General features: G+C 48.3%; 14 protein-coding genes, 2 long non-coding RNA genes and 2 pseudogenes across 19 annotated transcripts; 5 read left to right on the top strand and 13 right to left on the bottom strand.

The window, feature by feature from the left end:
* The first annotated feature begins 86,760 nt into the window (after positions 1-86,760).
* On the top strand, positions 86,761-87,696 carry LOC146758225 (olfactory receptor 14J1-like). The gene has a single exon (XM_085517281.1). It carries the CDS (start codon positions 86,761-86,763, stop codon positions 87,694-87,696), a length of 936 nt encoding a protein of 311 aa, XP_085373407.1.
* A 19,591-nt stretch (positions 87,697-107,287) lies between these two features.
* LOC146758224 (olfactory receptor 14C36-like) lies at positions 107,288-108,247 on the top strand. Its single transcript, XM_085517257.1, has one exon. It carries the CDS (start codon positions 107,288-107,290, stop codon positions 108,245-108,247), a length of 960 nt encoding a protein of 319 aa, XP_085373383.1.
* Positions 108,248-127,355: 19,108 nt separating this feature from the next.
* Positions 127,356-128,294, top strand: LOC146758223 (olfactory receptor 5AR1-like; annotated as a pseudogene).
* Positions 128,295-130,954: 2,660 nt separating this feature from the next.
* LOC146758216 (uncharacterized) lies at positions 130,955-363,986 on the bottom strand. 2 transcript variants are annotated; one of them, XR_014934944.1, is made up of 5 exons: positions 132,591-132,694; positions 132,454-132,489; positions 131,857-131,892; positions 131,469-131,537; positions 130,955-131,296 (listed from the first exon to the last, which is right to left on the bottom strand). It is a non-coding gene; the product is annotated as an uncharacterized LOC146758216 (long non-coding RNA). The 2 variants fall into 2 exon arrangements; XR_014934945.1 differs by lacking the exons at positions 131,857-131,892; positions 132,454-132,489; positions 132,591-132,694 and adding an exon at positions 363,954-363,986.
* LOC146758222 (olfactory receptor 14J1-like) lies at positions 135,566-136,528 on the bottom strand. The gene has a single exon (XM_085517948.1). The coding sequence runs from the start codon at positions 136,514-136,516 to the stop codon at positions 135,566-135,568; it is 951 nt and encodes a 316-aa protein (XP_085374074.1). The 5' UTR covers positions 136,517-136,528.
* Positions 161,215-162,156, bottom strand: LOC146758221 (olfactory receptor 14J1-like). Its single transcript, XM_085517266.1, has one exon. The coding sequence runs from the start codon at positions 162,148-162,150 to the stop codon at positions 161,215-161,217; it is 936 nt and encodes a 311-aa protein (XP_085373392.1). The 5' UTR covers positions 162,151-162,156.
* On the bottom strand, positions 175,101-186,553 carry LOC146758220 (olfactory receptor 14C36-like). Its single transcript, XM_085517946.1, has 5 exons — positions 186,274-186,553; positions 185,670-185,863; positions 183,639-183,699; positions 183,421-183,516; positions 175,101-176,074 (listed from the first exon to the last, which is right to left on the bottom strand). The coding sequence occupies exons 1-5, from the start codon at positions 186,551-186,553 to the stop codon at positions 175,101-175,103; spliced, it is 1,605 nt and encodes a 534-aa protein (XP_085374072.1).
* LOC146758219 (olfactory receptor 14C36-like) lies at positions 198,816-201,214 on the bottom strand. The gene is made up of 2 exons (XM_085517945.1): positions 200,241-201,214; positions 198,816-198,909 (listed from the first exon to the last, which is right to left on the bottom strand). Exons 1-2 carry the CDS (start codon positions 201,200-201,202, stop codon positions 198,816-198,818), a joined length of 1,056 nt encoding a protein of 351 aa, XP_085374071.1. The 5' UTR covers positions 201,203-201,214.
* Positions 245,282-252,011, bottom strand: LOC146758218 (olfactory receptor 14C36-like). 3 transcript variants are annotated; one of them, XR_014934943.1, is made up of 4 exons: positions 251,819-252,011; positions 246,764-250,882; positions 246,383-246,542; positions 245,282-245,779 (listed from the first exon to the last, which is right to left on the bottom strand). XR_014934943.1 is itself a non-coding variant. In XM_085517401.1 (2 exons), exon 2 carries the CDS (start codon positions 250,857-250,859, stop codon positions 249,891-249,893), a length of 969 nt encoding a protein of 322 aa, XP_085373527.1. In that variant the 5' UTR covers positions 250,860-250,882; positions 251,819-252,011; the 3' UTR covers positions 245,282-249,890. The 3 variants fall into 3 exon arrangements, 1 of the variants encoding a protein (XP_085373527.1); XR_014934942.1 differs by having other exon boundaries at positions 245,282-246,542; XM_085517401.1 differs by having other exon boundaries at positions 245,282-250,882.
* On the bottom strand, positions 256,976-300,786 carry LOC146758217 (1-phosphatidylinositol 4,5-bisphosphate phosphodiesterase gamma-1-like). The gene is made up of 2 exons (XM_085517944.1): positions 300,163-300,786; positions 256,976-257,122 (listed from the first exon to the last, which is right to left on the bottom strand). Exons 1-2 carry the CDS (start codon positions 300,784-300,786, stop codon positions 256,976-256,978), a joined length of 771 nt encoding a protein of 256 aa, XP_085374070.1.
* On the bottom strand, positions 340,689-346,603 carry LOC107307261 (olfactory receptor 14J1-like). Its single transcript, XM_085517943.1, has 2 exons — positions 345,891-346,603; positions 340,689-340,911 (listed from the first exon to the last, which is right to left on the bottom strand). Exons 1-2 carry the CDS (start codon positions 346,601-346,603, stop codon positions 340,689-340,691), a joined length of 936 nt encoding a protein of 311 aa, XP_085374069.1.
* Positions 363,987-364,998: 1,012 nt separating the features above from the next.
* On the bottom strand, positions 364,999-370,241 carry LOC146758215 (syncytin-2-like). The gene is given in 5 exon segments (XM_085517279.1): positions 364,999-365,099; positions 367,564-367,755; positions 368,284-368,783; positions 369,599-369,657; positions 370,167-370,241. Coding segments are annotated over 5 exon segments (927 nt in total).
* A 13,751-nt stretch (positions 370,242-383,992) lies between these two features.
* LOC146758214 (olfactory receptor 4M1-like) lies at positions 383,993-385,612 on the top strand. Its single transcript, XM_085517278.1, has 2 exons — positions 383,993-384,122; positions 384,711-385,612. The coding sequence occupies exons 1-2, from the start codon at positions 383,993-383,995 to the stop codon at positions 385,610-385,612; spliced, it is 1,032 nt and encodes a 343-aa protein (XP_085373404.1).
* Positions 385,613-389,913: 4,301 nt separating this feature from the next.
* On the top strand, positions 389,914-391,021 carry LOC146758213 (olfactory receptor 10AG1-like). Its single transcript, XM_085517256.1, has one exon. It carries the CDS (start codon positions 389,914-389,916, stop codon positions 390,847-390,849), a length of 936 nt encoding a protein of 311 aa, XP_085373382.1. The 3' UTR covers positions 390,850-391,021.
* A 4,042-nt stretch (positions 391,022-395,063) lies between these two features.
* On the bottom strand, positions 395,064-396,026 carry LOC146758212 (olfactory receptor 4M1-like; annotated as a pseudogene).
* A 38,337-nt stretch (positions 396,027-434,363) lies between these two features.
* Positions 434,364-449,639, bottom strand: LOC107324624 (olfactory receptor 14A16-like). The gene is made up of 6 exons (XM_085517277.1): positions 449,508-449,639; positions 449,233-449,337; positions 448,239-448,300; positions 447,972-448,098; positions 436,279-436,289; positions 434,364-435,297 (listed from the first exon to the last, which is right to left on the bottom strand). The coding sequence occupies exons 1-6, from the start codon at positions 449,637-449,639 to the stop codon at positions 434,364-434,366; spliced, it is 1,371 nt and encodes a 456-aa protein (XP_085373403.1).
* A 40,358-nt stretch (positions 449,640-489,997) lies between these two features.
* On the bottom strand, positions 489,998-493,159 carry LOC146758211 (uncharacterized). The gene is made up of 2 exons (XR_014934941.1): positions 492,728-493,159; positions 489,998-491,317 (listed from the first exon to the last, which is right to left on the bottom strand). It is a non-coding gene; the product is annotated as an uncharacterized LOC146758211 (long non-coding RNA).
* Positions 493,160-501,917: 8,758 nt separating this feature from the next.
* Positions 501,918-502,920, bottom strand: LOC107324593 (olfactory receptor 14A16-like). The gene has a single exon (XM_015884739.3). It carries the CDS (start codon positions 502,918-502,920, stop codon positions 501,988-501,990), a length of 933 nt encoding a protein of 310 aa, XP_015740225.2. The 3' UTR covers positions 501,918-501,987.
* Positions 502,921-576,716: the final 73,796 nt, after the last annotated feature.

Here is a 576,716-nt window from a genome sequence, read left to right as displayed (position 1 = left end):
TCCGCCCCACAAGTGCCACCTCCAGCCCCACAAGTGCCACCTCCTGCCCCACAAGTGCCACCTCCTGCCCCACAAGTGCCACCTCCCGCCCCACAAGTGCCACCTCCCGCCCCACAAGTGCCACCTCCCGCCCCACCAGTGCCACCTGTCACCCTGCAAGTCCAGCTCCTGCCCCACAAGTGCCAGCTCATTCTTCACAAGTGCCAGCTCCTGCCCCACATCATCCACATCCCGCCCCACAAGTGCCACCTCCTGCCAAACTAGTGCAACCTCATGCCCCACAAGTGCCTTATCTCGCCAGACAATTTACAGCTCCTGCCCCACAAGTGCTACATCCTGCACCACAACTTCAACCTCCTGCCCCACAAGTGCCACGTTCTGCCCCACAAGTGTAGGCTCCTGCCCCACAACTGCCAATTCCTGCCCCACATGTGCCAGCTCCTGCACCACATCATCCACTTCCTGCCCACAAGTGCCAATTCCTGCCCCACAAGTGCCAGCTCCTGCCCCACAAGTGCCACATCCTGCCCCACAAGAGCCACTTCCTTCACCACAGGTACCCCATCCCACCCCACAAGTTTCAATTCCTGCCATACAAGTGACACCTCCTTCCCCACAAGTGCCACCTCCTTCCCCACAAGTGCCACCTCCTGCCCTACAAGTGCCACCTCCCAACAAAAAACTGACACCTCCTGCCCAATAGTGTCACCTCCTGCCCAACAAGTTCCACCTCTTGACCTACAAGTGCCACCTCCTGCCCCAAAAGCGCAACCTCCTGCCCCACAGGTGCCATTTCCTGCCCCACAACATCCACCTCCCACGAACAAGTGCAACCTACCGCCCCACAACTTCCACCTCCTGCCCCACAAGTGCCAACACCTGCCCCACAAGTGCCACCTCCTGCCCCACAAGTGCCACCTGTCACCCTGCAAGTCCAGCTCCTGCCCCACAAGTGCCAGCTCATGATTCACAAGTGCCAGTTCATGCCCCACAAGTGCCAGCTCATTCCCCACAAGTGCCAGCTCATGCCCCACATCATCCACCTTCTGCCCCACAAGTGCCACCTCCTGCCCCACAACGACCACCTCCTGCCCCACAACGACCACCTCCTGCCCCACAAGTGCCAATTCCTGCCCTACAAGTGCCAGCTCATTCCCCTGAAGTGCCACCTCCTGCCCCACAAGTGCCACAGTTTTACACACCACTGCCACCTCCCCCCCAAATAATCCACCTCCTGCCCCACAAGTGTCACTGACCGCCCAACTTCCTCCTCCTGACGCACAAGTGCAACCTCCTGCCCCACAAGTGCCAGCTCCTGCCCGACAAGAGCCACTTCCTGCCCCACAAGTACCTCTTCCCTCCCAACAAGTTCCAATTTCCGCCCCACAAGTGCCACCTCCTGCCCCACAAGTGCAACCTCCTGCCCCACAAATGCCACCTCCCGACCCACACGTGCCACCTCACGCCCAACATCTACTTCCACCTCCTGCCCCACAAGTGCCACCTCCCGCCCTACAACTTCCATCTCCTGGCCCACAAGTGCCACCTCCTGCCTCAAAAGAGCCACCTCCCGCCCCACAACTTACATGTAACGCCCCATAAGTTCCACCTCCCGCCCAACAAGTGCCACCTCTCGTCCCACAAGGACCACCTCCTGCCCCACAAGTGCCACCTCCTGCCCCACAAGCGTCAACTCATGCTCCACAAATGCCACCTCCTGCCCCACAAGTTCCACCTCTTGCCCCACAAGTGCCAAATACTTCCCCACAACTTCCACCTTCTGCCCCACTAGTGCCAACTCCAATTCCACAAGTACCACCTCCAGCCCTACAACTGCCACTTCCAGCCCCACAAGTGCCACCTCCCGCCCAACAACTTCAACATCCCACCACACAAGTGCCAACTCCTGCCCGTGTGCCACATCCTGCCCCACAAGTGCCAACTCCTGCCGCACAACTGACAATTCCTGCCCCCAAAGTGACAGCTCATGCTTCACAGTTGCCAGCTCCTACCCCACATCATCCACCTTCTGCCCCACAAGTGCCACCTCCTGCCCCACAAGTGCCACATCCCTCCCCAAAAGTGCCACCTCCTGCCCAACAAGTGCCATTTCTTACCCCACAGGTTCCAAATCCTACCCCACTGGTGCCATTTCCTGCCCCACAAGTGCCATTTCCCCCCCCACATGTGCCAACTCCTGCCTTACAAGTTTCACCTACCACTCCACAAATTCCACCTCCCAACCCACAAGTTCCACCTCCTGCCCCAAAAGTGCCAATTCCTGCTTCACAAGTGCCAGCTCATGCTTCACAAATGCCAGCTCACGCCCCACATCATCCACCTCCTGCCCCACAAGTGCCAGCTCATGCCCCACAAGTGCCACCTCTTGCCCCACAGGTGCCACCTCCTGCCCCACATCATCCACCTCCTCCCCCAAAAGTGACAATACCTGTTCCACAAGTGCCACCTCCCGCCCCACAACTTCAACATCCCGCCACACAAGTGCCGACTCCTGGCAATGTGTGCCACATCCTGCCCCACAATTGCCAGCTCCTGCCCCACATGTTCCACCTACCACCCCACAAATTCCACCTCATGCCCCACAAGTGCCAACTCCCAACCCACAAATGCCAAATCCTGCAATGCAACTTCCACCTCCTGCTCCACAAGTGCCACCTCCTGCCCCACATTGTCCACCTCCCACCCAACAAGTGCCACCACCTGCCCCACAAGTGCCAATTCCTGCCCCACATGTGCCAGCTCATGCTTCACAAGTGCCAGCTCCTGCACTACGTCATCCACTTCCTGCTCGCAAGTGCCACCTCCTGACCGACAAAGACATCCTCCTGCCCCACAAGTGCCAATTTCTGCCCCACAAGTGCCAGTTCATGCCCCACATGTGCCACATTTGTCCACACCACTGCCACCTCCCCCCCCAAATAATCCACCTCCTGACCCACAAGTGTCACTGACTGACCAACTTCCTCCTCCTGCCCCACAAGTGCCAGCTCCTGCCCCACAAGCACCTCTTCCCTCCCAACAAGTTCCAATTTCCGCCCAACAAGTACCACCTCCTTCTGCACAAGTTCCACCTCCTGCCCTAAAAGCTCCATTTCCTGCCCCAGAAGTGCCACCTCCCGCCCCACAAGTGCCACTTCCTGCCCTACAACTTCCACCTCCTGGCCCACAAGTGCCACCTCCCGCCCTACAACTGCCAAACCCTGCCCCAAAACTTCCACCTCCTGCCCAACAATTTCCAACTCGTGCCCCACAATTGCCACCTCCTGCCACACAAATGCCACCTTCTGCCTCAAAATGCCACCTCCTGCCCAACAACTCCAACCTCCCGCCCCACAAGTGCCACCTCCTGCTCCACAAGCACCACCTCCTGCCCCATAAGTTCCACCTTACGCCCCACAAGTGCCATCTCCTGCCCCAAAAGCTCAATTTCCTGCCCCATCAGTGCCACCTCCCGCACCACAAGTGCCACCTCCTGCCCCTTAAGTGCCAATTTCTGCCCCACAAGTGCCACTTCCCGCCTTACAAATACCACCTCCTGCCCCACAACTTTCACCTCCTGCCCCATAAGTGCAACCTCCCTGCCCACGAGTGACACAATCTGCCCAAGTGCCACCTCCTGCCTCACAACTTCCACCTCCCGCCCCACAAGTGCCACCTCCTGTCTCACAAGTGCAACCTCCCGCCCCACTACTTCCACAACCTGCCCCACAAGTGCCACCTCCCGTCACTCAACTTCCAACTCCCGCCCCACAAGTGCCACCTCCCGCCCTACAACTTCCACCTCCCGCACCACAACTTCCACCTCCTGCCTCACAAGTTCCACATCCCGCCCCACAACATCCAACTCCTGGCCCACAAGTGCGACCTCCTGCCCCACCATTACCACCTCCTGCCCCACAATTTCCACCTCCTGCCCCACAAGTGCCACAACCTGCTCCACAATTTCAACGTCCTGCCTTACAAGTGCCACATTCTGCCCCACAAGTGTAGGCTCCTGCTCCACAAGTGCCACCTCCCGAACCACAACCTCAACCTCTGGCCCCACAAGTCCCACCTCCCGCCCCACAAGTGCCACATCCCGCCCCACAAGTGCCACCACCCGCCCCACAAGTGCCACCTTCTGTTCCACAACTTCCAGCTCCTGCCCCACAAGTTATAACTCCTGCCCCACAAGTGTTGCATTTTGCCCCACAAGTGCCAACTCCCGCCTCACAAGTGCCACCTCCCGACCCACAAGTGCCAATTCCTGCCCCACATCATTAACCTCCTGCCCCACAAGTGCCACCTCCCACCCCACAAGTGCCAACTCCTGCCCCGCAACTTCCATCTCCTGCTCCACAAGTGCCACCTCGAACCGCACAATTGCCACCTCCTTCCCCATATCAACCACCTCCCATCCAACAAGTGCCACCTCCTGCCCCACAAGTGCCAATTCCTGCCCCACAAGTGCCAGCTCATGCTTCACAAGTGCCACCTCCTGCCCCTCATCATCCACCTCCTGCCCCACAAGTGCCACCTCCTGACCCACAACATCAATCTCCAGCCCCACAAGAGCCGCCTCCTGCCCGACAAGTTAAACCTGCTACAAGTTCCACAAGTGCCACCTCCCTGCTCACGAGTGCCACATCCCGCCCCACATGTACCACCTCCTGCATCACAACTTCCACCTCCCGCCCCACATGTACCACCTCCTGCATCACAACATCCACCTCCCGCCCCACATGTACCACCTCCTGCATCACAACTTCCACCTCCCGCCCCACATGTACCACCTCCTGCATCACAACTTCCACCTCCCGCCCCACAAGTGCCACCTCCTGTCTCACAAGTGCAACCTCCCGCCCCACATGTACCACCTCCTGCATCACAACTTCCACCTCCCGCCCCACATGTACCACCTCCTGCATCACAACTTCCACCTCCCGCCCCACATGTACCACCTCCTGCATCACAACTTCCACCTCCCGCCCCACATGTACCACCTCCTGCATCACAACTTCCACCTCCCGCCCCACATGTACCACCTCCTGCATCACAACTTCCACCTCCCGCCCCAAGAATGCCACATCCTGCCCCACAAGTGCCACCTCATGCCTCACAAGTGCCACCCCCCCCCCCACAAGTGCCACCTCCCGCCCCACAAGGGTCACCTCCCACGCACAAGTGCCACATCCTGCCCCACAAGTGCCACCTCCCACGCACAAGTGCCACATCCTGCCCCACAAGTGTCACCTCCTGCCCACAAGTGCCACCTTCCGCCCCACAGGTGCCACCTCACAGCCCAACAGTGTCAACTTCCGCCCCACAAGTGCCACCTCACGCCCCACAACTGCCACCTCCCGCCCCACAAGTGCCACCACCTGAACCACAAGTGCCACCACCTGACCCACTAATGCAACTACCTGCCCCACAAGTGCCAACTAGTGCCCCACAAGTGCCAACTCCTGCCCCACAAGTTCTACCTCCTGCCTTACAAGTGCCACCCCCTGCCTCACAACTTCCACCTCCCGCCCCACAAATGCCACCTCCTGCCCTACAAGTGCTACCTCAGGCCCCACAAGTGCCCCGTCCTGCCCCACAAGTGCCATCTCCCGCCCCACAAGGGCCAAATCCTGCCACGCAACATCCACCTCCTGCCCCACATCATCCACCTCCCACCCCACAAGTGCCACCTCCTGTGGCACAAGTGCCAATTCCAGCCCTAAAAGTGCCAGCTCATGCTTCACAATTGCCAGCTCCTGCCCCACATCATCCACCTCCTGCCCCACAAGTGCCACCTCCTATCCCACATTTGCCACCTCCCGCCCCACAAGTTTAACCTCCAGACACACAAGTGCCATCTCCCGCCCCACAAGTGCCATCTCCCGCCCCACAAGTGCCAAATCCTGACATGCAACTTCCAACTCCTGCTCCACAACTGCCATCTCCTGCCCCACAAGTGCCACCTCCCGCCCCTCCATAGCCACCTCCTGCCCCACAAGTTACACCTCTTGCCCCACAACGTCGACCCCCGCCCCACATGTGCCACCACCTGACCCACAAGTGCCAATTCCTGCCGCACAAGTGCCATTTCCTGCACCACATTTGCCGCGTCCTGCCCCACAAGTGCCAGCTCCTGCCCCAAAAGTGCTACCTCTCGCGCCACAACCTCAACCTCCAGCCACACAAGTGCCACCTCCCGCCCCACAAGTGCCACCTCCCGCCCCACAACTTCCACTTCACACCCCAAATCTTCTTACCTTCCACCCCACAAGTGCCACCTCCTGCCCCAAACCTTCAAACTACTGCCCCACAACTGCCACTTCCCACCCAGCAATTGCCACCCCCCGCCCCACAAGTGCCTCCTCCCACCCCACAAGTGCCAACCCTTACCCCACATGTGCCAACTCCTGCCCCACATCGTCCACCAACCGCCCCACAAGTGCCACCTCCTGCACCACAAGTGCCACCTCCTGACCCAGAACTTCCAGCTCCTGCCCCACAACTTCCATCTCCCACTCCACAAGTGCCACCTACTGCACAACAAATACCTGCCCCATAAGTGCCATCTCCTGCCCCACAGGTGCCACCTACTGTTCCACATCATCCACCTCCTTCCCCACATCATCCACCTACTGTTCCGCAAATGTCACCTCCTGACCAACAACTTCCAAATCCTGCCCCACAAGTGCCACCTCCTGCCCCACATAATCCACATCCTGCTCCAAAATTGCCATCTCCTGCCCCACAAGTGCCACCTCCCACCCAACAAGTGCCACCTCCATCCCCACCAGTTCCACCGCCCGCCCCATAAGTACCACCTCCTGACCCACAAGTGCCACTACGTGACCCACAATTGCCACCTCCCGTCTCACAATTGCAACTCTCGCCCAACAATTGCCACCTCCTGCCCCACAATTGCCACCACCCCCCCAACAAGTGCCACCTCCTGCCCCACAAGTACCACATCCCACCCCACAAGTGCAACCTCCTGCCCCACAAGTGCCAACTCTCGCCCCACAAGTGCCAACTCCTGCCCCACAACATCCACCTCACGCTCCAAAAGTGCCACCTCCTGCCCCACAAGTGCTACTTCCTGCCTTACAAGTGCCACTTCCCGCTGCACAAGTGACACCTCCAGCCCCACAGCTGCCACAACCCGCCCCACAACTTCCACATCCCGCCTCACAACTGCAAGCTCCTGCCCCACAATTGCCACCTCCTACCACACAAGTGCCAACTCCTGCCCCACAAGACCCACCTCATGTCCCTCAATTTTCACCTTATGCCCCAAAAGTGCCACCTCCCGCCCAACATGTGCAACATCTCGCCCCACTAGTGCCACGTCCCGGCCCAAAATTGCTACCTCCTGCCCACATCATCCACCTCCTGTTCCACAAATGTCACCTCCTGACCCACAACTTCCACCTCCTGCCCCACAAGTGCCACCTTCTGCCTCACAAGTGCCACCCCTTGCCCCACCAGTGCCACATCCCACCGCACAATTTCCACCTCTTGTTACACAAGTCCCACCTCCCGCCCAACAACAGCCTCCTCCTGCCCCACAAGTGCCACCTCCCGCCCCACAAGTGCCACGTCCTTCCCAATTGCCACGTCCTGTCCCACAAGTGCCACCTCCTGCCGTACAAGTGCCACCCTCTGCCCCACAATTGCCACTTCTTGCCCCACAATTGCCAATTCTTGCCCCACAACTTCCACCTCCCACCCCATAACTTCCACCTCCCGTCCCACAGCTTCCAAATCCTGCCCCACAAGTGCCCGATCCTGCCCCAGAAGTACCACCACCTGACCCACAAGTGCCAACTCCTGCCCCACAAGTGCCAACTCCTGCCTTACAAGTGCCAATTCCTGCTTCACAAGTGCCAGCTCATGTTTCACAAATGCCAGCTCCTGCCCCACATCATCAATTTCCTGCCCCACAAGTGTCACCTCCAACCCCACATAGACAGCCTCCTGCCCCACATCATCCACCTCCTGCCCCACAACTGCCAGCTCATGCCCCACAAGTGCCACCTCGCATCCCGCAAGTGCCACATCCCGCCCCACAAGTTCCACCTCCTGCCTTACAAGTGCCAATTCCTGTCCTACAAGTGCCAGCTGATTCCCCTGAAGTGCCAGCTCCTGCCCCACTAGTGCCACATTTTGCCACACCACTGCCACCTCCCCCCCAAAATAATCCACCTCCTGCCCCACAAGTGTCACTGACCGCCCAACTTCCTCCTCCTGACACACAACTGCAACCTCCTGCCCTACAAGTGCCAGCTCCTGCCTGACAAGAGCCACTTCCTGCCCCACAAGTACCTCTTCCCTCCCAACAAGATCCAATTTCCGCCCCACAAGTGCCACCTCCTGCCCCACAAGTGCAACCTCCTGCCCCACAAATGCCATCTTTCGCCCCACAAGTGCCACCTCCTGCTCCACAACTTCCACCTCCTGCCCCAGTAAAGCCACCTCCCGCCCCACAAGAGCCACCTCCCGCCCTACATCTTCCATCTCCTGGCTCACAAGTTCCACCTCCTGCCTCAAAAGAGCCACCTTCCGCCCCACAACTTCCACGTAACGTCCCATAAGTTCCACCTCCTGCCCCACAAGTGCCACCTCTCGTCCCACAAGGACCACCTCCTGCCCCACAAGTGCCACCTCCTGCCCAACAAGTGCCACCACCCTCCCCAAAATGCCAACTCCCGCCCCACAAGAGCCACGTCCAGCCCCACAACTTCCACCTCCTGCCCCAAAAGTGTCAACTCCTGCCCCATAAGTTCCATATCCCGCCCCACAAGTGCCACTACCTGCCCCACTAGTGCCATCTCCATTTCCACAGGTGCCACCTCCCGCCCCACAACTTCCACGTAACGCCCCATAAGTTCCACCTCCTGCCCAACAAGTGCCACCTCTCGTCCCACAAGGACCACCTCCTGCCCCACAAGTGCCAAATACTTCCCCACAACTTCCACCTTCTGCCGCACTAGTGCCAACTCCAATTCCACAAGTGTCACCACCTGACCCACAAGTGCCAACTCCTGCCCCACAAGTGCCATTTCTTGCTTCACAAGTGCCACCTCCTGCCCCACAACTGCCATTTCCTGCCCTACAACTTCCACCTCCTGCCGCACAAGAGCCAGTTCCAGCCCCACGAAGGCCACCTCCCGCCCCACAACTTCAACAACCCGCCATACAAGTGCCAACTCCTGCCCAACGTGTGCCACATCCTGCCCCACAAGTTCCAAATCCTGCCCCACAAGTGCCACCTCCCACCCCACAAGTGCTAAATCCTGCCACGCAACATCCACATCCTGCTCCACAAGTGCCACCTCGAACCGCACAATTGCCACCTCCTTCCCCATATCAACCACCTCCCATCCAACAAGTGCCACCTCCTGCCGCACAAGTGCCACATCATAACATTATGTGCAGTGTGGATCATTAGAAGCTTCATACTCCAGTTCCATGGAATAACAACGTTCCAAATACTCATCTCTCAGAAGAAAAGTACATATCCCAGAGGACTTCGCGGCCAAAGGTAAGTCATGGGAGGAGGACATATGTATAATCTCCTCCCAGGCTGGAGCTCTCTTTTTTGGGCTCGGGACCCTACAGGGCAGCTGCCCCCTGTCATTCGCAAAGGTAAATCTAGGTAACCTGTGACAGATTTTGGTGGAGATGGCGGGCATAAGCTGCTGCTTTTTAGCTTTTAGAACAAATCTCTCTTTGCTCTCAGAGAGCTTCGTTAGGGATGTGATATCTTTTCATAGCTGCTCACTGAGAACGTGACCTTGAAAGTCCAGGCAAACTGTCAAAATTCAGGGGTAGCTGTAAACTCTGAGCATTGTTATCTTGCTTTTGTAAAGAAAACAAAGGGATTTCTTTCTCTCCCAGAGCACAGCTAGCTAGCTCTGACTTTTACAGTGCCTGCCAGCTACTGCCAGCTATGAGTCTGCTCTTTATTTTAGGAGCACTGCATAGGGGATTCAAAGCCATCATGTTCTTTGAAACTTACTGGCCCTTCTTAATTTATTGATTTCTTGTTATAGAATATATGCATTATACAACCGAGTAAGGGCCTGGTACTTCTACGCAATGTGGTATGATGTGAATTTTGACACTTGCATCCCAGATGAAATAGTTAATTTTAGAATGACTAATTTCACAATTGCTAATTTCACAGCAGCTAGTTTTACAAACACCACGATGTTCAATCCGGTTTCCAGGCTGCCTTATCAGATTGCCGCACAGTTTTTGAAAACCGAGTTAGTGTTCATCCTTGTGTTCATACTCATGTTCATGTTATCAGTATCAATATATATGAATGTACTCCTCTCCATTCGTTCTATGCGGAAGTCCCCTCCAAAACCAGAAAATGCTGACTGGCAGGGAATATGGAAAGGTTTAGGAAAAATCTTAGAAGCGTGGGGACCCGCAGTGTCATGGGATTTCACTCTTGAACACCTGAGGGACCCTGAGAAATTGAGTATTTGAGTCAGAGATCTAAGGAGGTAAACCACACTTGGGGTTTGGCTTATGCTTACCGTGCTCTATATACTACTACCCTGGAGAGGGAGAGTTTCCGATCTGAGGTTCAAGCCTCAAAAAAAAAAAAAATCCCCAAGTCAACTCTGATCAGTCACAGGAGGCACCAGTAACAATATCAGTTGCCCCTGTGGAAGGAAGAAATGGAAACAGGTGTCCTTGTGTCTAGGATGAGAAGAAGGAGAAGCAGAGGAGGAGGCAGCAGAAGATCCAGGTAGGGGGTCTGGATTGGCACTGAGAAATGCAAAAAAAAAAAACAAAAAAAAAAACAAAAAAAAAAAACTAAGAGGCATGAAGAAGAGAGTGATGAGGAGGAAATCTCTATTACCATTCATCAATCTCTGAAGATGGATGAATTCCAAGGCTCAAGAAAGGAGTTTACATGGCATCAAAATGAAGGTCTCTTGCCTGATTGATTTGCTGCTGGGACAACGGGGCCAACAGCCTGTCTCTAGCTGGTAATGAATCTCACCAACTAGGAAGCATTGCCAGAGACCCAGCTATCGACAGAGAGATTAGCAGATGTTTGGATGGAGCTGGCACCCTCTGGACTGTTAACAGCCGTGAGGGAAATGTAACCCTTCAAGGATGCTTTGAAGCCTCAGACTATTAAGTGGGATACCATCGAAAAAGGTATCCAGTACCTGAGGGAAATGACCGTGGTGGAAATGTTGTATGACCCTGATCCACAAGACCGTGATCCTGAGAGAGTGAGGACCAAGCCTAGCATGTGGCAGAAACTCACAAGTACAGCACCAGAAAGATATGCACAGACACTGGCAACGACATTTGGAAGATCTGAGGAACAAGAGAGAAGACCCCGAGTTTTTGAACTGATTATGACACTTCAAAACTATGAAGAGCAGCTCCCCCCAGTACGCACCGCAGTTTCTGCCATCTCACGAGTAGAAGACTGATAGATGAAATGCACAAGAAACTATTTCCATCGACTAATTGTGATGGTCGAGTAGTAGTATCAGAAACGACTGATGAAGGTCAGTCTCCATACGGGTCACCAGGTCTAGTGAAGGACCTGATCAAAATATTCCAATCCTACTCTTCACCTGTATCATCAAAAGTTTCAGCTATTAGACACACGTGCTTTCCAGCTCAAGCAAGGAACAACAGTAAGATTGCACAGCGTGTTTCCATGTGGTGCTACCTACGGGACCACAGAGAAGACATGAGGAAGTGGCACGACCAGCCTACTCCTGTACTACGAGCACGGGTGAGAGAACTACAAAACAGACCAACCACCAGTGGAGTTGCTCCATTCATCACAGGTAACCCATAGAGGGGCCCTGCCCTCAGTCTTGGCGGGGAGAGGGATAATAAGAGTTTATTGGACTGTGTGGATTAAAAGGTCTGGCACAACAGAACCACAGAACCACTGCTGGATACCGGTGCAAAGTGCACTCTAATGCCCTCGAATCACAAAGGGACAGAATCAATCAAACAGAATCAATGGAGTGACTGGGGGCTCTCAAGAATTGACTGTGTTGGAGGCCGAAATAAGCCTCACTGGTAAAGACTGGCAAAAACATCCTATTGTGACTGGCCCAGTGGCTCCGTGTGTCCACAAGTGCCACCTCCCGCCCCACAAGTGCCAAATCCTGCCCTTCAACTTCCACCTCCTGCTCCACAAGTGCCACCTCCTGCCCCACAACGACCACCTCCTGCCCCACATCATCCACCCCCTGCGCCACAAGTGCCAATTCCTGCCCTACAAGTGCCAGCTCATTCCCCTGAAGTGCCAGCTCCTGCCCCACTAGTGCCACATTTTGCCACACCACTGCCACCTCCCCCCCAAAATAATCCACCTCCTGCCCCACAAGTGTCACTGACCGCCCAACTTCCTCCTCCTGACACACAACTGCAACCTCCTGCCCTACAAGTGCCAGCTCCTGCCTGACAAGAGCCACTTCCTGCCCCACAAGTACCTCTTCCCTCCCAACAAGATCCAATTTCCGCCCCACAAGTGCCACCTCCTGCCCCACAAGTGCCATCTTTTGCCCCACAAGTGCCACCTCCCGCTCCACAACTTCCACCTCCCGCTCCACAACTTCCACCTCCTGCCCCACAAGTGCCACCTCCCGCCCTACAACTTCCATCTCCTGGCTCACAAGTGCCACCTCCTGCCCCACAAGTGCCACCTCCTGCCCCACAAGTGCCACCTCCTGCCCCACAAGTGCCACCTCCTGCCCCACAAGTGCCACCTCCTGCCCCACAAGTGCCACCTCCTGCCCAACAAGTGCCACCTCCTGCCCAACAAGTGCCACCTCCTGCCCCACAAGTGCCACCTCCTGCCCCACAAGTGCCATTTCCTGCCCTACAACTTCCACCTCCTGCCCCACAAGAGCCAGTTCTAGCCCCACAAATGCCACCTCCCACCCCACAACTTCAACATCCCGCCATACAAGTGCCAACTCCTGCCCAACGTGTGCCACCTCCTGCCCCACAAGTGCCAAATCCTGTTCTGCAACTTCCAACTCCTGCTCCACAAGTGCCACCTCCTGCCCCACATCATCTACCTCCCACCCCACAAGTGCCACCTCCTGCCCCACAAGTTACATCTCCCGCCCCACAAGTGCCACCTCCTGCCTCACAACTTCCAACTCCCACCACAACAATTTCCACCTCCTGTCTTACAAGTTCCACTTCCGCCCCACAAGTGCCACCTCCAGCCCCATAAGTGCCTAATCATGCCCCACAACATCCACCTGTGCCCTACGAATTTCCGGCTCCACATCATCCAACTCCAGCCCCACAAGCGCCACCTCCTGCACAAAAAGATCCACCTCAAGCCCCACAGGTGCCAGCTCCCCCCCCACAACTTCCACCTCCCGCCCCACAATTGCCACCTCCTGCCCCATAAGTGCCACCTCCCGCCCAACAATTGTGGCCACATGACAAACAAGTTCCACTTCCGCCCCACAAGTGCCACCTCCTGCCCAACAAGTGCCATTTCTTACCCCACAGGTTCCAAATCCTACCCCACTGGTGCCAATTCCTGCCCCACAAGTGCCATTTCCCCCCCCACATGTGCCAACTCCTGCCTTACAAGTTTCACCTACCACCCCACAAATTCCACCTCCCACCCCACAAGTTCCACCTCCTGCCCCAAAAGTACCAATTCCTGCTTCACAAGTGCCAGCTCATGTCCCACATCATCAACTTCCTGCCCCACAAGTGCCAGCTCATGCCCCAGAAGTGCCACCTCTTGCCCCACAGGTGCCACCTCCTGCCCCACATCATCCACCTCCTGCCCCACATCATCCACCTCCTGCCCCACATCATCCACCTCCTCCCCCAAAAGTGACAATACCTGTTCCACAAGTGCCACCTCCCGCCCCACAACTTCAACATCCCGCCACACAAGTGCCGACTCCTGGCAACGTGTGCCACATCCTGCCCCACAAGTGCCAGCTCCTGCCCCACATGTTCCACCTACCACCCCACAAATTCCACCTCATGCCCCACAAGTGCCAACTCCCAACCCACAAATGCCAAATCCTGCAATGCAACTTCCACCTCCTGCTCCACAAGTGCCACCACCTGCCCCACAAGTGCCCCACATGTGCCAGCTCATGCTTCACAAGTGCCAGCTCTTGCACTACATCATCCACTTCCTGCTCACAAGTGCCACCTCCTGACCGACAAAGACATCCTCCTGCCCCGTAAGTGCCAATTTCTGCCCCACAAGTGCCAGCTCATTCCCCTGAAGTGCCACATTTGTCCACACCACTGCCTCTTCCCCCCCAAATAATCCACCTCCTGCCCCACAAGTGTCACTGACTGACCAACTTCCTCCTCCTGACACACAAGTGCAACCTCCTGCCCCACAAGTGCCAGCTCCTGCCCCACAAGAGCCACTTCCTGCCCCACAAGTACCTCTTCCCTCCCAACAAGTTCCAATTTCCGCCCAACAAGTACCACCTCCTTCTGCACAAGTTCCACCTCCTGCCCTACAAGCTCCATTTCCTGCCCCAGAAGTGCCACCTCCCGCCCCACAAGTGCCACCTCCTGCCCTACAACTTCCACCTCCTGGCCCACAAGTGCCACCTCCCGCCCTACAACTGCCAAACCCTGCCCCAAAACTTCCACCTCCTGCCCAACAATTTCCAACTCATGCCCCACAATTGCCACCTCCTGCCACACAAATGCCACCTTCTGCCTCAAAATGCCACCTCCTGCCCAACAACTCCAACCTCCCGCCCCACAAGTACCACCTCCTGCTCCACAAGTTCCACCTCCTGCCCCATAAGTTCCACCTTACGCCCCACAAGTGCCATCTCCTGCCCCAAAAGCTCAATTTCCTGCCCCACAAGTGCCACCTCCTGCCCCATAAGTGCCAATTTCTGCCCCACAAGTGCCACTTCCTGCCTTACAAATGCCACCTCCTGCCCCACAACTTTCACCTCCTGCCCCACAAGTGCAACCTCCCTGCCCACGAGTGACACAATCTGCCCAAGTGCCACCTCCTGCCTCACAACTTCCACCTCCCGCCCCACAAGTGCCACCTCCTGTCTCACAAGTGCAACCTCCCGCCCCACTACTTCCACAACCTGCCCCACAAGTGCCACCTCCCGTCACTCAACTTCCAACTCCCGCCCCACAAGTGCCACCTCCCGCCCTACAACTTCCACCTCCCGCACCACAACTTCCACCTCCTGCCTCACAAGTTCCACATCCCGCCCCACAACTTCATTCTCCCACCCCACAACTTCCAACTCCTGGCCCACAAGTGCGACCTCCTGCCCCACCATTACCACCTCCTGCCCCACAATTTCCACCTCCTGCCCCACAAGTGCCACAACCTGCTCCACAATTTCAACGTCCTGCCTTAGAAGTGCCACCTTCTGTTCCACAACTTCCACCTCCTGCCCCACAAGTTTTGCATTTTGCCCCACAAGTGCCACCTCCCGCCTCACAAGTGCCACCTCCCGACCCACAAGTGCCACCTCCCGACCCACAACTTCCATCTCCTGCTCCACAAGTGCCACCTCGAACCGCACAATTGCCACCTCCTTCCCCATATCAACCACCTCCCATCCAACAAGTGCCACCTCCTGCCCCACAAGTGCCAATTCCTGCCCCACAAGTGCCAGCTCATGCTTCACAAGTGCCACCTCCTGCCCCTCATCATCCACCTCCTGCCCCACAAGTGCCACCTCCTGACCCACAACATCAATCTCCAGCCCCACAAGAGCCGCCTCCTGCCCGACAAGTTACACCTGCTACAAGTTCCACAAGTGCCACCTCCCTGCTCACGAGTGCCACATCCCGCCCCACATGTACCACCTCCTGCATCACAACTTCCACCTCCCGCCCCACATGTACCACCTCCTGCATCACAACTTCCACCTCCCGCCCCACATGTACCACCTCCTGCATCACAACTTCCACCTCCCGCCCCACATGTACCACCTCCTGCATCACAACTTCCACCTCCCGCCCCACATGTACCACCTCCTGCATCACAACTTCCACCTCCCGCCCCACATGTACCACCTCCTGCATCACAACTTCCACCTCCCGCCCCACATGTACCACCTCCTGCATCACAACTTCCACCTCCCGCCCCACATGTACCACCTCCTGCATCACAACTTCCACCTCCCGCCCAGCAAGTTCCACCTCCTCCCCACAAGTGCCACCTCCCTGCCCACAATTGCCACCTCCTGCCCCACAAGTTCCACCTCCTCCCCACAAGTGCCACCTCCCGCCCCACAAGCGCCACCTCCCTCTCCACAAACTCCACCTCCCACGCACAAGTGCCACATCCTGCCTCACAAGTGCCACCTCATGCCTCACAAGTGCCACCCCCCCCACAAGTGCCACCTCCCGCCCCACAAGTGCCACCTTCCGCCCAACAAACTCCATCTCCCACGCACAAGTGCCACCTTCCGCCCCACAAGTGCCACCTCACACCCCAACAGTGTCAACTTCCGCCCCACAAGTGCCACCTCACACCCCACAACTTCCACATCCCGCCCCACAAGTGCCACCACCTGACCCACAACTGCCACCACCTGACCCACTAATGCAACTACCTCCCCCACAAGTGCCAACTCCTGCCCCACAAGTTCTACCTCCTGCCTTACAAGTGCCACCCCCTGCCTCACAACTTCCACCTCCCGCCCCACAAATGCCACCTCCTGCCCTACAAGTGCCCCCTCCCGCTCCACAAGTGCCACGTCCTGCCCCACAAGTGCCATCTCCCGCCCCACAAGGGCCAAATCCTGCCCCACATCATCCACCAACCGCCCCACAAGTGTCACCTCCTGCCCCACAACTTCCTTCTCCCACTCCACAAGTGCCAACTACTGCACAACAAATACCATCTCCTGCCCCACAAGTGCCACTTCCTGCCCCACAAGTGCTACCTACTTCCCCACAAGTGCCACCTCCTGCCCCACATCATCCACATCCTGCCCCACATCATCCACCTCCTGCCTCACAAATGCCTCCTCCTGACCCACAATTGCCACCTGCCACCCCACAAGTGCCACAACCCGCCCCACAAATCCAACTCCTGACAAGTGCCACCTCCCGCACCACAAGTTCCACCTCCCGCACCACAAGTGCCACCTCCCGACCCACATGTGCCAACTTCTGCCTCACAAGTGCCAGCTCCTGCCCCTCAAGTGTCACCTCTTCCCCACAAGTGCCACCTCCTGCCCCACTAGTGCCACCTCCCGCCCCACAAGTGCCAACTCCAGCCCCACAAGTGCAACCTCCCACCCCACAAGTACCAAATCCTGCCCCACAACTTCCACCTCCTGCCCCAGAAGTGTCATCTCCTGCCCCACATGTGTCACCTCCTGCCCCACATCATCCACCTCCAAACCCATAAGTGCCACCTCCTGCACAACAAGTGCCAATTCCTGCCCCACAAGTGCCAGCACATGCTTCACAAGCGCCAGCTCCAGCCTAACATCATCCACCTCCTGCCCCACAAGTGCCACATCCCGCCCCACAAGAGCCACCTGTGCTCCACAAGTGCCACCTCCTGCCCCACAACTTCCACCTTGCGACCCACAAGTGCGAACTCCCGCCAAACAACTGACACCTCCTGCCCCACAAGTGCCACCTCCTGCCTCACAAGTGCCAACTCCTGCCCAACAAGTGCCAGCTCCTGCCCCACTAGTGCCACCTCCCGACCCACAAGTACCACCTCCTGCCCCGCCAGTTCCACCTCCTGCCGTGCAAGTGTCAGCTCCTGCCCCACATGTGCCACCTCTCGCCCCATTAGTGCCACCTCCCTCTCCACAAATTCAGCCTCCCGCCCACAAATGCCACATCGCTCCCCACAAGTGCCACCTCCTGCCCCACAAGTGCCACCTCCTGCCCCACAAGTGCCAACTCCCGCCCCACAAGTGCCAACTCCCGCCCCACAAGTGCCAGCTCATGCTTCACAAGTGCCAGCTCCTGCCCCTCATCATCCACCTCCTGCCCAAAACCTGCCACCTCCCTCCCCACAATGCCACCCCCTGCCATATTAGTGCAGCCTCCTGCCCCACAAGTGCCAACTCCCGCCCCACAAGTGCCAGTTCATGCCCCACAAGTGCAAGGTCCTGTCCTTCAACTTCCACCTCCTGCCCCACAAGTGCCACCTCCTGCCCCACAACGACCACCTCCTGCCCCACAACGACCACCTCCTGCCCCACAAGTTCCAATTCCTGCCCTACAAGTGCCAGCTCATTCCCCTGAAGTGCCAGCTCCTGCCCCACTAGTGCCACATTTTGCCACACCACTGCCACCTCCCCCCCCAAATAATCCACCTCCTGCCCCACAAGTGTCACTGACCGCCCAACTTCATCCTCCTGACCCACAAGTGCAACCTCCCGCCCCACAAGTGCCAGCTCCTGCCCAACAAGAACCACTTCCTGCCCCACAAGTACCTCTTCCCTCCCAACAAGTTCCAATTTCCGCCACACAAGTGCCACCTCCTGCCCCACAAGTGCCACATCCCGCCCAACAATTGTGGCCACATGACAAACAAGTTCCACTTCCGCCCCACAAGTGCCACCTCCTGCCCAACAAGTGCCATTTCTTACCCCACAGGTTCCAAATCCTACCCCACTGGTGCCATTTCCTGCCCCACAAGTGCCATTTCCCCCCCCACATGTGCCAACTCCTGCCTTACAAGTTTCACCTACCACCCCACAAATTCCACCTCCCACCCCACAAGTTCCACCTCCTGCCCCAAAAGTGCCAATTCCTGCTTCACAAGTGCCAGCTCATGCTTCACAAATGCCAGCTCATGCCCCACATCATCAACTTCCTGCCCCACAAGTGCCACCGCTAACCCCACAAAGACAGCCTCCTGACCCACATCATCCACCTCCTGCCCCACAAGTGCCAATTCCTGCCCCACAAGTGCCAGCTCATGCCTCACAAGTGCCACCTCTTGCCCCACAAGTGCCACCTCTTGCCCCACATCATCCACCTCCTGCCCCACAAGTGCCAATTCCTGCCCCACAAGTGCCAGCTCATGCCTCACAAGTGCCACCTCTTGCCCCACAAGTGCCACCTCTTGCCCCACATCATCCACCTCCTGCCCCACATCATCCACCTCCTGCCCCACATCATCCACCTCCTGCCCCACATCATCCACCTCCTCCCCCAAAAGTGACAATACCTGTTCCACAAGTGCCACCTCCCGCCCCACAACTTCAACATCCTGCCACACAAGTGCCAACTCCTGGCAACGTGTGCCACATCCTGCCCCACAAGTGCCAGCTCCTGCCCCACATGTTCCACCTACCACCCCACAAATTCCACCTCATGCCCCACAAGTGCCAACTCCCAACCCACAAATGCCAAATCCTGCCACGCAACTTCTACCACCTGCCCCACATCATCCACCTCCCACCCCACAAGTGCCACCTCCTGAGGCACAAGTGCCAATTCCAGCCCTAAAAGTGCCAGCTCATGCTTCACAATTGCCAGCTCCTGCCCACATCATCCACCTCCTGCCCCACAAGTGCCACCTCCTATCCCACATGTGCCAACTCCTGCCCCACAAGTGCCATTTCCTGCACCACATTTGCCACCTCCTGCCCCACAAGTGCCACCTCCCACCCCACAAGTTTAACCTCCAGACACACAAGTGCCATCTCCCGCCCCACAAGTGCCATCTCCCGCCCCACAAGTGCCAAATCCTGACGTGCAACTTCCACCTCCTGCTCCACAATTGCCATCTCCTGCCCCACAAGTGCCACCTCCCGCCCCTCTATAGCCACCTCCTGCCCCACAAGTTACACCCCTTGCCCCACAACGTCGACCCCCGCCCCACATGTGCCACCACCTGACCCACAAGTGCCAACTCCTGCCCCACAAGTGCCATTTCCTGCACCACATTTGCCGCGTTCTGCCCCACAAGTGCCGGCTCCTGGCCCACAAGTGCTACCTCTCGCCCTGCAACCTCAACCTCCAGCCACACAAGTGCCACCTCCCGCCCCACTACTTCCACGTCACACCCCAAATCTTCTTACCTTCCACCCCACAAGTGCCACCTCCTGCCACAAACCTTCAACCTACTGCCCCACAACTGCCACTTCCCACCCAGCAATTGCCACCCCCCGCCCCACAAGTGCCTCCTCCCACCCCACAAGTGCCAACTCCTGCCCCACATCATCCACCAACCGCCCCACAAGTGTCACATCCTGCCCCACAACTTCCATCTCCCACTCCACAAGTGCCACCTACTGCACAACAAATACCATCTCCTGCCCCATAAGTGCCACCTCCTGACCCACAACCGCTACCTCCTGCCTCATATCATTCACCTCCCGCCCCACAATTTCCACCTCCTGCTCAACTAGTGCCACGTGCTGCCCCACAAGTTCCATTTCCCGCCCCACAAGTGCCACCTCCCGCCCCACAAGTGCCACCTCCCGCCCCACAAGTGCCACCTCCCGCCCCACAAGTGCCGCCTCCAGCCACACAAGTGCTAAATCGTGCCGCACAACTTCCACCTCCCGCCCCACAACTGCCACCTCCCGCCTTAAAAGTGCCACCTCCCGACCCACAAGTGCCTCCTCCTGTCCCACAGTTGTCACCTCCCGCTCCACAAGTTACACCTCACCCCCCACAAGTTCTACCACCCACCCCACAAGTGCCACCTGCAGCCCCAGAAGTGTCAAATCCTGCCACACAACTTCCACATCCAGCCCCACAAGTGCCACCTCCCACCCAACAACTTCCACTTCCCGCCCAACAACAGCCTCCTCCTGCCCCACATGTGCCTCCTCCTGCCACACAAGTGCCACCTCCTGCCTCACAAATGCCTCCTCCTGACCCACAAGTGCCACCTGCCGCCCCACAACTTCCACCTCACGCCCCAGAAGTGCCACCTCCCGCACCACAAGTGCCACCTCCCGCCCCACATGTGCCAACTTCTGCCCCACATGTGCCAGCTCCTGCCCCTCAAGTGTCACCTCCTCACCACAAGTGCCACCTTCTGCTCCACAAGTGCCACTTCCTGCCGCACAAGTGACACCTCCAGCCCCACAACTGCCACCACCCGCCCCACAACTTCCACCTCCCGCCTCACAAGTGCAAACTCCAGGCCCACAAGTGCCACCTCCAGTTCCACAAGAATTAACCCCTTGCCTCACAAGTGCCACCTCCTGCCCCACAAGTGCCACCTCCCACCCCACAAGTGCCACGTCCTTCCCAATTGCCACGTCCTGTCCCACAAGTGCCACCTCCTGCCGTACAAGTGCCACCCTCTGCCCCACAATTGCCACTTCTTGCCCCACAATTGCCAATTCTTGCCCCACAACTTCCACCTCCCGTCCCACAGCTTCCACATCCTGCCCCACAAGTGCCCGATCCTGCCCCAGAAGTACCACCACCTGACCCACAAGTGCCAACTCCTGCCCCACAAGTGCCACCTCGCATCCCACAAGTGCCACCTCCTGCCCCACAAGTGCTACCTCCTGCCTTACAAGTGCCCATTCCTGCTTCACAAGTGCCAGCTCATGCTTCACAAATGCCAGCTCCTGCCCCACATCATCAACTTCCTGCCCCACAAGTGCCACCTCCAACCCCACAAAGACAGCCTCCTGCCCCACATCATCCACCTCCTGCCCCACAAGTGCCAGCTCCTGCCCCACAAGTGCCTCCTCCTGCCCCACAAGTGCCTCCTCCTGCCCCACAAGTGCCTCCTCCTGCCCCACAAGTGCCTCCTCCTGCCCCACAAGTGCCTCCTCCTGCCCCACAAGTGCCACCTCCTGCCCCACAAGTGCCACCTCCTGCCCCACATTTTCCACCTACCACCCCACAAATTCCAACTCCTGCCCCACAAGTGCCACCTCCCACCCCACAAATGCCACCTCCTGCCCTGCAACTTCCACCTCCTGCTACACAAGGGCCATCTCCTGCCCCACATCGTCCACCTCCCACCCAACAAGTGCCACCTCCTGCCCCACAAGTGCCAATTCCTGCCCCACAAGGGCCAGTTCAGGCCCCACATCATTCACCTTCTGCCCCACAAGTGCCACCTCCTGCCCCACAACGACCACCTCCTGCCCCACAACGACCACCTCCTGCCCCACAAGTGCCACAGTTTGACACACCACTGCCACCTCCCCCCCAAATAATCCACCTCCTGCCCCACAATTGTCACTGACCGCCCAACTTCCTCCTCCTGACGCACAAGTGCAACCTCCTGCCCCACAAGTGCCAGCTCCTGCCCGACAAGAGCCACTTCCTGCCCCACAAGTACCTCTTCCCTCCCAACAAGTTCCAATTTCCGCCCCACAAGTGCAACCTCCTGACCAAAAATGCCACCTTTCGCCCCACAAATGCCACCTCCCGCTCCACAACTTCCACCTCCTGCCCCACAAGTGCCACCTCCCGCCCTACAACTTCCATCTCCTGGCCCACAAGTGCCACTACCTGCCTCAAAAGAGCCACCTCCCGCCCCACAACTTCCACGTAACGCCCCATAAGTTCCATCTCCCGCCCAACAAGTGCCACCACTCGTCCCACAAGGACCACCTCCTGCCCCACAAGTGCCACCTCCTGCCCCACAAGTGTCAACTCATGCTCCACAAATGCCACCTCCTGCTCCACAAGTTCCACCTCTTGCCCCACAAGTGCCAAATACTTCCCCACAACTTCCACCTTCTGCCCCACTAGTGCCAACTCCAATTCCACAAATGCCACCTCCAGCCCTACAACTGCCACTTCCAGCCCCACAAGTGCCACCTCCCGCCCAACAACTTCAACATCCCACCACACAAGTGCCAACTCCTGCCCGTGTGCCACATCCTGCCCCACAAGTGCCAACTCCTGCCGCACAACTGACAATTCCTGCCCCAAAAGTGACAGCTCATGTTTCACAATTGCCAGCTCCTGCCCCACAACTTCCACCTCCAGCCCCACAATTGCCACCTCCTGCCCCACAAGTGCCACCTCCCGTTCAACAATTGTGGCCACATGACAAACAAGTTCCACTTCCGCCCCACAAGTGCCACCTCCTGCCCAACAAGTGCCATTTCTTACCGCACAGGTTCCAAATCCTACCCCACTGGTGCCATTTCCTGCCCCACAAGTGCCATTTCCCCCCCCACATGTGCCAACTCCTGCCTTACAAGTTTCACCTCCCACCCCACAAATTCCACCTCCCACCCCACAAGTTCCACCTCCTGCCCCAAAAGTGCCAATTCCTGCTTCACAAGTGCCAGCTCATGCTTCACAAACGCCAGCTCATGCCCCACATCATCAACTTCCTGCCCCACATGTGCCACCTCTAACCCCACAAAGACAGCCTCCTGCCCCACATCATCCACCTCCTCCCCCACAAGTGACAATACCTGTTATACAAGTGCAACCTCCAGCCCCACAACTTCAACATCCCGCCACACAAGTGCCGACTCCTGGCAACGTGTGCCACATCCTGCCCCACAAGTGTCAACTCCTGCCCCACATCGTCCACCTCCCATCCAACAAATGCCACCTCCTGCCCCACAAGTGCCAATTCCTGCCCCACAAGTGCCAGCTCATGCTTCACAAGTGCCACCTCCTGCCCCTCATCATCCACCTCCTGCCCCACAAGTGCCACCTCCTGACCCACAACATCAATCTCCAGCCCCACAAGAGCCGCCTCCTGCCCGACAAGTTACACCTGCTACAAGTTCCACAAGTGCCACCTCCCTGCTCACAAGTGCCACATCCCGCCCCACATGTACCACCTCCTGCATCACAACTTCCACCTCCCGCCCCACAAGTTCCACCTCCTCCCCACAAGTGCCACCTCCCGCCCCACATGTACCACCTCCTGCATCACAATTTACACCTCCCGCCCCAAGAATGCCACATCCTGCCCCACAAGTGCCACCGCATGCATCACAAGTGCCACCCCCCCCCACAAGTGCCACCTCCTTCCCCACAAGTGCCACCTCCCACGCACAAGTGCCACTACCTGCCCCACAAGTGCCACCTCGTGCCCCACAAGTGCCAACTCCTGCCCCACAAGTTCTATGTGCCTCTGTGGGGTCTCTTATGGGTATCTCTGGACCCAAATGTATTCCTATGGGTACCTATGGGTTTCAATGTGGTCCCTATGTGCCTCTATGGGGTCTCTTATGGGTCTCAGCAGTGTCCCTATGTGTCTCTATGGGTCTCACTGTCCCCCACTGTAATCCATGGGATCCCTATGTGTCCCAATGTCCCCCTATGGGTAACTTTGTGTCCCTATGTGTCCCAATGTCCCCCCTATGGGTTGCTATGTGCCACTATGGGGTCTCTATGGGGTCTCATGGATATCTCTGGGCTCAAATGTCTTCTTATGGGTGACTATGGGTTTCAATGCAGTCCCTATGTGCCTCTATGGGGTCTCTTATGGGTCTCACCGAGGTCCCTATGTGTCTCTATGGGTCTCACTGTCCCCCACTGAAATCCATGGGGTCCCTATGTGTCCCAATGTCCCCCTATTGGTCCCAGTGTCAGCCTATGGGTCACAATGTGTCCCTATGTGTCCCTATGTCCCTCCTATGTATTGCTAAGTGTCTCCATGAGGTCTCTTATGAGTATCTCTCGGCCAAAATATATACCTATTGGTATCCATGGGTTACATAAGGTCCCTATGTGCCTCTATGGGGTCTCTTAAGGGTTACAGCGGAGTCCCTATGTGTCTCTATGGGTCTCACTGTCCCCCACTATGTTCCATGGGGTCCCTATGTGTCCCAATATACCCCTATGGGTCCCAGTGACTCCCAATGGGTCACTATGTGTTCCTAAGTGCCGAATGTCACCCCTATGTGTCCCAATGGCCCCCTTTGGGGTTTCTATGGGGACTCTTATTGGTATCTCTGGGCCCAAATGTCTTCCTATGGGTATCTATGGGTTTCAATGAGGTCCCTATGTGCCTCTATGGGGTCTCTTATGGGTATCAGTGGAGCCCCTATGTTTGTCTACGGGTCTTACTGTTCCCCACTGTAATCCATGGGGTCCCTCTGTGTCCCAATGTCCACACTATGGGTTGCTATGTACCTCTATGGGGTCTCTATCTGGTCTCTTATTTGTATCTATGGGCTTAAATGTCCTCCTATGGGTATCTATGGGTTTCAATGTGGTCCCTATGTGCCTCTATGGGGTCTCTTATGGGTCTCAGCAGAGTCTCTATGTGTCTCTACGGGTATCACTGTCTTCCACTGTAATCCATGTTGTCCCTATGTGTCCCAATGTCACCCTATGGGTCACTATGTGTCCCTATGTGTCCCAATGTCCCCCCTATGGGTTGCTATGTGCCTCTATGGGTTCTCTATGGGGTGCCTATGGAGCTCTATGGGGTTCTATGGGGCGTTCTGAGGTTTCTATGGGGTGTCTATGGAACGCTATGGTGTGTCTATGTGGCAAAATGAGTTTCAATGGGTGGCTATGGGAGCTCTATGGGGCAGAATGGGTTGCCTACGGGGCTCTATGGGATGTCTATGGGGCTCTATGGCGCGGCTATATGTCCTTATGTGGTGTCTATGTGGCACTATGTTGTGCTATGGGGTGCTGTGAGGCACTATGGGGTGCTATGAGGCTCTATGGAGCAGTATAGGGTGTCTATGGGTCCCTATGGGGTGCAATGGGGCGCTGTGGGGCACAAGGGAGTGTCTATGAGGCTCCATGGGCTGCTATGTTGCACTATGGAGTAGCTATGGGATGCTATGGGGTCTCTTTGGGCCCCTATGGGTCACTATGGGGTGTCTATGGGGCTCTATGGGGTATCTTTGTGTTCCTGTGGGGCGCTATGGGTGACTATGGGGTCGCTATGGGTTTCTTTGAGGCACTATGGGTCTCAATGGGGTCTCTATGGGTCTCAATTTATCCTTATGGCACCCAATGACTGTCTATGGGTCTCTATGTGTCCCTATGGGTCCCAGTGTCTCTCTATGTGTCCCTATGGGTCCCAGTGTCTCTCTATGGGTCCCAATGTCTTCCTCTGGATCTCTATGGGTCCCTATGGGTCCCAGTGTCTCTCTATGTGTCCCTATGGGTCCCAATGTCTCTCTATGGGTCCCATTGTCTTCCTCTGGATCTCTATGGGTCCCTATGGGTCCCAGTGTCTCTCTATGTCCCCCTGTCTAGGTGGTAACTATACAGATGGTAACAAAGATGGTAACAAATGTACAGAGGTTCTAAGCGAGAGAGAAACTCACCAGTGGTGATGCCTTCGCTGAGGAAGCTGGGGCGGTCTTCACTGCAGAGCGATGTCCAAGAGATGCTGCCTCACAGAATCACAGAATTCTCAAGGTTGGAAAAGGGCTGCCAGCTTTTGTAGGAGAATAGCATGGGAGACAGTTGTGAAGGCTTTGCTGAAGTCCAAGTAGAGCACATCAACAGCCTTTCTTTCTTTCCTTCATCCATCAGATGGGTCACAGGATCGTAGAAGGAGATCAGATTGGTCAAGCAGGAGCTGCCCTTCACGAACCCATGCTGGCTAGGTCTGATCTCCTGCTCATCCCACACCTGCCGCATCTGTCATCTCCCTCAAGACAATTCGTTCCATTCCCTTCCCTGGCACCGAGGTCAGGCTAACAGGCCTGGAGTTGCCCGGATCCTCCTGACAACCTTGCTTGGAAATGGGAATCACGTTGGCAAGCCTCCAGTCTTCTGGGACCTCACCCGGTAACAGGGAGCTCGGAAAGATAATGGAAAGCGGCTCGAGTGAGGGTCAGCCCTTAAATGAGGTCTCAGAGGAGGTGGAGTCGAGCTCCAGCCCTCCCGGGAGCACAGCTCCATTACTCTCACCTGTGCTCCCGCAGCTGACCCCACACTTGCCTCAGCTGATTAATCAGAGGTTCAGGCTGTGATTACCAATCTCCCATACAGCCCCTATGGGTCCCAATGTTTCCCTATGGGTCTCTAGCTGTTCCTATAGGTCTCTATGGGGTTATAATGCCTCTAAATGGGTCCCTATGTGTCTCTATGTCTCTCTATGGGGTCCCTATGTGTCCCAATGTCCCCCTATGGATCTCTATGTATCCATATGGGTCCCAGTGACTCCCTTTGGGTCACTAATGAGTCACTATGTGTCCCAACGTCTCCCCTATGGGTTGCTATGTGCCTCTGTGGGGTCTCTTATGGGTATCTCTGGACCCAAATGTATTCCTATGGGTACCTATGGGTTTCAATGTGGTCCCTATGTGCCTCTATGGGGTCTCTATGGGTCTCAGCAGTGTCCCTATGTGTCTCTATGGGTCTCACTGTCCCCCACTGTAATCCATGGGATCCCTATGTGTCCCAATGTCCCCCTATGGGTCCCAGTGTCTCCCTATGGGTCACTATGTGTCCCTATGTGTCCCAATATCCCCCTTATGGGTAGCTATGTGCCTCTATGGGGTCTCTTATTTGTATCTATGGGCTTAAATGTCCTCCTATGGGTATCTATGGGCTTCAATGTGGTCCCTATGTGCCTCTATGGGGTCTCTTATGGGTCTCAGCAGAGTCTCTATGTGTCTCTACGGGTATCACTGTCCCCCACTGTAATCCATGGTGTCCCTATGTGTCCCAGTGTCTCCCTATGGGTCACTATGTGTCCCTATGTTTCCCAATGTCCCCCCTATGAGTTGCTATGTGCCACTATGGGTTCTCTATGGGTCTCATGGAAATCTCTGGGCCCAAATGTCTTCCTATGGGTATCTATGTGTTTCAATGCAGTACCTATGTGCCTCTATGGGGTCTGTTATGGGTCTCAGCAGAGTCTCTATGTGTCTCTACGGGTATCACTGTCATCCACTGTAATCCATGGTGTCCCTATGTGTCCCAATGTCACCCTATGGGTCCCAGTGTCTCCCTATGGGTCACTATATGTCCCTATGTGTCCCAATGTCCCCCCTATGGGTTGCTATGTGCCTCTATGGGGTCTCTATGGGGCGCTATGGGGTGGCTATGGAGCTCTATGGGGTTCTATGGGGCGTTCTGAGGTTTCTATGGGGTGTCTATGGAACGCTATGGTGTGTCTATGTGGCAAAATGAGTTTCTATGGGTGGCTATGGGAGCTCTATGGGGCACAATGGGTTGCCTACGGGGCTCTATGGGATGTCTATGGGGCTCTATGGCGCGACTATATGTCCTTATGTGGTGTCTATGTGGCACTATGTTGTGCTATGGGGTGCTGTGAGGCACTATGGGGTGCTATGGGGCTCTATGGAGCAGTATAGGGTGTCTATGGGTCCCTATGGGGTGCAATGGGGCGCTGTGGGGCACAAGGGAGTGTCTATGAGGCTCCATGGGCTGCTATGGGGCACTGTGGATTAGCTATGGGATGATTTGGGGTCTCTTTGTGCCCCTATGGGGCGCTATGGGTCACTATGTGGTGTCTATGGGGCTCTATGGGGTGGCTATGCGGTGCCGTAGGGTGGCTATGGGGTGCTTTGGGGTATCCTTGGGTTCCTATGGGGCGCTATGGGTGACTATGGGGTGCTATGGTTTGCTATGGGGCTCTATGCGGAAGAATGGGGTCTCTATGGGGCGCTATGGGGTCCCTATGGGGCGCTATGGGGAGTCTATGGGGTGTCTTTGGGGATCTATGTGTTGTCTGTGGGGCTCTATGGGGTCTGCATGGGGTCTGTATGGGGTTCAGTGGGTTTCTATGGGGCTCTATGGGGTGTCTACAGGCACTATGGGGAGATATGGTGTGTCTATGTGGTTCAATTTGGCTCTATGGTGTGGCTGTAGGGCCTTATGTGGTGTCTATGGGGCACTGTGGGCTGCTATGGGGTGCTGTGGGGAACTATGGGGTGTCTCTGGGGCTCTATGGAGCAGTATGCTTTGTCTATGGGTCCCTATGGGGTGCAATGGGGTGCTGTGGGGCACAATGGAGTGTCTATGAGGCTCCATGGGCTGCTATGGGGCACTATGGAGTAGCTATGGAGTGCTATGGGGTCTCTTTGGGCCCCTATGGGTCACTATGGGTCACTATGTGGTGTCTATGGTGCTCTATGGGGTGGCTATGTGGTGCTGTAGGGTGGCTATGGGGTGCTTTGGGGTATCCTTGGGTTCCTATGGGGCGCTATGGGTGACTATGGGGTGCTATGGTTTGCTATGGGGCTCTATGCGGAAGAATGGGGTCTCTATGGGGCGCTATGAGGTCCCTATGGGGCTCTATGGGGATTCTATGGAGTGTCTTTGGAGATCTATGGGTTGTCTGTGGGGCTCTATGGGGTCTGCATGGGGTCTGTATGGGGTTCAGTGAATCTCTATGGGGCTCTATGGGGTGTCTACAGGCACTATGGAGCGATATGGGGTGTCTATGTGGTTCAATTGGGCTCTATGGTGTGGCTGTAGGGCCTTATGTGGTGTCTATGGGGCACTGTGGGCTGCTATGGGGTGCTGTGGGGAACTATGGGGTGTCTATGGTGCTCTATGGAGCAGTATGCTGTGTCTATGGGTCCCTATGGGGTGCAATGGGGTGCTCTGGGGCACAATGGAGTGTCTATGAGGCTCCATGGGCTGCTATGGGGCACTATGGAGTAGCTATGGGGTGATATGGGGTCTCTTTGGGCCCCTATGGGTCACTATGTGGTGTCTATGGGGCTCTATGGGGTATCTTTGTGTTCCTATGGGGCGCTATGGGTGACTATGGGGTCGCTATGGGTTTCTTTGAGGCACTTTGGGGCACTATGGGGTCTCTATGGGTCTCAATTTATCCTTATGGCTCCCAATGACTGTCTATGGGTCTCTATGTGTCCCTATGGGTCCCAGTGTCTCTCTATGTGTTCCTATGGGTCCCAGTGTCTCTCTATGGGTCCCAATGTCTTCCTCTGGATCTCTATGGGTCCCTATGGGTCCCAGTGTCTCTCTATGTCCCCCTGTCTAGGTGGTAACTATACAGATGGTAACAAAGATGGTAACAAATGTACAGAGGTTCTAAGCGAGAGAGAAACTCACCAGTGGTGATGCCTTCGCTGAGGAAGCTGGGGCGGTCTTCACTGCAGAGCGATGTCCAAGAGATGCTGCCTCACAGAATCACAGAATTCTCAAGGTTGGAAAAGGGCTGCCAGCTTTTGTAGGAGAATAGCATGGGAGACAGTTGTGAAGGCTTTGCTGAAGTCCAAGTAGAGCACATCAACAGCCTTTCTTTCTTTCCTTCATCCATCAGATGGGTCACAGGATCGTAGAAGGAGATCAGATTGGTCAAGCAGGAGCTGCCCTTCACGAACCCATGCTGGCTAGGTCTGATCTCCTGCTCATCCCACACCTGCCGCATCTGTCATCTCCCTCAAGACAATTCGTTCCATTCCCTTCCCTGGCACCGAGGTCAGGCTAACAGGCCTGGAGTTGCCCGGATCCTCCTGACAACCTTGCTTGGAAATGGGAGTCACGTTGGCAAGCCTCCAGTCTTCTGGGACCTCACCCGGTAACAGGGAGCTCGGAAAGATAATGGAAAGCGGCTCGAGTGAGGGTCAGCCCTTAAATGAGGTCTCAGAGGAGGTGGAGTCGAGCTCCAGCCCTCCCGGGAGCACAGCTCCATTACTCTCACCTGTGCTCCCGCAGCTGACCCCACACTTGCCTCAGCTGATTAATCAGAGGTTCAGGCTGTGATTACCAATCTCCCACAAAGCCCCTGTGGGTCCCAATGTTTCCCTATGGGTCTCTAGCTGTCCCTATAGGTCTCTATGGGGTTATTATGCCTCTAAATGGGTCCCTATGTGTCTCTATGTCTCTCTATGGGGTCCCAATGTGTCCCACTGTCCCCCTATGGATCTCTATGTATCCATATGGGTCCCAGTGACTCCCTTTGGGTCACTAATGAGTCACTATGTGTCCCAACGTCTCCCCTGTGGGTTGCTTTGTGCCTCTGTGGGGTCTCTTATGGGTATCTCTGGACCCAAATGTATTCCTATGGGTATCTATGGGTTTCAATGTGGTCCCTATGTGCCTCTATGGGGTCTCTTATGGGTCTCAGCAGTGTCCCTATGTGTCTCTATGGGTCTCACTGTCCCTCACTGTAATCCATTGGATCCCTATGTGACCCAATGTCCCCCTGTGGGTCACTATTTGTCCCTATGTGTCCCAATGTCCCCCCTATGAGTTGCTATGTGCCACTATGGGGTCTCTATGGGGTCTCCATGGGGTCTCATGGATATCTCTGGGCCCAAATGTCTTCCTATGGGTATCTATGGGTTTCAATGCAGTCCCTATGTGCCTCTATGGGGTCTCTTATGGGTCTCAGCAGTGTCCCTATGTGTCTCTATGGGTCTCACTGTCCCCCACTGTAATCCATGGGGTCCCTGTGTGTCTCAATATCCCCATATGGGTCCCAGTGTCAGCCTATGGGTCACTATGTGTCCATATGTGTCCCAATGTCCCCCCTATGGGTTGCTATGTGCCTCAATGGGCTCTCTTATGGATAGCTCTGGGCCCAAATGTCTCCCTGTGGGTATCTATGGGTTACATTAGGTCCCTATGTGCCTCTATGGGGTCTCTTATGGGTCTCAGCGGGTTCCCTTTGTGTCTCTATGGGTCTCACTGTCCCCCACTGTAATCCATGGGGTCCCTATGTGTCCCATTGTCCCCCTATGGGATCCAGTGTCTCCTCATGGGTCACGGTGTGTCCCTGTGTGTCCCTATTTCCCCCCTATGGGTTGCTATGTTCCTCTATGGGGTCTCTTATGGGTCTCAGCAGGGTCCCTATGTGTCTCGATGGATCTGACTGTCCCCCACTTTAATCCATGGGGTCACTATGTTTCCCAATGTCCCCCTATGGGTCCCAGTGTCTCCCTGTGGGTCACTATGTGTCCCAATGTCCCCCCTATGGATTGCTATGTGCTTGTATGTGGTTTCTTATGGGTATCTCTGGGCCCAAATATCTTCCTATAGCTATCTATGGGTTTCAATGTGGTCCCTATGTGCCTCTATGGGGACTTTTATGGGTCTCAGCGGGGTTTCTATGTGTCTCTATGGGTCTGGCTGTCCCCCACTGTAATCCAAGGGGTTCCTATGTGTCCCAATGTCCCCATATGGGTCCCAGTGTCTCCCTATGGGTCACTATGTTTCCCTACGTGTCCCAATGTCCCCCCTATGGGTTGCTATGTGCTTCTATGGGGTCTCTGTGGGGTCTCTTATGGATATCTCTGGGCCCAAATGTCTTCCTACAAGTATCTATGGGTTTCAATTTGGTCCCTAGGTGCCTCTATGGGGTCTCTTATGGGTCTCAGCGGGGTCCTTATGTATCTCTATGGGTCTCACTGTCCCCCACTGTAATTCATTGGGTCCCTATGTGTCCGAATGTCCCCCTATGGGTCCCAGTGTCTTCCTACGGGTCACAATGTGTACCTATGTGTCCCAATGTCCCCCCTATGGGTTGCTATGTTCCCCTATGGGGTCTCTATGGGGTCTCTTATGGTTATCTCTGGGCCCAAATGTCTTCCTTTGGGTATCTATAAGTTTCAAAGTCGTCCTATGTGTCCCTATGTGTCTTAATGGCTCCTAATGTGTCTTTATGAGTCTATATGTGGTCTCACTGTCCCAGTGGGTCTCTATGTGTTCCTATGTGTCTATATGGAGTCTCTATCTGGTTTCTATGGGTCTTGGTGTCCCTCTATGTGTCACTTTGTGCCTCTATGGGGTCTCCATGGGTTTCTATGGGGTCTCTCTGTCTCTCTTTGGGTCCCTATTGGTCCCAATGGGTCCCTATGAGTCTCTATGATGTCTCCCTTTGTCCCCATATGGGTCCCAGTGTCTTTCTATGGTTCTTTATGGTACTCAGTGTGTCACTATGAGGTTTCAGTGGGTCTCTTTGGAATTTCTATGGGTCCCAGTGTTCCCCTATGGGGTCTCTATTGGTCTCTATGGGGTCCATATGTCTGTCTATGGGTCTCTATGGGTCCCAGTGTCTTGGACACTGCTCCCCAAGTCCCAGACTGGACTTGGGGTGCAGAACGTGATGAGGGCACTTGGGGGTCAGAAGTTCATTGCTGGACTTGGGGGGCAGTATGAGCTGAATGGACTTGGGGGGCAGAAGGTGATGAATGGACTTGTGGGGCAGAACACAATCAATGTGTGCACTTGGGGGGCAGAATGAGGACTGTGGACTTGGGGGACAAAATGAGGACTATGGACTTGTGGGGCAGAATGCAATCAATGGACATGGGGGGCAGAAGGTGATGAATGGACTTGGGGGGCAGAATAGGGATACTGCACTTTGGGGCAGAAGGACTGGACTTGGGTGGCAGAGTGAGCTGAATGGACTTGGGGGGCAGATGGTGATGAGAGGACTTGTGGGGCAGAAGGACACAACTACACTTGGGGGTCAGAATGCATTGAGTGCACTTGGGGGGCAGAAGGTGATGAATAGACTTGGGGGGCAGAGTGAGATTGGACTTGGGGGCAGAAGGTTCCGAGTGCACTTGGGGGGCAGGATGCAATGGCTGCACTTGGGGGGCAGAATGAGATGGGTGGATTTGTGGGACAGAGTGGGGGTATTGGACTTAGGGGGCAGAAAGAGGGGGACTGGACTTGGGGGGCAAGGGACAGGACTGGACTTGGACTTGGGGGGCAGAAAGAGATGAATGGAGTTGGGGGGCAGAGGGAGGGGACTGGACTTAGGGGGCAGAAGGAGATGAATTTAGTTGGGGGGCAGCAGGTGGGTACAGGACTTGGAGGACAGAATAGTGGCTCTAGAGTTGGACTTGGGGGGCAGAGTGAGATGAATGGACTTGGGGGGCAGAAGAGAACAAGAGGACTTGGTCGGCAGAACACAATGAACGAGTGGACTTGGGGGGCAGAATGTGCTGAATGGACTTGGGGGGCAGAAGGTGATGGAAGCACATGGGGGGCAGACAGAGCTGAATGGAGTTGGGGGGCAGGATGCAATGAATGGACTTGGGGGGCAGGATGGGGGCTCTAGAGTTGGACTTGTGGGGCAGGAAGGAATGAGTGGACTTAGGGGGCAGAAGGACATGAATGCACATGGGGGGCAGGTTGTGATGGCTGTAGTTGGGGGGCAGAATAAGGGCACCTTACATGGGGGGCAAAGTGACCTGAATGGACTTGGGGGGCGGAATGAGAGTGGAGCGTCAATGGGGCCATATGGGGCTATGGGGTTTAATGGTGGCCTATGGGGCTCTATGGGGTGTCTATGGGGTATCTATGGGTCTCTATGGGTCACTATGGGGCTCTATGGGGCTCTATGGGGTGTCCAAGGGTTTCTATGAGGTGTCTATGGGGTGTCTATTGGGCTCTATGGGGTGTCTCTGGGGTTCTATGGGTTGGCAGAAGGCAACGGCTGCACTTGGACTTGGGGGGCAGAAGTGGACTAGACCTGGGGGGCATAAGGTGATGAATGGACTTGGGGGGCAGAATGAGGGCTATGGACTTGGGGGGAGAAGGTGATGAATGGACTTGGGAGACAGAATGAGGTGGACTTGGACTTGGGGGGCAGGAGGACATGAGTGCACTTGGGAGGCAGGACACAATGAATGCACTTGGGGGGCAGAATGAAATGAATGGACTTGTGGGGAAAAACACAATCAATGACTGGACTTGGGGGGCAGAAGGAGATGAGATGACTAGGACTTGTGGGGCAGAATAAGGGCACCATATATGTGGGGCAGAGTGACCTGGATGGACTTGGGGGGCAGAATGAGATTGGACTTACTTAGACTTGGGGGGCAGAAGGAGATGGCAGCACTTGGGGGGCAGAGTGAGCTGAATGGACTTGGGGGGCAGGATACGATGAATGGACTTGGGGGCAGAATGAGGGGACTGGAAATGGACTTGGGGGGCAGAAGGTGATGAGAGCACTTGGGCGGCAGGATGCATTGAGTGCACTTGGGGGGCAGGATGTGATGAATGGACTTGGGGGGCAGAGTGATAGGACTGGTCTTGGACTTGGGGGGGCAGAATAGGATCAGTGGACTTGGGGGGCAGACTGAATTGAATGGACTTGGGGGGCAGAATGCGATGGTGGCACTTGGGGGGCAGAACGTGATGACTCCACTTGTGGGGCAGAAAGAGGACTGAAAATTATGGGGCAGAAGGCAGCGGCTGTAGTTGGGGGGCAGGATGAGGGCTGTGGACCTGGACTTGGGGGGCAGAATGGAATGAGTGCACTTGTGGGGCAGAATGTGGTTACTGCACTTGCACTTGGGGGGCAGAAAGAGATGGTTGGACTTGGGGGGCAGAAGGCCTTACTGGACTTGGGGGGCAGAAGGTGATGAATGGACTTGGGGGGCAGAATGAGCTGAATGGACTTGGGGGGCAGAATGAGGACTATAAACTTGGGGGGCAGAATGGAATTAATAGATTTTGGGGGCAGAACACAATCAATGACTGGACTTGGGGGGCAGAATGCAATGAGACAACTTGGACTTGTGGGTCAGAATAAGGGCACCTTATATGTGGGGCAGAGTGACCTGAATGAACTTGGGGGGCAGGATGAGATGGGACGACTTGGGGGGCATAGTGGGGGTACTGGACTTAAGGGGCAGAAAGAGGGGGCCTGGACTTGGGGGGCGAGGGACAGGACTGGACTTGGATTTGGGGGGCAGGATGCTGTGGCTGGACTTGGGTGGCAGACTGAGAGTGGGGTGTCTATGGGGCTCTATGGGTCACTATGGGTCTCTATGGGGTGTCTATGGGGCTCTATGCGTCTCTATGGAGCTCTATGAGGTCAAATGGGGCACATATGGGGTTTCTATGGAGCCTCTATGGGGCTCTATAGGGCTCTAAGGTGCTCTATGTGGTGTCTATGGGGCTCAATGGGGTGTCTATGGGGCTCTATGGGGTTTCTATGGGGTGTCTATGGGTCAGTATGGGGCTCTATGGGGTGTCTATGGGTGTCTATGGGGTGTCTATGCGGTGTCTATGGGTCAGTATGGGGCTCTATGGGGTGTATATGGAGCTCTATGGGGTTTCTATGGGGCTCTATGGGTCAACATGGGGCTCTAGGGGGTGTCTATGGGTGTCTATGGGGTTTCTATGGGGCTCTATGGGTCAACATGGGGCTCTAGGGGGTGTCTATGGGTGTGTATGGGGTGTCTATGGGGCTCTATGGGTCAACATGGGGCTCTATGGGGTGTCTATGGGTGTCTATGGGGTTTCTATGGGGCTCTATGGGTCAACATGGGGCTCTATGGGGTGTCTATGTGTTGTCTATTGGTTGTCTATGGGGCTCTATGGGGTGTCTATGGGGTGTCTATGGGGCTCTATGGGGTGTCTATGGGGTGTCTATGTGTTGTCTATGGGGTGTCTATGGGGCTCTATGGGGTGTCTATGGGGTGTCTATGGGGCTCTATGGGGCTCTATGGGGTGTCAATGGGGTTTCTATGGGGCACTATGGGATGTCTATGGGGTGTCTATGGGGCTCTAAGGGGTGTCTATGGGGCTCTATGGGGTGTCTATGGGGCTCTATGGGGTTTCTATGGGGCTCTATGGGTCACTATGAGGCTCTATGGGGTGTCTATGGGTGTCTATGGGGTGTCTATGGGTTGTCTATGGGGCTCTATGGGGTGTCTATGGGGTGTCTATGGGGTGTCTATGGGGTTCTATGGGGTGTCTATGGGGTGTCTATGGGGTGTCTATGGAGCACTATGGGGTATCTATGGGGCTCTATGGGGTGTCTATTGGGCTCTATGTGTCACTACGGAGCTCTATGGGGTGTTTATGGGGCTCTATGGGTTGTCTATGGGGTGTCTAAGGCGCTCTATGGCATGTCTATGGGGCTCTATGGGTTGTCTATGGGGTGTTTATGGGGTTTCATGGGGCTCTATGGGGTGTCTATGGGGCTCTATGGGGCTCTATGAGGTGTCTATGGAGTGTCTATGAGGTGTCTATGGGGTATCTATGGGGCTCTATGGGGTTTCTATGGGGCACTATGGTATGTCTATGGGGTATCTATGGGGCTCTATGGGGTGTCTATGTGGCTCTATGGGGTGTCTATGTGGCTCTATGGGGTGTCTGTGGGGTGTCTATGGGGCTCTATGGGTTGTCTATTGGGCATTATGGGGCGTCTATGGGGTGTCTGGTTCTGTGGGGTGAATATAGGGCTCTATGGGGTGTCTATGGGGTTTTTATGAGGTGTCTACGCGGTGTCTATGGGATTTAATGGTGGCCTATGGGGTGTCTCTGTTGCTATATGGGTCACTGTGGGGCTGCACTTGGGGAGCAAAAGGCAATGAATGCACTTGGGGGGTAGGATGAGGACTGGACTTGTGGGGCAGAATAAGGGCACCTGATATGTGGGGCAGAGTGACCTGAATGGACTTGGGGGGCAGCATGCATTGACTGCACATGGGGGGCAGAATGTGATGAATGGACTTGGGGGGCAGAATGACAGTGCTGGACTTCCATGGACTGGACTTGGGGGGCAGAAGGCCACGAGTCGACTTGGGGGGCAGAATGAAGGTGATGACGGACTTGAGGGGCAGAAGGTGATGAATGGACTTGGGGGGCACACAGAGCTGAAAGGACTTGGGGGGAAGAGTGAGGTATATGGACTTGGGGGGCACAATGCAATGAGTGGACTTGGGGGGCAGAATGAGGGCACAGGTCTTGAACTTGGGGGGCAGAAAGAGATGAGAGGACTTGAGGGGCAGAATGAAATGGCTGCACTTGGACTTCGGGGGCAGAACTAGAGGACTGAACTTGGGGGGCAGAAAGTGAAGAATGGACTTGGGGGGCAGAATGAGATGGACTTGGACTTGGGGGGCAGAAGGCAATGGGAGGACTTGGGGGGCAGAATGAGGGCTCTAGAGTTGGACTTGGGGGGCAGAAGGTGCTGAGTGCACTTGGGGGGCTGGATACGATGGACGCACTTGTGGGGCAGATTGAGCTGAATGGACTTGGGGGGCAGAACACAGTCAGTGAGTGCACTTGGGGGGCAGAATGAGGACTATGGACTTGGGGGGCAGAATGGAATGAATCGACTTGGGGGGCAGAAGTTAATGCTGGCACTTGGAGGGCAGAATGAGCTGAATGGACTTGTGGGGCAAAATGAAGGCGATGATGGACTTGGGGGCAGAACGAGGGCACTGGTGTTGGACTTGGGGGGCAGAAGGCAATGAGGTGACTTGGACTTGTGGGGCAGAATAAGGGCACCATATATGTGAAGCAGAGTGACCTGAAGGGACTTGGGGGGCAGGATGAGCTGAATGGACTTGTGGGGCAGGATGCGATGGCTGACTTGGGGGGCAGAAGGAGTTGAATGGACTTGGGGGGCAGAATGTGGATATTGGAACTGGACATGGGGGGCAGAAGGCGGTGATGGACTTGGGGGGCAGAATGTATTGAGTGCACTTGGGGGTGCTGAGAATGGGGGTCCTGCAGTTGGACTTGGGGGACAGACTGAGCTGCATTGACTTGGGGGGCAGAATGAAGGGACTGGAGTTGGACTTGGGGGGCAGAACAAGATGGCAGCACTTGGGAGGCAGAATAGAATGGCTGGACTTGGGGGCAAAAGTGGCACTTTTGGGGCAGAATGATGTGAATGGACTTGGGGGGCAGGACACAATGAGTGGACTTGGGGGGCAGAAGGAGATGGAGGCACTTGTGGGGCAGAATGTGGTTACTGCACTCGCACTTGGGGGCAGGAAGAGATGGTTGGACTTGGGGGGCAGAATGAGGGCTCTGAATTTAAACATGTTAAACTTGGGGGGCAGAGTGAGCTGAATAGACTTGGGGGGAAAAAGACAATGGGAGGACTTGGGGGGCAGAATAGAATGGCTGGACTTGGGGGGGCAGAATGAGCTGAATGGACTTGGGGGGCAGAAGAGGGGGATGAGAGGACTTACTTGGGGGGCTGAGTGAGGGGACAGGACCTGGACTTGGGGGGCAGAATGTGGATATTGGACTTGAACTTGGGGGGCAGACTGAGGTGAATGGACTTGGGAAGCAGATATGGGGACTTTGGAGTTGGACTTGGGGGGCAGAAAGACAGGACTGGATTAGTACTTGGGGGGCAGACGGGGATGGATGCACTTATGGGCCAGAATAGAATGGATGCACTTGGGGGGCAGAACAAGATGGCGGCACTTGGGGGGCAGAGTGAGCTGAATGGAGTTGGGGGGCAGGACACCATGACTGGACTTGGGGGTCAGAAGGTGATGAGCTGGACTTGGGGGGCAGAAGGCAATGGTTGGACTTGGACTAGGGGGGCAGAATGAAGGAGATGGCGGCACTTGGGGGGCAGAACGAGGGGACTGAACCTACATGGACTGGACTTGGGGGGCAGAATATAATGGATTCACTTGGGGGGCAGACAGATGTGTGGACATGGGGGGCAGAAGGAGGGCACTAGCTTGGACTTGACTTGGGGGGCAGATTAGCTGAATGGACTTGGGGGACAGGATGAGGGGAATTGAGTTGGACTTGGGGGCACTTATGGGGCAGCTATGGGGCTCCTATTGGGTCACTTATGGGGCACCTATGGGGCAGCTCTAAGGCCGCTATCGGGCAGCTATGGGGATGCTATGGGGCTGCTATGGGACACTTGTGGGGCACCTATGGAGCGGCTATGGGGCAGCTGTGGGATAGCTATGGGGCTGCTATGGGGTGGCTATTGGGCAGCTATGGGGAACTTATGGGGTCCCTATTGGGCTCTATGTGGTCTCTATGGTGTTTAATGGTGGCCTATGGGGCTGGACGTTGGGGACAGGATGTGATGGTGGCACTTGGGGGGCAGATTGAGTTGAATGGATTTGGGGGGCAGAATGAGGGCTATGGAGTTGGACTTGGGAGGCAGAATAGAATGGCTGGACTTGGGGGGCAGAAGTTGATGGCTGTAGTTGGGGGGCAGAAGGCAATGACTGGACTTGGGGGTCAGAAGGCCTTAATACACTTGGGGGGCAGGATGAGGGCTCTAGAGTTGGACTTGGGGGGCAGAAGTTGATGGCTGGAGTTGGGGGACTGTGTGTAATAATGGACTTGGGGGGCAGAATAAGAGGATTGGACTATGGGGTGCTTATGAAGTGACTATGTGGCTCTATGGGGTGTCTATGGGGCTCTGTGGGGTTTCTGTGGGGTGTCTATGGAGCTCTATGGGTCACTATGGGGCTCTGTGGGGCTCTATGGGGTGTCCATGGGGCTCTATGGGGTGTCTATAGTGTCTATGGGGTGTCTATAGGGTCTATGGGGTGTCTATAGGGCTCTAAGTGTCACTATGGGGCTCTATGGGATGTCTGTGGGGTGTCTATGGGGCTCTTTGTGGTGTCTATGTGTCACTATGGGGCTCTATGGCGTGTCTATGGGTGTCTATGGGGTGTCTATGGGTGTCTATGGGGTGTCTATGGGGTGTCTATGGGGCTCTATGGGTCACTATGGGGAGTCTATGGGGTGTCTATGGGGCTCTATGGGGTGTCTATCGGGTGCCTATGGGGTGTCTATGGGTCAATATGTGGCTCTATGGTGTGTCTATGGGGCTCTATGGGGTGTATATGTGTTGTCTATGGGGCTCTATGGGGCATCTATGGGGCTCTATGTGGTGTCTATGGGGCTCTATGTGTCACTATGGGTCACTATGGGGCTGTACTTGGGGGGCAGAAGGCAATGAATTCTCTTGGGGGGCAGGATGAGGACTGGAATTGTGGGGCAGAATAAGAGCACCTTATATGTGGGGCAGAGTGACCTGAATGGACTTAGTTGTCAGGATGAGATTGGACTTATTTAGACTTGGGGTGCAGCAGGTGATGAGAGCACTTGGGAGGCAGAGTGAGCTGAATGGACGTGGGGGGCAGATGAGATGTACGACTTGGGGACAGAGTGGGGGTATTGGACTTAGGGGGCAGAAAGGGGGGGACTGGACTTGGGGGGCGAGGGACAGGACTGGACATGGACTTGGGGGGCAGAAGGAGATGAATGGAGTTGGGGGGCAGAGGGAGAGGACTGGACTTGGGGGGCAGAATAGAATGGCTGGACGTGGGGGGCAGAATGAGAAGAATGCACTTGGGGGTAGGATGTAATGAGTGCGCTTGGGGGGCAGAACGCATAGATTGTACTTGGGGGTAGAAGGTGGGTATTGGGTTTGGACTTATGGGGCAGAGTGAGCTGAATGGACTTGGGGGGCAGGATGCGATGGCTGTATTTGAGGGTCAGAATGTGATGAATGGACTTGAGGGGCAGGACACAATGAGTGGACTTGGGGGGCAGGATGAGGGGAATGGAGTTGGACTTGGGAGGCAGAAGGACACGACTGCACTTGGGGGGCAGGATGTAATGGCTGCACTTGGGGGGCAGAACAAGATGGTGGCACATGGGGGGCAGAGTGAGCTGAATGGACTTGGGGGACAGAATGAGATGGGAGGACTCGGGGGGCAGAGTGGGAGTACTGGACTTAGGGGTCAGAAGCACAGAACAGCACTTGGGGGGAAGAAGAACTTAATGTACTTGGGGGTCGGAATGTGCTAAAAGGACTTGGGGGGCAGGATGGGGGCTCTAGAGTTGGACTAGGGGGCAGGGCTTACTTGGGGGGCAGAAGGCGATGATGAATGGACTTGGGGGGCAGAAGGACACAACTGCACTTGGGGGGCAGGATGTAATGAGTGCACTTAGGGGGCAGACTGAGCTGAATAGACTTTGGGGGCAGGATGCAATGAATTGACTTGGGGGGCAGGAGGAGATGGCGTCACTTGGAGGGCAGAATGAAATGGATGGACTTGGGGGGCAGAGGTGATGAGTGGACTTGGGGGGCAGAAGAACATGACTGGACTTGGGGGGCAGAATGAGATGAGTGGACTTGGGGGTCAGAAGGCCTTACTACACTTGGGGGGCAGGATGAGGGCTCTAGGGTTGGACTTAGGGGGCAGACTGAGCTGAATGGACTTGTGGGGCAGAAGGTGATGAGTGCACTTGGGGGGCAGAAGGACACGTCTGGACTTGGGGGGCAGACTGAGGGGACAGGAGTTGGACTTGAAGGGCAGAATGACATTGAAGGACTTGGGGGGCAGAACAAGATGGCGGCACATGGGGGGCAGAAGGAGTGCACTGGAATTGGGGGGCAGAATGAGGGCAGTGGACTTGGGGGGCAGAAGGAGATGAGATGACTTGGACTTGTGGGGCAGAATAAGGGCACCATATATGTGGGGCAGAGTGACCTGAAGGGACATGGGGGGCAGAATGAGATTGGACTTACTTAGACATGGGGGGCAGAAAGAGATGGCGGCACTTGGGGGGCAGAGTGAGCTGAATGGACTTGGGGGGCAGGATACGATGAATGGACTTGGGGGGCAGGATACGATGAATGGACTTGGGGGCAGAATGTGATGGGGAAACTTGTAAGGCAGAATGAGTGTAGTGCACTTGGGGGGCAGAAGGACAGGACTGGACTTAAACTTGGGAGGCAGAATGGGAGTCCTGCAGTTGGACTTGGGAGGCAGAGTGAACTGGGTGGACTTGGGGGGCAGAATGGGGGTCCTGCAGTTGGACTTGGGTGGCAGAATGTGATGAAAGGATTTGGGGGGCAGAAGGTGATGAATGGACTTGGGGGGCAGAAGGTGATGAGATGATGTCACGGTTTCTAGGAAAAATCCACCTGCGTCCGTGACAGGGGCCGTGGGCCAAAAGGAAAAAAAGTTAATTAGGAAAAGAAAACAGCGGCAACGATGTAAGGAGGCACACTTATTTACTAAATACTATATCGAAATACAGGATAACACAATAGAATACAATATAATTGAAAATTGAGCTAACGAATCAAGCAAAATAGGAGAATGAGTCCCGTAACCGAGGCCTACTGTGAAATCTAGGTGAATGGCTGAAGGCTCCCACACACTGCCCTGAACGCCAGAACTCGAAAGATGTCAGTCTGTTCTGCGACAGAGTTAATATAGAGTCCAGGTCCTGTGACCTATTGTGTTGCTCTCTGGGAGATGTAGTCTTCTTCTGTAAGCTGCAGATTCAGTAAAATTATTCATGCTTTATATGATGTTATGATGTGGAATACTGCTAGCAAAATTACAACATTATTAAACCATGACAATCTGACCCACAGCAGCTCCTGCCCCATAGACCTGATTCACATGCGCCCCACAGCACCTCCTGCCCCATAGATCTGACCCATATGTGATCCACAGCAACTCCTGCCCCATAGATCTGACCCACATTTACCACAAAGCAACTCCTGCCCAATAGATCTGACACACATCCGCCCCACAGCACCTCCTGCCCCATAGATCATACTCACTTGCACCCCACAGCAGTTTCGCCACATAGATCTGACACACATTTACCACACAGCAGCCCCTGCCCCATAGATCTGACCCACATCTGCCCCAAAACATCTCCTGCCCCATAGATCTTTCCCACATCAGCCCCACAGCAGATCCTGCCCCATAGATCTGACTCACATCTGCCGCACAGGAGCTCCTGCCCCATAGATCTGACCAACATCAGCCCCACAGCAGCTCCTGCCCCATAGATCTGACCCACATCAGCCCCACAGCTGCTAATGCCCCATAGATCTGACACACATGTGCCCCACAACAGGTCCAAACTCATAGATCTGACCCACATCAGCCCTACAGCAGCTCCTGCCTCATAGATATGACTCACAGAATCTCCTGCCCCATAGATCTGACCCACATCAGCCACACAGCAGCTCCTGACCCATAGATCTGACCCACATCAGCCCCACAGCAGCTCCTGACCCATAGATATGACTCACAGAATCTCCTGCCCCATAGATCTGACCCACATCAGACCCACAGCAGCTCCTGCCCCATAGATCTGACCAACATGTGCCCCACAGCAGCTCCAAACCCATAGATCTGACCCACATGTGCCCCAAAGCTGCTCCTGCCCCATAGATCTGAACCACAGCAGCTCCTGCCCCATAGATCTGACCCACATAAGACCCACAGCAGCTCCTGACCCATAGATCTGACCCAAATCTGCCCCACAGCAGCTCCTGCCCAAAGATCTGGCCCACATCATCTCCACAGCAACTCCTGCCCCATAGATCTGACCTACATCATCTCCACTGCAGCTCCTGCCCCATAGGTCTGACCCACATGTGCCCCACAGCAGCTCCTGCCGTATAGATCTAACAACCATCAGCCCCAAAGTAGCTCCTGCCCCATATATCTGACCCACATCAGCCACACAGCAGCTCCTGACCCATAGATCTGACCCCCATCTGCCCCACAGCAGCTTTTGCCCGACAGATCTGACCCACATCTGCACCACAGCAGCTCCTGCCCCATAGGTCTGATCCACATTAACCCCTCAGCAGCTTCTGACACATAGATATAACCAACATCAGCCCCACAGCAGCTGCTGCCCCATACATCTGACCAACTTCTGCCCCACAGCAGCTCCAAACTCATAGATCTGACCTACATCAGTCCCACAGCAGATTTTGCACCATAGATATGTCCCTCATCTGCCCCACAGCAGCTCCTACCCCATAGATCTGACCCACTTCTGCCCCACAGCTGCTCCTGCCCCATTGATCTGACCCACATCAGCCACACAGCAGCTCCTGCCTCATAGATTTGACCCAAATCTGCCCCACAGCAGCTCCTGCTCCATAGATCTGACCCACATGTGCCCCACAGCATCTCCTGCCCCATAGTTCTGGCCCACATAAGCCGCATAGCAGCTCCTGCCCCATAGATCTGACCCACATCAGCCCACAGCTGCTTCTGCCGCAAAGGTCTGACCCACAGCAGCTCCTCACCCATAGATCTGACCCACATGTCCCCCACAGCTGCCCATGCCCCATAGATATGACCCACATCAGCCACACAACAGCTCCTGCTCCATAGATCTGACCCACGTCAGCCCCACAGCAGCTCCTGCCTTATAGATATGACCCACGTCAGCCCCACAGCTGCTCCTGCCGCATAGATCTGACCCACAGCAGCCCATGCCCCATAGATATGACCCACATGTGCCACACAGCAGCTCCTGACCCATACATATAACCCACATCATCTCCACAGCAGCTCCTGCCCCATTGATCTGACCCACATCAGCCACACAGCAGCTCCTGCCTCATAGATTTGACCCAAATCTGCCCCACAGCAGCTCCTGCTCCATAGATCTGACCCACATGTGCCCCACAGCATCTCCTGCCCTATAGTTCTGGCCCACATAAGCCGCATAGCAGCTCCTGCCCCATAGATCTGACCCACATCAGCCCACAGCTGCTTCTGCCGCAAAGGTCTGACCCACAGCAGCTCCTCACCCATAGATCTGACCCACATGTGCCCCACAGCTGCCCATGCCCCATAGTTCTGACCCACATCAGCCACACAGCAGCTCCTCCCCCATAGATCTGACCCATGTCAGCCCCACAGCAGCTCCTGCCTTATAGATATGACCCACATCAGCCCCACAACAGCTTCTACCCCATAGATATAACCAACATCAGCCCCACAGCAGATGCTGCCCCATAGATATGACCCAATTCTGCCCTACAGCAGCTCCTGCACCATAGATCTAACCCACAGCAGCTCCTACCACATAGATCTGACCCACATGTGCCCCAAAGCTGCTCCTGCCGCATAGATCTGACCCACAGCAGCCCATGCCCCATAGATCTGACCCACATCAGCCACACAGCAGCTCCTGACCCATACATATGACCCACGTCAGCCCCACAGCAGCTCCTGCCCCATAGATCTGACTCACAGCATCTCCTGACCCATAGATCTGACCCACATGTGCCCCACAGCAGCTCCAAACTCATAGATGTGAACCACATCAGTCCCACAGCAGATTTTGCACCATAGATATGTCCCCCATCTGCCCCACAGCAGCTCCTGCCCCTTAGATCTTACCCAGATCTGCCCCATAGCTGCTCCTGCCAAAAGATCTGGCCCACATCATCTCCACAGCAGCTCCTGCCCCATAGATCTTACCCAGATCTGCCCCACAGCAGCTCCTGCCCAAAGATCTGGCCCACATCATCTTCACAGCTACTCCTGCCCCATAGATCTGACCTACATCATCTCCACTGCAGCTCCTGCCCCATAGGTCTGACCCACATGCACCCCACAGCAGGTCCTGCCGTATAGATCTAACCACCATCAGCCCCAAAGAAGCTCCTGCCCCATAGATCTGACCCACATCAGACCCAAAGCAGCTCCTGACCCATAGATCTGACCCACATCAGCCCCACCGCAGTTCCTGCCCCATAGATCAGACCCACATCAGCCCCACAACAGGTCCTTCCCCAGAGATCTGAACCTCACGTTCCCTACAGCATCTCCTGCCCCATAGATCTGACACACATCTGCCCCACAGCAGTCCCTGTCCCATAGATCTGACCCACAGCAGCTCCTGCCCCATAGATCTGACCCACATGTGCCCGACAGCAGCTCTTGCCCCATAGATCTGATTCACATGCGCCCCACAGCAGCTCCTTCCCATAGATCTGAACCACATCAGCCCTACAGCTGCCCATGCCCCATAGATCTTACCCACTTCTGCCCCACAGCAGCTGCTGCCCCATAGATCTCACCAACATCAGCTCCACAGCAGCTCCTCCCCAAAGATCTGCCACACATCTGCCCCACTGCAGCTCCTGCCCCAAAGATATGACCCATATCAGCCTCACAGCAGCTCCTGTCCCGTAGATATGACCCACATCAGCCCCACAGCAGCTCCTGCCCCATAGATCTGTCCTACATCAGCCCCACAGCAGCTCCTGCCCCATAGATCTGACCCACATAAGCCACACAGCCGCTCCTGCACGATAGATATGACCAAGTCAGCCCTACAGCAGCTGCTGCCCCATTGATCTGACTCACATCAGACCCACAGCAGCTCATGCCCAATAGATCTGACCCACATCTGCCCCACTGCTGCCTCTACACCATTGTTCTGACCCACATCAACCCCACAGCAGCACCTGCCCCATTGATCTGACCAAGGTCAGCCCATCAGCAGCTCCTGCCCCATAGTTCTGACCCACATCATCTCCAAAGCAGCTCCTGCCCCATAGATCTGACCCATATCAGCCCCACAGCAGCTCCTGCCAAATAGACCTGACCCACTTCTGCCCCACAGCAGCTACTGCCTCATAGATCTGACCCACATCTGACCCACAGCAACTGCTGCCCCATAGATCTGACCCACATTAGCACCATAGCAGTTCCGCTCCATAGATCTTAACAACATCAGCCCCACAGCAGCTCCTGCCCCATAGATCTGGCCCACATGTGCCCCTACTGCATCTACTGCCCCATAGATCTGACTCACATGTGCCCAACAGCAGCTCCTGCCCCATAGATATGACCAACATCAGCCCCACAGGAGATCCTGCTGCATAGATCTGACCCACATCAGCCCTAAAGCAGCTCCTGCACCATAGATCTGACCCACATGTGCCCCACAGCTGCTCCTGCCCCATAGATCTGAACCACAGCAGATCCTGCCCCATAGATCTGACCCACATCAGCCCCATAGCAACTGCTGCCCCATAGATCTTTCTCACATCTGACCCACAGCAGCTCCTGCCCCATAGATCTGACCGACATGTGCCCCACAGCAGATCCTGCTCCATTGAATTGACCCACATCAGCCCCACAGGAGATCCTGCCCCATAGATCTGACCCACATCATCTCCAAAGCAGCTTCTGCCCCATAGATCTGACCCACATCAGCCCCACAGCAGCTCCTGCCCCATAGATCTGTCCCACATCATCTCCAAAGCAGCTCCTGCCCCATAGATCTTACCCAGATCTGCCCCACAGCAGCTCCTGCCCAAAGATCTGGCCCACATCATCTCCACAGCAGCTCCTGCCCCATAGATCTTACCCAGATCTGCCCCACAGCAGCTCCTGCCCAATGATCTGGCCCACATCATCTTCACAGCTACTCCTGCCCCATAGATCTGACCTACATCATCTCCACTGCAGCTCCTGCCCCATAGGTCTGACCCACATGCACCCCACAGCAGCTCCTGCCGTATAGATCTAACCACCATCAGCCCCAAAGAAGCTCCTGCCCCATAGATCTGACCCACATCAGACCCAAAGCAGCTCCTGACCCATAGATCTGACCCACATCAGCCCCACCGCAGTTCCTGCCCCATAGATCAGACCCACATCAGCCCCACAACAGGTCCTTCCCCAGAGATCTGAACCTCACGTTCCCTACAGCATCTCCTGCCCCATAGATCTGACACACATCTGCCCCACAGCAGTCCCTGTCCCATAGATCTGACCCACAGCAGCTCCTGCCCCATAGATCTGACCCACATGTGCCCGACAGCAGCTCTTGCCCCATAGATCTGATTCACATGCGCCCCACAGCAGCTCCTTCCCATAGATCTGAACCACATCAGCCCTACAGCTGCCCATGCCCCATAGATCTTACCCACTTCTGCCCCACAGCAGCTGCTGCCCCATAGATCTCACCAACATCAGCTCCACAGCAGCTCCTCCCCAAAGATCTGCCACACATCTGCCCCACTGCAGCTCCTGCCCCAAAGATATGACCCATATCAGCCTCACAGCAGCTCCTGTCCCGTAGATATGACACACATCAGCCCCACAGCAGCTCCTGCCCCATAGATCTGTCCTACATCAGCCCCACAGCAGCTCCTGCCCCATAGATCTGACCCACATAAGCCACACAGCCGCTCCTGCACGATAGATATGACCAAGTCAGCCCTACAGCAGCTGCTGCCCATTGATCTGACTCACATCAGACCCACAGCAGCTCATGCCCAATAGATCTGACCCACATCTGCCCCACTGCTGCCTCTACACCATTGTTCTGACCCACATCAACCCCACAGCAGCACCTGCCCCATTGATCTGACCAAGGTCAGCCCATCAGCAGCTCCTGCCCCATAGTTCTGACCCACATCATCTCCAAAGCAGCTCCTGCCCCATAGATCTGACCCATATCAGCCCCACAGCAGCTCCTGCCAAATAGACCTGACCCACTTCTGCCCCTCAGCAGCTACTGCCTCATAGATCTGACCCACATCTGACCCACAGCAACTGCTGCCCCATAGATCTGACCCACATTAGCACCATAGCAGTTCCGCTCCATAGATCTTAACAACATCAGCCCCACAGCAGCTCCTGCCCCATAGATCTGGCCCACATGTGCCCCTACTGCATCTACTGCCCCATAGATCTGACTCACATGTGCCCAACAGCAGCTCCTGCCCCATAGATATGACCAACATCAGCCCCACAGGAGATCCTGCTGCATAGATCTGACCCACATCAGCCCTAAAGCAGCTCCTGCACCATAGATCTGACCCACATGTACCCCACAGCTGCTCCTGCCCCATAGATCTGAACCACAGCAGATCCTGCCCCATAGATCTGACCCACATGTGCCCGACAGCAGCTCTTGCCCCATAGATCTGATTCACATGCGCCCCACAGCAGCTCCTTCCCATAGATCTGAACCACATCAGCCCTACAGCTGCCCATGCCCCATAGATCTTACCCACTTCTGCCCCACAGCAGCTGCTGCCCCATAGATTTCACCCACATCAGCTCCACAGCAGCTCCTCCCCAAAGATCTGCCACACATCTGCCCCACTGCAGCTCCTGCCCCAAAGATATGACCCATATCAGCCTCACAGCAGCTCCTGTCCCGTAGATATGACCCACATCAGCCCCACAGCAGCTCCTGCCCCATAGATCTGTCCTACATCAGCCCCACAGCAGCTCCTGCCCCATAGATCTGACCCACATAAGCCACACAGCCGCTCCTGCACGATAGATATGACCAAGGTCAGCCCATCAGCAGCTCCTGCCCCATAGTTCTGACCCACATCATCTCCAAAGCAGCTCCTGCCCCATAGATCTGACCCATATCAGCCCCACAGCAGCTCCTGCCAAATAGACCTGACCCACTTCTGCCCCACAGCAGCTACTGCCTCATAGATCTGACCCACATCTGACCCACAGCAACTGCTGCCCCATAGATCTGACCCACATTAGCACCATAGCAGTTCCGCTCCATAGATCTTAACAACATCAGCCCCACAGCAGCTCCTGCCCCATAGATCTGGCCCACATGTGCCCCTACTGCATCTACTGCCCCATAGATCTGACTCACATGTACCCAACAGCAGCTCCTGCCCCATAGATATGACCAACATCAGCCCCACAGGAGATCCTGCTGCATAGATCTGACCCACATCAGCCCTAAAGCAGATCCTGCACCATAGATCTGACCCACATGTGCCCCACAGCTGCTCCTGCCCCATAGATCTGAACCACAGCAGATCCTGCCCCATAGATCTGACCCACATCAGCCCCATAGCAACTGCTGCCCCATAGATCTTTCTCACATCTGACCCACAGCAGCTCCTGCCCCATAGATCTGACCGACATGTGCCCCACAGCAGATCCTGCTCCATTGAATTGACCCACATCAGCCCCACAGGAGATCCTGCCCCATAGATCTGACCCACATCATCTCCAAAGCAGCTTCTGCCCCATAGATCTGACCCACATCAGCCCCACAGCAGCTCCTGCCCCATAGATCTGTCTCACATCAGCCCCATAGCAGCTCCCGCTCCATAGATCTTAACCACATCAGCCCCACACCATCTCCTACCCCGTAGATCTAACTCACATGTGCCCCATTGCAGCTCCTACCCCATAGATCTGACCCACAGCAGCTGCTGCCCTATAGATCTGATTCAAATCTGCCCCACAGCAGCTCCTGCCCATAGATATGACCCACATGTTTCCCACAGCTTCTCCTTACAAATAGATGTGACCCACATCAGTTCCTGCCCCATAGATCTGACCCACATGTGCCCAAGAGCAGCTCTGCCCCATTGATTTGACCCACATCAGCCCCACAGGAGATCCTGCCCAATAGATCTGACCCACATCAGCCCCACTGCAGCTCCTGCCCCATAGATCTGACCCACATTAGCCCCATAGCAGTTCCGCTCCACAGATCATAACAACATGAGCCCCACAGCAGCTCCTGCCCCATAGATCTGGCCCACATGTGCCCAACAGCAGCTCCTGCCCCATAGATATGACCAACATCAGCCCCACAGCAGCTCCTCCCCAAAGATCTGCCACACATCTGCCCCACTGCAGCTCCTGCCCCAAAGATATGACCCATATCAGCCTCACAGCAGCTCCTGTCCCGTAGATATGACCCACATCAGCCCCACAGCAGCTCCTGCCCCATAGATCTGTCCTACATCAGCCCCACAGCAGCTCCTGCCCCATAGATCTGTCCTACATCAGCCCCACAGCAGCTCCTGCCACATAGATCTTACCAACACCATCTCCTGCCCCTTAGACATGACCCACATCAGCCCCACAGCAGTTCCTGCCCCATAGATCTGACCCACAGCAGCTCCTGCCCCATAGATCTGACCCACATAAGCCACACAGCCGCTCCTGCACGATAGATATGACCAAGTCAGCCCTAAAGCAGCTGCTGCCCCATTGATCTGACTCACATCAGACCCACAGCAGCTCATGCCCAATAGATCTGACCCACATCTGCCCCACTGCTGCCTCTACACCATTGTTCTGACCCACATCAACCCCACAGCAGCACCTGCCCCATTGATCTGACCAAGGTCAGCCCATCAGCAGCTCCTGCCCCATAGTTCTGACCCACATCATCTCCAAAGCAGCTCCTGCCCCATAGATCTGACCCATATCAGCCCCACAGCAGCTCCTGCCAAATAGACCTGACCCACTTCTGCCCCACAGCAGCTACTGCCTCATAGATCTGACCCACATCTGACCCACAGCAACTGCTGCCCCATAGATCTGACCCACATTAGCACCATAGCAGTTCCGCTCCATAGATCTTAACAACATCAGCCCCACAGCAGCTCCTGCCCCATAGATCTGGCCCACATGTGCCCCTACTGCATCTACTGCCCCATAGATCTGACTCACATGTGCCCAACAGCAGCTCCTGCCCCATAGATATGACCAACATCAGCCCCACAGGAGATCTTGCCGCATAGATCTGACCCACATCAGCCCTAAAGCAGCTCCTGCACCATAGATCTGACCCACATCAGCCCCAAAGCAGCTCCTGCCACATAGATCTGACCCACATCAGCTCCTGCCCCATAGATCTGACCCACATCAGCCCCATAGCAACTGCTGCCCCATAGATCTTTCTCACATCTGACCCACAGCAGCTCCTGCCCCATAGATCTGACCGACATGTGCCCCACAGCAGATCCTGCTCCATTGAATTGACCCACATCAGCCCCACAGGAGATCCTGCCCCATAGATCTGACCCACATCATCTCCAAAGCAGCTTCTGCCCCATAGATCTGACCCACATCAGCCCCACAGCAGCTCCTGCCCCATAGATCTGTCTCACATCAGCCCCATAGCAGCTCCCGCTCCATAGATCTTAACCACATCAGCCCCACACCATCTCCTACCCCGTAGATCTAACTCACATGTGCCCCATTGCAGCTCCTACCCCATAGATCTGACCCACAGCAGCTGCTGCCCTATAGATCTGATTCAAATCTGCCCCACAGCAGCTCCTGCCCATAGATATGACCCACATGTTTCCCACAGCTTCTCCTTACAAATAGATGTGACCCACATCAGCTCCTGCCCCATAGATCTGACCCACATGTGCCCAAGAGCAGCTCTGCCCCATTGATTTGACCCACATCAGCCCCACAGGAGATCCTGCCCAATAGATCTGACCCACATCAGCCCCACTGCAGCTCCTGCCCCATAGATCTGACCCACATTAGCCCCATAGCAGTTCCGCTCCACAGATCTTAACAACATCAGCCCCACAGCAGCTCCTGCCCCATAGATCTGGCCCACATGTGTCCAACAGCAGCTCCTGCCCCATAGATATGACCAACATCAGCCCCACAGCAGCTCCTCCCCAAAGATCTGCCACACATCTGCCCCACTGCAGCTCCTGCCCCAAAGATATGACCCATATCAGCCTCACAGCAGCTCCTGTCCCGTAGATATGACCCACATCAGCCCCACAGCAGCTCCTGCCCCATAGATCTGTCCTACATCAGCCCCACAGCAGCTCCTGCCCCATAGATCTGTCCTACATCAGCCCCACAGCAGCTCCTGCCACATAGATCTTACCAACACCATCTCCTGCCCCTTAGACATGACCCACATCAGCCCCACAGCAGTTCCTGCCCCATAGATCTGACCCACAGCAGCTCCTGCCCCATAGATCTGACCCACATAAGCCACACAGCCGCTCCTGCACGATAGATATGACCAAGTCAGCCCTAAAGCAGCTGCTGCCCCATTGATCTGACTCACATCAGACCAACAGCAGCTCATGCCCAATAGATCTGACCCACATCTGCCCCACTGCTGCCTCTACACCATTGTTCTGACCCACATCAACCCCACAGCAGCACCTGCCCCATTGATCTGACCAAGGTCAGCCCATCAGCAGCTCCTGCCCCATAGTTCTGACCCACATCATCTCCAAAGCAGCTCCTGCCCCATAGATCTGACCCATATCAGCCCCACAGCAGCTCCTGCCAAATAGACCTGACCCACTTCTGCCCCACAGCAGCTACTGCCTCATAGATCTGACCCACATCTGACCCACAGCAACTGCTGCCCCATAGATCTGACCCACATTAGCACCATAGCAGTTCCGCTCCATAGATCTTAACAACATCAGCCCCACAGCAGCTCCTGCCCCATAGATCTGGCCCACATGTGCCCCTACTGCATCTACTGCCCCATAGATCTGACTCACATGTGCCCAACAGCAGCTCCTGCCCCATAGATATGACCAACATCAGCCCCACAGGAGATCTTGCCGCATAGATCTGACCCACATCAGCCCTAAAGCAGCTCCTGCACCATAGATCTGACCCACATCAGCCCCAAAGCAGCTCCTGCCACATAGATCTGACCCACATCAGCTCCTGCCCCATAGATCTGACCCACATCAGCCCCATAGCAACTGCTGCCCCATAGATCTTTCTCACATCTGACCCACAGCAGCTCCTGCCCCATAGATCTGACCGACATGTGCCCCACAGCAGATCCTGCTCCATTGAATTGACCCACATCAGCCCCACAGGAGATCCTGCCCCATAGATCTGACCCACATCATCTCCAAAGCAGCTTCTGCCCCATAGATCTGACCCACATCAGCCCCACAGCAGCTCCTGCCCCATAGATCTGTCTCACATCAGCCCCATAGCAGCTCCCGCTCCATAGATCTTAACCACATCAGCCCCACACCATCTCCTACCCCGTAGATCTAACTCACATGTGCCCCATTGCAGCTCCTACCCCATAGATCTGACCCACAGCAGCTGCTGCCCTATAGATCTGATTCAAATCTGCCCCACAGCAGCTCCTGCCCATAGATATGACCCACATGTTTCCCACAGCTTCTCCTTACAAATAGATGTGACCCACATCAGCTCCTGCCCCATAGATCTGACCCACATGTGCCCAAGAGCAGCTCTGCCCCATTGATTTGACCCACATCAGCCCCACAGGAGATCCTGCCCAATAGATCTGACCCACATCAGCCCCACTGCAGCTCCTGCCCCATAGATCTGACCCACATTAGCCCCATAGCAGTTCCGCTCCACAGATCTTAACAACATCAGCCCCACAGCAGCTCCTGCCCCATAGATCTGGCCCACATGTGTCCAACAGCAGCTCCTGCCCCATAGATATGACCAACATCAGCCACACAGCAGCTCCTCCCCAAAGATCTGCCACACATCTGCCCCACTGCAGCTCCTGCCCCAAAGATATGACCCACATCAGCCTCACAGCAGCTCCTGTCCCGTAGATATGACCCACATCAGCCCCACAGCAGCTCCTGCCCCATAGATCTGTCCTACATCAGCCCCACAGCAGCTCCTGCCCCATAGATCTGTCCTACATCAGCCCCACAGCAGCTCCTGCCACATAGATCTTACCCACACCATCTCCTGCCCCTTAGACATGACCCACATCAGCCCCACAGCAGTTCCTGCCCCATAGATCTGACCCACAGCAGCTCCTGCCCCATAGATCTGACCCACATAAGCCACACAGCCGCTCCTGCACGATAGATATGACCAAGTCAGCCCTACAGCAGCTGCTGCCCCATTGATCTGACTCACATCAGACCCACAGCAGCTCATGCCCAATGGATCTGACCCACATCTGCCCCACTGCTGCCTCTACACCATTGTTCTGACCCACATCAACCCCACAGCAGCACCTGCCCCATTGATCTGACCAAGGTCAGCCCATCAGCAGCTCCTGCCCTATAGATCTGACCCATATCAGCCCCACAGCAGCTCCTGCCAAATAGACTTGACCCACTTCTGCCCCACAGCAGCTACTGCCTCATAGATCTGACCCACATCTGACCCACAGCAACTGCTGCCCCATAGATCTGACCCACATTAGCACCATAGCAGTTCCGCTCCATAGATCTTAACAACATCAGCCCCACAGCAGCTCCTGCCCCATAGATCTGGCCCACATGTGCCCCTACTGCATCTACTGCCCCATAGATCTGACTCACATGTGCCCAACAGCAGCTCCTGCCCCATAGATATGACCAACATCAGCCCCACAGGAGATCTTGCCGCATAGATCTGACCCACATCAGCCCTAAAGCAGCTCCTGCACCATAGATCTGACCCACATCAGCCCCAAAGCAGCTCCTGCCACATAGATCTGACCCACATCAGCTCCTGCCCCATAGATCTGACCCACATCAGCCCCATAGCAACTGCTGCCCCATAGATCTTTCTCACATCTGACCCACAGCAGCTCCTGCCCCATAGATCTGACCGACATGTGCCCCACAGCAGATCCTGCTCCATTGAATTGACCCACATCAGCCCCACAGGAGATCCTGCCCCATAGATCTGACCCACATCATCTCCAAAGCAGCTTCTGCCCCATAGATCTGACCCACATCAGCCCCACAGCAGCTCCTGCCCCATAGATCTGTCCCACATCATCTCCAAAGCAGCTTCTGCCCCATAGATCTGACCCACAGCTGCCCCACAGCAGCTCCTGCCCCATAGATCTGTCTCACATCAGCCCCATAGCAGCTCCCGCTCCATAGATCTTAACCACATCAGCCCCACACCATCTCCTACCCCGTAGATCTAACTCACATGTGCCCCATTGCAGCTCCTACCCCATAGATCTGACCCACAGCAGCTGCTGCCCTATAGATCTGATTCAAATCTGCCCCACAGCAGCTCCTGCCCATAGATATGACCCACATGTTTCCCACAGCTTCTCCTTACAAATAGATGTGACCCACATCAGTTCCTGCCCCATAGATCTGACCCACATGTGCCCAAGAGCAGCTCTGCCCCATTGATTTGACCCACATCAGCCCCACAGGAGATCCTGCCCAATAGATCTGACCCACATCAGCCCCACTGCAGCTCCTGCCCCATAGATCTGACCCACATTAGCCCCATAGCAGTTCCGCTCCACAGATCTTAACAACATCAGCCCCACAGCAGCTCCTGCCCCATAGATCTGGCCCACATGTGCCCAACAGCAGCTCCTGCCCCATATATATGACCAACATCAGCCCCACAGGAGATCCTGCCCCATAGATCTGACCCACATCAGCCCCAAAGCAGCTCCTGCCACATAGATCTGACCCTCAGCAGCTCCTGCCCTATAGATATGACCCACAGCAGCCTCACAGCAGCTCCTGCCCCGTAGTTCTGACCCACATCAGCCCCACAGCTGCTCCTGCTCTATAGATCTGACCCATATCAGCCTCACAGCGGCTCCTGCCCCATAGATCTGACACACATCAGCCCCACAGCAGCTCCTGCCCCATAGATCTGACACACATCTGCCCCACAGCAGTCCCTGTCCCATAGATCTGACCCACAGCAGCTGCTGCCCCATAGACCTGACCCACTTCTGCCCCACAGCAGCTGCTACCCCATAGATCTGACCCACATCAGCCTCACAGCAGCTCATGCCCCATAGATATGACCCACAGCAGCCCCACAGCAGCTCCTGCCCCATAGATCAGACCCACGTGTGCTCGATATCAGCTCCTGCCCCATAGATATGACCCACATCAGCCCCAAAGCAGCTCCTGCCCCATAGATATGACCCACATCAGCCCCACAGCAGCTCCTGCCCCATAGATATGACCCACATCTGCCCCACATCAGCTCCTGCCCCATAGATCTGACCCTCATCAGCCCCATAGCAGCTCCCGCTCCATAGATCTTAACCGCATCAGCCCCACAGCAGCTCCTGCCCTATAGATATGACCCACATGTACCCAACAGCAGCTCCTGCCCCATAGATCTGAACCACATCAGCCCCACAGCTTCTCCTGCTCCATAGATCTGACCCACATCTGACCCTCAGCAGCTCCTGCCCCATAGATCTGACCCATATCAGCCTCACAGCAGCTCCTGCCATATAGATCTGACCCACATCAGCCCCACAGATGCACCTGCCCCATAGATCTGACCCACATCTGACCCTCAGCAGCTCCTGCCCCATAGATCTGACCCATATCAGCCTCACAGCGGCTCCTGCCCCATAGATCTGACACACATCAGCCCCACAGCTGCCCCTTCCCATAGATCTGACCCTCAGCAGCTCCTGCCCCATAGATCTGACCCACATCTGACCCACATCAGCTCCTGCCCCATAGATCTGACCCACATCATCTCCACAGCAGCTCCTGCCCCATAGATATGACCCACATCAGCCTCACAGCAACTCCTGCCCCATAGATATGATTCACATCTGCCCCACAGCATCTCCTGCCCCATAGTTCTGACCACATAAACCTCACAGCTGCTCCTGCCCCATAGATCTTACCCACATCATCTCCGCAGCAGCTCCTGCCCCAAAAATCTGACCCACATCTGCCCCACAGCTTCTCCTGCCCCATAGATCTGACCCTCAGCAGCTCATGTCCCATAGATCTGACCCACATTAGCCTCACAGCAGTTCCTGCCCCATAGATCTGACCCACATCAGCCCCACAACAGGTCCTTCCCCATAGATCTGAACCACATGTTCCCCACAGCAGCTCCTGCCCCATAGATCTGACCCACATCAGCCCCAAAGCAGCTACTGCCTGTAAGAGGCCATGCTTTTTGCATTACTGTCTCAAAGTTTGCTGAAATGGACAAGTTCAGGCAAGTCCTGGCCAAGGTTCCAGGTCTCCCTTTGTCTGAGACACACAGGAACCAAGGTTCGAGAAATGCCTTTGTTTAGGAGATGGACAAGTCCGGGAGCTACGAAAGGGAGATAAGATACTGATCAATGGCCCTTAAGTGGCCTTTTGTGTTGGCCCATCTCAAGGAAGATTGACATCTCTGAGGAAATCACAGGACTCTGACCCGAGCCTTCCCGAAATGTCTCGAAGGCTGCAAAGAAGGATCAAAAGGGCACAGACAAACCACGGTTTATGTTTCTAGGTATCTGACCTCAGATTCCTCCACCGTTGTCCTACTGCTGCCTACTGTCTCTTCTGGGATTGCTGCTCGAGACTCTGCTCCGTGGGACCTCGCTGCCTGAGACTCCACTTCCTGAGACCTCGCTACTCTGACCGTCTTCTCTGCGTTTCATCGATCTGTGGCCTGTTACTCTGCTGCTGCTCTCCCCTACGCTTATATTGCCCCGGACCAACGTTAACAACGTGCTACGGGACGCTGCTGCATCCAGGAGGGGACTATTCCTCGCTTTTAAGCAATTCTTGCCTCTTTTCCTACTTTTTCTATCACCTACTCTCCGTCCCCATCACCCTAATTTGGATATTCGTCGCAGTCTCTTCCCCATCCCCTCAGTTGTCCATCATTCTTAATAAACTGGTAGGATCGCAATTTGAATGCTCTTCTTCATCTCACGCAGGGCATAACATAGCAAAAGAACATTTGCCTAACTCCTAAATTGGAGCGAGACACTGCCCCATAGATCTGACCCACATCTGCCCCACACACCTCCTGCCCCATAGATCTGACCCACATCTGCCCCACAGCAGCTCCTGCCCCATAGATCTGACCCACATCTGCCCCACAGCAGCTCCTGCCCCATAGATCTGACCCACATGTGCCCCAGAGCAGCTCTGTCCCATTGATTTGACCCACATCAGCCCCACAGGAGATCCTGCCCCATAGATCTACCCACATCAGCCCCACTGCAGCTCCTGCCCTATAGATCTGGCCCACATGTGCCCAACAGCAGCTCCTGCCCCACTGATCTGACCCACATCTGACCCTCAGCAGCTCCTGCCCCATAGATCTGATCCACATCAGCCCCACTGCAGCTCCTGCCCTATAGATCTGACCCACATCAGCCCCACATTAGCTCCTGCCCCATAGATCTGACCCTCATCAGCCCCATAGCATCCCCCCCTCCATAGATCTTAACCGTTTCAGCCCCACAGCAGCTCCTGCCCCATAGATCTGACCCACAGCAGCTCCTGCCCCATAGAGCTGACCCACATCTGCCCTACAGCAGCTCCTGCCCCATAGATCTGACCCTCAGCAGCTCCTGCCCCATAGATCCGACCCACATCTACCCCACAGGAGCTACTACCCCATATATCTGACCCACATGTGCCCCACATCAGCTCCTGCCCCACAGATCTGACCCACATCATCTCCACAGCAGCTCCTGCCCCAATGATCTGACCCACATCTGTCCCCCAGCAGCTCCTGCCCCATAGATCTGACCCACAGCAGCTCCTGCCCCATAGATCTGACCCACAACTTCCCCACAACAGCTCCTGCACCATAGATCTGACCCACATCAGCCACACAGCAGCTCCTGCCCCATAGATCTGACCCACGTCAGCCCCACAGCAGCTCCTGCCTTATAGATATGACCCACATCAGCCCCTCAGCAGCTTCTACCCCATAGATATAACCAACATCAGCCCCACAGCAGCTGCTGCCCCATAGATCTGACCCAATTCTGCCCCACAGCAACTCCTGCACCATAGATCTAACCCACAGCAGCTCCTACCCCATAGATATGACCCACTTCTGCCCCACAGCTGCTCCTGCCGCATAGATCTGACCCACAGCAGCCCATGCCCCATAGATATGACCCACATCAGCCACACAGCAGCTCCTGACCCATAGATCTGACTCACAGCATCTCCTGACCCATAGATCTGACCCACATCAGCCACACAGCATCTCCTGCACCATAGATCTGACCCACATGTGCCCCACAGCTGCTCCTGCCCCATAGATCTGAACCACAGCAGTTCCTGCCCCATAGATCTGACACACATCAGCCCACAGCTGCTTCTGCCGCAAAGGTCTGACCCACAGCAGCTCCTGCTCCATAGATCTAACCCACATGTGCCCCACAGCAGCTCCTGCCCCATAGTTCTGGCCCACATCAGCCACACAGCAGCTCCTGCCCCATAGATCTGACCCTCGTCAGCCCCACAGCAGCTCCTGCCTTATAGATATGACCCACATCAGCCCCACAGCAGCTTCTACCCCATAGATATAACCAACATCAGCCCCACAGCAGCTGCTGCCCCATAGATCTGACCCAATTCTGCCCCACAGCTGCTCCTGCCGCATAGATCTGACCCACAGCAGCCCATGCCCCATAGATCTGACCCACGTCAGCCCCACAGCAGCTCCTGCCCCATAGATCTGACTCACAGCATCTCCTGACCCATAGATCTGACCCACGTCAGCCCCACAGCAGCTCCTGCACCATAGATCTGACTCACAGTATCTCTTGACCCATAGATCTGATTCACATCAGCCACACAGCAGCTCCATACACATAGATCTGACCCACATCAGCCCCACAGCAGCTCCTAACCCATAGATCTGACCCAGAGCAGCCCATGCCCCATAGATCTGACCCACATCAGCCCCACAGCAGCTCCTAACCCATAGATCTGACCCACAGGTGCCCAACAGCAGCTCCTGACCCATAGATCTGACCCACATGTGCCCCACAGCAGCTCCTGCCCCATAGATCTGAACCACAGCAGTTCCTGCCCAATAGATCTGACACAAATCTGCCCTACAGCAGCTCCTGCTCATAGATCTGACCCACATGTGCACCACAGAAGCTGCTGCCCCATAGTTCTGACCCACATCTGCCCCACAGCATCTCCTAACCCATAGATCTGACGCACATGTGAACCACAGCTGCTCCTGCCCCATAGATCTGACCCACAGCAGTTCCTGCCCCATAGATCTGACCCACATCAGCCCCACAGCAGCTCCTGCTCCATAGATCTGACCCACATGTGCCCCACAGCATCTCCTGCCTCATAGTTCTGGCCCATATAAGCCGCACAGCAGCTCCTGCCCCATAGATCTGACCCACATCAGCCCACACCTGCTTCTGCCGCAAAGGTCTGACCCACAGCAGCTCCTCACCCATAGATCTGACCCACATGTGCCCCACAGCTGCCCATGCCCCATAGTTCTGACCCACATCAGCCACACAGCAGCTCCTGACCCATAGATCTGACCCACGTCAGCCCCACAGCAGCTCCTGCCTTATAGATATGACCCACATCAGCCCCTCAGCAGCTTCTACCCCATAGATATAACCAACATCAGCCCCACAGCAGCTGCTGCCCCATAGATCTGACCCAATTCTGCTCCACAGCTGCTCCTGCCGCATAGATCTGACCCACATCAGCCCCACAGCAGCTCCTAACCCATAGATCTGACCCACAGGTGCCCAACAGCAGCTCCTGCCCCATAGATCTGACCCACATGTGCCCCACAGCAGCTCCTGAGCCATAGATCTGAACCACAGCAGTTCCTGCCTCATAGATCTGACCCAAATCTGCCCTACAGCAGCTCCTGCTCATAGATCTGACCCACATGTGCACCACAGAAGCTGCTGCCCCATAGTTCTGACCCACATCTGCCCCACAGCATCTCCTAACCCATAGATCTGACGCACATGTGCACCACAGCTGCTCCTGCCCCATAGATCTGACCCACAGCAGTTCCTGCCCCATAGATCTGACCCACATCAGCCCCACAGCAGCTCCTGCTCCATAGATCTGACCCACATGTGCCCCACAGCATCTCCTGCCCCATAGATCTGACCCACATCAGCCCCACAGCAGCTCCTCCCCAAAGATCTGCCACACATCTGCCCCACTGCAGCTCCTGCCCCAAAGATATGACCCACATCAGCCTCACAGCAGCTCCTGTCCCGTAGATATGACCCACATCAGCCCCACAGCAGCTCCTGCCCCATAGATCTGTCCTACATCAGCCCCACAGCAGCTCCTGCCACATAGATCTTACCCACACCATCTCCTGCCCCTTAGACATGACCCACATCAGCCCCACAGCAGTTCCTGCCCCATAGATCTGACCCACAGCAGCTCCTGCCCCATAGATCTGACCCACATAAGCCACACAGCCGCTCCTGCACAATAGATATGACCAAGTCAGCCCTACAGCAGCTGCTGCCCCATTGATCTGACTCACATCAGACCCACAGCAGCTCATGCCCAATAGATCTGACCCACATCTGCCCCACTGCTGCCTCTACACCATTGTTCTGACCCACATCAACCCCACAGCAGCACCTGCCCCATTGATCTGACCAAGGTCAGCCCATCAGCAGCTCCTGCCCCATAGTTCTGACCCACATCATCTCCAAAGCAGCTCCTGCCCAATAGATCTGACCCATATCAGCCCCACAGCAGCTCCTGCCAAATAGACCTGACCCACTTCTGCCCCACAGCAGCTACTGCCTCATAGATCTGACCCACATCTGACCCACAGCAACTGCTGCCCCATAGATCTGACCCACATTAGCACCATAGCAGTTCCGCTCCACAGATCTTAACAACATCAGCCCCACAGCAGCTCCTGCCCCATAGATCTGGCCCACATGTTCCCCTACTGCATCTACTGCCCCATAGATCTGACTCACATGTGCCCAAAAGCAGCTCCTGCCACATAGATATGACCAACATCAGCCCCACAGGAGATCCTGCCGCATAGATCTGACCCACATCAGCCCCAAAGCAGCTCCTGCCACATAGATCTGACCCACATCAGCCCCATAGCAACTGCTGCCCCATAGATCTGACCCACATCAGCCCCACAGCAGCTCCTGCCCCATAGATCTGACCGACATGTGCCCCACAGCAGATCCTGCTCCATTGAATTGACCCACATCAGCCCCACAGGAGATCCTGCCCCATAGATCTGACCCACATCATCTCCAAAGCAGCTTCTGCCCCATAGATCTGACCCACATCAGCCCCACAGCAGCTCCTGCCCCATAGATCTGTCCCACATCATCTCCAAAGCAGCTTCTGCCCCATAGATCTGACCCACATCAGCCCCACAGCAGCTCCTGCCCCATAGATCTGTCTCACATCAGCCCCATAGCAGCTCCCGCTCCATAGATCTTAACCACATCAGCCCCACACCATCTCCTACCCCGTAGATCTAACTCACATGTGCCCCACTGCAGCTCCTACCCCATAGATCTGACCCACAGCAGCTGCTGCCCTATAGATCTGATTCAAATCTGCCCCACAGCAGCTCCTGCCCATAGATATGACCCACATGTGTCCCACAGCTTCTCCTTACAAATAGATGTGACCCACATCAGTTACTGCCCATAGATCTGACCCACATGTGCCCATGAGCAGCTCTGCCCCATTGATTTGACCCACATCAGCCCCACAGGAGATCCTGCCCAATAGATCTGACCCACATCAGCCCCACTGCAGCTCCTGCCCCATAGATCTGACCCACATTAGCCCCATAGCAGTTCCGCTCCACAGATCTTAACAACATCAGCCCCACAGCAGCTCCTGCCCCATAGATCTGGCCCACATGTGCCCAACAGCAGCTCCTGCCCCATAGATATGACCAACATCAGCCCCACAGGAGATCCTGCCCCATAGATCTGACCCACATCAGCCCCAAAGCAGCTCCTGCCCCATAGATCTGACCCACATCAGCCCCACATCAGCTCCTGCCCCATAGATCTGACCCTCATCAGCCCCATAGCAGCTCCCGCTCCATAGATCTTAACCGCATCAGCCCCACAGCAGCTCCTGCCACATAGATCTGACCCTCAGCAGCTCCTGCCCTATAGATATGACCCACAGCAGCCTCACAGCAGCTCCTGCCCCATAGTTCTGACCCACATCAGCCCCACAGCTGCTCCTGCTCTATAGATCTGACCCATATCAGCCTCACAGCGGCTCCTGCCCCATAGATCTGACACACATCAGCCCCACAGCAGTCCCTGTCCCATAGATCTGACCCACAGCAGCTGCTGCCCCATAGACCTGACCCACTTCTGCCCCACAGCAGCTGCTATCCCATAGATCTGACCCACATCTGCCCCACAGCAGCTCCTCCCCAAAGATCTGACCCACATCTGCCCCACTGCAGCTCCTCACAGAATCACAGAATCACAGAATTACCCGGGTTGGAAGGGACCTCAAGGATCATGTAGTTCCAACCCCCCTGCCTAGCAGGGCCACCAAACATACACCTTTACTAGATCAGGTTGCCCAGGGCCCCGTCCAACCTGGTCTTGAACACCTCCAAGGACGGGGCATCCACAACCTCACTGGGCAGCCTGCTCCAGGACCTAACCACTCTCCTAGTAAAGAACTTCCCCCTAACATCCAACCTAAATCTTCCCTCCTTTAACTTAAAACCATTTCCCCTAGTCCTGCTATTATCATATTCGAAGAGTTTAGTCCCCTCCTGGGAGTAAGTTCCCTTCAGGTATTGAAAGGCTGCAATGAGGTCACCCCGCAGCCTTCTCTTCTCCAGGCTGAACAAGCCCAACTCCCTCAGCCTGTCCTCATAGGGGAGGTGCTCCAGCCCCCTGATCATCTTTGTGGCCCTCCTCTGGACCCTTTCCAAAATCTCCATATCTTTTTTGTACTGAGGGCTCCACACCTGGACACAGTACTCCAGATGGGGCCTCACAAGAGCAGAGTAGAGAGGGACGATCACCTCCCTATCCCTGCTGACCACCCCTCTCCTGATGGTGCCCAGGATCCCATTTGCTTTCCGGGCTGCCAGAGCACACTGCTGGCTCATGTTAAGTTTCTCATCTATCAGGACCCCTAGGTCTTTTTCTGCCGAGCTGCTCTCAAGGACCACTCCTCCCAGCCTGTACAGGTGCCTGGGGTTCTTCCGGCCCAAGTGCAAAACCTTGCACTTTGCCGTGTTGAACCTCATTAGGTTCACCTGAGCCCAGCTTTCCAGCCTGTCAAGGTCCCTCTGAATGGCATCCGTTCCCTCCACCGTATCGACTGCACCACTCAGCTTGGTGTCATCAGCAAACTTGCTGAGGGTGCACTCCATTCCCTCATCGATGTCATTAATAAAGATGTTAAAGAGCACCGGTCCCAAGACAGACCCTTGAGGGACACCGCTCGTTACCGGCCTCCACCTGGACATAGAGCCATTGACCACCACCCTCTGTCTGCGGCCTTTCAACCAATTGCTTATCCATCTAGTTGTCCACCCATCAAATCCACCTCCCTCCAATTTGGAGATGAGGATGTGATGGGGGACCATGTCAAAGGCCTTGCTCAGGTCCAGGTAAATGACATTGGTCGCCTTCCCTTCGTCCACCAACGCCGTCACTCCATCATAGAAGGCCACAAGATTAGTTAAGCATGACCTTCCCCTGGTGAAGCCATGCTGGCTGTCTCGGATCACATGCTCGTTCTTTATGTGATCAAGCATGTTGTCCAGGAGGATCTGTTCCATAATCTTCCCAGGCACAGAGGTGAGACTCACTGGCCTGTAGTTCCCCGGGTCCTCCCTGCTCCCCTTCTTGTAAATGGGAGTGACGTGACCATTCCTCCAATCATCCGGGACCTCACCTGACAGCCACGACTTCTCAAATATGATGGAGAGCGGCTCAGCAACCACCTCAGCCAGCTCCTTCAGGACCCTGGGATGCACGCCATCTGGCCCCATAGACTTATACTCATTCAGTCTAAGGAGGCACTCTCGGACTTGCTCTACCCTTACAGTGGGGAGGGATTTACCTCCTTGGTCCCCACATGGAGGGATGGGGGTGCAAGACTTAGGGACGTGAAAAAGACTAGAATCCTGGCCACCAGTGAAGACCGAGGTGAAGAACTCATTCAGCACCTCAGCCTTCTCTTCATCTGTTGAAGCCAGTTCTCCTTTTAAACTTACCAAAGTAGGTACGCCCGTTTTGGCCTGTCTCTTATGGCCAATGTACCTGAAGGAGGTTTTCTTATTGTTTTTCACGTCCCTTGCCAAGTTCAGTTCTGCCTGCGCCTTGGCTTTCCTGATCCCACGTCTGCAAGTTCGGACGGCATCCCTGTATTCTTCCCGGGTGACACAGCCTTGTTTCCAGAGCTTGTACACCCCTTTCTTCACCCTCAGTTCTCTTAGCAGGTCCTTGCTGAGCCATGCCGGTTTTCTACCTCTCCTGCCCACTTTCTTAATCAGGGGAATGGAGACCTCTTGTGCTGCCAGGAGGGCATCCTTGAACAGTAGCCAGCTCTCCTCAACGTCCTTATCTTTGAGGGCAGCGTGCCAGGGGATCTTGGCCAGCATTCCATTGAGAAGCTTGAAGTCTGCTCTTCTAAAGTTCAGCATCCTGGTCCTGCTCTTTGCCAGGCCCACATCGCTTGAGATCACAAACTCAACCAGGGCATGATCGCTGGAGCCCAGGCATCCTCCAACCTTGACGCCTTTGATGATCTCCTCAGCGTTGGTGAGCAGCAGGTCCAGCAACGCTTGACCTCTGGTCGGTCTGTCCAATACCTGAACCAGAAAGCTATCATCAATGGATTCCAAGAGCCTTCTGGAGCTCTTGCAGCTCGCCGTGTGGTTTTCCCAACAGATGTCCGGATGGTTGAAGTCCCCCACCAGGACAAGAGCCTGTGAGCTAGATGCCTCACGCATCTGGAGCAAGAAAGCCTCATCAGCAGCCTCCCCTTGATCAGGTGGCCTGTAGTATACCCCTAATACCAGCTGTCCTTTATTAGTCCCATCTCTAATCCTAACCCACAGGCTCTCAACCTGTTCTTGACTGTTTCTCATGGGGAGCTCCTCACAGTTTATCCAATCTCTGACATAAAGAGCAACTCCCCCACCCTTCCTACCTCGCCTATCTCTCCTAAAGAGCCTATAGCCATTGATGGTAGTATCCCAATTGTGGGAGTCATCCCACCATGTTTCTGTGATAGCAACAATGTCATAATTTTCAGAGTGCATCACAGTTTCCAGTTCCTCCTGCTTGTTACTCAGGCTCCGTGCATTAGTATAAAGGCACTTCAGCCGGGCTGTCCGTCTCACCACCTTCATAAGCGATCCAGGATCCGCTAGAACAGCGGCATCCCCAGCATCCCCCTGCCCTACTCCCTTCTTTTGCACTCTGCAATCATTGCCCACGGAGTTTGGTACAATCCCTTGAATGCACCGTTCAACCCCAGTAGCCCTTATTTTGCCCCCTTCCCCCTTCGTTCCTAGTTTAAAGACCTATCAATGAGTCCCACTAATTCTTCAGCTAATACCCTCTTACCCCTCAGGGACAGGCTGCTTGCATCAGCAGCCATCATTCCAGGTGCAGTGTAGATTGCCCCATGGTCAAAATAGCCGAAATTCTTGTGTCTGCACCAGCTCTTAAGCCATCTGTTTAAGAGATGGGTTTTTTGGATCCTCCCTGTACCTTTTCCTGACACCACGGGCATAGAAGAAAAGATCACCTGCACCCCAGCTCCTTCAAGTATTCGCCCCATTCCCCTGAAGTCTTTCTTGATGGACCTCAGGCTTTCCTTGCCAACTTCCTCGCCACCAGCCTGAATTATTAAAAGTGGGTAGTAGTCTGAAGGATTAATCAATCTAGAAATTTTCTTTGAAATGTCCCTGACCCGTGCCCCAGGAAGGCAGCACACTTCTCTGCGGGTAGGGTCAGGCCGGCATATAGGGCCTTCTGTTCCTTGCAGAAGGGAGTCACCTACAACAATCACCCTTCTGTCCTTACGTGTAGAAGCAGTCTTGAGGCTTCGGGGTGACCGCTTCACCTGTGGCAACCTCATGGGTGCACCTGTTTCCATACTCTCACTAGTCCCCCCCTCAAGTTCCAGGGCCTCAAACCGGTTTCGCAGAGGCACCTGGGGAGCCGGGGATGGTCGTGATGGAGGATGCCCCTTCCGTCGAGCAGGTACCTGCTTCCACTCCTCCTCCCTTCTCAAGTTACTGCTGGGGGGAAGAGAGGACAGGGGACCGGCTGCAGTGTTGCCAGCTGGCTGGTTACCCATTACCACCTGTTTGTGAGGTGGCAGGGGCTGACATGCTCCATTAGGAGCCTCGACTGTGTGCTGAGAACTTGAGGCTGAGAGGGACTGACACCACCAGTCAATCTCCCTCTCACACTCTTTTATAGTCCTCAGCCTCTCCACTTCCTCCTTCAGGTCAACTACGAGGCCGAGCAAGTAGTTCACCTGGTCGCAGTGAACACAATTACTGCCTCCCTCACCCAGCACTGCAAGGGCCAGGCTCTGGCACTCAGTAAAGCCAGAGACCTTCACACCAGCATCTCGGGTTGGGGGCTCAGTCTGAGTTTCCTCAGACATTTTGGCAGCAGCCTTCCTATAAGGCATGTGCAGGACGTCAGTCTGGGTCTCTGCAGTCTTCTTGGTTGCTGCCTCCCGTTTCTGTGAGATTGGGACCCTTGTCTTGGCCTCCTCAGTGTTTCTGGCAGCAGCCTTTCGCCGGGAGCACCCATGTTGGAGCAGAATACTTACCAGAGCTGAAACAGGAAGTCAAGAGGTGCACGAGCCCCGCCTCTTCCTGACTCTTTCTGGTGGGCCGCGACTAGTCGCTGCCCTCCTTGTGCCCGTTTAAATCTCCCTCCGTAGGCAGGGAACGCCCACACGCTGCGTCAGCGGCTGCGTCAGCTGCTCCCTGAGAGCTGCCGGGCTTCTCCTCTACCCGGGGGTTCCCTGCTTGAAGGAACCGCCCGAGATCCCCCTTGACCACGCGGTCAGCCGCTGCTGATCGGTCCGGGACGGCTCCGAGTCAGGCGACTTCGGCGATAAGAAAGGATTCTGCCGAGCAATGTGCCCGTTTAAATCTCCCTCCGTAGGCAGGGAGACATGTGCCCCTACTGCATCTACTGCCCCATAGATCTGACACACATGTGCCCAACAGCAGCTCCTGCCCCACTGATCCTCAGATCAGTGCCACATCAGCACCACAGGTGATCCTGCCCTAAAGATCTGACCCACATCTGCCCCACTGCAGCTCCTGCCCCAAAGATATGACCCACATCAGCCTCACAGCAGCTCCTGCCCCATAGATATGACCCAAATCAGCCCCAAAGCAGCTGCTGCCCCATAGATATGACCCACATCAGCCACACAGCAGCTCCTGCCCCATAGATATGACCCACATCTGCCCCACATCAGCTCCTGCCCCATAGATCTGACCCTCATCAGCCCCATAGCAGCTCCCGCTCCATAGATCTTAACCGCATCAGCCCCACAGCAGCTCCTGCCCCATAGATCTGACCCACATCAGCCCCACAGCAGCTCCTGCCCTATAGATATGACCCACATGTGCCCAACAGCAGCTCCTGCCCCATAGATCTGACCCACATCAGCCTCACAGCTGCTCCTGCTCCATAGATCTGACCCACATCTGACCCTCAGCAGCTCCTGCCCCATAGATCTGACCCATATCAGCCTCACAGCAGCTCCTGCCATATAGATCTGACCCACATCAGCCCCACAGATGCACCTGCCCCATAGATCTGACCCACATCTGACCCTCAGCAGCTCCTGCCCCATAGATCTGACCCATATCAGCCTCACAGCGGCTCCTGCCCCATAGATCTGACACACATCAGCCCCACAACTGCCCCTTCCCATAGATCTGACCCTCAGAAGCTCCTGCCCCATAGATCTGACCCTCATCTGACCCACATCAGCTCCTGCCCCATAGATCTGACCCACATCATCTCCACAGCAGCTCCTGCCCCAATGATCTGACCCACATCTGCCCCCCAGCAGCTCCTGCCCCATAGATCTGACCCACAGCAGCTCCTGCCCCATAGATCTGACCCACAACTTCCCCACAACAGCTCCTGCACCATAGATCTGACCCGCATGTGCCAAACAGCAGCTTCTGCTCTAAAGATCTGACCAAATTCTGCCCCACAGCAGCTCCTGCCCCATTGATCTGACCCACATCTACCCCACCGCAGCTCCTGCCCCATAGATCAGACCCACGTGTGCTCGACATCAGCTCCTGCCACATAGATCTGACCCACATCAACCCCACAACAGGTCCTTCCCCATAGATCTGACCCACATGTTCCCCACAGCAGCTCCTGCCCCATAGATCTGACACACATCTGCCCCACAGCAGATCCTGCCCCATAGATCTGACACACATCTGCCCCACAGCAGTCCCTGTCCCATAGATCTGACCCACAGCAGCTCCTGCTCCATAGACCTGACCCACTTCTGCCCCACAGCAGCTCCTGTCCCATAGACCTGACCCACTTTTGACCCACAGCAGCTCCTGCCCCATAGATCTGACCCACATCAGCCCCACAGCAGCTCCTGCTACATAGATCTGACCCACATCTGCCCAACAGCATCTCCTTCCCCATAGTTCTGACCCACATGTGCCCCACAGCAGCTCCTGCCCCATAGATCTGACCCACATCAGCCCCACAGCAGCTCCTGCACCATAGATCTAACCCACAGCAGCTCCTGCCCCATAGATATGACCCACATTTGCCCCACAGCTGCTCCTGCCCATTAGATCTAACCCCTATCAGCCCCACAGCAGCTCCTGCCTTATAGATCTGACCAACATCTGCCCCACAGCAGCTCCTACCTCATAGATCTGACCCACAGAAGCTCCTGCCCCATAGATCTGAAACATCAGCCCCACAGCAGCTCATGCCCCATAGATCTGAACCACATCTGCCCCACAGCAGCTCATACCCCATAGATCTGACCCACGAGCTCCTGCCCCATAGATCTGAACCACAGCAGCTGCTGCCTTATAGATCTGACACACATCTGCACCACAGCAACTCCTGCCCCATCGATCTGACCCACATGTGCCCCACAGCTGCTCCTGCCCCATAGATCTGCACCACAGCATCTCCTGCCCAATAGATGTGACTCACATGCACCCCAAAGCAGCCCCTGCCCCATTGAACTGACCAAAATTAGCCCCACAGCAGCTCCTGCCCCATAGATCTGACCCACATTTGCACCACAGCAGCTCCTGCCCCATTGATCTGACGCACATCAGCTCCTGAAGCATAGATCTTACCCACATGTACCCCACAGCATCTCCTGCCCCATAGGTCTAAAACCCATGAGGCTCTAGCAGCTCCTGCCTCATAGATCTGACCCACATATGCCCCACAGCAGCTATTGCCCACAGATCTGACCCACATCAGCCCCACAACAGCTTCTACGCCATAGATATAACCCATATCCACCCCACAGCAGCTGCTGCCCCGTAGATCTGACCTACATCATCTCATGCCCCATAGATCTGACCCACATGTGCACCACAGCTGCTCCTACCCCATAGATCTGGACTACGTGTGCCCCACAGCAGCTCCTGCCCCATTGATCTGACCAACATGTGCACCACAGCTGCTCCTGCCCCATAGATCTGACCCACATCCGCCCCACAGCAGCTCGTGCTCCATCGATCTGACCTACATCATCTCCACTGCAGCACCTGCACCATAGATCTGACCCACAACAGCTCATGCCCCATAGATCTGACCCACATCAGCCACACAGCAGCTCCTGACCCATAGATCTGACCCAAATCTGCCCCACAGCAGCTCCTGCACCATAGATCTGACCCACATGTGCCCCACAGCAGCTCCAAACTCATAGATCTGACCCACATCAGTCCCACAGCAGATTTTGCACCATAGATATGTCCCAAGTTTGCCCCACAGCAGCTCCTGCCCCATAGATCTTACCCAGATCTGCCTCACAGCAGCTCCTGCCCCATTTATCTTATTCAGATCAGCCCCACAGCAGCTCCTGCCCCATAGATCTGACCCACATGTGCCACACAGCAGCTCCTTAGCCATAGATCTGACCAACATGTGCCCTACAGCTGATCCTGCCCCATAGATCTGAACCACAGAAGTTCCTGCTCCATAGATCTGACCCAAATCTGCCCTACAGCAGCTCCAGCCCATAGATCTGACCCACATGTGCCCCAGAGCGGCTCCAGACTCATTGATCTGAACCACAGCATCTCCTGCCCCATAGATCTGACCCACATGTGCCCCACAGCAGCTCCTGCCCCATAGATCTGACCCACAGCAGGTCTTGCCCCATAGATCTGACCCAAATCTGCCCTACAGCAGCTCCTGCCCATAGATCTGACCCACATGTGCACCACAGCAGCTCCTGCACATAGATCTGACCCACATGTGCCCCACAGCAGCTCCTGCCCCATAGACCTGACCAACATGTGCACCACAGCAGCTTCTGCCCATAGATCTGACCCACATCTGCCCCACAGCAGCTCCTGCTCCATAGATCTGACCTACATCATCTCCACTGCAGCACCTGCACCATAGATCTGACCCACAGCAGCTCATGCCCCATAGATCTGACCCACATCAGCCACACAGCAGCTCCTGACCCATAGATCTGACCCAAATCTGCCCCACAGCAGCTCCTGCACCATAGATCTGACCCACATGTGCCCCACAGCTGCTCCAAACCCATATATCTGACCCACATCACTCCCACAGCAGATTTTGCACCATAGATATGTCCCAAGTTTGCCCCACAGCAGCTCCTGCCCCATAGATCTTACCCAGATCTGCCTCACAGCAGCTCCTGCCCCATTTATCTTATTCAGATCAGCCCCACAGCAGCTCCTGCCCCATAGATCTGAACCACAGAAGTTCCTGCTCCATAGATCTGACCCAAATCTGCCCTACAGCAGCTCCTGCCCATAGATCTGACCCACATGTGCCCCAGAGCGGCTCCAGACTCATTGATCTGAACCACAGCAGCCTCTGCCCCATAGATCTGACCCACATCTGCTCCACAGCATCTCCTGCCCCATAGATCTGACCCACATGTGCCCCACAGCAGCTCCTGCCCCATAGATCTGACCCACAGCAGGTCTTGCCCCATAGATCTGACCCAAATCTGCCCTACAGCAGCTCCTGCCCATAGATCTGACCCACATCAGCCCCACAGCACCTTTTGCTCCATAGATCTGACCCAAATCTGCCCTACAGCAGCTCCTGCCCCATAGATCTGACCCAGATGTGCACTACAGCAGCTCCTGCACATAGATCTGACCCACATGTGCCCCACAGCAGCTCCTGACTCATTGATCTGAACCACAGCAGCTCCTGCCCCATAGATCTGACCCACATCAGCCCCACAGCAGATTTTGCCCCATAGATCTGACTCAAATCATCACCAGAGCAACTCCTGCCCCATAGATCTGACCCACATGTGCTCCACAGCAGCTCCTGCCCTATAGATCTGACCCACATCAGCCCCACAGCTGCTCCTGCCCCAGAGATCTTACCCAGATCTGCCCCATAGCTGCTCCTGCCCCATAGATCTGACCCACATGTGCAACACAGCAGCTCCTGACCCATAGATCTGACCCACATCAGCCCCACAGCACCTTTTGCTCCATAGATCTGACCCAAATCTGACCTACAGCAGCTCCTGCCCCATAGATCTGACCCACATGTGCACCACAGCAGCTCCTGCACATAGATCTGACTCACATGTGCCCCACAGCAGCTCCTGACTCATTGATCTGAACCACAGCAGCTCCTGCCCCATAGATCTGACCGACATCTGCTCCACAGCATCTCTTGCCCCATAGATCTGATCCACATCAGCCCCACAGCAGCTCCTGCCCCATAGATCTGTCCCAAGTCTGCCCTGCAGCAGCTCCTGCCCATTGATCTGACCCACATGTGCCCCACAGCATCTCCTGCCCCATAGTTCTGGCCCACATCAGCCCCACAGCATCTCCTGCCCCATAGATCTGCCCTACGTCAGTTCCGCAGCAGCTCCTGCCTTATAGATATGACCCACATTAGCCCCACAGCAGCTTCTGCCCCATAGACATAGCCCACATCAGGCCCACAGCAGCTCCTACCCCATAGATCTGACCCACATGTGCCCCACAGCTGCCGATGCCCCATAGATCTGACCCACATCAGCCACACAGCAGCTCCTGCCCCATAGATCTGACCCAAGTCAGCCCCACAGCAGCTCCTGCCTTATAGATATGACCCCCATCAGCCCCACAGCAGCTTCTACCCCATAGATATAACCAACATCAGCCCCACAGCAGCTCCTGACCCATAGGTCTGACCCAATTCTGCCCCACAGCAGCTCCTGCACCATAGATCTGACCCACATGTGCCCCACAGCAGCTCCAAACTCATAGATCTGACCCACATCAGTCTAACAGCAGATTTTGCACCATAGATATGTCCCTCATCTGTTCCACAGCAACTCCTGCCCCATAGATCTGACCTACATCATCTCCTCTGCAGCTCCTGCCCCATAGGTCTGACCCACATGTGCCCCACAGCAGCTCCTGCCATATATATCTAACCACCATCTGCCCCAAAGCAGCTCCTGCCCCATAGATCTGACCCACATCAGCCACACAGCTGCTCCTGACTCATAGATCTGACCCACAGCAGCCCCACAGCAGCTCCTGCCCCATAGATCTGACCCAAATCTGCCCCATAGCAGCTTCTGCCTCATAGATCTTACCCAAATCTGTGCCACAGCAGCTCCTGCCCCATAGATCTGACCCAAATCTGCCCCACAGCAGCTCCTGCCTCATAGATCTGACCCACATCTGCCCTACAGCTGATCCTGCCCCATAGATCTGAACCACAGCAGCTCCTGCCCCATAGATTTGACCCTAATCTGCCCTACAGCAGCTCCTGCCCATAGATCTGACCCACATGTGCACCACAGCATCTCCTGCCCCATAGATCTGACTGTCATGCTCAGACTGAGCACAGTGCCCTCCGGACCGAGCACAACACTCTCCAGATCTGAGCACAGTGCCCTCGAGGCCGAGCATAATGTCCTCCGGTTCGGGTACAACACTCTCCAGTCCAACTACAGCAGCCTCCAGACTGAGCTTGGTGCCATCCAGTTTGAGCGGAACGCTCTCCGAGACCAGCTATGTGCCCTCCGGGGTGAGCTGAATGTATGTAACCAACTACCAGGGACACATGTAGTCCAATCTGACCAGCCACCGGGGGCACATGTAGTCCAATTGGACCAACCATCGGGGACACCAGATACAATGTTGGTTGCCCCTGTAAGAGGGCAAAAGACAAAACGAGTTTCAACTCAGTTAGAGAAACTGCAGAAAGAGTTGGAAGAGCGGAGGGAGTTAGTAGAGCAGGACTCAGGAGAGCAGGGGGACTCAGGAGAGCAGGGGGAGTCAGAAGACCAGAGGGGGTTGGAGGAGCAGAGGATGTTAGAGGGGTATAAGAAGATGTTAGAGGAGCAGAAGTTAGAGGAGCAGAGGAAGTTTGGAGAGAGGAAAAAGAAGGAGGGTTACCTGGAGGAAATAACACAAGCATCAGGGTCAGAGTCAGAAGAGGAGCCAAAAGCCAGATTTTCTTTACTAGAATTTCTCGAGTCCAAACTTAGAGATGGGGCAGCCTCACCGACACAGCTGCCACCATCAACACCCGGGACTCTTGATAGAGCAAAAGATGAGCAAAGTATTACGACCATTATTGATCGATCTTTTAAAATGAGTGAAATTCGAGATCTAAGAAAGGATTTCACACGTCAGCCAAAAGAACATATGGTCACTTGGTTACTTCGCTGCTGGGATAATGGTGCCAACAGTGCGTAGCTTGATGGCAGTGAAGCTCGCAAACTGGGTAGCATTTCCAAGGACTCACGTGTGGACAGAGGTATTGGCACATGCCAAAATCGGTCCTACACCCTCTGGAAGCGGATGTTGATAGCAGTAAGAGATAGATTCCCTCTTAAACGGGACTTGGAGCCTGAGAGAAAGAAATGGACTGATATAGAGAAAGGTATCCAATTTTTGAGAGAAAATGCTCTGGTGGAAATGCTATACAGCCCCCAGTTCAATCGTAACGATCCAAACCAATTACATGATCCTGAAGCAGTCCGCGTTCCACGACAAATGTGGCGTGACTTTACAAGGGCTGCTCCAGAAAAGCATGCCAGTGCACTTGCATTAGTATATGGCAAAGGGGAAAGGAAACCCCTTGTGAATGAACTAATTAGCAGGCTTCAGGAACTTGAATTATTTATAAGCGCTACAGAAGTTAATCTATATTCTTCAGCCATTGTCAAAATAGTGGAAAGATTAAAGAAAATGGAGGGAACACAAAGTGATATTATTGACAAACTGGCTAATGTGCCTGATGTAGTTGAATCCACGGTGGTACAAGATGATGGAGACCAGGATTTCCACGATCGCCTATTGAAAAAGCTAAACAATATGAGTTCCTCTCGACCTGTATCATCGAAAATCTCAACCATAAAAAAGAGATGTCCGTGTATTCAAGCAAATGACAACAATAAGACACCTCGTATTCAAGCAAATGACAACAATAAGACTACACGTCTTACCTTGTTGTTTTTCCTCTGTAGTCATTGGGAGGACATGAAGAAGTGATGTAATTCATCCACTTCTGCACTTCAGGCACGAGTGAAAGAATTACAAGGTGAAACAACCACCAAGGTGAACTCTTCCAAGAAGGGGAGAGTTCCAGTTGCTGCAAGCCACCGAGGTAAAAAATAGAGGGGCCCTGCCCCCAGCCAGGGGGGGAAAGGGACAATAGAGTATACTGGACTGTGTGGATTAAGTGGCCTGGCACATCTCAACCACAGAAATATAAAGCCTTGGTGGACACTGGTGCACAATGCACCCTAATGCCCTCAAGTCACCAAGGGACACAACCAATATAGATCCATGGAGTGACTGGGGGTTCCCAAGAATTGACTATATTGGAGGCTGAAATAAGCCTCACTGCTAAAAACTGGCAGAGACACCCTATTGTGACTGGTCCAGAGGCTCCATGTATACTGGGAATCGATTACCTTAGGATGGGATATTTTAAGGATCCCAAGGGGTATCGATGGGCCTTTGGGATAGCTGCTGTTAACACAAACGGTGTTAAGCAGCTGTCAGCTTTACCTGGTCTGTCAGATGATCCTTCTGCTGTGGGGTTGCTCCAGGTAAAAGACCAAGAGGTACCAATTGCCACCAAAGTGGTTCACAGACAGCAGTACCGCACCAACAGGGACTCATTGCTCCCCATTCACAAGCTAATTCGCCAATTAGAGATTCAGGGAGTGATCAGCAAAACTCACTCACCTTTTAACAGCCCCATATGGCCAGTGCGTAAAACCAGTGGGGAATGGAGGCTGACGGTAGATTACCGTGGCCTGAATGAAGTCACACCTCCATTAAGTGCTGCTGTGCCAGACATGCCAGAACTCCAGTATGAATTGGAGTCAAAAGAAGCTAGGTGGTATGCCACCATTGACATTGCTAATGCCTTCTTTTCCATCCCATTGGCTACAAAATGCAGGCCACAGTTTGCTTTTACCTGGAGAGGTATTCAGTATACCTGGAACCGTTTACCTCAAGGATGGAAGCACAGCCCAACAATTTGCCATGGATTGATCCAAGCTGTCTTGGAACAGGTTAATGCTCCTGAGCACTTGCAGTATATTGATGATATTGAAGTGTGGGGCCATACAGCAGCAGAGGTTTTCAAGAAAGGGAAACAGATAATCCAAATTCTTTTGCAAGCTGGTTTTGCCATTAAGCGCAGCAAGGTGAAGGGGCCTGCCCAGGAAATCCAGTTCCTAGGTATAAAATGGCAAGATGGACGTCGTCACATCCCAGCAGATGTGATTGACAAAATCACTGCATGTCTCCGCCCACCAACAAGACAGAGACCCAATCTTTTCTGGGAGTAGTGGGCTTTTGGAGAATGCATGTCCCAAACTACAGCCACATAGTGAGCCCCCTCTATCAGGTAACACGGAAGAAGAATAATTTCTCATGGGGTCCTGAGCAGCAGCAGGCTTTTGAGCAGATTAAACAAGAAATAGCCCGTGCCGTGGCCTTGGGGCCAGTATGGATGGGACAGGATGTGAAGAACATCCTCTACACTGCTGCTGGAGAGAAAGGTCCCACCTGGAGTTTGTGGCAAAGAGCCTCAGGAGAGACCCGAGGCCGACCACTAGGATTCTGGAGTTGAGCATATAAAGGGTCTGAGGAGCACTACACTTCGACTGAGAAGGAGATCTTAGCCGTGTATGAGGGGGTTCGGGCTGCTTCTGAAGTAGTTGGGACAGAGGTTCAGCTTCTTCTAGCACCTCACTTGCCAGTAATAAACTGGATGTTTAAAGGACAGGTTCCCTCCACCCATCATGCTACTGATGCCACTTGGAGTAAGTGGATTTCATTAATTACTGAACGAGCTCGAATGGGAAAACTCAGCCGTCCTGGAATTCTAGAAGTGATCATGGACTGGCCTGAGAGTAAAAAAATTGAAACACCACCTACAGAAGAGGTATCACGTGCTAAAGAGGCACCACCATACAATGAGCTACCAGAAAACGAAAAGAAATTTGCCCTATTCACAGACGGATCATGTCGTATTGTAGGGACGCATCGCAGATGGAAAGCTGCTGTGTGAAGGCCCACACGACAAGCTGCTGCGGCCACTGAAGGTAAAAGAGAATCAAGTCAATTCGCAGAGGTAATGGCTGTTCAGCTGGCTTTAGATGTGGCTGAATGGGAGAGGTGGCCAATGCTTCATCTTTATACTGATTCATGGATGGTGGCAAATGCCTTATGGGGGTGGTTGCAACAGTGGGAAGATGATAACTGGCAACGAAGGGGTAAACCTGTTTGGGCTGCTGAACTGTGGAAAGACATTGCTGCCCAAATAAGGAACATTGTTGTAAAGGTGCGCCATGTAGATGCTCATGTGCCTAAAATTAAGGCTACTGAAGAACATAAAAATAACCGTCAGGTTGATCGAGCTGCCAAAATTGAGATGGTTCAAATAGACTTGGAATAGCAGAACAAGGGTGAATTATTTCTGGCTCGGTGGGCCCACGAGACTTCAGGTCATCAAGGAAGGGATGCAACATATAAGTGGGCCAGAGACCAAGGGGTGGACTTAACTATGGACGCTATCGCTCAGGTTATTCATGTCTGTGAAACATGCGCCATAATTAAACAAGCCAAGAGGATGAAACCTTTTTGGGGGGAAGGGCGATGGCAAAAGTATAAATATGGAGAGGCATGGCAGGTTGATTATATCACCTTGCCACGATCTCGCAATGGTAAGCGTTATGTACTTACCATGGTGGAGGCAACCACTGGGTGGCTCAAAACATACGCAGTACCCCATGCTACCACCCGAAACACCATATTAGGGTTGGAAAAGCAAATCCTGTGGCGGCATGGCACTCTGGAAAGAATTGAATCAGATAATGGGACCCATTTTAAAAATTCTCTTGTAACCACTTGGGCCAAAAATCATGGCATTGAGTGGATTTACCACATTCCCTATCATGCACCAGCTTCTGGTAAGATTGAACGATTCAATGGGTTGTTGAAAACTATGTTGAAAGCAATGGGTGGCGGAACATATAAAAATTGGGAGAACCATTTAGCAGAAGCCACCTGGTTGGTCAACACTCGAGGATCTAGTAATTGTAATGGTCCTAACCAATCCAGCTCCCTACGTACCGTGGAGGGAGATAATGTTCCTGTAGTACACATAAAGAGCGTGTTGGGAAAAACAGTTTGGGTCCTTCCAACTTCTGGAAAGGGCAAACCTCTCCGGGGTACTGTCTTTGCCCAGGGACCTGGGTGCACGTGGTGGGTGATGGACAAAAATGGGACTGTTCAATGTGTACCACAGGGGAATTTGATGCTGGGGGAGTGCAGCCAATGATTTTTTGTAGATACATAGGTAGAGTCTCAGAAAATATTTGATGAATGTCCAGTTAGGTACAGGACTTAAGGTAGAGTGGATTAATGTTAAGGAAACACTTTTTTCCCCCTGTATACCTTAATTAGGCATTCTGTAAGCAAGTTTTCCATCTGGACTCTATATCGTGCACTGGTCATGCATGTGTAGAGCACACATGGAAAGAAAGTATAATTCAAAGGGAATCTGCTGTGGCAGCTGGGAAAGGATGAGTGCACCTTGATGTGGGGGACGCCCCACTAGCGCTGCTTTCCCCTCCACCACTGTCATGTTCCTTTTCCCGGCAGCTTTGCCATTTTTCTCAAATTAATAAATAATAGTGTGTTAGGTTATGGAGTTTTGTTCTCAGCTTAAGTATTTTCATGAAATAGATATAAATTGTTAAGAAAATAGGGTCGCTGATTGCTCATAACTATATATGTGTGTTTATGAAGCATAATGTAATGATGTAGAATAAGGGGTGGAATGTCATGGTTTTGTAATTTTGCTATCAGTATTCCACATCATATCATCATGTAAATCATGGATAATTTACTGAATGTGCAGCTCACAGAAGAAGACTACATATCCTAGAGAACATCATGGTCACAGATAAGTCACGGGACCAGGACACTATATAATCTCACTCCCAGGCTGGACTTGCTCTCTTGAATCCTCAGGGCAGGGGGGAGCATGTGGGAGCATTCCAACTGTTTCGCCTGGAGTTATAGTAGGTCTCTCGGTTTTGGGACTCACTCTCTTTCCTATTTTGCTTCATTCGTTAGCCTTAATTTCTATTATATTGTATTATATTTTGTTATTCTGTATTTTGATAGAGTATTTAGTAAATAAGTGTGCCTCAATAGATCGTTGCCCCTGTTTTCTTTTCAAACTTCCCTTTTTCCCTTTATTCTTTGGGCCAGTAGCCCTGCCGTCCAGCTGCCCCTCTGTCACAAGCACAGGTAGATTTTTGGTTAAACCTGTGTCACCCCTCCCCCATCATAGCTAGTTTAAAGCACTTTCAATAAGCTCTGCTATCTTCTGCACTAGGATTAGTTTCCCCCTTCGACATAGTTGGGTTCCATTCATGGATAACAGGCCACAGGCCAAGTAAACTGCCCTGTGATCAAAGAACCCAAAGTTTCTGGCTCAGCACCAGCCTCCGAAACAATTGTTCATTGCTTATGCTTTAAAAGCCTGCTCCGTATCCCTCATTGCCCCGAAGGTATAGAACAAAAAATCACTTGAGCTCCCACTCTGTGAACTAAATGGCTTAAACTCCTGAAATCTCTTTTCATGGTTTGTAGGCTTCTCTAAGAAATTTCACCACTGCCCACCTAAACTATGAGTAGTAGAAAATAATCAGTGGACCTAACCAGCATTGGGAGTTTCCTTGTTATGTCCCTGACCAGAAGCCAGGAAGGCAGCAAACTTCGTGACAGCTCGGGTCCAGTCTGCATATGGGGCCCTCTATTCCTCCGAGAAGGGAGTCGCCCACCACGACCACCCATCTTTCTTTCATGGCAGAGGAAGTCACAAGATTTGGTAGTGACTGCCTTGCATTAGGTTCCCTCCTAGACAGATCCTCCATTGCCTCCCCGTTCTTATCTCCTTCAGTTTTCAAGGTCTCAAACCTGTTGCTTAGAGGGAGCAGGGGTAGAAGGCTAGGCAAGCAGTCTGACTGAAAAGGATTGGGGGTCCTGCTCAACATCAAATTGAATGTGAGTCAGCAGTGTCCCCAGGCAGCCAGAAGGCCAACAGTCCTCTGGAGCACATCAAGCAACTTGTTGCCAGCTGGGTGAGGGAAAGGATTGTCCCTGTCTGCTCTGCATTGCTACAGCCTCACCTGGAGCACTGGGTGCACTTCTGGGCAATGCAGAACATAAAGGACATCAAACTATGGGAGAGTGTGCACAGGAGGGCACTGGAACTGAGAGATCTGAAGTTCAGAGTTTCAGTGGGATTGCTTGCTCAGACTGGGCCCTTCTCAAACCCCACATCCTGTGATGACACACAGGGCACATGTGGGACATGAACTTCACAGCATCCTTGCACCCCATACAGAGCCTGGGATCTTCTGTCCCCTTGTCTCTCATTTAACATCATGCAGACCTCCATCCCACTGCCTCAGGAAGGGTCCTGAGCCAACATGAGAGACCAGATCTCCATGCCAAGGGTCTGAGTATCAGGGCTTGACATGTCTATTTTGTAAGGCAAAGGAGGGGTTGCTTAGGATCAGAACCACCATGCCAGTGCCATTGCCCGACTGTAGTCCTGGCTTCCAATTATCTTCTCTAACAAGTCCCTTGGGAAGCTTGCTTGGTAATGGCCCTCAGTGGGCCCATTAGTACTGCAAGAAACTTCACTGTTACTTCTGACTTTGTCTTGTTGAGCACTCTGTTAGCATTCAGGTTATCAGAACTTGTTCAGCAAAAAGGAGGGATATCTGGAGAGAGCTTAAAGAGGTAGAATCCTTTATAAATTTATTTTCTCTTTATTTATAGTTGGGTTTAAAGAAGACATTAAAGCAGCACTGTGCAACTGATACCAATCCAGGATGTCCCAATGAGTTCTGTACTGTTACTGTGTTGACAAATGTCCTTCTCACCTCCCTACCCAATTTCTGCTCACATTGGACCTATGAGACTTGCATCACTTTTCTTCACATCACTCTTCTCTGCATTCATCTGCTCAGTGTTAAAACTGCTTTGCACCAACTCCCACTGGCTTTCCTCAGAGAACCAGCTGCACGTGAAAAGGAAAGATTTTTCTTTTTTATCTGGCCAGCAAACGGAAGGAAAGGTGATGCAATTGAATGAACAGTAAAACACAGTGATCAACTGCATGCCATGTTCAAGCTGCATCTATTGAAGTTTGTCTTTCATATGGAATATTTTTAAAAGAAATGATTTAGACTGAGGTAGCATAGGATAGATTGAATCACAGTGAAGGAGTTGACAACAGAGGCCATCAGACTCTGGGAGATGGAGTAAATTCCTGTAATCTGCCTGGGATAGATCAGCCAGGTAGTTGAGAGGTATCAACTTAAAACTGAACAGGACTTGTGAGTATTTCACACATTGAGAATGCTTAACACATTCTCATTGATTTATATCTTTGTCTTCAACTCTTTTTTTCACTTTTACTGACATTAATGAAGATCTTTTAGACATTGTGCTTTAAAAAATAGAAAAAGAAAAACAATAATAAAAAGAAGTAAAAGAATGAAAAGAAAAAATAAGATAAAGAAAAATTAAAAGAAAAGTAAAAAAAAGAAAAAGGAAAAGGAAAAGGAAAAGCAAAAAGGAAGAGGAAAAGGAAAAGGAAAAGGAAAAGGAAAAGGAAAAGGAAAAAGGAAGAGGAAGAGGAAAAGGAAAAGGAAAAGGAAAAGGAAAAGGAAAAGGAAAAGGAAAAGGAAAAGGAAAAGGAAAAGGAAAAGGAAAAGGAAAAGGAAAAGGAAAAGGAAAAGGAAAAGGAAAAGGAAAAGGAAAAGGAAAAGGAAAGAGAAAGAGAGAAAGAAAGAGAAAAAGAAAAGATAGGAGGGGACAGATAGAATTATGGTGAAGGATGTGACAACACAGTCAATCAGACTTTGGAGAGACGGAGCAAATTGAAGTAATCTCCTTGAAAGTCAGAAATCAGAGAGATAATTGGGAGGTATCTGATGGGGAAAATATGGGGAAATATGGCAGGCAGTGGGAGGAGAGTGTGTCCAAATGGTCTGCTGAAAACATGCCCTTAACCATGGCCATTTATTTAGGACAGCTGCAGACACCTGAAAAATGAGGGACATCAAATAGGCAGCAGGGAAGAGCAGTGGCGGACGCCGGGCTTTAGTCGCAGGGCAACGGCAATGGCACCACTGTCTGTGTCTCTGTACCTGAAGGCATTTGAAAGGAACAAGACTCATGAGAATTTCTCATGATGAGAAGGGTTAACATTTTCATTGATTTCTATCTTTGTCTTCAATTCTTTGTTTCAGTTTTATTGACATATATGTTCATCTTTTAAGCTTACATCCTCAAAACAAACAAACAAACAAATAAATAAAATTAGATCCATTTGTCTTTTGTACGTGGCCTGATGCCCCTCTCACCTTCATAATTCCCACCAGACCTTCATTGATGGAGAGTATGAGATCCAGCAGAGAACCTCTCCTCTTTGGTTCCTCCATGGCTTGGTCAAGAAGCTGCCATCTGTGCTCTCCAGGGATCTGCTGGATGGCACATGCCCTGCTGTGCTGTCCCTGCAGCAGATACTGGAGTGAAAAAGGCTCCAAAAGGGGACAATGTCCTGACAACATGAGACTCCCATATGTCTGCAGAAGGCACCTTCCACTTGCTCTCCATGATCAAGAAGCCAGGAACAGACACTGATGGTCTCCTCTGTTTGACATTTCCATTAGCTCTGACCTGGCTACTCTTCCATCCCCAGGCAGAGCTCAGTGCACTCTCACAGAGGGCAGTCGCCCTTCCTTGTCCCCTCGCCCATCCATCCTAAAGACTCAGTATCCCCCTTGTGCTACAGTGCAGTTGTAGAAGCCATTCAACTGTGCCAATGTGGTCCAAACAAGAGCTCAGGCATGTAACTCTACAAAGATTTCTAGCTCCTCAAGTCTTGTTGTTCTCATTAGTGCAAAAATATAGAAGTAAACATCCTCATTGGAAAGCATCACTGGACATAGCCTGACTGGATAGCTCATCTATGGTATTACTGTGAAGAAGGTGGCACACAGGCTTTAGATACATTGTGGGTCTTGGAGTTGACATAGCAGCACAGACACACCATGGGCATGGCTTTCCTGAAGGCCCTGTGCTGCATTTGCAGCTGCATGTGAGTTTGCAGGAGAGCCCAGAGACACTAGGTTGCTTCTGAAGCCATTCACTTGAGAAAGCACCGAAAACTGAGGTTATGTCTGTTGAAGAATAAAGATGTATGTTTTCTTTGTATTGCCTTGAGCTCCAGAATATGCCGCAGATAAAGAACAGAGAAAGATCTGGCTCTTCTTTTGTGAGCTCATCCATTTAGTCAGCTGTGCAACTCTGCATTCTCAGTGGAGGTGGAGACAAAGGCACCATGAAGTTCTATAAACGCTGGGGTCTGTTGTCATTTAGGATGGTCGATAATACCTCTGTTCCCTCTCTGCCCCACAGCTGATGTTCAGGAAAGAGGTGTTTGTCCCAGGGATTTCCCACACAGTTTATAAGCACTGGAACACATCCAGGAGCAGCCCAGGCACCTTGGGCATCACCCAGTGTCTGTGTGTGAGCAACTGCCTCTCTGCTGAAGGACCGAGCACTCAGAGCAGGAGCTCACATGCAGGCAACTCCTTGTGTACACCTGAGCTGAACCAGAGGAATCCCAATGATACTGTGTGTCCATGGGGAGTTGAATCCCATTTCAGCCCCAGGGTTTCCCATTAGGGATGAGATTCCTGCACTGCCTCAACTAAATCATTGCCCTGCAAAGTGGAAGTCCACCTCTCTCTGTCCTTGCTCGTATGCCCATTTTGTTTCATCACAGGATCTCAGGTATCAGGTCAGGAATCAGTCACTGACCACTGTACATTTGGTGATTAATTCATCAGATTTCAAAATACAATCATGATGTGGCTGTTTTCCAGGATCTGATGGCAAAGAGGACACAGGGACATCTCAGGGGAGACGAGTGACATCCTCTGCTGCTGAGCTGGGCCGGGCTCCTGGGACACAGGGAGCTCATACAAGTGGGCAGTGCTGCAGACAGACAGTTGTGCCCAGGTGCGGCTCTGGTGCACAGCACAGCCTGCAGCTGACAGAAGGAGAGGAGAGAAAGGGGAGAGAGCTTCCAGGATGTGTACGGTGTGAGCAGGCTGTGAGCACACAGCAGGAACATTGCTCACAGACCATGAAAAGGTAAGTCTCACTGCAGACCATGCAGCTGCTTTTCATAGAGGGTTAACCAAACCAGGGACATCCCGTAGAAGATCTGGCTGCAGGCACTGCATGTTTCTTTACTGTGGAAAAAGCCTTCTGCTCCACCCGAGGGCTTCCATGCTGCAGTGTCAGAGCACAGCCCTGAGTGTCTGCACTCAGCCTGCCCGGGGAGCTGCCCAGGGTGCTGCGGGGAGATGTGTGGGGGGAAGGAGCCCCCCAGCAGGGCTTGTGCTGCCATAGCTGCTGCCTGTGGCAGGGGATCACAGCTCCACTGCACTACAGAATGTTTGTGAAGGCCCTTTGCAAGAGGAGAGCCAAGGAAGGGATTTTCCATATCTTGATCTGAGGGAAGGCAGAAAGGATTAGAGGTGGAAATCTAATAGAGACTGTAAAATTTAAAACACAGCTATGTTACTCCCAAATATTTCGTCAGTCAATTGCTTGTTTTGTGAACAGCCACACAGGTTGTGCTTTCAGCCTCTCGTTTCTAAAAAGAAAGAATCAGTTCAAGTTTTTCTTTTTTCTGCAGACTTCAATAATGGACTTATCCTGCAAACAGGCATATTTGACTAAAACATATTGAAGTGCAAAGAGGCTGGGGTTGGGGGCACTAAGAACGGTTGGAGTGAAGATATGAGACATGTAAACAGCTCCCAAGAGGAAAATATTCAGAAGTTCGGGATGATTATGAAATGAGAAGTAAGTAAGAGCTCCTTAATCTTCTATTTCTTTAGGGATAGTGAAGCTCATGAATATAAATTCAAGTTACGGAGTTAAATGAAAATTATCCAAAGGTAAATGAAAACATTTCGCAGTACAGCAGGATGAGTGTCTCTGAGAATGGTCTGGACTTGTCATTATCTTCTGCATTCTGAGCAGGACTCAAAGCACAAAACAGCAGATGTCCAACAGCAGCTCCATCAGCGAGTTCCTCCTGCTGCCATTGGCAGACACGCGGCAGCTGCAGCTCCTGCACTTCTGGCTCTTCATGGGCATCTACCTGGCTGCCCTTTTGGGCAACGGCCTCATCAGCACAGCTGTAGCCTGCGACCGCCGCCTGCACACCCCCATGTACTTCTTCCTCCTCAACCTGGCCCTCCTCGACCTGGGCTGCATCTCCACCACTCTCCCCAAAGCCATGGCCAACGCCCTCTTGGATACCAGGGCCATCTCCTACACAGCATGTGCTGCACAGATCTTTTGCTTTGTCTTCTTTGCCTCAGCAGAGTATTCCCTTCTCACCATCATGTCCTATGACCGCTACGTTGCCATCTGCAAGCCCCTGCACTACGGGACCTTGATGGACAGCAGAGCTTGTGCCACCATGGCAGCAGCTGCCTGGGGCGCTGGGGTTCTCAATTCCCTGCTGCACACTGCCAGTACGTTTTCACTGCCTCTCTGCCAAGGCAATGTTGTCAACCAGTTTTTCTGTGAAATCCCCCAGATCCTCAAACTCTCCTGCTCAACCTCCTACCTCAGGGAAATTGTGTTTCTCATTTTTAGTGGTAGTTTATTCTTTGGGTGCTTTGTCTTCATAGTGGTGTCTTATGTGCAGATCTTCCTTGCCGTTCTGAGGATGCCCTCTGAGCAGGGAAGGCACAAAGCCTTCTCCACGTGCCTCCCTCACCTGGCTGTGGTCTCCCTGTTTCTCAGCACTGGCTTTTTTGCCAACCTGAAGCCCCCCTCCATCTCCTCTCCATCCATGGACCTGACGGTGGCACTTCTGTATGCAGTGGTTCCTCCAGCACTGAACCCTATTATCTACAGCATGAGGAACAGGGAGATCAAGCACGCTCTCAGGAAGGTGTTGCAAAACACACTATTCCAGCTACAATAACGTGCACATTTTCCTCGCAAGATTGCCAGTGATGGTTCTTTATGTTTTACAAATCTTTTATTGTTTGATTGTGTGTGATATAGCAACCTGTAAAAAGAAATGTGATTGAACTTATAAATAAAAATTTATTTCACTTTTTTCCTACCTACTTTCAATTTTCTCACTCCAAGAGCTCATGTAAACATGGAACCATATACCCTGAATAGTTTAGAGAGATAAATAAAAAGATTTCAAAATAGAATTTTTCTTATCTCTTCTCTCTTCCTACTTTGTATGCGTCTGGGGGAGGTACAGCCACAGACAGCAGCACAACGTGCTCTTTTCATTCCTGCTCTATTTACCCTGTCACAGTGCTCTCAAGTCCTCTCATTTGTGCAAGACTGAAGGTCTTGTGTGTCTCACAACAGTCCAGTTGTCTCTACAGGTTCACTCAATTGCTGCAGTCAGTAGCCGGCACTACAAACGGCTGTGTCAGAGCTAATCTACTCGCTGGCAATGCCATAAGAAGAGGGCCCCTTCAGAGCAGGACCAGAGAACTGGAGGCCTCTTCCAAAGCTGGTGTAAGGAATATACCTCAGGAGATGCTCCCTGAAAAGACCTCGAGATCTTCTCGTACTCTTCACTGTGTGACCGGGTCAGATTCAAGCATCCCAAGGAGATCTGTGAGGGAATCAGGGCACTGCTGCAGATTAGAATTTGCTCGGTTAAAGCTATTTACTAAGACAGAGAAAAAGAAATGGATAATAATTATGACATATGACTTGCGGAATCAAACTCCATAACCACAAAGTAGTTCTAAAGCAGGTATGTTTAATGAGTGATGCGCACACAACCTGGTGCAAGGGGGAGAGCTCCACCTTACTTGCACATCTCCAGGAGAAAGCATGCAACCAATATAGGCTTATCTAATACATAATCAATAGTATGCAAGTATTTGTATACATATTCATTAAATTCCTGAGACTCCATTAGCATGCAGTCCCTCCCCCCTTGCACATGCGTAGTGAGTTGTGGGGGTGGTCGTGGGATGAAGGCTCATCATCTTCCTCACCGTAAACTTTCAACCCTTTGGGAGGGGCATCCCCCAAACTGGTTCCAGCTTGCTCTGTGGACATCTAATCACCACACTGTTCTCGGGCTGTTCCACCCTGATCTTCATGGCCTTCATCCCTTTGTTTTCTCTGCTCCCTCTTAACATAAACTATCTATCTGTAACTACCCTTTGCCTTAGTGAGGCCCCCTTTCCCTTTCTGTAGCAAAGTGTTCCCTTTTCATCTACTATGGGGTATTTTTTCACTATTCAGTTCCCCCTTTTTCTTTAATCTAGCAGGGCTTCCACCTGCTGCATCATTCTATTCTTTCTTGACGTGTCCTGAAATAAGCCCCGCTCTCTACATTTTGTCTTAGCTCATGTCTCTCCCATACCCCATATTCCCTTCTGGTATCCTGGCACAGACACAGAAAGCATCTTATAACAACACAAGTAAAACACACCAAGAGTAGCAAGGTGATGCAGACTAAGAAAAGCTGTTTTAGTCATCCTAAATTTGGCAACTAGTAAGTTTATCCCATGGTCCAGAGAAAACAATTCCCCAGTTGGTGTTATCCCTGCCTACTCCATGTTGCAATGCAACTTTGGATAAACAAGATACCTTCTCTTGGATTGTCCATCAGGCATCTGCAGCAGCATCCTCAATTGTTTCTAAGGTTACGGAAATATTCATACAGTGATACGCCCCTTTTTTGGGAGTTCAATTTTCAATCAATTTGCCACTGTTGCCCTGGAAGGCCCTTTCCCATGAGGCCCACTTGTGCCCTGTTCCTGGTTCTGGGACTGTACTTTGTAGTGTTGGTTTGCCCAATATATTCTCTTATCTTCCCTTAAAACCAATTTCCATAAAATACTAAAGGGCATAACAATGTGTCCACTTGGGCATGCACCCATCTGTCAGCTTGTTCTCTTCCCTTCCAAATCATTAATTAGACTCCCGTCCTCTTTAGAATATTTTACAGTTTTTGACTTGGCTTCAGAGATTTTTATTTTACCGTCTGGAATTGAAGCCCTCTTCAACTGCCTGTTCTGCCATCTGATCTTTCATCTTATTTTCTGTTTCCTGTACAGTGTTATGTTTCTGATGTCCTTTACAACATATAATAGCCATTGGTAGATTTACATCATGCTGTTTTCCTTGTGTGTGAGCAGTCCTTGCTCTTTTCAGATGGTACTATGAGCGTGTGGCACCCAAACACATATTTAGCATCTCTCCATATGATTAAGTCTCTTGTCAAGGCAGTTATTTCAGCCTTCTGAGGGGAAGTCCCCACAGCTGGTGGTTGTTCTTCGATTACCTGGTCAGTAGCAGTTACTGCATGTCCTGCCTTACAGTCTCCTTGTCTCATAAAACTGCAGCTGCTGGTAAACCAGGTTTCTTCTGCATCTTCTAAGGGTTCATCCTTCAGGTCTGACTGACCGGCTGGAATGCGTAGCTTCAGTTGTTTCAAAGCAGTCATGTAATACTGGTTCTCCGGGAGTTCCGCTAAGGAAAGATACTGGGTTGACAATATTAGTCACAATTATTTCTACATCACTCTGCTCTACCAGGATGGCTTGGTATTTCAGGAATCTTTGGGGTGAGAATCAATGAACTAATGTCCCCCTTTCTGTCACTGTCACGGTTTGAACGAAAAATCCACCTGCGTCCTTGACAGGGGGCCGTGGGCCACACAAGGGCCCTCGGCCAAAAGGAAAAAGTTAATTAGGAAAAGAAAACAGCGGCAACGATCTAAGGAGGCACACTTATTTACTAAATACTATATCGAAATACAGGATAACAAAATATAATACAATATAATTGAAAATTGAGCTAACCAATCAAGTAAAATAGGAGAGAGAATGAGTCCCGTAACCGAGAGGCCTACTGTGAAATCTAGGTGAACGGCTGAAGGCTCCCACACCCTCCCCTGAACGCCAGAACTCGAAAGACGTCAGTCTGTTCTGCGACCGAGTTAATATAGAGTCCAGGTCCCGTGACCTATCGTGTTGTTCTCTGGGAGATGTAGTCTTCTTCTGTAAGCTGCAGATTCAGTAAAATTATTCATGCTTTATATGATGTTATGATGTGATATACTGATAGCAAAATTACAAAATTATTAAACCATGACAGTCACTAATGCAGTAAACACTGTATGAGATATTAAAACTGGTGTCCTTTTGCCCAGTGTAGATTTCTAGGCTTCTTGAATATTGAGCACTAGTGCATCCACTGCCCTCAGGCACCCTGGCCATCCCTTACTCACTTCAAGCTGTTTGAGGTTTACCATCAGTCCGTAGCTGTGTGTCCATGGTCAGCATCCTCCTGTCATTCCTGGGAACGTTTGGAGTTCCTTGACAATTTGCAGCTCAGGGGCTTAGCAGATGGCTTCTTTCTTGGCAGTCCTTAAGGTTCAAAGTCCAGCTGTAATTTCTGAGTTATTTGTGCTTTCTGTAAACCAAGAAACTCAGCAAACTCTCAGTCTATTGTACACAGTCCTTTTGTTGCTGTGGCATCCACATGCTCCAGTAAAGTTCCACCCTAAGATGGAGGATCCCAGGTCTCAGGCTTGCAAGTTGACCGGTTCTCAAAAATAATTCAGCTGTTCTCACAACCCTGGGTAACACTGTCCAGGTTAACTGAGTCTCTTCTCCCTCTATTAGGGCTTTCCTATTCAAAGGCAAATAACCTTAGGCTTCCTTTGGCCAAACCAGGCAGAAGAGACATCCCTCAAATCCAGAAGGTAAACTCCACCTATTCATTCCTTAACTGGGTTGATAAAGTGCATGGATTTTCCATCACTGAGTGTATCCATTCAACGATTCCATTACTTGCCCACGTCTTCTACCAAACTAAAGCACTTGCTATCCAAAAATTTAGCAAATTGGCAAAATTGGAGTTTTGTACTTGGATTCCCATTCAATTAGTAATTCAAACTCAAAAAAATTATCTATTATTTCTTTTATCCTTCTACAGTCACATATCCTCAAAGGGCACCACTTTACCCTGACTGGGTAAGCTCTTGCTTTTAACTTCTATTTAGGGCTTAATTTTTGGCCCTGATGCCCACACCCCTAAGTGTGTCTTAAATTTGAGATTGCTGTGGCTCCTGGGGGTATAACATTGTTTTTCCCAGTTTGTGTTAATAGTCAGACTTACAATTCTTAATCAGCCAATATTGTTTGACCCTTAGCTCCGGTTTTATTAATTTTCTTGCCAGGGTAACCTGACAGGTAGAAGGATTCCTGTATTCCTACTTGTTTTCTTAGCTTATATTTAATTAATTCCAAAAGTAAGCCTTTTCTTGTTGGGCAGTAGCACCTACTACTGTTACAAAACCATCTATGGGTAGTAAGAAGCTCCCATATCCATCAGAAAATTAACTACTTTATCCTGCTTCCCTAGCTGCAGTTTCATCAGTTAATCTGCTAGGGTAAACTTCCCAAGTTCTCATTGTTCAGCTCTGCAGTCAGAGACAATTCCTTCTCACTCAGCTTGGTCGGATTTCTCTACCAGTGTCCCATTGCAGTTTGCACACTGCTTTCATTCCAGCGGGGCAGAGCCCTCCCTTGGGCTCCTCAAGCCTCCCTCCCACCCTTCCTCGTGGGGGGTCCCTGGGTCCTATGGCCCTACTCTAGCACCACAACAGTAACAGCTGTTATTATTCTCAATTTCCTGAACATCTCTGATTCTCAATCTGGTGTTTGTTTTGTTTTTTGTTGTTGTTGTTGTTTGTTTGTTTTCTTCTTATTGTACACCTCTCTTCAGACCTGACATCCCTGTTTTTATCTTTGCCTTCCTCAACCTGTGTCCTTCCCAAACTTTCTCACTTTCCAAACTCTCATCATTACATTTCACCTCCTCTCCAGAGCCATCCAGTGCTGCCCAGATTTCAGATTTCTCAGATCTCTGCACATGAAGGCTATTCTCACTTCCAGTGCCCTGTCCTCTCCACCTTCCCCTTTGCTGTTTACAGCAGCAGTCACTGACCCTGGCTCCCTCTCCCACTCTGAGAGTTCTGATTGCAGGGGAACGGTGTGGGGGGATTGCTCTCATGCCAGCACAGATAAACTCACTTTCTCTTTAACCCTTTTTCCTCTGTAAACTATTCCACTATTTGCACCCTCAGTTACACTTCCACGTACCCTCAACTATACTTCTGTATGCCATTAACAAATACACTTTCTTATACCAGCAAAACAGCTTGTCCCATTCCCTTCAAAACCCACAAATCAAGCAACACAGTTCTTCAGTTTCCATAAACACCCTTACTACCTTATAACTTTCCCTTAGCAATCCATATCATTCAGTTATAAACCTCTCACCACATTGCCAGCACTGACTGGCCCACCTCCCTTACACCTCTTCACAGGCAGAACACAATATCACATAAATGGGTTGATACTCATTCCACATGTCCATCCCTCTAGATGTTCATTGTCCCTATCCTCTAGCTTATACATCAACCACCACTGATTACAATATTTAATCAGGATTTTTCCAGCTCAGGGTTCCTCCTGGTTTCCCAGCAATATCTCACCAATGTGCCAGTATACACCCCAGGGGTGTATGCTTAGGGACCTCTTTGCTCTGTGATTTCACCATCGTAGCTTATTATAGACCACCGTATTCTTTTAGAAGTAAAACCACTTCTGACACAACAGTATTGTTATGACTAATCTTGTGGCCTTCTATGATGGAGTGACGGCGTTGGTGGATGAAGGGAAGGCGACCGATGTCATTTACCTGGACCTGAGCAAGGCCTTTGACATGGTCCCCCATCACATCCTCATCTCCAAATTGGAGGGAGGTGGATTTGATGGGTGGACAACTAGATGGATAAGCAATTGGTTGAAAGGCTGCAGACAGAGGGTGGTGGTCAATGGCTCTATGTCCAGGTGGAGGCCGGTAACGAGCGGTGTCCCTCAAGGGTCTGTCTTGGGACCGGTGCTCTTTAACATCTTTATTAATGACATCGATGAGGGAATGGAGTGCACCCTCAGCAAGTTTGCTGATGACACCAAGCTGAGTGGTGCAGTCGATACGGTGGAGGGAACGGATGCCATTCAGAGGGACCTCGGGTGAACCTAATGAGGTTCAACACGGCAAAGTGCAAGGTTTTGCACTTGGGCCGGAAGAACCCCAGGCACCTGTACAGGCTGGGAGGAGCTGTCCTTGAGAGCAGCTCAGCAGAAAAAGACCTAGGGGTCCTGATAGATGAGAAACTTAACATGAGCCAGCAGTGCGCTCTGGCAGCTTGGAAAGCAAATGGGATCCTGGGCTCCATCAGGAGAGGGGTGGTCAGCAGGGATAGGGAGGTGATCGTCCCTCTCTACTCTGCTCTTGTGAGGCCCCATCTGGAGTACTGTGTCCAGGTGTGGAGCCCTCAGTACAAAAAAGATATGGAGATTTTGGAAAGGGTCCAGAGGAGAGCCACAAAGATGATCAGGGGGCTGGAGCACCTCCCCTATGAGGACAGGCTGAGGGAGTTGGGTTTGTTCAGCCTGGAGAAGAGAAGGTTGCGGGGTGACCTCATTGCAGCCTTTCAGTACCTGAAGGGAACTTACTCCCAGGAGGGGACTAAACTCTTCGAAAGGGCTGATAATAGCAGGACTAGGGGAAATGGTTTTAAGTTGAAGGAGGGAAGATTTAGGTTGGATTTTAGGGGGAAGTTCTTTACTAGGAGAGTGGTTAGGTCCTGGAACAGGCTGCCCAGGGAGGTTGTGGATGCCCCGTCCTTGGAGGTGTTCAAGACCAGGTTGGACGGGGCCCTGGGCAACCTGATCTAGTAAATGTGTATGTTTGGTGGCCCTGCTAGGCAGGGGGGTTGGAACTACATGATCCTTGAGGTCCCTTCCAACCCGGGTAATTCTGTGATTCTGTGTGATTCTGTGATTCTGTGACTTATGACCATGTACTTTACAACAACCGGTAATTAATAATACAAAATAAACACGTATTAAAACAAAGACAAACAAATACTGGGGACAACTTTCGCTTTGTCCGTCCCCAGCAGTTTCCCTCGTGGGAGGATGGAACCGTGGGTCGGGATGCACACCACACTCAGACGACAATTCAAACAGAATTACAATATATCATTTGTTAAGCTTAACCAAAGATGTTAAGAACACTGGTGCTAGTTGTTGACTTAGGTCACCTATATAGACAGCGCTGTACGATACCAATTATCCCAGGATTACCCAAATCACCCTGTACAAGAGAGCAGACAAGCTCTGCCCTATTAGCAATCTATAGCTAATATAGGTGAGCAATAGCTCTTTTACCATGAGTACGACTTACTGACCCCTTTGTAGGCACTCCCTAGGGAGGCCTCCTAACCCAGCCGGCAACCTAACCCGTGAGCTCACGTCCCTTGGGGGGGAGCACGCTGACTCCTCTCTGCCCTGCGTAGGACGTCTCTTCACGACTTATGGGTGCCCCGTTTCCCAGTTTCACATACCTGGACCACCGATAGATGGTTCTTGTCTGCTCCTGCAGTGATCAGAAGAGAGAGGGGAGTCCTTCCGAGAAATCTTGGGGCTCTCCAAAGGCGTTCCCCTTCTCAGCCAGTCCTGCAGACGAGCAGAGGAGGTCCCATCTCGGGTGCCAAATTGACTTGCAGAATCAAACTCCATAACCATGAAGTAGTTACAAAGCAGGTATGTTTAATGAGTGATGCGCACACAACCTGGTGCAAGGGGGATAGCTCCTCCAGACTTGCACACCGTCAGGAGAAAAGCATGCAACAGATATAGACTGAACTAATACATCATCAATAGTTTGCAGGAATTTGGATACATATTCATTACATTCCTGAGACCCCATTAGCATTCAGTCCCTCCCCCCTTGCTCACGCATAGTGAGTTGTGGGGGTTGTTGTGGGATGAAGGCTCATCATCTTCCTCGCGAAGGCTCATCATCTTCCTCGCTGTAAACTTTCGACCCTTCAGGAGGGACACCCCCCAAACTGGTTCCAGCTTGCACTGTGGACATATAATCACCACACTGTTCTCAGGCTGTTCCACCCTGATCTTCATGGCCTTCATCCCCTTGTTTTCTCAAACTTAGCTTCTGCAATTCCCCCTCTCTCTGTTCCCCCTTAACGTAAACTATCTGTAACTACCCTTTGCCTTAGTGAGGCCCCCTTCCCCTTTCTGTAGCAGTGTTCCCTTTTCATCTACTATGGGGTCCCTTTTCACTATTCACTGACCCTTCATGATGGATGAGCAAGGAAGATGAGGAAAGGCTGCTGCCCTTCTTGAGAGTGCACTGAGCTCTGCCTAGGAATGGCAGAGGAGCCAGCTGAGAACTGAAGAAAAGATTTCTAAGAGGAAAGCAGCAGATTCTGTTCCTTGCTTCCTGATTAGGAAGAACAAGAGGAGGGGGACAGGCAGGAATCTGATTTACAGCTCAGATGGAATTGTTTTCTTCAGACTGCCTGCACTGTTTTGGTTCTAGAAGAAAACATTGATAACACTCTGATGTTTTCAGTTGCTGCTAAGCAGTGTTGTACGGAGCCAAGGCCATGGTCAGTGGAGGGCAGATGGAGCTGGGAGGGCACAGAGTGAGGACAGCTGACTGAAAGTGGCCAAAGAGACGTTCTCTATCACCTGACAGCAAGCAGAAATTGTATTGAAAGGGGTGGGAGTTCATCTCAGTCTCTTCACTGCCCAGGGCCCAGCTGAGCATCAGTCTGGTGGTGCAGAGCAAGTGCTTGTGCATCAGTTGTTACATACGATTCCAAATCAACGGATATATAGTGATAACTATTACTCCTCTCCATTTGTCTCTCTTAGTAAATTGCTTTGTTACAACCCACAAGTTGTACTTTTTTTCCCAATTCTCTTCCCCATCCCATTAGGAATGGGGCAGTGCACAAAGCACTGTGTGCTGCTGAGCCACATGTTTGGTTCAACAACCACCATCATTTTGGTCCCTGATGTGATTCTCCAAGGGTTGAGATAACAGCAAATCTATCCAGAGCGGACAGGGCTTCGTGGGAGTTGGAGAACTGCTGGCCATGATGCCGATAGTTTCCCTATGTGTGGAGCTCGCTGAGTCTTCTCATGAACCTGCATTGCACAGTTCCTTGCTTGCTGCTTGTTTTCCCTGCTGCATTATTTGTCAACTCTGGATGCTGCATTAGGGTATTTATTTTGCTATGCTGTTTGACCTCGGTTTGTATCATGATAAAATTGGCAGCTGACAAAGTGAAGTTTTGTGCACATTCAGCTCTGTGGTCATTTTGGGTTTTGGAAGTAATATTGTTGGTATGATTAGGAATTACACATTTTACATTGTCTTCTCTGGGAGCCCAGGGGTGTTCAAGGAGTGACTGGATGTTGTGTTGAGGGACGAGGTTTAGTGGGAGCTATTGGTAATAGGTGAACAGTTGGACTGGATGATCTTTTAGGCCTTTTCCAACCTTGGTGATTCTATGAATCTATGATTGAGGTTAAACAATTATTCAGGAATATCAGTGAGAGATCTGTGCCAAGGTGAGAAGGCTCTGCATGGCAGGAGCTGTGGGATGGTCTGGGCAGCTGCCTGGAGCAGTGGGCACCCCCAGGGCTTTGGAACTTCATCTCTGAGTAACTGCAGGATCCTGAGAAACTGGTAGAATATTGGGGGCAGGTCTGCTGTGGCACTGGTAACCCCCAAGAAACAAACATGACTGCAGTGTGCCAGATCCAGAGAGCTGGAAATGCTGACAGTGCTGCAGCCTCTGCAACTCCTGGCACAGATCCTGCAGCAGCCCCAAGGTTTTGCTACACGTTCTGCAGTTGCTCCAAGCTCTGGACAGATCTTGCTGTCACTCCACCCCTCATAATGAGCTCTGCAATCACTCCTGCTACAGGTCCTGTAGCTGTTCCAAGTATGGTAATAAGAAAATGCAACAAATTCCTCCCAAGGGAGGAAGTACAGCCCTGCGGTGGCTCCAACCCCTCCAATGAGCCCAGTGGCTGCTCCAACTTAGTCACATGTCCTGTGGTGATTCCAGCTCTGGCAATGAACTCTGAGGTCATTCAACTCCTGCAACAGCCCGACAGCCACTTCAGCTCCTACAGTGAACCCTCTGGCTGTTAAAACCCCTGCAACTAGTCCTGGCCTTGCAAACAGATATGCATATGTATTAGTATCTGTGCATATATGATTGCAACTGCATATGTTGTATATGTGTGAAAATATACTAAATATATTATATATGTATAAATACATTTGTCATAATTATTATCCTTTTCTTTTTCTCTTTGTGTCAACCCATAAACTTTAAACAACAGCACTGCCCCAAGACACTTACGGATTTCCTTGGGACTATTCAATCTGATCTGGTCACATACAGAAGAGCACCAGAAGATCTCCAGGTTTTCTCAGGGAGCAGCTCCTGAGGTATATTCCTTACACCAGCTTTAGAAGAGGCCTCCCTCCAGTTCTCTGGTCCTGCTCTAAAGGGGCCCTCTTGTTATGGCAGTGCCAGCAAGGAGACCAGCTCTGACAGACCTGTTCATATTGCCTGCTACTGATTGCAGCCCTGGAGCGCTGCTGTAGAGGCAACAGGACTGTCATGAGACACACAAGACCTTCAGAACTGCACAAATGAGAGGACTTGAGAGCACTGTGGTGGTGTAAGGAGATCAGAAATGAAACTAGCACGTTGAGCTGCTGTCTGTGGCTGTACCTCCCCAAATAGAGACAAGGTAGGATAAAAGAAAAGCTAAGTAAAAGTCTACTTTGAAACATTTTTTAGGTATCTTTTAATGTATTCGGGGAATCTGGATACATGTTTACATGAGTTCTTGGAGTGAAAAAAAAGAAATTAGTTTGGAAATAGGTGTAATACAATCTTATTTATAAGTTCAATAATTATTTTTTTTTTTAAGCACGTTGCTATATCTCACATAATCAAACAATCAAAGATGCATAAAACATGAAGAACCATCACTGGGAGTCCTATGAAGAAGCTGTGCATTTATGGAAGCTGGAATAGTGCTTATTGCAACACCTTCCTGAGAGCGTGCTTGATCTCCCTGTTCCTCATGCTGTAGATAATAGGGTTCAGTGTTGGAGGAACCACTGAGTACAGAAGTGCCATTGTCAGATCCAGGAGTGGGGAGGAAATGGTTGGGGGCTTCAGGTTGGCAAAAATGCCAGTGCTGACAAACAGCGAGGCCACAGCCAAGTGAGGGAGGCATGTGGAGAAGGCTTTGTGCCGTCCCTGCTCTGAGGGCATCCTCAGCACAGCCATGAAGATCTGCACATAAGACACAACTATGAAAACAAAGCAACCAAAGCCTAAACTCACACCAAAAAAGATAAACACAACTTCCCTGAGATTTGATTCTGAGCAGGAGAGCTTGAGGATCTGGGGGATTTCACAGAAAAACTGGTTGACAACATTGCCTTGGCAGAGAGGCAGTGAAAACGTACTGACAGTGTGCAGCAGGGAATAGAGAACCCCAGTGCCCCAGGCAGCTGCTGCCATGGTGGCACAAGCTCTGCTGTCCATCAAGGTCCCGTAGTGCAGGGGCTTGCAGATGGCAACGTAGCGGTCATAGGACATGATGGTGAGAAGGGAACACTCTGATGAGATGAAGAAGACAAAGAAAAAGAGCTGTGCAACACATCCTGCGTAGGAGATGGCCCTGGTGTCCCAGAGGGCGTTGGCCATGGCTTTGGGGAGAGTGGTGGAGATGCAGCCCAGGTCAAGGAGGGCCAGGTTGAAGAGGAAGAAGTACATGGGGTGTGCAGGCAGCGGTCACAGGCTACGGCTGTGCTGATGAGGCCGTTGCCCAGGAGGGCAGCCAGGTAGATGCCCATGAAGAGCCAGAAGTGCAGGAACTGCAGCTGTCGCGTGTCTGCCAATGGCAGCAGGAGGAACTCACTGATGAAGCTGCTGTTGGGCATCTGCTGTTGTTGTGCTTGGAGTCCTGCTCAGAGTGCAGAAGATAATGACAAGTCCAGACCATTCTCAGAGACACTCCTCCTGCTGTACTATGAAATGTTTTTATTCTCTTACAACAGTGTACATTTAGCACCATTATATACATTTAATTTCATGTATTTCAGCATTCCTTAAGCAGAAGCACCATATGGATCTCTAACCTTCCTCTTCTTTTCTCATCCCTTGTCCCTGGATATTTTCATCTGTTTCATGTCTCATATCTTTACCCCAAGTGCTCTTAGAGCCCCCTACCCCGGCTTCTGTGGCATTCAGTTTCAGTTAGAAAATGCTGCCTGTTTGTAGGATAAGTGAATTATTCATGCCTACAGAAAATGATGATAATTCCATCTTTCGAGAAAGGGGAGGCTGAAAGGAAATCATGTGTGACTGTTCATAAAACAAGCAATTGATCGACGAAAAATTCTCAGAACTTTTATTGCCCCTTTTAGATTTCTGACTCCAAACCTCTTTGCCTCAGAACAGGAAATGGAAACCCCCTGCCTTGTCTCTCCTTTTGCAAAGGGCCCTCAGAAACATACTATTGTGCAGTGGAGCTGTGATCCCCCTGCCCCAGGCAGCAGCTGTGGCAGCACAAGCCCTGCCGGGGGCTCCTTCCCCCCACACCACACGTCTCCCCGCAGCACCCTGGGCAGCTCCCCGGGCAGGCTGAGTGCTGAGCCTGGCAGGCGGCAGAGTCCCATACCCGGCACACAGCCCCTGGGGCACAGCAGGGACCCTGCTCTGCAGGACAGCCCTGGGCACCCGCCTGCAGCCCCGGCTGCACAGCCTGCAGCCTTGCTGGGACACGCAGCCCTCAGGGCTGTGCTCTGGCGCAGCAGCACGGAAGCCCTCAGCTGGAGAAGAATTCTTTTTCCACAGTAAAGGAACATGCATTACCTGCAGACAGATCTGCTATGGGCCGACCCAGATTAATTTAACCCCCTATGAAAAGCAGCTGCATGATCTTCATTGAGACTTACCGTGTCATGGTCTGTGAGCAAACCTCCTGCAGTGAGCTCGAAGTCCTCTCACACCACACATATCCTGCAAGCTCACTCCAGTTTCTCTCTTCTTTTTCTGTCACCTGCAGGCTGTGCTGTGCACAAGAGCTGCTCCTGGGCACATCTGTCTCTCTGCAGCTCTGCCCACTGTTATGAGCTCCCTGTGTCACAGGACAAGGAAGCAGCAGATGATGTCATTTTTATCCTTCCCACTCGTCTCCCCTGACATGTCACTGGGTCCTCATGGCCAACAGCTCCTGAAAGACAACAGCATCATGACTGTGCTTTGAAATCTGCTCAATTAACCACCACATGTCCAGTGGTCAGTGACTGATTGGAGACATATAGCGAGTACTATCAGAGTTCCTTTGATGAAGCACAATGGTCACCCAGACAAGGAAGGCGAGGTTTTAACTTTCCCTGTGCAGGACAGTGATCCAGCTGAGGCAGTGCAGGAGTCTCATCTCTTGACAGAAATCCTGGAGCTGAAATGGGATTCAGCTCCCCTACACACCCACAGGAGCTGGGATTCCTCTGCTTCACTTCAGAAGTGCACAAGGAGTTGCCTGCATGTGAGCTCCTGCTCTGAGTCCTCGGTCCTTCAGCTGGGAGGCAGCTGCTTACACACAGACACTGGGTGATGCCCAAGGTGCCTGGGCTGCTCCTGATGTGTGCCAGTCCTTGTAAACCGTGTGGGAAATCCCTGAGATAGACAGCTCCTTCCTGGGCATCAGCTGAGGGCCAGAGAGGGGATAGCACTGGCTGTCTGGTGAATTCGCATGCAGCTGCAAGAGCGGCAGAGGGCCTTCAGGAACGCCATGCCCTTGGATTGTCCGTGTTGCTACGTCAAGTCCAAGACCCACTATCTGTCAAATGTCTGTGTGCCACCTTCTGCACACTGATACCATAGATGAGCTGCAGGCCTGAGTTCCTGTTTGGACCACAGGGACACAGTTAAATGGCTTCCACAACTTCATTGTAGCGTAAGGGGGATACAGAGTCTTTACAATGTTGGTAAAATTGTATGGTTGGATGAGTAGTCATGGAATGGCAACTGCCCTCTGTGAGAGTGCACTGAGCTCTGCCTGGGGATGGAAGAGCAGCCAGGTCAGAGCTAATGAAAATGGCCACAAGAGGAGACCATCAGTGTCTGTTCCTGGCTTATTGATCACGGAGCGCATGTGGAATGTGCCCTCTGCAGACATATGGGATACTCATGTTGTCAGGACATTGTCCCCTTTGGGAGCCTTTTTCACTCCAGTATCTGCTTCAGGGACAGCACAGCAGGGCATGTGCCATCCAGCAGATCCCTGGAGAGCACAGATGGCAGCTTCTTGACCAAGCCATGGAGGAACCAAAGAGGAGAGGTTCTCTGCTGGATCTCATACTCTCTGGCAATGAAGGTCTCGTTGGAACTTTGAAGGTCAAAGGGGCATCAGGCCAAGTACAAGACACAAATGGATCTCTTGTTATTTATTTGTTTGTTTGTTTGTTTGTTTGTTTGTTTATATTAATCTTGAGGCTGTAAGCTTAAAAGATGTTCATTAATGTCAATAAAACTGAGACAAGGCATTGAAGACAAAGATTGAAATCAATGAAAATGTTTTAACCCTTCTCAACATGGGAAATTCTCATGAGTCTTGTTCCATTTTATGTTGTAAATATGAATATTTGAGGTGATTTGATGTCTTAGCTACTATGTTTTCCAGAACTGTGTTTGCTGGACACAAAAGCCTTCAGGTTCAGAGACACAGACAGCGGTGTCAGTGCCAATGCCCTGTGACTAAATCCCGGCACCCGCCACTGCTCTTCCCTGCTGCCTATTTGATGTCCCTCATCCTCCAGATGTCTCCAGCTCTCCTAAATAAATGGCCGTGGTTAAGGGCATGTTTTCAGCAGGCCATTTAGACACACGCTCCTCCCACTGCCTGCCAGATTTCCCCGTACCTTGCTCTTTGTTCAGTCAGATACTTCCCAATTATCTGTCTGATTTCTGACTTTCAGGGGGATTACTGGAATTTATTCCATCTCCCCAAAGTCTGATGGAATGTGTTGTCAACTCCTTCTTCGGGATTCGATCTATCCCTTCCTATCTTTTCTTTTTCTCTTTCTTTTTCTTTTTCTGTGTCGTTTTCTTCTCCTTTTTCTTTCCTTTTCCTTTTCCCTTTCCATATACTTTTTTTTTCTTTTTTCTTTCCCTTTTCCTTTTTCTATTTCTCTTCTTTTATTTTTTTAATTTTCTCTTTCTCTCTTTTATTTTTTTCATGCTTTATAAAAAGCATGAATTCTGAAAGCTGTTCAGTAATGTCAGTAAAAATGAAAAAAAAAGAGTTGAAGACAAAGATAGAAATCAATAAGAATGTGTTAACCCGTTTCAAAGAGTGAAATACTCATGAGTCCTGTTCAGTTTTAAGATGATACATCCCAAGTCCCTGGATGATTTATCCCAGGGAGATTACTGGAATTTGCTCCATTCCTCAAAAGTCTGTTGTCAACTCCTTCACTGTGATTCTATATATCCCATCCTATCTGTGTCTAACTCATTTCTTATGGAAATATTCCCTATGAAACATAAACCTCAATAGAAGCAGCTTGGACATGGCATGCAGTTGATCACTGTGTTTTACTGTTCATTCAATTGCATCACCTTTCCTTCTGTTTGTTGGACATAAATAAAGAGAATTCTTTCTTTTTTTTTCTATGTGCAGCTGGTTCTCTGTGGAAAGCCAGTGGGAGTTGGTACAAAGGAGGTTTAACACTGAGCGGGTGATGGCAGAGGAGAAGAGTGATGTGAGGAAAAGTGATGCAAGTCCCATGGGGCCAATGTGAGTAGAAGCGAGGTGGGGAGGTTGAGAAGGAACTTTGTCCACACAGAAACAGAATAGAACTCATTGGGGACATCCTGGATTGACATCAGTAGCAAAGTGCTTCTTTTACTTCCTGTATAAAACAAACTATAAATAAATAGACAATAAATGCATTTTGGATTCTTGCTCTTTGAGATGCCTCCATTTTGCTGAACAAGTTCTGAAAACCTGAAGAAGAGAACAGGAAGGCACAAGGCACAGGAGGCTCTTTAGGTTGGAATGGGCCCCAGGGAGCATTTGGTGCTGCATCCATCAACCTCCAGTGCAGACAGAAGTTTGCACAAAGAACTCTGCAAGACAAAGTCATAAGTAACAGTGAAATTTCTTGGAGTACTAATGGGCCCACTGAGAGCCATTAGCAAGCAAGCTTCCGAAGGCACTAGTTAGAGCAGTTAATTGGAAGCCATGACTCCAGTCAGGCAAAGGCACTGGCATGGTGGCTCTGATGCTAAGAAAATCCTCCTTTCCCTTAAGAAGCAAACAGGACAAGCCCTGATTCCCAGACCTTTGGCAGGGAGATCCTGTCTCTCATGTTGGCTCAGGACCCTTCCTGCGGCAGTGGGATAGAGATCTGTATGATGTTTAATGAAAGAGGCTCTGCATTGGGTGCAAGGACGGTATGAGGTTCATGTCCCATATGGGCCCTGTGTCTCATCGCAGGATGTGAGTTGTGAGTAGGGCCCAGTCTGAACAAGCAATCAGTTCCAATGAAACTCTGAACATCAGATCTCTCAGTTCCAGTGCCCTCCTGTGCACACCCTCCCATACTTTGATGTTTTCTATGTTCTGCATTGCCCAGAAGTGCACCCAGTGCTCCAGGTGAGGCTGTAGCAATGCAGAGCAAAGAGAGACAAACCTTTCTCTCACCCAGCTGTCAGTAAATTGCTTGATGCGCTCCCGGGGACCGTTGGCCTTCCTGGATGCCTGGGCACACTGCTGACTCACTAAAAATTTTATGTTCAGAATGACCCCCAATCCTTTTCAGGATTTCCTTTACTGACCCACCATGTTCTGTTTCTGTCTAGTAATATGCAGGACATTCTCTCCAGAAGGGTGCTGTGAGAAACAGTATCAAAAGCTCTACTGAAATCCTCAAGGATTACATCAGCTGGCTTTCCTTGGTCAGCTAAATGGATAACCATGTCATAAAATAATCTGAAATTAAATAAGACCTTCCCCTCAGTATCTTGTGTTGGCTGCAGCCAATGACAGAATTGTCCTTCAGGTGTTTGTCCATAACTCCCACCATCATTTTCTCCACAATTTTACCAGGCACTGGAGTGAGACTGACAGGTTCATAATTGCCCATGTCATCTTTCTTGCTCTTCCTTACAATGGGACAACATTTGCCAGATTCCCGTCAACTGGTATGACCCTAGATTTATTTAGATGCCATTGAAATGAGACCCCAGAGCATACTAACGTGTCATCATTGCAAGAACGTAGATGTGCCATAGCTTTGCAATGCCTTGAACTCTGGAGTATGCCACAGATGGAGCATAGAGAAAGACTGGCCTCTTCTGTTGGTAAGCAGAATAACACTGCATGATACATGGGGACTGTGTCTCTGCTCTGCTATGCTCTGCTCTCAGGGGAAAGGTGCAGGGGGTTGCTCTCATGTCAGTGCTCATATCTGAGGTGTGGGGTCAAAGTGGAGAGACCAGGCTCTTTTCAGCAGTGTGTGGAGACAAGACAAGGGGACATGGTCAGAAAGTGGAGCATAGGAAGTTCTGCATGAATGTGTGCAAGAACATCTTTACAGTGAGGGTGACGAAGCCCTGGAACAGGCTGCCCAAGGGGTTGGGGAGTCTCCTTCTCTGGAGATATTCAAGACCAGCCTGGACGCCACTTGTGTGCCTAACTGGTGTTCCCAAGGGGTCTGTGCTGGGGCCTGTCCTCTTCAGTATCTTTACTGATGACCTGGATGAGGGCACTGAGTGCATCCTATGTAGGTTTGCAGACTACAGCAAATTGGCTGGGAGTGTGGATGTGCCTGAGGTTAGCAAGGCCCTGCTGAGGGATCTGGACAGGCTGGAGAGCTGGTCTGAAGCCAATTGGATGAGGTTCACCAAGACCAAATGCCACGTCCTGAACTTTAGGACCTGGAATAGACTGCCCAGGGGGGTGGTGGATTCACTGACACTGGAGGCGTTCAAGGAATGATTGGATGTTGTGTTGAGGGACATGGTTTAGTGGGAGCTGAGAGGTGACCAGCTGGACTGGATGATCATTTAGATCTTTTCTAACTTTGGTGATTCTATGATTCTATGATATCCCGTCCTTGTATGAGTGCCCTCTTTGAGCAAACACTCTCTGGGATGACTCAGAACATGTCTGGAATTAGTCACTGACCACTTGAACACCACTGGTGTTTAATTATACAGATTTTAATGTAATGTCATGATGCTGTTGTCTTTCAGGAGCTGTTGGCCATGAGGGCCCCGGGACACCACAGGGGAGATGAGTGGGAAGGATAAAAAATGACATCATCTGTTACTGATCTGGGCGGGGCTTCTGGGACACAGGGAGCTCATAAAAGTGGGAAGTGTTGTAGAGAGAATGCCCAGGAGCATCTCTTGTGTGCAGCAGAGCAGGGCTGGGGCTTGAGCAGCAGTTCACATGAGGATAGAAGAGAAGGGAGAGAGAGCTTACAGTGTTTGTACAGTGTAAACCTGCTGTGAGCTGACTGAAGGAGCACTGATAACAGATCAACAGAATGGTAAGTGCCTTGCAATAGGCAATGCAGCTGATTTTCCTGGAGGGATCACCAAACTGGGACATCCCGTAGCAGATCCGTCTGCAGGTAATGCATGTTCCTTTACTGTGGAAAAAGAATTCTTCTCCAGCTGAGGGCTTCCGTGCTGCAGTGTCAGAGCACAGCCCTGAGGGCTGCGTGTCCCAGCACGGCTGCAGGCTTTGCAGCCGGGGCTGCAGGCGGGTGCCCAGGGCTGTCCTGCAGAGCAGGGTCCCTGCTGTGCCCCAGGGGCTGTGTGCCGGGTATGGGACTCTGCCGCCTGCCAGGCTCAGCACTCAGACTGCCCGGGGAGCTGCCCAGGGCGCTGCGGGGAGACGTGTGGGGGGAAGGAGCCCCCCGGCAGGGCTTGTGTTGCTACAGCTGCTGCCTGGGGCAGGGGGATCACAGCTCCACTGCACAACAGTATGTTACCGAGGGCCCTTTGCAAGAGTAGAGCCAAGGCAGGGATTTTCCATTTCCTGTTCTGAGGGAAGGAAAGAGGATTGGAGGCAGAAATTAAATGGGGTCTGTTAAATTTGAATATAGATCTGAGACTTCCAAATATTTCTTCAATCCATCCGTTGTTTTCTAAACCGTCACACAGATTGTGCTTTCAGTCTATCGTTCTTAAAAGGATTCGGTCAGTTTCAGTTATAGTTGTTTTCTGCAGACATTAATAATTCACTTGTTTTGCAAACAGGTAGATTTCTCTAAGACTATTTGAAGTGCACAGAGGCTGGGGCTGGGGTCTTGAAGAGCGGCTGAAGTTAACAGGAATATATCCAAGAGGCTGGGATAAGATTAAGAAATGAGAATGAAGTAAGAGCTCCTTAATCTTGTAGTCCATAAGGGATGGTGAAGCTCATGATAATAATGCCAGTTTCCAGAGTTAAATGAACATTTTCCAAAGGGAAAGTAAAAAGTTATTGTACAGCAGGAGGAGTGTCTCTGAGAATGGTATGGACTTGTCATTATCTTCTGCACTCTGAGCAGGACTCCGAGCCCAACAACAGCAGATGCCCAACAGCAGCTCCATCAGCGAGTTCCTCCTGCTGCCGTTGGCAGACACGCAGCAGCTGCAGCTCCTGCACTTCTGGCTCTTCCTGGGCATCTACCTGGCTGCCCTCCTGGGCAACGGCCTCATCAGCACAGCCGTAGCCTGCAACCGCTGCCTGCACACCCCCATGTACTTCTTCCTCCTCAACCTGGCCCTCCTCGACCTGGGCTGCATCTCCACCACTCTCCCCAAAGCCATGGCCAATGCCCTCTGGGACACCAGGATCATCTCCGACTCAGGATGTGCTGCACAGCTCTTTTTCATTGTCTTCTTCATCTCAGCAGAGTATTCCCTTCTCACCATCATGTCCTATGACCGCTACATTGCCATCTGCAAGCCCCTGCACTACGGGACCTTGATGGACAGCAGAGCTTGTGCCACCATGGCAGCAGCTGCCTGGGGCTCTGGGGTTCTCAATTCCCTGCTGCACACTGCCAGTACATTTTCACTGTCTCTCTGCCAAGGCAATGTTGTCAACCAGTTTTTCTGTGAAATCCCCCAGATCCTCAAGCTCTCCTGCTCAGCCTCCTATCTCAGGGAAGTTGTGTTTATCATTTTTAGTATAAGTTTATTCTTTGGCTGCTTTGTTTTCATAGTTGTGTCCTACGTGCAGATCTTCATGGCTGTGCTGAGGATGCCCTCTGAGCAGGGACGGCACAAAGCCTTCTCCACATGCCTCCCTCACCTGGCCGTGGTCACCCTGTTTCTCAGCACTGTCCTTTATGCCTACCTGAAGCCCCCCTCCATCTCCTCTCCATCCATGGACCTGATGGTAGCACTTCTGTACTCAGTGGTGCCTCCAGCAGTGAACCCTCTCATCTATAGCATGAGGAACAAGGAGATCAAGGATGCAGTGAGGAAAGTGATTATTAAATGTGTTTCACAAGCAGTGAACTGCACATCTCTTTGGAATTCATGACTTGTATTGAGGTTTTTACTGAATCAAACTCTCCTTTTTGTATGTTTTGTGCAATTTTATAAGTGTAATTTATGAATTTTTTTTTTTAAATACTGTAATGTTTTTCACTAAAACCTTAGGATTGAAATCAATTCCTCTTCAGCTTGCACCTTTGTAGCGTAGCCACACTGTACATTATGAACTAGCCTCTCCGTGAACCTTAACAAAATTAAGAACATGCAGTGACTTTGTCTGTCCTGCATCTTCTGAGACATTTCTGGAGCTGTTGGGGTCAGATGTTCTCAGAAACTTACAGTCCAGCAGGAAGCACACAGCTGTTCATCATATTGTGACGTGACTACAGCCTGCAGCAGCTTATGGACCATCCCTGGGCTGGCATCTATGCTTTCAGGCTCACATCTGTCAGTGCCTCTGTGTTGTGGGTTTGTGATTTCTGTTGTCTGTATTCCACATCAGAACATCATACAGACCAGCAGAAGTTAAAAAGTTCATGTTCTCATTCCGTGTTACCACCATTTTTGGCATTTTGGGTTCCTTTAGTCAGGGAGGGAGGGGGGGATCATCCCCAGAGGACTTGGCGTTAAGAGAAAGTGGGGTGAGACTCCGGACTAGACCCCAGCTGCTCTCTGCCTGTGGCCTTCTCAGCTCCCCACAGAGAAAAGCACGTGCTGCTCTCGCACTATCATGGTTTGACTCCTACTTTGGGTACTCTTCTTTCTCTCATTTTGTTTGATTTTTCTGCTCTCCTGAAGGCTGGGTTGATCATAGCTGGAAGGCAGAAGATGAACTGGAGCCTGCAGGGACAAGAGAAATGGCAGGGAAGCTGTGAGGGAACACAGCAGTCAATGTCCCAGCCCAGCCCTCCCCAGCCCTTCTGCAGGGGGTGGCACAGCAGGCCCTGCACAGGAAGACAATGAGCAGCAACACTGATAACACTCTGGCTAATGCAGATTACAAATGCAGATGTTGCCCGCGGGGTCCCCAAGGGGAAACTGGGAGCTGCTGGGGCAGGGGGTGAGCAGGGGAGTGAAAATTCCCCCCTTGGAGACTTCACATTAAGACACTCATAAGGAGGCATCGGGGAGTTTAAAGCTACAATACAGGCCATGTATGTAGAGCTGCGGAGTGAGGTCATCTCGTGTCTCCCGTGGCCCAGAGCAAGTAAAGCAGTCCCAGCTGCACTCTGAAACAGAGAGCCAACTGGGCAGCAGAGAATGCTAACCTCTACTCCCTTCCTCGCTGTCCCAGCTGCAACCCCTTCCTGTGCCCCTTGGAGCCCAACCCGGGCTGCAACACGCCTGGGAACCGCTGCTCCCCTGGTTGCAGCCCGTCTGGCCCAGTAAACCTGCTGCACTGGGCAGGAGCTGGAGCCGGGACCAAGGTCCTGCCTGGGGTATGACAGTGCCAGGCAGTGTACTTGGGGATGACCCTACGTACCTAGTGCAATACATTCCAAATAGCCACAGACATCAACTAACTGCCATACTTTTCTCACCAGACATCGATATAAATGGACTGCTTGGTGGTTCTGTGCTATGGCTGTCTTCTCACCACAGGCTGCACATCTCTCCACTGAATGGTAGCGCCGCTCACGAGAAAAGTTGTCTTGGAGACTCGTGTAGCATTGGAAAAATGGACAGCTATCCAGGAGGGTACCTGTGCCATCATCAGCAGTGATTGTTGTGGATACATTCCTGACATTTACAACATGGAATTCCTATGATGACACGGACGGAAACCCAAATTGTTCCAATTAGCCCACTAAGGACAAACAATCGGACCATGTCTCAGTTCTCCAGTAGTGGCTGTGGCTGCCGTGGTTCAGCCCAGTCTACATTGCTCCCCTCATTAGAGGTGCTGAGGTGCTGTAAGGCATGCCTGACTCAGAAAGGGCAGAGCTGTGATGAGGAGCTTTGCAGTTTCCTACAGCTGTTGTGAAAAATAAAAGGATGAAAATAAATTTAGTTGTGAGAAAGGAAGGCTATTGCTTGTGGGAGGCTTCAGGTAGGCATAAAGGACAGTGCTGAGAAACAGGGAGACCACGGCCAGATAAGAGAGGCGTGTGGAGAAGGCTCTGTGCTGTCCCTACTCAGAGGGACCGCTGCCCAGGAGGTTACCGTTATAGATTCTCATGACAAAACCAGACAAAGTCCAGTGTGATACATAAAGGGAGAGCTTTATTTAATTAAGCAAGGCAGTAAAGTGAGCAAAACAGCACTGGGCGCCCGGGGGGAGTCTACACTCCACCAAGGTTGGGATTTGAAAAAAGGATTGCCTCTGTATTTATGCAATTCCCATCTCCTGCATAAATTCCAGTCATTCTTGCTGCTGCACAGGTTGTTGCTGGCGTCACAGGTTGTTGCTGAGGATTGGTTTTCCTGCCTCTTGATGGTCAGTAGTCTTTTCCATTATTCTCTGGTTATTTTCTAGCAGCTTCTGTGCCCTGGCAATGTGTAGTTTGCAATACCTTCAGCTTCTTAGTTTCTGTCATCTATTACAACACTATTTAAATTTTACAGCACTATTTACATTCTCGGACACCTGAGAAAGCACCACTGAGTTTTGATTTGACTAACAAACTTAACCCTTTCCTATCACAATCCCCCCTCTTCTATTTTATCCTGATTTTGTTCATCAAATAGTTTTACTGCTTCTTTAGCCCTTTGGTGGATAGATTCATCCTCTTCCTTGCTATCGATTTGTTCATACTGTTTTCTTACTAACATTAAATTGGCTATTTCTGACTGTCCCTTAACAATAGCAGTAAGTTTATTGAACAGAAATGGTCCAAAATTTAGTCCCAGGATTCATAAAATAAGAGGTCCCACTAAAGTAGACAGCAAGGTAGTTAGCCAGGAAGAATATCAAGGGTATCACAGAATATGGGACTACTCATCTAATTGCTTAGTTCTCTTCAGAGTCAGTTTTAGTCCTTGGGGGGGGTCCCACCACTTTCCAGTTCACTGATTCTCAAAGTGCCTTCACTCTGGACACGTGTCCATCCTCACTCAGTAGTCCGGATAGCAGTCTCTGTGGTGAGAAAGACAAGAAAGGGTCCCTCCCAGCAAAGAGTAATAGATGACTCCTTCCAATTCTTTATTAATACTTTATCTCCTGGTTTTACATGTCAGTTTCTAAAGGGGGTTGCTGTACCACCATTGCCTTTTTATGTACTTCTACTCTTCTGGGCATTAGTTGCATAACATAAGGATGCAAGTTCCTATCATCTAACACGGGGTGATCTAGGGGAAGGTCAGTGTTATAAGGCATATCGTATAACATCTTGAAAGGTGAAAACCCAGTGTCAGCACGGGGTTGTGTTCTAATATTTAGAAGGGCTAAAGGCAGACACTTCACCCATGATAATTTTGTTTCTAACATTAACTTTGTAAGTTGTTTCTTAATCTCTCCATTCATCCTTTCTACCTTTCCTGAGCTTTGGGGTTGATACAGTGTATGGTATTCCTATTTAGTACCTACTAATACCACCACCTCTAATATCATCTTTGAGGTGAAACAAGGTCCCTGGTCGGAATCAATGACAATGATGACCCCGTATCAGGGAATTATTTCTTCAAACAAAATTTTTACCACTGTGTGTGCAGTTGCTCTAGCCATAGGGAACGCATCAAAATATGTGAGGTGGTCTACCGTAACAAGAAGATATCTAAATCTTCCAACCTTAGGGAGCTTGTTAAAGTCTACCTGTAACCGTGCAAACAGGCGATGGGTCATTTCCCTTTCCCCATGTATTTTCTCTCTTAATTGATGTTTGTTAATCTTATGGCAAGGTAAGCACTCCCCTACAACTCTTTTAGCTACATTTTAGGCCCCTATGCACAAAAAATTTATTGCAAAATGATTGTTTAGTGCTTGCACTCCTCACTGTGTTCTATATTTATCTTGGTATCTCCTCATTACTCTGAGTGCCATTGCTTTCAAGAACACTTCCTTTCCATCAGGTAATCTCCACTTCCCACGTCTCCAAAAAATTCCCATCTTAAATAAAAAGTCTGACTTGTAGAAAGGTTCTAGCCCTGAAAAGAGGCTATAATATCCCCATTTGCTGTAACTTTTCCTGATTCGTGAACCTCAATTCAGGCTCTTGAAAGTTAGTATCCGTTCTTGCCAGTTCTGTTCTTAAGGGCATTAAGGCGGCCCTTCTTGCCTCTTCATCAGCTAAATTATTTCCTCTTATTCTTGAATCAAAGCCCATTTGGGTTCACCATATTATCATAGTATTGCCTTTATATGTACAACTGCTACTCTTTCAGGCCCCATAAGAGCCTCCAGGGTCTGAGTTACTAATGTTTCATGGATTAATCCTTGGGAATTTATGAACCCTCTCTCTTCCCAAATTTTTCCAAATTGTCATGGTTTTGTAATGTTGCTGTCAATATTCCACATCATAACATCATGTGCAGTATGGATCATTAAACTACATTTACATCCTGCCCCGTAGCCCTGCCTCCTGTCCCACAGCCCTACACCCTCCCCCATAGATTTATATCAGACCCCATAGCCCTGCATCCTTCGTCCTTCTCTCCCTCCTCCCACCCCGCCGAGCCGAAACCTGACCTGTTCCCGATCCCCGCCCGCCTACCCCTGACCAGGGCGGGGGTCGCCATTAACCGGCCCCTCTCCCCGATGCACCCCGCCCGACCGACCCGCGCGGTTTTGTTTTGTTTTGTTTTTTATTTGGTTGGTTTTTTCCCCTTCTTTTTCTCTTGTTTCCCTTTTTCCGCCGGGGCAGACCTGGCGGCTCGTCTCGGAGTCCGGAGCCCTCCCCCGGGACAACCGGTCCCCGAGCGACGACTATCGGCCGCCCGGCCCTTCCCGATCCGGCCCGGCCCGGCCCGTCCTCCTGAGCTGAGGCGGCTGCGGGCCGACGGTCAGCCGTACAAGCCGCCCGTCTCGCTCGATCTGCGTTGGTGGCCAGCGGTCGCAGCCGGATCGGCTTGGTTATGCCGGCACGGTCGGCCCGGCCCCGGCGAGCTCCGACCGGCTCCGGCGCTACTCGCAGTCGTCCGGATGCCGCTCCGGCAGGACGGACCGCTCGGCCCGGTCCCGGCGGGTTTCCACAGGCTCGCTCGATCCACGGCGGAGGCTGCAGTTCGCCGCCGGATCGGCTCGCGTGCACCAGCACAATCCGCCCGGCTCCTGAGCGATTGCAGTGCTCCGTGGCGGACGCTAGATGTCGCTGCCGGGGCGGCTCGACTAAGCCGGCGAGATCTTCCCGGTCGTGGGGGGCTCCGGTTAAGACCTCCTGCAGTGGGGCCTTCACGTTTGCTAGGCTCAGCTAAGGCTGCTGTGCTATGAATGCCATTTGTACAAAACGGAAAGCAAGCAAAGCCAGCAGCAGCTCGCCTCATGTGGGGTTCTCCGAAGGCCGCCTGACCCCCCCAGCAAGCTGGAAGGAGATAGGGAGCACATTATGGATGAGTGCTGCTTCCTCCATCCCAGGGAGCAGGAGCCTGGTCTTCTGAGGAAGAGGTACAGCAGGGCCCTGCGGCTTCCAGGAACACACAGCTCCGAAGGATAACGCGTGGGGAGGGAACAAGAAGCTGGGGGATGTGGGGATCCCCAGCAATTGGCTACCACAGCCCAGCCAAGAGCTGGGCTGACTTACTTTGCTGGTGTGTCCGATGAGTTCCAGCCCTGTGGCACTGGCCATGTGTCTCCTCCTGCCTTTTAGGCTCCCCCAAAAAGCATGCTCACCACTTTGCTTCTTTATCTCCCATCTCCAGACTCTCAGAAGCCCTGAGCGGGGTTTCCCTGAAAATAAAATGAAATAAAACCATGCAGGTTTTCCAGTTTGGCTGAAAAATTATTTTAAGTGCTGGTCCCCCCCCCCCCCCCCCCCCCCCCCGAGGTTCTGTTACATGCTCACATTGAGTTGTGCCCAGAGCAGAAAACTCTGTTTTTTCCCTCCCTTCTCTCCTGCTTTCCCACTTTCCCTCTGCTCTGGGGAAAGTGCTCATGTTGCAGACATGAGAAGTCTGCACAGAGAAGAATGACACACACAGTATCACAGTATCACAGTCTCGTGCGGGTTGAAAGGGACCTTAGAGATCATCAAGTCCAACCCCCGGGATTCGAGTCCCTGTGTAGCAGAGCGGCACTTCTACCACTTGCGCCACAGGAGGATTCCAACCCGGGCCCTCCGGTGTTGCAACGCGGCATTCCTACCACTGCGCCCAGAGGACGTCATGGTTGGAGAGGGAAATACGTCATGGAAGTGACACTCTCTCTCTCTCTCTCACTGCCTGGCAGCAGGTGTGGGAGTGCTTCCAAGCTGTGTTGACTTCAGTTTCAAAGTAGGCTTCTTGGTCTTTGGAAACCTCTCTCTCTTTTATTTTACTTGATTTATTAGCCTCAATTTCAGCTAGATTGTATTATACTGTGTTATCTTGCATTCTGATATCATAGTAAAATAAGTTTTCCTCCTTAGATAATTGCCACTGCTCTGTTTTATTTCCTTGAGACCAGCTCCCATTTCCCTACTCCTAATCCCTTTTCCCTTCACATTTTTGGAGGCCAGGGGCCCACAGGCCTACTGCACCCCTGTCATGGACATAGGTTGATCTAGATCTCTGTGACAAACTGAAACATGCTGGGACCAATCCCATGATTGGAGTACTGTGATAGATAGCTATTGTAAGGACAGACGAGGAAGGAAGGGTGGTGGTATGGCCCTTTATACCATTTGATGTTGAATGAGTTTGGGGTTGGGAATGATGAAGTCAAGTGTGTGTGGGTAAGGATCAGGGGGAAGGCCTGTAGGGGTGACATCTTGCTGGGGGTCTCTTGTAGACCACCTAATCAGGATGAAGAGATGGATGAGGCCCCCTACAGGGGTGGTGCCCTGCTAGACCTGCTCTTCACTAACAGTGAAGGACTGGTAGGAGATGTGAAGGTTGGGGATTGTCTTGGGCAGAGCAACCATGAAATGGTAGAATTCTCTATTCTTGGAGATGTCAGAAGGGTGACTAGCAAAACTACTATTCTGAACTTCTAGAGGGCAGACTTTAACCTGTACAGGACACTTGTAGCATGGGTCCCATGGGAGTCACTCCTTAGGGGTAAAAGGGCCCAGGAAGCCTGGATACTCCTCAGGATGAAAATCTTAAAGTCACAAGAACAGGCTGTCCCTTAATGCCGTAAGGCGAGCTGTAGGGGAAGAAGAGGGGGGTGGATGAACAGGGAACTATTGTTGAGACTCCGGAAGAAAAAGTCTGTGTCCTCTGGAAGCAGAGACAATCTACTTGGGGAGATCACAAGGAAGTTGCAAAGGTATGCAGGGAGGAAGTTAGGAAGTCAAAAGCCCAACCTGAACTCCGATTGGCCACTGCAGTAAAGGAGAAAAAGAAATCCTTTTACAGATATGTCAGTAGTAAGAGGAGAACCAGGGAAAATGTCCATCCTTTAGTTGATGCAGTGGGGAATGTGACTACTGAGGATAAGGAGAAGGCTGAGGTTCTCAACACCTTCTTCACATCTGCCTTTAATAGGCAGATCAGTTATCCTCAAGGCACTTTATACCCTGATCTGGAAGTCTGGGATGGAACATAAAATACACCCCCAGAGATTCAGGTGAACAGTTAGAGAGCCCCTCCTCCATCTGGACTGTCACAAGTCCATGGAACCAGGTGGGCTCCACCCTTGGGTACTTGGGGGAACTGGCAGGGGTGATTGCTGAGCTACTCTCTGCCATCTGCCAGCATTCCTGGTCATCTGGATAGGTCTCAGAGGATTGGAGGCTTGCTGATGTGACTCCCATCTACAAGAAGGGCCGTAAGGAGGGTCCAGGGAACTACAGGCCTGTCAGCTGAACCTGGTACTGGGGAAAGTTACGGAACATATCACCTTGGGTGAGATCATACAGCTTCTGTGTGGCATCTAGAGGATCAAGCAAAGCAAGCATGGGTTTGACAAAGGCATGTTGTTCTTGACCAACCTCATTTCCTTCTATGACTGGATGACCAGACTGGTCCATGAGTCTACCTAGACTTCAGCAAAGCCTTTGGCACTGTCTCTCACAGTATTCTCCCAGGGGAACTGGCTGCCAGTGGCCTGGACAAGTATACCCTTTTTTGGGTAAGGAACTGGCTAGAGGGTCGTGCCCAGCAGGTAGCGGTTAATGGAGTTAAGTTCAGCTAGTGACCCATTACAAGTGGTGTCCCCCGGGGGTAGGTACTGGGGCCCATCTTGTTTAATATCTTTATTGATGACCTAGATGAGGGGATTTAGTGTACCCTCAGTAAGTTTGCAGATGACACCAAGTTGGAGGTGGTGTTGATCTGCCTGAGGGTAGGGAGGCCCTTCAGAGGAATCTGGATTAGCTGGATCGTTGGGCTGAGGTAAATGGGATAAGGTGCAACAAGACTAAATGCTATGTCCTGCACTTTTGCCACAATAATCCCATGCAGCACTATCAGCTTGGAGTTGAGTGGCTGGATGACTGTGAAGAGGAAAGGGACCTGGGGGTGTTGCTCGATGCTCGGCTGAACATGAGCCAACAATGTGCCCAGGTGGCCAAGAAGGCCAACAGCATCCTGGCCTGCATTAGAAATAGTGTGGCCAGCAGGAGCAGAGAGGTGATCATCCCTCTGTACTCAGCTCTGGTGTGACTGCATCTTGAGTACTGTGTTCAGTTTTGCCCTCCTCACTACAAGAAAGACATTGAGGCCCTGGAACGTGTCCAGAGAAGGGCAACAAAACTTGTGAGGGTTTGGAGCACAAGTCTTATGAGGAGCAGCTCAGGGTGCTGGGATTGTTTAGCCTGGAGAGGAGGAGGCTCAGGGGAGACCTCATTGCACTTTACAACTTCCTGAAGAAAGGCTGTGATGAGCAGGAGCTTGGCCTCTTCCGCCAGGCAACAAACAGAACCCAAGGAAATGGCCACAAGTTGTATCAGATGAGGTTTAGAGTGGTCAGGCACTGGAATGGCTGCCCAGGGAGGTGGTGGAGTCACCATCCCTGGCAGTGTTCAAGAAGCGTCTGGGTAGGGAGCTAGGAGATATGGGTTAGTGGTTTTCTGTAGGTATGGTAAAGGGAGGATGGTTGAACTAGATTCCCTTATAGGTCCTTTCCAACCTTGTGATTCTATGATTCTGTGATATATACTGCCACACTTCAAAAAGTTTACTGTGAAAGTTTTGGGGTTTTTTAGTTAACATAAATCACAGATGGTTTCAGTGATGGACATTTGAGCTCAAAAGAGAATTCCTCAATTGCCACTTTTTTTCTCAGGGTGTTTAGATATGTCCCATGTGAAGTCGTTTCTGCTGGAAGGCAGAAGGGAGGGGCTGCAAAACGGGGCCGATGGCTCTTGGTGGATGACTAAAACTTCTGCTGGATGATAATATGCCCACGAGAACAAGTGCTGAATTTCTCTTGTTCCTTTAATCTGTAATTGCCCACATTTCATTTCATTTTCTTCTTCTTCCTTTTTTTTTTTTTTTTTTTTTTTTTTTCCCTAAGCCTCACATTTCCTCTTGGGGAATTATCTGCTATGTTCTCTTTGCTGCAAGGAAGCATGACATAAATCACTGCATAAACCAGAAATAATTACTCTGAAGTCAAACACAAATTCCATTGAGCTTTTGGCCACCTGTATTCCAAGGCAAACTATTTAATAATGTTGGTTTGCCCCCCCTGGGAGATTACTTGAGATGATTTTAATGAGGTCTCAGTAGATGTGGTTAAAAAGTTGATGCCTGACAAATGACAGTGATGCAACTGAGTGCCTGAGTTTAAGCGTGTTTAAAGTGGCTCCACTGTGCATTATTAGAGTCTCAAGGTTTCTCTCCTTGAAGTTAGCAGCTCTCCAATTAGGCACCCAGGCTTGACTATGGCTCTAATGTAGGGGACAGCAAGAGACTGCCCCAAAGGAAATATGGCCTATGAGAACTGGAAAGATATCTACAGTGCTTTAGTTAGATCCCAAGAAAAGTGAAGGTACTCTTGTCTAATCAGTGCAATTTGTAAATCATGGGTCAAGCAGAGCTAGCTGCATGTTGGTGGCTGGTTCTAATGCTGTTTAGAGTGGGCTGGTTTCAAACAGCTTCTAACTCTCCTAGTCTCAGAAATGGTTCTTGGTGAAAATAAGGCCAATTGAGAGCACACCTGGTCCTCCCCCCCAGCTGCCCTGGGGCTCCCGTTCTACAGAATGGCTATTCCTTCTTCCCAGACTCTGTATGGTCATTGTTAGAGAGAGTGATACTGAACATGAATAAGATGCACACTAATGATTTTCCGCTCTACTACAGATAAGCAGCAGCTTAGGTGTATGGGAGATCCACCACACACATATCTCCAGGTTGCTCTGAGGTGAGGAAAACTACTTGGGAAATTGGATTTTGACTTGAGTCTGAATAATGCCTTCTCTCCAGGCAACATATGATGTGCAGGCATTTCGAATTAAGACCTCATCCTTTTTCCTGAACAATATTTCAGGGTTGCTGCAATGACTGCACATGTACCGAACATCTCAGTCTCTGGTGTATGCAGAGGCAAGTAAGTCTAGCCTTATAAACACACAATTCACTAGGCCTTGGTACGCATGTGGTTAATAAAACTGTTTGAAATATTTGCATGACACAACACAGCTGAGGAAGCATTTGGTTACTGATGACATTCTCAAGAGTTTAAAGGCTATGTTTGCACGTGGTAGATGGGAGTGGTGTGTGTGTAGCTCATTATGACCTTGGGACTTAGTAGTACCTTATCTGCAAACCTGGATATTTGCAGTCTTGTGCGAACAACATGGCAAGTAAGCTCTGCTTCTTTTGTACAGCATAGGAAGTTCCGTACAGCATAGGAAGTTCCGCACGAATGTGCGGAAGAACTTCTTTACAGTGAGGGTGACAGAGCACTGGAACAGGCTGCCCAGGAAGGTGGTGGAGTCTCCTTCTCTGGAGATATTTAAGACCCGCCTGGACGGCTACCTGTGTGATATGGTGTAGGGAGCCTGCTTTGGCAGGGGGGTTGGACTCGATGATCTCTAGAGGTCCCTTCCAACCCCTACAATTCTGTGATTCTGTGATTCTTCTGCTCACTGTCGTAAAGAACTTCTTCCTTAGACCCGACCTTAATCTCCCTTCTTGTACTTCCCCGGCTACCGAGGGAGATTTAAATGGGCACAGTACTTGGTAGAATCCCTTTTGATCGCCGAAGTCGCCTGACTCGGAGCCGTCCCGGACCGATCAGCAGCGACTGACTGCGTGGTTCAAGGGGGATCTCGGGCGGTTCCTTCAAGCAGGGAACCCCCGGCCAGAGGAGAAGCCCGGCAGCTCTCACAAGAGCAGCTGACGCAGCTGCTGACACAGAATGTGAGCGTTCCCCGGCTACGGAGGGAGATTTAAATGGGCACAAGGAGACTGACAGGAGGAGGCAGGGTTCGTGCACCTCGTGACTTCCTATTTTAGTTCTGGTAAGTATTCTGCTCGATATGGTTGCTCCCTGGCGAAAGGCTGCTGCCAGAAATACTGAGGAGGCCCAGACAAGGGTCCCAAGCTCTCAGAAATGGGAGGCAGCAACCAAGAAGACTGCAGAGACCCAGACTGAGATCCTGCACATGCCCTATAGGAAGGCTGCTGCCAAAATGTCTGAGGAGACTCAGACTGAGCCCCCAACCCGAGATGCTGGTGTGAAGGTCTCTGGCTGTACTGAGTGCCAGAGCCTGGCCCTTGCAGTGCTGGGTGAGGGAGGCATTGATTGTGTTCACTGCGACCAGGTGAACTACTTGCTCAGCCTCATAGTTGACCTGAAGGAGGAAGCGGAGAGGCTGAGGACTATAAAAGAGGGTGAGAGGGAGAATGATTGGTGGTGTCAGTCCCTCTCAGCCTCAAGTTTTCAGCATACAGCCGAGGCTCCTAATGGAGCATGTCAGCCCCTGCCACCTCACAAACAGGTGTTAAAGGGGAACCAGCCATCTGACAGCGCTGCAGCGAGCCCCCTGTCCTCTCTTCCCCCCAGCAGCAATTTGAGAAGGGAGGAGGAGTAGAAACGGGTACCTGCTCGGTGGAAGGGGCATCCCCCATCCCGACCATCCCCGGCTCACCAGGTGCCTCTGCGAAACAGGTTTGAGGCCCTGGAACTTGAGGGGGGGACTAGAGAGAGTGTGGAGACAGGTTCACCCATGAGGTTGCCTCAGGTGAAGCAGTCACCCCCAAGCCTCAAGACTGCTTCTACCCGTAAGGACAGTAGGGTGATTGTCGTAGGTGACTCCCTTCTGCAAGGAACAGAAGGCCCTATATGCCGGCCTGACCCTACCCACAGAGAAGTGTGCTGCCTTCCTGGGGCACGGGTCAGGGACATTTCAAAGAAAATTCCTAGGTTGATTCAGCCTTCAGATTACTACCCACTTTTAATAATTCAGGCTGGTGGCGAGGAAGTTGGCAAGGAAAGCCTGAGGTCCATCAAGAAAGACTTCAGGGCAATGGGGCGAATACTTGAAGGAGCCGGGGTGCAGGTGGTCTTCTCTTCTATGCCTGTGGTGTCAGGGAAAGGTACAGGGAGGACCTGAAAAACCCATCTTTTAAATAGATGGCTTAAGAGCTGGTGCAGACACAAGAATTTTGGCTTTTTTGAACATGGGGCAATCTACACTGCACCTGGCATGATGGCTGCTGATGCAAGCAGCCTGTCCCTGAGGGGTAAGAGGGTATTAGCTGAAGAATTAGCGGGACTCATTGACAAGTCTTTGAACTAGGAACGAAGGGGGAAAGGGGTAAAATAAGGGCTACTAGGGTTGAACAGGTCATTCGAGGGATTGTACCAAACTCCGTGGGCAATGACGGCAGAGTACAAAGGGAGGGAGTAGGGCAGGGGGATGCTGGGGATGCTGCTGTTCTAGCGGATCCTGGATCCCTTATAAAGGTGGTGAAACGGACAGCCTGGCTGAAGTGCCTTTATAGCAATGCATGCAGCCTGAGTAGCAAGCAGGAGGAACTGGAAACTGTGATACGCTCAGAAAGTTATGACCTTGTTGCTATCACAGAAACATGGTGGGATGACTCCCACAACTGGGATACTGCCATCGACGGCTATAGACTAGGAGAGATAGGCGAGGTAGAAAGGGTGGGGGAGTCACTCTCTATGTCAGAGATTGGATAAATTGTGAGGAGCTCCCTAAGAGAAACAGTCAGGAACAGGTTGAGAGCCTGTGGGTTAGGATTAGAGATGGGACTAAAAAAGGTCAGCTGGTATTTGGGGTATACTACAGGCCACCTGATCAAGGGGAGGCTGTTGACGAGGTTTTCTTGCTCCAGATGCGTGAGGCGTCTGGCTCACGGGCTCTTGTCCTGGTGGGGGACTTGAACCATCTGGACATCTGTTGGGAAAACCACAGGGCAAGCTGCAAGAGGTCCAGAAGGCTCTTGGAATCCATTGATGATAGCTTTCTGGTTCAGGTATTGGACAGACCGACCAGAGGTGAAGCATTGATGGACCTGCTGCTCACCAATGCAAAGGAGATCATCAAACACATCAAGGTTGGAGGCTGCCTGGGCTGCAGCGACCATGCCCTGGTCAAGTTTGTGATCTTGAGGGATGTGGGCCTGGCAAAGAGTGGGGTCAAGACCCTGAACTTCAGAAGAGCGAACTTCAAGCTACTCAATGGAATGCTGGCCAAGATCCCCTGGAGCTCTGTCCTTAAAGACAAGGATTTTGAGGAGAGCTGGATACTCTTCAAGGATGCCCTCCTGGAAGCACAAGAGGTCTCCATCCCTCTGAATAAGAAAGTGGGCAGATGAGGTAGGAAACTGGCATGGCTCAGCAAGGACCTGCTGAGTGAAGTGAGGGTGAAAAAAGGGGCATACAAGCTCTGGAAATAAGGCCGTGTCACCTGGGAAGAATACGGGGATGCCGTCTGGACTTGCAGACGTGGGATCAGGGAAGCCAAGGCGCGGGCAGAACTGAACTTGGCAAGGGACATGAAAAACAATAAGAAAACCTTCTACAGGTACATTGGCCAGAAGAGACAGGCCAAAATGGGCAGACCTACTTTGGTAAGTTTAAAAGGAGAACTGGCTTCAACAGATGATGAGAAAGCTGAGGTGCTGAATGAGTTCTTCACCTCGGTCTTCACTGGTGGCCAGGTTTCTAGTCTTGTTCACGTCCCTAAGTCTTGCACCCCCATACCTCTATGTGGGGACCAAGGAGGTAAATCCCTCCCCACTGTAAGGGTAGAGCAAGTCCGAGAGTGCCTCCTTAGACTGAATGAGTATGGGGCCAGATGGCGTGCATCCCAGAGTCCTGAAGGAGCTGGCTGAGGTGGTTGCTGAGCCGCTCTCCATCATATTTGAGAAGTCGTGGCTGTCAGGTGAGGTCCCGGATGATTGGAGGAAGGGTCACGTCACTCCCATTTACAAGAAGGAGAGCAGGGAGGACCTGGGGAACTACAGGTCAGTGAGTCTCACCTCCATGCCTGGGAAGATGATGGAACAGATCCTCCTGGACAACATGTTCGATCACATAAAGAACGAGCATGAGATCCTAGACAGCCAGCACGGCTTCACCAGGGGAACGTCATGCTTAACTAATCTTGTGGCCTTCTATGATGGAGTGACGGCATTGGTGGACGAAGGGAAGGCGACTGATGTCATTTACCTGGACCTGAGCAAGGCCTTTGACATGGTCTCCCATCACATCCTCATCTAAAAATTGGAGGGAAGTGGATTTGATGGCTGGATAACTCGATGGATAAGCAATTGGTTGAAAGGCTGCAGACAGAGGGTGGTGGTCAATGGCTCTATGTCCAGGTGGAGGCTGGTAACGAGCGGTGTCCCCCAAGGGTCTGTCTTGGGACCGGTGCTCTTTAACATCTTTATTAATGACATCGATGAGGGAATTGACTGCACCCTCAGCAAGTTTGCTGACGACACCAAGCTGAGTGGTTCGGTCGATACGGTGGAGAGAACGGATGACATTCAGAAGGACCTTGACAGGCTGGAAAGCTGGGCTCGGGTGAACCTAATGAGGTTCAACATGGCAAAGTGCAAGGTTTTGCACTTGGGCCGGAAGAACTCCAGGCACCTGTACAGGCTGGGAGGAGTGGTCCTTGAGAGCAGCTCGGCAGAGAAGGACCTGGGGGTCCTGATAGAAGAGAAACTTAACATGAGCCAGCAGTGTGCTCTGGCAGCTTGGAAAGCAAATGGGATCCTGGGCTCCATCAGGAGAGGGGTGGTCAGCAGGGATAGGGAGGTGATTGTCCCTCTCTACTCGGCTCTTGTGAGGCCCCATCTGTTGTACTGTGTCCAGGTGTGGAGCCCTCAGTACAAGAAAGACATGGAGATTTTGGAAGGGGTCCAGAGGAGGGCCACGAAGATGATCAGGGGGCTGGAGCACCTCCCCTATGAGGACAGGCTGAGGGAGTTGGGTTTGTTCAGCCTGGAGAAGAGAGGGCTGCGGGGTGACCTCATTGCAGCCTTTCAATACCTGAAGGGAACTTACTCCCAGGAGGGGAGTAAACTCTTGGAAAGGGCTGACAATAGCAGGACTAGGGGAAATGGTTTTAAGTTAAAAGAGGGAAGATTTAGGTTGGATGTTAGGGGGAAGTTCTTTACTAGGAGAGTGGTTAGGCCCTGGAACAGGCTGCCCAGGGATGTTGTGGATGCCCCGTCCTTGGAGGTGTTCACGACCAGGTTGGACGGGGCCCTGGGCAACCTGATCTAGTAAAGGTGTATGTTTGGTGGCCCTGCTAGGCAGGGGGGTTGGAACTACATGATCCTTGTGCTCCCTTCCAACCCGGGTCATTCTGTGATTCTGTGATTTCCCTTATGATCAGTTCTAAGATTTTTTTTTTTTTTCAAGTGAAAGGACAATCATAGACAAATAAAACTATTATGACACCCCCAAGCACTTGTAACTCCTTGGATCTGCTGAATTTACTCTGCCCAGCAGAGAATACTGTGATCATCATTAAAGAAATGGAAGGAAAGCTCCCCAGCACAGCAAAGTCTGAAGCACAAGTCCAATTGGTGGCAGGTGGACAGGTGGCCTGGGTGATCTTAGAGGTCTTTTCCATCCTTGGTGATTTGTTATGGTTCCATGAGTAAATCAATCATTCATTTCAGTTACAAAGAACATTTTTACTGTAATCACTCCAAAGTCATTATGTGGATACATAGAAAATCCAACATTCCACACTCTGAACACAAAATACTACAAAGACACTTGTATTCTATGTACTGCCAACCTCTGGTGTAGTTGTGCTGGTGGCTGTACACAGGGGATGAATTGGAACAGGTGGGCATACCCAGAGGTCTGCACATGCACAGCAGGACAGGCCTGTGGTTTCTCAGCCTAATTCTGCAGAAGAGCTGTTGCAGAATTTATTTTTGCCCCATTACATGCAGGCACCAGACCAAGGTAAGGTGGCTGGAAAACAGTGATAAAGACTTTGTAAAGGTGACAGAAGCGTGGCTTAAAGAAATCAAAACTCTGAACTCATGTGATACATAAAATTTCCACTATCTGGAGTAGTCCCTGAGACGTAGTGGTAAGGACCCATTGAGAACGATGCCTTCTATTCCCTTGTACTGAAAGTAGACTCAAGTACGGAACTTCAGCTCAATGGGAATATTCTACAACACCCAAGTGACTGGAATCCAAAGATTCAGGGCAAGGAAGTTGTTTTATTGCATTGCCACATCCCTGCAGCTCTTTGCACTCTTAAAGTGCCTTGTATGTGTGTCCAAAAAAACCTCAGAGACACTCCTCCCAAGGTATACCCCCAGCATATAATTATGACACCTTATTGATGAAAAGACACTTACTCGTGCATCTGGGCTAGAGTTCTGGCTGATGCTCATGTGTCATTTAAGGTCTCTTCCAATACAGGTCCATCTGTGACTCTATGCGAGAAAATTCTTTTTCTACTAAATCAGGACACAGCTCTTCCTTAATAAACTGGTGCTCTGAAATCTCCTGTGGAATCATTTTTCTGTCACACAGATCTTCTAACTGGATGTAGAAAGGAACAGAAGGACAGGCAGGTTTCCTGGAGGTGCAGACCGCAGTATATCACCTGTAACGAACCCCTCATTGCAGTGAGTATTTCCATGTGGTTCTCACAGAATCACAGAATGACCCGGGTTGGAAGGGAGCACAAGGATCATGTAGTTCCAACCCCCCTGCCTAGCAGGGCCACCAAACATACACCTTTACTAGATCAGGTTGCCCAGGGCCCCGTCCAACCTGGTCTTGAACACCTCCAAGGACGGGGCATCCACAACATCCCTGGGCAGCCTGTTCCAGGGCCTAACCACTCTCCTAGTAAAGAACTTCCCCCTAACATCCAACCTAAATCTTCCGTCCTTCAACTTGGATCCATTTCCCCTAGTCCTGCTATTGTCAGCCCTTCTCACTGTATCCCACCTAACTAATATCCCACCTTTCCAAGTGATGCTGTGATTTAAAACACCATGAGCCTTTTATTCCTGCGTAAGCATTTTTTACGGCATTTCAGTGAACTTGGTATCAAGGAAGGAGGTGCTTGTGCTGCACTTAATCTCCCTCTAGAATGACTGCATAAGTTATTATGAGTTATGCTTAATGTTGCAATATGCGCTGAGTCTTCCTAAAGGCCTCTGAGATGGAAGGCAGAAATACAACACCCAGCTAGATCCTAAAAGTGCTAATATTGTTATGTCTTTATCTTCAACTCTAATGATCTCCAGTCTCAGAAAAGTTAAGCTTTTTGATTCATCACTTTACACTTAATATTATCTATATCTATATTATTTCTATCTGTGAGAACAGCCTTGTTTTTCTTGCCAGTTCTGCTTCACAAGACACACTGGAGTCATAATTGGCTGCTTTTATCTTTGTACCCATCAGATGCAAGGACTTCTTCCTCAGGTTTCTCATATACTGTTTTGGATTAGAGTGCACCAAGGTGGAAAGTTGCTCACTGTTGCATCCCAAAAAATGGAAATCCACCAAACTGGGGAAAAACAACCGAGGATCAGCCAAAAGCCTAAGTGATGAGGCTGAGGATGGAAAAATGGGGATTAAGTAAATGAACATATGACCTCACAGATGCAACTGAGCGTGCCCAGAAGGACATTAGCATATATGAATAATTTCTTGGAAAAGAATGAATATGTATGCCCGTGTACTGCTTGTGCATGTTGGAACAGTTCAAATGTAGAACCTGAACTTTGAGAGAGCACGCTAGCTTGTCAAGTATCCGGGGAATAAAGGAATACCACTCTGTGACACCACACTGGAGTTAGAGAGTTTTATTCCTAGATTTTGGATGATGGAACATCAACACTTTTATTTATTTATTTATTTATTGCATTTAGGGGCATCTCTGATTGTGATCAACTTTTGTAAGACAGCAGATACCTGTCTCATTTCAGTGCTGTACAGGATTGGTTTTCATCAGTCGGATGCCTCTAGCCCTGATTTGGTGCACCTTTGTGCTTTTCTCTGAGGTGTGCTCCAGTTTTTAAGATTGGACAAAGGAGGAGGGGAAGTCAGGAAGGATGTGGTGGAGACCTTGTGGAGGAATGAGTGCCCAGAGTGAGGGAGAAGTCCAGGCACAGCAACAGGCATTCATCCTGAAATGCAGACTGAACAGGTCTGTAGCCAGGAAACAGAGCTTCCTTCCAGTCCCAGATGTAGAAGGGCTGCAGGGTCTGGAGTTCTTCAGGCTTTTCCACCTTGGAGCACTATAGGATACTTCAGACTGAGATTGGGATTCTTGTCACCTCTCTTCCTCTGAGCTGATCTCTGTGACAACTTTACAGGACGTTTGCCTGGTTGCTTTCAATATGAATCCCCTGCAACTTCTCAAGAGGTGACAAGTTTTCTGGCAAGTGTGATCTTATCCCAGCTGCTGGAACGCTGTCCTGAGGGAAAGAATTCTCTGAAATGCATTTCGTTTTCCATCCCCACATGATAAAAAGCAGATAGGAAGAAAGAGGACAGGAAAACAACTTCTTATTTTTTTTAACCTCATCTACATATTTTCTAGTGCCTGAGGTCTCTTTTTATTTACTTTCCCATCAAAGAGTAAGACTCAGATAAGGAGTATTCTGCTTTGCTCACTGATGTGTCTGCTTGCTTCCAGCTGTGTACAGTGTGCCTGACAGGGATGCTGGAGGGAAATCTCACCGAGGTGGCAGAGTTTATTCTGCTAAGCTTCACTGACAACCCTCAGGTACGAGCCCTCCTCTTCACTCTGCTGCTCCTCATTTACACTGCCAGCCTGGTGGGGAATCTCACCATCATCATGTTAACTCAAGTTGACTCTCACCTGCAGACCCCCATGTACTTTTTCCTCTGTAACCTGTTCTTCATTGACATCACCTACTCCTTTGTGATTGCTCCCAAGTAACTGGCCAATCTGTTAGCAAAGAAGAAAGTAATTTCATTTCTGGGCTGGGCTGTGCAATTTTTTCTTCACTCTTTCTCCATCAATGCTGAAGTCGTGCTCTTAGCCGTGATGGCGTACGATTGGTTTGTGTCTGTTTGCAACCCACTGCAGTATGTGATCCATATGTCCAGACAGAAGTGTGCTCAGTTGGTCTCTGTCTCATACCTGTGTTGATGCATCAGTTCAGTTGCCCACACAGCTTCCCTGTTCAGCCTGTCCTTCTGCGGGTCCTGTGTCATCGATCACTTTTTCTGTGACATCTCCCCACTGCAGCAGCTCTCTTGCTCTGACAAACGTTTTGCACAAGGGTTACACGTGGCCCTTGCTGCAGTGGCAGCCTCGGGCACTGTGAGCATCATGCTCATCTCTTACCTGTGCATCATCTTTGCTGTCCTGCAGATTCATGGTGCCCGAGACAGGTGGAAAACCTTTTCCACCTGTGCCTCCCACCTGTCTACTATCACCCTGTTTTATGGGACTCTCTTCTTCATCTACTTAATACCCGTGCACAGCAGCTCTGCTGATCAGTGCAAAGTGGCAGCTGTGTTTTACACACTGGTAATCCCTGCGGTGAACCCCCTGATTTACAGCCTGAGGAACAGGGAGGTGAAGGATGCCCTGAGGAGGTTGATACAGAAAGCATTTGTCAATAAGTAAAATCCTCTCATGGAACAAATCTGAAGGTATGTAAGATTAGGAGGTGACTACACAGAGTATAACTTGCGTCTTGTCAAAAACAGCAGGGAACCTCATTGAGACAGCATGCTGCTCTTTCATTTCCCTTGGCTTAGAACTCCTCAGAAGTAAGTCAGCAGAGAGAAAATCCAGCCACAGTATTAACACCCATCAGTTGTCTTCACTGTCAGAAAATGTCAGTTGGGGTCCTGAGAGACAGATCTCAGTTTCCTCGCACAGGCTCACTGCAGTCTCCACAACTCCCACAGGCTGTTGTACATCCAGCTATGCTCCTGAGGAACACAGCAGAAGAAATAAGGACTTAGGGTGAAAAACCTTCCTGATGTCTTATTGCAAGCCAGATGTTGTGATATCCAGTGTTACTAAGCATCTTTGAGGTGAAGGGCTGGAAAGGAGTAGCTTTCTGAAGACACCCAAAGCAGAGAAAGAAATGTCAGGTAAATAGAGACAATTTTCTTGTACTGAGAAGAAATTGTATATAGGATATGGCAGGATTGTACAGAAAGTCATCAGGCAGCTGTAGCAATAAGGCAGAAGTCCATTCCCTACACAAGAGTATGATCCCCATCACTGTAATCTGCTTTGTGAGGAATATTCCAAAAACTAATAATGTAAGAATGACAGTATACTAAGTTGTACCAAGCAGTTGCATCACTAGCTCAAATGAAGCAGCACCTAACCTTTGTAGAAGTTCGTTCTGCATTTGTATGGCCTCATCCACAAAATGCCCAGGTCCAGCCACCTGTCTAGGATTCCTTGCTGGTTGTGTAGGTAGAATTGTGTCTCTTGAGAACTACTCTCTCTCCTTATGCACCTTTTTTAGCAAAGGAGCTTTCTTTTTGAAGGTTTCTGCCTGCCACAGAATGTGAGCAATGACAAGTATGGAGCAGAACACGTGTCACCCAGCTTTGCTTTTCCTGAGAGAAATAACACTGTGCTCACATTCCTCATTTCCAAGCTCTGCTTAATGGGTTCTGTTTATTCCTACGTAATCCTTTCAGCTTTGCACATTAGTTATGCATCTCCCAGCCAGTAGAAATAATAGTAATGTTCTGTGGAATTTATCTCCAGAGCTTACTGTGTCTTGCCTTGTAGTCAGCTGGGATTTCAGAGATGTTTTGGGTAGCCTGCTCTGCAAGCAGTTAAAATCTTTTAGGCTGGGCCATTCCTAATGAATTACAGACAGTCCAGAAAGTGGAGTTTTTATCTCCAAGGCTTATATCTGTAAAGGCTGTGCGGAAGGAGAATGTCTGCTCCTAGAAGGTATTGGTCAGGGCTCTTTACCTTTGTCCTATCCCAACAGACCCCCTTTAGATATTGAAAGGACACACTCAGGTCACCTCACATCATTCTCCAGGCTACACAGCGCCAGCTCTCAGCCTGTCCACGTAGCAGAGTTGTTTCATCCCTGGGTTCCTATTTGTGGACCTCCTCTGGATGCCCTCTAACAGCCCCATGTCTCTCCTGCGCTGAGGACTCCACATCTGAACACAGTGCTGCTGGGGAAATCTCACCAGCACAGAGCAGAGGAGCAGATCCCCTCCCTCTCTCTGCTGAGACAAGTTCACCCATCTTGTTAACAAGGAAAGCCTGCTGGAGGTTGTGCCCCCAAGCTGCTGGAGTTGAAAAAGAACCAGGAACACACTCTCAGAGGTATGATTTGAGCTTTGAGTGGTCCTGCATGAAATCAGGAGTGGCAGTTAATGATCCTCATTAACTGTTCAGGTTCAGGTTATGCTATGATTTCATGATTCTACAGACTTGCAGGATGTCTGTCACTTGTTCTTGGGACTGCTGTCAGTTTACATGGGCCTTATGGCTGTGGTGATGAGTTAGCTACATAGAAATTTAGGCCCTAGTACAGGCAGAGCTGATGGCAGGAGTCAATGCCCAGCCAGGTGTGCCCGACCCATCCAAGCTGGGCAGGGATAACAAGGTAACCCACGGGGCCATTGGCTTAGGCTGCAGCTATCTTACACTGCTGGAGGTTGTTCCAGCCTTGTCTCTGTGCCTCTACTAGATCCAGAGCTCACGATGGACGAGCAGAACCTCTGTGGGAGTTGTGTTTTAATCCAGCAGGTGCTTGGATTAAACTGCATATGCTCATCTGCTCACTCCCCACTCTTCCTAGTGATCACTGATCAAGAAAGGGTGTCACTGGTCATCAGGGAGCTTCATTGGTCATCAGGAGATTTGAGGCGTCCATGGGAGGGGATGTGCAGACCTTGTTCTGGGAGATGGGGCACTGACGCAAGAGGACTAAAGCAAACCCAAAGGAGGGACAAGTGGCTGCAGTAAGATTGGGGGTAAAAGGAAGGTGATGTAGTCATGCTGTGTCCATGGATCAAAGTGTAACGAGTTTGGGATGAATTGTATGGAGGAGCTGAGAGAGAGCAGAGGGAGGGTACTGGGGCTGCTTGGCAGCACGAGGATCTCCATCCTTTAGGACTTTGAGGCAGATGATGAGAGAGGGTGGCGAAGCCCACAGGGGTGCAGGACATGGTGCGCATGGCATGGAGCTGGGGAAGCTTCCCAGCACTTTGAGGTGACTACTGCCAGGCAGAGACAGATCCAAGCAGTTCGTGCTGAGCATGAGAACAAGGACACAGACACACAGAGTGTAGCTTTGCTGAGGGATTTATTGATCATCAGAGGGTGTCATTGATCATCAGGGTCTTCATTGGTCATCAGAAGGCAACGCTGGTTATCAGAGGGCAGCAATGGTCATCAGAGGATGTCAGAGGGCATCACTGGAAAGGAGGAGCCTTGTCCCTGCAGAGTTTGTCCCCAAGGACTTAGGGCAGGAGAAGGACTGGCAGCAGCCAAGAGACCCAGGGCAGGATGTGGGTCCCCTGGGGACAGAAGCCATAGCCCCTGTCCCAGCTGCATGGTGACTCTGGGCCATCCATAGGGCACCCTGAGCCTGCCCCCTCCAGATCTGTTCCTCTGCACATCGCTGTAGACTGCAAGCGAAAGGCTGGAGGTGAGAGTGGCCAGGTCCCCCTGGAACAGGTCAGGGACAGTCCCCTCCATACCATCAGTTCCCAGCACCTGATGCCCAGTCCTCAGGGCTCCAGATACAGCCAGGGTCCCCTAAGTCCCCTGTGGGGTTGTAAGCATCCCCGTGCTGCTCACCTAGACATGTAAATCCAGGGCCACACGTCTCACGCGTGGGGGATTCTCCTCTGTCCTGCTGAGCACATCCTGGGGAAAAAGGGGCCGTTAGGGACACACAGAGGGTATGGGGAGAATGGAACACACTGGGGGCAATAAGGCACAGTGGGACACCCTGAAGGTGCAGGGACCCATTGTGGGCATAAGAACAGCATGGCCAAGGCAAGGTCCTGTGGCCAGCTCAACCCCAACTGCCCCCCATTGCCTCCTTCCCCTGACCATTGCCCTCCCACATCTGGAGGGAGCCCAACAGCAGCCTTGGGGCGGCAGGAGTGTCCCCAAGTCTCAGGGGAACTGAGAACAGCAAGACATCCCAGCCCCATCCTTGCGCCAGGGTCACCCAACTCACCAATCCAGGAAGGGCAACAGCAACAGGTGGTGGCGCCTGAGGAAGAAGAGCCATGAGGCAGCAATGAGGGAACTGTGAGTCTGGGGGATCACGGGGTGACCCCATCCAAGCAGCCTGGTTGGTCCCAGGGCTGCCCCCAACATCATGGTTGCCAAGGTCTTTGCACCTCTGCCCATGGAGGAGCCCAGGGCTGGGGTTGGGCATAAGGACAGGGCAGGGGTTTGGGGAGCCCAAAGGAGGGGAATAGGGGTGCCAAGAGTCTTGGGGGTGCTAAACAGAGAGGAATGGAGAATGAGGGAAAATGAAACACAAGGGATTGGGGACCTAAAGAGATGAGAATCGGGTTGCCAATTAAAGGAGATCTGTTGGTGCAAAAAGGATGGGATGTGGGGACCCAAAGAGAGGGCATTTGGAACAGCCAAGAAAAGGGATTTGGGGGAGCCAGAGAAAAGATGAGTAGGGTGCAAATGGAAGAAATTTGGATGTGCCAAATATAGGGGCAGCCTCTGCCAGGCAGGGACAGACCCCACCCGCTCCTTCAGAGCTCCCTGCAGGGCCATCCTTGGGCACAATCAGCATGGCTGCCCAGGAACTCACCACAGCAACTTCGGAGTCCGGCACTTGCACAAGTGACTGTGGGGAGAGGAGTAGGAGAGAGAGTGAGAGATTGCATCAGGGATCGCCAGTAGTCAATCACCTCCAGCCCCAGCCCACATCCCCCACAGATGCTTCACCTGAGCTTCCACTGTGCAGCACAGGGCACCAAGGAGCATCACGAGGCTGAGCACAGCTGCCTTCATCTTCCTCTGTGCTCTGGGAGCTGGGTGAGGCTGCAGGAGGACACGTCTGCATTTATCCTCCTAGAGTCCCTCCCACTCCCCAGATGCCCCTGGGCTTGGCAGACTCCCCTGACATGGACTGAGCCCAGCATGCAGCCGTCCCCTTCCTTGGCCCCAGGAAACATGAGGAAGCCAGGGATCAGAGGAAGAACACTGAGTGCTGGGATCCTGATGGCATTGAGCCCAAAGCCCTCAGGTCCCAGCACTCAGCACACACGGCCTTTCTTTCCCCCAGGACCACCCAGAGATAACGCTGTCTTCATATCATGTCTTTGTCCAAGGACTCATCCCTGAGTTCTGTCCTGTCCTGTGAGACTACAAGGTGTGAGGCTGATTCTTTTTGGGAACTAGGATACAGCATCTGGGGACACTGGGAGGTGAGAGGGTAATAGGGACATGAGTAGTAAGGAACTTAAGGAGATATTTGGAAGGCAAGGGGACACAGGGATATGAGGGCATGAAGATACAAGAACATCATGTGATATGAACACATCATGGGAACATGAGTATGTCACGGCAGTTTGGGGAAGTCATGGAGTTATGGGAAAATGGGGACATGCAACCAAATGGGAACTACTTGGTGACAGGGATCTGGAAGTTTGTAGGTGGGGCCATCATGGCCAGGCTGGATGTAGCTCTGGGCAGCCTGGTCTGGTGGTTGGTGACCCTGCACATAGCAGGGTGATTGAAACTAGATGATCATATGGTATGTTTAACTCAGGCCATTCTATGATTCTGTGTGGGCAGTGGGGACAGTTGGGTGATAGGGAAACATAGACACAGGAAGGTTGGCAGTGTTCACTCAGTGCCTTTGTCATCATGCTGGAGATCAGGAGTGAATAACAGAACTTGGCTATGGCTGATTGGTTTCCTCCTCATTTATTGCTTCAAAACCCAAAGACCATGCCTTTTAGAATCATGGAATCTCAAAATCATGGAATACCTGAACCATGGAATCACAGACTAGAATCAGCGAGTCATGGAATCACAGAGCCATGAAATCACAGCACCATAGAACTATAGAATCATGGCATCATTCAGGTGGGACAAGACCACTTAAGTCACGTCAGGAGATGTGTCGTGTATTTTCTGCTGTCTTTACATAGCCAAGAGCAGAAGACCCCATGTTACATCCAGATATCTGCATTGCATGTCTGAGATGGCAGTAGTGCTGCCTCTGTCCATGAGGACAGTTTGCCATTAGGACACACAGGCACGGAATCCAAGGCTGAGGGTGAAAATTGGCTGAAGGTACCTGAGTAAGATCTGAAGTCACTGGGCTGTGTGCCTGAACTTCAGAGAACAAAGGTGTCCTACGGGTTTTGTTCCCATGATGGTCCAGCCTCCTGTCATGGCTTCAAAGAAAGTGAGTCTTGTTGTATTTGGATGAAAGAAATGAAACAATAGAGAGCTGGTAAATGGCTTAGAACTGCAAACAACTCAAGAATTCTACAAGGAAACATGATATGCCAATTTGAAGTACTTCATCTGACAGAACAGCCAGCTGGTCACAGCTTTCACAGGGCATTTCCCATAAAAAGGAGAGTCCTCATCTGGACTGATGACATCTAAAAAGAAGCAGGCTTTTGTAACAGTCCAACACTGAACAAGTGAAATGTGATGTGGTCTGAGTTCTCAGGCTGCTTAACATACAGCCTCCACTGCAGTGATCTCCCCACCACGTTAGAAATGAATTCTCAGGTCAACCAACTATTAACTCAGATAAGAGCTGCTTCAGAAGTAATGCCTCATCTTATGTGACCCGGACCGTAAAATCAAAGGCAGATGTTGGAGATGTGACTGTAGAGGCTGAACCTTCCCAACAACATCTCATTACGTGTTGCTGCCGGGTGACAGTTGTCAGCAGATGGGCAGCCTGACAGAATGGCATCTGACATGGTAGTGCATATGAAGCAAAAGTGTGCCATTCAATAACAAGTGGAAAAATGTTACACTTGTTGACATTGACCAACACTTGCTGAATGTTTCTGGAGACCAAACAGTGGATGTGAGCAAAGCTAGGCAGAGGGAGGTGTGTTTCAGCAGTGGTAATGGTGGGTCACCTTCTCTGGTGGAGATGCATATAAGCAAGGCATGTAGGCTCCTCTTCCTTACCCTCACTCTCCCATCTCTGTTCTCCAGGATTCTCCTGACCTCGTGTCAGTCATCTCATTAGGGGCAGCTTTCTACCTACATCCCTATGTTCCGGAATGTCTCCTGTAGGACCTATCAGAGCTTTGTGCACAGTTCCTCTTCCACATACCATCCAGGAGGCAGTGACCAATTCTGTGTACAAAATGGAAGAAGCCCTGGAGGAAGCTTGGACACTTCTGACATGATAACCCATATTCAAGAACTTGTCCAGTGCAGGGTCTCAGAGGGAATGAGGAAGAAGGAATCTGACAACCAACGTACAAACCAGCTGCTGCTGCTGGACACTCAGAGGCACTGTCAGATGTGAGCCTGAAAACACAGACCCCACCCAGGAGCCCAGGGATGGCCCATCAGCTGTTGCAGGCTGATTGCACAGACGGATGAACAGCTGTGTGATTACAGCTGGACTGTGGGTTTCTGAGAACATCTGACCCTGACAGCTCCAGAAACGTCTCATAAGAAGGAGGATGGACAGAGTCACTGCATGACCTTTATTATGTTATGGTTCACAGAGAGCCTGTTTCACTGTATACAGAGTGTCTGGGCTAAACTACAAAGGTACATGCTGAATAGGAAATGATTTGAGTAATGACTTTGTAATGAAAATCATTATAGTATTAGTTTTAAAACAATAAGAATAAATTACACAGATAAAATGGCACAAAACAATAAAAGAGAGTTTGATTCAGTAAAAAGCTGTATTACAAGTCATGAATTCAAAAAGGTGAGCAGTTCACTGCTTTTGAAATACATTTGGTCATCACTTTCCTCACTGCATCCTTGACCTCCCTGCTCCTCATGCTGTAGATGAGGGGGTTCAATGCTGGAGGCACCACTGAGTACAGAAGTGCAACCATCAGGTCCATGGATGGCGAGGATATGGAGTGGGGCTTCAGGTAGGCAAAAAAGGCAGTGCTGAGAAACAGGGTGACCACGGCCAGGTGAGGGAGGCACGTGGAGAAGGCTTTGTGCCGTCCCTGCTCAGAGGGCATCCTCAGCACAGCCATGAAGATCTGCACATAGGACACAACTATGAAAACAAAGCACCCAAAGCCTAAAATGACACTAAAAATGAGAAACACAACTTCTCTGAGGTAGGAGGCAGAGCAAGAGAGTTTGAGGATTTGGGGGATTTCGCAGAAAAATTGGTTGACAACATTGCCTTGGCAGAGAGACAGTGAAAATGTACTGGCAGTGTGCAGCAGGGAATGAAGAACCCCAGTGCCCCAGGCAGCTGCTGCCATGGTGGCACAAGCTCTGCTGTCCATCAAGGTCCCGTAGTGCAGGGGCTTGCAGATGGCAACGTAGCGGTCATAGGACATGATGGTGAGAAGGGAATACTCTGCTGACATGAAGAATGCAAAGAAAAAGAGCTGTGCAGCACATCCTGTGTAGGAGATGGCCCTGGTGTCCCAGAGGGCGTTGGCCATGGCTTTGGGGAGAGTGGTGTAGATGCAGCCCAGGTCGAGGAGGGCCAGGTTGAAGAGGAAGAAGTACATGGGGGTGTGCAGGCGGCGGTCGCAGGCTACCACTGTGCTGATGAGGCCGTTGCCCAGGAGGGCAGCCAGGTAGATGCCCAGGAAGAGCCAGAAGTGCAGGAGCTGCAGCTGCCGCGTGTCTGCCAACAGCAGCAGGAGGAACTCGCTGGTGGAGCTGCTGTTGGACATCTGCTGTTGTTGGGCTTGGAGTCCTGCTCAGAGACCAGAAGATAATGACAAGTCTAGACCATTTTCAGAGACATTCCTCCTGCTATATTATATAAGTTTTCCTTTTGCTTAGGAAAATAATTATTGAACTCCATAACTTGTATTTACTTACATGAGCTTCACCATCCCTTAAGAAGTAGAATACTGGGGAGCTCTTAGTTTCTTCTCATTTCCTAATCATACCCCAACCTCCTGGCTATTTTCCTCTTTACTGCAGCTGCTCTTTGAGACACCAGCCCTAGCCTCTGTGCACTTCAGTTTGTCTTAGAGAAATCTGCCTGTTTGCAGGACAGTGAACTATTAATGCCTGCAGAAATCAACTATAACTTATGCTGATTGTATCCTTTTAGGCAGGTGAGGCTGAAAGCACAGCCTGTGTGACTGTTCAAAAAACAGCGAATTGATTGGAGATATATTTAGGAGTCTCCGAGCTGTGTTCAAAGTTGACAGCCCCTTTTAGATTTCTGCCTCCAATCCTTTCTGCTTTCACTCAGAACAAGAAATGGAAAATCCCTGCCTTGGCTTTACTCTTGCAAAGTATCCTTACCAACATTCTGTTGTGCAGTGGAGCTGTGATCCCCCTGCCCCAGGCAGCAGCTGTGGCAGCACAAGCCCTGCCGGGGGGCTCCTTCCCCTCACATGTCTCCCCGCAGCACCCTGGGCAGCTCCCCGGGCAGGCTGAGTGCTGAGCCTGGCAGGCGGCAGAGTCCCATACCCGGCACACAGCCCCTGGGGCACAGCAGGGACCCTGCTCTGCAGGACAGCCCTGGGCACCCGCCTGCAGCCCCGGCTGAACAGCCTGCAGCCGTGCTGGGAGACGCAGTGCCTCAGGGCTGTGCTTTCATAGTGCAGTATGGAAACTTTCAGCTAAAGCAGAAATCTTTTTCCACAATAAAGAAACATGCAGTGCCTGCAGCAAGATCTGCTACGGGATGTCTCAGTTTTAGTTAGCCCTATAGGAACAGAAGCTAAGTGGTCTGCAGTGAGACTTACCATATCATGGCATGTGAGCTCTCCTGTCGCGAGCTCACAGTTTGCTCACACTGTACTCATCCTCTCTCCCCTTTCTCTCCTCTACTTCAGTCACCTGCAGGCTGTGTTGTGCACAAGAGCTGCTCCTGGGCACAGCTGTCTCTCTGCAGCACTGCCCACTTGTACGAGCTACCTGTGTCCCAGTAGCCTGGCCCAGCTCAGTACACCCGAGGATTTGAGTTTCTCTTCCTCACTGCTTCCCCTGGAGATTTCCCTGGGGCTCCAAGGCTGAAAGCTCCTGGTAGGCAGCAACTATGGCCAGACCAGATGTGCAGGAATCCACTGGGTTCCATCTACTGTGGAAATACAAGCATACACTCGGCCCTATGTGAGAAGATCTGTGGGATCCTCCCATTTAGAAGATTCGGGCATTCAACACAGGATCACAAAATCACAGAATCGCAGAATCACAGAATCACAGAATGACCAGGGTTGGAAAGGATCTCAAGGATCATGAAGCTCCAACCCTCCTGCTTGGCAGGGCCACCAAACTTCCACGTTTACTAGATCATGTTGCCCAGGGCCCCATCCAACCTGGCCTTGAACACCACCAGGGACGGGGCATCCACAACCTCCCTGGCAGCCTGTTCCAAGACCTCAACACTCTCCTAGTAAAGAACGTCCCCCTAACATCCAACCTAAATCTTCCCTCTTTTAACTTAAAACCATGCCCCCTTGTCCTGCTATTATTGGCCCTTTCAAAGAGTTTAATCCCCTCTTGGTTCTAGGTTCCCTAGAATACTGGATATTGAAAGGCTGCAATGAGGTTACCCCGCAGCCTTCTTTTCCCCAGGCTGAACAAGCCCAGCTCCCTCAGCCTGTCCTCATAGGGGAGGTGCTCCAGCCCCCTGATCATCTTCGTGGCCCTCCTCTGGACCCCTTCCAAAATCTCCATGTCTTTCTTGTACTGAAGGCTCCACACCTGGACACGGTACAACAGATGGGGCCTCACAAGAGCCGAGTAGAGAGGGACAATCACCTCCCTGTCCCTGCTGGCCACCCCTCTCCTGATGGAGCCCAGGATACCATTTGCTTTCCGAGTTGCCAGAGTGCACTGCTGGCTCATGTTAAGTTTCTCATTCATCCGGACACCCAGGTCCTTCTCTGCTGATCTGATCTGAAGGACTACTCCCAGTCTGTACAGATGCCCAGGGTTCTTCCGGCCCAAGTGCAAAACCTTGCACTTTGCCATGTTGAACCTCACTAAGTTCACCCAGGCCTACCTTTCAAGTTCGTCAAGGTCTCTCTGAATGGCATCCCTTCCTTCCTCCATGTCAACCTCCCCACTCAGCTTGGTGTCATCAGCAAACTTGCTGAGGGTGCACTCAATTCCATCATTGATGCAGCTGATAAAGATGTTAAAGAGCACCAGTCCCAAGACAGACACCAGGGGGATACCACTTGTTACCAGCCTCCACCTGGACATTGATCACCATCCCCTGTCTGTGGCCTTTCAAATGATTTCTTATCCACTGAGTGGTCCACCCATCAAATCCACATCCCTCCAATTTGGAGATGAGGATGTGGTGGGGGACCATGTCAAAGGCTTTGCTCAAGTCCAGGTAAATGACACTGGTTGTCTTCCCTTCATCAACCAATACCTTCACTCCATCATAGAAGGCCACAAAACTGGTTAAGCATGACCTTCCCCTGGTGAAACCGTGCTGGCTGTCCCGAATCACACGCTCATTCCTCATGTGATCAATCATGTCATCCTGGAGGATCTGTTCCATGATCTTCCCAGGCACAGAGGTGAGACTCACTGGCCTGTAGTTCCCCAGGTCCTCCTTGCTCCACTTCTTGTAAATGGGAGTGAAGTGACCCTTCCTCCAATCATCTGGGACCTCACCTGATAGCCACAACTTCTCAAATACAATGGAGAGCGGCTCGGCAACCACCTCAGCCAGCTCCTTCAGGACCCTGGGATGCACGCCATCTGGCCCCATAGGTTTGTACTCATTCAGTCTAAGGAGGAACTCTCGGACTTGCTCTACCCTTACAGTGGGGAGGGATTTACCTCCTTGGTCCTCACATAGAGGTATGGGGGTGCAGGACTTAGGGACGTGAACAAGACTAGAATCCTGGCCACCAGTGAAGACCGAGGTGAAGAACTCATTCAGCACCTCAGCTTTCTCATCATCTGTTGAAGCCAGTTCTCCTTTTAAACTTACCAAAGTAGGTCTGCCCGTTTTGGCCTGTCTCTTCTGGCCAATGTACCTGTAGAAGGTTTTCTTATTGTTTTTCACGTCCCTCGCCAAGTTCAGTTCTGCCCGCGCCTTGGCTTCCCTGATCCCTCGTCTGCAAGTCCGGACGGCATCCCCGTATTCTTCCCAGGTGACACGGCCTTGTTTCCAGAGCTAGTATGCCCCTTTTTTCACTCTCACTTCACTCAGCAGGTCCTTGCCGAGCTATGCTGGTTTCCTACCTCATCTGCCCACTTTCTTATTCAGAGGGATGGAGACCTCTTGTGCTTCCAGGAGGGCATCCTTGAAGAGTATCCAGCTCTCCTCAAAATCCTTGTCTTTAAGGACAGAGCTCCAGGGGATCTTGGCCAGCATTCCATTGAGTAGCTTGAAGTTCGCTCTTCTGAAGTTTAGGGTCCTGACCCCACTCTTTGCCAGGCCCACATCCCTCAAGATCACAAACTCGACCAGGGCATGGTCGCTGCAGCCCAGGCAGCCTCCAACCTTGATGTGTTTGATGATCTCCTTTGCATTGGTGAGCAGCAGGTCCATCAATGCTTCACCTCTGGTCGGTCTGTCCAATACCTGAACCAGAAAGCTATCATCAATGGATTCCAAGAGCCTTCTGGACCTCTTGCAGCTTGCCCTGTGGTTTTCCCAACAGATGTCCAGATGGTTCAAGTCCCCCACCAGGACAAGAGCCCGTGAGCATGAAGTTTCCAGCATGTGGAGCAAGAAAACCTCATCTACAGCCTCCCCTTGGTCAGGTGGCCTGTAGTATTCCACTAACACCAGCTGACCTTTATTAGTCCCTGTCATGGTTTAATAATTTTGTAATTTTGCTATCAGTATTCCACATTATAACATCATATAAAGCATGAATAATTTTACTGAATCTGCAACTTATAGAAGAACACTACATCTCCCAGAGAACAATACGATAGGTCATGGGACCTGGACTCTATATTAACTCGGTCGCAGAACAGACTGACGTCTTTCGAGTTCTGGCGTTCAGGGGAGTGTGTGGGAGCCTTCAGCCGTTCGCCCAGATTCACAGTAGGCCTCTCGGTTACGGGACTCATTCTCCTATTTTGCTTGATTCGTTAGCTCAATTTTCAATTATATTGTATTATATTGTGTTATCCTGTATTTCGATATAGTATTTAGTAAATAAGTGTGCCTCCTTAGATCGTTGACGCTGTTTTCTTTTCCTAATTAACTTTTTCCTTTCGGCCTAGGGCCCCTCCGGGGCCCATGGCCCCTGTCACGGACGCAGGTGGATTTTTTCGTTCAAACTGTGACAGTCCCATCTTTAATTCTAACCCTCAGGCTTTCAACCTGTTCCTGACTGTTTCTCAGAGGGAGCTCTTCACAGTCTATCCACTTGTCACAGGTTACTTAGATTTACCTAGGCCCGTGACAGGGGGAAGCCACCCTGTAGGGCCCCCAGGGCCCGAAAAGGAGGGAGAAAAAGGGAATGGGATAAAAACAGCGGCAATCTAAGGAGGAAAAACTTACTTTACTAAATATGATATCGAAATACAACATAACACAATATAATAAAATTGAGGTTAACAAATTGAACGAAACAGAGAGAGAGAGTCCCCGAAAACCAAGAGGCCTACTGTGAACTCTAGGCAACACGGCTGGAACGCTTCCCACTCTCTGAGAAGTTCGAGAGAAGAAGGAGGGCACTCCAGCCTGGGAACGAGATTATACAGCGTCCTGGTCCCGTGACTTATTGTTACTCCTGTTGTTCTCTGGGATATGTAGTCTGCTTCTGTGGACTGCACATTCAATAGAAGTATCCATACTTTACATGATGTTATGATGTGGAATACTGATAGCAAAATTACAAAATTACAAAACCATGACAGGGTCACACTTATGGGGCTGGAGAAACAGTCATGGATCGTAAGCCCCACTTATGGGGCTGGGGTCACACTAAGGAACACAGTTATGGGGTTTTAGGTCCCACTTATGGGTCCGGCCCCCAACTTATGGCTCTGTCCCCCCACTTATGGGTCCCACTTATGGGTCTCAAGTCTCACTTATGGGTCCAGCCCCCCACTTATGGGTCTGTGGCCCCACTTATGGGTCCAGCCCCCCAGTTATGGGTCCGATCCCCCCCCAACTTATGGGTCCCACTTACGGGTCCGATCTCCCACCACTTATGGGTCCCACTTATGGATCCAGCCCACCACTTATGGGTCATACTTATGGGTCCAAGCCCCCCCCCTCCTCCACTGACCCATCCCACTTATGGGTCTCTGGCCCCACTTATGGGTCCAGTCCCACCCCCACTTATGGGTCCCTTCTATGAGTCTGGACCCCCACTTATGGGGCTGGGGATGCTGTTATGGCTCCGTGGTCCCACTTATGGGTCTGTCCCCCCACTTATGGGTCCGACCCCCAACATATGGGTCCCACTTATGGGTCTGGCCCCACATACCCGTCGCTGCCCTCCATGTTGCTCTCCTGCTCCAGCTCCTTTGGGTGTGGGGCCCCACTTATGGGGCTGGGGACATATCTAAGACCTTGGGGTCCCACTTATGGGGTCTTAGGCCCCACTTATGGGTCTCTGGTCCCACTTATGGGTCTGGGGTCACACCTATGGGTCACATTTATGGGTTGTGGTCACACTTATGGGGCTGGGGATATCTCCAAGTCTATAGTTATGGGTCTGGTGTCCCACTTCTGGGTCTGGGTCCCACTTACAGGTCCGACCCCCCCCAACTTATGGGTTCCACTTATGGCTCCATGGCCCCACTTATGAGTCTGGCCCCCCACTTATGGGTCCCACTTATGGGTCCAGCCCCCCACATATGGGGCTGGGGTCCCCATTGGCCTCTATAGGGTCACACTTATGGGTCACACTTATGGGGTCTTAGGCCCCACTTATGGGTCTGTGTTCCCACTTATGGATCTGGAGACTCAGTTATGGGTCACACTTATGGGTCTAGGGCCCCACCTTTGGGTCCAAGCCCCCCACCCCACTGACCCATCCCACTTATGGGGCTCTATGGGTCCCACTTATGGGTCCAGCCCCCAACTTATGGGTCTGGCCCCACATACCCATCGTTGCCCTCCAGGTTCATCTCCTGCTCCAGCTCCTTTGGGTTGGGCACCCGACCCTCTCCAGGAAGCAAACTGGGGTCAGCCCTCATTGTGTTGTACCTCTCATACCCTACAAAAAACTCAAAAATACCCGCCTCAAATGACCCCAAATCCACGTTTTTAAGCCCAAAATCCACTCCCCCCCACCCCCTTATTAAACACCCCCTTTTGAAGCACAAAAAAGTCCAAAAAATGCCTTTTTTAAGCCCAAAATACGACACCCCCCCCCCCCAAAAATTAAATATGGTCTTTGTAGACCCCCAAATCCCTACTTTTGAGCCCCAAAAAAGCCCTTAAATCTCTGTTTTTAAGCCCCAAATCCACCCCCCATATATTATATACCACATTTTGAAGCACAAAAAAAGCCCCCCAAATGTCATTTTTAAGCCCAAAATCCACCCTCAGCACTCATCGTGTTGTACCGCTCGTACCCTACAAAAAACCCTAAAAACCTGCCCAAAATGACCCCAAATCCCTGTTATTAAGCCCAAAATCCACCCTCCCCCCCCCCCCTCCCATATTATATACCCCCTTTTGGAGCACAAAAAAAGACCCCAAAATGCCATTTTTAAGCCCAAAATAAGACCCCCCTGACTCCCATATTACATATCTTGTTTGAAGACCTCAAAAACCCCATTTTTAATCCCAAAATCCACGTTTTTAAGCCCAAAATCCATTGTTCCCCTATACTATATATAACCCCTTTTGAAGCACAAAAAAAGACCCAAAAATGCAGTTTTTAAGCCCAGAATCCACCCTCAGCCCTCAATGTGTTGTACCTCTCGTACCCTACAAATAAAACCAAAAAACCCGCCCAAAATGACCCCAAATCCACGTTTTTAATCCCAAAATCCACTCCCCCCTCTCCCCCATATTGTATACCCCCTTTTGAAGCCCAAAAATGCCCCCAAAATGCTGTTTTTAAGCCCAAAATAAGACCCCCAGCCCCATATTACATACGGTGTTTGAAGACCCCAAAAACCCCATTTTTGAGCCCCAAAAAGCCTCAAAATCCCTTTTTTAAAGCCCAAAATCCACTGCCCCTCCATATTCCTATATTTTGTACCCCCATTTGAAGCACAAAAAAAGACCCAAAAACCCAGTTTTTAAGCCCAAAATAGGACCCCCCCATAATATATACCATATTTGAAGGCCCCAGAAACCCCACTTTTAAGCTCAAAATGACCCCAAATCCCCATCTTTAAGCCCAAAATCCACTGCCACCCCCCTTTTAAATACCCCCATTTGAAGCACAAAAAAAGCCCCAAAAATGCTGTTTTAAGCCCAAAATCCACCCTCAGCCCTCATTGTGTTGTACCTCTCGTACCCTACAAAAAAAAAAAACAAAAAAAACACTCAAAATGACCAAAAATCGGGGTTTTAAAGCCTAAAATCCACTGTCCCCCACCCCCATATTAAATACCCCATTTTGAAGCCCCCAAAACCCCATTTTTCAGCCCCAAATCCACCCTTCCCCTCCCCCCACATTAAATACCATATTTGAAGGCCCCAAAAAGCCCATTTTTGAGCCCAAACAAGCCCCCCAAACCCCATTTTTAAGCCCAAAATCCACCCTCACCCCCACCCCCACCCCCACCCCCCCCGATATTAAATATCATATTTGAAGGCCCCAAAAATCCTAAAAATCCCGGTTTTCAGCCCAAAATCCACCCTCCACACCCATATTAAATACCATATTTGAAGACTCCCAAAACCCCATTTTGGAGCCCAAAAAAAGACCCCAAATCCCCGTTTTTCAGCCCCAAATCCACCCTCCCCCTCCATATTAAATACCCCATTTTGAAGCCCCCAAAATGACCCAAAAAGCCCATTTTTAAGCCCAAAATCCACCCTCCCCCCCATATTAAATACCATGTTTGAAGCCCCCAAAACCCCATTTTTGAGCCAAAAAAAGCCCCCAGAACCCCGTTTTTCAGCCCAAAATCCACCCCATATTTTATATCATATTTAAAGACCCCAAGATGACCCAAAATCGCCGTTTTTCAGCCCCAAAATACTGTGTTTGAAGACCCTGATGAGGAGGGACTTGTCGGCCTCCGTGTCCCACCAGGACGTGGGGGACTCCAGTTGATCCAGCAATGGGAACGAGATGGACACGGGGCTGTGGGGCACAATGTGGGGCACAGTGTGGGGCAGGGGGGATCTATGGGGCTGGAAGGGCTTAATATGGGAATCTATGGGGCTGGAGGAGCTTAATATAGGAATCTATGGAGCTGGAGGAGCTTAATATAGGAATCTATGGAGCTGGAGGAGCTTCATGTGGGGCTGGAGGGGCTTAATGTGGACAGAGGGGGGATCGATGGGGCTGGAGGACCCCAATATGGGGCTGGAAAACCAGAGGGTGGGAATCTGTGGGGCTGGAGGACCAGAGGGTGGGAATCTGTGGGGCTGGAAGACCTGAATATGGGAATCTATGGGGCTGGAGGACCTTCATATGGGGATCTATGGGGCTGGAGGGGCTTAATACAGGGATCTATGGGGCTGGAGGGGATTAATGTGGGAATCTATGGGGCTGGAGGGGATTAATGTGGGGCTGGGGGGGGTTAATATGTTGCTGGAGGAGCTTAATGTGGGACGGGGGGGGGGGAATGTATGGGGCTGGAGGACCCTAATATGGGGATCTATGGGGCTGGAGGGGATTAATATGGGAATCTATGGGGCTGGAGGGGCTTAATGTGGGGCTGAGGTGGGAATCTATGGGGCTGGAGGGAGTTAATGTGAGGCTGGAAGACCTCAATATGGGGCTCGAGGACCAGAGGGTGGGAATCTGTGGGGCAGGAGGATCTTAATATGGGGCTGGATGGGCTTAATGTGGGGCAGGGGGGGGATCTATGGGGCTGGAGTGGGGATCTATGGGGCTGGAGGGGCTTAATGTGGGGCTGGGGTGAGAATCTATGGGGCTGGGTGGGCTCAATGTGGGGCAGGGGAGGAGCTATGGGGCTGGGGTGGGAATCTATGGGGCTGCAGGGGCTCAATGTGGGGCTGGCGTGGAAATCTATGGGGCTGGAGGAGCTTAATATGGGGCTGGAGGACCTTAATATGGGAATGGAGGACCTTAATATAGCAATCTATGAAGCTGGAGGAGCTTCATGTGGGGAAGGGGGGGAATCTATGGGGCTGGAGGGGCTCTATATGGGGCTGGAGGGGCTTAATGTGGGGCTGGAGGACCTTAATATGGTGCTAAAGAGGCTTAATATGGGATTCTATGGGGCTGGAGGGTCTTCATGTAGGGCTGGGGTGGGAATCTATGGGGTTGGAGGGGCTCAGTGTGGAGTTGGGGTGGGAATCTATGGGGGACTCTGGTTGATCCAGCAATGGGAACAAGATGGACATGGCGCTGTGGGGCACAGTGTGGGGCAGAGGGATCTATGGGGCTGGAGTGGGGATCTATGGGGCTGGAGGAGCTTAATGTGGGGCTGGAGGGGCTTAATATGAGGCGGGGGGGCATCTATGGGGCTGGAGGACCTTAATATGGGGCTGGAGGGGCTTAATATGGGGCTGGGGTGGGAATCTATGGGGCTGGAGAAGCTTAATATGGGGCAGGAGGACCTCACTATGGGGCTGGAGGACCCTAATATGGGAATATATGGGGCTGGAGGACCTCGCTATGGGGCTGGAGGACCTCAATATGGGGCTGGAGGACCAGGGGGTGGGAATCTATGGGGCTGGAGGACCTCGCTATGGGGCAGGAGGAACTTAATATGGGGCAAGGGAGTGAATCTATCGGGCTGGAGGACCTCAATATGGGGCTGGAGGACCATAGAGTGGCAATCTATGGGGCTGGAGGATCTTCATATGGGGCTGGAGGACCTCAGAGACCCTGATGTATTAGGCGGCACGAACTCACGGGATGTAACGCGATAGGCCTCCCTGTGCTCGGTAATGTATATGTATGAGGCTGAAATTGGAGCCCTATATAAGGGTCTCACACGGTTCATTAAACGCCATTTTACAGCTCACCATATTGGTGTGATCAGCGTGTAACTTGGTCATGGGGCCGTCAGATGCACATTCTCAATGATGGACGTAGTTCTTTAGGTTACCTTACACAAGGCAACAATTGGTGCCCCGTGTGAGGCTGTCCTGAGAGTGAGTGTGCGACGGCTAACCGCGAGACGGACGCGAATCCTACGGTTAGATCCCGTGGAAGCGCCGGAGGGGCGATATATTGGCTGCAGCTACTGATTATCCTGCGGTGAGACCGTGGAAGACCGTGGGACTTTGGGCCCGGGTATATATACAAAGGGTGCGAGGACGTACGGTGTCGAGCACCAGAAAAAACATGGATTCCGTCACAAAGGTACTATTACGGGTTTGTAAAACCCACTGCGGTAGGAATGCTCCTTCTATGAAGGAGATTGTTGCCGTTATTACTTTTTTGCAGGAAGCGGAGCTTTCACCCTCCCCTTGTAATTTGCTCGATTCAGAGCGGTGGGAATCTTTCACCGCTGCCCTGCTCCTAAGAGCAACAAACGATTATAAGGCGGAGGAGTTAAAAACCTGGGTTTTGGTCCTGGGTGCGCTTAAAGCGGCTAAGGAGGAGAAAAAGATCCAGGCAGTCGCGAATGGGGTTTTTGGGGTGGGTTCCGGGACGTCTGGGGTCCCGGAGGGTACGGAGGAACCGCTCCCTTGCGGCGACTCCGTACCCAAGATGGCGCCGACCACGCCGGCCGTTTTCACAATGGCCATGGCGGCGCCCGAAACAACTCCGGAAGGGATGGCGGAAGTTGCCTCATCTGGGGAGGCGCCGCCATATTATCCCCGCCTATACCCCTGTTTGCAGAGCTTTCGTTCACCTGAGGGGGGTGGGTCCTGTCCGAGGGAGGGAGAGTCATGGGGGGAGGCGCGCCGTGGAGGCGTTAAGCCACCCCTAGACCCGTCCCCGGAGGAGGGACCTCATTCCCCGAAAGGGGAGGAACGAAAGGTACTGCCTGCCCCTACCCCTTTGGTTTCGCCTCCCGAGGAGGGGGAGGAGAAAGGGGAGGAACAAAAGGTACTGTCTGCCTTCACCCCGTCGGTTTCGTCTCCCGCGAAGGGGGAGGAGAAAGGGGAGGAACGGAAGGAATTGCCTGTCCCCACCCAGTCGGTCGTGGTTCCCCGGAGGAGGGGGGAGAAGTGGGAGGAGCGAGAGATATCGCGTAAGCCCACTGATTGGACTGACATTTGCGATACAATGCGAGAGGTGGGGCTCAAGGAGCGGGACTGGGCGGTGTTCCCAATTGTAGTCAAACAGGAGGGACCGGTTTGGGTACCTTTGGAAGCAAAAGCAGTTGCTCGGTTTATAGAGGCGATTGACAAAAAGGGATTGAGATCCCCGATGACAATGAGTGCCTTTGAGGCTCTCGTAGCCCCAGGTCCCCTACTCCCATATGATATTGAAAGCCTTATGAGAGTAGCCCTCGAACCAGTACAGTTTACTGTGTGGAAGGAGGAGTGGATAATACAACTCAAAGCTGTTTTAGCACAGGCTGCGCGCGATCCACAGCATCCAGCAAATGGGAAGGAGGGAGATCCAAAAACTGATTTAATGAGGCTTTCAGGTTCATCTGCGGATTTGGCTGGATCTGCAGAGAGGCAGCTTAGGGACCTCCGCCCAGGAGAGCTGCTTGCCACCACGGGGGCAGCTACCTCTGCTTTTATACACTTTATAAGAAAAGCAGAGCCTGTAGCCCCGTGGTCAGAGATTATGCAGGGTCCCTCAGAGTCATTCTCTGAGTTTGCCAATCGATTGATACGGGCAGTAGAAGGATCGGAACTGCCTAAGGAAGCGCTGACTTCTGTTATAAAGGATTGCCTGAAGCAAAAGGCTCATAAAGAGATTAAGGATATCATTCGAGCGGCTCCTGAAGATCTTGAGACTCCTGGTGAAATTATTAAGTATGTACTGGACAAACAACAAACAACGCCGTTGTCCAGTGAAGGGCTAGCAAGCGCATGGCTTTCTGTTATGTCCATACAAAATGATCGATCTAAAGGCCCTTGCTTTAAGTGTGGCCAGACTGGCCATTACAAGACGCAGTGTACAGCTAAAGAAGAGGGGCATAGGAGTAGAGAAAAGTGCCAGGCCTGTGGCAAGCTGGGTCATGAGGCCCGACAGTGCCGGAAATATGTTATCATGCCGCAGGGAAACGATTTTGGGAGGGCACCTCAGGCCCTGGGTCCCTCCCACAATCAAGCAGTTGGGCCTACCATCCCATCGAATTCGTTCAGGGGGAGAGGCCAGACCTCTCGCCCACAGTGGCGCTAACTATGGACCTCAGCAAGCGCCCCATAGTCAAGATAATCTTGACATATATGGGACAATTGCCTTATAAAAAGATTCCTCGCTCCATCCTTATCACCGCCCTGCTTGATTCCGGAGCGGATGTTACGGTAATAGCAGAAAGGGACTGGCCACCAGCTTGGCCAGTTCTTGCCTTGATGAATTCCATCTCTGGGGTTGGAGGTACAGTGTCAGCTGGCGAGTCAGCGGAACAGGTGGAAATCGCCCTTGTCAATAGGGATGACTCCATAGACAAACCTGTACTGATCGAACCTATGATTGGGTCTGTTCCAGGCACAATTTTGGGCCGAGACTTCCTTGACGCCTTAGGGGTTCGCATGACAAATTTATGGTAAGGGCCACTGTCTACCAATTGGCAATAAAACACGCCATTCCTTTGCGCTGGAAGCAGGATGCTCGTCCTGTTTGGGTAGATCAGTGGCCTCTTCCTTATAAAAAACTAACAGCGCTCAAGGAGTTGGTTTCACGAGAACTCCTTTTAGGTCATTTGGAACCCTCTCTTAGTTCTTGGAACACTCCTGTTTTTGTCATTCGAAAATCATCAGGCTCGTTTCGGCTGTTACATGACCTCCGCATGGTTAACGCTCAGCTCATCCTCTTTGGTCCGGTGCAGCAGGGCAGCCCTCTACTATCAGCTGTACCTGAGGGTTGGCCTTTGGTGGTTATCGATCTTAAAGATTGTTTCTTTTCCATTCCTTTGGCAGTCCAGGATCGAGAGGCCTTTGCCTTTACTGTACCCACCGTTAATAACCAAGGGCCTGCTGAGAGGTACCATTGGAAGGTACTCCCTCAGGGTATGGCATGCTCCCCCACGATTTGCCAACTTGTTGTGGGCAAGCTAATTGAGCCAGTCCGAGCAATGCTACCTGCTTGTCGAGTTGCTCACTATATGGATGACCTGTTGCTTGCAGCTCCTAGTGAGGTTCAATTACACGACTTGGAAAGGCGGGTGGTTGAAGCTCTCACCACGGCGGGTTTTACTATTTCCCAAGAAAAGATTCAAAAGGGGCCAGGGATTGAATTTTTGGGTTACCGTTTTGGACCCACAATGGTGGCACCCCAAGGCTTGGATATTAAACCCCACATTAGGACTTTGTGGGATGTCCAGAAGCTGGTGGGGGCTATCCAGTGGGTGCGCAATGCCCTTGGCATACCTCCGCGTATTATGAAACCATTTTATGACCAGCTGAAAGGATCGGACCCCAGAGAGGAGAGAGCGTGGACACAAGAGATGGACTCGGCCTGGCAGGAAATCTTGCAGGCTTGCTCCTCCAATGCTCTTGCTCGATGGAGCCCTGATCAACCCCTGGAGGGGGCAGTTACCAAGTGCCAAGATGGGGCGGTGGGGATTCTCGGACATACTCTGGGTTCCCGGCCACGTCCGCTCTGGTGGCTGTTCTCTGTACAGCCAGCGAGAGCATTCACCTCCTGGCTTGAGCAGCTATCCTCTTTGCTTCAAAAAATCAGGCTCGCTGCTGTGAGGGCATTGGGAAAAGAGCCAGATGTTATATACATACCAAGTGCCTTTAGAAATGTTAACCCTTTACCTGATGCCATTCTACTTGCTTTGCAAGGTTTCGGTGGTAAAATCTTCTACTCAGACTCACTGCCAATCTATGATCTTGCAAAACCCCTTCAGATTTCATTAAAACTCAGGGTATTTGACAAACCGATGAAGGGACCAACTGTATTTACAGACGCTTCTTCTGCCACAGGCCAGGGAGCAGTGGTTTGGCAGAATTCATCTAAAAAATGGGAGCACAAGCTGATAACAGATAAAACGGTCAGTGTTCAGGTGCTTGAAGCCAGGGCTGTAGCAATAGCCTTACGCTTGTGGCCAGAAATTCCATGTAATGTGGTCACCGATTCAGCCTTTGTGGCAAAGTTGTTGCTTCGCATGGGCAATGAGGGTGTGCCTAGCACTGAGATTGCTTTTCTGTTGGAGGAGGCTCTGGCCTTCTGATCTGCACCTGTGGCTATTCTTCATGTCCGCAGTCATTCGGAGGTACCGGGGTTCTTTACAACTGGGAATGCGATGGCTGACCGGGTTGCTGGTGGACAGGTGTTCACCCTTCAGAAAGCACGTGACTTACACTCCACTCTGCACATTGGAGCACGAGCTTTGTCACGAACATGCTCCATTCCTTTATCTGCAGCCCGAGACGTGGTTCAAACGTGTCCGCATTGTAATTCAGCACCTGTGTTGGGGGCGGGAGTTAACCCTCGGGGGCTCTCTCCTCTAGATATTTGGCAGACTGACTTCACTTTCGAACAACGCATGGCACCAAAGCAATGGTTGGCGGTCACAATTGACACATCATCGACAATCATCATAGCCACCCAGCATGCGCGTGCTAACTCTCCTGCAGCTCAGCAACACTGGGCCACTGCCATTGCGGCCCTCGGTTTGCCACAACACATCAAGACTGATAATGGCTCGTGCTTCATCTCACGATCCACTCAGGATTGGCTCGAGCGTTGGGGAATATCGCATTCGACAGGTATCCCTGGGAATTCCCAGGGGCAAGCAATTGTCGAGAGGGCCAACCGTCTCTTGAAGGACAAGATACGTGTCCTTGGGGAGGGGGATGGTCATAAAGGCAGGATCCCACTAGCCCAGCAGGCTGAAGTATTGGCGCGAGCACTTTATGCAGTCAACCATTTTGAGCGAGGAGAGAGTAAGCACACCCCAATACAGAGACACTGGAGACCAACAATCATTGATGAGGGGCCACCGGTAAAGATAAAAAGGGATGATGGTACCTGGGAATCAGGGTGGTCTGTTTTAGTTTGGGGCAGAGGTTATGCTGCTGTAAAAGACAGAGAATCGGGGAGAATTTTATGGGTCCCGTCAAGAAAGATAAAGCCTGATACGACGATCACCCATAGGGGTGATCTAGGAGAAACAAAAAACTAATAGAAAGTTGAGTACTTTCTTTTCAGGCATGGTTGATGGGAACACGCCAGCCGCAACCGCGAAGTGACTCTTCAGAAAAAGGAAAAAGAACAGATAAAGAACTGCTGCTAGTACCAACGAGAAGGACATCTGTTGTATCACTTGCTGTGTGTCTTTGTGTAATTGCATTCATTACCGGGGGAGAGGGTACTCACTTAACATCACAACCAGAAAATGTTTGGGTTACATGGTCTAATCGACCACAGCAGTCCTGTCGGAACTCCTGATGGACGTTAACAACATCAGACACGCTGTTCTTCAAAATAGAGCTGCAATTGACTTTCTGCTGCTTGCTCAAGGGCACGGGTGCAAGGACTTTGAAGGGATGTGTTGTTTCAATCTGAGCGACCACAGCGATTCGATACATAGGAAGTTGGAATGGATGCAAGAACACACGAAGAAGATCGCAATAGATGATGCATTCGGAAGCTGGTTGGAGGGACTGTTTGGTAATCTGGGCCCATGGCTTAAGCAGTTTCTCAAAGTATTAATCATAGGTATTTTATTCTTTTTAGCTTTAATGATTTGCTTACCTTGTTTGTTTCAGTGTGTCCAGGGTTGTTTACAGCGTATGATAGAAAGAATGTTTAACGAAAAAATGGAGTACCAACGGGTATATGATAAACTTTGAGAAGAAGAAGGAACTGTATAAACCCAAGATGCCTTGGATATAATCATTAGAAAACTACTGATGTTATTAGATATTGCACTACCTACCTCTGTAGCTTGTCTACCTCACTTTTTAGATAACTTATTAAGTTTAAATTATAGAGACTAACATTTTTATATTAGGATTAAGGATTAGCGTTCGGGATGTAACGGGGCATACTTTATCGAGCATGGAGAGGGGGAAATGATGTATTAGGCGGCACGAACTCACGGGATGTAACGCGATAGGCCTCCCTGTGCTCGGTAATGTATATGTATGAGGCTGAAATTGGAGCCCTATATAAGGGTCTCACACGGTTCATTAAACGCCATTTTACAGCTCACCATATTGGTGTGATCAGCGTGTAACTTGGTCATGGGGCCGTCAGATGCACATTCTCAATGATGGACGTAGTTCTTTAGGTTACCTTACACAAGGCAACAAGACCCCTATCCCTATTTGGGATCTGGGGGATCCCAAATGACCCCAGTGTGGGGCTGGAGGACCAGAGGGAGGGAATCTATGGGGCTGGAGGACCTCAATATGAAGCTGGAGGACCCCAAAGGACTCCAATATGGGGCTGGAGGACCTTAATATGGGGCTGGAGGACCAGAGGGTGGGAATCTATGGGGCTGGAGGAACTTTATATGGGGCTAGAGGACACCAAAATGGGTTTAAATGGGTCTAGAAGACCCCCAATATGGGGCTGGGGACACCAATATGGGGCTGGAGGACCTCGCGATGGTGCTGGAGGACCTTCATATGGGGCTGGAGGACCCTAACATGAAAATCTATGGGGCTGGAGGACCTCAATATGGGGCTGGAGGACCCCAATATGGGTCTGAGGTCCCCAGTTTAAGTCTGAAGGACCCCAATATGGGGCTAAAGGGGCTCAATGTGGGGCTGGAGGACCCTAATATGAGAATCTATGGGGGTGGAGGACCTCGCTATGGGGCTGCAGAAACCTAATATGGGAATCTATGGGGCTGGAGGATTTCACTATGGGGCAGGAGGACCTCAATATGGGGCTGGTGGAAATTAATATGGGGCTGGGGATCCCAAATGACTCAAATATGGGGCTGGAGGACCCTAATATGGCAATCTGTGGGGCTGGAGGACCTCGCTATGGGGCTGGAGGGCCTAGTTGTGGGGCAGGAGGACTCACCTGGCCATGGCTCCAGCCAGCACCTTGTCGGCCTGGTCCCCGATCACCTCCTGCCTCAGGTAACACAATATACGGACCCGGAGCAGAACCCTATGGGACCCATAAGTTGTGGGGCAGGAATGGATGGGGCCTCATAGGAAAACCCATAAGTTGTGGGTCAGAAATGAGGGACCCTATAGGAAACCCCATAAATTGGGCTCCATAAGTTATGGGTCAGAAATGAGGGACCCCATAGGAAACCCCATAAATTGGGCCCCAGAAGTTATGGGTCAGAAAGGAAGGGACCCCATGGGAAACCCCATAAGTTGGGCCCCATAATTTATGGGTCAGAAATGAAGGGACCCCATAGGAAACCCCATAAGTGACCCCATAAGTTGGGCCCCATAAGTTATGGGTCAGAAATGAGGGGACCCCATAGGAAACACCATAAGTTGGGGGTCAGAAATGAGAGACCCCATAGGAAACCCCATAAGTTGGGGGTCATAAAGGAAGGGACCCTATAGGAAACCCCATAAATTGGGCCCCATAAGTAACCCCATAAGTTGGGCCCCATAAGTTATGGGTCAGAAATGAGGGGACCCCATAGGAAAGCCCATAAGTTGGGACCCATAAGTTATGGGTCAGAAATGAGGGACCCCATAGGAAACCTCCATAAGTTGGGCCCCATAAGTTGGGGGTCAGAAAGGAAGGGACCCCATAGGAAACCCCATAAGTTGGGCCCCATAAATAACCCCATAAGTTGGGCCCCGTAAGTTTGGGGTCAGAAAGGAAGGGACCCCATAGGAAACCCCATAAGTTGTGGGTCACTTATGGGGCCATTTGGGACCCACTTATGGGGCAATTTGTCACTTATGGGGCGATTCTGACCCACTTATGGGGCTGGAGGTTACTTATGGGGTGCTGTGTGCCCCCCAAACTCACTTATGGGGCCCATTGGGACCCATTGGGACCCTCAGAACTCACTTATGGGGCAATCTGTGATCCCCATAAACCCACTTATGGGGCAATTTGGAACCCCAAAGACCCCAAACCATAAGAAATGGGGTTTATGGGGCGATTTGGGACCTACTTATGGGGTGATTTTGACCCACTTATGGGGCTGGAGGTCACTTATGAGGCTGGGTGCCGGCCAACTCACTTATGGGACAATTTTGAACCCACTTTTGGGGCGATTTGTCACTTATGGGGCGATTTGGGACCCCAAACTCACTTATGGGGCTATTTGGGACCCACTTATGGGGTAATTTGTCACTTATGGGGAGATTTGGGACCCACTTATGGGGCTAGAGGTCACTTATGGGGCGATTTGGGACCCCCGAACTCACTTATGGGGTGATTCTGACCCACTTATGGGGCCATTTGGGACCCCAAAGACCCCAAGCCTTAAGAAATGGGGTTTATGGGGCGATTTGGGACCTACTTATGGGGTGATTTTGACCCACTTATGGGGCTGGAGGTCACTTATGAGGCTGGGTGCCGGCCAACTCACTTATGGGGCAATTTTGAACCCACTTTTGGGGTGATTTGTCACTTATGGGGCGATTTGGGACCCCCAAACTCACTTATGGGGTGATTCTGACCCACTTATGGGGCCATTTGGGACCCCAAAGACCCCAAATCTTAAGAAATGGGGTTTATGGGGTGATTTGGGACCCACTTATGGGGTGATTTTGACCCACTTATGGGGTTGGAGGTCACTTATGGGGCGATTTGGGACCCCAACCCATAAGAAATGGGGTTTATGGGGGGATTTGGGACCCCCAGAATTCACTTATGGGGCAATTTGGGACCTACTTATGGGGCGATTTTGGACCCCATCCCATAAGAAATGGGGTCTATGGGGGGATTTGGGACCCCCAAACCCACTTATGAGGCTGGAGGTCACTTATGGGGTGCCCTGTGCCCCCCAACTCACTTATGGGGCAATTTGTGCCCCCCAAACTCACTTATGGGACCCATTAGGGCCCCCAGAACTCACTTATGGTGCATTCTGTGCCCCCCAAACTCACTTATGGGGCGATTCTGACCCACTTATGGGGTGATTTGGGACCCACTTATGGGGCTGGAGGTCACTCATGGGGTGATTTGGGACCCCAACCCATAAGAAATGGGGTTTATGGGAGATACTGACCCACTTATGAGGCGATTTTGCCCCACTTATGGGGCTGGATGTGACTTACAAGGCGCTGTGTCCCCCAAACCCACTTATGGGGCGATTCTGACCCACTTATGGGGCTGGAGGTCACTTATAGGGCGCTGTGTGCCCCCCAACTCACTTCTGGGGCTATTTGGGACCCCAACCCATAAGAAATGGGGTTTATGGGGGATACTGACCCACTTATGAGGCGATTTTGCCCCACTTATGGGGCTGGATGTGACTTACAAGGCGCTGTGTCCCCCAAACCCACTTATGGGGCGATTCTGACCCACTTATGGGGCTGGAGGTCACTTATAGGGCGCTGTGTGCCCCCCAACTCACTTCTGGGGCTATTTGGGACCCCAACCCATAAGAAATGGTGTCTATGGGGGGATCTGGGACCCCCAAACCCACTTATGGGGCAATTTGGGACCTACTTCTGGGGAGATTTGGGATCCCACAGACCCCAACCCATAAGAAATGGGGTCTATGGGGGGTTTTGGGACCCACTTATGGGGCTGGAGGTCACTTACGGGGTAATTTGGGACCCAAACCCATAAGAAATGGGGTTTATGGGGGGATTTGTGCCCCACTTATGGGGCTGGAGGTGACTTATAGGGTGCTGTGTGACCCCCAACTCACTTATGGGGCAATATGAGTTCCACTTATGGGGCGATTTCAGACCCCCTAGCCCCCAAGAACTCACTTATGGGGCAATTTGGGACCCACTTCTGGGGCTGGAGGTCACTTATGGGGCGATTCTGACCCACTTATGGGGCGATTTGTCACTTATGGGGCAATTTGGGACCCCTAAACTCACTTATGGGGCAATTTGTGACCCCTCAAACTCACTTATAGGGCAATTTGGGACCCACTTATGGGGCTGGAAGTCACTTATGGGGCGATTTGGGACCTCCAAAATCACTTATGGGGGGACATGTCACTTATGGGGTGATCTGGGACCCACTTATGGGGTTTCAGACCCCCCTTAACTCACTTATGGGGCGATTTGTGACCCCCCAAACTCACTTATAGGGCAATTTGGGACCCACTTATGGGGCTGGAAGTCACTTATGGGGCGATTTGGGACCTCCAAAATCACTTATGGGGGGACATGTCACTTATGGGGTGATCTGGGACCCACTTATGGGGTTTCAGACCCCCCTTAACTCACTTATGGGGCGATTTGGGACTCACTTGTGGGGCTGGAGGTCCCTTATGGGGCGATTTGGGACCCATTAGGATCCCCAGAACTCACTTATGGGGCAATCTGTGCCCCCCCCAACTCACTTATGGGGCCATTTGGGACCCACTTATGGGGCTGGAGGTCACTTATGGGGCGCTGTGTGACTCCCAATTCACTTATGGGGCAATATGAGACCCATTTATGGGGCGATTTCGGACCCCCTGGCCCCCCAGTACTCACTTATGGGGCGATTTGTCACTTACGGGGTGATTTGCGTCCCCCCAAACTCACTTACGGGACACATTAGGACCCCCCAAACTCACTTATGGGGTGATCTAGGACCCACTTATGGGGCTGGAGGTCACTTATGGGGCACTGTGTGACTCCCAATTCACTTATGGGGCAATATTAGACCCACTTATGAGGCGATTTCGGACCCCCTGGCCCCCCAGTACTCACTTATGGGGCAATTTGGGACCCCCAAACTCACTCATGGGACACATTAGGATTCCCAGACCCACTTATGGGGCGATCTGGGACCCACTTATGGGTCTGGAAGTCATTTATGGGGTGATTCTGACCCACTTATGGGGTGATTTGGGACCCACTTATGGGGTGATGTGTCACTTAGGGGGCGATTTTGACCCACTTATGGGGCTGGAGGTCACTTATGGGGCAATCTGTGCCCCTCTGACCCCCCAGAACTCACTTATGGGGCGATTTGGGACCCCCAAACACACTCATGGGGTGATTTGGGACCCACTTATGGGGCGATTTGTCCCTTATGGGGCAATTTGGGACCCCCAAGCCCATTTATGGGGCCATTTGGGAACCACTTATGGGGCTGGATGTCACTTATGGGGCCGTGCCCCCCAACTCACTTGTTGCTCTGATGTTTGAGGTGTTTCTTGTAGGTCTCATCCTGGAACAAGCTTTCCGGGTTGTACTTTTGGCTCCAGTTGTTTCTATGGGGCTCAAAGCCACCGTGGGGCTTCACCTTCTTCCCTTTGCGACCCCGAGAAATGGGGACAGAAAGGCCTGAATTGGGTTAAAGGAAAGAAAACTTATTATTGTTACTTATGGGGCTGGGGAGGCACTTATGGGTCACACATATGGGGCTGGGGACATCTTGAAGTCTTTAGGCTCTGAGTTATGGGGCCAGGGTCACAGTAATGGGGCTGGGGTCCCCATTTGCCCCTATGGGGTCCCACATATGGGTCCCACTTATGGGGCTGTGTTCCCACTTATGGGGCTGGGGTCCCAATTGGCCCCTATGGGGTCACACTTATGGGGTTTGGGGTCACACTTATGGGGCTGGGGATGCAGTTATGGGTCCCACTTATGGGTCTGAGGACCCACTTATTGGGCTGGGGACCCACTTATGGGTCTGGATCCTCATTTATGGGTCCCACTTATGGGTCTGTGTTCCCACTTATGGGTCTGGGTTCTCCATTGGCCCCTATGGGGACACACTTATGGGTCGCACTTACCTTGTTGCTTGCTGGACTTCCCGTTGTCATTGGGATGAATGAGGTCCCATATAATGGCCTTGATGGACTCATCACCCCGATAATGGAGCAGGCAATAGAGCAGGATGGCCCTAGAGATGGTGACTTGCGGAATCAAACTCCATAACGACCAAGTAGTTATAAAGCAGGTATGTTTAATGAGTGATGCGCACACACCCTGGTGCAAGGGGGAGAGCTCCACCTCACTTGCACACTGTCAGGAGAAAGCGTGCAACAGATATAGGCTGAACTAATACATCATCAGTAGTTGGAAGGAATTGGGATACATATTCATTACATTCCTGAGACCCCATTAGCATGCAGTCCCTCCCCCCTTGCGCATGCATAGTGAGTTGTGGGGGTGGTCGTGGGATGAAGGCTCATCATCTTCCTCGCGAAGGCTCATCATCTTCCTCACCATAAACTTTCGACCCTTCAGGAGGGGCACCCCCCAACCGGGTTCCAGCTGCTCTGTGGACATCTAATCACCACACTGTTCTCGGGCTGTTCCACTCTGATCTTCATGGCCTTCATCCCCTTGTTTTCTCAAGCTTAGTGTCTGCAATTCCCCCTCTCTCTGACCCCCTTAACATAAACTATCTATCTGTAACTACCCTTTGCCTTAGTGAGGCCCCCTTTCCCTTTCTGTAGCAGTGTTCCCTTTTCATCTACTATGGGGTCCCTTTTCACTATTCACTGACCCTTCATGGTGGATGAGCAAGGAAGATGAGGAAAGGCTGCTGCCCTCTGTGAGAGTGCACTGAGCTCTGCCTGGGGATGGCAGAGGAACCAGCTGAGAACTGAAGAAAAGATTTCTAAGAGGAGAGCGGCAGATTGTGTTCCTTGCTTCCTGATCTGGAAGAACAAGAGGAAGAGGACAGGCAGGAATCTGAGTTACAGCTCAGATGGAATTGTTTTCTTCAGACTGCCTGCTATGGTGCAGTGTTTGGTTCTAGGAGAAAACCATTGATAACACTCTGATGTTTACAGCTGCTGCTAAGCAGTGTTGTACGGAGCCAAGGCCATGGTCAGTGGAGGGCACATGGAGCTGGGAGGGCACAGAGTGAGGACAGCAGACTGAAAGTGGCCGAAGGGACGTTCTCTACCACCTGACAGCAAACAGAAATTGTATTGAAAGGGGTGGGAGTTCATCTCAGTCTCTTCACTGCCCATGGCCCAGCTGAGCATCAGTCTGGTGGTGCAGAGCAAGTGCTTGTGCATCAGTTGTTACATACAATTCCATATCAACAGATATATAGTGATAACTATTACTCCTCTCCTTTTATCTCTCTTAGTAAATTGCTTTGTTACAACCCACAAGTTGTACTTTTTTTTCCCAGTTCTCTTTCCCATCCCACTGGGAATGGGGCAGTGCACCAAGCACTGTGTGCTGCTGAGCCACATGTTGGGTTCAACAACCACCGTCATTTTGGCGCCTGATGTGAGTCTCCAAGGGTTGAGATAAATGCACATCTGTCCAGAGCGAGATAACACAGGGCTTTGTGGGAGCTGGAGAATTGGAGGCCATGATGCTGATAATTTCCCTATGTGTAGAGCTTTTTGAGTCTTCTCATGAAGCTGCATTGCACAGCTCCTTGCTTGCTGCTTGTTTTCCCTGCTGCACTGATTGCCAGCTTATTTGTCAACTCTGGATGCTGGATTAAGGTATTTATTTGCTATGCTGTTTGACTTTGGTTTATATCGTGATAAAATTGGCAGCTGACAAAATGAAGTTTTGCACACATTCATCTTTGATGTCATCCTTGAGTTATGGAAGTAACACTGTCAATAAGGTTAGTAATTACAGCCTTTACATTGACTCCTCAGGGAGTCTGGCTACGGATGAGAGAAGGGAAGGCACTTTCCAGTAGTCCCTCAGACTCGCTCTCACTTCTTTTTGTCCTGGAGATCGAGAGCTAGTTCCAATAGCTCCAGAGGACTTTGACAGTGGCAGCAAGGAGACCAGCTCTGACACAGCCGTTCGTATTGTGGGCTACTGACTGCAGCCCCAGAGTGCTGCTGTAGAGACAACAGGACAGTCATGAAACCCACAAGACCTTCAAGCCTCAGGAGCACTGTGTCAGGGTAAATAGAGCAGGAATGAAAAGAGTCCGTTGTGCTACTGTCCGTGGCTGCACCTCATTCAGGTCCAGACAAAGTAGGAAGAGAGAAGAGTTAAGGAAAAGTCTATTTAGAAAAAATTTAGGTATTTTTTAACCTATTCAGGAAATCTGGTTTCATGTTTACATGTGCTCTTAGAGTGAGAAATTGGAAATTTGGTAGGAAAGAAGTGAACTAAACTTTTATTTATATGTTCAATGACATATTTTTGCAAGTTGCTGTATCACACACAATCAAACAATCAAAGATGCTTAAAACATAAAGAACCATCACTGGGAATCCTGTGAGGAAGATGTGCACTTTATTGAAGCTGGAATAGTGTGTATTGCAACACCTTCCTGAGAGCGTGCTTGATCTCCCTGTTCCTCATGTTGTAGATAATAGGGTTCAGAGTTCGAGAAACCACCGAGTACAGAAGTATCACGACCAGATCCAAGAGTGGGGAGGAGATGGAGGGAGGCTTCAGGTAGGCAAAAACGCCAGTGCTGACAACTAGGGAGACCACAGCAAGGTGAGGGAGACACGTGGAGAAGGCTTTGTGCCATCCCTGCTCAGAGGGCATCCTCAGCACAGTCATGAAGATCTGCACATAGGACATCACTATGAAAACAAAGCACCCAAAGACTAAACTGGCACTAAAAATGAGAAACACAACTTCCCTGAGATAGGAGCCAGAGCAGGAGAGCTTGAGGATCTGGGGGATTTCACAGAAAAACTGGCTGACAACATTGCCTTGGCAGAGAGGCAGTGAAAACTTACTGGCAGTGTGCAGCAGGGAATAGAGAACCCCAGCGCCCCAGGCAGCTGCTGCCATGGTGGCACAAGCTCTGTTGTCCATCAAGGTCCCGTAGTGCAGGGGCTTGCAGATGGCAGCGTAGCGGTCATAGGACATGATGGTGAGAAGGGAATACTCTGCTGAGATGAAGAAGACAAAGAAAAGGAGCTGTGCAGCACATCCTGCATAGGAGATGGCCCTGGTGTCCCAGAGGGCGTTGGCCATGGCTTTGGGGAGAGTGGTGGAGATGCAGCCCAGGTCGAGGAGGGCCAGGCTGAGGAGGAAGAAGTACATGGGGGTGTGCAGGCGGCGGTCGAAGGCTACGGCTGTGCTGATGAGGCCGTTGCCCAGGAGGGCAGCCAGGTAGATGCCCATGAAGAGCCAGAAGTGCAGGAGCTGCAGCTGCCGCGTGTCTGCCAACGGCAGCAGGAGGAACTCGCTGATGGAGCTGCTGTTGGGCATCTGCTGTTGTTGGGCTCGGAGTTTTGTTCAGAGTGCAGAAGTTATTGACAAGTCCAGACCATTCTTAGAGACACTCCTCCTCCTATATTATGAAATGTTTTCATTCTCCTACAACAGTATACACTTAGCACCATTACTTGCATTTAATTTCATGTATTTCAGCATTCCTTAAGCAGAAGCAGCTTTTGGAGCTCTGACCTTCCTCTTCTTTTCTTATCCCTTCTCCCTGGATATTTTCATCTGTTTCATGTCTCGTATCCTTACCCCAAGTGCTCTTTGAGCCCCCTAACCCAGCTTCTTTGGCATTCAGTTTCAGTTAGAAAATGCTGCCTATTTGTAGGATAAGTGAATTATTCATGCCTCCAGAAAATGATGATAATTACAACTGGTATCATCTTCTGAGAAAGGGGAGACTGAATGCACATCACGTGTGACCGTTCAGGAAAAAAGCAATTTATTTAAGAAAAACTCAGAGATCTCTGATAGTTCCTTTTAGATTTCTGTTTCCAATCCTCTTTTCCTCAGAACAGGAAATGGAAACACCCTGCCTTGGCTCTCCTCTTGCAAAGGGCCCTCAGAAACATACTGTTGTGCAGTGGAGCTGTGATCCCCTGCCCCAGGCAGCATCTGTGGCAGCACAAGCCCTGCCAGGGGGCTCCTTCCCCCCTCATGTCTCCCCGTAGCGTCCTGGGCAGCTCCCCGGGCAGGCTGCGTGCTGAGCCTGGCAGGCGGCAGAGTCCCATACCCGGCACACAGCCCCTGGGGCACAGCAGGGACCCTGCTCTGCAGGACAGCCCTGGGCACCCGCCTGCAGCCCCGGCTGCACAGCCTGCAGCCATGCTGGGACACGCAGCCCTCAGGGCTGTGCTCTGACACTGCAGCACAGAAGCCCTCAGCTGGAGCAAAAGGCTTTTAACACAGTAAAGAAACATGCAGTGCCTGCAGCCGGATCTGCTATGGGGTGTCCCAGATTAAGTTAATCCTCTATGAAAAGCAGCTGCATGGTCTGCATTGAGACTTACCCTGTCATGAACTGTGAGCAATGTTCCTGTTGTGAGCTCACAGCCCGCTTACACCACACACATCCTGCAAGCTCTCTCCAGTTTCTCTCCTCTCCTTCTATAACTCTGGGTAATGTCCAAGGTTCCTGGGCTGCTCCTGATGTGTGCCAGTGCTTGTAAACCATGTGGGAAGTCCCTGAGATAGACACCTCCCTCCTGAGCATTAGTTGAGGGCCAGAGAGGGGATAGCACCGGCTGTCTGGTGAATTCACTCACAACTGCAAGAGCAGCACAGGGCCTTCAGGAAAGCCAAGCCCTAGGAGTGTCCATGTTGCTACGTCAACTCCAGGACCCATGATCCATCTAATGTCTGTGTGCCGCCTTCTGCACACTGATACCATAGATGAGCTGCAGGCCCGAGCTCCTGTTTGGACCATAGGGACACAGTTAAATGGCTTCCACAACTTCACTGTAATGCAAGGGGAATACAGAGTCTTTACAATGGTTGGGTGAGGAGTCAAGGAAGGGCGACTGCCCTCTGTGAGAGTGCACTGAGCTCTGCCTGGGGATGGAAGAGCAGGGCAGAGCTAACGGAAATGGCAAACAGGGGATTCCTGCAGTGTCTGTTCCTGGCTTCTTGATCATGGAGAGCAAGTGGAAGGTGCCCTCTGCAGACATATGGGAGTCTCATGTTGTCAGGACATTGTCCCCTTTGGGAGCCATTTTCACTCCAGTATCTGCTGCAGGGACAGCACAGCAGGGCATGTGCCATCCAGCAGATCCATGGAGAGCACAGATGGCAGCTTCTTGACCAAGCCATGGGGGAACCAAAGAGGAGAGGTTCTCTGCTAGATCTCATACTTTCCAGCATGGATGGTCTGATGGGAATTATGAAGGTGAAAGGGGTATCAGGCCATGTGCAAGAAGCAAATGGATCTCTTTTTATTTATTAATTTATTTATTTATTTATTTTGAAGCTGTAAGCTTAAAAGATGTTCAATAATGTCAATAAAACTGAGACAAAGAATTGAAGACAAAGATAGAAATCAATGAAAATGTGTTAACCCTACTCAACATGAGAAATTCTCATGAGTATTGTTCCATTTTAAGTTGTTAATATGAATCTTTGAGGTGATTTGATGTTTTTTTTTCTTTTTCTTTTTCTGAAACTACTATGTTTTCCAGAACTGTGTTTGCTGGACACAAATGCCTTCTGGTTCAGGGACACAGACAGCGGTGCCAGTGCCAATGCCCTGAGAATAAATCCCGGCGCCCGCTGCTGCTCTTCCCTGCTGCCTATTTGATGTCCCTCATCCTCCAGGTGTCTCCAGCTCTCCTAAATTAAAGGCCGTGGTAAAAGGCATGTTTTCAGCAGGCCATTTAAACATACACTCCTTCCACAGCCTGCCAGATTTCCCCATCCCTTGCTCTTTGTTCAGTCAGATACCTCCCAATTATCTGTCTGATTTCTGACTTTTTGGGGGATGACTCAAATTTGCTCCATCTCGCCAAAGTCTGATGGACTGTGTTGTCAACTCCTTCACCATGATTCTATCTAGCCCTTCCTATCTTTTCTTTTTCTTTCCCTTTCCCTTTCCCTTTCCCTTTCCCTTTCCCTTTCCCTTTCCCTTTCCCTTTCCCTTTCCCTTTCCCTTTCCCTTTCCCTTTCCCTTTCCCTTTCCCTTTCCCTTTCCCTTTCCCTTTTCTTTTCCTTTTCCTTTTCCTTTTCCTTTCCCTTTTTGCTTTCCTTTTTCTATTTCTCTTTCTTTTTTTTTCTCTTTCTCTCTTTTAATTTTTCATGCTTAAAAGAAACATGAATTCTGAAAGATGTTCATTAATGTCAGTAAAAGTGAAAAAAAGAGTTGAAGACAAAGATAGAAGTCAATAAGAATGTGTTAACCAGTCTCAGTGTGTGAAATACTCACGAGTCCTGTTCAATTTTAAGTTGATACCTCCCAACTCCCTGGCTGATCTATCCCAGGGAGATTACTAGAATTTGCTCCATTCCTCAAATGTCTGTTGTCAACTCCTTCACCGTGATTCTATCTATGCCATCCTATCTGTCTAACTCATTTCTTGTGCAAATATTCCCTATGAAAAATAAACCTCAATAGAAGCATCTTGGACATGGCATGCAGTTGATCCCTGTGTTTTACTGTTCATTCAATTGCATCACCTTTCCTTCTGTTTGTTGGCCATAAATAAAGAGAACTCTTTCTTTCCTTTTCCATGTGCAGCTGGTTCTCTGTGGAAAGCCAGTGGGAGTTGCTGCAAAGGAGGTTTAACACTGAGCTGGTGACAGCAGAGGAGAAGAGTGATATGAGGAAAAGTGATGCAAGTCCCATGGGGCCAATGTGAGTAGAAGCGAGGTGGGGAGGTTGAGGAGGAACTTTGTCCACACATAAACAGAATAGAACACTTTGGGGTCATCCTGGATTGACATCAGTTGCAAAGTGCTTCTTTAACTTCTTGTATAAAACAAACTCTAAATAAATAGACAATAAATGCATTTTGGATTCTTGCTCTTTAGGCTCTCTCCATTTTGCTGAACAAGTTCTGAAAACCTGAAGAAGAGAACAGGAAGGCACAAAGCACAAGAGGCTCTTTAGGTTAGAATGTGTCCCAGGGCACATTTGGTGCTGAGTCCATCAACCTCCAGTGCAGAGAGAAGTTTGCACAAAGTGCTCAACAAAACAAATTCAGAAGTAACAGTGAAGATTCTTGGAGTACTAATGGGCCCATTGAGGGCCATTACCAAGTAAGCTTCCCAAAGCACTAGTTAGAGCAGATAATTGGAAGCCATGACTACAGGCAGGCAATGTTACTGGCATGCTAAGAAACCTCTCCTTTGCCTTACAAAGCAGACAGGTCAAGCCCTGATTGCAAGACCAGTGGCAGGGAGATCCTGTCTCTCATGTTGGCTCAGGGCACTTCCTGGGGCAGTGAGCTGGAAGTCTATATGATGTTAAGTGAAAGACATGGGAACGGAAGATCCCAGGCTCTGCATGTGGTGCAAGGATGCTGTTAAGTTCCTATCCCACATGTGCTCTGTGTCTCATCACAGGATGTGGGATGTGAGAAGGGCCCAGTCTGAACAAGCAGTCATTCCCAGTGAAACTCTGAACTTCAGATCTCTCAGTTCCAGTGCCCTCCTGCGCACACTCTCCCATAGTTTAATGTCCTTTATGTTCTGCATTGCCCAGAAGTGCACCCAGTGCTCCAGGTGAGGCTGTAGCAGTGCAGAGCAAAGAGGGACAACCCTTTCCCTCACCCAGGTGGCAATAAATTCCTTGATGCGCTCCAGGGGACCAATGGCCTTCCTGGCTGGCTGGGCACACTGCTGACTCACTTAAAATTTGATGTTGAGCAGGACCCCCAATCCTTTTCAGTCAGACCTCTCTCCAGTGTCCCATACCCAATCAGTGTGTATGTCCAGGGTTGCCCATACCCAGGTGCACAATCAGGCACTTGTTATGTGTTTTACACTTGGTGTGGGGTCATATCTGAAGTGTTGTGTCAAAGTGGAGAGACCAGGCTCTTTTCAGCAGTGTGTGAAGACAAGACAAGGGGAAATGGACAGAAACTGGAGTATAGGAAGTTCTGCACGAATGTGTGCAAGAACATCTTTACTGTGTGGGTGATGGAGCACTGGAACAGGCTGAACAACGGGTTGGGGAGTCTCTTTCTCTGGAGCAGCAGGTGTTCAAGGAATGACTGGATGTTGTGTTGATGGCCATGGATTAGTGGGAGTTATTGGTGATAGGTGAACAGCTGGACTGGATGATCTATTACGTCTTTTCCAACCTTAGTTATTCCATGATTCTTTGATATACTGTTCTTGTATGAGTGCCCTCTTTGAGCAAACACTCTCTTAGAGGCATCACCACATGTCAGGAATTAGTCACTGACCACTTGAAATCTGGTGTTAAATTCAACAGATTTCAAAGCACAGTCATGATGCTGTTGTCTTTCAGGAGCTGTTGACCATGATGATGCAGGGAAATCTCAGGGGAGACGAGTGGGAAGGATAAAAATGACATCCACTACTGCTCAGCAGGGTCGGGCTCCTGGAACACAGGGAGCTCATAAAAGTGGGCAAAGCTGCAGGGAGACAGCTGTGCTGAGGAGCAGCCATTGTGCACAGCACAGCCTGCAGGTGACAGAAGGAGAGGAGAGAAACTGGAGTGAGCTTACAAGATATGTACTGTGTGAGCGGGCTGCAAGCTCTCTGAAGGAGCATTGCTCACAGACCACGACACGGTAAGTCTCATGCAGTAGGCAATGCAGCTTTTTTTCATAGAGGGTTAACTAAATCTGGGACATCCCATAGAATACATGGCTGCAGGTACTGCGTGTTGCTTTACTGTGGTAAAAGACTCCACCTGAGGCCTTCTGTAATGCAGTATAAGAGCTGGGGGGGGGGGGGGAGCTGCATGTCCCAGCACAGCTGCAGGCTTTGCAGCCGGGGCTGCAGGCGGGTGCCCAGGGCTGTCCTGCAGAGCAGGGTCCCTGCTGTGCCCCAGGGGCTGTGTGCCGGGTATGGGACTCTGCCGCCTGCCAGTCTCAGCACTCAGCCTGCCCGGGGAGCTGCCCAAGCGCTGCGGGGAGAAGTGTGGGTTGAAGGAGACCCCCCGGCAGGGTTTGTGCTGCCACAGCTGCTGACTGGGGTGCCTGGGCACAGCTCCACTGCACAACAGTATGTTTGTGAGGGTGCTTTGCATGAGGAGAGCCAAGGCAGGGAATTTCCATTTCCTGTTCTGGGAAAACGCAGAAAGGATTGGAGGCAGAAAAATAAAAAGGGCTGTCACAGCTCTTAGAATTATTCTTCAATCAATTGCTTGTTTTGAGAACAGTCACACATGATGTGCTTTCAGTCTCCCCTTTCTCGAAGGATGGAACCAATTGAAATTATCTTCATTTTCAGTAGACATGAATAATTCACTTAACCTGCAAACAGGCAGTTTTTTAGGATTCACACTGAATGGCAAAGAGGCTGTTTCTGGGACTTTAAGAGCAGTTGGGTTAAAGATATGAGACATGAAACACATGAAAATATACAGGGAGGCGGGACAAGAAAATAAGTGGAAGGTTAGAGCTCCTTATGCTGCTTCTGCTTAAGGAATGCTGAAATACATGAAATTAAATGCAAGTAATGGTGCTAAGTGTACACTGTTGTAGGAGAATGAAAACATTTTATATTATCGCAGGAGAAGTGTCTCTGATAATGGTCTGGACTTGTCATTATCTTTTGCACTCTGAACAGGACTCCAAGCCCTGGAACAGCAGATGCCCAACAGCAGCTCCATCAGCGAGTTCCTCCTCCTACCATTGGCAGACACGCGGCAGCTGCAGCTCCTGCACTTCTGGCTCTTCCTGGGCATCTACCTGGCTGCCCTCCTGGGCAATGGCCTCATCAGCACAGCCGTAGCCTGCGACCGCCGCCTGCACACCCCCATGTACTTCTTCCTCCTCAACCTGGCCCTCCTCGACCTGGGCTGCATCTCCACCACTCTCCCCAAAGCCATGGCCAATGCTCTCTGGGACACCAGGGCCATCTCCTACGCAGGATGTGCTGCACAGCTCTTTTTCTTTCTCTTCTTCCTCTCAGCAGAGTATTCCCTTCTCACCATCATGTCCTATGACCGCTACGTTGCCATCTGCAAGCCCCTGCACTACGGGACCTTGATGGACAGCAGAGCTTGTGCCACCATGGCAGCAGCTGCCTGGGGCGCTGGGGTTCTCAATTCCCTGCTGCACACTGCCAGTACGTTTTCACTGCCTCTCTGCCAAGGCAATGTTGTCAGCCAGTTTTTCTGTGAAATCCCCCAGATCCTCAAGCTCTCCTGCTCTGGCTCCTACCTCAGGGAAGTTGTGCTTATCATTTTTAGTGCCAGTTTAGGCTTTGGGTGTTTTGATTTCATAGTTGTGTCATATGTGCAGATCTTCATGGCTGTGCTGAGGATGCCCTCAGAGCAGGGACGGCACAAAGTCTTCTCCACGTGCCTCCCTCACCTGGCTGTGGTCTCCCTAGTTGTCAGCACTGGCTTTTTTGCCTACCTGAAGCCTCCCTCCATCTCCTCCCCACTCCTGGATCTGGTCGTGTCTCTTTTGTACTCAGTGGCTCCTTCAGCACTGAACCCCCTCATCTACAGCATGAGGAACAGGGTGATCAAGCACACCCTCAGGAAGGTGTTGCAATAAGCATTATTCTAGCTTAAATAATGTGCACATTTTCCACACAAGATTCTCAGTGATGGTTCTTTATGTTTTATACATAAAACATAACATCAACATTTTGATTGTTTGATTGTGTGTGATAGAGCAATATGCAGGAAAAAAAATATGTTGCAAATTATTTCACTTTTTTCCTACCTACTTTCCATTTACTAATTCCAAGAGTTCGTATAAACATTGAACCAGATTCCCTGAATAGGTTAAGGGATAAATAAAAGTCTTTCAATTTAGACATTTCTTTTTCACTTCCTGTTTTCCTACCTTGTCTGGGTCTGGGGGAGTTTTAGCCACAGACAGCTTTTCATTTCTGCTCTATTTACCATGCCACAGTGCTCTCAAGTCCTCTCATTTGTGCTGACCTGAAAGTCTTTTGTGTCTCACAGCAGTCCAGTTGTCTCTACAGCAGCACTCCGGGGCTGCAGTCAGTAGCCAGCAATATGAACAGCTGTGTCAGAGCTGGTCTCCTTGCTGGCACTGCCATAACAAGAGGGCTGCTTCAGAGCAGGACCAGAGAACTGGAGGCCTCTTCCAAAGCTCGTGTAAGGAATATACCTCAGGAGTTGCTCTTTGAGAATACCTTGTGATCTTCTGTTGCTTTACACTGTATGATGGAGTCAGTTTCATGAGTTCGTAGGAGATCTGTAAGGGACTCAGGGCAGTGCTGTTGTTTAGAATTTGTTGTGTTAAAGCTATTTATTAAGACAGAGAAAAAGTAAAGGATAATAATATATGCATATATATAGATAAGATATATATAGTATATATTCATATACATATCATGTAGGCAGGTTCAAACAAATGCATAGATATTAATTCATATGAATATCTGTTTGCAAGTCCTGGACCTGTTGCAGGGGTTTTAAGAGCCACATGGTTCACTGTTAGAGCAGAAGCCGCTGTCCGGCTCTTACAGGAGTTGGAGCAACTGCAGAGCCCATTGCCAGGTCTGGAATCACCACAGGAGCTGTGACAGAATTTGGAGCAGCCACTGGGCTCATTGGAGGGGTTGGAGCGACCACAGGGCTGTACCTCCTGGCATAGTGCACCTCCCTTGGAAGGAATTTGTTGCATTTTCTTATCACAATACTTGCAGTAGCTACAGTGAAGAGTGAGCAAAGCCTAAAAATGGTGGTAAGGTAACACTTTGCTATAGAAAGGGAAAGGGGAACTTAACAGAAACCAAGACAAAGGGTAACTGTAGATAGTTTACATTTAAAAGGGCAGGGAAAAGGGGAATTACAGACACTTAGTCAAAAAAAAACCAGAGAAGAGGGCAATAAAGATAAGAAGAAACTGTCCAGAGACCTCTGACAAGAAGAAGGATTAGATACCCCCGGGCAAGACGATGCTTACGTGGGAGAATGGTACCAGCAGATAACACCAAGAAGAAAACAGAAGAAGAATTTCACCCCAAAACAACGGCAAGGGTCACGGGGAATGGGGTCAGGGGGAATGAGGGAATGGGGTTGCGGGGAACGGGGCCATAGGGAATGTAATGAATATGTAATCAAACTGAGGAAGAGACTATTGATTATTTATTAGCTTAACCTATATATGTAACACACATTTCTCCTTATAGTGTGCAAGTTTGGAGGAGCTATCCCCCTTGCACCCGGCGCTGCGCAACGCTGGAATAAACATACCTGCTTTATAACCCATCTCTGGATTATAGAGTTTGATTCTGCAAGTCAACAGGACCTGTAGCAGGAGTGATTGCAGAGCTCATTATGAGGGGTGGAGTGACAGTGGGATCTGTCCAGAGCTTGGAGCAACCGCAGGATATGTAGCACAAAATTGGAGCTGCTGCATATGAATATGTAGACGAGTTCCTGTAGATTTGTTGAATATGTATGAGCTTGGCTTTGAATTATATAACAATTCTGCATGCTTGTGTGCAAGACAGGAGGAGTGATTCCCCTTTGCACCCTGATCTGAATAAACATATCCCTGCTTTATAACCTAACCCTGGGTTTCAGAGTTTGATTCCACAAGTCAGTTTGGTGACCCAGATGGGACCAGCTCTGTTGAGAGGGGGAACACTTTTGGCTCACCCCAAGATTTCTCTGCCCTACTGGAATGAAAGCAGTGTGCACACTGCAGTGGGACACTGGTGGAGAAATCCTACCAAGCTGAGTGAGACGGAACCTTCTCCGATTGCCAAGTTTACCCTAGCAGATCCACTGGTGAAATTGTAGCTAGGGAAGCAGGATAAAGAGTTTTATTTCCTGGTGGATATGGGTGCTTCTTACTATGCATAAATGACTTTGTAACAGCAGCAGAAACTACTGCCCCGAAGTGAAAAGTCTTGCTTTCTTAAGACTTTACAATTTATTCTAGGCAAACAGGTAGGAATACACAAAGTTTTGCACACGCCACATTCACCAAAGCCTTTGCTACGGCAAGATTTACTAGAAAAAAATGGAAGTTGAAATAAAGTCTAAAGGAAAACTGGAGTCTGAGGTAAAAGAAGAACAGTTAATAGAACTGCTTAGTTTTGCACTGATCACTACCCCTGCAGAGACTGGGATTTCAGACAAAGTGAGTGATCATGTTCACCCTGGGGTGTGTGTTTTGCAAACCCAAGGAAGGGCTAAGAATGCAGCACCAATGGCATTGAGAATAAAGCAGGGAGCTCAGCCAGTTTGGATTAAACAGTTCTCCCTCATATTCAAAGACAGAAAAGAAATCCAGCCAATAATTGATCATTTTCAGAAACTCAGGTTGTTGATGGAGTGTGAGTCAAAAATACAACGCACCCGTCCTCCTGATTAGAAAAATGTACAGGAACTACCGGATGCTACAAGACTCAAGGGCTATCAACAGAACAGTGGAGGATTGATATCCATTGGTAGCATATCCCTATACACCGTTTACTAAATAATCAGGGGAACTGGCATGGTCCCTATTGTGCCATCCCGTGGCACCCAGTCCGTGTTGCTGCAAGGGTTGGACTGAGGCACCAGCTCTGTCAGCCTTATCTCAGTTTTCTTGTATGACAGCGGCATCTCCCAGTGGTGGGTGATGAGGTCATAGAGGCTGTCAAGTGCTCGGCTGTCAGTCAGAAAGAACTTGTGGATGCTGGTGTCCTGCCACCGGTGGATGTGACAATGCTGCACCTTCCTATTACAACAGATGGACAGAATGCAGTTCCCAACCAAAATTTCACTCTCCCTGACAAGAAAGGAGCCATCAGGGGCCCCCATCTCAGTGCAGTACTCTGTCAGCAGCCACTCAGCAGTGTGCCGCCCACCGCGCAGCTCATCTTCCACCATTTGGCACTCTGCCATCTGCTCCTTTGTCAGACATGAACCCATGGCTCCTTACCGCTCACTTCAAGCCACCTCAGCTTTGGTGGGACTTGCCAATGGTCTTTATAGCATCTGCTAACACCCACACTAGGTGTCTGGTGATTATGTTGAGAGGGCTGGTCTGGCATGGATAGTTACAGTCTTTCCGTTTTCTCCCTCCATTTCTGCTGAAATTAATGGCAGGGGGAAGAGCAGGGGGGTTTGGAGAGTATACAAAAAAGAAGGACATGGAGGCACAGGCTTTGTTTCCAGACAGTAAATATTTAAAATGAGATTAAAAAACAAGATACCAAAAATTGATAGAGGTCTTAGGAGGGCAGGTGAGAGAAGGAGGGTGGGTTAGGGTTCAAAACAAAATAATAGTCCCTATTATGCGCAATATTCATGGCTGAGCACAGGAAAACTCACAGGGAAACAGAAGCCCTTAATAAATAGCTGAGCCATCAGATTATGGCTCGGAAGTTATACACCAGCACTGAATAGGTAACACAGCAATGCAAGGTTTGTTTGCAGAATAATCCTAGAACAAGCCCCAAGGTTTCTGTGCAACAAATAGGGAAGGAAATTCACCCTGTGCAACAGTGGCAAATGGATTTCCCTGAACTCCCAAGAAAAAGGATGGTTTCGTTATATGCTAGTTCTGACCAATACATTTCAGGATAGCCGTATGGGATTCATTCCCTGACCATACTCAGAATGTCCAGCACAGGGAAAAGAGAGTGGATAAACTATGCAGTTGTAATAGTTGCAGAAATAAAGGATCTCAGACAAACATTTGAAATTGAGACAGCGTATGGGGATATGAATGCCTGGGTACAATGTATTAAATACACTGTCCAGAGTCTCAACCATAGCGATTGCTATGCTTCATCATTCATCAGGATGGCCTGTAGCTCAGGTAATACCCCTTCCACTGTGGTGGACCTGGGACCCCCAAGGGATGTGGTGCATGTTTGCCCTGCATCAGAAGAAAGCTGCCTGAGGAAACAGAGCCTGTAAATCGCTATCTTTTATTCTCTCTCCAGTGCCTGAGGTGGATGCCAAAACCCCTCCTGCATTCACCATGGCCACAGGTAATCATACAGCTTCCATCTCAAGGCAGGGTGTAAGAGCTACCAGGCATACAGGGAATTTCTCCCTATGCAGTGAGACCTTGAATGTCATGGAAGATTCAGCAGGAAACTATTTGAGACTGGGAATCTGTAGAGCAGATCTCTGGTGGTGTTGCGGCGGGTGGGAAGATCTTACGGTCCACTCTCCCATCTCACTGTGAAGTACCTGTGCACTTGCTCAACGAGCTCTACCATTCGCCCTGACACTCACAAAGGGGATGTCACACACCCCCAGAAGGAACAAAAGGAGCTTAGGGTTCTCATTTGATGATGCTGTATATAGATATAGATTCAAATGGAGTGATCAGAGGTGTCTCTAATTAATTTACGGCGAGAAATCCAATTGCTGCAGGGTTTGAATCACTGTTCTGGTGGGTGACAATTAACAACAATGTGGACTGGATTAACTACATCTCTTACAAACAACAAAAGTGAGAATCTGAACTACAGTCTATTTGGGAACATATTAAACTACTTCATCAAGTATCGATAAATAGATATTTGGATTCACCAAATTGTGTGAAAAACTTACTGAATGGCTACCACATTTAGCATGGCTAAAGCAACTCTTTATTTCTTTGTACTATTGTAATCATCTTGATGTATTTTGAAATGAGGTGTGTATTATGGCAGTGTAAAACCTGTGGGAATAGCTATGAAGAATAGAAAAGGCACAAGCTAAGACAGAAAGTGAAGAGCGCAAGTTATTTGAAATCTTACCTTTCCCAGAATGTAGTAATCTAGCAAAAGTATTTGCTAGGTCCAAGAAAAGGGGGGATTGAATTCAAACAAGGGGACAATCTAAGGCTTAACTACTGCAGAGGGGCTTGGGTAAGCAGGATGTCAGGTCAGATAAGAAAAGAATATTTTGAAACTCCATTGTCAGCGTTGTGGGGAACACTGGGCAAGGTACCAGCTGGAAACTGTTGCAGGCTGAAGTCAATGCACAGTCTGATGAACAGCGATGTGCTTCATGCTGGATTGTGGGTTTCTGAGAACATTCGACCCCAACAGCTCTAAAAATGTCTCACAAGAAGGAGGACAGACAGAATCACTGCACATCCTTTATTCTATTAAGGTTCACACAGTGCCTGGTACATTATGTACAGTGTGTCTGGGCTACACTAAAAAGTTACAGGCTGAAGAGGAATAGATTTGCATAATGATTTTTAGTGAAAAACATTACAGTATTAAAATAATAATAATAAAAATTATAGTTATAAAAATTGATCATAAAAAAACAAAACAAAACAAAGAGTTTGCATCAGTAAAAAGCTGCATTACATGACATGAATTCAAAAGGATGGGCAGTTCAATGTTTGTGAAACACATCTGGTCAACACTTTCCTCACTGCACCCTTGACCAAGTGGTTCCTCATGCTGTAGATGAAGGGCTTTACTGCTGGAGGTACCACCGAGTACAGAAGTGCCACCACCAGGTCCATGGAGGGCAAGGAGATGGAGGGGGGCTTCAGGTGGGCAAAAAAGGCAGTACTGAGAAACAGGCAGACCACAGCCAGGTGAGGGAGGCACGTGGAGAAGGCTTTGTGCCGTCCCTGCTCAGAAGGCATCCTCAGTACAGACATGAAGATCTGCACATAGGACATCACTATGAAAACGAAGCAGCCTAAGTCTAAACTGATAGTAAAAATGAGAAACACAACTTCCCTGAGGTAGGAGCCAGAGCAGGAGAGCTTGAGGATCTGGGGGATTTCACAGAAAAACTGGTTGACAACATTGCCTTGGCAGAGAGGCAGTGAAAATGTACTGACAGTGTGCAGCAGGGAATAGAAAACCCCAGCGCCCCAGGCAGCTGCTGCCATGGTGGCACAAGCTCTGCTGTCCATCAAGGTCCCATAGTGCAGGGGCTTGCAGATGGCAACGTAGCGGTCATAGGACATGATGGTGAGAAGGGAATACTCTGCTGAGAGGAAGAAGACAAAGAAAAAGATCTGTGCAGCACATCCTGCATAGGAGATGGCCCTGGTGTCCCAGAGGGCGTTGGCCATGGCTTTGGGGAGAGTGGTGGAGATGCAGCCCAGGTCGAGGAGGGCCAGGTTGAGGAGGAAGAAGTACATGGGGGTGTGCAGGAGGCGGTCGCAGGCTACGGCTGTGCTGATGAGGCCATTGCCCAGGAGGGCAGCCAGGTAGATGCCCAGGAAGAGCCAGAAGTGCAGGAGCTGCAGCTGCCGCGTGTCTGCCAACGGCAGCAGGAGGAACTCGCTGATGGAGCTGCTGTTGGACATCTGCTGTTGTTGGGCTTGGAGTCCTGTTCAGAGAGCAGAAGATAAGGACAAGTCCAGACGATTCTCATAGACACTCCTCCTACTATACTATGAAAAGTTTTCATTCTCCTATGACCATATTCATTTAGCAGCACTAATTGAATTTAACTTCATTATGTTCACCATTCTATAAGCAGAAGTAGTGTATGGAGCTTTAATATTCCTTTCATCTTCAAATCTTATCCCATTTCCCTGGACTTCATCTGTTTCGTGTCTCATCTTTACCCTCACTGCTGTTAAAATCCTCAGTCCCAACCTTTGTGCCCTTCACTTTCTGTTCAGGAAACCTGCCTATTTGCAATATAAGTGCATTATTCTTGCCAACAAAATTGATAATTTCAAGTAGTTCCACCCTTGGAAAGGTTACTTTTCATGAAAGTTGAGGCTGAAAACAATTCACGTGTGACAGTTCACAAAACAACCAATTGACTGAAGAAGAATTGGGAGTCTCAGAGCTGTGTTCAAATTTGACAGACTCTTAGATTTCTGCTTCCAATCCTTTCCCCTTCCGTCCAAACAACAAATAGAAAATTGCTACCTTGGCTCTCCTCTTGCAAAGTACCCTCACAAAAACTCAGTTGTGCAGCAGAGCTGTGATCCCCCTGCCCCAGGCAGCAGCTGTGGCAGCACAAGCCCTGCCGTGGGGCTACTTCCCCCTCCCTACACGTCTCCCTGCAGCGCCCTGGGCAGCTCCCTGGGCAGGCCGAGTGCTGATCCAGGCAGAAGGCAGAGTCTCATACCCGACACACAGCCCCTGGGGCACAGCAGGGACCCTGCTGTGTAGGACAGCCCTGGACACCCACCTGCAGCCCTGGCTGCACAGCTTGCAGCCATTCTGGGACACGCAGCCCTCAGGTCTGTGCTCTGACACTGCAGCACAGAAGCCCCCAGCTGGAGCAGAAAGGTATTAACACAGTAAAGAAACATGCAGTGCCTGCATACATATCTGCTATGGGATATCCCAAATTAAGTTAACCCTGTATGAAAAGCAGCTCATGGTCTGCATTGAGACTTACCCTGTCATGAACTGTGAGCAATGTTCCTGTTGTGAGCTCACAGCCCGCTCACACCACACATATCCTGGAAGCTCTCTCCCCTTTCTTTCTTCACTTTCTGTCACCTGCAGTCTGTGCTTTGCACGAGAGCTGCTCCTGGGCACAGCTGTCTCTGTGCAGCTCTGCCCACTTTATGAGCTCCCTGTGTCCCATAAGCCCCGACAAGCAAGGAGCAGAGGATGTCATTTTTATCCTTCCCACTAATTTCCCTAGACACTTCCCTTGGTCCTCATGGCCAACAGCTCCTGAAAGACAACAGCATAATGTCTGTGCTTTGAAATCCGCTCAATTAACCACCACACGTCCAGTGGTCAGTGACTGATTGGAGACATATAACGAGTACTACCAGAGTTCATTTGATGAAGCACAAAGGGCGCCCAGACAAGGGCGGGGAGTTTTGGACTTTCCCTGTGCTGGACAGTAATCCAGCTGAGGCAGTGCAGGAGTCTCATCGCTTGACAGAAATCATGGAGCTGAAATGGGATTCAACTCCCTACACACCCACAGGAGCTGGGATTCCTCTGGTTCAGTTCAGAAGTGCACAAGGAGTTGCCTGCATGTGAGCTCCTGCTCTGAGTCCTCGGTCCTGCTTCCTGGGATGCAGTTCCTTACACAAAGACACTGGGTAATGTCCAAGGTGCCTGGGCTGCTCCTGATGTGTGCCAGTGCTTGTAAACCGGGTGGGAAGTCCCTGAGATAGACACCTCCTTCCTGAGCATTAGTTGAGGGCCAGAGAGGGGATAGCACCGGCTGTCTGGTGAATTCACTCACAACTGCAAGAGCAGCACAGGGCCTTCAGGAAAGCCATGCCCTAGGAGTGTCCATGTTGCTACGTCAACTCCAGGACCCATGATCCGTCTAATGTCTGTGTGCCACCTTCTGCACACTGATACCATAGATGAGCTGCAGGCCCGAGCTCCTGTTTGGACCATAGGGACACAGTTAAATGGCTTCCACAACTTCACTGTAATGCAAGGGGAATACAGAGTCTTTACAATGGTTGGGTGAGGAGTCAAGGAAGGGCGACTGCCCTCTGTGAGAGTGCACTGAGCTCTGCCTGGGGATGGAAGAGCAGGGCAGAGCTAACGGAAATGGCAAACAGGGGATTCCTGCAGTGTCTGTTCCTGGCTTCTTGATCATGGAGAGCAAGTGGAAGGTGCCCTCTGCAGACATATGGGAGTCTCATGTTGTCAGGACATTGTCCCCTTTGGGAGCCATTTTCACTCAGTATCTGCTGCAGGGACAGCACAGCAGAGCATGTGCCATCCAGCAGATCCATGGAGAGCACAGATGGCAGCTTCTTGACCAAGCCATGGGGGAACCAAAGAGGAGAGGTTCTCTGCTGGATCTCATACTCTCCAGCATGGATGGTCTGATGGGAATTATGAAGGTGAAAGGGGCATCTGGTCATGTGCAAGAAGCAAATGGATCTCTTTTTATTTATTCATTTATTTATTTATTTATTTTGAGGCTGTAAGCTTAAAAGATGTTCAATAATGTCAATAAAACTGAGACAAAGAATTTAAGACAAAGATAGAAATCAATGAAAATGTGTTAACCCTACTCAACATGAGAAATTCTCATGAGTATTGTTCCATTTTAAGTTGTTAATATGAATCTTTGAGGTGATTTGATGTTTTTTTTTCTTTTTCTTTTTCTGAAACTACTATGTTTTCCAGAACTGTGTTTGCTGGACACAAATGCCTTCTGGTTCAGGGACACAGACAGCGGTGCCAGTGCCAATGCCCTTAGAATAAATCCCGGCGCCCGCTGCTGCTCTTCCCTGCTGCCTATTTGATGTCCCTCATCCTCCAGGTGTCTCCAGCTCTCCTAAATTAAAGGCCGTGGTAAAAGGCATGTTTTCAGCAGGCCATTTAAACATACGCTCCTGTCACAGCCTGCCAGATTTCCCCATCCCTTGCTCTTTGTTCAGTCAGATACCTCCCAATTATCTGTCTGATTTCTGACTTTTTGGGGGATGACTCAAATTTGCTCCATCTCGCCAAAGTCTGATGGACTGTGTTGTCAACTCCTTCACCACGATTCTATCTAGCCCTTCCTATCTTTTCTTTTTCTTTCCCTTTCCCTTTCCCTTTCCCTTTCCCTTTCCCTTTCCCTTTCCCTTTCCCTTTCCCTTTCCCTTTCCCTTTCCCTTTCCCTTTCCCTTTCCCTTTCCCTTTTCTTTTCCTTTTCCTTTTCCTTTTCCTTTCCCTTTTTGCTTTCCTTTTTCTATTTCTCTTTCTTTTTTTTTCTCTTTCTCTCTTTTAATTTTTCATGCTTAAAAGAAACATGAATTCTGAAAGATGTTCATTAATGTCAGTAAAAGTGAAAAAAAGAGTTGAAGACAAAGATAGAAGTCAATAAGAATGTGTTAACCAGTCTCAGTGTGTGAAATACTCACGAGTCCTGTTCAGTTTTAAGTTGATACCTCCCAACTCCCTGGCTGATCTGTCCCAGGGAGATTACTAGAATTTGCTCCATTCCTCAAATGTCTGTTGTCAACTCCTTCACCGTGATTCTATCTATGCCATCCTATCTGTCTAACTCATTTCTTGTGCAAATATTCCCTATGAAAGATAAACCTCAATAGATGCATCTTGGACATGGCATGCAGTTGATCCCTGTGTTTTACTGTTCATTCAATTGCATCACCTTTCCTTCTGTTTGTTGGCCATAAATAAAGAGAACTCTTTCTTTCCTTTTCCATGTGCAGCTGGTTCTCTGTGGAAAGCCAGTGGGAGTTGCTGCAAAGGAGGTTTAACACTGAGCTGGTGACAGCAGAGGAGAAGAGTGATGTGAGGAAAAGTGATGCAAGTCCCATGGGGCCAATGTGAGTAGAAACGAGGTGGGGAGGTTGAGGAGGAACTTTGTCCACACATAAACAGAATAGAACACTTTGGGGTCATCCTGGATTGACATCAGTTGCAAAGTGCTTCTTTAACTTCTTGTATAAAACAAACTCTAAATAAATAGGCAATAAATGCATTTTGGATTCTTGCTCTTTAGGCTCTCTCCATTTTGCTGAACAAGTTCTGAAAACCTGAAGAAGAGAACAGGAAGGCACAAAGCACAAGAGGCTCTTTAGGTTAGAATGTGTCCCAGGGCACATTTGGTGCTGAGTCCATCAACCTCCAGTGCAGAGAGAAGTTTGCACAAAGTGCTCAACAAAACAAATTCAGAAGTAACAGTGAAGATTCTTGGAGTACTAATGGGCCCACTGAGGGCCATTACCAAGTAAGCTTCCCAAAGCACTAGTTAGAGCAGATAATTGGAAGCCATGACTACAGGCAGGCAATTTTACTGGCATGCTAAGAAACCTCTCCTTTGCCTTACAAAGCAGACAGGTCAAGCCCTGATTGCAAGACCAGTGGCAGGGAGATCCTGTCTCTCATGTTGGCTCAGGGCACTTCCTGGGGCAGTGAGCTGGAAGTCTATATGATGTTAAGCGAAAGACATGGGAACGGAAGATCCCAGGCTCTGCATGTGGTGCAAGGATGCTGTTAAGTTCCTATCCCACATGTGCTCTGTGTCTCATCACAGGATGTGGGATGTGAGAAGGGCCCAGTCTGAACAAGCAGTCATTCCCAGTGAAACTCTGAACTTCAGGTCTCTCAGTTCCAGTGCCCTCCTGCGCACACTCTCCCATAGTTTAATGTCCTTTATGTTCTGCATTGCCCAGAAGTGCACCCAGTGCTCCAGGTGAGGCTGTAGCAATGCAGAGCAAAGAGGGACAACCCTTTCCCTCACCCAGGTGGCAATAAATTCCTTGATGTGCTCCAGGGGACCATTGGCCTTCCTGGCTGGCTGGGCACACTGCTGACTGACTTAAAATTTGATGTTGAGCAGGACCCCCAATCCTTTTCAGTCAGACCTCTCTCCAGTGTCCCATACCCAATCAGTGTGTATGTCCAGGGTTGCCCATACCCAGGTGCACAATCAGGCACTTGTTATGCATTATGCACTTGGTGCTTAGTACCAACTGGTATCTGCAGCGTTTGAGGCACGGACTCAGATGTGAATGATCCAAATCATTTATTACAAGTTCTCACATCCCTTATATACCTTCACAAGTTGTTATTTTCTAACTTTCCCATCCACCCTTACAACTTTCCCAAACACCTTACATGTCAACAAAGCATTTTACAAAACACTTTTCAACTGTCCATGCAGGCACATATCCAATCAGAGCTGTGAGACTCTTCTTCTCCTTGCAGAGGTGTCCTTGGTTCTTATGCTGTTTATCTTGCTCCACAGCTGCTGCTCTGAACAGCTTTTCTTGTATCCCCACATTTCCCCCTTTTTTGTTTATTGACAAGCTACTACCATACTATAAAATAATAACACTAATTATATTAATAACATAATCATTATTACTCAATCAAGGCCTCGATTGACAATATTCTGAAAATGAAAAAGGAGATAAGGCAAATGACAAAATATATGATTAAATCCACTAAAATATCAGACGCATTTTGCCTGCGGCCTAAGTTCCTACAACCTGGAAAAGAATCCCTGAGAATCCAATTCTGTGTAAATCTGAAATGGGTTAGAAAAGACTTCAATTTCATGTTATCCATTTTAGACCATCCCGTTAGCATGAAGCAAATACCCCCTAAGCTAGCACATTATTACTTATTGTCCCTGGAGAGGCAGAAAACTGCAGAAAAGGAGAGAGAAGGATCATGTTGGTGGTGGATGCGATAGGCAGTGCCAGCAGGGCGTCCCCTGCTTCAAGTTGCACTTTCCCTTTCTCATCCACCACAGATTCTCTCTTGCTCTTTTCCTACTCAGGGTCTGAATGGCATTTTCCATTTGTACACTGCATCCGCATGGCCAGTGCGTGGTACAGAGCCCAAGTGGAACACCTGCTTTCAAAACAGAATAAATTGCCGAGATTAGCTCTTTTAGCAAGCACCTTTGTTTCAATTGATGCATGGTCATATTTTTAAAATCCCAATTAGTGAGATGAAAAAGAGTTAATAATTGTTATGTTTAAGAATCATCCCTTTGTCCAGGATTCTTTTCCAGGGTCTTATTCTTACAAACTAAGAAGAGGCTAGTTGATAGGCTAATAAATCATAACTGAACATTACTAATACACTAAAAGAGCTATTCCCATAGTTTCCAGCATTGGTAACATCAAATCCTATTTAACTTATATTCTATCTACTGCCAAAATAGGAAAGACACACAATAATCTAAATAATGCTTAATAATTCTAATTCTTAAATTTATACCAGTAATGTGGAAGAGTTACCCACTATGTCTTACCATTACTAAAATTATTATTTGCAATACAACAAATTACAAAGCAATATCAATGAAGTAAAAGGCTTATAATCACAATCATTATTAAGGCTGGGTGTTTGCCTTGAGATGAGGCCGAACATATCTTGCCGGAACCCATGTAGGGCCAGTCCTTGTAGAAACACAAGCATATCCACGACCCCAGGTTATCAATGGTAAGGGACCTTCCCAGTGCCCTGTGGCCATATTTCGAATGTTAACCATTGGCCGTTCCTTGAGCACTGGGGAGGCCCCAAAATGACGATCCACACGAGTTGTATTTGTATGATCACGATTCAAAAAAATTCAGCACAAACAAAGCCTTACATAATCTTTCTTGTGGTGTGTCTCCCATATTCCCCCTTTTTTGTTTATTAAGAACAGATTTCAGTGTTTGATGAGTACGCTCAATGATAGCTTGTCCAGTGGGAGAATGAGGGATACCTGTAATATGTCTAACCCCACATTCTTGAAGGAAAGTTCGAGTGGCCTTAGAGGTATAAGCGGGCTCATTATCTGTTTTTATCGTATGAGGGATTCCCATAGCAGCATAACCAGATAACCAGTGTTTACGGGCGTCGCGACTGCGTTCACCTGTATGTGCTGTGGCAAATATGTAAGAAGACTGAGTATCTATCGTTACATGCACGTATTTTAGACGGCCAAATTCAGGAACGTGAGTGACATCTGTCTGCCAGAGTTGAAGAGGGGCTGTTCCACGTGGATTTGTCCCAGTTTGAGGCAAAGGGGCAATTGCCTGGCAGTCTGGGCATGTTAGAATAATGTTACGAGCCTGATTCACTGTCAGTTGGAATTGGTTTTGTAAGGCTCTCCTGTTCTGATGGAAAAATTGATGGGAGAGTCGTGCTTGCTCAAATAATTGAGGAGTAGCAAAAGCGACTGTGGCTTGATCAGCCTTACGGTTGCCCTCAGTTAAAGGACCAGGCAATGTAGTATGCGATCGAATGTGCATAATAAAATAAGAGTACGGTGAGAAACATAATGCAAGACTCGCTTGAGCTGTACAAAAAAAAACGGATTATTAACTTCCTTAAGAAAGGATCCTTCAATCCGCTGAATGATACCTGTAACATACAAAGAGTCAGTTATTATATTAAGCTTTTGATCTGAAAAAATTTGGAAAGCTCGAGCTACTGCGGCGAGTTCTACAACTTGAGGTGATCCATCAACAACATGTACGTCTGACTGCCATTGTGTAGCAGTCGCACGCCAGAGAACCACTGCTTGGTGTGTCTTGCCAGAGCCATCTGTAAATACAGTAACAGCATTAGGTATTGGAACATGTGAAAGTAAAGTATTAGTAGCAATGGGGATATCAGCCAAATTATGTAGTAACTGATGTTTGGGAGGATGAGTGGACAATTGTCCAGTATAGTCTGCCATAGCAGTCTGAAAAGCAAGTGACTGCGCAAGCATCCAATCTAAATCTTTTTAAGTAGCGGGTACGTATATGCAATCAGGGTCAAGAGCTCGTAGAATTTGTAGACAATGTCGACCTCGCTGTATTAGCATAGCAAACATTTCCACTCATGATGTAATAGTTTTTGAAAATGTATGAGGTAAAAATACCCATTCGAGGATAACGAGAGGATCCTTTCTTGAGGTATCCCATTGACATAACAAGCTATATGGCTGATAGAAGTTGGATATTATTATGAGATGTACTGGAAGTGATAAACAAACATGATGGCTATATCGATTTTGCACTGATGTTATTACAGAGTCTAAGCATTGTTGTGCTTCTGCTGTTAATTGTCTTTTAGAAGTTAGATCTGGGTCTCCTTTCAGTAGTTTGAATAAAGGATGCAGCTCTTGAGTAGTAATTCCCAAAAGTGGCCGCAACCAATTGATGGTCCCTAATAACTTTTGCAGATCGTTTAATGTCCGTACGTGAGGTACTATTTTGAGGATTTGTGGCTGAATAGTGTGAGATGCAATTTTCCATCCTAAATATTTCCATGGAGAACTAAGTTGCACTTTTTCTTCTGCTGTTTGTAAGCCAATAGATTGGACTGCCTCCCGGATGAGCAGTAAAGCATTCTTTAGACCCTCTTCTTGTTCTGCTGCTATTAAAATATCATCCATGTAATGATAAATAAGGACATGAGGTCTAGCCTTTTGTACTGGTTGTAATGCATTTGCTACAGTCAATTGACATATCGTTGGACTATTAAGCATTCCTTGTGGTAACACTGTCCAATGCTACTGCTGAGCAGGGCTTTGTAGGTTGATGGAGGGCACTGAGAAAGCAAATCGTGGTGCATCTTTTGGATGAAGTTGAATGGTAAAAAAACAGTCTTTCAAATCAATGACTGCTATAGGCCAATTCGAAGGTAACATTGAGGGTGAAGAAAGACCAGGCTGCAACGCTCCCATAGGCTCAATTACTGCATTGACAGCACGCAAGTCCTGTAAAAGTCTCCATTTTCCACTCTTCTTGAGGATAACAAAAACCAGAGTATTCCAAGGGCTGGTAGTAGGCACTATGTGACCAGAAGCTAGCTGTTCTTGAACTAACTCATGTAAGTGCAGCAACTTTTCTCTTTTTAAGGGCCACTGATCTACCCAAATAGGTTGTTCTGTTTTCCAAGCTAAGGGTATAGGTTGCTGCCGATCAATGGCCCTCACTGAAAATTTGTCTGCAAAATCATACCCCGCTGACTTAAGAGATCACGACCCCACAAAGTACAGGGAATTGGCAAAATGTAAGGAGCAGCGTGAGCAATGCGACCATCAGGCCCTTCAAAAGACAAAATTTGGGCACTTTGTTTTGGCTGCTGTAGGCCCCCAACCCCCACAGTAGCAGAATTAGGATCTCTTAGTGGCCACTCAGAGGGCCAATCACTGGACTTAATGATAGTAACATCAGCTCCAGTATCCACTAGTCCTAATAACTGTCTGCCATTTACTAAGCATGGTAATAATAGTTTGTCTTTTGACAATTGTGTGGTCCATAGCACAACAGGTTTATCTGTGCTCCCAAATCCACCGGTTCGGTCTCTAATACCAGGTTTGGTCATAGAATGAAAAGGGACTAGTTGTGCTATTTTTTGGCCTTTTGGAATAAAACAGGGGGGGAGGGTGTCCATGCCATTATCTTAATTTCCCCGGTATGGTCAGCATCTATAACTCCAGGTAAGAAAAAAAGTCCCATCCTTGTAACAGAAGAATGTCCTAACAAGAGGGCGCTACGCCCATCCCCAAGGGGACCCATTACCCCTGTTGGAATGAGAGTCACGGTGCTATCAGTCAGCATCACTGACTGGGCAGTGGACAAATCCACTCCTGCGCTGCCAACAGTGGCTGGTCTGAGTGAGCTAGCCAGACAGCATCTGGCTGAGTCGGAACCGTATTTGCTGCCATAGAGCGCGGTCTCGCGCTCTTCTTGCCATTTCCCAGCAGATCGCAGGGCTGTGCAGCAACAGGAAGTTTGGATCGGCAGTCTCTAGCCCAGTGTAGCCCCTTCCTGCACCGTGGACAGGGTCGAGTTGGAACAGCAGAAGCATTTTTATTTGCTCGCTTTGGCTTTTTACAGTCCCATTGAACATGACCTGGTTCCCCACAATTGTAACACTTAACTTTTTGAGCTGACCCTGCATCAGGTTGGGTTGCCAATGAATCTGCTAGCAGGGCCATTTCATGACTTTCCGTGCCTACATCTTGACAGGCTTTAATTAAGTCAGTAATTGATGGGTCTGCATTCTTTAGGGACTGTAAAACCTTTCGACAGTCTGCATTTGCATTTTCTACTGCTAATTGCTTAAGCAAGACATTTCGGGCAGCTTCATTTTCTACTTGTCTCTCTAATGAATTTTGCAAACGGTCAAGAAATTTAATGTAAGGCTCAATAGCCCCTTGCCTAATTGAAATAAATGAAGCATCGGGTGAATTAATATCAGGAACCCGACGGACAGCACGCAACACCAAAGTCTTAAATTGCTCCAGGCATTGCCTGTCCAGCTGTGCCTGTGCCTGAGGTGTTGCCCAGGCCCCCTCCCCCATGAGTTCCTCTAGGCCAATATGATTTAGGTTGTTCAAATTATTCAAGGTCTGGATGGCAGCCTGTTCCCGGTATTCAGTCATGAACACGGTGTATTGCATGGGAGAGAGGATCATTCGTAACACACTTTTCCAGTCATGAGGGGTCATAACATAAGTATCACCAATTGCAACCAAAAGATTGTATGTAAAGGCTGACTGAACTCCGTATGTTCTCACTGACTTCCTTAGCTCTTTCACTGCCTCATAAGGCAGGGATTCCCAACGGGGGATCTGATTCGGCTGATACAACACAGGAAAGGCTTGCAATGTATCAGCATCACCCCTTAATATTGCTTATTTTCTGCACTGCTCTAAGACACCACAGTACGCTGTAGGGAAATTTGTCGTTCCTGCTCCCTTCAAATTATCATCAGGAGGAAATGCGCCCGATTCGCCTTCCGGATCTACTGGACCAGGATAACAACAATCCCCTGGTTTCGATCCGTCCGTGTCTTTAATCACGTTACACGCGGGCTGCACAGACGCTACAGCGCACGACGTGGGGGGGGGCGGAGGGCGGTGGCGCAGAGAACGTCATGGGCGGAGCAGAGGGCGGAGGCGCGGCGAGCGTCGTGGGCGGAGCGGGGGGCGGAAGCGGCGCGACGAACGTCGTAGGCGGGGCGAAGGGCGGGGGCGCCGTAGAGGGCGACAACGTGGCGAACGTTGGGGGAGGAGCGAACGGCGGGAGCGCGAGGGGGGGCGGTTGCGGCTTTTCGTCTCCCCGAATCGGGGGGGGGGTCGAAGCCGCCAGTCGGATCCGGGCACGGGCCGCTTCCCGCAGCGAGAGGCAGCGGTGGGGTTGGGACGGAGGGCGGCAGGGAATGGTCGGAATAAATTCTTTCCCGTCGTGATTGCTTAATCCCTTCCATTATCCGGCTCCAAACGGGCAACAGCTTAGCAGCCTTTCTGTCTTTAGCGAGAGAAACCTTGTAGAGTTTTGAGCCGATTTTGTCCCAAAGTTCTCCATCGAGAGAGAACCCAGTTTTCGGAAATTCAGGGACATTTTTGCTTATCCATTTAAGAAGAGTAGCTAATGCTGAAGTAGACACAGTCTTATCCTGATACAGTAACACTGACCGCAATACTTCGAGATTTACTTTTTGCTCCCTCTTTAGTGAGCTCCCCATAGTTCCCGAATGCTCAACTTCTGTCCTGCAGAACGGTGCGGGTGCGCGCGAAACAGTCTCTCCGAAGTTCAGTCGGGCGACGCTGCCGGACCGGGCTCGCTCAGCCGCGGGTTGATTTGTCCCGCGTTGGGCGCCATTTGCAGCGTCTCAGGCACGGACTCAGATGTGAACGATCCAAATCGTTTATTACGAGTTCTCACATCCCTTATATACCTTCACAAGTTGTTATTTTCTAACTTTCCCATCCGCCCTTACAACTTTCCCAAACATCTTACATGTCAACAAAGCATTCTACAAAACACTTTTCAACTGTCCGTGCAGGCACATATCCAATCAGAGCTGTGAGACTCTCCTTCTCCTTGCAGAGGTGTCCTTGGTTCTCATGCTGTTTATCTTGCTCCACAGCTGCTGCTCTGAACAGCTTTTCTTGTATCCCCACAGGTACCCACATCTCTGCCTTGTCCGCATCTCTCTGCAAGTCCTCTCCACCCTCAGTGGAGGAAACAGCACCTCCTCATCTGGTCTCATCAGCAAACTTGCTCAGAACATCTTCTAGTCCTGCATGCAAGTCATCTGCATAAACATGAAAGGAAAGTGGCCCTAAAATGGAACCCTGGGGAACTCTGACAGTGACCATCTACCAGCCTGATGGAACCCACTGACTATAATCCTTTGGGGCTGACCTACTGGTCAACTGCTCACCCACCACTGCTGGTGAACCTGAAAGGCAAAATGTCAGCGTGCTGGGACAAAAAGACAAACACCAATATGGTTACATATAGCTGCGTCAATTTATTGCCCGAAAAGCCATGCTTTTATAGGAGACAGACTAGGGTGTACAAATATCCCACACGCTAATTGGAGGAAAGCTCCTGCAATAACAACCCTATAACCCTCCTTCAAAGCCACAAACTATTCATGCTTTTCCTAGAGATGTCCTTGGTTCTCATGCTGTTTATCCTGCTCCGCAGCTGCTGCTCTGTGAACTCCATTTCTCAATCTATGGCTGCTGCTCTGTAAAATTCTTCTTGTATTACAACACACCACGTTCTGTTTCTGTCTAGCCGTATGCAAGAATTTCTGTCCGGAAGGGTGCTGGAGAAATAGTATCAAAAGCTCTACTGAAATCCTCAAGGATTACGTCAACTGCCTTCCCTTGCTCAGCTCAATGGATAAAGGTGTCATAAAAATACCTGAAATTAAATAGGACCTTCCCCACTGTATCTTGTGTTGTCTGTGACCTGTCCTTCAGTTGTTTTTCCATAACTCCCACCATCATTTTCTCCATAATTTTACCAAGCACTGTAGTGAGACTGAGAGTTCCATAGTTGCCCGTGTCATCTTTCTTGCTCTTCCTTACAATGAGACAGCATTTGCCAGCTTCCTGTCAACTGGTATGACCCTAGATTTATTAGATGCCATTGAAATGTGAGCCCAGAGCATGCTAAAGTGTCATCAGTGCAAGAATGTAGATATGCCATAGCTTTGCAGTGCCTTGAACTCCGCGTATGCCGCAGATGGAGCAGAGAGGAAAATCTGCCTCTTCTGTTCTGAGCTCATCCTTTTGGTAAGCTGAATATCACTATGTACTCCATGGGGACAGGTGCAAAAGACACACTGGGTGCCCTAAGCATGGGGCTGTGGTGGTATTTAGGATGGCCAAGAATACCTCCCTTCTGGCCCTCAGCTGGTGCTGCAGAAGGAGGTGTCTATCTCATAGATTTTCTGTCACAGTTTACAAGCACTAGCACAAAACTAGGATCACCCAAGGCACCTTGGGCATCACTGAGAGTCTGTGTACAAGCAGTGCAGTCCCTGTGGAATAAAAACCAAGGATTCAGATGAGGGACTCACACACAGACACCTCACTGTGCACATCTGAACTCAGCTATGTGAACTTGTAGCTCCCGTGGTTCTTTGAAAAACTGATCCCAATTCAGCCCCCGGGTTTCCATCTGAGGATGAGATGCCTAACGCTAGAATAAGGATGGGATGGTCTGATGATAACAGGACAAATGGAAATGGATTTAAATTAAAAAGGGGAGACATAGGTTAGATGTGAGGAACCTATTTTTTTTACACAATATCACTGGAAAAAGTTGCCCTTAGAGGCTGTGCATGCCCGATGGATGGGATCCTGGGTTTACTCTGGGTTTACCCTCACATCAGTCCAGGTTTCTACTCATACTTTTCTCTAGGTGAACTCTCACTTTACTCAAGGTTTTACTCACAGTTTACCATCAGGGAGTGTGATCCGGAGATGGGCTGGTGGAGTGACTTGCTGGGATCCCCGAGGGAAGTCTGCCAGGCAGATACCCCCAGAAAAGTGGTTGACTCCCTGCCCTGTCACAGTCAGACAGACCTAACTAATGAGGAGGGTTGGAAGAGAGTCCCAACTCAATGTCACAGGAGCCCCCCCATGCCTGCCTAGCCCTCTACCCCTGCTCCCTCTAAGCAACAGGTTTGACGCTCTGAAATCTGAAGGAGATAAGAATGGGGAGGCAATGGAGGATCTGCCTAGGAAGGAGACTAATGCAAGGCAGTCACTACCAAGCCTTGTAACTTCCTCTGCCATGAAAGAAAGAAGGTTGGTCGTGGTGGGTCTTCGTGGGAGTTGGAGAACTGCTGGCAATGATACTGATTGTTCCCTTATTTGTGGAGCTTGCTGAGCCTTCTCATAAAGCTTCAGTGCTCAGCTCCTTGCTTGCTGCTTGCTTTCCCTGCTGCATTGTTTGTCAGCTCTAGGGTCTGGAATAGGGTATTTATTTTGCTATGCTGTTTGACCTTGGTTTATATCATGATAAAATTTGCAGCTGACATAATGATGTTTTGTGCATATTCAGCTCTGAGTTCATCTTTGGGTTTTGGAAGCTATTTTGTATAGCTTCTATATTTCTTCATTGATGATCTGGATGAGGGGATTGAGTGCACCCTCGGTAAGTTTGTAGAGGATACCAAGTTGGAAGGGAATGTTGGTTTGCCTGAGGGGAGAGGGGCATTACAGAGGGACCTGGATAGACTGGATTGATGGGCCAAGATTAATGGCATGAGCTTCAATAGGACCAAGTGTCGGGTTCTGCATTTTGGTCACAACAACCCCAGGCAACCCCACAGGACTGGGGAGCTGTGGCTGGAAAGCTGCCTGATGGAAAGGGACCTTGGTGTGCTGACGGAAAGTTGGCTGAATATGAGCCAGCAGTGTGCCCAAGTGGCCAAGAGGGCCAATGGCATCCTGGCTTGGATCAGGAATGGTGTGGTAAGCAGGACTAGGGAATTCATCCTGCCCTTTACTATCCCCATGTCATGGACATAGACTGATCTAGATTACTCCATGGCAGTGCCAGCAAGGAGACCAGCCTTGACACAGCCGTTCGTATTGCTGGCTACTGACTGCTGTCCTGGAGTGCTGCTGTAGAAACAACAGGACTGTTGTTAGGCACACGAGACCTTCAGGCCTGTACAAATGAGAGGACTTGAGAGCACTGTGGCTGTATAAAAGAAGCATGATTGAAAAGACCATGTTGTGCTGCTGTCCATGGCTGTACCTACCCTAGATCCAGACAAAGTTGGAAGAGTGAAGAGCTAAGGAAAAGTCTATTTTTAAAACTATTTATTTATCTCTTAACTGATTCAGGGAATCTGGTTCCATGTTTAAACGAGCTATTGGAGTGAGAAAATAGAAATTAGGTAGGAAAGAAGTGAAATAATTTGCAATATTTTTCTACAGATTGTTGAATAAAACACAATCAAACCATTAAATATGCATAAAACATAAAGAGCCATCACTGGAAATTGTGTGAGGAAGATGTGAACTTTATGGAAGCAGGAACAGTGCGTACTGCAGTACCTTCCTGAGACTGTGTTTGATCTCCCTGTTCCTCATGCTGTAGATGATAGGGTTCAGTGTTGGAGGAACCACTGAGTAAAGAAGTGCCACTGTCAGATCCAGGAGTGGGGAAGAAATGGAGCGAGGTTTCAGGTAGGCAAAAGAAGCAGTGCTAAGAAATAGGGAGACCACGGCCAGGTGAGGGAGGCACGTGGAGAAGGCTTTGTGCCGTCCCTGCTCAGAGGGCATCCTCAGCACAGCCATGAAGATCTGCACATAGGACACCACTATGAAAACAAAGCACCCAAAGGCTAAACTGGCACTAAAAATGAGTAACACAACTTCCCTGAGATAGGAGGCTGAGCAGGAGAGCTTGAGGATCTGGGGGATTTCACAGAAAAACTGGTTGACAACATTGCCTTGGCAGAGAGGCAGTGAAAACGTACTGACAGTGTGCAGCAGGGAATAGAGAACCCCAGCGACCCAGGCAGCTGCTGCCATGGTGGCACAAGCTCTGCTGTCCATCAAGGTCCCGTAGTGCAGGGGCTTGCAGATGGCAATGTAGCGGTCATAGGACATGATGGTGAGAAGGGAACACTCTGCTGAGAGGAAGAAGAAAATGAAAAAGACCTGTGCAGCATATCCTGCATAGGAGATGGCCCTGGTGTCCCAGAGGGTGTTGGCCATGGCTTTGGGGAGAGTGGTGGAGATGCAGCCCAGGTCGAGGAGGGCCAGGTTGAGGAGGAAGAAGTACATGGGGGTGTGCAGGCGGCGGTCGCAGGCTACGGCTGTGCTGATGAGGCCGTTGCCCAGGAGGGCAGCCAGGTAGATGCCCAGGAAGAGCCAGAAGTGCAGGAGCTGCAGCTGCCACGTGTCTGCCAACGGCAGCAGGAGGAACTCGCTGATGGAGCTGCTGTTGGGCATCTGCCGTTGCTGGGCTTGGAGTCCTGCTCAGAGTGCAGAAGATAATGACAAGTCCAGACCATTCTCGGAGACACTTTGACTACTGTACTATGAAATGTTTTAATTCTCCTATGACAATGTTCATTTAGTACCAGAAATATAATTTAATTTCATGAAGTTCAGCATTCTATAATTAGAAGAAGCACATGGAGCTTTAACCTTCCTATCATCTTCTAATATTATCACATCTGCCTGTATATTTTCATCAGTTTCATGTCTCATAACTTTATCCCCATTTATCTTACACCTCCCAAATTCAACGTTTATGCCTTTCAGCATCAGGAAAAGAAACCTGCCTGTTTGCAGGGTAAATGCATTATTCATGTCAAGAGAAAATAATGATAAATTCAATAAATTCCACTCTTGATGAGAGGAGGAGCTGAAAGCACAACACGTTTGACTGTTCAAAAAACATGGAATTGACTGAAAAAAAATTCGGCAATCTTAGAGCTCTGATTAAATTTGGTAGCCCCTTTCAGATTTCAGCCTTCAATTCTTTTTGCCTCAGAAAAGAAAATGGAAACCCCCTGCGTTGGCTCTCCTCTTGCCATGGCCCCTCAGAAACATACTGTTGTGCAGTGGAGCTGTGATCCCCCTGCCCCAGGCAGCAGCTGTGGCAGCACAAGCCCTGCCGGGGAGCTCCTTCCCCCCACACGTCTCCCCGCAGCACCCTGGGCAGCTCCCCGGGCAGTCTGAGTGCTGAGCCTGGCAGGCGGCAGAGTCCCATACCCGGCACACAGCCCCTGGGGCACAGCAGGGACCCTGCTCTGCAGGACATCCCTGGGCACCCTCCTGCAGCCCCGGCTGCAAAGCCTGCAGCCATGCTGGGACATGCAGCCCTCATGGCTGTGCTCTGATGCTGCAGCACAGAAGCCCTCAGCTGGAGCAGAAGGCTTTTTCTACTGTAATGTAACATGCAGTGAGTGAAGCCAGATCTGCTGTTGGATGTCCTGCATTTAGATAACCCTCTATTAAAAGCAGTTGCATAACCTACTGCAAGAGACTTACCTTGCTGTGGTCTTTGAGCAATGCTCCTGCTGTGAGCTCACAGTACTCTCACACACTACACATCTTGTAAGTTCTCTCCAATTTCTCTTGTCTATTGTCACCTGCAGGCTGTGCTATGCACAAGAGCTGCTCCTCGCACAGCTGTCTCTCTACAGCATTGTCCACTTTTATGAGCTCCTTGTGTCCTGGCCCAGCTGAGCAGCAGAGGATGTCAGTTTTATCCTTCCCACTCATTTCCCCTGTGGTGCCCCTGGGTCCTCATGGCTATCAACTCCTTAAAGACAACAGTATCATAACTGTTCTTTGAAATCTTCTGAGTTATCCAAAGTCATTTCCTGACATCTTCTGAGTCCTACTTGAGAGTGTTTGATTAAACAAAAAGGGCAACAAGACAAGGACAGGGGGAGTTGAGACATCCTCTGCAGGGCTGTGATCCAGTGGATGCAGTGCAGGTGCCTCATCCCCAGATGGAAACCCTGGGGCAGAAATGGGATTCAGCTCCCCACAGACCCACAGGAGCTGAGATTCCTCTGGTTCATCTCAGATGTGCACAAGGAGTTGTACAGTGTTGCTTTAATATCTTCTTTAAACCCAAATCTAAATACACAGACAATAAATGTATTTTGGATTCTTCGTCTTTAAGCTCTCTCCAGATACCTCTCCATTTTGCTGAACAAGTTCTGAAAACCTGAAGAATATCACAGGAAGGCATAAGGCACAAGAGGCTTTTAAGATTATAATGGGCCCCAGGGCGCATTTGATGCTGAGTCCATCAATCTCCAGTGCAGAGAGAAGTTTGCACAAAGTGCTCAGCAAGACAAAGTCAGAAGTAACAGTGAAGTTTCTTGGAGTATTAATGGGCCCACTGAGGGCCATTACCAAGCAAGCGTCCCAAGGGACTTGTTAGAGCAGATAATTGGAAGCCATGGCTACAGGAAGTGAAAGGCACTGGCATGGTGGCTCTGATGCTAAGAAACCCCTCCTTTGCCTTATGAGGCAGACAGGCCAGCATGATTCCCAGACCCTTGGCATGGAGATCCTGTCACTCATGTTGACTCAGGACCCTTCCTGGGGATGTGGGATGGAGATCAGTATGATGTTAAATGAAAGACATGAGGACAGTGGATTCCAGGCTCAGCATCTACGTCTGCAAGGATGCTGTCAAGTTCATGTCCCATGTGTGCCCTGTGTCTCATCGCAGGATATGGGATGTAAGAAAGGCCCAGTCTGTACAAGCAATCAATCCCAGTGAAACTTCAGATCTCTCAGTTCCAGTGCCCTCCTTTGCACACTCTCCCATAGTTTGATGTACTTTAGGTTCCCAGAAGTGCACCCAGTGCTCCAGGTGAGGCTGTAGCAATGCAGAGCAAAGAGGGACAACCCTTTCCCTCACCCAGCTGGCAATAAATTGCTTGATGCACTCCAGGGGACCGTTGGCCTTCCTGGCTGCCTGGGCACACTGCTGACTCACATTCAATTTGATGCTGACCAGGACCCCCAATCCTTTTCAGTCAGATTTCTCTCCAGTGTCCCATATCCAGTCAGTGTGTATGTCCAGGGTTGCCCCTACCCAGGTGCACAATCAGGCACTTGTTATACTTTATGCACTTGGTGCTTAGTACCAACTGTTACCCACCCTCAGTGGAGGGAACAGCACCTCCTCATCTGGTATCATCAGCAAACATGCTCAGAACATCTTCTAGTTCTGCATGCAAGTCATCCACAAAAACATGAGAGAAGTGGCCTGAAAATGGAGCCATGGGGGACCCTGATAGTGACCATCTACCAGCCTGATGGAACCCATTGACTATAATCCCTTTGACCTGACCTATTGGCCAACTACTCACCCACCATGTTCTGTTTCTGTCTAGACTAATGCAAGGCAGTCACTACCAAGCCTTGTGACTTCCTCTGCCATGAAAGAAAGAAGGTTGGTCATGGTGGGTGACTCCCTTCTCAGAGGAATAGAGGGCCCCATTTGCAGACTGGACCCGAGCCGTCAGGAAGTCTGCTGCCTTCTTGGCTTCAGGTCAGGGACATAACAAGGAAACTCCCAATGCTGGTTAGGTCCACTGATTATTTTCCACTACTCATAGTTTAGGTGGGCAGTGATGAAATTTCTTAGATAAGACTACAATCTATAAAAAGAGATTTCAGGAATTTAGGCCATTTAGTTAACAGAGTGGGAGATCAAGTGATTTTTTGTTCTAATCCTTCAGTGGCAGTGAGGGACACGGAGCAGGCTTGGAAAGCAAAGCAATGAACAGTTGTCTCAGAGACTGGTATTGAGCCAGAAACTTTGGGTTCTTTGATCACAAGGCAGTTTACCTGGCCCATGGTCTGTTATCCATGAATGGAACCCAACTGTCTCAAAGAGGGAAATGAATCCTAGCACAGAAGATAGCGGGGCTTATGGAAAGAGCTTTAAACTAGCTACGATGTGGGAAGGGAAAAGACAGGGCTTACCAGAGATGAGCCTAGGGAAATGCTGCTTGAGTTGGGAGAGAGGCAGATGCCTCAGCTGAAGCGCGTCTACACCAATGCACTCAGCTTGGTCAACAAGCAGGAGGAGCTGGAAGCAACTGTGCATCTGACAAACCATGATCTAGTTGCTATTACCAACCCATGGTGGGACCACTGACATGACTGGAGTGCTGTGATGAATGGTTACAAGCTCTTCAGAAGGGATAGATGAGGAAGGAAGGGTGGTGGTGTGGCCCCTTATATTAAAGAGAGTTTTGATGTTGAAGAGCTTGGGCTTCAGAACCATCGAGACGAGTGCATGTTTGTAAGGATCAGGGGAAAGGCCTGTAGGTGTGACATCTTGCTAAAGGTCTCTTATAGGCCACCTAATCAAGATGAATTGATGGGTGAGGCATTCTATGAACAGCTTACTGAAGTTACAAGATCGCTAGCACTCATTCTCTTTGGAGACTTCAACTTCCCTGATATATGCTGGGAATATAATAAAGAGCAGAGGAAGCAGTCCAAGAGGTTTATAGATTTCATGGAAGACAGCTTCCTTACGCAGCTGGTATGAAGGCCTACCAGGGGTGGTTCCTTGCTAGACCTGCTCTTCACTAACAGTGAAGGACTGGTAGGAGTTGAGAAGGTTGGGGACTGTCTTGGGCAGAGTGGCCATGAAATGGTAGAATTCTCTATTCTTGGAGATGTCAGAAGGGTGACTAGCAAAACTACTATCCTGAACTCCTAGAGGGCGGACTTTGACCTGTTCAGGACACTTGTAGCACGGGTCCCTTGGGAGTCGTTCCTTATGGGTAAAGGGGTCCAGGAAGCCTGGACACTACTCAAGATGGAAATCTTAAAGGCACAAGATCAGGCTGTCCCTGAATGCCATAAGGTGAGCCATAGGGGAAGAAGACCAGTGCAGATGAACTGGGAACAATTGTTGAGACTCAGGAAGAAAAAGACAATCTCCATCCTCCGGAATAAGGGACAGGATACTTGGGGAGTTTACAAGGAAGTTGCTAAGGTATGAAGGGAGGAAGTTAGGAAGGTACTTTACTTCCCTGTCCCTTAATCCATGCCCAGAGCTTCTCAGCCATGTCACTGTCAACTGTAAGCTCCATGCAGAGGTCAAGTGGGACACAGAGGGCACAGCCTTCTGCTGGGTGGATACAAGTGTTGGTTGAACCAGATGGGACAGAGCCCTCCCACCATGCCCTCCTGGGAAAATGGCCACCCCAAGAATGGCAGTCTGCCTCCTCCATGACCCCATCTGAAAGGCTCCTGCACTGATTGATTAAAGGGCTTTAAACCAGGTCCGAAGGGGGAAGAGAGGGGAACTGGATGTGACAGAGAAGGGCTGAGGGATGTTGTTGCTGTTGGAGATTGCAGGGAAAGCCTCTGAGTTGTTCCATAGGATCATGTGAGGATTCCTCAGAAAAAGTCTTGTTGCGAATACCCCGTCCTAAATCTTATTGTGAACCCTCTGGGGGTAACCCCAACCTGCTGCTGCCCGAAAGTGCCTGTACAACAGTGCAGGTAGCATGGGAAATAAATGGGACAAATCAAGAGAAAACCACAGAGCATTTCCTTTCATGCAGGCTGCTGCTTCTGAGCAAGGCCCTGAACATCAGTACCAAGGTGTAGATGCAAGGCCCAGCCAGGCTAAATCAAAACATGCTTCTGGAAGGGGATGCTTTCTGAAGAATCTTTACACTAATGAGAGGACCACAAACATTCAATCAGCGAACTCCAAATCTGTGCCTTTGCAGGCCTAGTGTCTTGTTTGGCTCTCAGGGACATGGTGGGATGGTTCTCACCTCTGAACTGTAGCAGAGCAGATACCGATTCTTTATAACGGATGGCCAAGGACAATTAGAAAAGGCTGCTGCCATCTGTGAGAGTGCACTGAGCTCTGCCTAGGAATGGCAGAGGAGCCAGCTGAGAACTGATGGAAAGGTCCCAGAGAGGAGAGCAGCAGATTCTGTTCCTTGCTTTCTGATCAGGAAGCACAAGAAAAAGAGGACAAGCAGGTATCTGAGTTACATCTGGGATGGAATTGTTTTCTTCAGACTGCCTGCTATGGTGCAGTGTTTTGGTTCTAGGTGAAAAAAAAACGTTGATAACACTGTGTTGTTTACAGCTGCTGCTAAGCAGCATTGTACAGAGCCAAGGCCATGGTCAGTGGAGGGCTCAAGGAGGTGGGAGGGAACAGTGAGGACAGCTGACTGGAAGAGGCCAAAGGGATGTTCCGTACCATCTGACAGCAAGGAGAAGGAGTATTGAAAGTGTTGGGAGTTCATCTCACTCTCTTGACTGCCCAGGTCCCAGCTGGGCATCAGTCTGGTGATGCTGAGCAAGTGCTTGTGCATTAGTTGTTACATACAATTCCATATCAACAGATATGTAGTGATAACTATTACTCCTCTCCTTTTATCTCTCTTAGTAAATTGCTTTGTTACAACCCACAAGTTGTACTTTTTTTCCTAATTCTCCTCCCCATCCCACTGGGAATGGGGCAGTGCACAAAGAACTGTGTGCAGCTGACTCGCCTACTGGGTTCAACTACCACCGTCATTTTGGTGCCTGATGTGAGTCTCCAAGGGTTGAGATAACAGCACATCTGTTCAGAGCAAGATAACACAGGTCTTCGTGGGAGTTGGAGAACTGCTGGCAATGATGCTGATTGTTCCCTTATTTGTGGAGCTTGCTGAGCCTTCTCATAAAGCTTCAGTGCTCAGCTCCTTGCTTGCTGCTTGCTTTCCCTGCTGCATTGTTTGTCAGCTCTAGGGTCTGGAATAGGGTATTTATTTTGCTATGCTGTTTGACCTTGGTTTATATCATGATAAAATTTGCAGCTGACATAATGATGTTTTGTGCATATTCAGCTCTGAGTTCATCTTTGGGTTTTGGAAGCTATTTTGTATAGCTTCTATATTTCTTCATTGATGATCTGGATGAGGGGATTGAGTGCACCCTCGGTAAGTTTGTAGAGGATACCAAGTTGGAAGGGAATGTTGGTTTGCCTGAGGGGAGAGGGGCATTACAGAGGGACCTGGATAGACTGGATTGATGGGCCAAGATTAATGGCATGAGCTTCAATAGGACCAAGTGTCGGGTTCTGCATTTTGGTCACAACAACCCCAGGCAACCCCACAGGACTGGGGAGCTGTGGCTGGAAAGCTGCCTGATGGAAAGGGACCTTGGTGTGCTGATGGACAGTTGGCTGAATATGAGCCAGCAGTGTGCCCAAGTGGCCAAGAGGGCCAATGGCATCCTGGCTTGGATCAGGAATGGTGTGGTGAGCAGGACTAGGGAAGTCATCCTACCCCTGTACTCGGCATTGGTGAGGCCTCACCTCGAGTACAGTGTTCATTTCTGGACAGCTCAGAACAATAAAGTCATGGAGGTACTGGAGCAGGTCCAGAGAAGGGCAAAGAGGCTTGTGAAGGGCTTGGAAAATCAACCCTTTGAGGAGAGGCTGAGGGATCTGATGGGGGCTTACAGTGAGAGTGGGGCAAGTCTCTTCTCACTGGTGACAAGTGACAGGATGAGGGAAAATGGCCTCAAGTTGTGCCAGGATAAGTTCAGTTTGGACGTTATAAAACACCTTTTTACAGAAAGGTTAGTTAAACACAGAAATAGGCTCCCTAGGGTAGTGGTTGAGTCATCATCTCTGGATGTGTTCAAGAGCTTTTTGGATGTGCTGTTCAGAGATATGATTTAGCAGAGGGTTGTTAGAGTTAGTGTACTATGGTTAGGCTGCAGTTGGAATTGATGATATTCAAGGTCTTTTCCAACCTGGGTAGTTCTATGATCCTATGATTCTACGAAGCTTGGAAACTTCTGACGTGATAACCCATATCCAAGAACTTGTCCTGTGCAGGGTCTCACAGGGAATGATGAAGAGGGGACGTGACAACCAACGTGCAAATCAGCTGCTGCTGCTGACAGATGTGAGCCTGAAAACACAGACCCCAGCCAGGAGACCAGGGATGGCCCGTCAGCTGTTGCAGGATGAAGTCACTGCACAGTTTGATGAATAGCTATTTGCTTCCTGCTGGACTGTGGGTTTCTGAGTACATCCAACCCCAAGACCTCCATAAATGTCTCACAAGAAGGAGGACAAACAAAGTCACTGCACGTCCTTTATTCTGTTAAGGTTCACAGAGAGCCTGGTTCATTATATACAGTGTCTCTGGGCTACACAACAAAGGCACAAGATAAGAGGAATTTATTTCAATAATTATATTTTAGCAAAAAAAAAAAAAAGAATAACATTTAATACATTACAATTATAAAAATTGATCAAAACTAAATAAAATAAAGTGTTTGCAACAGTAAAAAGCTGCATTACTTGTCATGAATTAGAAAAGATGGGCAGTTCAATGTTTTTGAAACACATATGGACATCGCTTTCCTCACTGCATCCTTGACATCCTGGTTCCTCACGCTGTAGATAATAGGGTTCAGTGCTGGAGGTACCACTGAGTACATAACTGCCACCATCAGGTTCATGGATGGAGAGGAGACAGAATAGGGATTGAGATAGGCATAAAAGCCAGTGACGATAAATAGGGAGACCACGGCCAGGTGAGGGAGGCACGTGGAGAAGGCTTTGTGCCGTCCCTGCTCAGAGGGCATCCTCAGCACAGCCATGAAGATCTGCACATAGGACACCACTATGAAAACAAAGCACCCAAAGCCTAAAATGACACTAAAAAAGATAAACACAACTTCCCTGAGGTAGGATTCTGAGCAGGAGAGCTTGAGGATCTGGGGGATTTCACAGAAAAACTGGTTGACAACATTGCCTTGGCAGAGAGGCAGTGAAAACGTACTGACAGTGTGCAGCAGGGAATAGAGAACCCCAGTGCCCCAGGCAGCTGCTGCCATGGTGGCACAAGCTCTGCTGTCCATCAAGGTCCCATAGTGCAGGGGCTTGCAGATGGCAACGTAGCGGTCATAGGACATGATGGTGAGAAGGGATAACTCTGCTGAGATGAAGAAGAGAAAGAAAAAGACCTGTGCAGCACATCCTGCATAGGAGATGGCCCTGGTGTCCCAGAGGGTGTTGGCCATGGCTTTGGGGAGAGTGGTGGAGATGCAGCCCAGTTCGAGGAGGGCCAGGTTGAGGAGGAAGAAGTACATGGGGGTGTGCAGGCGGTGGTCGCAGGCTACGGCTGTGCTGATGAGGCCGTTGCCCAGGAGGGCAGCCAGGTAGATGCCCATGAAGAGCCAGAAGTGCAGGAGCTGCAGCTGCCGCGTGTCTGCCAACGGCAGCAAGAGGAACTCGCTGATGGAGCTGCTGTTGGGCATCTGCTGTTCCTGAGCTTGGAGTCCTGCTCAGAGTGCAGAAGATAATGACAAGTCCAGACCATTCTCAGAGACACTCCTCCTGCTACAATATGTAACATTTTGGTTCTTCTACAACAGTGCAGATTTAGCTCCATTACTTGCATTTAATTTCATGTATTTCAGCATTCCTTAAGCAGAAGCAGCATATGGAGCTCTAACCTTCCTCTTATTTTCTTTTGCCTTCTCCCTGGATATTTTCGTCTGTTTCATGTCTCATATCCTTACCCCAACTGCTCTTTGAGCCCTCTATCCCAGCTTCTGGGGCATTCAGTTTCAGTTAGAAAATGCTGTCTGTTTGTAGGATAAGTGAAGTATTCATGTCTATAGAAAATGATGATAATTACAATTGGTTCCATCCTTCGAGAAAGGGGAGACTGAAAACACATAATGTGAGACTGTTCCCAAAACAAGCAATTGATTGACAAAAAATTCACAGAACTCTTATTGCCCCATTTAGATTTCTGACTCCAGTCCTATTTGCCTCAGAACAGGAAATGGAAACCCCCTGCCTTGGCGCTCCTCTTGCAAAGGGTCCTGGGAAACATACTGCTATGCGGTGGAGCTGTGATCCCCCTGCCCCAGGCAGCAGCTGTGGCAGCACAAGCCCTGCCGGGGGGCTCCTTCCCCCCACACGTCTCCCCGCAGCACCCTGGGCAGCTCCCCGGGCAGGCTGAGTGCTGATCCTGGCAGGCGGCAGAGTCCCATACCCGGCACACAGCCCCTGAGGCACAGCAGGGACCCTGCTCTGCAGAACAGCCCTGGGCACCCGCCTGCAGCCCCGGCTGCAAAGCCTGCAGTCGTGCTGGGACATGCAGCACTCAGGGCTGTGTTCTGACGCTGCAGCACGGAAGACGTCAGATTGGAGCAGAAGGCTTTTAACACAGTAAAGAAACATGCAGTGCCTGCAGCCAGATCTGCTACGGGATGTCCCTGATTTGGTTAACCCTCTATGAAAAGCATCTGCATGGTCTGCAGTGAGACTTACTATGTCATGTTCTGTGAGTAATGCTCCTGCTGTGTGCTCACAGCCTGCTCACACCGTGCACATCCTGGAAGCTCTTTCCCTTTTCTCTCCTCTCCTTCTGTCACCTGCAGGCTGTGCTGTGCACAAGAGCTGCTCCTGGGCACAGCTGTCTCTCTGCAGCACTGCCCACATTTATGAGCTCCCTGTGTCCCAGGAGCCCGGCCCAGCTCAGCAGCAGAGGATGTCATGTTTTATCCTTCCCACTCTTGTCCCCTGAGATATCCCTGCGTCCTCTTGGCCAACAGATCCTGAAAAACAACAGCATCATGATTGTACATTGAAATCTGATTAATTAAACACCAAATGTACAGTGGTCAGTGACTGATTTCAGACCTGATACCTGAGATCATGTGATGAAACAAAATGGGCATACGGGCAAGGACAGAGGGAGGTGGAATTCCCCTGTGCAGGGCAGTGATTTAGTCGAGGCAGTGCAGGAGTCTCATCCCTAATTGGAGACCCTTGGGCTGAAATGGGATTCAGCTCCCCATGGACACACAGTATCATTTGGATTCCTCTGGTTTAGCTCAGAAGTGCACAAGGAGTTGCCTGTATGTGAGCTCCTGCTCTGAGTCCTCGGTCCTTCAGCAGGGAGGCAGTTGCTCACACACAGACACTGGGTGATGCCCAAGGTGCCTGGGCTGCTCCTGATGTGTGCCAGTGCTTGTAAACCGTGTGGGAAGTCCCTGAGATAGACACCTCCTTCCTGGGCATCAGCCGATGGCCAGAGAGGGGATAGCACCGGCTGTCTGGTGAATTCACATGCAGCTGCAAGTGCAGCAGAGGGCCTTCAGCAAAGCCATGCCCATTGTGTGTCCGTGTTGCTATGTCAGCTCCAAGACCCATGATAGGTCTAATGCCTGTGTACCACCTTCTGCACAGTAGTACCATAAATGAGCTCTCCAGTCCGGCTAAGTCCAGTGATGCTTTCCAGTGAGGATGTTTACTTCTTTATTTTTTGCACTAATGCAAACACCAACACACAAGAAGCTAGAAATCCTGGTAGAGCAGCAGGCCTGAACCCCAGTTTGGACCATGGGGACACAGTTTAATGGCTTCCACAACTGCACTGTAGCACAAGGGGTATACAGATTCTTTAGGATGGGTGGGCGAGGAGACAAGGAAGAGTGACTGCCCTCTGTGAGAGTGCACTGAGCTCTGCCTGGGGATGGAAGAGCAGAGAGGTCAGAGCTAATGGAAATGGCCAACAGAGGAGACAAACAGTGCCTGTTTCAGGCTTCCTGATCAAGGAGAGCAATTGGAAGGTGCCCTCTGCAGACAGATGGGAGTCTCATGTTGTCTGGCCATTGTCCCCTTTGGTGGCCTTTTGCACTCCAGTATCTGCTGCAGGGACAGCACAGCATGTGCCATCCAGAAGATTCGTGCAGAGCACAGATGGCAGCTTCTTGACCAAGCCATGGAGGAACCAAAGAGGAGAGGTAATCTGTTGGATCTCATACTCTCCGGCAATGAAGGTCTGGTGGGAATTGTGAAGGTGAAAGGGGCATCAGGCCAAGTGCAAAAGACAAATGGATCTAATTTTATTTATTTATTTATCTATCTATCTATCTATTTATTTATTTATTTTGAGGCTGTAAGCTTAAAAGATGAACATATATGTCAATAAAACTGAAACAAAGAATTGAAGACAAAGATAGAAATCAGTGAAAATGTGTTAACCCTCTCATCATGAGAAATTCTCATTTGTCTTGTTCCATTTTTAGTTGTAAATATGAGAATTTGTAGGGATTTTGTGTCTCTTTCTTCTTCTTCTTCTTCTTTTTTTTCTTTTTTTTTCCTATAATTCAAATGCCTTCAGGTACAGAGACACAGACAGCAGTGCCAGTGCCATTGCCCTGCGACTAAAGCCCGGCGTCTGCCGCTGCACTTCCCTGCTGCTTATTTGCAGAGCTTATAGCAGAGCGGCACTTCTACCACTTGCACCACAGGAGGGATTCGAACCCAGGCCTCCAGTGTTGCCAAGTCCATCCTTAACCACTGCGCCACCGGAGGTCCATGGTCTTAGCAAAGACATACATACAACTTGAGAATGACAGTAAGCTGTGTTCATGGTGGCATGGCCACTGTTGTCACGGTTTGAACGAAAAAATCCACCTGCGTCCGTGACAGGGGGCTGTGGGCCCCACAGGGGCCCTAGGCCGAAAGGAAAAAGTTAATTAGGAAAAGAAAACAGTGGCAACGATCTAAGGAGGCACACTTATTTACTAAATACTATATCGAAATACAGGATAACACAATATAATACAATATAATTGAAAATTGAGCTAACGAATCAAGCAAAATAGGAGAGAGAATGAGTCCCGTAACCGAGAAGGCCTACTGTGAAATCTAGGCGGACGGCTGAAGGCTCCCACACACTCCCCTGAACGCCAGAACTCGAAAGACGTCAGTCTGTTCTGCGACCGAGTTAATATAGAGTCCAGGTCCCGTGACTTATCGTGTTGTTCTCTGGGAGATGTAGTCTTCTTCTATAAGTTGCAGATTCAGTAAAATTATTCATGCTTTATATGATGTTATGATGTGGAATACCGATAGCAAAATTACAAAATTATAAAACCATGACATTCCACCCCTTATTCTACATCATTACATTATGTTTATACATACATACACACTCATACGTATAGTTGTGAACAATCAGCAACCTTATTTTGTCAACAATTTATATTTATTCTATACAAATCCCTAAGTTGAGAACAAAACTCTATAACTTAACCTACTATTTATTAATTTTGAGAAAATGGCAAAACTGCCAGAAAAAGGAAAACATGTCAGTGGTAGAGGAGAAAGGCAGCACTAGTAGGGCGTCCCCCACATCAAGGTGCACTCATCCTTTCCCAGCCACCACAGCAGATTTCCTTTTGACTTATACTTCTTTCCATGTGTTCTCTACACATGCATGACCAGTGCACGATATAGAGTCCAGATGGAAAACTTGCTTACAGAATGCCTAATTAAGGTATATAGGAAAAAAAAAAGTGTTTCTTTAACATTAGTCCACTCTATCTTAAGTCTTATATCTAATTGAAAATTTGTCAAATATTTTCTGAGACTCTACCTATATATCTACAAGAAAATCATTGGCTGCACTCCCCCAACATCAAATTCCCTTGTGGTACACATTGAACATTCCCATTTTTGTCCATCACCCACCACGTGCACCCAGGTCCCTGGGCAAAGACAGTACCCCGGAGAGGTTTGCCCTTACCAGACGCTGGAAGGACCCAAACCGTCTTTCCCAACACGCTTTTTATGTGTACTACAGGAACCTTATCTCCCTCTACGGTACGTAGGGAGCTGGATTGGTTAGGACCATTACAATTACTAGATCCTCGAGTGTTGACTAACCAGGTGGCTTCTGCTAAATGGTTCTCCCAATTTTTATATGTTCCGCCACCCATTGCTTTCAACATAGTTTTCAACAACCCATTGAATCGTTCAATCTTACCAGAAGCTGGTGCATGATAGGGAATATGGTAAATCCACTCAATGCCATGATTTTTGGCCCAAGTGGTTACAAGGGAATTTTTAAAATGGCTCCCATTATCTGATTCAATTCTTTCCAGAGTGCCATGCCGCCACAGGATTTGCTTTTCCAACCCTAATATGGTGTTTCAAGCAGTAGCATGGGATACTGCTTATGTTTCGAGCCACCCAGTGGTTGCCTCCACCATGGTGAGTACATAACGCTTACCACTGCGAGATCGTGGCAAGGTGATATAATCAACCTGCCATGCCTCTCCATACTTATACTTTTGCCATCGCCCTTCCCCCCAAAAAGGTTTCATCCTCTTGGCTTGTTTAATTATGGCGCATGTTTCACAGTCGTGAATAACCTGAGCAATAGCGTCCATAGTTAAGTCCACCCCTCGGTCCCTGGCCCACTTATATGTTGCATCCCTTCCTTGATGACCTGAAGTCTCGTGGGCCCACCAAGCTAGAAATAATTCACCCTTGTTCTGCCAGTCCAAGTCTATTTGAGCCACCTCAATTTTGGCAGCTCGATCAACCTGACGGTTATTTTTACGTTCTTCAGTAGCCTTACTTTTAGGCACATGAGCATCTACATGGCGCACCTTTACAACAATGTTCCTTATTCGGGCAGCAATGTCTTTCCACAGTTCAGCAGCCCAAACAGGTTTACCCTTTCGTTGCCAATTATCATTTTCTCACTGTTGCAACCACCCCCATAAGGCATTTGCCACCATCCATGAATCAGTATAAAGATGAAGCATTGGCCACCTCTCCCGTTCAGCCACATCTAAAGCTAGCTGAACAGCCTTTACCTCTGCGAATTGACTTGATTCTCCTTTACCTTCAGTGGCCTCTGCAACTTGTCGTGTGGGGCTCCATACAGCAGCTTTCCATCTGCGATGCTTCCCTACAATATGACATGATCCGTCTGTGAATAGGGCAAATTTCTTTTCGTTTTCTGGTAGCTCATTGTATGGTGGTGCCTCTCTAGCACGTGATACCTCTTCTGTAGGTGGTGTTTCAATTTTTTTACTCTCAGGCCAGTCCATGATCACTTCTAGAATTCCAGGACGGCTGAGTTTTCCCATTCGAGCTCGTTGAGTAATTAATGAAATCCACTTACTCCAAGTGGCATCAGTAGCATGATGGGTGGAGGGAACCTGTCCTTTAAACATCCAGTTTATTACTGGCAAGCGAGGTGCTAGAAGAAGCTGAACCTCTGTCCCAACTACTTCAGAAGCAGCCCGAACCCCCTCATACACGGCTAAGATCTCCTTCTCAGTCGGAGTGTAGCGCTCCTCAGACCCTTTATATGCTCGACTCCAGAATCCTAGGGGTCGACCTCGGGTCTCTCCTGAGGCTCTTTGCCACAAACTCCAGGTGGGACCTTTCTCTCCAGCAGCAGTGTAGAGGATGTTCTTCACATCCTGTCCCATCCGTACTGGCCCCAAGGCCACGGCACGGGCTATTTCTTGTTTTATCTGCTCAAAAGCCTGCTGCTGCTTAGGACCCCATGAGAAATTATTCTTCTTCCGTGTTACCTGATAGAGGGGGCTCACTATGTGGCTGTAGTTTGGGACATGCATTCTCCAAAAGCCCACTACTCCCAGAAAAGATTGGGTCTCTGTTTTGTTGGTGGGTGTAGACATAGCAGTGATTTTGTCAATCACATCTGCTGGGATGTGACGACGTCCATCTTGCCATTTTATACCTAGGAGCTGGATTTCCTGGGCAGGCCCCTTCACCTTGCTGCGCTTAATGGCAAAACCAGCTTGTAAAAGAATTTGGATTATCTGTTTCCCTTTCTTGAAAACCTCTGCTGCTGTATGGCCCCACACTACAATATCATCAATATACTGCAAGTGCTCAGGAGCATTACCCTGTTCCAAGACAGCTTGGATCAATCCATGGCAAATTGTTGGGCTGTGCTTCCACCCTTGAGGTAAACGGTTCCAGGAGTACTGAATACCTCTCCAGGTAAAAGCAAACTGTGGCCTGCATTTTGTAGCCAATGGGATGGAAAAGAAGGCATTAGCAATGTCAGTGGTGGCATACCACCTAGCTTCTTTTGACTCCAATTCATACTGGAGTTCTAGCATGTCTGGTACAGCAGCACTTAATGGAGGTGTGACTTCATACAGGCCACGGTAATCTACCGTCAGCCTCCATTCCCCACTGGTTTTACGCACTGGCCATATGGGGCTGTTAAAAGGCGAGTGAGTTTTGCTGATCACTCCCTGATTCTCTAATTGGCGAATTAGCTTGTGAATGGGGAGCAATGAGTCCCTACTGGTGCGGTACTGCCGTCTGTGAACCACTCTGGTGGCAATTGGTACCTCTTGGTCTTTTACCTGGAGCAACCCCACAGCAGGAGGATCATCTGACAGACCAGGTAAAGTTGACAGCTGCTTAACACTCTTTGTGTTTACAGCAGCTATCCCAAAGGCCCATCGATACCCCTTGGGATCCTTAAAATATCCCATCCTAAGGTAATCGATTCCCAGTATACATGGAGCCTCTGGACCAGTCACAATAGGGTGCCTTTGCCAGTCTTTACCAGTGAGGCTTATTTCGGCCTCCAACATAGTCAATTCTTGGGAACCCCCAGTCACTCCATGTATATATATTGGTTGTGTCCCTTGGTGACTTGAGGGCATTAGGGTGCATTGTGCACCAGTGTCCACCACGGCTTTATATTTCTGTGGTCGAGATGTGCCAGGCCACTTAATCCACACAGTCCAGTATACTCTATTGTCCCTTTCCCCCCCCTGGCTGGGGGCAGGGCCCCTCTATTGTTTACCTCGGTGGCTTGCAGCAACTGGAACTTTCCCCTTCTTGGAAGAGTTCACCTTGGTGGTTGTTTTGCATTGTAATTCTTTCACTTGTGCCTGAAGTGCAGAAGTGGATGAATTACACCACTTCTTCATGTCCTCCCCATGACTACAGAGGAAAAACAACAAGGTAAGACGTGTAGTCTTATCGTTGTCATTTGCTTGAATACGAGGTGTCTTATTGTTGTCATTTGCTTGAATACGAGGACGTCTCTTTTTTATGGTTGAGATTTTCGATGATACAGGTCGAGAAGAACTCATGTTGTTTAGCTTTCTCAATAGGCGATCGTGGAAATCCTGGTCTCCATCATCTTGTACCACCATGAATTCATCTACATCAGGCACATTAGCCAATTTGTCAATAATATCACTTTGTGTTCCCTCCATTTTGTTTAATCTTTCCACTATTTTGACAATGGCTGAAGTATGCAGATTAACTTCTGTAGTGCTTATAAATAATTCAAGTTCCTGAAGCCTGTCAATTAGTTCATTCACAAAGGGTTTCCTGTCCCCTTTGCCATATACTAATGCAAGTGCACTGGCATGCTTTTCTGGAGCTGCTTTTGTAAAGTCACGCCACATTTGTCGTGGAACGCGGACTGCTTCAGGATCATGTAATTGGTTTGGATCGTTATGATTGAACTGGGGGCTGTATAGCATTTCCACCAGAGCATTTTCTCTCAAAAATTGGATACCTTTCTCTATATCAGTCCATTTCTTTCTCTCAGGCTCCAACTCCCGTTTAAAGGGGAATCTATCTCTTACCGCTATCAACATCCGCTTCCAGAGGGTGTAGGACCGATTTTGGCATGTGCCAATACCTCTGTCCACACGTGAGTCCTTGGAAATACTACCCAGTTTGCGAGCTTCAATGCCATCGAGCCACGCACTATTGGCACCATTGTCCCAGCAGCGAAGTAACCAAGTGACCATATGTTCTTTTGGATGACATGTGAAATCCTTTCTTAGATTCGAATTTCACTCATTTTAAAAGATCGATCAATAATGGTCGTAATACTTTGCTCACCTTTTGCTCTATCAAGAGTCCCGGGTGTTGATGGTGGCAGCTGTGTCGGTGAGGCTGCCCCATCTCTAAGTTTGGACTCGAGAAATTCTCGTAAAGAAAATCTGGCTTTTGGCTCCTCTTCTGACTCTGACCCTGACCCTGACGCTTGTGTTATTTCCTCCAGGTAACCCTCCTTCTTTTTCCTCTCTCCAAACTTCCTCTGCTCCTCTAACTTCTTCTGCTCCTCTAACATCTTCTTGTACCCCTCTAACATCCTCTGCTCCTCCAACTTCCTCTGGTCTTCTGACTCCCCCTGCTCTCCTGAGTGGAGACAAGGAAGAGTGACTGCCCTCTGTGAGAGTGCACTGAGCTCTGCCTGGGGATGGAAGAGCAGAGAGGTCAGAGCTAATGGAAATGGCCAACAGAGGAGACAAACAGTGCCTGTTTCAGGCTTCCTGATCAAGGAGAGCAATTGGAAGATGCCCTCTGCAGACAGATGGGAGTCTCGTGTTGTCTGGCCATTGTCCCCTTTGGTGGCCTTTTGCACTCCAGTATCTGCTGCAGGGACAGCACAGCAGGGCATGTGCCATCCAGCAGATCCTTGGAGAGCACAGATGGCAGCTTCTTGACCAAGCCATGGAGGAACCAAAGAGGAGAGGTGCTCTGCTGGATCTCATATTCTCTGGCATGGTACGTCTGGTGAGAATTGTGAAGGTGAAAGGGGCATCAGGCCACGTGCAAGATGCAAATGGGAATCTTATTTACTTATTTATTTATTTGTTTGTTTGTTTGTTTGTTTGTTTTGTGTCTGTAAGCTTAAAAGATGATCATTAATGTCAATAAAACTGAAACAAAGAATTGAAGACGAAGATAGAAATCAATGAAAATGCATTAACCCTTCTGAAGATGAGAAGTTCTAATGAGCCTTGTTTCGTTTTTAGTTGTAAATATGAGTCTTTGATGGAATTTTGTGTTTTTTATTTATTTTTTTTTCCTTGCTATTCAGGTGTCTTCATGTTCAGGGACACAGACAGCGGTGACATTGCCAGTCCCCTGTGACTAAAGCCTGGTGTCCGCTGCTGTTCTTCCCTGCTGCCTATTTCATGTCCCTCATCCACCAGCTGTCTTTAGCTCTCCTAAATAAATGGCCGTGGTTAAGAGCATGTTTTCAGCAGGCCATTTGGGCACAAGCTCCTGCCACTGCCCTCTTGATTTCCCCATCCCTTGCTCTTTGTTCAGTCAGATACCTCCCAATTAACTGTCTGATTTCTGACTTAGAGGGAGATTACTGGAAATTGCTCCATTCCTCAAAAGTCTGATGGACTGTGTTGTCAAATCCTTCACCGTAATTCTATCTATCCCATCCTCTCTTCGTCTAAATCATTTCTTGAACAAATATTCACTATGAAAGAAAGCCTCAGCAGATGCAGCTTGGACATGGCATGCAGTTGATCACTATGTTTTACTGTTAATTCATTTGCATCACCTTTCCTTCAGTCTGATGGCCAAAAAAAAAAAAAAAAAAAAAGAGAGAGAGAGAAATTTTTCCTTTTCCATGTGCAGCTGGTTCTCTGTGGAAAGCCAGTGGGAGTTGGCAGAGGAGAAGAGTGATGTGAGGAAAAGTAAAGTAAGTCCCATTGGGCCAATGTGAGTAGAAATGGGGTGGGGATGTTGAGGAGCTTTGTCAACACAGTAACAGAATAGAACTCGTTGGGACATCCTGGATCACTATCAGTTGCAAAGTGCTGTTTTAATGTCTTGATCAAACCAAAATATAAATAAGCAGACAATAAATGTCTGCTGGATTCTTCCTCTTTAAGCTCTCTTCAGATACCTCTCAATTTTGCTGAACAAGTTCTGAAAACCTGTAGATAACAGCAAGGCAAAAGGCACAGGAGGCTCTTTAGGTTATAATGGGCCCCAGGGCGCATTTGCTGCTGAGTCCATCAACCTCCAGTGCAGAGAGAAGTTTGCACAGAGTACTCATCAAGACAAAGTCAGAAGTAACAGTGAAGTTTCTTGGAGTATTAATGGGCCCACTGAGGGCCATTATCAAGCAAGCTTCCCAAGGGACTTGTTAGAGCAGATAATTGGAAGCCAAGACTACAGGAAGGAAGAGGCACTGGCATGGTGGCTCTGATGCTAAGAAGCAGAGCTTTGTCTTATGAAGCAGAAAGGCCAAGCCCTGAGCCCCAGACCCTTGGCACGGAGGACCTCATGCTGACTAAGGATCCTTACTGGGGCAGTGAGTTGGAAGTCTGTATGATGTTAAATGAAAGACATGGGGACAGAAGATCCCAGGCTCTGCATGGGGTGCAAGGACGCTGTGACGTTCTTGTCCCGTGTGTGCCCTGTGTTTCATTGCAGGATGTGGGATGTGAGAAGGGCCCCGTCTGAACAAGCAGTCAGTTCCAATGAAACTCTGAACTTCAGATCTCTCATTTCCAGCTCCCTCCTGTGCACACTCTCCCATAGTTTGATGTTTTCTATGTTCTGCATTGCCCAGAAGTGCACCCAGTGCTCCAGGTGAGGCTGCAGCAGCGCAGAGCAGACAGGGACGATCCTTTCCCTCACCCAGCTGACAATAAATTGCTTGATGCACTCCAGGGTATCATTGGCTTTTCTGGCTGCCTGGGCACACTGCTGACTCATGTTCAATTTGACGCTGACCATGACCCCCAATCCTTTTCAGTCAGACTTCTTTCCAGTGTCCCATATCCAGTCAGTGTGTACGTCCACTGTTGTTCCTGCCCAGATACACAATCAGGCACTTGTTATATTTTATGCACTTGGTGCTTAGTACTAACTGTTACCCACTTCTCTGACTTGTCCACATCTCTCTGCAAGTCCTCTCCACCCTCAGTGGAGGCAACAGCACCTCCTCATCTGGTATCATCAGCAAACATGCTCAGAACATCTTCTAGTTCTGCATGCAAGTCATCCACAAAAACATGAAAGAGAAGTGGCCCTAAAATGGAGCCCTGGGGACCCCTGATAGTGACTATCTTCTAGCCTGATGGAGCCCAATGACTATAGTCCTTTGGGCTTGACCTGTTGGCCAACTGTTCACCCACCACGTTCTGGAGTGCATGCGGCTGGGCCGCCACACAGTGTTGTTAGAGAGGGGAGGTACTTTGTTCCTTCTCTCCCTGGGTTTGTTCCCACTGTCACGGGCTGAGATCTAGAGAGAACTCCGTGACAAAGCGCATCAATCGTGTCTCAGCTTCAACTATGGCACTTAGGACTCTTAGTTTGCACGCAGCACGTATTGTGTGGCCATCACCTGCCTCCTGATGAGGCCTTGGAAGAGCAGGAGAATAGTTAGTGCAAAGCATAAGATCACAGAGCCAATTCCCAGCCACTTGAGCAGAGTGCCAAGAACACCGCCGAACCACAACCAATTCCAGAAGTCAGAGATACCCAGCTTGCTGCCCCAACAGTCGCGATTGATGAACCCTTTCTTTTCTCAGAGCCTCTGCACAGCATTCTTCACTCCCTTCAGGGCAGTAGTGGTGTTCTTTTCCCCATCAGAGGTTTTATTCCTTTAGAGTGTGTTAAGAGCCTCAGTCATTACCACTATCCCAGTGAACTTGGATAGTGGCCAATGGAGGTTGCAGCTCCTCTGAAGCTCCTCCTCTTCCTCATCCTCTTCATCTGCCAGTACTTGAACCATACCTGGAATGTTGCACGACATAGCCACTGAGTATGTGCAAATGAGGGCTCACACTCGCCATGTGTTGTGGCATGTCAGGTAGTCGGTGGTGTTTTCCGACGCACTTTAAGTCATAACTGAGATATTAAGTCTCTTGCTGTAGTTCCCTGGCTTCAAGAAATACCCAGGGAGGGGAACCCCAAACGAGCAGAGTGAGAAAGGGTCCCCTACAAATGATAAGGTTAGGCATATCACGCCATTCTCCTGGTGGGAAGTCAGAGTGGCCAACTCTTTCCAGAAATTAGATGCCACATGTTTGAGCAGAAATGAAAGAAGCAAGGACAGGCACTGTAGTGGTATTATCCTAGAGTCCCTGGAAGAGTGTATTTCAGAATTTAACAAATCTAGTCTTGAAATGAAACATCTTTGTCTGGAGAATATGACTCCCTGGTTGTCCAATCTGACCTGATTCTGCAAACACAATGACACTGCAAAGCGCCAGCGAGTCACTGCTATCCTTGCTAAGCCTGTAACAGTGACAGTAAATGAAAAGCAGATATATACTTCTATTCAGGCTAAAATATGGGGTAGTCTTGAACAGATCACAGGTCTCCTTGATGTAATGCTGGACAGTTTCATCAAAACTGGTACCACAGGGCATTTAGGATCTATTATGGCTGAGGTTACAGCAACCACTGCGGCCCTTCTTGAGCCATTCTCGTCCGACTTCTTTGACTTCTCTCCTCCCACCCCTGTTGATGGTCCTTGATCTAAAGTCACTTTGGCATTGGTATCTGGTATTTCTCCAGCCGCATGCTCCATCTGATTCCCCTTGTCCAGTGATGCATCTGAGGGGGTGGCAAGGTTGTCAGACTCAGACTTGGGACAAACCTTATTAGACAAGCAGTCATACGTTGCTTGCCATAGCTGTTGTGATTCCTTCACCCAGGAAAAAAGACATAATGACCCAAAGGCTGGAAGCAGATTTTCTGCTTCCTTACTGCCAGAGCAAGAATATTTCTGGAATAGTTATCCTCCCACCTTCTCTATATTACTTTTACTAATGCATTCCCCAGGGGTTGAGCCAAACCCCTTCTTCATCATCTAATGTATTAGCGGCTTCAATTCCTTTTTATGGACTGGATAGTCCACATTCTGCCCTGTCCCTTTTAGCATACTTACCACTTCCTTCAACACTCACCACGAGTGTGCACCCAGTTGTATGAAGTCAGGGTCACCAAATGTAGCCGCGATGCTAAGGACCTACGCTGATTGAATGGCAAACCAGCTAGGCTAACCTGCTACGTTCTGGACATCCACAGCCCAGGGCACACAGAACAGACACACGCACTGAATAACCGTGACCCATATGTCCTGCACATGTGTCCGCCCCCTGGTACACGCAGGCAGAATGTAAATGAGTTCCAGGAAAATAATGAATATGAAGATGAGTTCCAGGAAATTTGTATTCCATGTAAACATGGAACCAGATTCCCTGAATAGTTTAAAAGATTACTAAAGGGCTTTCAGAATAGCCTTTACCTTATCTCTTCTCTCTTCTTACTTAGTCTTGGTCTGGGGGAGGTACAGCCACAGACAACAGCTCAACGTGCTCTTTTCATTCCTGCTCGCTTTACACCGCCACAGTGCTCTCAAGCCCTCTCATTTGTGCGGGACTGAAGGTCTTGTGTGTCTCACAACTGTCCTGTTGTCTCTACAGCAGCAATCCAGTGCTGCAGTCAGTAGCCGGCAATACGAATGGCTGTGTCAGAGCTGGTCTCCTTGCTGGCACTGCCATAACAAGAGGGCCCCTTCAGAGCAGGCCCAGAGAACTGGAGGCCTCTTTCAAAGCTGGTGTAAGGAATATACCTCAGGAGCTGCTCCCTGAGAAGACCTTGAGTTCTTATCGTGCTCTTCACTGCATGACCTGTTCAGATTCAAGAGTCCCAAGGAGATCTGTAAAGGACTTGGCAGTGCTGTAGTTCAAATTTTATTGGTTTAATGCTATTTACTAAGACAGAGAAAAAGTATTATGATTATGACATAGATCTATATGTATATATATTAACACCTGCTTGCATACAATATATTTTCACATAGATATAACATATCCAGTTGCAAACATATATGCATACTTACTAATACATATGCATATCTCTTTGCAAGTCAGAACTAGTTGCAGGGGTTTTAACAGCCACAGGATTCACTGTTGGAGCTGTAGTGCATTTCAGGCTGTTGCAGGAGTTGAAGTGACCTCAGAGTTCATTGCCAGAGCTGGGACCACCGCAGGACCTATGACTATGTTGGAGCAGCCACTGGGCTCATTGGAGAAGTTGGAGTGACCACAGGGCTGTACCTCCTGGCACAGTGCACCTCCCTTGGGAGGCATGTGTTTCATTTTCTTATCGCAATACAAGGAACAGCTACAGGACCTGTAGCAGGAGTGACTGCAGAGCTCATTATGAGGGGTGGAGTGACAGTGGGATCTGTCCCAGAGCTTGGAGCAACTGCAGGACGTGTAGCAAAACCTTGGAGCAGTTGCAGGGTCTGTACCAAGAGTTGCAGAGGCTGCAGCACTGTCAGCAGATCCAGCTCCCTAGATCTGGCACACTGCAGCCATTTGTGCCTGTTTGGGATTACCAGGCCCACTGTAGACCTGCCCCCAATATTCTACCAGTTTCTCAGTATTCTGCAGTTGCTCGGAGATGAAGTTCCAAAGCCCTGGGGGTGCCCACCACTCCAGGCAGCTGCCCAGACCATCCCACACTCCCTGCCATGCAGAGCCTTCTCACCTTGGGGCAGATCTCTCACTGATATTCCTAAATAATTGTTTAACCTCAATCATAGAATCACCAGTGTTGGAAAAGGCCTAAAAGATCATCCAGTCCAATCGTTCACTTATTACCAATAGCTCCCACTAAACCATGTCCCTCAACACAATATCCAGTCACTCCTTGAACACCCCCGGGCTCACAGAGGCGACACAGTAAATTGTGTAATTCCTAATCATATAGACAATATTACTTCCAAAACCCAAAAATAGCCACAGAGCTGAAAGTCCACAAAACTTCACTTTGTCAGCTGCCAATTTTATCGTGGTACAAACTGAGGTCAAACAGCATAGCAAAATAAATACCCTAATTCAGCATCCCAGCACCAAGTAAGGAGCTGTGCAGTGAAGCTTCATGAGAAGACTCAACAAGGTCCACAAATAGGGAATCAATCAGCATCATGGCCTTCACTTTTCCAACTCCCACAAAGCCCTGTGTTATCTCACTCTGGACAGTTGTGCTATTATCTCAAACCTTGGAGCCTCACATCAGGCACCAAAATGACGGTGGTTGATGAACCCAACATGTGGCTCAGCAGCACACAGTGCTTGTGCACTGCCCCATTCCTAATGGGATGGGGAAAAGAACTGGGAAAAAAAAAGTACAACTTGTGAGTATAACAAAGCAATTTGCAAAGAGAGATAAAAGCAGACATGTAATAGTTATTACTGTATATCCGTTGATATGGAATTGTATGTAACAACTGATGAACAAGCACTTGCTCAGCACCACCAGACTGATGAAGAGACTGAGATGAACTCCCACCCCCTTCAATACAATTTCTGCTTGCTGTCAGCTGATAGAGAATGTCCCTTTGGCCACTTTCAGTCAGCTGTCCTCACTCTGTTCCCTCCCAGCTCCATGTGCCCTCCACTGACCATGGCCTTGGCTCTGTACAACACTGCTTAGCAGCAACTGAAAACATCAGAGTGCTATCAGTGGTATATAGGGGCCAATAGGGACCGCAAGCCCCATAAGTGTGAACACAGCCCCATAAGTGGGACCCATAAGTCCAGCCCCATAGCTGTGACCACAAACACTAATGACGTACCCATAAACCCTAATGGAGTCCCAATAAGTGTGACCCCAGCCCCATAAGTGGGTCCCTAGACCCATAAGTGGTTCACCGGATTCATAAGTGTGACCCATAACTGCATCCCCAGCTTCATAAGTGTGACCCAAAACCCCATAAATGTGACCTCTGCCCCATAAGTGGGTCCCCAGCCCAATAAGTGTGACCCATAAGTGGGAACACAGACCCATAAGTGGGTCACCAGAGCCATAAGTGGGAAACCAGACCCATAAGTGTGACCCCATAAGGGCCAATGGGGACACCAGCCCTATAAGTGGGAACACAGACCCATAAGTGGGTCCCCAAACCCCATAACTGTAGACATGGACATGTCCCCAGCTCCATAAGTGGGTCTCCAGACCCATAAGTGAGGCTCCAGACCCATAAGTGTGACCCCATAGGGGCCAATGGGGACCCTAGCCCCATAAGTGTGACCCATAAGTGAGGCTCCAGCCCCATAACTGCATCCCCAGCCCCATAAGTGTGACCCCATAGGGGTCAGTGGGGACCCCAGCCCTATGAGTGGGAACACAGACCCATAAGTGGGTCCCCAAACTATATAACTGTAGACTTGGACATGTCCCCAGCCCCATAAGTGGGTCTCCAGCCCCATAAGTGAGGCTCCAGACCCATAAGTGGCTCCTCAGGTCCATAAGTGGGAACACAGACCCATAAGTGTGACCCATAACTGCATCCCCAGCCCCATAAGTGTGACCCCAAACCCCATAAGTGTGAACACAGACCCATAAGTGTGACCCCAAACCCCATTTATATGGGACCTCATTCACCCCAATGACAACGGGAAGGCCGGCAAGCAACAAGGTGAGTGCGAACCATATGTGGGAACCCATAGGGTTGAATGGGGACCCCAGCCCCGTAAGTGGGAATACAGAACCATAAGTGGGAACAAAGCCCCATAAGTGTGACCGCATAGGGGCCAATGGGGACCCCAGCCCCATAACTGAATCCCCAGCCCCATAAGTGGGTCCCAAGCCCCATAAGTGTGACCCATAAGTGAGGCTTCAGACCCATAACTGCATCCCCAGCCCCATAATTGTAACCCCAACTCCATAACTGAGACCCTAAAGACTAGGAGATGTCCCCAGCCTCATAAGTGTGACCCCATAGGGGCCAATGGGGACCCCAGCCCCATAACTGGGAACACAGACCCATGAGTGTGACCCATAAGTGCCTCCCCAGCCCCATAACTGTGACCCTAGCACCATAAGTGCATCCCCAGCCCCGTAAGTGTGACCCCAAAGACCTGGAGATGCCCCATAACTATAACCCCAGTCCCATAAGTGCACCCCCAGCCCCATAAGTGTGACCCTAAAGAATTCGAGATGTCCCCAGCCCCATAAGTGGTTCCCCAGCTCCATAAGTGTATCCTCAGCCCAATAACTACATTCCCAGCCCCATAAGTGTGAACCCAGCCCCATAACTGCAACCCCAGCGCCATAAGTGTGACCCATAACTACATCCCCAGCCCCATAAGTGGCAACACAGCCCCATAACTGTGTCCCCAGCCCCATAAGTGGGTTCCCAGCCCCATATATGTGACCTATAACTGCATCCCTAGCCCCATATCTGAGTCCCCAACCCCATAAGTGTGACCCCAGCCCCATAAGTGTGACCCATAAGTGAGGCTTCAGCCCCATAAGTGGGTCCTCAGACCCATAAGTGTGACCCCAACCCCATAACTGTGTTCCTAAGTGCATCCCCAGCCCCATAACTGCATCCCCAGCCCCATAAGTGTGTCCCCAGCCCCATAACTGCGTCTTCAGCCCCATAAGTGTGACCCATAACTACATCCCCAGCCCCTTAAGTGTGACCCATATCTGCATTCCCAGCCCCATAAGTGTGACCCATAACTGCATCTCCAGCCCCATAACTGAGTCCCCAGCCCCATAAGTGTGTCTCCAGCCCCATAAGTGAGACCCTCAAACCCTATAAGTATGATTCTAGCCCCATAAGTGTGACCCATAACTGCATCCCCAGCCCCATAAGTGCATCCCCAGCCCCATAAGTGCGTCCTCAGCCCCATAAGTGTGACCCATATCTGCATTCCCAGCCCCATTAGTGTGACCCATAACTGCATCCCCAGCCCCATAAGTGCATCCCCAGCCCCATAAGTGTGTCCTCAGCCCCATAAGTGTGACCCATAATTGTGACCACATAGAGGCCAATGGGGACCCCAGCCCCATAAATGTGACCCCAGCCCCATAAGTGTGGCCCATAAGTGGGTCCCCAGCCCCATAAGCGTGACCCCATAGGGACCAATGGGGACCCAAGACCCATAATTGTGACCCATAAAGTGCCTCCCCAGCCCCATAACTGCCTCCCCAGCTCCATAACTGCCTCCCCAGCCCCATAACTGCATCCCCAGCCCCATAACTGCGTCACCAGCCCCACAAGTGAGACCCCAAACCCCATAACTGCATCTCTAGCTCCATAAGTGTGACCCCAGTAGGGACACTATGGGGGTCCTTGGTTGACATACCCATACCCAGCCCCATAAATGTGACCCATAAGTGGTTCCCCAGACCCATAGGTTAATCTCCATCCCCATACGTGCATCTCCAGCCCCATAACTGCATCCCCAGTCCCATAACTGCCTCTCCAGCCCCATAAGTGGGTCTTCAGCATCCTCAAGGGGAAGAAAGCTGGATCTGCTGGAAGTGCTACAGCCTCTGCAACTCCTGGCACAGACCCTGCAGCAGCTCCAAGGTTTTGCTACACATCCTGCGGTTGCTCCAAGCTCTGGGACAGATCCCACTGTCACTCCACCCCTCATAATGAGCTCTGCAGTCACTCCTGCAACAGGTCCTGTAGCTGTTCCAAGTATTGCTATAAGAAAATGAAACAAATGCCTCCCAGGTTAGGTGCACTGTGCCAGGATGTACAGCCCTGTGGTCACTCCAACCCCTCCAATGAGACCAGTGGCTGCACCAGCTTCAGTCACAGGTCCTGCGGTGATTCCAGCTCTGCCAATGTACTCGGAGGTCGCTTCAACTCTTGCAACAGCCCGACAGTCACTTCAGTTCCTTCAGTGAATCGTATGGCTGTTAAAACCCGTGCAACTAGTCCTGAACTTGCAAACAGAAAAACATAAGGATTAGTTCACATATGTTTGCAACTGCATTTGTTGTATATGTGTGAAAATATACTAAATACATTATATATGTATAAATACATTTGTCATAATTATTATCCTTTTTCTTTTTCTCTTTTTTCTTCTTCTTTTTCTTCTTTTTCTTCTTTTTTATTATTTTTTTTCCTCTTTTCTCTTTATCTCAACCCATAAGCCTTTAACCACAGCACTGCCCCGAGTCTCTTACTGATCTCCTTGGGACTATTCAACCTGATCCGGTCACACACTGAAGAGCAGCAGATCTTTACATCAAGAAGAACTTCTTCTGGAGAAGCTCCTGAGGTATATTCCTTACACCAGCTTTGAAAGAGGCCTCCAGTTCTCTGGGCCTGCTCTGAAGGGGCCCTCTTGTTATGGCAGTGCCAGCAAGGAGACCAGCTCTGACACAGCCATTCGTATTGCCGGCTACTGACTGCAGCACTGGATTGCTGCTGTAGAGGCAACAGGACTGTTGTGAGAAACACAAGAACTTCTGGACTGCACAAATGAGAGGACTTGAGAGCACTGTGGTGGTGTAAAGAGATCAGAAATGAAAAGCGCACGTTGAGCTGCTGTCTGTGGCTGTACCTCCCCAAATCCAGACAAAGTAGGAAAAAAGGAAAGCTAAGTAAACGTCAATTTTGAAACCTATTTAGGTATCTTATAACATATTCAGGGAATCTGGTTCCATGTTTACATGAGTTCTTGGAGTGAAAAAAATGGAAATTAGGTAGGAAAGAATTTAAATACATTTTTATTTATAAGTTCAATAACAATTTTTTTTTGCACATTCCTATATCTCATTTAATCAAACAATCAAAGATGGATAAAACATAAAGAACCATCACTGGGAATCCTATGAGGAAGTTGTGCATTTTATGGAAGCTGGAATAGTGCTTATTGCAACGCCTTCCTGAGAGCGTGCTTGATCTCCCTGTTCCTCATGCTGTAGATAAAAGGGTTCAGTGTTGGAGGAACCACTGCATACAGAAGAGCCACTGTCAGATCCAGGAGTGGGGAAGAAATGGAGCGAGGTTTCAGGTAGGCAAAAGAAGCAGTGCTAAGAAATAGGGAGACCACAGCCAGGTGAGGGAGGCATGTGGAGAAGGCTTTGTGCCGTCCCTGCTCAGAGGGCATCCTCAGCACGGCCATGAAGATCTGCACATAGGACACCACTATGAAAACAAAGCACCCAAAGGCTAAACTGGCACTAAAAATGAGAAACACAACTTCCCTGAGGTAGGAGGCTGAGCAGGAGAGCTTGAGGATCTGGGGGATTTCACAGAAAAACTGGTTGACAACATTGCCTTGGCAGAGAGGCAGTGAAAATGTACTAACAGTGTGCAGCAGGGAATAGAGAACCCCAGCGCCCCAGGCAGCTGCTGCCATGGTGGCACAAGCTCTGCTGTCCATCAAGGTCCCATAGTGCAGGGGCTTGCAGATGGCAATGTAGCGGTCATAGCACATGATGGTGAGAAGGGACAACTCTGCTGAGATGAAGAAGACATAGAAAAAGAGCTGTGCAGCACATCCTGCATAGGAGATGGCCCTGGTGTCCCAGAGGGTGTTGGCCATGGCTTTGGGGAGAGTGGTGAAGATGCAGCCCTGGTCGAGGAGGGCCAGGTTGAGGAGGAAGAAGTACATGGGGGTGTGCAGGCGGCAGTCGCAGGCTACGGCTGTGCTGATGAGGCCGTTGCCCAGGAGGGCAGCCAGGTAGATGCCCAGGAAGAGCCAGAAGTGCAGGAGCTGCAACTGCCACATGTCTGCCAAAGGCAGCAGGAGGAACTCACTGATGGAGCTGCTGTTGGGCATCTGCTGTTGTTCCTTGCCTCGGAGACCTGTTCAGAATGCAGAAGATAATGACAAGTCCTGACCATTCTCAGAGACACTCATCCTACTATACTATGAAATGATTTCATTCTCCTATGACAATATTCATTTAGCAACACTAATTGAAACTAATTTCATTAAGATCACCATTCTATAAGCATATGAAGCACATGGAGCTTTAGCCTTCTTTTCATCTTTTAATCTTATCCCATTTCCCTGGACTTATTCATCTGTTTTTTGTCTCATATCTTTACCCTCACTGCTGTTGAAATCCTCAGTCCCAATCTTTGAGCCCTTCACTTTCTGTTCTGGAAACATGCCTGTTTGCAATATAAGTGCATTATTCTTGTCAACAAAATTGATAATTTCAACTAGTTCCACCCTTGGAAATGTTCCTTTTATTGAAAGGATGAAAACACTTCACGTGTGACACTGCGCATAACAAGCAATTGACTTAAGAATTGGGAATCTCAGAGCTGTGTTCAAATTTGACAGACTCTTAGATTTCTGTTTCCAATCCTTTCCCCTTCCATCCAAAGAAGAAATAGAATATCCCTGCCTTGGCTTTCCTCTTCAAAGTACCCTCACAAAAAAACAGTTGTGCAGTGGAGCTGTGATCCCCTGCCCCAGGCAGCATCTGTGGCAGCACAAGCCCTGCCGGGGGGCTCCTTCCCCCCTCATGTCTCCCCGTAGCGCCCTGGGCAGCTCCCCGGGCAGGCTGAGTGCTGAGCCTGGCAGGCGGCAGAGTCCCATACCCGGCACACAGCCCCTGGGGCACAGCAGGGACCCTGCTCTGCAGGACAGCCCTGGGCACCCACATGCAGCCCCAGCAACACAGCCTGCATCTGAGCTGGGACATGCAGCCCTCAGGGCTGTGCTCTGACACTGCAGCACCGAAGCCCTCAGCTGGAGCCGAAGCCTTTTTCCACAGAAAAGAAACATGCACTGCTTGCAGCCATGTCTTCTATGGGATGTCCCAGATTTAGTTAACCCTCTATGAATAGCAGCTGCATTACCTACTGCAAGGGTCTTACTGTGTCATGGTCTGTGAGCAATGCTCCTGCAGCGATCTCACAGCCCGCTCACACCGCACACATCCTGTAAGCTCTCTCCATTTTCTCTCTTCTGTTTCTGTCACCTGCAGGCTGTGTTGTGCACAAGAGCTGCTCCTGGGCACAGCTGTCTCTCTACAGCACCATCTACTTTTATGAGCTCCCTGTGTCTCAGGAGCGCGGCCCAGCTCAGCAGCAGAGATTGTCAGTTTTATCCTTCCTACTCATCTCCTGAGACATGTCCCTGTGTCGTCATGTCCATCTGCTCCTGAGAGGCAACAATATCATAACTGTTCTTTAAAATCTGCTTCATTATCCACCAGTCAATTTTTAACATGAGGTGAGTCCTACAAGAGAGTTTCTGATGAAACAAAAAGGGCACCGAGGCAAAGATAAGAACGGTTGGACTTCCCCTGTGCAGGGCAGTTATCCGGAGGAGACAGTGCAGGTAACTCATCCCCAGTTAGAAATCCTGGGGCTGAAATGGGATGCAGCTCCCCACAGAAACAAAGGAGCTGGGATTCCTCTGGTTCAGCTCAGATGTTCACAAGTAGTTTTACAGTGCTGCTTTAATACCTTCTTTAAACAGAACTATGAACAAATAAACAGTAAGTGTTTGCTGAATTCTTTCTCTTTAAGCTCTCTCCAGATATCTCTCCATTTTTCTGAACAAGTTCTGATAACCTGATATAGATAACAGGAAGACACAAGGCACAAGATGCTCTTTAGGTTAGAATGGGTCCCAGGGCGCATTTGCTTCTGAATCCATCAATCTCCAGTGCAGAGAGAAGTTTGCACAAAGTGCTCAACAAGACAAAGTCAGAAGTAACAGTGAAGTTTCTTGGAGTACTAATGAGCCCACTGAGGGCCATTAGCAAGTAAGCTTCACAAGGGACATTTTAGTGAAGATAATTGTAAGCCATGACTACAGGCAGGCAAAGGCACTGACATGCTAAGAAACCTCTCCTTAGCCTTATGAAGCAGATAGGTCAAGCCCTGATTACAAGACCAGTGGTAGGGAGATCCTGTCTCTCATGTTGGCTCAGGGCACTTCCTGGGGCAGTGAGTTGGAGGTCTGTTTGATGTCAAGTGAAAGACATGGGAATGGAAGATCCCAGGCTCTGCTTGGGGTGCAAAAATGCTGTCAAGTTCATATCCCACATGTGCCCTATGTCTCATCGCATGATGTGGGGTGTGAGAAGGGCCCCGTCTGAACAAGCAGTCAGTTACAGTGAAACTGAACTACAGATCTCTCAGTTTCAGTGCCCTCCTGTGCACTCTGTCCCATAGTTTAATGTCCTCTGCGGTGCCGAGAAGTGCACCCAGGGCTCCAGGTGAGGCTGTAGCAATGCAGAGGAGACGGGGATGATCCTTTCTCTCACCCAGCTGGCAATAACTTGCTTGATGCACTCCAGGGGACCATTGGCCTTCCTGGCTGCCTGGGCATACTGCTGACTCACGTTCAATTTGATGTTGTGCAGGACCCCAAATCCTTTTCAGACATACCGCTCTCCAGTGTCCCATATCTAGTCAGTGTGTATGTCCAGTGTTGCCCCTACCCAGGTGCACAATCTGGCACTTGTTCTTGGTATGTTTTATGCACTTGGTGCTTAGTGCTAACTGGTACCCACTTATCTGACTTGTCCACATCTCTCTGCAAGTCCTCTCCACCCTCAGTGGAGGCAACAGCACCTCCTCATCTGGTCTCATCAGCAAACTTGCTGAGAACATCTCATAGTCCTGCATGCAAGTCATCTGCATAAACATGAAAGAGAAGTGGCCCTAAAATGGAGCCCTGGGGAACCCTGGCAGTGACCATCAACCAGCCTGATGGAACCCATTCATTACAGTCCTTTGAGCCTGACCTATTGACCAACTGTTCACCTATCACATTATGTTTGTGTCTAGCCATATGCAGTACATTCTGTACAGAAGGGTACTGTGAGAAATAGTCTCAAAGGCTCTGCTGATAACTTCAACTATCTAACCTTGGGCAACCAATTTGGTAACCTTGTCATGAAAAGACCTACAGTTAAACAGGACCTTCCCCTCAGTAACTTGTGTTGGCTGTGACCAATGACCCAATTATTTGTCAGGTGTTTTTCAGTCACTCCCACTATCACTTTCTCCATAATTTTACCAGGCACTGGAGTGAGACTGACAGGTCCATAATTGCCCATGTCATCTTTCTTGCTCTTCCTTACAATGAAGCAACATTTGCCAGCTTCCTGTCAGCTGGCATGACCCTAGACTTATTTACATGCCATTGAAATGAGAGCCCAGAGAATACTAAGGTGTCATCAGTGCAAGAACGTAGATGTGCTATAGTTTTGCAATGCCTTGAAATCTGGAGTATGCCACAGATAGTGCAGAGAGGAAGATCTGCCTCTTCTGTTGTGAGCTCATCAATTTGGTAAGCAGAATAACACTACCTGATACATGGGGACTGTGTCTCTGCTCTACTCTGCACTGCTCACAGAGGAGCGGTGCAAGGGCTTGCTCTCATGTCAGTGCAGATAAACTCACTTTCTCTTCAACCCTTTATCCTCTGTGCCATATTTTTGTAATTTTGCTATCAGTATTCCACATCATAACATCATGTAAAGCATGGATACTTCTATTGAATGTGCAGTCCACAGAAGAAGACTACATATCCCAGAGAACAACACAGTGATGTAACGGGACCAGGACGGTATATAATCTTGTTCCCAGGCTGGAGTGCCCTTCTTCTTCTCTCGAACTTCTTGGAAAGTGGGAAGCGTTACAGCTGTGTTGCCTAGAGTTCACAGTAGGCCTCTCGGTTTTTGGGGACTCTCTCTCTCTGTTTCGTTCGATTAATTAGCCTCAATTATATTATATTGCGTTATCTTGTATTTCGATATCATATTTAGTAAAATAAGTTTTTCCTCCTTAGATTGCCACTGTTTTTATACCATTCCCCTTTTCCCCCTCCTTTCTGGGCCCCGGGGGGGGGGCCCTCGGGGTGGCGTCCCCTGTCACGGGCATAGGTAAATCTAAGTAACCCGTGACAGATTTTTTGGTGGAGAATGCAGGCATAGAGCTTTTTAGCTTTTAGAATGACTCTCTCTTTGCTCTTAAAGAGCTTCGTTAGCTTCGTTAGGGGAGTGTTATCTTTTTTGTAGCTGCTCACTGAGAACGTGAGCTTGAAATACCAGACAAATTATCAACATTAAGGGCAGCTGCACATTCTCAGCATTGCTATCTAACTTTTGTATAGAAAACAAAGGGATTTCTTTCTCCCTTAAAGCAAAGCTAGCTAGCTCTGACTTTTGCAGAGCCTGCCAGCTATGAATCCACTCTTCATCCCAGTTGCTCTGTTTAAGGGATTGAAAGCAATTATGATCTTCTCAAAGTATTGGTCAACTATTAACATCATAATTTGGTGTTGTGGAATTATGCAGGTATATGGCCTAATAAGGTGGATACTGATGGAGACACCTGCCTTGTACTTATATGAGATGTGGTATGGTCCGAATTTTGGCATCTACACCCCAGATGGAATTGTGAATCTTACAAACACTTGCATCCCAGATGGAATTGCGAATCTTACAAATACTTGCATCCCAGATGGAATGGGCAATTTTACAAACACCACTATGTTTAATCCATTGTACAGGCTAAAAAAACCTGCTTTTTTTAGGTTGTACTCTCAGATTTCCGCACGCCTTTCAATAACTGAGATAGGGTTCATACTTGTATCCATGTTATCACTATAAATGAATGCATATGTATTCCTAAGCATTCGTTCTATGCAGAAGTCTCCTCCAGAACCAGAGAAACCAGAGAATGATGACTGGCAGGGAATATGGAAAGGTTTAGGAAAAGTTTTAGAAGCACGGGGACCTGCAGTGTCATGGGATTTCACTCTTGAACACCTAAGGGACCCCGAGAAATTGAGTATTTGGGTCAGAGATCTAAAGAGGTGAACCTTATGTGGGGTTTGGCTTATGCATACCATGCTTTGTATCATACTATTCTGGAGAGAGAGAGTTTCCGATCTGAGATTCAAGCCCAGGTAAACAATGATCAGTCACAGGAGGCATCAGTAGCAATATCAGTTGCCCCTGTGGAAGGCAAGAAATGGAAACGGGTGTCCATGCATCTAGAACGAAAAGAAGGAGAAGCAGAGAGGGGGGCAGCAGAAGACCCAGGTGCAGGGCATGGAGCAGTACCGAAAAAAGCAAAGGCAAAAACCAAGAGGCATGAAGAAGAGACTGATGATGAGGAGGAAATCACCTATCGTCGACCCCTGAAGCTGACTGAAATCCAAGGCTCAAGAAAGGAGTTTACACGGTGTCAAGATGAAGGTATCCTTGCTTGGTTGCTTTGCTGCTGGGACAATGGGGCCAACAGCTTGTCTCTAGATGGTAATGAAGCTCGCCAACTAGGAAGCATTGCCCAAGATGCAGGTGTCGACAGAGGGATTAGCAGATGTTCGGATGGAGCTGCCACTCTCTGGTTGTAGCTGTTAGAAGCCGTGAGAGAAAGGTACCCCTATAAGGATGCTTTGAAGCCTAAATTTAATAGTTGGAATACCATCCAAAAAGGTATCCAGTACCTGAGGGAATTGGCCATGGCGAAAATGTTGTACAACCCTGATCCAAGCGAACATGATCCTGAGAGAGTGAGGGCCGATCCTGACATTTGGCAGAAAATCACAAGTACAGCACCAGAGAGAATTTCACAGTCATTGGTAACAGCATCTAGAGGATTCGAGGACAGGTGGCCCCGAGTTGTTGAGCTGATTATAATGCTTCAAACCATCGATCAGCAGCTCCCCCAACTGCATGCCGCAGTTTCTGCCATCTCACGGCTAGAAGACCGACTAGATGAAATGTGCAAGAAATTGTTTCCATCAACTAATCGTAATGATCCCGTAATAGTATCAGAAACAACTGATGAAGGTCAATCCTCGTACGGGCCACCAGGTCTAATGAAGGATCTGATCAAACTAGTCCAGTCCTACTTCTCACCTGCAGCATCAAAAGCCTCAGCTGTTAAACGCACACGCTTCCCAGCTCGAGCAAAGAACAACAGTACGATTGCACTGCGTGTTTCCATGTGGTGCTACCTATGTGACCGTGGAGAAGACATGAGGAAGTGGCATGATCAGCCTACTTCTGCACTACGAGCACGGGTGAAAGAACTACTAGACATACCAACCACCAGTGGAGTTGCTCCAGTCATCACAGGTAACCAATAGAGGGGCCCTGCCCTCAGTCAGGGGAGAGAAAGGGATAATAGAGTTTATTGGACTTGGAACAGCTACAGGACCTGTAGCAGGAGTGACTGCAGAGCTGTCAGCGTGGATCTGTCCAGAGCGTGGAGTAACAGCAGAACGTGTAGCAAAACCTTGGAGGTGCTGCAGGGTCTGTGCCAGGAGTTGCAGAGGCTGCAGCACTGTCAGCAGATCCAGCTCTCTTCCCCTTGACGATGCTGAAGACCCACTTGTGGGGCTGGGGATGCAGTTATGGGGCTGGGGACTCAGATATGGGTCTGTGTTCCCACTTATGGGGCTGGAGAGGCAGTTATGGGATCGGGGATGCAGTTATGGGGCTGGAGATGCATTTATGGGTCTGGGGACTCAGATATGGGTCTGTGTTCCTACTTATGGGGCTGGAGGTGCAGTTATGTGGCTGGGGATGCAGTTATGGGGCTGGAGATGAACCTATGGGGCTGGGGATGAACCTATGGGGCTGGGGAGGCATTTAATGGTCACACTTATGGGGCTGGGGTCCCCATTGGCCCCTATGGTGACACAATTATGGGGCTGGGGACACACTTATGGGGCTGGGGAGGCACTTATGGGTCACACTTATGGGGCTGGGGTCCCCATTGGCCCCTATAGTGTCACACTTATGGGGCTGGGGCCCACTTATGGGCCACACTTATGGGGCTGGGTTCACACATATGGGGCTGGGGTCACACTTATGGGGCTGGGGTCCCCATTGGCCCCTATGGGGTCACACTTATGGGTCACACTTATGGGGCTGAGGATGCACTTATGTGGATGGGGATGCAGTTATGGGTCACACTTATGGGGCTGGGAGTACCGATAAGGGTCACACTTAAGGGGCTGGGGATGTAGTTATGGGTAACACTTATGGAGCTGAAGACGCAGTTATGGGGCTGGGGAGGCATTTAGGAACACAGTTATGCGGTTGGGGTCACACTTATGGGTCTGGGGTCACACTTATGGGTCTGGAGTCCCACTTATGGGTCTGAGGACCCACATATGGGACTGGAGCCTCACTTATGGGTCACACTTATGGCGCTGGGGTCACAGTTATGGGGCTGTGTTCCCACTTATGGGGCTGGGGATGTAGTTATGGGGCTGAGGACGCACTTATGGGGCTGGGGAACCACTTATGGGGCTGGGGAGATCTTGAAGTCTTTAGGGTCACACTTATGGGGCTGGGGAGGCACTTATGGGGCTGGGGTCCCCATTGGCCCCTATGGGGTCACATTTATCGGTCACACTTATGGGGATGAGGATGCACTTATGGGTCTGAGGACCCACTTATGGGGCTGAAGCCTCATTTATGGGTCACACTTATGGGGCTGGGGAACCATTTATGGGGCTGTGGACACAGTTATGGGTCACACCTATGGGGCTGGGGTCTCCATTGTCCCCTCTGGGGTCACACTTATGGGGCTGGGGATGCACTTATGGGGCTGGGGACCTCTCTAAGTCTATAGTTGTGGGGTTTTGGTCACACTTCTGGGGCTGTGGACCCACTTATGGATCCGTATTACCACTTATGGGGCTGGGGTCCCCATTGGCCCCTATGGGGTCATACTTATGGGTATGGAGTCTCACTTATGGGGCTGGAGTCACACTTAGGGACTCAGTTATGGGGTTTTGGGTCTCTCGGTTACGGGACTCATTCTCTCTCCTATTTTGCTTGATTCGTTAGCTCAATTTTCAATTATATTGTATTATATTGTGTTATCCTGTATTTCGATATAGTATTTAGTAAATAAGTGTGCCTCCTTAGATCGTTGCCTCTGTTTTCTTTTCCTAATTAACTTTTTTCTTTTCGGCCTAGGGCCCCTCCGGGGCCCACGGTCCCTGTCACGGACGCAGGTGGATTTTTCGTTCAAACCGTGACAGCCCAGTGGCTGCTCCAACTTAGTCACAGGTCCTGTGGGGATTCCAGCTCTGGCAATAAACTCTGAGGTCACTTCAACTCCTGCAACAGCCCAACAGCCACTTCAGCTCCTACAGTGAACCCTGTGGCTGTTAAAACCCCTGCAACTAGTCCTGGACTTGCAAACAGATATGCATATGTATTAGTATCTGTGCATATATGATTGCAACTGCATATGTTGTATATGTGTGAAAATATACTAAATATATTATATATGTATAAATACATTTGCCATAATTATTATCCCTTTCTTTTTCTCCTTGTCTCAATCCATAAGGCTTAAACAACAGTACTGCCCCGAGACACTTACGGATTTCCTTGGGACTATTCAATCTGATCTGGTCACATACAGAAGAGCACCAGAAGATCTCGAGGTTTTCTCAGGGAGCAGCTCCTGAGGTATATTCCTTACACCAGCTTTGAAAGAGGCCTCCCTCCAGTTCTCTGGTCCTGCTCTAAAGGGGCCCTCTTGTTATGGCAGTGCCAGCAAGGAGACCAGCTCTGACACAGCCGTTCATACTGCCGGCTTCTGACTGCAGCCCTGGAGTGCTGCTGTAGAGGCAACAGGACTGTTGTGAGACACAGAAGACCTTCACGAGTGCACAAATGAGAGGACTTGAGAGCACTATGGTGGTGTAAGGAGATCAGAAATGAAAAGAGCACGTTGAGCTGCTGTCTGTGGCTGTACCTCCCCAAATCCAGACAAAGTAGGATAAAAGAAAAGCTAAGTAAAAGTCTATTTTGAAACCTTTTTAGGTATCTTTTAACGTATTCGGGGAATCTGGATACATGTTTACATGAGCTCTTGGAGTGAAAAAATGGAAATTAAGTAGGAGAAAAGTGTAATACATTTTTATTTATAAGTTCAATAATATATATATATATATATATATATATATATTTTCACGTTGCTATATCTCACATAATCAAACAATCAAAGATGCATAAAACATGAAGAACCATCATTGGGAATCCTATGAAGAAGCTGTGCATTTATGGAAGCTGGAATAGTGCGTATTGCAACATCTTTCTGAGAGCGTGCTTGATCTCCCTGTTCCTCAAGCTGTAGATAATAGGGTTCAGAGTTGGAGGAACCACTGAGTACAGAAGTGCCATTGTCAGATCCAGGAGTGGGGAGGAAATGGTTGGGGGCTTAAGATTGGCAAAAATGCCAGTGCTGACAACTAGGGAGACCACGGCCAGATGAGGGAGGCACGTGGAGAAGGCTTTGTGCCGTCCCTGCTCAGAGGGCATCCTCAGCACAGCCATGAAAATCTGCACATAGGACACAACTATGAAAACAAAGCAGCCAAAGCCTAAACTCACACCAAAAAAGATAAACACAACTTCCCTGAGATTTGATTCTGAGCAGGAGAGTTTGAGGATCTGGGGGATTTCACAGAAAATCTGGTTGATAACATTGCCTTTGCAGAGAGGCAGTGAAAACGTACTAGCAGTGTGTAGCAGGGAATTGAGAACCCCAGCACCCCAGGCAGCTGCTGCCATCATGGAACAAGCTCTGCTGTCCATCAAGGTCCCGTAGTGCAGGGGCTTGCAGATGGCAATGTAGCGGTCATAGCACATGATGGTGAGAAGGGACAACTCTGCTGAGATGAAGAAGGTAAAGAAAAAGAGCTGTGCAGCACATCCTGCATAGGAGATGGCCCTGGTGTCCCAGAGGGTGTTGGCCATGGCTTTGGGGAGAGTGGTGAAGATGCAGCCCAGGTCGAGGAGGGCCAGGTTTAGGAGGAAGAAGTTCATGGGGGTGTGCAGGCGGCGGTCGCAGGCTACGGCTGTGCTGATGAGGCCATTGCCCAGGAGGGCAGCCAGGTAGATGCCCATGAAGAGCCAGAAGTGCAGGAGCTGCAGCTGCCGCGTGTCTGCCAAAGGCAGCAGGAGGAACTCACTGATGAAGCTGCTGTTGGGCATCTGCTGTTGTTGGGCTTGGAGTCCTGTTCAGAGAGAAGAAGATAAGGACAAGTCCAGACGATTCTCAGATGCACTCCTTCTGCTATACTATGAAATGTTTTCATTCTCTTACAACAGTGTACATTTAGCATCATTACTTGCATTCAATTTCATGTATTTCAGCATTCCTTAAGCAGAAGCCTACATATGGAGCTCCAACCTTCCTCTTATTTTCTTATCCCTCCTCCCTGGATATTTTCATCTGTTTCATGTCTCATATCTTTACCCCAAGTGCTCTTAGAGCCCCCTACCCCAGCTTCTGTGGCATTCAGTTTCAGTTAGAAAATGCTGCCTGTTTGTAGGATAAGTGAATTGTTCATGCCTACAGAAAATGTTGATAATTCCATCCTTTGAGAAAGGGAATCATGTGTGACTGTTCACAAAACAAGCAATTGATTGACGAAAAATGCTCAGAACTCTTATTGCCCCTTTTTTGATTTCTGACTCCAAACCTCTTTCCCTCAGAACAGGAAATGGAAACACCCTGCCTTGGCTCTCCTCTTGCAAAGTGCCCTCATAAACATACTGTTGTGCAGTGGAGCTGTGATCCCCCTGCCCCAGGCAGCAGCTGTGGCAGCACAAGCCCTGCCGGGGGGCTCCTTCCACCCACACGTCTCCCCACAGCGCCCTGGGCAGCTCCCCGGGCAGGCTGAGTGCTGAGCTTGGCAGGCGGCAGAGTCCCATACCCGGCACACAGCCCCTGGGGCACAGCAGGGACCCTGCTCTGCAGGACAGCCCTGGGCACCCGCCTGCAGCCCCGGCTGCACAGCCTGCAGTCGTGCTGGGACACGCAGCCCTCAGGGCTGTGCTCTGACACTGCAGCACGGAAGCCCTCAGCTGGAGCAGAAGGCTCTTTCCACAGTAAAGAAACATGCAGTGCCTGCATCCAGATCTGCTATGGGATATCCCAAATTAAGTTAACCCTCTATGAAAAGCAGCTCATGGTCAGCAGTGAGACTTACCGTGTCATGGTCTGTGAGCAATGCTCCTGCAGAGAGCTCACAGCCCGCTCACATCACACACATCCTGCAAGCTCTCTCCAATTTCTCTCCTCTCCTTCTGTCACCGGCAGGTTGTGCTGTGTACAAGAGCTGCTCCTGGGCACAGCTGTCACTCTGCAGGTCTGCCTACATTTATGAGCTCCCTGTGTCCCAGGAGCCCAGCCCAGCTCAGCAACAGATGGTGTCATTTTTATCCTTCCCACTCATCTCCCCTGACATGTCCCTGGGTCCTCATGGCCAACAGCTCCTGAAAGACAACAGCGTCATGACTGTGCTTTGAAATCCACTCAATTAACCGCCACATTTCCTGTGGTCAGTGACTGATTGGAGACATATGGGGAGTGCTCCCACAGATCGTTTGATGAAACAATAAGGGCACCCAGACAAGGAAGGCGAGGCTAGGACTTTCCCTGTGCAGGGCAGTGATCCAGCTGAGGCAGTGCAGGAGTCTCATCCCTTGACAGAAATCCTGGAGCTGATTTGGATTCAGCTCTCTACACACCCACAGGAGCTGAGATTCCTCTCGTTCCGTTCAGAAGTGCACAAGGAGTTGCCTGCATGTGAGCTCCTGCTCTGAGTCCTCGGTCCTTCAGCAGGGAGGCAGTTGCTCACACACACTGGGTGATGCCCAAGGTGCCTGGGCTGCTCCTGATGTGTGCCAGTGCCTGTAAACCATGTGGAAAGTCCCTGAGATAGACACCTCCTTCCTGGGCATCAGCCGAGGTCCAGAGAGGGGATAGCACTGGCTGTCTGCTGAATTCACATGAAGCTGGAAAAGCAGCACAGGGCCTTCAGCAAAGCCATGCCCATGGTGTGTCCATGCTGCTACGTCACCTCCAAGACCCATGATCGGTCTAATGTCTGTGTGCCACCTTCTGCACACTGATACCTTAGATGAGCTATCCAGTTAGGCTATGTCCAGTGATGCTTTTCAATTAGGATGTTTACTTCTGTGGTTTTGCACTAATGCAAACATCAACACACAATAAGCTAGAAATCTTGGTAGAGCTGCAGGCCTGAGCTCCTGTTTGGACCATAGGGACACAGTTTAATGGCTTCCACAACTGCACTGTAGCACAAGGGGATACCGAGTCTTTAGGATGGATGGGCGAGGAGACAAAGAAGGGCAACTGCCCTCTGTGAGAGTGCATTGAGCTCTGTCTGGGGATGGAAGAGCAGACAGGTCAGAGCTAATGGAAATGGCAAGCAGAGGAGACCATCAGTGTCTTTTCCCGTCTTCCTGATTGGGGAGAGTAAATGGAAGGTGCCCTCTGCTGACAGATGGGAATCTGATGTTGTCTGTCCCTTGTCCCATTTGGTGGCCTTTGTCACTCCATTATCTGCGGCAGGGACAGCACAGCAGGGCATGTGGCATCCAGCAGATCCATGGAGAGCACAGATGGCAGCTTCTTGAACAAGCAGTGGAGGAACCAAAGAGGAGAGGTTCTCTGCTGGATCTCATACTCTCCGGCATGGAAGGACTTGTGGAAACAGTGAAGGTCAAAGGGGCATGAGGCCATGTGCAAGATGCTAATGCATCTCTTTTTATTTATTTATTTATTTTGAGGCTGTAAGCTTAATAGTTGATCATAAAAGTCAATAAATCTGAAACAAATAATTGAAGAAAAAGATGGAAATCAATGAAAATGTGTTAACCCTTCTCAACATGAGAAATTCTCATGAGTCTTGTTCCATTTTAAGTTGTATATATGAATCTTTGAGGTGATTTGATGTCTTTTTTTTTCTTTCTTTCTTATTTTTCTTTTACTGAAACTACAATGTTTTCCAGAACTGTGTTTGCTGGACACAAATGCCTTCAGGTTCAGGGACACAGTCAGCGTTGCCAGTGCCAATGCCCTGTGACTATAACCCAGTGCCCAGCACTACTCTTCCCTGCTGCCTATTTGATGTGTCTCATTTTCCAGGTGTTTTCAGCTCTCCTAAATAAATGGCCATGGTTAAGGGCATGTTTTCAGCAGGTCATTTGGGCACACACTACTCCCACTGCCCTCCAGATTTCTCCATCCCTTGCTCTTTGTTCAGCCAGATACCTCCCAATTATCTGTCTGATTTCTGACTTTCAGGGGGATTACTGGAATTTATTCCATCTCCCTAAGTCTGATGGAATGTGTTGTCAACTCCTTCACTGTGATTTGATCTATCCCTTCCTATCTATTCTTTTTCTTTTTCTTCTTATACATTTTCTTTTTCTCAATCACTGTCTCGTTTTTATTAAGGCACGGAGTCTGAAAGATGTTCATTAATGTCAGTAAAAGTGTAAAATAGAGTTGGAGACAAAGATAGAAATCAGTGAGAATGTGTTAACCCGTCTCAATGTGTGAAATACTCAGAAGTCCTTATCAATTTTAAGTTGATACCTCTCAACTACCTGGCTGATCTATCCCAGGGAGATTACTGGAATTTGCTCCATCTCCCAGAGTCTGATGGCCTCTGTTGTTAACTACTTCACTGTGATTCAATCTATCCTATCCTATCTCAGTCTAAATCATTTCTTTTAAAAGTATTCCATATGAAAGACAAACTTCAATAGATGCAGCTTGATCATGGCATGCAGTTGATCACTGTGTTTTACTGTTCATTCAATTGCATCAGCTTTCCTTCCATTTGCTGGCCAGATAAAAAAGAGAAATCTTTCCTTTTCCATGTGTAGCTGGTTCTCTGAGGAAAGCCAGTGGGAGTTGGTGCAAAGCAGTTTTAACACTGAGCGGATGAATGCAGACGAGAAGACTGATGTGAGGAAAAGTGATGCAAGTCCCATAGGTCCATTGTGAGCAGAAATTGGGTAGGGAGGTTGAGAAGGACCTTTGTCAACACAGTAACAGTACAGAACTCACTGGGACATCCTGCATTGGTATCAGTTGCACAGTGCTGCTTTAATGTCTTCTTTAAACCCAACTATAAATAAATAGACAATAAATTTATAATGGATTCTTTCTCTTTAAGCTCTCTCCAGATATCCCTCCTTTTTGCTGAACAAGTTCTGATAACCTGAAGAAGATAACAAGATGGCATAAGGCACAGGAGATTCTTTAGGTTATAATGGTCCCAGGGTGCATTTGATGCTGAGTTCATCAGCCTCCAGTGCAGAGAGAAGTTTGCACAGAGTGCTCAACAAGACAAAGTCAGAAGTAACAGTGAAGTTTCTTGGAGTATTAATGGGCCCACTGAGGAACATTAACAAGCAAGCTTCCCAAGGGACTTGTTAGAGAAGATAACTGGAAGCCATGACTACAGGCAGGCAATGGCACTGGCATGCTAAGAAACCTCTCCTTTGCCTTACGAAGCAGACAGGTCAAGCCCTGATTACAAGACCAGTGGTAGAGAGATCCTGTCTCTCATGTTGACTCCTAGCATTTCCTGGGTCAATGGGTTGGAGTTTTGTATGATGTTAAATGAAAGACATGGGGACAGAAGATGCCAGGCTCTACATGTGGTGCAAGGATGCTGTGATGTTCTTGTCCCATATGAGACCTATGTTTCATTGCAGGATGTGAGAATGGCCCAGTCTGAACAAGCAGTCAATCCCTGTGAAACTCTGAACTTCAGATCTCTCAGTTCCAGTGACCTACTTTGCACATTCTCCCAGAGATTGAAGTCCTTTATGTTCTGTGTTGCGCAGAAGTGCACCTAGTGCTGCTAGTGAGTCAGTAGCAATGCAGAGCAGAGAGGGATGATCCTTTCTCTCATCCAGCTGGCAATAAGTTGCTTCATGCACTCCAGGGGACCGTTGGCTTTTCTGGCTGCCTGGGCACACTGCTGACTCACATTCAGTGTGATGCTGACCAGAACCCCAACCCTTTCCAGTCAGACTCCTCTCCAGTGTCCCATATCCAGTCAGTGTGTATGTCCAGCGTTGCCCCTACCCAGGTGCACAATCAGGCACTTGTTCTTGTTATACTTTATGCACTTGGTGCTTAGTACCGATTGGTACCCAGTTCTCTGACTTGTCCACATCTCTCTGCAAGTCCTCTCCACCTTCAGTGGAGGCAACAGCACCTCCTCATCTGGTCTTATCAGCAAACTTGCTCAGAACATCTTCTAGTCCTGGATTCAAGTCATCTGCATAAACATGAAAGGAAAGTGGCCCCAAAATGGAATCTTGGGGACCCCGACAGTGACCATCTACCAGTCTGATGGAACCCACTGACTATAATCCATTGGGACTGACCTACTGGCCAACTGCTCACCCACCACGTTGTGTTTCTGTCTAGCCATATGCAGAACATTCTGTCCAGAAGGTTGTGAGAAACAGTATCAAAATCTCCACTGAAATCCTCAAGGATTACATCAACTGGCTTCCCTTGTTCAACTAAACGGATAACTGTGTCACAAAATGAGATTAAATTAAACAGGACCTTCGTCTCACAAACTTGTGTTGGCTGCAACCAATGACAGAATTGTCCTTCAGCTGTTTTTCCATAACTCCCACCATCACTTTCTCCATAATTTTACCAGGCTCTGGACTGACAGGTCCATAATTGCCCATGTCATCTTTCTTGCTCTTCCTTACAATGAGACAATATTTGCCAGCTTCCTGTCAGCTGGCATGACCCTAGACTTCTTTAGATGCAATTGAAATGAGAGCCCAGAGCACACTAAGGTGTCATCATTGAAAGAAAGTCGATGTGCCATAGCTTTGCAATGCCTTGAACTCCAGAGTATGCCACAGATGGAGCAGAGGGAAAGATTTGCCTCTTCTGTAGTGAACTCATTCATTTGGTAAGCAGAATAACACTACCTAATACATGGGGACTGTGTCTCTGCACTGCTCTTCTCAGCTCACAGGGCAGCGGTGCAGGGTGTTGCTCTCATGTCAGTGCAAGTAAACTCACTTTAATCCTTTTTCCTCTGTAAATGCTTCCTCTATTTGTATGCTCAGATACACTTCCACATTCCCTCAAGTACACTTCCATATATCATTAACAATTACACTTTCTTATACCATCAAAACAGTTTGTCAAGCAGTACAGTTCTTCAGTGCACATAAACTCCCTTAATACAGTCTGTATTCTTCAGTTATAAACACCATGCCACAGAACCGGCACTGATTGAACCACCTCCCTCACACACTTCCTCGCAAGCAGTACATAGTATTACATAAATGGGTTGACACTCATTGGTTGGGTGGAATGTACAGCTCTCCTCAGGACCATCTTATAAATCTACAGAGTACAAACTCCCGTCTTCTTACATACAAGCAGAAAGTACATATGAGTGGACAGACAACACAGTCTTTCACTTTGACTGTGTCCGGCCATTTCCCTCACAGGAGGAAGGAAACACGGGTCGGGACTCGGCACTTACCCTGCAGCTGTTCTGGGTCTCACTCACACCACACTCACTCTGACATTTAGATCAAAAACCATGGTTTATTCATACTACACAATGCTGACAACGTTTTCTAGCTGGAATCTTAATAACACTCACACTCTGGTCGACCAGTTGCAAATGTTAACGTTTTTCCCAGAGTCGGCTTGACACACAGTACCAAACACTTAAAGCAGATGATAATATTGAACATACAACCTATAAGCCCCGTGATTACAACTTGGAGAACCCAGGCTACCATTTTACAGGCTATCCACTATATCCCATAACCGTAGGAGAGACCAACCTAGGTCCCTCCTATTGTCAACCACCCGGGAGAGAGTACTTGTTCTTGTTTCCATTCATATGACATACAGTTCCCTTTCATAGGAACTCACCCAAGGAGTCTTCCTACCCCAGCTGGCAACCAAAGCCATGAGCTCACCTCCCTGGGAGCAGCACGTATGGCTGTAAACTGTGTAGGATGTCTCCTCAAGACATATGGGCTCCACTTACCATACACATACCTGATCCACCTATGGGTGGTCCTTGTCTGTCCCTGCAGTGATCAGGTGAGGAAGGGAGTCCTTCAGAGAAATCTCAGGGTGCGCCAAAAGTGTCTCCCTCTCAGCTGGTCCTGCAGCGAACAGAGCTGGTCCCACCTGGGCCGCCAAATTGACTACAGGAATTGAACTCTATAACCTCTATAACTCATACAGTCTCCCATGACATACTTATAACAAAGTTGAGGAACTATGGGATAGATGAGTGGACAGTGAAGTGAGTCGAGAATTGGCTGACTGGCAGAGTGCAGAGGGTTGTCGCTGGCGGTGCAGTGTCTGGATGGAGGGCTGTAACTAGCGGCATCCCCCAGGGGTCTGTGCTGGGTCCGGTCTTGTTCAACATCTTCATCAACGACCACCCTCAGCAAGTTTGCTGATGACACGAAGTTGGGAGGATTGGCTGACACACCTGAAGTCTGTGCTGCCATTCAGTGAGACCTGGACAGGCTGGAGATCTGGGCAGTAAGAAACCGGATGAGGTTTAACAAAAGCAAGTGTAGAGTCATGCACCTGGGTAGAAATAATTGCATGCACCAGTACAGGCTGGGGGAAGAGCTGCTGGAGAGGAGCTCTGCTGAGAGGGACCTGGGCGTCCTGGTGGACGACAGATTGACCATGAGCCAGCAGTGTGCCCTTGTAGCCAAAAAAGCCAATGGCATACTGGGGTGTATTAAAAAGAGCGTGTCCAGCAGGTCGAAGGAGGTGATCCTCCCCCTCTACTCTGCCCTGGTGAGGCCTCATCTGGAATACTGTGTCCGGTTATGGGCTCCCCAGTACAAAAAAGACAGAGATCTCTTGGAAACAGTCCAGCGGAGGGCCACAAAGATGGTGAAGGGCCTGGAGCATCTCCCCTATGAGGAGAGACTTAGGGAACTAGGTCTGTTTAGCCTTGAGAAAAGAAGGCTGAGAGGGGACCTGATCCAGGTCTATAAATATTTGAGGTGAGGGGGGTAAAGTGTTGAGGCCAGACTCTTTTCAGCAGTGTTTGGAGACGGGACAAGGGGAAACAGACAGAAACTGGAACATAGGAAGTTCTGCACTAATGTGTGCAATAACTTCTTTATGGTGAGAGTGACAGAGCACTGGAACAGGCTGCCCAGGGTGGTTGTGGAATCTCCTTCTCTGGAGATATTCAAGACCTGCCTGGATGCCGAGTTGTGCGATGTGGTGTAGGGAACCCACTTTGGCTGGGGTTTGGACTCAATGGTCTCTGGAGGTCCCTTCCAATCCCTACAATTCTGTGATTCGGTGAATATCATGGGGTGGTTTGGATGGGGAAAGACTACCCCTTTGAATGACCTTTTGTCAGGGCATGTCCTGGGATTCCTAGGATTCTCAAAATGCAGCACTGCTTCTGTCACTGAAAAATGGGGCCCTGTGTGGGACAGAGGGAGGGTCCACGAGTCCCTGGCCCACCTGACTAAGTATTTCCATGGTCTTAGCAAATACATACTTACAACTTGAGAATGACAGTTAGCTGCGTTCATGGTGGCATGGCCACTGCTGATGGCCTTGAACTGTCTGAACATAACTGAAGAGGCTCAGGCTGATGCAAATCAGCTATTGAATGACAGTGTTGAAAAACTGGAAAGACAGGTGGCAGTTTTGATGGGGAAAAAACCTAATTCAATCATTCTCCTATGGAAGATCAGGAACATCTCTCTGGAAGACCATGGGGACCCTGTACAAGGAAATCTGTATAAAATGGACTCTGTATATGAAGGCACTAAAAGGTCAGATTTTGAGGTTCCATTTGGACTAGATCTATTTGAGATCTGACTGAAATGAAAAAATGAAAAAAAAAATAAAAATGCAGGATAGGCTGCTGGGAGTGCCCTGACCAGTGTCCAACCCCCCAAACCCCGCTGCCCATAATACAGCAGCTGAACTGATGGATATAGTACAGTGGTTTAGACAGAAACCAAGAGAGCATGCCAGCATAGCTGCTCTGGTTATGGGACATGGAGGCAGAAAGCGCTGTGGTGAATGGACTGGAAATTTCAAAACTGACATCCATTACTACTCACCCTGCCCTCAGGCAAAGACTGTATGCTCTGTCCAACATAATGAGGATAGATGTGTGTCCTATAACATGGCCAAATAAGAATGACATACCATTAAATATGAGCCTGTAGTCCTCTACGGAGGACTAACAAAATTATATTAGAGAATTAAGCATGAAAGAGGCTATCTAGGAAGATGATTTTGAGAGCTCAGTCAATAAATTTTTCATCAGGAACAAGGGATCTCATCCTACAGCCGTCACCTTTACATCAGTATGGGTCTATGTTATCCATACTGAACCCCCTAGTGGCCCTCAGATGCTGTAATACAACAGGCTGCCCAATTAATGGGGAGACAAGAGTGCCTACGGCCAGATGCAGTCTCTGAATGGTAGTGGAAAGGTCAGAGAACCATCTGCTGCCATGACTTAGGCGTCCAGCCCCTAAGGTAATCCAGTCTGGACCCATTAGGGTCTTGAGACAGCAAATGTTTAAAGACCAGATTAGAGCAGGAGTTCAGTTTAAAAAGATCAATGGACAGCATAATCAGGAAAAAATATCTGTTAAACAGGCCCAAGCACTGAGTATTTTCAGTCCAACCTTTTCAGCCAAACTAGATGTGAATGTAACTCAAGAAGGGTCTGGATGGGGGCTCTGGCAGAGCCAGAGTTCTTTGTGAACCCCTATGAGGTTTTGGTCATAGGTTTGGCATGGAGCAGAATAAAGATACATCACAGTTGAAAAGCATTTATTGGCTACCTATTCTACACTACAGGTGGTAGAACCAGTAACTCAGATTTCAGAGGTTATCGTTAAAACAACAAGGCCAGTCCAGGGGTGGGTAAAAGATCTAACACACATCTCTATGATGGGGGTGGCCCAATCACAAGCAGTGGTGCGCTCAGTTGTTCTGCTTGCCTGCTCCTCAAGGAGTTAGGAGAAATCTATACCTGTTGTGTGTTCAAGTGCGTGCGCAATGTCATTTGGAGGGCTTATCATAATAAAGATTGGTGGATTTGCTGCGTAGACTGGTCAGAACTCAGATCTGCGTTGTGCTTCCTGCGGCACCAAACGCCCAACAGTGGCAGTTCCGTATATTGGCCAGCAGGTGGCAGAAGAGACCACGGAAAGAACGTCTGCGGTACAGACCCTGGGGATCCGTTCCCGTTTGATTATAGGGGAAGAACACAAAGATGGAAGAGGAGGGAAGGGGGAAAAAAAAAAGAAAAAAAGAAAAAAACAAACCACAGCAAACAAATAAAAAGTTCTCCAAACGTAGCAAACGTGAATGTCTGTCAATAAATAAATGAGTAGTTGAATTGATGTCCGTTTCCCCTCCCCTCCCCGCCCCCCCAACTTCTGAGATGAAAAAAAACACCTGGTATCAATTGGACAGATGCACACAGTGAAGCCAGGGATGGTCTGAAACGCAAAGCAGCTGAGCAGCTTTTAGAAGAAAACAGGGTAGTAACAACTTCTGTACCTGCTTTCACCACTCTGAGATCCTGTCTGGGTCACCCAAGGCTTGTAAATAACCACTGGGTCGGTTCTGATGTTGAGTGATTTATTGTCAGTTCTCTCATGGTTCTCCGGTCAGTTCTCCGGTGCCAGGATCTGCCACAGGGCATTCTGACCATGGGCATCATGTTTCTACGCTGTCGCCTGCATTTAACAGGCAATGGGACTGCCCAGCATGTGCAAGGCAGCACCTCTTTCACACCACCAGAAATTTTGAGGCTGTTGAGATTGTTGTTAGCGTCCCATTAACACTGAGGCTATAGATACCCTTAGGATTGACATTACTATTAGCATTACTTTGATGGTGCCCTATCTGGGTCATTTTCAGGGGATGTCTGGAGTAAGGCATAGTGTCAGGAGAAAAAGAACAGACTCAGTTACTTTATAAGAGTGATAATAGAGAGAGTTCACTGGAAAAAATACAACTCTTAAATAATGCAAAGCATGCTTCTGATTGGATGCAGGCATCATCTGGGCTCTGATTAATATTACTTTTAAGGTAAAGATTATTGTTACCTTAATGATTGTTTTTTGGATTATGATCAGGGTTAAGGTTCCTTTTGCTACAAACTTCTAGCATCATTTTTGTTGTTACATTTGGAGTTAGAGACGATTTTAGAGTCATGTTAAGGGTTAGGATTAGAGTACATTGCGGGTTATTGCTGTTATCTTTACAGCTCCTGTGAGGGTTGGGGTCTGGGTCAGGTGTTTAAAAAAATGAAATGAAAAAAGAATTAAAAAAATATATTGAAAGCTTCAGATTTCCTTAATCTTTGTGGAAATCATATAATGTGCAACTCAAATCTACCTCTTCGTGCAGTGACTGCCTGAAAATTTGCTAGAGCCAAATATAATATGCCCTTGTGCTTTCCGCTAACTCATCTTCATTTCATTTTCATTAAATTTCCTTGGTAGTCAGATTTTGGTGTGTGGATACTTTAAAACAATCTAACTGACATTGGCAAAAAATTAAAAATAAATAAATAAATGCATGACAGCATCAATTGTATAATTTTTATAGATAAGAAGAGCAGTTTTCCTTCATTTTCTGTGCCTCTTTACTTTCTTACCCTCTCCCCTTGTGTGAGAAACTCTCAAAGTCAAAGATTTCTAGTTAGGCAAAGATGGCAGCGATAGCAGCAGTGCTTATTCATTATTGTAATACTGCGCGCACATCCCATATTGGCAAGGGAGAAATTGCACACCAGTCAGTGAAATTAATTCTGTTCTATGCCCTAAACCCAATGCAAGTAATGCTCTCATGGCTCTCATTGGTTGAGCATCTCAGGCTCACAGACTCCTCGAGACTGTTGCTAGGATTCATTTCCATATAAGGTCAATTACCAAACTCTTGTTTTTAGGTATGCCTTTTACTTTTCTGCAGAGAGAGAAGGGCAATGTTTCCAAAAGTCAGTACATTCATTCTGTCCTGTGCTAGGCTCCACCCACCCTCTGTATTTATCTTGTGCTTGTCTCAATTCTACCCATGTCAGAATCCCCCCAGTCTGAACTCTGTTCAGCAACTTTCTTGGTGCAAAAACTACTTATACAGCTGTTTTACAAGAGGGTTATACATTCAGTTAGGGCCTACACTATATACTGAAAATACTGGAAACTTCCACTGCAAAAACACAATCTACCTCTCCCATCTGTGCAGCCTTGCAGACCCAGAGCATGCCAGGTTATTTCTGCTTTCATAGCATTTGCATGCTGTAGGGTGAGCAAAAGGTTCTGCTGCTTGATTCTTCTGCAAGAGCTGCCTACCAGCAAATGGTTGCAGGGATGGAGGATGTGACAGAAAGCATTTGTCTCCACAAGAGCATAGTTACATTCAGTGCAGAGTGTGAGAGTCAGGTTGGTGTGGAAAAGCACTGACATGCTGTGGATGATGCAGTGCTCACATGGCTAAAACTCACAGACATTACTGTCAGAAGGATGGTGCTGTGTTGTGCTTCTACCTTTGGCAGCCCCTGGAGAAATGCTGTGGCACACAGAACACCTTTGTATTGCACTGACTGCTGCCATGCAGCATGGATTTAACACACCAAATCCAGAGGAGCATGACTGCATCTAACTTCCCTGAGAAAAACTACTGTAGCTGAAGAGATGAGGAGGCAACTGCTCATCTGCAGAACAAGCAGTACTGCCAGACATTGGGCCAGGTGAGCACCTCCTGCTGCAGCGTGATGATGACAGGGCTGGAGATGATCTGCAAAGCCAACTTAAAAGTGGGAGACATGAGTCAACATGGCAGGAGGACAGAGGTGTTAGGGAGCAGCCAAGGCATCAAAGAGTATCAAAAGGCTTTGAAAAGTATCACAAAGTGACAGCCAGGAAGACTGGGATTATCATGAGCAGCAACCTGGATGCTAGAGATTATTTGCTCCCATACAAAATGGTAGAGATCTTGCTGCAGACATCCCAAAGCCAGGCAAAATGGGAACCCAGAGCTCTGCCTGCACAAACCCCACAGCCATAGCATTGCAAGCTGAGCTGCCTTGCTGTTTGTTGCATTCATCCCAATCCCTGTGAATGAAGACTCGGAATGCAGCCAAGGCGATGACTGAGCGTGAGAGTGACTTTATTCAATAAAAGACAGGAGGGCTTGAGAGGTCAAGGGTGCAGATGGGACTCCTCTTGTCAAGATGAGAGTGGCTCAGAGCTTGTGCTGCTTCCTGGTGCCTGGGACTGGCAGCCTGACTCTACGTCCCCATCTAAGATGCTCAGCTTCACCTCACTGATGCTGACCTGCTCCTGCATGGTGGTGCTGCTGTTGGGGCACTCAGGCTGTGCGTGGGATGGGCAGCACTGCAAAGGTGCTGGGTCACAATCCAGGCAGGTGACTATTGTGTCTGTCAGGCTCAGGTCAGCATCTTCAGCAGAGCCAGGAGATATGAGAGCATGAATGTGGATGAGCCCCTTGTGTCCATCACTGTTACCATGTGGAAGGCTGTCATCCGAATTGCAGCGATTTGTGCTTAATAAGAATTCTCCATTGATGGAAACACACTGCACATCACTACTTGGTTTGGATCTTTGCGGTTGTCAAGTGCTTGAATCACCTAGGAAGGAACAGAAACACAAGGGTTAGTGTCAAACGTTTGCAAGTTGAATCATGAAAGAGGTTGTTGATATTTGGTTATAGAGTGGCGGCAGGAAGAAGCAAATAGGCTTCAAGCAACAGAGCCACTGTCTTGAAAGTGATCCTTGTGCAGGTCCGGCTCTCGTGTTGACAAGAGAATCATCTGGGAAAACAGGGGTCAACTGAAGGTGTCAGGCATGGGATTGTTCTCATTATTCCCTGTACCTAAAGAAAAGTAACAGTGAGTCCACAAATGATCTCTCCTAGATAAAACTTACATTTTACATCTAGTCTTACTAAAGTTATATGGAAATCATAACAATCCTTCAAATTCTACCACTTTCTACTTAACAGAAAGACAACTCAATTTCAAGAGACAATTTTCAGTTTCAGGTTAAAGACGGAGTACCCATCATGTTTTAAATCTCTTCTTCAGCTTGGAATGTCATTATTGACATTTATACAGCATCTCTAGCAGCACTCAGTTCAGCTCTTCTCATTTATTTTCAAACGTTACTGGAATTAATTTATTTCCTGAAGTATCTGTGAACTGTAATTCCCCAAATTTGCTTGGTTGTCTTACCTGATGTGTTGATATTTTCCACCTATTAGTGAAACATTTCAAAGTAGTGAGTTAAGCCAGCATGTGACATCTGCTGTTCATCCATAAGTTTCTGTTTTGAGTCTGATTGGACATCCAGAGATTCATAAGGATTTCAGCATGGTAAAATAAATCAGAAAGGCTGAGAAAACACAATTAAAGGAGAAAAAAAGGAATAAATGTGAACTTCAGAAATATAGTTATTAGGTAGACTATGAAGTTCTGCAGTGGTACCTTACCTCTGAAACGTGTGAAATATTTCATGTTTGAGAATAAGTGAGTGTTAGAGTCTGTTAATACAGTAAGGTTATTTACTGTAGGAGTGGGCTTAAATACAGAGAATTACTGACATAAGTTTATTACCTCTGACGTTAATGCTGATCTACTCTCTTTTCTCTTGTTGTGAAACACAGAAAGCTTTGTTACACAGTCTTCATCAAGGTGTCCCAGCTGCAAGAATAAGACCTATGCTGAGGAAACAGCTTTCAAGTCATCTCAGCCCAATCTCACCGTGGTAGTGTTCTGCTGTGCAGCAGTCAATAATTAGCCATTATTTCAGATTCTTTTTAAATAGTTAGTGTTATGGCTACATATTACAAGGAGTAAACAGAAAGAGTCATCCAACTTCAGCAACTAGTCCCTCTGTGGCAACAGGTCCTGAGTTCTGAATTCAAGTACAAAAGCAGAAAGCAGTGCAGAAATAGCAAGCCTGTATCTTAATACCCATGAGATTATCCATTTTCTCATGCATTCTGACTAAGTTCTAAAACTTGCTCATCCCAGTTCACTTCAACAAGTTCCCCCACTTCAAGCAATGCAGTTCTGAGATCCTGTGTAAGGCAGATAGAACTGAACAGTGCAGAAACAATCTCTGACAGCTTTAAGAGCTCCGTTCTGCTTACAAACTCTCAGTCCAAAATTATTCTCAGTTTTAAGGAAATGAACACCTGAAGCAGTTGGATCATCTGCCATTTGCCGCATTCTGCTTCTTGGCATCATGATTAGCACAAAGAGTTTCCTGCTGTCCTGCAGAAATGGACAAAGTCCTGCTTACAAATGGACCAAGTTTCTGTGTACAGCATAGTTTGTACCAGTGTAAAAAGCCACGTCATTCAATTCATGTGCTCAGGTTGTTATGCACTCCGAAAGGAAACAGAACTAACTGTTGAATTCTGAAGGCAATCTGTAGGGTCCTACATTACCTCCTGATTCTGGAAGAGGAAATTCTAATAGCAAATGCACAACTTTGCTCTTCGTAGACATGAGAAGAGCTGGCATTTAGGAACATTCATTCCTGGTAAATCAAATGATGTGTCTCTATTTTTACTACAGATAGTATAGGGAGCAGTCAGTTGAAGAACCAGATACAAAAACTGCAGCCCATTGGCTAGAAAATACTTCTCCTTAAATTCTGTATGCTGTCATGGTATAGAATCAGGCTACAGTGCCACATAGGCCACCCAAGCGTAGAACCTAATCCACAAAATACTGGTAGACAAAGCAGCAAAAAAGGGGACAATATTCAGCAGACAGGCCTTTCTTCCCACAGCTCAGCATGTTCTGCCATCCGAAAAGCAAGGTCTCTTGTCAAGCTCAGCTATTTCCCTTCTCAGTGTATTCTAGCACCACTGATACCCACTGGTATCCTCCTGTAGAGTGCCATCATATTGTCATCATCCAAAGGAAAAACCCACACAGCAGAGCATACAGCAGTACACCCATGCTCCAAATATCTGCCTGAAAAACAAAAAGACAAGCTTACAAACCTGAAGCAACTCAAATGGCTTCCTGACAGACTGTATTGTCTGCCCTTGCCAAAGCCCACATATAGCCCATGAAAAGCTGGCTCTTTCCCGCAGGAAAAAAAACCTTATCGTCCCAGAGAAAGCATATAACCCAAATTCAATTGTCCTTCCACTCAGCTTAGAGCACTACTAAAACCAGCATCTTCATCTTAGCTCATCACACTGCTGCAGTTCCATTTTCAAGGATTTCACTGGCAAAAATGAAATCAAAGCCGTCACAAGGGATTTAGCACAGTTACGTGTTACTGGCTATGAGAGCTTTCAGCACAGTCACCTGTCAGGCTTTGCTGCTGTTCTATTTATGAATAGTCACAACAAGGTTCAGACACCTCACGGTGCAATTCTCACTTTGACTGTAAAGAAAAAGGAGGCTTGAAAAGCAGTGTGTGGAAAACAAAGAAACAAGAATTAGAACAACAGTGGGGCCATGGCACTTGTAGGAATTGCTCCACCTTTAACAGCAGAACGATTCAAGAAGTACGAGGGCATTCCAAACCAGACCAGTTTGGACAGATTAACAACTGCAAGTAGTGGGTTCCAAAATTCCAGACATGAAATCAAAGCTGGAAAAACTCTTCTCATTGTGCATTACAGTGCAAACAAGTCTTCACATGCAACTTGGAAGCTAAAGACAAGTCTGACGAAACAGACTACACAGGAAGTTGACAAATGATGGATAATTAACAGAGTAGTAGAAAGAGATCTCTGAAGTTGCCATTTTGTAGAGCCCCAAAGCAGTCGCTTGAGACAGTTAAGGATTAGCCAGAGACAAACCAGCCAGCTGTGTGAACTGAGACCAATTGCAGTTTTCCAGTCTGTGGCCACTGACAGCTTCTGAGAGCTACCAAGCAATGCAACCTAGCAGAATTCAGAAGGGAAACCAAGAGGGCCTACCTGAGCTCCACTGCCTTTAAATGCTCTGTGGAGACATTTGGGTGATTTTGCATGGCTGAAGCAACTCTTTATTGCTTTGTATTACTGCAAACATCTTGCTTGTTTTAATGGATGTTGAAATGAGGTGTGTATTACGGCAGTGTAAAACCAGTGGGAATAGTTTTGAAGAATACAAAATGAACAAGCTAAGACAGAAAGTGGAGAGCAGAAGTTATTTGAAATCTTCCCTTTCCCAGAATGTAGTAATCAAGCAAAAGTATTTACAAAGTCCAAGAAAAGGGGGATTGAGTTCGAACGAGGGGGCAATCTAAGGCTTAACTATTGCAGAGGGGTTTGGGTAAGCAGGATGTCAGGTCAGATGAGAAAAGAATATTTTGAAACTCCACTGTGAGCGTTACGGGGAACACTGGGCAAGGGACCAGCTGGAAACGGTTGCAGGCTGAAGTCAACACACAGTTTGATGAACAGCCGTGTGCTTCCTGCTGGACTGTGGGCTTCTGAGAACATCCGACCCCAACAGCTCCAGAAATGTCTCACAAGAAGGAGGACAGACAGAGTCACTGCACATCCTCAATTCTTTTAAGGTTCACAGAGAGCCTGATTCATTATGTACAGTGTGTCTGGGCTACACTAAGAAGTTACAAGCTGAAGAGGAATTGATTTGAATAATGACATTTTAGTAAAGAGCATTACAGTATTTAAAAAAAAAAAAATAAGATTTAATACACTACATTTATAAAAATCGATTGAAACAAAACAAAACAAAGAGTTTGCAACAGTAAAAAGCTGCATTACATGACATGAATTCCAATAGACAGGCAATTCACTACATTTAAAACACATCTGGTCATAACTTCCCTCACAGCATTCTTGACTTCATGGTTCCTCATGCTGTAGATGAGGGGGTTTACTGCTGAAGGCACGAATGAGTACAGAAGTGCCACCATCAGGTCCATGGATGGGGAGGAAATGGATGGGAGCTTCAGGTAGGCAAAAAAGGCAGTGATGAGAAACAGGGAGACCACGGCCAGGTGAGGGAGGCATGTGGAGAAGGCTTTGTGCCGTCCCTGCTCAGAGGGCATCATCAGCACAGCCATGAAGATCTGCACATAGGACACAACTATGAAAACAAAGCACCCAAATGTTAAAATGGAACTAAAAATGAGAAACATAACTTCCCTGATATTTGATTCTGAGCAGGAGAGCTTGAGGATCTGGGGGATTTCACAGAAAAAAAATTGGTTGACAACATTGCCTTGGCAGAGAGGCAGTGAAAAAGTACTGGCAGTGTGCAGCAGGGAATTGAGAACCCCAGTGCCCCAGGCAGCTGCTGACATGGTGGCACAAGCTCTGCTGTCCATCAAGGTCCCGTAGTGCAGGGGCTTGCAGATGGCAATGTAGTGGTCATAGCACATGATGGTGAGAAGGGAATACTCTGCTGAAATGAAGAAGACAAAGAAAAAGACCTGTGCAGCACATCCTGCATAGGAGATGGCCCTGGTGTCCCAGAGGGTGTTGGCCATGGCTTTGGGGAGAGTGGTGGAGATGCAGCCCAGGTCGAGGAGGGCCAGGTTCAGGAGGAAGAAGTACATGGGGGTGTGCAGGAGGTGGTCGCAGGCTACGGCTGTGCTGATGAGGCCGTTGCCCAGGAGGGCAGCCAGGTAGATGCCCAGGAAGAGCCAGAAGTGCAGGAGCTGCAGCTGCCACGTGTCTGCCAACGGCAGCAGGAGGAACTCGCTGATGGAGCTGCTGTTGGGCATCTGCTGTTCCTGGGCTTGGAGTCCTGCTCAGAGTGCAGAAGATAATGACAAGTCCATACCATTCTCAGAGACACTCCTGCTATACTATAAAATGTTTTTATTCTCTTACAACAGTGTACATTTAGCACCATTACTTGCATTTAATTTAATGTATTTGAACATTCCTTAAGCAGAAGCAGCATATGGAGCTCTAACCTTCCTCTTACTTTCCTCTTATCCCAGCCTCTGTGCCATTCAATTCCAGTTTTAAAAAGCAGCCTGTTCACAAGTTAAGTGAATTATTTTTGTCTACTGAAAATGATGATAATTTCAATTTGTTCTATCTTTTGAGAAAGAGGAGACTGAAAGCACATCATGTGTGACTGTTCACAAAACAAGCAATTGACTGAGGAAAAATTCTCAGAGTTGTGACAGCCCTTTTTAGATTTGTACCTCCAATCATTTCTGTCTTCCTCAAGAACAGGAAATGGAAAATCCCTGCCTTGGCTCTCCTCTTGCAAATCACACTTACAAACATACTGTTGTACAGTGGAGCTGTGATCCCCTGCCCCTGGCAGCAGCTGTGGCAGCACAAGCCCTGCCGGGGGGCTCCTTCCCCCCACACCACACATCTTCCCGGAGCAAACTGGGCAGCTCCCCGGGCAGGCTGAGTGCTGAGCCTGGGAGGCAGCAGAGTCCCATACCCGGCACACAGCCCCTGGGGCACAGCAGGGACCCTGCTCTGCAGGACAGCCCTGGGCACCTGCCTGCAGCCCCCGCTGCACAGCCTGCAGCCGTGCTGGGACACGCAGCCCTCAGGGCTGTGCTGTGATGCTGCAGCACAGAAGCCTTCAGTTAAAGCCGACGTTCTTATCCACATTAAAGAAACATGCACTGCCTGCAGCCAGAGCTGCTACAAGTTGTCCCAGATTAAGTTAACCCTCTATGAAAAGCAGCTCATGCTCAGCATTTAGACTTACCATGTCATGGTCTGTGAGCAGTGCTCCTGAAGTGAGCTCACAGCCAGCTCACACTGTACACATCCTGTAAGCTCTCTCCCCTTTCTCTCCTCTCCTTCTGTCAGCTGCAGGCTGTGCTGTGCTCAAGAGCTGCTCCTGGGCACAGCTGTCACTCTACAGCACTGTCCACTTTTATGAGCTCACTATGTCCCAGGAGCCCAGCCCAGCTGAGGAGTAGAGGATGTCAGTTTTTATGTTTCCCACTCATCTCCGTGGAGATTTCCCTGGGTCCTCTTGGCCAACAGCTCCTGAGAGACAACAGTGTCATAACTGCTCTTTGAAATCTGCTCAATTATCCACCAGTCAATTCCTGACATGAAGTGAGTCCTACCAGAGAGTGTTTGATGAAACAAAAAGGGCACCCAGACAAGGACAAGGAGAGTTGGACTTCCCCTGTGCAGGACAGTGATCCAGAGGAGGCAGTGCAGGTGCCCCTTCCCCAGATAGAAACCCTGGGGCTGAAATGGGATTCAGCTCCCCACAGACCCACAGGAGCTGGGATTCCTCTGGTTCAGCTCAGATGTTCACAAGGAGTTGTACAGTGTCGCTTTAGAATCTTCTATAAACCCAACTATAAATAAATAGACAATAAATGTACTTTGGATTCTTTCTCTTTAAGCTCTCTCCAGATACCTCTCCATTTTTCTGAACAAGTTCTGAGAACATGAAGAGGATGACAGGAAGGCACAAGGCACAGGAGGGCTCTTTAGGTGGTAAGGGGCCCCAGGGCGCATTTGATGCTGAGTCCATCAACCTCCAGTGCAGAGGGAAGTTTGCACAAAGAGCCTGGCAAGACAAAGTCAGAAGTAACAGTGAAGTTTCTTGGAATATTAATGGGCCCACTGAGGGACATTAGCAAGCAAGATTCCTAAGGGACTTGTTAGAGAAGATAATTGGAAGCCAGTCGGGCAATGGCACTGGCATGGTGGTTCTGATGCTAAGCAACCCCTCCTTTGCCTTACAAAATAGACATGCCAAGCCCTGATATTCCGACCCTTGGCATGGAGATCTGGTCTCTCATGTTGGCTCAGGACCCTTCCTGAGGCAGTGGGATGGAAGCCTGCATGATGTTAAATGAGACAAGGGGACAGAAGATTCCAGGCTCTGTATGGGGTGCAAGGATGCTGTGAAGTTCATGTCCCATATGAGACCTATGTTTCATTACAGGATGTGGGATGTGAGAAGGGCCCCGTCTGAACAAGTAGTCAGTTCCAATGAAACTCTGAACTTCAGACCTCTCATTTCCAGTGCCCTCCTGTGCACACTCTCCCATAGTTTGATGTTTTCTATGTTCTGCAGTACTCAGAAGAGCACCCAGTGCTCCAGGTGAGGCTGCAGCAATGCAGAGCAGACAGGGACAATGCTTTCCCTCACACAGCTGGCAATAAATTGCTTGATGCAGTCCAGGGTACCGTTGGCTTTCCTGGCTGCCTGGGGACACTGCTGACTCACATTCAATTTGATGTTGAGCAGGACCCCCAATCCTTTTCAGTCAGACTGCCTGCCTAGCCTTCTACCCCTGCTCCCTCTAAGCAACAGGTTTGAGACCTTGAAAACTGAAGGAGATAAGAACGGGGAGGCAATGGAGGATCTGTCTAGGGAGAGCCTAATGCAAGGCAGTCACTACCAAACCTTGTGACTTCCTCTGCCATGAAAGAAAGATGGGTGGTCGTGGTGGGCGACTCCCTTCTCAGAGGAATAGAGGGCACCATATGCAGACTGGAGCCGAGCCATCAGGAAGTTTGCTGCCTTCCTGGCTTCTGGTCAGGGGCATAACAAAGAAACTCCCAATTCTGGTTAGGTCCACTGATTATTTTCTACTACTCATAGTTTAGGTGGGCAGTGATGAAATTTCTTAGAGAAGCCTACAAACTATGAAAAGAGATTTCAGGAATTTAGGCCATTTAGTTCACAGAGCGGGAGCTCAAGTGATGTTTTGTTCTATACCTTCAGGGGCAGTGAGGGACACGAAGCAGGCTTTTAAAGCATAAGCAATGAACAATTGTTTCGGAGGCTGATGCTGAGCCAGAAACTTTGGGTTCTTTGATCACAGGGCAGTTTACTTGGCCTGTGGTCTGTTATCCATGAATGGAACCCAACTTTCTCGAAGGGGGAAACGAATCCTAGTGCAGAAGATAGCGGGGCTTATTGAAAGAGCTTTAAACTAGCTAGGATGGGGGAGGGGTGTCACAGGTTTAACCAAAAATCTACCTGTGCCTGTGACAGAGGGGCAGCTGTACGGCAGGGCCACTGGCCGAAAGAATAAAGGGAAAAAGGGAAGTTTGAAAAGAAAACAGGGGCAACGATCTAATGAGGCACACTTATTTACTAAAGACTTCAAAATACAGAATAACAAAATATAATACAATATAATAGAAATTAAGGCTAACGAATTAAGCAAAATAGGAAAGAGAGTGAGTCCCAAAACTGAGAGGCCTACTATAACTCCAGGCGAAACAGTTGGAATGCTCCCACATGCTCCCCCGTGCTCCAAGGATTCAAGAGAGTGAGTCCAGCCTGGGAGTGAGATTATATAGTGTCCTGGTCCCGTGACTTATCTGTGACCATGATGTTCTCTGGGATATGTAGTTTTCTTCTGTGAGCTGCATGTTCGGTAAATTATCCATGATTTACATGATGTTATGATGTGGAATACTGATAGCAAAGTTACAAAATTACAAAACCATGACTTTCCACCCCTTATTCCACGTCATTACATTATGTTTCATAAACACACACATATAGTTATGAGCAATCAGCGACCCTATTTTCTTAACAATTTATATCTATTTCAATAAAATCCTTAAGCTGAGAACAAAACTCCATAACCTAATGCACTATTATTTATTAATTTGAGAAAAATGGCAAAGCTGCCGGAAAAAGGAACATGACAGCGGTGGAGGGGAAAGCAGCGCTAGTGGGGCGTCCCCCACATCAAGGTGCACTCATCCTTTCCCAGCCACCACAGCAGATTCCCTTTGAATTATACTTTCTTTCCATGTGTGCTCCACACATGTATTGCCAGTGCACGATATAGAGCCCAGATGGAAAAAACTTGCTTACAGAATGCCTATTTTAGGTATACAGAAAGTGTTTCCTTAACATTAATCCACCTATCTTAAGTCCTGTACCTAACTGGACATTTGTCATATATCTCTGAGGCTCTACTTACATATACAAGAAATTACTGGCTGCACTCCCCCAACATCAAATTCCCTTGTGGTACACGTTGGACATTCCCATTTTTGTCTATCAAACACCACGTGCACCCAGGTCCCTGGGCAAAAACAGTACCCTGGAGAGGTTTGCCCTTTCCAGATGCTGGAAGGACCCAAACAACTTTTCCCAACACACTTTTTATGTGTACTACAGGAACCTTATCTCCCTCTACAGTACGTAGGGAACTAGATTGGTTAGGTCCATTTACGATCACTAGATCCTCGAGTGTTGACCAACCAGGTGGCTTCTGCTAAATGGTTCTCATAATTTTTATATGTTCCGCCACCCATTGCTTTCAACATAGTTTTCAACAACCCATTGAATCGTTCAATCTTACCAGAAGCTGGTGCATGATAGGGAATATGGTAAATCCACTCAATGCCATGATTTTTGGCCCAAGTGGTTACAAGGGAATTCTTGAAATGAGTTCCATTTTCTGATTCAATTCTTTCCGGAGTGCCATGTCGCCACAGGACTTGCTTCTCCAGCCCTAATGTGGTGTTTCGGGAGGTAGCATGGGGTACTGCATATGTTTCGGGCCACCCAGTGGTTGCCTCCACCATGGTGAGTACATAAAGCTTACCACTGCGAGACTGTGGCAAGGTGATATAATCAACCTGCCACGCCTCTCCACATTTATACTTCTGCCATTGCCCTTCCCCAAAAAAGGTTTCATCCTCTTGGCTTGTTTAATTATGGCACATGTTTCATAGTCATGAATAACCTGAGCAGTAGCAACCATAGTTAAGTCCACCCCTTGGTCTCTGGCCCACTTATATGTTGTATCCCTTCCTTGATGACCCGAAATCTCATGGGCCCACCGAGCTAGGAATAATTTACCTTTGTTCTGCCAGTCCAAATCTATTTGAGCCACCTCAATTTTGGCAGCTCAATCAACCTGATGGTTATTTTTATGTTCTTCAGTAGCCTTACTTTTAGGCACATGAGCATCTACATGGCGCACCTTAACAACAGTGTTCCTTATTCGGGCAGCAATGTCTTTCCACAGTTCAGCAGCCCAAACAGGTTTACCCCTTCGTTGCCAGTTATCATCTTCCCACTGTTGCAACCACCCCCATAAGGCATTTGCCATCATCCATGAATCAGTATAAAGATGAAGCATTGGCCACCTCTCCCATTCAGCCACATCTAAAGCCAGCTGAATAGCCTTTGCCTCTGCAAACTGGCTTGATCCTCCTTTACCTTCAGTGACCTCTGCAACTTGTGTGAAATCCTTTCTTAAATCCCGAATTTCACCCAGTTTTAAAGATCGATCAATAATGGTTGTGATACTTCTCTCGCCTCTTGCTCTATCAAGAGTCCTGGATGTTGATGGTGGCAAGTGTTTATGAGGACCGCCAATTGGCATTCTGGGGCCAAAAAGATCTCGGAAAAAAATACTAGCTTCTGGCTCGACTTCTCCTATTTCCTCTATTTCCTCCAGTTCATTCTCTCTTTTTTTCCTCTCTTCTAACTCCCTCTGCTCTTTTAACTCCTTCTGCTCTTCCAATTCCCTCCACTCTTCTGACTCCCCCTGCATTTTCTCTGAGTTGAAACTCGTTTTGTTTTTCGCACTCTTACAGGGGCAACCAACATTTTATCTGGTGCCCTCAGTGGTTGATCAAGTTGGAATACATCCTGTTCAGACTTGAGAATGTCTCTCTTGGGCTGGAGGGTGCATAGGTTGGATCGGAGGATGCTGCGCTTGAACTCGAGGGTGTCGAACTCAGCCCTGAGGACGTTGTACTTGGACTGGAGAGTGTCAAACTCAGACTGGAGGGTTACGTGCTTAGACTGGAGAGTGTCGCGCTCGGATTGGAGGGCGTTGTACATGGACCAGAGTGTGTTATGATCGAACTTAAGGGCGCTGAACTCAGCCTTGAGGACGTCGTACATGGGTCAGAGGTTGTCTCGCTCGGATTGGAGGGTGTTACGCTTGGACTGGAGGATGTTATGCTCAGACTGGAGGACGTAGTGCTCAATCCAGAGGGTGTCGCGCTCGGACTGGAGAGTGTTGCGCTTGAATTGGAGGGTGTCGCGCTCAAACTGGAGAGTGTCACACTCGGACTGGAGAGCGTTGTGCTCTGACTGGAGAGTGTTGAGTTTGAATTGCAGGGATTCTTTCTCATACCAGAATGTGCCTCGTTGATATAGGAGGTCTTCTCTCTCAGCTCTGAGACTCTCTTTCTCATACCATAATGTGTCTTGTTGTTGTAGGATGTTATTTCTCTCACCTAGGAGAATCTCCTTCTCGGCCCTGAGACTCTCTCCCAGCCTCAAAAACATTTTCTCTCTCCAGAATGGTATTTAATAAGGCCCGATAAGCATTAGCTAGGCCTAAAATCATTTGTGCCTCCTGAGATCTACCTGTGCCACAGCATTCCTGCTTCAAATATGCAATCAAACTTTCAGGATTCTTCAAGTGTTCAGGAGTAAAACTCCATGACACTGAAGATGTCTGTCTTTTGAAAGTCTCTCCAAAGTCTCCCACACTCCCTGCCACTCAGTATTCTCTGGTTCTAGGGAAGACTTCCTCCAGATGTAATAAATCCAAGAACCAATAAGTAAAATAATCAGCAGTAAGTTCAGGGAGATTAACATGATTGACAGTGTGGTCAACTGAGCCAACTGGTCATTCAAAAACTGCATAAAGAATGCAAAGATGGAAAGAGGAGCACACTCAAAAATCACCATTTCTGTACTATTAGTTGCATTAGTTACTCCCTCTGGAGCTGCATGCAGGTACCAAGTAAGCATTGCTAACCATGTTTTCAATCGATTATATATTTCTATAGCTCCAAAGGAAAAAGTGGCTAGCTTAAACATGGTCCAATATGTTTGGAGCATCTCAAAGGAGGAACTAATGGCATGCAGTCCCTTGTAAAACAATTTTACTAGAGAAAACTTTTTTTTTCCCTCTTTTCTTTTTTTTTTTTTTCTTTTTCCCCTTCAATAGAGAGGAAAAAACAAAACAAAACAAACAAAATTAAAAAAAAAAACAGAGCTCAACAGTATTGGCAGTCCACCCAGATTCCAGGAACTTAAAGTTTACAAATATCCCAGAGTATTGGCAGTCCGCCTGGATTTTCAAGGTCAAGCTCGCAGGTGCAAAGAAACGCAAACCTAAGATAGCTCCTTAACAAAAAAAAACCTCGTAGCTCTGTAAAAAGCTAAAAGAGCAACAGAAGAAAGACAGAACAACAGCAAATTTATGCCTGCATTCTCCACCAAAATCTGTCATGGGTTAACCTAAAATCTACCTGCGTCCATGAGAGGGGGGGCTAGTCCAGTCCCAAAGTGGGGCCCTGCAGGGGCCCTAGGCCGAAGGAAAAGTTAATTAGGAAAAGAAAACAGTGGCAATGATCTAAGGAGGCACACTTATTTACTAAATATTATATTGAAATACAGGATAACACAATATAACACAATATAATTGAAATTAGGCTAACGAATCAAGCAAAATAGGAGAGAGAATGAGTCCCAAAACCGAGAGGCCTACTGTAACTCTAGGCGAAATGGCTGGAAGGCTCCCACACGCTCTCCTGGATGCCAGAACTCAAAAGACGTCTGTCCAGCCTGGGAGTGAGATTATATAGTGTCCGGGTCCCGTGACTTATCTCTGACCGTGATGTTCTCTGGGAGATGTAGTCTTCTTCTGGAAGTTGCACATTCAGTAAAATTGTTCATGCTTTATATGATGTTATTATGTGGAATACTGATAGCAAAACTGCAAAATTATAAAACCATGATAAACAGTCAGAAGGGCTTAGAAGCTTTGGATTTTATCCCATAGTCAGTCACAGTCTTACAAGCAAGCTGAGACGCAGCTTGCCACTGTCCCTCTAATATTGTGTCTCTAATAACCCCAGACCAATGCGAAGGTAGAGGATCGCTACATGGGGGGGGGAGGGGAGGGGGGGAAGCAGCACAGGCAGGGGCTGTAAAGACATTGGAGGAGTGCTCAGAGAGATCGATGCCTCCTTCATACACAGTTCTCACTCCTGCAGCTTCTCAGTTAATATTTTAATATCTTCCTCTAACACTCTCTAATCCCCAACATCATCAGAGTAATTTTCGCTCTCAGGAGCTTCTTGCTGCTCTGCACACACCTCAGTCCAACCCCCCCCCCCCCCCCCCCAATTCCTCGCTAGCTGCCACCGGATCTGCCGGAGACGTTGAAGAGGTCAAGGACGGGGGATTATTCGGGGCTTCTGTGGCAGCCCTGACTTGTGAGGCTGATGAGCAAACGGAGTATGAAACTCCTGGTAACACGGAGTCAAATTCTGACCTTGACTGAGTACTAGGTCTGGATAGAGCTTGTACCACAGCAGCAGCGATCTGCCGCTCGGCTTGCATATTCTTCGATGTATTTATAATCATCTGCCATGTAGAACCCAAGCCTTGCAAGTACTTGTATTCCTTATTTTTGGAGATAACAGAGTCCCACATACAGTGCCCTATTTCTCGCCATTTGGCTACAGTGAACATCAGTGCCACCTCCTGAAGGTGTCCATTCTTACAAGCCCATTTTACCAGCTCGGATATACATTTAGGAGATACTTGCTCCCCACTCATAGAGAGAGTACTTATGAGCAGTCTCTCCGTAGCTTCCCACAAAATCGTGGCTTGCAGAGGGCGGGACGTGACCCTGCTTCCAGCTACCACAACACTTACAGCTTTTCGCTACACAAGGCCAACCGTCTGCTGCAACCGCTGTCCTCTTGCAGTTCCCCCATCGCCTTTGTTCTGGATGGTGCTTCGGGACCCTGCCACACCAGCTCATATCCCGGTTCCTCCAACTTCACTCTCCCATTGCTTCAGTGAAGTTTTGAGGTCCAACCTTAAAGTGCCCCACATTGAGTGCCATTTGTTGGTGAATGTGAGGACAAAAGGATAGAGTGCTGGGACAAACAGCTACACACCAATATGGATAAATATAGCTGCATCCATTTATTGCCTGAAAAGCCGTACTTTAATAGCAGACAGATGAGCGTGTTCAAAAATCACACACTAACTGGAGGAAAGCTACAGCAATAACAAACCTAATACCCTCCTTCAAAGCTGTGAGCCATTCATTCTTTTCCTAGAGGTGTCCTTGATTCTCATGCTGTTTATCCTGCTCCACAGCTGATGCTCTGTGAAGTCGTTATCTTGATCCATGGCTGCTGCTCTGTAAAATTCTTCGAGTAGTACAACAGAATGGCAATTCCCTGGGGTCTCCAGCACACCTCCAGCCAGCTGGCAAATGCAGATGAAGACCTTCAGGAAAGTCAGGCCCTGGTAGTGACAATGCTCACTGGAAACTGTGAGCCCCACAATCGGTCTCGTACCTGTGTGCCACCTTCTGAACACCAGTAGCATGGTCTAAATGCACGGCCCAGCCAGGCAAAATCAAAACATGCTTCTGGAATGGGATGCTTTCTGAAGAGTCTTTACACTAATGAGAGGACCACAAACATTCACTCAGTGAGCTTGAAATCACTGTGCATTTGCAGGCCTAGTGTCTTGTTTGTCTCACAGAGACATGTTTGGATGGTTCCCACCTGTGAACTGTAACAAAGTGGTACAGACACTTCATGACAGATGGTCAAGGAAGATGAGGAAAGGCTGCTGTACTCTGTGAGAGTGCACTGAGCTCTGCCTGGGGATGGCAGAGGAGCCAGCTGAGAACTGATGGAAAGGGCCCAGAGAGGAGAGCGGCAGATTCTCTGATAACACTGATAACACTAATGCTTACAGCTGCTGCTAAGCAGTGTTGTACAGAGCCAAGGCCATGGTCAGTGGAGAGCACATGGAACTGGGAGGGAACAGACTGTGCACAGCTGACCGGAAGTGGCCTAAGGGACATTCTCTACCACCTGACAACAAACAGAAGGAGTATGGAAAGTTCACAGTAGGCCTCTCGGTTTTCGGGGACTCTCTCTCTCTGTTTCGTTCAATTTGTTAACCTCAATTATATTATATTGTGTTATCTTGTATTTCGGTATCATATTTAGTAAAATAAGTTTTTCCTCCTTAGATTGTCGCTGTTTTATCCCACTCCCTTTTTCCCCTCCTTTCCGGGCCCCGGGAGGGGGGCCCACGGGGTGGCTTCCCCTGTCACGGGCATAGGTAAATCTAAGTAACCCGTGACAGATTTTTGGTGGAGAATGCGGGCATAGAGCTTTTTAGCTTTTAGAACAACTCTCTCTTTACTCTTAAAGAGCTTCGTTACGGGAGTGTTGGGAGTGTTATCTTTTCGTAGCTGCTCACTGAGAACGTGACCTTGAAATACCAGACAAATTGTCAACATTAAGGGCTGCTGTACATTCTCAGCACTGCTATCTAACTTTTGTGTAGAAAACAAAGGGATTTCTTTCTCCCTTAGAGCAAAGCTAGCTAGCTCTGATTTTTACAGAGCCTGCCAGCTATGAATCCACTCTTCATCCCACTTGCTCTGTTTAAGGGATTGAAAGCAATTATGATCTTCTTAAAGTATTGGTCAACTATTAACACCATAATTTGGTGTTGTGGAATTGTGCAGGTATATAGCCTAATAAGGTGGATACTGATGGAGACACCTGCCTGGTACTTTTATGAGATGTGGTATGGTCAGAATTTTGGCACCTACATCCCAGATGGAATTGTGAATCTTACAAACACTTGCATCCCAGATGGAATTGCGAATCTTACAAGTACTTGCATCCCAGATGGAACAGGCAATTTTACAAACACCACCATGTTTAATTCATTGTACAGGCTAAAAAAACCCTTTTTATTTAGGTTGTACTCTCAGATTTCCACACGCCTTTCAATAACTGAGATAGGGTTCATACTTGCATCCATGTTATCACTATTAATGAATGCATATATGTTCCTATGCATTCGTTCTATGCGGAAGTCTCCTCCAGAACCAGAGAATGATGACTGGCAGGGAATATGGAAAGGTTTAGGAAAAGTCTTAGAAGCATGGGGACCCGCAGTGTCATGGGATTTCACTCTTGAACACCTAAGGGACCCTAAGAAATTAAGTGAGTATTTGGGTCAGAGATCTAAGGAGGTAAACCTTATGTGGGGTTTGGCTTATGCATACCGTGCTTTGTATCATACTATTCTGGAGAGAGAGAGTTTCCGATCTGAGATTCAAGCCCAAGTTAATTCTGATCAGTCACAGGAGGCATCAGTAGCAATATCAGTTGCCCCTGTGGAAGGCAAGAAATGGAAACGGGTGTCCACGCGTCTAGAACGAAAAGAAGGAGAAGCACAGGGGGGGGCTGCAGAAGACCCAGGTGCCGGGCATGGAGCAGTACCGAAAAAAGCAAAGGCAAAAACCAAGAGGCATGAAGAAGAGACTGATGATGAGGAGGAAATCACCTATTGTCGACCTCTGAAGCTGACTGAAATCCAAGGCTCAAGAAAGGAGTTCACACGGCGTCAAGATGAAGGTATCCTTGCTTGGTTGCTTCGCTGCTGGGACAACGGGGCCAACAGCTTGTCTCTAGATGGTAATGAAGCTCGCCAACTAGGAAGCATTGCCCAAGATGCAGGTATCGACAGAGGGATTAGCAGATGTTCGGATGGAGCTGCCACTCTCTGGTTGCGGCTGTTAGAAGCCGTGAGAGAAAGGTACCCCTATAAGGATGCTTTGAAGCCTAAATTTGATAGTTGGAATACCGTCCAAAAAGGTATTCAGCGCCTGAGGGAACTGGCCATGGCGAAAATGTTGTACAGCCCTGATCCAAGCGAACTTGACCCTGAGAGAGTGAGGGCCGATCCTGACATGTGGCAGAAAATCACAAGTACAGCACCAGAGAGAATGGCACAGTCATTGGTAACAGGTTCTAAAGGGTTCGTGGACAGATGGCCCCGAGTTGTTGAGCTGATTATAATGCTTCAAACCACCGATCAGCAGCTCCCTCAACTGCATGCCGCAGTTTCTGCCATCTCACGGCTAGAAAACCGAGTAGATGAAATGTGCAAGAAATTGTTTCCATCAACTAATCGTAATGATGATCCCGTAATAGTATCAGAAACAACTGATGAAGGTCAATCCTCGTACGGGCCACCAGGTCTAATGAAGGATCTGATCAAAGTATTCCAGTCCTACTCCTCACCTGCATCACCAAAAGTCTCAGCTGTTAAACGCACACGCTTCCCAGCTCGAGCAAAGAACAACAGTACGATTGCACCGCGTGTTTCCATGTGGCGCTACCTACGTGACCGTGGAGAAGACATGAGGAAGTGGCATGATCAGCCCACTTCTGCACTACGAGCACGGGTGAAAGAACTACTAGACATACCAACCACCAGTGGAGTTGCTCCAGTCATCACAGGTAACCAATAGAGGGGCCCTGCCCTCAGTCAGGGGAGGGAAAGGGATAATAGAGTTTATTGGACTGTGTGGATTCGATGGCCTGGCACATCAGAACCACAGGAATATAAGGCGCTGGTGGATACCGGTGCACAGTGCACCCTAATGCCCTCCAGTCATGAAGGGACAGAATCAATCCATATTTCTGGAGTGACTGGGGGCTCTCAAGAATTGACTGTGCTGGAGGCTGAAATAAGCCTCACTGGCAAAGACTGGCAAAAACATCCTATTGTGACTGGCCCAGGGGCTCCATGTATACTGGCTATTGATTACCTCAAAAGGGGGCATTTCAAGGATCCTAAGGGGTATCGATGGGCCTTTGGGATAGCTGCTGTAGATATGGACAACATTAAGCAGCTGTCTGTTTTGCCTGGCCTGTCAGAGGACCCGTCTGTTGTGGGGCTGCTACGAGTAAAAGAGCAGCAGGTACCGATTGCTACAAAGACAGTGCACAGACGGCAGTATCGCACCAACAGGGATTCCTTGCTCCCCATTCATGATTTGATTCGCCAGTTGGAGAATCAGGGAGTGATCAGTAAAACTCACTCACCTTTTAACAGTCCCATATGGCCAGTGCGTAAAGCCAGTGGAGAATGGAGGCTGACAGTAGACTACCGTGGCCTGAATGAGGTCACACCCCCATTGAGCGCTGCTGTGCCGGACATGTTGGAACTCCAGTACGAGCTGGAGTCAAAAGCAGCCAAATGGTATGCCACCATTGACATTGCCAATGCCTTCTTCTCTATTCCTTTGGCTGCAGAATGTAAGCCACAGTTTGCCTTCACCTGGAGGGGCATTCAGTATACTTGGAACCGTTTGCCCCAGGGGTGGAAACACAGCCCAACCATTTGCCATGGGTTGGTCCAAACTGTACTGGAACAAGGTGGTGCTCCTGAACACCTGCAGTACATTGATGACATTGTTGTGTGGGGTGATACAGCAGAAGAGGTTTTCACAAAAGGAGAGCAGATCATCCAAATTCTTCTACAAGCCGGCTTTGCTATTAAGCGAAGCAAAGTAAAAGGACCTGCCCAGGAAATTCAGTTCTTAGGTATAAAGTGGCAGGATGGACGTCGTCACATCCCAACAGATGTGATCGACAAAATCACTGCCATGTCTCCACCAACTAGCAAGAAAGAGACACAATCTTTCCTGGGTGCAGTAGGCTTTTGGAGGATGCACATTCCAAACTACAGCCTCATTGTAAGCCCCCTTTATCAGGTGACGCGGAAGAAGAACGATTTTGCATGGGGCCCTGAGCAGCAGCAGGCTTTTGAACAGATTAAACAAGAGATAGCCCGAGCTGTAGCTCTGGGGCCAGTACGGACTGGACAGGATGTAAAGAACATCCTCTATACTGCTGCTGGAGAGAAAGGCCCCATTTGGAGTTTGTGGCAAAGAGCCTCAGGAGAGACCCGAGGCCGACCCCTGGGATTCTGGAGTCGATCATATAAGGGGTCTGAAGAGTGCTACACTCCAACTGAGAAGGAGATCTTAGCCGCGTATGAGGGGGTTCGGGCGGCTTCCGAAGTAGTCGGGACTGAAACACAGCTCCTTTTGGCACCTCGACTGCCAGTGCTGAACTGGATGTTCAAAGGACAGGTTCCCTCCACTCATCATGCTACCGATGTCACCTGGAGCAAGTGGATTACGCTGATTACACAGCGAGCGCGAATGGGAAACCTCAATCGTCCAGGAATCCTAGAGGTAATCATGGACTGGCCTGAAGATAAAAAGTTTGGAACATCACCAGCAGAAGAGGTATCACGTGCTAAAGAGGCCCCACCATACAACGAATTACCAGAAAATGAAAAGAAATATGCCCTATTCACTGACGGATCATGTCGCATTGTAGGGAAGCATCGCAAATGGAAAGCTGCTGTGTGGAGCCCCACACGACAGGTTGCAGAGGCCACCGAAGGTAAGGGAGAATCAAGTCAGTTTGCAGAGGTAAAAGCTGTCCAGCTGGCCTTAGATGTTGCTGAACGGGAGAGGTGGCCAATGCTGTATCTTTATACTGACTCATGGATGGTGGCAAATGCCTTATGGGGGTGGTTACAGAGGTGGGAACAAAACAACTGGCAACGGAAGGGTAAATCTGTTTGGGCCGCTGAATTATGGAAGGACATTGCTGCCCGAACAAAGAATATGGTTGTAAAGGTGCGTCATGTGGATGCACATGTGCCCAAAAGTCGGGCTACTGAAGAACAACAAAACAACCATCAGGTAGATAAAGCTGCCAAAATTGAGGTGGCTCAAACTGACTTGGACTGGCAGAATAAGGGTGAATTATTTCTAGCTCGATGGGCTCATGAGACCTCAGGTCATCAAGGAAGAGACGCAACATATAAGTGGGCCAGAGACCGAGGGGTGGACTTAACCATGGACGCTATTGCGCAGATTATTCATGATTGTGAAACATGTGCCATAATTAAACAAGCCAAAAGGATGAAACCTCTCTGGGAGGAAGGGCGGTGGCAAAAGTATAAATATGGGGAGGCGTGGCAGGTTGATTATATCACCTTGCCACGATCTCGCAGTGGTAAGTGTTATGTACTCACCATGGTAGAGGCAACCACTGGGTGGCTTGAAACATACGCAGTACCCCATGCAACTGCTCGAAACACCATATTAGGTCTTGAGAAACAAGTCCTGTGGCGACATGGTACCCCAGAAAGAATTGAATCTGATAATGGGACACATTTTAAAAATTCCCTTATAAATACTTGGGCCAAAGATCATGGCATTGAGTGGATTTATCATATCCCCTACCATGCACCAGCTTCTGGTAAAATTGAGCGATATAATGGGTTGTTGAAAACTATGTTGAAAGCAATGGGTGGCGGAACATTTAAGCACTGGGAGAAGAATCTGGCAGAAGCCACTTGGTTGGTGAATACTAGAGGATCTGTCAATCGTGATGGTCCTAGTCAATCTAGCCCCCTACACACTGTAGAAGGAGATAAGGTCCCTGTTGTACATGTAAAGAACATGTTGGGAAAAGCTGTTTGGGTCCTTCCAGCTTCTGGAAAGGGCAAACCTATCCGTGGAACTGTCTTTGCCCAGGGACCTGGGTGCACTTGGTGGGTAATGCAGAAGGATGGGGATGTTCAATGTGTGCCACAAGGGAATTTGATGCTGGGGGAGTGCAGTCAATAATTTTATGTATTTATATGTATATATGTTTGCATGTGTAGTGTATTTTAGTTATTATAGTTGTACATTTAGTTATGTTACATGTAATTCTACTGTTTAGCTATCATAATTTTACATACGTGTATATATATGTATATATATATTTACCATGATGTAATAATGTAGAATAAGGGGTGGAATGTCATGGTTTTGTAATTTTGCTATCAGTATCAGTATTCCACATCATAACATCATGTAAAGTATGGATACTTCTATTGAATGTGCAGTCCACAGAAGAAGACTACATATCCCAGAGAACAACAGGGTTAATGATAAGTCACGGGACCAGGACGCTGTATAATCTCGTTCCCAGGCTGGAGTGCCCTCCTTCTTCTCTCGAACTTCTCGGAGAGTGGGAAGCGTTCCAGCCGTGTCGCCTAGAGTTCACAGTAGGCCTCTCGGTTTTCGGGGACTCTCTCTCTCTGTTTCGTTCAATTTGTTAACCTCAATTATATTATATTGTGTTATCTTGTATTTCGGTATCATATTTAGTAAAATAAGTTTTTCCTCCTTAGATTGTCGCTGTTTTATCCCACTCCCTTTTTCCCCTCCTTTCCGGGCCCCGGGAGGGGGGCCCACGGGGTGGCTTCCCCTGTCACGGGCATAGGTAAATCTAAGTAACCCGTGACAAGTGGGAATTCATCTCACTCTCTTCTTTGCCCAGGGCCTGGCTGGGCATCAGACTGGTGGTGCTGAGCAAGTGCTTGAGCATCAGTTCTTAAGCAGTTTTCTATAAATCTGGAAATATAGTGATAACTATTACACTTCTCTATTTGTCTCTCTTAGTAAATAGCTTCAATTCAACTCCCAACATGTACTTTTTTCCTCCCCACATTCTCTTCCTCATCCCACTGGGAAGGGGGCAGTGCACAAACACTGTGTGCTGCTGAGCCACGTGTTGGGTTCAACAATCACCATCATTCTGGTACCCAATGTGGGGCTCCAAGGGTTGAGATAACAGCACATCTGTCGACAGCAAGTTAACACAGGGCTCTGTGGGAGCTGGAGAATTGCTGGCCATGATGCTGATTGTTTCCCTATTTGTGGAGCTCGTTGAGCCTTCTCATGAAGCTGCATTGCACAACTCCTTGCTTGCTGCTTGTTTTCCCTTCTGCATTGTTTGTGGACTATGAGGGTTAGGGTATTTATTATGCTATGCTTTTTGACCTTGGTTTATATCACAATAGCAACAGCAGCTGACAAATTGAAGTTCTGTGCACATTTTTCTCTGCCATCATCTTTGTGTTATAGAAGTACTATTGCTGTTATGACTAGGAATTACACCCTTACTTTGTCTCCTGAGGGAGCCTGGCTATGGAGGAGAGAAGGGAGCACACTTTCCAGCAGTCCCTCAGCCTCCCACTCACTTCTTTTTTCCCTGGAGCTCCAGAACTTGTTCCAATAGCTCCTGAGGATTTTGACTATCCGTGGGATGCTCAAACCAGCACATTCCCACTGCTATGTGTCGTTAATGTGTTTCAGGTTATGTTTCAGATTATACAATTATTCAAGAATGTCACTGAGAGATCTGCCCCAAGGTGAGATGGCTCTGCATGGCAGGGGGTGTTTGGTGCTCAGGGCAGCTGTCTGGAGCCGTGGGCACCTCCAGGGCTTTGGAACTTCATCTCCAAGCAACTGCGGGATCCTGAGAAACTGGTAGAATATTGGGGGCAGGTCTGCTGTGGCACTGGTAACCCCCAAGAGGCATACATGACTGCAGTGTGCCAGATCCAGAGAGCTGGATCTGCTGACAGTGCTGCAGCCTCGGCAACTCCAGGTACAGAACCTACAGCAGCTCCAAAGTTTTTGCTACATTTCTTGTGGTTGCTCCAAGCTCTGGACAGATCCCACTATCACTCCCCCCCCCCACCCCCCCCCCCCACCCCATATTGAGCTCTGAAGTCACTCCTGCTACAGGTCCTGTATCTGATCCAAGTATTATGCTAAGAAAATGATACAAATTCCTCACAGGGGATGTGCTCTGAGCCAGGAGGTACAGCCCTGTGGTCGCTCCAGCCCCTCCAATGAGCCCAGTGGTTGCTCCAACTTAGTCACAGTTCCTGTTGTGATTCCAGCTCTGGCAATGAGCTTTGCAGTTGCTCCAAATCCTGCAGCAGCCTAACAGCTGCTCCAGTTCCTACAGTGAACCCTGCGGCTGTTAAAACCCCTGTAACAGGTCCAGTGCTTGCATATTATTACATATGTATATATGTTTGCATCTGCATATGTTGTATATATGTGAAAATATACTTAATATATTATATATGTATAAATGCATTTGCCATAATAATTGTCGTTTTTATTTCAACCCATAAACTTTAAACCACAGCACTGCCCTGCGTCCCTTACAGATCTCCTTGGGACACTTGGATCTGACCTGGTCATGCAGTGAAGATCACCAGAAGATCTTGAGGACTTCACTGGGAGCAGCTCCTGAGATATATTCCTCACAGCAGCTTTGCAAGAAACCTCCAGTTCTCTGGCCCTGCTCTGAAGAGCCTCTCTTGTTATGTCAGTGCCAGCAAGTTGACCAGCTCTGAAACGGCCGTTCGTATTGCCGGCTATTGACTGCTTTCCCAGAGTGCTGCTGTAGAGACAACAGGACTGTCGAGGACACAAAAGACCTTCAGGCGTTCACAAATGAGAGGACTTGAGAGCACTGTGGCAGTGGAAATAGAGCAAGATATAAAGAGCACATCATGCTGCTGTCTGTGTCTATACCTCCCACATATCCAGACAAGGTAGGGAGAAGAGCTAAGGAGAAGTCTTCTTTGAAAGCTTTTTATCTCATAACCTATTCAGGGAATCTGGTTCCATGTTTACATTTGCACTTGGAGGGAGAAAATGGAAAGTAGGTAGGAAAGTCGACGTGATATAACCTGCAAAATTTTATTGCAGATTGCTGTATTACAATTAGAGAATCAAACAAACATGCATGAAACAAGGAACCAAGGGAATCATGTGAGGAAGACATGCACTTTATGGAAGCTGGAATAGTGCGTACTGCAAAACCATGCAGAGAGAGTGCTTGATCTCCCTGTTCCTCATGCTGAAGATAATAGGGTTCAGTGTTGGAGGCACCAACAAGTACAGAAATGCCACCATAAGGTCAATGGATTGGGGAGGAGATGGACGGGGGCTTCAAGTGGGCATAATAGACAGTGGTGAGAAAGAGGGAGACCACAGCCAGGTGAGGGAGGCACGTGGAGAAGGCTTTGTGCCGTCCCTGCCCAGAAGGCATCCTCAGCACGGCCATGAAGATCTGCACATAGGAAACAACTATAAAAAAAAAAAAGCCAAAGATTAAACTGGCACTAAAAATAATAAACACAACTTCCCTGAGGTAGGAACATGAGCAGGAGATCTTGAGGATCTGGGGGATTTCACAGAAAAACTGGTTCACTACTGACTTGAGGAATCAAACTCTATAATCCAGAGATGGGTTATAAAGCAGGTATGTTTATTCCAGCGTTGCGCAGCGCCGGGTGCAAGGGGGATAGCTCCTCCAAACTTGCACACCGTAAAGAGAAAAGTGTGTTACAGATATAGGTTAAGCTAATACATAATCAATAGTCTCCTCCTCAGTTTGATTACATATTCATTACATTCCCTATAGCCCCGTTCCCCGCGACCCCATTCCCTCATTCCCCCTGACCCCATTCCCCGCGACCCTTGCCAATGTTTTGGGGTGAAATTCTTCTTCTGTTTTCTTCTTGGTGTTATCTGCTGTTATTGTTCTCCCATGTCGGCATCATCTTGCCCGGGGGGGGATCTAATCCTTCTTGTCAGAGGTCTCCGGACAGTTTCTTCTTATCTTTATTGCCCTCTTCTCTGGCTTTATTTTGACTAAGTGTCTGCAATTCCCCCTTTCCCTGCACTTTTAAATGTACAGTTACCCTTTGTCTTGGTTTCTGTGAAGTTCCCCTTTCCCTTTCTATAGCAAAGTGTTACCTTACCACCATTTTAAGGCTTTGCTCACTCTTCAATTCCCCCCTTTTCTTTAATCTAGCAGGCTTTTACCTGCTAGATTCTTAATGGGTCTCAAAATAGGCTCCGCTCTCTACCTTTTGTCTCAGCTCATGTCTCTTCCAAACCTCGTATTCCCTTCCAGTACCTTGGTACAGACACAAAAGACATCTTATAACAACACAAGTAAAACACACCAAGAGTAGCAAGGTGACGCAGGCTAAGAAAAACTGTTTCAGTCATCCTAAATTTGGCAACTAGTAAGTTTATCCCATGGTCCAGAGAAAACTATTCCCCAATCGGTGTTATCCCTGCCTACTCCATGTTGCAATGCATCTTTGGATAAACAGGATACCTCCTTTTGGATTGTCCATCAGGCATCTGCAGCAGCATCCTCAATTGTTTCTGAGGTTACAGAAATTTTCATACAGCAATACCCCCCTTTTCTTGGGAGTTCTGTGAAATCAATTTGCCATTGTTGCCCTGGAAGGCCCTCTCCCGTGAGGCCCACTTGTGCCCTGTTCCTGGTACTGGGACTGTACTTTGTAGTGTTAGTTTGCCCAATATATTCTCTTATCTTCCTTTATAACCAATTTCCATAAAATACTAAAGGGCATAACAATGTGTCCATTTGGGTATGCACCCATCTGTCAACTTGCTCTATTCCTTTCTAAATCATTAATTGGACTCCTGTTCTCTTTAGAATATTTTACAGGTTTTGACTTTGCTTCAGAGATTTTAAGTTTACCGTCTGGAATTGAAGCCCTCTTCAACTGCCTGTTCTGCCACCTGATCTATCATCTTATTTTCTGTTTCCTGTACAGTGTTACATTTCTGATGTCTTTTACAACATATAATAACCATTGGTAGATTTAAATCAGGCTGTTTTTCTTGTGTGTGAGCAATCCTTGCTCTTTTCAGATGGTACTATGAGCGTGTGGCACATATTTAGCATCTGTCCATATGATTAAAGCTCTTGTCAAGGCAGTTATTTCAGCCTTCTGAGGGGAAGTCCCCACAGCTGGTGGTTGTGCTTCAATTACCTGGTCAGTAGCAGTTACTGCATGTCCTGCCCTACAGTCTCCTTGTCTCATAAAACTGCAGCTGCTGGTAACCCAGGTGTCTTCTGCATCTTCTAAGGGTTCGTCCTTCAGGTTCGACTGACCGGCTGGAATGCATAGCTTCAGTTGTTTCAAAGCAGTCATGTAATACTGGTTCTCCGGGAGTTCCGCTAAGGAAAGATACTGGGTTGACAATATTAGTCACAATTATTTCTACATCACCTTGCTCTACCAGGATGGCCTGGTATTTCAGGAATCTTTAGGGTGAGAGCCAATGAACTAATGTCCCCCTTTTGCCTCCAATACAGTAAACACTCTATGAGATATTAAAACTGGTGTCCTTTGGCCCAGTGTAGATTTATAGGCTTCTTGAATATTGAGCACTAGTGCAGCCACTGCCCTCAGGCACCATCCCTTACTCACTTCAAGCTGTTTGAGGTTTACCATCAGTCCGTAGCTGTGTATCCATGGTCAGCATCCTCCTGTCATTCCTGGGAACGTATGGAGTTCCTTGACAGTTTGCAGCTCAGGGGCTTAGCAGATGGCTTCTTTCTTGGCAGTCCTTAATGTCCAAAGTCCAGCTGTAATTTCTGAGTTATTTGTGCTTTCTGTAAACCAAGAAACTCAGCAAACTCTCAGTCTATTGTACACAGTCCTTTTGTTGCTGTGGCATTCACATGCTCCAGTAAAGTTCCACCCTAGGATGGAGGATCCCAGGTCTCAGGCTCACGAGTTGACCAGTTCTCAAAAATCATTAAGCTGTTCTCACAACCCTGGGTAACACTGTCCAGGTTAACTGAGTCTCTTCTCCCTCTATTAGGGCTTTCCTATTCAAAGGCAAATAACCTTAGGCTTCCTTTAGCCAAACTAGGCAGAAGAGACATCCCTCAAATCCAGAAGGTAAACTCCACCTATTCATTCCTTAACTTGGTTGATAAAGTGCATGGATTTTCCATCACTGAGTGTATCCATTCAACAATTCCATTACTTGTCCTCATGTCTTCTACCAAACTAAAGCACTTGCTATCCAAAAATTTAGCAAATTGGCAAAATTGGAGTTTTGTACTTGGATTCCCATTCAATTAGTAATTCAAACTCAAAAAATTATCTATTATTTCTTTTGTCCTTCTACAGTCACATATCCTCAAAGGGCACCACTTTACCCTGACTGGGTGAGCTCTTGCTTTTAACTTCTATTTAGGGCTTAATTTTTGGCCCTGATGCCCACACCCCTAAGTGTGTCTTAATTGAGATTGCTGTGGCTCCTGGGGGTATAACGTTGTTTTTCCCAGTTTGTGTTAATAGTCAGACTTACAATTCTTAATCAGCCAATATTGTTTGACCCTTAGCTCCAGTTTTATTAAATTTCTTGCCAGGGTAACCTGACAGGTACAAGAATTTCTGTATTCCTACTTGTTTTCTTAGCTTATATTTAATTAATTCCAAAAGTAAGCCTTTTCTTGTTGGGCAGTAGCAACTACTAATGTTACAAAACCAACTATGGGTAGTAAGAAGCTCCCATATCCATCAGAAAATGAACTACTTTATCCTGCTTCCTTAGCTGCAGTTTCATCGGTGTATCTGCTAGGGTAAACTTCCCAAGTTCTCATTGTTCAGTTCTGCAATCAGAGACAATTCCTTCTCACTCAGCTTGGTCGGATTTCTCTACCAGTGTCCCATTGCAGTTTGCACACTGCTTTCATTCCAGCGGGGCAGAGCCCTCCCTGGGCTCTTCAAGCCTCCCTCCCCCCCTTTCCTCGTGGGGGATCTTCTGGGTCCTATGGCCCTACTCTAGCACCACAACAGTAACAGCTGTTATTATTTTCAGTTTCCTGAACATCTCTGATTCTCAATCAGGTTTTTGTTTTGTTTTCTTCTTATTGTACACCTCTCTTCAGACCTGACATCCCTGATTTTATCTTTGCCTTCCTCAACCTGTGTCCTTCCCAAACTTTCTCACTTTCCAAACTCTAATCATTACATTTCACCTCCTCTCCAGAACCATCCAGTGCTGCCCAGATTTCAGATTTCCCAGATCTCTGCACATGAAGGCTATTCTCACTTCCAGTGCCCTGTCCTCTCCACCTTCCCCTTTGCTGTTTACAGCAGCAGTCTCTGACCCTGGCTTCCTCTCCCACTCTGAGAGTTCTGATTGCAGGGGAACGGTGTGGGGGGGTTGTTCTCATGCCAGCACAGATAAACTCACTTTCTCTTTAACCCTTTTTCCTCTGTACACTATTCCACTATTTGTACCCTCATTTACACTTCCACGTACCCTCAACAATACTTCCGTATGACATTAACAACTACACTTTCTTATACCAGCCAAACAGTTTGTCCCATTCCCTTCAAAACCCACAAATCAAACAACACAGTTCTTCAGTTTCCATAAACACTCTTACTACCTTATAACTTTCCCTTAGCAATCCATATCGTTCAGTTATACACCTCTGGCCACAGAGCCAGCACTGACTGACCCACATCCCTTACACCTCTTCGCAGGCAGAACACAGTATCACATAAATGGCTTGATACTCATTCCACACAGACATCCCTCTATATGTTCATTGTCCCTGTCCTCTAGCTTGGCACACCTCATTGCCTTGGCAGAGAGGCAGTGAACCCCAGTGCCCCAGGCAGCTGCTGCCATGGTGGCACAAGCTCTGCTGTCCATCAAGGTCCCGTAGTGCAGGGGCTTGCAGATGACAACGTAATGGTTTTGGACATGATAGTGAGAAGGGAATACTCTGCTGAGATGAAGAAGAGAAAGGAAAAGAGCTGTGCAGTACATCCTGCATAGGAGATTGTCACAGAGTTCTCTCTAGAGCTCACTCCGGGACAGTGGGCACAAACCCGGGGCAGCAGGAACAAAAGCCCCCTCCCCCTTTTCTCTAGCGGCAGTGCGGCGCGGCCCGGTGCGGCCCGGCCACGTGCGTTTAGGGAGACGGGGAAGGGAAGGGAGATTGCGATTAGGTCTAACAAAAAATGAGGGAGAAAAAAGGTGATCTGAGAACGAATGGCAGTTTAATAACCTAATAACACTAAACAACAACAAGAGAGTTTCAACAAAGAGAATACCAAGTCCCAAATCTCACCGATGGAGCTGTGGAAGGCAGGAAGGTCTGACCACGTTGTCTCCTCGCAGGGAGCCGGTCCAGCAACGCCGTCCCCTTCCTCACTTCCCTTCCGGTGCCCCACCCCACATGCTCATTAAGGCAGTTCACAGAAAAAAAACTTGTCCCCTTTACTCCCGTTATGAAGCATGGTGTTCTGATGTGGAATACCAACACCAACCAAATTGCAAAACCATAACATTCCACCCCTTATTACACATCATCACATCATGCCTAACTTTTATCAACATATAAACAGAACAGTAGTTAACATGCATTACATATGTACATACAGATATATATATATACACACATGGAATCACAGTCTGCACTCCCCCAGCATCAAATTTCCCTGTGGCACACACTGAACATCCCCATCCTTCTGCATCACCCACCAGGTGCACCCAGGTCCCTGTGCAAAGACAGTTCCACGGAGGGGCCTCCCCTTTCCAGAGGCTGGAAGGACCCAAACCGCTTTTCCCAGCATATTCTTTACATGCACCACAGGAACCTTGTCTCCCTCCACGGTACGCAGGGAGTTGGACTGTGTAAGGCCGTCTCAGTTGGCTGATCCTCGGGTGTTTACCAGCCAGGTGGCTTCTGCTAGATGTTTCTCCCAGTTCTTAAATGTTCCACCACCCATCGCTTTCAGCGTGGTTTTCAGCAATCCATTGTGGCGCTCGATCTTACCAGCGGCTGGTGCGTGATAGGGGATGTGATAGATCCACTCTATGGCGACGCCCATCTTGCCATTTCACCCCTAGAAACTGGATTTCTTGGGCAGGGCCCTTCACTTTGTCTCGCTTAATAGCGAAACCAGCAGACAGGAGGATTTGGATTATCCGTTCTCCTTTTTTAAAAACCTCTGTCGCTGTATCACCCCACACAACGATATCATCTATATACTGCAGGTGCTCTGGAGCACCGCCCTGTTCCAACGTGGCTTGGATCAGCCCATGGCAGATGGTCGGGCTGTGTTTCCACCCCTGGGGCAAACGATTCCAAGTGTACTGAACACCCCTCCAGGTATGCAAGGAGCCCCCTGGCCAGTCACTATACGATGTTTCTGCCAGTCTCTACCAGTGAGGCTTATCTCGGCCTCCAATACAGACAGTTCCTGCGAACCCCCAGTCACCCCATGTATATGTATCCGTTCTGTCCCTTCGAAACCTGAGGGTATCAGAGTGCACTGTGCACCAGTATCCACCATTGCTTTATATTTTTGTGGTTCTGATGTGCCAGGCCACCGAATCCACAAAGTCCAATACACTCTATTATCCCTCTCCCCCCCCTGGCTGAGGGCAGGGCCCCTCTATTGGTTGTCTGAGGCGGTAGAGGCAACCTCAGTAGTGGCTGACCTCTTTTGTAATTTTCTTACCCGTGCTCGCAGTACAAAATTGGGTTCGTCATGCCACTTCTTCATATCCTCTCCATGGTCACGCAGGTAGTTCCACATGGCACCACGTGACATAGGCTCACTGCGGTCCTTCACTCGGACAGGTGTGCGTTTGCGTCTGACAGCTGAGACTGCCACAGGTTCACTGTGGTTCCTTGCCACAGACCAGCTCTTCTGCATGTTGTCCTGTCTTCTCTCCATTTGGTCCATTCTATCCACCATTTTACAGATGGCTGCGATGGTGGTACGGTGTGGCAGTAGTGAGTATTCGATATTTTGCAGTGAAAGGATGAGCTCAAAAATTTCAGGTCTCCTATCCAGCTCATCATACCTGTTAGAGTTCGTTAATAGTACACTGGAATACTTCCCTGGTGCTGACCGTATGAGTTTCTTGCATATTTCCGGAGTACCGCTCACCTTTTCTGGGTCATGGTAATCCTCTGGGTCCCCAGGGACAAACGTGGGATCGAACAGCATTTCTGCCACAGCCATTTCTCTCAGGTACTGGATACCTTCCTCAGCTGTACTCCATTTTTCCAGTACAGGCTCCAAATCACTTTTGAGAAGACAGGTTGCCTTTACAGCTGATAGAATCCTCTCCCAGAGATTGGCGGCCCATCGAGACATCTGCTGATCCCTCTATCAATAGATGAGTCTCGAGCAATGTTTCCTAATTGACGAGCCTCATCGCAGCTTAGGGACATGCAGGAGGCCCCATTGTCCCAACACCGGAGCAGCCAAGTGACGAGGCGTTCACCTGGGAGTCGGGCAAACTCCTTTCTCGCACTTTGGATTTCAGTAATTTTCAGAGGTTTACGAGTAGAGGAAGCAGTGACTTTTCCTTCATCATCACTATCTTCTCCGCGTCTGTTAGTCTTCTGGGTTGCCTTTCTCGGTGGTTTTGGGGAGGGTCCCTCACCAGGATCTTCCTCTACTTCCTCCATCCGTTCCAGACGTGAGGACACACGTTCCCATCTCTGGCCTTCCACTGGGGCGACTGACACTGATGCTGGTGCTTCCTGTGGTCGGCTGGGATTAACTTGTTGCCTTCCCCTTAGGGTTTGGATCTCATTCTCGAGACTCTCTATCTTTTTCATAAGCCATTCGATCTGAGATCCCCCTGATCTCCCACACTCACTCAGGGGTTCTATTAATTTCCCAAGGTCCCTCTGGTGTTCTGGGGTGAGACTACCTGATACTGGGGGTCCCGATGCTTCTGGCCCTTTTCCTGAGTCTCTCTGCACTATTCTTTGCAAGTCTCTCTGCAATTTATAGTAAACTACTACAATTAGAGAGACTAACAACACAGTATTCCAATTGACACCCCAGTCATACTTAAGGAATTCAGAGCATTCGTGAGCCAGTTCAAGCACGGTGCCTGTGATGTTCGTTAGTATGGAAGGGAGCCAGGCAGATATCTCTATCCCTGCCAGGGGTAAATCTACCCCTACCCCCAACATCAGGAAGTCCTTAAGCCAGGACCACAGGAACCTACGGACTATCAGTCCTACATACAGGGCTGCTGAAAAAAACCACCTAATTACTGCCCAAAACATTGCCCTGAGCTCTGCCCGCATTCTCCACCAAAAATGTCACGGAGTTCTCTCTAGAGCTCACTCCGGGACAGTGGGCACAAACCCGGGGCAGCAGGAACAAAAGCCCCCCCCCCTTTTCTCTAGCGGCAGTGCGGCGCGGCCCGGCTCGGCCCGGCCACGTGCGTTTAGGGAGACGGGGAAGGGAAGGGAGATTGCAATTAGGTCTAACAAAAAATGAGGGAGAAAAAAGGTGATCTGAGAACGAATGGCAGTTTAATAACCTAATAACACTAAACAACAACAAGAGAGTTTCAACAAAGAGAATACCAAGTCCCAAATCTCACCGATGGAGCTGTGGAAGGCAGGAAGGTCTGACCACGTTGTCTCCTCGCAGGGAGCCGGTCCAGCAACGCCGTCCCCTTTCTCACTTCCCTTCCGGTGCCCCACCCCACATGCTCATTAAGGCAGTTCACAGAAAAAAAACTTGTCCCCTTTACTCCCGTTATGAAGCATGGTGTTCTGATGTGGAATACCAACACCAACCAAATTGCAAAACCATAACAGAGATGGCCCTGGTGCCCCAGAGAACATTGGCCATGGCTTTGGGGAGAGTGGTGGAGATGCAGCCCAGGTCGAGAAGGGGCAGGCTGAGAAGGAAGAAGTACATGGGGGTGTGCAGGCGGCGGTCGCAGGCTACGGCTGTGCTGATGAGGCCGTTGCCCAGGAGGGCAGCCAGGTAGATGCCCAGCAAGAGCCAGAAGTGCAGGAGCTGCAGCTGCCGTGTGTCTGCCATCGGCAGCAGGAGGAACTCGCTGATGGAGCTGCTGTTGGGCATCTGCTGTTGTTGGGCTTGGAGTCCTGTTCAGAGTGCAGAAGATAATGACAAGTCCAGACCATTCTCAGAGACACTCCTCCTGCTATAATATGAAATGTTTTGGTTCTTCTACAACAGTGTACATTTAGCACCATTACTTGCATTTAATTTCATGTATTTCAGCATTCCTTAAGCAGAAGCAGCATTTGGAGCTCTAACCTTCCTCTTATTTTCTTATCCCTTCTCCCTGAATATTTTCATCTGTTTCATGTCTCATATCTTTACCCCAAGTGCTCTTAGAGCCCCCTACCCCAGCTTCTGTGGCATTCAGTTTCAGTTAGAAAATGCTGCCTGTTTGTAGGATAAGTGAATTATTCATGCCTACAGAAAATGATGATAATTCCATCCTTGCTCTTTGTTCAATCAGATACCTCCCAACTATCTGTATGATTTCTGACTTTTAGGGGGATGACTCAAATTTGCTCCATCTCGCCAAAGACTGGTGGAGCGTGTTGTCAACTCCTTCACTGTGATTCTATCCCTTCCTATCTTTTTCTTTTTCTTTTTCTTTTTCTTTTTCTTTTTCTTTTTCTTTTTCTTTTTCTTTTTCTTTTTCTTTTTCTTTTTCTTTTTCTTTTTCTTTTTCTTTTTCTTTTTCTTTTTCTTTCTCTTTTTCTATTTCTTTTCTTTTTCTTTTCTTTTTCTTTTTCTTTTTCTTTTTTCTTTTCTTTTCCTTTTTCTTTTTCTTTTTCCTTTTCTTTTTCTTTTTCTTTTTCTTTTTCTTTTTCTTTTTCTTTTTCTTTTTCTTTTTCTTTTTCTTTTTCTTTTTCTTTTTCTTTTTCTTTTTCTTTTTCTTTTTCTTTTTTCTTTTCTTCTCCTTTTCCTTTTCCTTTTCCTTTTCCTTTTCCTTTTCCTTTTCCTTTTCCTTTTCCTTTTCCTTTTCCTTTTCCTTTTCCTTTTCCTTTCCTTTTTCCTTTTCCTTTTCTTTTTCCTTTTCTTTTTCTGTTTCTTTTTCTTTTTCTATTTCTTTTCTTTTTCTTTTTCTTTTTCTATTTCTTTTTCTTTTTCTTTTTCTTTTTCTTTTTCTTTTTCTTTTTCTTTTTCTTTTTCTTTTTCTTTTTCTTTCTCTTTTTCTATTTCTTTTCTTTTTCTTTTCTTTTTCTTTTTCTTTTTCTTTTTTCTTTTCTTTTCCTTTTTCTTTTTCTTTTTCCTTTTCTTTTTCTTTTTCTTTTTCTTTTTCTTTTTCTCTTTCTTTTTCTTTTTCTTTTTCTTTTTCTTTTTCTTTTTCTTTTTCTTTTTCTTTTTCTTTTTCTTTTTCTTTTTCTTTTTCTTTTTCTTTTTCTTTTTCTTTTTCTTTTTCTTTTTCTTTTTCTTTTTCTTTCTCTTTTTCTATTTCTTTTCTTTTTCTTTTCTTTTTCTTTTTCTTTTTCTTTTTTCTTTTCTTTTCCTTTTTCTTTTTCTTTTTCCTTTTCTTTTTCTTTTTCTTTTTCTTTTTCTTTTTCTTTTTCTTTTTCTTTTTCTTTTTCTTTTTCTTTTTCTTTTTCTTTTTCTTTTTCTTTTTCTTTTTCTTTTTCTTTTTCTTTTTCTTTTTTCTTTTCTTCTCCTTTTCCTTTTCCTTTTCCTTTTCCTTTTCCTTTTCCTTTTCCTTTTCCTTTTCCTTTTCCTTTTCCTTTTCCTTTTCCTTTTCCTTTTCCTTTTCCTTTTCCTTTTCCTTTTTTTTTCCTTTTCCTTTTCCTTTTCCTTTTCCTTTTCCTTTCCTTTTTCCTTTTCCTTTTCTTTTTCCTTTTCTTTTTCTGTTTCTTTTTCTTTTTCTATTTCTTTTCTTTTTCTTTTTCTTTTTCTATTTCTTTTTCTTTTTCTTTTTCTTTTTCTTTTTCTTTTTCTTTTTCTTTTTCTTTTTCTTTTTCTTTTTCTTTTTCTTTTTCTTTTTCTCTTTCTTTTTCTTTTTCATTTCTTTTTCTTTTTCTTTTTCTTTTTTCTTTTCTTTTCCTTTTTCTTTTTCTTTTTCCTTCTCTTTTTCTTTTTCTTTTTCTTTTTCTTTTTCTTTTTCTTTTTCTTTTTCTTTTTCTTTTTCTTTTTCTTTTTCTTTTTCTTTTTCTTTTTCTTTTTTCTTTTCTTCTCCTTTTCCTTTTCCTTTTCCTTTTCTTTTTCCTTTTCCTTTTCCTTTTCCTTTTCTTTTTCCTTTTCCTTTTCCTTTTCCTTTTCCTTTTCCTTTTCCTTTTCCTTTTCCTTTTCCTTTTCCTTTTCCTTTTCCTTTTCCTTTTCCTTTTCCTTTTCTTTTTCATTTTCTTTTTCTTTTTCTGTTTCTTTCTCTTTTTCTTTTTCTATTTCTTTTCTTTTTCCCTCTTTTTAATTTTTCATGCTCAGTGTGTGAAATACTTACGAGTCCTGTTCAATTTTAAGTTGATACCTCCCAAATTCCTGGCTGATCCATTCTAGGGAGATTACTAGAATTTGCTCCATTCCTCAAAAATCTGTTGTCAGATCCTTCAGCGTGATTCTATCTATCCCTTCCTATCTGTGTCTAACTCATTTCTTGTGCAAATATTCCCTATGAAAGATAAGCCTCAGTAGAAGCAGCTTGGAAATGGAATGCAGTTGATCACTGTGTTTTACTGTTCATTCAATTGCATCATCTTTCCTTCTGTTTGTTGGCCATAAATAAAGAGAAATCTTTCTTTTTCTGTGTGCAGCTGGTTCTCTGTGGAAAGCCACTGGGAGTTGGTACAAAGGAGGTTTAACACTGAGCAGGTGATGGCAGAGGAGAAGAGTGATGTGAGGAAAAGTGATGCAAGTCCCATGGGGCCAATGTGAGTAGAAGTGGGGTGAGGAGGTTGAGGAGGAACTTTGTCCACACAGTAACGGAATAGAACTCATTGGGGACATCCTGGGTTGACGTCAGTTGCAAAGTGCTTCTTTAACTTCTCGTAAAATAAATAAATAAATAAATAAATAGACAATAAATGTGTTTTGTATTCTTGCTCTTTAAGCTCTCTCCATTTTGCTGAACAAGATCTGAAAACCCGAAGAAGACAACAGGAAGGCACAAGGCACAAGAGGCTCTTTAGTTTATAATGGGCCCCAGGGTGCATTTGATGCTGAGTCCATCAACCTCCAGTGCAGAGAGAAGTTTGAACAAAGTGCTCAGCAAGACAAAGTCAGAAATAACAGTGAAGTTTCTTGGAGTATTAATGGGCCCACTGAGGTCCATTATCAAGCAAGCTTCCCAAGGGACTTGTTAGAGCAGATAATTGGAAGCCATGACTCCAGTCAGGCAAAGGCACTGGCATGGTGGCTCTGATGCTAAGAAAATTGTCCTTTGTCTTAAGAACCAAACAGGACAAGCCCTGATTCCAAGACACTTGGCAAGGAGATCTTGTCTTTCATGTTGTCTCAGGGCCCTTCCTGGGGCAGTGGAATGGAGGTCTGTATGATGTTAAATGAAAGACATGGAGACAGAAGATCCCAGGCTCTGCATGGGGTGCAGGGATACTCTCAAGTTCATGTCCCATGTGTGCCCTGTGTCTCATCACAGGATGTGCGATGTGAGAAGGGCCCAGTCTGAACAAGCAGTCAATCCCAGTGAAACTCTGAACTTCAGATCTCTCAGGTCCAGTGCCCTCCTGTGCATACTCTCCCATAGTTTGATGCACTTTATCTTCTGCTGTGCCCAGAAGTGTACCCAGTGCTCCAGGTGAGGCTGTAGCAATGCAGAGCAGACAGGGACGCACTTTCCCTCACCCAGATGGCAATAACTTTCATGATGCACTCCAGAGGGCCATTGGCCTTCCAGTCAACTGTCATGACTGTTAAGTTACTTATATGCAATTGAAATGAGAGCCCAGAGCATACTAAGGTGTCATCATTGAAAGAACGTAGGTGTGCCATAGCTTTGAAATGCCTTGAACTCCAGAGTATGCCAGAGATGGAGCAACGCAGAAAATTTGCCTCTTCTGTAGTGAGCTCATCCATTTGGTAAGCAGAATAACACTACATGCTACATGGAGACAGTGGCTCTGCTCTGCTCTGCTCTGCTTGCAGGGGAATGCAAGCACTCGCCCCAGTGGCGCGAGTGGTAGGAATGCCGCGTTGCAACACCGGAGGCCCTGGGTTCGAATCCCCCCTGTGGCAGAAGTGGTAGAAGTGCCGCTCTGCTACACAGAGGCTCGAATCCCGGGGGGTTGGACTCGATGATCTCTAAGGTCCCTTCCAACCCGCACGATACTATGATACTATGAATGGAGCGGGGGGTTGCTCTCATGTCAGTGCAGATAAACTCACTTTCTCTTTAACCCTTTTTCCTCTGTAAACTATTCCACTATTTGTACCCTCAGATACACTTCCACATTCCCTCAACAACACTTCCATATGCCATTAACAATTACACTTTCTTATACCATCAAAACAGTTTGTCAAACAATACAGTTCTTCAGTTCCCATAAACACCCTTAATACCATATATCTTTCCATTAACAGTTTGTATTCTTCAGTGATAAACACCTTGCCACAGAACCAGCACTGACTGGCCCTCCTCCCTCTCACGTTTCCTCACAGGCAAAACATAGTTTTACATAAATGTGTTGACACTCATTAAATAGGATAATAAAAAATGGTTTTGAAATTACGTTAAGAATAATATGAAGACTAGTGAGACTGTGGGTCCCTACTAAGTGAGGGGTTGCTCTGGTAATGGGGAATGTTGAGAAGGTGGAGATACTGAAGGCCTACTTTGCTTCTGTCTTCAGTGTAAAAGCTCTCCCTCAGGAATCGAAGACCCTGGAGCTTAGTGAGAGGATCTGGGGAATGGAGGACTTGCCTTTAGTCAAGGTAGAGTTGGTCCATGAGTGCCTAGGCCACAACAATTTTCAGAAATCCATGGGACCTGATGGGGTGCATCCATGCGTGCTGAGGGAGCTGGCAGAGATGACTGCAGAACCACTCTCTATCATCTTTGAGAGGTCTTGGAGAATGGGGGAGGTGCATGAAGACTGGAGGATAGCCAGTGTCAATCCTGTCTTCAAAAAAGTGCATGAAGGAAGATCTGGGTAATTGCAGGCCAGGGAGCCTCACCTCTGTCCCTGGAAAGGTGATGGAACATCTTGTGCTGAATGCCATCTTCAGACAGTTGGAAGAAAAGGAGGTTATCAGGAGTTGTCAGCATGGGTTTACCAAGTGGAGGTCACGTGTGACCAACCTGGTAGCCTCCTATAACATTGTCGCTGGCTGGGTGGATGTGGGGAGAGCAGTAGATGTTGTCTACCTTGATTTCAGCAAGGCATTCGATACTGTCTCCCACAATATCCTTATAACAAAGATAAGGAAATGTGGGAAAGATGAGTGAACAGTGAGGTGGGTTGAGAACTGTCTGACTGACAGAGCACAGAGGGTTGTCGTTGTCAAAGCAGAGTCCAGTTGGAGACCTGTAAGTAGTGGTGTTCCCCAGGGGTTGGGGATGTGTCTGGTTTTGTTCAGCTTCTTCATCACTGACCTTGACAAGGGGATAGTGGCCACCCTCAGCAAATTTGCTGATGACACGAAGTTGGGAGGATTGGCTGACACACCTGAAGGCTGTGCTGCCATTCAGCGAGACCTGGACAGGCTGGAGAGCTGGGCAGCAAGAAACCAGATGAGGTTTAATGAAAGCAAGTGTGGAGTGTTGCACTTAGGAAGGAATAATTGCACACACCAGGACAGGTTGGGGGTGAGCTGCTGGAGAGGAGCTCTGCAGAGAGGGACCTGGGCGTCCTGATGTCAGTGTGTGGAAACATGAGTAGGGGAAATGAACAGAAACTGGAGCATAGGAAGTTCCACAAGAATTTGTGCAAGAACTTCTTTATGGTGAGGGTGATGGAGCACTGGAACAGGCTGCCCAAGGGGGTTGTGTTGTCTCCTTCTCTGGAGATATTCAAGACCCGTCTGGATGCCCACCTGTGTGCCTACCTGGTGTTCCCCAGGGGTCTGTGCTGGGGCCTGTCCTCTTCAGTATCTTTACTGATGACCTGGATGAGGGCATTGAGTGCATCCTATGTAGGTTTGCAGACTACACCAAATTGGCTGGGAGTGTGGATCTTCCTGGAGTTAGCAAGGCGTTGCTGAGGGATCTGGACAGGCTGGAGAGCTTGGCTTAAGCCAATGGAATGAGGTTCACCAAGATCAAATGCCACGTCCTGAACTTTGGGACCTGGAATGGACTGCCCAGTGTTGGGGTGGTGGATTCACCCTGGAGGCATTTAAGGAATGATTGGATGTTGTGTTGAGGGACATGGTTTACTTGGAACTGAGAGGTGACCAGCTGGACTGGATGATCATTTAGGTCTTTTCTAACTTTTGTGATTCTATGATTCTATGATATCCCGTCCTTGTATGAGTGCCCTCTTTGAGCAAACACTCTCTGGAAGGACTCAGCACATGTCTGGAATTAGTCACTGACCACTTGAACACCACTGGTGTTTAATTGTACAGATTTTAATGTAATGTCATGATGCTGTTGTCTTTCAGGAGCTGTTGGCCGTGAGGACCCCAAGATACCACAGGGGAGATGAGTTGGAAGGTTAAAAAATGACATCATCTGTTACTGATCTGGGCTGGGCTTCTGGGACACAGGGAGCTCATAAAAGTGGGCAGTGTTTTAGCTGTGCCCAGGAGCAGCTCTTGTGCGCAGCACAGCAGGGCTGGGGCTTGAGCAGCAGATTACATGAGGATAAAAGAGAAGGGAGAGAGAGCTTACAGAGTTCACAGTGTGAGCCTGCTATGAACTGACTGCTGGAGCATTGATAACAGACCACAGCATGGTAAGTGTCTAGCAGTAGGCAATGGAGCTTCTTTTCCTGGAGGGATAACCAATCTGGGGCACCCCATAGCAGATCTGGCTGCAGGCACCGCATGTTTCTTTAGTATATTAAAAGCCTTCTGCTCCAGCTGAGGGCTTCGGTGCTGCAGCGTCAGAGCACAGCCCTGAGGGCTGCATGTCCCAGCACGGCTGCAGGCTGTGCAGCCGGGGCTGCAGGCGGGTGCCCAGGGCTGTCCAGCAGAGCAGGGTCCCTGCTGTGCCCCAGGGGCTGTGTGCCGGGTATGGGACTCTGCCGCCTGCCAGGCTCAGCACTCAGCCTGCCTGGGGAGCTGCCCAAGGCGCTGCGGGGAGACATGTGGGGGGAAGGAGCCCACTGGCAGGGCTTGTGCTGCCACAGCTGCTTCCTGGGGCAGGGGGATCACAGCTCCACTGCACAAGTGAATGCTTCTGAGGGTACTTTGCAAGAGGAGAGCCAAAGTAGCAATTTTCTATTTCTTGTTTAGAAGGAAGGGGAAAGGATTCGAAGCAGAATCTAAAAGGGGCTATCAAATATCTCTGAGACTCCCAAATTCTTCTTCAGTCAATTGTTTGTTATGTGAACTGTCACATGTGACATGTTTTCAGCCTCTCCTTTCATGGAAAGGAGATGTTCAATGGATGTAACTAGTTGAAATTATCATTTTTTATTGACAAGAATAATGCACTTACATTGCAAATAGGCAGGTTTCCTGAACAGAATGTGAAGGGCACAAAGACTGGGACTGCGGGCTTTAAGAGCAGTGAGGGTAAAGATATGAGACAGAAATCAGATGAAAAAATCCAGGGAAATGGGATAAGATTTGAAGATGAAAGGAAAGTTTCTTCTAATTATAGAATGCTAAACTTCATGAAATTCAGTTCTATTTGTGGTGCTAAATAAAAATTGTCATAAGAGAATGAGAACATTTCATAATGCAGTAGAAGGAGTGTCTCTGAGAATGGTCTGGACTTGTCATTATCTTCTTCACTCTGAGCAGGTCTCCAAGCCCAACAATAGCAGATGCCCAACAGCAGCTCCATCAGCGAGTTCCTCCTGCTGCCGTTGGCAGACACGCGGCAGCTGCAGCTCCTGCACTTCTGGCTCTTCCTGGGCATCTACCTGGCTGCCCTACTGGGCAACGGCCTCATCAGCACAGCCGTAGCCTGCGACTGCCACCTGCACAACCCCATGTACTTCTTCCTCCTAAACCTGGCCCTCCTCGACCTGGGCTGCATCTCCACCACTCTCCCCAAAGCCATGGCCAACGCCCTCTGGGACACCAGGGCCATCTCCTATGCAGGATGTGCTGCACAGATCTTTTTCTTTGTCTTCTTTGCCTCAGCAGAGTTACCCCTTCTCACCATCATGTCCTATGACCGCTATGTTGCCATCTGCAAGCCCCTGCACTACGGGACCTTGATGGACAGCAGAGCTTGTGCCACCATGGCAGCAGCTACCTGGGGTGCTGGTGTTCTCTGTTCCCTGCTGCACACTGCTAGTACGTTTTCATTGCCTCTCTGCCAAGGCAATGTTGTGAACCAGTTTTTCTGTGAAATCCCACAGATCCTCAAGCTCTCCTGCTCAGTCTCTTACCTCAGGGAAGTTGTGTTTCTCATTTTTACTATCATTTTAGACTTAGGCTGCTTTGTTTTCATAATTGTCTCCTATGTGCAGATCTTCATGGCTGTGCTGAGGATGCCCTCTGAGCAGGGAAGGCACAAAGCCTTCTCCACGTGCCTCCCTCACCTGGTTGTGGTCTCTCTGTTTCTCAGCACTGGCGCTTTTGCCTACCTGAAGCCCCCCTCCATTTCCTCCCCACTCCTGGATCTGACAATGGCACTTCTGTACTCAGTGGCTCCTCCAACCCTAAACCCTATTATCTACAGCATGAGGAACAGGGACATCAAGCACGCTCTCAGGAAGGTGCTGCAATACTCACTATTCCAGCTTTGATATAGTGCACGTCTTCCTCACAGGATTCTCAAAGGTGGTTCTTTATGTTTTATGCATTCTAGGTTCTTTGATTGTGTGTGATATAGCAACCCGCAAATATATGTTATTGAACATATTAAGAAAAATTTATCTCACTTCTTTCCTACCTACTTTCTATTTTCTCACTCCAAGAGCTCATGTAAACATGGAACCAGATTCCCTGAATAGGTTAAAAGATAACTAAAAAGCTTTCAAAGCAGACTTTTCCTTAGCTCTTCTCTCTTCCTACTTTGTCTGGACCTGGGGGAGGTACAGCCACAGACAGCAGAACAACAAGCTCTTCTCATTCCTGCTCTCGTTACACTGCTACAGTGCTCTGAAGTCCTCTCATATGTGCAGGCCTGAAGGTCTTGTTTGTCTCACAGCAGTCCTGTTGTCTCTACAGCATCACTCTGGGGCTGCAGTCAGTATCCGGCCATATGAACGGCTGTGTCAGAGCTGGTCTCCTTGATGGCACTTTAAAAATCCTCAGGAGCTATTGGAACTAGCTCTCGATTTCCAGGACAAAAAGAAGTGAGAGCGAGTCTGAGGGACTACTGGAAAGTGCCCTCCCTTCTCTCCGTCGTAGCCAGAGTCCCTGAGGACTCAAAGTAAAGGGTGTAATTACTAATCTTATCAACAGTGTTACTTCCAAAACTCAAAGATGACCTCAGAGATGAATGTGTGCTAAGCTTCATTTTGTCAGCTGCCGATTTTATCACGATATAAACCAAAGTCAAACTGCATAGCAAAATAAATATCCTAATCCAGCCCCCAGAGCTGGCAAACAGCAAAGCAGGGAAAACAAGCAGTAAGCAAGGAGCTGTGCAGTGCCTGTGTAATGCCTGTGCAAGGCTGAATGAGCTCCACAAAGAGGGAAACAATCAGCATCATAGCCAGCAATTCTCCAGCTCCCACAAAGCCCTGTGTTATCTCGCTTTGCACAGAATCACAGAATCACAGAATTGTAGGGGTTGGAAGGGACCTCTAGAGATCATCGAGTCCAACCCCCCTGCCAAAGCAGGCTCCCTACACCATGTCACACAGGAAGGCGTCCAGGCGGGTCTTAAATATCTCCAGAGAAGGAGACTCCACCAGCTCCCTGGGCAGCCTGTTCCAGTGCTCTGTCACCCTCACTGTAAAGAAGTTCTTCCGCACATTCGTGCGGAACTTCCTATGCTGTACTTTCATCCCATTACCCCTAGTCCTATCCCCACGCACTACTGAAAAGAGACCAGCCTCACCACTATGGCTCCCACACCTCAGGTACTTATAAACCTGGATCAAGTCCCCTCTCAGCCTTCCATTTTTCAAGGCTAAACAGACCTAGTTCCCTAAGTCTCTCCTCATAGGGGAGATGCTCCAGGCCCTTCACCATCTTAGTGGCCCTCCGCTGGACTGTTTCCAAGAGATCTCTGTCTTTTTTGTACTGGGGAGCCCAGAACTGGACACAATATTCCAGATGAGGCCTCACCAGGGCAGAGTAGAGGGGGAGGATCACCTCCTTCGACCTGCTGGACACGCTCTTTTTAATACACCCCAGTATGCCATTGGCTTTTTTGGCTACAAGGGCACACTGCTGGCTCATGGTCAATCTGTCGTCCACCAGGACGCCCAGGTCCCTCTCTGCAGAGCTCCTCTCCAGCAGGTCTTCCCCCAGCCTGTACTGGTGCATGCAATTATTTCTACCCAGGTGCAAGTCTTTACACTTGCTTTTGTTAAACCTCATCCGGTTTCTTACTGCCCAGCTCTCCAGCCTGTCCAGGTCTCGCTGAATGGCAGCACAGCCTTCAGGCGTGTCAGCCAATCCTCCCAACTTCGTGTCATCAGCAAACTTGCTGAGGGTGGTCACTATCCCTTCAAGGTCGTTGATGAAGATGTTGAACAAGACCGGACCCAGCACAGACCCCTGGGGGACGCCGCTAGTTACAGGCCTCCAGCCAGACACCGCACCGCCAATGACAACCCTCTGCACTCTGCCAGTCAGCCAATTCTCAACCCACTTCACCGTCCACTCATCTATCCCATACTTCCTCAGCTTTGTTATAAGGATGTCATGGGGGACAGTATCAAAAGCCTTACTGAAATCAAGGTAGACTACATCTACCGCCCTCCCCCTGTCCACCCAGCTAGTGACATCTTCATAAAAGGCCACCAGGTTGGTCGAGCACGACCTACCCTTGGTGAACCCATGCTGAGTACTCCTGATAACCTCCTTATCACCCAGTTGTCTGGAGATGGCATCCAGCACAAGCTGTTCCATCACCTTCCCTGGGACAGAGGTGAGGCTGACTGGCCTATAGTTACCCGGGTCTTCCTTCTTGCCCTTTTTGATGACTGGAGTGACATTGGCCGTCCTCCAGTCTTCAGGCACCTCCCCAGTTCTCCAAGACCTCTGAAAGATTACAGAGAGCGGCTCAGCAATGACTTCCGCCAGCTCTCTCAGCACCCGCGGATGCACCTCATCAGGTCCCATGGATTTATGGACCTTAATGTTTCCTAGGCACTCACGGACCACCTCTTCCCTGACTAAAGGGAAATCTCCCATTCCCCAGACTCTCTCATCAACCTTCAGGGTCCGGGATTCCTGAGGGAGAGCCCTTTCACTAAAGACAGAAGCAAAGAAGGCATTCAGTATTTCTGCCTTCTCAGCATCCCCTGTTACCAGAGCGCCCCCCTCACCTAGTATGGGACCCACATTCTCCCTAGCCTTCCTTTTGCTGTTAACGTATTTAAAAAAGCCTTTTTTATTATTCTTTATCTCCTTAGCTAGATTCAACTCCAGGTGGGCTTTGGCCTTCCTGGTTGCATCTCTGCAGTCCCTGACTACATTCTTGTATTGTTCCCAAGTGGTCAGACCCTTCTTCCACATATCATGTACTTTCTTCTTTCCGCGGAGCTTGCACATGAGCTCCTTACTCATCCACGCAGGTCTCCTTGCACCTTTTCCTGATATCTTAGTCACAGGGATGCACCGATCCTGAGCTTGGAAGAAGAGCCGTTTAAACGCTAACCAGCTCTCACAGGCCCCCTTGCCTTCTAGCACCCTGGCCCACGGGATAGCCCCAAGTAGGTCCCGAAGGAGATCAAAGTTGGCTCTCCTAAAGTCCAGGGTAGCAATCCTACTTTTTGCTTTGCTTCCTCCACTCAGGATCTCGAACTCCACCATCTCATGGTCACTACATCCCAAGCTGCCCCCAACTTTTACTTCCTTAACAAGTCCTTCCTTATTGGTGAGAATAAGGTCCAGCAATGCCCCACCCCGCGTCGGTTCCTCTACCACCTGCATCAGGAAGTTATCTTCAGTGCACTGCAAGAATTGTCTGGACCGCCCATGCCTGGCCGTGTTGGTCGTCCAGCAAATATTTGGATAATTGAAATCCCCCATAAGTACCAGTGCCTGGGAGTGTGCCGCTATTTCCAGTTGCTTATGGAAGGCCTCATCAACCTCCTCCTCCTGATCAGGAGGCCTGTAGTACACACCCACAACAGTGTCCCCTTTGCCAGCCTGGCCCTTGATTCTCACCTACAAGCTCTCAACTTCTACATTACTCTCGCCCAGGAGGAGTTCAATACATTCTAGCTGCTCTCTCACATAAAGAGCAACTCCACCACCCCGCCTTGCCAGCCAATCTTTCCTAAAAAGCACATAGCCCTCCATGACAACATTCCAGTCATGCGAGCTATCCCACCATGTCTCCGTGATCGCAATGAGATCATGGCCACTTGACCACACACAGAGCTCCAGTTCTTCCTGTTTATTCCCCATGCTTCGCGTGTTGGTATACAGGCACTTGAGAGAGGCAGCATCTCCCCACCCCTCTCCATGCCTTTTAACTCCATTGTCTGCACCCAGCGAGCTCTGCTTTGAGTCTTGAACTGCCGCCTAAGACTCAGTGGCCCTTGTTTTGTCCCCTTCCCCCATCCTACCTAGTTTAAACACCTGTCAATAAGTCCTGACAGTACCTCGGCTAGAACCATCTTACCCCTTTGAGACAGGCCGCTTCCGTCTGCAGCTGTCATGCCAGGTGCCGAATAAATTGCCCCATGATCAAAAAAACCAAGACTCCTATGTCTGCACCAACTCTTTAACCATTTGTTTAAGAGGTGGGTTTTTAGGCCCAACTCAGTATCCCTCCCTGCCAGTGAAGGTACAGATGCAATAACCACTTGCACACCTGTTCCTTCGATTACCTGCCCCAGTCCCCTGAAATCATCTTTGAGAGCTTTCAGGCTTTTTTTACTAACTTTATCACTGCCAGCCTGAGCTACCAGCAGGGGATAGTAATCAGAAGGGCAGATCAGACTGGGAAGTCTCCCAGCAATGTCCCAGACCCAGATGTGCTGTTATCTCAACCCTTGGAGCTTCGCATCGGGTAACAAAACGACAGTGGTGGTAGAACCCATCAGGTTTCACAGTTGCACACCATGCTTTGTGCACTGCCCTTATCTTAGTGGGATGGGGAAGAGAACTGGGGGGAAAAAAGAAGTACAACTCGTGAAATGATGCTATTTACTAAGTGAGATGAAAGGAGAAGTGTAATAGTTATCACTATATATCCAGATATATGGGATAGTATACAACAGCTGATGCACAAGCAGCTGCTCTGCATCACCACAAGAAAGATTCCAGGCTGGTCTCTGGGTAGCAGAAGAGAGTGAGATGAACTCCCATCCCTTTCAGTACTCCTTCTGCTTGCTGTCAGTTGGTACAGAATGTCCCTTTGGCCACTTCCAGTCACCTGTCTGCAGTCTGTTCCCTCCCAACTCCATGTGCCCTCCACTGACCATGGCCTTGGCTCTGTACAGCACTGCTTAGCAGCAGCAGTAAACATCAGTGTTATCAGTATTTTTCTCGTAGAACCAAAACACTGCACCGAAGCAGACAGTCTGAAGAAAACAATTCCATCCTAGCTGTAACTCAGATACCTGCCTGTCCCCATCCTCTTGTTCTTTCTGATCAGGAAGCAAGGAACAGATTATGTCACTCTTCTCTCTGAGACTTTTCCATCAGTTCTCAGCTGGCTCCTCTGCCATCCCCAGGCAGAGCTCAGTGCACTCTCACAGAGGGCAGCAGCCTTTCCTCATCTTCCTTGGCCATCCATCATAAAGAGTCCGTACTCTATTTGCTACAGTCCAGTTGTAGGAACCATCCCACCATGTCTTTGTGAGAGAAACAAGACTGTAGACCTGCAAATGCACGGTGATTTTGAGCTCACTGAGTGAATGTTTGTGGTCTTCTCATTAGTGTAAAGACTCTTCAGAAAGCATACCCTTCCAGAAGCATGATTAGATTTAGCCTGGCTTGGCCTCACATCTACACCGTGGTACTGGTGTTCAGAAGGTGCCACACAGGTATGAGACCCATTGTGGTGCTCACAGTTGTCCAGCAAGCACTGACACTACCAGGGCCTGACTTTCCTGAAGGTCTTCATCTGAATTTGCCAGCTGGCTGGGGGTGTGCTGGAGACCTCAGGGAACTGCCATTCTGTTGTAATTCAAGAAGAAATTTACAGAGCAGCAGCCATGGATCAAGATAAGGATTTCACAGAGCAGCAGCTGCAGAGCAGGATAAACAGCATGAGAACCAAGGACACCTCTAGGAAAAGAATGAACAGCTCGCCATTTTGAAGGGTGGTTTTAGGGTTGTTGTTGCTGATGTTTTCCTCCTATTAGTGTGAGTGATTTCTGAACTCCCTTGACTGTCTGCTACAAAAGTATGGCTATTAGGGCAATAAACTGGTGCATCTATATTTAACTGTATTGGTGTGTGGCTGTTTGTCCTAGAACAGAAGCTGACTTTTGCCTTCAGGTTCACCAACACATGGGGGCACTCAATGTCATGGGATTTCACTCTTGAACACCTGTGGGATCCTGAGAAACAAAGCCAGTATTTGAGTCAGGGATGAAGCAGCCTAGATAGGTCTAAGGGGGTACGACTTATTTGGGGCTTGGCTTGTTCTTACCGTGCTCTATATAACACTGTTCTGGAAAGAGTTTCTGAGATGAGGTTTAAGCCAAAAAGGGAAATCCCCAAGTCAATTCTGATCTGTAACAATATCAGTTGCCCCTGTGGAAAGGCAAGAAATGGAAATGGGTGTCCTCACGTCTAGGATGGAAAAAAGAAGCGAAGGAGGAGGCAGCAGAAGATCCAGTTAAAATGTTAAGAGGCACGAAGAAGAGAGTGATGAGTTGAAATCTCTATTACTGTTTGTTGACCCCTGAAGATGACTGAAATCCAAGGCATAAGAAAGGAGTTTACACAGCACCAGAACGAATCTCTTTGTTACCTGGTTGCTTTGCTGTTGGGACAGTGCAGCCGATAGCTTGTTTCTAGATGGTAACCAAGCTTGTCAACTAGGAGGCATTTCCAGAGACCCAACTATGGACAGAGGGATGAACAGATGTATGGATGGTGCTGCCTCCATCTGGGAGTGAATGTTAGTGGCTGTGAGGGCAAAGCTTCCCTTCAAAGGCAATCTGAAGCCTCTAATGAAGAAGTGGGATACAATTGAAAAAGACATCCAGTACTTGAGGGAAATAGATGTGGTGGAAATGTTGTATACCCTAATTTTGATCCCAGCTATTGTCACCAAGAACATGACCTTGAGAGAGTGAGGACAACATATGGCAGAAACTCACCAAAATAGCAAAAGAAAGGTATGCCGTTACTTTAGCAGCAGTGTTTCAAAGGTACAAGGAACAATATAGAAGAGCCCTAGTTTTCTAATTGGTTCTTACACTGCAAAACATTAAACAGCAGTTGCCTCCAACCCACGTCTCCATTTCAGCCATCTCAGAAGTAAAACACAGAATGTATGAAGTGGAAGAGCAGGTGTCTCAGTTCATTAATCATGATGAACCCCTATAGTATCAGAAGCAGCTAATGAAGGTCAATCCCCGTATGGGTCACCAATTCTAAAGAAGGAGCTGATCAAACTAGTCCAGTTAATTAAAGGTGATGAACCCTCCTCCTCACCTGTACCATCAGAAATCTCAGCTATTAGACACACGTGCTTTCCAGCTTGAGCAAGGAACAACATTAATATTGCACTGCTTGTTTTCTTGTGGCGTTACCTATGTGACCACAGAGAAGACATGAAGTGGCATGAACAGCCTACTCTTGGGTGAGGGAACTACAAAACAGACCAACCACCAGTAGAGTTGCTCCAGTCATCACAGGTAACCAATAGAGGGGCCCTGCCCTCAGTCAGGGGAGGGAGAGGGATAATAGAGTTTATTGGACTGTGTGGATTTGATGGCCTGGCACATCAGAACCACAGAAATATAAGGCGCTGGTGGATACCGGTGCACAGTGCACCCTAATGCCCTCCAGTCATGAAGGGACAGAATCAATCCATATTTCTGGAGTGACTGGGGGCTCTCAAGAATTGACTGTGCTGGAGGCTGAAATAAGCCTCACTGGCAAAGACTGGCAAAAACATCCTATTGTGACTGGCCAAGAGGCTCCATGTATACTGGGTATTGATTACCTCAGAAGGGGGCATTTCAAGAATCTGAAGGGATATCGATGGGCCTTTCGAATAGCTGCTGTAGATACAGAGAACTTCAAGCAGCTGTCTGTTTTGCCTGGCCTGTCAGAGGACCCGTCTGTTGTGGGGCTGCTACGAGTAAAAGAGCAGCAGGTACCGATTGCTACAAAGAGTGCACAGACGGCAGTATCGCACCAACAGGGATTCCTTGCTCCCCATTCATGATTTGATTCACCAGTTGGAGAATCAGGGAGTGATCAGTAAAACTCACTTGCCTTTTAACAGCCCCATATGGCCAGTGTGTAAAGCCAGTGGAGAATGGAGGCTGACAATAGACTCCCGTGGCCTGAATGAGGTCACACCCCCATTGAGCGCTGCTGTGCCGAACATGTTGGAACTCCAGTATGAGCTGGAGTCAAAAGCAGCCAAATGGTATGCCACCATTGACATTGCCAATGCCTTCTTCTCTATTCCTTTGGCGGCAGAATGTAAGCCACAGTTTGCCTTCACCTGGAGGGGCATTCAGTATACTTGGAACCATTTGCCATGGGTTGGTCCAAACTGTACTGGAACAGGGTGGTGCTCCTGAACACCTGCAGTACATTGATGACATTGTTGTGTGGGGCGATACAGCAGAAGAAGTTTTCACAAAAGGAGAGCAGATAATCCAAATTCTTCTACAAGCCGGCTTTGCTATTAAGCGAAGCAAAGTAAAAGGACCTGCCCAGGAAATTCAGTTTTTAGCTATAAAGTGGCAGTGTGGACGTCGTCACATCCCAACAGATGTGATCGACAAAATCACTGCCAAGTCTCCACCAACTAGCAAGAAAGAGACACAATCTGGGGCCAGTACAGACTGGACAGGATGTAAAGAACATACTCTATACTGCTGCTGGAGAGAAAGGTCCCACCTGGAGTTTGTGGCAAAGAGCCTCAGGAGAGACCCAAGGCCGACCCCTGGGATTCTGAAGTCGATCATATAAGGGGTCTGAAGAGTGCTACACTCCAACTGAGAAGAAGATCTTAACTGCCTATGAGGGGGTTCGGGCTGCTTCCAAAGTGGTTGGGACTGAAAAGCAGCTCCTTTTGGCACCTTGACTGCCACTGGTGATCCGGATGTTTAAAGGGGAGTTTTCCTTCACCCATCATGCTACCAATGTCACCTGGAGCTAGTGGATTATGCCGATTCCACAACGAGCGTGAATGGGGAACCTCAATCGTCCAGGAATTTTAGAGGTGTTCATGGACTGGTCTGAAGATAAAAAGTTTGGAACATCACCAGCAGAAGAGGTGTCACATGCTAAAGAGGCCCCACCATACAACGAATTACCAGAAAATGAAAAGAAATATGCCCTATTCACAGACGGATCATGTCGCATTGTAGGGAAGCATTGCAAATGGAAAGCTGCTGTGTGGAGCCCCACACGACAGGTTGCAGAGGCCACTGAAGGTAAGGGAGAATCAAGTCAGTTTGCAGAGGTCAAAGCTGTCCAGCTGGCCTTAGATGTGGCTGAACGGGAGAGGTGGCCAATGCTGTATCTTTATACTGACTCATGGATGGTGGCAAATGCCTTCTGGGGGTGGTTACAGACGTGGGAACAAAATAACTGACAATGGAGGGATAAACCTGTTTGGGCCGCTGAATTATGGAAGAACATTGCTGCCCTAACAAAGAATATGGTTGTAAAGGTGCGTCACGTGGATGCACGTGTGCCCAAAAGTCGGGCTACTGAGGAACAACAAAACAACCATCAGGTAGATAAAGCTGCCAGAATTGAGGTGGCTCAAATTGACTTGGACGGGCATAATAAGAGCGAATTATTTCTAGCTCAATGGGCTCATGAGACCTCAGGTCATCAAGGAAGAGACGTGACATATAAGTGGGCCAGAGACCGAGGGGTGGACTTAACCATGGATGCTATTGCGCAGATTATTCATGATTGTGAAACATGTGCCAAAATTAAACAAGCCAAAAGGATGAAACCTCTCTGGGAGGAAGGGCGATGGCAAAAGTATAAATATGGGGAGGCGTGGCAGGTTGATGATATCATACTGCCACGATCTCGCAGTGGTAACTGTTATGTACTCACCATGGTAGAGGCAACCACTGGGTGGCTTGAAACATACGCAGTACCCCATGCTACTGCTTGAAACACCATATTTGGTCTTGAGAAACAAGTCCTGTGGCGACATGGCACCCCAGAAAGAATTGAATCTGATAATGGGACACATTTCAAAAATTCTCTTATAAATACTCGGGCGAAAGATCATGGCATTGAGTGGATTTATCATATTCCCTACCATGCACCAGCTTCTGGTAAAATTGAACGATATAATGGGTTGTTGAAAACTATGTTGAAAGCAAGGGGTGGTGGAACATTTAAGCACTGGGAGAAGAATCTGGCAGAAGCCACTTGGTTGGTCAATACTAGAGGATCTGTCAATCGTGATGGTCCTAGTCAATCTAGCCCCCTACACACTATAGAAGGAGATAAAGTCCCTGTTGTACATGTAAAGAACATGTTGGGAAAAGCTGTTTGGGTCCTTCCAGCTTCTGGAAAGGGCAAACCTATCCATGGAACTGTCTTTGCCCAGGGACCTGGGTGCACTTGGTGGGTAATGCAGAAGGATGGGGATGTTCAGTGTGTACCACAAGGAAATTTGATGTTGGGGGAGTGCAGTCAATAATTTTATGTATCTATATATATATGTTTGCATGTGTAGTGTATTTTAGTTATTATAGTTGTACATTTAGTTATGTTACATGCAATTCTACTATTTAGCTATCATAGTTTTACATGCGTGTATATATATGTATATATATTAACCATGATGTAAAAATGTAGAATAAGGGGTGGAATGTCATGGTTTTGTAATTTTGTAATTTTGCTATCAGTATTCCACATCATAACATCATGTAAAGTATGGATACTTCTATTGAATGTGCAGTCCACAGAAGAAGACCACATATCCCAGAGAACAACAGGGGTAATGATAAATCACGGGACCAGGATGCTATATAATCTTGTTCCCAGGCTGGAGTGCCCTCCTTCTTCTCTCGAATGTCTCAGGGAGTGGGAAGCGTTCCAGCCATGTCGCCTAGAGTTCACAGTAGGCCTCTCGGTTTTCGGGGACTCTCTCTCTCTGTTTCGTTCGATTTATTAGCCTCAATTATATTATATTGTGTTGTCTTGTATTTCAATACCATATTTAGTAAAATAAGTTTTTCCTCCTTAGATTGCCACTGTTTTTATCCTATTTCCCTTTTTCCCCTCCTTTCTGGGCCCCGGTTGGGGCCCACGGGGTGGCTTCCCCTGTCACGGGCATAGGTAAATCTAAGTAATCCATGACAGCTTCAAAACGGGGATTTGGGGTCATTTTGGGCTAAAAAATGGAGGTTTTGTGGTCTTCAAACACCCAATTTATTATGTGGGGGGGGGGGGGAGGGTGGATTTGGGGCTTAAAAACAGCATTTTTGGGGTTTTTTTTTGTGCTTCAAAAGGGGGTATGTAATATAGGGGGGGCAGTGGATTTTGGGCTTAAAAACTTGGATTTTTGGTCATTTTGGGTGGTTTTCCTTTGGTTTTTTGTAGGGTATGAGAGGTACAACACAATGAGGGCTGAGGGTGGATTTTGGGCTTAAAAACGGCATTTTGGGGGCTTTTTTGTGCTTCAAAATGTGGTATATAATATATGGGGGGTGGATTTGGGGCTTAAAAATGGGGATTTTGGGGCTTTTTGGGGGCTCAAAAATGGGGTTTTGGGGGTCTACAAAGACCATATCTAATGGGGGGGGGGGAGGGGTGTCGTATTTTGGGTTTAAAAATCACATTTTTGGGTCTTTTTTTGTGCTTCAAAAGGGGATATTTAATAAGGGGGTGGGGGGGAGTGGTATGAGAGGTACAACACGATGAGAGCTGACCCCAGTCTGTGCTTCCTGGAGAGGGTCGGGGGGCCCGACCCAAAGGAGCTGGAGCAGGAGATGAACCTGGAGGGCAACGACGGGTATGTGGGGCCAGACCCATAAGTTGGGGGCTGCACCCATAAGTGGGACCCATAGAGCCCCATAAGTGGGATGGGTCAGTGGGTTGGGGGGCTTGGACCAATAAGTTGGGCCCTAGACCCATAAGTATGACCCATAACTGCATCCCCAGCCCTATAAGTTTGACTCCAGCCCCATAAGTGCATCCCTAGCCCCATAAGTGGGTCCCCAGCCCCATAACTGCGTTCCTAAGTGGGTCCCCAGCCCCATAAGTGTGACCCATAAATGAGTCTCCAGACCCATAAGTGGGAACACAGACCCATAAGTGGGGTCTAGACCCATAAGTGGGGATCCAGACCCATAAGTGGGGATCCAGACCCATAAGTGTGACCCATAAGTGTGACCCCATAGAGGCCAATGGGGATCCCAGCCCCATAAGTGTGGGGCTGGACCCATAAGTGGGAACCATAAGTGGGGGGCCAGACCCATAAGTGGGGCCACGGAGCCATAAGTGGGACCCATGAGTGGGGGGCCAGACCCATAAGTGGGACCCATAAGCTGGGGGCGGCGGACCCATAAGTGGGACACCAGACCCATAACTATAGACTTGGAGATATCTCCAGCCCCATAAGTGGGACCCCAGACCCATAAGTGTGACCACAGCCCCATAAGTGTGACCCATAAGTGTGACCCCAGACCCATAAGTGGGACCAGAGACCCATAAGTGAGGCCTAAGACCCCATACATGGGACCCCAAGGTCTTAAATATGTCCCCAGCCCCATAAGTGGGGCCCCAGACCCATAGGTGGGACTCTAAAGCCATTTGGGAGTGTCCCCAGCCCCATAAATGGGAACACAGACCCATAAGTGGGGCCCCAGACCCATAAGTGGGGCCCTAAAGCCATTTGGGAGTGTCCCCAGCCCCATAAATGGGAACACAGACCCATAAGTGGGGGGTCGGACCCATAAGTATGACCCATAAGTGGGGGGCTGGACCCATAAGTGGGACCCATAAGTGGTGAGAGATCAGACCCATAAATGGGACCCATAAGATGGGGGGGATCAGACCCATAAGTGGGGGGCTGGACCCATAAGTGAGACCTGAGACCCATAAGTGGGACCCATAAGTGGGGGGACAGACCCATAAGTGGGACCACAGACCCATAAGTGGGGACCCAGACCCATAAGTGGGGACTCAGACTCATAAGTGCGGGGCTGGACCCATAAGATGGGGGGCTGGACCCATAAGTGGGACCTAAAACCCCATAACTGTGTTCCTTAGTGTGACCCCAGCCCCATAAGTGGGGCTTCAGATCCATAACTGCATCTCCAACCCCGTAAGCATGACCCCAATCCTATGATTGTGAACACAGACCCATATGTGTGACCCATAAGTGGGACCCCAGCTGCGCTCGTGCATCCGGTGCCGTCCCGCGGCACCCAGTCTTTGTTACAAGCATTGGAACGAGGCACAGGCTCTGTCAGTCTCATCTCCATGTTGTTGTACCTCAGCGGTGTCTCCCGGTAACAGGAGATGAGGTCGTAAAGGCTGTCAAATATTCGGTTATTAATGAGAAAGTACCTGTGGCTGCTGGCATCCTGCCACCATTGGATGCGACAGTGCTGCACCTCTCCATTGCTCCAGATGGACAGGACATAGTCCCCAATGAATGTCCCGCTCTCCCTAACAAGGAAGGAGCCATCGGGAGCCCTCATCACAGTGCAGTACGGCGTCATCAGCTGTTCAGCAATGTGCCGCCCACTGCGCCCTGCTCCCATCCTGCCATGGAACCATTCCTGGGTCAGATGCAGATTGATGTTGGCACTCATCTCCTTCTGCGCAGGTCGTCTCCCCTGTCTGTTCCAGGCTGGGACGTCATAGAGCGGGTTCCACACATAGGTTATGGGGGCATCCATGATTTGAAAATCTGCAGTCTGCTCCCTCTGCTCCTCTTCCACGATTTGGCTATCTGCTGTATGCTCTTCTGTATTCGTCATTTGCTCCTTGCTCATACATGAACCCATGGTCTCTTGCCACTCACTCAAAGCCGCCTCAGGTTTGGCAGGTCTTGCCAATGGTCTTTATAGTATCTGCTCACAACTATGCCAGGCACACAAGCTAGATGTCCCGTGATCATGCCAAGATGGTCTGTCTGGCAGGAATTGATACAGTCTTTTGGTTCTTCTCCCTCCTTGTCTGCAGAACTGTTTGCACCTCTGAAGGTCCCCTGCTAGTCCGGGCAAGAATGTCTTAATTTTCTCCCAATAATATACACATTTAGGGAACTAGGGTAGGGGACTTGGACGGACTTGTTGATGGAGCTTGGAAATTGTATGGAGGGGGAATTGTGGTGGGGGAGTTAGGAACGGTGCTAATTCCAGACATGTGCTGAGTCCTCCCAGAGAGTGTTTGCTCAAAGAGGGCATTCATACAAGTATGGAATATCATAGAATCATAGAATCACCAATGTTGGAAAAGACCTAAAAGATCATCCAGTCCACCTGTTCCCCATGGCTCCATTTTGAGGCCATTTCTCTTTCATGTTTTTATGGATGACTTGCATGCAGGACTAGAAGATGTTCTGAGTAAGTTTGCTGATGAGACCAGATGAGGAGGTGCTGTTGCCTCCACTGAGGGTGGAGAGGACTTGCAGAGTGATGTGGACAAGTCAGAGAACTGGGTACCAGTTGGTACAAAGCACCAAGTGCATAACGCATAACAAGAACAAGTGCCTGATTGTGCACCTGGGTAGGGGCAACCCTGAACATAAACACTGACTGGATATGGAACACTGGAGAGAAGTCTGACTGAAAAGGATTGGGGGTCCTGGTCTGCAGAAAATTGAATGTGAGTCAGCAGTGTGCCCAGGCAGCCAGGAAGGCCAACTGTCCCCTGGAGTGCATCAAGCAAGTATTGTCAATTGGGTGAGTGAAAGGATTGTCCCTGTGTACTCTGCGCTGCTGCAGCCTCACCTGGAGCACTGGGTGCACTTCTGGGCACTGCAGAACATAAAGTGCATCAAACTATGGGAGAGTGTGCACAGGAGGGCACTGGAACTGAGAGATCTGAAGTTCAGAGTTTCACAGGGATTGACTGCTTGTTCAGACTGGGCCCTTTTCATATCCCACATCCTGCGATGAGACACAGGGCACATGTGGGATATGAACTTCACAGCATCCTTGCACCACATGTAGAGCCTGGGATCTTCTGTCCCCATGTCTTTCATTTAGCATCATACAGACCTCCATCCCACTGCCCCAGGAAGGGTCCTGGGAGACCCATGAGAGACAGGATCTCTCTACCACTGGTCTTGCAATCAGGGCTTGACCTGTTTGCTTCGTAAGGCAAGGGAGAGGTTTAGCATGCCAGTGCCTTTCCCTGCCTGTAGTCATGGCTTCCAATTATCTTCTCTAACAAGTCCCTTGGGAATCTTGCTTGATAATGGCCCTCAGCGGGCCCATTAGTAATGCAAGATACTTCACTGTTACTTCTGACTTTGTCTTGCTGAGTACTTTGTGCAAACTTCTCTCTGCACTGGAGGTTGATGGACTCAGTATCAAATGCACCCTGGGGCCCATTATAATCAAAGAGTCTCCTGTGCCTTATGCCATCTTGTTATCTTCTTCAGGTTATCAGAACTTGTTCAGCAAAAAGGAGGGATATCTGGAGAGAACTTAAAGAGAAAGAATCCATTATAAATTTATTGTCTATTTATTTATAGTTGGGTTTAAAGAAGACATTAAAGCAGCACTGTGCAACTGATACCAATCCAGGATGTCCCAATGAGTTCTGTACTGTTACTGTGTTGACAAAGGTCTTTCTCAACCTCCCTACCCAATTTCTGCTCACAATGGACCTATGGGACTTGCATCACTTTTCCTCACATCAGTCTTCTCGTCTGCATTCATCCGCTCAGTGTTAAAACTGCTTTGCACCAACTCCCACTGGCTTTCCTCAGAGAACCAGCTACACATGGAAAAGGAAAGATTTCTCTTTTTTATCTGGCCAGCAAATGAAGGAAAGGTGATGCAATTGAATGAACAGTAAAACACAGTGATCAACTGCATGCCATGTTCAAGCTGCATCTATTGAAGTTTGTCTTTCATATGGAATACTTTTAAAAGAAATGATTTAGACTGAGATAGGATAGGATAAATTGAATCACAGTGAAGTAGTTGACAACAGATGCCATCAGACTCTGGAAGATGGAGCAAATTCCAGTAATCTCCCTGGGATAGATCAGCCAGGTAGTTGAGAGGTATCAACTTAAAATTGATAAGGACTTGTGAGTATTTCACACATTGAGATGGGTTAACGCATTCTCATTGATTTCTATCTTTGTCTTCAACTCTGTTTTTCACTTTTACTGACATTAATCTTTCAGACATTGTGCCTTAAAAAAAAAAAGTAAGACAGTGATTGAGAAAAAGAAAATGTATAAGAAGAAAAAGAAAAAGAATAGATAGGAAGGGATAGATCAAATCACAGTGAAGGAGTTGACAACAAATTCCATTGGACTTTGGGGAGATGGAACAAATTCCAGTAATCCCCCTGAAAGTCAGAAATCAGACAGATAATTGGGAGATATCTGAACAAAGAGCAAGGGATGGAGAAATCTGGAGGGTAGTGGGAGTAGTGTGTGCCCAAATGGCCTGCTGAAAACATGCCCTTAACCATGGCCATTTATTTAGGAGAGCTGAAGACAGCTGGAGGATGAGACACATCAAATAGGCAGCAGGGAAGAGTAGTGCTGGGCACTGGGCTATAGTCACAGGGCATTGGCACTAGCACCGCTGTCTGTGTCTCTGAACCTGAAGGCATTTGTGTCCAGCAAACACAGTCACACAGTCCTGGAAAATATATTTTCAGAAAAATAAAATAAATAAATAAATAAATAAATAAAAGACATCAAATCACCTCAAAGATTTATATTTACAACATAAAATGGAACAAGACTCATGAGAATTTCTCATGTTGAGGAGGGTTAAAATATTTTCATTGATTTCCATCTTTATCTTCAATTATTTGTTTCAGTTTTATTGACATTTATGATCAACTATTAAGCTTACAGCCTCAAAATAAATAAATAAATAAAAAGAGATACATTTGCATCTTGCACATGGTCGGATGCCCCTTTGACCTTCACAGTTCCCACAAGTCCTTCCATGCCAGAGAGTATGAGATCCAGCAGAGAACCTCTCCTCTTTGGTTCCTCCATGGCTTGGTCAAGAAGCTGCCATCTGTGCTCTCCAGGGATCTGCTGGATGCCACATGCCCTGCTGTGCTGTCCTTGCCGCAGATAATGGAGTGACAAAAGCCACCAAATGGGACAAGGGACAGACAACATCAGATTCCCATCTGTTTGCAGAGGGCACCTTCCATTTACTCTCCCCGATCAGGAAGACAGGAAAAGACACTGATGGTCTTCTCTGTTGGCCATTTCCATTAGCTCTGACCTGTCTGCTCTTCCATCCCCAGACAGAGCTCAATGCACTCTCACAGAGGGCAGTTGCCCTTCTTTGTCTCCTCGCCCATCCATCCTAAAGACTCGGTATCCCCTTGTGCTACAGTGCAGTTGTGGAAGCCATTAAACTGTGTCCCCATGGTCCAAACAGGAGCTCAGGCCAGCAACTCTACCAGGATTTCTAGCTTATTGTGTGTTGGTGTTTGCATTAGTGCAAAACCACAGAAGTAAACATCCTAATTGAAAAGCATCACTGGACATAGCCTGACTGGATAGCTCATCTATGATATCAGTGCGCAGAAGGTGGCACACAGACATTAGACTGATCGTGGGTCTTGGCGGTGATGTAGCAGCACGGACACACCATGGGCATGGCTTTGCTGAAGGCCCTGTGCTGCTTTTGAAGCTGCATGTGAATTCACCAGACGACCAGTGCTATCCCCTCTCTGGCCCTCGGCTGATGCCCAGGAAGGAGGTGTCTATCTCAGGGATTTCCCACACAGTTTACAAGCACTGGCACACATCAGGAGCAGCCCAGGCACCTTGGGCATCACCCAGAGTCTGTGTGTAAGCAGCTGCATCCCTGCTGAAGGACCGAGGACTCAGAGCAGGAGCTCACATGCAGGCAACTCCTTGTGCACTTCTGAACTCAACCAAAGAAATCCCAGCTCCTGTGGTTCTGTGGGGAGCTGAATCCCATTTAAGCTACAAGATTTCTGTCAAGGGATAAGACTCCTGCACTGCCTCAGCTGGATCACTGCCCTGCACAGGGAAAGTCTAAACCTCGCCTTCCTTGTCTGGGTGCCCTTATTGTTTCATCAAACGATCTGTGGGAGCACTCCCCATATGTCTCCAATCAGTCACTGACCACTGGACATGTGGTGGTTAATTGAGCGAATTTCAAAGCACAGTCATGATGCTGTTGTCTTTCAGGAGCTGTTGGCCATGAGGTCCCAGGGACATGTCAGGGGAGATGAGTGGGAAGAATAAAAATGACATAATCTGTTGCTGATCTGGGCCAGGCTCCTGGGACACAGGGAGCTCATAAATGTGGGCAGAGTTGCAGAGAGACAGCTGTGCACAGGAGCAGCTCTTGTGCACAGCACAGCCTGCAGGTGACAGAAGGAGAAGAGAGAAACTGGAGAGAGCTTGCAGGAAGTGTGTGGTGTGAGCAGGCTGCGTGCTCTCTGCAGGAGCATTGCTCACAGACCATGACAAGGTAAGTCTCACTGCAGACTGTGTGCTGCTTTTCATAGAGGGTTAACTTAATTTGGGATAGCCCATAGCAGATTTGGATGTAGGCACTGCATGTTTCTTTACTGTGGAAAAAGCCTTCTGCTCCAGCTGAGGGCTTCCGTGCTGCAGTGTCAGAGCACAGCCCTGAGGGCTGCGTGTCCCATCACGGCTGCATACAGGTGCCCAGGACTGTCCTGCAGAGCAGGGTCCCTGCTGTGACCCAGGGTCTGTGTCCCGGGTATGGGACTCTGCCGCCTGTCAGGCTCAGCACTCAGCCTGCTTGGGAAGCTGCCCAGGGTGCTGCAGGGAGACGTGTGGTGTGGGGGGAAGGAGCCCCCCGGCAGGGCTTGTGCTGCCACAGCTGCTGCCTGGGGCAGGGGGATCACAGCTCCACTGCACAATAGTATGTTTCTGAGGGCCCTTTGCAAAAGGAGAGCCAAGGCAGGGTGTTTCCATTTCCTGTTCTGAGGCAAAGAGGTTTGGAGTCAGAAATCTAAAAGGGGCCATAAGAGTTCTGAGAATTTTTCGTCAATCGATTGCTTTATGAACAGTCACACATGATGTGCTTTCAGTCTCCCATTTCTTGAAGGATGGAATTATCACCATTTTCTGTAGGCATGAACAATTCACTTATCCTACAAACAGGCAGCATTTTCTAACTGAAACTGAATGCCACAGAAGCTGGGGTAGGGGGCTCTAAGAGCACTTGGGGTAAAGATATGAGACATGAAACAGATGAAAATATCCAGGGAGAAGGGATAAGAAAAGAGGAGGAAGGTTAGAGCTCCATATGCTGCTTCTGCTTAAGGAATGTTCAAATACATTAAATTGAATGCAAGTAATGATGCTAAATGTACACTGTTGTAAGAGAATAAAAACATTTTATAGTATAGCAGGAGTGTCTCTGAGAATGGTATGGACTTGTCATTATCTTCTGCACTCTGAGCAGGACTCCAAGCCCAGGAACAGCAGATGCCCAACAGCAGCTCCATCAGCGAGTTCCTCCTGCTGCCGTTGGCAGACACGTGGCAGCTGCAGCTCCTGCACTTCTGGCTCTTCCTGGGCATCTACCTGGCTGCCCTCCTGGACTCCTGGACTAATACCTATGTGCATCTGTTTCCAAGTCCAGGACTAGTTGCTGGGGTTTTAACAGCCATAGGATTCACTGTAGGAGCTGTATTGTTTTTCAGGCTATTGCTGGAGTTGAAGCGACCTCAGAGTTCATTGCCAGAGCTGGAACCACCACAGGACATGTGATTATGTTGGAGCAGCTACTGGGCTCATTGGAGGGGTTGGAGTGACCACAGGGCTGAACCTCCTGGCACAGTGCACCTCCCTTGGGAGGCATTTGTTTCATTTTCTTATCAAAATACTTGGAACAGCTACAGGACCTGTAGCAGGAGTGACTGCAGAGCTCATTATGAGGGGTGGAGTGACAGCGGGATCTGTCCCAGAGCATGGAGCAGCGACAGGACATGTAGCAAAACTTGGTTATACTGCAGTGTCTGTGCCAGGAGTTGCAGAGGCTGCAGCACTGTCAGCATTTCCAGCTCTCTGGATCTGGCACACTGCATTCATTTGTGTTTCTTGGGGGTTACCAAAGCCACAGCAGACCTGCCCCCAGTATTCTACCAGTTTCTCAGGATCCTGCAGTTGCTCAGCGATGAAGTTCCTAAGCCCTGGGAGTGCCCACCGCTCCAGGCAGCTGCCCAGACCATCCCATACCCCCTGCAATGCAGAGCTTTCTCACCTTGGGGCATATCTCTCAGTGATATTCCTGAATAAATTTTTAACCTCAGTCATAGAATCATAGAATCACCAAGGTTGGAAAAGGCCTAAAATATCATCCAGTCCAACCATTCACCTATTACCAATAGCTCCCACTAAACCATGTCCTTCAACGTAATGTCCAGTCAGACCTTGAATAGCCCTGGGCTCCCAGAGAAGACAATGTAAAATGTGTAATTCCTAATCATACCAACAATATTACTTCCAAAACCCAAAGTTGACCACAGAGCTGAATGTGCACAAAACTTCAGTTTGTCAGCTGCCAATTTCATCATGGTACAAACCAAACATTTGGTATATTTTTGCATAGTAAAATAAATACCCTAATCCAGCTCCTAGAGTTGACAAATAATGCAGCAGGGAAAACAAGCAGCAAGCAAGGAGCTGGGCAATGCAGCTTCATGAGAAGACTAAGCAAGCTCCACAAATAGAGAAACAATCAGCATCATGGCCAGCAGTTCTCCAACTTCCACGAAGCCCTGTGTTAACTCGCTCTGGACAGATGTGCTGTTATCTCAGCCCTTGAAGTCTCACATCGGGCACTGAAATGACAATGGTTGTTGAACCCAACATGTGGCTCAGCAGCACACAGTGCTTTGTGCACTGCCCCATTCCTAATGGGATGGGGAAGAGAACTGGTGAAAAAAGTACAACTTGTGGGTTGCAACAAAGCAATTTATTAAGAGAGATAAAAGGAGAGAAGTAATAGTTATCACTATATAATCGTTGATATGAAATTGTATGTAACAACTGATGCACAAGCACTTGCTCAGCACCACCAGACTGATGCCCAGCTGGGCCCTGGGCAGTGAAGAGACTGAGATGAACTCCCACCCCTTTCAATACAATTTCTGCTTGCTGTCAGCTGATAGAGAACATCCCTTTGGCCACTTCCAGTCAGCTGTCCTCACTCTGTTCCCTCTCAGCTCCATGTGCCCTCCACTGACCATGGCCTTGGCTCTGTACAACACTGCTTAGCAGCAACTGAAAACATCAGAGTGTTATCAGTGGTTTTCTCCTAGAACCAAAACACTGCACCATAGTGGACAATCTGAAGACAACAATTCCATCTGAGCTGTAACTCAGATACTTGCTTGTCCTCCTCCTCTTGTTCTTCCTGATCAGGAAGCAAGGAACAGAATCTGCCGCTCTCCTCTTTGTGCCTTTTCCATCAGTTCTCAGCTGGCTCCTCTGCCATCCCCAGGCAGAGCTCAGTGCACTCTCACAAAGGGCAGCAGCCTTTCCTCATCTTCCTTGCCCATCCGTCATGAAGTGTCAGTGAATAGTGAAAAGGGACCCCATAGTAGATGAAAAGGGAACACTGCTACAGAAAGGGAAAGGGGGCCTCACTAAGGCAAAGGGTAGTTACAGATACATAGTTTATGTTAAGGGGGTCAGAGAGAGGGGGAATTTCAGATGCTAAGTTTGAGAAAACAAGGGGATGAGTTCCATGATGATAAGGGTGGAACAGCCCGAGAACAGTGTGGTAATTAGATGTCCACAGAGCAAGCTGGAACCAGGTTGGGGAGTTCCCCTCCCAAATGGTCGAATGTTTATGGCGAGGAAGATGATGAGCCTTCATCCCATGACCACACTCACAACTCACTACGCATGCGCAAGGGGGGAGGGACTGCATGCTAATGGGGTCTCAGGAATGTAATGAATATGTATCCAAATTCCTGCCAACTATTGATGATGTATTAGTTCAGCCTATATCTGTTGCACGCATCCTCCTGACGGTGTGCAAGTGAGGTGGAGCTATCCCCCTTGCACCAGGGTGTGTACGCATCACTCATTAAACATACCTGCTTTATAACTACTTGGTGGTTATGGTGTTAGATTCCGCAAGTCACCATCTCTAGGGTCATTACATCCGGTACCAGTGTCCCATTACATACATTACCAGTGTCCATGACATCCGGTAATAGTGTTCATTCCATCCAGTACCAGTGTCCATGATATCCAGTATAATTGTCCCATTACATCCAGTACCAGTGTCCATTACACCCAGTACCAGTGCCCGTTACAACAGGTACAAGTGTACCATTACATCTGGTACCAGTGTACATTATATTCAGTACCAGTGTCCCATTACATCTGGTACCATTGTCCCATTACTCCCAGTAGCAGTGTCCATGACATCCGGTAATAGTGTTCATTACATCTGGTACCTCTGTCCATTCCATCCAGTACCAGTGTCCATGACATACGGTACCATTGTCCCAATACATCCTGTAACAGTTTCCATTACACCCAGTACCAGTGCCCATTACAACAGGTACCAGTGTCCCATTACATCCAGTACCAGTGTCCATGACATCCTGTACCAGCTCCCCATTATATCCTCTAGCTGTTTCCCTCTACATCCGTTACCAGTGCCCATTACATTCAGTACCATTGTCCCATTACATTCGGTACCAGTATCCCATTACTCCCAGTACCAGTGTCCATTACATCCGGTACCAGTGTCCATTACATCCGGCACCAGTGTCCACTACATCTGGTACAATTGTTCCATCCGGTACCAGTGTCCCATTACATCTGGTACCCATGTCCATGACATCCGGTAATAGTGCTCATTACATCCGGTACCAGTGCCCATGACATCCTGTACCAGTGTCCCATTACATCTGGTACCAGTGTACATTATATCCGGTACAAGTGTCCCATTACATCCAGTACCAATGTCCATGAAATCCTGTACCAGCGTCCCATTATATCCTCTAGCAGTGTCCCATTACTTCCGGTACCAGTGTGCATTACATTCAGTACCATTGTCCCATTACATCCAATACCAGTGTCCATTACATCCGGTACCAGTGTCCATTACATCCGGTACCAGTGTCACATTACATCTGATACCAGTGTCCATGACATCCGGTACAAGTGTCCCATTACTTCCTGTACCAGTGTCAATTACGCCCAGGACCAGTGTCCCATTACTCCCAGTATCAGTGTCCATTATGTCTAGTACCAGTGTCTATTATATCCGGTACAAGTGTCTATTGCATCTGGTACCAGCGTCCCATCCGGTACCACTGTCCCATTACATCTGGTACCAGTGTACATTATATCCGGTACAAGTGTCCCATTACATCCAGTACCAGTGTCCATGTGTCACGGTTTGAACGAAAAATCCACCTGTGTCCGTGACAGGGGGCCGTGGGCACCGCAGGGGCCCTAGGCCGGAAGGAAAAAGTTAATTAGAAAAAGAAAACAGCGGCAACAATCTAAGGAGGCACACTTATTTACTAAATACTATATCGAAATACAGGATAACACAATATAATACAATATAATTGAAAATTGAGCTAACAAATCAAGCAAAATAGGAGAGAGAATGAGTCCCGAAACCGAGAGGCCTACTGTGAAATCTAGGTGAACGGCTGAAGGCTCCCACACACTCCCCTGAACGTCAGAACTTGAAAAGACATCAGTCTGTTCTGCTACCAAGTTAATATAGAGTCCAGGTCCCGTGACCTATCGTGTTGTTCTCTGGGAGATGTAGTCTTCTTCTGTAAGTTGCAGATTCAGTAAAATTATTCATGTTTTATATGATGTTATGATGTGGAATACTGATAGCAAAATTACAAAATTATTTAACCATGACAACTGTGTAGAGGAAATGGACCTGGGGGTATTGATTGATGCTCGGCTGAACATGAGCCGACAGTGTGCCTGGGTGGCCAATAAGGCCAAGGGCATCCTGGCTTGCATCAGAAACAGTGTTGCCAGCAGGGCAGAGAGGTGATTGTTCCTCTGTACTCAGCTCTGGTGAGGCCACACCTCGAGTACTGTGTCCAGTTTTGGTCCCCTCACTGCAAGAAAGACATTGAGGCCCTGGAATGTGTTCAGAGGAGGGCAACAAAGCTGGTGAGGGGTCTGGAGCACAGGGCTTATGAGGAGAGGCTGAAGGAGATGGGAATGTTCAGTCTGGAGAAGAGGAGGCTCAGGGGAGACCTCATTGCTCTCTCTAACTCCCTGAAGGGAGGATGTAGTTAGCTGGGGGTCAGCCTCTTCTCTCATGTCATTAGTGATAGAACAAGAGGCAATGGCTTCAAGCTACCGCAGGGGAGATTCAAGCTGGACATTAGGAAATATTACTTCTCAAACAGGGTGGTCAGGCACTGGAATGGACTGCCCAGGAAGGTGGTGGAGTCACTGACCCTGGGGGTGTTCAAGGAACGACTGGATGTTGTGTTGAGGGACATGGTTTAGTGAGAGCTATTAGTAATAGGTGAAATATTGGACTGGATGATCTTTTAGGTCTTTTACAAACTTGGTGATTCTATGATTCTATGACATGGTGTAAGGAATCTTCTTTGGCAGGGGGGTTGGACTTGGTAATCTCTGGAGTGTAGTACGGAGCCAAGGCCATGGTCAGTGGAGGGTTCAAGGTGCTGGGAGGGAACAGAGTGAGGACAGATGCCTTAAAGTGGCCAAAGGGTCGTTCTGTGCCATCTGACAGCAAGCAGGAGGAGTACTGGAAGGGGTGGGAGTTCATCTAGCTCTCTTCTGCTGCCTAGGGGCCAGCTGGGCATCAGTGTGGTAGTGCTGTGCAAGTGCTTGTGCATCAATTGTTATGTACTATTCCATATAAATAGATATGAAGTGGTAACTATTACACCTCTCCTTTTATCTCTCTTAGTAAATAGCTTCATTTCATCACACGAGTTGTACTTGTTTTTTCATCCAGTTCTCTTCCCCTTCCCACTGGGAATGGGCAGTGCACAAGCACTGTGTGCTGCTGAGCCACATGTTGGGTTCAACAACCATTGTCATTTTGGTGCCTGATGTGAGGCTCCAAGGGTTGAGATAACAGCACATCTGTCCAGAGTGAGATAACACAGGACTCTGTGGGAGCTGGAGAATTGCTGGCCATGATGCTGATTGTTTCTCTATTTGTGGAGCTCATTGAGCCTTCTCATGAAGCTGCACTGCACAGCTCCTTGCTTGCTGCTTGTTATCCCTGCTGAATTGTTTGTCATCTCTAGGGGCTGGATTAGAGTATTTATTTTGCTATGCTGTTTGACCATGGTTTATATCATGATAAAACTGGCAGCTGACAAACTGAAGTTTTGTGCACATTCAGCTCAGTGGTCATCTTTGGGTTTTAGAAGTACTATTGTCGATATGATTAGGAATTACACATTTTACATAGTCTCCTCTGGGAGCCCAGGGGTGTTCAAGGAGTGACTGCATATTGTGTTGAGGGACATGGTTTAGCTATTGGTAATAGGTGAATGGTTGGACTGGATGATCTTTTAGGTCTTTTCCAACCTTGGTGTTTCTATGATTCTATGACTCAGGTTAAACAATTATTCAGGAATATCAGTGAGATATCAGTGAGATCTGCCTCAAGGTGAGACGACTCTGCATGGCAGGGGGTGTGGGATGGTCTGGGCAGCTGCCTGGAGCGGTGGGCACCCCCAGGGCTTTGGAACTTCATCTCTGAGTAACTGCAGGATCCTGAGAAACTGGTAGAATATTGGGGGCAGGTCTGCAGTGGCCCTGGTAATCCCAAACAGGCACAAATGACTGCAGTGTGCCAGATCTAGGGAGCTGGATCTGCTGACAGTGCTGCAGCCTCTGCAACTCCTGGTACAGACCCTGCAGCAGCTCCAAGGTTTTGCTACATGCCCTGTGGTTGCTCCAAGCTCTGGGACAGATCCCGCTGTCACTCCACCCCTCATAATGAGCTCTGCAGTCACTCCTGCTACAGGTCCTGTAGCTGTTCCAAGTATTGTGATAAGAAAATGAAACAAATGCCACCCAAGGGAGGTGCACTGTGCCAGAAGGTACAGCCTTGTGGTCGCTCCAACCCCTCCAATGAGCCCAGTGGCTGCTCCAACATAATCACATGTCCTGTGGTGGTTCCAGCTCTGGCAATGAACTCTGAGGTCCTTCAACTTCTGCAACAGGCCGACAGCCACTTCAGCTTCTACAGTAAATCTTGTGGCTGTTAAAAGCCCTGCAACTAGTTCTGGACTTGCAAACAGATAAGAATAGGGATTAGTTCATATATGTTTGCAATGGCAAATGTTTTATATGTGTGAAAATATACTAAATATATTATATATTTATAAATGCATTTGTCATAATTATTATCCTTTTCTTTTTATCTTTATCTCAACCCATAAACCTTAAACCACAGCACTGTCCTGAGTTGCTTACTGATCTCCATGAGACTATTCCATTTGATCTGGTCACACACTGAAGAGCACCAAAAGATCTTGAGGTTTTCTCAGGGAGCAGCTCCTGAGGTACATTCCTTACACCAGCTTTGGAAGAGGCCTCCAGTTCTCTGGCCCTGCTCTGAAGGGACCCTCATCTTATGGCAGTGCCAGCAAGGAGACCTGCTCTGACACAGCCATTCCTATTGCTGCCTACTGACTGCAGCCCTGGATTGCTGCTGTAGAGACCACAGGACTGTTGTGAGACACACAGGACCTTCAGTCCTGCACAAATGAGAGGACATGAGAGCACTGCAGCACTGGAAAGAGAGCAGGAATGCAAAGAGCACGTTGTGCTGCTGTCCGTGGCTGTACCTCCCCCAGGCCATGACAAAGTAGGAAGAGAGAAAAACTAAGGAAAAGTCTACTTCGAAAGCATTTAGACTTAGCCTATTCAGGGAATGTGCTTCTGGGTTTACATGAACTATTGGAGTGAGAAAATGGAAATTAGTGAAGTGAAATAAATTTTTATTTAAAAGTTCAGTAACATTTTTTTTTTTTGTGGGTTGCTATATCACACAAAATCAGACAATCAAAGATGCATAAAACATGAAGAAGCATCACTGGAAATCATGTGAGGAGGATGTGCACTTTATTGAAGATGGAACAGTGTGTATTGCAACACCTTCCTGAGAGCGTGCTTGATCTCCCTGTTCCTCATGCTGTAGATAAAAGGGTTCAGTGTTGCAGGAACCACTGAGTACAGAAGTGCCACTGTCAGGTCCAGGAGTGGGGAGGAAATGGACGGGGGCTTCTGGTAGGCAAAAGAAGCAGTACTGAGAAACAGGAAGACCACGGCCAGGTGAGGGAGGCACATGGAGAAGGCTTTGTGCCTTCCCTGCACAGAGGGCATCCTCAGAACGGCAAGGAAGATCTGCACATAGGAAACAACTATGAAAACAAAACAGCCAAAGAATAAACTGGCACTAAAAATGAGAAACACAACTTCCCTGAGGTAGGAGGCTGAGCAGGAGAGCTTGAGGATCTGGGGGATTTCACAGAAAAACTGGTTCACTACATTGCCTTGGCAGAGAGGCAGTGAAAACGTACTGGCAGTGTGCAGAAGAGAGAGAACTCCAGTGCCCCAGGCAGTTGCTGCCATGGTGGCACAAGCTCTGCTGTCCATCAAGGTCCCGTAGTGCAGGGGCTTGCAGATGGCAACGTAGCGGTCATAGGACATGATGGTGAGAAGGGAATACTCTGCTGAGGCAAAGAAGACAAAGCAAAAGATCTGTGCAGCACATCCTGCATAGGAGATGGCCCTGGTGTCCCAGAGGGCGTTGGCCATGGCTTTGGGGACAGTGGTGGAGATGCAGCCCAGGTCAAGCAGGGCCAGATTGAGGAGGAAGAAGTACATGGGGGTGTGCAGGTGGCGGTCGCAGGCTACGGCTGTGCTGATGAGGCCGTTGCCCAGGAGGGCAGCCAGGTAGATGCCCAGGAAGAGCCAGAAGTGCAGGAGCTGAAGCTGCCGTGTGTCTGCCAATGGCAGCAGGAGGAACTCGCTGATGGAGCTGCTGTTGGGCATCTGCAGATCCTGAGCTTGGAGTCCTGCTCAGAGTGCAGAAGATAATGACAGTTCCAGACCATTCTCTGAGACACTCCTCCTGCTGTACTATAAATTTTTCCTTTCCCATGGGAAAATGATTATTCAGCTCCACAACTTTTATTTATTTTCATGACCTTCAGCATCTCTTAAGGAGTAGAAGATTAGGGAGCTCTTTCTTTCTTCTCATTTCATAATTGTATTCCAGCCTCCTGGATATTTTCCTCTTTACTGCAGCTGCTCTTCAAGACCCCAGCCCCAGCCTCTGTGCACTTTAATTGTCTCAGAGATATCAGCCTGTTAACAGGACAAGTGAACTATTAATGTCTGCAGAAAGCAACTGTTACTGACACAGACTGCATCCTTTTAGGAAGGAGAGGCTGAAAGAACAACCTGTGTCACTGTTCACAAAACTCTGGATGGACTGAAGAAATATTTGGGAGTCTCAGAGCTGTGTTCAAAGTTGACAACCCATTTAGATATCTACCACCCATCCTCTTTCCTTCCCTAAGAACAGGAAATGGAAAATCCCTGCCTTGGCTCTCCTGTTGCAAAGGGCCCTAGGAAACATACAGTTGTGCAGTGGAGCTGTGATCCCTTTGCCCCAGGCAGCAGCTGTGGCAGCACAAGCTCTGCTGGGGGGCTCCTTCCCCCCACACGTCTCCCCGCAGCACCCTGGGCAGCTCCCCAGGCAGGCTGCCTTCAGAGCTGTGCTCTGACGCTGCATCACGGAAGCCCTCAGCTGGAACAGAAGGATTTTATTACAGTAAAGAAACATGCAGTGCCTGCAGCCAGATCTGCTACGTGATGTCCCAAATTAAGTTAACCCTCTATGAAAAGCAGCTGCATGGTCTGCAGTGAGACTTACCTTGTCATGGTCTGTGAGTGAGCTCACAGCCTGCTCACACCGTACATATCCTGCAGTCTCTCTCCCCTTTCTCTCCTCTCCTTCTGTCACCTGCAGGCTGTGCTGTGCACAAGAGCTGTTCCTGGGCACAGCTGTCTCTCTGCAGCACTGCCCACTTTTTATAAGCTCACAGTGTCCCAGGAGCTCAGCCCAGCTCAGCAGCAGTTGATGTCATTTTTATCCTTCTCATTCATCTCCCCTGACATGTCCCTGGGTCCTCATGGCCAACAGCTCCTGAAAGACAACAGCATCATGACTGTGCTTTGAAATCTGTTGAATTGAACACCAGATGTCCAGTGGACAGTGAGTAATTCCAGACATATGGGGAGTCCTACCAGAAGCATTTGATGAAACAAAAAGGGCACCGAGACAAGGACAGAGAGGGTTGGTCTTCCTCTGAGAAGGGCAGTGATCCATCTGAGTTACTGCAGGCATCTCATCCCTAAAGGGATACTGTAGGGCTGATATGGGATTCAGCTCCCTACACACCGACAGGAGCTGAGATTCCTCTGGTTCAGTTCAGAAGTGCACAAGGAGTTGCCTGCATGTGAACTCCTGCTCTGAGTCCTTGGTCATTCAGCAGGGAGGCAGTTGCTCACACAGAGACACTGGCTGATGCCCACCATGCCTGGGGTGATCTTGGATGTGTGCCAGTGCTTGTAAACCATGTGGGAAATCCCTGAGATAGACCCCTCCTTCCTGGGCATCAGGCCAGACAGGGGATAGAACCAGCTGTCTGCTGAATTCACATGCAGCTGCAAGTGCAGCACAGGGCCTTCAGGAAAGCCATGCCCTAGGAGTGTCCGTGCTGCTACATCAGCTCCAAGATCCACGACCACCTTGTGCACACTGATACCATGGATGAGTTCTCCAGTCAGGCTATGTCCAATGATGCTTTCCTATTAGGATGCTTACTTCTGTGGTTTTGCACTAATAAGAACACCAAGATGTGATGAGCCAGAAATCTTTGTAGAGTTACAGGCCTGAGCTCTTGTTTGGACCATGGGGACACGGTTCAATGGCTTCCACAACTGCACTGTAGCACAAGGGGGATAGAGAGTCTTTATGACGGATTGGCAAGGAGACAAGGAAGGGTGACTGCCCTCTGTGAGAGTGCACCGAGCTCTGCCTGGGGATGGCAGAGCAGCCAGGTCAGAGCTAATGGAAATGGCCAACAAAGGAGACCAACAGTGCCTTTTCCTGTCTTTCTGATCAGGGAGAAGCAAGTGAAAGTTGCCCTCTGCAAGCAGGTGGGAGTCTGATGTTGTCAGGCCCTTGTCCCGTTTGGTGGTCTTTTTCACTCCAGTGTCTGCTGCAGGGACAGCACAGCAGGGCATGTGCCATCCAGCAGATCCCTGGAGAGCACAGATGGCAGCTTCTTGACCAAGCCATGGAGGAACCAAAGAGGAGAGGTTCTCTGCTGAATCTCATACTCTCCAGCATGGAAGATCCAGTGGGAATTGTGAAGGTCAAAGGGTCATCAGGCCATATGCAAGATGCAAATGAATCCCGTTTTATTTATTTATTTATTTTGTTGCTCTAAGCTTAGTAGTTGATCCTAAATGTCAACAAAACTGAAACAAATAATTGAAGACAAAGATAGAAATCAGTGAAAATGCGTTAACCCTTCTCAACATGAGAAATTCTCATGAGTCTTGTTCCATTTTAAGTTTTAAATATGAATCTTTGAGGTGATTTGATGCCTTTTCTCTTCTCTTCTCTTCTCTTCTCTTCTCTTCTCTTCTCTTCTCTTCTCTTCTCTTCTCTTCTCTTCTCTTCTCTTCTCTTCTCTTCTCTTCTCTTCTCTTCTCTTCTCTTCTCTTCTCTTCTCTTTTTGCTTTTCTTTCTTTTTTTTTTCTTCTTTTTTCTTTTTTTTTTTTTCTTCTTTTTTTCTTTTCCTGAAACTACAATGTTTTCCAGAACTGTGTTTGCTGGACACAGATGTCTTCAGGTTCAGTGACACAGACAGTGGTGCCAGTGCCAATGCCCTGTGACTAAAGCCCAGCGCCCGGCGCTACTCTTCCCTGCTGCCTATTTGATGTCCCTCATCCTCCAGGTGTCTCCAGCTCTCCTATATAAATGGCCGTGGTTAAGGGCATGTTTTCAGCAGGCCATTTGGACACACACTCCTCCCACTGCCCTCCAGATATTTCCATCCCTTGCTCGTTGTTCTGTCAGATACCTCCCAATTATCTGTCTGATTTCTGACTTTCAGGGGGATTACTCAAATTTACTCCATCTCTCCAAAGTCTGATGAACTCTGTTGTCAACTTCCTCACCGTGATTCTACCTATCCCTTCCTATCTATTCTTTTTCTTTTTCTTTTATTTTTTCCTTTTCTTCCTTTCTTTTTCTCTTTTTCTTTTTCTTTTTCTTTCTTTTTCCTTTTCTTTTTCTTTTTTTTTCTTTTTCTTTTTCTTTTTCTTTTTCTTTTTCTTTTTCTTTTTCTTTCTCTTTTTCTTTTTCTTTTTCTTTTTCTTTTTCTTTTTTTTTTTTTTTTTCTTTTTCTTTTTCTTTTTCAGCTCTTTACCCAGCAGAGTGTGCACCCATCCAAACCACGGACAGCCAGCTTCTCTACCAGAACATTATGGGTGACAGTGCCAAAGGCCTTACTGAAGTCCAGGTAGACCACACTGACAGCCTTACCTTCATCTACCAAGTGGGTCACCTTGTCATAGAATGAAATCAGGTTAGTCAGACAGGATCTACTGTTCATAAACCCATGCTGACTAGGCCTGATTCCCTGGCCAACCTTTAGTTGATCCATGATGATACCCGAGGTTGTCCTTTCAATAACCTTCCTGGGCACCGAGGTGAGACTGATGGGCCTGTAGCTGCCAGGATCATCTTTCTGGCCCTTTTTGAAGATGGGCATCACATTTTCCAGCCTCCAATCCATCGGGACATCCCCAGTCAGCCAAGACCACCGAAAAATGATGGAAAATGGTTTGGCAGCTACATCTGCCAGCTCCCTCAGCACTCCAAGGTGCAAACCATCCAGACCCATGGACTTGTAAACATCCAGCTTTTGAAGCAGGTCCAGAACCATCTCATCGCGGATCATGCAAGGCTCGTTCTGTTCCCCCTTCCTATCTACCAGCATGGGGGGCTGTGTTCCCAGGGAGTTACAAGTGTTACTATTGAAGACCAAGACAAAGAAGGTATTAGGTACCTCAGCCTTATACCGATCCTTGGTGACCAAGTTGCCCTCCAATCCAACAAGGGGTGGAGATTTTCCCTAGCCTTCCTCTTGCTGTTGATGTGTTTGTAAAAATATTTACTATTCTCCTTAACCTTAGCAGCCAAGCTCAGTTCTAGCTGCACCTTGGCTTTCCTAATTTTCTCCCTGCACAGCCTCACTACATACCTGTAATCCTCATAAGTAGCTGGCCCACTCTTCCAGAGATCATAAATTCTCTTCTTGTTCTTGAGATCAAGCCAAAGATCTCTGGTCAGCCATATCGGCCTCCTCGCCCGTTGGCTCGTCTTTTGCGATTTTGGGACAGTCAGCTCCTGCGCCTTTAGGACAAATTACTTAAAGTATTCCCAGCCTTCCTGGGCTCCCGCACTCTCCAAGGTTACCCCCAGGGGACCCTCTCAACCACAGTCCTAAGGAGGTTGAAGTCCACCCTCCAGAAGTCCAAGGTGGCAGTTCTGCTGACTCCCTTCTGCGGTTTGACAAGGATTGAGAAATCTAGCATTTCATGATCACTTTGTCCCAGATGGCCTCCAACATTTCCATCCCCCACCAGACCTTCTCTGTTAACAAACAGAGCTCCATTCCTCAAAAGTCTGATGGACTCTGTTGTCAACTCCTTCACCGTGAATCTATCTATCCCTTCTTATCTGTGTCTAACTCATTTCTTGTATAAATATTCCCTGTGAAAGATAAAACTCAATAGACACAACTTGGACATGGCATGCAGTTGATCACTGTGTTTTACTGTTCATTCAATTGCATCATGTTTCCTTCTGTTTGCTGGCCAAATAAAAAGAGAAATCTTCCCTTTTCCATGTGCAGCTGGTTCTCTGAGGAAAGCCAGTGGGAGTTGGTACAAAGGAGGTTAAACACTGAGTGGGTGACGGCAGAGGAGAAGAGTGATGTGAAGAAAAGTGATGTGAGTCCCATGGGGCCAGTGTGAATAGAAGTGGGGTGTGGAGGTTAAGAAGGACATTTGTCCACACAGTAACAGAATAGAGTTCATTGGGGACATCCAGGATTGAAATCAGTTGCACAGTGCTTAATTAATGTTTTGATTAAACTGAAATATAAGTAAATAGATAAAAAATGTCTGCTGGATTCTTCCTCTTTAAGCTCTGTCCAGATATCTCTCCATTCTGCTGAACAAATTCTGAAAACCTGAAGAAGATGACAGGAAGGCACACAGCACAGGAGGCTCTTAAGGTTATAATGGGCCCCAGGGTGCATTTGATGCTGAGTCCATCAACCTTTAGTGCAGAGAGAAGTTTGCACAGAGTACAATGCTGATACATCAAAGTGATGCTGAGAAACCCCTCCTTTGTCTTATGAAGCAGATAGGCCAAGACCTGATCCCCAGACCCTTGGCAGGGAGGACCTCATGCTGACTAAGTGTCTTTCCTGGGGCAGTGAGTTGGAGGTCTGCATGGTGTTAAATGAAAGACATGTCTGAACATGAATTCAATCTCAATGAAACCCTGAACTTCAGATCTCTCAGTTCCAGTGCCCTCCATTGCACACCCTCCCATAGATTGATGTCCCTTATGTTCAGCGGTGCCCAGAATGCACTCAGTGCTCCAGGTGAGGTTGCAACATTGCAGAGCAGACAGCGACAATCCTTTCCCGCACCCAGCTGGCAATACCTTGCTTGATACACTCTTGTGGACCGACAGCCTTCCTGGCTGCCTGGGCACACTGGGCAGGACCCCCAATTCTTTTCAGTCAGACCGCTCTCTAGTGTCCCATATCCAGTCAGTGTGTATGTCCAGGGTTGCCCCTACCCATGTGAACAATCAGGTACTTGTTATACTTTATGTACTTGGTGCTTAGTACCAATTGGTACCCACTTCTCTGACTTGTCCACATCTCTCTTCAAATCCTGTCCACCCTCAGAGGAGGCAACAGCACCTCCACATCTGGTATCATCAGCAGACTTACTCAGAACATCTTCTAGTCCTGCATGCAAGTCATCCACAAAAACATGAAAGAGAAGTGGCCCTAAAATAGAGCCCTGGGGGACCCTGACAATGACTATCTACCAGCCTGATGGAAAAAACTGACTATAATTCTTTGGGCCTGACCTACTGGCCAACTGCTCACCCACCACGTTAGGTTTGTGTCTAGCCATATGCAGGACATTCTGTCCAGAAGGGTGCTGTGAGAAACAGTATCAAAATCTCTACTGAAATGCTCAAGTATAACATCAGCTGGCTTCCCTTGTTCAGCTAAATGGATATGGGTGTCATAAAAGGACCTAAAATTAAATAGGACATTCCCCTCGGGATCTTGTGTTGGCTGTGACCAATGACAGAATTGTCTTTCAGCTGTTTTTCCATAACTTCCACCATCATTTTCTCCATATTTTTACCAGGCACTGGAGTGATACTCACAGGTCCACAATTGCCCCTGTCATCTTTCTTGCTATTCCTTACAATGAGGCAACATTTGCCAGCTTCCTGTCAACTGGCATGACCCTAGACCTATTTAGATGCAATTGAAATGAGAGCCCAGAGCTCACTAAGGTGTCATTATTGAAAGAAAGTAGATGTGCCATAGCTTTGCAATGCCTTTAACTCTGGAGTATGCCACAAATGGAGCAGAGAGGAAGATCTGCCTCTTCTGTTGTGAGCTCATCCATTTGGCAGTAGAATAACACTACCTGATACATGGGGATTGTGTCTCCACTCTTCTCTGCTCAGGTCACAGAGCAGTGGTGCAGGGTGTTGCTCTCACGTTAGTGCAGGTAAACTCACTTTAACCCTTTTTCCTCTGTAAATTCTTCCTCTATTTGTATGCTCAGATACACTTCCACATTCCCTCAAGTACACTTCCATATGTCATTAACAATTACACTTTCTTATACCATCAAAACAGTTTGTCAAACAATACAGTTCTTCAGTTCCCATAAACACCCTAAGTACCATAAATATTTCCATTAACAGTCTGTATTCTTCAGTTATAAACACCATGCCACAGAACCAGCACTGATTGGCCCACCTCCCTCACACATTTCCTCACAGGCAGAACATAGTATTACATAAAAGGGTTGACACTCATTAAATAGGATAATAAAAAATGGTTTTGAAATTACGTTAAGAATAATATGAAGACTAGTGAGACTGTGGGTCCCTACTAAGTGAGGGGTTGCTCTGGTAATGGGGGATGTTGAGAAGGTGGAGATACTGAAGGCCTTCTTTGCTTCTGTCTTTAGTGTAAAAGCTCTCCCTCAGGAATCCCAGACCCTGAAGCTTAGTGAGAGGGTCTGGGGAATGGAAGACTTACCTTTAGTCAGGGAGAGCTGGTCCGTGAGCGCCTAGGCCACACCGATGTTCATAAATCCATGGGACCTGATGGGGTGCATCCACGGGTGCTGAGGGAGCTGGCAGAGGTGACTGCTGAACCGCTATCATCCAAGAGGCCTTGGAGATCGGGGAGGTTCCTGAAGATTGTAGGATAGCCAGTGTCACTCTGGCCTTCAAAAAGGGCAAGAAGGAAGATCCAGGCAATTATGGGCTAGGTAGCCTCACCTCTGTCCCTGGAAAGTTAATGGAACAGCTTGTGCTGGATGCCATCTCCAGACAACTGGAAGAAAAGGAAGTTATCAGAAATAGTCAGCATGAGTCCACCAAGGGGAGTTCATGTTCAACTAACCTGGTAGCCTTCTATAACATTTTCCATGGCTGGGTGGATGGGAGGAAAGCAATGGATATCATCTACCTTGATTTCAGCAATGCATTTGATACTTCCCCCCACAACATCCTTATAAGAATGCTGAGGAAGTGTGGGATAGATGAGTGGACAGTGAGGTGGGTTGAGAACTGTCTGACTGGCAGAGCACAGAGGGTCGTCGCTGGCAGTGCAGAGTACGGTTGGAGACCTATAAGTAGCGGTGTTCCCCAGGAGTCAGTGCTGGGTCAGGTCTTGTTCAACTTCTTCATCACTGACCTTGACAAGGGGATAGTGGCCACCCTCAGCAATTTTGCTGACGATACGAAGTTGGGAGGATTGGCTGACACACCTGAAGGCTGTGCTGCCATTCAGCAAGACCTGGACAGGCTGGAGAACTGGGCAGTAAGAAACCAGATGAGGTTTAACGAAAGCAAGTGTAGAGTGTTGCACTTAGGGAGGAATAATTGCATGCACCAAGACAGGTTGGGGGTGAGCTGCTGGAGAGGAGCTGTGCAGAGAGTGACCTGGGTGTCCCGATGTCAGTGTGTGGAAACATGAGCAGGGGAAATGGGCATAAACTGGAGCATAGGAAGTTCCACATGAATTTGTGCAAGAACTTCTTTATGGTGAGGGTGATGGAGCACTGGAACAGGCTGCCCAAGGGGGTTGTGTTGTCTCCTTCTCTGGAGATACTCAAGACCCTCCTGGATGCCCACCTGTGTGCCTACCTGGTGTTCCCCAGGGGTCTGTGCTGGGGCCTGTCCTCTTCAGTATCTTTATTGATGACCAGGATGAAGGCATTGAGTGCATCCTATATAGGTTTGCTGATTTCACCAAATTGGCTGGGAGTGTGGATCTGTCTGGCATTATCAAGGACCTACTGAAGGATCTGGACCGGCTGGAGAGCTGGGCTGAAGCCAATGGGATGAGTTTCATGAAGACCAAATGCCACTTCCTGCACTTTGGGACCTGGAATGGACTACCCAGGGGGGTGGTGGGTTCACTGACCCTGGAGGTGTGCCAGGAATCATTGGACATTGTGTTGAGGGCCATGGATTAGTGGGAGCTATTGGAGATAGGTGAACAGTTTGACTGGATGATCTTTTACGTCTTTTCCAACCTTGGTGATTCTATGATTCTATGATATCCTGTCCCTGTCTGTGTGCTCCTTTTTGTTTCAGCAAACACTCTCTGGGAGGCCTCACCACATGTCAGAAATTAGTCACTGACCACTTGAAATCTGGTGTTAAATTCAACAGATTTCAAAGCACACTCATGATGCTGTTGTCTTCCAGGAGCTGTTGACCATGAAGATGCAGGGAAATCTCAAGGGAGAGGAGTGGGAAGGATAAACAGGACATCCTATGCTGCTCAACTGGGCCAGGCTCCTGGGACACAGGGAGCTCATAAAAGTAGGTGGTGCGGCAGAGACACAGCTGTGCCCAGGAGCAGCTCTTGTGCACAGCACAGCCTGCAGCTGACAGAAAAAGAAGAGAGAAACTGGAGAGAGATTACAGGATGTGTACAGTGTGAGTGGGCTGTGAGCTCACTGCAGGAGCATTGCTCACAGACCACGACACAGTAAGTCTCTTGCAGTAGGTAATGCAGCTGCTTTTAAGAGAGGGTTATATAAATGTGGGACATCCCATAGCAGATCTGGTCGCAGGCACTGCATGTTTCTTTACTGTTTTGTTTCTGAGGGTTCTTTGCAAGTGGAAAAACAAGGCAGGGATATTCCATTGCCTATTCTATGGAAGGTAAGAGGATTGGTGGGAGAAATCTAAAAGGAGCAGACAAATTTGTACACAGCTCTGAGACTCCCCAGTATTTCTTCAATCCCTCGGTTGTTTTCCGTACAGTCACACAGAACGTAGTATCAGCCTCTCCTTCATAAAAGAATACAATCAGTTTCAGTTCTCTTTTCTGCAGACATTAATACTTACCTGCAAATAGGCTTATTTCTCTAAGAGAAGTTGAAGCGCACAGAGGCTTGGGCTGGGGACTAGAAGAGATGTTGTAGTAAAGAGGAAAATAGCCAGGAGGCTGGAATACAATTATGAAATGAGAAGAAAGAAAGAGCTCTCTGATTTTCTACTCCTAAAGAGATGGTGAAGCTCAAGTTCTGGAGTAAAATGAACATTTTACAAAGGGAAAGAAGAACTTTTATAGTATATGTCGCGGTTTGAACGAAAAAAAAACCCACCTGCGTCCGTGACAGGGGCCGTGGCCCCGGAGGGGCCCTAGGCCGAAAGGAAAAAGTTAATTAGGAAAACAAAACAGCGGCAACAATCTAAGGAGGCACACTTATTTACTAAATACTATATCGAAATACAGGATAACACAATATAATACAATGTAATTGAAAATTGAGCTAACGAATCAAGCAAAATAGGAGAGAGAATGAGTCCTGTAACCGAGAGGCCTACTGTGAAATCTAGGTGAGATGGCTGAAGGCTCCCACACACTCCCCTGAACGCCAGAACTCGAAAGACGTCAGTCTGTTCTGCGACCGAGTTAATATAGAGTCCAGGTCCTGTGACCTATTGTGTTGTTCTCTGGGAGATGTAGTCTTCTTCTATAAGTTGCAGATTCGGTAAAATTATTCATGCTTTATATGATGTTGTGATGTGGAATACTGATAGCAAAATTACAAAATTATTAAACCATGACATTCCACCCCTTATTCCACATCATTACATTATGATTATACATACATACACACTCATACGTATAGTTGTGAAAAATCAGCAACCTTATTTTCTCAACAAATTATTTTTATTCCATACAAATCCCTAAGTTGAGAACAAAACTCTATAACCTGACCTACTATTTATTAATTTTGAGAAAATGGCAAAACTGCCAGAAAAAGGACAAACATATCAGCGGTGGACGAGAAAGGCAGTGCTAGTAGGGCTTCCCCCACATCAAGGTGCACTCATCCATTCCCAGGCACCACAGCAGATTTCCTTTTGACCTATACTTCTTTCCATGTGTGCTCTACACATGCATGGCCAGTGCACGATATAGAGTCCACATGGAAAACTTGCTTACAGAATGCCTAATTAAGGTATATAGAGAAAAAGTGTTTCCTTAACATTAATCCACTCTATCTAAAGTCCTGTACCTAATTGATCATTCGTCAAATATTTTCTGAGACTCTACCTATATATCCACAAGAAATAATTGGATGCATTCCCCCAACATCAAATTCCATTGTGGTACACGTTAGACATTCCCATTTTTGTCCATCACCCACCACGTGCACCCAGGTCCCTGGGCAAAGGCAGTACCCCGGAGAGGTTTGCCTTTTCCAGACGCTGGAAGGACCCAAACTGTTTTTCCCAACACACTCTTTATGTGTACTACAGGAACCTTATCTCCCTCCACGGTACGTAGGGAGCTGAATTGGTTAGGACCATTACGATTACTAGATCCTCGAGTGTTGACCAACCAGGTGGCTACTGCTAAATGGTTCTCCCAATTTTTATACGTTCTGCCACCCATTGCTTTCAACATAGTTTTCAACAACCCATTGAATCGTTCAATCTTACCAGAAGCTGGTGCATGATAGGGAATATGGTAAATCCACTCAATGCCATGATTTTTGGCCCAAGTGGTTACAAGAGAATTTTTAAAATGGGTCCCATTATCTGATTCAATTCTTTCTGGAGTGCCATGCCGCCACAGGATTTGCTTTTCCAACCCTAATATGGTGTTTCGGGCGGTAGCATGGGGTACTGCGTATGTTTTGAGCCACCCAGTGGTTGCCTCCACCATGGTGAGTACATAACGCTTACCATTGCAAGATCGTGGCAAGGTGATATAATCAACCTGCCATGCCTCTCCATATTTATACTTATGCCATCGCCCTTCCCCCCAGAAAGGTTTCATCCCCTTGGCTTGTTTAATTATGGCGCATGTTTCACAGTCATGAATAACCTGAGCAATAGCGTCCAAAGTTAAGTCCACCCCTTGGTCTCTGGCCCACTTATATGTTGCATCCCTTCCTTGATGACCTGAAGTCTCGTGGGCCCACCGAGCCAGAAATAATTCACCCTTGTTCTGCTATTCCAAGTCTCTTTGAACCACCTCAATTTTTCCTTATTTGGGCAGCAATGTCTTTCCACAGTTCCGCAGCCCAAACAGGTTTACGGTTTCGTTGCCAATTATCATCTTCCCACTGTTGCAACCACCCCCATAAGGCATTTGCCACCATCCATGAATCACTATAAAGATGAAGCATTGGCCACCTCTCCCGTTCAGACACATCTAAAGCCAGCTGAACAGCCTTTACCTCTGCAAATTGACTTGATTCTCCTTTACCTTCAGTGGCCTCTGCAACTTGTCATGTGGGGCTCCACACAGCAGCTTTCCATCTGCGATGCTTCCCTACAATACGACATGATCCATCTGTGAATAGGGCAAATTTCGTTTTCTGGTAGCTCATTGTATGGTGGTGCCTCTTTAGCACGTGATACCTCTTCTGTAGGTGGTGTTTCAATTTTTCTACTCTCAGGCCAGTCCATGATCACTTCTAGAATTCCAGGACGGCTGAGTTTTCCCATTCGAGCTCGTTGAGTAATTAATGAAACCCACTTACTCCAAGTGGCATCAGTAGCATGATGGGTGGAGGGAACCTGTCCTTTAAACATCCAGTTTATTACTGGCAAGTGAGGTGCTAGAAGAAGTTGAACCTCTGTCCCAACTACTTCAGAAGCAGCCCAAACCCCCTCATACGCAGCTAAGATCTCCTTCTCAGTCAGAGTGTAGCGCTCCTCAGACCCTTTATATGCTCGACTCCAAAATCCTAGGGGTTGGCCTTGGGTCTCTCCTGAGGCTCTTTGCCACAAACTCCAGGTGGGACCTTTCTCTCCAGCAGCAGTGTAGAGTATGTTCTTCACATCCTGTCCCGTCCGTACTGGCTTCAAGGCCACGGCACGGGCTATTTCTTGTTTAATCTGCTCAAAAGTTTGCTGCTGCTCAGGACCCCATGAGAAATTATTCTTCTTTCATGTTACCTGATAGAGGGGGCTCACTATGTGGCTGTAGTTTGGGACATGCATTCTCCAAAAGCCCACTACTCCCAGAAAAGATTGGGTCTCTGTCTTGTTGGTGGGTGGAGACATGCAGTGATTTTGTCAATCACATCTGCTGGGATGTGACGACGTCCATCTTGCCATTTTATACCTAAGAACTGGATTTCCTGGGCAGGCCCCTTCACCTTGCTGCGCTTAATGGCAAAACCAGCTTGCAAAAGAATTTGGATTATCTGTTTCCCTTTCTTGAAAACTTCTGCTACTGTATGGCCTCACACTACAATATCATCAATATACTGCAAGTGCTCAGGAGCATTACCCTGTTCCAAGACAGCTTGGATCAATCCATGGCAAATTGTTGGGCTGTGCTTCCACCCTTGAGGTAAACGGTTCCAGGTGTACTGAATACCTCTCCAGGTAAAAGCAAACTGTGGCCTACATTTTGCAGCCAATGGGATGGAAAAGAAGGCATTAGCAATGTCAGTGGTGGCATACCACCTAGCTTCTTTTGACTCCAATTCATACTGGAGTTCTAGCATGTCTGGTACAGCAGCACTTAATGGAGGTGTGACTTCATACAGGCCACGGTAATCTACCATCAGCCTCCATTCCCCACTGGTTTTACGCACTGGCCATATGGGGCTGTTAAAAGGCGAGTGAGTTTTGCTGATCACTCCCTGAATCTCTAATTGGCGAATTAGCTTGTGAATGGGGAGCAATGAGTCCCTATTGCTGCGGTACTGCCGTCTGTGAACCACTCTGGTGGCAATTGGTACCTCTTGGTCTTTTACCTGGAGCAACCCCACAGCAGAAGGATCATCTGACAGACCAGGTAAAGTTTACAGCTGCTTAACACCATTTGTGTTAACAGCAGTTATCCCAAAGGCCCATCGATACCCCTTGGGATCCTTAAATTATCCCATCCTAAGGTAATTGATTCCCAGTATACATGGAGCCTCTGGACCAGTCACAATAGGGTGCCTTTGCCAGTTTTTACCAGTGAGGCTTATTTCGGCCTCCAACATAGTCAATTCTTGGGAACCCGCAGTCACTCCATGGATATATATTGGTTGTGTCCCTTGGTGACTTGAGGGCATTAGGGTGCATTGTGCACCAGTGTCTACCAAGGTTTTATATTTCTGTGGTCGAGATGTGCCAGGCCACTTAATCCACACAGTCCAGTACACTCTATTGTCCCTTTTCCCCCACACTGGCTGGGGGTAGGGCCCCTCTATTGTTTACCTCGGTGGCTTGCAGCAACTGGAACTCTCCCCTTCTTGGAAGAGTTCACCCTGGTGGTTGTTTTGCATTGTAATTCTTTCACTCGTGCCTGAAGTGCAGAAGTGGATGAATTACACCACTTCTTCATGTCCTCCCCATGACTACAGAGGAAAAACAACAAGGCAAGACGTGTAGTCTTATTGTTGTCATTTGCTTGAATACGAGGTGTCTTATTGTTGTCATTTGCTTGAATACGAGGACGTCTCTTTTTTATGGTTGAGATTTTCGATGATACAGGTCGAGAGGAACTCATGTTGTTTAGCTTTCTCAATAGGCGATCGTGGAAATCCTGGTCTCCATCATCTGGTACCACCGTGGATTCATCTACATCAGGCACATTAGCCAGTTTGTCAATAATATCACTTTGTGTTCCCTCCATTTTGTTTAATCTTTCCACTATTTTGACAATGGCTGAAGTATACAGATTAACTTCTGTAGCGCTTATAAATAATTCAAGTTCCTGAAGTCTGCTAATTAGTTCATTCACAAGGGGTTTCCTTTCCCCTTTACCATATACTAATGCAAGTGCACTGGCATGATTTTCTGGAGCTGACTTTTAAAGTCACGCCACATTTGTCGTGGAACGCGAACTGTTTCAGGATCATGTAATTGGTTTGGATCGTTATGATTGAACTGGGGCTGTATAGCATTTCCACCAGAGCACTTTCCCTCAAAAATTGGATACCTTTCTCTATATCTGTCCATTTCTTTTTCTCAGGCTCCAAGTCCCGTTTAAAAGGGAATCTATCTCTTACTGCTATCAACATCCGCTTCCAGAGGGTGTAGGACCAATTTTGGCATGTGCCAATACCTCTGTCCACACGTGAGTCCTTGGAAATGCTACCCAGTTGCCGAGCTTCGCTGCCATCAAGCCACGCACTGTTGGCACCATTATCCCAGCAGCAAAGTAACCAAGTGACCATATGTTCTTTTGGCTGACGTGTGAAATCCTTTCTTAGATCTCGAATTTCACTCATTTTAAAAGATCGATCAATAATGGTCGTAATACTTTGCTCATCTTTTGCTCTATCAAGAGTCCCGGGTGGTGATGGTGGCAGCTGTGTCGATGCGGCTACCCCATCTCTAAGTTTGGACTCGAGAAATTCTAGTAAAGAAAATCTAGCTTTTGGCTCCTCTTCTGACACTGACCCTGATGCTTGTGTTATTTCCTCCAGGTAACCCTCCTTCTTTTTCCTCTCTCCTTACTTCCTCTGCTCCTCTAACTTCTGCTCCTCTAACATCTTCTTATACCCCTCTAACATCCTCTGCTCCTCCAACCTCCTCTGGTCTTCTGACTCCCCCTGCTCTCCTGAGTCCTGCTCTACTAACTCCCTCCGCTCTTCCAACTCCTTCTGCAGTTTCTCTAACTGAGTTGAAACTCGTTTTGTCTTTCGCCCTCTTACAGGGGCAACCAACATTGTATCTGGTGTCCCCGATGGTTGGTCCAATTGGACTACATGTGCCCCCGGTGGCTGGTCAGATTGGACTACATGTGCCCCCGCTGGCTGGTCAAATTGGACTACATGCACCCCTAGTGGCTGGCCAAATTGGACTACATGTGCCCCCAATGGCTGGTCAGATTGGACTACATGTGTCCCTGGTAGTTGGTTAAATACATTCAGCTCACCCCGGAGGGCACATAGCTGGTCTCGGAGTGCATTCCGCTCAAACTGGACGGCACCGAGCTCAGTCTGGAGGCTGTCGTAGTTGGACTGGAGAGTGTTGTACCCAGACCGGAGGGCACTGTGCTCAGTCTGGAGAGTGTTGTGCTCGGACTGGAGGGTGTTATGCTCAGCCTGAAGAGTGTTATGCTCCGACTGGAGGGTGTCGCAATTGGGTTGGGAGGCATCGTGCTTGGGCTGGACGGTGCCGTGCTCAGACTGGACGGCGTCATACTTGGACTTGAGAGTGTTGTACCTGGACCGGAGGGCATTGTGCTCTGTCTGGAGAGTGTTGTACCCAGACTGGAGGGTGTTGTGCTCAGTCTGGAGAGTGTTGTACCCAGACCGGAGGGCATTGTGCTCAGTCTGGAGAGTGTTGTACCCAGATTGGAGGGCATTGTGCTCAGTCTGGAGAGTGTTGTGCTTGGTCCGGAGGGCATTGTGCTCGGACTGAAGAGTGTTGTGCTCAGACTGGAAGGTGTTGCAATTGGGTTGGAAGGCATCATGCTTGGGCTGGAAGGTGCTGCGCTCAGACTGGAGGGTGTTGTACTTGGACTGGAGAGTATTGTACCCAGACTGGAGGGCGTTGTGCTCTGACCGGAGGATGTTACACTCAGACCGAAGGGCACTGTGCTCTGACCGAAGGGCGTTGTGCTCGGTCTGGAGAGCGTTGTACCCGGACTAAAGGACGTTATGCTCGGACCGGAGGGTGTCGAGTTTGGATTGCATACTCTCATTCTCGGCCCTGAGACTCTCTCTCTCAACCTCAAAATCTTTCCTCTCAGGAATGGTATTGAATAAGGCCCGATAAGCATTAGCTAGGCCCCAAGTCATTTGTGCCTCCTTAGATCTGCCTGAGCCACAACATTCCTGTCTCAAATATGCAGCCAAACTCTCAGGATTCTTTAAGTGTTCTGGAGTAAAGCTCCATGACACTAGAGATGTCTGTCCTCTAAAAGTCTCTCCAAAGTCTCTCCACACTCCCTGCCATTCAGTATTCTCTGATTCTAGGGAAGAATTCCTCCTGATGTTATAAATACAGATACTGAGTAAGATTATTACAATAACAGACAGTAAGTGCAGGGAGGTTGACACAGTTGACAGTGTGGTCCACTGGGACAACTGTTCATTCGAAGACTGCTTAAAGGATGCAAAGAAAAAAGGAGGAGCACGCTCAAAAACCACCATTCCTGAACTATTGGTTGCATTAGTTGCTCCCTCTGGAGCTGCATACAGATACCAAGTAAGCGTTGCTAACCATGCTTTCAAATCATTATACGTGTTTACAACTCCATAGGAAAAAGTGGCTAGCTTAAACATGCTCTAATATGTTTGGAGCATCACAGAAGAGGAACTAATGAAATGCAGTCCCTGGTAGAACAAATTTACTAGAGGAAAATTTTTTTTTTTTCCTTTTCTTTTTTCTTTTTTTTCTTCAAAAGAGAGAAAAAAAGTAAAAGAAAACAAAGCTCGGTAGTGTTTATAAAATATCCCGGATTATTGGCAGTCCGCCTGGACTTTCAAGGTCAAGCTCACAGGTGCAGAATCGCAAACCTAAGATAGCTCCTTAACAGGGAAAAAAACTCGTAGCTCTGTTAAAAGCTAAAAGAGCAACAGAAGAAAACACAGAAAAAACAGCAACTCAGTGTGCCCGCATTCTCCACCAAAATCTGTCACGGTTTGAATGAAAAAAAAATCCACCTGCGTCTGTGACAGGGGCCGTGGGCACCGCAGGGGCCCTAGGCCGAAAGGAAAAAGTTAATTAGGAAAACAAAACAGCGGCAACGATCTAAGGAGGCACACTTATTTACTAAATACTATATCGAAATACAGGATAACACAATATAATACAATATAATTGAAAATTGAGCTAACGAATCAAGCAAAATAGGAGAGAGAATGAGTCCCGTAACCGAGAGGCCTACTGTGAAATCTAGGCGAGACGGCTGAAGGCTCTCACACACTCCCCTGAACACCAGAACTCGAAAGACGTCAGTCTGTTCTGCGACCGAGTTAATATAGAGTCCAGGTCCTGTGACCTATTGTGTTGTTCTCTGGGAGATATAGTCTTCTTCTATAAGTTGCAGATTCAGTAAAATTATTCATGCTTTATATGATGTTGTGATGTGGAATACTGATAGCAAAATTAAAAAATTATTAAACCATGACAGTATAGCAGAAGGAGTGTCTCTGAGAATGGTCTGGAATTGTCATTATCTTCTGCACTCTGATCAGGACTCCAAGCTCGGTATCTGCAGATGCCCAACAGCATCTCCATCAGTGAGTTCCTCCTGCTGCCATTGGCAGACACACGGCAACTGCAGCTCCTGCTCTTCTGGCTCTTCCTGGGCATCTACCTGGCTGACCTCCTGGGCAACGGTCTCATCAGCACAGCCGTATCATGCAACCGCTGCCTGCACACCCCCATGTAATTCTTCCTCCTCAACCTGGCCCTGCTTGACCTGGGCTGCATCTCCACCACTGTCCCCAAATCCTTGGCCAACACCCTCTGGGACACCAGGGCCATCTCCTATGCAGAATGTGTTGCACAGGTCTTTTTCTTTTTCTTCTTCATCTCAGCAGAGTTGTCCCTTCTCACCATCATGTCCTATGACCGCTACATTGCCATCTGCAAGCCCCTGCACTATGGGACCCGGATGGACAGCAGAGCTTGTGCCACCATGGCAGCAGCTGCCTGTGGCACTGGGGTTCTCTGACACACTGCTAGTACGTTTTCACTGCCTCTCTGCCAAGGGAATGTTGTCAACCAGTTTTTCTGTGAAGTCCCCCAGATCCTCAAGCTCTCCTGCTCAGAATCAAATCTCAGGGAAGTTGTGTTTTCCATTTTTGTTGCCTGCTTAGTCTTTGGGTTCTTTGTTTCCATAGTTGTGTCCTATGTGCAGATCTTCCTGGCTGTTCTTTGGATGCCCTCTGAGCAGGGACAGCACAAAGCCTCCCTCACCTGGTTGTGGTCTCCTTCTTTCTCAGCACTGTCTTCTATGCCTACCTGAAGCCCCCCTTCATCTTCTCCCCATCCGTGGACCTGATGGTGGCAGTTCTCTACTCGGTAGTTCCTCCAACTCTGAACCCCCTCATCTATAGCATGAGAAACAGGGAGATCAAGAACGCTCTCAGGAAGGTGTTTCAGAACAAGATTTTCCAGCTTCCGTAAATTGCACATCTTCTTCACACAATTCCCAGTGGTAGTTCATTATGTTTTATTCATGTTTGTATTTTTTATTTTTTGTGATACAGTAATCTACATATAAGTTGCAATTTATTTCTCTACTTCTTCCCTCCCTAATTTCCATTTTCTTTCTCCAGGAGCTCATGTAAACATGGAACCTGCTTCCCTGAACAGGTTAAAAGATAAATAAAAAGCTTTAAAAATAGACATTTCCTTAGCTCTTCTCTCTTCCTACCTTGTCTGGGTCTTGGGGATGTACAGCCACAGACTGCAGCACAACGTGCTCTTTTCAATCCTGCTCCATTTACACGGCGACAGTGCTCTCAGGTCCTCTCATTTGTGCAGGCCTGAAGGTCTTGTGTGTCTGACAACAGTCCTGTTGTCTCTACAGCAGCACTCCAGGACAGCAGTCAGTAGCCAGCAATATGAACTGCTGTGTAGGGGCTGGTTTCCTTGCTAGCACTGTCATGGAGTTATCTAGATCAGTCTTTGTCCGTGACAGAGAGGGCAGTGGGCCTGCGGGTCCCTGGCCCCCAAGCAAATGGGAAGGGAAATGGGAGCAGGGTAGCGAGATGGGAGTTTGGCACAAGGAAAGAAACAGCAGCAGCAAAGACCAAAGAAGTAAATGTTGTTTTACTAATTGTGATATGTGGAGTAGCAATAGGAAAAATTACAAAACCATGACATTCCACCCCTTACTGGACATCACTAAATCTTGCTTAGAAAATATATCTATATACAAATAAACAGTAATTAAAATGCATTACACACACAGGCTTATATACATATATATACATAGAACTACTGACTACACTCCCCCAGCATCAAATTCCCTTGTGGTACACACTGAACATCCCCATCCTTCTGCACCACCCACCAAGAGCACCCAGGTCCCTGGGTAAAAGCAGTTCCATGGACAGGTTTTCCCTATCCAGAAGCTGGAAGGACCCAAACAGCTTTTCCCAACATGTTCTTTACATGTACAACAGGGACCTTATCTCCCTCTATAGTGTGTAGGGGGCTGGATTGGGTAGGACCATCACAATTGACAGATCTCTAGTATTGACCAACCAGGTGGCTTCAGCCAGTTGCTTTTCCCAGTGCTTAAATGTTCCACCACCCATTGCTTTCAACATAGTTTTCAGCACCCCATTGTATTGTTCAATTTTACCTGAAGCTGGTGCATGGTAGGGGATATGATTAATCCACTCAGTGCCATGATCTTTGGTCCACGTATTAATAAGGGAATTTTTGAATGTGTCCCATTATCAGACTCTTTCTGTGGTGCCATGTCGCCACAGGACTTGTTTCTCAAGACCTAATACGGTGTTTCAAGCAGCAGCATGGGGTACTGCATATGTTTCAAGCCACCCAGTGGTTGCCTCCATCATGGTAAGCACATAACACCACTGCACTGATATAATCAACCTGCCATACCTCCCCGTATCTATACTTTTGCCATCATCCTTCCTCCCAGAGAGGTTTCATCCTCTTGTTTAATCATGGCACATGGTTTCACAGTCATGAATAATCTGTGCAATAGCATCCATAGTTAAGTCCACCCCTTGGTTTCTAGCCCATGATTATGTCTCATCTCTTCCTTCATGGCCCGAGGTCTCATGGGCTTAGCGGGCTAGAAATAGCTCTCCCTTATTCTGAGCGTCCAAATCTATTTGAGCCACCTCAATTCTGGCAGCTCAATCTACCTGATGGTAGCCCGACTCTTGGGCACGTGTGCATCCACGTGGTACACCTTTACAACCATATCTTTTGTTTGAGCAGCAATGTCTTTCCACAATTCAGCAGCCCCTGGAAGTTTGTTGTATGGTGGGGCCTATTTAGCACGTGATAACTTTTCTGCTGGTGATGTTCCAAACTTTTTACCTTCAGGCCAGTCCATGATCACCTCTAAAATTCCTGGAAGATTGAGGTTCCCCATCCGCGCTCATTGTGTAATCAGCGCAATCCACTTGCTCCAGGTGGCATCGGTAGCATGATGGGTGGAGGGAAACTCTCCTTTAAACATCCAGTTTATTGCTGGCAAGCGAGGTGCTAGAAGAATTTGAACCTCTGTCCCAACTACTTCAGAAGCAGCTAGAACCCCCTCATACGCAGCTAAGATCTCCTTCTCAGTCGGAGTGTAGCACTCCTCAGACCCTTTATATGCTCGACTCCAGAAACCCAGGGGTCGGCCTCGGGTCTCTCCTGAGGCTCTTTGTCACAAACTCCAGGCAGGACCTTTCTCCCCAGCAGCAGTATAGAGGATGTTCATTACATCCTGTCCTGTCCATACTGGCCCCAGGGCCACGGCACTGGGTATCTCTTGTTTAATCTGTTCAAAAGCCCGCTGCTGTTCAGGGCCCCATGCAAAATCATTCTTCTTCTGCGTCACCTGAGAAAGGGGGCTTACAATGAGGCAGTTTTTTGGAACGTGCATACTGCACAGGCCCACTACACCCAGGAAAGACTGTGTCTCTTTCTTGTTAGTTGGTGGAGACATGGCAGTGATTTTGTCGATCACATCTGATGGGATGTGAGGACGTCCATCCTGTCACTTTACACCTAGGAACTGAATTTCCTGGACAGGTCCTTTTACTTTGCTTCGCTTAAATAGCAAAACTGGCTCATAGAAGAATTTGAATTCCTTGCTCTTTGGCACAGCAGCACTCAGTGGGGGTGTGACCTCATTCAGGCCATGGTAGTCTACTGTTAGCCTCCATTCTCCACTGGCTTTACGCACTGGCCATATGGGGCTGTTAAAAGGTGAGTGAGTTTTACTGATCACTCCCTGATTCTCCAACTCATGAATCAAATTAAGAATGGGGAGCAAGGAATCCCTGTTGGTGCGATACTGCCATCTGAGCACTGTCTTTGTAGCAATCGGTACCTGCTGCTCTTTTATTTTTACTCGTAGCTGCCCCACAACAGACAGGTCCTCTGACAGGCCAGGCAAAACTAACAGCTGCTTAATGTTGTCCATATCTACAGCAGCTATTCCAATGGCCCAGTGATACCCCTTAGGATCCTTGAAATGCCCCCTTCTGAGGTAATCAATACCCAGTATACATGGAGCCCCTGAGCCAGTCACATAGGATGTTTTTTCCAGTCTTTGCCAGTGAGGCTTATTTCAGCCTCCAGCACAGTCAATTCTTGAGAGACCCCAGTCACTCCAGAAATATGGATTGATTCTGTCCCTTCATGACTGGAGGGCATTAGGGTGCACTGTGCACCGGTATCCACCAGTGCCTTATATTTCTGTGGTTCTGATGTGCCAGGCCATCAAATCCACACAGTCCGTAAACTCTATTATCCCTTCCACTCCCTTTACTGTGGGCAGGGCCCCTCTATTGCTTACCTGTGATAACTGGAGCAGCCCTACTGGTGGTTGGTCTGTTTTGTAGTTCACTCACCCGTGCTCGTAGTACAGGAGTAGGCTGGTCACGCCACTTCCTCATGTCTTCTCTGTGGTCACGTAGGTAATGCCACATGGAAACACGCAGTGCTATCGTACTGTTGTTCCTTGCTCAAGCTGGAAAGCGCGTGTGTCTAATAGCTGAGATTTTTTATGATAACATGAAGGCTTTACGATTGTTAATGGCTTTACGATCTCTCGCCTTCAACTGAAGCAGCAGCTAGGCCAATTACCAAGTGACACCAAGGGGACGAAGTGGCAAAATGGCGATTTACTGAAACAGACACATCCTTATATAACCTATACCTTTTCGTCTACACCCACTGTATTACACGTCACTAAGATTCTTCCAGAATATGGGGAAGGTCCTGTCATGTCACAACAAGCTACCATCCCAGCTGTCCCAACTGCGAAGCAACCAGGTAACAAGAGATTCATTCTGGTGCCGTGTGAACTCCTTTCTTACGCCCTGGATTTCAGTCATCTTCAGGGGTCGACAAACAGTAATAGAGATTTCCTCCTCATCACTCTCTTCTTCATGCCTCTTAACTTTTCCTTTTGCCTTTCTCGGTGCTGATCCAGACCTGTCACCTGGATCTTCTGTTGCCTCCTCCTCCACTTCTTTTTTCTGTTCTAGACGTGAGGACATCCATTTCCATTTTTTGCCTTCCACAGGGGCAACTGATATTGTTACTGGTGCCTCCTGTGACTGATCAAAATTGACTTGGGGATTTCCTTTTTGGCTTGAACCTCAGCTCATAAACTCTTTTCGGTACGGTGTTATATAGAGCACGGTAAGTACAAGCCAAGCCCCAAATAAGTCGTACCCCCTTAGATCTATCTAGGCTGCACCATCCCTGACTCAAATACTGGCTTAGTTTTGCGGGATCCCACAAGTGTTTAAGAGTTAAATCCCATGACATTGCATGCCCCCACGTGCTGGCGAACCTGAAGGCAAAAGTCAGCGTTCTAGGACAAACAACCACACACCAATATAGCTGTGTCCATCTATTGCCTGAAAAGCCATACTTTAATAGCAAACAAACAAGGGTGTTCAAAAATCACATGCACTAACTGGAAGAAAACTTCTGCAATAAGAACCCTAAAACTCTGCTTCAAAGCCACGAGCCTTTCATTCTTTTGCTAGAGGTGTCCTTGGTTCTCATGCTGTTTAACCTGCTCCACAGCTGCTGCTCTGTAAAGTGCTTATCTTGATCCATGGCTGCTGCTCTGTAAAATTCTTCTTGTATTACAACAGAATGGCAGTTCCCTTGGGTCTCCAGCACACCCCCAGCCAGCTGGCAAATGCAGCTGAGGACCTTCAGTAAAGACATGCCCTGGGTAGTGACAATGTTCACTGGACAACTGTGAGCTCCACAATAGGTCTCGTACCTGTGTGCCACCTTCTGAACACCAGTACCATGGTGTAGATGCAAGGCCCAGCCAGGCAAAATCAAAACATGCTTCTGGAATGGGATGCTTTCTGAAGAGTCTTTACACTAATGAGAGGACCACAAACATTCACTCAGCTAAATCCAAATCTCTGTGCCTTTGCAGGCCTAGGGTCTTATTTGGTTCACAGAGACATGGTGGGTTGATTCTCAGCTCTGTACTGTAGCAAATGGGGTACAGACTCTGCATGATGGATGGGCAAGGAAGAAGAGGAAAGGCTGCCATCCATGAGAGGGCACTGAGCTCTGCCTGGGGATGGCAGAGGAGCCAGATGAGAACTGATGAAAAGGGCTCAGAGAGGAGAGCGTCAGATTCTGTTCCTTGCTTCCTGATCAGGAAGAACAAGAAGAGGGGACAGGCAGGAATCTGTGTTACAGCTGGGATGGAATTGTTTTCTTCAGACTGTCTGCTCTATTGCAGTGTTTTGGTTCTAGAAGAAAAACAATGCTGATAACACTGATGTTTACAGCTGCTGCTAAGCAGTGTTGTACAGCAGAGCCAAGGCCATGGCCAGTGGAGGGCAGATGGAACTGGGAGGGAACAAAGTGAGGTGAGATGACTGAAAGTGGCCAAATGGACATTCTGTACCACCTGACAGGAAGCAGAAATTGTACTTAAAGGGGTGGAAGTTCATCTCAGTCTCTTGACTGCCCAGGGCCCAGCTGGGCATCAGTCTGGTGGTGCTGAGTGTGTTCTTGTGCATCAGTTGTTACATACTATTCCATATAAATGGACATATTATGATAACTATTACACCTCTCCTTTTATCTCTCTTAGTAAATAGTTTCATTTCAACACACAAATTGTACTTTTTTTACCTATTCTCTTCCCTATCCCACTGATAAGGGGCAGTGAACAAAGCACTGTGTGCAGCTGAGCCACCAGCTGGGTTCAACCACCACTGACATTTTGGACATGTTGGGAGGCATATAAGTATCTGTGCATATATTTTTGCAACTGCATATATTATATATATGTGAAAATAAACTGTATGTAAACACAAACACACACACACACATATATAAATGTATATATTTATTTTATGTATGTAAATATATTTATATGCATATATTTTATGTGTATATAAATATATTTTTATGTACACATATATATACATAAGTATATATGGATGTCATATTCATAATCAGCGCATTTTCTCTGTCTTAGTAAATAGGTTTAACCCAACAAATTCTAAACCACAGCGCTGCCCTGAGTCCCTTACAGATCTCCTTAGAACTCCTGAAACTGACCCAGTCAGGCAGTGAAAAGCACCAGAAGATCTCGAGGTCTTCTCAGGGAGCAGCTCCTGAGGTATATTCCTTACACCAGCTTTGGAAGAGGCCTCCAGTTCTCTGGTCCTGCTCTGAAGTGGCCCTCATGTTTCGGCAGTGCCAAGAAGGAGACCTGCTCTGATACAGCTGTTCGTATTGCTGGCTACTGACTGTAGCAATGGAGTGCTGCTGTAGAGATTACAGGACAGTTGTGAGACACAAAAGACCTTCAGGACTGCACAAATGAGAGGACTTGAGGGCACTGTGGCAGTGTAACGAGGGCAGGAATGAAAAGATCATGTTGTGCTTCTGTCTGTGGCTGTAGCTCCCCCACACCCAGACAAGGTAGGAAGACAGAAGAGAAAAAGGAAAGTCTACTTTGAAAGCTTTTATTTAACTATTAACCTATTCAGGGAATCTGTTTCAATGTTTACACAAGCTCATAGAGGAAGAAAATGGAAAGTAGGTACGAAAGAAGATAAATAAATTGCAACTGTTTTTCAGATTACTGTATCACACATAAACAATCAAAGATGCATAAAAGATAAAGAACCATCACTGGGAATCGTGTGAGGAAGATGTGCACTTTATGGAAGCTGGAATAGTGCATATTGCAAAACCCTCCTGAGAACGTGCTTGATCTCCCTGTTCCTCATGCTGAAGATAATAGGGTTCGGTGTTGGAGGCACCACCGAGTACAGAACTGCCATCATCAGGTCCATGGATGGGGAGGAAATGGAGGAGGGCTTCTGGTAGGCAAAAAAGGCAGTGCTGACAACAAGGGAGACCACGGCCAGGTGAGGGAGGCACGTGGAGAAGGCTTTGTGCCGTCCCTGCTCAGAGGGCATTGTCAGCTCAGCCATGAAGATCTGCAGATAGGACACAACTATAAAAACAAAACACCCAAAGCCTAAACTGGCACTAAAAATGAGAAACACAGCTTCCTGAGGTAGGAGGCTGAGCAGGAGAGCTTGAGGATCTGGGGAATTTCAAAGAAAAACTGGTTCACAACATTCCCTTGGCAGAGAGGCAGTGAAAATGTACTGGCAGTGTGCAGCAGGGAATTGAGAACCCCAGTGCCCCCAGCAGCTGCTGCCATGGTGGCACAAGCTCTGCTGTCCATCAAGGTCCCGTAGTGCAGGGGCTTGCAGATGGCAACGTAGCAGTCATAGGACATGATGGTGAGAAGGGAATACTTTGCTGAGAGGAAGAAGAAAAAGAAAAAGAAGAAGAGCAAGTTAAAAAAAGGCAAGTTAGGTGAGAGTGCTCTTGGCACAAACCTTTACTGTTCCTTGTTGATATTCCTCCTGCTGTATAATCCTATCCTTCTTCTTTCTCTAAGAGAAATGTTGGTTCAGATCCATGGCCTAAGATTATTGTCCTGAGTTGGAGTATGGATGGAAGAGGAGAGGTCTCCGCCTGTGGGCTGTGGAGAAGGCAACCCTGAGCCACCCAGGTGGGTACACTGTAAAGTGGCAGGAGTGCTCAGATTTACTTTTAGAATGTGACATCTTGCTTAATATCTCTCCACATCATCTCCCTGGGCTTTCAGGTAACAGAGAGATGCTAAGGCAAAGATTTGCATCCTTCAGGGCAGCTCACAGCTTGGAAGGACATCTCTCTTAGTGAGAGAGCCAAGTGTCCTAATGATGGACTCTCATTAAAGAAATTCAGCTCATTCCCCAGCTTCACAGAATGTGTTGTCCACAGCCCTGAGCAGCCTCTCTCAGCCCATGTGCTGCAGAAGTAAATGAGCTCACGCTTGGAGAGATGCAGCTCTGCTCTGCTCGAGCTCTGGCTGCAGAGGAGGTGGTTCAAACCTGAATGGGATCAGCAAAGCTGATGCTCATTGTGTCCATCGAGCCAGGAAAGGCTGATGGAACACAAGGATGCTGCTCACAAACCTTCTCATTTCCAAAGCTACAGCACAGCAGTCTCAGTGCTATGTTAATATATACAGCTTGTCTCCCATTTCTCCGGTCATCCCTAACGTAATGGTAGGAAAATGAACAAAGGGCAGGAATTCCAATTTTTGTTCCTCTTTCTTGTAAAGTCCCTCTGCAATATCCCAAGCATGCAGTGCAGCTGTGAGCCTCCAGCCTCATGCAGCACCCTGAGCAGCAAAAGGCCCCTGTGCTGCTGAGGGTCTCCTTCCCCCTCCCCCCTGCCCCCTTCCCCCCAACACACATCTCCCTACAGCTACCTGGGCAGCTCACCAGGCAGGCTGAGTGCTGAGCCTGGCTGGCGGCTGAGTCCCTGACCCGGCACGCTGCCCTGGGATGCAGGGATCCTGGCTATGCAGGACACATTTACACTTCCATAGGGACGGGATTCAGCTGAATCCATTCAGGCATCTTATCCTGAGGTTGTAGTCCTGGCTCCTGGAGGGGACTCAGCTCCCTCCCATGCCTACCACACACCGAGCCGGACCAGCACTGACCACACATCGGGCCACAAGCAACTGATCCCCTGCATCCCTCCTCTTGCGCAGCCTTCTTTCTCCTCATTCACCATTCATTCCCATCTTTGCCTGTTGCAGTCACTCTCCAGTTATCAGCTCTCACTGAGTACATTTCCCTCTTGGATCCCCAATGCTAACCCCATACTGGCTGTACCTCCCACTCCCTGACGGAGCTGCCACCTGTGTCACACGGGTTGTGCTGCACTCATCATGCACACATCTCAGTGTCTGCTGTAAGATAAAATACCCTTAAATAAGACATAGGGGATCCACTCAGGGCTGAGACCCTAGAAATGCCCGCACTGCGGGAAGAGCTTCATCCGGTGCTCCATCCTCATTAACCATTGTCCAGTCCATGTGATGTTATTGACCCTGCAAGTGTCTCTGGTTGCAGGAAGAGTTTCTCTCTTGGCTGGCAGCTCATTTCTCATTGGAGAACCGTAATGCAGAGAAACCCTCAAGATGCTGGAGAGCCCAGGGATGAGGGAGACCCCAACCTTTCTCCCCACACAGGAAGAGTTTGCAAAGGAGATGCCATTGCTGGCACCCTCTGCAGAAGGGACTTAACCCAGGAGATTCAGCCGACCTTTCCTTGCTGCCCAAAGTTCTCTCACCATGCCTGCTTTCCTCTCTTGCTCTTTTTGATGCCATTTCCTAATGATGAAGCGGACGTGTAGGGCTGAGCTGTGTGTCTGTGTGCACGTGTTGCTCAGTCATTTCTGAGTGCACTAACGCATCCCAGAGAAGGGTCAGCAGAGCAGTAACGTGTCTCTTGGGGATTGGCTGAGAATCATCTGTAGTGGAAAGGGAAGGGGGTGAATAAAGTAGCTGAGAGCTGTTCTGGAGCTTTCTTTCTTCACTGTAGTCTTGGTTTTTTGCTCTTAAAATCAATGTCAGCGTGTGGAATGAGGAGAGGGGAAGGTGCAAGCAGGGTTTGGTTTTGGTGCCAACCCCAGCCCACTGCTTGCTTCTGGGGAAGGCCTTTCTTCCACACAACCCTATCATCCTTTCTAACCGTGCTGTATTTTGGTTCTACAGCTCTTCCTGAATGCTTTAACCAGGAGCTCAGAGCAGCTGTGAGACACTAAGCCTTGGTTGCCACCAATAAAACTACTAAGATTTCTCTCTTCCATAACACACCATCCATTACAGCTTGAAAGAGCAGCAGCCTGATGTACCCTATCTGATGACCAGCTGGCAAGCAGAGGGTCAGGGACAAGGTTCAGGGTTAGAGTTAGGTTTAAGCTCACAGTTAGGGCTGAGGGCTAGCACTAATGGTTTGATTTAGTTCTAGGTGCAGTGCTAGCACTTGAGTCAGTGTTAGGGCAAGGGATGTGATAAGGGTTGGTGTTTAGGAGAAAGAGCTTGAGTTTAGCTTGAAGTTTAGGACAAGAAAGGGTGAAGGTTGTACTTTAAGATACTTTAGGTATACTTTAGGGAGTTCAAGTTATGGGTTAGGAGTTAGGGATCGGGTTCAGATTAGATTACAGATTGTTATATGGGTTACAGTTAGTACTAGGCACCAATTCCCAGCTTTATTACATGGAGAAAAGCTATGTGAAGACACAGACGGATATTGTTAATGGACAGCAAAGGAAAACAAGAGGCATAGTTCTGTAAAATTAGATTTTATCAAGTCCAGGTTATATCCACTGAATCATAGAAACACTTGTGCTGGAAAGATCAGAAAGATGATCTAGTTCCAACCCCCCTGCTCTAGGCATGGCTGCCAACCACAAGACCAGACAGCCCAGGAACTCATCAAGCCTGGCCTTGAATGCCTCCCAGTAATGGGGCATCCACAAGTTCTCAGGGCAGCCTGTTCCAGTGCCTCAGCACACTCTGCATGAAGGATCTCTTCATAACCTCCAACATAAACCCCCCCTCTTTCACTTCACATCCATTTCCCTGTGAAAATGTCAGTCTCTCTCCCACCTTTCAAGTAAGCACCTTTCACATCCTGCAAGATTGCATTGAGGTCTTTCCGGAGTGTTCCTTCTCCAAGCTAAACAATCCCAACTTCAATATCTTTTGTCAGCCCTCTGATTATCTTTGTTGGCGCTCCAACAGGTCCACGTTTCCCCTGTGCTGGCTTTGCCAGGCCTGGGCACAGTGTACCAGATGGAGCCTTCAAAAGGCAGAGCAGCGGGGTGAAATTGCCTCCCTCTCATTGCTGGACACCCCTCTGTTGGTGCAGCCCAGGTTACCATTGGCCATCCAGGCTGCAAGAGCACAGTGCAGGCTCATGGCCGGCTCTTCATCCACCAGGGCCCTCAGCTGAATCCACTTTCCACAACAGAGAACCTCTGAGCAATAGAAAATATCTTCTCATTGTGTCAAACACAGATTTCCAGACCCCCCAAAACACTCACTGCCCACGTCCTTCTTGGCTGCTATTTCATCTCAGACATGATGGAGCTGTTGTGGTGCTGTGATTCCTGTTGTGGCTATTCCACATCAGAACATCATGCAAAGCAGTGGCAGTTAAAGAGTTCGTGTCCGGGTTCCAGTGTTACTGCCACTGGAGGCAGTTTGGGTTCCTGGAGAGTCATGGACTGACATCTCAGGGTAACCCCATGACAGAAGCATAAACTGAAATCACAAGCTGCCTAGAAAGAAGGAGGGAAAGGAACACAGTTAAAGGATTTGAGGGGAACAGAAGAAGCACAAGGAGTTAGAAAACACTGAAGATGCATTAAAGAAAGAAAACATACTAAAGGAATACAACAGAGCACAAGCTTAGAGTGGGATACATTAGGAGTCACCTGGGGAGAGAGACGGAATCAATGAATCTTTACTGCTGTGTAATCTGCGAATGCACTGATGACACAATTGAGAACATACAGAAGAGTTAGGCTACGTTGTGTGGTTTTAAGAGGAATAGATGGTGCCTACACTTATCCTGGGCTCACTAAAAGCCTCTACAAAGAGCAACCTCCCAAAGAGATCCTTTCACAATGATAATCAGCTCTAAAATGGGATCTAGGAGAGGTGGAGCTGGGCTCCACCCCTTTTGGTAGCACAGGAGATTACCTTCACCTGTACTCCTAGGCTTATTGTTTGCCTCAGGTGGTTAATCAGAGGTTCAGGCCGTGATTCAGCAGTTCCCATACAAGTAGAAAACATCCTTAGTAACAGTTTCCAAATGGCATCCTTCAGTGCCTGGTTCCGTACGCTGTAGATGAGGGGGTTCACTGCTGGAGGCACCACTGAGTACAGAACCGCCACCAACACATCCATGGCTGAGGAAGAGGTGGATTGGGGCTTCAGATAGGTAAAGAAGCCAGTGCTGACAACAAGGGAGACCATGGCCAGGTGAGGGAGGCATGTGGAAAAGGCTTTGTGCCGTCCCTGCTCAGAGGGCATCCTCAGCACAGCCCTGAAGATCTGCACGTAAGAAAGCAGAATGAACACAAAACATCCAAAAAACAAAGATGCACTGAGTGCCATAAGGCCGAGATTCCTGAGGTAGGGGTACGAACAAGAGAGCTTGAGAATGTGCGGGATCTCACAGAAGAACTGGTCCACAGCATTTCCTCGGCAGAGTGGCAGTGAAAATGTATTGGCAGTGTGCAGCAGAGCATTGAGCAAACCAGTGCCCCAGGCAGCTGCTGCCATGATGATACAAGTTCTGCCATCCAGGAGGGTCCTGTAGTGCAGGGGCTTGCAGATGGCAACGTAGCGGTCATAGGACATGACGGCGAGAAGGTAAAATTCAGCTGACAGCAAGAATGAAAACACAAAGAGCTGTGCAGCACATCCTGCATAGGAGATGGCCCTGGTGTCCCAGAGGGTGTTGGCCAAGGCTTTGGGGAGAGTGGTGGAGATGCAGCCCAGGTCGAGGAGGGCCAGGTTGAGGAGGAAGAAGTACATGGGGGTGTGCAGGCGGCGGTCGCAGGCTACGGCTGTGCTGATGAGGCCATTGCCCAGGAGGGCAGCCAGGTAGATGCCCAGGAAGAGCCAGAAGTGCAGGAGCTGCAGCTGCCATGTGTCTGCCAACGGCAGCAGGAGGAACTCGCTGATGGAGCTGCTGTTGGGCATCTGCAGATCATGGACATGGGGAATCACCCCAGGAGAAAGAAAGGCAAGTTAGGTGAGAGTTCTCTTGGCACAAACCTGTACCATTCCTTGGTGACCTTCCTCCTGCCATATAATCCTATCCTTTTTCTTTCTCTGAGTGAAAAGTTGGTTCAGATCCACAGCCTAAGATTATTGTCATGAGTTGGAATATGGATGGAAGAGGAGAGGGCTCTGCCCGTGGGCTGTGGAGAAGGCGACCCTGAGCCACCCAGGTGAGTACACTATAAAGTAGCAGGAGTGCTCAGTTTTACTTGTAGAATGTGATATCTCTCTGAGCATCTCTCCACATCATCTCCCTGGGATGATGCTCATTCTGTCCATCGATCCAGGAAAGGCAGATGGAACATGAGGATGCTGCTCACAAGCCTACTCATCTCCAAAGGTACAGCACAGCAGTCTCAGTGCTATGTCAAATTATACAGCTTCTCTCCCATTTCTCCTGTCATCCCTACCCTAACGGCAGGAAAATGAACAAATCATGCAGCACCCCAAGCAGCAAAAGGCCCCTGTGCTGCTGAGGGTCTCCTTCCCCCTCCCCCCTGCCCCCTTCCCCCCAACACACATCTCCCTACAGCTACCTGTTCAGCTCCTTGGAAAGGCTGAGTGTTGAGACTGGCTGGCGGATGAATCCCTGACCTGGCACGCTGCCCTGGGATGCAGGGATCCTGGCTATGCAGGACACATTTACACTTCCATAGGGATGGGATTCAGCTGAATCCATTCAGGCATCTTATCCTGAGGTTGTAGTCCTGGCTCCTGGAGGGGACTCAGCTCCCTCCCATGCCTCCCACAAACCCAGCCGGACTAGCACTGACTACACATCGGGCCACAAGCAACTGATCCCCTGCATCCCTCCTCTTGCGCAGCCTTCTTTCTCCTCATTCACCATTCATTCCCATCTTTGCCTGTTGCAGTCACTCTCCAGTTATCAGCTCTCACTGAGTACATTTCCCTCTTGGATCCCCAATGCTACCCCCATACTGGCTGTACCTCTCTCTCCCTGACGGAGCTGCCATCTGTGTCACACAAGTTGTGCTGCACTCATCATGCACACATCTCAGTGTCTGCTGTAAGATAAAGTACCCTTAAATAGGACATACCCTTTTGTGGACAGCGATCCTTGAAAACTTCATCTACAACACTGAGACCTCCCTAAGGAGCAGTTGAGGCTTTGAAGACTTGAGGGAAATGGCTCGTTAGGTCTTTCTGCATGGTAATGAGCCCCACAGCGTATGTGGTGTACGTGAACTTTGGGGTCCAAGAGAAGACTGCTGTAAGCAAATGACTGAGGTGCAGTCAAAATGCTGTTGAGAAATGTTAGAGGGTGTTGGAGCTGTAATTGGTTCCTGTGGGGTCATTACCAACAAAGCCTCTCCACAGCTGTATTCGAGCAGATAATTGGAGGCTGTGACTACAGGCAGGCCTTCATCTTTTTGCTTTGCACCACTACTATGGGGAAGTGGGCTACAAACTTCAGTTCCAGATGATGAGCACAGCATCAATAGATGGTAGCCTGACAATCACACCTGGTTTGACTGTGATGATGTTGGCTATTCTCTCTTCTCAGTTGGCAAAGCACAAAGAGAAGTTTGTTAGTGTCAGACTTTCACCCTTTATAATGCTACTATTGATGGAGGGTAGTAAGGGACACCAGACACTCCTTGAATAACTTCTCCTTTTGCAGTTTTTCATATACAGTCAGCTGGCCATGAAAACCACAGAGCCCATTGGGTATGTGCTACACCATGTCAATTTTTAGGAAGCCGGTGAAACATTAGGGCAAGTGAGGCTCTTCTTGCAATAGTCCTTTAAAAAATTAAGAATAATTGGTATTGCTGTCCAGGCTGAGTGGCTTATAGTAGACTCCCACAGTGACATCCACTTTATTTCCTTGTCCCTTAATCCGTATGAAAGTAGGAATCAGGTAAATAGGGCCCTTTCATGAAGATGAAGTATCCTAGGCTTTGGGGAATGTCAGAAGAAAAGGATCAGTAAGACACGTTGACATTGCTATAGTTACAATACAGCTGGGTCTATAGTTAAGACAATGCACCTGGGTATATACATAAGGGAAGGGTAGACAAAGGAACTGGTTTTGAACAGACTAAGTGACGGAGCTGGATCAAAGATGAGAGGTCAACCTGAGGAAGACTTCTGACTTCATCCCAAAGACCACCAGAGCGAGACCCCTGCTACAGACTGTGCATGCGTCAGTAGGAGGGACAGCATGTAAATGAGTTCCCGGAAAAACAATGAATATGTTAATGATTTCTTGGAAAACTGATGTGTCATGGTTTTGTAATTTTTTAATTTTGCTATCAGTATTCCACATCATAACATCATGTAAAGTGTGGATTCTTCTATTGAATGTGCAGTCCACAGAAGAAGACTACATATCCCAGAGAACAACAGGGGTAATGATAAGTCACGGGACCAGGATGCTATATAATCTTGTTCCCAGGCTGGAGTGCTCTCCTTCTCTCGAACTGCTCGGAGAGTGGGAAGCGTTCCAGCCGTGTCGCCTAGAGTTCACAGTAGGCCTCTCGGTTTTCGGGGACTCTCTCTCTCTGTTTTGTTCGATTTGTTAGCCTCAATTATATTATATTGTGTTATCTTGTATTTCGATATCATATTTAGTAAAATAAGTTTTTCCTCCTTAGATTGCCGCTGTTTTTATCCCATTCCCCTTTTCCCCTCCTTTCCGGGCCCCTGATGGGGGAGGGGAACGGGGTGGCTTCCCCTGTCACGGGCATAGGTAAATCTAAGTAACCCGTGTATGTATTCGCGTGCTCTATAACTTTCTAATGCTCCTGTCTATCAGTGCACATGACAGGAGGAGTGATCTGCCATGTGCCCAGTGCTGAATAAACACATACTTGCTTTATAACTTAATTCTGGTTATAGATTCTGATTCCGCATGTCAATTTTGGCCACCCAGACGGGACCATCTCTGCTTGGCTGTGGGACCAGCTTAGAGTGGGGACACCTTTGGAGCACCCCAATATTTCTTGGAAGGACTCCCCTTCCTCACCTGATCACTGTGGGAGCAGACAGGAACCATCCATCGTCGGAAAGGTATGTGTATGGGATAAGGGGAGCCCGTAAGCCATAAGGAGATGTCCTACGCAGGGTATAAGCAAAACGGTTGTCGCTTCCCCTGGACGGGTGAGCTCACAGATCTGGTTGGTTGCTAGCTGGGGTAGGAAAACTCCCTGGGAGTTCCTATAAAAGGAACCCATAAGTCATAGGAGGGGAACATAAGTCGTACGTGAGGAAAAGGTACCTTGTAGAATGATTTCTGGATTTCTGGGACCGTAGTAGCAGGAGCTACAGGTTGCCTTATTAATGTTATCAACTGTGAAAATCATAAGGTTGTGTTATTGCTGCTATTACCATCTATTTTTTATGGCCAGGTACCTTGTATTTGAGTAACTGCTATCAAAGCGCTTGAAACGTGGTCTGCAACTCTGACACAGTGAAGTGTGAAGCTGGCAGTGTGTGTGACTGAGACCCCTCAGAAGACCCCAGTAGACCTCAGTAGACCCAAGTAGACCCCTGAGTAGACCCCAGTAGACACCTAAGTAGACCCCAGTAGAACTCTCAGTAGAAACCCAGTAGACCCCTCAGTAGATACCAGTAGACCCCAGTAGACCCCTCAGTAGACCCCAGTAGGCTCCTCTGTATACCTTTCCGTAGACCCCTCAGTAGACCCCACTAGACCCCTCAGTAGACCCCAGTAAACCCCAGTAGATCTCTCAGTAGACCGCTCGGTAGACCCTAGTAGACCCATGTAGACCCCTCAGTAGACCCCAGTAGACACCTATGTAGTCCCCTCAGTAGACCTCTTAGAAGAAACCCAGTAGACTCAGTAGAACCCAGTAGGCCCCTCAGTAGACCCCTCATTAAGCCCCAGTAGACCCCAGTAGACCCTCAGTAGACCCCTCAGCAGACCCCAGTACACCCCAGTATACCCAAGTACAACCCAGTATTCCCCTCAGTAGACCCCAGTAGACACTTTAGTAGGCCCCTCAGTAGACCCCAGTACACCCCAGTCGACCTCTCAGTAGACCCCAGTAGAACCCTCATTAGACCCCAGTAGACTCCTCAGTAGACACCTCAGTAGACCCCAGTAGACACCTAAGTAGACCCCAGTAGACCTCTCAGTAGAAACCCAGTAGACCCCTCTAAAGAACCCAGTAGGCCCCTCAGTAGACCCCTGTACACCCCAGTAGACCCCTCAGTAAACCCCAGTAGACCCCTCTATAGAACCCAGTAGGCCCCTCAGTAGACCCTAGTACACCCCGTGACATATCCGCCAATTAACCCGAATTATCCTGGGACCCGACTGTCCGGGGGAGAAACACAAACATGGATGCCATGTCTTCTCTCAATTAATTGCTGCGTCACACTCCTTATATACCATCCTAAATCCCGCGCAGACACAGACATCTGCTACGCAAAACCTGATGCATGCGAGAGAACCTGTACACACACCTACCTAAACCCCCTGTTCACTAACTCTTAACCTACAGGCCTAACTCAGCTATTCTAGAACACTCCATCTACTCAGAACTACTGTATGCACTCATAAATCCTTACAACGACAACTTAGTACCCCAACAACCCTGGTAGACCCCTCAGTAGACCCCAGTAGACCCCTCAGTGTTCCCCATTAGACCCCAGAAGACCCCTCAGTAGACCCCAGTGCCTGTGGTGCTCATAGATGTGTGCAGCTGTGCCTGCAAGCTGTGGTAGACAACATCTGAGAGAGACACCTCCTTCCTGAGCATCAGCTGAGGGCCAGACAGGGCATGGGAGTATTCTTGGCCATCCTAAATGACATCAGATATTTGAGTAATGGGCACCTGAAAATGCAGCGTTATTCAGCTGACCAAAGGGAGACAGATCTTTCTCTGTTCCCAATCTATTGCAAATTCTAGAGCTTAAGGCATTCCAAAGCGGTGACTCAACTACATTCTTTCACCGATGACATGTTTGTTTGTTCTGGATTCATGTTTGAATGGCAGTTCCATGGGGTCTCCAGCACACCCCCAGCCAGCTGGCAAATGCAGCTGAGGACCTTCAGGACAGCCATGTGGCTGGTAGTGTCAGTGCTCACTGTACAACTGTGAGTCCCGCAAGGGGTCTTGTACCTGTGTGCCACCTTCTGAACACCAGTACCATGGTGTAGATGCAAGGCCCAGCCAGGCAAAATCAAAACATGCTTCTGGAATGGGATGCTTTCTGAAGAGTCTTTACACTAATGAGAGGACCACAAACATTCACTCAGCGAAGTCCAAATCACTGTGCATTTGCAGGCCTAGGGTCTTGTTTGGCTCACAGAGACATGGTGGGTTGATTCTCAGCTCTGTACTGTAGCAAATGGGGTACAGACTCTTCATGACGGATGGCCAAAGAAGATGAGGAAAGGCTGCTGCCTTTTCGTTGAATCACAAGGTTGGAAAGGACCTACAAGATCATCTACTCCAACTGTCCGCCCTTTACTATACCTACAGAAAAACACTAAACCGTATCTCCTAGCTCCCTATCCAGATGCTTCTTGAACACTGCCAGAGATGGTGACTCCACCACCTCCCTGGGCAGGCTATTCCAGTGTCTGACCAATCTCTGAGAGAAAAATTTCCCTCAGCACCTGAGGGTGGAGCCCGTCTGGTCCCATGGACTTGTGACAGTCCAGGTGGAGGAGGAGCTCTTTAAATGTCTCCACCTGAATCAATGGGGGTGTATTCTGCATTCCATCTCAGACATTCAGATCATGACATAAAGTGACCTGAGGACTACTGTTCTGCCCATTAAAGGTAGATATAAAAAAGGCATTGAGGACCTCAGCCTTCCCCTTATTCTCAGTGGTCACATTCCCTGCAGCATCAAGTAAGGAGTGGATATTTTCCTTGGTTCTCCTCTTACTCTTTATACATTTGTAAAAAGATTTATTATTTTCTTCCACTGAAGTAGCCAATCTAAATTTGAGCTGGGCTTTAGCCTTCCTAACTTCCTCCCTGCATACCTTAGCAACCTCCTTACAATCTCCCCATGTAGCCTGTCCCTGCTTCCAGAGGACATAGACTCCCTTTTTCTTCTAGAGTCTCAATAATAGATCCCAGTTCATCCACACCATTCTTCTTCCCCTGCGGCTCACATTGCGGCATTCAGGGACAGCTTGTTCTTTTGCCTTTAAGATTTCCATCTTGAGGAGTATCCAGACTTCTTGGACCCCTTTACCCCTAAGGTGGGACTCCCAAGGAACCCCTGCAACAAGTGTCCTGAATAGGTCAAAGTCCGCCCTCTGGAAGTTCCAGAGAGCAGTTTTACTAGTTGCCCTTCTGACATCTCCAAGAACAGAGAATTCTAGAATTTTGTGGTCACTCTGCCCAAGACAGCCCCCTGCCTTCACATCACCCACCAGTCCTTCACTGTTAGTGAAGAGCAGGTCTAGCAGGGCACCACCCCTAGTAGGCTCACGTACCAGCTGTGTAAGGAAGCATCTTCCACACACTCCAGAAACCTCTTGGACTGCTTCCTCTGCACCTTATTAAGTTCCCAGCCTATATCAGGGAAGTTGAAGTCTCTCATGAGAATGAGTGCTGGTGAACATGCAGCTTCTGCGAGCTCCTCGTAGAATGCCTCATCCATCTCTTCATCCTGATTAGGCGGTCTATAACAGACCCCCACCAAGATGTCACCCCTGAAGGCCTTTCCCCTGATCCTTACCCACAGACACTCCACTTTATCATTCCCAACCCCAAGCTCTTCAACTTCAAAACAGTCTTTAACATACAGGGCCACATCACCACCCTTTCTTCTTCGTCTATCCCTTCTGAAGAGCTTGTTACCATCTATCACAGCACTCCAGTCATGGGAGCTGTCCCACCATGTTTCAGTGATAGCAACCAGGTCATAGTTCGCCTGACAAACAGTTGCTTCCAGCTCCTCCTGCTTGTTGTCCATGCTGAGTGTGTTGGTGTATATGCACTTCAGCCGTGTCACCTGCCTCACTCCCATCTCAAGCTCTGTTGCCCTAGGCTCATTTCTTGTAAGCCCTGTTTCACTCCCTCCCCCACTCAAAGACAGATTAAAGCACTTTTGATCAGCCCCGCTAGCTCCTGAGCTAGGATTCGTCGCCCCCTTTGAGATATGGAGGCTCCATGGGCAGGCAGCAGGCCAGGAGCCGAGTAAACTGTCCTATGGTCAAAGAACCCGAACAAGGGAGGTGCTGTTGCCTCCACTGAGGAGGGAGAGGACTTGCAGAGAGATGTGGACAAGTCAGAGAAGTGGGTACCAGTTGGTACTAAGCACCAAGTGCATAAAGCATAACATGAACAAGTGCCTGATTGTGCACCTGGGTAGGGGCATATACCTGGACATACACACTGACTGGACATGGAACATTGGAGGGTCATCTGACGTAAAAGGATTGGGGGTCCTTCTCAGCATCAAATTGAATGTGAGTCAACAGTGTGCCCAGATATCCAGGAACGCCAACAATTCCCTGGAGTGCATCAAGCAAGTTATTGCCATCTTGGGTGAGGGAAAGGATTGTCCCTCTCAGCTTTGCACTGCTGCAACCTCACCTGGAGCACTGGGTGCTCTTCTGGGCACCACAGAACATAAAGGATGTCAAACTATGGGACGGTGTGCAGAGGAAGGCACGGAACTGAGAGATCTGAAGTTCAGAGTTTCATTGGGATTGACTGCTTGCTCAGACTGGACCCTTCTCAAACCCCACATCCTGTGATGACACACAGGGCCCACATGGGACATGAACTTGAGAGCATCCTTGCACCCCATACAGAGCCTGGGATCTTCTGTCCCATTGTCTCTCATTTAACATCATACAGACCTCCATTCCACTGCCTCAGGAAGGGTTCTGAGGTAACATGACAGACCAGATCTCCATGCCAAGGGTCTGGGGATCAGAGCTTGGCATGTCTATTTCGTAAGGCAAAGGAGGGGTTGCTTAGCATCAGAGCCACCATGCCAGTGCCTTTGCCTGGCTGTAGTCTTGGCTTCCAATTATCTGCTCTAACTAGTCCCTTGGGAAGCTTGCTTGTTATTGTTCCTCAGTGGGCCCATTAATACTCCAAGAAACTTCACTGTTACTTATGACTTTGTCTTGTTGAGCACTCTGTGCAAACTTCTCTCTGCACTGAAGGTTGAAGGACTCAGCAGCACATTTGCCCTGGGGCCCATTATAAACTAAAAAGTCTCTTGTGCCTTGTGCCTTCCTGTTCTCTTCTTCAGGTTTTCAGAACTTGTTCAGCAAAATGGAGAGATATCTGGAGAGCTTAAAAAAAGAATCTGGCAGACATTTATTGTCTATTTATTTATAGTTGGGTTTATACAAGTAGTTAAAGCAGCACTTTGCAACTGATATCAATCCAGGATGTCCCCAATGAGTTCTATTCTGTTTCTGTGTGGACAAAGTTCCTCCTCAACCTCACCACCCCATTTATTCTCACACTGGCCCCATGGGACTTGCATCCCTTTTCCTCACATCACTCTTCTCCTCTGCATTCACCTGCTGTGTTAAACCATCTTTGCACCAGCTGCCACTGGCTTTCCACAGAGAAACAGCTGCAGATGGAAAAGGAAAGATTTCTCCTTATTTTTGGCCAACAATGAGAAGGAAAGGTGATGCAATTGAATGAACAGTAAAACACATGTCCAAGCTGCATCTATTGAGGCTTGTCTATCACAGGGAATATTTGTACAAGAAATGAGTTAGACAGAGATAGGATGGGATAGATCAAATCACAGTGAAGGAGTAGACAACAGAGTCCTTCAGACTTGAGGTACTGAGAAAATTCCAGTAATCTCCCTGGGATAGAGCAGTGGTAGATTCCAAGCTTTAGTCAGAGGGCATTGGAACTGGCACCGCTGTCTGAAAACCCTGAACATGAAGGCAACTGTGTCCTGCAAACACAGTTCTTGAAAGCATTGTAATTAAAATGGGATAACAAAACAAAACAAAACAAAACAAAAATAAAAACAAAAAACAAAAAAACAACAGAAAATTCCATCAGAGACTCATATACACTACTCAAAATACAACAGGACTTGTGAAAATATCTCATTTGAGAGGGATTAACATATTTTCATTGATTTCTATCTTTGTCAATTACTTGTTTCAGTTTTACTGACATTTATGAACATCTTTTTAAGCTTACGACCACAAAATACATACATATAGATAGATAGATAGATAGATAGATAGATAGATAGATAGATAGATAGATAGATAGATAGATAGATAGATATCAGTTTGTGTCATGCACATGGCCTGATGCCCCTTTGACTTTCACAATTCCCACCAGACCTTCCATGCCTGAGATTATGAGATCCAGCAGAGAACCTCTCCTCTTTGGTTCCTCCATGGCTTGGTCAAGAAGCTGCCGTCTGTGCTATCCATGGATCTGCTGGATGGCAGATGACCTGCTGTGCTGTCCCTGCAGCAGATACTGGAGTGAAAAAGGCTCCCAAAAGGGACAAGGGCAGGACAACATGAGAATCCCATCTGTCTGCAGAGGGCATCTTCCACTCGCTCTCCCTGATCAGGAAGCTGGGAACAGACACTATCAGTCTCCTCTGTTTGCCATTTCCAGTAGCTCTGACTTGGCTGCTCTTCCATCCCCAGGCAGATCTCAGTGCACTCTCACAAAGGACAGTCGCCCTTCCTTGTCTCCTCGCCCATCCATCCTAAAGACTCTGGTATCCCCCTTGCGCTACAGTGCCATTGTGGAAGCCATTCAACTGTGTCCCTGTGCTCCAAACAGGAGCTCAGGCCTGCAGCTGTACCAAGATCACTGGGTTATTTCGTGTTGGAGTTTGCATTAGTGCAAAACCACAGAAGTAAACATCCTAATTGGAAAGCATCATTGACAGAGCCAGACTGGATAGGTCATCTATGGTGTTAGTGTGCAGAAGGTGGCACAGAGGCATTAGACCAATCGTGGTTCTTGGAGTTGACGTAGCAGCAAGGACACTCCTCGTGCATGGATTTCCTGAAGGCCCTGTGCTGCATTTGCAGCTGCATGTGAGTGTGGTGGAAAAGAACTGACATGACACTAGGCTGCTTCTGATGCCATTCACTTGAGAGCCCACAGAAAACCAAACTTTTTTCTGTTGAAGAATAAAGATGTGTGATAGCTTTGTTTGACTTGAGCTTCAGAAGATGCAGCAGATGGAGAAAAGAGGAAGATCTGGCTCTTCTTTTGTGAGCTCATCCATTTAGTCAGGTGAGTAACTCTGCGTGCTCCATGGAGATGGGTGGTAAACGCACTTTGAGGTGCCATAAATGCTGGGTCCTGTTATCATTTAGGATGGTCAAGAATACCTCTGCACCCTCTCTGCCCTGCAGCTTATGCTCAGTATGGAGGTGTCTATCTCAGGGATTTCCCACACAGTTTACAAGCACTATCACACATCCAGGAGGACCCCAGACATTTTGGGCATCACGCAGTGTCTGCGTGAGAGCAAGTGACTCCCTGCTGAAGGACCGAGGACTCAGAGCAGGAGCTCACATGCAGGAAACTCCTTGGGCACATCTGAGCTGAAAAAGAGGAATCTCATCTCCTGTGAGTCCAAGAGGAGCTGAATCCCATTTCAGCCCCAGGGTTTGTATTTGGAATGAGTTGCCTACAGTACCTCAGCTGGATCACTAATCTGCCTGATTGTTATTCTGCACTTCTTCAGTAGCCTGACATTTGGCTACTTGGGCATCTACATGACACACATTTATAACCATATTCTTTCTTCAGGCAGCAATGTCCTTCCACAGTACAGCAGCCCAAATAGGTTTCCCTCTCTGCTGCCAGTTATTTTGTTCCCACTGTTGTAACCATATCCACAAAGCATTTGCTGCCTTCCATGAGCTTCTGTAAAAATTGAAACATTGGCCACCTCTCCCATTCAGCAACATCTAAGGCCAGCAGGACAACCTTTACCTCTCAAACTGACTTGATTCTCCTTTTCCTTCGGTGGCCTCTGCAACCTGTTGTGTGGGGCTCCACACAGCAGCTTTCAATTTGTGATGCTTCCCTACAATACGACATGATCCATCAGTGAACAGGGCATATTAATTTTCATTTTCTGATGGTTTGTTGTATGGTGGGGCCTCTTTAGCACTTGACACCTCTAGATAATGTCACCAAATGTGCAGCACACAGAAGAGTACTACATATCCCAGAGAACATCACGGTCAGAGATGAGTCATGGGACCAGGACACTATATTATCTTACTCCCAGGCTAAACTGACCTCTCTTTGAATCCTGGCAGACAGGGGGAGCGTGTTGGAGCCTTCCAACTGTTTCACCTAGAGTTACAGTAGGCCTCTCGGTTTTGGGACTCATTCTCTCTCCAGCCCTGATCCAACCCCCCCTTTCCTTGTCTGGGTGCCCTTTTTGTTCCATTGAACACTCTCTGTTAAGACCCCCCATATGTCTGGAATAAGTCACTGACCACTGGATGGTTAATTCATCAGATTTCAAAGCACAGTCATGATGCTGTTGTCTTTCAGGAGCTGTTGGCCATGAAGATACAGGGACATGTCAGGGGCCACAAGTGGGAAGAATAAAAATGACATAATCTTCTGCTGAGCTGGGCTGGGCTCCTGGGATGCAGGGAGGTCATAAAAGTGGGCAGTGCTGTAGAGAGACAGCTGTGCCCAGGAGCAGCTCTTCGGCAAAGCACAGCCTGCAGCTGACAGAAGAGAGGAGAGAAATTGGAGAGAGCTTACAGAATGTGTGAAGTCTGTGAGATCACTGAAGGAGCATTGCTCACAGACCACAACACGGTAAGTCTCTTGCAGTAGGTAATGTAACTGCTTTTAATAGAGTGTTATATTAATGTGGGGCATCCCATAGAAGACATGGCTGCAGGCACTGCATGTTTCTGTACTGTGGAAAAAGCCTTCTACTTTAACTGAAGGCTTCTGTGCTGCAGCATCACAGCACAGCCCTGATGGCTGCGTGTCCCAGCACGGCTGCAGGCTGTGCAGCCGGGGCTGCAGGCAGGTGCCCAGGGCTGTCCTGCAGAGCAGGGTCCCTGCTGTGCCCCAGGGGCTGTGTGCCGGGTATGGGACTCTGCCGCCTGCCAGTCTCAGCACTCAGCCTGCCCGGCAAGCAGCCCAGGGTGCTGTGGGAAGAAGTGTGGTGTGGGGGGAAGGAGCCCCCCAGCAGGGCATGTGCTGCCACAGCTGCTGCCTGGGGCAGGGGGATCACAGCTCCACTGCACAACTGATTGTTTCTGAGGGCCCTTTTCAGGAGGAGAGCAAAGGCAGGGATTTTCCATTTCCTGTTCAGAGGGAAGGCAAAAAGTATTGGAGGCAGAAATCTAAAAGGGGCAGTCAAATTTAAACACAGCTCTGACATTCCTGATTTTTTTTTCAGTTTATTGCTTGTTTAGTGAGCAGTCACACATGATGTGCTTTCAGGTTCTCCTCTCTCAAAGGATGATATTAGTTGAAATCACAGCATTTTCTGTTGACCTGAATAATGCACTTATCCTGCAAACAGGCAGGTTTCTCTTACAGATATTGAAAGGCGCAGAGGTTGGGTCTGGGTTCTTTAAGAGCAGCGGAGGTAAAGTTATGAGACATGAAACTGATGAAAATATCCAGGGAGATGGGGTTAGATTAGAATAGCAAAGGAAGGTTAAAGCTCCATATGCTTCTTCTGCTTATGGAACGTTGAACTTCATGAAATTAAATGCAAGTTGTGGTGCTAAATGAATATTGTTATAGGAGAATTTAAATGTTTCATAGTATCGTAGTAGGAATGGCTCTGAGAATGGTCTTTACTTGTCATTATCTTCTGATACAGGACTCCAAAGCCAAGAACAACAGCGGATGCCCAACAGCAGCTCCATCAGTGAGTTCCTCCTGCTGCTGTTGGCAGACACGTGGCAGCTGCAGCTCCTGCACTTCTGGCTCTTGCTGGGCATCTACCTGGCTGCCCTCCTGGGCAACGGCCTCATCAGCACAGCCGTAGCCTGCGACCGCCGCCTGCACACCCCCATGTACTTCTTCCTCCTCAACCTGGCCCTCCTCGACCTGGGCTGCATCTCTACCACTCTCCCCAAAGCCATGGCCAACGCCCTCTGGGACACCAGGGCCATCTCCTACACAGGATGGGCTGCACAGCTCTTTTTCTTTGTCTTCTTCATCTCAGCAGAGTATTTCCTTCTCCCCATCATGTCCTATGACCGCTATGTTGCCATCTGCATGCCCCTGCACAACGGGACTCTGATGGACAGCAGAACTTGTGCCACCATGGCAGCAGCTGCCTGGGGTGCTGGGGTTCTCAGTTCCGTGCTGCACACTGCCAGTACGTTTTCACTGGCTCTCTGCCATGGGAATGTGGTAAACCAGTTTTTCTGTGAAATCCCCCAGATCCTCAAACTCTCCTGCTCAGCCTCCTACCTCAGGGAAGTTGTGATTATCATTTTTAGTCTAAGTTTAGCCTTTGGGTGCTTTGTTTTCATAGTTGTGTCCTATGTGCAAATCTTCCTTGCCGTGCTAAGGATGCCCTCTGAGCAGGTAAGGCACAAAGCCTTCTCCACATGCCTCCCTCACCTGGCCGTGGTCTCCCTGTTTCTCAACACTGCCTTTTTTGCCTACCTGAAGCCCCTCTCCACTTCTTCCCCACTTCTGGATCTGATGGTGGCACTTCTGTACTCAGTGGTTCCTCCAACACTGAACCCTATTATCTACAGCATGAGGAACAGGGAGATCAGGCATGCTCTCAGGAAGGTGTTACAATATGAACTATTCCAGCTTCCATAGAGAGCACATTTTCACCACACAATTCTCTGTGATGGTTCTTTCTGTTTTAGGCTAATTAGATTTTTTGATTGCTTATGATAGAGTAACCTGCAAAAACTGTTGCACTTTATTTCACTACTTCTTTCCAATAATATTTCCATTTTCTCAGTCCAAGAGCTCATGAAAACATGGAACCCGATTTTCTGAATAGTTTAAGAGATAAATAAAAAAGCTTTAAAAATAGACTTTTCCTTAGCTCTTCTCTCTTCCTACCTATGTGTGTCTGGGGGAGGTACAACCATGGACAGCTGTACAATGTGCTGTTTTCTTTGCTGCTCTCTATACACTGCCACAGTGCTCTCAAGCCCTTGCATTTGTGCAGGCCTGAAGTTCTTGTGTGTCTCACAACAGTCCTGTTGTCTCAACAGCTGCACTCCAGGACAGCAGTCAGTAGTCAGTAATGTGAACAGCTCTGTCAAGTTTGGCTATTTTTTCAGCCCTGTCATGGAGTTATCTAAATCAATCTATGTCCATGACAGGGGGGCAGTAGGCCTGTGGGTCCCCTTGTCCCCAACAGATGGGAAGGGAAAAGGGAAAGGGGTAGGGAAATGGGAGCTAGGCTCAAGGAAACAAACAGAGCAGTGTCAATGACATAAAAAGGAAAACTTATTTACTAAATATGATATGTGGAATACCAATAGGAATAATTAGAAAACCATGACATTCCACCTCTTATTCTACATCACTACATCATGCTTAGAAAACATATCTATATACAAATGAACAATAATTAAAATGCATTAAACACACAGGTCTATATACATATATATACATAGAATTACTGACTGCACTCCCCCAACATCAGATTCCCTTGTGGTACACACTGAACATCACCATAGTTCTGCACCACCTGCCAGGTGCACCCATCTCCCTGGGCACAAACAGTTCCAAGGAGAGGTTTGCCCTTTCCAGAGGCTGGAAGGACCCAAACAGCTTTTTCCAGCATGTTCTTTACATGTACTACAGCGAACTTATCTCCCTCTACAGTATGAAGGGGGCTGGATTGTCTAGGACCATCATGACTGACAGATCCTCTAGTATTGACCAACCAAGTGGCTTCTGTCAAATGCTTCTCCCTGTGTTTAAGTGTTCCACCACCCACTGCTTTCAACATAGTTTTCAACAACCCATTGTATCATTCAGTTTTACCAGAAGTTGGTTCATGGTATGGGTTATGATAAATCCACTCAATGCCATGATTTTTGGCCCAAGTATTTATGAGGGATTTTTTGAAATGTGTCCCATGATCAGACTCAGTTCACTCTGGGTTGCCATGTCATGACAGGACTTATTTCTAAAGACCCAATATGGTGTTTAGAGTGGTAGCATGGGGTACTGCATATTTTTCAAGCCACCCAGTGGTTGCCTCCACCATAGTAAGCACATAACAGCACTGAGAGATTGTGGCAAGGTGATATCATCAATCTGCCACGCCTCCCCATATTTATACTTTTGCCAACACTGTTCCTCCCAGAGAAGTTTTAATCCTCTTGGCTTGCTTAATTATGGCACATGTTTCACAGTCATGAATAATCTGCACAATAACATTCATAGTTAAGTTCGCCCCTTGGTCTCTAGCCTACTCATATGTCGCATCTCTTCCTTGATGGCCTGAGGTCTAATGGGCCCATCGAGCTAGAAACAATTCACCCTTGTTCTTCCAGTCCAAGTCTATTTGAGCCACCTTAATTCTGGCAGCTCGATCTACCTGATGGTTTTTTTATTGTTCTTCAGTAGCCCAACTCTTGGGCATGTGAGCATCCACACAGTGCACCTTTACAGTATCACAGTATCACAGTCTCGTGAGAGTTGGAAGGGACCTTAGAGATCATCGTGTCCAACCCCTGGGATTCGAGCCCCTGTGTAGCAGAACGGCACTTCTACCACTTGTGCCACAGGGGGGATTCGAACCCGGGCCCTCCAGTGTTGCAACACAGCATTCCTACCACTATGTTACCAGGGCACACTTTACAACTTTATCTTTTGTTCTGGCAGCAATGTCTTCCCACAGTTCAGCAGCCCAAATAGGTTCACCCCTCCACTGACAGTTACTTTGTTCCCAGTGCTTTTACCACCCCCATAAGGCATTTGCCACCATCCATGCCACCATCAGGCCTCGGGTCTCTCCTGAGGCTCTTTGCCACAAACTCCAAGTGGGACCTTTCTCTCCAGCAGCAGTGTAGAGGATGTTCTTTACATCCTGTCCCATCTGTATTGGCTCCGGGGCCACGGCACGGGCTATCTTCTATTAAGTCTGTTCAAAAGCCTGCTGCTGCTTGGGGCCTCGTGTATAATCATTTTTCTTCTACAGCAACTGAAAAATGGGGCTCACTATGGATCCATAGTAGAACATGCATTCTCCAAAAGCCCAATATGCCCAGATAAGACCATGCCTCTTTCTTGTAAGTGTGTGGAGACATGAGAGTGATTTTGTCGATCACATCTGTAGGGATGTGACTACGTCCATCTTGCCACTTTATAGCTAGGAACTGAAATTCCTGACAGGTTATTTCACTTTGCTTTGCTTTATAGCAAAACCAACTTTTGGAAGAGTTTGGATTATTTGCTCTCCTTTTGTGAAAGCTTCTTCTGCTATGTCGCCCCACACAACCACGTCATGAATGTACTGCAGGTGCTCAGGAGCAACACCCCGTTCTAGTACAGTTTGGACCAACCCATGGCAAATGGTTGGGCTGTGTTTCCACCCACTAGCTAGAAAGAAACATGGTCTTTTCTGGGTGAAGTTTGCTTTTGAAGAATGCATTTATTTTTACTTTTTACAAAATCCATAACAGAGAGCTCCACTGATTGTCAGAGATGTTTAGTAACCATCAGAAGACTTCACTGATCAAGAGAGGGTGTCACTGGTCATCAGTTAGGAGATATGACGTGTCCATGGGAGGGGATATGCAGACCTTCCTCTGGGTGATGGGGTAGGGGGTAGGGGCACTGACACAAGGGGACTAAAGCAGACCCAAAGGAGGGACAAGTGGCTGCAATAAGAAGGGGGATAAAAAGATGTTGATGTAGTCGCATGTGTCCATGCAGAGGTGGACCAAAGGGTAAAGGGTTTAGAAGAAACTGTATGAAGGAGTTGAGAGAGAGCTGAGGGTGGGTAATGGGGCTGCATGGCATCAAGAAGAGCTCCTCCTTTAGGATTTTGGAGCAGATAATGAGAGAGGGTGGGGAAGCCCAAAGGCATGCAGGACATGGTGTGCATGGCATGGAGCTAGGGAAGCCTCCCAGCACTTTGAGGTGGCCACTGCCAGTCAGTGGCCAAGGCATGGCACTTTAGCCTGCTCAGACCCAACTACCACTTGTTGCCTCCTTACTCTGCCCATTACCCACCCACATCTGGAGGGAGTCCAACAGCAGCCTTGGGGCTGCAGAGGTGTTCCCAAATCCCAGGGAAACCGAGAGAACAGCAACACAACCTAGCCCCATCCTTGCACTAGAATCACCCAAGTCACCCATCCAGGAAGGGCAACAGCAACAGGTGGTGGCACCTGGGGAAGAAAAGCCGTGGGGAAGCCATGAGGGAACTGTGAGTCTGGGGGATCATAGGGTGATCCCATCCAAGCAGTCTGGTTGGTCCCAGGGCTGTCCCCACCCCCATGGCTGCCAAGGTCTGTGTGCGCCTCAGCCCATGGAGGAACCCAGGGCTGGGGTTGGACATAGGGACAGGGCAGGGGATTGGGGGACCCAAAGGAGTGGAATAGAGGTGCCAACAGACTTGGGGGTGCCAAATAGAGAGAAGCAGGGATCTCAAAGAGAGGAGAATAAGGGAAAAAGAAACACAGAGGGTTGGGGATCTAAAGAGATGAGAATTAGGTTGCTGAAGAAAGGAGATCTGCTGGTGCCAAAAGGATGGGATATGGGGTTCCAAAGAGAGCATTTTGAGCCACCAAGAGATGGGATTTAGGGGACCTAGAGAAAAGATGAGTGCAAATTGAAGCAATTTGGCTGTGCCAAGTAGAGGGGTGGCCTCTTCCAGGCAGGAACAGACCCCATCTGCTCCTGCATAGCTCCCTGCAAGGCCGCCCTTGGGCACAATCAGAGTGGCTGCCTGGGCACTCACCACAGCAACTTCCAAGTCTGGCACTTGCACAAGTGGCTGTGGAGGGAGGAGCAGGAGAGAGTGAGAGAGACATGCAGTGGTGACCCCTATGGCCAATAACCTCCAGCCTCAGCCCACAACCCACACGGATGCTTCACCTGAGCTTCCACTGTGCAGCACAGGTAAGCAAGGAGTATCATGAGGCTGAGCACAGCTGCCTCCACATTCCTCTGTGGTCCAGGAGCTGGAGAGGCTGAAAGAAACAAGGTCTGCATTTATCCTCCCACAGCCCCTCGTACTCCCCAAGTGCTTGGGAGCTTGGCAGTCGCCCTTGGCATGGACTGAGCGCAGCCAGACCTCTCAGGGAGAGAAATGACCTTTCAGGCCGTCCAGCTGTTAACTCAGATAAGATCTGCTTCAATAGTAATGCCCCCTCTTGTATTACCTGGGCCGTAACATCAGAAGCGGATGTAGGAGATGTGGCTGTAGAGGTTGAATCTTCCCACCAACATCTCATTACGTGTTGCTGCCGTGTGAAAGATGGCAGCACAGTGGTAGCCTGACAGAATGGCATATGACAATGAAGTGCACATGAAGCAATGGTGTGCCATTGAATTCCTCCAAGTGGAAAAAATGGCACTTGTTGATATTCACCAATTTTTGTTGAATGTTTCTGAAGACCAAACAGTGGATGTGAGCAGAGTGAGGCAATGGGAGGTGTGTTTCAGCAGTGGTAACAGTGGGTCACCATTGCTGGTGCAGACGGTAATGTGCACAGCACATAGGCTCCTCTTCCCTCCCCTCAGTCTCTCATCTCTGTTCTCCAGGCTTCTCCCAACCTCCTCATGTCAGTCATTTCATTAAGGGCAGCTTTCTACCTACCAGCCAATGCTCCAAGAATGGCTCCTGTAGGCGATGGGTAACTTTTATCAGACCTTTGTGCAGAATTCCTCTACCACAAACCATCCTGGAGGCAGTGAACACCTCTGTGTACAAAATTAAAAAAAGCCCTGAAGGAAGCTTGGAAACTTCAGACATGATAACCCATATCCAAGAACATCTCCTCAGAATCTCACAGGGAATGAGGAAGAGGGGACCTGACAACCAACGTGCAAACCAGCTGCTGCTGCTGGCCTCTCAGAGGCACTGACAGATGTGAGCCTGGAAGCACAGACCCCGGCCCGGAGCCCAGGGATGTCCTGTCAGCTGTTGCAGGCTGAAGTCAGCACACAGTTTGATGATCAGCCATGGGCTTCCTGCTGGACTGTACGTTTCTGAGAACATCCGACCCCAGCAGATGCAGAAATGTCTCACAAGAAGGAGGACAGACGGAGTAACTGCATGTCCTTTATTCTGTTAGGATTCACAGAGAGCTTGGTTCATTATGTACAGTGTGTCTGGGCTACACTACAAAGGTACAAACTGAAGAAGAATTAATTTGAATAATAACATTTCAGTGAAAAGCATTACAGTGTTTTAAAATAAGAATAAGATTTAAAACACTACGCTTATAAAAACTGATCAAAACAAAACAAAGAGTCTGCATCAGTAAAAAGCTGCATTATATGTCATGAATTCCAAAAGATACGCACTTCAATGTTTTTGAAACACACCTGGTCATCACTTTCCTCACTGCATCCTTGACTTCCTGGTTCCTCATGCTGTAGATGATGGGGTTCAGTGCTGGAGGCACCACTGAGTACAGAACTGCCACCATCATGTCCATGGATGGGGAGAAATCAGACGGGGGCTTCAGATAGGCAAAAAAGGCAGTGCTGAGAAAGAGGGAGACCACGGCCAGGTGTGGGAGGTACGTAGAGAAGGCTTTGTGCCGTCCCTGCTCAGAGGTCATCCTCAGCATGACCATGAAGATCTGCAAATAGGACACAACTATGAAACCAAAACACCCAAAGGCTAAACAGGAATTAAAAATGATAACCACAACTTCCCTGAGGTAGGATGCTGAGCAGGAGAGTTTGAGGATCTGGGGGATTTCACAGAAAAACTGGTTCACAATGTTCCCATGGCAGAGAGGCAGTGAAAACGTACTGGCAGTGTGCAGCAGGGAATTGAGTACCCCAGCGCCCCAGGCAGCTGCTGCCATGGTGGCACAAGCTCTGTTGTCCATCAAGGTCCCTTAGTGCAGGGGCTTGCAGATGGCAACGTAGCGGTCATAGGACATGATCAAGAGAAAGGCATACTCTGCTGACATGAAAAAAAAAAACAAAACAAAACAACCAAAAAACCAAAAAAAAAAAAAAAAAAAAAAAAAAAAAAACCACAAAAAAAACCTGTGCAGCACATCCTGCGTAGGTGATGGCCCTGGTCCCCCAGATGACACTTTATGTCATGATCTGAATGTCTGAGATGGAATGCAGAATTGTTGCAGAAAGGAACCAGGTCGAGACTCGAACTTGTGGGTACTCCAGGGTTGATTTTGTTAACAAGCTCAGTGCTCAGGTGAAACATGCATACAGAGCTTGGGTCACTCCTAGTGAATGACCATCAAGCTTTACAGACGTCCTATATTTATATGATCAGGTAAACATTACATCATTTATGTTATTCATTTCTCGTGATTAATCAATATATCTTCAGTCCTTCTTTCTCACTGTGTTTCATCCTAGGCCCAGGCTTCATGCTTCACGTGTTACTCTTCTTTTGAACTCGTCCAAAAATTCATTATCTTCTTTCATCCAAGCCATCCAAGCTAGACCAGTCCATTCCATCTGTCTTATGGTTAAACTATACATTTTAACTTATTAACTACTAAATAGCAATGTCAGCACTATCATTGTCTACCTCTGCTGTTTCATAACTTCACAATACTCTAACACCCCTACATGGGTCATGGTTCAGGGCTATACAGGGGATACACGAGTAGCATATTGGTTGAGAAATTTAGCATTTTCCCTAACAGTCCCCCCTTTTCTAATTGCTACTTTCCCAAGTATTTTATTGATATCTACCAAAAACTATCTTAGGTGGTGGTGGTGCCTTTACAGCTAAAGCAGACCCCATACGCATACAGCATTGTATTAGTGCATAAACAATAACAATAAGAACAATTGCAACAGTTATAATCAAGATAATTTTCTTAGCAATATTAGAAAGATTTGGCAACCAGGATGTCAGCCAATGCCATGTTTCAGAAAAACCCCATCAAGTATTGTCCTTTTGTATTTCTTGCATCGTCTTACTTACTTCCCATATTTTTCCAACATCAGTTAATAATTACACACAGAATCACACACAGAATTACCCGGGTTGGAAGGGACCTCAAGGATCATGTAGTTCCAACCCCCCTGCCTAGCAGGGCCACCAAACATACACATTTACTAGATCAGGTTGCCCAGGGCCCCGTCCAACCTGGTCTTGAACACCTCCAAGGACGGGGCATCCACAACCTCACTGGGCAGCCTGTTCCAGGACCTAACCACCCTTCTAGTAAAGAACTTACCCCTAACATCCAACCTAAATCTTCCCTCCTTCAACTTAAAACCATTTCCCCTAGTCCTGCTATTATCAGCCCTTTCGAAGAGTTTACTCCCCTCCTGGGAGTAAGTTCCCTTCAGGTACTGAAATGCTGCAATGAGGTCACCCCGCAACCTTCTCTTCTCCAGGCTGAACAAACCCAACTCCCTCAGCCTGTCCTCATAGGGGAGGTGCTCCAGCCCCCTGATCATCTTTGTGGCCCTCCTCTGGACCCTTTCCAAAATCTCCATATCTTTTTTGTACTGAGGGCTCCACACCTGGACACAGTTCTCCAGTTTGATCAACATACATACAGCAACTAGCATTCAATACAGTACACACTCCCCCTTGCAAAGCTAAAAGCATATCTAGTGCCATTCTATTTTGCAAAACTACTTTAGATAAGTTTGCAAGCTCGCCTTGTATAGTTAGTAAGCCATAAGCCGTAGCATTAGCTAACTTCTCCACCTCCCCTGACACATTCAGTATTGCTCTTTCCAGTTCACTAACACCTAAACCAGGTATAAACCAACGCACAAATGCATGGAATCCTGTCGGTCGTTCAATTAAAGGATTTAAAATAGTTCTTTTAGTACGTGCATAAAAAGACCTATGCCATAACGTTCCATTTATTTCTCTGGGAATGATCTCCATATCGGGTACAACTAGGCCTAAAGTGCATCTTCCTCGCCACTTTTTGGGTAAAATTTTGTATGCATGTTCTCCACACAGCCAATAGGCTCCTGGGAGACTCAAAATTAATTGATTTCTGTTTTTAACAGCAGTGAGATTATCACATCGTAAAGTCCAATTCCCCAAATAGGTTCCAGTAGAATCACGATTTTCAACACAATGAATATAAGTATTGTTCTCCAATCATGTATGAGCCAATGATAAAGCATGGGTGGTAAAATTACTTCTTAATATTGTTTTATTCAAAATATGACCAATAGTAGTATTAACATGGATAGGGATACCAATCAAATTTACTCCATGTGCTACTGATCTAGGTAAGGCTGAACAAATCCAACAATCACTGACATTTAGATTCTGGGCTAACGATTGCATTATTGATACATGAGAATTATCTGTCCAATAGCGATAGTGGCCTAATTCATAAGAGACATGTGGCCGTAAAGACCTTCGGTGTCTCATCTGCTGAGCATATCTACCTGTGTCACGCCAGGACATAGGTCCCCATTTAACCTCTTGCCAATGTGTATGAACTAATTTAAACCCGTCGCGAGGGTACGCAATGGAGAATTTATGACAGCACAAATTGTTGAAGCCGGGGAGCATACCCACACACCAGATTCCAGTACCACTGCTTGGTTCTCTAAAATTAATATTATGGTTAGCCCATACTGCTCGGAGCCGAGAAGGAGGTACTCTGGGGGTATGAAGGATAAGAAAATCGTGCTCTAATGCAAAAACTAAAATTAGCTCGAGTAATACCGGGGTATACCATAGAAATGTTCCAAAAGGGGTTTGGACATTGCTGAGTTGTAATAAGTCAGTATTTCTTTCTCCTTCTATGATGAATTCATGCTGAGTCGTAGAAACCTCTTTCGTTTTTAGAGTTACCTGATGTCCAGACAAAATGTCACGATAGGAGAATTCATACTGATACCGATGTCCTGAGGCTATGCAGATGAGGAAGAAAAGGATGCAGAGACCTTTTTCACATGAGTATGATGGATCCATGCCTCTTTACCCTTGACCTTAATAGCATAAAGAGAAGTTAACAACACACAATAGGGCCCTTCCCATTTGGGCTCCATTTAATGTTTCTGTTTAAACACTTTCACCATTACCATATCTCCTGGAATAATATCATGTACTTTAACATCTCTTGGTAATCCTTGATAACAATAAGCATATTGCTGAATTCGCTTAAAATAATCTTGTAAATACAACAAATATTGAGTAATATTCTCTTCCCCTTCCAAAAGTGTAGTTTTTGCTGAGACATACGTTCCTGGTACTGCCACTACTCTCCCAAATAAAACCTCAGCTGGACTAATTTTTAGAGGCACCCTAGGGGATGTTCTCAAATCCCATAAGACTGAAGGTAATGCATCTGGCCATTTGAGTCCTGTATGTGACATTACTTGCCTAATCTATCTTTAATAGTCCTATTCATTCTCTCTACCTTTCCGGACGACTGTGGATGATACGTTGTATGCGCTGCCATAGTAATTCCCAGTGTCTTTGACAATTCGGCCATCATTGAGGAAACAAAATGTATTCCCCTGTCTGAGTCTACTTCTTATGGGACGCTGTACCTTGGAATTAAGTCTCGTAACAGAATTTTAATCAGTTTTTGTATCATTCTTTCATGTAGGAAATGCTTCCACCCAGCCAGACAAATGATCCACAATAACTAACATATATTTAAATCCCAATACTGGTGGCATTTCAGCAAAGTAAATTTGAAGTTTCTGAAAAGGATATTCAGCTGGAGGTCTCTTCCCTTCTTCCATCCTGGGTCTGGTTATCCCATACTTTTGACATATTTCACATCCTGCACCAATTCGTCTTGCTGCCGCATATACTCCCAGTGCTATCCATAAACGATCAATCTGATTTGCAATATTTCCTGGACCGCCATGGCTTCTTTCATGATACCACCTTACCAAAGTTAGCAAATATTTATGTGGTATCATAGGTTTCTCACCAATCATCCAAATCCCATCTTTATGAACAGCTCCCATACGCAACCACACCTCCAGTTCCTCTTTATTCATTTCTGTATAAAGTGTCTTAGGGTCCGATAGCAGTGGTATAGTCTGTACAGTCATAATAGGAACACTAAAATTAGGGTGCACAGCAGCTGCTCTAGCTGACGCATCTGCAAGTTGGTTTCCCTTTGCTAACGCATGTTTTTTAGAGCTGTGTGCAGGTATGTAAACTACAGCAATCTCTCGTGGTTCTTGTATAGCCAGTAATAGGTCATGTATTAGCTCACCGTGAGCTATTGTTTTTCCTGCAGAGGTCAGAAAGCCTCACTCTCTCCAGAGCATGCCAATAGCATGACAAATTCTGAAAGCATACTTTGAGTCTGTGTATATATTTACCTTCTTGCTGCGTGCTAATGGTGCTGCTCTACAGAGCGCAATAAGTTCTGCTCCTTGTGCTCCCAACCCGCTTGGGAGAGATTCTGCTAGTAGAACAGTCGTCTCAGTTGTTACAGCAAATCCGGTGTATCACTTTCCTGCAATGTAATAGCTAGAACAGTCAGTAAACAAGTTTAACTCAGGCTCTGTTAATGGTTCATCTTTTAAGTCTTCCCTCGGTCGTGAGACTGAGTGAATCACCTGCACACAGTCGTGTTTATTTTGTTCTCCAGTTGAATCAGGGAGTAAGGTGGCTGGATTCAAAGGTTTTGATCGTTCTAAAGTGATATTATCAGCCAGGAGCAAAATGACTTTGTAGCGGTGAGCGCGCTGTGGAGAAAGGGATTTTTCTGCATACCTTTTAAGCAAGATTTCTACTTCATGTGGAACCTTTACAACCAGGGGATGTCCCAAGACAATGGTCCGGACTTTCTCGGTAAGTTCTGCCACTGCAGCCACAGCCCGAATGCAATAGGGAGTTCCCCTCACAACGGGATCTAATGACTGTGAGTAATAGGAGACAGGCCGCTCATAAGGTCCAAATTTTTGAACTAAAACTCGTTTTGCAATTCCTCTTGATTTGGTAATATATAAGGTATACTGCTGCAAGCACCCCCATAAGGCATTTGCCACCATCCATGAATCAGTATAAAGATGAAGCATTGGCCACCTCTACCGTTCAGCCACATCTAAAGCCAGCTGAACAGCCTTTACCTCTGCAAATTGACTTGATTCTCCTTTACCTTCAGTGGCCTCTGCAACTTGTCGTGTGGGGCTCCATACAGCAGCTTTCCATCAGCGATGCTTCCCTACAATACAACATGATCCGTCTGTGAATAGGACAAATTTCTTTCCGTTTTCTGGTAGCTCATTGAATGGTGGTGCCTCTCTACCACGTGATACCTCTTCTGTAGGTGGTGTTTCAATTTTTTTACTCTCAGGCCAGTCCATGATCACTTCTAGAATTCCAGGACGGCTGAGTTTTCCCATTCAAGCTCGTTGAGTAATTAATGAAATCCACTTACTCCAAGTGGCATCAGTAGCATGATGGGTGGAGGGAACCTGTCCTTTAAACATCCAGTTTATTACTGGCAAGCGAGGTGCTAGAAGAAGCTGAACCTCTGTCCCAACTACTTCAGAAGCAGCCCGAACCCCCTCATACACGGCTAAGATCTCCTTCTCAGTTGGAGTGTAGCGCTCCTCAGACCCTTTATATGCTCGACTCCAAAATCCCAGGGGTTGGCCTTGGGTCTCTCCTGAGGCTCTTTGCCACAAACTCCAGGTGGAACCTTTCTCTCCAGCAGCAGTGTAGAGGATGTTCTTCACATCCTGTCTCATCCATACTGGCCCCAAGGCCACGGCACAGGCTATCTCTTGTTTTATCTGCTCAAAAGCCTGCTGCTGCTCAGGACCCCATGAGAAATTATTCTTTTTCCATGTTACCTGATAGAGGGGGCTCACTATGTGGCTGTAGTTTGGGACATGCATTCTCCAAAAGCCCACTACTCCCAGAAAAGATTGGGTCTCTGTCTTGTCGGTGGGCGGAGACATGCAGTGATTTTGTCAATCACATCTGCTGGGATGTGACGATGTCCATCTTGCCATTTTATACCTAGGAACTGGATTTCCTGGGCAGGCCCCTTCACCTTGCTGCGCTTAATGGCAAAACCAGCTTGCAAAAGAATTTGGATTATTTGTTTCCCTTTCTTGAAAACCTCTGCTGCTGTATGGCCCTACACTACAATATCATCAATATACTGCAAGTGCTCAGGAGCATTACCCTGTTCCAAGACAGCTTGGATCAATCCATGGCAAATTGTTGGGCTGTGCTTCCACCCTTGAGGTAAACGGTTCCAGGTATACTGAATACCACTCCAGGTAAAAGCAAACTGTGGCCTACATTTTGCAGCCAATGGGATGGAAAAGAAGGCATTAGCAATGTCAGTGGTGGCATATCACCTAGCTTCTTTTGACTCCAATTCATACTGGAGTCATTCATACAGCACTTAATGGAGGTGTGACTTCATTCAGGCCACGGTAATCTACCATCAGCCTCCATTCCCCACTGGTTTTACGCACTGGCCATATGGGGCTGTTAAAAGGCGAGTGAGTTTTGCTGATCACTCCCTGAATCTCTAATTGGCGAATTAGCTTGTGAATGGGGAGCAATGAGTCCCTATTGCTGCGGTACTGTCCTCTGTGAACCACTTTGGTGACAATTGGTACCTCTTGGTTTTTTACCTGGAGCAACCCCACAGCAGAAGGATCATCAGACAGACCAGGTAAAGCTGACAGCTGCCTAACACTGTTTGTGTTAACAGCAGCTATCCCAAAGGCCCATCGATACCCCTTGGGATCCTTAAAATATCCCATCCTAAGGTAATCGATTCCCAGTATACATGGAGCCTCTGGACCAGTCACAATAGGGTGCCTTTGCCAGTTTTTACCAGTGAGGCTTATTTCGGCCTCCAACATAGTCAATTCTTGGGAACCCCCAGTCACTCCATGGATATATATTGGTTGTGTCCCTTGGTGACTTGAGGGCATTAGGGTGCATTGTGCACCAGTGTCCACCAAGGCTTTATATTTTTGTGGTTGAGATGTGCCAGGCCACTTAATCCACACAGTCCAATATACTCTATTGTCCCTTTCCCCCCCCTGGCTGGGGGCAGGGCCCCTCTATTGTTTACCTCGGTGGCTTGCAGCAACTGGAACTCTCCCCTTCTTGGAAGAGTTCACCCTGGTGGTTGTTTTGCATTGTAATTCTTTCACTCGTGCCTGAAGTGCAGAAGTGGATGAATTACACCACTTCTTCATGTCCTCCCCATGACTACAGAGGAAAAACAACAAGGCAAGACGTGTAGTCTTATTGTTGTCATTTGCTTGAATACGAGGTGTCTTATGGTTGTCATTTGCTTGAATACGAGGACGTCTCTTTTTTATGGTTGAGATTTTCGATGATACAGGTCGAGAGGAACTCATTTTGTTTAGCTTTCTCAATAGGCGATCGTGGAAATCCTGTTTTCCATCATCTGGTACCACCGTGGATTCATCTACATCAGGCACGTTAGCCAATATGTCAATAATATCACTTTGTGTTCCCTCCATTTTGTTTAATCTTTCCACTATTTTGACAATGGCTGAAGTATACAGATTAACTTCTGTAGCGCTTATAAATAATTCAAGTTCCTGAAGTCTGCTAATTAGTTCATTCACAAGGGGTTTCCTTTCCCCTTTACCATATACTAATGCAAGTGCACTGGCATGATTTTCTGGAGCTGACTTTTAAAGTCACGCCACATTTGTCGTGGAACACGGACAGTTTCAGGATCATGTAATTGGTTTGGATCGTTACGACTGAAGTGGGGACTTTATAGCATTTCCAACAGAGCGCTTTCTCTCAAAAACTGGATACCTTTCTCTATATCAGTCCATTTCTTTTTCTCAGGCTCCAAGTCCCGTTTAAAGGGGAATCTATCTCTTACCGCTATCAACATCCGCTTCCAGAGGGTGTAGGACTGATTCTGGCATGTGCCAATACCTCTGTCCACACTTGAGTCCCTGGAAATGCTACCCAGTTGCCGAGCTTCACTGCCATCGAGCCACGCACTGTTGGCACCATTGTCCCAGCAGCGAAGTAACCAAGTGACCATATTTTCTTTTGGCTGACATGTGAAATCCTTTCTTAGATCTCGAATTTCACTCAGTTTAAAAGATCGATCAATAATGGTCGTAATACTTTGCTCGCCTTTTGCTCTATCAAGAGTCCCAGGTGTTGATGGTGGCAACTGTGTTGATGAGGCTGCCCCATCTCTAAGTTTGGACTCGAGAAATTCTCGTAAAGAAAATCTGGCTTTTGGCTCCTCTTCTTCTGACTCTGACTCTTGTATTATTTCCTCCAGGTAACCCTCCTTTTTTTTCCTCTCTCCTAACTTCCTCTGCTCCTCTAACTTCTTCTGTTCCTCTAACATCTTCTTATACTCCTCTAACATCCTCTGCTCCTCCAACTTCCTCTGGTCTTCTGACTCCCCCTGACCTCCTGAGTCCCCCTGCTCTCCTGAGTCCTGCTCTACTAACTCCCTTCGCTCTTCTAACTCCTTCCCCTGCATTCTTCCCTGAGGACGTTATAACTAGACTGGAGGGCATCGTGCTCAGACTGGAGAGTGTCGTGCTTGCACTGGAGGGCATTGTGCTCTGCCTGGAGAGTGTCATACCTGGACTGGAGGTCTTTGTGGTCAGACTGGAGAGTGTCATGCCCGATCTGGAGGTCATCATACAAAGACCGGAGGGTGTTATGATTGGCTTTGAGGGCATTGTAGTCGGTCATGATGTCAGTGTACAAAGAGTCAATAGCGTCATGCTTGAACTGGAGATTGACGCACTCAGATTGAAGGGCATCGTGTTTGGACTGGAGAGCGAGGCACTCGGATTGGAAGGTGTTGTGCTCAGACTGGAGAGCATTATACTTGGACTTGAGGGCGATGTGCCTGGCCCGGAGAGTGTTGTACTAAGACTGAAGGGCATGATGCTCAGACCGGAGGGCATTGTGCTCAGACTGGAGACTGTTGTGCACGGACGGGAGGGCACTGAGCTCGGACTGGAGAGTGTCGAGTTGAATTGCAGGGAGCTTTTCTCATTTCGGAGAGCCTCTCCCTCATACCAAAAGGTGTCTCTTTGATATAGGAGATCTATTCTCTGATCTTCAAAAGCTTTTTCTCTCTCTACCTTCTCAGCCCAAAGTCTTTCTCCCTCAGCTCTAAGATTCTCTTTCTCATACCAGAATGAGTCCCGTTGGTACAGGAGATCTTTTCTCTCAGCTTCAAAAGCTTTTTCTCTCTCTACCTTCTCAGCCCTAAGTCTTTCTCCCTCAGCTCTAAGACTCTCCTTCTCATACCAGAATGAGTCTCGTTGATACAGGAGGTCTTTTCTCTCAGCTCTATGACTCTCATTCTCGGCCCTGAGACTCTCTCTCTCAGCTTCAAAAACTTCCCTCTCAGGAATGGTATTGAATAAGGCCCGATAAACATTAGCTAGGCCCCAGATCATTTGTGCCTCCTGAGATCTGCTTGAGCCACAACATTCCTGCCTCAAATATGCGATCAAACTCTCAGGATTCTTCAAGTGTTCAGGAGTAAAGCTCCATGACACTGAAGATGTCTGTCCTTTGAGAATCTCTCCAAAGCCTCTCCACACTCCCTGCCACTCAGTATTCTCTGGTTCTAGGGAAGACTTCCTCCGGATGTTATAAATCCAGATACTGAGTGAGATTATTACAATAATTAACAGTAAGATCAGGGAGATTAAGAGTGTGGCCCACTGATCATTCAAAAACTGCATAAAGGATGCATAGAAAGAAGGAGGAGCACGCTCAAAAAACACCATTTCTGTATAATTAGTTGCATTAGTTGCTACCTCTGGAGCTGTATGCAGATACGAAGTAAGCATTGCTAACCATGCTTTCAATCCATTATACATTCCTATAGCTCCATAGGAAAAAGTGGCTAGCTTAAACATGATCCAATATGTTTGGAGCATCTCAAAAAAAAGAACCAATGGCACGCAGTCCCTTGTAAAACAAATTTACAAGAGAAAATATTTTTTTTTTCTTTTTTTCCTTCAATAGTGAGGAAAAAAGTAAAAGAAAACAAAGCTCAGCAGTGTTTATAAAATATATCAGAGTACTGGCAGTCCGCCTGGACTTTCAAGGTCAAGCTCGCAGGTGCAGAATCGCAAACCTAAGATAGCTCCTTAACAGGAAAAAAACTCGTAGCTCTGTTAAAAGCTAAAAGAGCAACAGAAGGGGAAAAAAAAACCAGAAAAACAGCAACTCAATTTGCCCGCATTCTCCACAAAAATCTGTCACGGTCTGAATGAAAATCCACCTGCGTCTGTGACAGGGGGCCATGGGCCCCACAGGGGCCCTAGGCCGAAAGGAAAAAGTTAATTAGGAAAAGAAAACAGCGGCAATGATCTAAGGAGGCACATTTATTTACCAAATACTATATAGAAATACAGGATAACACAATATAATACAATATAATTGAAATTGGGCTAACGAATCAAGCAAAATAGGAGAGAGAATGAGTCCCAAAACCGAGAGACCTACTGTAACTCTAGGTGAAACGGCGAAGGCTCCCACACACTCCCCTGATACGCCAGAACTCGAAAGACCTCAGTCTAGTCTGCGACCGAGTTAATATAGAGTCTAGGTCCCGTGACCTATTGTGTTGTTCTCTGGGAGATGTAGTCTTCTTCTGTAAGTTGCAGATTCAGTAAAAATATTCATGCTTTACATGATGTTATGGTGTGGAATACTGATAGCAAAAATACAAAATTATTAAACCATGACACAGCGGGATCTTTCCAGAGCATGGAGCAACTGCAGGACATGTGGCAAAAACATGGAACTGCTGCAGAGTCTGTGCCAGGAGTTGCAGAGGCTGCAGCATTGTCAGCAGATCCAGCTCTCTGAATCTGGCACACTGCAGTCATGTGTGTCTCTTTAGGATTACCAGGGCCACAGCAGACCTGCCCCCAATATTCTACCAGTTTCTCAGGATCCTGCAGTTGCTCGGAGATGAAGTTCCAAAGACCTGGGGGTGCACACCGCTCCAGGCAGCTGCCCAGACCATCCCATGCACCCTGCCATGCAGAGCCTTCTCACCTTGGGGCAGATCTCTCACTGGTACTCCTGAATAATTGTTTAACCTCAATCCTAGAATCATAGAATCACCAAGGTTGGAAAAGGCCAAAAAGATCATCCAGTCCAACCATTCACCTATTACCAATAGCTCCCACTAAACCATGTCCCTCAACAAAATGACCAGCCACTCCTTGAATACCCCTGGGCTCCCAGAGGAGACTATGTAAAATGTGAAATTCCTAATCATATTGATAATATTACTACCAAAACCCAAAGATGTTCACAGAGCTGAATGTGCACAAAACTTCACTTCGTCTGCTGCCAATTTTATCATTATACAAAACAAGGTCAAACAGCATAGCAAAATAAATACCCTAATCCAACATCCAGAGCTGACAAATGATGCAGCAGAGAAAACAAGCAGTAAGCAACAAGTTGTGCAATGCAGCATCATAACAAGGCTATAAAAGCTCTACAAATAGGTAAACAATCAGCATCATGGCCTGCAATTCTCCAGCTCCCACAAAGCCCTGGGTTATCTTGCTCTGGACAGATGTGCGGTTATCTCAACTGACAAACAAGACCCTAGGCCTGCAAAGGCACAGAGATTTGGAGTTCGCTGAGTGAATGTTTGTGGTTGTCTCATTAGCATAAAGACTCTTCAGAAAGCATCCCCTTCCAGAAGCATGTTTTGATTTAGCCTGGCTGGGCCTTGCATCTACACCGTGGTACTGGTGTTCAGGGCCTTGCTCAGAAGCAGCAGCCTGCATGAAAGGAAATGCTCTGTGGTTTTCTCTTGAGTTGTCCCGTTTATTTCTCATGCTACCCGCACTGGTCTACAGGCACTTTTGGGCAGCAGCAGGTTGGGGTTACCCCCAGAGGGTACACAGTAAGATTTAGGACAGGGTATTGGCAACAAGACCTTCTCTGAGGAATCCTCCCACAGTCCTATGGAACAAATCTGAGGCTTTCCCTGCAATCTCCAACAGCAACAACATCCCTCAGCCCTTCTCTGTCAGATCCAGTTCCCCTCCCTTTCCCCTTCGGACCTGGTTTAAAGCCCTTTAATCAGTCAGTGCAGGAGCATTTCAGATGGGGTCATGGAGGAGGCAGACTGCCATTCTTGGGGTGGCCATTTTCCCAGGAGGGCATGGTGGGAGGGCTTGTCCCGTCCTGTTCAACCAACACTTGTATCCACCCAGCAGAAGGCTGTGCCCTCTGTGTCCCACTTGACTTCTGCATGGAGCTTACAGTTGACAGTGACATGGCTGAGAAGCTCTGGGCAAGGACTAACGGACAAGGAAGTAAAGTGGGAGTCGACTATAAGCCACCCAGCCAGGAGGATGATACCAACTAATTATTCTTTTAGGAATAAAAGCATATGTCTGGAACAGCATTACTTGCCCCAGGCACTGAAGTCCAGCTGTGCCGGTCACTTGTTAAGAGGCATCTCCTGAGATTTATAGGAACTTCATGTAAGACTTTTGCTAGTAAAAACAATTAGAAGTCAAAACAAAAAAAAAAAAAAAAAGAAAAAGAAAAAGAAAAAGAAAAAGAAAAGGAAGAAGGGGAATTAAATAAGGTGATGAGATGATAGGGATGTTCCACATAGCATAGAGTGGAAACAACTACACCAAGAAGCTGGGAGCAGCCGAGGCAGGGCAAATCCAACCTCCCCACCAGCAACTAGTTATAATATCAAAGGAAGCAGCTCAGATATCATCAGCCCCTATTTGGAACTGGAGTTGCCTTAATTACTGGACATTGGGCTATATCCAAATCAAAGGAAGTCACACCAGGCCTTGTCCTGAAACCTGACCATTACAGAGCTGTTGTTCAGGACTCTTCCAGGAGTGGCTGATACATCAATCTAATAAAGGGAAGGGACACCCAGCTGCTCCATGTGACTTAATTGTCTCTCAGGGCATTGTTCCAGCTCACATGAACAGACACTCACATCTCATCCCATACACCAACCTATGGTTCAAACATTCTGTGGTTTCCTTCAACAATGGTGATCTGCATGTAGCAGTTAGAAGATTAAAAGGAAGAGAGATGAGAAGGTCTACCGTTAGAAACAAAAACCCACACCATATCCTAAGACTGATATTCACACAAGCCATTTCCCCCACCCTCTGCATCCCAATGATTTCAGCAGGGATGTGATCCAGGGCCAGTGGATCAGTGCATCAAATCAGTCATTCTGCTGCATCACTCGAAAAAGCACTCCAGTCTTTTTGGTGATTGCCTTTGTGTTTTGATGGGCCTCAGTTATGGTAGTGGTGGCACTGTGGATGATGATACAGCATTCTCCTTCAGCTCAGTTCAATGTCGCTCACACCCCGTGTTCTTTTAACAGCAATATGTCTAGAACCAGTTGGTTTTGCAAGGTCACCTTGGGTACTTGTTGAACCTGCCTGTTTGACTCTCCAAAAACATGTTCTGTCCAGCTCCTTAGCACATGGACCTGACAAGGTAGATTCTCCAGGGCAAGCTGGTGTCATCCAGTTGGGGTCTGATGATGAGTTTGGTCCTCCAGTCCCTATCTTGAAACCAATGCTCTTCAGCATCTTTATCAATGAGTCAGACAGCGAGATTCAGTGTTTACTGATGGTATCATGCTTAGCAGTGCATGTAGTAGAAGGAAGGGATGCCACACAAAAGGACCAGGCCAGGCTCCAAAATGTCACCCACATAAACCAAATGAAGCTCAGTGAGAAGAGAGGACTGCAGGGCGATCTCACTCTAATTTTTCAGTACCTGAATGACTGTAAAAGCTTATAAGCTTTATCTCCTATCTCCTCTGAATCACTGGAAACAACCCCACAGTGCAGGGAGGGATCATGAGTCCAGAGCTGTTTAAATCACATGGAGCAGCAGCCTCGGTGTCTGTGGGCAATGCCTGTCCCTGCCCGGTGGGACAGATTCTGGGGGAAAGAGAGAAAGGGAGAAACCAACCAACCAACCAACCAACCAATCACCAACAAAAACACATTGCGTTCATTTGACACTTCCTTGAAGCACGCGTCTTTGCCAGCAGACTAGTACCAAAAGAAGCTTAGACCAGACATAAGAAGGAACTTTTTGTCTCAGTGTGGTCAGGCACTGGAATGGCTGCCTAGGGAAGTGGTGGAGTCATCATCCCTGGCATTGTTCAAGAGGTGTCTGGATGAGGAGCTACAAGATATGGTTTAATGCTTTGTTGTAGCTACAGTAATGGGAGGATTACTGTTGGACTAGGTGATCTTGTAGGTCCTTTCCAACCTCGTGATTCTGTGATTCTATGAGAGGAAATGAACTGATGAGGAGAACTGTGGATGATGGGTTTCCATTCTGTGCAACCCCAGATCCAACTGTACATTCAGAATCTGAAAGGCTGAGGCTGGTAGCTCATTTGCATATCGGAAGCATAGATTATAATCCACTTAAGCAGATATAAACATAGGATCATAGAACCACAAGTTTGGAAAGGACATAGAAGGCCATCCTGTTCAGCCGTCCTTACATCATCACTACTGCCACTGAGCTACTGAAACATATCTCATAGCACTTCATCCCAGTGCCTCGAAAACCAGCAGGGACAGTGACCCCACTACTTCCCCAGGAGAAGAAGAAGTCAAGCAGGGCACCACCCCTGGTAGGCTCTCCATCTTAAAATCATGCATTGGATGGGACCTCAATGTGGCACTTTGTATGGAGAGACCAATGGAGATGGCTCCCTAACCGTAACCCTAACTTTAACTATAACCTAACAATTACCTCTGTGGGTAATTATTTCTCATTACAATCTGACTGTAATGGCAAAACACAACTCCATCCCAAAGACCACCCACCTCTCAGGGGCAGCCAACCCTCACTGAGCCCCAGCTCTGAGTCATTACGGCTGGAAAAGAACTACAAGCGATCCCCTCATCCAACCACCTACTGCCCACCAGCACTGCTCTCTGGCCCACATTGGTGGAACACTTCCAGGGACGGTGACTTCACGGCTCTATGGGTGGAAGCCTCAACTGCAATGCAAAGGGGCTTTGATTTTCTATCATTTTCTAACCAACTTTTCTTTACCCACGAATGCAATGCCCGGTTGAGATTCATGTAAGGCAAAATAAAAGATAACAATAAGTATTAGTGAACAGTTGCTATCAGACAAACATCTGATGACTTTCATTAAGGCCCACAGAAATCAGAGCTGTCAGCACAGCTGTGTGCCGTAATTATAAACCACTGCCATTGGAACCAAAACAAACACTGCAGTCTCAGTAATCCCTTAAAGAGACAAAGAATCCCAAGAGAGCACAATGGGAGGATATGTCTATCCTCTGCCACACAGTGATCCACCCCTATCAGTGGGGCAGTGCCGGCTGTGGACTGATCCACACATGGAGGGAGATGTGGCTGTGAGTGGGTCCAGAGCTCAGCAGTCATCAACTCTGTGCACAGCACTGCTGAATGCATGAGTGTGTGGGAGAGGAAGAGAGAGAAGGCTTCAGAGCAGGCTGATGGACTGCCCACAAGGTCCTGAAAGGGAGGTATGTAGTGAAGCTGATGATGTATGTCTGCATGGGGTGGGCTTGAGAAAGTGAGCTCGATGAGGAAGAAAAGTGCCTAAGGCTGTGCTACTCTCCCAGCACAGGACAACAGTGTGGATGGATCACTTGGATTTCCTTTCCAACCCATGCCATTCTGTCAGTACCCTTTCAACCCAACCCAACCCAATCCAGCTGTTCCAAGGCTCTATGATCTTTAAGGACCCTTCCAACCCAACCTTTCCGTGGTTCTGTGATCCTTATAGACCCTTCCAACCCAGGCCATTCTGTGGTTCTGTGATCTGTAAGGACCCTCCAACCGCAGCCCAAACATACTGCCCCAGCTCCAGCACTATGGGTCTCTGTGGGTCTCTATGAGTTTCTGTGGGGTAATCAATTCCAGGAATCAACTCAGAGGTGCATTTAATGCAATCAATCCACTTAAAGACAGAGTTGGGAGTCAGTGGGACATTCCGAGCAGAGCTCAACTGCATAAATACAGCATTCAGTGTTGCCTAATTATCTTAATTATCCCATGATTAATTAAAGGAGGAGATGAGCTGAAGGTTGGACTCTGTAGTCTCAGTGCTTTTTCCCCATCTTAATTATTCTGTGATTTATTAAAGGAGGTGATGGGCTGAAGGTTGGGCTCCTTGGTCTCAGTGCTCCTTCCCTACCTTAATTATCTTATGGATAATTAAAGCCTGCTTCAAGGAACGATGTTTTTAAGGAGCACTTTGCTCTCTCAGCTGGGCACATGGCTGGTTAATGATGGATTAACTGATTAGAGATATTTAGATAATTGTTTTTTCTTCACATCCCCAATGTTCTGATGGCCCCAGTGAGGAACTAGGATGTGTTACGGGATTTCTGTGAGGAAAAGTGGAAGTCTGAATGCTATCCCAGCACCCTCATCTGCACTGAAAGACAGCTGGGGAGAATGGATTAGTGTAGAAAATACTCAAACTGATGCATTCCAGGGAAAATCCAGGATGGAATTCCCCATTTTTGGGATGGCTGCAGTGACACCATGGGCTAAAAAGGTGTTCTGGTATTCCACTGCGATCTGCTTTGCAGCTGTCAGATGAGTGCATCCCATTGACTCACAACACATGGGAGTGCTCCGTAACTGGCTTCCTTTTCCAATCAGTGGGTGTGATTTTAGGCCTGGAGGTCAATTTGGGTCGATTTAGGGACATTTGGGGGACAATTTTGGAGAATTTGGGGACATTTTGGGTCAACTTGGAGACAAGTTTTGGGTAATTTGGGATCAATTTGGGGACAATTTGGGGGTATCAGAGGATATATTTGGTCAATTTGGGGACAATTTGGGAGTAAATTGGGACAATTTAGGGGTATCAGAGGATATATTTGGTCAATTTGGGGACAATTTGTATCTGTTTGTGAACAGTGAGGTGTAATGGGACAATTTTGGGATATTGAAGGACATCTTGAGTCAATTTCGATTAATTTGTGAAAATTCGGGGACATTAGAGGAGATTTTGGGTCAATATGGAGACAATAGGGGTTAATTTGGAACAATTTGGAGACAATTTTAGGAGACCTTTTGGAGACCTTAGAGGGTAATTTGGGGCAATTTGGGGTCAATTTTGATCATTTTGGGGACATTAGAGGACACTTTGAGTCAACTTAGGGACAATTTTGGGCCATTTCAGGACAATTTGGGGACAGAATGGTGGTTGTCATTGCCTGGAATGTGAGACTGTCTTGTTTGTATCAGACCTCCCAGATTTCATCTCTGCCAACCTCAGCAAAGCAGACGGCTGTGTCGTCAGGCCTCCATGTGCCCCGCATTGTGCAGAGTAAGTTAGAGCCTTCACCTTCCTCGTGTTGTCCGCTGCACTGTGCATGGATGTTGAACTCAGTGCTGTGCTGTACAGCATTCAGGAAGAGAGATGTATTTGGTAGAATTATCTGAAAGGGCTTCTGCTGCAATGCTGTGCATCTGGTGGCTGATTCTACACACAGAGATGGAATTGCTGTAAGTCTCGGTGCTCCCATCACAAAAGCTGAGCGGATTTGTAAGGCCTGGGAGAAAAGGAATGGCATTGACCTCTGTGCAGCTGTTGGGGATGTAAGAAATCAGCTCAGACCACAAAGAGCAGCACTACAGGAGACTGCACTGATGGTCTACAACCTAGAATCAATTCTGGCGCCAGTTCCCAGAGAGAGAAAACATGGACCATCCCACCATGTGCTGACATTCAGCTCCCAATTGCAGTACAGCGCCCACCTTAGTGGGAATCTCCATTCCCAGCTTTCAAGTATTTCCCCATATGGAGTTCCATCACACCAACCAATGCTCATAGGGTGTGCATAGTGCAAGTACAGCCCACGTTGCTGTAATATTGCAATATATTTGCACTGGTTTGTTTATTCCTGTTTGTCAGCGCTCATGAGAGTCCAAATGGAGCACGAGAACTTAACAACAGTCAGAGAGTTTGTTCTGCTGGGACTGCCCCACAGCCACAGACTACAGTCGGTTTTCTTCTCCTTCTTCCTGCTGTTCTATATGGCAGTTCTCCCAAGCAATGTCCTCATCATTCTCACAGTTTGGGGCGATTCCCAACTGAGATCACCCATGCACTTTTTTCTGGCCAATCTGGCATTCCTGGATATCTGCTACTGCTCTGTCACCCTACCCAAAATGCTGGTTGACTTATTCTCAAACCCAAAGACCATCTCCTACAACAGCTGCATGGCTCAGCTCTTGTTTCTTCACTTCCTGGGAGCAGCAGAAATCTTCCTGCTCTTGACCATGGCCTACGATCGTTATGTTGCCATTTGCAAACCCGTTCGCTACACCATGCTCATGAACAAGACTGTTTGCTGCACCCTGCTTGGAGCTTCGTGGGGCGGCGGCCTCATTCACGGCATCATTCTATTTGCTCTCACCATCACTCTCCCGTTTTGCAGCCCCAACATCCTGGACAACTTCTTCTGTGATGTCCGACAGCTGGCAAAGTTGGCCTGTGCCAACATTGACACAGTGGAACTGCTGATGTTCCTCAACAACGGCTCTGTCCTCGTGGTGTGCTTTGTGCTCCTTCTCATCTCCTACACAGCCCTAGTGTTGAACCTCCAGGCGTTCTCCTCTGAGGCCAAGAACAAAATCACCTCCACCTGCATTTCCCACATGGTTGTGGTTTTGGTCACCTTTGGCCCAGCAATTTATATCTACGTCCTCCCCTTCCGGACTTTCCCAATGGAAAAAGTCATTGCACTTTTCCATACGGTCATTTTCCCTTTAATGAACCCCATGGTCTACACGCTGTGCAACAAGGAGATCTGAAGCTCCATAGGCAGGTTAGTCCACAAATGCTCACTGTGGTGTGGACTTTTTATGAAGCATTTTGGAGTAAACAAATGAAGGTCACAGTCATTATCCTTCAGGAAGTCTTCTATAAAATAAAGCCTTGTGGCGATACTAAATCCCATACGGAGTGATTCAGGGAAGAACCAACCCACACAAGGGAGAAGACAGTGTGCCATGAAATTATCATTAAGGATCTAATAAACTTATTAGGTATTATCTGGAGGATGCTGAGGGTTTATAGAGCCCTTCATGGAGTGCTGGCCTCGATTCATTGATTCAAGAGTTCACTTTCCAGTTGGACACCCACTGTTGGTTCTGCCTTCTTCTTGGGCTCCATCATGACTCAGTCATTGGTTTCTTACTGGGCCTCGCCCAATCAAGCCATGTCAATTCTATTAGGCCCCACCCCCACCCCCAAAGCTACACTCACCCCGTTAAAACCACGCCTGCCTCCATAAGGCCCCACCTCTCTTCCCAAAGGAGGATTTGGGGTCACAGATCAGCTTCCAAATCCCCTTATTTTAAAGGAGATTCCACGATCAAAGAGAGGAGTTGATAAGCTTCTTTTACCTCAAATGGCTATCTGTATAGGAAGAGACAATAATTAACATGTGTTATATATACACACACCCATATACGTATATATACATGGAATCACTGACTGCACTCCCCCAGCATCAAATTCCCTTGTGGTACACACTGGACGTCCCTGTGTTTCTCCAGCACCCACCAAGTGCTCCCAGGTCCCTGGGAAAAGCAGTTCCATGGAGAACTTTGCCCTTTCCAGAGGCTGGAAAGACCCCAACAGCTTTTCCCAACATGTTCTTTACATGCACTCCAGAGACCTCATCTCCCTCTGCAGTATGCAGGGGGCTGGATCGGGTAGAATCATCACAACTGACAGATCCTCTAGTATTGACCAACCAAGTGGCTTCTACCCAATGCTTCTCCCAGTGCTTCAGTGTTCCACCACACATTGTTTTCAGCACAGCTTTCAACAACCCATTGTATCATTCAACCTTACCAGAGGCTGGTGCATGGTAGGGGATACGATAATCCCACTCAATGCCATGATCTTTGGCCCAAGTATTTATAAGAGAATGTTTAAAAGGAGACCCATTATCAGATTCAGTTCTTTCTGGGTTGCCATGTCATCACAGGACTTGTTTCTCAAGACCTAGTATGGTGTTTCGGGCGGTAGCATGGAGTACTGCGTATGTTTCTAGCCACCCAGTGGTTGTTTCCACCATGGTAAGCACATAACATTTACCATTGTGAGATCATGGCAATGTGATATCATCAACCTGCCACACCTCCGCATATTTATACTTTCTCCATCTCCCTTCTCCCCAGAGAGGTTTCATCCTCTTGGCTTGTTTAATTATGGCACATGTTTCACAATCATTAATAATCTGCGCAATAGCATCCATAGTTAAGTCCACCCCTAGGTCTCTGGCCCACTTATATGTCCTTGATGGCCCGAGGTCTCATGGGTCCATTGAGCTAGAAATAATTCACCCTTATTCTGCCAGTCCAAGTTGATTTGAGTCACCTCAATTCTGGCAGCTCAATCCACCTGATGGTTGTTTTGTTGTTCTTCAGTAGACCAACTGTTTGGCACGTGTGCATCCACGTGAAGCACCTTTACAACCATATCTTTTGTTCGGGCAGCAATGTCTTTCCAACATTCAGCAGCCCAAATAGGTTTACCCCTCCATTGCCAGTTATTTTGTTCCCACTGTTGTAACCACCCCCCCCCATTGTGTGCCCCAGTGGCGCAGTGGTTAAGGACGCTGCCTTGCAAAACTGGGGCCCGGAGTTCGAATCCCCCCTGTGGCGCAAGTGGTAGAAGTGCCACTCTGCTACACAGAGGCTCGAATCCCGGGGGCTGGACTCCGATGATCTCTAAGGTCCCTTCCAACCCGCACGAGACTATGATACTATGATAAGGCATTCACCACCATCCATGAGTCAGGATAAAGATAAGGCATTGGTCACCTCTCCCATTCAGCAGCATCTAAGGCCAGCTGGACAGCCATTACCTCTGTAAACTGACTTGATTCTCCTTTTCCTTCTGTGCCCTCTGCAACCTGTTGTGTGGGGCTCCACACTGCAGCTTTCCATCTGCAGTGCTTCCCCACAATGAGACATGATCCATCAGTGAATAGGGCATGTTTCTTTTCATTTTCTAGTAGTTCATTGAATGGAGGGGCCTCTTTAGCACGTGACAGCTCTTCTGCTGGAGATGCTCCAAACTTTTTGCCTTCAGGCCAGTCCATGATCACCTCTAATCTTCTTTGAGATCAGAGCAAAGCAGGTGGATGACACTTAATAGCAATTTCATATGAAAGGTTCTCCTCAGGAAACCCTGTTGGCTGGTTTTATGACATCTAAAATGAAATACTCAGGCTTTTGTAGCAGTCAAGCTCTGAGCAAGTGAAATGTGATGAGGTCTGAATTCTCAGGCTGCTCAACCAACAGCCTCCCCTGCAGCGATCTCCCCATCACGGCATCATTTATGTTAGAAATGACCACTCAGGCCATCCAACTGTTAAGTCAGATAAGATCTGCTTCAAAAGTAATGCCCCCTCTTGTATTACCTGGGCCATAAGATCAGAGGCAGATGTAGGAGATGTGGCTGTAGAGATTGTGATGTGCGGAATCAAACTCTATATCCAGAATTAGGTTATAAATCAGGTATGTGTTTATTCAGCTCTGGGCACAGAGGAATCACTCCTTCTATCATGTGCATCAATGGACAGAAGTGGTAGAAAGTTATAGATCAAGTGTATACATATTCAACAGATTTCCAAGATATCATTAACACATTCATTGTTTTTTGGGGAACTCATTTACATGATGTCCCTTCTACTGACGCGTGCGCAGTCCATAGTGGGGGTCTCACGCAGGTGGTTGTTGGGATGAAGTCAGAAGTCTTCCTCAGGTTGCTCTGACTCATCTCCTCTACTCAATCAGTCAAAACCAGTTTCTTTTTTTCTTTTACCAGCTTCCTAGAAATTGATGTGGTGTAGCACATAGCCAATGGGCTCTGTGGTTTTCATGGCCAACTGACTGTATATGAAAAACTATAAAATGAGAAGCTATTCAGGAGGCTTTGTTGGTAATGGCCCCACTGGGACCAATTACAACTCCAATACTCTCTAACATTTCTAGACAACATTTTGACTGCACCTCCATCATTTGCTTACAGCAGTCTTCTCTCAGTCCCCAAAGTTCACGTACACCACATACACTGTGGGGCTCATTACCGTGCAGAAAGACCTATAGAGCCATTTCTGTCAAGTCTTCAAAGCCTGAACTGCTCCTTAGGGAGGTCTCAGTGTTGCAGATGAAGGTTTCAAGGATCACTGTCCACAAATGGATATGTCCTATTTAAGGATATTTTGTCTTACAGCAGGCACCGAGATGTCACCGAGTGCAGCACAACCCGTGTGACACAGATGGCAGCTCTGCCAGGGAGAGGGAGGTACAGCCAGCATGGGGGTAGCATTGGGGATCCAAGAGGGAAATGTACTCAGTGAGAGCTGATAACTGGAGAGTGACTGCAACAGGCAAAGATGGAAATGAATGGTGATGGAGGAGAAAGAAGGCTGTGCAAGAGGAGGGATGCAGGGGGGCAGTTGCTTGTGGCCCGATGTGTGGTCAGTGCTGGTCCGGCTGGTTGTGTGGGAGGCATGGGAGGGAGCTGAGTCCCCTCCAGGAGCCAGGACTACAACCTCAGGATAAGATGCCTGAATGGATTCAGCTGAATCCCATCCCTATGGAAGTTTAAGGGTGTCCTGCAGAGCCAGGATCCCTGCATCCCAGGGCTGTTTGCAGGGGCAGGGACTCAGCCGCCAGCCAGGCTCAGCACTCAGCCTGTCCAAGGAGCTGCCCAGGTAGCTGTAGGGAGATGTGTGTTGGTGGGAAGGAGACCCTCAGCAGCACAGGGGCCTTTTGCCGCTTGGGGTGCTGCATGAGGCTGAGGCTCACAGCTGCACTGCATGCTCGGGGCATTGCATAGGCAACTATTCTAGAAGGAGGACCAAACATGGTACTTTCTGCCCCATACTCAACTGGTTGGTCCTGACTGCCATCTTGTATATTCCCACTGGACTGTATTAGGTTTCCATACCTGCATTCAGATTTTGGTCAAGCTCTCCTGATCCTGATGTCCATTTTGCACTGTTGTCTGTAGGCTATCTGCTGGAGCTGTGCATGGCTGTGGATGGGCATTCTCTAACAAAGCGCTGTTGGTGTTGTTTTATGCAGAGAAAATGCTCCAAAGAAATATCCTGAAGAATCACACCATTGGACCTGGATTTCTTCTGGATTTTTCGGATCCCCCTGGGCTGCCAGGATTGTGCTTCACCATCTTCCTGCTCATTTATGTCACAGTTATCATTGGGAACAGCCTGATTGTGCTGGTTACAGTGCTGGACTTGAGTCTCCGCAGCCCCATGTATTTCTTCCTGAGAAACTTGTCCTTCTTGGAGATCTGCTACACGTCAGCCACTCTCCCCAAAATACTGATGTGTTTCCTGATGGGAGATGTCCGAATCTCCTTCCTTGGCTGTGCTGCCCAGCTGTATTTCTTAGTTTTGCTGGGAAGCACTGAGTGCCTCCTGCTTGCCTCTATGGCTTATGACCGCTATGTGGCCATATGTGACCCCCTGCACTACAGCCTGGTGATGAATGGTGGGTTCTGTGTCAGACTGGTGGTCGGCTCATGGATGGTTGCTGTACCAATACAAGTGGGCCAGACCTACCAAGTGTTCACCTTGCCCTTCTGTGCATCCCATCACCTCCATCATTTTTTCTGTGATGTTCCCCCTCTGTTGGAGCTGGCCTGTGCAGATACTTTCTGGAGCTGGGTGACCCTGCACACTATCATCCTGCTTTTTGCCGTCCTTCCCTTTTTCATGATTGTCATTTCCTATGTTAGAATTATCAAGACTGTTCTGAAGATGCACTCTGCTCCAAGCAGACACAAAGCCTTTTCCACCTGCTCCTCACACCTCATAGTGCTGACTCTCTTTTTTGGCTCAGCCACAGTTGCGTACTTCAAACACCACTCAAGGGACTCTGCAGACACTGACAAATACCTTGCCCTGTTTTACACGATTCTGACCCCCATGTTTAACCCTGTCATCTATGGAATGAGGAATAGGGAAGTGAGAATCGCCCTGAGAAAACTCCTGTGGGGAAAGTGATAGTGCAGAGTGGGTGAAATTATGCCCCAATTGTTCCAATGAGCATTTGGCTGTTTGTGTGTTGGCATCCAGTTTTGGCTCAGACACCTCCAGATGGGGCACCTCCAGATTTGCTGCACTGTCCCACAACCCACTGCATCTTCCAGAAGGAATCAAAGTTTATGTAGGATAGAGAAGGATGTGTGGGGCTTCACTGTCACATCATCACAGGGCAGGAAATGAAGGATCCCTGCTCCCTGGCTTTTTGAGGTCTCTACATTCAATTTTGCCCTAGTTACCATATTATACTGCATATTATCCTTCCTATGATTGCACTGTACCTCATTAATGGTATTCCAGTCAGAATTCTGCAGGTTAAAGAAGAAGGAATTTTCAGAGAACCACAGTTGGATCCAGCACACAACAATCCAACACCACACAGCATCCTACCTACCCTGAACGACTGCTATGACGCATGGAGGCCAAAGGCATGGAGTCAATGGACACCACCGCCACTTTAGAGGGATGGGCCATAGACTGTGGGAATGATATCTATGTGTGTATATAAAACAAACAAACAAACAAACAAAAAAAACAACAGGAAAGATGAGAACAGTTATTTGGAATGTATGGAAAAGCATTGAATCTGTAAGTGATACGGAATGAGGGGTGGGTACCATTCTGGGCTCAGTTGGGATGCTCTGACCTCAGGAAAAAAGCAGTGCTGGAATACCTCGATGTTTTTGCTGCTGCTGAACAGTGTTACTTCAGTTCCTCAGCTTCATGCACTATCCTTCCAGCCATGGGGGTTGAAATATCTGGGATGGGATGGCACCAGGAGCTGAGATCAGAAACTCAAATGGATATTTCATTCCGTATGACATCATGTGGAAAAAAAGCTTCTTTTGTAAATACATCAATATTCAAAAATTATTAACATCAGAATTTTATTATTTTATTCTCCCCCCCCACACACACCCATATTATTTTTTCTGCCTTAGAGAAAGTGAAGAGGAAGGGGAAGTGAAAGTGAAGAGGAAGGGGAAGGGGAAGGGGAAGGGGAAGGGGAAGGGGAAGGGGAAGGGGAAGGGGAAGGGGAAGGGGAAGGGGAAGGGGAAGGGGAAGGGGAAGGGGAAGGGGAAGGGGAAGGGGAAGGGGAAGGGGAAGGGGAAGGGGAAGGGGAAGGGGAAGGGGAAGGGGAAGGGGAAGGGGAAGGGGAAGGGGAAGGGGAAGGGGAAGGGGAAGGGGAAGGGGAAGGGGAAGGGAAGGGAAGGGAAGGGAAGGGAAGGGAAGGGAAGGGAAGGGAAGGGAAGGGAAGGGAAGGGAAGGGAAGGGAAGGGAAGGGAAGGGAAGGGAAGGGAAGGGAAGGGAAGGGAAGGGAAGGGAAGGGAAGGGAAGGGAAGGGAAGGGAAGGGAAGGGAAGGTTATTGGCATTTGTTGGTGCTCAGTCCAGTTAGAGAGCTCTCTCAGTTTACTGTGGCATCAAAATAGAGCTCCTTCATTGTGTTCAACATATATCTCATATACTCACAAACAATACTCTAATCAGCTAATTGGCCCTAAATTCTCCCAAACAACAGTGACAGAGGATGAAAGGTTTCTCAACTGTGAAAAGATTAACAGTGCATACAAAAGAACCTCCTGGTTATCCTTTGTCTTGCGTAGCAGACTCCCAAGGCTTCACAGTGATAAGGTCTGTCAAGGAATCTGTTCAGCTCTTTGATGACTCACTCTCAGTTACATCTTTGCACAACTCCAGAACTTTCAGTCTGCCTTTAAGAAATTTAAAATGAAGCTGAGATGATCTGCTGTTCTCAGCTGTACTTCAGATGACCACAGCTGCTTGCAGCAGGACATGTGTAAATGGATAGTGTTATTTTTGTTGGGAACACCCAAAAGGCAGATGTTCACTTCTGCTGAGGTATGTCAGTGGAGGACTTCTTCCACATAAGTGATTTCTGCTTGGTCTGTGCTTAGTTTGAAAAACAAATCTTTAAATAAACCCTTGTCAGTTTTGCCATTTAGAAGCAGTGGAAGCAAACACGTAATGACACTGTGCAGTATACTTATTTCTAATTACACTGGGGACAAAGGATCCAAAGAGACTTTAGCAGATCCTTTCCTCTCCAGTTCTGATTTGTCTCTATTCACCCTTCCTAAGGATGTGAAGTTTTGAGAAGGAAGTCTGGAATTTTCTTATTTATCTGACTTGGTCTGGAAAAATGTGCTATCATTTGTGGTGAAAATCCATCAGTGGAATCCATTTGGATGTGGTGCTTGGGGACATAGTTTACAGGAGGGTTGTTTGAGTTATGGTAGTACAGTTGGTTTACAGCTGGACTTGAGGATCTTGAAGATCTTTTCCAACCTGAGCAATTCTATGATTCTATGAGGTGACTGGGATTTTGGATGAAAGAAAGGCTGTGACTCATTTACCTTGACTTGTTCAGCCTGGAGAAAAGATGGCTGCAGGTTGACCACACTGCAGCCTTACTGTCCCTGAAGGGAGCCTATAAACAGGAGGGGAGTCAACTCTTTGAAAGGGTTGATAGCAGCAGCACAAGGCAAAATGGTTTGAAGTTGAAGGAGGGAAGACTGAGGTTGGATGTCAGGGGGAAGTTCTTTACTCTGAGAGAGGTGAGGTGCTGGAACAGCTGCCCAAGAGAGGCTGCGGATGCCCTGTCCGTCCCTGGAGGTGTTCAAGTCCAGGTTGGATGGGGCCCTGGGCAGACAGGTTAGCGTTAAATGTGGAGTTTCTTGGTCCTGATTGCCACAGGGGGGGCTGGAGCTTCATAATCCTTGTGATCTCTTCCAACCCAGGCCATTCTGTGATTCCATGATTCTATGATTGGCACAACACCTTCCACAGCTGCCTTACCAACAAATTGGCTGGCTATTTTTTTTTTTTTTTATTTTTATTTTCATTTTTTATTTTTAATAATGCAGTGAAAAAGTGCATGGAAAATTGCCTGGACCAATTTCAAGAAGCAATTATAAGAGATGTGAAGGTAAGTAGGTGAGAACAAAGTAGTGGTGTACATCAGGGCTGAGCTGCTTTATGTGTTCACTAAGGAGTGAATGCTGGAGGGCCATGTGCTCACAGGGAGCTTGTGGGGGAAACCCAGCTCAGGAGAGTGGTCAATATGTGGGAGGGGAAGGCTCAGGTGCTAAATCCTACAGATACTCAGTTAGTTATTTCCCATGAGATTGGTCATATACTTTGAACAGGTTGTCCACAGTCCGTGCGATATAAACACCCCACTTCACAGCTGTACTTGGTTCTGTCTGCATGCAGTGCTACAAGAAAACCGAGAGCACTGTGAGCTGTTGGGTGCAGTGCCTTCTGGGGTGTTATTGGAGGGCTTTGTGGGCAGAGGTACCTGGAGTTCAATCCACGTAGATGCTGCCCCAGGAAGTGACACTGTGTTGAGAAAAACACTCTTTCTGAAGACATATTTCTGAACAAGAGGGATTACTGGGGTGATCAGAGGCAGACAAAGAAGCAGACTGAAGGGCAAGCACAGGGGACATTGTAACAATGCTTTGTTACTCCTCAAAGTAAAAATAAAAGACTGGTTGGAGGAATATCAGCACTGTCCTGTAAGGCTGTGTTTGCATTGCCTCCCATTTTCACCAAACAGCTGCCAGCTGGTTGCAGATTCAAAAGAACTTTGGGGGCACATTGGGGTCACGTTGGGGTGACACTGAAATAACTTTGGACACTTCAGGGTCACTTTGGAGTCACATTGGGGTTAGTTGGGGGTGCCTGCCTCATGCAGGTGGGTGTTTACTCATGGGAAAGGACAGGGCTTTGGGAAGAGAGGTGGGGCCTTATGGAGGCAGGCGTGGTTTTAACGGGGTGAGTGTAGCTTTGGGGGTGGGGGTGGGGCCTAATAGAATTGACATGGCTTGATTGGGCGAGGCCCAGTAAGAAACCAATGACTGAGTCATGATGGAGCCCAAGAAGAAGGCAGAACCAACAGTGGGTGTCCAACTGGAAAGTGAACTCTTGAATCAATGAATCGAGGCCAGCACTCCATGAAGGGCTCTATAAACCCTCAGCATCCTCCAGATAATACCTAATAAGTTTATTAGATCCTTAATGATAATTTCATGGCACACTGTCTTCTCCCTTGTGTGGGTTGGTTCTTCCCTGAATCACTCCGTATGGGATTTAGTATCGCCACAAGGCTTTATTTTATAGAAGACTTCCTGAAGGATAATGACTGTGACCTTCATTTGTTTACTCCAAAATGCTTCATAAAAAGTCCACACCACAGTGAGCATTTGTGGACTAACCTGCCTATGGAGCTTCAGATCTCCTTGTTGCACAGCGTGTAGACCATGGGGTTCATTAAAGGGAAAATGACCGTATGGAAAAGTGCAATGACTTTTTCCATTGGGAAAGTCCGGAAGGGGAGGACGTAGATATAAATTGCTGGGCCAAAGGTGACCAAAACCACAACCATGTGGGAAATGCAGGTGGAGGTGATTTTGTTCTTGGCCTCAGAGGAGAACGCCTGGAGGTTCAACACTAGGGCTGTGTAGGAGATGAGAAGGAGCACAAAGCACACCACGAGGACAGAGCCGTTGTTGAGGAACATCAGCAGTTCCACTGTGTCAATGTTGGCACAGGCCAACTTTGCCAGCGGTCGGACATCACAGAAGAAGTTGTCCAGGATGTTGGGGCTGCAAAACGGGAGAGTGATGGTGAGAGCAAATAGAATGATGCCGTGAATGAGGCCGCTGCCCCACGAAGCTCCAAGCAGGGTGCAGCAAACAGTCTTGTTCATGAGCATGGTGTAGCGAAGGGGTTTGCAAAAGGCAACATAACGATCGTAGGCCATGGTCAAGAGCAGGAAGATTTCCGCTGCTCCCAGGAAGTGAAGAAACAAGAGCTGAGCCATGCAGCTGTTGTAGGAGATGGTCTTTGGGTTTGAGAATAAGTCAACCAGCATTTTGGGTAGGGTGACAGAGCAGTAGCAGATATCCAGGAATGCCAGATTGGCCAGAAAAAAGTGCATGGGTGATCTCAGTTGGGAATCGCCCCAAACTGTGAGAATGATGAGGACATTGCTTGGGAGAACTGCCATATAGAACAGCAGGAAGAAGGAGAAGAAAACCGACTGTACTCTGTGGCTGTGGGGCAGTCCCAGCAGAACAAACTCTCTGACTGTTGTTAAGTTCTCGTGCTCCATTTGGACTCTCATGAGCGCTGACAAACAGGAATAAACAAACCAGTGCAAATATATTGCAATATTACAGCAACGTGGGCTGTACTTGCACTATGCACACCCTATGAGCATTGGTTGGTGTGATGGAACTCCATATGGGGAAATACTTGAAAGCTGGGAACGGAGATTCCCACTAAGGTGGGCGCTATACTGCAATTGGGAGCTGAATGTCAGCACATGGTGGGATGGTCCATGTTTTCTCTCTCTGGGAACTGGCGCCAAAATTGATTCTAGGTTGTAGACCATCAGTGCAGTCTCCTGTAGTGCTGCTCTTTGTGGTCTGAGCTGATTTCTTACATCCCCAACAGCTGCACAGAGGTCAATGCTATTCCTTTTCTCCCAGGCCTTACAAATCCGCTCAGCTTTTGTGATGGGAGCACCGAGACTTACAGCAATTCCATCTCTGTGTGTAGAATCAGCCACCAGATGCACAGCATTGCAGCAGAAGCCCTTTCAGATAATTCTGCCAAATGCATCTCTCTTCCTGAATGCTGTACAGCACAGCACTGAGTTCAACATCCATGCACAGTGCAGCGGACAACACGAGGAAGGTGAAGGCTCTAACTTACTGTGCACAATGCGGGGCACATGGAGGCCTGACGACACGGCCGTCTGCTTTGCTGAGGTTGGCAGAGATGAAATCTGGGAGGTCTGATACAAACAAGACAGTCTCACATTCCAGGCAATGACAACCACCATTCTGTCCCCAAATTGTCCTGAAATGGCCCAAAATTGTCCCTAAGTTGACTCAAAGTGTCCTCTAATGTCCCCAAAATGATCAAAATTGACCCCAAATTGCCCCAAATTACCCCCAAATTGTCCCCATATGTCTACAAATGTTCACAAATTGTCCTGATTTACCTCCAAAATGTCCACAAATTGACCCATACTTTCCACAAGTTGATTCAAACTGACACAAAATACCCTCTAAGGTCTCCAAAAGGTCTCCTAAAATTGTCTCCAAATTGTTCCAAATTAACCCCTATTGTCTCCATATTGACCCAAAATCTCCTCTAATGTCCCCGAATTTTCACAAATTAATCGAAATTGACTCAAGATGTCCTTCAATATCCCAAAATTGTCCCATTACACCTCACTGTTCACAAACAGATACAAATTGTCCCCAAATTGACCAAATATATCCTCTGATACCCCTAAATTGTCCCAATTTACTCCCAAATTGTCCCCAAATTGACCAAATATATCCTCTGATACCCCCAAATTGTCCCCAAATTGATCCCAAATTACCCAAAACTTGTCTCCAAGTTGACCCAAAATGTCCCCAAATTCTCCAAAATTGTCCCCCAAATGTCCCTAAATCGACCCAAATTGACCTCCAGGCCTAAAATCACACCCACTGATTGGAAAAGGAAGCCAGTTACGGAGCACTCCCATGTGTTGTGAGTCAATGGGATGCACTCATCTGACAGCTGCAAAGCAGATCGCAGTGGAATACCAGAACACCTTTTTAGCCCATGGTGTCACTGCAGCCATCCCAAAAATGGGGAATTCCATCCTGGATTTTCCCTGGAATGCATCAGTTTGAGTATTTTCTACACTAATCCATTCTCCCCAGCTGTCTTTCAGTGCAGATGAGGGTGCTGGGATAGCATTCAGACTTCCACTTTTCCTCACAGAAATCCCGTAACACATCCTAGTTCCTCACTGGGGCCATCAGAACATTGGGGATGTGAAGAAAAAACAATTATCTAAATATCTCTAATCAGTTAATCCATCATTAACCAGCCATGTGCCCAGCTGAGAGAGCAAAGTGCTCCTTAAAAACATCGTTCCTTGAAGCAGGCTTTAATTATCCATAAGATAATTAAGGTAGGGAAGGAGCACTGAGACCAAGGAGCCCAACCTTCAGCCCATCACCTCCTTTAATAAATCACAGAATAATTAAGATGGGGAAAAAGCACTGAGACTACAGAGTCCAACCTTCAGCTCATCTCCTCCTTTAATTAATCATGGGATAATTAAGATAATTAGGCAACACTGAATGCTGTATTTATGCAGTTGAGCTCTGCTCGGAATGTCCCACTGACTCCCAACTCTGTCTTTAAGTGGATTGATTGCATTAAATGCACCTCTGAGTTGATTCCTGGAATTGATTACCCCACAGAAACTCATAGAGACCCACAGAGACCCATAGTGCTGGAGCTGGGGCAGTATGTTTGGGCTGCGGTTGGAGGGTCCTTACAGATCACAGAACCACAGAATGGCCTGGGTTGGAAGGGTCTATAAGGATCACAGAACCACGGAAAGGTTGGGTTGGAAGGGTCCTTAAAGATCATAGAGCCTTGGAACAGCTGGATTGGGTTGGGTTGGGTTGAAAGGGTACTGACAGAATGGCATGGGTTGGAAAGGAAATCCAAGTGATCCATCCACACTGTTGTCCTGTGCTGGGAGAGTAGCACAGCCTTAGGCACTTTTCTTCCTCATCGAGCTCACTTTCTCAAGCCCACCCCATGCAGACATACATCATCAGCTTCACTACATACCTCCCTTTCAGGACCTTGTGGGCAGTCCATCAGCCTGCTCTGAAGCCTTCTCTCTCTTCCTCTCCCACACACTCATGCATTCAGCAGTGCTGTGCACAGAGTTGATGACTGCTGAGCTCTGGACCCACTCACAGCCACATCTCCCTCCATGTGTGGATCAGTCCACAGCCGGCACTGCCCCACTGATAGGGGTGGATCACTGTGTGGCAGAGGATAGACATATCCTCCCATTGTGCTCTCTTGGGATTCTTTGTCTCTTTAAGGGATTACTGAGACTGCAGTGTTTGTTTTGGTTCCAATGGCAGTGGTTTATAATTACGGCACACAGCTGTGCTGACAGCTCTGATTTCTGTGGGCCTTAATGAAAGTCATCAGATGTTTGTCTGATAGCAACTGTTCACTAATACTTATTGTTATCTTTTATTTTGCCTTACATGAATCTCAACCGGGCATTGCATTCGTGGGTAAAGAAAAGTTGGTTAGAAAATGATAGAAAATCAAAGCCCCTTTGCATTGCAGTTGAGGCTTCCACCCATAGAGCCGTGAAGTCACCGTCCCTGGAAGTGTTCCACCAATGTGGGCCAGAGAGCAGTGCTGGTGGGCAGTAGGTGGTTGGATGAGGGGATCGCTTGTAGTTCTTTTCCAGCCGTAATGACTCAGAGCTGGGGCTCAGTGAGGGTTGGCTGCCCCTGAGAGGTGGGTGGTCTTTGGGATGGAGTTGTGTTTTGCCATTACAGTCAGATTGTAATGAGAAATAATTACCCACAGAGGTAATTGTTAGGTTATAGTTAAAGTTAGGGTTACGGTTAGGGAGCCATCTCCATTGGTCTCTCCATACAAAGTGCCACATTGAGGTCCCATCCAATGCATGATTTTAAGATGGAGAGCCTACCAGGGGTGGTGCCCTGCTTGACTTCTTCTTCTCCTGGGGAAGTAGTGGGGTCACTGTCCCTGCTGGTTTTCGAGGCACTGGGATGAGGTGCTATGAGATATGTTTCAGTAGCTCAGTGGCAGTAGTGATGATGTAAGGACGGCTGAACAGGATGGCCTTCTATGTCCTTTCCAAACTTGTGGTTCTATGATCCTATGTTTATATCTGCTTAAGTGGATTATAATCTATGCTTCCGATATGCAAATGAGCTACCAGCCTCAGCCTTTCAGATTCTGAATGTACAGTTGGATCTGGGGTTGCACAGAATGGAAACCCATCATCCACAGTTCTCCTCATCAGTTCATTTCCTCTCATAGAATCACAGAATCACGAGGTTGGAAAGGACCTACAAGATCACCTAGTCCAACAGTAATCCTCCCATTACTGTAGCTACAACAAAGCATTAAACCATATCTTGTAGCTCCTCATCCAGACACCTCTTGAACAATGCCAGGGATGATGACTCCACCACTTCCCTAGGCAGCCATTCCAGTGCCTGACCACACTGAGACAAAAAGTTCCTTCTTATGTCTGGTCTAAGCTTCTTTTGGTACTAGTCTGCTGGCAAAGACGCGTGCTTCAAGGAAGTGTCAAATGAACGCAATGTGTTTTTGTTGGTGATTGGTTGGTTGGTTGGTTGGTTGGTTGGTTGGTTGGTTTCTCCCTTTCTCTCTTTCCCCCAGAATCTGTCCCACCGGGCAGGGACAGGCATTGCCCACAGACACCGAGGCTGCTGCTCCATGTGATTTAAACAGCTCTGGACTCATGATCCCTCCCTGCACTGTGGGGTTGTTTCCAGTGATTCAGAGGAGATGGCAGATAAACTTATAAGCTTTTACAGTCATTCAGGTACTAAAAAATTAGAGTGAGATCGCCCTGCAGTCCTCTCTTCTCACTGAGCTTCATTTGGTTTATGTGGGTGACATTTTGGAGCCTGGCCTGGTCCTTTTGTGTGGCATCCCTTCCTTCTACTACATGCACTGCTAAGCACGATACCATCAGTAAACACTGAATCTCACTGTCTGACTCATTGATAAAGATGCTGAAGAGCATTGGTTTCAAGATAGGGACTGGAGGACCAAACTCATCATCAGACCCCACCTGTATGACACCAGCTTGCCCTGGAGAATCTACCTTGGCAGGTCCATGTGCTAAAGAGCTGGACAGAACATGTTTTTGGAGAGTCAAACAGGCAGGTTCAACAAGTACCCAAGGTGACCTTGCAAAACCAACTGGTTCTAGACATATTGCTGTTAAAAGAACACGGGGTGTGAGCGACATTGAACTGAGCTGAAGGAGAATGCTGTATCATCATCCACAGTGCCACCACTACCATAACTGAGGCCCATCAAAACACAAAGGCAATCACCAAAAAGACTGGAGTGCTTTTTCGAGTGATGCAGCAGAATGACTGATTTGATGCACTGATCCACTGGCCCTGGATCACATCCCTGCTGAAATCATTGGGATGCAGAGGGTGGGGGAAATGGCTTGTGTGAATATCAGTCTTAGGATATGGTGTGGGTTTTTGTTTCTAACGGTAGACCTTCTCATCTCTCTTCCTTTTAATCTTCTAACTGCTACATGCAGATCACCATTGTTGAAGGAAACCACAGAATGTTTGAACCATAGGTTGGTGTATGGGATGAGATGTGAGTGTCTGTTCATGTGAGCTGGAACAATGCCCTGAGAGACAATTAAGTCACATGGAGCAGCTGGGTGTCCCTTCCCTTTATTAGATTGATGTATCAGCCACTCCTGGAAGAGTCCTGAACAACAGCTCTGTAATGGTCAGGTTTCAGGACAAGGCCTGGTGTGACTTCCTTTGATTTGGATACAGACCAATGTCCAGTAATTAAGGCAACTCCAGTTCCAAATAGGGGCTGATGATATCTGAGCTGCTTCCTTTGATATTATAACTAGTTGCTGGTGGGGAGGTTGGATTTGCCCTGCCTCGGCTGCTGGCCCTGCTTCTAGGTGTAGTTGTTTCCACTCTATGCTATGTGGAACATCCCTATCAGCAGGCTTGGTGCTGGATTCAGCACTCGTGATCTCATCACCTCATTTAATTCCCCTTCTTCCTTTTCTATTTTTTTTTTTTTTTTGGACTTCTAATTGTTTTTACTAGCAAAAGTCTTACTTGAAGTTCCTATAAATTTCAGGAGATGCCTCTTAACAAGTGACCAGCACAGCTGGACTTCAGTGCCTAGGGCAAGTAATGCTGTTCCAGACATATGCTTTTATTCCTAAAAGAATAATTAGTTGGTATCATCCTCCTGGCTGAGTGGCTTATAGTCGACTCCCACTTTACTTCCTTGTCCGTTAGTCCATGCCCAGAGCTTCTCAGCCATGTCACTGTCAACTGTAAGCTCCATGCAGAAGTCAAGTGGGACACAGAGGGCACAGCCTTCTGCTGGGTGGATACAATTGTTGGTTGAACAGGACGGGACAAGCCCTCCCACCATGCCCTCCTGGGAAAATGGCCACCCCAAGAATGGCAGTCTGCCTCCTCCATGACCCCATCTGAAATGCTCCTGCACTGACTGATTAAAGGGCTTTAAACCAGGTCCGAAGGGGAAAGGGAGGGGAACTGGATCTGACAGAGAAGGGCTGAGGGATGTTGTTGCTGTTGGAGATTGCAGGGAAAGCCTCAGATTTGTTCCATAGGACTGTGGGAGGATTCCTCAGAGAAGGTCTTGTTGCCAATGCCCTGTCCTAAATCTTACTGTGTACCCTCTGGGGGTAACCCCAACCTGCTGCTGCCCAAAAGTGCCTGTAGACCAGTGCGGGTAGCATGAGAAATAAACGGGACAACTCAAGAGAAAACCACAGAGCATTTCCTTTCATGCAGGCTGCTGCTTCTGAGCAAGGCCCTGAACACCAGTACCACGGTGTAGATGCAAGGCCCAGCCAGGCTAAATCAAAACATGCTTCTGGAAGGGGATGCTTTCTGAAGAGTCTTTATGCTAATGAGACAACCACAAACATTCACTCAGCGAACTCCAAATCTCTGTGCCTTTGCAGGCCTAGGGTCTTGTTTGTCAGTTGAGATAACCGCACATCTGTCCAGAGCAAGATAACCCAGGGCTTTGTGGGAGCTGGAGAATTGCAGGCCATGGTGCTGATTGTTTACCTATTTGTAGAGCTTTTATAGCCTTGTTATGATGCTGCATTGCACAACTTGTTGCTTACTGCTTGTTTTCTCTGCTGCATCATTTGTCAGCTCTGGATGTTGGATTAGGGTATTTATTTTGCTATGCTGTTTGACTTTGTTTTGTATAATGATAAAATTGGCAGCAGACGAAGTGAAGTTTTGTGCACATTCAGCTCTGTGGACATCTTTGGGTTTTGGTAGTAATATTATCAATATGATTAGGAATTTCACATTTTACATAGTCTCCTCTGGGAGCCCAGGGGTATTCAAGGAGTGGCTGGTCATTTTGTTGAGGGACATGGTTTAGTGGGAGCTATTGGTAATAGGTGAATGGTTGGACTGGATGATCTTTTTGGCCTTTTCCAACCTTGGTGATTCTATGATTCTAGGATTGAGGTTAAACAATTATTCAGGAGTACCAGTGAGAGATCTGCCCCAAGGTGAGAAGGCTCTGCATGGCAGGGTGCATGGGATGGTCTGGGCAGCTGCCTGGAGCGGTGTGCACCCCCAGGTCTTTGGAACTTCATCTCTGAGCAACTGCAGGATCCTGAGAAACTAGTAGAATATTGGGGGCAGGTCTGCTGTGGCCCTGGTAATCCTAAAGAGACACACATGACTGCAGTGTGCCAGATTCAGAGAGCTGGATCTGCTGACAATGCTGCAGCCTCTGCAACTCCTGGCACAGACTCTGCAGCAGTTCCATGTTTTTGCCACATGTCCTGCAGTTGCTCCATGCTCTGGAAAGATCCCGCTGTGTCATGGTTTAATAATTTTGTAATTTTGCTATCAGTATATCACATCATAACATCATATAAAGCATGAATATTTTTACTGAATCTGCAACTTACAGAAGAAGACTACATCTCCCAGAGAACAACACAATAGGTCACGGGACCTAGACTCTATATTAACTCGGTCGCAGACTAGACTGAGGTCTTTCGAGTTCTGGCGTATCAGGGGAGTGTGTGGGAGCCTTCGCTGTTTCGCCTAGATTCACAGTAGGCCTCTCGGTTACAAGCCTCATTCTCTCTCCTATTTTGCATGATTCGTTAGCTCAATTTTCAATTATATTGTATTATATTGTGTTATCCTGTATTTCTATATAGTATTTGGTAAATAAGTGTGCCTCCTTAGATCATTGCCGCTGTTTTCTTTTCCTAATTAACTTTTTCCTTTCGGCCTAGGGCCCCTGTGGGGCCCATGGCCCCCTGTCACAGACGCAGGTGGATTTTCATTCAGACCGTGACAGATTTTTGTGGAGAATGCGGGCAAATTGAGTTGCTGTTTTTCTGTTTTTTTTTTTTTCCTTCTGTTGCTCTTTTAGCTTTTAACAGAGCTACGAGTTTTTTTCCTGTTAAGGAGCTATCTTAGGTTTGCGATTCTGCACCTGCGAGCTTGACCGTGAAAGTCCAGGCGGACTGCCAATACTCCGATATATTTTATAAACACTGCTGAGCTTTGTTTTCTTTTACTTTTTTCCTCTCTATTGAAGGAAAAAAAGAAAAAAAAATTATTTTCTCTTGTAAATTTGTTTTACAAGGGACTGCGTGCCATTGGTTCTTTTTTTTTTGAGATGCTCCAAACATATTGGATCATGTTTAAGCTAGCCACTTTTTCCTATGGAGCTATAGGAATGTATAATGGATTGAAAGCATGGTTAGCAATGCTTACTTCGTATCTGCATACAGCTCCAGAGGTAGCAACTAATGCAACTAATTATACAGAAATGGTGTTTTTTGAGCGTGCTCCTCCTTCTTTCTATGCATCCTTTATGCAGTTTTTGAATGATCAGTGGGCCACACTCTTAATCTCCCTGATCTTACTGTTAATTATTGTAATAATCTCACTCAGTATCTGGATTTATAACATCCGGAGGAAGTCTTCCCTAGAACCAGAGAATACTGAGTGGCAGGGAGTGTGGAGAGGCTTTGGAGAGATTCTCAAAGGACAGACATCTTCAGTGTCATGGAGCTTTACTCCTGAACACTTGAAGAATCCTGAGAGTTTGATCGCATATTTGAGGCAGGAATGTTGTGGCTCAAGCAGATCTCAGGAGGCACAAATGATCTGGGGCCTAGCTAATGTTTATCGGGCCTTATTCAATACCATTCCTGAGAGGGAAGTTTTTGAAGCTGAGAGAGAGAGTCTCAGGGCCGAGAATGAGAGTCTTAGAGCTGAGAGAAAAGACCTCCTGTATCAACGAGACTCATTCTGGTATGAGAAGGAGAGTCTTAGAGCTGAGGGAGAAAGACTTAGGGCTGAGAAGGTAGAGAGAGAAAAAGCTTTTGAACCTGAGAGAAAAGATCTCCTGTACCAACGAGACTCATTCTGATATGAGAAAGAGAATCTTAGAGCTGAGGGAGAAAGACTTTGGGCTGAGAAGGTAGAGAGAGAAAAAGCTTTTGAAGATAAGAGAAAAGATCTCCTATATCAAAGAGACACCTTTTGGTATGAGGGAGAGGCTCTCCGAAATGAGAAAAGCTCCCTGCAATTCAACTCGACACTCTCCAGTGCAAGCACAGTGCCCTGCCTCGGCTGCTCCCAGCTTCTTGGTGTAGTTGTTTCCACTCTATGCTATGTGGAACATCCCTATCATCTCATCACCTTATTTAATTCCCCTTCTTCCTTTTCTTTTTCTTTTTCTTTTTTTTTTTTTTTTTTTTTTTTGACTTCTAATTGTTTTTACTAGCAAAAGTCTTACATGAAGTTCCTATAAATCTCAGGAGATGCCTCTTAACAAGTGACCAGCACAGCTGGACTTCAGTGCCTAGGGCAAGTAATGCTGTTCCAGACATATGCTTTTATTCCTAAAAGAATAATTAGTTGGTATCATCCTCCTGGCTGGGTGGCTTATAGTCGACTCCCACTTTACTTCCTTGTCCGTTAGTCCATGCCCAGAGCTTCTCAGCCATGTCACTGTCAACTGTAAGCTCCATGCAGAAGTCAAGTGGGACACAGAGGGCACAGCCTTCTGCTGGGTGGATACAAGTGTTGGTTGAACAGGACGGGACAAGCCCTCCCACCATGCCCTCCTGGGAAAATGGCCACCCCAAGAATGGTAGTCTGCCTCCTCCATGACCCCATCTGAAATGCTCCTGCACTGACTGATTAAAGGGCTTTAAACCAGGTCCGAAGGGGAAAGGGAGGGGAACTGGATCTGACAGAGAAGGGCTGAGGGATGTTGTTGCTGTTGGAGATTGCAGGGAAAGCCTCAGATTTGTTCCATAGGACTGTGGGAGGATTCCTCAGAGAAGGTCTTGTTGCCAATACCCCGTCCTAAATCTTACTGTGTACCCGCTGGGGGTAACCCCAACCTGCTGCTGCCCAAAAGTGCTTGTAGACCAGTGCGGGTAGCATGAGAAATAAACGGGACAACTCAAGAGAAAACCGCAGAGCATTTCCTTTCATGCAGGCTGCTGCTTCTGAGCAAGGCCCTGAACACCAGTACCACGGTGTAGATGCAAGGCCCAGCCAGGCTAAATCAAAACATGCTTCTGGAAGGGGATGCTTTCTGAAGAGTCTTTATGCTAATGAGACAACCACAAACATTCACTCAGCGAACTCCAAATCTCTGTGCCTTTGCAGGCCTAGGGTTTTGTTTGTCTCACAGAGACATGGTGCGATGGTTCTCACATCTGAACTGTAGCAGAGCAGATACCGATTCTTTATAACGGATGGCCAAGGACAATTAGGAAAGGCTGCTGCCGTCTGTGAGAATGCACTGAGCTCTGCCTGGGGATGGCACAGGAGCCAGCTGAGAACTGATGGAAAGGGCTCAGAGAAGAGAGCAGCAGATTCTGTTCCTTGCTTCCTGATCAGGAAGAACAAGAGGAGGAGGGGGACAAGAAGGTATCTGAGTTACAGCTGGGATGGAATTGTTTTCTTCAGACTGCCTGCTATGGTGCAGTTTTTTGTTTCTAAGAGAAAAACAACGTTGATAACACTCTGGTGTTTACAGCTGCTGCTAAGCAGCCTTGTACAGAGCCAAGGCCATGGTCAGTGGAGTGCTCAAGGAGCTGGGAGGGAACAGACTGTGCACAGCTGACTGGAAGTGGCCAAAGGGATGTTTTGTACCACCTGACAGTAAGCAGAAATTGTATTGAAAGGGGTGGCAGTTCATCTCAGTCTCTTCACTGCCCAGGGCCCAGCTGAGCATCAGTCTGGTGGTGCTGAGCAAGTGCTTCTGCATCAGTTGTTACATACTATTCCATATCAACAGATATACAGTGATAACTATTACTGCTCTCCTTTTATATCTCTTAGTAAACTGCTTTGTTACAACCCACAAGTTGTACTTTTTTTCCCCAATTCTCTTCCCCATCCCACAGGGAATGGGCAGTGCACAAAGCACTGTGTGCTGCTGATCCACATGTTGTATTCAACAACCACCATCATTCGGGTGCCCGATGAGAGGCTCCAAGGGTTGAGATAACAGCACATCTGTCCAGAGCGAGATAACACAGGGCTTTGTGGGAGCTGGAGAATTGCAGGCCATGATGCTGATTGTTTCCCCATTTGTGGAGCTTGTTGAGTCTTCTCATGAAGCTGTGTTGCACAGGTCCTTGCTTGCTGCTTGTTTTCCTTGCTGTACTGTTTGCCAGTATTTTATATAGGGTATTTTTTTTGGTATGCTGTTTGACTCTGGTTTATATCATGATAAAATTGGCAGCTGACAAAATGAAGTTTTGTGCACATTCATCTCTGATGTCATCTTTGAGTTATGGAAGTTATACTTTTGATAAGATTAGTAATTACACCCTTGACTTGGACACCTCAGGGAGTCTTGCTACGGAGGAGAGAAAGAATGACACGTTCCAGTAGTCCCTCAGACTCACTCTCACTTCTTTTTGTCCTGGAGATTGAGAGCTAGTTCCAATAGCTCTTGAAAATTTTCACTATCCGTGGGGTGCTCACACCAGCACACTCCCACTGTTATGTGTCATTAATGTGTTCCAGTTTATGTTTCAGATTAAACAGTTATTCAGAAATATCACTGAGAGATCTGCCCCAAGGTGAGAAGGCTCTGCATGGCAGGGGGTGTGGGACGGTCTGGGCAGCTGCCTGGAGCAGTGGGAACCCCCAGGGCTTTGGAACTTCATCTCCGAGCAACTGCAGGATCCTGAGAAACTGGTAGAATACTGGAGGCAGGTCTGCTGTGGCACTGGTAACCCCCAAGAAACACACATGACTGCAGTGTGCCAGATCCAGAGAGCTGGAAATGCTGACAGTGCTGCAGCCTCTGCAACCCTTGGAACAGACCCTGCAGCACCTCCAAGGTTTTGCCACATGTCCTGCATTTGCTCCATGCTCTGGACAGATCTGGCTGTCACTCCACCCCTCATAATGAGCTCTGCATTAACTCCTGCTACAGGTCCTGTAGCTGTTCCAAGTATTGCTATAAGAAAATGAAACAAATTCCTCCCAAGGGAGGTGCACTGTGCCAGGAGGTACAGCCCTGTGGTCACTCCAACCCCTCCAATGAGCCCAGTGGCTGCTAAAACTTCAATCTCAGGTCCTGCGGTGATTCCAGCTCTTGCAATGAGCTCTGCACTTGCTCCAACTCCTGCAACAGCCCAACAGTCACTTCAGTTCCTACAGTGAATACTATTGCTGTTAAAACTCCTGCAACTAGTTCTGAACTTGCAAATAGAAAAACATAAGGATTAGTTCATATATGTTTGCAAATGCAAATACATATATTGTATATGTGTGAAAATATACTAAATATATTATATATGTATATATGCATTTATCATACTTATAATCGTTTTCTTTTTATCTTGACCTTAGACCACAGATTCTAAACCTCAGCACTGCCTTGAGTCCCTTACAGATCTCCTTGGGACCTCTGAAACTATCCCTGCCAGTCAGTGAAATGTACCAGAATATCTTGAAGTCTTCTCAGGGAGCAGCTCCTGAGGTATATTCCTTACACCAGCTTTTCTCTTTTTTCTTCTTCTTTTTCTTTTCCCCCTCTTTTTTTTTTTTCTTTTTTTTTTTTTTTTTTTTCTTTTCCTACTTTTCTCTTTATCTCAACCCATAAACCTTTAACCACAGCACTGCCCCGAGTCTCTCACTGATCTCCTTGGGACTATTCAATCTGATCCAGTCACACACTGAAGAGCACAAGAAGATCCCGAGGTTTTCTCAGGGAGCAGCTCCTGAGGTATATTCCTTACACCAGATTTGAAAGAGGCCTCCAGTTCTCTGGGCTTGCTCTGAAGGGGCCTTCTTGTTATGGCAGTGCCAGCAAGGAGACCAGCTCTGACACAGCCGTTCGTATTGCCGGATACTGACTGCAGCCCTGGAGTGCTGCTGTAGAGGCAACAGGACTGTCGTGAGACACACAAGACCTTCAGGACTGCACAAATGAGAGGGCCTGAGAGCACTCTGGCAGTGTAAAGAGATCAGAAATGAAAAAAGCACCTTGAGCTGCTGCCTGTGGCTGCATCTCCCCAAATCCAGACAAAGTAGGAAGAAAGAAAAGCTAAGTAAACGTCAATTTTGAAAGCTTTTTAGGTATCTTATAATGTATTCGGGGAATCTGGATACATGTTTCCATGAGCTCTTGGAGTGAAAAAAATGGAAATTAAGTAGGAAAAAAGTGAAATAAATTTTTATTTATAAGTTCAATAACTTTTTTTTTTTTTTTTTTTTTTTGCACATTGCTATATCTCACATAAGCAAACAATCAAAGATGCATAAAACATAAAGAACCATCACTGGGAATCCTATGAGGAATTTTGCATTTTATGGAAGCTGGAATAGTGCATATTGCAACACCTTCCTGAGAGCGTGCTTGATCTCCCTGTTTCTCATGCTGTAGATAATAGGGTTCAGGTGTTGGAGGAACCACTGCGTACAGAAGTGCCACTGTCAGATCCAGGAGTGGGGAGGAAATGGAGCGGGGCTTCAGGTAGGCAAAAAATGCCAGTACTGACAAGTAGGGAGACCATGGCCAGGTGAGGGAGGCACATGGAGAAGGCTTTGTGCCGTCCCAGCTCAGAGGGCATCCTCAGCACAGCCAGGAAGATCTGCACATAGGACACCACTATGAAAACAAAGCATCCAAAGAATAAACTGGCACTAAAAAAGAGAAACACAACTTCCCTGAGGTAGGAGTCTGAGCAGGAAAGTTTGAGGATCTGGGGGATTTCACAGAAAAACTGGTTGACAACATTCCCTTGGCAAAGAGGCAGTGAAAACGTACTGGCAGTGTGCAGCAGGGAATTGAGAACACCAGTGCCCCAGGCAGCTGCTGCCATGGTGGCACAAGCTCTGCTGTCCATCAAGGTCCCGTACTGCAGGGGCTTGCAGATGGCAATGTAGCGGTCATAGGACATGATGGTGAGAAGGGAATACTCTGCTGAGATGAAGAAGAGAAAGAAAAAGAGCTGTGCAACACATCCTGTGTAGGAGATGGCCCTGGTGTCCCAGAGGGTGTTGGCCATGGCTTTGGGGACAGTGGTGGAGATGCAGCCCAGGTTGAGGAGGGTCAGGTTGAGGAGGAAGAAGTACATGGGAGTGTGCAGGCGGCGGTCGCAGGCTACGGCTGTGCTGATGAGGCCATTGCCCAGGAGGACAGCCAGGTAGATGCCCAGCAAGAGCCAGAAGTGCAGGAGCTGCAGCTGTCGCGTGTCTGCCAACGGCAGCAGGAGGAACTCGCTGATGGAGCTGCTGTTGGGCATCTGCTTTTCCTGGCCTTGGAGTCCTGCTCAGAGTGCAGAAGATAATGACAAGTCCAGACCATTCTCAGAGGCACTCCTTCTGCTATAATATCAAATGTTTTCATTCTCCTACAGCAGTGTACATTTAGCACCATTACTTGCATTTAATTTCATGTATTTCAGCATTCCTTAGGCAGAAGCAGTATTTCGAGCTCTAACAATTCCTCTTACTTTCTTACCTTATCCTGTCTCCCTGGATATTTTCATCTGTTTCCTGTCTCGTATCTTTAACCCAACTGCTCTTAGCGCCCCAAAAGCAGCCTCTGTGCCATTCAACTTCAGTTAGAAAAAGCTGCCTGTTTGCAGCTAAAGTGAATTATTCATGCCTACAGAAAATGATGATAATTAATATTGTTTCCATCCTTCAAAAAATGGGAGACTGGAAGCACATCATGTATGACTGTTCACAAAAAAAGCAACTGACAGATGAAAAATTCTCAGAAGTGTGACAGCCACTTTCTGCCTCCAATTCGTTTTGCCTCAGAACAAGAAATGGGAATCCCCTGCCTTGGATCTCCTCTTCCAAGGGCCCTAGAAAACGGAGTTGTGCAATGCATCTGTGATTTCCTGCCCCAGGCAGCATCTGTGGCAGCACAAGCCCTGCCGAGGTCTCCTTCCCTCCACACGTCTCCCCGCAGCGCCGTGGGCATCTTGCCGGGCAGGCTGAGTGCTGAGCCTGGCAGGCGGCAGAGTCCCATACCCGGCACACAACCCCTGGGGCACAGCAGGGACCCTGCTCTGCAGGACAGCCCTGGGCACCCGCCTGCAGCCCCGGCTGCACAGCCTGCAGACATGCTGGGACATGCAGCACTCAGGGCTGTGCTTTCACACTGCAGCACGGAAGCCCTCAGCTGGAGCCGAAGTCTTTTTCCACAGTAGAGAAAAATGCAGTACCTGCAGCCGGATCTGCTATGGGGTGTCCCAGATTGTTAGTGCTATATGAGAAGCAGCTCATGGCCCGCAGAGAGACTTACCGTGTCATGCTCTGTGAGCAATGTTCCTGCAGCGATCTCACAGCCCACTCACACCTCACACATCCTGTAAGCTCTCTCCAATTTCTCTCCTCTCCTTCTGTTAACTTCAGGCTGTGCTGTGCACAAGAGCTGCTCCTGGGCACAGCTGTCTCTCTACATCTCTGCCCACTTTTATGAGCTCCCTGTGTCCCAGGTGCCAGGACAAGCAAGCAGCAGATGATGTCATTTTTATCCTTCCAACTCATCTCCCCTGACATGTCCCTGGGTCCTCATGGCCAACAGCTCCTGAAAGACAACAGCATCATGACTGTGCTTTGAAATTCGCTCAATTAACCACCACATGTCCAGTGGTCAATGACTGATTGGAGACATATAACGAGTACTTTCAGAGTTAGTTTGATGAAGCACAAAGGGCACCCAGACGAGGACGGGGAGGTTTGGACTTTCCCTGTGCAGGGACAGAAATCCTGGAGCTGAAATGGGATTCAGCTCCCTACACACCTACAGGAGCTGGGATTCCTCTGATTCAGTTGAGAAGTGCACAAGGAGTTGCCTGCATGTGAGCTCCTGCTCTGAGTCCTCGGTCCTTCAGCTGGGAGACAGCTGCTTGCACTCAGACACTGGGTGATGCCCAAGGTGCCTGGGCTGCTCCTGATGTGTGCCAGTGCTTGTAAACCGTGTGGGAAATCCCTGAGATAGACACCTCCTTCCTGGGCATCAGCTGAGGGAAAGAGAAGGGATAGCACCGGCTGTCTGGTGAATTCACACTCAGCTGCAAGAGCAGCACAGGACCATCCAGAAAGCCATGCCCATGGTGTGTCCGTGTTGCTACGTGAACTCCAAGACCAACAATCTGTCTAATGTCTGTGTGCCACCTTCTGCACACTGATACCAGGTCTGAGCTCCTGTTTGACCACAGGGACAGTAAAATGGCTTCCACAACTTCACTGTAGCGCAAGAGGGATACAGAGTCTTAACAATGGTTGGGCGAGGAGTCAAGGAAGGGCGACTGCCCTCTGTGAGAGTGAACAGAGCTCTGCCTGGGGATGGAAGAGCAGACAGGTCAGAGCTAATGGAAATGGCAAAGAGAGGATTCCCGCAGTGTCTGTTCCTGGCTTCTTGATCATGGAGAGCAAGTGGAAGGTGCCCTCTACAAACAGATGGGAGTCTCATGTTGTCAGACCTGTGTCCCCTTTGGGAGACTTTTTCACTCCAGTACCTGCTGCAGGGACAGCACAGCAGGGCATGTGCCGTCCAGCCGATCCGTGGACAGCACAGATGGCAGCTTCTTGACCAAGCAATGGAAGAACCAAAGAGCAGAGGTTCTCTACTGGATCTCATACTCTCCAGCAATGAAGGCCTCGTTGGAACTGTGAAGGTCAAAGGGGCATCAGGCCAAATAGAAGACACAAATGGATCACTTGTTATTTATTTATGTATTTATTTATTTATTTATTTAGAGTCCGTAAGCTTAAAAGATGTTCATTAATGTCAATAAAATTGAGACAAGGCATTGAAGACAAAGATAGAAATCAATGAAAATGTTTTAACCCTTCTCAACATGGGAAATTCTCATGAGTCTTGTTCCATTTTAAGTTGTATATATGAATCTTTGAGGTGATTTGATTTTTTTATTTTTTTATTTTTTTACTTTCTTTTTCTGAAACTACAATGTTTTCCAGAACTGTGTTTGCTGGACACAAATGCCTTCAGGTTCAGAGACACAGACAGCGATGCCAGTGCCAATGCCCTGTGAGTATAGCCCGATGCCCGGCACTACTCTTCCCTGCTGCCTATTTGATGTGTCTCATCCTCCAGGTGTCTCCAGCTCTCCTAAATAAATGGTCGTGGTTAAGGGCATGTTTTCAGCAGGCCATTTAGACACATGCTCCTACCACAGCCTGCCAGATTTCCCCATCCCTTGCTCTTTGTTCAGTCAGATACCTCCCAATTATCTGTCTGATTTCTGACATTTTGGGGGATGACTCAAATTTGCTCCATCTCGCCAAAGTCTGATGGACTGTGCTGTCAACTCCTTCACCGTGATTCTATCTATCCCTTCCTATCTTTTATTTTCTCTTTCTTTTTCTATGTCATTTTCTTCTTCTTTTTCTTTCCTTTTCCTTTTCCTTTTCTCTTTCCATATACGTTTTTTTTCCTTTCCCATTTCCTTTTTCTATTTCTCTTCTTTTTTTTTCCTTTTTCTATTTCTCTTTATTTTCATGCTTTAAAAAAAGCATGAATTCTGAAAGCTGCTCACTAATGTCAGTAAAAGTGAAAGAAAGAGTTGAAGACAAAGATAGAAATCAATAAGAACGTGTTAACCCGTCTCAAACTGTGAAATACTCACGAGTTCTGTTCAGTTTTAAGTTGATACCTCCCAACCCCCTGGTTGTTCTATCCCAGGGAGATTACTGGAATTTGCTCCATTCCTCAAAAATCTGTTGTCAACTACTTCACCGTGATTCTATCTATCCCATTCTATCTGCTTCTAACTCATTTCTTGTGGAAATACTCCCTATGAAAGATAAACCTCAATAGAAGCACCTTGGACATGGCATGCAGTTGATCACTCTGTTTTACTGTTCATTCAATTGCATCACCTTTCCTTCTGTTTGTTGGCCATAAATAAAGAGAATTCTTTCTTTTTCTGTGTGCAGCTGGTTCTTTGTGGAAAGCCAGTAGGAGTTGGTACAAAGGAGGTTTAACAATGAGCGGGTGATGGCAGAGGAGAAGAGTGATGTGAGGAAAAGTGATGCAAGTCCCATGGGGCCAATGTGAGTAGAAGCGAGGTGGGGAGGTTGAGAAGGAACTTTGTCCACACAGAAACGGAATAGAACTCATTGGGAACATCCTGGATTGACATCAGTTGCAAAGTGCTTCTTTTACTTCCTGTATAAAACAAACTATAAATAAATAGACAATAAATGCATTTTGGATTCTTGCTCTTTAAGCTGTCTCCATTTTGCTGAACAAGTTCTGAAAACCTGAAGAAGAGAACAGGAAGGCACAAGGCACAGGATGCTCTTTAGGTTAGAATGGGCCCCAGGAAGTATTTGGTGCTGCATCCATCAACCTCCAGTGCAGACAGAAGTTTGCACAAAGAACTCTGCAAGACAAAGTCAGAAGTAACAGTGAAGTTTCTTGGAGTATTAATGGGCCCACTGAGGGCCATTAGCAAGGAAGCTTCCCAAGGCTCTAGTTAGAGCAGATAATTGGAAGCCATGACTCCAGTCAGGCAAAGGCACTGGCATGGTGGCTCTGATGCTAAGAAAATCCTCCTTTGTCTTATGAAGCAGAAAGGCCAAGCCCTGATTCCTAGACCCTTGGCAGGGAGATCCTGTCTCTCATGTTGTCTCAGGGCCCATTCCTGGGGCAGTGGAATGGAGGTCTGTATGTTGTTAAATGAAAGACATGGGGACAGAAGATCCCAGGCTCTGCATGGGATGCAAGGATACTGTCAAGTTCATGTCCCATGTGTGCGCTGTGTCTCATCACAGGATGTGGGATGTGAGAAGGGCCCAGTCTGAGCAAGCAGTCAATCCCAGTGAAACTCTGAACTTCAGATCTCTCAAGTCCAGTGCCCTCCTGTGCACACCCTCCCATCGCTTGATGTCCTTTATGTTCTGCGTTGGTCAGAAGTGCACCTAGTGCTCCAGGTGAGGCTCTAGCAATGCAGAGCAAAGAGGGACAACCCTTTCCCTCACCCAGTTGGCAATAAATTCCCTGATGCGCTCCAGGGGACCGTTAGCTTTCCAGGCTGCCTGGGCACACTGCTGACTCACTTCCAATTTGATGTTGAGCAGGACCCCCAATCCTTTTCAGTCAGAGCGCTCTCCAGTGTCCCTTATACATTCTGTGTTTATGTCCAGGTTTGCCCCTACCCAGTTGCACAATCAGGCACTTGTTCTTGTTAGACGTTATGCACTTGGTGCTTAGTACCAACTGGTACCCACTTCTCTGACTTGTCCACATCTCTTTGCAAGTTTTGTCCCCCCTCAGTGGAGGCAACAGCACCTCCTCATCTGGTATCATCAGTGAACATCAACAAAAAGTCTTGCATGCAAGTTATTCGCAAAAACATGTCAGAGAAGTGACCCTAAAATGGAGCTCGGGGGAACCCTGCTAGTGACCATCTACCAGCCTGTTGGAACCCATTGACTCTAATCCTTTGGGCCTGACCTACAAGCCAACTGCTCACCCACCACATTCTGTTTCTGTCTAGCCATATGCAGGATATTCTGTCCAGAAGGGTGCTGTGAGAAATAGTCTCAAAAGCTCTACTAAAATTCTGAAGGATAACATCAACTGACAACCCTTGGTCAACCAATTCACTAACATTGTCATAAAAAGACCTATAGTTAAACAGGACCACCCCCTCGGGAACTTGTGTTGGCTGTGTCCAATGACACAATTGTCCTTCAGGTGATTTTCAATCACTCCCACATTCACTTTCTCCATAATTTTACCAGGCACTGGAGTGAGACTGACAAGTCCATAGTTGCCCGTGTCATCTTTGCTGCTCTTCCTTACAATGAGACAACATTTGCAAGCTTCCCATCAACTGGTATGACCCTAGATTTATTTACATGCCATTGAAATGTGAGCCCACAGCATACTAAGGTGTCATCATTGCAAGAACATAGATGTGCCATAGCTTTGCAGTGCCTTGAACTCTGGAGTATGAAACAGATGGAGCATAGAGAAAGACTGGCCTCTTCTGTTGGTTAGCAGAATAACACTACATGATACATGGGGTCTCTGCTCTGTTGGGAGTGTGGATGTGCCTGAAGTTAGCAAGGCCATGCTTAGGAATCTGGACAGGCTGGAGAGCTGGGCTGCAGCTAATGGGATGAGGTTCACGAAGACCAAGTGCCACATCCTGAACTTTGGGACCTGGAATGGACTTCCCAGTGTGGGGGTGGTGGATTCACTGACCCTGGAGGAGTTAAAGGAATGACTGGATGTTGTGTTGAGGGACATGGATTAGTGGGAGCTATTCGTGATAGGTGACCAGCTGGAGTGGATGATCTTCTAGGTCTTTTCCAACCTTTGTGATTCTATGATATCCTGTCCTTGTATGAGTGCCCTCTTTGAGCAAACACTCTCTGGAAGGACTCAGCACATGTCTGGAATTAGTCACTGACCACTAGAAATCTGGTGTTTAATTCAACAGATTTTAATGTACTGTCATGATGCTGTTGTCTTTCAGGAGCTGTTGGCCATGAGGACCCTGGGACACCACAGGGGAGATGAGTGGGAAGGATAAAAAATGACATCATCTGTTACTGATATGGACTGGGCTCCTCAGATACAGGGAGCTCATAAAAGTGGGCAATGTTTTAGCTGTGCCCAGGTGCATCTCTTGTGCGCAGTACAGCAGGGCTGGCGCTTGAGCAGCAGTTTACATGAGGATAGAAGAGAAGGGAGAGAGGGCTTACAGAGTTCACACAGTGTGAGCCTGCTGTGAGCTGACTGCTGGAGCATTGGTAACAGACCACAGCATGGTAAGTGTCTAGCAGTAGGCAACGGAGCTTCTTTTCCTGGAGGGATCACCAATCTGGGACACGCCATAGCAGATCAGGCTGCAGGCACCACATGTTTCTTTACTATGTTAAAAGCCTTCTGCTCCAACTGAGGGCTTCTGTGCTGCAGTATCAGACCACAGCCCTGAGGGCTGCGTGTCCCAGCTCAGATGCAGGCTGTGCAGCCAGGGCTGCAGGCGGGTGACCAGGGCTGTCCAGCAGAGCAGGGTCCCTGCTGTGCCCCAGGGGCTGTGTGCCGGGTATGGGACTCTGCCGCCTGCCAGGCTCAGCACTCAGCCTGCCTGGTGAGCTGCCCAAGGCGCTGCGGGGAGACGTGTGGGGGGAAGGAGACCCCGGCAGGGCTTGTGCTGCCACAGATGCTGCCTGGGGCAGGAAATCACAGCTCCACTGCACAACTGAATGTTTGAGAGTGTACTTTGCAAGAGGTGAGCCAAGGCAGGGATTTTGCAATTATTTTTCTGAGGGAAAGCAGAAAGGACTGGAGGCAGAAATCTAATAGGGGCTGTAAAATTTAAAACACAACTATGTTACTCGCAAATATTTCTTCAATCAATTGCTTGTTTTGTGAACAGGCTTCTTTTGTGACACAGGTTGTGCTTTCAACCTCTCATTTCTAAAAGGAAAGAATCAGTTTGTTGTTATCTGAAGACTCTAATATTGCACTTACCCTGCAAACAGGCATATTTGTCTAAGACATATTGAAGTGCAAAGAGGCTGGGGCTGGGGGTCTAAGAGAAGCTGGAGTAAAAATATGTGATGAGTAAAGAGCACCTAACAGGAAAATATTCAGGAGTCTGGGATATGATTATGAAATGAGAAAAAAGTAAGAGCTCCCTAATCTTCTATTTCTTTAGGGATTGTGAAGCTCATGAATATAAATTCAAGTTATGGAGATAAATGAAAATTATCCAAAGGTAAATGAAAACATTTGACAGTACAGCGGGAGGAGTGTCTCTGAGAATGGTCTGTACTTGTCATTATCTTCTGCACTCTGAACAGGACTCCAAGCCCAGGAACAGAAGATGCCCAACAGCAGCTCCATCAGCGAGTTCCTCCTGCTGTCGTTGGCAGACACGCAGCAGCTGCAGCTCCTGCACTTCTGGCTCTTCCTGGGCATCTACCTGGCTGCCCTCCTGGGCAATGGCCTCATCAGCACAGCCATAGCCTGCGACCGCCACCTGCACACCCCCATGTACTTCTTCCTCCTCAACCTGACCCTCCTCGACCTAGGCTGCATCTCCACCACTCTCCCCAAAGCCATGGCCTACGCCCTCTGGGACACCAGGGCCATCTCCTACACAGGATGTGCTGCACAGCTCTTTTTCTTTCTCTTCTTTTCAGAGTATTCCCTTCTCACCATCATGTCCTATGACCGCTACGTTGCCATCTGCAAGCCCCTGCACTACGGGACCTTGATGGACAGCAGAACTTGTGCCACCATGACAGCAGCTGCCTGGGGCACTGGGGTTCTCAATTCCCTGCTGCACACTGCCAGTACATTTTCACTGCCTCTCTGCCAAGGCAATGTTGTCAACCAGTTTTTCTGTGAAATCCCCCAGATCCTCAAACTCTCCTGCTCAACCTCCTACCTCAGGGAAGTTGTGTTTCTCTTTTTTAGTATCAGTTTAGCCTTTGGTTGCTTTGTTTTCATAGTTGTGTCTTATGTGCAGATCTTCATGGCTGTGCTGAGAATGCCCTCTGAGCATGGAAGGCACAAAGCCTTCTCCACGTGCCTCCCTCACCTGGCTGTGGTCTCCCTATTTCTCAGCACTGTCCTTTATGCCTACCTAAAGCCCCCATACATTTCCTCCCAACTCGTAGATCTGACAGTGGCACTTCTGTATGCATTGGTTCCTCCAACTCTGAACCCTATTATCTACAGCATGAGGAACAGGGAGATCAAGCACGCTCTCAGGAAGGTGCTGCAATACGCACTATTCCAGCTTCCATAAAGTGCACATCATTCCAACGATTCCCAGTGATGGTTCCTTATGTTTTATGCATCTTTGATTGTTTGACTGTGCGTGATACTGCAATGTGAGAAAAAAAAATAAAAAAATAAAAAAATAAAAAATTATTTCACTGCTTCTTTCCTACCTACTTTCCACTTCCTCATTCCAGGAGCTAATGTAAACACAGAACCAGATTCCCTGAGTTGGTTAAAAGATACCTAAAAAGCTTTCAACATAGACTTTTCCTTAGCTCTTCTCTCCTGAAGAGAAGCTCTTCTTCTTGATTGAAGTTGGAGTGCCACTGGGCTCATTGGAGGGGCTGGATGAACCACAGGGCTGTAAATCCTGCCATAGCGCATCTCCCTTCGGAGGAATTTGATTCATTTTCTTATCACAATATTTGGAACAGCTGTGTGGGACTGAATCTCCTTTCAACCCCAGAGTTTTACATCTGAAGGTGAGACACCCGCACTGACTGCCTCAGCTGAATGACAGCCTTGCAAATGGGAAGTCAGAGGGTCCCTGTCTTTGTCTGCATGTCTTTTTTATTAAGGGCCAGGAGCAGAGCTCTCCAGATGAGGCATTTGCACTTCTGCTAGGCAAACACAATCTGTTAGGACAAATTGGTATAGTAAAAGAGTTAATCTCAAAGTTAGAAGTTAGGTAAGTGGACCCGTAACCAAGTAGGATGTGCGGTTAAGACAAGGGAAGAACATCCTGCACACTAAAGGGAACATGTCTCAAGAAGTAAGCCAGAACCAGACTACTTCTATCAAACAAGATAGGGTAAAAAGGACAGAGCATGGAAGACTTTGAGCCCTTGCAAGAAAGACGTCTGACTTCATCCCCATGTCCTCTGGAAGGAGACCCCCTGCTAGAAACTGCATGTGCCAGAGTGAGAGGCAGTATGTAAAAGTGTTACTGGAAACAGTGATTATGTAGATGGGTTCCAGGAAATTTATTGAATATGTATGAGCTTGGCTATTAAATATGTATCACTTCTGCTTACTGGTGTGCAAGACAGGTGGAGTGATCCTCCTTGAACCCAGCACTGAATAAATGCATACCTGTTTTATAATATAACACTGTAGAGTTTAATTCCACGAGTCTATTTGGCGACCCAGATGGGACCAGCTCTGTTCGGCTGCAGGGCCAGCTGAGAGGGGGAACACTTCAGGAGCACCATGAGATTTCTCAGAAGGACTCCCTTCCTCATCTGATCACTGTGGGGACAGACAAAGACCATCCATAGGCATACAAGTTAAGTGTATGGTAAGGTGAGCCCATAAGTCCTGAGGAGATATCTTACACAGGGTACAGCCATCCGTGCTGCCCCTTGGGAGGTGAGCTCATGGCTTAGGTTGCCAGCTGGGGTAGGAAGACTCCTTGGGGGAGTTCCTATAAAAGGGACCTGTAAGTCATATGCATGGAAAAAAGAGCAAGTGCTTTCCCCCAGGTGGTTAGCAATAGAACAGACCTAGGTTGGTTTGTCCTACAAGTATGGGATATAGTGAATATCCTGTCAAATGGTAGCCTGGGTTCTCCAAGTTGTAATCATGGGGCTTATAGGTTGTATGGCCATTCTTATCATCTGCTGTAAGTGTTTGGTACCGTGTGTCAAGCTGACTCTGGGAAAAACCTTAAAGTTTGCAACTGGTTGACCAGGGTACAAGCGTTATTAAGAATCCAGCTAGAAGACATCATCAGCATTATGTATTATGAATAAACCATGGTTTTTTATCTAAGTGTGATCTAAATGTCAGAGTGAGACACATCATAGCTGCAGGTTGAGCGTAGAGTCCTGATCCACAGTTCCTTCCTCCTGTGAGGGAAATGGCCAGAGATGGACATAGTGAAAGACCCTGTGTTGTCTGTCCACTCATACATACTTTCTGCTTGTATGTAAGAAGACGAGAGTTTGTACTCTATAGATTAGGAAGAGGGTCCTAAGGAGAGGTGTGCATTCCACCCAACAAATGAGTGTCAACCCATTTATGTAATACTATGTTCTTCTTGCAAGGAAGTGTGTAAGGGTGGTGGGTCAGTCAATGCTGGTTCTGTGGCGAGGTGTATATAACTGATTGATACAGATTGCTAAGGGAAAGTTATATGGTATTAAGAGTGTTTATGGGAACTGAAGAACTGTATTGTATTGTATTGTATTGATGGACTTATTTGATGGTATAAGAAAGTGTAATTGTTCATAGTATGTGGAAGTGTGCTTGAGGGTATGTGGAAGTGTAAATGAGGGTACAAATAGTGGAATAGTGTACAGATGAAAAAGGATTTAAGAGAAAGTAAGTTTATCTGCACTGACATGAGAGCAACCCCCTGTACAGTTCCCTTGTGGGCAGAGCAGAGCAGTGCAGAGCAGAGACACTGTCCCCATGTAGCATGTAGTGTTATTCTACTTACCAAATAAGTGAGCTCACAACACAAGAGCCAGATCTTCCTCTCTGCTCCACCTGTGGCATACTCTGGAGTTCAAGGCATTGAAAAGATATGGCACATCTACGTTCTTTAACAGCTGACACCTTAGTTTGCACAGGGCTCTCATTTCAATTGCATCTGAGTAAGTCTAGGGTCTTGTCAGCAGCTGCCCACTAGGTCAGGCCCAAAGGATTATAGTCAATGGCTTCAAACAGGCTGGTAGATGGTCACTAGCAGGGTTCCACACGGCTCCATTGTAGGGCCACTTCTCTTTCATATTTTTGTGGATGACTTGCATGCAGGACTAGAAGATGTTCTGAGCAAGTTTGCTGATGAGACCAGATGAGGAGGTGCTGTTGCCTCCACTGAGGGTGGACAGGACTTGCAGAGAGATGTGGACAAGTCAGAGAACTGGGCACCAAGTAGTACTAAGCAACAAGTGCATGAAGTATAACAAGAACAATTGCCTGATTGTGCACCTGGGTAGGGGCAACCCTGGGCATAAACACTGACTGGATATGGGACAATGGAGAGAAATCTGACTGGAAAGGACTGGGGGTCCTGGACAGCATCAAACATGAGTCAGCAGTGTGCCCAGGAAGCCAGGAAGGCCAGCAGTCCCCTGGAGCACATCAAGAAAGGTATTGCCACCTGGGTGAGGGTACCTCTCTGCTCTGCATTGCTGCAGCCTCACCTGGAGCACTGGGTGCACTTATGGATGCTGCAGAACATAACGGATGTCAAACTATGGGAGAGTGTTCACAGGAGGGCACTGGAATTGAGAAATCTGAAGTTCAGAGTTTCATTGGGATTTACTGCTTGTTCAGTCTGGGCCCTTCTCACAACCCACAACCTGCGATGAAACACATGGCGCATATGGGACATGAATCTCAGAGCGTCCTTGCACCCCATGCAGAGCCTGGGATCTTCTGTCCCCATATCTTTCATTTAACATCATACGGACTTCCAACTCACTGCCCCAGGAAGGATCCTTAGTCAGCATGAGGTCCTCCTTGCCAAGGGTCTGGGGATCAGGTCTTGGCCTATCTTCTTCATAAGACAAAGGAGAGGTTTCTCAGCATCAGAGCCACCATGCCAGTGCCTTTGCCTGCCTGTAGTCATATCTTCCAGTTATCTTGTCTAACAAGTACCTTGGCAAGCTTGCTTGCTAATGGCCCTCAGTGGGCCCATTCATACTCCAAGAAACTTCACTGTTACTTCTGACTTTGTCTTGTTGAGCACTCTGTGCAAACTTCTCTCTGCACTGGAGGTTGACAGGCTCAGCAGCGAATGTGCCCTGGGGCCCATTCTAACCTAAAGAGCCTCCTGTGCCTTTTGCCTTCCTGTTCACTTCTTCAGGTTTTCAGAACTTGTTCAGCAAAATGGTGAGATATCTAGAGAGAGTTTAAAGAGGAAGAATACAGCAGACATTTATTTTCTATTTCTTTATAGTTGGGTTAAAACAAGACATTAAAACAGCACTGTGCAACTGATAGTGATCCAGGATGTCCCAACAAGTTCTATTCTGTTACTGTGTTGACAAAGCTTCTCAACATCCCCACGCCATTTCTACTCACATCAGTCCCATGGGAGTTGCATCACTTTTCCTCACATCACTCTTCTCTTCTGCCGTCACCCTCTTAGCATTAAACCTGCTTTGCACCAACTCTCAGTGGCTTTCCACAGAGAACCAGATGCACATGGAAAAGGAAAAATTTCCATTTTTTAAAATTTATTTATTTATTTATTTATTTATTTTGGCCAGCAAACGGAAGGAAAGGTGATGCAATTGAATGAACAGTAAAACTCAGTGATCAACTGCATGGCATGTCCAAGCTTTGTCTTTTGAGTTTTGTCTTTTTCAGGGAATATTTGTTCAAGAAATGATTTAGACGCAGATAGGATGGGATAGATAGAATTAAGGTGAAGGACTGGACAACAGAGTCCACCAGCATTTTGAGGAATGGAGCAAATTCCAATAATGTCCCTGTAGGTAATAAATCAGACAGATAATTTGGAGGCATCTGACAAAACAAAGAGCAACGGAAGGGGAATTCTGGCAGGCTGTGGGAGGAGCATGTGCCCAAATGGCCTGCTGAAACATGCCCTTAAGCACGGCTATTTATTTAGGAGAGCTAGAGACACCTAGAGGATGAGACACATCAAATAGGCAGCAGGGAAGAGAAGCGGCGACGCCAGGATTTAGTCACAGGGCATTGGCACTGGCACCACTGTCTGTGTCCCTGAACCTGAAGGCATTTGTGTCCAGCAAACACAGTTCTGGAAAACATTGTAGTTTCTGAAAAATAATTTAAAAAAAAAAAAAAAAAGAAAGAAAAAAAAAAGTCATCATATCACCTCAAAGATTCATATTTACAACTTAAAATGGAACAAGACTCATGAGAATTTCTCATGTTGAGAAGGGTTAACACATTTTCATTGATTTCGATCTTTGTCTTCAATTCTTTGTCTCAATTTTATTGACATTAGTGAACATCTTTTAAGCTTGTAACCCCAAAATAAATAAATAAATAAATAAATAACAAGAGATCCATTTGCGTCTTGTACTTGCCTGATGCCCCTTTGATCTTCACAGTTCCCACCAGACCTTCATTGCTGAAGAGTATGAGATCCAGCAGAGAACCTCTCCTCTTTGGTTCCTCCATGGCTTGGTCAAGAATCTGCCATCTGTGCTCTCCACTTATCTGCTGGATGGCACATGCTCTGCTGTGCTGTCCCTGCAGCAGATACTGGAGTGAAAAAGGCTCCCAAAGGGGACAATGGCCTGACAACATCAGGCTCCCATGTGTCTGCAGAGGGCACCTTCCACTTGCTCTCCATGATCAAGAAGCCAAGAACAGACACTGATGGTCTCCTCTGTTGGCCATTTCCATTAGCTCTGACCTGGCTACTCTTCCATCCCCAGGCAGAGCTCAGTGCACTCTCACAGAGGGCAGTCGCCCTTCCTTGACTCCTCGCCCAACCATTGTAAAGACTCTGTATCCCCCTTGCGCTACAGTGAAGTTGTGGAAGCCATTTAACTGTGTCCCTGTGGTCCAAACAGGAGCTCAGGCCCGCAGCTCATCAATGGTATCAGTATGCAGAAGGTGGCACACAGACATTAGAGCGATTATGGGTCTTGGAGTTGACAAAGCAACGTGGACACTCCTATGGCATGGCTTTCCTGAAGGTCCTGTGATGCTCTTACAGCTGCAAGTGAATTCACCAGACAGGCCGTGCTATCCCCTCTCTGGCCCTCAGCTGATGCCCAGGAAGGAGGTGTCTATCTCAGGGATTTCCCACACGGTTTACAAGCACTGGCACACATCAGGAGCAGCCCAGGCACCTTGGGCATCACCCAGTGTCTGTGTGTAAGCAGCTACCTCCCTGCTGAAGGACCGAGGACTCAGAGCAAGAGCTCACATGCAGGCAAATCCTTGTGCACTTCTCAACTGAATCAGAGGAATCCCAGCTCCTGTAGGTGTGTAGGGAGCTGAATCCCATTTCAGCTCCAGGGTTTCTGTCAAGGGATGAAAGGGATGGGAGACATGTGGGGGGAAGGAGCCCCCTAGCAGAGCCTGTGCTGTCACAGCCGCTCCCTGGGGCAGGGGGATCACAGCTCCACTGCACAACAGAATGTTTGTGAACGCCCTTGGAAAGAGGAGAGCGAAGGCAGGAGGTTTCCATTTCCTGTTCTGGGGCAAAAAGGATTGGAGTCAGAAAACTAAAAGGGGCTTTAAAGAGATTTGAGAATTTTTCGTCAGTCATTTGCTTGTTTTGTGAACAGTCACACATGATGTGCTTTCAGTCTACCCCTTCTCTAAAAATGGAAACAATTGTAATTATCTTCATTTTCTGCAGGCATGAATAATTCACTTATCATAAAATCAGGCAGCGTTATCTAACTGAAACGGAATGTCACTGAAGCTGGGGTAGGGGGCTCTAAGAACACTTGGGGTAAAGATAAGACAAGAAACAGTAGGAAATAGCCAGGGAGAAGGGATAAGAAAATAAGAGGAAGGTCAGAGCTCCATATGCTGCTTCTGCTTTGGGAATGCTAAAATACATGAAATTAAATGCATGCAATGGTGCTAAATGTACACTGTTGTATGACAATAAAAACATTTCATAGTATAGCAGGAGGAGTGTCTCTGAGAATGGTATGGACTTGTCATTATCTTCTGCACTCTGAGCAGGACTCAAAGCCCAACAAAGCAGATGCCCAACAGCAGCTCCATCAGCGAGTTCCTCCTGCTGCCATTGGCAGACACGCGGCAGCTGCAGCTCCTGCACTTCTGGCTCTTCCTGGGCATCTACCTGGCTGCCCTCCTGGGCAATGGCCTCATCAGCACAGCTGTAGCCTGCGACCTGGCCCTCCTCGACCTGGGCTGCATCTCCACCACTCTCCCCAAAGCCATGGCCAACACCCTCTGGGACACCAGGGCCATCTCCTACACAGGATGTGCTGCACAGCTCTTTTTTTTTCTCTTCTTCCTCTCAGCAGAGTATTTCCTTCTCACCATCATGTCCTATGACCGCTACGTTGCCATCTGCAAGCCCCTGCACTACGGGACCTTGATGGACAGCAGAGCTTGTGCCACCATGGCAGCAGCTGCCTGGGGCACTGGTGTTCTCTATTCCCTACTGCACACTGCCAGTACGTTTTCACTGCCTCTCTGCCAAGGGAATGTTGTGAACCAGTTTTTCTGTGAAATCCCCCAGATCCTCAAGCTCTCCTGCTCAGACTCCTACCTCAGGGAAGTTGTGTTTCTCTTTTTTAGTGCCAGTTTATTCTTTGGATGCTTTGTTTTCGTAGTGGTGTCCTATGTGCAGATCTTCCTGGCTGTGCTGAGGATGCCCTCTGAGCTGGGACGGCACAAAGCTTTCTCCACGTGCCTCCCTCACCTGGCCATGGTCTCCCTACTTGTCAGCACTGGCATTTTTTGCCTACCTGAAGCCCCCGTCCATTTCCTTCCCACTCCTGGATCTGACAGTGGCAATTCTGTATGCAGTGGTTCCTTCAGCACTGAACCTATTATCTTCAGCATGAGGAACAGGGATATCAAGCACGCTGAACCTCCTGGCACAGTGCACCTCACCTGGGAGGAATTGGTTTCATTTTCTTATTGCAGTACTTGGAACAACTACAGGACCTGTAGCAGGGGTGACTGCAGAGCTCATTATGAGGGGTGGAGTGACAGCGGGAGCTTTCCAGAGTGTGGAGTAACTGCAGAATGTGTAGCAAAACCTTGGAGCTGCTGCAGGGTCTGTGCCAGGAGTTGCAGAGGCTGCAGCACTGTCAGCAGATGCAGCTCTCTTCCCCTTGACAATGCTGAAGACCCACTTATGGGGCTGGGGATGCAGTTATGGGGCTGGGGAGGCAGTTATGGGGCTGGAGATGGACCTATGGGGCTGGGGAACCACTTATGGGTCACACTTATGGGGCTGGGTACAGGTATGTCAACCAGGGACCCTCATAGTGTCCCCACTGGGGTCACACTTATGGGGCTAGAGATGCAGTTATAGGGTTTGGGGTCTCACTTGTGGGGCTGGGGACGCAGTTATGGGGTTGGGGATGCAGTTATGGGGCTGGGAAGGCAGTTATGGGGCTGGGGAGGCACTTTATGGGTCACAGTTATGGGGCTTGGTACAGGTATGTCAACCAGGGACCCCCATATTGTCCCCACTGGGGTCATACTTATGGGGCTAGAGATGCAGTTATGGGGTTTGGGGTCTCACTTGTGGGGCTGAGGATGCACTTATGGGGCTGGGGATGCACTTATGGGGCTGGGGATGCAGTTATGGGTCACACTAATGGGGCTGGGAATGCAGATATGGGTCACACTTAAAGGGCTGGGGATGTAGTTATGGGTCACACTTATGGGGCTGGGGTTACAGTTTTGGGGCTGGGGTCACACTTGTGGGGCTGGGGATGTAGTTATTGGGCTGAGGACGCACTTATGGAGCTGGGGAACCACTTATGGGGCTGGGGACATCTCGAATTCTTTTGGGTCACACTTATGGGGCTGGGGACCCACTTATGGGGCTGGGGAGGCACTTATGGGGCTGGGGTCCCCATTGGCCCCTATGGGGTCACACTTATGGGTCACACTGATGGGGCTGGGGATGCACTTATGGGGCTGGGGTTATAGTTATGGGGCATCTCCAGGTCTTTGGGGTCACACAAGGCTGGGGATGCACTTATGGGTTAGGGTCACAGTTATAGGGCTGGGGAGACACTTATGGATCACACTTATGGGGCTTGGGACCCACTTATGGGGCTGGGGATGCAGTTATGGGGCTGGGGTCTTAGTGGCCCTCTGCTGGACTCTTTCCAAGAGATCTCTGTCTTTTTTGTACTGGGGAGCCCAGAACTGGACACAATATTCCAGATGAGGCCTCACCAGGGCAGAGTAGAGGGGGAGGATCACCTCCTTCGACCTGCTGGACACACTCTTTTTAATACACCCCAGTATGCCATTGGCTTTTTTGGCTACAAGGGCACACTGCTGGCTCATGGTCAATCTGTCGTCCACCAGGATGCCCAGGTCCCTCTCAGCAGAGCTCCTCTCCAGCAGGTCTTCCCCCAGCCTGTACTGGTGCATGCAATTATTTCTACCCAGGTGCAAGACTTTACACTTGCTTTTGTTAAACCTCATCTGGTTTCTTACTGCCCAGCTCTCCAGCCTGTCCAGGTCTCGCTGAATGGCAGCACAGCCTTCAGGCGTGTCAGCCAATCCTCCCAACTTCGTGTCATCAGCAAACTTGCTGAGGGTCACACTCACCTTGTTGCTTGCCGGCCTTCCCGTTGTCATTGGGGTGAATGAGGTCCCATATAAATGGGGTTTGGGGTCACACTTATGGGTCTGTGTTCACACTTATGGGGTTTGGGATCACACTTATGGGGCTGGGGATGCAGTTTTGGGTCACACTTATGGGTCTGTGTTCCCACTTATGGGTCTGAGGACCCACTTATGGGTCTGGAGCCTCACTTATGTGTCCCACTTATGGGTCTGGAGCCTCACTTATGGGGCTGGAGACCCACTTATGGGGCTGGGGACATCTCCAAGTCTACAGTTATGGAGTTTGGGGGCCCACTTATGGGTCTGTGTTCCCACTTATAGGGCTGGGGTCCCCATTGGCCCCTATGGGGTCCCACTTATGGGGTTTGGGGTCACACTTATGGGGCTGGGGATGCAGTTATAGGGCTGGGGAGGCACTTACGGGGCTAGAATCATAAGGTTTGGGGTCTCACTTATGGAGCTGGGGTCATACTTATGGGTCTAGGGACCCACTAGTGTGTGCCCCGGTGGCACAAGTGATAGGAGTGCCGCCTTGCAACACCAGAGGCCCTGGGTTCAAATACCCCTGTGGTGCAAGTGGTAGAAGTGCCGCTCTGCTACACAGAGGCTCGAATCCTGGGGGGTTGGACTCGATGATCTCTAAGGTACCTTCCAACTCATACGAGACTATGATACTATGATACTATGATGATACTTATGGGGCTGGAGCCTCATTTATGGGTCACACATATGGAGTTTGGGGTCCCACTTATGGGTCTAGGGACCCACTTATGGGGCTGGGGTCACACTTATGGGGCTGGGGTCACACTTATGGGTTTGGTGACCCACTTATGGGTCTGTGTTCCCACTTATGTGTCACACTTATGGGGCTGGGGACCCACTTATGTGGCAGGGGTCACACTTCTGGGATTTTGGGTCACACTTATGGGGCTGGGGATGTAGTTATGGGTACCACTTATGGGTCCGGTGACCCACTTATGGGTGTAGGGATCCACTTATGGGGCTGGGTTCACACTTATTGGGACCCCATTAGGGTTTATGGGAACGTCATTAGTGTTTGGGGTCACAGCTATCGGGCTGGAGCCTCACTTATGGGTCCCACTTATGGGGCTGTGTTCACACTTATGGGGCTTGGGGTCCCCGTTGGCCCCTATAGGGTCACACTTATGGGGCTGGGGATGCAGTTATGGGTCTGGAGCCTCACTTATGGGTCACACTTATGGGACTGGGGACATCTTGAAGTCTTTAGGGTCACACTTATGGGTCTGAGGACCCACTTACGAGTCTGTGTTCCCACTTATGGGTCTGTGTTCCCACTTATGAGTCAGGAGCCTCACTTGTGTCACAGAATCACAGAATCACAGAATTATCAAGGTTGGAAAAGACCTAGAAGAACATCTAGTCCAACCATTACCAATACTTCCTGGCTAAATCATATTCCTCAATGCCACATCCAAGCGTTTCTTGAACACTCCCATGGTCGGTGACTCCACCACCTCCCTGGGCAGTGCATTCCAATGCCTGACTACTCTTTCCGAAAAGAAATACTTCCTAATGTCCAGTCTGAATCTCCCCTGATGCAGCTTAAAACCATTCCCTCTAGTTCTATCACTGATTACACAAGAGAAGAGGCCAACCCCCAGCTCACTACAACCTCCCTTCTGGAAGTTATAGAGAGCTATAAGGTCTCCCCTGAGCCTCCTCTTCTCCAGGCTGAACAATCCCAGCTCCCTCAGCCGCTCCTCGTAAGGCCTGTGCTCCAGACCCCTCACCAGCTTTGTTGTCCTCCTCTGAACACATTCCAGGGCCGCAATGTCTTTCTTGCAGTGAGGGGCCCAAAACTGAACACAGTACTCAAGGTGCGGCTGCACCAATGCTGAGTACAGGGGGACAATTACCTCCCTGTTCCTGCTAGTAACACTGTTTTTGATGCAAGCCAGGATGCCGTTGGCCTTCTTGGCCACCCGGGCACACTGTCAGCTCATGTTCAGCCGAGCATCAATCAGTACCCCCAGGTCTGTTTCCGCAACACAGTCCTCTGGCCACTCTGCCCCAAGCCTGTAGCGCTGCCCAGGGTTTTTGTGGCCAAAGTGCAGAATCCGGCATTAGGTCTTGTTGAACCTCATCCCATTGGCTTCGGCCCAGTTCTCCATCCTATCCAGATCCCTCTGCAGGGCCTCTCTATCCTCAGGCAGATCGACACTCCCTGCCAATTTGGTGTCATCCGCAAACTTACTGAGGGTGCACTCAATGCCCCTATCCAAGTCATCAATAAAGATGTTGAAGAGGGCAGGTCCAAGCACCAACCCCTGGGGAACACCACTCATGACTGGTCTCCAACTGGATTTAACTCCATTTACCATCACTCTCTGGACCCGGCCCTCCAGCCAGCTCCTTACCCAGCCGAGAGTGTACTCATCCAACCCACGGGCTGCCAGCTTTTGTAGGAGAACAGCATGAAAGACAGTGTCAAAGGCTTTGCTGAGGTCTAAGTAGACCACATCAACAGCCTTTCCTTCATCTATTAGACGGGTCACAGGATCGTAGAAGGAGATCAGATTGGTCAAGCAAAAAGTGTGTCACACTTATGGGTCTGGAGCCTCACTTATGGGGCTTGGGGTCCCCATTGGCCCCTATGGGGTCACACTTATGGGGCTAGAATCATAATTATGGGGTTTTGGGTCACACTTATGGGTCTGGGGACCCACTTATGGATCTGGATCCACACTCATGGGTCCCACTTATGGGTCTGTCTTCCCAATTATGGGTCTGGGGTCCCCATTGGCCCCTATGGGGTCACACTTATGGGTTGCACTTACTCTGTTGCTCGCCAGCCTTCTCATTGTCATTGGGATGAATATGGTCCCATATAAAGGCCTTGATGGATTCATCACCCCGATAATGGAGCAGGCAATAGAGCAGGACAGCCCTAGAGATGGTGACTTGTGGAATCAAACTCCATAACGACCAAGTAGTTATAAAGCAGGTATGTTTAATGAGTGATGCGCACACACCCTGGTGCAAGGGGGAGAGCTCCACCTCACTTGCACACCGTCAGGAGAAAGCGTGCAACAGATGTAGGCTGAACTAACACCAATAATTGGCAGGAATTTGGATACATATTCATTACATTCCTGAGACCCCATTAGCATGCAGTCCCTCCCCCCTTGCGCATGCGTGGTGAGTTGTGGGGGTGGTCGTGGGATGAAGACTCATCATCTTCCTCGCTGTAAACTTTCGACCCTTCAGGAGGGGCACCCCCAAACTGGTTCCAGCTTGCTCTGTGGACATCTAATCACCACACTGTTCTCGGGCTGTTCCACCCTGATCTTCATGGCCTTCATCCCCTTGTTTTCTCAAGCTTGGTGTCTGCAATTCCCTCTCTCTCTGACCCCCTTAACATAAACTATCTATCTGTAACTACCCTCTGCCTTAGTGAGGCCCCCTTTCCCTTTCTGTAGCAGTGTTCCCTTTTCATCTACTATGGGGTCCCTTTTCACTATTCACTGACACTTCATGACGGATGGGCAAGGAAGATGAGGAAAGGCTGCTGCCCTTTGTGAGAGTGCATTGAGCTCTGCTTGGGGATGGCAGAGGAGCCAGCTGAGAACTGATGGAAAAGGCACAAAGAGGAGAGCAGCAGATTCTGTTCCTTGCTTCCTGATCAGGAAGAACAAGAGGAGGAGGACAGGCAGGAATCTGAGTTACAGCTCAGATGGAATTGTTTTCTTCAGACTGTCCGCTATGGTGCAGTGTTTTGGTTCTAGAAGAAAACCATTGATAACACTCTGATGTTTTCAGTTGCTGCTAAGCAGTGTTGTACAGAGCCAAGGCCATGGTCAGTGGAGGGCACATGGAGCTGGGAGGGAACAGAGTGAGGACAGCAGACTGAAAGTGGCCAAAAGGATGTTCTCTATCACCTGACAGCAAGCAGAAATTGTATTGAAAGGGGTGGGAGTTATCTCAGTCTCTTCACTACCCAGGGCCCAGCTGGGCATCAGTCTGGTGGTGCTGAGCAAGTGCTTGTGCATCAGTTGTTACATACAATTCCATATCAACAGATATATAGTGATAACTATTAGTCCTCTCCTTTTATCTCTCTTAGTAAATTGCTTTGTTACAACCCACAAGTTGTATTTTTTTTCCCATTTCTCTTCCCCATCCCACAGGGAATGGGCAGTGCACAAAGCACTGTGTACTGCTGAGCCACATGTTGGGTTCAACAACCACCGCCATTTTGGTGCCTGATGTGAGGCTCCAAGGGTTGAGATAACAGCACAACTGTCCATAGTGAGATAACTCAGGGCTTTGTGGGAGTTGGAAAATTACAGGCCATGACGCTAATTGATTCCCTATTTGTGGAGCTTGTTGAGTCTTCTCATGAAGCTGTGCTGCACAGCTCCTTACTTGGTGCTTGGATGCTGCATTAGAGTACTTATTTTGCTATGCTGTTTGACCTCAGTTTGTACCACAATAAAATTGGCAGCTGACAAAGTGAAGTTTTGTGCACATTCAGCTCTGTGGTCATCTTTGGGTTTTGGTAGTAATATTGTCGATATGATTAGGAATTACACAATTTACATTGTCTTCTCTGGGAGACCAAGGGTGTTCAAGGAGTGACTGGATATTGCGTTGAGGGACATGGTTTAGTGGGAGCTATTGGTAATAGGTGAACGGTTCGACTGGATGATCTTTTAGGCCTTTTCCAACCTTGGTGATTTTATGAATCTATGATTGAGGTTAAACAATTATTCAGGAATATCACTGAGAGATCTGCCCCAAGGTGAGAAGGCTCTGCATGTCAGGGGGTGTGGGACAGTCTGTGCAGCTGCCTGGAGCGGTGGGCACCCCCAGGGCTTTGGAACTTCATCTCTGAGCAACTGCAGGATCCTGAGAAACTGGTAGAATATCGGGGGCAGGTCTGCTGTGGCACTGGTAACCCCCAAGAAACACACATGACTGCAGTGTGCCAGATCCAGAGAGCTGGATCTGCTGACAGTGCTGCAGCCTCTGCAGCTCCTGGCACAGACACTGCAGCTGCTCCAAGTTTTTGCTACATGTTCTGCAGTTGCTCCAAGCTCTGGAAAGCTCCCGCTGTCACTCCACCCCTCATAATGAGCTCTGCAGTCACTCCTGCTACGGGTCCTGTAGCTGTTCCAAGTATGGTAATAAGAAAATGCAACAAATTCCTCCCAAGGGAGGAAGTACAGCCCTGCGGTGGCTCCAACCCCTCCAATGAGCCCAGTGGCTGCTCCAACTTAGTCACAGATCCGCTGGGGATTCCAGCTCTGGCAATGAACTTTGAGGTCACTTCAACTCCTGCAACAGCTTGACAGCCACTTCAGCTCCTACAGTGAACCCCCTGTCTATTAAAACCCCTGCACCTAGACCTGGACTTGCAAACAGATATGCATATGTATTAGTATGTGTGCATATATGATTGCAACTGCATATGTTGTATATGTGTGAAAATATACAAAATATATCATATATGTATAAATACATTTGTCATAATTATTATCCTTTTCTTTTTCTCCTTGTCACAACCCATAAAATTTAAACCACAGCACTGCCCCGAGACTGTTACGGATTTCCTTGGGACTATTCAGTCTGATCTGGTCACACACTTAATAGCACCAGAAGATTTCGAGGATTTCTCAGGGAGCAGCTCCTGTGTATATCCCTTACAACAGCTTTGGAAGAGGCTTCCCTCCAGTTCTCTGGTCCTGCTCTAAAGGGGCCTTCTTGTTATGGCAGTGCCAGCAAGGAGACCAGCTCTGACAGACCTGTTCATATTGCCTGCTACTGACTGCAGCCCTGGAGTGCTGCTGTAGAGACAACAGGACTGTCGTGAGAAGCACAAGATCTTCAGGACTGCACAAATGAGAGGGCTTGAGAGCACTGTGGTTGTGTAAAGAGATTAGAAATGAAAAGAGCAAGTTGAGCTGCTGTCTGTGGCTGTACCTCCCCAAATCCAGACAAAGTAGGAAAAAAGAAAAGCTAAGTAAAAGACTATTTTGAAACCTTTTTAGGTATCTTTTAACATATTCGGGGAATCTGGATACATGTTTATATGAGATCGTGGAGTGAAAAAATGGAAATTAGGTAGGAAAAAAGTGTAATACATTTTTATTTATAGGTTCAATAATATATATATATATTATTGCACGATGCTATATCTCACATAATCAAAAAATCAAAGATGCATAAAAGATGAAGAACCATCACTGGGAATCCTATGAGGAAGTTGTGCATTTTATGGAAGCTGGAATAGTGTGTATTACAAGATTTTCCTGAGAGCGTGCTTGATCTCCCTGTTCCTCATGCTGTAGATAATAGGGTTCAGTGTTGGAGGAACCACTGAGTAAAGAAGTGCCACTGTCAGATCCAGGAGTGGGGAGGAAATGGTTGGGGGCTTCAGGTAGGCAAAAATGCCAGTGCTGACAAATAGGGAGACCACAGCCAGGTGAGGGAGGCACGTGGAGAAGGCTTTGTGCCGTCCCTGCTCAGAGGGCATCCTCAATACGGCAACGAAGATCTGCACATAGGTCACAACTATGAAAACAAAGCAACCAAAAACTAAACTGGCACCAAAAAAGAGAAACACAACTTCCCTGAGATTTGATTCTGAGCAGGACAGCTTGAGGATCTGGGGGATTTCACAGAAAAACTGGTTGACAACATTCCCTTGGCAGAGAGGCAGTGAAAATGTACTGGCAGTGTGCAGCAGGGAATAGAGAACCCCAGTGCACCAGGCAGCTGCTGCCATGGTGGCACAAGCTCTGCTGTCCATCAAGGTCCCGTAGTGCAGGGGCTTGCAGATGGCAATGTAGCGGTCATAGGACATGATGGTGAGAAGGGACAACTCTGCTGAGAGGAAGAAGAGAAAAAAAAAGAGCTGTGCAGCACATCCTGCATAGGAGATGGCCCTGGTGTCCCAGAGGGTGTTGGCCATGGCTTTGGGGAGAGTGGTGGAGATGCAGCCCAGGTCGAGGAGGGCCAGGTTGAGGAGGAAGAAGTACATGGGGGTGTGCAGGCGGCGGTCGAAGGCTACAGCTGTGCTGATGAGGCCATTGCCCAGGAGGGCAGCCAGGTAGATGCCCAGCAAGAGCCAGAAGTGCAGGAGCTGCAGCTGCCGCGTGTCTGCCATCGGCAGCAGGAGGAACTCGCTGATGGAGCTGCTGTTGGACATCTGCTTTGTTGGGCTTTGAGTCCTGCTCAGAGTGCAGAAGATAATGACAAGTACAGACCATTCTCAGAGACACTCCTCCTGCTATACTATGAAATGTTTTTATTGTCATACAACAGTGTACATTTAGCACCATTACATGCATTTAATTTCATGTATTTCAGCATTCCTTAAGCAGAAGCAGCATATGGATCTTTAACCTTCCTCTTCTTTTCTCATCCCTTGTCCCTGGATATTTTCATCTGTTTCATGTCTCATATCTTTACCCTAAGTCCTCTTAGAGCCCTCTACCCCAGCTTCTGTGGCATTCAGTTTCAGTTAGAAAATGTTGCCTGTTTGTAGGATAAGTGAATTATTCATGCCTACAGAAAATGATCATAATTCCATCGTTCAAGAAAGGGGAGACTGAAAGCACATCATGTGTGACTGTTCACAAAACAATCGATTGATGAAAAATGCTCAGAACTCTTATTGCCCCTTTTAGATTTCTGACTCCAAACCTCTTTGCCTCAGAAGAGGAAATGGAAACCCCCTGCTTTGGCTCTCCTCTTGCAAATTACTCTCACAAACATTCTGTTGTGCAGTGGAGCTATGATCCCCTGCCCCAGGCAGCAGCTGTGGCAGCACAAGCCCTGCCGGGTGGCTCCTTCCCCCCACACGTCTCCCCCAGCACCCTGGGCAGCTCCCCGGGCAGGCTGAGTGCTGAGCCTGGCAGGCGGCAGTCCCATACCCGGCACACAGCCCCTGGGGCACAGCAGGGACCCTGCTCTGCAGGACAACCCTGGGCACCCGCCTGCAGCCCCGTCTGCACAGCCTGCAGCCATGCTGAGACATGCAGCACTCAGGGCTGTGCTTTCATACTGCAGCATGGAAACCCTCAGCTAAAGCAAAAGTACTTTTATCACTAAAGAAACTTGCAGTAAGTGAAAGCAATATGCTGTAGGATGTCCCACATTTAGATAACCCTCTATTAAAACAGCTGCATAACCTACTGCAAGAGTCTTACCGTGTTGTCGTCTGTGAGCAAAGCTTCATCAGAGAGCTCACATCCCGCTCACACCGTACACATCTTTCAAGTTCTCACCAATTTCTCTCGTCTCTGTCTTTAACCTGCTGACTGTGTTGTGCACAAGAGCTGCTCCTGGGCACAGCTGTCTCCCTGCAGCACTGCCCACTTGTATGAGCTCCCTGTGTCCCAGGAGCCCGTCCCAGCACAGCAGCAGAGGATGTCATATTTTATCCTTCCCACTTGTTTCCCCTGAGATGTCCCTGCGTCCTCTTGGCCAAGAGATCCTGGAAAACAAGAACATCATGATTGTACATTGAAATCTGATGAATTAAACACCAAATGTACAGTGGTCAGTGACTGATTCCAGACCTGATACCTGAGATCCTGTGATGAAACAAAATGGGTTTTGTTATGTCACGGGTTACTTAGATTTACCTATGCCCGTGACAGGGGAAGCCACCCCACGCCCCCCCCCCCCGGGGCCTGGAAAGGAGGGGGAAAAGGGGAGTGGGATAAAACAGCGACAATCTAAGGAGGAAAAACTTATTTTACTAAATATGATATCGAAATACAAGATAACACAATATAATATAATTAAGGCTAACAAATCGAACGAAACAGAGAGAGAGAGTCTCCGAAAACCGAGAGGCCTACTGTGAACTCTAGGCGACACGGCTGGAACGCTTCCCACTCTCCGAGCAGTTCGAGAGAAGAAGGAGGGCACTCCAGCCTGGGAACGAGATTATATAGAGTCCTGGTCCCGTGACTTATTGTTACTCCTGTTGTTCTCTGGGATATGTAGTCTTCTTCTGTGGACTGCACATTCAACAGAAGTATCCATACTTGACATGATGTTATGATGTGGAATACTGATAGCAAAATTACAAAATTACAAAACCATGACATTCCACCCCTTATTCTACATTATTACATCATGGTTAATATATACATATATATACATATATATACACGTATGTAAAATTGTGATAGCTAAATAGTAGAATTGCATGTAACATAACTAAATGTACAACTATAATAACTAAAATACACTACACATGCAAACATATATATATATATATAGATACATAAAATTATTGACTGCACTCCCCCAGCATCAAATTCCCTTGTGGCACACATTGAACATCCCCATCCTTCTGCATTACCCACCAAGTGCACCCAGGTCCCTGGGCAAAGACAGTTCCACGGATAGGTTTGCCCTTTCCAGAAGCTGGAAGGACCCAAACAGCTTTTCCCAACATGTTCTTTACATGTATAACAGGGACCTTATCTCCTTCTACAGTGTGTAGGGGGCTAGATTGACTAGGACCATCACGATTGACAGATCCTCTAGTATTGACCAGCCAAGTGGCTTCTGCCAGATTCTTCTCCCAGTGCTTAAATGTTCCACCACCCATTGCTTTCAACATAGTTTTCAACAACCCATTATATCGTTCAATTTTACCAGAAGCTGGTGCATGGTAGGGAATATGATAAATCCACTCAATGCCATGATCTTTGGCCCAAGTATTTATAAGAGAATTTTTGAAATGTGTCCCATTATCAGATTCAATTCTTTCTGGGGTGCCATGTCGCCACAGGACTTGTTTCTCAAGACCTAATATGGTGTTTCGAGCAGTTGCATGGGGTACTGCGTATGTTTCAAGCCACCCAGTGGTTGCCTCTACCATAGTGAGTACATAACACTTACCACTGCGAGATCGTGGCAAGGTGATATAATCAACCTGCCACGCCTCCCCATATTTATACTTTTGCCATCGCCCTTCCTCCCAGAGAGGTTTCATCCTTCTGGCTTGTTTAATTATGGCACATGTTTCACAATCATGAATAACCTGCGCAATAGCGTCCATGGTTAAGTCCACCCCTCGGTCTCTGGCCCACTTATATGTTGCGTCTCTTCCTTGATGGCCTGAGGTCTCATGAGCCCATCGAGCTAGAAATAATTCGCCCTTATTCTGCCAATCCAAGTCGATTTGAGCCACCTCAATTCTAGCAGCTTTATCTACCTGATGGTTGTTTTGTTGTTCTTCAGTAGCCCGACTTTTGGGCACATGTGCATCCACATGACGCACCTTTACAACCATATTCTTTGTTCGGGAAGCAATGTCCTTCCATAGTTCAGCGGCCCAAACAGATTTTCCCCTCCGTTGCCAGTTATTTTGCTCCCACCGCTGTAACCACCCCCATAAGGCATTTGCCACCATCCATGAGTCAGTATAAAGATACAGCATTGGCCACCTCTCCCGTTCAGCAACATCTAAGGCCAGCTGGACAGCTTTTACCTCTGCAAACTGACTTGATTCTCCCTTACCTTCAGTGGCCTCTGCAACCTGTCGTGTGGGGCTCCACACAGCAGCTTTCCATTTGCGATGCTTCCCTACAATGCGACATGATCCGTCAGTGAATAGGGCATATTTCTTTTCATTTTCTGGTAATTCGTTGTATGGTGGGGCCTCTTTAGCACGTGATACCTCTTCTGCTGGTGATGTTCCAAACTTTTTATCTTCAGGCCAGTCCATGATTACCTCTAGGATTCCTGGACGATTGAGGTTTCCCATTCGCGCTCGCTGTGTAATCAGCGTAATCCACTTGCTCCAGGTGACATCGGTAGCATGATGGGTGGAGGGAACCTGTCCTTTGAACATCCAGTTCAGCACTGGCAGTCGAGGTGCCAAAAGGAGCTGTGTTTCAGTCCCGACTACTTCGGAAGCAGCCCGAACCCCCTCATACGCGGCTAAGATCTCCTTGTCAGTTGGAGTGTAGCACTCTTCAGACCCCTTATATGATCGACTCCAGAATCCCAGGGGTCGGCCTCGGGTCTCTCCTGAGGCTCTTTGCCACAAACTCCATGTGGGGCCTTTCTCTCCAGCAGCAGTGTAGAGGATGTTCTTTACATCCTGTCCAGTCCGTACTGGCCCCAGGGCTACAGCACGGGCTATCTCTTGTTTAATCTGTTCAAAAGCCTGCTGCTGCTCAGGGCCCCATGCAAAATCATTCTTCTTCCGCGTTACCTGATAAAGGGGGCTTACAATGAGGCTGTAGTTTGGAATGTGCATCCTCCAAAAGCCTACTGCACCCAGGAAAGATTGTGTCTCTTTCTTGCTAGTTGGTGGAGACATGGCAGTGATTTTGTCGATCACATCTGCTGGGATGTGACGACGTCCATCCTGCCACTTTATACCTAAGAACTGAATTTCCTGGGCAGGTCCTTTTACTTTGCTTCGCTTAATAGCAAAGCCAGCTTGTAGAAGAATCCGGATTATCTGCTCTCCTTTTGTGAAAACTTCTTCTGCTGTATCGCCCCACACAACAATGTCATCAATGTACTGCAGGTGTTCAGGAGCACCACCCTGTTCCAGTACAGTTTGGACCAACCCATGGCAAATGGTTGGGCTGTGTTTCCACCCCTGGGGCAAACGGTTCCAAGTATACTGAATGCCCCTCCAGGTGAAGGCAAACTGTGGCTTGCATTCTGCGGCCAAAGGAATAGAAAAGAAGGCATTGGCAATGTCAATGGTGGCATACCATTTGGCTGCTTTTGACTCCAGCTCGTACTGGAGTTCCAACATGTCCGGCACAGCAGCGCTCAATGGGGGTGTGACCTCATTCAGGCCACGGTAGTCTACTGTCAGCCTCCATTCTCCACTGGCTTTACGCACTGGCCATATGGGACTGTTAAAAGGTGAGTGAGTTTTACTGATCACTCCCTGATTCTCCAACTGGCGAATCAAATCATGAATGGGGAGCAAGGAATCCCTGTTGGTGCGATACTGCCGTCTGTGCACTGTCTTTGTAGCAACTGGTACCTGCTGCTCTTTTACTCGTAGCAGCCCCACAACAGACGGGTCCTCTGACAGGCCAGGCAAAACAGACAGCTGCTTAATGTTGTCCATGTCTACAGCAGCTATCCCAAAGGCCCATCGATACCCCTTAGGATCCTTGAAATGCCCCCTTCTGAGGTAATCAATACCCAGTATACATGGAGCCCCTGGGCCAGTCACAATAGGATGTTTTTGCCAGTCTTTGCCAGTGAGGCTTATTTCAGCCTCCAGCACAGTCAATTCTTGAGAGCCCCCAGTCACTCCAGAAATATGGATTGATTCTGTCCCTTCATGACTGGAGGGCATTAGGGTGCACTGTGCACCGGTATCCACCAGCGCCTTATATTCCTGTGGTTCTGATGTGCCAGGCCATCGAATCCACACAGTCCAATAAACTCTATTATCCCTTTCCCTCCCCTGACTGAGGGCAGGGCCCCTCTATTGGTTACCTGTGATGACTGGAGCAACTCCACTGGTGGTTGGTATGTCTAGCAGTTCTTTCACCCGTGCTCGTAGTGCAGAAGTAGGCTGATCATGCCACTTCCTCATGTCTTCTCCACGGTCACGTAGGTAGCGCCACATGGAAACACGCGGTGCAATCGTACTGTTGTTCTTTGCTCGAGCTGGGAAGCGTGTGCGTTTAACAGCTGAGACTTTTGATGATGCAGGTGGGGAGTAGGACTGGACTAGTTTGATCAGATCCTTCATTAGACCTGGTGGCCCGTATGAGGATTGACCTTCATCAGTTGTTTCTGATACTATTACAGGATCATTACAATTAGTTGATGGAAACAATTTCTTGCACATTTCATCTACTCGGTTTTCAAGCCGTGAGATGGCAGAAACTGCGGCATGCAGTTGGGGGAGCTGCTGATCGATGGTTTGAAGCATTATAATCAGCTCAACAACTCGGGGCCATCTGTCCACGAATCCTTTAGATCCTGATACCAATGACTGTGCAATTCTCTCTGGTGCTGTACTTGTGATTTTCTGCCACATGTCAGGATCAGCCCTCACTCTCTCAGGGTCAAGTTCGCTTGGATCAGGGCTGTACAACATTTTCGCCATGGCCAATTCCCTCAAGCGCTGAATACCTTTTTGGACGGTATTCCAACTATCAAATTTAGGCTTCAAAGCATCCTTATAGGGGTACCTTTCTCTCACGGCTTCTAACAGCCGCAACCAGAGAGTGGCAGCTCCATCCGAACATCTGCTAATCCCTCTGTCGATACCTGCATCTTGGGCAATGCTTCCTAGTTGGCGAGCTTCATTACCATCTAGAGACAAGCTGTTGGCCCCGTTGTCCCAGCAGCGAAGCAACCAAGCAAGGATACCTTCATCTTGACGCCGTGTGAACTCCTTTCTTGAGCCTTGGATTTCAGTCAGCTTCAGAGGTCGACAATAGGTGATTTCCTCCTCATCATCAGTCTCTTCTTCATGCCTCTTGGTTTTTGCCTTTGCTTTTTTCGGTACTGCTCCATGCCCGGCACCTGGGTCTTCTGCTGCCCCCCCCTGTGCTTCTCCTTCTTTTCGTTCTAGACGCGTGGACACCCGTTTCCATTTCTTGCCTTCCACAGGGGCAACTGATATTGCTACTGATGCCTCCTGTGACTGATCAGAATTAACTTGGGCTTGAATCTCAGATCGGAAACTCTCTCTCTCCAGAATAGTATGATACAAAGCACGGTATGCATAAGCCAAACCCCACATAAGGTTTACCTCCTTAGATCTCTGACCCAAATACTCACTTAATTTCTTAGGGTCCCTTAGGTGTTCAAGAGTGAAATCCCATGACACTGCGGGTCCCCATGCTTCTAAGACTTTTCCTAAACCTTTCCATATTCCCTGCCAGTCATCATTCTCTGGTTCTGGAGGAGACTTCCGCATAGAACGAATGCATAGGAACATATATGCATGCATTGATAGTGATAACATGAATGCAAGTATGAACCCTATCTCAGTTACTGAAAAGCGTGTGGAAATCTGAGAGTACAACCTAAATAAAAAGGGTTTATTTAACCTGTACAATGAATTAAACATGGTGGTGTTTGTAAAATTGCCTGTTCCATCTGGGATGCAAGTATTTGTAAAATTGCCTGTTCCATCTGGGATGCAAGTGTTTGTAAGATTCACAATTCCATCTGAGGTGTAGATGCCAAAATTCTGACCATACCACATCTCGTAAAAGTACCAGGCAGGTGTCTCCATCAGTATCCACCTTATTAGGCTATATATCTGCACAATTCCACAACACCAAATTATGGTGTTAATAGTTGACCAGTACTTTAAGAAGATCATAATTGCTTTCAATCCCTTAAACAGAGCAACTGGGATGAAGAGTGGATTCATAGCTGGCAGGCTCTGTAAAAGTCAGAGCTAGCTAGCTTTGCTCTAAGGAAGAAAGAAATCCCTTTGTTTTCTACACAAAAGTTAGATAGCAGTGCTGAGAATGTACAGCAGCCCTTAATGTTGACAATTTGTCTGGTATTTCAAGGTCACGTTCTCCGTGAGCAGCTACGGAAAGATAACACTCCCAACACTCCCGTAACGAAGCTCTTTAAGAGCAAAGAGAGAGTTGTTCTAAAAGCTAAAAAGCTCTATGCCCGCATTCTCCACCAAAAAATCTGTCACGGGTTACTTAGATTTACCTATGCCCGTGACAGGGGAAGCCACCCCACGCCCCCCCCCCCCGGGGCCTGGAAAGGAGGGGGAAAAGGGGAGTGGGATAAAACAGCGACAATCTAAGGAGGAAAAACTTATTTTACTAAATATGATATCGAAATACAAGATAACACAATATAATATAATTAAGGCTAACAAATCGAACGAAACAGAGAGAGAGAGTCTCCGAAAACCGAGAGGCCTACTGTGAACTCTAGGCGACACGGCTGGAACGCTTCCCACTCTCCGAGCAGTTCGAGAGAAGAAGGAGGGCACTCCAGCCTGGGAACGAGATTATATAGAGTCCTGGTCCCGTGACTTATTGTTACTCCTGTTGTTCTCTGGGATATGTAGTCTTCTTCTGTGGACTGCACATTCAACAGAAGTATCCATACTTGACATGATGTTATGATGTGGAATACTGATAGCAAAATTACAAAATTACAAAACCATGACAGCATACAGGCAAGAACAGAAAGAGGTGGACTTTCCCTGTGCAGGGCAGTGATTTAGTTGAGGCAGTGCAGGAGTCTCCTCTCTAATGGGAAATCCTGGGGCTGAAATGGGATTCAGCTCCCCATGGACACACTGTATCCACTGAGAATGCAGAGTTACGCAGCTGACTAAATGGATGAGCTCAAAAAAGAAGAGCCAGATCTTTCTCTGTTTTCCAACTGCGGCATATTCTGGAGCTCATGGCAATACAAAGATAACATATGTCTTTATTCTTCAACAGACATAATTTCAGTTTTCGGTGGGCTCTCAAGTGAATGGCTTCAGAAGCAGCCTAGTGTCTCTGGGCTCTCCCACACACTCACATGCAACTGTAAATGCAGCACAGGGCCTTCAGGAAAGCCATGCCCGTGGTGTATCTGTGCTGCTGTGTCAACTCCAACACCCACAATGGATCTAACGCCTGTGTGCCACCTTCTGCACAGTAATACCATAGATGAGCTATCCAGTCCGGCTCTGTCCAGTGATGCTTTCCAATGAGGATGTTTACTTCTGTATTATTGCACTAATGAGAACAACAAAACTTGAGGAGCTAGAAATCTTTGTAGAGTTACATGCCTAAGCTCTTGTTTGGACCACAGTGGCACAGTTTAATGGCTTCTACAACTGCACTGTAGCACAAGGGGTTTACAGGGGTAGCACTGGGGTATACATTCTTAATGATGGATTGGTGAGGAGACAAGGAAAAGAGAGTGCACTGAGCTCTGCCTGGGGATGGCAGAGCAGCCAGGTCAGAACTAATGGAAATGGCCAATGGTAGAGATCAACAGTGCCTGTTCCTGTCTTCCTGATCAGGGAGAGCAAGTGGAAGGTGTACTCTGCAGACAGATGGGAGTCTCATGTTGTCAGGCCCTTTTTCCCTTTGGGAGCTTTTGTCACTCCATTATCTGCTGCAGGGACAGCACAGCAGGGCATGTGGCATCCAGCAGATCCATGGAGAGCACAGATGGCCGCTTCTTGACCAAGACATGGAGGAACCAAAGAGGAGAGGTTCTCTGCTGGATCTCATACTCTCCAGCATGGAAGGTCTGGTGGGAATTGTGAAGATCAAAGGGGCATCAGAACACGTGCAAAAGACAAATGGATCTCTTGTTATTTATTTATTTATTTATTTATTTTGAGGCTGTAAGTTTAAAAGATAATAGATGTCAATAAAACTGAAACAAAGAATGGAAGACAAAGATGGAAATCAATGAAAATGTGTTAACCCTTCTCAACATGAGAAATCGTCATGAGTCTTGTTCTATTTTTAGTTGCAAATATGAGAATTTGTAGGGATTTTGTGTCTTTTTTTTTTTTTTTTTTTTCTCCTATAATTCGGATGCCTTCAGGTACAGAGACACAGACAGCGGTGCCAGTGCCAATGTCCTGTGACTAAATCCTGGCATCGCCATTGCTCTTCCCTGCTGCCTATTTGATGTCCCTCACTTTCCAGGTGTCTCCAGCTCTCCTAAATAAATGGCCTTAGTTAAGGGCATGTTTTCAACAGTTCATTTGGACACATGCTCCTGCCAATGCCCTCCAGATTTCCCCATCCTCTGCTCTTTGTTCAGTCAGATACCTCCCAATTATCTGTATGATTTCTTACTTACAGGGACATTACTGGAATTTGCACCATTCCTCAAAATGCTGATGGACTCTGTTGTCAAATCCTTCACTGTGATTCTTTCTATCCAATCCTATCTGCATCTAAATCATTTCTTGAACAAATATTCCCTGTAAAATATAAAACTCAATAGATGCAGCTTGGACATGCCATGCAGTTGATCACTGTGTTTTATTGTTCATTCAATTGCATCACCTTTCCTTCCGTTTGCTGGCCAGATAAAAAAGGGGGAAATTTTTCCTTTTCCATGTGCAGCTGGTTCTCTGAGGAAAGCCACTGGGAGTTGGTGCTAAGGAGGATTAAAGCTGAGCAGGTAACGGCAGAGGAGAAGAGTGATGTGAGAAAAAGTGATGCAAGTCCCATAGGTCCAATGTGAGTAGAAATGGGGTGGGGATGCTGAGGAGTTTTGTCAACACAGTAACAGAATAAAAGTCATTGGGACATCCTGGATCACGATCAGTTGCACAGTGCTGTTTTAATGTCTTGTTTTAACCCAACTATAAAGAAATAGTAAATAAATGTCTGCTAGATTCTTCCTCTTTAAGCTCTCTCTAGATATCTCTCCATTTTGCTGAATAAGTTCTGAAAACCTGAAGAAGAGAACAGGAAGGCAGAAGGCACAGGAGGCTCTTTAAGTTATAATGGACCCCAGGGCACATTCGCTGCTGAGCCTGTCAACCTCCAGTGTAGAGAGAAGTTTGCAGAGAGTACTCAGCAAGACATAGTCAGAAGTAACAGTGAAGTTTCTTGGAGTATGAATGGGCCCACTGAGAGCCATTAACAAGCAAGCTTCCAAAGGACTTGTTAGAACAGATAATTGGAAGCCATGAATACAGGCACTCAAGGCACTGGCATGGTGGCTCTGATGCTAAGAAAACCTTCATTTGCCTTACGATTCCTGACCCCCAGAACCTTGGCAGGGGGATCCTGTCCATCATGTTGGCTCATGACCCTTCCTGGGGCAGTGGGATGGATGTGTGTATAATGTTAAATAAAAGACATGGGGACAGAAGATCCCAGGCTCTGCATGGGGTGCAAGGATGCTGTGAAGTTCATATCCCACGTATGCCCTTTGTCTCATCTCATGATGTGGGATGTGAGAAGGGCCCTGTCTGAACAAGCAGTCAATCCCAATGAAACTCTGAACTTCAGATCTCTCAGTTCCAGTGCCCTCCTTTGCACACCCTCCAATAGTTTGATGTCCTTTCTGCTCTGTGGTACCCAGAAGTGCACCCAGTGCTCCAAGTGAGGCTGCAGCAGCACAGAGCAGACAGGGACAATCCTTTCCCTCACCCAGATGTCAATAAATTGCCTGATGTGCTCCAGGGGACCATTAGCTTTCCTGGCTGTCTGGGCACACTGCTGACTCACATTCAGTTTGATGCTGTCCAGGACCCCTAGTCCTTTTCAGTCAGATTTCTCTCCATTGTCCCATATCCAGTCAGTGTTTATGCCCAGGGTTGCCCCTACCCAGGTGCACAATCAGGCAATTGTTCTTGTTATACTTCATGCACTTGTTGCTTAGTACTACTTGGTGCCCAGTTCTCTGACTTGTCCACATCTCTCTGCAAGTCCTGTCCACCCTCAGTGGAGGCAACAGCACCTCCTCATCTGGTCTTATCAGCAGACTTGCTTAGAACATCTTCTAATCCTGCATGCAAGTCATCCACAAAAACATGAAAGAGAAGTGGCCCTAAATTGGAGCCCTGGGGACCCCTGATAGTGACCATCTACCAGCCTGATGGAGCCCAATGACTATAGTCCTTTGGGCTTGACCTATTGGCCAATTGCTCACCCACCATTTTGTGTTCCTGTCTAGCCATATGCAGGACATTCTGTCCAGAAGGGTGCTGTGAGAAATAGGATCAAAAGTTCTACTGAAATCCTCAAGGATAACAACTTCCCTTGGTCATCTAAATGGATAAACATGTCATAAAAGGACCTGAAGTTAAACATGACCTTCCCCTCGGGAACTTGTGTTGGCTGCTACCAATGACAGAATTGTCCTTCAGCTGTTTGTCCATAACTCCCACCATCATTTTGTCCACAATTTTACCAGGCACTGGAGTGAGACTGACAGGTCCATAATTTCCCGTGTCATCTTTCTTGCTCTTCCTTACAGTGAGACAACATTTGCCAGCTTCCCGTCAACTGGTATGATCATAGATTTATTTAGATGCAATTGAAATGCGGGCTCAGAGCATACCAAAGTGTCATCATTGCAAGAACGTATATGTGACATATCTTTGCAGTGCCTTGAACTCCGGAGTATGCCACAGATGGAGCATAGAGAAAGACTGGCCTCTTCTGTTGGCAAGCAGAATAACACTACATGATACTAAGGACTGTGTCTCTGCTCTGCTATGCTCTGCTCTCAGGGGAAAGGTGCAGGGGGTTGCTCTCATGTCAGTGCTCATATCTGAGGTGTGGAATCAAAGTGGAGAGACCAGGCTCTTTTCAGCAGTGTGTGGAGACAAGACAAGGGGAAATGGACAGAAACTGAAGCATAGGAAGTTCTGCATGAATGTGCGCAAGAACTTCTTTACAGTGAGGGTGATGGAGCACTGGAACAGGCTGCCCAAGGGGTTGGGGAGTCTCCTCCTCTGGAGATCACAGATTCACAGAATCTCAGAATTGTAGGCGTTGGAAGGGACCTCCGGAGATCATCGAGTCCAACCCCCCTGCCAAAGCAGGTTCCCTACACAATATTCAAGACATTCTCTACAGAGATATTCAAGACCAGCCTGGACGCCTACCTGTGTGCCTACCTGGTGCTCCCCAGGGGTCTGTGCTGGGGCCTGCCTTCTTCAATATCTTGATTGATTACCTGGTTCACCCAGCTAGCAATAACTTGCTTGATGCACGCCATGGGACCGTTGGCCTTCCTGGCTGCCTTGGCACACTCCTGACTCACATTCTATGTGATGCTGACCAGGACCCTCAATCGCTTTCAGTCAGACCTCTCTCCAGTGTTCCATATCCAGTCAGTGTGTATGTCCAGGGTTGCCCCTACCCAGGTGCACAATCAGGCACTTGTTCTTGTTGTGCTTTATGGACCAACTGGTACTCACTTCTCTCTGCAAGTCCTCTCCGCCCCCGGTGGAGGCAACAGCTCCTCCTAATCTGATATCATCAGCAAACTTGCTCAGAACGTCTTCTAGTCCTTGTCCTGATTTTGTCATCTTTGCTATTGGTATTCTGCATAATAACATCATGTGGATTCACTTGATTTAGTAGCCTCAATTTCAATTAGATTGTAGTTAGTCAAATAAGTGTTCCTCCTTAGATTGTTGCCGCTTCTCTGTTTGTTTCCCTGAGCCCAGATCCCATCTCTCTACCCCTCTCCCTTATTCTCTTCCCACTTGTCAGGGGCCGGGGGATCCACGGGCCTGCTGCCCCCCTGCCATGGACAGAGACTGATCTAGATAACACCGTGATACCATTCAGTGTTCTCAAAGGTGATTCAGTGTCTCGAGAACTTTCCACTCGAGCATTTCCTAACCAGTTCAAATGCTGAGAGATAGAAATGCTGGTTTGGAAGTTCAACAACTGTGGTAGTCTGCTGAACTTCTCACAGGGAAGTATGTAGGATACCCCACAGTTTGAACCATCAGGGGGTAATCCCACAAACACACACATCTCTTACCAACACTCAGACCATTTCCAACAGCCACGTTTTGGATGCTGCTCCTGGACTGATGTGACACTGAACAGTGTCAGTGCCAAGGGCTTTACAAAGCATTTCTTTTCTGAGCACACCTAACAGATATCAGGTGGGTCCCTTGGCTCATTTCCCAGTTGGTTGGCAATTTGGAAGCACCGTGGAGGGGTTCCATGCAAATCATCACCAGTTTGACGAAAAGGGGTGACAGAAGGGCTCAGAAGGGATGGTGTCACTGTGCAGGGAGCACCCGAAAGACAGGATGAGCTGAAAACACCCTGAGCCCAATGGTGGAGTTGAGCAGATCCAAGGACTGATATCAATCACAACCCACAACCACAACAAACCAAGACATAATACTATGACACCAGAACATGTGACTCAGAGGTATTCTGTGTTCAGTCAAGGTCCCATGGGGATCTTCTGTGAAATAGAACAAGACCCCAACTCGCCCTTTGGGGGTTTGTTCATATGGTTAAAATGAGGGAATAACCCAACAAATGTTAATTTTAGATTCCTTTTTGTGGGTGTCCTTAGCCTTCCAAGGGTATTTGATAAGGGATTTCATTAAGGTGAGGGAAGCTGGCCTCAGGTTGGCTGGATTGATCCACACAGGCTGGCCAGGGAGAGAAGTGTTTCCCTGGCTTCTCGGCAACTGGATGGTGACTCACATGGGCAAATGGCAAGTTGTTAAATCGAGGATCTTCTCCTTTTGTTGTAAGCTTTCTGATACATCTACCCTTCACTGCCCTCCCCCGCCTCCTGCCCACCTTGGGCTGCAGGGGGGCAAAGGCAGCAGCTTTCTTTGATCTTTTTGAGCTTTTCTTCTGGCCACCAGTTAACTGATTTCTCTAACCTGACTGTGGGTAATCCACCCATCCAATCTTGTTGAACGCCCTCTTGTCAGCCCAGTGTCCAGAGACAATTACGTTTATAGTTCACCTACCTGTTCGGGTGGCCCAGGGGCAAGGCTGACTGCTGCAAGCCTCACTCCCCTTGGCTCAGATTTACTGGTGAAAGAAATCACCGGCCCATATTTTAAACAGCGTGTAGCTTTGCTGAGGGATTTCTTGATCATCACGGGATGTCACTGGTCATCAGGGTCTTCACTGGGCACCAGAGTGCAGCACTGGCAAGGAAGAGCCTTGTCCCTGCAGGGTTTGTCCCCAGGGACTCAGGGCAGGGGAAGGACTGGCAGCAGCCAAGAGACCCGGGGCAGTACGTGGGTCCCCAGGGGACAGAAGCCACAGCCCCTGTCGCACCTTAATGGTGACTCTGGCTCAACCATAGGGCACTCTGAGCCTGCCCCCTCCAGATCCGTTCCTCTGCACAGCTTCATGGAGTGCAAGGGAAGGGATGGATGTGACAGTGCCCAGGTCCTGCTGGAACAGGCCACAGACAGTCCCCTCCATGCCATCAATTAATTCCCAGCCCCTGATGCCCGGTCCTCAGGGCTGCGGAGACACCCAGGGTCCCCCAAGTGCCTTGTGGTGCAGGGGTCCATTGTGAGCACTAGAGCAACGTGGCCAAGTCATGGTCCTGTAGTCTGCTGAGCCCCAACTGCCCTTCACTGCCTCCTTCCCCTGTCCATTGCCCACCCATAGCAAGAGGGAGTCCAGCAGAGGCTTTGGGGCCCTAAGGGTGTCCCCAAGGCCCAGAGGAACTGAGAGAACAGCAACACATCCCAGCCCCATCCTCACGCCAGGGTCACCCCTCAACTCACAGCTCCAGGAGAGGGAGAAAGCAGAGATGGGTCAGCACTGCCAGGCGGTGCAGGCAGCAGTGCCAGCATCATCATGGGCAGTTGGCCATGATGTCACCACCTTGCCGTGGTGCCGTTTGTGACACGGCCACCCGGGAGGGGGTGAAGGCAGAGCATGGAGGAGGGTCCTGCATCCTGAAGGAGCATCTGGTACAGAGCAGACGCATCTGAAGGATGAGCTCCAGCATGGCTGGTGCCATCAAGGAGCAACCTGGGATGAGCGAGGACGGCCCCATGGTGAGCCGTGCCTCTGGACAGACGTGAAGTGATACTGAAGGTACACGTGCCCACAGCCACCACAGGAGCAGTGCTGCAGCCAGTCTTGGGATGAAGATGGCACTTTCCATCTGCCACCTCCATTCTGCCCAGCAGTGGGAGGGGTGCCAGGAAGCGGCAGAGTGTGACTTGCATTTCCTTTCATCTCCAGAGCAAGTTGCCATCTGGGATGCGGTGGCCACCTTTGTATGAGAGCAGATCCTGGTACACAAGTGTCATAGACGGCAGGAGAAAAGCAAACCACCAGACCTGTCGTTGACATATGATCAGCTCATCTCCTTTATTGCTTTGGCTACATGTACATTTCTAGTGCAGTTCATTAGCTCATACGCAGTACAAAAGCAAAACTCATCATTGGTTCCCAAGTCCATGTCACCCCAACTATCTTTGTAACTTGCAGTTATCATCCTGATAGCTACTCCCTTGCTGAGTTCTCAAAACCATGGCCAACATCTCCCCACCATCACACATCCCATTGCTCTCGTTGTCCTTGCAGATGGCACAGCAGCTTGGTCAGCTGCACAGTGTCTACGTGACCCTTCTCAGCTAGCCAGTTGTCAATAAATCTCTCCACACACAAGGTGTGTTTGTTGGCTGCCAGGTTCCTCCTCGCCCTGTCTAGCTCAGCCTGGACTTCCTCTGAGTCCTCCCCTGCACACACAGCAGGAAACTCACCCCGTCTTTCCCTGCTGAGCAGCATTTGGGAGGGAGTGTGAGGGGAAGGAGAGGGCTGTGCAGCCCCAAAGCCGTCCCCGCTGCCCTGGCTTGTGCCTCTCAACAGCAGGAGGGGGCTCCTGAGCTCTGTCCCCACACAGGACCACCTCCAGCTCTTCCTCCAGCCAGCCATAATGTGTCTGCCCTTTCTACCTCCTTCACTCACAGGGGGTCTGGATTCCCACCTTCAGCTCCTTCATTATCCATCATCTCCAAGGAGATCAGGATGGAGGACAGGACTGTGACCCTGTGCTGGCCCGTGTTTCACCTGGCCAGCATCCTCACAGCTGTGCACCACAAGTCCCTTATGGCAGGGAGTCCCTGCCAGGTAGGAGGGGAGATTCAAGCTCTGCTGGCTTTGTGGATGGGGCAAAGAGGGCCACCACATCCCTTCTCAGAAGCAGACCTCCCCCTCGCAGGAGCCCATCCAAACACGGGGCCGTTCTGGATGATGTCCCCTAGAGCCAGTTCTAGGTGGAACAGCAACCATATCATCAACACCGTCCCTGGTATTTTCTCAGCCCACAGGAAGGTGGAGCCCCTGAAGTGCAGCCAGGTGGTCGCAGCCACCTCTGTGAGCAGGCGGAGAGCACGGGCTTGTATCCAAAGCACCGTATCACTGCTCTCCAGCTGCCTGCAGAATGAGGAGAACATAGCCGTGGTCCTAAAGGATGTTGGAGTACTCTTCACTGATGGGCTGATCTTCGAAATAAAGTTCTATTATGTCTTCATTGAGAATCTGCCAGGGAAGAAGAACTTCAGGAGAGCCGTCTGCAAGGTGAGCCGTAGGTTTCTCAGTGGTCTGCGCAGTCCTGTCACACACAGCCCACACACAGCCCACCAGGACCTGGACAGCTGCTGGAGCCCTGCAGGTGCTGTGGTGCTGTCAGCTCTCCCTGCCTTGGGCTCCTCGTGTGCCCAGTGCCTCAGTCATGACCAGGACGTTCCACAACCTCCCTGTTCCTCCCCTGCAGGCCCCTTGTTCCTGGACATGGGGGTGTCCTGTGCGACACTGGTGGCTTCCCTGGCTGTCTCTGGCTGCCTTGTGGTCTTACACAAGTGACCATTTTTCTGCTGCTTGATGCAGCTGCTCAGCTCTCATTCCGTAACGCTTGTGCCTCGTGTCTGTTAGTTTCTTGCCCAGGATGTTGTGCCAGAGAATCGACGAACGATTGGAGCAGGAAGGAACCCCAAAAGGGCACCCAGACCCACCTCCCTGCAGGAAACAGGGACACCTACCTCCAGATGAGGTTGCTCTGAGCCATGTCCAGCCAGGCCTTGAATGCCTGTCTGGACAACCAGCACCTCTCTGGGCAAGACATCCCAGTGCCTCACAACCCTCCAGCCAAATCCTTCTTCCTCCCATCCCAGCCAGTCTTCCCTCTTTCCGCCTGAAACTGTTTCCCCTCCTCCTATCCCAAGTGACCCTGCTAATGGCTTTAGAAAGCCTTCATGCAGCATGAAAACGTGCCAGTGAGCAAACACACAGAGAGAGCAGCAAGGATTTCTGTTGCACTGCGTCACATCGCTCACTGCCCTCTCCTCCCTAACAGGTTTCAAATTGAGCTGGTCCCCAAACTGCCGCCCCTGATACACCGCAAGTCCTCCAGGAGCTTCTCTGGGGCACGGAAGCCAATAAAAGATGAGACTTTGCCACCTCATTCCAAGGGCAAGAAAGGTAAAGTGGCTTCCAGCTCCTTTCCACAGCACAGGCAACAAACTGGAGGTGGGCAGTCCCTTGCTGACCATCAGCCCAGGGCTCTGACTTGTGTCACAGAATCACAGAATGACCTGGGTTGGAAGGGACCTCAAGGATCATCTAGTTCCAACCCCCCTGCCTACAGGCACAGGCACCTTATGCTCATTGAGTGTCTGTTTTTGAGCAAGTAACTTCCATCTTAAGAACGACCAAGGATTCAGACCATAGGCTCACGCACACAGGCAACTCCTTGTGCACATCTGCTCCAAAGCAAGAGGACTCCCATCTCCCATAGGCCTGTGGGGATCTGAATCTCCTTTCAACTCCAGGTTTTACATCTGGAGATGAGACACCTGCACTGATTGCCTCACCTGAATGACAGCCTTGCAAATGGGAAGTCAGAGAGTCCCTGTCCTGTCTGTGTGTCTTTTTTATTAAGGGCCAGGAGCAGAGCTTTCCAGATGAGGCATTTACAGTTCTGCTAGGCAAACACGATCTGTTAGGACAACCTAATATAGTAAAAGAGTACATCTCAAAGTTAGAAGTTAGGTATGGGGGCCCATAACCAAGTAGGATGTGAGGTTATGATAAGGGAAGAGTTTCCTGCACACTAAATGGAAGAAGCCGGCCAGAACCAGACTACTTCTATCAAACATGATGAGGTAAAAAGGACAGAGTGAGGAAGACTTTGAGCCTTTGCAAGGAAAAATGTGTGATTTCAATCCCATGACCACTGCAGGAAGAACCCAATTAGAAATAGTGCATGTGCCGGACGGAGGGGTGCCGCGGATAGGGTTCACTGTGCAATTGCCATCGAACGGGGAAGCAATACGAACTCAATATGAGTGATAAAGCTTCAACTTTATTGTGACTCTTACACAGCTTATATAGTGCTCCTAATACATGTGTCATTTGTTCACTGGTGAGTAGCTTATAGTTACCAGACAGAATAGCCATAAGAAGCTAGGCGGAATAGCCATATGAAGCAGTTATCAAGCAAGACCCATGTGTGGGCTACTGCAGTTAGGACACTCGACAGCTTCCTTAGATTAGCAGATACAAATTCCATTTTTAGTTGTTTACAGCTTGCTTCAAGGACATTGTGTCCTTTGCTTACTGCTTAGTACTTTTCCATGAGTACAAAGTCTGTATTACGATACAGGCTATGCTCATACACATTCTTTGTGGCTGCCATGTTCATGCAGCCATTCTGCAACAGAGGGACAGAATGTAAATGAGTTCCTGTGGAGAGTGTTTATGCAGAATGGCTTCGTGAGAAAGGACATGATGAAACTCCATTAGTTAAATTGTAAGAGAAGGTACGTGACTGGAGGCAGCATCTGAGGAGAAATCAGGATGTGAAAGAGAGGATATGTAGCTAAAGACAGAATATGTATCTAGAGGCAAGGACGGCCTAAGGGAAAAGCAGGATGTGTAGCAATGTATGGACATAGCTGTGAAGAAAAGTAACTATAAAGCTAACCACAAAGGTCAGATGAAGTAATGTGTAACTCACCAATCCTGAGCTTTACTTTGGCAATATGCATGAACTTATTACTGATTGTATAAATGAGATGCTGTAACACTTAATAAACGAGACTTGTTGACCATGATAGCATGAGACTTGTCTCCCACGGTTACTTCCAACAAATGGTGACCCCGACGTGATAAGGAAAAAAGGGCTGCCACGGGTGAAGAACTGCGTTGGGTTCGGGTCCCGCAGCTAGATGGACGACAAAAAGAGCTAAACATGGTGCTCCGCGTCTCGAGTGACCACAACAGGTGGGCTTGACCGATACGTGCTGCCGAAGCCTGGAGGGCTGCAACGACGTCGACGAAAGTAAACATGGACAGGCAAGCAGCATATGATTTATTTTCTGCTTTTCTTAGGCGGAGACAGTTTAAGGGGATAGACTTGGAAAAGGAACTCCCTAAGTTATTAGCGTATGGGTATGCTAAAGGGTTATTTCAGAATCCGCATTTAGTGTATGATCTTGCTGAGTGGCGTAAATTTGGAGATGTAATTTTTCAGGGAATGATAGATGGAGAGAAAATGGCTAAAAAATGCGAGAAGTGGTGGCGTGTGGTTTATAATGATTTGCTGCAATCACCCACATGGAAGTGCTGGATCAGCCTGGGGGAGTGTGCCAGGATGGGGGGCCTCCCATAGGGCCCAATGCAGCCCCCCGCCCTCACCTGTCACTAAAAATGTTATTATTATTAATAGTAATGGTAGCAATAATGAGGAGAGAAGAGCTGCAGCTGTGCCCGGGGAGGAATAAGAATTATAATGAATGGTCAGATTGCCCGGTGCCCCCTGCAGTGTCCACCGTAAAGTTGCCGCCGGCTGCCAAGCCTGTGTTGCCAGTGGCTCCGGAGCCGAGTGCCATGTCTCCGTCTCCCGGCACATCTGTATCAGACGAGCCGCCTGCATCGACCATGGTGCTACAGCCGGCCCCCTTGACCCCCCTTTGCAGTGAGCCGCTCCCAGGAGCACAGAGTGCCCTGGCGGAGGCCGTCGCACAGGAGCAGGGGGGGGGGCTTGGGCTGCGCTGGCGCGGGCTTGTTTAAAGGCGGGACACGGTGAGGCGTTGGAAGCGCTGCAACAGGCGGTGCTGCCGGGGGGGTATTCACCTGATCCTGCAGGCGGGACACAGGCTGCTATCAGTGCTTTAAATTGGAAGTTGTTGTCACAATTGCGGTCTACGGTCAGTCAGTTTGGAGTAAAAAGTGAGCCAGCCAGACAGATACTGGATTATATCTGGAGTACTCAGGTTTTGTTGCCATCTGATTGTCGGGCCATAGCTAGGTTGATTTTAGGGGTGGGTCCTTTCATCCGGACGGAGGCCCAGGCTTTATTAGGAGCAGTTAAATGTAGAGAGTCAATGTATCTGGCCAGGCAGGCTATGGATAAGATCAAGGCACCAGGTGGGCTGCTGTCTTATATGGGAATCCAGCAGAGAAGAAATGAGGATTTTGGAGTGTTTCTAGATAAGGTAGCTGGAGCCATAGAGAAGGCTGGAGTACCAGAGTACATGAGGGAAATAATGCTAAAACACTGTGCACTTCAGAATTGTAATGCTACAGCTCATGGCATTCTAAGTACTTTGAGGAGTAACTGGACAATAGAGGAGGCGTTAGACAGATTATCAAGTGTGCCCACAGGGGCTCAGGCTTTCATAGTTGAGGCTATTAAGGAGATAGGGGCAGGATTAAAGGCACAGGCTGAGGCTTCCCAGAATCAAGTGTTAGCAGCTCTTGCACCCTTACAAGCGTCTGCGGTAACCAATTCAGGCCCAAGCACCTCTGTTAAATGTTTCCGGTGTGGCGTTAAGGGACATTTTCGACGGAATTGCCAAGCTGTCGGTGTGTGGTGCCAGAACTGCCGCTCGGACAACCACAACACCGTCACCTGCCGTCGCTGGTCGGGAAACCTACAGCCCAGCATGAACAAGAACAGCGGCCGTGCTCCGACACAAGCAGCCGTTACCGGCAGCGGCCGCCTGCCGCCCCCCCCACGTCGCTCGCCGCATTGTCAGTCTCTACGACCACATTCTACGACCACTTCGCCCATGTCATTCTGCGCGCCTCGCCATGCCGCCACCCTCTCGTCCTGCACGGCTGCGTCTGTGCAGCCCGCGTGTAACGTGGTTAAAGACACGGATGGACTGAAACCAGGGGATCGCTGTGACCTAGGTCCAGAAGATCCAGAAAGTGAATTGGGTGCATTTCCTCCTGATGATACTTTGAAGGAAGCGGTAATGACAAATTTCCCTACAGCGTACTGTGATGTCTTAGAGCAATGCAGAGAAGAAACAATATTAAGGGGTGATGCTGACACGTTGCACACCTTTCCTAATCAGGTCACTGATCACATTTATCAAACATTGAAATCCATTCTTATTATTAAACAAAAAAGGGGGAATATGGGAGACACACTACAAGAAATATTATGCAAGGTTTTGCTTGTGCTGAATTTTTTGAATCGTGTTCATAGAGATACAGCTTATGTGGATCGTCATTTTGAGGCTTCCCCAGTGCTAAAGGAACAGCCTATGGTTAATGTTTGGAATATGGCCACAGGACTTTGGGACTGTCCCCTACCATTGACAACTTAGGGTCATGAATATGCTCTTATTTCCACAGGGACTGGCCCTACGTGGGTTCCAGCATGATATGTTTGGTCTCATCTGAAGGCAGAAAATAGCATCCAGCCTTTATAGTAATTGTAATTGTGTGTTTCTTACTTAGTGGTATTGCTTTGTAACTTGCTGTGTTATAGATAATATTACTAATAGTTTGTCATAGTGTGTGATTTTCTGTTTTACCAATGCAGTCTCAAGATTTAGAGTTTAAGGCATTAGCTAGGATGTTGTGTGCTTCTTCTATTTTAGTAATAGATCAGATGTGTATTAAACAGGATTTGATCTAATCAATGCTAGAATCTACAGGAATAGCTCTTTTAATGTTTTAGTACTGTTTGGTTATGATGTTATTAGCCTATTAATTAGCTTTTCTTAATTTGCAAAGACAAAACCTGGAAAGGAATTCTAGTCAAAGAGATGACCCTGTATCATAGAACGGATACCTCTTTTACATCCAATTAATTGGGATCTGATAATATAACCATGCATCATTTTAGACAAAAGTGCACGCTAATAGAACTAAATTTGATAGTTTATTCTGTTTTCCAAGCAGGTGTTCCACTTGGGCTCTATATCACGCACTGGCCATGCGGATATGGTGTACAACTGGAAGAAATCCTTCAGACCCTGAATGCAGGAGAGAATCTGTGATGGGTGAGAGAGGAAAGGTGCACTTTGAAGCAGGGGATGCCCTGCTGGCACTACCTGTCACATCCACCACCAACATGGCTTGCTGTTTCTCAAGGGTCAATAAGTATTAATGCCCCTAGTGATACTCTAGTACATTTGTCCTCTAAAATTGGTTCTATTTGACATGCTATTCCATTAAATTGCACGATTATTAATCAATTATTAGCCCAGATAACTCAGTCGGTAGAGCCTGGTTATGAGAATCCTAAAAGCATTTATTGCACAAATTGTAGTGGTCATTAAAATCAATATATTAGAGTATACAAAAATTGAAGACTTTTCCTGATCAGTTACAGATTAACACAATGGGACCCTCACAGATTTATTTTTAGGTTGCAGAAACTTAGGTTGCAGTACAAACATGTTTGTTCTTTTTAGTGGGTTTAACAGTAATGTTGTTCTGTTGTATTTGATTGTCTCTTTTTTCACTTTTAGAGTATTGTTAATCGAGGTCTTGATTGAGTTATAATAGTTATGTTATTAATATAAGTAGTGTTGTTATTTATAGGCAGTATCTTGGAATTGTTGTAATACAAGAAGAATTCTACAGAGCAGCAGCCATGGATCGAGATGAGAAGTTTACAGAGCAGCAGCTATGGAGCAGGATAAAACTACATGAGAACTGATTGAACAAATGAACTGAACTGCTTGTTAAATATGATTAATCGGTCATTAAATCAAACCCCTTTTCTGTTTAAAAGAAAACGGGGGAAATGTGGAGAGTGTTTATGCAGAATGGCTTCGTGAGAAAGGACATGATGAAACTCCATTAGTTAAATTGTAAGAGAAGGTACGTGACTGGAGGCAGCATCTGAGGAGAAATCAGGATGTGAAAGAGAGGATATGTAGCTAAAGACAGAATATGTATCTAGAGGCAAGGACGGCCTAAGGGAAAAGCAGGATGTGTAGCAATGTATGGACATAGCTGTGAAGAAAAGTAACTATAAAGCTAACCACAAAGGTCAGATGAAGTAATGTGTAACTCACCAATCCTGAGCTTTACTTTGGCAATATGCATGAACTTATTACTGATTGTATAAATGAGATGCTGTAACACCTAATAAACGAGACTTGTTGACCATGATAGCATGAGACTTGTCTCCTGCGGTTACTTCCCACAAATTCCTAGAAAATAATGAATATGAAGATGAGTTCCAGGAAATTGTTTGAATATGTATCGGCTTGGCTTTTAAATATATAACACTTCTGTTTGCTGGTGTGCAAGACAGGAGTGACCCGTTGTGCACCCAGTTCCAAATACATTCATTACAGAATCACAGAATCACAGAATCACAGAATGACCCGCGTTGGAAGGGACCTCAAGGATCATCTAGTTCCAACCCCCCTGCCTAGCAGGGCCACCAGACATACACATTTACTAGATCAGGTTGCCCAGGGCCCCGTCCAACCTGGCCTTGAACACCTCCAAGGACGGAGCATCCACAACATCCTGGGCAGCCTGTTCCAGGACCCAACCACCCTCCTAGTAATGAACTTCCCCCTAACATCCAACCTAAATCTTCCCTCCTTCAACTTGGATTAATTTCCCCGTGTCCTGCTATTGTCGGCCCTTTTGAAGATTTTACTCCACTCTTGGGTGTAGGTTCCCTTCAGGTATTAAAAGGCTGCAATGTGGTCACCCCGCAGCCTTCTCTTCTCCAGGCTGAACAAACCCAACTCCCTCAGCCTATCTTCATAGCGGAGGTGCGCCAGCCCCCTGATCATCTCTGTGGCCCTCCTCTAGACCCTTTCCAAAATCTCTATGTCTTTCTTGTACTGAGGGCTCCACACCTGGACACAGTACTCCAGATGGGGCCTCACAAGAGCCCGGGTTATAGTGTTTAATTCTGCAAGTTAATACCTTGCATCTGGAATCAGTCTGTCCACTGGTGAATAATTTATCTGACATCCAAAGGCCTTTTTCAGAGATGACCCTGCTGTCTATTAGGAGCTTTCAGCTCTTCAGCCCCTGGGAAATCTCCAGAGGAAGCAGTGAGGAAGAGGAACTCAAATCCTCTGGTGAGCTGAGCTGGGTCGGGCTCCTGGGATACAGGGAGCTTATTAAATTGGATGGTGCTGCAGAGAGACAGCTGCACCCAAGAGCAGATTTTGTGCACAGCACAGCCTGAAGCTGACAGAAGGAGAAAAGAGAAAGGGGAGAGAGCTTCCAGGATGCGTGAGGTGTGAGCAGGCTGTGAGCTCACTGCAGGAGCATTGAACACACACCATGACATGGTAAGTCTCACTTTAGGCCAAGCAGATGATATTCATAGATGGTTAACTAAATCTGGGACATCCCAGAGCAGATCAGGCTGCAGGCTCAGCGTGTTTCTCTACAGTGGAAAAAAACTTCAGCTGCAGCTGAGGTCTTCCACCCTGCAGAGTCAGAGCACAGTTCTGAGGGCTGCGTGTCCCAGCACGGCTGCAGGCTGTGCAGCTGGGGCTGCAAACGGGTGCCCAGGGCTGTTCTGCAGAGCAGGGTCCCTGCTGTGCCCCAGGGGCTGTGTGCCGGGTATGGGACTCTGCTGCCTGCCAGTCTCAGCACTCAGCCTGCCCGGGGAGCTGCCCGGGGTGCTGAGGGGAGACATGTGGTGTGGGGGGAAGGGGCCCCCTGGCAGGGCTTGTGCTGCCACAGCTGCTGCCTGGGGCAGGGGATCACAGCTCCACTGTACAACTGAATGTTTCTGAGGGCCCTTGGGAAGAAGAGAGACAGGGTAGAGATTTTCCATTTCCTGTTCTTAGGGAAGGCAAAAAGGATTGGTGGCTGAAACCTAAAAGGGGCAGTCAAATTAAAACACAGCTCTGAAATTTCTGATTTTTTCTTCTATTTCTTGTTCTGTGAGCAGTCACATGTTATGTGCTTTCAGCTTCTCCTCTCTCGTAGGGTAGTATTAGTTGAAATTATCATTTTCTGTTGACATGAGTAATACAAATATCCTGCAAACAGGCAGGTTTCTCTTAAAGATATTGAAAGTCACAGAGGTTGGGTCTGGTGGCCTTAATAGCAGTGGAGGTAAAGTTATGAGACATGAAGCTGATGAAAATATACAGGGAGATGGGATTAGATTGGAAGAGGAGAGGAAGGTTAAAGCTCCATATGCTTCTTCTGCTTATGGAATGTTGAACTTCATGAAATTAAATGAAAGTAATGGTGCTAAATGGACATTGTCATAAAAAAATGAAAACATTTCATAATACAGAGGAGTGTCTAAGAGAATGGTACTGGACTTGTAATTATATTCTGCACTCTGAACAGGACTCCAAGCCCAGGAACAGAAGCAGCAGATGTCCAACAGCAGCTCCGTCAGCGAATTCCTCCTGCTGCCATTGGCAGACACGCGGCAGCTGCAGCTCCTGCACTTCTGGCTCTTCCTGGGCATCTACCTGGCTGCCCTCCTGGGCAACGGCCTCATCAGCACAGCCGTAGCCTTCGACCGCCACCTGCACACCCCCATGTACTTCTTCCTCCTCAACCTGGCTCTCCTCGACCTGGGCTGCATCTCCACCACTCTTCCCAAAGCCTTGGCCAACGCCCTCTGGGACACCAGGGCCATCTCCTATGCAGGATGTGCTGCACAGCTCTTTTTCTTTCTCCTCTTTGCCTCAGCAGAGTATTCCCTTCTCTCTGTCATGTCCTATGACCGCTACGTTGCCATCTGCAAGCCCCTACACTACGGGACCTTGATGGACACCAGAGCTTGTTCCACCATGGCAGCAGCTGCCTGGGGCTCTGGGATTCTCTATTCCCTGCTGCACACTGCCAGAACTTTTTCACTGCCTCTCTGCCATGGGAATGTTGTCAACCAGTTTTTCTGTGAAGTCCCCCAGATCCGCATGCTCTCCTGCTCAGCCTCATACCTCAGGGAAGTTGTGTTACTCATTTTTAGTCTAAGTTTAGCCTTTGGCTGCTTTGTTTTCATAGTTGTGTCCTATGTGCAGATCTTCATGGCTGTGCTGAGAATGCCCTCTGAGCAGGGACGGCACAAAGTCTTCTCCACATGCCTCCCTCACCTGGCTGTGGTCTTCCTCTTTGTTAGCACTGCTTCTTTTGCCCACGTGAAGCCATTCTCCGTTTCCTCCCCACTCCTGGATCTGACAGTGGCACTTCTGTACTCAGTGGTTCCTGCAACACTGAACCCTATTATCTACAGCATGAGGAACAGGGAGATCAGGCATGCTCTCAGGAAGGTGTTGCAATATGAACTATTCCGGCTTCAATAATGAGCACATCTTCCTCACAGGATTCCCAGTGATGGTTATTTATGTTTTATTCTTGTTTGTATTTTTGATTTTGTGTAATACCGTAACCTGCAAATAAGTTGCAATTTATTTCACTACTTCTTTCCTACCTGCTTTCCATTTTATTATACCAAGAGCTTGTGAAAACATGGAACCAGATTGCCTGAATAGGTTAAGAGATAAATAAAAAGTTTTCAAAATAGACTTTTCTTTATCTCTTCTTTCTTCCTCCCTTGTCTGGTTCTGGGGGAGCTACAGCCCATGACAGCAGCACAACAAGCTCTTTTCCATCCTGCCACAGTGCTCTCAAGTCCTCGCATTTGTGCAGGCCTGAAGGTCTTGTGTGTTTCACAACAGTCCTGTTGTCTCTACAGTAGCACTCCGGGACAGCAGTCAGTAGCCAGCAATATGAACAGTTGTGTCAGAGCTGGTCTCCTTGTTGGCACTGTCATGGAGTTATCCAGATCAGTGTATGACAGTGACGGGGGGGCAGTAGGCCTGTGGGTCCCCTGGCCCCAAACAAATGGGAAGGGAAAAAGGAACAGGGTAGGGAGACTGGTGCTGGGCTCAAGGACACAAACAGAATCAGCAAAGACCTAAGAAGGAAAACTTGTTTTACTAACTATGATATGTGGAATACCAATGGAAAAAAAAATTACAAAACCATTACATTCCAACCCTTATTCTACATCACTACACCATGCTTAGAAAACATATCTATATACAAATAATCAATAATTAAAATGCATTACACACACAGGTCTATATAAATATACATACATGGAATTACTGACTGCACTCCCCCAGCATCAAATTCCCTTGTCATACACATTGAACATCCCTATCCTTCTGCATCACCCACCAAGTGCACCCTGGTCCCTTGGGCAAAAACAGTTCCACGGAGAGGTTTGCTTTTTCCAGAGGCTGGAAGGACCCAAACAGCTTTTCCCAACATGTTCTTTACATGTACAACAGGGAGCTTACCTCCCTCTATAGTATGCAGGGGGCAGAATTGGCTATGACCATCATGACTGACAGATCCAATAGTATTGACCAACCAAGTGGCTTCTGCCAGATGCTTTCCCAGTGCATAAATGTTCCACCACCCATTGCTTTCAACATAGTTTTCAACAACCCATTGTATCATTCAGTTTTACCAGAAGCTGTGCATGGTAGGGGATATGATAAATCCACTCAACGCCATGAACTTTGGCCCAAGCATTTATAAGAGAACTTTTGAAATGTGTCCCATTATCAGACTCAGTTCATTCTGGGGTGCCATGTCGCCACAGGACTTGTTTCTCAAGACCCAATAAGGTGTTTTGGGTGTTAGTATGGGTTACTGCGTATGTTTCAAGCCACCCAGTGGTTGCCTCCACCATGGTAAGCACATAACACTTACTACTGCGAGATCATGGCAAGGTGATATAATTAACCTGCCGTGCCTCCCCATATTTATACCTTAGTCATTGCCCTTCCTCCCAGAGAGGTTTCATCCTCTTGGCTTGTTTAATTATGGCACACATTTCACAGTCATGAATAACCTGTTCAGTAGTGTCCATAGTTAAATCCACCCATCGATCTCCGGCCCTTTTCTATGTTGCTTCTCTTCCTTGATGACCTGAGGTCTCATGGGCCCATAGAGCTAGAAATAATTCACCCTTGTTCTGCCAGTCCACATCTATTTGAGTTACCTCAATTCTGGCAGCTCGATCTACCTGATGGTTTTTTTGCTGTTCTTCAGTAGCCCTACTCTTGGGCACGTGACGCACCTTTACAACCATATCTTTTATTTGGGCAGCAATGTCTTTCCACAGTTCAGCAGCCCAAATAGGTTTACCCCTTTGTTGCCAGTTATTTTGTTCCCACTGCTGTAATCACCCCCACAAGGCATTTGCCACCATCCATGAGTGAGGCCTCGGGTCTCTCCTGAGGCTCTTTGCCACAAACTCCAAGTGGGACCTTTCTCTCCAGCAGCAGTGTAGAGGATGTTCTTTACATCCTGTACTGGCCACAGGGCCACAGCACGGGCTATCTCCTATTAAGTCTGTTCAAAAGCCTGCTGCTGCTTGGGCCTCATGTATAGTCACTATTCTTCTACACACCTGAAAAAGGGAGCTCACTATGGGGCTGTAGTTTGGAACATGCATTCTCCAAAAGCCCACTATACCCAGGAAAGACCGTGCCTCTTTCTTGTTAGTGGATGGAGACATGGCAGTGATTTTGTCGATCACATCTGTTGGGATGTGACTACGTCCATTTTTCTGCTTTATAGCTAGGAAATGAAATTCCTGTCAGGTCATTTCACTTTGCTTTGCTTTATAGCAAAACTAACTTGTAGAAGAATTTGGATTATTTGCTCTCCTTTTGTGAAAGCTTCTTCTGCTGTGTCGCCCCACACAACTACGTCATCAGTGTACTGCAGGTGCTCAGGAGCAACACCCCGTTCTAGTACAGTTTGGACCAACCCATGGCAAATGTTTGGGCTGTGTTTCCACCCACTAGGTAGAAAGAAACACTGTCTTTTCTGGGTGAAGTTTGCTTTTGAAGAATGCTTTTTTTTTTTTCACAAAACCACAAATGAGGTGTCCACTGATTGTCAGAGATGTTTAGTAACCATCAGAAGACTTCACTGATCAAGAGAGGGTGTCACTGGTCATCAGTTAGGAGATATGAGGTGTCCATGGGAGGGGATATGCAGACCTTCCTCTGGGAGATGGGGTAGGGGGTAGGGGCACTGAGGCAAGGGGACTAAAGCAGACCCAAAGGAGGGACAAGTGGCTGCAATAAGAAGGGGAATAAAAAGATGTTGATGTAGTTGCATGTGTCCATGCAGAGGTGGACCAAAGGGTGAAGGGTTTGGAAGGAATTGTATGGAGGAGTTGACAGAGGGCAGAGGGTGGGTAATGGGGCTGCATGGCAGCAAGAGGAGCTCCTCCTTTAGGACTTAGGAGCAGATAATGAGAGAGGGTGGGGAAGCCCAAAGGCATGCAGGACATGGTGTGCATAGCATGGAGCTGGGGAAGCCTCCCAGCACTTTGAGGTGGCCACTGCCAGTCAGTGGCCAAGGCATGGCACTTTAGCCTGCTCAGACCCAACTACCACTTGTTGCCTCCTTCCCCTGCCCATTACCCACCCACATCTGGAGGGAGCCCAACAGCAGCCTTGGGGCTGCAGAGGTGTTCCCAAGTCCCAGGGAAACAGCAACACAACCCAGCCCCATCTTTGCACCAGAATCACCCAAGTCACCCATCCAGGAAGGGCAACAGCATCAGGTGGTGGCACCTGGGGAAGAAAAGCCGTGGGGAAGCCATGAGGGAACTGTGAGTCTGGGGGATCATAGGGTGATCCCATCCAAGCAGCATGGTTGGTCCCAGGGCTGCCCCCACCCCCATGGCTGCCAAGGTCTGAGTGCACCTCTGCCCATGGAGGAGCCCAGGGTTGGGGTTGGACATAGGGACAGGGCAGGGGATTGGGGGAAACCAAAGGAGTGGAATAGGGGTGCCAACAAACTTGGGGGTGCCAAATAGAGAGAAGCAGGGATCTCAAAGAGAGGAGAATAAGGGAAAATGAAACACAGAGTTTTGGGGACCTAAAGAGATGAGAATCGGGTTGCTAAAGTGATGTATTTGCCAATTAACCTGACTTATCCCGGGACCTCAACTGTCCGAGGGAGAGAGACACAATCATGGATGCTATAATGTCTTCTCTCAATTTATTGCTGCGTCATACACCTTATATACCATCCTAAATCCTGCGCAGATGCATACGCCCGCTACACAAAACCCAATGCACACAAGAGAACCTGTACACACACCTACCTAAACCCCCCGCCCACTAACTCTTAACCTACAGGCCTAACTGAGCTATTCTAGAACACTCTATCTACTCAGAACTACTGTATGCACTCATAAATCCTTGCATAGACAAGTTAGCATCCCAACACTAATGAAAGGAGATCTGTTGGTGCCAAAAGGTTGGGATATGGGGTTCTGAAGAGAGGGTATTTTAAGCAACCAAGAGATGGGATTTAGGGGACCCAGAGAAAATATGAGTAGGGTGCAAATAGAAGAAATCTGGATGTGCCAAGTAGAGGGGTGGCCTCTGCCAGGCAGGAACAGACCTCACCTGCTCCTGCAGAGCTCTCTGCAAGGCCACCCTTGGGCACAATCAGAGTGGCTGCCCGGGCCCTCACCACAGCAACTTCCGAGTTTGGCATTCACACAAGTGGCTGTGGAGAGAGGAGTAGGAAGGAGTGAGAGAAACATGCAGTGGGGACCCCTATGGCCAATCACCTCCAGCCCCAGCCCACATCCCCCACGGATGCTTCACCTGAGCTTCCACTGTGCAGCACAGGGCAGCAAGGAACATCATGAGGCTGAGCACAGCTGCCTTCACCTTTCTCTGTGCTCCAGGAGGTGGTGAGGCTGAAGGAGGCAAGGTCTTCATTTATCCTCCCAGAACCCCTCCCACTCCTGAAGTGACCGTAAGCTTGGCAGTCTCCCTTGGTATGGAGAGAGCACAGCCAGACCTGTCAGGGAGAGAAATGACCTATCAGGCCAATTAACTGTTAACTCAGATAAGATCTGCTTCAATAGTAATGCCCCCTCTTGTATTACCTGGGCCATAAGACCAGAGGTGGATGTACAAGATGTGGCTGTAGAAACTGAACCTTCCCACCAACATCCCATTACATATTGCTGCCGTGTGAATGATGGCAGCACAGGGGTAGCCTGACAGAATGGCATCTGACATTGAAGTGCACATGAAAAAACGGTGTGCCATTGAATTCCTCCAAGTGGAAAAAATGGTACTCGTTGATATTCACCAATGTTTACTGAATGTTTCTGGAGACCAAACAGTGGATGTGAGCAGAGTGAGGCAATGAGAGGTGTGTTTCAGCAGTGGTAACAGTGGGTCACCATTGCTGGTGCAGATGGTAATAAGCACGGCACATAGGCTCCTCTTCCCTCAGTCTCCCATCTCTGTTAACCAGGCTTCTCCAAACCTCCTCATGTCAGTCATCTCATTAGGACCAGCTTTCTACCTGCCAGCCTATGCTCCAAGAATGACTACTCTAGGTGTTGGGTAACTTTTATCAGACTTTTGTGCAGGATTCCTCTACCACAAAACATCCTGGAGGCAGCAATGAGCTCTGTGTACAAAATGGAAGAAGCCCTGAAGGAAGCTTGGAAACTTCTGATATGATAACCCGCAGAACTTGTCCTGTGAAGGGTCTCACAGGGAATGAGGAAGAGGGGACCTGGCAACCAACGTGCAAACCAGCTGCTGCTGCAGGCCTCTCAGAGGCACTGACAGATGTGAGCCTGGAAGCACAGACCCCAGCCAGGAGCCCAGGGATGGCCCATCAGCTGTTGCAGACTGAAGTCAGTGCACAGTTTGATGAACAGCCATGGGCGTCCTGCTGGATTGTAGGTTTCTGAGAACATACGACCCCAACTGCTCCAGAAATACCTCACAAGGACAGACAGAGTCACTGCACGTCCTTTATTCAGTTAAGGTTCAGAGAGGCTGGTTCATTATGCACAGTGTGTCTGGGCTACACTACAAAGGTACAAGCTGACGAGAAATTAAGTTGAATAATGATGTTTTAGTGAAAAGCATTACAGTATTTTAAAACAATAATAAGATTTAAAACATTACACTTATAAAAACTGATAAAAACAAAACAAAACAAAACAAAAAAAAACAAAGAGTCTGCATCAGTAAAAAGCTGTGGCGCAAGTGGTAGAAGTGCCGCTCTGCTACACAGAGGCTCGAATCCCGGGGGCTGGACTCGATGATCTCTAAGGTCCCTTCCAACCCGCACGAGACTATGATACTATGATGATATGATACATGTCATGAATTCCAAAAGATGGGCAGTTCAGTATTTTTGAAAGATATTTGGTCATCACTTTCCTCACTGCATCCTTGACTCCCTGGTTCCTCATGCTGTAGATGAAGGGGTTCACTGCTGGAGGCACCACCGAGTACAGAAATGCCACCATCAGGTCCATGGATGGGGAGGAAATAGAGAAGGGCTTAAGATAGGCAAAAAAGGCAGTGCTGAGAAAGAGGGAGACCACGGCCAGGTGAGGGAGGCACGTGGAGAAGGCTTTGTGCTGTCCCTGCTCAGAGGGCATCCTCAGCATGGCCATGAAGATCTGCACATAGGACATAACTATGAAAACAAAACACCCAAAGAATAAACTTAGACTAACAATGATAAACATAACTTCCCTGAGGTAGGAGGCTGAGCAGAAGAGCTTGAGGATTTGGGGGATTTCACAGAAAAACAGGTTGACCACAATGCCTTGGCAGAGAGGCAGTGAAAATGTTCTGGCAGTGTGCAGCAGCGAATTGAGAACCCCAGTGCCCCAGGCAGCTGCTGCCATGGTGGCACAAGCTCTGCTGTCCATCAAGGTCCCATAGTGCAGGGGCTTGCAGATGGCAATGTAGCGGTCATAAGACATGATGGTGAGAAGGGACAACTCTGCTGAGATGAAGAAGGAGAAGAAAAAGAGCTGTGCAGCACATCCTGTGTAGGAGATGGCCCTGGTGTCCCAGAGGGCGTTGGCCATGGCTTTGGGGAGAGTGGTGGAGATGCAGCCCAGGTCGAGGAGAGCCAGGTTGAGGAGGAAGAAGTACATGGGGGTGTGCAGGCGGTGGTCGCAGGCTACGGCTGTGCTGATGAGGCTGTTGCCCAGGAGGACAGCCAGGTAGATGCCCAGGAAGAGCCAGAAGTGCAGAAGCTGCAGCTGCCAACGGCAGCAGGAGGAACTCGCTGATGGAGCTGCTGTTGAACATCTGCTGTTCCAGGGCTTGGTGTCCTGCTCATAATGCAGAACATAATGACAAGTCTAGACCATTCTCAAAGACACTCCTACTGTTATAATATGAAATGTTTGACTTTCCCTTTGGAAAATGTTCATTTAACTGCAGAACTTGAATTTATGTTCATGACCTTCACTATCCCTTAAGGAGTAGAAGATTAGGCAGCTCTTACTTTCTTCTCACTTTTAAATCACATCCCATCCAGTCTCCTGGATATTTTCCTCTTTACTCCAACTGTACTTTGAGACTTCTGCCCCAGCCTCTGTGCACGTCACTTTGTCTTAGAGAAATCTGCCTCTTTGCAGTTTAAGTGAACTGTTATTGTCTGCAAAAAAACAATGAGAGCTGAAAATGATTGCATAATTTTAGGAGGAAGAGGCTGAAACTACATTTTTTGTGACTGTTCACAAAAGAACTGATAGAATGAAGCAATACTGAGGAGTCTCTGAGCTGTGTTCAAATTTGACAGCCTCTTTTAGATTTCTGCCTCCAACCCTCTTTCCTTCTCTCAGAACAGGAAATGGAAAATCCCTGCCTTGGCTCTCCTCTTGCAAAGCACACTTACAAACATACTGTTGTGCAGTGGAGCTGTGATCCCCCTGCCTCAGGCAGCAGCTGTGGCAGCACAAGCCCTGCTGGGGGGCTCCTTCCCCCCACACGTCTCCCCGCAGCACCCTGGGCAGCTCCCCGGGCAGGCTGAGTGCTGAGACTGGCAGGCGGCAGAGTCCCATACCCGGCACACAGCCCCTGGGGCACAGCAGGAACCCTGCTCTGCAGAACAGCCCTGGGCACCCGCCTGCAGTCCCGGCTGCATAGCCTGCAGCCGTGCTGGGACACGCAGCCCTCAGGGCTGTGCTCTGACATTGCAGCATAGAAACCCTCAGCTGGAGCACATGTGTTTTTCCACAGTAATGAAACATGCAGAGCTTGAAGCCAGATCTGCTATTGGATGTACCACATTTAGATAACCCTCTATGAAAAGCAGCTTTATTACCTACTGCAAGAGACTTACCGTGTTGTGGTCTGTGAGTAATCATCTTGCAATGAGCTCACAGCCCGCTCACAATGTTTGCATCCTGTAAGTTCTCTCCAGTTTCTCTCTTCTCTGACTGTCACCTGCAGTCTGCTGTGCACAAGAGCTGCTCCTGGGCATAGCTCTCTGTCTGCAGCACCATCCACTTTTATGAGCTCCCTGTGTTCCAGGAGCCCAGCCCAGCTCATCAGCAGTGGATGTCAGTTTTAGTATTCTCAATCATCCTCCTGGTGATGTCCCTGTGTCCTCATGGCCATCAGCTCCTTAAAAACAACAGCCACCTATTTGATGTCACTCATCTTCCCGTTGTCTCCAGCTCTCCTAAATAAATGGCTGTGGTTACGGGCATGTTTTCAGCAGGCCATCTGGACACTTGCTCCTCCCACTGCCCTCCAGATTTCCCCATTCATTGCTCTTTGTTCAGTCAGTTACCTCCCAGCTGTCTGGCTGATTTCTGACTTTCAGGGAGATTACTGGAATTTGCACCATCTCTCCAAAGTCTGATGGACTCTGTGGTCAACTCCTTCACTGTTATTCAGTCTATCCCATCCTATCTCTGTCTAACTCATTTCCTGTACAATTATTCCCTGTGAAAGACAAACCTCAATAGATGCAGCACTGACATGGCATGCAGTTGATCACTGAGTTTTACTGTTCATTCAGTTGCATCACCTTTCCTTCAATTTGTTGGCAAAAAATAAAGGATATTCCTTCCTTGCACATATGCAGCTGGTTCTCTGAGGAAAGCCAGTGGGAGTTGGCGCAAAGCAGGTTTAACAATGAGCACGTGTATGCAGGGAAGAGTGATGTGAGGAAAAGTGATGCATGTCACATGAGGCCAATGTGAGTAGAAGTGGGGTGGGAAGGTGTAGGAAGAACTTTGTCCGCACAGAAACAGAATAGAACTCATTGGGGACATCCTGAAATGACATCAGTTGCAAATGGCTGATTTAACTTCTTGTATAAACCCAACTATATATAAATAAACAATAAATGCATTTTGGATTCTTCCACTTTAAGCTCTCTCCATTTTGCTGAACATGTTCTGAAAACCTGTAGAAGATAACAAGAAGGCAGAAGGCACAGGAGGCTCTTTAGATTATAATGGGCCCCAGGGCACATTTGGTGCTAAATCCATCAACTTCTTGTGCTGAGAGAAGTTTGCACAAAGTACTCAACAAGACATAGTCAGAAGTAATAGAGAAGTTTCTTGGAGTATTAATGGGACTACAGTGGGTCATTAACAAGCAAGCTTCCCATGGAACTTGTTAGAGAAGATAATTGGAAGCCATGACTACAGGCAGGGAAAGGCACTGGCATGGTGGCTCTGATGCTGAGAAACCCCTCCTTTGCCTTACAAAGCAGGCATGCCAAGCCCTGATCCCCAGACCCTTGGCAGGGAGATCTTGTCCCTCATGTTGGCTCAGGGCCCTTCCTGGGGCCTTGGGATGGAGGGCTGTATGATGTTAAATGAAAGACATGGGGACAGAAGATCCCAGGCTCTACATGCGGTGCAAGGATGCTGTGAAGTTCATGTCCCATGTGTGCCCTGTGTCTCATTGCAGGATTTGAGAAGGGCCCAGTCTGAACAAGCAGTCAATCCCAATGAAACTCTGAACTTCAGATCTCTCAGTTCCAGTGCCCTCCTTTGCACACTCTCCCATTGTTTGATGTTCTTTATGTTCTGCGGTGCCCAGAAGTGCACCCAGTGCTGCAAATGAGGCTCTAGCAATGCAGAGCAGAGAGGGACGATCCTTTCCCTCACCCAGCTGGCAAGAACTTACTTGATGCGCTCCAGGAGACTGTTGGCCTTCCTGTCTTCCTGGGCGCACTGCAGACTCACATTCAATTTGATGTTTGTCACCTCCTGATCCAGCGACAAATCACGGCTGCCTTGTGAAAGTACTGTGCCTCCGTGCACGGGGAACAGACGGGACTCACTCACAGTGCGTAACTCCAAAAGTATCACAGAATCACAGAATTATCAAGGTTGGAAAAGACCTAGAAGATCATCTAGTCCAACCATTACCAATACTTCCTGGCTAAATCATATTCCTCAGTGCCACATCCAAGCGTTTCTTGAACACTCCTATGGTCGGTGACTCCATCACCTCCCTGGGCAGTGCATTCCAATGCCTGACTACTCTTTCCGAAAAGTAATACTTCCTAATATCCAGCCTGAATCTCCCCTGACACAGCTTAAAACCATTCCCTCTAGTTCTATCACTGATTACACGAGAGAAGAGGCCAACCCTCAGCTCACTACAACCCCCCTTCAGGAAGTTATAGAGAGCTATAAGGTCTCCCCTGAGCCTCCTCTTCTCCAGGCTGAACAATCCCAGCTCCCTCAGCCGCTCCTCGTAAGGCCTGTGCTCCAGACCCCTCACCAGCTTTGTAGCCCTCCTCTGAACACGTTCCAGGGCCGCAATGTCTTTCTTGCAGTAAGGGGCCCAAAACTGAACACAGTACTCAAGGTGCGGCCTTGACTTTCCCATCCGCTCTTACAACTTAACCAACCACCTCTACTTGTCAACAAAGCATTCTATAAACACTTTTCAACTGTCCATGCAGGCACATATCCAGTCAGAGCTGTGAGACCCTTTTTCTACTTCCAGAGGTGTCCTTGGTTCTCATGCTGTTTATCTTGCTCCACAGCTGCTGCTCTGAACAGCTTTTCTTGTATTCCCACAGCAAGTGTCTGCCAGGGGCAGTCACCTGTACCACAATATAGGGTTTGTGGCAAGGCATTAAACTTGTACTTTGCTTCAGAGACCAGCTTCAAGCAGGTAGAACTGCACTGGGGAAGGAACTGAAGTGAAGAAAAGTGAAGAAAAACGTCCAGAAAAGCTCTTTTTTTGAGTTTTTTTGGAGCCAGCAGCAGTGCTGTGCCTGAGCTAGCAGCTGGCAGCTTGTGGGAGGGCTCCTGACTCACCAGGGGTGGAGCTGACACTGCCTGCTCTTTATCACTGGTAATTGACCTTGACCCATTTGCTGTGTTAATAAAGAAACGCCAGGGAGGGCAGGAACTAGTTCCCGCCTACACAACACAGGTGTGAAAAGCTGTTCTGAGCACCTAGTTTGGAGGTAGTCAGTGTTTGAAGGCTGCCTGCACTTCCCACTCAATAAGGCAGCAGTGGGAGTGGAGGCTGCGTCTTGTGTGAGCACGGGTCAGTGCTCTTGTCTTTTCTCAGGTAACTTGCTCTTCTGTTGACTGGACCTGACGCTAACGCTTCAAACATGGTCCTCACCAGGAAACGGGCTTCCTGTGCAAAGACTGTGGCAACCCAGACAGAGGGTCTGCTCCAAGATGCGGTAGTTCTGGTCTCTGGCTGCCAGGAGTGCCTCAGCCTGCTGCTGCCAGGAGAGGATGGGAAGGATGCGACTTGTGTGCGGTGTGAGCAGCTAGATGAGCTGCTCAGCCTTGTGGTGGAGCTTAGGGAGGAGGTAGTTAGACTGCGGACAATCAGAGAATCTGAACAGGAGTGGTTGAGGTCCATTAAGGACTGTGAAATTGAAATTGATGGGTGGTGCCAGGCCCTATCGACCCTGGGATCCAGGCACACAGCTGAGGCTCCCCAAGGAGCATGTTGCCCCCGGTTGCCTCGCGAACAGGCAATAGAAAGGAGTGTGCAGATGGACTGTGCTCCTGCTGCACTGAGCCCTCAGTCCTCCCTTACCCCTACCAATACAAATGTAGAGGTAGGGGGTGTGGGACTGTCGGCAGAGCCTCTATCCTGCAGTCGCCAACCAGACCAAAGTAGTCTGAGAGAAAAGGATGGGTGGAAACAGGTACCGGTGGCTCCGCAAAGTGGGCGTCCCCCCCCCCCCCCCCCACGACCATGCTCGGCTCCCCAGATGCCTCTGCAAAATAGGTTTGGGGCCCTGGAATCCAAGGGAGAGGTTAATGCTGATGTGGAAGCAGCCCCACCTGTGAGGGCGCCTCGGGGGAAGTGGACACACCCACGCCTCAAAACTTCTTCCACACGGAAGGATAGAAGGGTAGTCGTCATAGGCGACTCCCTTCTGCGAGGAATGGAAGGCCCTATATGCCAGCCTAAACCTACCCACAGGGAGGTGTGCTCCCTCCCTGGGGCACGGGTCAGGGACATTGCTGGGAGACTTCCCAGTCTGATCTGCCCTTCTGACTACTATCCCCTGCTGATAGTTCAGGCTGGCAGTGAAGAAGTTAGTAAAAAAAGCCTGAAGGCTATCAAAGATGATTTCAGGGGACTGGGGCGGGTAATTGAAGGAAGAGGTGTGCAAGTGGTTATTGTATCTGTACCTTCAGTGGCAGGGAGGGATACTGAGTTGGGCCTAAAAACCCACCTCTTAAACAAATAGTTAAAGGTGCCGACATAGGAGTCTTAGCTTTTTTTATCATGGGGCAATTTATTCGGCTCCTGGAATGATAGCTGTAGATGGAAGCAGCCTGTCTCAAAGGGGTAAGAGGGTTCTAGCCAAGGAACTGTCAGGACTTATTGACAGGTGTTTAAACTAGGTAGGATGGGGGAAGGGGACAAAACGAGGGCCACTGGGTCTGAGGCGGCAGTTCAAGACTTAAAGCAGAGCATGCTGGGTGCAGACAATGGAGTTAAAAGGCATGGAAAGGTGTGGGGAGATGCTGCCTCCCTCAAGTGCCTGTATACCAACGCGCGAAGCATGGGGAATAAGCAGGAAGAACTGGAGTTCTGCGTGCGGTCACGTGGCCATGATCTCATTGCGATCACGGAGACGTGGTGGGACAGCTCGCATGACTGGAATGTTGTCATGGAGGGCTATGTGCTTTTTAGGAAAGATCGGCTGGCAAGGCGGGGTGGTGGAGTTGCTCTTTATGTGAGAGAGCAGCTAGAATGTATTGAACTCCACCTGGAGGAGAGTAATGTAGAAGTAGAGAGCTTGTGGGTGAGAATCAAGAGCCAGGCTGGCAAAGGGGACACTGTTGTGGGTGTGTACTACAGGCCTCCTGATCAGGAGGAGGAGGTTGATGAGGCCTTCCATAAGCAACTGGAAGTAGCGGCACGCTCCCAGGCAGTGTTACTTGTGGGGGATTTCAATTATCCAGATATTTGCTGGACGACCAACATGGCCAGGCATGCGCGGTCCAGACAATTCTTGCAGTGCATTGAAGATAACTTCCTGATGCAGGTGGTAGAGGAACCGACGCGGGTTGGGGCATTTCTGGACCTTATTCTCACCAATAAGGAAGGACTTGTTAAGGAAATAAAAGTTGGGGGCAGCTTGGGATGTAGTGACCATGAGATGGTGGAGTTTGAGATCCTGAGTGGAGGAAGCAAAGCAAAAAGTAGGATTGCTACCCTGGACTTTAAGAGAGCCAACTTTGATCTCCTTCGGGACCTACTTGGGGCTATCCCGTGGGCCAGGGTGTGTCATGGTTTTGTAATTTTGTAATTTTGCTATCAGTATTCCACATCATAACATCATGTAAAGTATGGATACTTCTATTGAATGTGCAGTCCACAGAAGAAGACTACATATCCCAGAGAACAACAGGGGTAATGATAAGTCACGGGACCAGGACACTATATAATCTCGTTCCCAGGCTGGAGTGCCCTCCTTCTTCTCCCGAACTTCTCGGAGAGTGGGAAGCGTTCCAGCCGTGTCGCCTAGAGTTCACAGTAGGCCTCTCGGTTTTCGGGGACTCTCTCTCTCACTGTTTGTTCGATTTGTTAGCCTCAATTATATTATATTGTGTTATCTTGTATTTCGATATCATATTTAGTAAAATAAGTTTTTCCTCCTTACATTGTGGCTGTTTTTATCCCATTCCCCTTTTCCCCCTCCTTTCTGGGCCCCGGGAGGGGGGCCCACGGGGTGGCTTCCCCTGTCACGGACATAGGTAAATCTAAGTAACCCGTGACAGATTTTTTGATGGAGGATGCGGGCATAGAGCTTTTTAGCTTTTAGAACGACTCTCTCTTTGCTCTTAAAGAGCTTTGTTAGCTTCGTTACGGGAGTGTTATCTTTTTTGTAGCTGCTCACTGAGAACGTGAGCTTGAAATACCAGACAAATTGTCAACATTAAGGGCAGCTGCACATTCTCAGCATTGCTATCTAACTTTTGTATAGAAAACAAAGGGATTTCTTTCTCCCTTAGAGCAAAGCTAGCTAGCTCTGACTTTTACAGAGCCTGCCAGCTATGAATCCACTCTTCATCCCAGTTGCTCTGTTTAAGGGATTGAAAGCAATTATGATTTTCTCAAAGTATTGGTCAACTATTAACACCATAATTTGGTGTTGTGGAATTGTGCAGGTATATGGCATAATAAGGTGGATACTGATGGAGACGCCTGCCTTGTACTTATATGAGATGTGGTATGGTCCGAATTTTGGCATCTACACCCCAGATGGAATTGTGAATCTTACAAATACTTGCATCCTAGATGGAATGGGAAATTTTACAAACACCACCATGTTTAATCCATTGTACAGGCTAAAAAAAACTGCTTTTTTTAGGTTGTACGCTCAGATTTCCGTACGCCTTTCAATAACTGAGATAGCACTCATACTTGTATCCATGTTATCACTATCAATGAATGCATATATATTCCTATGCTTTCGTTCTATGCGGAAGTCTCCTCCAGAACCAGAGAAACCAGAAAATGATGACTGGCAGGGAATATGGAAAGGTTTAGGAAAAGTCTTAGAAGCATGGGGACCCGCAGTGTCATGGGATTTCACTCTTGAACACCTAAGGGACCCCAAGAAATTAAGTGAGTATTTGGGTCAGAGATCTAAGGAGGTAAAACTTATGTGGGGTTTCGCTTATGCATACTGTGCTTTGTATCATACTATTCTGGAGAGAGAGAGTTTCCGATCTGAGATTCAAGCCCAAGTTAACTCTGATCAGTCACAGGAGGCATCAGTAGCAATATCAGTTGCCCCTGTGGAAGGCAAGAAATGGAAACGGGTGTCCATGTGTCTGGAACGAAAAGAAGGAGAAGCACAGGGGGGGGCAGCAGAAGACCCAGGTGCCGGGCATGGAGCAGTACCGAAAAAAGCAAAGGGAAAAACCAAGAGGCATGAAGAAGAGACTGATGATGAGGAGGAAATCACCTATTGTCGACCTCTGAAGCTGACTGAAATCCAAGGCTCAAGAAAGGAGTTCACACGGCGTCAAGATGAAGGTATCGTTGCTTGGTTGCTTCGCTGCTGGGACAACGGGGCCAACAGCTTGTCTCTAGATGGTAATGAAGCTCGCAAACAAGGAAGCATTGCCCAAGATGCAGGTATCGACAGAGGGATTAGCAGATGTTCAGATGGAGCTGCCACTCTCTGGTTGCGGCTGTTAGAAGCCGTGAGAGAAAGGTACCCCTATAAGGATGCTTTGAAGCCTAAATTTGATAGTTGGAATACCGTCCAAAAAGGTATTCAGCGCCTGAGGGAATTGGCCATGGCGAAAATTTTGTACAGCCCTGATCCAAGTGAACTTGACCCTGAGAGAGTGAGGGCCGATCCTGACATTTGGCAGAAAATCACAAGTACAGCACCAGAGAGAATTGCACAGACATTGGTAACAGGATCTAAAGGATTCGAGGACAGATGGCCTGAGTTGTTGAGCTGATTATAATGCTTCAAACCGTCGATCAGCAGCTCCCCCAACTGCATGCCACAGTTTCTGCCATCTCACGGCTAGAAGACCAACTAGATGAAATGTGCAAGAAATTGTTTCCATCAACTAATTGTAATGATCCCGTAATAGTATCAGAAACAACTGATGAAGGTCAATCCTCGTACGGGCCACCAGGTCTAATGAAGGATCTGATCAAACTAGTCCAGTCCTACTCCTCACCTGCATCATCAAAAGTCTCAGCTGTTAAACGCACACGCTTCCCAGCTCGAGCAAAGAACAACAGTACGATTGCACTGTGTGTTTCCATGTGGCGCTACCTACGTGAGCGTGGAGAAGACATGAGGAAGTGGCATGATCAGCCTACTTCTGCACTACGAGCACGGGTGAAAGAACTACTAGACATACCAACCACCAGTGGAGTTGCTCCAGTCATCACAGGTAACCAATAGAGGGGCCCTGCCCTCAGTCAGGGGAGGGAAAGGGATAATAGAGTTTATTGGACTGTGTGGATTCGATGGCCTGGCACATCAGAACCACAGGAATATAAGGCGCTGGTGGATACCGGTGCACAGTGCACCCTAATGCCCTCCAGTCATGAAGGGACAGAATCAATCCATATTTCTGGAGTGACTGGGGGCTCTCAAGAATTGACTGTGCTGGAGGCTGAAATAAGCCTCACTGGCAAAGACTGGCAAAAACATCCTATTGTGACTGGCCCAGGGGTTCCATGTATACTGGGTATTGATTACCTCAGAAGGGGGCATTTCAAGGATCCTAAGGGGTATCGATGGGCCTTTGGGATAGCTGCTGTAGATATGGACAACATTAAGCAGCTGTCTGTTTTGCCTGGCCTGTCAGAGGACCCGTCTGTTGTGGGGCTGCTACGAGTAAAAGAGCAGCAGGTACCGATTGCTACAAAGACAGTGCACAGACGGCAGTATCGCACCAACAGGGATTCCTTGCTCCCCATTCATGATTTGATTCGCCACTTGGAGAATCAGGGAGTGATCAGTAAAACTCACTCACCTTTTAACAGTCCCATATGGCCAGTACGTAAAGCCAGTGGAGAATGGAGGCTGACAGTAGACTACCGTGGCCTGAATGAGGTCACACCCCCATTGAGCGCTGCTGTGCCAGACATGTTGGAACTCCAGTACGAGCTGGAGTCAAAAGCAGACAAATGGTATGCCACCATTGACATTGCCAATGCCTTCTTCTTTATTCCTTTGGCTGCAGAATGTAAGCCACAGTTTGCCTTCACCTGGAGGGGCATTCAGTATACTTGGAACCGTTTGCCCCAGGGGTGGAAACACAGCCCAACCATTTGCCATGGGTTGGTCCAAACTGTACTGGAACAGGGTGGTGCTCCTGAACACCTGCAGTATATTGATGACATTCTTGTGTGGGGCGATACAGCAGAAGAAGTTTTCACAAAAGGAGAGCAGATCATCCAAATTCTTCTACAAGCCGGCTTTGCTATTAAGCAAAGCAAAGTAAAAGGACCTGCCCAGGAAATTCAGTTCTTAGGTATAAAGTGGCAGGATGGACGTCGTCACATCCCAACAGATGTGATCGACAAAATCACTGCCATGTCTCCAACTAGCAAGAAAGAGACACAATCTTTCCTGGGTGCAGTGGGCTTTTGGAGGATGCACATTCGAAACTACAGCCTCATTGTAAGCCCCCTTTATCAGGTGACGCGGAAGAAGAACGATTTTGCATGGGGCCCTGAGCAGCAGCAGGCTTTTGAACAGATTAAACAAGAGATAGCCCGTGCTGTAGCCCTGGGGCCAGTACGGACTGGACAGGATGTAAAGAACATCCTCTATACTGCTGCTGGAGAGAAAGGCCCCACTTGGAGTTTGTGGCAAAGAGCCTCAGGAGAGACTGAAGGCCAACCCCTGGGATTCTGGAGTTGATCATATAAGGGATCAGAAGAGTGCTACACTCCAACTGACAAGGAGATCTTAGCCGTGTATGAGGGGGTTCGGTGTGCTTCCGAAGTAGTTGGGACTGAAACACAGCTCCTTTTGGCACCTCGACTGCCAGTGCTGAACTGGATGTTCAAAGGACAGGTTCCCTCCACCCGTCATGCTACCGATGTCACCTGGAGCAAGTGGATTACGCTGATTACACAGCGAGCGCGAATGGGAAACCTCAATCGTCCAGGAATCCTAGAGGTAATCATGGACTGGCCTGAAGATAAAAGGTTTGGAACATCACCAGCAGAAGAGGTATCACGTGCTAAAGAGGCCCCACCATACAACGAATTACCAGAAAATGAAAAGAAATATGCCCTATTCACTGACGGATCATGTCGCATTGTAGGGAAGCATCGCAAATGGAAAGCTGCTGTGTGGAGCCCCACACGACAGGTTGCAGAGGCCACTGAAGGTAAGGGAGAATCAAGTCAGTTTGCAGAGGTCAAAGCTGTCCAGCTGGCCTTAGATGTTGCTGAACGGGAGAGGTGGCCAATGCTGTATCTTTATAGTGACTCATGGATGGTGGCAAATGCCTTATGGGGGTGGTTACAGAGGTGGGAACAAAATGACTGGCAGCGGAAGGGTAAATCTGTTTGGGCCGCTAAATTATGGAAGGACATTGCTGCCCGAACAAAGAATATGGTTGTAAAGGTGCGTCATGTGGATGCACATGTGCCCAAAAGTCGGGCTACTGAAGAACAACAAAACAACCATCAGGTAGATAAAGCTGCCAAAATTGAGGTGGCTCAAATCGACTTGGACAGGCAGAATAAGGGCGAATTATTTCTAGCTCGATGGGCTCATGAGACCTCAGGTCATCAAGGAAGAGACGCGACATATAAGTGGATATATATGGGTGGACTTAACCATGGACGCTATTGCGCAGATTATTCATGATTGTGAAACATGTGCCATAATTAAACAAGCCAAAAGGATGAAACCTCTCTGGGAGGAAGGGCGGTGGCAAAAGTATAAATATGGGGAGGCGTGGCAGGTTGATTATATCACCTTGCCACGATCTCGCAGTGGTAACTGTTATGTACTCACCATGGTAGAGGCAACCACTGGGTGGCTTGAAACATACACAGTACCCCATGCTACTGCTCGAAACACCATATTAGGTCTTGAGAAACAAGTCCTGTGGCGACATGGTACCCCAGAAAGAATTGAATCTGATAATGGGACACATTTCAAAAATTCCCTTATAAATACTTGGGCCAAAGATCATGGCATTGAGTGGATTTATCATATTCCCTACCATGCACCAGCTTCTGGTAAAATTGAACGATATAATGGGTTGTTGAAAACTATGTTGAAAGCAATGGGTGGTGGAACATTTAAGCACTGGGAGAAGAATCTGGCAGAAGCCACTTGGCTGGTCAATACTAGAGGATCTGACAATCGTGATGGTCCTAGTCAATCTATCCCCCTACACACTATAGAAGGAGATAAGGTCCCTGTTGTACATGTAAAGAACATGTTGGGAAAAGCTGTTTGGGTCCTTCCAGCTTCTGGAAAGGGCAAACCTATCCGTGGAACTGTCTTTGCCCAGGGACCTGGGTGCACTTGGTGGGTAATGCAGAAGGATGGGGATGTTCAATGTGTACCACAAGGAAATTTGATGCTGGGGGAGTGCAGTCAATAATTTTATGTATCTATATATATATGTTTGCATTTGTAGTGTATTTTAGTTATTATAGTTGTACATTTAGTTATGTTTCATGCAATTCTACTGTTTAGCTATCATAATTTTACATACGTGTATATATATGCATATATATATTTACCATGATGTAATAATGTAGAATAAGGGGTGGAATGTCATGGTTTTGTAATTTTGTAATTTTGCTATCAGTATTCCACATCATAACATCATGTAAAGTATGGATACTTCTATTGAATGTGCAGTCCACAGAAGAAGACTACATATCCCAGAGAACAACAGGAGTAACAATAAGTCACGGGACCAGGACACTATATAATCTCGTTCCCAGGCTGGAGTGCCCTCCTTCTTCTCTCGAACTTCTCAGAGAGTGGGAAGCATTCCAGCCGTGTCGCCTAGAGTTCACAGTAGGCCTCTCGGTTTTCGGGGACTCTCTCTCTCTCTGTTTGTTCAATTTGTTAGCCTCAATCATATTATATTGTGTTATCTTGTATTTCGATATCATATTTAGTAAAATAAGTTTTTCCTCCTTAGATTGCGGCTGTTTTTATCCCATTCCCCTTTTCCCCCTCCTTTCCGGGCCCCGGGGAGGGGGCCCACAAGGTGGCTTCCCCTGTCACGGGCATAGGTAAATCTAAGTAACCCGTGACAGGGTGCTAGAAGGCAAGGGGGCCTGTGAGAGCTGGTTAGCGTTTAAACGGCTCTTCTTCCAAGCTCAGTATCGGTGCGTCCCTGTGACTAAGAAATCGGGAAAAGGTGCAAGGAGACCTGCGTGGATGAGTAAGGAGCTCATGTGCCAGCTCCGTGGAAAGAAGAAAGTACATGATATATGGAAAAAGGGTCTGACCACTTGTGTGCCCCGGTGGCGCAAGTGGTAGGAATGCCGCATTGCAACACCAGAGGCCCTGGGTTCGAATCCCCCCTGTGGCGCAAGTGGTAGAAGTGCCGCTCTGCTACACAGAGGCTCGAATCCCAGGGGGTTGGACTCGATGATCTCTAAGGTCCCTTCCAACCCGCACAAGACTATGATGATATGATACTATGATACTTGGGAACAATACAAGAATGTAGTCAGGGACTGCAGAGATGCAACCAGGAAGGCCAAAGCCCACCTGGAGTTGAATCTAGCTAAGGAGATAAAGAATAATAAAAAAGGCTTTTTTAAATACGTTAACAGCAAAAGGAAGGCTAGGGAGAATGTGGGCCCCATACTATGTGAGGGGGGCGTTCTGGTAATGGGGGATGCTGAGAAGTCCACCTGGGGGGAGGGGGAGGGGAGAACAAGAGTGACCAAGTCATGGATTGGTCAAAGATAAGGGAGGCATTCCTTTGTGTTGTTAATTGGGGGCCCGGTCAGGGGGCCCCAGGCCCGAGTGGAGTCTCTGAAGCTGAAACAAACCAGCTGACGAGCAAGCCACGGTAGCCCTAGTCGGAGTCGGTTAAACTGCTGCTGACAACTTTGAGAAGTCTTGTTTCATCTATGCTTTTGTTTGTTGTGGTTGTGAACTGTGATTAATATCAGTCCTTGGATCTGTCACAGTTTGGTTCAGAGTTTTTTTTTCAGGTCATTCCGGACTTCTGGTACTCCCTTCACAGTGATAGCCATTCCTTTCTTTCACCTCTTTTTGTCAAATGGATTATGATTTGCATGTAACTCCTCCATAGTGTTTCCAAATTCCTAACAAATTGGGAAATGAGCCAAGGAACCCATCTAATATCTGTTAGTTGTGGTCATAAAAGAAATCTATCATAAAGACATTAGCACTGATGTTTTTCAGTGTCAGCACCAGCCCAGTGGTATCAGTGGACAATACTCATCCTTAAAACTATACTGCTTAAGCAAAAAAGAAGGAATGGAGATGGCCCTTCCAGCAAGAAGGCTTGCTAAAATGACATATGTGTTGAACTTTTAAATCAAGGATGTGATGATGAGCAAGAACCAGTAGCCCTCACTTTGTTTCAGTTAACAAGGAAAGAGTGAAAATTCATGGAAAAAATATGATAATATTAAAGAATTTGGAATCAGGTTAATGGGAAGGCCCATTCCTGCTGATAACTTGGAAGAGAGGAAGAATGCTTAGGACAAACTGTATAGGTTATTGTCACTGTCTTTGTGATTGTTAAATGTTTATGGTATATGAAAGTACAAATGCAAATGCTATATAGAAATGTAATTGTTAATGCTATGTACAACGGTAATTGAGGGTACAAATAGTGGAATTGTGTAAAACAAAAAACAACTACAAAAAATAGCGAAAAGGTTACAGAAGAACAGTGAGTTAAATATTGAAATTTGATCTGCTGTAGCCAGAGAAGTTTAAGTGCCAGCAAGAGAGTGCATCCCCCGCGCTGTCTGCTTGTGATCAGAAAAGTAAACAAATCGTTACTTCCCAATGGGGACAAAAGCAGAACATTGGAAGTGCAAGTGCCCTTAGTTTAGTGTTACTCACTACCCCTGCTGGGACCAGTATTACAGACAAAGTAAGTGATAATTTGGTTTGGGTAGTAGAAACCCGAGGTAGGGATAAGAATCATAATAAGGGACATATAATAATCATATTATATTATATAATCATATTTAATATAATCATATAATCATAATCAATAAGGGACTCAGTTATGGGTCACACTTATGGGGCTGGGGATGCAGTTATGGGGCTGTGTTCCCACTTATGGGGCTGGAGCCTCACTTATGGGTCACACTTATGGGTCTGGGGACGCAGTTATGGGGTTGGGGAGGCAATTATGAACACAGTTATGGGGTGGGTTCACATTTATGGGGCTGGAGCCTCACTTATGGGTCACACTTATTGGGCTGCGGAGACAGTTATGGGACACACTTATGGGGCTGGGGTCTCCATTGGCCCCTATGGGGTCACACTTATGTGTCACACTTATGGGGCTGGGGATGCACTTATGGGGCTGGGAACTCAGTTATGGGTCACACTTATGGGGCTGGGGAACCACTTATGGGGCTGGGTCCCATTTGGCCCCTATAGGGTCACACTTATGGATCACACTAATGGGGCTGGGGTCCCCATTGGACCCTATGGGGTCACACTTATGGGGCTGGGGACTCAGTTATGGGGCTGGGGATGCACTTATAGGGCTGGGGACCTCTCATAGTCTATAGTTGTGGGTTTTGGGTCATACTTATGGGGCTGGGGACCCACTTATGGATCTGTGTTCCCACTTATGTGGCTGGGGTCCCCATTGGCCCCTATGGGGTCACACTTATGGGTCACACTTACGGGGCTGAGGATGCACTTATGGGGCTGGGGTCACACTTATGGGCCTGGGGATGCAGTTATGGGGTTGGGGTCCCACTTATGGGTCTGAGAACCCACTTATGGTGCTGGAGCCTCACTTATGGGTCACACTTATGGGGCTGGAGTCACACTTATGGGGCTGGGGACTCAGTTATGGGTCACACCTATGGGGCTGGGGATGAACTTATGGGTCACACTTATGGGGCTGGGTACAGGTATGTCAACCAGGGACCTCCATAGTGTCCCCATTGGGTTCACACTTATGAAGCTGGGGATACACTTATGGGGCTGTAGATGCAGTTATGGGGTTTGGGGTCTCACTTGTGGGGCTGGGGACGCAGTTATGGGGCTGGGGATGCAGTTATGGGGCTGGGGAGGCACTTATGAGGCTGGGGACCTTTCAAAGACTATAGCTGTGGGTTTTGGGTCACACTTATGGGGCTGGGGACCCACTAATGGATCTGTGTTCCCACTTATGGGGCTGGGGTCCCCATTGGCCCCTATGCAGTCACACTTATGGGTCACATGTATAGGGCTGAGGATGCAGTTATGGGGTTGGGGACCCACTTATGGGTCTGAGGACCCACTTATGGGGCTGGAGCCTCACTTATGGGTCACACTTATGGGGCTGGGGACTCAGTTATGGGGCTGGGGATGTAGTTATGGGTCACACTAATGAAGCTGGAGCCTCACTTATGGGTCACACTTATGGGGCTGGAGCCTCACTTATGGGTCACACTTATGGGGCTGGGGACTCAGTTATGGGGCTGGGGATGTAGTTATGGGTCACACTAATGAAGCTGGAGCCTCACTTATGGGTCACACTTATGGGGCTGGAGCCTCACTTATGGGTCACACTTATGGGGCTGGGGACTCAGTTATGGGGCTGGGGATGTAGTTATGGGTCACACTTATGAAGCTGGAGCCTCACTTATGGGTCACACTTATGGGGCTGGAGCCTCACTTATGGGTCACACTTATGGGGCTGGAGCCTCACTTATGGGTCACACTTATGGGGCTGGAGCCTCACTTATGGGTCACACTTATGGGGCTGGGGACTCAGTTATGGGGCTGGGGATGTAGTTATGGGTCACACTTATGAAGCTGGAGCCTCACTTATGGGTCACACTTATGGGGCTGGAGCCTCACTTATGGGTCACACTTATGGGGCTGGAGCCTCACTTATGGGTCACACTTATGGGGCTGGGGATGCAGTTATGGGGCTGTGTTCCCACTTAAGGGGCAGGGGATGTAGTTATGGGTCACACTTATGGGGCTGGGGATGCAGTTATGGGGCTGTGTTCCCACCTATGGGTTTGGGGACTCAGTTATGGGTCACACTTATGGGGCTGGGGAGGCACTTATGGGTCACACTTATGGGGCTGGGGATGTAGTTATGGGTCACACTTATGGGGCTGGAGCCTCACTTATGGGTCACACTTATGGGGCTGGGGATGCAGTTATGGGGCTGTGTTCCCACTTATGGGGCAGGGGATGTAGTTATGGGTCACACTTATGCAGCTGGGGATGCAGTTATGGGGCTGTGTTCCCACCTATGGGTTTGGGGACTCAGTTATGGGTCACACTTATGGGGCTGGGGAGGCACTTAGGAACACAGTTATGGGGTTGGGTTCACACTTATGGGGCTGGAGATGCACTTATGGGTCACATTTATGGGGCTGGGGACACACTTATGGGGCTGGGGATGAAGTTATGGGTCACACTTATGGGGCTAGAATCGTACTTATAGGGTTTGGGGGTCGCACTTATGGGGCTGGGGACACACTTATGGGGCTGAGGATGCAGTTATGGGGCTGGGGATGCAGTTATGAAACTGGGGAGGAACTTAGGAACACAGTTATGGGGTTGGAGTCACACTTATGGGTCTGAGTGCCCGCTTATGGGCCTGGAGCCTCACTTATGGGTCACACTTATTGGTCTGGGATCACATTTATGGGGCTGGGGACTCAGTTATGGGGCTGGGGATGCAGTTATAGGTCACACTTATGGGGCTGGGGACCCACTTATGGGGCTGGGGACACAGTTATGGGGATGTGTTCCCACTTTTGGGGCTGGGGACTCAGTTATGGGTAAAACTTATGGGGCTGGAGTCACACATATGGGGCTGGGGACCCACCTATGGGGCTGGGGATGCAGTTATGGGTCACACTTATGTGGCTGGGGACACACTTATGAAGCTGGGGAGGCACTTATGGGTCACACTTATGGGGCTGGGAACATCTCTAAGATTAGTTATGGAGCTGTGGACACAGTTATGGGGCTGAAGATTCAGTTATGGGGTTTGGGGTCACACTTATGCGGCTAGGGAGGCACTTATGGGGCTGGGGTCCCCATTGGCCTCTATGAGGTCACACTTATGGGGCTGGGGACGCACATATGGGGCTGGGGAGGCAATTATGTGTCACACTAATGGGGCTGGGAAGACACTTATGAGTCTGGGGTCACACTTATGGGGCTGGGGACATCTCGAAGTCTTTAGGGTCACACTTATGGGGTTGGGGAGGCACTTATGGGGCTGAGGAGGCACATATGGGGCTGGGGTCCCCATTGGCCCCTATGGGGTCACACTTATGGGTCACACTGATGGGGCTGGGGATGCAGTTATGGGGCTGGAGCCTCACTTATGGGTCACACTTATGGAGCTGGGGACATCTCAGTTTTGTATAGGGTCTTGGTTATGGGGTTTTGGGTGACACTTATGGGGCAGGAGTCCCCACTGGCCCCTATGGGGTCACACTTATGGATCTGGAGTCTCACTTATGGGTTACACTTATGGGTCTTGGGAGGCACTTATGGGGTTTGGGGTGTCACTTATGGGGCTGGAATCATACTTACGGGGTTTGGGGTCACACTTATGGGTCTGTGTTCCCACTTATGGGTCTGGAGTCCCCATTGGCCCCTATGGGGTCACACTTATGGGTCGCACTTATCTTGTTGCTTGCCGGCCTTCCCGTTGTCATTGGGGTGAATGAGGTCCCATATAAATGGGGTTTGGGGTCACACTTATGGGTCTGTGTACACACTTATGGGTCTAGGGACACACTTATGGGTCTGGAGCCTCACTTATGGGTCTGGAGACCTCTCCAAGTCTATAGTTACGGGGCTGGGGCCACACTTATGGGTCTGAGGACCCATTTATGGGGCTGGGGAGGCACTTATGGGTCTCACTTATGGGTCTGAGGCCCCCATTGGCCCATATGGGGTCACACTTATGAGGGGCTAGAATCATAGTTATGGGGTTTGGGGTCATACTTATGGGTCTCGGGACCCTCTTATGGGGCTGGATCCTCACTTATGGGTCCCACTTATGGGTCTGTGTTCCCACTTATGGGGCTAGAATCATAAGGTTTGGGGTCTCACTTATGGAGCTGGGGTCATACTTATGGGTCTAGGGACCCACTTATGGGGCTGGGGTCACACTTATTGGGACCCCATTAGGGTTTATGGGGACCCCATCAGGGTTTAGGGAACGTCATTAGGGTTTGGGGTCACAGCTATGGGGCTGGAGCCTCACTTATGGGTCCCACTTATGGGGTTGTGTTCACACTTATGGGGCTTGGGGTCCCCATTGGCCCCTATGGGGTCACACTTATGGGGCTAGAATTCTAATTATGGGGTTTGGGGTCACACTTATGGGTCTGGGGACCCACTTACGGGTCTGGATCCTCACTTATGGGTCCCACTTATGTGGTTGTGCTCCCACTTATGGGTCTGGGGTCCCCATTGGCCCCTATGGGGTCACACTTATGGGTTGCACTTACCTTGTTGCTTGCTGGCCTTCCCGTTGTCATTGGGATGAATGAGGTCCCATATAATGGCCTTGATGGACTCATCACCCCAATAGAGCAGGCAATAGAGCAGGATGGCCCTAGAGATGGTGACTTGTGGAATCAAACTCCATAACCACCAAGTAGTTATAAAGCAGGTATGTTTAATGAGTGATGCGCACACAACCTCGTGCAAGGGGGAGAGCTCCACCTCACTTGCACACCGTCAGGATGAAGCGTGCAACAGATGTAGGCTGAACTAACACCAATAATTGGCAGGAATTTGGATACATATTCATTACATTCCTGAGACCCCATTAGCATGCAGTCCCTCCCCCCTTGCGCATGCGTGGTGAGTTGTAGGGGTTGTTGTGGGATGAAGGCTCATCATCTTCCTCGCTGTAAACATTCTACCCTTTGAGAGGGGTACCCCCAAACTGGTTCCAGCTTGCTCTGTGGACATCTAATCACCACACTGTTCTCGGGCTGTTCCACCCTGATCTTCATGGCCTTCATCCCCTTGTTTTCTCAAGCTTAGTGTCTGCAATTCCCCCTCTCTCTGCTCCCCCTTAACATAAACTATCTATCTGTAACTACCCTCTGCCTTAGTGAGGCCCCCTTTCCCTTTCTGTAGCAAAGTGTTCCCTTTTCATCTACTATGGGGTCCCTTTTCACTATTCACTGACACTTCATGATGGATGGGCAAGGAAGATGAGGAAAGGCTGCTGCCCTTTGTGAGAGTGCACTGAGCTCTGCCTGGGGATGGCAGAGGAGCCAGCTGAGAACTGATGGAAAAGGCACAAAGAGGAGAGCGGCAGATTCTGTTCCTTGCTTCCTGATCAGGAAGAACAAGAGGAGGAGGACAGGCAGGAATCTGAGTTACAGCTCAGATGGAATTGTTTTCTTCAGACTGTCTGTTATGGTGCAGTGTTTTGGTTCTAGGAGAAAACCACTGATAACACTCTGATGTTTGCAGCTGCTGCTAAGCAGTGTTGTACAGAGCCAAGGCCATGGTCAGTGCAGAGCACATGGAGCTGGGAGGGAACAGAGTGAGGACAGCTGACTGAAAGTGGCCAAAGGGATGTTCTCTATCAGCTGACAGCAAGCAGAAATTGTATTGAAAGGGGTGGGAGTTCATCTCAGTCTATTCACTGCCCAGGGTCCAGCTGAGCATCAGTCTGGTGGTGCTGAGCAAGTGCTTGTGCATCAGTTGTTACATACGATACCATATCAACAGATATATAGTGATAACTATTAGTCCTCTCCTTTTATCTCTCATAGTAAATTGCTTTGTTACAACACACAAGTTGTACTTTTTTTCCCAGTTCTCTTCCCCATCCCATTAGGAATGGGGCAGTGCACAAAACACTGTGTGCTGCTGAGCTACATGTTGGGTTCAACGACCACTGTCATTTTGGTGCCCAATGTGAGGCTCCAAGTGTTGAGATAACAGCACATCTGTCCAGAGCGAGTTTACACAGGGCTTTGTGGGAGTTGGAAAAGTACAGGCCATGATGCTGATAGTTTTCTTATTTCTGGAGCTTGCTGAGTCTTCTCACGAAGCTGCATTGCACAGCTCCTTGCTTGCTGCTTGTTTTCCCTGCTGCATTATTTGTCAACTTGGGATGCTGGATTAGGGTATTTATTTTGCTATGCTGTTTGACTTTGGTTTGTTGTTACATGGTGCCGTGCGTCCTGTTCGTCCCCGGGTATCTGCAGCTGGACCAGATGCCAACACAACAAGGGAGTGTGTGGCAAAAGGCATTTTATTGAAACAAACAGACCCTTATATAACTTTTGGTATAGAACTTGCTAGAAAGTGGGCGGGGCTAATCCCACCCATCATGAATATTAACGAAGGAGGAGGGACCTATCCCGTCACATCCCGTGACCCCGCCTACCGCCTAATACACCGCATCTCCCCCTCCTTATGCTAAAGAACCTTTAACCCGTAACAATACGCAACATATTAACAATCCCACTTAACCTTTTAAAGTCTTTCATATGCCCTTTGTTGTTCCATTTTCTCCTCGAAAATTCCCGTCACCATGCGATGCATAAGTCCCTGCAAGCATTGTATAATACACAGTGTGCAAATTAATAGTGCAAGAACAACAATAAGTCCCACCACCAATACTTTTAGCAACTGTTTGAACCATGGTCCGATGTTCCCAAACAGGCTTCTAAGCCAGTCTCCAAACGGATCGTCCACGATGCCGATCTTCTTAGTATGGTCTTGCAACCATGCCAGCTTCTTATGTAACGATTCACTATGGTCACTCAAATTAAAACAACACATTCCCTCAGCATCTTGGCATCCGTGCCCTTGTGCTAAAAGTAAAAAGTCTATGGCCGCTCTATTTTGAAGCACAGCGTGTCTGATACTCTCAACATTTTATGTAACAAAGTTCTGCCATTGTCCAAAGAACAGCACCAAGTGGTGGGGGGCCCAACTCAACCCAACACAACAGCTTCAAGACTGCTAAATACACAAACCAAAGTTTTCTTCAGTACATACAAGCATACACAGAGAAGGTACCTAGGACCATAGCACACAGCACATAGTAGCACAACTTTAGAATGACTCAGTAAGTTCAAACAAAACAAGCTTTTACTTGGAGAGAAAATACCACTTTTCATCTTGATCGCAGTTGTTTTGGGTCAGAAGGGAGGAGGTTGGCTCAGAATCCAAGACTAGATACTTATCCATCTACAGCTAGAGCAGACAGAAGGTATCAGCCTTTTTCTTTGCAAGGTACACCTTTGCACTCTTACTATCAGAACAGGAGTTCTGTTTATCTTTGAATACCCCTGTCAGCAGCAATCCCTCTGAACCAAAGGTCAGAAGGTAAGAAGAGAACAAGGGTCCTTCAGGAGGAATCCTTGCCTTGGACGGTCATTGCTGCTATGCAAAGTCACCAAGAGATGTGAGCAGCTTTCAGGCTGCGCAGCTCCTCAGCCACAGAACAGCTGCAGCCATCACAGATCAGCTGCTGACACCCAGGCAGCCACTTGGTCTGGAAACGGCAGGACTAACCAAGGGCTCTGCTACTGCCATCATTAGTGACCTGTAATACAAGCACTTACTGAAGAATCTAACATAGATAAAGCTGTTACAAAAGAAGCCTCAAGACAAAACAGAACAAAATGAAAAACAAGTTATTCAGACGGATTCTGAGCTTTTTAGCTTATAGGAAAAAGCAGACGTCAGGCACAGCACGGAGTTACAGTGTAAGGATGAAGGCAGAGCGGGGGGAGGCACTTCACAACAGCATGCCTGTGGGTGAACAATGGATATATCCCCAAAATGAAATAACGCTATGCACATGCAGACCTGAAGCTTGTGTTATAACTGTGTAACGCAGCTTTTAGCGAGCTTAAAGCAACCCAGAAAGCCATCGGATCTTGCAGGATTCAAGCCTCTGCTGGTATCTTGGCTTAGCCAAGGAGACAGGAAGGCTGTATCTCTTAGCAAGGGAGAACCCGACGTGAGCATTCCGCAGCTCTGAGCCGGACCCAGCAGTGTGATACAGCCCCTCCCCAGGCCCAGGCATCGCACAGCTCCCCCCGGTGCCGCCCCAGGCCTCATCCTCCACTGCCCCCATGGCCGCTGGCCCACAGCGCAGCGCAGCGCCCTGCCCGGCCTCCCCTGCCCTTGCCCAATCGGTGAATGTGGGCGGGCCCCGTCGAGTAGGGCCGGCTCCTTTTTCCGGATCGGCAGACAAGGCGAGCTCGCTGATCGCCTGTGTGGGCGGGTCCACACTAACTGTTACATTACAAAACCGCGCCCCTGCTCAGGCTCCGGGGCCGGTTGTCCGGGTAACAAGGCGGGTCGGCGCTCCACCCCCCCCCCGCGCTTCCCCCCAGGCACCCCGCGCTTCCCCCCAGGTTCTTTTCTCCCCCCCCCCGGCGTCTTCTAGGGAAGGATATAGGGTATGGGCTGGATAAGGGGGTGGAGGGTGGTTAACAGTTCGGGACAGAAGTGGCGGTGAAGGCTGGTCCTGCACGAGGGGTCGAGCAACTTCTGTGGTCGTGCCGCTTCTCGAAGGGGAAGCACAGGGTGGAGCCGATGGAGTCGACGCTGTCCCCTCCACGGTTGAGCCTGCAGAGAGAACAGAGCCGCCCCCCCCCCGGCCCCGACCCCAAGGAACTGCCCCCCCCGGGCCCCGACCCCAAGGAACTACCCCCTCCGGACCAATCCCCAAAAGATCCTTAGCCCGCTGGCCAGCCAGCCCCCCATCGTGGGCGGCCACCAGCGCCCCCAACACCAACCCCCAAGCCCCAAACCCCGAGGCTCCCCGGGCAGCGAGGACCCGGTGGGACAGCGCTGAGGTAATGCCCTCCCAGTTATCCGGCTCATAAATGTCCGAGGGTGTCGCCAGCAACCCCTCCCTCTCCTGCAGAACAAGAAAGGAAGTAAGCCCCTTCTTAGAAGGGGCATGTTTAGGGAAGAGAGAAGGACAGAAGGAAAAGAGTACCTTTATCACAGCTTTCATTGCACCACCGACTCAACACGCAGTCGCAGTCGGCACCCAGCGATATCGTCCCTAATGGAGGGGAATGGCCACTTCCCCCCCGAACCCGGGCTTCTGCCGCTCCGTGACGAAAAGGGAAAGGGGGTGTCGCTCTGCAGCAGGAACAAGCTGGTGGGGCAGCCGCACCCGGGACGTCGAGGGTCACCACATGTTACACGGTGCCGTGCGTCCCGTTCGTCCCCGGGTATCCGCAGCTGGACCAGATGCCAACACAACAAGGGAGTGCGTGGCAAAAGGCATTATATTGAAACAAACAGACCCTTATATAACTTTTGGTATAGAACTTGCTAGAAAGTGGGCGGGGCTAATCCCGCCCATCATGAATATTAACGAAGGAGGAGGGACCTATCCCATCACATCCCGTGACCCCGCCTACCACCTAATACAGCACAGTTTGTATCATGATAAAATTGGCAGCTGACAAAGTGAAGTTTTGTGCACATTCAGCTCTGTGGACATCTTTGGGTTTTGGAAGTAATATTGTTGGTATGATTAGGAATTCCACATTTTACATAGTCTCCTCTGGGAGCCCAGGGGTATTCAAGGAGTGACTGGATATTGTGTTGAGGGACATGGTTTAGTGGGAGCTATTGGTAAACAGCCTCTACAGTGAACCTTGAGGCTGTTAAAACACCTGCAACAGGTCCTAGACTTGCAAACAGATATGCATATAAACTATTATCATCTATGTATCATATGTATGTGTATTAGTACATGCACATATGTGAGCAACTGCCTAAATTATATATATGTGAAAATATACTATATTTATAAGATATGTATATATGCATTTATCATATTTATAATCGTTTTCTTTTTATCTTGACCTTAAACCACAGATTCTAATCCTCAGCACTGCCTTGAGTCCCTTACAGATCTCCTTGGGACTTCTGAAACTATCCCTGGCAGTCAGTGAAATGCACCAGAATATCTTGAAGTCTTCTCTGGGAGCAGCTCCTGAGGTACATTCCTTAAACCAGATTTGGAAGAGGCCTCCAGTTCTCTGGACCTGCTCCAAAGGGGCCCTCTTGTTATGGCAGTGACAGCAAGGAGACCAGCACTGATGCAGTCATTCATATTGCTGGCTACTGACTGCTGCCCTGGAGTGCTGCTGTAGAGACAACAGGACTGTTGTGAGACACACAAGACCTTCAGCCTGCACAAATGAGAGGACTTGAGAGCACTGTGGCGGTGTAAAGTGATCAGAAATGAAAAGAACACGTTGAGCTGCTGTCTGTGGCTGCACCTCCCCAAATCCAGACAAAGTAGGAAGAAAGAAAAGCTAAGCAAATGTCTTTTTTGAAACATTTTTAAGTATCTGATAACGTATTGAGGAAATCTGGTTACAAGTTTACATTAGCTCCTAAAGTGATAAAATGGAAATTAGATAGGAAAGAATTTAAATTCATTTTTATTTTTAAGTTCAATAACTTTTTTTTTTTTTTTTTTTTTTTTTTTTCCCCACATTCCTATATCTCACATAATCAAACAACCAAAGATGCATAAAACATAAAGAACCATCACTGGGAATCCTATGAGGAAGTTGTGCATTTGATGGAAGTTGGAATAATGCGTATTGCAACACCTTCCTGAGAGTGTGCTTGATTTCCCTGTTCCTCATGCTGTAGATAACAGGGTTCACTTCTGGAGGGACCACTGCATACAGAAGTGCCACTGTCAGATCCAGGAGTGGGGAGGTGTCACGGGTTACTTAGATTTACCTATGCCCGTGACAGGGGAAGCCACCCCATGGCCCCCCCCCCCCCTGGGGCCCGGAAAGGAGGGGGAAAAGGGGAATGGGATAAAAACAGCCACAATGTAAGGAGGAAAAACTTATTTTACTAAATATGATATCGAAATACAAGATAACACAATATAATATAATTGAGGCTAACAAATCGAACGAAACAGAGAGAGAGAGTCCCCGAAAACCGAGAGGCCTACTGTGAACTCTAGGCGACACGGCTGGAACACTTCCCACTCTCCGAGAAGTCCGAGAGAAGAAGGAGGGCACTCCAGCCTGGGAACGAGATTATATAGCGTCCTGGTCCCGTGACTTATCATTAACCCTGTTGTTCTCTGGGATATGTAGTCTTCTTCTGTGGACTGCACATTCAATAGAAGAATCCATACTTTACATGATGTTATGATGTGGAATACTGATAGCAAAATTACAAAATTACAAAACCATGACATTCCACCCCTTATTCTACATTATTACATCATGGTAAATATATATATACATATATATACACGTATGTAAAATTATGATAGCTAAATAGTAGAATTGCATGTAACATAACTAAATGTACAACTATAATAACTAAAATACACTTCACATGCAAACATATATATATAGATACATAAAATTATTGACTGCACTCCCCCAGCATCAAATTCCCTTGTGGCACACATTGAACATCCCCATCCTTCTTCATTACCCACCAAGTGCACCCAGGTCCCTGGGCAAAGACAGTTCCACGGATAGGTTTGCCCTTTCCAGAAGCTGGAAGGACCCAAACAGCTTTTCCCAACATGTTCTTTACATGTACAACAGGGACCTTATCTCCTTCTACATTGTCTAGGGGGCTAGATTGACTAGGACCATCACGACTGACAGATCCTCTAGTATTCACCAACCAAGTGGCTTCTGCCAGATTCTTCTCCCAGTGCTTAAATGTTCCACCACCCATTGCTTTCAACATAGTTTTCAACAACCCATTATATCGTTCAATTTTACCAGAAGCTGGTGCATGGTAGGGAATATGATAAATCCACTCAATGCCATGATCTTTGGCCCAAGTATTTATAAGGGAATTTTTGAAATGTGTCCCATTATCAGATTCAGTTCTTTCTGGGGTACCATGTCGCCACAGGACTTGTTTCTCAAGACCTAATATGGTGTTTCGAGCAGTAGCATGGGGTACTGCATATGTTTCAAGCCACCCAGTGGTTGCCTCTACCATGGTGAGTACATAACAGTTACCACTGCGAGATCGTGGCAAGGTGATATAATCAACCTGCCACGCCTCCCCATATTTATACTTTTGCCACCGCCCTTCCTCCCAGAGAGGTTTCATCCTTTTGGCTTGTTTAATTATGGCACATGTTTCACAATCATGAATAATCTGCGCAATAGCGTCCATGGTTAAGTCCACCCATATATATCCACTTATATGTCGCGTCTCTTCCTTGATGACCTGAGGTCTCATGAGCCCATCGAGCTAGAAATAATTCGCCCTTATTCTGCCAGTCCAAGTCGATTTGAGCCACCTCAGTTTTGGCAGCTTTATCTACCTGATGGTTGTTTTGTTGTTCTTCAGTAGCCCGACTTTTGGGGACATGTGCATCCACATGACGCACCTTTACAACCATATTCTTTGTTCGGGCAGCAATGTCCTTCCATAATTTAGCGGCCCAAACAGATTTACCCTTCCGCTGCCAGTCATTTTGTTCCCACCTCTGTAACCACCCCCATAAGGCATTTGCCACCATCCATGAGTCAGTATAAAGATACAGCATTGGCCACCTCTCCCGTTCAGCAACATCTAAGGCCAGCTGGACAGCTTTGACCTCTGCAGACTAACTTGATTCTCCCTTACCTTCAGTGGCCTCTGCAACCTGTCGTGTGGGGCTCCACACAGCAGCTTTCCATTTGCAATGCTTCCCTACAATGCGACATGATCCGTCAGTGAATAGGACATATTTCTTTTCATTTTCTGGTAATTCGTTGTATGGTGGGGCCTCTTTAGCACGTGATACCTCTTCTGCTGGTGATGTTCCAAACCTTTTATCTTCAGGCCAGTCCATGATTACCTCTAGGATTACTGGACGATTGAGGTTTCCCATTCACGCTCGCTGTGTAATCAGCGTAATCCACTTGCTCCAGGTGACATCGGTAGCATGATGAGTAGAGGGAACCTGTCCTTTGAACATCCAGTTCAGCACTGGCAGTCGAGGTGCCAAAAAGAGCTGTGTTTCAGTCCCAACTACTTCGGAAGCACCCCGAACCCCCTCATACGCGGCAAAGATCTCCTTCTCAGTTGGAGTGTAGCACTCTTCAGACCCCTTCTATGATCGACTCCAGAATCCCAGGGGTCGGCCTCAGGTCTCTCCTGAGGCACTTTGCCACAAACTCCAAGTGGGGCCTTTCTCTCCAGCAGCAGTATAGAGGATGTTCTTTACATCCTGTCCAGTCCGTACTGGCCCCAGGGCTACAGCACGGGCTATCTCTTGTTTAATCTGTTCGAAAGCCTGCTGCTGCTCAGGGCCCCATGCAAAATCGTTCTTCTTCCACGTCACCTGATAAAGGGGGCTTGCAATTAGGCTGTAGTTTTGAATGTGCATCCTCCAAAAGCCCACTGCACCCAGGAAAGATTGTGTCTCTTTCTTGCTAGTTGGTGGAGACATGGCAGTGATTTTGTCGATCACATCTGTTGGGATGTGACGACGTCCATCCTGCCACTTTATACCTAAGAACTGAATTTCCTGGGCAGGTCCTTTTACTTTGCTTCGCTTAATAGCAAAGCCGGCTTGTAGAAGAATTTGAATGTTCTGCTCTCCTTTTGTGAAAACCTCTTCTGCTGTATCACCCCACACAAGAATGTCATCAATGTACTGCAGGTGTTCAGGAGCACCACCCTGTTCCAGTACAGTTTCGACCAACCCATGGCAAATGGTTGGGCTGTGTTTCCACCCCTGGGGCAAACGGTTCCAAGTATACTGAATGCCCCTCCAGGTGAAGGCAAATGTGGCTTACATTCTGCAGCCAAAGGAATAGAGAAGAAGCCATTGGCAATGTCAATGGTGGCATACCATTTGTCTGCTTTTTACTCCAGCTCGTACTGGAGTTCCAACATGTCCGGCACAGCAGCGCTCAATGGGGGTGTGACCTCATTCAGGCCACGGTAGTCTACTGTCAGCCTCCATTCTCCACTGGCTTTACGCACTGGCCATATGGGGCTGTTAAAAGGTGAGTGAGTTTTACTGATCACTCCCTGATTCTCCAACTGGCGAATTAAATCATGAATGGGGAGCAAGGAATCCTTGTTGGTGCGATACTGCCGTCTATGCACTGTCTTTGTAGCAATCGGTACCTGCTGCTCTTGTACTCATAGCAGCCCCACAACAGACGGGTCGTCTGACAGGCCAGGCAAAACAGACAGCTGCTTAAAGTTGTCTGTATCTACAGCAGCTATCCCAAAGGCCCATCGATACCCCTTAGGATCCTTGAAATGCCCCCTTCTGAGGTAATCAATACCCACTATACATGGAGCCCCTGGGCCAGTCACAATAGGATGTTTTTGCCAGTCTTAACCAGTGAGGCTTATTTCAGCCTCCAGCACAGTCAATTCTTGAGAGCCCCCAGTCATTCCAGAAATATGGATTGATTCTGTCCCTTCATGACTGGAGGGCATTAGGGTGCACTGTGCACCGGTATCCACCAGCACCTTATATTTCTGTGGTTCTGATGTGCCAGGCCATCGAATCCACACAGTTCAATAAACTCTATTATCCCTCTCCCTCCCCTGACTGAGGGCAGGGCCCCTCTATTGGTTACCTGTGATGACTGGAGCAACTCCACTGGTGGTTGGTCTGTTTTGTAGTTCCCTCACCCAAGAGTAGGCTGGTCATGTCACTTCCTCATGTATTCTCTGTGGTCACGTAGGTAACGCCACAAGGAAACAAGCAGTGCAATATTAATGTTGCTCCTTGCTCGAGCTGGAAAGCACGTGTGTCTAATAGCTGAGATTTCTGATGGTACAGGTGAGGAGGAGGGTTAATCACCTTTAATTATCTGGACTAGTTTGATCAGCTCCTTCATTGGAACTGGTAACCCATACGGGGATTGACCTTCATTAGCTGCTTCTGATACTATAGGGGTTCATCATGATTAATGAACTGAGACACCTGCTCTTCCACTTCATACAGTCTTTTTGTTACTTCTGAGATGGCTGAAATGGAGACATGGGTTGGAGGAAACTGCTGTTTAATGTTTTGCAGTGTAAGAACCAATTAGAAAACTAGGGCTCTTCTATATTGTTCCTCGTACCTTTGAAACATTGCTGCTAAAGTAACGGTGTACCTTTCTTTTGCTGTTTTGGTGAGTTTCTGCCATATGTTTTCCTCACTCTCTCAAGGTCATGTTCTTGGTGACAATAGCTGGGATCAAAATTAGGGTTATACAACATTTCCACCACAGCTATTTCCCTCAAGTACCTTTTTCAATTGTATCCCACTTCTTCATTAGAGGCTTCAGATTGCCTTTGAAGGGAAGCTTTGCCCTCACAGCCACTAACATTCACTCCCAGATGGTGGCAGCACCATCCATACATCTGTTCATCTGTCCATAGTTGGGTCTCTGGAAATGCCTCCTAGTTGACGAGCTTTGTTATCTTCTTCGTGCCTCTTAACATTTTAACTGGATCTTCTGCTGCCTCCTCCTTCGCTTCTTTTTTCCATCCTAGACGTGAGGACACCCATTTCCATTTCTTGTCTTTCCACAGGGGCAACTGATATTGTTACTGATCAGAATTGACTTGGGGATTTCCCTTTTTGGCTTAAACCTCATCTCAGAAACTCTTTCCAGAACAGTGTTATATAGAGCATGGTAAGCACAAGCCAAGCCCCAAATAAGTCGTACCCCCTTAGACCTATCTAGGCTGCATCATCCCTGACTCAAATACTGGCTTTGTTTCTCAGGATCCCACAGGTGTTCAAGAGTCAAAATCCCATGACATTGCGGGCCCCCACGTGTTGGTGAACCTGAAGGCAAAAGGTCAGCTTTCTGTTCTAGGATAAACAGCCACACACCAATACAGTTAAATATAGCTGCACCAGTTTATTGTCCTAATAGCCATACTTTTATAGCACACAGACAAGGGAGTTCAGAAATCACTCACACTAATAGGAGGAAAGCATCAGCAACAACAACCCTAAAACCCCCCTTCAAAACGGCGAGCTGTTCATTCTTTTCCTAGAGGTGTCCTTGGTTCTCATGCTGTTTATCCTGCTCTGCAGCTGCTGCTCTGTGAAATCCTTATCTTGATCCATGGCTGCTGCTCTGTAAAATTCTTCAAGTAGCACAACAGAATGGCAGTTCTCTGAGGTCTCCAGCACACCCCCAGCCTGGCAAATACAGCTGAGGACCTTCAGGAAAGCCATGTCCTGGTAGTGTCAGTGCTTGCTGGACAACTGTGAGCACCACAATGGGTCTCATACCTGTGTGGCACCTTCTGAACACCAGTACCATGGTGTAGATGTGAGGCCAAGCCAGGCTATATCTAATCATTCTTCTGGAAGGGGATGCTTTCTGAAGAGTCTTTACACAAATGAGAAGACCACAAACATTCACTCAGTGAGCTTGAAATCACTGTGCATATGCAGGTCTACAGTCTTGTTTCTCTCACAGAAACATTCTGGGATGGTTCCTACAACCGGACTGTAGGAAATGGAGTACGGACTCTTTATGATGGATGGCCAAGGAAGCTGAGGAAAGGCTGCTGCCATCCATGAGAGTGCACTGAGCTCTGCCTGGGGATGGCAGAGGAGCCAGCTGAGAACTGATGGAAAAGTCTCAGAGAGAAGAGTGACATAATCTGTTCCTTGCTTCCTGATCAGAAAGAACAAGAGGAGGGGGACAGGCAGGTATCTGAGTTACAGCTAGGATGGAATTGTTTTCTTCAGACTGTCTGCTTCGGTGCAGTGTTTTGGTTCTATGAGAAAAAACTGACAGCACTCTGATGTTTACAGCTGCTGCTATGCAGTGCTGTACAGAGCCAAAGCCATGGTCAGTGGAGGGCACATGGAGTTGGGAGGGAACAGACTGCAGACAGGTGACTGGAAGTTGCCAAAGGGACATTCTGTACCAACTGACAGCAAGCAGAATGAATACTGAAAAGGATGGGAGTTCATCTCACTCTCTTCTGCTGCCCAGAGACCAGCCTGGAATCTTTCTGGTGGTGATGCAGTGCAGCTGCTTGTGCATCAGCTGTTGTATACTATCCCATATATCTGGATATATAGTGATAACTATTACACTTCTCCTTTCATCTCACTTAGTAAATAGCATCATTTCACGAGCTGTACTTCTTTTTTCCCCCCAGTTCTCTTCCCCATCCCACTAAGATAAGGGCAGTGCACAAAGCACGGTGTGCAACTGAGAAACATGATGGGTTCAACCACCACTGTCATTTTGTTACCCGATGCGAAGCTCCAAGGGTTGAGAGAACAGCACATCTGTGCAGAGCGAGATAACACAGGGCTTTGTGGGAGCTGGAGAATTGCTGGCCATGATGCTGATTGTTTCCCTATTTGTGGAGCTCATTCAGCCTTGCACAGGCATTACACAGGCACTGCACAGCTCCTTGCTTACTGCTTGTTTTCCCTGCTTTGCTGTTTGCCAGCTCTGGGGGCTGGATTAGAATATTTATTTTGCTATGCTGTTTGACTTTGGTTTATATCGTGATAAAATTGGCAGCTGACAAAATGAAGTTTTGCACACATTCATCTCTGAGGTAATCTTTGAGTTTTGGAAGTAACACTGTTGATAAGATTAGTAATTACACCCTTTACTTTGAGTCCTCAGGGAGTCTGGCTACAACGGAGAGAAGGGAGGGCACTTTCCAGTAGTCTCTCAGACTCGCTCTCACTTCATTTTGTCCTGGAGATCGAGAGCTAGTTCCAATAGCTCCTGAGGATTTTGAAAGTGCCAGCAAGGAGACCAGCTCTGGCACAGCTGTTCATATTGCCGGATACTGACTGCAGCCCCAGAGTGATGCTGTAGAGACAACAGGACTGCTGTGAGACAAACAAGACCTTCAGACCTGCACAAATGAGAGGACTTCAGAGCACTGTAGCAGTGTAACGAGAGCAGGAATGAGAAGAGCTGGTTGTTCTGCTGTCTGTGGCTGTACCTCCCCCAGGTCCAGACAAAGTAGGAAGAGAGAAGAGCTAAGGAAAAGTCTGCTTTGAAAGCTTTTTAGGTATCTTTTAACCTATTCAGGGAATCTGGTTCCATGTTTACATGAGCTCTTGGAGTGAGAAAATGGAAAGTAGGTAGGAAAGAAGTGAGATAAAATTTTATTAATATGTTAAATAACATATATTTGCGGGTTGCTATATCACACACAATCAAAGAATATAAAATGCATAAAACATAAAGAACCACCTTTGGGAATCCTGTGAGGAAGACGTGCACTTTATCAAAGCTGGAATAGTGCGTATTGCAGCACCTTCCTGAGAGCGTGCTTGATCTCCCTGTTCCTCATGCTGTAGATAATAGGGTTTAGTGTTGGAGGAGCCACTGAGTACAGAAGTGCCATTGTCAGATCCAGGAGTGGGGAGGAAATGGACGGGGGCTTCAGGTAGGCAAAAGCACCAGTGCTGAGAAACAGGGAGACCACAACCAGGTGAGGGAGGCATGTGGAGAAGGCTTTGTGCCGTCCCTGCTCAGAGGGCATCCTCAGCACAGTCATGAAGATCTGCACATAGGAGACCATTATGAAAACAAAGCAGCCTAAGTCTAAAATGATAGTAAAAATGAGAAACACAACTTCCCTGTAGTAGGAGGCCGAGCAGGAGAGCTTGAGGATCTGGGGGATTTCACAGAAAAACTGGTTGACAACATTGCCTTGGCAGAGAGGCAGTGAAAACGTACTGGCAGTGTGCAGCAGGGAACAGAGAACACCAGCACCCCAGGTAGCTGCTGCCATGGTGGCACAAGCTCTGCTGTCCATCAAGGTCCCGTAGTGCAGGGGTTTGCAGATGGCAACATAGCGGTCATAGGACATGATGGTGAGAAGGGGTAACTCTGCTGAGGCAAAGAAGACAAAGAAAAAGATCTGTGCAGCACATCCTTCATAGGAGATGGCCCTGGTGTCCCAGAGGGCGTTGGCCATGGCTTTGGGGAGAGTGGTGGAGATGCAGCCCAGGTCGAGGAAGGCCAGGTTGAGGAGGAAGAAGTACATGGGGGTGTGCAGGTGGCAGTCGCAGGCTACAGCTGTGCTGATGAGGCCATTGCCCAGGAGGGCAGCCAGGTAGATGCCCAGCAAGAGCCAGAAGTGCAGGAGCTGCAGCTGCCGCGTGTCTGCCATCGGCAGCAGGAGGAACTCGCTGATGGAGCTGCTGTTGGGCATCTGCTGTTGTTTGGCTTGGAGTCCTGCTCAGAGTGAAGAAGATAATGACAAGTCCAGACCATTCTCAGAGACACTCCTTCTACTGCATTATGAAATGTTTCCATTCTCTTATGACAATGTTTATTTAGCACCACAAATAGAACTGAATTTCATGAAATTCAGCTTTCTATAATTAGAAGAAGCTTTTGGAGCTTTAACTTTCCTTTCATCTTCAAATCTTATCCCATCTCCCTGGATTTTTTCATCTGATTTTTGTCTCATATCTTTACCCTCACTGCTCTTAAAGCCCTCAGTCCCAGCCTTTGTGCCCTTCACATTCAGTTCAGGAAACCTGCCTATTTGCAATGTAAGTGCATTATTCTTGTCAATAAAAAATGATAATTTCAACTAGTTCCATCCATGGAACATCTCCTTTCCATGAAAGGAGAGGTTGAAAACATGTCACATGTGGAAGTTCATATAACAAACAATTGACTGAAGAAGAATTTGGGAGTCTCAGAGATATTTGACAGCCCCTTTTAGATTCTGCTTCGAATCCTTTCTCCTTCCTTCTAAACAAGAAATAGAAAATTGCTACTTTGGCTCTCCTCTTGCAAAGTACTCTCAGAAACATTCAGTTGTGCAGTGGAGCTGTGATCCCCCTGCCCCAGGCAGCAGCTGTGGCAGCACAAGCCCTGCCGGGGGGCTCCTTCCCCCCACACCACACGTCTCCCTGCAGCACCCTGGGCAGCTCTCCAGGCAGGCTGAGTGCTGAGCCTGGCAGGCGGCAGAGTCCCATACCCGGCACACAGCCCCTGGGGCACAGCAGGGACCCTGCTCTGCAGGACAGCCCTGGGCACCCGCCTGCAGCCCTGTCTGCACAGCCTGCAGCCGTGCTGGGACATGCAGCCCTCATGGCTGTGCTCTGACACTGCAGCACCGAAGCCCTCAGCTGGAGCAGAAGGCTTTTAACATAGTAAAGAAACATGTGGTGCCTGCAGCCAGATCTGCTATGGGGTGCCCCAGATTGGTTATCCTTCCAGGAAAAGAAGCTCCATTGCCTACTGCTAGACACTTACCATGCTGTGGTCTGTTATCAATGCTCCAGCAGTCAGTTCATAGCAGGCTCACACGGTGTGAACTCTGTAAGCTCTCTCTCCCTTCTCTTCTATCCTCATGTGAACTGCTGTTCAAGCCCCAGCCCTGCTGTGCTGCGCACAAGAGATGCACTTGGGCACAGCTAAAACATTGCCCACTTTTATGAGCTCCCTGTGTCCCAGAAGCCCAGCCCAAATCAGTAAAAGATGATGTCATTTTTTAACCTTCCAACTCATCTCCCCTGTGGTGTCTTGTGGTCCCCATGGCCAACAGCTCCTGAAAGACAACAGCATTATGACAGTACATTAAAATCTGTTGAATTAAACACCAGATTTCTAGTTGTCAATGACTAATTCCAGACATGTGCTGAGTCCTCCCAGAGAGTGTTTGCTCAAAGAGGGCACTCATACAAGGACAGGATATCATAGAATCATAGAATCACAAAGGTTGGAAAAGACCTGAAAGATCATCCAGTCCGGCTGTTCACCTATCACCAATAGCTCCCACTAATCCATGTCCCTCAACACAACATCCAATCATTCCTTGAATGCCTCCAGGGTCACTGAATCCACCACCCCCCTGGGCAGTCCAATCCAGGTCCCAAAGTTCAGGACGTGGCATTTGGTCTTGGTGAACCTCATCCCATTGGCTTCAGCCCAGCTCTCCAGCCTGTCCAGATCCCTCAGTAGGGCCTTGCTAACTCCAGGAAGATCCACACTCCCAGCCAATTTGGTGAAATCAGCAAACCTACATAGGATGCACTCAATGCTCTCATCCAGGCCATCAGTAAAGATACTGAAGAGGACAGGCCCCAGCACAGACCCCTGGGGAACACCAGGTAGGCACACAGGTGGTCATCCGGTCGGGTCTTGAGTATCTCCAGAGAAGAAGACAACACAACCCCCTTGGGCAGCCTATTCCAGTGCTCCATCACCCTCACCATAAAGAAGTTCTTGCACAAATTCTTGTGGAACTTCCTATGCTCCGGTTTCTGTTCATTTCCCCTACTCATGTTTCCACACACTGACATCAGGACGCCCAGGTCCCTCTCTGCAGAGCTCCTCTCCAGCAGCTCACCCCCAACCTGTCCTGGTGTGTGCAATTATTCCTTCCTAAGTGCAACACTCCACACTTGCTTTCGTTAAACCTCATCTGGTTTCTTGCTGCCCATCTCTCCAGTCTGTCCAGGTCTCGCTGAATGGCAGCACAGCCTTCAGGCGTGTCAGCCAATCCTCCCAACTTCGTGTCATCAGCAAATTTGCTGAGGGTGGCCACTATCCCCTTGTCAAGGTCACTGATGAAGAAGCTGAACAAAACCAGACACATCCCCAACCCCTGGGGAACACCACTACTTACAGGTCTCCAACTGGACTCTGCTTTGACAACGACAACCCTCTGTGCTCTGTCAGTCAGACAGTTCTCAACCCACCTCACTGTTCACTCATCTTTCCCACATTTCCTTATCTTTGTTATAAGGATATTGTGGGAGACAGTATTGAATGCCTTGCTGAAATCAAGGTAGACAACATTTACTGCTCTCCCCACATCCACCCAGCCAGCGACAATGTTATAGAAAGCTACCAGGTTGGTCACACGTGACCTCCACTTGGTAAACCCATGCTGACAACTCCTGATAAACTCCTTTTCTTCCAACTGTCTGAAGATGGCATTCAGCACAAGCTGTTCCATCGCCTTTCCAGGGACAGAGGTGAGGCTCCCTGGCCTGTAATTACCCAGATCTTCCTTCATGCACTTTTTTGAAGACAGGATTGACACTGGCTATCCTCTAGTCTTCAGGCACCTCCCCCATTCTCCAAGACCTCTCAAAGATGATAGAGAGTGGTTCTGCAGTCATCTCTGCCAGCTCCCTCAGCACGCATGGATGCACCCCATCAGGTCCCATGGATTTCTGAAAATTGTTGTGGCCTAGGCGCTCATGGACCAACTCTACCTTGACTAAAGGCAAGTCCTCCATTCCCCAGATCCTCTCACTAAGCTCCAGGGTCTTCGATTCCTGAGGGAGAGCTTTTACACTGAAGACAGAAGCAAAGTAGGCCTTCAGTATCTCCACCTTCTCAACATTCCCCATTACCAGAGCAACCCCTCACTTAGTAGGGACCCACAGTCTCACTAGTCTTCATATTATTCTTAACGTAATTTCAAAACTGTTTTTTATTATCCTATTTAATGAGTGTCAACACATTTATGTAATACTATGTTTTGCCTGTGAGGAAATGTGAGAGGGAGGAGGGCCAGTCAGTGCTGGTTCTGTGGCAAGGTGTTTATCACTGAAGAATACAAACTGTTAATGGAAAGATATATGGTATTAAGGGTGTTTATGGGAACTGAAGAACTGTATTGTTTGAAAAACTGTTTTGATGGTATAAGAAAGTGTAATTGTTAATGGCATATGGAAGTGTTGTTGAGGGAATGTGGAAGTGTATCTGAGGGTACAAATAGTGGAATAGTTTACAGAGGAAAAAGGGTTAAAGAGAAAATGAGTTTAACTGCACTGACATGAGAGCAACCCCCCGCTCCATTCCCCTGCAAGCAGAGCAGAGCAGATCAGAGCCACTGTCCCCATGTAGCATGTAGTGTTATTCTGCTTACCAAATGGATGAGCTCACTACAGAAGAGGCAAATTTTCTGCGTTGCTCCATCTGTGGCATACTCTGGAGTTGAAGGCATTTCAAAGCTATGGCACACCTACGTTCTTTCAATGATGACACCTTAGTATGCTCTGGGCTCTCATTTTAATTGCATATAAGTAACTTAAGAGTCATGACAGTTGACTGGAAGGCCAACGGTCCTCTGGAGTGCATCAAGAAAGTTATTGCCATCTGGGTGAGGGAAAGTGTCGTCCCTGTCTGCTCTGCATTGCTACAGCCTCACCTGGAGCACTGGGTGCACTTCTGGGCACCGCAGAAGATAAAGTGCATCAAACTATGGGAGAGTATGCACAGGAGGGAACTGGAAATGAGAGATCTGAAGTTCAGAGTTTCATTGGGATTGACTGCTTGCTCAGACTGGGCCCTTCTCACATCCCACATCCTGTGATGAGACACAGCGCACACATGGGACATGAACTTGACAGTATCCTTGCACCCCATGCAGAGCCTGGGATCTTCTGTCCCCATGTCTTTCATTTAACAACATACAGACCTCCATTCCACTGCCCCAGGAATGGGCCCTGAGACAACATGAGAGACAGGATCTCCCTGCCAAGGGTCTGGGAATCAGGGCTTGTCCTGTTTGCTTCTTAAGACAAAGGAGAATTTTCTTAGCATCAGAGCCACCATGCCAGTGCCTTTGCCTGACTGGAGTCATGGCTTCCAATTATCTGCTCTAACTACTGCCTTGGGAAGCTTGCTTGCTAATGGCCCTCAGTGGGCCCATTAATACTCCAAGAAACTTCACTGTTACTTCTGACTTTTTCTTGCTGAGCACTTTGTTCAAACTTCTCTCTGCACTGGAGGTTGATGGACTCAGCATCAAATGCACCCTGGGGCCCATTATAAACTAAAGAGCCTCCTGTGCCTTGTGCCTTCCTGTTCTCTTCTTTAGGTTTTCAGAACTTACTCAGCAAAATGGAGAGAGCTTAAAGAGCAAGAATCCAAAACACATTTATTGACTATTTATTTATATATATATTTTTTTACAAGAAGTTAAAGAAGCACTTTGCAACTGATGTCAATCCAGGATGTCCCCAATGAGTTCTATTCTGTTTCTGAGTGGACAAAGTTCCTCCTCAACCTCCTCACCCCACTTCTACTCACATTGGCCCCATGGGACTTGCATCACTTTTCTTCACATCACTCTTCTCTGCATTCATCTGCTCAGTGTTAAAACTGCTTTGCACCAACTCCCACTGGCTTTCCTCAGAGAACCAGCTGCACATAGAGAAAGAAAGATTTCTCTTTATTTATGGCAAACAAACAGAAGGAAAGATGATGCAATTGAATGAACAGTAAAACACAGTGATCAACTGCATGCCATGTCCAAGCTGCTTCTACTGAGGTTTATCTTTCATAGGGAATATTTGCAGAAGAAATGAGTTAGACAGAGATAGGATGTGATAGATAGAATCACGGTGAAGGATCTGACAACAGATTTTTGAGGAATGGAGCAAATTCTAGTAATCTCCCTAGAATGGATCAGCCAGGAATTTGGGAGGTATCAACTTAAAACTGAACAGGACTCATGAGTATTTCACACACTGAGCTTGAAAAATTAAAAAGAGAGAAAAAGAAAGAGAAAAAGAAAAAAAAAGAATGATAAAGAGAAAAATGAAAAAGAAAAAGGAAAAGAAAAGAATAAGAAAAGGAAAAAGAAAAAGGAAAAGAAAAGAATAAGAAAAGGAAAATGAAAAAGAAAAAGGAAAAGAAAAAGAAAAGGAAAAAGAAAAAGAAAAAGAAAAAGAAAAAGAAAAAGAAAAAGAAAAAGAAAAATAAAGAGAAAAAGAAAAAGAAAAAGAAAAAGAAAAAGAAAAAGAAAAAGAAAAAGAAAAAGAAAAAGAAAAAGAAAAAGAAAAAGAAAAAGAAAAAGAAAAAGAAAAAGAAAAAGAAAAAGAAAAAGAAAAAGAATGTATGGAATTATCATCATTTTCTGTAGGCATGAATAATTCACTTATCCTACAAACAGGCAGCATTTTCTAACTGAAACCCAATGCCACAGAAGCTGGGGTAGGGGGCTCTAAGAGCACTTCTGGTAAAGATATGAGACATGAGACAGATGAAAATATCCAGGGAGAAGGGATAAGAAAATAAGAGGAAGGTCAGAGCTCCATATGCTGCTTCTGTTTAAGGAATGCTGAAATACATTAACGACACATAGCAGTGGGAATGTGCTGGTTTGAGCATCCCACAGATAGTCAAAATCCTCAGGAGCTATTGGAACTAGCTCTGGAGCTCCAGGGAAAAAAGTAGTGAGAGGGAGGCTGAGGGACTGCTGGAAAGTGTGCTCCTTTCTCTCCTCCATAGCCAGGCTCCCTGAGGAGACAAAGTAAGGGTGTAATTCCTAGTCATAACAGCAATAGTACTTCCATAACACAAAGATGATGGCAGAGAAGAATGTGCACAAAACTTCAATTTGTCAGCTGCTGATGCTACTGCGATATAAACCAAGGTCAAAAAGCATAGCAAAATAAATACCCTAACCCTCATAGTCCACAAACAATGCAGAAGGGAAAACAAGCAGCAAGCAAGGAGTTGTGCAATGCAGCTTCATGAGAAGGCTCAACGAGCTCCACAAATAGGGAAACAATCAGCATCATGGCCAGCAATTCTCCAGCTCCCACAGAGCCCTGTGTTAACTAGCTGTCAACAGATGTGCTGTTATCTCAACCCTTGGAGCCCCACATTGGGTACCAGAATGATGGTGATTGTTGAACCCAACACGTGGCTCAGCAGCACACAGTGTTTGTGCACTGCCCCCTTCCCAGTGGGATGAGGAAGAGAATGTGAGGAGGAATAAAGTACATGTTGGGAGTTGAATTGAAGCTATTTACTAAGAGAGACAAATAGAGAAGTGTAATAATTATCACTGTATTTCCAGATTTATAGAAAACTACTTAAGAACTGATGCTCAAGCACTTGCTCAGCACCACCAGACTGATGCCCAGCCAGGCCCTGGGCAGAGAAGAGAGTGAGATGAACTCCCACCCCTTTCCATACTCCTTCTGTTTGTTGTCAGCTGATAGAGAATGTCCTTTAGGCCACTTCCAGTCAGCTGTGTGCAGTCTGTTCCCTCCCAGTTCCATGTGCTCTCCACTGACCATGGCCTTGGCTCTGTACAACACTGCTTAGCAGCAGCTGCAAACATCAGTGTTATCAGTGTTGTTTTTCTCCTATAATGAAAACACTGCACAAGAGCACACACTCTGAAGAAAACAATTCCATCCCAGTTGTAACTCAGATACCTGCCTGCCCCCCTCCTCTTGTTCTTCCTGATCAGGAAGCAAGGAACAGAATCTGCCGCTCTCCTCTCTGGGCCCTTTCCATCAGTTCTCAGCTGGCTCCTCTGCCATCCCCAGGCAGAGCTCAGTGCACTCTCACAGAGTGCAGCAGCCTTTCCTCATCTTCCTTGACTATCTGTCATGAAGTGTCTGTACCACTTTGTTACAGTTCAGAGGTGGGAACCATCCAAACATGTCTCTGTGAGACAAACAAGACACTAGGCCTGCAAATGCACAGTGATTTCAAGCTCACTGAGTGAATGCTTGTGGTCCTCTCATTAGTGTAGAGACTCTTCAGAAAGCATCCCATTCCAGAAGCATGTTTTGATTTTGCCTGGCTGGGCCGTGCATTTAGACCATGCTACTGGTGTTCAGAAGGTGGCACACAGGTACGAGACAACATTGTGGGGCTCACAGTTTCCAGTGAGCATTGTCACTACCAGGGCCTGACTTTCCTGAAGGTCTTCATCTGCATTTGCCAGCTGGCTGGAGGTGTGCTGGAGACCCCAGGGAATTGCCATTCTGTTGTGCTACTTGAAGAATTTTACAGAGCAGTAGCCATGGATCAAGATAAGGACTTCACAGAGCATCAGCTGTGGAGCAGGATAAACAGCATGAGAACCAAGGACATCTCTAGGAAAAGAATGAATGGCTCACAGCTTAGAAGGAGGGTATTAGGTTTGTTATTGCTGTAGCTTTCCTCCAGTTAGTGTGTGTGATTTTTGAACACGCTTATCTGTCTGCTATAAAAGTACGGCTTTTCAGGCAATAAATGGATGCAGCTATATTTATCCATATTGGTGTGTAGCTGTTTGTCCCAGCACTCTGTCCTTTTGTCCTCACATTCACCAACAAATGGCACTCAATGTGGGGCACTTTAAGGTTGGACCTCAAAACTTCACTGAAGCAATGGGAGAGTGAAGTTGGAGGAACCGGGATATGAGCTGGTGTGGCAGGGTCCCGAAGCACCATCCAGAACGAAGGCGGTGGGTGAACTGCAAGAGGACAGCAGTTGCAGCAGACGGTTGGCCTTGTGTAGCAAAAAGCTGTAAGTGTTGTGGTAGCTGGAAGCAGGGTCACGTCCTGCCCTCTGCAAGCCACGATTTTGTGGGAAGCTACGGAGAGACTGCTCATAAGTACTCTCTCTAGGAGTGGGGAGCAAGTATCTCCTAAATGCATATCTGAGCTGGTAAAATGGGCTTGTAAGAATGGACACCTTCAGGAGGTGGCACTGATGTTCACTGTAGCCAAATGGCGAGAAATAGGGCACCGTATGTGGGACTCTGTTATCTCCAAAAATAAGGAATACAAGCACTTGTAAGGCTTGGGTTCTACATGGCAGATGATTATAAATACATTGAAGAATATGCAAGCCGAGCGGCAGATCGCTGCTGCTGTGGTACAAGCTCTATCCAGACCTAGTGCTCAGTCAAGGTCAGAACTTGACTCCGTGTTACCAGGAGTTTCATACTCCGTTTGCTCATCAGCCTCACAAGTCAGGGCTGCCACAGAAGCCCCAAATAATCCCCCGTCCTTGGCCTCTTCAACGTCTCCGGCAGATCTGGTGGCAGCTAGCGAGGAACTGGGGGGTGGGGGTGGACTGAGGTGTGTGCAGAGCAGCAAGAAGCTCCTGAGAGTGAAAATTACTCTGATGATGTTGGGGATTAGAGAGTGTTAGAGGAAGATATCAAAATATTAACTGAGAAGCTGCAGGAGTGAGAACTGTGTATGAAGGAGGCATCGATCTCTCTGAGCACTCCTCCGATGTCTTTACAGCCCCTGCCTGTGCTGCTTCCCCCCCCACGTAGCGATCCTCTACCTTCGCATTGGTCTGGGGTTTTAGAGACACAGTATTAGAGGGACAGTGGCAAGCTGCATCTCAGCTTGCTTGCCTGGTGATATACTTGGGAGCTGCTTGGTAGGAAATGCATGTCTGGAAATTGTTACAACAAGCTTGTAACACTGTGACTGACTATGGGATAAAATCCAAAGCTTCTAAGCAAATTTTTCAATGGATTTTCACCGAGGATGTGCAAATGCTGCTTGACACTCGTAATCTTGTGTGGTTGTTATTAACACCATCAAAACATTTTTTGTTTATTCAAGAATGGACAGAAGGGCTCAAATAAATTAGATGAGGAAAAAAACTCTTCTGACTGTTTATCATGGTTTTGTAATTTTGCAATTTTGCTATCAGTATTCCACATAATAACATCATATAAAGCATGAATAATTTTACTGAATCTGCAACTTACAGAAGAAGACTACATCTCCCAGAGAACATCACGGTCAGAGATAAGTCACGGGACCAGGACACTATATAATCTCACTCCCAGGCTGGACTGACGTCTTTTGAGTTCTGGCATCCAGGAGAGCGTGTGGGAGCCTTCCAGCCATTTCACCTAGAGTTACAGTAGGCCTCTCGGTTTTGGGACTCATTCTCTCTCCTATTTTGCTTGATTCGTTAGCCCAATTTCAATTATATTGTGTTATATTGTGTTATCCTGTATTTCAATATAGTATTTAGTAAATAAGTGTGCCTCCTTAGATCATTGCCGCTGTTTTCTTTTCCTAATTAACTTTTCCTTCAGCCTAGGGCCCCTGCAGGGCCCCACTTTGGGACTGGACTAGCCCCCCCTCTCATGGACGCAGGTAGATTTTAGGTTAACACATGACAGATTTTGGTGGAGAATGCGGGCATAAATTTGCTGTTTTTCTGTCTTTCTTCTGTTGCTCTTTTAGCTTTCTACAGAGCTACAAGTGTTTTTTTGTTAAGGAGCTATCTTAGGTTTGCGTTTCTGCACCTGTGAGCTTGACCTTGAAAATCCAGGCGGACTGCCAATACTCCGGAATATTTGTAAACTTTAAGTTCCTGGAATCTGGGTGGACCGCCAATACTGTTGAGCTCAGTTTTTTCTTTTTTTTTTTTTTTTTCTTTTTTCTTTTTTTCCTCTCTATTGAAGGGGGAAAAAAAAAAAAAAAAAAAGAGGGAAAAAAAATGTTTTCTCTAGTAAAATTGTTTTACAAGGGACTGTATGCCATTAGTTCCTCCTTTGAGATGCTCCAAACATATTGGACCATGTTTAAGCTAGCCACGTTTTCCTTTGGAGCTATAGAAATATATAATCGATTGAAAACATGGAAACATGGTTAGCAATGCTTACTTGGTACCTGCATGCAGCTCCAGAGGGAGTAACTAATGCAACTAATAGTACAGAAATGGTGATTTTTGAGTGTGCTCCTCTTTCCATCTTTGCATTCTTTATGCAGTTTTTGAATGACCAGTTGGCTCAGTTGACCACACTGTCAATCATGTTAATCTCCCTGAACTTACTGCTGATTATTTTACTTATTGGTTCTTGGATTTATTACATCTGGAGGAAGTCTTCCCTAGAACCAGAGAATACTGAGTGGCAGGGAGTGTGGGAGACTTTGGAAAGACTTTCAAAAGACAGACATCTTCAGTGTCATGGAGTTTTACTCCTGAACACTTGAAGAATCCTGAAAGTTTGATTGCATATTTGAAGCAGGAATGCTGTGGCTCAGGTAGATCTCAGGAGGCACAAATGATTTTGGGCCTAGCTAATGCTTATCGGGCCTTATTAAATACCATTCTGGAGAGAGAAAATGTTTTTGAGGCTGGGAGAGAGTCTCAGGGCCGAGAAGGAGATTCTCCTAGGTGAGAGAAATAACATCCTAAAACAACAAGACACATTATGGTATGAGAAAGAGAGTCTCAGAGCTGAGAGAGAAGACCTCCTATATCAACGAGGCACATTCTGGTATGAGAAAGAATCCCTGCAATTCAAACTTGACACTCTCCAGTCAGAGCACAACACTCTCCAGTCCGAGTGTGACACTCTCCAGTCTGAGCGCGACACCCTCCAATTCAAGCGCAACACTCTTCAGTCCGAGTGCGACACCCTCTGGATTGAGCACTACGTCCTCCAGTCTGAGCATAACATCCTCCAGTCCAAGCGTAACACCCTCCGATCCGAGCGAGACACCCTCTGGCCCATGTACGATGGTCTCAAGGCTGAGTTCAGCGCCCTCAAGTTCAGTCCTAACACACTCTGGTCCATGTACAATGCCCTCCAATCCGAGCGCAACACTCTCCAGTCCAAGCATGAAGCCCTCCAGTCTGAGTTCAACCAAGTACAACATCCTCAGGGCTGAGTTCGACACCCTCGAGTTCGAGTGCAGCATCCTCCGATCCAAGCTATGCACCCTCCATCCCAAGAGGGACATCCTCAAGTCTGAACAGGATGTATTCCAACTTGATCAACCACCAAGGGCACCAGATAAAATGTTGGTTGCCCCTGTAAGAGGGCGAAAAACAAAACGAGTTTCAACTCAGAGAAAATGCAGTGGGAGTCAGAAGAGCGGAGGGAATTGGAAGAGCAGAAAGAGTTAAAAGAGCAGATGGAGTTAGAAGAGAGGAAAAAAAGAGACAATGAACTGGAGGAAATAGAGGAAATAGGAGAAGTGGAGCCAGAAGCTAGTATTTATTTGCAAGATCTTTTTGGCCCCAGAACTCCAATTGGCGGTCCTCATAAACACAGTTGCCACCATCAACATCCAGGACTCTTGATAGAGCAAGAGGCTAGAGAAGTATCACAACCATTATTGATCGACCTTTAAAACTGGGTGAAATTCGGGATTTAAGAAAGGATTTCACACAACAAGTTGCAGAGGTCACTGAAGGTAAAGGAGGATCAAACCAGTTTGCAGAGGTAAAGGCTGTTTAGCTGGCTTTAGATGTGGCTGAATGGGAGAGGTAGCCAATGCTTCATCTTTATACTGATTCATGGATGGTGGCAAATGCCTTATGGGGGTGGTTGCAACAGTGGGAAGATGATAACTGGCAACGAAGGGGTAAACCTGTTTGGGCTGCTGAACTGTGGAAAGACATTGCTGCCCAAATAAGGAACACTGTTGTAAAGGTGCGCCATGTAGATGCTCATGTGCCTAAAAATAAGGCTACTGAAGAACATAAAAATAACCATCAGGTTGATCGAGCTGCCAAAATTGAGGTGGCTCAAATAGATTTGGACTGGCAGAACAAGGGTGAATTATTCCTAGCTCGGTGGGCCCATGAGATTTCAGGTCATCAAGGAAGGGATGCAACATATAAGTGGGCCAGAGACCAAGGGGTGGACTTAACTATGGTTGCTACTGCTCAGGTTATTCATGACTGTGAAACATGTGCCATAATTAAACAAGTCAAGAGGATGAAACCTTTCTGGGGGGAAGGGCAATAGCAGAAGTATAAATATGGAGAGGCATGGCAGGTTAATTGTATCACCTTGCCACGATCTCGCAATGGTAAGCGTTATGTACTCACCATGGTGGAGGCAACCACTGGGTGGCTCAAAACATACGCAGTACCCCATGCTACCTCCCGAAACACCATATTAAGGCTGGAGAAGCAAGTCCTGTGGCACCATGGCACTCCGGAAAGGATTGAATCAGAAAATGGAACTCATTTCAAGAATTCCCTTGTAACCACTTGGGCCAAAAATCATGGCATTGAGTGGATTTACCATATTCCCTATCATGCACCAGCTTCTGATATGATTGAACGATTCAACGGGTTGTTGAAAATTATATTGAAAGCAATGTGTGGCAGAACATATAAAAATTATGAGAACCATTTAGCAGAAGCCACCTGGTTGGTCAACACTCGAGGATCTAGTGACCGTAAATGGACCTAACCAATCTAGTTCCCTACGTACTGTAGAGGGAGATAAGGTTCCTGTAGTACACATAAAGAGTGTGTTGGGAAAAGTTGTTTGGGTCCTTCCAGCATCTGGAAAGGGCAAACCTCTCCGGGGTACTGTCTTTGCCCAGGGACCTGGGTACACTTGGTGGGTGATGCACAAAAATGGGAATGTCCAATGTGTACCACAAGGGAATTTGATGTTGGTGGAATGCAGCTAGTAATTTCTTGTATATGTAAGTAGAGTTTCAGAGATATATGACAAATGTCCAATTAGGTACAGGACTTAAGATAGGTGGATTAATGTTAGAGAAACACTTTCTGTATACCTAAAGTAGGCATTCTGTTAGCAAGTTTTTTTCCATCTGGGCTCTATATCGTGCACTGGCAATACATGTGTGGAGCACACATGGAAAGAAAGTATAATTCAAAGGGAATCTGCTGTGGTGGCTGGGAAAGGATGAGTGCACCTTGATGTGGGGGACGCCCCACTAGCGCTGCTTTCCCCTCCACCGCTGTCATGTTCCTTTTTCCAGCAGCTTTGCCATTTTTCTCAAATTAATAAATAATAGTGCGTTAGGTTATGGAGTTTTGTTCTCAGCTTAAGGATTTTCATGAAATAGATATATATTGTTAAGAAAATAGGGTCGCTGATTGCTTATAGCTATATGTGTGTGTTTATGAAGCATAATGTAATGATGTGGAATAAGGGGTGGAATGTCATGGTTTTGTAATTTTGTAACTTTGCTATCAGTATTCCACATCATAACATGTAAATCATGGATAATTTACCGAATGTGCAGCTCACAGAAGAAGACTACATATCCCAGAGAACATCATGGTCATGGATAAGTCACGGGACCAGGACACTATATAATCTCACTCCCAGGCTGGACTCACTCTCTTGAATCCTTGGAGCATGGGGGAGCATGTGGGAGCATTCCAACTGTTTTGCCTGGAGTTATAGTAGGCCTCTCAGTTTTGGGACTCACTCTCTTTCCTATTTTGCTTAATTTGTTAGCCTTAATTTCTATTATATTGTATTATATTTTGTTATTCGGTATTTTGATATAGTCTTTAGTAAATAAGTGTGCCTCATTAGATCGTTGCCCCTGTTTTCTTTTCAAACTTCCCTCTTTCCCTTTATTCTTTTGGCCAGTGGCCCTGCCGTCCAGCTGCCCCTCTGTCACAGGCACAGGTAGATTTTCGGTTAAACCTGTGACACCCCTCCCCCATCGTAGCTAGTTTAAAGCTCTTTCAATAAGCCCCGCTATCTTCTTCGAGATAGTTGGGTTCCATTCATGGATAACAGGCCACAGGCCAAGTAAACTGCCCTGTGATCAAAGAACCCAAAGTTTCTGGCTCAGCACCAGCCTCCAAAACAATTGTTCATTGCTTATGCTTTAAAAGCCTGCTCCGTGTCCCTCACTGGGCCTGAAGGTATAGAACAAAAAATCACTTGAGCTCCCACTCTGTGAACTAAATGGCCTAAACTCCTGAAATCTCTTTTCATAGTTTGTAGGCTTCTCTAAGAAATTTCACCACTGCCCACCTAAACTATGAGTAGTAGAAAATAATCAGTGGACCTAACCAACATTGGGAGTTTCCTTGTTATGTCCCTGACCAGAAGCCAGGAAGGCAGCAAACTTCGTGACAGCTCGGGTCCAGTCTGCATATGGGGCCCTCTATTCCTCCGAGAAGGGAGTCGCCCACCACAACCACCCATCTTTCTTTCATGGCAGAGGAAGTCACAAGGTTTGGTAGTGACTGCCTTGCATTAGGTTCCCTCCTAGACAGATCCTCCATTGCCTCCCCGTTCTTATCTCCTTCAGTTTTCAAGGTCTCAAACCTGTTGCTTAGAGGGAGCAGGGGTAGAAAGCTAGGCAGGCAGTCTGACTGAAAAGGATTGGGGGTCCTGCTCAACATCAAATTGAATGTGAGTCAGCAGTGTCCCCAGGCAGCCAGAAGGCCAACAGTCCTCTGGAGCACATCAAGCAACTTATTGCCAGCTGGGTGAGGGAATGGATTGTCCCTGTCTGCTCTGCATTGCTACTGCCTCACCTGGAACACTGGGTGCACTTCTGGGCAATGCCGAACATAAAGGACATCAAACTATGGGAGAGTATGCACAGGAGGGCACTGGAACTGAGAGATCTGAAGTTCAGAGTTTCAGTGGGATTGCTTGCTCAGACTGGGCCCTTCTCAAACCCCACATCCTGTGATGACACACAGGGCACACATGGGACATGAACTTCACAGCATCCTTGCACCCCATACAGAGCCTGGGATCTTCTGTCCCCTTGTCTCTCATTTAACATCATGCAGACCTCCATCCCACTGCCTCAGGAAGGGTCCTGAGCCAACATGAGAGACCAGATCTCCATGACAAGGGTCTGAGTATCAGGGCTTGACATGTCTATTTTGTAAGGCAAAGGAGGGGTTGCTTAGGATCAGAACCACCATGCCAGTGCCATTGCCCGACTGTAGTCCTGGCTTCCAATTATCTTCTCTAACAAGTCCCTTGGGAAGCTTGCTTGGTAATGGCCCTCAGTGGGTCCATTAATACTCCAAGAAACTTCACTGTTACTTCTGACTTTGTCTTGTTGAGCACTCTGTGCAAACTTCTCTCTGCACTGGAGGTTGATCGACTCAGCATCAAATGCACCCTGGGGCCCATTATAACCTAAAGAATCTCCTGTGTTTTATGACATCTTGTTATCTTATTCAGGTTATCAGAACTTGTTCAGCAAAAAGGAGGGATATCTGGAGAGAGCTTAAAGAGAAAGAATCCATTATAAATTTATTGTCTATTTATTTATAGTTGGGTTTAAAGAAGACATTAAAGCAGCACTGTGCAACTGATACCAATCCAGGATGTCCCAATGAGTTCTGTACTGTTACTGTGTTGACAAAGGTCCTTCTCACCTCCCTACCCAATTTCTGCTCACATTGGACCTATGGGACTTGCATCACTTTTCTTCACATCACTCTTCTCTGCATTCATCTGCTCAGTGTTAAAACTGCTTTGCACCAACTCCCACTGGCTTTCCTCAGAGAACCAGCTGCACGTGAAAAGGAAAGATTTTTCTTTTTTATCTGGCCAGCAAACGGAAGGAAAGGTGATGCAATTGAATGAACAGTAAAACACAGTGATCAACTGCATGCCATGTTCAAGCTGCATCTATTGAAGTTTGTCTTTCATATGGAATATTTTTAAAAGAAATGATTTAGACTGAGGTAGCATAGGATAGATTGAATCACAGTGAAGGAGTTGACAACAGAGTCCATCAGACTCTGGGAGATGGAGTAAATTCCTGTAATCTGCCTGGGATAGATAAGCCAGGTAGTTGAGAGGTATCAACTTAAAACTGAACAGGACTTGTGAGTATTTCACACATTGAGAATGCTTAACACATTCTCATTGATTTATATCTTTGTCTTCAACTCTTTTTTTCACTTTTACTGACATTAATGAAGATCTTTTAGACATTGTGCTTTAAAAAATAGAAAAAGAAAAACAATAAGAAAAAGAAGTAAAAGAATGAAAAGAAAAAATAAGATAAAGAAAAATTAAAAGAAAAGTAAAAAAAAGAAAAAGGAAAAGTAAAAGGAAAAGCAAAAAGGAAGAGGAAAAGGAAAAGGAAAAGGAAAAGGAAAAGGAAAAGGAAAAGGAAAAGGAAAAGGAAAAGGAAAAGGAAAAGGAAAAGGAAAAGGAAAGAGAAAGAGAGAAAGAAAGAGAAAAAGAAAAGATAGGAAGGGACAGATAGAATTATGGTGAAGGATGTGACAACACAGTCAATCAGACTTTGGAGAGACGGAGCAAATTGAAGTAATCTCCTTGAAAGTCAGAAATCAGAGAGATAATTGGGAGGTATCTGACTGAACAAGGATGGGGAAATATGGCAGGCAGTGGGAGGAGAGTGTGTCCAAATGGTCTGCTGAAAACATGCCCTTAACCACGGCCATTTATTTAGGACAGCTGCAGACACCTGAAAAATGAGGGACATCAAATAGGCAGCAGGGAAGAGCAGCGGCAGACGCTGGGCTTTAGTCGCAGGGCAACGGCAATGGCACCACTGTCTGTGTCTCTGTACCTGAAGGCATTTGAAAGGAACAAGACTCATGAGAATTTCTCATGATGAGAAGGGTTAACATTTTCATTGATTTCTATCTTTGTCTTCAATTCTTTGTTTCAGTTTTATTGACATATATGTTCATCTTTTAAGCTTACATCCTCAAAACAAACAAACAAACAAATAAAATTAGATCCATTTGTCTTTTGTACGTGGCCTGATGCCCCTCTCACCTTCATAATTCCCACCAGACCTTCATTGATGGAGAGTATGAGATCCAGCAGAGAACCTCTCCTCTTTGGTTCCTCCATGGCTTGATCAAGAAGCTGCCATCTGTGCTCTCCACGGATCTGCTGGATGGCACATGCCCTGCTGTGCTGTCCCTGCAGCAGATACTGGAGTGAAAAAGGCTCCAAAAGGGGACAAGGGCCTGACAACATGAGACTCCCATATGTCTGCAGAAGGCACCTTCCACTTGCTCTCCATGATCAAGAAGCCAGGTACAGACACTGATGGTCTCCTCTGTTTGCCATTTCCATTAGCTCTGACCTGGCTACTCTTCCATCCCCAGGCAGAGCTCAGTGCACTCTCACAGAGGGCAGTCGCCCTTCCTTGTCCCTTCGCCCATCCATCCTAAAGACTCAGTATCCCCCTTGTGCTACAGTGCAGTTGTGGAAGCCATTCAACTGTGCCACTGTGGTCCAAACAAGAGCTCAGGCATGTAACTCTACAAAGATTTCTAGCTCCTCAAGTCTTGTTGTTCTCATTAGTGCAAAAATATAGAAGTAAACATCCTCATTGGAAAGCATCACTGGACATAGCCTGACTGGATAGCTCATCTATGGTATTACTGTGAAGAAGGTGGCACACAGGCTTTAGATACATTGTGGGTCTTGGAGTTGACATAGCAGCACAGACACACCATGGGCATGGCTTTCCTGAAGGCCCTGTGCTGCATTTGCAGCTGCATGTGAGTGTGCAGGAGAGCCCAGAGACACTAGGTTGCTTCTGAAGCCATTCACTTGAGAAACCACCGAAAACTGAGGTTATGTCTGTTGAAGAATAAAGATGTATGTTTTCTTTGTATTGCCTTGAACTCCAGAATATGCCGCAGATAAAGAACAGAGAAAGATCTGGCTCTTCTTTTGTGAGCTCATCCATTTAGTCAGCTGTGCAACTCTGCATTCTCAGTGGAGGTGGAGACAAAGGCACCATGAAGTTCTATAAACGCTGGGGTCTGTTGTCATTTAGGATGGTCAATAATACCTCTGTTCCCTCTCTGCCCCACAGCTGATGTTCAGGAAAGAGGTGTTTGTCCCAGGGATTTCCCACACAGTTTATAAGCACTGGAACACATCCAGGAGCAGCCCAGGCACCTTGGGCATCACCCAGTGTCTGTGTGTGAGCAACTGCCTCCCTGCTGAAGGACCGAGGACTCAGAGAAGGAGCTCACATACAGGCAACTCCTTGTGCACTTCTGAGCTGAACCAGAGGAATCCCAATGATACTGTGTGTCCATGGGGAGTTGAATCCCATTTCAGCCCCAGGGTTTCCCATTAGGGATGAGATTCCTGCACTGCCTCAACTAAATCATTGCCCTGCAAAGTGGAAGTCCACCTCTCTCTGTCCTTGCCCGTATGCCCATTTTGTTTCATCACAGGATCTCAGGTATCAGGTCAGGAATCAGTCACTGACCACTGTACATTTGGTGATTAATTCATCAGATTTCAAAATACAATCATGATGTGGCTGTTTTCCAGGATCTGATGGCAAAGAGGACACAGGGACATCTCAGGGGAGACGAGTGACATCCTCTGCTGCTGAGCTGGGCCGGGCTCCTGGGACACAGGGAGCTCATACAAGTGGGCAGTGCTGCAGACAGACAGTTGTGCCCAGGTGCGGCTCTGGTGCACAGCACAGCCTGCAGCTGACAGAAGGAGAGGAGAGAAAGGGGAGAGAGCTTACAGGATGTGTACGGTGTGAGCAGGCTGTGAGCACACAGCAGGAACATTGCTCACAGACCATGAAAAGGTAAGTCTCACTGCAGACCATGCAGCTGCTTTTCATAGAGGGTTAACCAAACCAGGGACATCCCGTCGAAGATCTGGCTGCAGGCACTGCATGTTTCTTTACTGTGGAAAAAGCCTTCTGCTCCACCCGAGGGCTTCCATGCTGCAGTGTCAGAGCACAGCCCTGAGTGTCTGCACTCAGCCTGCCCGGGGAGCTGCCCAGGGTGCTGCGGGGAGATGTGTGGGGGGAAGGAGCCCCCCGGCAGGGCTTGTGCTGCCACAGCTGCTGCCTGTGGCAGGGGATCACAGCTCCACTGCACTACAGAATGTTTGTGAAGGCCCTTTGCAAGAGGAGAGCCAAGGAAGGGATTTTCCATATCTTGATCTGAGGGAAGGCAGAAAGGATTAGAGGTGGAAATCTAATAGAGGCTGTAAAATTTAAAACACAGCTATGTTACTCCCAAATATTTCGTCAGTCAATTGCTTGTTTTGTGAACAGCCACACAGGTTGTGCTTTCAGCCTCTCGTTTCTAAAAAGAAAGAATCAGTTCAAGTTTTTCTATTTTCTGCAGACTTCAATAGTGCACTTATCCTGCAAACAGGCATATTTGACTAAAACATATTGAAGTGCAAAGAGGCTGGGGTTGGGGGCACTAAGAACGGTTGGAGTGAAAATATGAGACATGTAAACAGCTCCCAAGAGGAAAATATTCAGAAGTTCGGGATGATTATGAAATGAGAAGAAAGTAAGAGCTCCTTAATCTTCTATTTCTTTAGGGATAGTGAAGCTCATGAATATAAATTCAAGTTACGGAGTTAAATGAAAATTATCCAAACGTAAATGAAAACATTTCGCAGTACAGCAGGACGAGTGTCTCTGAGAATGGTCTGGACTTGTCATTATCTTCTGCATTCTGAGCAGGGCTCAAAGCACAACAACAGCAGATGTCCAACAGTAGCTCCATCAGCAAGTTCCTCCTGCTGCCATTGGCAGACACGCGGCAGCTGCAGCTCCTGCACTTCTGGCTCTTGCTGGGCATCTACCTGGCTGCCCTTCTGGGCAACGGCCTCATCAGCACAGCCGTAGCCTGCGACCGCCACCTGCACACCCCCATGTACTTCTTCCTCCTCAATCTGGCCCTCCTCGACCTGGGCTGCATCTCCACCACTCTCCCCAAAGCCATGGCCAATGCCCTCTTGGATACCAGGGCCATCTCCTACACAGGATGTGCTGCACAGATCTTTTGCTTTGTCTTCTTTGCCTCAGCAGAGTATTCCTTTCTCACCATCATGTCCTATGACCGCTACGTTGCCATCTGCAAGCCCCTGCACTACGGGACCTTGATGGACAGCAGAGCTTGTGCCACCATGGCAGCAGCTGCCTGGGGCGCTGGGGTTCTCAATTCCCTGATGCACACTGCCAGTACATTTTCACTGCCTCTCTGCCAAGGCAATGTAGTGAACCAGTTTTTCTGTGAAATCCCCCAGATCCTCAAACTCTTCTGCTCAACCTCCTACCTCAGGGAAATTGTGTTTCTCATTTTTAGTGGTAGTTTATTCTTTGGGTGCTTTGTCTTCGTAGTGGTGTCTTATGTGCAGATCTTCCTTGCCGTGCTGAGGATGCCCTCTGAGCAGGGAAGGCACAAAGCCTTCTCCACGTGCCTCCCTCACCTGGCTGTGGTCTCCCTGTTTCTCAGCACTGGCTTTTTTGCCAACCTGAAGCCCCCGTCCATTTCCTCCCCACTCCTGGATCTGACAGTGGCACTTCTGTATGCAGTGGTTCCTCCAACACTGAACCCTATTATCTACAGCATGAGGAACAGGGAGATCAAGCACGCTCTCAGGAAGGTGTTGCAAAACACACTATTCCAGCTACAATAACGTGCACATTTTCCTCGCAAGATTGCCAGTGATGGTTCTTTATGTTTTACAAATCTTTTATTGTTTGATTGTGTGTGATATAGCAACCTGTAAAAAAAAAATGTGATTGAACTTATAAATAAAAATTTATTTCACTTTTTTCCTACCTACTTTCAATTTTCTCACTCCAAGAGCTCATGTAAACTTGGAACCATATACCCTGAATAGTTTAAGAGATAAATAAATAGATTTCAAAATAGAATTTTCCTTATCTCTTCTCTCTTCCTACTTTGTATGGGTCTGGGGGAGGTACAGCCACAGACAGCAGCACAACGTGCTCTTTTCATTCCTGCTCTATTTACCCTGTCACAGTGCTCTCAAGTCCTCTCATTTGTGCAAGACTGAAGGTCTTGTGTGTCTCACAACAGTCCAGTTGTCTCTACAGGTTCACTCAATTGCTGCAGTCAGTAGCCGGCAATACAAACGGCTGTGTCAGAGCTAATCTACTCGCTGGCAATGCCATAAGAAGAGGGCCCCTTCAGAGCAGGACCAGAGAACTGGAGGCCTCTTCCAAAGCTGGTGTAAGGAATATACCTCAGGAGATGCTCCCTGAAAAGACCTCGAGATCTTCTCGTACTCTTCACTGTGTGACCGGGTCAGATTCAAGCATCCCAAGGAGATCTGTGAGGGAATCAGGGCACTGCTGCAGATTAGAATTTGCTCGGTTAAAGTTATTTACTAAGACAGAGAAAAAGAAATGGATAATAATTATGACATATGACTTGCGGAATCAAACTCCATAACCACAAAGTAGTTCTAAAGCAGGTATGTTTAATGAGTGATGCGCATACACCCTGGTGCAAGGGGGAGAGCTCCACCTTACTTGCACATCTCCAGGAGAAAGCATGCAACCAATATAGGCTGAACTAATACATAATCAATAGTATGCAAGTATTTGTATACATATTCATTAAATTCCTGAGACTCCATTAGCATGCAGTCCCTCCCCCCTTGCGCATGCGTAGTGAGTTGTGGGGGTGGTCGTGGGATGAAGGCTCATCATCTTCCTCACCGTAAACTTTCAACCCTTCGGGAGGGGCATCCCCCAAACTGGTTCCAGCTTGCTCTGTGGACATCTAATCACCACACTGTTCTCGAGCTGTTCCACCCTGATCTTCATGGCCTTCATCCCTTTGTTTTCTCTGCTCCCTCTTAACATAAACTATCTATCTGTAACTACCCTTTGCCTTAGTGAGGCCCCCTTTCCCTTTCTGTAGCAAAGTGTTCCCTTTTCATCTACTATGGGGTATTTTTTCACTATTCAGTTCCCCCTTTTTCTTTAATCTAGCAGGGCTTCCACCTGCTGCATCATTCTATTCTTTCTTGACGTGTCCTGAAATAAGCCCCGCTCTCTACATTTTGTCTTAGCTCATGTCTCTCCCATACCCCATATTCCCTTCTGGTATCCTGGCACAGACACAGAAAGCATCTTATAACAACACAAGTAAAACACACCAAGAGTAGCAAGGTGATGCAGACTAAGAAAAGCTGTTTTAGTCATCCTAAATTTGGCAACTAGTAAGTTTATCCCATGGTCCAGAGAAAACAATTCCCCAGTCGGTGTTATCCCTGCCTACTCCATGTTGCAATGCAACTTTGGATAAACAAGATACCTCCTCTTGGACTGTCCATCAGGCATCTGCAACAGCATCCTCAATTGTTTCTAAGGTTACGGAAATATTCATACAGTGATACGCCCCTTTTTTGGGAGTTCAATTTTCAATCAATTTGCCACTGTTGCCCTGGAAGGCCCTTTCCCATGAGGCCCACTTGTGCCCTGTTCCTGGTTCTGGGACTGTACTTTGTAGTGTTGGTTTGCCCAATATATTCTCTTATCTTCCCTTAAAACCAATTTCCATAAAATACTAAAGGGCATAACAATGTGTCCACTTGGGCATGCACCCATCTGTCAGCTTGTTCTCTTCCCTTCCAAATCATTAATTAGACTCCCGTCCTCTTTAGAATATTTTACAGTTTTTGACTTGGCTTCAGAGATTTTTATTTTACCGTCTGGAATCGAAGCCCTCTTCAACTGCCTGTTCTGCCATCTGATCTTTCATCTTATTTTCTGTTTCCTGTACAGTGTTATGTTTCTGATGTCCTTTACAACATATAATAGCCATTGGTAGATTTACATCATGCTGTTTTCCTTGTGTGTGAGCAGTCCTTGCTCTTCTCAGATGGTACTATGAGCATGTGGCACCCAAACACATATTTAGCATCTCTCCATATGATTAAGTCTCTTGTCAAGGCAGTTATTTCAGCCTTCTGAGGGGAAGTCCCCACAGCTGGTGGTTGTTCTTCGATTACCTGGTCAGTAGCAGTTACTGCATGTCCCGCCTTACAGTCTCCTTGTCTCATAAAACTGCAGCTGCTGGTAAACCAGGTTTCTTCTGCATCTTCTAAGGGTTCATCCTTCAGGTCTGACTGACCGGCTGGAATGCGTAGCTTCAGTTGTTTCAAAGCAGTCATGTAATACTGGTTCTCCGGGAGTTCCGCTAAGGAAAGATACTGGGTTGACAATATTAGTCACAATTATTTCTACATCACTCTGCTCTACCAGGATGGCTTGGTATTTCAGGAATCTTTGGGGTGAGAACCAATGAACTAATGTCCCCCTTTCTGTCACTGTCACGGTTTGAACGAAAAATCCACCTGCGTCCTTGACAGGGGGCCGTGGGCCACACAGGGGCCCTCGGCCAAAAGGAAAAAGTTAATTAGGAAAAGAAAACAGCGGCAACGATCTAAGGAGGCACACTTATTTACTAAATACTATATCGAAATACAGGATAACAAAATATAATACAATATAATTGAAAATTGAGCTAACCAATCAAGTAAAATAGGAGAGAGAATGAGTCCCGTAACCGAGAGGCCTACTGTGAAATCTAGGTGAACGGCTGAAGGCTTCCACACACTCCCCTGAATGCCAGAACTCGAAAGACGTCAGTCTGTTCTGCGACCGAGTTAATATAGAGTCCAGGTCCCATGACCTATCGTGTTGTTCTCTGGGAGATGTAGTCTTCTTCTGTAAGCTGCAGATTCAGTAAAATTATTCATGCTTTATATGATGTTATGATGTGATATACTGATAGCAAAATTACAAAATTATTAAACCATGACAGTCACTAATGCAGTAAACACTGTATGAGATATTAAAACTGGTGTCCTTTTGCCCAGTGTAGATTTCTAGGCTTCTTGAATATTGAGCACTAGTGCAGCCACTGCCCTCAGGCACCCTGGCCATCCCTTACTCACTTCAAGCTGTTTGAGGTTTACCATCAGTCCGTAGCTGTGTATCCATGGTCAGCACCCTCCTGTCATTCCTGGGAACGTATGGAGTTCCTTGACAATTTGCAGCTCAGGGGCTTAGCAGATGGCTTCTTTCTTGGCAGTCCTTAAGGTTCAAAGTCCAGCTGTAATTTCTGAGTTATTTGTGCTTTCTGTAAACCAAGAAACTCAGCAAACTCTCAGTCTATTGTACACAGTCCTTTTGTTGCTGTGGCATCCACATGCTCCAGTAAAGTTCCACCCTAAGATGGAGGATACCAGGTCTCAGGCTCGCAAGTTGACCGGTTCTCAAAAATAATTCAGCTGTTCTCACAACCCTGGGTAACACTGTCCAGGTTAACTGAGTCTCTTCTCCCTCTATTAGGGCTTTCCTATTCAAAGGCAAATAACCTTAGGCTTCCTTTGGCCAAACCAGGCAGAAGAGACATCCCTCAAATCCAGAAGGTAAACTCCACCTATTCATTCCTTAACTGGGTTGATAAAGTGCATGGATTTTCCATCACTGAGTGTATCCATTCAACGATTCCATTACTTGCCCACGTCTTCTACCAAACTAAAGCACTTGCTTTCCGAAAATTTAGCAAATTGGCAAAATTGGAGTTTTGTACTTGGATTCCCATTCAATTAGTAATTCAAACTCAAAAAAATTATCTATTATTTCTTTAATCCTTCTACAGTCACATATCCTCAAAGGGCACCACTTTACCCTGACTGGGTGAGCTCTTGCTTTTAACTTCTATTTAGGGCTTAATTTTTGGCCCTGATGCCCACACCCCTAAGTGTGTCTTAAATTTGAGATTGCTGTGGCTCCTGGGGGTATAACATTGTTTTTCCCAGTTTGTGTTAATAGTCAGACTTACAATTCTTAATCAGCCAATATCTTTTGACCCTTAGCTCCGGTTTTATTAATTTTCTTGCCAGGGTAACCTGACAGGTACAAGGATTCCTGTATTCCTACTTGTTTTCTTAGCTTATATTTAATTAATTCCAAAAGTAAGCCTTTTCTTGTTGGGCAGTAGCACCTACTACTGTTACAAAACCATCTATGGGTAGTAAGAAGCTCCCATATCCATCAGAAAATTAACTACTTTATCCTGCTTCCCTAGCTGCAGTTTCATCAGTTAATCTGCTAGGGTAAACTTCCCAAGTTCTCATTGTTCAGCTCTGCAATCAGAGACAATTCCTTCTCACTCAGCTTGGTCGGATTTCTCTAACAGTGTCCCATTGCAGTTTGCACACTGCTTTCATTCCAGCGGGGCAGAGCCCTCCCTTGGGCTCCTCAAGCCTCCCTCCCGCCCTTCCTCGTGGGGGGTCCCTGGGTCCTATGGCCCTACTCTAGCACCACAACAGTAACAGCTGTTATTATTCTCAATTTCCTGAACATCTCTGATTCTCAATCTGGTGTTTGTTTTATTTTTTGTTGTTGTTGTTGTTTGTTTGTTTTCTTCTTATTGTACACCTCTCTTCAGACCTGACATCCCTGTTTTTATCTTTGCCTTCCTCAACCTGTGTCCTTCCCAAACTTTCTCACTTTCCAAACTCTCATCCTTACATTTCACCTCCTCTCCAGAGCCGTCCAGTGCTGCCCAGATTTCAGATTTCTCAGATCTCTGCACATGAAGGCTATTCTCACTTCCAGTGCCCTGTCCTCTCCACCTTCCCCTTTGCTGTTTACAGCAGCAGTCACTGACCCTGGCTCCCTCTCCCACTCTGAGAGTTCTGATTGCAGGGGAACGGTGTGGGGGGATTGCTCTCATGCCAGCACAGATAAACTCACTTTCTCTTTAACCCTTTTTCCTCTGTAAACTATTCCACTATTTGCACCCTCAGTTACACTTCCACGTACCCTCAACTATACTTCTGTATGCCATTAACAAATACACTTTCTTATACCAGCAAAACAGTTTGTCCCATTCCCTTCAAAACCCACAAATCAAGCAACACAATTCTTCAGTTTCCATAAACACCCTTACTACCTTATAACTTTCCCTTAGCAATCCATATCATTCAGTTATAAACCTCTCACCACATTGCCAGCACTGACTGGCCCACCTCCCTTACACCTCTTCACAGGCAGAACACAATATCACATAAATGGGTTGATACTCATTCCACACGTCCATCCCTCTAGATGTTCATTGTCCCTATCCTCTAGCTTATACATCAACCACCACTGATTACAATATTTAATCAGGATTTTTCCGGCTCAGGGTTCCTCCTGGTTTCCCAGCAATATCTCACCAATGTGCCAGTATACACCCCAGGGGTGTATGCTTAGGGACCTCTTTGCTCTGTGATTTCACCATCGTAGCTTATTATAGACCACCGTATTCTTTTAGAAGTAAAACCACTTCTGACACAACAGTATTGTTATGACTAATCTTGTGGCCTTCTATGATGGAGTGACGGCGCTGGTGGATGAAGGGAAGGTGACCGATGTCATTTACCTGGACCTGAGCAAGGCCTTTGACATGGTCTCCCATCACATCCTCATCTCCAAATTGGAGGGAGGTGGATTTGATGGGTGGACAACTAGATGGATAAGCAATTGGTTGAAAGGCCGCAGACAGAGGGTGGTGGTCAATGGCTCTATGTCCAGGTGGAGGCCGGTAACGAGCAGTGTCCCTCAAGGGTCTGTCTTGGGACCAGTGCTCTTTAACATCTTTATTAATGACATCGATGAGGGAATGGAGTGCACCCTCAGCAAGTTTGCTGATGACACCAAGCTGAGTGGTGCAGTCGATACGGTGGAGGGAACGGATGCCATTCAGAGGGACCTTGACAGGCTGGAAAGCTGGGCTCGGGTGAACCTAATGAGGTTCAACACGGCAAAGTGCAAGGTTTTGCACTTGGGCCGGAAGAATCCCAGGCACCTGTACAGGCTGGGAGGAGCTGTCCTTGAGAGCAGCTCAGCAGAAAAAGACCTAGGGGTCCTGATAGAAGAGAAACTTAACATGAGCCAGCAGTGCACTCTGGCAGCCCGGAAAGCAAATGGGATCCTGGGCTCCATCAGGAGAGGGGTGGTCAGCAGGGATAGGGAGGTGATCGTCCCTCTCTACTCTGCTCTTGTGAGGCCCCATCTGGAGTACCGTGTCCAGGTGTGGAGCCCTCAGTACAAAAAAGATATGGAGATTTTGGAAAGGGTCCAGAGGAGGGCCACAAAGATGATCAGGGGGCTGGAGCACCTCCCCTATGAGGACAGGCTGAGGGAGTTGGGTTTGTTCAGCCTGGAGAAGAGAAGGTTGCGGGGTGACCTCATTGCAGCCTTTCAGTACCTGAAGGGAACTTACTCCCAGGAGGGGAGTAAACTCTTCGAAAGGGCTGATAATAGCAGGACTAGGGGAAATGGTTTTAAGTTGAAGGAGGGAAGATTTAGGTTGGATGTTAGGGGGAAGTTCTTCACTAGGAGAGTGGTTAGGTCCTGGAACAGGCTGCCCAGTGAGGTTGTGGATGCCCCGTCCTTGGAGGTGTTCAAGACCAGGTTGGACAGGGCCCTGGGCAACCTGATCCAGTAAATGTGTATGTTTGGTGGCCCTGCTAGGCAGGGGGGTTGGAACTACATGATCCTTGAGGTCCCTTCCAACCCGGGTAATTCTGTGATTCTGTGTGATTCTGTGATTCTGTGACTTATGACCACGTACTTTACAACAACCGGTAATTAATAATACAAAATAAACACGTATTAAAACAAAGACAAACAAATACTGGGGACAACTTTTGCTTTGTCCGTCCCCAGCAGTTTCCCTCGTGGGAGGATGGAACCGTGGGTCGGGATGCACACCACACTCAGACGACAATTCAAACAGAATTACAATATATCATTTGTTAAGCTTAACCAAAGATGTTAAGAACACTGGTGCTAGTTGTTGACTTAGGTCACCTATATAGACAGCGCTGTACGATACCAATTATCCCAGGATTACCCAAATCACCCTGTACAAGAGAGCAGACAAGCTCTGCCCTATTAGCAATCACCTGAGGGTGAGCAATAGCTCTTTTACCATGAGTACGACTTACTGACCCCTTTGTAGGCACTCCCTAGGGAGGCCTCCTAACCCAGCCGGCAACCTAACCCGTGAGCTCACGTCCCTTGGGGGGGAGCACGCTGACTCCTCTCTGCCCTGCGTAGGACGTCTCCTCACGACTTATGGGTGCCCCGTTTCCCAGTTTCACATACCTGGTCCACCGATAGATGGTTCTTGTCTGCTCCTGCAGTGATCAGAAGAGGGAGGGGAGTCCTTCCGAGAAATCTTGGGGCTCTCCAAAGGCGTTCCCCTTCTCAGCCAGTCCTGCAGACGAGCAGAGGAGGTCCCATCTCGGGTGCCAAATTGACTTGCAGAATCAAACTCCATAACCATGAAGTAGTTACAAAGCAGGTATGTTTAATGAGTGATGCGCACACACCCTGGTGCAAGGGGGAGAGCTCCACCTCACTTGCACACCGTCAGGAGAAAGCGTGCAACAGATGTAGGCTGAACTAATACATCATCAATAGTTTGCAGGAATTTGGATACATATTCATTACATTCCTGAGACCCCATTAGCATGCAGTCCCTCCCCCCTTGCACACGCATAGTGAGTTGTGGGGGTTGTTGTGGGATGAAGGCTCATCATCTTCCTCGCGAAGGCTCATCATCTTCCTCGCTGTAAACTTTCGACCCTTCCGGAGGGGCACCCCCCAAACTGGTTCCAGCTTGCACTGTGGACATATAATCACCACACTGTTCTCAGGCTGTTCCACCCTGATCTTCATGGCCTTCATCCCCTTGTTTTCTCAAACTTAGCTTCTGCAATTCCCCCTCTCTCTGTTCCCCCTTAACGTAAACTATCTGTAACTACCCTTTGCCTTAGTGAGGCCCCCTTTCCCTTTCTGTAGCAAAGTGTTCCCTTTTCATCTACTATGGGGTCCCTTTTCACTATTCACTGACCCTTCATGATGGATGAGCAAGGAAGATGAGGAAAGGTTGCTGCCCTTCTTGAGAGTGCACTGAGCTCTGCCTAGGAATGGCAGAGGAGCCAGCTGAGAACTGAAGAAAATATTTCTAAGAGGAGAGCGGCAGATTCTGTTCCTTGCTTCCTGATTAGGAAGAACAAGAGGAGGGGGACAGGCAGGAATCTGAGTTACAGCTCAGATGGAATTGTTTTCTTCAGACTGCCTGCACTGTTTTGGTTCTAGAAGAAAACCATTGATAACACTCTGATGTTTTCAGTTGCTGCTAAGCAGTGTTGTACGGAGCCAAGGCCATGGTCAGTGGAGGGCACATGGAGCTGGGAGGGCACAGAGTGAGGACAGCTGACTGAAAGTGGCCAAAGAGACGTTCTCTATCAGCTGACAGCAAGCAGAAATTGTATTGAAAGGGGTGGGAGTTCATCTCAGTCTCTTCACTGCCCAGGGCCCAGCTGAGCATCAGTCTGGTGGTGCTGAGCAAGTGCTTGTGCATCAGTTGTTACATACGATTCCATATCAACGGATATATAGTGATAACTATTACTCCTCTCCATTTGTCTCTCTTAGTAAATTGCTTTGTTACAACCCACAAGTTGTACTTTTTTTCCCAATTCTCTTCCCCATCCCATTAGGAATGGGGCAGTGCACAAAGCACTGTGTGCTGCTGAGCCACATGTTTGGTTCAACAACCACCATCATTTTGGTCCCTGATGTGATTCTCCAAGGGTTGAGATAACAGCAAATCTATCCAGAGCGGACAGGGCTTCGTGGGAGTTGGAGAACTGCTGGCCATGATGCCGATAGTTTCCCTATGTGTGGAGCTCGCTGAGTCTTCTCATGAAGCTGCATTGCACAGTTCCTTGCTTGCTGCTTGTTTTCCCTGCTGCATTATTTGTCAACTCTGGATGCTGCATTAGGGTATTTATTTTGCTATGCTGTTTGACCTCGGTTTGTATCATGATAAAATTGGCAGCTGACAAAATGAAGTTTTGTGCACATTCAGCTCTGTGGTCATTTTGGGTTTTGGAAGTAATATTGTTGGTATGATTAGGAATTACACATTTTACATTGTCTTCTCTGGGAGCCCAGGGGTGTTCAAGGAGTGACTGGATGTTGTGTTGAGGGACGAGGTTTAGTGGGAGCTATTGGTAATAGGTGAACAGTTGGACTGGATGATCTTTTAGGCCTTTTCCAACCTTGGTGATTCTATGAATCTATGATTGAGGTTAAACAATTATTCAGGAATATCACTGAGAGATCTGTGCCAAGGTGAGAAGGCTCTGCATGGCAAGGGCTGTGGGATGGTCTGGGCAGCTGCCTGGAGCGGTGGGCACCCCCAGGGCTTTGGAACTTCATCTCTGAGTAACTGCAGGATCCTGAGAAACTGGTAGAATATTGGGGGCAGGTCTGCTGTGGCACTGGTAACCCCCAAGAAACAAACATGACTGCAGTGTGCCAGATCCAGAGAGCTGGAAATGCTGACAGTGCTGCAGCCTCTGCAACTCCTGGCACAGATCCTGCAGCAGCCCCAAGGTTTTTCTACATGTTCTGCAGTTGCTCCAAGCTCTGGACAGATCTCGCTGTCACTCCACCCCTCATAATGAGCTCTGCAGTCACTCCTGCTACAGGTCCTCTAGCTGTTCCAAGTATGGTAATAAGAAAATGCAACAAATTCCTCCCAAGGGAGGAAGTACAGCCCTGCGGTGGCTCCAACCCCTCCAATGAGCCCAGTGGCTGCTCCAACTTAGTCACATGTCCTGTGGTGATTCCAGCTCTGGCAATGAACTCTGAGGTCACTTCAACTCCTGCAACAGCCCGACAGCCACTTCAGCTCCTACAGTGAACCCTCTGGCTGTTAAAACCCCTGCAACTAGTCCTGGCCTTGCAAACAGATATGCATATGTATTAGTATCTGTGCATATATGATTGCAACTGCATATGTTGTATATGTGTGAAAATATACTAAATATATTATATATGTATAAATACATTTGTCATAATTATTATCTTTTTCTTTTTCTCTTTGTGTCAACCCATAAACTTTAAACAACAGCACTGCCCCAAGACGCTTACGGATTTCCATGGGACTATTCAATCTGATCTGGTCACACACACTGAAGAGCACCAGAAGATCTCGAGGTTTTCTCAGGGAGCAGCTCCTGAGGTATATTCCTTACACCAGCTTTGGAAGAGGCCTCCCTCCAGTTCTCTGGTCCTGCTCTAAAGGGGCCCTCTTGTTATGGCAGTGCCAGCAAGGAGACCAGCTCTGACAGACCTGTTCATATTGCCTGCTACTGACTGCAGCCCTGGAGCGCTGCTGTAGAGGCAACAGGACTGTCATGAGACACACAAGACCTTCATAACTGCACAAACGAGAGGACTTGAGAGCACTTTGGTGGTGTAAAGAGATCAGAAATGAAACTAGCACGTTGAGCTGCTGTCTGTGGCTGTACCTCCCCAAATAGAGACAAGGTAGGATAAAAGAAAAGCTAAGTAAAAGTCTACTTTGAAACATTTTTTAGGTATCTTTTAATGTATTTGGGGAATCTGGATACATGTTTACATGAGTTCTTGGAGTGAAAAAAAAGAAATTAGTTTGGAAATAGGTGTAATACAATTTTATTTATAAGTTCAATAAATTTTTTTTTTATGCACGTTGCTATATCTCACATAATCAAACAATCAAAGATGCATAAAACATGAAGAACCATCACTGGGAATCCTATGAAGAAGCTGTGCATTTATGGAAGCTGGAATAGTGCTTATTGCAACACCTTCCTGAGAGCGTGCTTGATCTCCCTGTTCCTCATGCTGTAGATAATAGGGTTCAGTGTTGGAGGAACCACTGAGTACAGAAGTGCCATTGTCAGATCCAGGAGTGGGGAGGAAATGGTTGGGGGCTTCAGGTTGGCAAAAATGCCAGTGCTGACAAACAGCGAGGCCACAGCCAAGTGAGGGAGGCATGTGGAGAAGGCTTTGTGCCGTCCCTGCTCTGAGGTCATCCTCAGCACAGCCATGAAGATCTGCACATAAGACACAACTATGAAAAGAAAGCAACCAAAGCCTAAACTCAAACCAAAACAGATAAACACAACTTCCCTGAGATTTGATTCTGAGCAGGAGAGCTTGAGGATCTGGGGGATTTCACAGAAAAACTGGTTGACAACATTGCCTTGGCAGAGATGGAGTGAAAATGTATTGACAGTGTACAGCAGGGAATAGAGAACCCCAGTGCCCCAGGCAGCTGCTGCCATGGTGGCACAAGCTCTGTTGTCCATCAAGGTCCCGTAGTGCAGGGGCTTGCAGATGGCAACGTAGCGGTCATAGGACATGATGGTGAGAAGGGAACACTCTGCTGAGATGAAGAAGACAAAGAAAAAGAGCTGTGCAGCACATCCTGCATAGGAGATGGCCCTGGTGTCCCAGAGGGCGTTGGCCATGGCTTTGGGGAGAGTGGTGGAGATGCAGCCCAGGTCGAGGAGGGCCAGGTTGAAGAGGAAGAAGTACATGGGGGTGTGCAGGCGGCGGTCACAGGCTACGGCTGTGCTGATGAGGCCGTTGCCCAGGAGGGCAGCCAGGTAGATGCCCATGAAGAGCCAGAAGTGCAGGAACTGCAGCTGTCGCGTGTCTGCCAATGGCAGCAGGAGGAACTCACTGACGGAGCTCCTGTTGGGCATCTGCTGTTGTTGTGCTTGGAGTCCTGCTCAGAATGCAGAAGATAATGACAAGTCCAGACCATTCTCAGAGACACTCCTCCTGCTGTACTATGAAATGTTTTTATTCTCTTACAACAGTGTACATTTAGCACCATTATATGCATTTAATTTCATGTATTTCAGCATTCCTTAAGCAGAAGCACCATATGGATCTCTAACCTTCCTCTTCTTTTCTCATCCCTAGTCCCTGGATATTTTCATCTGTTTCATGTCTCATATCTTTACCCCAAGTGCTCTTAGAGCCCCCTACCCCGGCTTCAGTGGCATTCAGTTTCAGTTATAAAATGCTGCCTGTTTGTAGGATAAGTGAATTATTCATGCCTACAGAAAATGATGATAATCCCATCTTTCGAGAAAGGGGAGGCTGAAAGGAAATCATGTGTGACTGTTCACAAAACAAGCAATTGATCGATGAAAAATTCTCAGAACTTTTATTGCCCCTTTTAGATTTCTGAGGCCTCTTTGCCTCAGAACAGGAAATGGAAACCCCCTGCCTTGTCTCTCCTTTTGCAAAGGGCCCTCAGAAACATACTATTGTGCAGTGGAGCTGTGATCCCCCTGCCCCAGGCAGCAGCTGTGGCAGCACAAGCCCTGCCGGGGGGCTCCTTCCCCCCACACCACACGTCTCCCCGCAGCACCCTGGGCAGCTCCCCGGGCAGGCTGAGTGCTGAGACTGGCAGGCGGCAGAGTCCCATACCCGGCACACAGCCCCTGGGGCACAGCAGGGACCCTGCTCTGCAGGACAGCCCTGGGCACCCGCCTGCAGCCCCGGCTGCACAGCCTGCAGCCGTGCTGGGACACGCAGCCCTCAGGGCTGTGCTCTGGCGCAGCAGCACGGAAGCCCTCAGCTGGAGAAGAATTCTTTTTCCACAGTAAAGGAACATGCATTACCTGCAGACAGATCTGCTATGGGCAGCCACACAGATTAATTTAACCCCCTATGAAAAGCAGCTGCATGGTCTTCATTGAGACTTACCGTGTCATGGTCTGTGAGCAAACCTCCTGCAGTGAGCTCGAAGCCCTCTCACACCACACATATCCTGCAAGCTCTCTCCAGTTTCTCTTTTCTTTTTCTGTCACCTGCAGGCTGTGCTGTGCACAAGAGCTGCTCCTGGGCACAGCTGTCTCTCTGCAGCTCTGCCCACTGTTATGAGCTCCCTGTGTCACAGGACAAGGAAGCAGCAGATGATGTCATTTTTATCCTTCCCACTCGTCTCCCCTGACATGTCACTGGGTCCTCATGGCCAACAGCTCCTGAAAGACAACAGCATCATGACTGTGCTTTGAAATCTGCTCTATTAACCACCACATGTCCAGTGGTCAGTGACTGATTGGAGACATATAGCGAGTGCTACCAGAGTTCATTTGATGAAGCACAAAGGGCACCCAGACAAGGACGGGGAGGTTTGGACTTTCCCTGTGCATGACAGTGATCCAGCTGAGGCAGTGCAGGAGTCTCATCTCTTGACAGAAATCCTGGAGCTGAAATGGGATTCAGCTCCCCTACACACCCACAGGAGCTGGGATTCCTCTGCTTCACTTCAGAAGTGCACAAGGTGTTGCCTGCATGTGAGCTCCTGCTCTGAGTCCTCGGTCCTTCAGCTGGGAGGCAGCTGCTTACACACAGACACTGGGTGATGCCCAAGGTGCCTGGGCTGCTCCTGATGTGTGCCAGTGCCTGTAAACCGTGTGGGAAATCCCTGAGATAGACACCTCCTTCCTGGGCATCAGCTGAGGACCAGAGAGGGGATAGCACCGGCTGTCTGGTGAATTCGCATGCAGCTGCAAGAGCGGCAGAGGGCCTTCAGGAACGCCATGCCCTTGGATTGTCCGTGTTGCTACGTCAAGTCCAAGACCCACTATCTGTCTAATGTCTGTGTGCCACCTTCTGCACACTGATACCATAGATGAGCTGCAGGCCTGAGTTCCTGTTTGGACCACAGGGACACAGTTAAATGGCTTCCACAACTTCATTGTAGCGTAAGGGGGATACAGAGTCTTTACAATGTTGGTAAAATTGTATGGTTGGATGAGTAGTCATGGAATGGCAACTGCCCTCTGTGAGAGTGCACTGAGCTCTGCCTGGGGATGGAAATTTCACCACTGCCCACCTAAACTATGAGTAGTAGAAAATAATCAGTGGACCTAACCAGAATTGGGAGTTTCCTTGTTATGCCCCTTACCAGAAGCCAGGAAGGCAGCAAACTTCCTGATGGCTCGGGTCCAGACTACATATGGTGCCCTCTATTCCTCTGAGAAGAGAGTCACCCACCACGACCACCCATCTTTCTTTCATGGCAGAGGAAGTCACAAGGTTTGGTAGTGACTGCCTTGCATTAGGCTCTCTCCTAGACAGATCCTCCATTGCCTCCCCGTTCTTATCTCCTTCAGTTTTCAAGGTCTCAGACCTGTTGCTTAGAGGGAGCAGGGGTAGAAGGCTAGGCAGGCAGTATGACTGAAAAGGATTGGGGGTCCTGCTCAACATCAAATTGAATGTGAGTCAGCAGTGTCCCCAGGCAGCCAGAAGGCCAGCAGTCCTCTGGAGCACATCAAGCAAGTTATTGCCAGTTGGGTGAGGATTGTCCCTGTCTGCTCTGCATTGCTACAGCCTCACCTGGAGCACTGGGTGCTCTTCTGAGTATTGCAGAACATAAAGGACATCAAACTATGGGAGAGTGTGCACAGGAGGGAACTGGAACTGAGAGATCTGAAGTTCAGAGTTTCATTGGGATTGACTGCTTGCTCAGACTGGGCCTTTCTCAAACCCCACATCCTGTGATGACACACAGGGCACACATGGGACATGAACTTCACAGCATCCTTGCACCCCATACAGAGCCTGGGATCTTCTGTCCCCTTGTCTCTCATTTAACATCATGCAGACCTCCATCCCACTGCCTCAGGAAGGGTCCTGAGCCAACATGAGAGACCAGGTCTCCATGACAAGGGTCTGAATATCAGGGCTTGGCATGTCTATTTTGTAAGGCAAAGGAGGGGTTGCTTAGCATCAGAACCACCATGCCAGTGCCATTGCCCGACTGTAGTCCTGGCTTCCAATTATCTTCTCTAACAAGTCCCTTAGGAATCTTGCTTGCTAATGTCCCTCAGTGGGTCCATTAATACTCCAAGAAACTTCACTGTTACTTCTGACTTCATCTTGCCAGGCACTTTGTGCAAACTTCTCTCTGCATTGGAGGTTGATGGACTCAGCATCAAATGCGCCCTGGGGCCCCTTACCACCTAAAGAGCCCTCCTGTGCCTTGTGCCTTCCTGTCATCCTCTTCATGTTTTCAGAACTTGTTCAGCAAAATGGAGAGGTATCTGCAGAGAGCTTAAAGAGGAAGAATCCAAAGTACATTTATTGTCTATTTATTTATAGTTGGGTTTATAGAAGATTCTAAAGTGACACTGTACAACTCCTTGTGAACATCTGAGCTGAACCAGAGGAATCCCAGCTCCTGTGGGTCTGTGGGGAGCTGAATCCCATTTCAGCCTCAGGGTTTCTATCTGGGGAAGAGGCACCTGCACTGCCTCCTCTGGATCACTGCCCTGCACAGGGGAAGTCCAACCCTCCTTGTCCTTGTCTGGGTGCCCTTTTTGTTTCATCAAACACTCTCTGGTAGGACTCACTTCATGTCAGGAATTGACTGGTGGATAATTGAGCAGATTTCAAAGAGCAGTTATGACACTGTTGTCTCTCAGGAGCTGTTGGCCATGAGGACCCAGGAAAATCTCCACAGAGATGAGTGGGAAACATAAAAAATGACATCCTCTGTTGCTGAACTGGACCAGGCTCCTGGGACATAGTGAGCTCATAAAAGTGGACAGTGCTGTAGAGAGACAGCTGTGCCCAGGAGCAGCTCTTGTGCACAGCACAGCCTGCAGCTGACAGAAGGAGAGGAGAGAAAGGGGAGAGAGCTTACAGGATGTGTACAGTGTGAGCAGGCTGTGAGCTCACTTCAGGAGCACTGCTCACAGACCATGACATGGTAAGTCTAAATGCTGAGCATGAGCTGCTTTTCATAGAGGGTTAACTTAACCTGGGACATCTTGTAGCAGCTCTGGCTGCAGGCACTGAATGTTTCTTTACTGTGGATAAGAACGTCGGCTTTAACTGAGGGCTTCCGTGCTGCTGCGCCAGAGCACAGCCCTGAGGGCTGCGTGTCCCAGCATGGCTGCAGGCTGTGCAGCCGGGGCTGCAGGCAGGTGCCCAGGGCTGTCCTGCAGAGCAGGGTCCCTGATGTGCCCCAGGGGCTGTGTGCCGGGTATGGGACTCTGCTGCCTGCCAGTCTCAGCACTCAGCCTGCCCGGGGAGCTGCCCAGGGTGCTGCGGGGAGACGTGTGGTGTGGGGGGAAGGAGCCCCCCGGCAGGGCTTGTGCTGCCACAGCTGCTGCCTGGGGCAGGGGATCACAACTCCACTGTACAACAGTATGTTTGTATAGGTGCTTTGCAAGAGGAGAGCTGTAGAGAGTGTTTTTTACAGCTAGTTAGCTGAGAAGGGTCGTAAACACGGTACAGCTAAGCAAGCAGCCATAACACCTGCAAGGACAGCAAGAACAACAGGATGCCCTGGGATGGTGAGAAACTAGCCATGGTTCTGGGAACTCAGCAAGGGAGTAGCTTTCAGTTGATAACAACAAGCTGTTAAGATACTCGGGAATGGTATGTAATTGGGAACCAATGATGAGCTCTACTTTTGCAATATGTATGAGCTAATTATCCGTATTATAAAGGCACACGCAGCCAAGGAATAAATGAGAATACCTGATCATATGTCAATGACAGGTGTGGTCGTCTGCTTTTCTCCCGCCGTTCTGCAACAGAAAAGCCAAGGCAGGGATTTTCCATTTCCGGTTCTTGAGGAAGACAGAAATGATTGGAGGTTGAAATCTAAAAGGGGCTGTCACAGCTCTGAGAATTTTTCTTCAGTCAATTGCTTGTTTTGTGAACAGTCACACATTATGTGCTTTCAGTCTCCTCTTTCTCAAAGGATAGAACCAATTGAAATTATCATCATTTTCAGTAGACAAAAACAATTCACTTAACATGTGAACAGGCTGCTTTTTAAAACTGAAATTGAATGGCACAGAGGCTCGGATAAGATAGGAAAGTAAGAGGAAGGTTAGAGCTCCATATGCTGCTTCTGCTTAAGGAATGCTGAAATACATGAAATTAAATGCAAGTAATGGTGCCAAATGTACACTGTTGTAGAAGAACCAAGACATTTCATATTATAGCAGGAGGAGTGTCTCTGAGAATGGTCTGGACTTGTCACTACCATATGCACTCTGAGCAGGACTCCAAGCCCAACAACAGCAGATGCCCAACAGCAGCCCCATCAGCGAGTTCCTCCTGCTGCCGTTGGCAGACACGCGGCAGCTGCAGCTCCTGCACTTCTGGCTCTTGCTGGGCATCTACCTGGCTGCCCTCCTGGGCAATGGCCTCATCAGCACAGCCGTAGCCTGCGACCGCCGCCTGCACACCCCCATGTACTTCTTCCTCCTCAACCTGGCCTTCCTCGACCTGGGCTGCATCTCCACCACTCTCACAAAAGCCTTGGCCAACGCCCTCTGGGACACCAGGGCCATCTCCTATGCAGGATGTGCTGCACAGCTCTTTTTCTTTCTCTTCTTCATCTCAGCAGAGTATTCCCTTCTCACCATCATGTCCTATGACTGCTACGTTGCCATCTGCAAGCCCCTGCACTATGGGACCTTGATGGACAACAGAGCTTGTGTCACCATGGCAGCAGCTGCCTGGGGCATTGGGGTTCTCAATTCCCTGCTGCACACTGCCAGTACGTTTTCACTGCCTCTCTGCAAAGGGAATGTTGTCAACCAGGTTTTCTGTGAAATCCCACAGATCCTCAAGCTCTCCTGCTCAGAATCAAATATCAGGGAAGTTGTGTTTCTCATTTTTAGTTCCAGTTTAGCCTTTGGTTGCTTTGTTTTCATACTTGTGTCCTATGTGCAGATCTTCATGGCTGTGCTGAGGATGCCCTCTGAGCAGGGACGGCACAAAGCCTTCTCCACATGCCTCCCTCACCTGGCCATGGTCTCCCTGTTTCTCAGCACTGCCTTTTTTGCCTACCTGAAGCCCCCGTCCATTTCCTCCCCATCCATGGACCTGATGGTGGCACTTCTGTACTCAGTCGTGCCTCCAGCAGTAAACCCCCTCATCCACAGCATGAGGAACCATGAAGTCAAGAATGCTGTGAGGGAAGTTATGACCAGATGTGTTTTAAATGCAGTGAATTGCCTGTCTATTGGAATTCATGACATGTAATGCAGCTTTTTATTGTTGCAAACTCTTTGTTTTGTTTTGTTTCAACCGATTTTTATAAATGTAATGTATTAAATCTTATTCTTTTTTTTTAAATACTGTAATGCTCTTTACTAAAATGTCATTATTCAATTCCTCTTCAGCTTGTAACTTCTTAGTGTAGCCCAGACGCACTGTACATAATGAATCAGGCTCTCCGTGAACGTTAAAAGAATTGAGGATGTGCAGTGACTCTGTCTGTCCTTCTTCTTGTGAGACATTTCTGGAGCTGTCAGGGTCAGATGTTCTCAGAAGCCCACAGTCCAGCAGGAAGCACACGGCTGTTCATCAAACTGTGCGTTGGCTTCAGCCTGCAACCGTTTCCAGGTGGTCCCTTGCCCAGTGTTCCCCACAACGCTGACAATGGAGTTTCAAAATATTCTTTTCTCATCTGACCTAACATCCTGCTTACCCAAGCCCCTCTGCAATAGTTAAGCCTTAGATTGTCCCCTCGTTCGAACTCAATCCCCCTTTTCTTGGACTTTGTAAATACTTTTGCTTGATTACTACATTCTGGGAAAGGGAAGATTTCAAATAACTTCTGCTCTTCACTTTCTGTCTTAGCTTGTTCATTTTGTATTCTTCATAGCTATTCCCACGGGTTTTACACTGCTGTAATACACACCTCATTTCAACATCCATTAAAACAAGCAAGATGATTGCAGTAATACAAAGCAATAAAGAGTTGCTTCAGCCATGCAAAATCACCCAAATGTCTCCACAGAGCATTTAAAGGCAGTGGAGCTCAGGTAGGCTCTCTTGGTTTCCCTTCTGAATTCTGCTAGGTTGCTTGGTAGCTCTCAGAAGCTGTCAGTGGCCACAGACTGGAAAATTGCAATTGGTCTCAGTTCACACAGCTGGCTGGTTTGTCTCTGGCTAATCCTGAACTGTCTCAAGCGACTGCTTTGGGGCTCTACAAAACAGCAACTTCAGAGATCTCTTTCTACTACTCTGATAATTATCCATCATTTGTCAAATTTCTGTGTAGTCTGTTTCATCAGACTTGTCTTTAGCTTCCAAGTTGTATGTGAAGACTTGTTTGCACTGTAGTGCACAATGTACTAAAAATTGAGAGATGAAAATGTGAAGAGTTTTTCCAGCTTTGATTTCATGTCTGGAACTTTGGAACCCACTACTTGCAGTTGTTAATCTGTCCAAACTGGTCTGGTTTGGAATGCCCTCATACTTCTTGAATCGTTCTGCTGTTAAAGATGGAGCAATTCCTACAACCGCCATGGCCCCACTGTTGTTCTAATTCTTGTTTCTTTGTTTTCCACACACTGCTTTTCAAGCCTCCTTTTTCTTTACAGTCAAAGTGAGAATTGCACTGTGAGGTGTCTGAACCTTGTTATGCCTATACACAATAGAACAGCAGCAAAGCCTGACAGGTGACTGTGCTGAAAGCTCTCGTAGCCAGCAACACATAACTGTGCTAAATCCCTTGTGACGGCTTTGATTTCATTTTTGCCAGTGAAATCCTTGTAAAAGAAACTGCAGCAGTGTGATGAGCTAAGATGAAGATGCTGGTTTTAGTAGTGCTCTAAGCTGAGTGGAAGGGCAATTGAATTTGGGTTATATGCTTTCTCTGGGATGATAAGTTTTTTTTTTTTCCTGTGGGAAAGAGCCAGCTTTTCATGGGCTATATGTGGGCTTTGGCAAGGGCAGACAATCCAGTCTGTCAGGAAGCCATTTGAGGTGCTTCAGGTTTGTAAGCTTGTCTTTTTGTTTTTCAGGCAGATATTTGGAGCATGGGTGTACTGCTGTATGCTCTGCTGTGTGGGTTTTTCCTTTGGATGATGACAATATGATGGCACTCTACAAGAGGATACCAGTGGGTATCAGTGGTGCTAGAATACACTGAGAAGGGAAATAGCTGAGCTTGACAAGAGGCCTTGCTTTTCGGATGGCAGAACATGCTGAGCTGTGGGAAGAAAGGCCTGTCTGCTGAATATTGTCCCCTTTTTTGCTGCTTTGTCTACCAGTATTTTGTGGATTAGGTTCTACGCTTGGGTGGCCTATGTGGCATTGTAGCCTGATTCTATACAATGATAGCATACAGAATTTAAGGAGAAGTATTTTCTTGCCAGTGGGCTGCAGTTTTTGTATCTGGTTCTTCAACTGACTGCTCCCTATACTATCTGTAGTAAAAATAGAGACACATCATTTGATTTACCAGAAATGAATGTTCCTAAATGCCAGCTCTTCTCATGTCTACGAAGAGCAAAGTTCTGCATTTGCTATTAGAATTTCCTCTTCCAGAATCAGGAGGTAATGTAGGACCCCACAGATTGCCTTCAGAATTCAACAGTTGGTTCTGTTTCCTTTCGGAGTGCATAACAACCTGAGCACATGAATTGAATGACGTGGCTTTTTAGTCTGGTACAAACTCTGCTGTACACTGAAACTTGGTCCATTTGTAAGCAGGACTTTGTCCATTTCTGCAGGACAGCAGAAAACCCTTTGTGCTAATCATGATGCCAAGAAGCAGAATGTGGCAAATGGCAGATGATCCAACTGCTTCAGGTGTTCATTTCCTTAAAACAGTGAATAATTTTGGACTGAGAGTTTGTAAGCAAAATGGAGCTCTTAAGCTGTCAGAGATTGTTTCTGCACTGTTCAATTCTATCTGCCTTACACAGGATCTCAGAACTGCATTGCTTGAAGTGGGGGAACTTGTTGAAGTGAACTGGGATGAGCAAGTTTTAGAACTTAGTCCGAATGCAGTAGAAAATGGATAATCTCATGGGTATTAAGATACAGGCTTGCTATTTCTGCACTGAATTTGTTTTTATTTTACATGGCCATGATCTGAAAGTTGCTTCGAATGCAGGCACCTAGGCACTGTCCTGTAACTGAATTTCACACACTGTAGATCCTGAAATATCCTGGAATCTAAAACTCTGACTTGTTTTAAGTCTGCTGCTTGAGTCTAATCAGGGTCATAGTATCTGTGTGAAGTGGAGTGTGTGGGGAGATTATTGCTACAGATCCTGGGAAGTTGCTGTGTATTTGCAGACAATGGCTGCTATTGGTCACTGGGTGCCACTGTTGCTCTGAAGAACAGCTGTGCTCTGCATGCAGCACAGCATGTTGTGCACGCCATGGAACTAGGAATCAAGAAGAGATAGAGGCGTAACTTCTGCTCTAGTAAAAGGTCTCATCTGCTGACAGGCTTTTGTACTTGAATTCAGAACTCAGGACCTGTTGCCACAGAGGGACTAGTTGCTGAAGTTGGATGACTCTTTCTGTTTACTCCTTGTAATATGTAGCCATAACACTAACTATTTAAAAAGAATCTGAAATCATGGCTAATTATTGACTGCTGCACAGCAGAACACTACCACGGTGAGATTGGGCTGAGATGACTTGAAAGCTGTTTCCTCAGCATAGGTCTTATTCTTGCAGCTGGGACACCTTGATGAAGACTGTGTAACAAAGCTTTCTGTGTTTCACAACAAGAGAAAAGAGAGTAGATCAGCATTAACATCAGAGGTAATAAACTTATATCAGTAATTCTCTGTATTTAAGCCCACTCCTACAGTAAATAACCTTACTGTATTAACAGACTCTAACACTCACTTATTCTCAAACATGAAATATTTCACACCTTTCAGAGGTAAGGTACCACTGCAGAACTTCATAGTCTACCTAATAACTACATTTCTGAAGTTCACATTTATTCCTTTTTTCTCCTTTAATTGTGTTTTCTCAGCCTTTCTGATTTATTTTACCATGCTGAAATCCTTATGAATCTCTGGAAGTCCAATCAGACTCAAAACAGAAACTGATGGATGAACAGCAGATGTCACATGCTGGCTTAATTCACTACTTTGAAATGTTTCACTAATTGGTGGAAAATATCAACACATCAGGTAAGACAGCCAAGCAAATTTGGGGAATTACAGTTCACAGATACTTCAGGAAATAAATTAATTCCAGTAACGTTTGAAAATAAATGAGAAAAGCTGAACTGAGTGCTGCTAGAGATGCTGTATAAATGTCAATAATGACATTCCAAGCTGTAGAAGAGATTTTAAACATGATGGGTACTCTGTCTTTAACCTGAATCTGAAAATGGTCTCTTGAAATTGGGTTGTCTTTCTGTTAAATAGAAAGTGGTAGAATTTGAAGGATTGTTATGATTTCCATATAACTTTAGTAAGACTAGATGTAAAATGTAAGTTTTATCTAGGAGAGATCATTTGTGGACTCACTGTTACTTTTCTTTAGGTATAGGGAATAATGAGAACAATCCCGTGCCTGACACCTTCAGTTGACCCATGTTTTCCCAGATGATTCTCTTGTCAACACATGAGCTGGACCTGCACGAGGATCACTTTCAAGACAGTGGCTCTGTTGCTTGAAGCCTATTTGCTTCCTCCTGCATCCACTCTACAACCAAATATCAACAACATCTTTCATGATACAACTTGCAAACGTTTGACACTGTCACCGGTTACTTAGATTTACCTATGCCCGTGACAGGGGAAGCCACCCCGTGGGCCCCCTCCTGGGGCCTGGAAAGGAGGGGGAAAAAGGGAGTGGGATAAAACAGCCGCAATCTAAGGAGGAAAAACTTATTTTACTAAATATGATATCGAAATACAAGATAACACAATATAATATAATGGAGGCTAACAAATCGAACAAAACAGAAAGAGAGAGTCCCCGAAAACCAAGAGGCCTACTGTGAACTCTAGGCGACACGGCTGGAACGCTTCCCACTCTCCGAGAAGTTCGAGAGAAGAAGAAGGGCACTCCAGCCTGGGAACGAGATTATACAGCGTCCTGGTCCCGTGACTTATCATTAACCCTGTTGTTCTCTGGGATATGTAGTCTTCTTCTGTGGACTGCACATTCAATAGAAGTATCCATACTTTACATGATGTTATGATGTGGAATACTGATAGCAAAATTACAAAATTACAAAACCATGACATTCCACACCTTATTCTACATTATTACATCATGGTAAATATATATATATATATATATACACGTATGTAAAATTATAATAGCTAAACAGTAGAATTGCATGTAACATAACTAAATGTACAACTATAATAACTAAAATACACTACACATGCAAACATATATATATAGATACATAAAATTATTGACTGCACTCCCCCAGCATCAAATTCCCTTCTGGCACACACTGAACATCCCCATCCTTCTTCATTACCCACCAAGTGCACCCAGGTCCCTGGGCAAAGACAGCTCCACGGATAGGTTTGCCCTTTCCAGAAGCTGGAAGGACCCAAACAGCTTTTCCCAACATGTTCTTTACATGTACAACAGGGACCTTATCTCATTCTACAGTGTGTAGGGGGCTAGATTGACGAGGACCATCATGATTGACAGATCCTCTAGTATTCACCAACCAAGTGGCTTCTGCTAGATTCTTCTCCCAGTGCTTAAATGTTCCACCACCCACTGCTTTCAACATAGTTTTCAACAACCCATTATATTGTTCAATTTTACCAGAAGCTGGTGCATGGTAGGGAATATGATAAATCCACTCAATGCCATGATCTTTGGCCCAAGTATTTATAAGGGAATTTTTGAAATGTGTCCCATTATAAGATTCAATTCTTTCTGGGGTACCATGTCGCCACAGGACTTGTTTCTCAAGACCTAATATGGTGTTTCGAGCAGTAGCATGGGGTACTGCGTATGTTTCAAGCCACCCAGTGGTTGCCTCTACCATGGTGAGTACATAACAGTTACCACTGCGAGATCGTGGCAAGGTGATATAATCAACCTGCCACGCCTCCCCATATTTATACTTTTGCCACCGCCCTTCCTCCCAGAGAGGTTTCATCCTTTTGGCTTGTTTAATTATGGCACATGTTTCACAATCATGAATAATCTGCGCAATAGCGTCCATGGTTAAGTCCACCCCTCGGTCTCTGGCCCACTTATATGTCACGTCTCTTCCTTGATGACCTGAGTTCTCATGAGCCCATCGAGCTAGAAATAATTCGCCCTTATTCTGCCAGTCCAAGTCGATTTGAGCCACCTCAATTCTAGCAGCTTTATCTACCTGATGGTTGTTTTGTTGTTCTTCAGTAGCCCGACTTTTGGGCACATGTGCATCCACATGACGCACCTTTACAACCATATTCTTTGTTCGGGCAGCAATGTCCTTCCATAATTTAGCGGCCCAAACAGATTTACCCTTCCGCTGCCAGTTATTTTGTTCCCACCTCTGTAACCATCCCCATAAGGCATTTGCCACCATCCATGAGTCAGTGTAAAGATACAGCATTGGCCACCTCTCCCGTTCAGCAACATCTAAGGCCAGCTGGACAGCTTTGACCTCTGCAAACTGACTTGATTCTCCCTTATCTTCAGTGGCCTCTGCAACCTGTCGTGTGGGGTTCCACACAGCAGCTTTCCATTTGCAATGCTTCCCTACAATGCGACATGATCTGTCTGTGAATAGGGCATATTTCTTTTCATTTTCTGGTAATTCGTTGTATGGTGGGGCCTCTTTAGCACGTGATACCTCTTCTGCTGGTGATGTTCCAAACCTTTTATCTTCAGGCCAGTCCATGATTACCTCTAGGATTCCTGGACGATTGAGGTTTCCCATTCGCGCTCGCTGTGTAATCAGCGTAATCCACTTGCTCCAGGTGACATCGGTAGCATGATGAGTGGAGGGAACCTGTCCTTTGAACATCCAGTTCAGCACTGGCAGTCGAGGTGCCAAAAGGAGCTGTGTTTCAGTCCCAACTACTTCGGAAGCACCCCGAACCCCCTCATACACAGCTAAGATCTCCTTCTCAGTTGGAGTGTAGCACTCTTCAGACCCCTTCTATGCTCGACTCCAGAATCCCAGGGGTCGGCCTCGGGTCTCTCCTGAGGCTCTTTGCCACAAACTCCAAGTGAGGCCTTTCTCTCCAGCAGCAGTATAGAGGATGTTCTTTACATCCTGTCCAGTCCGTACTGGCCCCAGGGCTACAGCACGGGCTATCTCTTGTTTAATCTGTTCAAAAGCCTGCTGCTGCTCAGGGCCCCATGTAAAATCATTTTTCTTCCGCGTCACCTGATAAAGGGGGCTTACAATGCGGCTGTAGTTTGGAATGTGCATCCTCCAAAAGCTTACTGCACCCAGGAAAGATTGTGTCTCTTTCTTGCTAGTTGGTGGAGACTTGGCAGTGATTTTGTCGATCACATCTGTTGGGATGTGACGACGTCCATCCTGCCACTTTATACCTAAGAACTGAATTTCCTGGGCAGGTCCTTTTACTTTGCTTCGCTTAATAGCAAAGCCGGCTTGTAGAAGAATTTGGATGATCTGCTCTCCTTTTGTGAAAATCTCTTCTGCTGTATCACCCCACACAAGAATGTCATCAATGTACTGCAGGTGTTCAGGAGCACCACCCTGTTCCAGTACAGTTTGGACCAACCCATGGCAAATGGTTGGGCTGTGTTTCCACCCCTGGGGCAAACGGTTCCAAGTATACTGAATGCCCCTCCAGGTGAAGGCAAATGTGGCTTACATTCTGCAGCCAAAGGAATAGAAAAGAAGGCATTGGCAATGTCAATGGTGGCATACCATTTGGCTGCTTTTGACTCCAGCTCGTACTGGAGTTCCAACATGTCTGGCACAGCAGCGCTCAATGGGGTTGTGACCTCATTCAGGCCACGGTAGTCTACTGTCAGTCTCCATTCTCCACTGGCTTTACGCACTGGCCATATGGGAATGTTAAAAGGTGAGTGAGTTTTAGTGATCACTCCCTGATTCTCCAACTGGCAAATCAAATCATGAATGGGGAGCAAGGAATCCCTGTTGGTGCGATACTGCCGTCTGTGCACTGTCTTTGTAGCAATCGGTACCTGCTGCTCTTTTACTCGTAGCAGCCCCACAACAGACGGGTCCTCTGACAGGCCAGGCAAAACAGACAGCTGCTTAATGTTGTCCATATCTACAGCAGCTATCCCAAAGGCCCATCGATACACCTTAGGATCCTTGAAATGCCCCCTTCTGAGGTAATCAATACCCACTATACATGGAGCCCCTGGGCCAGTCACAATAGGATGTTTTTGCCAGTCTTTGCCAGTGAGGCCTATTTCAGCCTCCAGCACAGTCAATTCTTGAGAGCCCCCAGTCACTCCAGAAATATGGATTGATTCTGTCCCTTCATGACTGGAGGGCATTAGGGTGCACTGTGCACCGGTATCCACCAGCACCTTATATTCCTGTGGTTCTGATGTGCCAGGCCATCGAATCCACACAGTCCAATAAACTCTATTATCCCTTTCCCTCCCCTGACTGAGGGCAGGGCCCCTCTATTGGTTACCTGTGATGACTGGAGCAACTCCACTGGTGGTTGGTATGTCTAGTAGTTCTTTCACCCGTGCTTGTAGTGCAGAAGTAGGCTGATCATGCCACTTCCTCATGTCTTCTCCACGCTCACGTAGGTAGCGCCACATGGAAACACGCCGTGCAATCGTACTGTTGCTCTTTGCTCGAGCTGGGAAGCGTGTGCGTTTAACAGCTGAGACTTTTGATGATGCAGGTGAGGAGTAGGACTGGAATACTTTGATCAGATCCTTCATTAGACCTGGTGGCCCGTACGAGGATTGACCTTTATCAGTTGTTTCTGATACTATTACGGGATCATTACGATTAGTTGATGGCAACAATTTCTTGCACATTTCATCTACTCGGTCTTCTAGCCGTGAGATGGCAGAAACTGCGGCATGCAGTTGAGGGAGCTGCTGATCGGTGGTTTGAAGCATTATAATCAGCTCAACAACTCGGGGCCATCTGTCCTCGAACCCTTTAGAACCTGTTACCAATGACTGTACAATTCTCTCTGGTGCTGTACTTGTGATTTTCTGCCACATGTCAGGATCGGCCCTCACTCTCTCAGGGTTAAGTTCTCTTGGATCAGGGCTGTACAACATTTTCACCATGGCCAATTCCCTCAGGCGCTGAATACCTTTTTGGACCGTATTCCAACTATCAAATTTAGGCTTCAAAGCATCCTTATAGGGGTACCTTTCTCTCACGGCTTCTAACAGCCGCAACCAGAGAGTGGCAGCTCCATCTGAACATCTGCTAATCCCTCTGTCGATACCTGCATCTTGGGCATTGCTTCCTTGTTTGCGAGCTTCATTACCATCTAGAGACAAGCTGTTGGCCCCGTTGTCCCAGCAGCGAAGCAACCAAGCAAGGATACCTTCATCTTGACGCCGTGTGAACTCCTTTCTTGAGCCTTGGATTTCTGTCAGCTTCAGAAGTCGACAATAGGTGATTTCCTCCTCATCATCAGTCTCTTCTTCATGCCTCTTGGTTTTTGCCTTTGCTTTTTTCGGTACTGCTCCATGCCCGGCACCTGGGTCTTCTGCTGCCCCCCCCGTGCTTCTCCTTCTTTTCGTTCTAGACGCATGGACACCCGTTTCCATTTCTTGCCTTCCACAGGGGCAACTGATATTGCTACTGATGCCTCCTGTGACTGATCAGAATTAACTTGGGCTTGAATCTCAGATCAGAAACTCTCTCTCTCCAGAATAGTATGATACAAAGCACGGTATGCATAGGCCAAACCCCACATAAGGTTTACCTCCTTAGATCTTTGACCCAAATACTCACTTAATTTCTTAGGGTCCCTTAGGTGTTCAAGAGTGAAATCCCATGACACTGCGGGTCCCCTTTTCCTAAACCTTTCCATATTCCCTGCCAGTCATCATTCTCTAGTTCTGGAGGAGACTTCCACATAGAACGAATGCATACGAACATATATGCATTCATTAATAGTGATAACATGGATGCAAGTATGAACCCTATCTCAGTTACTGAAAGGCGTGTGGAAATCTGAGAGTACAACCTAAATAAAAAGGGTTTTTTTAGCCTGTACAATGAATTAAACATGGTGCTGTTTGTAAAATTGCGTGTTCCATCTGGGATGCAAGTACTTGTAAGATTCGTAATTCCATCTGGGATGCAAGTGTTTGTAAGATTCACAATTCCATCTGGGGTGTAGGTGCCAAAATTCTGACCATACCACATCTCATAAAAGTACCAGGCAGGTGTCTCCATCAGTATCCACCTTATTAGGCTATATACCTGCACAATTCCACAACACCAAACTATGGTGTTAATAGTTGACCAATACTTTAAGAAGATCATAATTGCTTTCAATCCCTTAAACAGAGCAACTGGGATGAAGAGTGGATTCATAGCTGGCAGTCTCTGTAAAAGTCAGAGCTAGCTAGCTTTGCTCTAAGGGAGAAAGAAATCCCTTTGTTTTCTATACAATAGTTAGATAGCAATGCTGAGAATGTGCAGCTGCCCTTAATGTTGACAATTTGTCTGGTATTTCAAGGTCACGTTCTCAGTGAGCAGCTACGAAAGGATAGCACTCCCCTAACAAAGCTCTTTAAGAGTAAAGAGAGAGTCGTTCTAAAAGCTAAAAAGCTCTATGCCCGCATTCTCCACCAAAAAATCTGTCACGGGTTACTTAGATTTACCTATGCCCGTGACAGGGGAAGCCACCCCGTGGGCCCCCCTCCCGGGGCCCGGAAAGGAGGGGGAAAAAGGGAGTGGGATAAAACAGCGACAATCTAAGGAGGAAAAACTTATTTTACTAAATATGATACCGAAATACAAGATAACACAATATAATATAAATGTGGCTAACAAATCGAACAAAACAGAGAGAGAGAGTCCCCGAAAACCAAGAGGCCTACTGTGAACTCTAGGCGACACAGCTGGAACGCTTCCCACTCTCCGAGAAGTTCAAGAGAAGAAGGAGGGCACTCCAGCCTGGGAATGAGATTATATAGCGTCCTGGTCCCGTGACTTATCATTAACCCTGTTGTTCTCTGGGATATGTAGTCTTCTTCTGTGGACTGCACATTCAATAGAAGTATCCATACTTTACATGATGTTATGATATGGAATACTGATAGCAAAATTACAAAATTACAAAACCATGACAGACACTAACCCTTGTGTTTCAACGCCTTCCTAGGTGATTCGAGCCCTTGTCAACCCCAAAGGTCCAAACCAAGTAGTGATGTGCAGTGTGTTTCCATCAATGGAGAGTTCTTATTAAGCATGAATCGCTGCAATTCGGATGACAGCTTTCCACATGGTAACAATGATGGACACAAAGGGCACATCCACATTCATGCTCTCATATCTCCTGGCTCTGCTGAAGATGCTGACCTGAGCCTACCAGACACAGCAGTCACCTGCCTGGATTGTGACCCAGTGCCTTTGCAGTGCTGCCCATCCCAAGCACAGCCTGAGTGCCCCAACAGCAGCACCACCATGCAGGAGCAGGTCAGCATCAGTGAGGTGAAGCTGAGCATCTTAGATGGTGACTTAGAGTCAGGCTGCCAGTCCCAGGCACCAGGAAGCAGCACAAGCTCTGAGCCACTCTCATCTTGACAAGAGGAGTCCCATCTTCACCCTTGACCTCTCAAGCCCTCCTGTATTTTATTGAATAAAGTCACTCTCATGCTCAATCATCGCCTTGACTGCACTCCGAGTCTTCATTCACAGGGATTGGGATGAATGCAACAAACAGCAAGGCAGCTCAGCTTGCAATGCTATGGCTGTGGGGTTTGTGCAGGCAGAGCTCTGGGTTCCCATTTTGCCTGGCTTTAGGATGTCTGCAGCAAGATCTCTACCATTTTGTATGGGAGCAAATAATCTCTAGCATCCAGGTTGCTGCTCATGATAATCCCAGTCTTCCTGGCTGTCACTTTGTGATACTTTTCAAAGCCTTTTGATACTCTTTGATGCCTTGGCTGCTCCCTAACACCTCTGTCCTCCTGCCATGTTGACTCACGTCTCCCACTTTTAAGCTGGCTTTGCAGATCATCTCCAGCCCTGTCATCATCACGCTACAGCAGGAGGTGCTCACCTGGCCCAATGTCTGGCAGTACTGCTTGTTCTGCAGATGAACAGCTGCCTCCTCATCTCTTCAGCTACAGTAGTTTTTCTCAGGGAAGTTAGATGCAGTCATGCTCCTCTGGATTTGGTGTGTTAAATCCATGCTGCATGGCAGCAGTCAGTGCAATACAAAGGTGTTCTGTGTGCCACAGCATTTCTCCAGGGGCTGCCAAAGGTAGAAGCACAACACAGCACCATCCTTCTGACAGTAATGTCTGTGAGTTTTAGCCATGTGAGCACTGCATCATGCCCAGCATGCCAGTGCTTTTCCACACCAACCTGACTCTCACACTCTGCGCTGAATGTAACTATGCTCTTGTGGAGACAAATGCTTTCTGTCACATCCTCCATCCCTGCAACCATTTGCTGGTAGGCAGCTCTTGCAGAAGAATCAAGCAGCAGAACCTTTTGCTCACCCTACAGCATGCAAATGCTATGAAAGCAGAAATAACCTGGCATGCTCTGGGTCTGCAAGGCTGCACAGAAGGGAGAGGTAGATTGTGTTTTTGCAGTGGAGGTTTCCAGTATTTTCAGTACATAGTGTAGGCCCTAACTGAATGTATAACCCTCTTGTAAAACAGCTGTATAAGTAGTTTTTCCACCAAGAAAGTTGCTGAACAGAGTTAAGTTCAGACTGGGGGGATTCTGACATGGGTAGAATTGAGACAAGCACAAGATAAATACAGGGTGAGTAGAGCCTAGCACAGGACAGAATGAATGTACTGACTTTTGGAAACATTGCCCTTCTCTCTCCACAGAAAAGTACAAGGCATACCTAAAAACAAGGGTTTGGTAATTGACCTTATATGGAAATGAATCCTAGCAACAGTCTCGAGGAGTCTGTAAGCCTGTGTGAAAGACAGAACTGGCTTTCTTTTGTTGTCTCAAAGTTTGCTTCATGAGGCCTTCCTGATGATAAGACTCTGACTAACATCTGTTAAGTGTCCTTGGAGGTGGACGTTGGTTGTCATTGTGCCATAGTGTTTCTGCTTACGATTGCAAAGATAAGCAGAAGCAGGACGAGCAGTTTTCTTCAGGGGTGCTGCTCGAAGGAGCTGACCACTGCAGAAGGCGATAATGCTTGTGTCTGGCGACAGAGACACCCCCCCCTTTTTGCTGGCTTATCTGTGGGCCAGGAATATCACAAAAGCTGGTTTAAATCCCTACTACAAAGTGTGTTTACCTGCTTGTTTGGAAGTTCAGTGTTTGCTCGAGATACGTTCCCAAAAATGCTGTGTCAAACTTCAAAGAAGGAGAAAAACAACCTCACCGAAATGGGGGATAAAAGGCCCTCACTAAACTGGGGACTTTGGAGACAAACTCCCAAAGACACCTTTGACGGAGAATTCCCTGAGGGGAAAACTTTGTCGGAAGAACCCCCGGGACCGGCTTGCTGCGGAGCTCCCTGGCTGTCTCCCATCCTCTGCGGTGATCAGACGAGTTCCTGAGATCATCGGACCTACTGTGTACCTCGCTGGACCCACGGTGGTGACTATCTCTCTTGCTCTCTGCAAAGACTCCTTGCTTATATTTTCTCATTTTCCTATCGCCTACCTTCCCTTCCCCATCTCCCTAAAAATAGCTAGGACTTTAATAAACTGGTTGGACCAACATTTGAACCGTTGCTTCTTAATCTCACGCCGGGTATACACATATCAAAGAACCTTGCCTCCCTCCTACAAATTGGAGCGAGACAGCCTGAGATGCTCAACCAATGAGAGCCATGAGAGCATTACCTGCATTGGGTTTAGGGCATAGAACAGAATTGATTTCACTGACTGGTGTGCAATTTCTCCCTAGCCAATAGGGGATGTGCGTGCAGAATTGCAATAATGAATAAGCACTGCTGCTATCGCTGCCATCTTTGCCTAACTAGAAATCTTTGACTTTGAGAGTTTCTCACACAAGGGGAGAGGGTAAGAAAGTAAAGAGGCACAGAAAACGAAGGAAAACTGCTCTTCTTATCTATAAAAATTGATACAATTGATGCTGTCGTACATTTATTTATTTATTTTTAATTTTTTGCCAATGTCAGTTAGATTGTTTTAAAGTATCCACACACCAAAATCTGATTAGCAAGAAAATTTAATGAAAATGAAATGAAGGTGAGTTAGCGGAAAGCACAAGGTCATATTATATTAGGCTCTAGCAAATTTACAGGCAGTCACTGCACGAAGAAATAGATTTGAGTTGCACATTATATGATTTCCACAAAGATTAATGAAATCTGAAGCTTTCAATATATATTTTTTAATTCTTTTTTCATTTCATTTTTTAAACACCTGACCCAGACCCCAACCCTCACAGGAGCTGTAAATATAACAGCATTAACCCGCAATGTAAAAATGTAACTAATCCTAACCCTTACTCTGATTCTAAAATCCTCTCTAACTCCAAACGTAACAACAAAAATGATTCTAGAAGTTTGTAGCAAAAGGAACCTTAACCTTGATCATAATCCTAAAAACAATCATTAAGGTAACAATAATCTTTACCTTAAAAGTAATATTAATCAGAGCCCAGATGATGCCTGCATCCAATCAGAATCATGCTTTGCATTATTTAAGAGTTGTATTTTTTCCAGTGAACTCTCTCTATTATCACTCTTATAAAGTAACTGAGTCTGTTCTTTTTCTCCTGACACTATGCCTTACTCCAGACATCCCCTGAAAATGACCCAGATAGGGCACCATCAAAGTAATGCTAATAGTAATGTCAATCCTAAGGGTATCTCTAGCCTCAGTGTTAATGGGACGCTAACAACAATCCCAACAGCCTCAAAATTTCTGGTGGTGTGAAAGAGGTGCTGCCTTGCACATGCTGGGCAGTCCCATTGCCTGTTAAATGCAGGCGACAGCGTAGAAACATGATGCCCATGGTCAGAATGCCCTGTGGCAGATCCTGGCACCAGAGAACTGACCGGAGAACCATGAGAGAACTGACAATAAATCACTCAACATCAGAACCGACCCAGTGGTTATTTACAAGCCTTGGGTGACCCAGACAGGATCTCAGAGTGGTGAAAGCAGGTACAGAAGTTGTTACTACCCTGTTTTCTTCTAAAAGCTGCTCAGCTGCTTTGCGTTTCAGACCATCCCTGGCTTCACCGTGTGCATCTGTCCAATTGATACCAGGTTTCTTTTCATCTCGGAAGTTGGGGGGGGGGCGAAGGGAGGGGAAACGGACATCAATTCAATTACTCATTTATTTATTGACAGACATTCACGTTTGCTACGTTTGGAGAAGTTTTTATTTGTTTGCTGTGGTTTGGTTTTTTCTTTTTTTCTTTTTTTTTTCCCCCTTCCCTCCTCTTCCATCTTTGTGTTCTTCCCCTATAATCAAAAGAGAACGGATCCCCAGGGTCTGTCTCGCAGACTCTCTTTCCGTGGTCTCTGCTGCCACCTGCTGGCCAATACACGGAACTGCCACTGTTGGGCATTTGGTGCCGCAGGAAGCACAACGCAGATCTGAGTTCTGACCAGTCTACACAGCAAATCCGCCAATCTTTATTGTGATAAGCCCTCCAAATGACATTGCGCACGCACTCGAACACGCAACAGGCATAGATTTCTCCTAACTCCTTGAGGAGCAGGCAAGCAGAACAACTGAGCGCACCACTGCTTGTGATTGGGCCACCCCCATCATAGAGATGTGTGTTAGATCTTTTACCCACCCCTGGACTGGCCTTGTTGTTTTAACGATAACCTCTGAAATCTGAGTTACTGGTTCTACCACCTGTAGTGTAGAATAGGTAGCCAATAAATTCTTTTCAACTGTGATGTATCTTTATTCTGCTCCATGCCAAACCTGTGACCAAAACCTCATAAGGGTTCACAAAGAACTCCGGCTCTGCCAGAGCCCCCATCCAGACACTTCTTGAGTTACATTCACATCTAGTTTGGCTGAAAAGGTTGGACTGAAAATACTCAGTGCTTGGGCCTGTTTAACAGATATTTTTTCCTGATTATGCTGTCCATTGATCTTTTTAAACTGAACTCCTGCTCTAATCTGGTCTTCAAACATTTGTTGTCTCAAGACCCTAATGGGTCCAGACTGGATTACCTTAGGGGCTGGACACCTAAGTCATGGCAGCAGATGGTTCTCTGACCTTTCCACCACCATTCAGAGACTGCATCTGGCCGTAGGCACTCTTGTCTCCCCATCAATTGGGCAGCCTGTTGTATTACAGCATCTGAGGGCCACTAGGGGGTTCAGTATGGATAACATAGACCCATACTGATGTAAAGGTGATGGCTGTAGGATGAGATCCCTCATTTCTGATGAAAAATTTATTGACTGGGCTCTCAAAATCATCTTCATAGATTGCCTCTTTCATGTTTAATTCTCTAATATAATTTTGTTAGTCCTCCATAGAGGACCACAGGCTCATATTTAATGGTATGTCATTCTTATTCGGCCATGTTATATGACACACATCTATCCTCATTATGTTGGACAGAGTATACAGTCTTTGCCTGAGGGCAGGGTGAGTAGTAATGGATGTCAGTTTTGAAATTTCCAGTCCATTCACCACAGCGCTTTCTGCCTCCACGTCCCATAACCAGAGCAGCTATGCTGGCATGCTCTCTTGGTTTCTGTCTAAATCACTGTACTATATCCATCAGTTCAGCTGCTGTATTATGGGCAGCAGGGTTTGGGGGGTTGGACACTGATCAGGGCACTCCCACCAGCCTATCCTGCATTTTTTTTTTTTTTTCATTTTTGGGTTACAATCAGTCAGATCTCAAATAGATCTAGTCCAAATGGAACCTGAAAATCTGACCTTTTAGTGCCTTCATTTACAGAGTCCATTTTATACAGATTCCCTTGTACAGGGTCCCCATGGTCTTCCAGAGAGATGTTCCTGATCTTCCAGAGGAGAATGATTGAATTAGGTTTTTTCCCCATCAAAACTGCCACCTGTCTTTCCAGTTTTTCAACACTGTCATTCAATAGCTGATTTGCATCAGCCTGAGCCTCTTCAGTTATGTTCAGACAGTTCAAGGCCATCAGCAGTGGCCATGCCACCATGAACGCAGCTAACTATCATTCTCAAGTTGTAAGTATGTCTTTGCTAAGACCATGGAAATACTCAGTCAGGTGGGCCAGGGACTCATGGACCCTCCCTCCGTCCCACACAGGGCCACATTTTTCAGTGACAGAAGCAATGCTGCATTTTGAGGATCCTAGGAATCCCAGGACATGCCCTGACAAAAGGTCATTCAAAGGGGCAGTCTTTCCCCATCCAAACCACCCCATGATATTCACCGAATCACAGAATTGTAGGGGTTGGAAGGGACCTCCAGAGACCATTGAGTCAACCCCCCTGCCAAAGCAGGTTCCCTACACCACGTTGCACAGATCGGCATCCAGGCAGGTCTTGAATATCTCCAGAGAAGGAGATTCCACAACCACCCTGGGCAGCCTGTTCCAGTGCTCTGTCACTCTCACCATAAAGAAGTTATTGCACACATTAGTGCAGAACTTCCTATGGTCCAGTTTCTGTCTGTTTCCCCTTGTCCCGTCTCCACACACTGCTGAAAAGAGTCTGGCCTCACCACTTTACCCCCCTCACCTCAAGTATTTATAGATCTGGATCAGGTCCCCTCTCAGCCTAGTTTTCTCAAGGCTAAACAGACCTAGTTCCCTAAGTCTCTCCTCATAGGGGAGATGCTCCAGGCCCTTCACCATCTTTGTGGCCCTCCGCTGGACTCTTTCCAAGAGATCCCTGTCTTTTTTGTACTGGGGAGCCCAGAACTGGACACAGTATTCCAGATGAGGCCTCACCAGGGCAGAGTAGAGGGGGAGGATCACCTCCTTCGACCTGCTGGACACGCTCTTTTTAATAAACCCCAGTATGCCATTGGCTTTTTTGGCTACAAGGGCACACTGCTGGCTCATGGCCAATGTGTCGTCCACCGGGACGCCCAGGTCCCTCTCAGCAGAGCTCCTCTCCAGCAGCTCTTCCCCCAGCCTGTACTGGTGCATGCAGTTATTTCTACCCAGGTGCAAGACTTTACACTTGCTCTTGTTAAACCTTATCCGGTTTCTTACTGCCCAGCTCTCCAGCCTGTCCAGGTCTTGCTGAATGGCAGCACAGCCTTCAGGTGTGTCAGCCAATCCTCCCAACTTCGTGTCATCAGCAAACTTGCTAAGGGTGGTCATTGATGAAGATGTTGAACAAGACCGGACCCAGCACCGACCCCTGGGGGACACCGCTAGTTACAGCCCTCCAGGCAGACACCGCACCGCCAACGACAACCCTCTGCACTCTGCCAGTCAGCCAATTCTCGACCCACTTCACTGTCCACTCACCTATCCCATACTTCCTCAACTTTGGTACAAGTATGTCATGGGAGACTGTATCAGTTATAGAGGTTATAGAGTTCAATTCCTGTAGTCAATTTGGCGGCCCAGGTGGGACCAGCTCTGTTCGCTGCAGGACCAGCTGAGAGGGAGACACTTTTGGCGCACCCTGAGATTTCTCTGAAGGACTCTTGTCCTGGTGGGGGACTTCAACCATCCTGACATCTGTTGGGAAAACCACACGGCGAGCTGCAAGAGCTCCAGAAGGCTCTTGGAATCCATTGATGATAGCTTTCTGGTTCAGGTATTGGACAGACCGACCAGAGGTCAAGCGTTGCTGGACCTGCTGCTCACCAATGCTGAGGAGATCATCAAAGGCGTCAAGGTTGGAGGCTGCCTGGGCTCCAGTGATCATGCCCTGGTTGAGTTTGTGATCTCAAGCGATGTGGGCCTGGCAAAGAGCAGGACCAGGATGCTCAACTTTAGAAGAGCAGACTTCAAGCTACTCAATGGAATGCTGGCCAAGATCCCCTGGCGCACTGCCCTCAAAGATAAGGACGTTGAGGAGAGCTGGCTACTGTTCAAGGATGCCCTCCTGGCAGCACAAGAGGTCTCCATTCCCCTGATTAAGAAAGTGGGCAGGAGAGGTAGAAAACCGGCATGGCTCAGCAAGGACCTGCTAAGAGAACTGAGGGTGAAGAAAGGGGTGTACAAGCTCTGGAAACAAGGCTGTGTCACCTGGGAAGAATACAGGGATGCCGTCCGAACTTGCAGATGTGGGATCAGGAAAGCCAAGGCGCAGGCAGAACTGAACTTGGCGAGGGATGTGAAAAACAACAAGAAAACCTTCTACAGGTACATTGGCCAGAAAAGACAGGCCAAAATGGGCGTACCTACTCTGGTAAATTTAAAAGGAGAAATGCCTTCAACAGATGAAGAGAAAGCTGAGGTGCTGAATGAGTTCTTCACCTCGGTCTTCACTGGTGGCCAGGATTCTAGTTTTTTTCACGTCCCTAAGTCTTGCACCCCCATACCTCCATGTGGGGACCAAGGAGGTAAATCCCTCCCCACTGTAAGGGTAGAGCAAGTCCGAGAGTGCCTCCTTAGACTGAATGAGTATAAGTCTATGGGGCCAGATGGCGTGCATCCCAGGGTCCTGAAGGAGCTGGCTGAGGTGGTTGCTGAGCCGCTCTCCATCATATTTGAGAAGTCGTGGCTGTCAGGTGAGGTCCCGGATGATTGGAGGAAGGGTCACGTCACTCCCATTTACAAGAAGGGGAGCAGGGACGACCCGGGTAACTACAGGCCGGTGAGTCTCACCTCTGTGCCTGGGAAGATTATGGAACAGATCCTCCTGGACAACATGCTTGATCGCATAAAGAACAAGCATGTGATCCGAGACAGCCAGCATGGCTTCACCAGGGGAAGGTCATGCTTAACTAATCTTGTGGCCTTCTATGATGGAGTGACGGCGTTGGTGGATGAAGGGAAGGCGACCGATGTCATTTACCTGGACCTGAGCAAGGCCTTTGACATGGTCCCCCATCACATCCTCATCTCCAAATTGGAGGGAGGTGGATTTGATGGGTGGACAACTAGATGGATAAGCAATTGGTTGAAAGGCCGCAGACAGAGGGTGGTGGTCAATGACTCTATGTCCAGGTGGAGGCCGGTAACGAGCGGTGTCCCTCAAGGGTCTGTCTTGGGACCGGTGCTCTTTAACATCTTTATTAATGACATCGATGAGGGAATGGAGTGCACCCTCAGCAAGTTTGCCGATGACACCAAGCTGAGTGGTGCAGTCGATACGGTGGAGGGAACAGATGCCATTCAGAGGGACCTTGACAGACTGGAAAGCTGGGCTCGGGTGAACCTAATGAGGTTCAACACGGCAAAGTGCAAGGTTTTGCACTTGGGCCGGAAGAACCCCAGGCACCTGTACAGGCTGGGAGGAGTGGTCCTTGAGAGCAGCTCGGCTGAGAAAGACCTAGGGGTCCTGATAGATGAGAAACTTAACATGAGCCAGCAGTGCGCTCTGGCAGCCCGGAAAGCAAATGGGATCCTGGGCTCCATCAGGAGAGGGGTGGTCAGCAGGGATAGGGAGGTGATCGTCCCTCTCTACTCTGCTCTTGTGAGGCCCCATCTGGAGTACTGTGTCCAGGTGTGGAGCCCTCAGTACAAAAAAGATATGGAGATTTTGGAAAGGGTCCAGAGGAGGGCCACAAAGATGATCAGGGGGCTGGAGCACCTCCCCTATGAGGACAGGCTGAGGGAGTTGGGTTTGTTCAGCCTGGAGAAGAGAAGGTTGCGAGGTGACCTCATTGCAGCCTTTCAGTACCTGAAGGGAACTTACTCCCAGGAGGGGAGTAAACTCTTCGAAAGGGCTGATAATAGCAGGACTAGGGGAAATGGTTTTAAGTTGAAGGAGGGAAGATTTAGGTTGGATGTTAGGGGAAAGTTCTTTACTAGAAGGGTGGTTAGGTCCTGGAACAGGCTGCCCAGTGAGGTTGTGGATGCCCCGTCCTTGGAGGTGTTCAAGACCAGGTTGGACAGGGCCCTGGGCAACCTGATCCAGTAAATGTGTATGTTTGGTGGCCCTGCTAGGCAGGGGGGTTGGAACTACATGATCCTTGAGGTCCCTTCCAACCCGGGTAATTCTGTGATTCTGTGTGACTCCCTTCCTCACCTGATCACTGCAGGGACAGACAAGCACCACCCATAGATGGATCAGGTATGTGTATGGTAAGTGGAGCCCATATGTCTTGAGGAGACATCCTACACAGTTTACAGCCATACGTGCTGCTCCCAGGGAGGTGAGTTCATGGCTTTGGTTGCCAGCTGGGGTAGGAAGACTCCTTGGGCGAGTTCCTATGAAAGGGAACTGTATGTCATATGAATGGAAACAAGAACAAATACTCTCTCCCAGGTTGTTGGCAATAGGAGGGACCTAGATTGGTGTCTCCTACGGGTATGGGATATAGTGGATAGCCTGTCAAATGGTAGCCTGTGTTCTCCAAGTTGTAATCATGGGGCTTATAGGTTGTATGGTCAATATTATCATCTGCTTTAAGTGTTTGGTACCGTGTATCAAGCCGACTCTGGGAAAAACATTAACGTTTGCAACTGGTCGACCAGAGTATGAGTGTCATTAAGATTCCAGCTAGAAAACGTTGTCAGCATTGTGTAGTATGAATAAACCATGGTTTTTGATCTAAATGTCAGAGTGAGTGTGGTGTGAGTGAGACACAGAACAGCTGCAGGGTGAGTGCCGAGTCCCGACCCGTGTTTCCTTCCTCCTGTGAGGGAAATGGCCAGACACGGACAAAGTGAAAGGCTGTGTTGTCTGTCCACTCATATGTACTTTCTGCTTGTATGTAAGAAGACAGGAGTTTGTACTCTGTAGATTAATAAGATGGTCCTGAGGAGAGGTGTACATTCCACCCGACCAATGAGTGTCAACCCATTTATGTAGTACTATGTACTGCTTGCGAGGAAGTGTGTGAGGGAGATGGTTCAGTCAGTGCTGGTTCTGTGGCAAGGTGTTTATAACTGAAGAATACAGACTGTATTAAGGGAGTTTATGTGAACTGAAGAACCGTACTGTTTGACAAACTGTTTTGATGGTATAAGAAAGTGTAATTGTTAATTATATATGAAAGTGTACTTGAGGGAATGTGGAAGTGTATCTGAGCATAGAAATAGAGGAAGCATTTACAGAGGAAAAAGGGCTAAAGTGAGTTTACTTGCACTGACATGAGAGCAACACCCTGCACTGCTGCCCTGTGAGCTGAGCAGAGAAGAGTGGAGACACAGTCCCCGTGTATCAGGTAGTGTTACTCTGCTTACCAAATGAATGAGTTCACTACAGAACTCAAATCTTCCCCTCTGCTCCATTTGTGGCATACTCTGGAGTTCAAGGCATTGCAAAGCTATGGCACATCTACTTTCTTTCAATGATGACACCTTAGTATGCTCTGGGCTCTCATTTCAATTACATCTAAAGAAGTCTAGGTCATGCCAGCTGACAGGAAGCTGGCAAATGTTGTCTCATTGTAAGGAAGAGCAAGAAAGATGACATGGGCAATTATGGACCTGTCAGTCCAGAGCCTGGTAAAATTATGGAGAAAATGATGGTGGGAGTTATGGAAAAACAGCTGAAGGACAATTCTGTCATTGGTTGCAGCCAACACAAGTTTGTGAGGCAAAGGTCCTGTTAAATTTAAGCTCATTCTGTGACACAGTTATCCGTTTAGTTGACCAAGGGAAGCCAGTTGATGTAATCCTTGAGGATTTCAGTGGAGATTTTGATACTGTTTCTCACAACAACCTTCTGGACAGAATTTTCTGCATATGGCTAGACAGAAACACAACGTGGTGGGTGAGCAGTTGGCCAGTAGGTCTGCCCCAAAGGATTATAGTCAGTGGGTTTCATCAGGCTGGTAGATGGTCACTGTTGAGGTCCCCAGGGTTCCATTTTGGGGGCACTTTCTTTCATGTTTATGCAGATGACTTGAATGCAGGACTAGAAGACGTTCTGAGCAAGTTTGCTGATGAGACCAGATGAGGAGGTGCTGTTGCCTCCACTGAGGGTGGAGAGGACTTGCAGAGAGATGTGGACAAGTCAGAGAAGTGGGTACCAGTTGGTACTAAGCACCAAGTGCATAAAGTATAACAAGAACAAGTGCCTGATTGTGCACCTGGGTAGGGGCAACGCTGGACATACACACTGACTGGATATGGGACACTGGAGAGGAGTCTGACTGGAAAGGATTGGGGTGCTGGTCAGCATCACACTGAATGTGAGTCAGCAGTGTGCCCAGGCAGCCAGGAAAGCCAACGGTCCCCTGGAGTGTGTGAAGCAACTTATTGCCAGCTGGGTGAGGGAAAGGATCATCCCTCTCTGCTCTGCATTGCTACTGCCGCACTAGCACTTCTGGGCACCACAGAACATAAAGGACTTCAAACTCTGGGAGAATGTGCAAAGGAGGGCACTGGAACTGAGAGATCTGAAGTTCAGAGTTTCACAGGGATTGACTGCTTGTTCACACTGGGCCCTTCTCACATCCCTTCTCACATCCTGCAATGAAACATAGGTCTCATATGGGACATGAACCTCACAGCATCCTTGCACCACATGTAGAGCCTGGGATCTTCTGTCCCCATGTCTATCATTTAACATCTTACAAAACTCCAACCCATTGCCCCAGGAAATGCCCAGAGCCAACATGAGATACAGGATCTCTCTACCACTGGTCTTGCAACCAGGGCTTGACCTGTCTGCTTTGTAAGGCAAAGGAGAGGTTTCTTAGCATGCCAGTGCCTTTGCCTGCCTGTAGTCATGGCTTCCAGTTATCTTCTCTAACAAGTCCCTTGGGAAGCTTGCTTGTTAATGTTCCTCAGTGGGCCCATTAATACTCCAAGAAACTTCACTGTTACTTCTGACTTTGTCTTGTTGAGCACTTTGTGCGAACTTCTCTCTGCACTGGAGATTGATGGACTCAGCATCAAATGCACCCTGGGACCATTCTAACCTAAAGAATCTTCTGTGCCTTATGCCATCTTGTTATCTTCTTCAGGTTATCAGAACTTTGTTCAGCAAAAAGGAGGGATATCTGGAGAGAGCTTAAAGAGAAAGAATCCATTATAAATTTATTGTCTATTTATTTATAGTTGGGTTTAAAGAAGACATTAAAGCAGCACTGTGCAACTGATACCAATCCAGGATGTCCCAATGAGTTCTGTACTGTTACTGTGTTGACAAATGTCCTTCTCAACCTCCCTACTCAATTTCTACTCACAATGGACCTATGGGACTTGCATCACTTTTCTTCACATCACTCTTCTCCTCTGCATTCATCCGCTCAGTGTTAAAACTGCTTTGCACCAACTCCCACTGGCTTTCCTCAGAGAACCAGCTACACATGGAAAAGGAAAGATTTCTCTTTTTTATCTGGACAGCAAATGGAAAGAAAGGTGATGCAATTGAATGAACAGTAAAACACAGCTATCAACTGCATGCCATGTTCAAGCTGCATCTATTGAAGTTTGTCTTTCATATGGAATACTTTTAAAAGAAATGATTTATACTGAGGTAGGATAGGATAGATTGAATCACAGTGAAGTAGTTTACAACAGAGGCCATCAGACTCTGGGAGATGGAGCAAATTCCAATAATCTCCCTGGGATAGATAAGCCAGGTAGTTGAGAGGTATCAACTTAAAATTGATAAGGACTTCTGAGTATTTCACACATTGAGACGGGTTAACACATTCTCACTGATTTCTATCTTTGTCTCCAACTCTATTTTACACTTTTACTGACATTAATGAACATCTTTCAGACTTCGTGCCTTAATAAAAAAGAGACAGTAATTGAGAAAAAGAAAAAGTATAAGAAGAAAAAGAAAAAGAATAGATAGGAAGGGATAGATCAAATCACAGTGAAGGAGTTGACAACACATTCCATCAGACTTTGGGGAGATGGAACAAATTCCAGTAATCCCCCTGAAAGTCAGAAATCAGACAGATAATCGGGAGGTATCTGACTGAACAAAGAGCAAGGGATGGAGAAATCTGGAGGGTAGTGGGAGTAGCGTGTGCCCAAATGGCCTGCTGAAATCATGTCCTTAACCATGGCCATTTATTTGGGAGAGTTGAAAACACCTGGAGGATGAGACACATCAAATAGGCAGCAGGGAAGAGTAGTGCTGGGCACCGGGCTATAGTCACAGGGCATTGGCACTGGCACCGCTGTCTGTGTCTCTGAACCTGAAGGCATTTGTGTCCAGCAAACACAGTTCTGGAAAACATTGTAGTTTCAGTAAAAGAAAAAAAAGAAAGAAAAAAAAAAAAAGACATCAAATCACCTCAAAGATTCATATATACAACTTAAAATGGAACAAGACTCATGAGAATTTTTCATGTTGAGAAGGGTTAACACATTTTCATTGATTTCCATCTTTGTATTCAATTATTTGTTTCAGTTTTATTGACATTTAGGATCAACTATTAAGCTTACAGCCTCAAAATAAATAAATAAATAAAAAGAGATACATTTGCATCTTGCACATGGCCTGATGCCCCTTTGACCTTCACAGTTCCCACAAGTCCTTCCATGCCGGTGAGTATGAGATCCAGCAGAGCACCTATCCTCTTTGGTTCCTCCACTGCTTGGTCAAGAAGCTGCCATCTGTGCTCTCCATGGATCTGCTAAATGCCACATGCCCTGCTGTGCTGTCCCTGCTGCAGATAATGGAGTGACAAAGGCCACCAAATGGGACAAGGGACAGACAACATCAGATTCCCATCTGTCTGCAGAGGGCACCTTCCATTGACTCTCCCTGATCAGGAAGACAGGAAAAGACACTGATGGTCTCCTCTGTTTGCCATTTCCATTAGCTCTGACCTGTCTGCTCTTCCATCCCCAGGCAGAGATCAATGCACTCTCACAGAGGGCAGTCACGCTTCTTTATCTCCTCGCCCATCCATCCTAAAGACTCGGTATCCCCCTTGTGCTACAGGGCAGTTGTGGAAGCCATTCAACTGTGTCCCCATGGTCCAAACAGGAGCTCAGCCCAGCAGCTCTACCAAGATTTCTAACTGCTTGTGTGTTGGTGTTTGCATTAGTGCAAAACCACAGAAGTAAACATCCTAATTGAAAAGCATCAGTGGACATAACCTGACTGGATATCTCATCTATGGTATTAGTGTGCAGAAGGTGGCACACAAACATTAGACCAATCGTGGGTCTTGGAGGTGACGTAGCAGCACGGACACACCATGGGCATGGCTTTGCTGAAGGCCCTGTGCTGCTCTTGCAGCTGCATGTGAATTCACCAGACAGCCGGTGCTATCCCCTCTCTGGCCCTCACCTGATGCCCTTGAAGGAGGTGTCTGTCTCAGGGATTTCCCACACAGTTTACAGGCACTGGCACACATCAGGAGCAGCCCAGGCACCTTGGGCATCACCCAGTGTCTGTGTGTGAGCAGCTGCCTCCCTGCTGAAGGACCGAGCACTCAGAGCAGGAACTCACATGCAGACAACTCCTTGTCCACTTCTGAACTGAATCAGAGGAATCCCAGCCCCTGTGGGTGTGTAGGGAGCTGAATCCCATTTCAGCTCCAGGATTTCTGTCAATGGATGAGACTCCTGCACTGCCTCAGCTGGATCACTGTCCTGCACAGGGGAAGTCCAAACCTCGCCTTCCTTGTCTGGGTGCCCTTATTGTTTCATCAAATGAACTCTGGGAGCACTCCCCATATGTCTCCAATCAGTCACTGACCACTGGACATGTAGTGGTTAATTGAGCAGATTTCAAAGCACAGTCATGATGCTGTTGTCTTTCAGGAGCTGTTGGCCTTGAGGACCCAGGGACATGTCAGGGGAGAGGAGTGGGAAGGATAAAAATGACATCATCTGCTGCTTGCTTGTCCCGGCTCCTGGGACACAGGGAGCTCATAAAAGTGCGCAGAGCTGCAGAGAGAAAGCTGTGCCCAGGAGCAGCTCTTGTGCATAGCACAGTCTGCAGGTGACAGAAGGAGAGGAGAGAAATTGGAGAGAGCTTGCAGGATGTGTGTGGTGTGAGCGGGCTGTGAGCTCTCTGCAGGAGCATTGCTAACAGACCATGACAGGGTACGTCTCACTGCAGACCGTGAGCTGCTTTTCATAGAGGGTCGACTTAATTTGGGATATCCCATAGCAGATCTGGATGCAGGCACTGCATGTTTCTTTACTATGTTAAAAGCCTTCTTCCCTAGATGAGGGCTTCCATACTGCAGTGTCAGAGCACAGCCCTGAGGGCTGTGTCCCAGCACGGCTGCAGGCTGTGCAACCAGGGCTGCAGGCGGGTGCCCAGGGCTGTCCTGCAGGGCAGGGTCCCTGCTGTGCCCCAGGGGCTGTGTGCCGGGTATGGGACTCTGCCGCCTGCCAGTCTCAGCACTCAGCCTGCCTGGGGAGCTGCCCAGGGTGCTGCGGGGAGACGTGTGGGTGGAAGGAGCCCCCCGGCAGGGCTTGTGCTGACACAGCTGCTGCCTGGGGCAGGGGGATCACAGCTCCACTGCACAACTGAATGTTTCTGAGGGCACTTTGCAAGAGGAGAGCCAAGGCAGGGGGTTTCCATTTCCTGTTCTGAGGCAAAGAGGTTTGGAGTCAGAAATCTAAAAGTGGCAGTAAGAGTTCTGAGAATTTTTCGTCAATCAATTGCTTGTTTTGAGAACAGTCACACATGATGTGCTTTCAGTCTCCCCTTTCTCAAAGGATGGAAATATCATCATTTTCTGTAGGCATGAGCAATTCACTTATCCTACAAAGTGCATTTTCTAACTGAAACCCAATGCCACAGAAGCTCGGGTAGGGGGCTCTAAGAGCACTTGGGGTAAAGATATGAGACTTGAAACAGATGAAAATATCCATGGAGAAGGGATAGGAAAATAAGAGGGAGGTCAGAGCACCATATGCTGCTTCTGCTTATGGACTGATGAAATACGTGAAATTGAATGCAAGTAATGGTGCTAAATGTACACTGTTGTAAGAGAATAAAAACATTTCATAGTATAGCAGGAGTGTCGCTGAGAATGGTCTGGACTTGTCATTATCTTCTGCACTCTGAGCAGGACTCCAAGCACAACAAAAGCAGATGTCCAACAGCAGCTCCATCAGCGAGCTCCTCCTGCTGCCGTTGGCAGACACTCAGCAGCTGCAGCTCCTGCACTTCTGGCTCTTGCTGGGCATCTACCTGGCTGCCCTCCTGGGCAACGGCCTCATAAGCACAGCTGTAGCATGCGACCGCCGCCTGCACACCCCCATGTACTTCTTCCTCCTCAACCTGGCCCTCCTCGACCTGGGCTGCATCTCCACCACTCTCCCCAAAGCCATGGCCAACGCCCTCTGGGACACCAGGGCCATCTCCTATGCAGGATGTGCTGCACAGGTCTTTTTCATTGTCTTCTTCATCTCAGCAGAGTATTCCCTTCTCACCATCATGTGCTATGACCGCTATGTTGCTATCTGCAAGCCCCTGTACTATGGGACCTTGATGGACAACAGAGCTTGTGTCACCATGGCAGCAGCTGCCTGGGGCTCTGGGGTTCACAATTCCCTGCTGCACACTGCCAGTACGTTTTCACTGCCTCTCTGCAAAGGGAATGTTGTCAACCAGTTTTTCTGTGAAATCCCCCAGATCCTCAAGCTCTCCTGCTCAGAATCAAATCTCAGGGAAGTTTTGTTTATCATTTTTGGTGTGAGTTTAGGCTTTGGCTGCTTTGTTTTCATAGTTGTGTCTTATGTGCAGATCTTCATGGCTGTGCTGAGGATGCCCTCTGAGCAGGGACGGCACAAAGCCTTCTCCACATGCCTCCCTCACCTGGCCGTTGTCTCCCTATTTGTCAGCACTGGCATTTTTGCCAACCTGAAGCCCCCAACCATTTCCTCCTCACTCCTGGATCTGACAATGGCACTTCTGTACTCAGTGGTTCCTCTAACACTGAACCCTATTATCTACAGCATGAGGAACAGGGAGATCAAGCACGCTCTCAGGAAGGTGTTGCAATAAGCACTATTCCAGCTTCTGTAAAATGCACAACTTCTTCATAGGATTCCCAGTGATGGTTCTTCATCTTTTATGCATCTCTGATTGTTTGATTATGTGAGATATAGCAACATGCAAAAAAAAAAAATAAAATAAAATAAAAAATTATTGAACTTATAAATAAAATTGTATTACACCTGTTTCCAAACTAATTTCCATTTTTTCATTCCAAGAACTCATGTAAACATGTAACCAGATTCCCCGACTACGTTAAAAGATACCTAAAAAGGTTTCAAAATAGACTTTTACTCAGCTTTTCTTTTTTCCTACTTTGTCTGGATTTGGGGAGGTACAGCCACAGACAGCAGCTCAACGTGCTCTTTTCATTTCTGATCTCTTTACACCACCATAGTGCTCTCAAGTCCTCTCATTTGTGCAGTTCTGAAGGTCTTGTATGTCTCACGACAGTCCTGTTATCTCTACAGCAGCACTCCGGGGCTGCAGTCAGTATCCGGCAATATGAACGGCTGTGTCAGAGCTGGTCTATTTGCTGGCACTGCCATAACAAGAGGGCCCCTTCAGAGCAGGACTAGAGAACTGGAGGCCTTTTCCAAAGCTGGTGTAAGGAATATACCTCAGGAGCTGCTCCCTGAGAATACTTTGAGGTCTTTTGTTGCTCTTCACTGCATGACTGGGAGAGATTGACTAGTCACAAAGAGATCTGTAAGGGACTCAGGGCAGTGCTGTGGTTTAATTTTTATGGGTTGAGATCAAGACAAAAAAGAAAAGGAATATATTTATGACAAATTTATTTATACATATATAGTATGTTTAGTATATTTTCACACATATACAACATATGCAGTTGCAAACATATATGAACTATGCTTATCTGTTTGCAAGTCGTGGACCTGTTGCAGGGATTTTAACAGCCATAGTGTTCACTGTAGGAGCTGAAGTGACTGTCCGGCTGTTGCAGGAGTTGAAGCAACCTCAGAGTTCATTGCCAGAGCTGGAACCACCACAGGATGTGTGACGAAGTTGGAGCAGCCACTGTGCTCATCGGAGGGGTTGGAGTGACCACAGGGCTGTACCTCCTGGCACAGTGCACCTCCCTTGGGAGGCATTTGTTTCATTTTCTTATTACAATACTTGGAACAGCTACAGGACCTGTAGCAGGAGTGACCGCAGAGCTCCTTATGAGGGATGGACTGACAGTGGGATCTGTCCAGAGCTTGGAGCAACTGCAGGATGTGTAGCAAAACTTGGAGCTATTGCAAGGACTGTGCCAGGAGTTGCAGAAGCTGCAGCTCTGTCAGCATTTCTGGCTCTCTTCCCCTAGATGATGCTGAAGAGTGTTGAACACAGCTCAGTAGGTGTGGGTCAGGCCCTGGCACACTGCAGTCATTTGTGCCTCATTAGGATTACCATTGCCACAGCAGACCTGTCCCCAGTATTCAACCAGTTTCTCAGGATCCTGCAGTTGCTCGGAGATTAAGTTCCAAAGCCCTGGGGGTGCCCACCACTCCAGGCAGCTGCCCAGACTGTCCCACACCCCCTGCTATGCAGAGCCTTCTCACCTTGGGGCAGATCTCTCTGTGATATTCCTGAATAATTGTTTAACCTCAATCCTAGAATCATAGAATCCCCAAGGTCGGAAAATGACAAAAAGATCATCCAGTCCAACCGTTCACCTATTACCAATGGCTCCCACTAAACCGTGTCTCTCAACACAATATCCAGTCACTCCTTGAACACCCCTGGGCTCCCAGAGGAGACTGTGTAAAATGTGTAATTCCTTATCATATCGACAGTATTACTTCTAAAACACAAAGATGACCGCAAATCTAAATGTGCACAAATTTTCACTGTCAGCTGCCAGTTTTATCATGATACAAACCAATGTAAAACAGCATAGCAAAATAAATACCCTAATCCAGCATCCAGAGTTGACAAATTATGCAACAGGGCAAACAAGCAGCAAGCAACATGCTGTGCAGTGAAGCTTCATTAGAGGGCTCAATGAGCTCCACAAATAGGGAAATAATCAGCACCACGGCCAGCAGTTCTCAAACTCCCACAAAGCCCTGTGTTAACTCTGAACAGATGGGCTGTTATCCCAGCCCTTGGAGCTTCACATCAGGCACCAAAATGACTGAGGTGGCTGAACTCATCAGGTGTCTCAGCAGCACACAGTGCTTTGTGCACTGCCCCTTCCCAGTAGGATGGAGAAGAGAACTGGGAAATAAAGTACAACTTGTGAGTTGAAATGAAGCTCTTTACTAAGAGAGATAAAAGGAGTGGTGTAATAGTTATCACTATATATCCGTTTACATGGAATAGTATGTAACAACTGATGCACAAGCACTTGCTCAGCCCTACCAGACTGATGCCCAGATGGGCTCTGGGCAGTCAAGAGACTGAGATGAACTCACACCCCTTTGTTCCAGCTGCTGTGCCAGACATGTTGGAACTCCAGTACGAGCTGGAGTCAAAAGCAGCCAAATGGTATGCCACCATTGACATTGCCAATGCCTTCTTCTCTATTCCTTTGGCCGCAGAATGTAAGCCACAGTTTGCCTTCACCTGGAGGGGCATTCAGTACACTTGGAACCGTTTGCCCCAGGGGTGGAAACACAGCCCAACCATTTGCCATGGGTTGGTCCAAACTGTACTGGAACAGGGTGGTGCTCCTGAACACCTGCAGTACATTGATGACATTGTTGTGTGGGGCGATACAGCAGAAGAGGTTTTCACAAAAGGAGAGCAGATAATCCAAATTCTTCTACAAGCTGGCTTTGCTATTAAACAAAGCAAAGTAAAAGGGCCTGCCCAGGAAATTCAGTTCTTAGGTATAAAGTGGCAGGATGGATGTCATCACATCCCAACAGATGTGACTGACAAAATCACTGCCATGTCTCCACCAACTAGCAAGAAAGAGACACAGTCTTTCCTGGGTGCAGTAAGCTTTTGGAGGATGCACATTCCAAACTACAGCCTCATTGTAAGCCTCCAATATCAGGTGACGCGGAAGAAGAATAATTTTACATGGGGCCCTGAGCAGCAGCAGGCTTTTGAGCAGATTAAACAAGAGATAGCCCATGCTGTAGCCCTGGGGCCAGTACGGACTGGACAGGATGTAAAGAACATCCTCTATACTGCTGCTGGAGAGAAAGGCCCCACTTGGAGTTCGTGGCAAAGAGCCTCAGGAGAGACCCGAGGCCGACCCCTGGGATTCTGGAGTCGAGCATATAAGGGGTCTGAAGAGTGCTACACTCCAACTGAGAAGGAGATCTGAGCTGCATATGAGGGGGTTCGGGCTGCTCCCAAGGCAGTCAGTATTGAGACGCAGCTCCTTTTGGCACCTCGACTGCCAGTGCTGAACTGGATGTCCAAAGGAAAAGTTCCCTTCATCCATCATGCTACAGATGCCACTCAGAACAAGTGGATTGTTCTGATTACGCAAAGAGCATGAATGGAGAACCTCAGTCATCCAGGAATCTTAGAGATGATCATGGAGTGACCTGAAGGTAAAAACGAATTACCAGAAAATGAAAAGAAAAATGCCCTGTTCACTGATGGATCATGTTGCACTGTACAAAGCATCACAAATGGAAAGTTACCGTGTGGAGCCCCACACGACAGGTTGCAGAGGCCACTGAAGGTAAAGGAGAATCAAGTCAGTTTGCAGAGGTAAAAGCTGTCCAGCTGACCTTAGATGTTGCTGTATAGGAGAGGTGGCCAGTGTTTTATATTTATACTCATTCATGGATTTTCATGAATGTGTTATGGGGGTGGTTACAGCAGTGGGAACAAAATAACTGGCAATGGAAGGGTAAAAATATTTGGGCTGCTGAACTTTGAAAGGATATTGCTGCCTGAACAAAGAATATGGTTATAAACGTGTATCATGTAGATGCCCATGCACCCAAGCATTGGGCTACTGAAGAACAGCAGAATAACAATCAAGTAGACTGATCTGCCAGAATTGAGGTGGTTCAAATAGACTTGGACTGGCAGAACAAAGGTGAATTGTTTCTTTCTCGATGGGCCCATGACACCTAGGACATAAAGGAAGAGACGTGACATATAAGTGTGGTGGAGACCAGAGAGTGGGCTTAAATGTGGACAGCATTGCACAGGTTATTCATGGCTGTGAAACATGCCATGATTAAACAAGCCAAGAGGATGAAACCTCTCTGTGGGGAAGAGTGATGGCAGAAGTATAAAAATGGGCAGGCGTGGCAGGTTGATGATATCACCTTGCCATGATCTCGCATTGCTAAGTGTTATGTGCTTACCATGGTAAAGGCAACAACTGGGTGTCTTGAAACGTACGCAGTAACCCATGCTACTGCCTGAAACACCATACTGGGTCTTGAGAAACAAGTCCTGTTTCGACATGGCACCCCAGAAAGAACTGAATCTTATAATGGGACACATTTCAAAAACTCACTTATAAATACTTGGGCCAAAGATCATGGCACTGAGTGTGTTTATCATATCCCCTACCATGCACAAGCCTCTGGTAAGACTGAATGATATAAAGGGTTGTTGAAAACTATGTTGAAAGCAATGGGTGGTGGAACACTGAAGCACTGGGAAAAGCACTGGGCAGAAGCCACATTGTTGGTCAGTACTAGAGGATCTATCAGTCATGATGGTCCTAGCCAATCCATCCCCCTGCATACTGCAGATGGAGATGAGGTCCCTGTAGTGCATGTAAAGAACATGTTGGGAAAAGCAGTTTGGGTCTTTCCAGCCTCTGGAAAGGGCAAACCGGTCCGTGGAACTGCTTTTGCCCAGGGACTTGGGTGCACTCGGTGGGTGCTGGAGTCCCACCCCAGGAACGTCCAGTGTGTACCACAAGGAAATTTGATACTGGGGGAGTGCAGTCAGTGATTCCATGTATATATAAGTATATAGGTGTGTGTATGTGTAATACATGTTAATTATTGTTTCTTTCTATTCAGATAGCCAGTTGAGGTAAAAGAAGCTCAGTAACTCCTCTCTTTGGATCGTGGCATCTCCTTTAAAATAAGGGGCTTTGGAAGCTGATCTGTGACTCCAAAACCCCCCAAATGACCCAAAAATGACCCCATAAGTTCCCCCAAATGACCCCAAATGGCCCTAAAGCCATGGCCATAGTGCAGCTGAGCAAATCAACACTGGAATGTGACACGCCAATGGGTTCTGTTACCTTTATTGAGGTGCTGGGTGCATGGGGATGGCTGCACCAACCCACACAGCCAGAGAAGCAGCGAATACCTATTGACAGGCATAGCCTATCCATGGTCATTCGTTCCAAGGACATGGGCAGAAATTCCAAGGATTAATTCACATCTCTGGAGGTGGTGGGATGAAGGCTAATAGCCATTCTCACTGTAAAAACCCAACACTTCCAGGGGGGCAGCCCAAACTGGTTCTCGCTAATGTTACATCCAGCTGAGGCATCTGTTCTGCCATCTTATCTTCAACAGCAGCATATCTATTCTACTTTCTAATCTTCACTTGACAGCAAACTCTACGGCCCACTCAGTTCTGTTCCTGAGCTGACATTCACGCCAGCCCTTTGTCCTGGCTGTATCTGCTTAAGTTGTGCATGATTCACAACCCTAACACTGACCCAAACTCCATCCAAACCCTACCCCAAACCCTAACTCAAATACAACGCTGAAGCCTAACCCAAAACCAACATAGACACAAATCCAAACCCCAAACCTAAAACCAACCCTAAAGAACCCAAACACAACAGAGACACAAACCCAAACCCCAAACCAAAAACCAACCCTACCCCAAACCCAACATAGACACAAACCCAAACCCAAAACCTAAAACTAAACCTGAAGAAACCAAAAACAAGAGAGACACAAACCAAAACCCCAAATTTAAAACCAGCCCTACCACAAACCCAACATAGACACAAACCCAAACCATAAACCTAAAACTAACCCTAAAGAACCCAAACCAACATAGACGCAAACCAAAACCTCAAAACTGGAACCAACCCTAACGAACCA

Source organism: Coturnix japonica, chromosome 16, assembly GCF_054131305.1.
Source record: "Coturnix japonica strain WE chromosome 16, WE-NBRP24, whole genome shotgun sequence".
Classification (NCBI taxonomy): Eukaryota; Metazoa; Chordata; class Aves; order Galliformes; family Phasianidae; genus Coturnix; species Coturnix japonica.
The sequence above is the reverse complement of the archived record's forward strand: the minus strand, read 5'-3'. Positions and strand labels throughout refer to the sequence as shown.

What these genes read in the sequence shown, in the direction of transcription:
- LOC146758220 (XM_085517946.1), bottom strand. Translation starts at nt 186,553, where the DNA reads ATGCAATACACCGTGTTCATGACTGAATACCGGGAACAGGCTGCCATC. An exon ending in TTACATTAAATTTCTTGACC is followed by an intron (nt 185,864 to 186,273) that starts GTTTGCAAAATT and finishes GTTGCTGCACAG; the next exon opens with CCCTGCGATCTGCTGGGAAA. An exon ending in GCGACTGCTACACAATGGCA is followed by an intron (nt 183,517 to 183,638) that starts GTCAGACGTACA and finishes TGTATGTTACAG; the next exon opens with GTATCATTCAGCGGATTGAA.
- LOC146758214 (XM_085517278.1), top strand. Translation starts at nt 383,993, where the DNA reads ATGGTGGTTGTCATTGCCTGGAATGTGAGACTGTCTTGTTTGTATCAG. An exon ending in TGTGCCCCGCATTGTGCAGA is followed by an intron (nt 384,123 to 384,710) that starts GTAAGTTAGAGC and finishes CCTGTTTGTCAG; the next exon opens with CGCTCATGAGAGTCCAAATG.
- LOC107307261 (XM_085517943.1), bottom strand. Translation starts at nt 346,603, where the DNA reads ATGCCCAACAGCAGCTCCATCAGCGAGTTCCTCCTGCTGCCGTTGGCA. An exon ending in CGGCACAAAGCCTTTTCCAC is followed by an intron (nt 340,912 to 345,890) that starts ATGCCTCCCTCA and finishes AGCCTTCTCCAC; the next exon opens with GTGCCTCCCTCACCTGGCCG.
- LOC146758217 (XM_085517944.1), bottom strand. Translation starts at nt 300,786, where the DNA reads ATGGGTTCATGTATGAGCAAGGAGCAAATGACGAATACAGAAGAGCAT. An exon ending in GATGCACGAGCGCAGCTGGG is followed by an intron (nt 257,123 to 300,162) that starts GTCCCACTTATG and finishes GACACTCTCCAG; the next exon opens with TTTGAGCGCGACACCCTCCA.
- LOC146758224 (XM_085517257.1), top strand. Translation starts at nt 107,288, where the DNA reads ATGCCCAACAGCAGCTCCATCAGCGAGTTCCTCCTGCTGCCGTTGGCA.
- LOC146758222 (XM_085517948.1), bottom strand. Translation starts at nt 136,516, where the DNA reads ATGTCCAACAGCAGCTCCACCAGCGAGTTCCTCCTGCTGCTGTTGGCA.
- LOC146758221 (XM_085517266.1), bottom strand. Translation starts at nt 162,150, where the DNA reads ATGCCCAACAGCAGCTCCATCAGCGAGTTCCTCCTGCTGCCGTTGGCA.
- LOC107324593 (XM_015884739.3), bottom strand. Translation starts at nt 502,920, where the DNA reads ATGCCCAACAGCAGCTCCATCAGCGAGTTCCTCCTGCTGCCGATGGCA.
- LOC146758213 (XM_085517256.1), top strand. Translation starts at nt 389,914, where the DNA reads ATGCTCCAAAGAAATATCCTGAAGAATCACACCATTGGACCTGGATTT.
- LOC107324624 (XM_085517277.1), bottom strand. Translation starts at nt 449,639, where the DNA reads ATGATCAAGAAATCCCTCAGCAAAGCTACACGCTGTTTAAAATATGGG. An exon ending in ACAACTTGCCATTTGCCCAT is followed by an intron (nt 448,301 to 449,232) that starts GTGAGTCACCAT and finishes TGTCCATGGCAG; the next exon opens with GGGGGCAGCAGGCCCGTGGA. An exon ending in GAAGAGAATAAGGGAGAGGG is followed by an intron (nt 448,099 to 448,238) that starts GTAGAGAGATGG and finishes GTTATTATGCAG; the next exon opens with AATACCAATAGCAAAGATGA.
- LOC146758218 (XM_085517401.1), bottom strand. Translation starts at nt 250,859, where the DNA reads ATGCCCAACAGCAGCTCCATCAGCGAGTTCCTCCTGCTGCCGTTGGCA.
- LOC146758219 (XM_085517945.1), bottom strand. Translation starts at nt 201,202, where the DNA reads ATGCCCAACAGCAGCTCCATCAGCGAGTTCCTCTTGCTGCCGTTGGCA. An exon ending in TCTTTTCTAATTCATGACAA is followed by an intron (nt 198,910 to 200,240) that starts GTAATGCAGCTT and finishes CTCTCCCCTCAG; the next exon opens with GCAAACCAACATTCCCTTCC.
- LOC146758225 (XM_085517281.1), top strand. Translation starts at nt 86,761, where the DNA reads ATGTCCAACAGCAGCTCCATCAGCGAGTTCCTCCTGCTGCCATTGGCA.